The sequence below is a fragment of the Mauremys mutica genome, chromosome 1 (genome assembly GCF_020497125.1).
Source record: "Mauremys mutica isolate MM-2020 ecotype Southern chromosome 1, ASM2049712v1, whole genome shotgun sequence".
In the NCBI taxonomy this organism is placed as follows: Eukaryota; Metazoa; Chordata; order Testudines; family Geoemydidae; genus Mauremys; species Mauremys mutica.
This window is the reverse complement of record NC_059072.1, coordinates 175,172,609-175,749,324: the sequence shown is the minus strand read 5'-3', so window position 1 is coordinate 175,749,324 and position 576,716 is coordinate 175,172,609. Positions and strand designations below refer to the sequence as shown.

At 41.7% G+C, this 576,716-nt stretch overlaps 1 protein-coding gene across 1 annotated transcript; it reads right to left on the bottom strand.

Moving 5' to 3' along the window:
* Positions 1 to 136,289: 136,289 nt before the first annotated feature.
* Positions 136,290 to 465,159, bottom strand: LOC123361802 (ephrin type-A receptor 6-like). The gene is made up of 4 exons (XM_045001950.1): positions 465,033 to 465,159; positions 421,390 to 421,454; positions 222,813 to 223,476; positions 136,290 to 136,374 (listed from the first exon to the last, which is right to left on the bottom strand). The coding sequence occupies exons 1-4, from the start codon at positions 465,133 to 465,135 to the stop codon at positions 136,307 to 136,309; spliced, it is 900 nt and encodes a 299-aa protein (XP_044857885.1). The 5' UTR covers positions 465,136 to 465,159; the 3' UTR covers positions 136,290 to 136,306.
* Positions 465,160 to 576,716: the final 111,557 nt, after the last annotated feature.

Here is a 576,716-nt window from a genome sequence, read left to right as displayed (position 1 = left end):
ACGTGCATTCCATTCTAGATCATACCACACACTCTATGATTGGTTCATTAATTTCTGAGAACCAGTCTCACATGTCACACAGCTGCCATTCATTAGACATCATTTACTTCTCTCGTATCCCTTATGCATTATTCACTTCCCTACTTTTCTCTTATCTACTAGTCATATATTTACAAGGTTGCTGTGAATGCATGCTTAGTTAATTGTTTCATGTCTTTGCTCACAATAGGCCTACAAGTACCACTACTAACTAGACTTGGGAAACAGGGAAAGAGCTATGAGCATACGAACAAATTTAACTATCATACAAAAAAAATTTGGTTCTGCCAAGACTATATGGTGAACTGCACCTTAGACCCCCTTTTAGTCACTCTTGAGTGAACCTCTTAGCTCTGGTATCCTGCATCTCACTCTGAGTGGAACCACGTGGTCCAACCTGTTGGCTGTATCTCTGGGCTGAAGCCCCCTGGCTCCCAACTGTGGTTTTGGCACCTGTGTTTCCCTTTGGGAGTGTCAGGCTCTGGATTCTAGGCAATCGGGCCTAGTGGTTGAGTGGTGGTGGAAGCCAGATGTAGGGTTGGGATGAGGCTGAGGGCAATGCTCAAACCAGGGTCAACATTGGGGTCAAAGTCATGGGCAAGCCAAATTAGAACCATAGAGAACAGGTTGGAGGTCAAAGCCAAGATGGTGTCCATCCAAGTATCTGAGGGTCAGGAGGCAGGTGCAGGGCTGGAGCAGGGCACAGACAAGGCTGAAGCAGGCTGGGAAAAGGCTGGGGTAGGAACAGGTACCAGATCCAGATCAAGGGCAGGCTGGACGGCTAGGGAGTCCATAACATTGTGAGGCAGCAGGAGGGCTCCTAACCAAGTAGTGCTGTTGCGCAGACTAACTTGTAGCTCTGTTGGGTGGGTCAGTGATATACTTGTGCTTGGGGGGCCACCTGACAGAGGCATTGCTCAGGGAGAAGCTGCTACCACATGCTTGAGCGATGAGTCACTGCAGGCTCTGTTGGAGGGTGGAGTCATGGCAGCTGAGTAAGCAGCCCAGGCCTGGCTGTGGGTTTGCCTCACAGGGAGCCTGTGACAGCACACCTTTGCAGTGACATAGAAAGAGTCTTCAGAACAAAGCATTATTTATTCATTTCTCAAAGGTTCAAATCATTTAGGAAAATGGGTTAACATAATGAAAAGACTAGACACACAGCTCCTTACATAAGTTTAACCACTCAATCCATAGCTCAAGAGAGGTCCAGCTTATTGCCTTCGCTGAGGTGCGAGAGCCAAACTGTCCCACTTGCAGCATGCTCCCTCCATCTTGGTCAATCTGGGTGTCAGATATAGATATAGGATTCCCTTTGATCTTAAAATTGGTCTTGGGAAAGGTAAGCCATTCTAGCCTGCATGGAGGCAGATAGGGAGTATTCCCCAATAAACAGCTTTTCTATTGTTTCTCCAAATCTCTTATCAGTGTCATTGTTTCATTTCCTTTGCGCTTCTCCCTTAATAGCATTCTTTGATTTAACTCCTGGCAGTCAGGTAATATCAAACAGATATCATATGCTTTTCAAGTTGTTTATAAAAAAATATTATACAACTCCCTTATTCCCCACAGCAGCCTTCATAAAATCTGTTCACCTTTCCCAGGCTTGCTAGAGATGACCCAGAATATATCATTCTGACATATTAGCTCTAGCAGAAATCTTGTGTGCTTACTGGCTGTTCTTTTAGCTCCAACCACTCACAATGAAGTAAGAAGTATAAATTTGATTTTAAGAAAAACTGTTTTCTTTTAGAGTTCATCTTTAAATTACTGACAGCAATACCTGCACTGTATACCTTCGAACAATAATGTCTCATTTGTAGGAGTTGGTTTTATTAATGGAACAAAACTTGTGGGCATTATATTTAAAAATAACTGCTGCACAGTGAAGTTATTTATATTTTAGAAAAACGTATCAGCTTGTACATTTATTTTTTTAAAAAGAAACTGTCATACACAGCTGGTCAGACAGATTAGAATGATCATTAAAACAAAAAAATAAACTAAACCTTATAGCTACATAAATACACAATGGTAGCAACTATGTAGGATGTATCCCCATTCCCAGGCAAATCACACATTTTTTGGCTATTAATGGAGTGTTATGGTAAAGTTTATTTTTCAATAATTTTTAGAAACTTTTTATTAAGACAAAGTTACAAGAAAACGTTCACACACTACATCATATATTACTTATACAGGATCAGGTTAATATTCATGTAACCTGGATTCTGGCTTGTGGCTGGGGAGCCCCCCTCCTCTGAGCATACTAATAAGAATGACAAAATTCTAAACACCTATTGTCTTTTTGGTATGTCTCTTGTGTATGCACTTGGTGTGAAAGATTTTCCATTGCTGGGACCACCCAGATTTTTGCTATACCACAATTCCAAAGGAAAATGCACATTTTCCCAATAATGTGCAATACTAAGGCTAACTACTAACAATAAAAAAATATTTGTTATTCTGTTTAAAATGTAGAGCCTCTACTGTAACATTAAGTAAGCAGGTCAGGGGATATCTAGGAAGTTGGTCTTTCAACATAAAATTAATCTCTTAATAATTTTCCCCAGTAACCATCTAATTTCTGGACATAACCCCCATTTGCAAGTATATTCCCCTTTCCCCCAGCCCCTCCAAGAGAGTGTCTCCCTAGTATTAAAAATATGATGGATCTTAAGTAGAGTCAAATGCCATATATACCGTAACTTATACACTTTTTTTATGAGCTACACAAATTGAAGATGTATATTCCCTTTCCCATATAGGGACCCACTCATCCAGATGAATTTCTTTGTCCAAATCCCTCCCCCATCTTTTCAGCTGGGTTGTATCTTATCAACATCATTTTCAATCTTTAACATTCATAAAAGTATCTTCTGTTCAGTAGACAAAAGATCTATTCCAGCTAACTAACACTTGGTTCCACTTTTTTCACACTTCCCTTTTGTTTTGTTTTTTAGATAAAGTACCGGTACTGATTTTTAAAAATTCTTTAGTAATTGAGAAAGTGTCAATAATTTACACTTTTTTTTTCCAGTTTCTGAGCAAAAAGAGTATATAGCAATTGTAAGCATTTGTTTTTATTTACACAATAAGATGAACAAAGACTCCATTACATTGAGGCTTTTCAACCTGGGAGTTCACAAAATCATATTTGGCTGCCAAAGCTCTTATACTAGATTTTAGCCTTTGCATTTGATAATTTGTAAAAACAACAGTAGTTTTGAAAAAGTTCAGGATAATTTACCTTGTCATTTTTAAGCCCCTTGACACGAAGGGTACTCTAGCAATGAAATTTGACAGATAAATATATTGTTCAAGTTCAGAATTTCCAAGATCAGAGAAGGCTCATATTCAGTATAAAATTTAACGGCAGCTCAGTAGTTGAATATTAAACATAATTAATCTAAATAGTAAACAGCCAGCAGTTCAGTGGTCTAGGGAGGTATCACCCTGTATGCATAGGAAATTCTCTCTCTTCTTTCCCACCACACACTCACTCTCTTCTTCTTTATATCAACTTCTTTCAATAATCTTTCTTTTACCATAATTTCACCAAAACTCTTGTTTTGTGTCACGTGTTTTTGTCTATAAGCTCTTTGGACAGGGAAAATATGTAAGGGCTTGATCCTAAACACGCTTTCAGATGTGGTTAACGTTACTCAAGTGAGAAGCCAGTATGTCTGCTCATGAATGAACTTACTTAGACTCTTAAAGAGACACAGTGGGTCAGGTAATATCATTTATTGAACCAACTTCTGTTGGTGAAAGAGACAAACTTTTGAGCTACACAGAGCTCATATTGACCAAAGAAGAGCTCTGTGTAGATCGAAGGTTGTCCCAGGATATTACATCATCCACTGTGTCTCTCTAATATCCTGGGACAACAGGTCTACAACAACATTACAAACATGAGATTCTTAAGTACATCCAGGATCAGGGCCTAAATTTGTGACGTGTTACATAAATTTAAGGTAATTATATCTACTATACCTATATCTAAATTACCTTAAATTATATTATACATATATGAAGTCTGAAATTATGTTGCTAACAGATGATGCTAAAATCAGAGAAATCCAAACATTAGTTAAGATAAGTTACTTATAAACATAACCACAACAACACAACTTAAAGTGAAAGGAAATGAACACAAACTCCCTTCACTATAATAAACAAACAAGTGAAGTGTTCATACACTGCAGGCAGCATGTATTTGGAAAATGGAAATTCATTTTAGCAATTAAAATGCAGGTGTTACAAAAATGCTACATTTACTCATTTTGAGGATTAGAGACCAAATATGGCCTTTTTGAGTGTGCTCTGAAGTGTGTAAATGTAATATTCAAGCAAACAATGGCACATTACTCAGACTCAGGATTTGCATCTGTTTAGAATTGAGTGGCTTCTGATCATTATGCCAGAAATCCATATTCTGTATTATGTGACTTCTTGTTTTTTTACTCTTCTGGTCCAGTGGCTCTCTTAATTATGGGATGGAAATTTAACATCAAGCCAAAGTAGGCCTTCTCCTATTCTGATTCTTGCTTGTCTTCATTTTGTCTGTTCTTTGTAATTTTCAAGCATTTTACAAATTCCTGTTTTCTAGTGGTTAACAGAAAGTCTCCCACCAAACTTTCATGTTTACAATTTTCATTTCACAACCTACATTCAGTGTATAATTTCACATTTTCTAACACTGACATTGTCACTGCATAAGTCTGTTTATATATATATTTTAAAAATGACTGAAAACCAATGTCCCAGTCAAAGATGCCATGAAAGCCACACTCTTATGCTCTCTCAGTAACAAAGATGATTAGACCACTTCAATGTATTGTCTTTAGTACCTTTACCCAGATTGACAGGATGGCTGAAGGATAATTTAGTGGAGGAAATATTCTTATCTAGGAGAGACTACATTGACTTTTTTGTATTGATTACATTTTACATCAAGCTGTACTGCTACTGTAGATTATAACAACTACATTCTCAAAAATGTATGCTATTTAACTCAGAAGGTTTCTCAGAGTACTTCCTGAACTTTGACTCACGGAGCTGAACTTGCTACACAAACTCCACATTTACATCTCTGTTATGCTGTAACATTTACATCTCTGTTATGCTGTAACTAAATGAGTGGATCAGGAAAGTCAGCCTCAGGGATTCTGGAATATCAGGGAGGTAAATGAGATGCTACTGTTATGGGTTACAATTGGTTCTTCAGTATTTTGAGCTGTAAAGCAATGACCTAAGTTCATCAAATTGATAAGGAACAGGTACACATTTAAACAGGTGGTATTGATTATTTATGAGATGAAAGGGTTCTACCCTGGTGCTGTAAACTGGCATAGATGGCCTCAAAGACTCTGAGAAAAGAGATGCTTGTACAAAATAGTGGAGTAATTTCTGGCTTAGTAATTGAGGAGATAAAAAGAGCAGGCTCCACAGACAAGCTCAGCTCTGCTTCTCCATTAAGAGGCTGCCAGCATCACTGTTACATTTCTATAACACAGTCACATTTCATATGCAAAGCAATGAATGTGTATGTCAGGTTACATACTGTATTTTCTTAGGCAGAAACTGATGGATATATAAGCAACCAATTGTCTGTATTTTAGCGTAACATTTAAAATCTTTAAAAATTAAATATGAAATTACAGATTCTTATACTGGAGCGTCCAAAGGGACCATTATTAGGATCTCTAGTCTGACTTCCTGCCTAACAGTTGATAAAGGTTTACTCCATAATTCATGCCTACAACTTGGAGTTGAACTATACCATATATTTTACAAAGACATCAACCTTATGATGGCTCCCTTGTTTTGTTCTCTTTCCATTTGTTCCTTGCTTTACTGTTATCTACTCTCTCCCATTGCAACTTGCACCCCACTCCAACTCCAGAACTGTTTCTCCTTCCTTCTGCAGTCTGCATTCTGCCCTTCCTTACAGCCCCCAGCACTGCTCTCCCACTCACTTCCAGACCCGCAATCGTATTCAGTATCCAGTGGATACTAAGGTTAGATAATCAGTATACACTGAAACCACAAAAAAGCATATTTATTGCATCTGTACAGAGGTGGTGCTAGCCCATTGGGGGCCTTAAGCAAGAATATCCTCCCCCAAATAATACTAATAATTAATAGGGTTCCACCTTGAGCTGCTTGGGGCTCTAATCAATTGCTTAGTCTGCTTATGCCTAGTGCTGGCTCAGCATCTGTATTTAAGTACTTTTTAAATGTTCATTTTTAAAATCTCTCCTTTGATTTGAAGACCATTTGCTTTTTCCATTCTACTTCCCTCTTCAATTTCATCCAATCCTGTCCATTCATAAATGTTCTTCCTCAATCCTTCTGTTCTGTTCTTTCCTTCCTCAACCTCTCCCACTTTTATTTAAACACTCTCCATTCCTAGAGTGACAGATCTGACAAACACAGGTTACTGTATCAACTTTACAAACATTACCTGTGGCTCTGTGAGCCAGGGCCTGTATGCTGGCTGGTAGGAAAGGGTTAAGGAGTTCCCTTCAGGAACTAAAGTCAATGGGGGGAAGGGGGTAATTACTGCAGATCAGGGGCGGCTCTAGGTATTTTGCCACCCCAAGCACGGCAGGCAGGCTGCCTTCGGCGGCTTGCCTATGGGAGGTCCCCGGTCCTGCGGATTCGGTGGCAGCCTGCGGGAGGTCCGCCGAAGCCGCGGAACCAGCGGACCCTCCGCAGGCATGCCACCGAAGGCAACCTGCCTGCCACCCTCGCGGGGACCGGCAGAGCGCCCCCCGTGGCTTGCCGCCCCAGGTACGCGCTTGGCGTGCTGGTGCCTGGAGCCGCCCCTGCTGCAGACACTGGGACAGGTAAAAGAGTACCACCAGTGAAGTACTAGATCTTCAGGTGAATAGCATATACTGGTTCAGACCAGGTTCAGAGACTCAGGAGACAAAAGGAAGAGCCTATGGTATAAGGGTCAGCCTGAATTGAATGAGTGGGCCATCATTTTGGTCTAATAAAGTGACAGGAAACTTTAACCAAGAGGGCAAACCCTGCTGAAGAGTCTGAAGTACTGGAACCTGACAGGGTCTCCATGTGGAAGCTGGGAGATACCTGGTAAGCTTAAGCAAGTGTATAGATTGTTTATTGCTTTATGATAAAGCTTCCGTGTAAGACTTTTGTCCTTAGATAGACTTTGCTTTGTGAAAGCTACGTGATCTCTGGTAAACCATTGTCTTAACACTGGGAGAGAAGGAAAACTCCAGGATCTGAGCTAAAGTCAGACATGCTTGAATAAATTGCAATGAATTGTAGGGGGACTGCAACCCTAATCCCTGGTCTGAAGGGAGAGTATTGCGGACTCTGCCTATAGAGAGGTCATGGCCGGAGGCCTGAGATTTAAATGAGCATCCCTTGGACAGAAAAAAGGTTCCCCAATCTCCTTAAATTTCTTCATTCACCCTCTTTTACCACCATCTAGCAGAGGACCAGTACTATATCCCTTACTCAACAACCCCCTTCAGCCCCAGGGTTTCCAGAAGGGGATGGAGCAACTGCAGGGATTCCCCCCCACACACACACACATTCATGGATAGCAGGTGGGAGCAGGGGCAAGAAGAGAAGTAGTGATGTTCTATTTTACACTATTGCATTATACAGGGTTGGCAAAACATTTTGAATGATTCTTTACTGAAAAAGTCCCCAAATAAGCTTGGCAGGTTTGGGGTGAGTCCTTTCAGTCCCAGCCACTGGAGGACCACATGTGCACTAGTGAATTTTGGAGTTCTTTTTAAAAATAGAAACATCGTAATGATCAGGGCATCAATGCTCATATAAGCTATTTTAAAAGGTGAACTACTAAGAAACCCATGTTTCTTCCAATATTTTAGTTTAAAATAAAATATATTCTTGCTTTTTACATTAGAAATGTTAGGTCTTGAATTCCCTGTTTTTGCTTAATAATCCGTTGTAGGACTACAAAGCCAAACAGAGATGTAGAGCCAATTTTTGCTTCCCTTAATCATGTAAAATTCTCTTTGAAGTCAATATGTGAGTAAGGAGAGCTGGATTTGGCTCACACTAATGATATTTTTCCTAGTACTTATATTGAACTAACTCATATGCAGGCTAAAACTGATAAAAAAAATTAAACAAATTAAAAAAACTGAAAGAAAAAAACACCACTTTCATTTCACTAGTAAAGAGAACATCAGAGATTCTTAATTATAAACGAGAATTTGGATGCATATCAAATTTTCAGGTACTCGGCCTCATGATATGGATTGCTACATTTTTAAGGTCAGTGCGTAATACATAGGAACGTTTGGAACACATACTGAGGTATCTTCCTTAATATAGTAACATTTATCTGATCACAAAATATTCTCCCACCCCACCCACACACAAACACTTGATCTTATTTAAGGACCATCCTGCAATACTTACTCAGACAAAAATCTTGCTTATTTTAATTATTTTGACTTAACACACACTGTTATTCAGTAATTCCAAAGGGAGGGCTAGGGATTTCAAAAATATATAAAGACACAAAGTAAAAAATTTCAGAAGTGCCTAAGTGACTTATAGGTTTTGAAATTTGTATCCACAGTCCTCTCCTCAAAAAGCTTACTAAATAAGTTATAAACATGATATTACAAGTGAGGGTAAAACAGAAGAGACATGAAGGGGTGATAAGGACTATACAATAATTGGTTTATATATCGTGGGAATAAAAAAACAAGACAAGTGTTCTGTTATGAGAGAACAAAAAGAGGTCCATGGGAACTCTGTTGGTGAAGGCTGCTGAGGGGATATACTGAATCAGCATACTCCTTGGCTTGTGGTAGTGGTGTTTTTTAAGATACTCGATGGGCCTCTGGCAGAGAAGAAATAGAAACTGCTGCATCAACATCTGATTTTCTGCCTTGATAACCCTGGTGCTGGGTTTTCACCAGTGGAAAAAAAAATTGAGGCTAAGTTTATCCCACTAACTACAGTGGGATTATAACCAGTATCAGAGAGATCAGACTTTGATCCCACCATTTGTAGCACAAAGGAAAACTATGAAATATTACTTGTAATCACAGTAGGGTTTGGATCAGGTTCCAATTATGCTAGGCACTGTACAATCACAGTGAGTATGTGCCCTGAGGAATTTACAGTGTGGTTAATGAAAATGTATATGGCCCCAAAGGCTATTTGGAAACCCATATCACTATTGAAATGTCAAAATAAATTTGATTACACATAGTACATTTGGAATGACATACTATGATACAAACATTTGTTGTTCATGGATTTAAACTGTTACTTCTCTCCATCTGGATTTATAATTCTCAAAAGGAGAAGTGTTTTATAGGTCAAAGAAAACAATAGCTTTGAGCAAAAGTGGAAATGAATAGGGCAGTCTCATTCTAGTTCTGGGCACATATGCCTACATCCCAAATCTATCACACAGTTGGCAGATTGGTTAAGAAAGATACAAAACCAGAACAACAGGGGTATTCTAATTTAATAGTGGCAGTTGTCCTGTGTATGCTTTCCCAGACATCTTTTATTCTGGTTGATACCAACTAGTGCTATAAATCTGTAATTTTCAGAAGTATCTCCAGTAATTCCCCACAAGCCTCCTGCCACACACATACTTGATAAACAGCACACATCATACAGCTCGTGTAATGGATCCTAATCAGTCCCTCTCACATGGCACAATTAAGCAGTACAAACATTACACACAGAAGCACAGGCAATTAAATTCCCAGTCAGTTTTGTTAGTGACATTTGGGAGAGAACAATAGACTCAACCCCTCTGTGAAGGGAGACAGAAAAGAGGCTTCTTAGCACAATGATCAAGGAGCATCAAAACAGAACAAAAACAACAGAAATGTCCATCATTCATACAGTGTGTAAGACCCCTTAAAATAAAACTTTAAATAACCTCAGTCCAGCAATACCTAATCAGTGAGGATTCATAATCAATCTACAGTCAGTTGAGTTTCTTATAGCGCCTACAAAATCATTACAAGTTCAATCCCAATAACACAGCAGCTTCCACATATACCTGTTTCTAATACAAAACTACAGTACACAGCCATCTTAAAAATATATATACAGAATAACGTGCTTTGCGTCAATACCTTAACCTTAATTGGGAGTGTGAAAAATCTACTCTAATCTATTCAACACCAGACAATAGTTCCTCCCAGCTCTCAGAGCCTCCATTTATGCTAGGGGACTGGACAGCAGATAAATGAACTGGTGGGAAACACAAGCATAAGCATCAACGATGCAGCATGTTCACACCTGCTGTGCTGTTTCAGGTGTAGTTTTACCCCACCCCCACCCCTGTACTGTGTGGCACCACTGCAGTTGCATTGTCCTCAAGCCCTCTACTCTACAGTTCTTGGACAACGCTCTGAAGCAGGGATCCCGGAGCATTTTGAAATGCCTTCTGGGTGTACAGGCAGATTGTGAGAAAGATCAAACTAACAATTCCCCTTGAAACTCTTACAAATGGACAGAAACCAGAATCATTTCCAATTCCTTTTCTCAAAATGGAGTCCAAGATGAGCTCTTAGCTCTTGCTCCTCCCTACTCGGCAAGAAAAGGCTTCTGCTGAAGCTTTTGAAAACTATGGGGTATATTGGGTTGCTGTGGTGAGGCAGTGAAGAATGTTCCAGAAGTGCCTACTGGAGACTAGCAGTTAATTGAATTACTTCTGCAACTACCTTGCCATTCCTCCCCCTGGAACAGCTGGATCTGGAAAGTACTTGAGGATGATGCTCACCAGCTGGAGGGCTGCTTTTGGGTTCAGACCGCATAGACAGGTAGAACCAATTTTTCTTGATAATGGATGAGTAGCCATGACAGTTTAACTTCAGAATGAGAAAGGAGACTTTTCTATACCTCTGTTAAGAGCTCACCCTGACATTACACTGCCACAGCACGAGGATGAGATCTTCATTCAGCCTGGAAAAGAGTGGTGATTGCCCTGTGACAGCTGGATACCCTGGACAGTAGTGGCAATGCAGGCCTTCATGGATTCTTATGGCAGGTTCTGGATATTTATATCATGAGGTCAGGTAAAATGTATGATGGCAGAATTTGCAAAATTTCACGTCTTTACAAGAGCAGGTGGAGTAGGAACTCTTCCTGCTAAAAAGCATTGACATAAATAGTATCCTGATCCTGACTATGGTTCTTGGTGACCCTACATACTCATTTTTCCCATGGCTCATGAAATCATCCCCAGATTACACAGATCTGGAGCTATTCCAATTTTCCTGTGCACTCTGCAGGCAGTGGGAAGGTGCTGGAGTGTGCTTTTGACAGATAAAAAGGTGGCAATAATGGTACAGTAGTCACTGAAATGTCATTGTGGGTGAACAGATAATAATATCTGCCTCTTGCATTTTACATAAATGTAAGAGCAAAGGCAAGGTGTTCCATACACAGTGGAGTGAGGAGGCAGCTGGACTTGCTGCAATTTATGCACAGACAGATAGACAAGCTATCACAACTGCTGCTGTTATTCACATCAGCACAACCTGCAGTTGGCATGCTGCTAAATTAGAAATGCTCCATACGCAGACTTCCAGACTGATGGTGGGGAACGGGGATCAGTCATGCATATCAGTGAACTGTTATTTTTTAGTTATTTTTGGCAGTCAATTTTTATAAGTTAGGGTTGGGTTTCTCCTTATATATTAAATACAACCTTAATTAATCCCACTCACTTCATTTTGAGGGGGAGCGATTTTATAGAGTATAGAAACTCTCCATGTATTAAATGTGCTTGTCACAGGGTACACTCACCACTAGGACACCTTCTTGTGGCTAGGTCTGGTGGATCAGCTCTCATCTGATCTAGTGCCCCCTTCCATTGTGCACTGGCCCCAAAGTTCCTCTCCCTCTCCAGGACTCGGGCTGCTCTCTCCATTACTCAGCCATCCAGACAGATCACTATATAATTTTCCTCTTCCAGGGTAACCAAGTCCCACTGGACGATCTACCCATGTGCTGTCTCAGGCAGCCTTCATTAATTCCTGGTCTGTGCCACTTTCCCAGTGGCTGGCAGGGAAACCCAGGCCTGCCCACTACTTTACATTCCAGCCCATAGACTCTATCAAGCAGCCAAGGTCTACACAGTCTCAGCCCTTGCTGCTCTTTCCCAGGGCTTCTTCCTATTCCGCCTCTACAGGCTCTTCCCTGTGACTCTGCTGGAAAAACTTCTTCCATCAGGAACAGGATCCCAGGGCTTTTGCTCCTTTCCTGGGTTTCCTCCTACCTTCCTCTCTGTGCCCAGAGAACAACTGCAAATTCCCTTCCTGCAGCATGCTTCTGCCCAGCTGGGCTTCATCCTCAATTAGTGCTTATTCTCCCCCAGGTGCAGCCTTTAAGGTTAAATGTCTTCTCAAAAAGCTGGTTGCTGGGAAAATAGCATGCAAATTAGTTCCATGGTGAATGCAGCACTACGTTTACAGTTAATATGGCTTCTGGCAACTTGTACATTTAATATGGTTTGTCCCTTGTGCAGTGGCAGGGGTGTGCACAAAAGGGGACAAGCAGGGGCACGCCCCCCAATAATCATCAATGTCAAGGAGCTTCTCTGGCCTCAGGGCCACTGAGGCAGGAAAGAGCAAGCTCCTGCTGGGGTTGGGAAATACCAAGCTCCTCCTGGGGGCCTGGGGCGGGTGGGGGGCAGTAAAGCAAACTCCTGCCAGGGCGTGGGAAAGAGTGAGCTCATGCTGAGGCAGGGACAGTGGAGGGCAGCAAGCTCCTCCCAAGGCTGGGGGAGTGAACACCTAGGCAGGGGAGGCACAGAATATGCCCCTCCAAAAGGGGGCAAATTTAAATTCCTGCACATGCTCCTGTGCTGTGAAGTCTAGAGAACAAATCAGACACAAACTAAACAGTGAGAAGTGCACTGTGACAAAGTAGTGAGAAGACTATTTGCACCACTGGTGCTATCGTGTCATTGGCACTTGGCTAGAGGAGACTGTCAAGCTGGAGGACCATATGGTGGTTTGCTTTTTGTCAAAGGAAGTCTAATTCAAACAGTGATGTGATTTCCTGTATACCACTGGGAGTATTTGTGCATATGGGCACATGGTTTGTCAGAGGCGGCGCTTGAGGCACAAAATGGTGGTTATTGCCCTAAACTTCAGTCAAAAAGACCAGAAAGTGGATGCAAATATTAGAGAATGACCTTGTGTTCCCTTACTATCCAGAAATAGCTCACACTGACTCATTCACAAGCTATTCTCCCACCAATAGGGGACCAGAACCTGCAAGGACCTGAGCTGATTTTGTGATGGATGGCTCTTTTCCCCTTTGGTAATGTGGTTTATGTTTTAGATTTTGTGTGTGGCAAACTTTGTATTTTTGTTCTGCTTCAACACAGCATTACAGCTGACGCCTGTTTCACGTTGCTGCTGCCAAGTCTGGAGACATCAGGCCCTGGAGAGAGAACACAAGGAACTGCAGCCAGCTGACTGACAGGCCTAAAAACACCTGGGAGTGAACTAGCACACAAGGAAAAGCAGCTCAGTACAAAAAGAAATTAGGAGCCCATTTATTTTCCAGGAGACATTTTATCACCTGCCACTCTCCATCCCATTGAAATAGTGTGGTAAACTGAGGTGAGTGAAGGGAACTCAGGTATGTCAGTAATAGCTGTTTGAGTAAGGGACTGAAGGGAACAGTACAGTCCCTACATATACAAAGCACTATTAGATGTTGTGGAGGCGGATGAAAGAACATGGATTTATACTGGACAGCAGTTAATATATGAATATATTTTAATTTCATGTGTCTAGGGTAACTGGCAGAAAGGGCAACGTTCTGGCTGAAAGTAGCCATTTGTACATGCAAAATCTGTATTTATTAAGTATTTCATCAAAGAAAAAGCACCAGTATTTGTATTTTATTGGCTGAGTTGTGGTTCTTAGCCACTGAACTGTAATAAGGATGATTCACAGTCCCATCACCCCATGAAGGGCTGCTCTCTGAGGGATTTTAACTTCCTGAGGCAGTGCCCATCCCGGACGTCCCCTGGAAACAAGAGGGGCATGGCTACTACACTGCCCTTCAAGAGTGCCCACCTGTGCACCCGGCCAACTCTGGGTTGCTAGGAAGGACTGTAATAATATCCCCTGTGCATGGGATGCAAGGCTGGAAACACTTTGTGCCCACTACACCTGGATGCACCTGTGCAGGGGCAGGTCCAATTTTCATCTAAGTATTTTATCACCACAATCTTTTAGTATAAAAATAAGGATGACTTAAGCTTTTATGGGATTTCCATCAGCTTTCAAGCAATCTTATCAGCCACCTTCATTAAAAATACACCTCCCTGGAGAATTCTTTACTAGTCCCTTGGCAAGTCACTTTACACATTTCATTGTATTTTTCATTTAAAGAAATACTAATCTGCTAAATCCAGATCTATTCTTGAAAAGTGAATGGCCTTGTGTATGAATCTGCATGAGTGAAGTACAGTACTCATGATGCTCCCTAGTCTAACCCTTTTATGCAGTTTTTACTTTCATTATTTTCATTAGCTAACATGTCTCTTCTGAAGAAATCTGTCATCTTTTGCAATAAGGCACCTAATGGACTGCCCATTGTCGCTTTTTGAGTACATGTTTTTTATTTATATGTGAAATATATATTTTTTAAAAATATAAAATTACATTCCCCCTTCCTGATCATCCTGTTGTTCAAAATGTGTTCACACACTGTTTGGGTGATACCATAAACGACTCACCTCCATTTTTCCTGGTATAAGTCAAACAGTTCATAAGAGCACTTTACAATACTTAATACCAGGAGACTTTTCAAATATAAAGAAACTTCAGCTAGAGGCAAGTACCTAGAAAAGGGAAAGCAAATCAGAAAAATGCAACCTATTGCATCCACGAAGAATAATTTGAAATAAATATTCAAAAGAAGGGGAACAGAACAGGCAGAACAAGGCAGTAATGCTGAATCAGAGGGTGACAGAGCACAGTAAAATAGGTATGAGTTTGCAATTCAAGATTGCGACAAAAAGGCCAATGTAAATTTGTGTTCAGATACATAGAATTGCAACACGGAGCAAGTAAGCTCTGATGTATGATTCTGGTGCAATCATGTCTAGAAAAATGTATTAATTTCTGGGAACCTCATTGCAGAAAGATGTGAACCATCTGGAGGGAGTTCAGACAAAAGCAACAAAGATGATTTATTGGGCTAGAGAGATTGATTTACAAGAAAAGATTAAAATAGCTGAATATGTGTAGTTTGGCTAAGCAACAATTACTGGAGGGACAAGCAAATATTAGTGAAATATTGAAAAGGTATAAACACCAAGAAGAGAAAATCATTAAGGGTAGGTTGTGGGATGGGAGGTCTGCAACTAGGGTAATGGTCTGAAGTTAAAGGGAAAATTTAGGCTGGATAATAGGAAAAATAAATCCCTGACAGACACCTCTATTCCGTTGTGAAATTTTCCCAGCGGACAGGGAAGCTCCATAGCTTCTGACATTTAAAACTAGATTAGACAATCCACTAATATGATATAAATTATGCAGAGAACAATCCTGCATTGACAGAGGGATGGACTAGGTGACCTAATACAAATACACTTTTCCACCTCTAATCTCTAAAATTCAGCAAACAGCAGATTAAACTGTCCCTCTCTTCAGAGGTTGGTCTCATCAGATAGTGGAATCTCTAATGGTACATGCCTCCAGAAATCCTGTGATATTTATACATAGACTGTAAAATATCAATGCCTGTATTTCCTTAAGTAATCCCTAGAAAGGAGATTTCATTTATCTGAATGCTGAGAAACTGGAACTGTATTATCTGAATCACAGGTGTGTCCTGAGGGGAGAGAACAAATTACCATGATCACTATTTATAGCACATTAGCGCCTAATTGTATGGGATAAGAAACACAAAATGCCTACTGTTCCTAGTTATCTTTTGCTTGCAATTCAATAGCAAAAAGTAAGTTATCTGTATCATACATATCATATACTGAAAAGCTGAGAAAACAGAAAGACTTGAATGCCCAGAATTTTACAGGAGGTATGCAGCAGCACATAACAGAAAAGCTACGTACATTTTCTTTTCCGATAAACAATAATGCCAGCTTTGAAAAAGATATTCAGTGTTGTTATACCCTAGTCAGTTCCATGATATTAGAGAGACAAGGTGGGTGAGGTAATACCTTTTACTGTATCAGCTTCTGTTGGTCAGAGAGATAGGCTTTTGAACTTACACAGAGCTCTGTAATTTTTTCTTTGCAAAAATAAGGATTGGGCAAGGCAAGTGAAATGGCGTATGTGGCAAGCAATTTCCAGTTCTTGGGGTTTATATAAAAAGGATCCAAAGGGACAGCAATTTTAGGTACAGTTTTTAAACAAAAATGTTTCTCTTTCACCATGTCTGACTCTTCTTGAACACATCTGTGTAAGTGGGGGAATGGTCCCGCTATTGTGGGGAACTTTTCTGGCTTATAAATTACTCCGGTGAAATGGGCTAACGAAAGGATCTGAGCATAGCGCTGATGCAGTGTGTGCTCTGGGGCTGCCTCCAGCTCAGCTCCCTTGGCCCTCTGGCTCTGGTTGCTGCAGTTCTCCTCCCAGCACAGGTCTGTTCTCTGGGCTGCTTCTGTGGCTCTGCTCCCAGCATTGACCTGCTCCCTGGGATGCTTCTCTGGTTCTCTCTGGCTGGCGTGGCTCTGCTCCCCAGCTCAGCTCAGGCCCCGGCTCTCTCCTTAGTTTGGCCCACTCTGTTCCAGGCAATTCCAGCTCACATGGAAGACGGGACCCCCCTAGCCTCCTGACTCTCTCATTAGCCTGCCCGCCCTGTCAATCAGGCTGACCTGGAGCACTGACCTCTCCCCATTGCTCATGGGGACAGTCAGTCTCAGGGTCCTGATTTCCCATCGACCCTTCCCCTTTCTTTTGGTACTGGGAGCTAGCCAACCAAAGCACCCCCACTGAGTTCTAGTAAGGGGCCAACAATCCCCTTACATCTGGCTGAATCAATTTAAACATTGGCATGAAATCTGGCCACTATTCATTGCTGTAGTGACTCAGTCAGTCGCTATTGAATACATCAACCCTGTTAGCCATCAACTGGCTAATTCAATGCAGAAACATATCTGCTGACTATTAATAACAAAAATAATTTTAAGTACTGTATACTCCGGTTAGTGATTAAGAGCCATTTCAACCATGGGATAGTGAGCTGGATTCTATTCTGCCTCAGAGACAATTAGCCGAAGTTTTCACTAAAGGCTGAGTATTCCCCTACAAATCTCCATGCCATGGCAGCCCTCAACATGCAGCTCTCTCCACTCTGCTCTGTTCACACAGCTTGAACATAATGATACTGCATGGCATGACCTTCAGCAGATGACAAGTGACTACAGGGCTCTGGCAGTAAGGGTGAAGGAGCTGGGAGTGCAGGTGGTGTTCTCTTTGACCCTTCTAGTCAAGGGTAGGGGCCCAGGCAGAGACAGATGCATCCTGTGTCAGATGCATCTCGGTGTGAAGGCTGTTCAAGGAAGGAGGACTGCTAAGCAGAGATGGGGTCCACCTATCGAGGAAGGGGAAGAGCATATTTGGATACAGACTGGCTAACCTAGTGAGGAGGGCTTTAAACTAGGTTTGAAGGGGGCAGATAAGTCAAGAACACGGAGACATGGGAGAAAGTTCAGAATTTCAGGGGAGCATGGGCTATTATAGCAGGGATAAAGGAGAGACAAGACAGAACTGTTGCAGGGGGTGGGGGGAATCAAATCAGTATCTTATATGTCTGTATATTAATGTGAGAAGTACGGGGAATAAACAGGAAGAACTCAAAATGCTAGTAAATAAACATAACTATGATATAATTGGCATCACAGAGACCTGGTGGGATAATGCGCATGACTGGAATATTGGTATAGAAGAGTACAGCTTGCTCAGGAAGGACAGGCAGGGAAAAAGGGGAGAAGGTGTTGCATTATATATTAAAAATGTATATATTTGGACTGAGTTTGAGATAGAAATAGGAGACAGATTTGTTGAACATCTCTGGGTAAGGCTAAAAGGTGTAAAAAACCAGGATGATATCATGGTAGGGGTCTATTAGAGACCACTTAACCAGGAAGAAGAGATGGGTGAGGCTTTTTTTAAACAACTAACAAAATCATCCAAAGCACAGGACTTGGTGTTGATGGGGGACTTCAACTACTCAGACATCTGTTGGGAAAATAATACAGCAGGGTACAGATTATCCAACAATTTCTTGGAATGTATTGGAGACAATTTTGTCCACCTTATTTCAGAAGGTGGACAAAGCTACTGGGGAAAGGCTGTTCTAGATTTGATTTTGACAAATAGGGGGCAACTGGCTGAGAATTTGAAAGTGGAAAGCGGCTTGGGTGAAAGTGATCATGAAATGATAGAGTTCATGATTCTAAGGAATGGTAGGAGGGAGAACAGCAAAATAAAGACAATGGATTTCAAGACGGCAGATGTTAGCAAACTCAGGGAGTTGGTAGGTAAGATCCCATGGGAAGCAAGTCTAAGGGGAAAAACAATTGAGGACAGTTGGCAGTTTTTCAAAGAGACTTTATTAAGGGCACAAGAGCAAACTATCCCACTGCATAGGGAGGGCTGGCCTAACTATGAGGTGAACTGATGTGGCCACCTCAGGTGCCAAACTGGAGGCGGGGCGGGGGGGGCACTAGGACCCAGAGTGTAGCAAACTGTGTCTGCTGCTGGTGCATATATATTCTCTCTGCTCTAGATGCACAGAGATGGTGGAGTGCTGTGCTGGAGGAAGGAGGGCACAAGAGACATAACAGGCAGGCAGGAGAAAAAGTGAGAGGGAATAACAGAAAGCAGCAGGAGCTGCAGGGAGAGAGAGGAGGAGGAGGAGCCTCTTATGTACCTCTCTAGCACCCCCAGGAGCCTGGACTGATTAACACCAGCTTCTCAGGGAGCTTCCTGTTTCCTACTGCTTCCCTGAACCCACTTGAGGAGAACAGGCAGTCAACTGAAGTAGGCCCTTAAGACGCTGATATCTTCCCTCACTCAGGCCCTGCTACCAGCCTCCTTATTTGTCCCCTTCAACTGAGTGTTGAGAGCCACTATAGCTGGCACAGAACAGCAGTCATGAGTGAAAGAAGAAAACGCCCCTCTGGGGCAGCATTCAGAAAAAGAAAGCAAAGGAAGCTTCTATCTAAGCAGGAAGGAGCTCGCCTGAGATACATAGACACAAATGTTCCCGGTGAGCCTTCCGGCCCCAGTGAGGATGTGAGTGGTGAGGAGATGCCTGATTTTCCAGTTAGTCAGAGTGCAGGTGACCTGGAAGATACTGCAGCATCCATATCTCCATCTCAAATGGATGTAACCATGCACATTCCTGAAGAAAAGTGTAGATCAGAGTGTGGTGGAGGTGCAAGAAACAGCTGCTTCTGAGTTTAGTTCCTTAAGTCTAAATGATCCAGGACTGTGGACCCAGTTGAGCAGTGGCCTGAGGGACTTCCTTGTACTGCATGGGCCACAGCAAGTGAAAAACTTCATGTTCCCCAAAGACAATGAAAATAGAAGTTTCCATCCAACACATTACTGGCGTGAAATCCCCAATGGTGACAAAGTGGAGAGGGCATGGCTTATGTACTCAAAAACCCAGAATGCTGCATAATGTTTTTGTTGGAAACTCTTCCAGTTTAATGTTCCAGCCACATTGGGTTCTACAGGAAAAAAAGACTGGAAAAATCTGGCTAGAAATCTGACATGCCATGAGAAGGCAGTAAATCACCAGAGAGCATTCCACAGGTGGAAAGAGCTTGAGATGAGACTAAGGTTAAAGGCTACCATAGATGATCAGCATCAAGAGAAGATTGCAACAGAGTCTCTTTACTGGCAAAATGTTCTGAAATGGCTCATTGCCATTGTGAGAATGCTTGCTACCCAAAACCTAGCACTGCATGGCACTTCAGATCAGCTGTATGTGCGAAACAATGGAAACTTCCTTAAAATTGTGGAGCTGATGGCTGAGTTTGATGCTGTACTCCAGAAGCATCTAAGAAGAGTCACTACCCAAGAAATGTACACACACTGCTACCTTGGAAAAACAATTCAAAATGAGATCATACAGTTACTGGCAACAAAAGTCAAACAGAAGATTGTGGCAGAGCTGAAGTCAGCAAGATATTACTTTGTTATTCTGGACTGCACACCTGACATCAGCCATATGGAACAAATGACTTTAATGGTGCATTTTGTAACAACAACAGAACCTAGTGAAAATGTCCCTGCAATGGTGACTGTCAGAGAGCATTTTCGAGAATTTATTGGCATTGATGATATTACAGGAGCTGGTATGACAAATGTGCTTCTTAAAAAGCTGGAAGATATGGGAATTGTGATAGCTGACATGAGAGATCAGGGCTACAATAATGGTGCCAACATGAGAGGAAAGAACAGAGGAGTGCAGACATGGATCTGAGAGTTAAACCTTCAAGGTTTTTTTGTCCCATGCAATTCTCATTCACTGAACTTGGTGGTCAGTGAGGCTGCTGAATTTTTTAATGTAATTCAAAGCATCTATGTATTTTTCTCTGCATCAACTCATCGATGGAAAATTTTGAAGCAACATCTGGGAACATCCTCTCTGACACAAACCTCTGAGTGCCACACGACGGGAAAGTTGAGTGGAGGCGATAAAGCCTATCAAGCACCAAATTGGGACGATAGATAATGCCATAGTTGCCATTATGGAGGGTAATGCTATGACAGGAACTGTTCGTGGGAGAACAGTGGCAGAGGGAAATGGAATCATCAGAAACATACATAACTTCAAATTTCTGTGTGGCTTAGTGTTGTGGCATGACATACTGATTGAAATAAATGTTGTAAGCAAGAGACTCCAAGATGTTGACCTTGACATATCTGGAGCAATGGAACAACTGGACAAAGCAAAGTCATACCTACAGTCTTACCGGTCAGATGAGGCATTTCAAAACGTTCTGAAGAGTGTACAGAAGTTGGCAGAGGAACTTCACACTGAAGTTATTTTCCCAACCATTCAAGAATACAAGAAGAAGACAACAATTTGATTACGAGGCACGGGATAACCCCATAAGACACCCCAAACAACAATTCAAAGTTGAATTCTTTAACCAGGTGCTAGATTGTGCAATACAGTCAGTTGAAGAACATTTCATGCAGCTCAAGGAACACAGCAGTATATTTGGGATGTTGTATGATATCCCAAACTCCTCACTATACCTGAAGAAGACCTAAACCAGCAATGCAGGGCACTAGAGACAGTGTTGACATATGATGACATGCACGATATCGATGCGAGTAATTTAGGTGATGAACTGAAAGCCCTTTCATGATACATTTAATCAGGATCAACTCCAAAGGCTGTTCTGGATTTTATTTGCACAAATAAGATGACCACCCTCTTTCCAAATGTCTTTTTTGCTCTGCGCATACTTCTAACACTTCCTGTAACAGTTGCCAGTGAAGAACGCAGCTTCTCCAAGCTGAAGTTAATAAAAACACATCTACGCTCCACAGTGACACAGGAGAGGCTGGTCGGCCTTGCAACCATCTCAATAGAGCATGAGCTAGCCCAGATTGTGGACCTTCAACAGGAAGCAGTTCAAATCTTTGCAACCAAGAAGGCACAGAAAGCACAGAAAGATTAAAATGCCAGGGCTTACTATGCAGACAAGAAAAGTTACATTTGCTGTTCAGTCATTTGAAAGTTAAGTGACACCTTAGAGACAACTCTGACCTTTTCATGTTCTCTGTATGTGTATATATACCTCCGTACTATATGTTCGATTCTGTGCATCCGATGAAGTTGGCTGTAGCCCACAAAAGCTTATACTCAAATAAATTTGTTAGTCTCTAAGGTGCCACAAGAACTCCTGTTCTTTTTGCGGATACAGACTAACATGGCTGCTACTCTGAACCCTGAAAGTTAAGTGTTACTTACATTTTTTAAACAAGGCAGTTTAAGTTGTTAGCTCTTCTTTATTTACTTAGACAACTTAGATGTCTTCAAGTTACCAGGGCCTGCTGAGAATACTCAAGGAGCTGACTGAGGAGATATCTGAGCCATTAGTGATTATCTTTGGAAGGTCATAGAAGCTGGTAAATAGGAGGGAGGGATAGCTCAGTGGTTTAAGTATTGGCCTGCTAAACCCAGGGTTGTGAGTTCAGTCCTTGAGGGGGCTATGTAAGTAACTGGGGTAAAAATCTGTCTGGGGATTGGTCCTGCTTTGAGCAGGGGGTTGGACTAGATGACCTGCTGAGGTCCCTTCCAACCCTGATAGTTTATGATTCTAAGACTGGAAAAGGGCAAATATAGCACTAATCTGTAAAAATGGACATAAGGACAACCCAGGAAATTACAGACCAGTCATCTTAATTTTAGTACCCAGAAATATAATGGAGCAAATAATTAGGCATCAATTTGCAAACACCGAGAAGATAATAAAGTGGTAAGTGACAGCATGGATTTGTCAACAACAAATCATGTCAAACCAACTTAATAGCTTTCTTTGACAGGTTAACAAACTTTATGGATATGGGTGAAGCGGTAGATGTGGTATATCTTGACTTCAGTAAGGCTTTTGATACTGTCTCACACAACCTTATCATAAACAAACTAAGGAAATACAACCTAGATGGAGCTACTATAAGGTTGGTGCATAACTGATTGGAAAACCTTTCCTAGAGTGTAGTTATCAGTGGTTCACACTCAAGCTGGAAGGGCATAGCAAGTGGGGTCCCGCAGGGATCAGTTCTAGCTCCAGTTCTGTTAGCTATCAATGATTTAGATAATGGTATAGAGAGTACACTTTAAAGTTTGCGGACGATACCTAGCTGGGAGGGGTTGCTAGTGCTTTACAGGATAGGATTAAAATTCAAAATGATCTGTACAAACTGGAGAAACAGTCTGAAGTAAATAGGATGAAATTCAAGAAGGACAAATGCAAAGTACTTCATTTAGGAAGGAACAATCAGTTGCATACATACAAAATGGGAAATGATTGCCCAGGATGGAGTACTGCGGAAAGGGATCTTAGGGTCATAGTAGACCACAAGCTAAACATGAGTCAACAGTGTAACGCTGTTGCAAAAAAAAAGCGAACATCATTCTGGAATGTATTAGCAAGAGTGTTGTAAGCAAGACACGAGAAGTAATTCTTTCGTTCTACCCTGCGCCGATTAGGCCTCAACTTGAATATTGTGTCCTGTTCTGGGCACCACATTTCAGGAAGGATGTGGACAAACTGGAGAGAATCCAGAGAAGAGCAACAAAAATGATTCAAGGTCTAGGAAACATGATCTATGAGGGAAGATTGAAAACACTGGGTTTGTTTAGTCTGGAAAAGAGATGACTGATGGGGGAACTGATAGCTGTTTTCAAGTACATAAAAGACTGTTAGATGGAGGAGGGAGAAAAATTGTTCTTCTTAACCTCTGAGGATGGACAAGAAGTGATGGGCTTAAATTGCAGCAAGTGAGGTTTAGGTTGGACATGAGGAAAAACTTTTGAACTATCAGGGTTAAGCACTGGAATAAATTGCCTAGGGACATTGTGGAATCTCCCTCATTGAAGATTTTTAAGAGCAGGTTAGACAAACACCTGCCAGAGATGGTCTAGATAATACTTGATCCTGCCATAAGTTCAGGGAATGGACTAGATGACCTCTCAAGGTCCCTTCCTGTTCTATGATTCCATGATTAATTAAGCCTCACAACACTCCTGTGAGGTACCAATATGTAAGTACTACCCTCCTTTTTCATATGGAGTAACTCAGGTGCTGAGGGTTAAGTGCCTTAGAGAAGATTACAGAGGAACCCACCTCTGCTGTGATGCATACAAACCACTCAACAAAGGTTAGGCAGTTGGTATGCAGTGGTTACAATACATTATGCTTATCTCAGTTATATCTGTGCTTCTCCCATCTATTTGTTGTGTACACCTGTTGTCTCATCTTATAATTAGACTCATAGTAAGTATTTTAGGGCAGGGACCACATTTTTTTTGTGTGAGAACAGTGCCTAGCATGATGGATATGGGGCCTGTAGGTGCTTCTAATATATCAGAAATATCATCTGTGGCAGAATTAGGATTAAAACTCAAATCTGCTGACTCCTTCTGTGTTTACCCCAGAGGTGGTAAGAGTAAGAAAGATAAGAGTGAGACATATTTGTGGGGAGTATGAGGAAATTAGCACTGCTGTTTCTCATGATGTCCAATCTGTGGTTAAAAAAAGGACAATGGTCTCCAGGAATGCCCTTCTGGCACCTGTCACAAACACATCCCATGTTTAGCAAACTTTTGTGAGCATGGGAGATGATCTGATCCTCAAACCCAATGGTTTTCCAGTCTGATGTGAATAATTTGCAGAGTGCTATATTAAAGGCATACAGAATAAATGAGATATATGCATATGTAGGAAGAGTTTAAGGAGGTATCCTTTCAAAGATATATATGCCCTTCCTCCATATATCAGTCTGGAAGGTGTGAGAGCTGAATTGTAGAAGAACTATTGAAACCTAGACTGTCTCTGGCTGAATAAAGTTACTTGTTTTATTCATGTCCTGCTGTACTTCTACTTTGGGATTTGGCTAAGGCCCAGAAACTTCACTCTTATTATTACTTACAATTCCATGCCCGGTTGGTGGTGCCAGAAATCAGACAGAAGTCTCTTGGGTAAGCAAGTAAAAAAGATACATTCATGCATTAGGCCAGCACCTGAGAACAGTATTTAATGAGAAAACACTTGACACAGCAGCAAAAGATTAATACGTCACTTCTGAGATGAGAGTCTTGATAGGTTTTAAGACAAGTGTAGAATTTGGACTTTTCACATTTCCTGTTCTATATAAGTTATTCCATTACTGAAAAAATTAGCCTAGGAAAAGAGCACAGTAGGCAAGTCAAATTCTAGGCCCGCTTAATACTGTTTGTGGAGGTACTTGACATGTGACCTAATGGAAAATGACAAAACCTTGGAAGTCTGGCTGAAGTGTGAATGCAGGTCCTCTAGTAATCCATATGTTTATGAGAGATATTTTCACTAGCCATGAAGCTCCAGACAGAGCACAAGTAACCCAAGGTCAAAGCTATGAATAGTATGCCACTTGCTCAATAAAAATGTAAATATCCTCCATTCTCTGAAACTGTAAAAGTGTTTAGTTGCACTGTGTAACTGGTCATCTGAACAGCATGGAAGAAAGATTGATGGGACTATTATTCATAGAAAGCCAGTTAAGGATATTGATAAATGGAACAACAGTAAGTACATCTCTTGATATTACAGCACTTACTTGATTGTAGGAGATGAGGCCACTGGCATGTTAGGATAATGTAAGTGTGCATAAATACACTAATCTACATAGATCAAATACAATTTACAAAAACTAAAAGCAGGTATTTTATTCCAAGGCATTAGCAATGATTATATAGAGGTGACAAAATACCTGAAATGACTTTGAAACCTTTAAAAAATGCTTGAAGACAATTTAATATTTTGTTAACCTCGTTTATATAACAGTTACCTGTAAATTACCTTGGATTGGGTATATGACATTATAAAAAGTTTAAAAAAAACAAACATGTTTTAAAATCTCTCTCATTAGTCGTGATTCAGTCTAACAAAATGTCCTTTTGAGCTTTGTGGAAATCCACCTTCAGGTGTTGATTCTCAAAAACAATGATATAAACATGACAATCATGTCAAATATAGAAGAGTTAAATAATTTAGCACTTGTTTATATTTCAAGCTCTTCAGGGCAGGGACTACCTTTTGGTTATGCACCTAGAAGAATGGGAATCTGATCCATGATTGGGACCCTGAAATGATACTACAATACAAACTACTACTACTAACAATTTGCTGTCCATGTAATGAACAACAGTGAACTATAAAATAAATCTCACTAATGTATTGTATGAAACAGAACCGTTTTTTTTAATATAGCGTTTTTCATATTGAAAGCATCCCAAATCCTTCACAATATGATAAATCAAACAGTTGTACTGTGATTGAGCAATTAAACAGCCATTATGCAGTTAACACTACCTCTCATACATTTTTGGACAGGATGTTGGCATGACAGGACACTGGTATTGTACTACAGTCTTTCTAAAAAGTCATAGAATCTTTAAGTGGTTGACCACTATCAATGTGAAAAAGGGACTTAACATAATCTTACCATCTAAAGAACAGTGGTGTATCTGACAGTATTGCACTGTAGTGTGGACACTGAGTCTGAAACCCTGTCTTGGCTAGAAACATATACTTTTTATTCAGAACTATACAACATGTATTAAAAGCATATGGAAAGAGAAAGTCTATAGAGTAATCTTGAAACATAATGAAAAATGAGAATTAAAACTTGAGATCCTTAAAATTAATAATACACATTTTGCAATAAAAAGTAGCAAAAAACTTTCCTTCTCTCCAGAAATTAATGTCAACCTATTTTTCATTCTGCTAGCTCTATTATATTAGTTGATAACATTAAAATAATATATTCTGAATGGCTGTTAATATATTAAATTATTCCTTATTTATCATTAACATACCTCATGAACGGTCTTCATTTTTTATCCATAGTTTTGCATTAATTTCTATCCACTTTAGGAAAATTTAAGTTTTGAAATAGACGCGCTGGATATTTCGTACTTACTATGACATTGCACCCCATAATGCTTTATAGAAATATGCTTATGAATGTAAATATGACATAACTGGAATATGTTTTATGCTAGATATGCCATGTAACATATCTTTGCAAAGCTCATGTTCTGCTGCATGTATTCATCTTATTTGTATGCATGTATCATTTTTATATCACAAGTTATGAGTGTTGTCTCTATGCTTGTATTTAAAGTGTTTGCCGTAGAAAGCACCTAAGGCAGATTTGATCAATATAGTTTGAATGGGTTATTCAAGTAAATGGAAGCGCTTGGTGAACAATGGACCTTGACAGATGCCAATCCACATCTGAGCTTTCCTGCGAACGTTCCTGTAGAGAACTAAATCATGCATAGACATGTGACTTGCCCATGTGACTTCAAGACTCCATCTTCTAGCTGGGATTCTACACAGGGGGAAGTGAGGGGTTTCCACCCACAAGAGAGAAACTATATAAAGCCCTGGGAGACCCCTCCATTTTGTCTTCAGCTGGCACAAAAGATAGCCTGTCCATCCCAAAGAGATGCCTGAAAGAAACTGAAACAAAGAACAGTAACTACAGGGGTGCGAGTGATTGCTGGACCCAGACTAGGACAAAGTCCAGTCTTTAAAAGAAGGTTATTGGAAAGTGAGATTTCATCTGTAATCACTTTCTTACTGTATTAGGCTTAGACTTGCGTGTTTTATTTTATTTTGTTTGGTAATTTACTTTGTTCTGTCTGTTATTGCTTGGAACCATTTAAATCCTACTTTTTCTACTTAATAAAATCACTTTTTACTTATTAATTAACACAGAGTAAGTATTAATATCTGGAGGGGCAAACAGCTGTGCATCTCTCTCTATCAGTGTTATGAAGGACGAACAATTTATGAGTTTTACCCTGCATAAGCTTTATACAGAGTAAAACAGATTTATTTGGGGTTTGGACCCCTCTGGTGTTACAGATTTCAGTTACCAGTCTGCCTGAGGCATCAGGTGATCAGGCTGAGGCCACAGGATTGTTTGGGGAGGAGATGGCAAAACACACCAAGGGTTTAAATTTTAAAGCTTTATGAATAAAATAATAAAATAACAGCGGAGAGTGATCGGTGCTCCATGTCACTCAGAGGAAGGAAGAAAGCGTTAGTGCCCCAAGCCCTAACCCACTTTCATACTCACACATTCTCTACCCACGGCTGGCCAAGCCTGGGTATAATGTAAAAAGAAGAGGAGGAAGGGTGGATAGGAGTTCTGTCCTGGGTCCAGGTTGTCAGGGGTCCGCTGTAATCTCTGAATTGCTCTGGTTCTCAGGAGGGTTTTATGTCCAGGGTTCCTTTGGGGGTGTTTCCTTCCACAACCTCTGTTCCTGGTGCACTTTGTACTAGTCCAAACCGGCTTTCTGTGGTCTCCTCAACTTTTCCAAAACACATCGGCTCCAGATGCACCGGCAGGACTTTCTTTTTCCCCGTGTTGGCCTCCGCAGGTCTGTCTGGTTAGCTGAATTCTCCTTTCTCATGGCTGGTCGGGAGGGAGGGGAGAATCCAGGCCCCCCTCTTTCTTGGCAGGCAGCCGAGTGTCGGCTGTGACCTGTGGCCTTGGGCCGGAGTCAGTGCTCTATCTTTTGACTAAGTGAGCTGGAGTGTCGAGTTAACCCGTTCTCTGCTCTTTTCCTCCTTCCCCCTTTTGGCCTCTAGCTCCCTGCAAGGGAATCTTCCATTCCACACTCACTCACACCTTTGACCCTTCCCAAAATGCCCTGTGATGCTTGCAACAGCGTTAGCAATATACAATGCTGATCTGCCTTTCCCAGGGGACCCCTTGAGGGCAGGGGCCATTCGGGTGTGACACTGGGAATGGTTGATGTGCTGAGACTACCTCTGAGCCCATTTTCCCTGGCAGCTTGGGACTTCAGTGCCCTGCCTGGTTGTGCCAGACATGCTAGCTTGCTACAAACACAGACCCAGGTCTGAACCATGTCCCCCAAAAGCTGCAGGCTTAACTGAAAACAGCTTAAGAAGTGTTCCCATCTCCAGCACTCAGATATCCAACTCTCAATGGAGTCCAAACCCCAAATAAATCCCCAAAGAAGTAATTGCAAAGATATGTTACATGGCATATCTAGCATAAAACATATTCCAGTTATGTCATATATACATTCATAAGCATATTTCTATAAAGCATTATGGGATGCAACGTCATACTTACCACACCTGTCATGAGTAGTAATTTTTGATCTAGAACACTTAGAAACAGTGGACCAGGTCCCCACCTGATGTAAATGGAAATAGATCCAATGAAATCCTTGGAGCCTCACCAATTTACAACAGCTAAAGATCTAGACCACTCTGTACAACTCAATACTATCCAGTAAATGTTTTAGATTTTGGTTTTAGAAGGGTGTTTGTTTATCTGAGGAAATGTTATTTTGAAGTGTGTTATCAGAATTAAAAGTACTACAAACATTATTCACATATATGGCTACAGTAAAATGTTACTCAAAATATAGACAAAGTGTTATATGTACTGCAGTTTTGAAGATTTGTTCTTTCGGTTAGATCTACAGTAGTTAGATCTGTTCAGGAAAAATACTGAGCTGAGTTATGAATGTTGCGTTAAGAAACGAGAGACGAAATCTCTTTGGTAAATTGTTTTTAGATAACAGTCTATAGTGCTTTATAAACTCTTCAATCCCTTTCTAATATTGAACAAACCTTGGAAGGCATAGAGGCTGCACTGATTATTAAAAAAGAAAGAGAAAGCAGTTAAAACAGTACTCATGAAGGAACAGTCCTATAGAATATAACTGGACAAAACCAATAAGGTTGTTTGAAAATTAAATAGGGCTCCACACATATTGCTTTAAAGAATTCAGATCATTAGATCTCCTTTCTGTAGGTTTTTTGACATTGCGCACAATTCTACAGCAGAAATATAATTGTCTATTAAATTCCAACAATGGTTTTAAAAAACTAGTAGGAAAGTTAGCATTTTCTATTAAATCCAATGAGACTTTTCCATAAGAGATGAGCGTTTCTACCTTTTTGTATTTGTTGGAAATCTCTCTTCAAACTGAAAAATTTACATATTCTGTTTAAATCTCCTTTATGATTACAGATTTCTCTCTACATATGCATTTTTCTAATACAAATATGTTTTTTTCATAAATTGTATTTCATTGTTAAAATGTAACTATGTATCAGGTGGTAGAAGAATTCAGTAGCAAGAAATGGAGTGTTTACACAGTGTAATGACTGATGGTACAGCCAAATGATTGTCTTTCTTAAAGCTCAAACCTTGTGTGGAATATTAATTATTTTGCTCCTATAAAAAGGAGCATTGCAAATAAGTACCACAGAGGCAAAAGGAATCAGTGCAAGCCAACTAACCCAGTGCGAGAAAGTTCTGAGAGAGGGCTACTGCTCGTCAGCCACATAAAGTGGAGACCTTAGGAAATAAGGGGAGTGGGGACATTTAGAAAGGCAAGAGGTAAACTGTGCAGTTTCACAACTGAAAAGAATCATTATATGCAAACAAAATGGGCTATTCTAAGACCTAAAACCAAGAGAGAGGTGGAATAAAGTTTTGTTATGCAAAAATCTTGTCTCTTCCCAAAGCAAACATATTAATTATTATTATTATTTGTATAAGAGTTGCATCTAGGAGTCCTACTCATGGACCAGGCCCTCAACTCTGCCAGGTACTATACAAAACCAGAACAAAACTCCCTTCCTCTTCTATTTTCCCCCTTCTAAGGAATTAGCATAGTTTTCAAATCTGTTAACTGGTTTCAACATAATTCACCTTTAAAACACAAGTCACAACAAAAAGGGAAAAACCTTCAGCATAATAAAAATGTGACGCTGGGAATGCATGACAGTGATGTAAATGATGGCTAGCGAGCAGTGGAGTTTTAGAAACAAAAATATGAACACATACTAAGGGCCTTTTTTATTGACTTCAAGGGGCTTTAGATTGGCCCCTTAATATCATGCCCCTTTTTACCAGTTACAATAAACTCCACCTCAGCTACAGGAAGGGAAAAAGGGAAGGAGCAGAAGAAATGGATATCAGTAAAAATACAGACACTGACATTTCCTATCACTCCTATATCTGGAGTGGTGAAAAAAAAAGTTTACCTTGATCAGGAGATAAAGAAGAAAAGAAGTAATCTTATATTGGTACTGATGTTACATATATTATATAAAAATTCAATTTAGTTTTCATTAAGTTTTTTTTATAATGATCTCTCTCATAAGGGAAAAAGAGAGGCTGGCACTCATGATCAAATGATCTGAGAGGAAGAAATGGATGCTGGATTTATAAGAAGATGGAAATTCAGAAAACGTAGGTATTTATATATTTTCTAGTTATTGAACACAGCTGATTTGTTCACATGTTTTGAGACAGGGACCCATGTGATGTTCCACCCACATGGCTATTCCCTAAAACAGCTCTGCTATGCACACCTACATCCAGTTATTTTATTAGGAGATTCTTCTGAAAGATTGATCCAATTTACCCATGCATGCTATGAAAAATTTTCTTCAAAGAAATGGAAATTGATAGATCTTGGAGTGTTTTGTTCATTAGTGAGTTTGGCAACTGCAGCTCATGCAGTGGAAAATGGCCTATGTGAGAAACTGCCCATATTATTTTGAAATTGTTTGGCATGACTCACAGTGTCTGTTCAGAAAGGATCGCTGGACTTCTAACAGGACTCAGGTGCACTGCCTCAGCTGTCTGAGGAAGCTCCTGAGACACATACCCATATTATGTCTCACTGTCTGCAATGATATCTGCCTCTGACTTTGGCCAGCACTAAAAATTCACCCAACATGAAACAGATAATTATCTTCCAGATTAACAGACATCTGTTGACTCTGGGCTGTCCCTGCCCTCTTTCCTTGCTTTAATGATTCACCCTTTCCATAAGCAGTGTCTCCTGGGGCAGTGGGTGACAGGAGGTACTACTTCTCATGATGCTTTTCCGATGTGCCTAAGGAAGGTCTGATCATCAGTGATGGCAGAAGTAGCAATAGGAAAAAACCGACAATGCAGAACCAAGGCCTCAAAACTATGTGGCTTCTAAACAGGAAACAGTAGTTTACATGGCAGTGAGTAAAGTTCAAAAGTATGCGCGCACAGTTGTATGTACATTTTTGTATTGCTGTTGTGTGGAGCCATCCAGTTGTTTCTCTTTAAACTTTCATTAACCCTGTTCTGTTAAGGATTCTTTCAAAGCATGGAAGAGATTAGATAGAGATTCAGCCTACAGTTAACAGGCTATTTATCCTCCAAAGGCACACAGAACCTGAGTTTGTGTCCCGATTCAGACCGCTTTCTCGAGTTTGGATTTATTAGTAACTCAAAGTATGACAAAAAAACCTGTCTAAGCTTCTTCCCTGCAATTGGCTGTCCCTAGAGTTTCCCATGAGGTCCTTCTCTTTGCTAGTTCCCTTTCCCCTCCGAACCACTCTCACCTCTCAGATCCCATCTGGAAATTAAATTAACAAACGGTGTCTACCACAATGAATCAGTGGTACTTCAGCAGTTTTTAGACAGATTTAACTCAGCTGCTACCCACACTTGCCCCCTCCCTACCCCCATTAAAGGTCGCTTTCAACTTAACTGGATCCCTTATGCTGTGAAATATTGTGGGTAAGTATTTCACACTTCAAAAAGTCTTCGCTCAATCACACCTTTCTGTGCGAAAAAAACTGCATGGAAGGGCAAAAACAAAATTCAAAACTCCGCAAATGTCAACCCATAGAATTTCTTAACACATGCTCCAATAAGGAGTAGTGGGGAGTAATAGATGAGCAAAGAGGCATTCCCTTGCATTTGAGCAGAATCCTCTAGATATACCAGTGTCTACCCTATGGAATTTAGGATGAGTAGAAGGTATGTGCTGGAAGTTAATGACACTCTCAGCATTCTGAGGGATTTTCTGGAGGATTAACCTGTTTCAAAGGAGAAAATGTTAGTTAGTTTAGAATGCCTCCCCCCACTTCTCCATTTCTGCTTCAGTAGCACAATGTTCACAGAGATGGACTATTTTTGGGAAGTGGAAGGGAAGAAGGGCTGCTGTATAGGTTCTGCTTCCCTGATTTCTCTACTCTTAGCATGAACTTGTTCTTCTCTCTAATACAGAATAAAAGAAAGCATTTGTCCCTGTATATTTATTATACTGTAGTCTAAGCAAATTAATCAGAATGTATTTTTTTGGGGACATTGTTAGTTTTTTTGGTAACAATTTTACTCCTAAAATTTGAATGAAATAACATTTTCTAAAATCTAGGCCATTAATGTTATAAAACTTTAAAAGTTCCAATTCTCTAAAGCAGCATAAAATTTGTACATTACATTATTAAAAATGGTCAAAAGGGTAAAACAATAATTTATTTGTAGCCTAGGTGCCTGATGAGTATTGTGTTATTACAGCACGTATTAGTTCATATTACTTTTATCAAGAATTTGATAGGGTGACGTCAGAAACAAGACAGTGATCCAGAACCTGATTCTCTTCTGATTTAAATCAGGATTCAATCAGTTAAATTAGTGTAAATACACTGGGATAAATTAGGTGAGAGAAGAGAGTCAGACTCCATTCCAAAAAATGCACAAGAGGATCACAAAGTAGATCTTTAGATCCTCTTTAGATCCACTACTTAATTTTCTATTGTATTTCTGGCATATTCTATTTAATTTTCTGTTTACATGTTTTGAGTGTGCATATTCAAATAAGAGACACTAAACAAATAGGAAACGTGTACTATTTTTTTATGTTCAACCCGCAATAAACTAATTAAAAGAATCTCAATCAGCATGGAAAACCTACTAAGATGTACCCATTTTAAATCAAGAAACAAGTTAAACCTTGCTATAGTTTCAGATGCTGCATAAAAATTTGCTTTTTATCCATGTGCAAAATACAGTACTTGGCAATGTATAGGAGATTTGCAGAGTGCAAAACATACAAGAACTCTAAAGAAGGGGTTCTCACGACAAATTTTTTGATGGCCTCAGAGTGCGGCCACCAACTCTTGCTGGTGGGCGCTCTGACAATTTTTCCTAAAATACTTAATTAACTTGAGGAAAAACAAACTAATATGCACATATACATTTCCAAATCACTGTAATTTAGTTATTGCTAGCTAGTAAGTATGTGAAAGGTGATATTTGTATGGTTGTTAATATTTTTCACAGCCTCCCAGGCCAGCTAGCTACTAAGTCTGCAGTGAAAAGTGCTATTAACAAAGATAAAAGTATCACTTTTCACAGCAGACTTATTCAGCCCTGGCAAGCTCAGGGACAAATTAAACAGGGACCAGGGGCGATGAGGGGTGGGGGATGCAGCACAGAGCCGGAAGCCCAGGGGATGGGGCCCCAGAAAGAAGCCTGAAGCCCTGCAGCCAGGGGATAAGGCCAGAGCCGGAAGCCCCGTGGCCAAAGCCTGCCACCCTGCCATCCCAGGGCTGAAGCCCGAGCCCCACCCCAGCCCAGGAAAATAGGGTTGTCCTGGGTGTCTCCAGAGGAGGATAGGGCCCAACCCCTGCTGGCAGTCCCAGCGACCAACATCAAAGTGGCACATCCAGGAGCAACAGGGAGAGGGAGCTGCTTTGCCCCCCAATCACTGCCCAGGAGGCTGTAGCTGCAAGAAAAGCCTCTGGTGGCCGCATGCAGCCACAGTGGCCACATTAAGAGAAACTCTGCCTAAACTGTCATTGTAAGTGAACTATCAAATTCTGAATCCATTACGCATTTTGATAAGCTATCGAGAACATGAAATGCAAATACTAAATACACGTATGCAAGATACAGAATCTAGAAAAAGTGTAAAGGCCTTTATGGTTACATCTACAAGTATATTATTTCCAGGTATTTGTTTTTAAATACTAAGCAAATATGATTATTATTGTTATTACTAACAAATGTTAACCTATTGAAGACTATGTTACATATAGGGCTCTACCAAATCCACAGCCCTGGAAAACGCATCGTAGACTGTGAAATCTGGTCTTCCCTATGAAATCTGGTCTTTTGTGTGCTTTTATCCTGGGCTTATACTATACATATTTCATGGCCAGTGTTTCTCAACTCAAAAAGGAGGTTGTGGGGGGATCACAAGGTTATTGTAGAGGGGTCACAGTATTTCTACCTTTACTTCTGTGGTGCCTTCAGAGCTAGCAGCTGGAGAGTGGCAGATGCTTGCTGGCTGCCCAGCTCTGAAGGCTGCAATCCCCTCCCATGACACCCGTATTTTTGCATTGCTGCTGACAGTGACGCTGCCTGCAAAGGGCTCCCAGCTAGCAGCTGCAGAGCTTCCAGCAGCCGAAGGAGGTTCGTGGAGCTGAGTCTGACCCAGCTCCAGGAGTGGCCCCTGCAGGGGAAGAGGAAGTCCAGAACCAGCAGCTGGAGCCTGGCGTATGGTAGGAGCGCCCAGCCCTGCACCTCTCCAGCTCCGGGCCCAGTGCCCCAGCCCTCAGGGGCTAAAGGGATCTTGGGCTGGCTGTGTGTGTGGGAGGGGTGACCACAGAATCCCCTGTCCCCCCCACAAAAAGTGAGGCCACTCCCAAACTATGAAACCCTCATTTCTGCGCTGCTGTTGGCAGCAGTGCTGCCTTTAGTGCTAAGCGCCCTGCCAGCCGCTGCTCTCTGGCTGCCCAGCTCTGAAAGCAGTACTGCTGCCAGTAACAGCACAGAAGGAAGGATGGCAATATCGCGACGCCCTATAATGGCCTTGCAATCTCCCCTCCCCCATGATGCCATTTGGGTTGGGACCCCCACCCGTTACAACACCATGACATTTCAGATTTAAGTATTTGAAATCATGAAATTTACAATTTTTAAAATCATGACCAAAATCGACTGAATTTTGAACAAGGTGTGTATTAGGTATTAAGAAGTACACTCCTTTCCACAGCACTTTGCAGGCCTCCTAATAGGACAAAAAAGTTAAAATAAAATTCAACGCCTTGCTACATGCCAGAAACAAAAGTAGCGATAACGCCTAATTCAGTCTCTGAAAATGAAAAAGGAGCTTTGAGCACTATATCCCATCTGATCTTTCATATTTTCAACCCCCAAGGGGCTACAGCAGTGGTCCCCAACGCTGTGCCTGCAGGTGCCATGGCGCCCACCGGGGCAGCTATGTGTGCCCGTGTACTGTCCAGCAGACGAGCATCCGCCAAAATGCCGCCGAGAAGCAGCATCACCCAGAGGCGTCGCCGCCGAAATGCCGCGCCTATTGATGTTGCCACTTCTCGGTGGCATTTCGGCGGATGCTCGTCCACCAGCCACGGTCCTCGGTGGCTCGTCGTCTGGCGCCCACCAGACGAAAAAGGTTGAGGACCACTGGGCTATAGTTTTCCGCTACAGAGATCAACTCTTGTAATAAATATATACATGTAACGCTCTAAAAAGGATTATTAAGGATGCAAAGTCAAATACTCAAAATGGAAATGTCCAATTAAGCTTGCCTGTACAATCTTAATTCACCCCCTTGCACGTATGCATTATGATGCAGTCTGTAATTACATAATCACATACTATTTTCCAGCAAGACCAGTTGAATTCTAATCTCCCCTTTCCAGCCGGCTGCCCAAGTCCCAGTCTAACCCCCTCCCAGCCTCTTCTCCTTCCCACACCCAATCCCAGTTTGCCCCTCCTAGCTCCTCATCAAGGCTTCCAGTTCCAGTCTCCCTCCTTGGACTCCTCATCCAAACTCAGTCTTCCCCCTAAAGCCTCCCTGGGTCCTTATCCCAGTTTCTTTGCCCATCAAATACCAGTTTTCCCACTGCATCACAGCTCCTTGTCAGGTTTTTCTCTTTCTCCTCTCTCTCCTGCAGCTATTCTCCCAGCCTCCTTGTCCAACCAGTCCCAGTCTTTGCCTCTGCCTCTCCAGCTCCTCATCAGATCTCAGTGTTCCCTTCACCAAATAGGTACCAGTCCCAGCCTCTCTTCCCACACTGACTCCTTGTCCCCTTGTCCAACCAGTCCCAGTCCCAGTCCCTGTTTTATTCCTTCTGCATTCAAGTCAGATTACTTTCTAGTCCATGCTGCCTGGGTGCCAACAGGGAGTGATCAAAATCACAGAAAAAGACAGGCTTCCAGCTCTCAATTCTGGTGCCCGGGCCAGGGCAGCTGGGAGCAGCCATTACAAGGAAAGTCAGGGCTGGAGCATGGTCAGTTGCTCTGTGTGTGAGCAGTCCAGGGAGCACTACGAGCTGAGAGAGATTTGAGCATACTCTATGAAGATGGAATCTTTGGAGATTTTAGCTTTTCAGTTGTAGCAAGTCTCTACTGAGCACGAGTAAGCTGTGATTTTTAAAGGCTTACAACTTAGCCAAATTTGGGTAGACTTTCACAGGGATGACAAAAGGCAAATCCCTGACACAAAGGCTAGCTCTGGCAAATTTCTAAGTTCCTGTTCCACAGCATGCAGGTGCTAGCGCATTTCAAAGAAAAGGTTTAAAGAAATTTTTAATATGGACAAATCAACATATTATTCGCTAGCCTCTTCTCAGAACCAGGTGAATTGTTTTGGTTGAAAATGTCCAGAAATCTTCATACTGAGGCAGACACCTTGAGTGTAAAATTTCAGCCCTAAAGGTTGAAGTTTGACCAAGTGATAACTGAATCAGGGTCTGGCAAACTTAATATCAGGAAGTTCTACCAGTCTCGCCTATAACAGATCAGGGGGCGGGGGGCATTCCTTGAAAGGGAGCACAGATACCCTACCTCTCATGGCTGGTTAGCTCCATAGGCATGGATGAGGGGAAAGGGAAGGCCAAGATCCCACCCTTTTGGACATGGCTACTGTGGTCCTTGAATTGAAAAAGAGACCATGTTCTGTAAATATATTTGGCCCCTGCAACAGGACCTAAAGTTGAGGAAACACTGGTTTTGTTTTGTTTTGTTTTTTGTAAACCTTCTCTCCTTTATTCCTAGTCCCTGCATGAGTGGCTAATCAGCTCAAAGCTGCATAAACACCTTTGTCTTGCAGAACAGGGCTTAATTCAGTGTCACTTGACAGTCACAGAAAAATCAAAATTAAAATATGCTTAAAGCTTGATAGTATGCTTTTATCTTTAGGTAATACATGTTTTGAACTTTGTACTGCATTTGATTTTATGGTCACTGGTGAGCTCCACTAACACTCTTCAATTAGCTTAAGTGGATATAGTGTTGCTCTACATTTTTCACTCCACTTTGAATAATGTGAATAAAAGTGTAATCTTTCTGCTAAATTATTTACATTGTGAGGTCAGGTGAGTCTTCTCAAGATCAAACAACATCAAATGCTTAATATCACAAAGTAGTACAATATATATTTTGAGAATGTACTTAAACTAGAGGGACAGACCAATCAAATTCACAAAAATCAAAGCTAGGGAATTTGCTGATCCATATATTTGTATGTGTTTTTTTAAACCATTAACTACATAGATGATGATATACTATTTGGCTTGATTCTCAGCTTCAAGCTCTTTGTATGCCTTTCTCCCTTGGAATTTCACAAATCAATAACTTCTTCTAAATCTCACTCTCAAGAACTCACTACATGGGAATGGTCAAAGACAAACAAACAACATATTTCCCATCCCCAGTGTTACCTTCATCAATACCATTCACCGTTTTCAAGCACAAGATAATGAGTGAATCAGAAAGAGCACTCTAACAATTTTCACCTCACATAACCCAGAGCTAGTTTATATTCTCCCCCAAACAAACCAATCAACAAACATAAAACCAAAACATATATACTACCCAAACCACAGCTATTCTTGCCTTGAATAGTTTCATATCTTTGCCTGAGGATATCAAATTTCCATGAAGTCCATACTCCCTGATCACAGCTCTCCCATAGCACCCGCTCTCTCCAATAAGACCTTATGTAAAGAGCTACACAATGGAAAACATTTGCAGTACACAACAACAAACTTTACTGATTTTACCAAACCCATAAAAATGATGCATCTTCCTGAGTGCACATTTTCTATTAACTATATTTTTACAAATATAAAAGCATACAGCTCTCTCGTGACTTTTTTTTTACTTACTTGGCCCCTCTCAAAGATTTATTGAATGGATGATTAATAAAGTATTTTCCCACTCACTGCATTGACTAATGAAAGGCCACCTGAAGAGCAGATCAACTGACACAATTGTTTCTAAATTTAAGGCTGTGTGGAAAGTACTTTACTCCTGGGGGAATTCTGTGCCAAAAAAAATTTAAAAATTCTGCACACAGTATTTTAAAATTCTGCAAAATTCTGCATATTTTATATGTCAAATTAACAATATAATCATGCTCCTGTTGTCAGCCCTGGATGGCTGAGGGTCCTGCTGACAGCCACTCAGAGCTGACAGCAGAAGCCCCAGCCACCTGTGCTATGCATAGGTAGGAGTGCTGGGGGGGAATCAAAAATTCTGTGGGGAAAAAATAAAATTCTGCTTGGAACATTAATTCTGCACAAATTCTGCATTGTGCAGTGGCACAGAATTCCAGCAGGAGTAGTACTTATGGAATAACAGCACGAACAATAGTACTAAATCATATATTAAACAATTCCCTAGTAATTATTGCATTTTACACAGAGAAGTTACATGGGCCACAGGATAGAAGAATTTAAGAGCCACCACAGAAGTTTACATTTCATCATGCAGGTGAGTTATTTTTCATTAAACGTCTGCAGTGTATTGTTTTTGAGACTTTCTGTTCATGAGAACAAAGGAACACATTTGAAGGCCCCAATAACAGTAAATTTAAAAACTACAAAACTATAATTGAATAATGACTTTCAATAACAGCTGCTATAAACCTGAGCTATGTTGCAATGAGAGCTGAAGAGGGAAGGTTCTAATATCCCATTAAGCCAAGGTCATCCAAGAAGCTCTAGAGGAATTGTTTAATGTTTACACACATTTCTCTTACATATAAATATATTTTAAAATAGCATAATTGTTCAACATTTCAGTAGGTTACCATAACTGAAATGTTTGTAATTATGAGAAAGGGAAAAATAACCTGGTGAAAAAGTAATTTACTGTTACTGTCTGCCACAAATGATCACTAAAAGTGGGCTTTGAATGAAAGTCCAGAACTCACAGAACTCATAGCAAGTTACTTCCTATTACAGGTATTATGAAAATCCAAATAGTATGAAGGGGGATAGAAATCATGCATGACGTATGTTATAGCTACAGGGTGAACTGTGCTTTAGTTCTTCTCACACACATGGATCTTACCTAGATATTAAACATTCTGTGGTAGAATTTGTAAGTTCCCCTCAGCCCAGCTAACTCCATCTCTGACAGGGACAGGCAGCCTGTCCTGCTGCAGTCTCTGTGTGTCTCAATCAGTCTGTCAACTTTCACTGATGTACCTTGGGTAGCCTCTGGCCAATCATTCAACCCTCCTTTCTTCCCTAGCATCTCTGAAGTTTAGGATCCTTTTAATCCTCGGCTCAGCTTTGGGAAATGTAAACCACTCTAGCCTAGATGGAGCTAGATAGGAGGTATTTCCCAACTGGTAACTCCACCTCCCCCCCACACACATTGTTTCCTCCAACAGCCTTATCTTTCTCTGTACAGTCTCTTTTCATTTAGCTCCTGGAATTCATGCAGGTTAATATCAAACAGATACCTGGATGGGCACATGATATTTATAACTAACTCCTTCATTCTCCACAACATTTTACATTTACTGTGACAGAGTGGGATATATCTATCGAAATGAAGGTCACTTGTAACTGGAGTCCGTCAAGATTACTCTATGTATTTACACTTATGGGCATTGTGCTTGTGCTACCTGGTGGCACTTTACAATAGAAAGCCTGCCTGCTGGAGTGCATGTGTATCCCTTCTCCTCCACACAGTATTCTCTGAACATCCCCAGATTGAGGCTATATATGGGGCAGTGTGCCCTCTACCATCTTGGTTCCTTCCGCCACCAACCAGAAGACCATGATAGGACTCTGAGAAAGAGGGGAAGGTGGGGGCGGAAGTGTGAATATGCTGAGTCATCTCAGAGAAATCCAGTTACAAATAAGCAACCTTCATTTCTTCTTCCAATAGCTCTGCATATTCCCACTTATGGATAGTTTGACAGGCAGTGCTGAAAAAAACCCAGAGGTGTAAAAGAGTCCGGATTAAATCATGATTGTAACACTGCTCTGCCAAATAGGGCATTTGATCTAGAAAGCAAGATCCAACGCATAATGTTTAGTAAATGTGTCTACTCACTTGCAAGTAGCAACCTTGCAAATTTCCCTAATAGGAACACATTCAAGTGAAGCCAAAGATGCTGCTGCAGCTCTAGCAAAATGAGACTGTACAACAAGTGGCTTAGGAATTCCAGCTAACTGTAACACTGCACAATGCATTGTTTAGCCCATCTGGAAATAGTCTGAGTGGACACACTATGACTTATATGCATAAGAAACAAAAAGTCTACATGACTTCCTAAAACTTAGTTCTATCTATGTTGTAAGCAAGAGCTCGCTTAGCAGCTTAAGTGCCCCCTTGTGCATCTAAAGTATGTAATGTACACTGTCCTTTATTAGCATGAGGCTTGGGAAAGAAAACCAGTATATTAATTGTATGATTGAAATGAAACTCAAACATTATTTTTGGTTAAAAAAAAACCTTGGGATCATGTCTGAAGAACCCTTATCTTTGTGAAAATTAGTAAATGTTGGGTCAGCCATCATAGCATGCGATTTACTTGCCCTTCTGGCTGACATAATAGCAGTAATGACGACCACCTTGACAGGTCATTAAAACAACAAACATCCCCACCACATGGTTCAAAGGGTGACCTCATACACATAGATAATACCAAAATAAGATCCCAAGATTGGACAGAATAACCCCTTTACACATCTTTTTACAAAGTAATGTACAAATAATGATCTAATCTAAACCAAAGCACGGTAAACTGAAATTGCAAGCAGGTGAACTCATAAAGAAGAATTAGAAAATACTTCAGACTTTAAGAACACTAAATATTCCAAAATACAGGTGTGATGGGTGTGCATACCCTGCATTGGATAAGAGAGGGTTAACTCCACATTATGGACAGCGGAACTCCTGCCTCTTGGACCGTGCTGGACATGCTCCCACTGCTGCCTCAGTATAAAAGGGAGCAGCCCAGCTCATTATAGGCTGAACACCAAGGGGAGAAGACGCTTATTGGAGGCTCCAGACCAAGAGCTGCTACAGCCACAGATTGCAAGAACCAGAGAACCCAGGGACTAGACTGGTGAACCGCTATCTCCAGCAGACCATTGAGAGTTGGACTCCCAAGGAGTTACCCCTGCCAGGGAACCTGGAGACCCTGACTCTGTATGGACTGCTACCTCAGGAGAGGTGGTAGGAAGTGGCCCAGGGAGGCGGAGGGAGTGGTATTGACCACCTGAGCAAGGTCAGCATGTTGCTGTAGTATTCCCCACTGACTGGGTGAAGGCCACTCCTGTCACTGACAGGGCCCTGGGCTGGGACCTGGTGAAGAGGGAGGGCCCAGGTACCCCATCCAGCCACCACCCACCCTTAGGTGGAAGCCCACTTCCCTGACTCTGGCACTAGGCCACACAGCCCTGACTCTAAGGGCAGCTGTACAAACCCTGGCCACTAGGCTGCACAACCCTGATGCCAAGGGCAGCCACATAGACTCTGGCCACTAGGCCACAAAGCCCTGACACCAAGGGCAGCCACAGAGACTCTGGCCACTAAGCCACACAGACCTGACTCCAAGGGCAGCCATGACTCCAAGGGCAATTGGAGAGACTTTGGCCACTAGGCCACGCAGCTCTGTACTCAAGTGCCGCCATACTGATTCCGGCTGCCATATTGACTTTCAGCCTAAGGACTATCCAATAGACTGGAACTGTGGTGGTGTCACTACCCCGACTACCTAACGAGGACAGGGTGTGCATACCACGTGACAACAGGGTATAGAAGCTGCAAGTGGAGAATCAGATTTGTCTTTCATCTAAGAAACAAATCTAGTCCATTTTAATTGGTAACACTTTTTCATAGATAATTTTCTAGAACTGAGCAGTACATTCTGTACGAAGGAAGAACATGACTGTTTGAGACTAGTCAAAGCCCAATGACTCATGCTGTCAGATGAAGAGACTGTGGATCCAGATGGAGAATCCTGCCTTGTTGCTGTGACAAAATATCTGGAGACAGAGGAGGACACATATACCATCCATTTGACTGCTGTCTTGGCCATACTGAAGCAATCAATATTATTTTGCTCTGGCCTGCTGAATCTTCTTCACCATATTCTGAATCAATGGAAAGTGAGGAAAATCATACAGCAGGCCCTTTCTTCAGTGTAGAAAGAAGGCATTGCTCCCTGCTCTTGAACAGAAGATGGGATTTTTTTGTTGATTTCTGTCTCATGACGGAAACAAACAGGTCTTCCTTGGGTTGACCCCAATGAGAAAAAGATATCTTGAACTACTCAATCCTTCAGGGACCACTTGTGAATTTGAGAACTGTGTCTGCTGAGATGGTCCATTAGCACACTGCTTTCCCCTCCTAAATGCAGGGCCACTGGATAGATATAGCAAAGAATGCCCCCGTCACATAGCGTGAACACTTTTGCACATAACTGGAATGAATGAGTTCCTGCTTGTTTGTTCATGTAATAAATAGCAGCCATATTGTCCATTGCCACCTGGACCATGTTCCCTTGTATATCAGGTAGGAACGATCTGAGAGCTAAATGGATGGCTCTTAATTCCAATGCACTAATGTGTAAACTCTTTTCTTGGAAAGCCCAATGACCCCTGAATGTAACTTGATCCAAATGAGCACTCCATCCAGTGTTGGCAGTGTCTGACATTATCACTAATGGGGGATGTGGGGGGAGGGATGGATTGAACAGAACACCTCAAAGAACATTTGATCTGTTTGTCCACCCATCTACTGAATCCAAAATGTCCTGTTGCACAGTGGCGAACAAATGAAGATTGTCATGATTGGGTGTATAAATTCACAACATCCAGTGCTGTACTGTCTACATAATAAGATGAGCAAAAGGGGATATGTACGCGGTAGCTGCCATCAACCCCATGAGACCCCAGAAGAGAATCACTTTCTAGCACTGACAGGCCTGAATTTGCAAAAACACTTGTTCTATTTTTAGAAACCTGTCTTCCAGAAGAAAACTTCTTCCTTCTACTGAGTCCATAGAACCTATAAAGGGAATCCTTTGAATTGAGCAGAGATTTGACTTTTTGATATTGAGCAGCAACCCCAGATCTGAGAAGAGATTGTGATGCAACAGAACATCGCATGTAGCAGCTTTCAGCAGCCAATCATCCAAAGGCGGGTTAACCAAAATAACTTGCTTTTTCAGCTGTGGCACTTTGAAAAAACTCTTGGAGCTATTGACAAAACAAATGGGAACAACTTGTATTGTAAATGGTGTCCTGCTAGCATGAACTTCAGGTATTTTTGATGACTGCCAGATAACGAAATGAAAATATGCCTCCTTTAAATCACTAGTGGTGAAACAATCCATAACTGTGAGTGAGGAAATTATGGAGGCCAGAGTTAACATTTGAAATTTGAATTTTTGGATGTAGTTGTTTAAATTCCTTAAGTCTAAAATCTCACTTTTTTTCTGTTTCAGAACATAACTTTACTAGAATCCCTGCCTCCCAAAGATGTTCAGGTACCTCCTCAACAGCTACCATCTGGAGCAGCTTGTGAACTTTCTTAAGTAAAATCACCTTGTGAGAAGGGTTCCTGAAATAAGAAGAGTAGGGGAAGTTGAAAGGGGGCAGGTTTTGAATTGAATGGTATAACCCTTTTTGATAATTTCCAGTATTCATGTGCCTGATATAATTTGGCTCCATTGGTTGATATATTGGATGAGCCTGTCTCTGAATAACATAGGAGACTGCACATCGCTGATTGGTCCACTCTCCATCATCACATCAAATCTATTGTCTGGTGTTTGCTGAAGATGAAGAGGGAGCTGGTTGCTTCATCCTAGGCCTACACCTGAAAGACTTCTGCTGAGACAGAAATGAAGTCTGCTGTTGCTGATGCTGTTGCAGATGCCTCTGGCTACAGGAAAAATAAGGTGACTTATGACAACTGCCATTAATACTGTCTCTGCTATCTAAAGGAAGGAATAGAAGGCCTCTTCCTGGTAGACAGATACAGATCTAGAGAGTGAGCTGTAGATCTAATCCCCATGAATTTTTCCAAGAACTCATCTGTCTTGGGACTGAAAAGATCATCTCCTTCAAAGGGGAGGTCCTGGGCCCCAGACACAAAAGTTAAGGTGGAGAAAGATGACCAGAGCCAACCATGTCTCCTAAAGATGACTGCAGATGCTAAAGCTCTGGCAGAAAAGTCTGAGGCAGTGAATGCTGACCTGAGGGCATACTTTGCCACATTGTGTCCTTCAGTGAGAAGATCATTAATCAATCTTCATTTGTCCTCTGGCAAGTGTTGCACGAATGCAGCCATCTTTTGCCTCAGGTGGAAATAACAGGCCATTACTGCGTGACAACTAACCACCCTAATACCCAGAGAAGAGGATGAAAATACCTTTCTCCCTAGCACATCAGTCTTCCTCCCCTTTCTATATGCTGGGGTAGAGTGAGCCTGGACAGATATAAACTTGTTATAAGCAGTAGCTACCACCAGCAAATTTGGGACAGGATGGGTGTAAAAAATATGAAAAACCTTTTTGGGACACCAGATAAAGTTTGTCTGCCTTCTTCAATACAGACTGACAGGAAGCAGTAGTTGACAAAATAGCCTTAGCAGGCTACAAAAGTCTATTGAAAGTAGGAAGTATTTTACAACCCAGTTTCTCAGGAGGGAAAAACTTTGCTTTCATTTTTGCTTCCAACTGCAAAGGGTGAGACATTTTCCCTTAATGTTGTAAGAGCAGGGAGTTGCATAAAAATCTGTTTTTCTCCTAGAGATGATGGGGCTGCAAAAGTTTGTCAAATTCAAAATGACAACAGTTGTCTATAGTGTTCCTGCAAAATTTTTCCTTTATTCTATGCTTCCTGCTGCTTCCCTGTCATACAGCAGCAACCAGGGGCGGCTCTATGTATTTTGCCGCCCTAAGCACGGCAGTCAGGCGGCTTTCGGAGGCATGCCTGCGGGAGGTCCGCTAATAATGCGGATTCGACAGCATGCCTGTGGGAGGTCTGCTGGTCCCGCTCATTCAGCGTACCCGCCGCTGAAGCTGCGGGACCGGCAGTCCTCCCGCAGGCATGCCATCCCAGGCACACGCTTGGTGCGCTGGTGCCTGGAGCTGCCCCTGGCAGCAACAGCACAAAACAAAAATGAAAGGTAGAGCCATGAACACACACACTTGGACTGTGTTTCCCCCATGGAGCAGCAGGGGTCAAAATGATAGGATACTATGTTGCTACTTGCTCTTAGGCAAAATGTTAATAAATGGAGGAAACAGCCTTATGTTTCCCTTTCGCACTGGAAAAAGACTCTCTGATCTTGGGAAACTGAGATTCAACATCCCAGAGAAAAATTCTTCACTAGCTTATAAACCTATATTATTGTGTGATAACTAAAGGCTCAATTTTGCCCGTGGTTTCAAAAGGTGGCACCAATTGTGTTTTTCAAGTAATCCAAACTAGGCAATTCTGGAAAGAACCCAATTGTGGGATTTCACATTTTGCTCTTTTTACCAGTATACATTTGAATGTGTTTTCCTGGAAAAGCCATGTCGCTGACCCTGTCTCACATCCTAGTAAACAACATTCTTCATTTCACAATAGGAAACCTTTGACAAACACAGCACCTGTTCTGCAGAGTCCCTAAGACAAAGCTGGAATGGAGACTGAATCATCTCTTCCTAAAAAAGAGTTTCTCTGCCATAAGAGAATTGGAATGAATGGCAGTGTGGAAACAGAAAGGCATAATCACTGGTATCCATCCTGAATCTATAATATAATAATAATTGGAGATATACCAATCTCCTAGAAATGGAAGGGACCTTGAAAGGTCATCAAGTCCAGCCCCCTGCCTTCACTAGCAGGACCAATTTTTGCCCCAGATCCCTAAGTGGCCCGCTCAAGGATTGAACTCACAACCCTGGGTTTAGCAGGCCAATGCTATCTGTTGATATGAAGAATTTTCAGCATCTATTCCCACACCACTCCCTGAAGCTTCATAAGCGCTCCTAATAACCAGGGCCAGCTCTAGGTTTTTTGCTGCCCCAAGCAAAAAAATTTTTGGCTGTCCCCTGTCCCAGCCCTGGGCTCCTCCCCACACCACCAGCCACCCCAGTGCTGGGCTCTTCCCCCCCACTAGTGCCCTCCCCCCACCCTACTGCTGCCCCAGCCCTGGGCTCCCCGCTTCTCCCCCACCAGTGCCCCCACACACACCTCCTGCCGCCCCAGCCCTGGGCTCCCCCCACCCCCACCTGCACCCTCCTTCCGCCGCAGCCCTGGGTCACTGGTAACTCGCTCCCAGGGCGGGTCATTCAGCAGGAATTTTGGATGTGCACAAAGCACAGACAGGATTGGTTCCCATATGGTTACAGAGCTGCAGTAAAGTGGAACAATTTTCAGCTTGTGTGATTGGAGGCTATCTGGATGCATGTTATAAGACTGTCCTCCATAAATGAGGAAAAGTTGAGGTGTCTTTATTATTCTTTTGTTCCAATCTTTGTTTCTATGGGGAATTTGCCAATACAATATCCCTGTCTTCCTTTTAAACAAACAAACAAACAAAAAAAGGCAATGTCTGTTGAAAATAGCAATTCCAGTCCTAATAACTACTGGGAAGCATTTCTTGCTCAATTTTATCCTACTTTTCTACAGCAAGTTACAGTGGATCAGTGTATTTGATTTGGGAGAAATGAAGTAACAGCTGCCCAAACCGCGCTTGAGCACTCCTGAATTTTGGGGTGTTCAAATCTGGAAGGCAGGTGCTGGGTGTGTGTTGGGGGGGGGCTGTGGGCTCCGCGGGGGAGCAAGGCAGCATGTATGCAGCACCGTGTCTGGCGCTGCGCAGAGCCAGACATGCTGGTCTGAGTGGCACAGTAAGAGGGCTGGGGGGTTGGAGAAAGGGTGGAGGGTTCTGGGGGGGCAGTCAAGGGACAGGGAGCAGGGCGGGGTTGGATGGGGCGGAGGTTCGGGGGGGCAGTCAGGGGCAGGGAGAAGGGGGGTTAGATGGGTCAGCAGTTCGGGGGGCAGTCAGGGGACAGGCAGCATGGGAGTCCCAGGGGTTTGTCAGGGGACAGGTAGGGGGTGGGGTCCTGGGGGGAATTTGGGGGGGGTCTCAGGAGGGGGCAGTTGGGGACAAGGAGAAGGGAGGCTTAGATAGGGGGGTGGGGTCCTGGGGGGCAGTTAGGGGCAGGGGTCCTGGGTGGGGGTGATCAGAGGACAGGGAGCGGGGGGGGCTGGATGGGTTGGGGTTTCTGTGGGGGGCAGTCGGAGGGAGTGGATGGTGGCAGGGTGGGGCTTCCCTCCCCCTGGAGTGTCCTGTTTTTTGAATGTTAAAATATGGTCTCCCTACCCTTCACAGCACTCACAGCAGGCTGCCGCATGAGGTCCCCCTCCTTCCTTTCCAGTTGGTAGTGGCCAAGGGAATGCTGGGAAATGTAGTTTTTCCCTGCTCCAGGGCTGGCTCTATAGGCAGGAACTACAGCTCCCAGAGCCCCCTGTTGGTTCTCAGCTCTCAGGCTGGATCCCTGCCGCCCCTGTAAATGGGCTGCCCCAAGCACGTGCTTGCTTTGCTGGTGCCTAGAGCCACCCCTGCTAATAACAGATATAAAAGATGAATCTTTGGCAATTTTACCTTAGGTTCAATGCAGTTAATATGATTTTTTAATTTTCTCTGCATGGCTCTGGGGCTAAGAAACTTCACTTCTCACACCTACTTTACAGCACTATTCCAACCTCAATACACCATACATAATTCCATCAGTACCAACTGGAGTTATGAATGCTTATTGATGAGAGAATAGACCCTTTAATATTTAGCCTCAGCAAGAAAAATACATGACATCAGGTCCAGCATGACATGTTAAAAGTTCATAAAATATTTGATTTATGATAAACTGGTATACTTTTTCCTCTTCTGCTTTTTATTTTGTCACCCTTTGATAAACAGAAACTTGTAGCTGTAGTAACCACAAAAACCATTTTCTGGTTTGCAAGAGACAACTGGTATAGAGCAGATGCTTTTGAGATATATAACAACAGCTTTGGAGATTGGATCAGTACTTTGAAAACAATGTGCTATTAAGCTATACACTACATATAAAGGGCAGATCAGACTGCAGAGCTGGGGGGAGTAGCATTATAAATAAATGAATCAGCAGTCTAATTACATGACATTTCTGAATGGAGAGGAACATACAGAAGAATATGTAAGGATACAAATCCCAAGTCATACTTGCAGAGTTATACTATTAGATTCTGGTAGTGAAAATGGATATTGGCTGAGATTTTAAAACTCTACTAGGAGACTTAGTCACACAACTCCCACTGAAATTAATGAGAGTTGTGTGGCTAAATCCCCTACTCATGTTTAAAGATCAGTCACTAAGTGCACAGTATTGAGGGTGATCAAAGAGGCAAGATAACTCTGACCCATTATTATTGTTTTATTAAGCTACCCACTTATAAACTGGTTAACTGTCAAAAGTTTAGAGAAGTGATTTTAGCATCTCAACTTATGTCTTCTTGGAACACCCACTTCTATAGTACAAAAGAGGAGAAGCTGTTCTCCAATTAAGTAGCATTCAGGAACTGGTGTAAGAAGTAACTATAGCATGGCCACTAAGTAATAGCAACCCCAATAAAATATGTTCAATGTCCTTGAGGGAGGAACGGTACCAAAAACTAGTACTGATTTTTTTTCCAGAGGCATTTAAAAACATAAGGAAGCTTGTCAAAACAATCATAAAATAAAAAAAGAAATTACTAAGCTAAAATCCTTAGCCTCAGCATGCAGACTACTTAAGCATAAAACAGTCATGGACACATGCATACTAGAGCTGGTTAAAATGTTATGAACAAAAACATTTTAAACACTCAGTGGAAAAAAATCTACTGTGGTATTTTTGTTTTCTTCATATTCAGACTTCAATCTCTGACATTGTACCTCACCCCTTTCTTTAGGGATCATTATGCCTCTTTTCTCCTTTTTGTGTATGCATTTTGTTGTACCTCTCTGCCCCCTCCTCCTGCCCCCCCCTTTTTTATTCCTTCATCACACCTCTCTTTCTTTTTATATTTGGTCATTTAACCTGCCTGTGTTTTTGTCTGGTCATCTTGTCATTGTAGCTCTTTGCTTCTTCTCTGTTCAGTTAGTGGTTCTGATAATATTGTGTGTGTGTGTTTTGTTATCATCTTCAGGTTTTAGGTGGTTTTGTTTGGGATTTTGTGGGTGGGGGTATGAAAGTGGCACTGGGTTCTCTCCACTTCTAATCTTGGATATTCATCTTAGTTCATGGTAGGATTTATATCAAAATCAAAACATTTCTGAAACAGGAAATGCTTGTTTTAGAAAGTTACTTTTGAAATTGAAAACAAACAGATTTTCCATAAATTCAGGAGAAAGTTTTAAAATAATAATCAGTTCATTTAGAAAATGTACATTACAATAATCAATGTTTTTCCTATTTTTCAACAACCTGTAATGAATATTTTGCTTTTCTGGGTCTTTGTTTAAGGCAACTGGTATGGATAATGGCAGAGTCAAGAGGTCATTCGCCAAAATGGGTATCTTTCAGAAAATGGAAATCCAAATCTGCTGAAGTCTATAGAAAAGAGCATACATTATGGCAAGTAACCTGGAAAATAGAAAGACTAAGAGGAATTTTGGAGACCAAATAGTGGAAAAACAAAAAAGAAATAATCTGAGGAAATTAGAACAGATCTACAAAATATATAATTAACCTGTGGAACTCACTGCCTTCAGATACAACTGAGGCCCAAAGTTCAATTTAAAAAAAGAAACTAGACATGTATGGATAATGGAAATATGTACCAGGCACTTTCATGATGAGATCTGCTCTTAGAGCCTTAACAGCTAACAAAGCCCTACAGATACACAAGCATCATCAAAGTTTCTCTCATAGGTTAAATATTAACAGGTTCTGAAAATTTGAACAATGCTCTGCAAGGCTGAATCAACACTTCAACTGTCTGTTCCTCTGGGGAGAAAACTATGAGAGGCCTTTTCCCCTCTACTCATTATTTCAGTAAATAGTATGTGGAACTAATCTGGGATTGCCGTTTCACAGGGAGGCCTATTTCCACCTGTAGACTGTAGGGTTTAAAAACAACTGCAACAGAATACTTAAAATGGCTGGCTGGGTGGTCAGCTTCCAGCTGTCTAAAAAGCATGTTTCTCTCAGGCCCTGTCTTGATGGGTATAAAAAGTGTGTTTTATCACTGTGTTAGCTTAATGCAATTGTAAGGACCTATGAAGATACATGCTAGCACATCTGAAACCCTGTTAGCTGGTCATATTTTTGCCTAGGGTTTTGAGACCAGAGAGGAAGGCTGGTTTAGTAGTAAGACACTAGTGTGTCATTTAGGAAACCTAGGTTCAATTCTCTGCTCTGCCACAAACCTCCTTTGTGACTCTGGACATGTCACTTAGTCGCTCTGTGCCTCAGTTTCTCTATCTATAAAAATAGGGATAATAGCACTTCTTTACTTCACGGGGTGTTGTGAGGATAAATACATTAAAGATTGTGAGATGCTCAAATATTACAGTACCTAAGATAGCCAGAGATGACTGAAAAACACACTTTTTTTGATTGTCAAGATAGGACTCATGAAGTATCTCTAACAGATTTGGAGCAGGGATTTGAATTTGGGTCTTCCACATTGCAGTTGAGTGCCTTCACCACTGGGCTATGCACTGGGGTGGGAATCTCTCCTGTTTAAGCTGTTCCACTTTGTATAACTACTTAAATATGTATTCGGTGAGACACAGAGAAAATTAATCTATAGCAGAGGTCTTCAATATGTGGGGCACACCTTCATAGACATGGATTAACATTCAGGAGGAGGTGTAGTGGGGGGGGGAAGGAGGGAGTTGAATTTACAAATAGTTTTGGTTGACCCAAAACTGCATTTTTCAGCAGCTAAACAATTTGTCTGAAAAATGTCCTACAGCTGTAGTTAGAGCTTTTCTATTTCTCACCTTGTTAGCAGATGTCAGAATCTTGCAGAAAGTTTCTGAGTAAAGTATTCTGCTCTCTCACTGTATTCTGAGAGTATTCTGCTCTCTCACTGTAGCAGATGTGGATTGTTAACCCTACCAGAATATAACAAAGGTGGACATGATGGGTCTTGGCAGGGAAAATCCAGGAAAGGCAAAGCTTGAGGGGGAAGCTGAGCTTTATGTTCTGTTAGCGTTGTTTCAGCTACCAATAAAGCCAAACCTTAAGGAGGCGATAAATTCGGATTCTATATGGCTTGTAAATGCTGTTCAGATGAGCAAGGAAATTTCATCTCCTCACATCATTAATAAAAAATTACATAATTTGTGCAAAACATCAGGAACACTTAAGCTTTCATCGTTATTATGTTACTATCTTAAAAAACCTGATACAGATATTATCTTTGGTTAGGGTGACCAGATGTCCCGTTTTTAAAGGGACAGTCCCATTTTTTGGGACTTTTTCTTATATAGGCGCCTATTACCCCCCACCCCCTGTCCCATTTTTTCACAGTTGCTATCTGGCCACCCTATCTTTGGTAATATTCCATTTGTCCCCACTAACCCTTTGCATGTTGTTTTTATGGGCATCTGATGCCTCATTTCAACCTTTAAAAAAAAAGTGTTGATGTAATGCTAGGTACTTTCATTTCCACAAGAAATTTTGGCTTTACAGCAATTACAGTCAGTTTTAGCAAGGTTACTTTATATCACTGAAAAACTCTCCTATGATGCTTCACTTTTTCTCACTCCTATCCCAAGAGACACAAAGTGAAAGCTTTGTAGGGAACTGGCAGACGATGGCTGATTATTAGAGGTTGACTGAACAATCAGTAGATCCAGCTGATAAGTGACTATTCAAAATTCACATGTGTACAGTGGTCAGGATCTAAATTTTGAACAGTTCACATGAGGCTGATTTGTGTACAGACTACATTTGATTAGGATGCTATTCGCATTCTTGTTTTAAAATAAATGTTTACTTAATGGCAGGTGTATGAGACCCAGGCCTCACATCAGCACAGAGATGTGCTGGTCTTTGAGCCAGAGCTAAAGCTCACATAATTGCAAACTGCAAATCCATATTCAGAAAAAAGATGCTCTTAACTCTGTAGGATAAAGGGGAAGGGCCTAAGTTGAGAGGAGGTATGTCCAATCACTAGAGCCTCCACTTTATATTATACACTATGATGGTGGTTTAAGGAGTGGAGGCTCTGAACCAGAAAAGTTATTTCAGGCACCAACCTGTAGTAAAAGGGACTGGGAAGATTATTGTTGTGTCCCATAGTCCCCAGTGTTAGCCTGTAAACTACAATGGTGGGGAAAAAAAAACAGTTTGATGTGTATAATAACTGCCAATATAGCTTACTTTACACTATTAACTTCTGTTGTACTCCAGTGAATTGTGTGCAAGTGGTGCTTCATCAGCTGTTATTTGTCAGCCTGTGAAACACATGCAGTAGGAATTAATAACTTGCACTAGCAGGAGTCCTCTCCCACAGACAGCTCACATCCCTGCTCTTCCTCCCTGTTGCTCAGCTGCTTAGCGTATCTGTCCTTTGATACTGAATACAGAGTATGAATTCCCCCAGCTATATTGCACAGCTGTAAAACTGGGGTGAAGACTTAGTTCTAACTCTCAGCAGATGTACCAAACTTAGCCACAAATTTTGATTATGAAATTTTATGTAATTTTAGCGCCCTCCTGGCCAAGATGGAGTCTGCTCTGCAGGCAGCTCTGCCCAAGAGATGGCGCGCACAGGAATGCAGCAAGAGAAATCCCTTCCACCCCAGGGGCACCTGTTCCAAACCCCCCAGAGTGAACACCCACACCCACAGGAAAAGTATAATGGATATAAGAAAGGGAGGTATTTATTTACAGAGGGATGAGAGGAGAAAAACAACAAGGGGAAATATAGGGGGAGCAGTAAAACAGGGCTGCATCCAAGCCAAGGCCCCATGGGCCCAGTGGGAGCACAGTCTGGAAGGGCAGATACCGAGCAATGTGTCTGCACACAGAGTTCAGGAGTCCTGAGCAAAGTTCCAGTCCAGTGGTGAGTCTTGGGTGCTCCTGGTCGTCTCTGGCATCAGTGAACTTTCCCCCAACAAACCCCTCTGGTGCCCTCTTCTGCCGCTCTCTGCAAAGCCACAGAGCGACCACCTCCCCACTTAACTAGCTAGCAGCCTCCCTCCTTGTTCCCAGTGCAGAGTCACAAGCCCCAGTACTCACAGCCCCACGCAGCTCTGGGCAGCTGTGATACTGGGTCCAGCTCCGGCCTGTCCTTCTCGGGTGATTCCTCCCTGGTGCAGTGCTTCTCCTGGCTCCTGTCCTGGGTGTCCCCGATTGGCCACCCTGGCCTTCCCAGGCTTCAGGCAGGTTCTCTCTCCTCCCTTTCCAAAGGCCTGTAGGCTGCCCTCTCTCCCCCTCCCAGCTACAGAGTCACCCCCTGGCATTTCCCTCCTTTTTTCCCTCACTCTCCCCATCCCCCCTAGGAAAAAGATTTAAAGGGGCCATGCTCTCTAAACCCCCAAGGGGTTACATTTAAAGGGCCGGCTCCAGGCACCAAGCACGTGCTTGGGGCGGCACCTTGGGGTAGGGCGGTGCTTGGGGTTTGTTTGGTTTTTTTTGGTTCGGCCGTGTGGCACTGGAGGGTTTTTTTGGTTTGTTTTTATTTCGGCCAGGCGGCGCTTGGGGGGGGGGTGAGGGGGACTTGGGCGGCACTCTTTTTTTTTTTTTTGCTTGGGGTGGCAAAAAAGTTAGAGCCGGCCCTGTACATTTATAATCAATTATTTTGCACAGAAAAAGGGAGACAGAAGTGCTGGTTTGAGGTATTTTATTTATCCTTGTACTTCAGCCAAGAAGAGGAGCCGATAAAAGACTAGTTAGAACACCAGCAATCATATTTTGAAATTTTTATCTCCATAGTTCATAATGGAGGTGAGTAAAATGATAAGAATGAGCTGCTGTAAGTATGAATTTCATTTCTATTTATCCATCTCTTTTCAGTGTCATAGCATCAACTTCAGGCTATGATTATCCAAATCAAAATCTTCCCCTTAAGATACTTAAGCACTTTGTTGCTCATAGTAATTACCGTACGTAAAAAAGATCATTTGTTTTTAGAGTGCATACTGCATGACCAATATAATAAAGGTAAAAAATGGAGAAAAAGAAGTTAATATCATAAATACAAGACTGTCTGATGCTAAATTACTTGATTATTGAAGAAAAATTCAAGGTGTAAAGGGCAACGGTTTGAAGGGCAATGGTTACACAGTAAGCTGAAGAAGACAAGTGCCATTCCAAAATGAGTAAGCAGAAATGGGTTGAGCTGGGGTGGGGCTCGGCACCGGAACTGAGAGCTGGGACCCTGTCTTTCCTGTGCTCTCGACCACCCAGACAGTGTAGAGGAGGAAATCATCTGATTCAGACGCAGAAGGAACAAAAGCTGGATGGGGGAGGAAACACAATAGATTGGGACAAAGAGAACTGGCAGGCTCCCAGCTCCACAGCAAGGACCCCAGAAGCATTGGTGTTTCCCACCTCAGGACAGTCCACATAGCAGGAGCCACAGATCCAAGAAGCCCGAGCTCCCCAGCAGTCCGCCAGTTGAATGGCAGGAAACCAGGCAGGATTCTAACAGAACTCTGCGTGAGTTTCAGCAAAAGTTTGTTGTAACTGAACCATTTCCACAAAACATTTCAGTTTTAACAAAAAAGAATCTTTTTCAACAGTTTTGTCTGAAAATTCCTGACCAGCTTTAATATGATGCAGAGCAGAAGGAGGCTGAACTAAGGTTGCACAAGCACCTTAATTCTGGCCTTTTCCAGCTTTTGAGTGCTTGACTTTGCTCCTTTCATACCATTCTTTTCATATAGTGTTTGTGTATGTGTAATAAGAACAATTATAATTATTAAGCTAAAAGCTTTGGGGTTGACTGGACGAAAAGTGTCTAAAGAATAACAGTGACTGACTTACCGCACTCACAACCCCTAAATACATAAGCATCATCTCTAGTATTAAACATTAGTGAATTAAAGAGAATACCATAATACTGAATGATGGAAAAGCGCTTGTGGCATTCTAATCTAGGAGCACATGCCCAGCTCAGTGGGGAATATGCCTGAAATGGTAATAATGCTGGGACCTGTGCACCCAAGTGGAATAAGCAGGGAATTATCTGAAAGAGAGGAGCATTTCTTTCATTTATATAGCTAATAGTGCAATGACTGTATTAACAGTGGGATAGAAACAGTAGTGGAACTGGAATACTTAAAAACGTAACTGCAGGTTAGATAATCTATGCCATGTGTTTTTCATTTTGATAAACTATAATCTTCAGTTTACTAGATGCCATTATTTGTTAAATGTTAAAAATTTATTTCCACATCTTGGCATCTATTCCAATGGAGAATTAAAATAACTAGTATCTACTGAAAAGGAGAAGGCACTCTTTTGGATAAAAGAAAAAAGTGCAAATAATTCAAGATCAGAAAATAATTAGGCAAAAAAAAAATCTCTGTGTTTTGACTGGGAAATGTGTTAAGATTGTTTCCACTTGCCAATGAAGAAGAATTCAAATACAACAGCCAGTTTCCAAAAAATTAAATTCTAACAAAACTCACTCATCAGTAAGGGGCAAAAATATAAATGAAGGAATTCTGGTTTATTTTACAAACTCACCCACTTTGTCTCTCTAAACTATCTGAAACCTCATTCAATAAACCAGGACTGCCAGAGTAATAAACCTAAATGTCCAGAACATTTCGTGCACATAACATTTTCAGTTGCACGAACCCAGTAACACACTGAAGAATTTATTATTCTCCACAATGTATATTAAGGGGAAAATATACTGTACATTTTACACTAAAAATAAAATATTTACAGTAGAGGAAGCTGTAACGATAAAGTAATACACAAAATACACAATAAAAACATATACATCCATCCAGAAAGTTTGGGTCAGATCTGCGGCCTTGTTCCAGCTGTTTTGCACCACTGCAATAGCACAGCCAGCCAGAAAATCAACAGATCCAACTCCTACCAAGAATTCTTCCATTGTTGTCACAGAGGCTTCCTGCAGCTCCCATTGGTTGGGAACGGCAAACCACAGCCACTGGGCACTGTGGACAGTCTGGGGGGTGGGGGACGTGCCTGCAGACAGTCAATGTCTCGCAGCCTGCCAGCAGATTACCCTGATGGGGCGCGTGCTGGAGGTTGCCAACCTCTGGTATAGACACTCAGTTTTGTTTGCTAAACTTCATTGTGACGCTGTAGTTATTAAAAACCATATTGTATCATTATCTCTAAATTAACAGAGAATAATGCTGTATAGGACTGAGTAGAAATTTTAATTGATTGTATTTTCAATTCCCAATTTTTAGAAATATTTAAGCCAAAAATTTCAAATTTGGATGCCTAAAATTAACAGACTCATAGACTTTAAGGTCAGAAAGGACCATCATGATCATTTAGTCTGACCTGCACATTTCAGGCCACAGAACCTCACCCACCCACTGCTATAGTAGGCTCCTAACTCCTGTTTGAGTTACTGAAGTCCACAAATTATGGTTTAAAGATTTTGAGTTAAAGAGAATCCACCATTTACACTAGTTTAAAACTGCAAGTGACCCTGTCCCCCATGCTGCAGAGGAAGGTGAAAAAAACCCCAGGGTCTCTGACAGTCTGACCCAGGGGAAAATTCCTTCCAGACCCCAAATATGGCAATCAGTTAGACCCTGACCATGTGGACAAGACCCACCAAGCAGATACCTGGGAAAGAATTCCCTGTAGTAACTCAGAGCCCTCCCTATCTAGTGTCCCATCTCCAGCAGTTGGAGATTTTTTGCTACTGGCTGTCACCAATGGGCCACATGCCATGGCAAGCAATCCCATCCCCCCATAAACTTATCAAGCTCCATATTGAAGCCAGTTAGTTTTTTTGCCCCTGCTGCCCCCCTAGGAAGGCTGTTCCAGAACTTCAGTCCTCTGATGGTAAGTAACCTTCATCTAATTTCAAGCCTAAACTTGTTGACAGCTAGTTTATGTCCATTTATTCTTTTATCCACACTGGTGCTTAGCTCCTGGCATTTATCACAGCCTTCTTTTGGTTAGGTTAAACTAGCCAAACTCTTTCAATTGCCTCTCGTAAGGTAGGTTTTCTATTCCCCGTATCATCCTAGTAGCCTTTTCTGCACCTGTTCCAGTTTGAATTCATCTGTCTTAAACATGGGAGGCCAGAATTGCACACACAGTATTCCAGATGAGGTCTCACCAGTGCTTTGTATAATGGTACTAACACTTCCCTGTCTCTGTTGGAAATACCTTGCCTGATGCATCCTAGACTGCATTAGCCGTTTTCAAGATGGCATAACATTTGTGGCTCAGTGTCATCCTGTGATCAACCAGTACACCCAGGTCTTTCTCTTCCTCTGTCATATCCAACTGATAAGTCCTCAGCTTATAGAAAAAATTCTTGTTGTTAGCCCCTAAACATATGACCTTGCACTTTGCACTACTACATTTTATCCCATTTCTATTACTCCAGTGTATAAGGTCATCCAGTTCTTCCTGTATGATATTCCGGTCCTCCTCAGTATTGGCAATACCTCCCAACTTTGTGTCATCTGCAAATCTTATTAGTACGTTCCCACTTTGTGCGCCAAGGTCAGTAATAAAAATGTTATATGATTGAGCCCAAGACTGATCCCTGAGGAACTCCACTAGTCCCTGCAGCCTGACAATTCTCCTTTCAAGTTGGGGATTGGTCCTGCTTTGAGCAGGGGGTTGGACTAGATGACCTCCTGAGGTCCCTTCCAACCCCGATATTCTTTGATTCTATGCAGTCATTGATTCTATGCAGACCCATTGCAGTCTCCCCTTTAACCAGTTCCTTATCCACCTTTCATATTAATGCCCGTCTTCTCCAATTTAACTAATCATTTCCCATGCGGAAACTTATCAAATCCCTTACTGAAATCTGGTAGATGAGATCTACCGCATTTCCTTTGTTAAAAAAATCAGTTATCTTCTCAAATAAGAAGTTCAGGTTGGTCTGGCATGATCTACCTTTTGTAAAACCATGTTGTATTTTATCCCAATTACCATTCACTTCTATGTCTAACTATTTTCTCTTTCAAAATTTGTTCCAAGCCCTTGCATATAATTATAGGTCAAACTAACAGGCCTGTTGTTTCTTGAATCACGTCTTTCCTTTTCTTAAAAAGGTAATAATTGGAGATATACCAATCTCTTAGAACTGGAAGGGACCTTGAAAGGTCATTGAGTCCAGCACCCTGCCTTCACTAGCAGGACCAATTTTTGCCCCAGATCCCTAAGTGGCCTCCTCAAGGATTGAACTCACAACCCTGGGTTTAGCAGGCCAATACTCAAACCCCAGTCTTAGGGTGCGACCACCGAGTTTACATATTGAATAAAGATCCTTGCTATTGGCTTGCAATTTCATGTGCCAGTTCCTTTAATATTCTTGGATGGAGATTATCCAGCCCCACCCTCCCCTCTATTTAATCCCATTAAGCTTTTTGAGTTGGACTTCCACTTCGGATGTGCTCATTTTTACCTCCATATCCTTGTTGCTATTAGCTATCCTGCCACTACCCATAAGCTCTTCATTAGCCTCATTAAAAACTGAGGCAAATATTTGTTTAGGTGTTGGGCCAAGCCTAGATTATCTTTAACCTCCATTCCTTCCTCAGTACTTTGCGATTCCACTTCTTTCCTTGTTTTCTTCTTATTTATATGGCTATAGAACCTTTTACTATTGGTTTTAATTCCCTTTTCAAGATTCAACTCTGCTTGACTTTTGGCAGTTCTCACTTTATCCTGCCTCTTTCTGACCTCCAAGTGATAGCTTTCCTTGATGATCCTTCCCATCTTCCATTCCTTACAGGCTTTTTGCTTTCTCTTAATCATCTGTTTGAGATGCTTGCTTATCCAGCTTGGTTCAGCAACTATTTGGTGAAGAAATCAGTCTATCCATCACATCCAGGGAAATCCAGGCCCTACTATTACTAGTAGCACTTGTCCTCCAATCTATACCTGGGAAGTTAAAGTCTCCCGTAATCACACAATTCCCAGTAGTATGTATTTCATTAAAAACATGAAAGAGGTCTCTATCCATATCCAAATCAGATCCTGGTGGTCTGTAGCAAACTCTATGCACTATATCAGGGGAACGTTTAGTAGCTTTCTTCTTCAATGAGGTTTTGGCCTAAATAGACTCCATCTTATCCACTCGATTTCTTCTAATTTCTTTACAGTCTACCTCATAGTTAATATACAATGCTACTCCACCATCTTTGCTTTTATTTCTGTCTTTTCTCAACAGCACATACCTTTCAATATCTGTACTCCAGTCATGACTACTATTCCACCATGTTTCTGTTATCCATGTAATATCTGGTTTCACTTCCTGCACAAATAGTTCTAGTTCCTCCATTTTGTTACTTAGGCTCCTTGCATTGGTGTACAAACGTTTTAATAGTTCCTGCTTGGCTTCATCCACATCCCTCGCTCAGTAAAGTCATTCTACTGCCAGTATTGTTATCTGGCTGGTATCAGCACTATCCTTCCTCTTAGTATCCCTTCTCCTACCCACTGCTTTTCCTTTCTCCATTGCTTTCTCCATTCTTACTTGATTTTCCTCGCTCTCAATGTTAAATTCAGCCGTGGAAATCACATGAGCATCTCCCAACTGTGTCCCCCAAGTTTCCCTCCCTACTCAGGTGGAGTCCATACCACAACTGTCCTCTGTCCATGAATGCCTCCCAGTGGTCAAACATCCCACATCCCTCCCAATATCGGACTTACCATGGCACCACTGGTGCTATGGCACCGGGCCCATGGTCGAAAGGGGCCCCAGGCTGCTCTTCTCCGCCCCCAGCTCTCTCCTGTGGGGTCAGAGAAGCTTGATGCTGTGGGCTGCTGCGGCTCCGTGGCAGCCGCCTGGCTCCTGCCCCACCTCTTTCCCCAGCATGCTACGTTCCCTCCCCCCTCCCTGCCGCCGATCAGCTGGGTCAGCTGCTTACTGGCAGCAGGAGGAGGAGGAGGAGAAGAGGCGGGGGTGGGGCCTTGGGGAAGGGGCTGGAATCGGGGCATACCCCCTCCAGCCCCCTGCCTGAGCACCCTCATGACCCCAGCCCACACCCCCAGCCCCCTGCCCACCCTGACCGCTGCACCCCCTCACACCTCCCCACCCTCCTGCGCCCCCTCACATACCGAGCCCCCTGCCGTGGCTCCTTCACCCCCGCACACACAGCCCCCTGCACCCCCTCACACACATCCAGACCTCTGTCCTGACCCCTGCACCCCCCACACCTCCCCAGCCATGACTCCTGCATTCCCCTTCATTCCCCCCCCAGCCTCTGCCCTAAAACCTGCACCTCCCCCCCCCGACTCCTACACAACCCCCACATCCCCACCCCCATCCTGAGAACCAAACAGAAGCTGCCCCAGGTAAGCGCTCCACACCCCAACCTCCTGCCCCAATCCTAACCCTAACCCTCACCATTTCTCTAATCTCCTTAACAAAGATACAATACAAGATCCTGTCTCTTACTTACTAAAACCTTAAAACAAGAAATTTATATTTAGCTAGAGTTCCTAATTTGTAATATATATAGGAAACCAAAGTAGACATTATAACTTATTTTAAAACAAAAAGGTGACCATAATCAGTCATAAGGATTGTTCTGGTCTGTCATTCCTTTCTGCTATCCAAAAAGGGTAGCTGACAGGTTGAAATAAAATCATACATTAATTTTTATGGGACGTTATAAAATCCTGCTCCTACACTAGAACCAGGTAGGTACCCGCTCTATGTGGGCGGGGGGGGGGATCCTGTTTACCCCCTCCCTAGCCCTGCTGCGCCTGCAGTTTACCCTGACCCCTCTCTTGCTCCAGACCCCAACCCTAGCTCCAGCCCCACTGTGCTTTTACCTCCAGCCCCTTTTACAATCATTCCCCAGGAGGGCCCACAAATATGTTTGGTGCCGGGCCCACAAAAAGTTAATCCGGCCCTGATCCCTCCTTATAGCACCACTGCCTCAGAGATCTGTTGATCATCATAAACTTTTTATTACGGGCTTAAGCTACGCAAAAGAGGTATATGCTGCCCCCCCCCCCCCCCCGCTCTAACTACTGGGATTTATGGCTAGTGGATAAAAGTGGACCACCACCATTTTGTGAATCTAGCCTGAAAAACTGCCATGTTTTGGAAATATTGAAATTATCATTCTGACATTTCCCCCCTGCCCCCCCAAAAATATTCCTCCCCCATATCCAACTGAAACAATTTGCCAAATCAACCCGAATTTATGAAATATTTTGACCAACCTAAATCTGGATTTTGGGGCAAAGAAAAGTTGGAGCCCAAAAAATTTGCCCTGCTCTATTGATCACCCTGCCTCAAAAAAGGTTATTGTAGAAGTAGAGTGAGTTCAGAGAAAAGTGACAAGAATGATCAAGGGCATAGAAACAGTCTGATATGGAAAGATTGAAAAGATGGAATTGTTTATTTTAGAAAGGAGATGAAAAAGAGGAGACATGATAACATGGTCTAGAGAAGGGAGATCCAAAACTTCAATTCTTCCTGTCTGATAACATAAGAACACACAATGAATGTGGGACATTGAATTACATTAAAAAAGTGGGAAATTCAAAACTAGTAACAGGAAATACTTTTTTCACAACAACATGTGATAAAACTGTGGAGTTCGTTGCCACAGGAAGTCACGGAGGCCAAGAATTTAGCAAAATTCAAAAAGGGGTTGGACATTTATATGGATATCAAGAATAGTCAGTTATAATTAATGACAACATTTTTGGAAGGGATATGAAACCTCATGTGTCACAGTCTAAACCAATCTCCAACTATTAGAGATAAGGATGAGACTAGTGCTGGGGGGACAGATCAACCCACACCTGCCTCCTGCAGGGTTCTTACACCTTCCTCTACACTACAGCATCTCCTACTGGCCACTATTAGAAACAGGATACTGGACTAGGTGGACCTTCTGTCTGACCCATTATGGCAATTCCCATGCTCCTATTTGAATGAGTCAGTTTGAACCCAACCATTAAGAGTCATGCTGCTCTTAAAACTTGTGTTGCAACATGCCATAAAAGTTGGGGTTTTCATACTTTGAGTTTTGTAACCCCAAATAAAAATAAGCAATCTACTAATAAGTTAATAGAAGAAAAAATATAATGGGTTTCGGTCTGCTAATCTCCTAAATAGGGGTTCTCAAACTGGGGGTCGGGACCTCTCAGGGGGTTGCAGGGTTATTATGTGGGGGATCTGTCAGCTTCCCCCCCAAACCCTGCTTTGCATCCAGCATTTATAATGGTGTTAAATATATTAAAAAGTGTTTTTAATTTATAAGGGGGGGTCACACTCAGAGGCTTGCTATGCGAAAGGGGTCACCAGTAAAAAAGTTTGAGAGCCACTGTCCTAAATATTAGTTAAATATAATTTTGCCAAGAAAATGAGCAGAGAAATGAAAATAAACAGCATCTATACATTAAATGAAGATCAGTTTCTTAAAGGATGCTCAGAAATATCATCACTATTTTTGCAGGGCAGCCTCAATCAGCAATCAGATTTTTAAAAAATGTAAATTACAGTGATATAAATCTGAGGATGCTGAATTCTAAAAGAATTTTCTGCCAAGAACAAATTAACCCTTCTCTTTTGAGAAGATACTTTGGCCTTCCTTCTTTCCCAACAGTCAGTGACATCTATTGCAGTGTCGCACCAATCATGTATGGATTGATGAAGACATTAATTAAAACACTCTTCAGGGCATTTATTTTCACAGTAACTGAATTAAGTTGAATTATGTTTTATGGATTTCTAAAAGACCTCTTCTTAGTTTCCTGGAGAGGTGGGGAAAAATCCTCTCATTTTATACTGATATCTCTTTTGCTTAATACAAATTTTTATTTTACTAAGCACAATGCATGTGCACACGCACATACTTATTTATTCTCCTCCTCTCTAAAATAACCAGTTTAATGTATTATTCTATAAATGATTAATAAGAATAACTATTTTCCTAAGGTATTATTAGATGATGTTAAATGGCCAGAGGTTTTTGGGCATGGGACAAGTGGACACATATGTTATGTACTTTGAGTGCAGCTGTGGATATATAGTTATGAGTTAAGGTGAGCTGAGAAGGTATACTGCAATCATGCTCAAAGAGTGACTTAGTAATTTGCTAAAGTCTTAGGGCAGGCCTGCACAACATATGGCCTGCGGGCCGCATGCGGCCCGCGGAGCCTCACTGTGCGGCCCGCGGGGGGATTCTAAATCCCCCGCACACGGCGCTCTGCGGGCAGCCCAGAGCCCTTTGAATCCCTGCCGCAGCAGGGAATCAAAGGACTCTGGGCTGCCTGCAGGGGCAGGGAGCCCAGAGCCCTTTAAATCTCAGCCGCGGCCGGGAATCAGAGGGCTCTGGGCTGCCAGCAGCTGTGAGAAGCCCAGAGCCCTTTAAATCCCAGCCGCGGCCGGCAATCAGAGGGCTCTGGGCTGCCCGCAGAGATTCCCAGCCGTGGCTGGGATTTAAAGGGCTCAGGGCTCCCCGTGGCTGCCGGCAGCCCAGATCCCTTTGAATCCCAGCCCCCCCCCACCCCCCCGCTCCCCCAGCACCTGCCTTCCAGATTTGAACACCTCAAAATTCAGGAGTGCTCAAGCGCGGTTTGGGCAGCTGTTACTTCATTTCTCCCAAATCAAATATACTGATCCACTGTAACTTGCTGTAGAAAAAGTAGGATAAAATTGAGCTAGAAATGCTTATTAGGACTGGAATTGCTATTTTCAACAGCCATTGCCTTTTTGCTTGTTTGAAAGGAAGACAGTGATATTGCATTGGCAAATTCCCCATAGAAAGAAAGAGTGGAACAAAAGAATAATAAAGGCACCTCAACTTTTCCTCATTTATGTAGGATAGTCTTATAATATGCATCCAGATATCCTCCAATCACACAAGCTGAAAATTGTTCCACTTTACTGCAGCTCTGTAACCATATGGGAACCAATCCTGTCTGTGTTTTCTGCACATCCAAAATTCCTGCTGAATGACCTGCCCTGGGAGCGAGTTACCAGTGACCCAGGGCTGCGGCGGCAGGAGGTGTATGTGTGGGGGGCACTGGTGGGAGGGAGCCCAGGGCTGGGGCAGCAGCAGGGTGGAGGGAGGGCACTGGTGGGGAGGAAAGGGGGAAGCCCAGCGCTGGGGCGGCAGGGGGTGTGTGTGGGTGGGGGGAGAGCCCAGGACTGGGGCAGCAGGAGGGTACAGGGGGGAGCCGAGGGCTGGGAAGGGAGGCAGCCAAATTTTTTTTTGCTTGGGGCAGCAAAAAGCCTAGAGCCGGCCCTGCCAGGTTCTCCCAGCCGCCGGAGCCCCGGGCCCTTTAATTTGACCCTGAGGGCTCCCAGCCACCTCTTTAGGTGGGAGCCCCTGGTTGATTTAAAATAAAGTATCACCTCCCCACCCCCAACCTTCCTTTTTGGCCCATAGCTGTTTTGGTGGGGCAGCGCTGGGGAAGTAGGGTTTGTTTCCGCAGGGCTGGGCGGCCCTGGGGCGGGGTGTTTCCGCGGGGCCGGGAGGTTTCGGCCCTCAGCTGTTTTCTTTGGAGTAATGTGGCCCTCGCCGCTTTACGAGTTGTGCAGGCTTGTCTTAGGGGGACACTGAAGTATAGTGTGCTACTCCGATTTCACTGTTTCAAATGAGTTCATTTGTTAAGATTATTCTCCATGCTCATTTGACTATTTTCTCTTTACTAATATATAGCTTTTTAAAAAAAGTTTTCACAGTCTATAGGCAAGTACTGACTTTATGCAAAATACAATAAATTAACAATCTTCATTTTTTCATTATAAATATGAAGATTAATTTAATGTTGCTCCCAAATGTGTACGCATTTCAGCATGCCAGTCTTGATCTTCTACCTTTAAATCAACCCCATGAGCTTTATATGGAGTGTATATATTTTCTCCATGATGACTAAGAGTACCTATCAGATATCCTGCTTACCCCTGTAAAATGCAACTGTCCCTTTTCATCATTTCCAATCACAAAATAGAAATGACCAGCAGTTCAATATAAATATTTCAAGACATATAACATACAGACAAATTTGTGCTATGATGGGAAAGTTATATGAAAAATATCAATTTACCAGTTCCTTTTGGCCTTATTTAAAACAACTGTGCAAAACTACATTGAGTATTGAATATTTCCATTCTAAGATGACAGACTGCCACAAGTCAATGCAGCAGCTGAAATTAGATTTCAGTTTTTCCATCCAGAACTACAAGTACATTTAGAAGATATGTTTGCAACAGCATCTTAAAACAAAGCATGTGTGTGCACGCACACACAGAAACTATACAACTCCCTCCACCCCCACCCCCCGCTATCATAATTTAGGATTTGCTTCTTTGGAATTTTTTGTTTAATTTATTTTTGTAGTTGTAAGAACAGTAATGTCTTGACTTTATTAAACATTCTATAGTTGAAACTGTAAATACAGAGGCAAAAAACCCCAAACCACCAGTAATAAATATATGTGTGTGTGTGAAGCTGTTTCCTCAGACTAATGGAAGATAATTTACCATGTTGTTGTTGGTGTACATTTATCCATTATCCAGATGTAATGGCCCAGGAGGTACATATTTACCAATGAGCGCTGCTACAAATTATTTCCTGTTGTGTCTCATTATGATAGCATTTGCAGGATTTTTTCCCCCGACAGTGAATAGTCATTTTTCTTAGCAGATTGCTGGAATACATGAGACCTTTCTTCCTTTTATATTTTATTTTTGCTGGTGGTTGGATCACTGTAATAGGGTATAAAAACTAGCAAAGCTCAGTGGTTTGTTCAGGAGCTGTTGATTCTTCCTCATTCCCGACAATGCCTAGTGCTGCCACTACTCTCTCAATAAAGTCAAACCACGAAGATGCCAAAAGTCTTTTGGAACACACTAAGCCTTCAGATGAGCTACAGTTTAGTTCAATGCGCAGTTGCCCTGGGGTCTCCCATGCAGTCCAAGCTGGCACAAGCTGCTGTTCTGCTTTTCCCTTCTGTTCTGCGGGGGCAACTAGCTAAGAGACAGCGAACTATGGGAGACTGTGAACCTTCAGACAAGTAGGCATTTAAAATATGCTCATTTTCCAGGGAGAAGGCAACTAAGACAGGGATGTGAATGATGATGCAATCAAAGCCCTTCCCCTTTTTAAGACCTTTTCCATCAACTGGATTGACATGACAGATTGGGAGAGTGAAAAATAACTCCCATTTTTTTAAAAGATGTATCCATGCAAGGGTGAATTTCCTATGTTTTTACATAGCCTAGCAACAGCATTACTACTTAGTCTTACACAGCATGGTAACAGGCTTGCAAAGCCAGTGGAAGCTGGTTGTGTTTCTGTGTAAGATAAATTATGGTGATTGTGACTTCTATGGAAAAGGAAGGGGATAAAATGGAAGTGGCAGACCAGAAAAACAAGGTAGTTGAGTACTAGTTTGAGATTTGTGGGTAACTAGAAAATAATTGCTCTGAAGAAGAAAAAGTCTTGCTCCAGGGATGGGCACCTTTGTTTATGGTTGGCATAGATTCCATTTGTTTGATTCATTAATTCCATTTAGGATTCAAAGCTAATAAAATTATTGGAAAAAATACCCCTAACTTTTATTCTACTAAATTTTCCATTGTTACCTTGTAGTACATTATTTCATGTCATAGGGGCATATATAAGTAGCAAACTAAAATGTCTAGTGCCCAATTTCCAGCTGGTGCAAACTGGCATTGTTTCATTGATTTCAGTAGAACTAGGCTGATTTACACGAGCTGACGATCTGGGCCTAAATGTTGATTTGAATCAACTTTATGATTTAATACAAGTGTGTCTTTTCCATCTCTACCATCATCCTAAAGGAAGATGCTTCATATAATATGTACTGCATATTAAAAAAATTGTACAGTTTATGTTTAGGTTTTGCTTATGCAAAGTTCCTGACAATGATTATATAGAAAGGAAGACTTAAAAAAACAAGCCAATTATTGTACCTTTAAAGGTATTAATCCTGCATTCATTGTGCTGCCAAAACTCTCACTTAACTTCAGTGAAAGGTTGGCTGTGCAAAGGAAGGCAGGATAAGGTTCCAAAGTTAGTATCCCACAAGCTAACCATTGCTGGGCTAGTTCACTGCTGGAGTGACACCTATGGGAAAAACACAGATGTGATACTGGTGTGTCAATAAGTGACACTCTGCCCTGGGCCAGTACTGAACTAATGCTCCATCCTGGGGTCAGGGGCTCTTCTAGAGATTCAATCTTTTAATTACTAACTTGTTTATAACAACAAACAGAGTAGATGACAGTAGAAGTTATTTTCTTAATTAAATATTAGAGAGAAAGTGTGACAAATCTACATGATAAAGGGAATGCAGGAGAACTGAGGCAATAAAGGTTATGGGATGCAGTAACTATACATATTATTACAAACGTTATATCAATAATTTCTTTACCCTGTCAGTTCATCCTTCTCGATTCACCTTTATGTAAATAATTCAGTTGTTAATCCAGTACAGGCAGAATATCCTGGGTGAAACAAGGAATGCTGGTGCATTTCATGGAGAAATATTTTTTAAAGGTCAGTTAAATCTGATTGTTATGTCCTGGTTAACAGAAGCATTGAAACGACGATATCTTGAATTAATTCATTTTCCATTTCAGTTTTGCTCTTCACCTTTAAGAGATGACAATTCTGCACAATTAGTCTCCAATCCTGCAAACACCAGTGCATATGCTAAATTTTACAGCTGGATTCCTGCACTCACAACTCACTGAAGTCAGAGTAGTTCCACATGGGCACATGGTTCATCCTGTATGGATCCCGCTAAAGGTTCAGATCCTTACAAGCACAATAAGTCAAATATCACAGCTTTCTAATACCTGGAACATAGACAGTACAAGAAAAATCAAGGGACTAGTAAAAAGTTGCTTCTTGAGTGATTTTACAGTCTTATATTCAGCAACAATTTTAAAAATTGTCATTTGTACATTTTTACAATTACATTAAATATGTTATAAAATAAAATAAACTGCAATATTCTTTCAGTAAAAATATTAAGTATTTTGGCATATATCTCTGGAAGTGCTTTTAATATATGAATTAGGGCTGTCGATTCATCACAGTTAACTCACGCGATTAACTCAAATTAATCGCGATTAATTGCTGTTTTAATTGCACTGTTAAACAAAATACCAATTGAAATTTATTAAATATTTTGGATGTTTTTCTAAATTTAAATATATATTGTACTCTGTGTTGTAACTGAAATTAAAGTGTATGTTATTTTTTATTACAAATATTTGCACTGTAAAAATGATAAACAAAAATAGTATTTTTCAGTTCACCTCATACAAGTACTGTAGTGCAATCTCTTTATTGTGAAAGTGCAACTTACAAATTTACATTTTTTGTGACATAACTGCACTCAAAAACAAAACAATGTAAAACTTTAGAGCCTACAATTCCACTCAGTCCTACTTCTTGTTCAGCCAATCGCTAAGACAAACAAGTTTGTTTACATTTACAGGAGATAATGCTGCTGGCTTCTTATTTACAATGTCACCAGAAAGTGAGAACAGGAGTTTCCATGGCACTTTTGTAGCCAGCACTGCAAGGTATTTACATGCCAGATATGCTAAACATTTGTATGCCCCTTCATGCTTTGGCCATCATTCCAGAGGACATGCTTCCATGCTGATGACACTCATTAAAAAAATAATGTGTTAATTAAATTTATGACTGAACTCCTTGGGAGAGAATTGTATGTCTCCTGCTCTGTTTTACCCACATTCTGTATATATTTCATGTTATAGCAGTCTTGGATGATGACCCAGCACATGTTGTTCATTTTCAGAACACTTTCACTGCCGATTTCACAAAAAGCAAAGAAGGTACCAATGTGAGATTTCTAAAGATAGCTTCAGCACTTGACCCAAGGTTTAAGAATCTGAAATGCCTTCCAAAATCTCAGAGGGACGAGGCGTAGAACATGCTTTCAGAAGTCTTAAAAGAGCAACACTCCAATGTGGAAACTATAGAACCCAAACCACCAAAAAAGAAAACCAATCATGTGCTGTGGCATCTGATTCAGATAATGAAAATGAACATACATCGGTCTTCACTGCTTTGGATTCTTATCGAGCAGAACCTGTCATCAGCATGGACGCACATCCCCTGGAATGGTGGTTGATGCATGAAGGGACATATGAATCTTTAGCGCATCTGGCACGTATATATCTTGTGATTCCGGCTACAACAGTGCCATGAGAACGCCTGTTCTCGCTTTCAGGTGACATTGTAAACAAGAACCGGGTAGTAGTATCTCCTGCAAATGTAAACAAACTTGTTTGCTAAGAGACTGGCTTAACAAGAAGTAGGACTAAGTGGACTTGCAGGCTCTAAAATTTTACATTGTTTTATTTTTTAATGCAGTTTTTTTTACATAATTATACATTTGTTAGTTCAACTTCCATGATAAAAAGATTGCACTACAGTACTTGCATTAGGTGAATTGAAAAATACTATTTTTTTGTTTTTTTTTTACAGTGCAAATGATTGTAATCAAAATTAAATATATAGTGAGCACTGTACACTTTGTATTCTGTGTGGTAACTGAAATCAATATATTTGAAAATGTAGAAAACATCCAAAATATTTAAATAAATGGTATTCGATTATTGTTTAACAGTGCGATTAATCACGATTAATTTTTTTTAATTGTTCGACAGCCCTAATATGAATTTATATGGCAAAGTATATTTGTGCAGCAGTGTAGAAAACAGACTGTCCTTGTTACTATGATTTAAGTCATTTAGTTTCAAATATTTTTTGTATATTCTGCTTCTTTTGGAAGTAATGTCTCAAATTGTGAGACATTGTTTATGGGCTGTGAAAAGGAACACATTGCCATTTTGACAATTTAATGAAGCAAGGATAAAAAACTACACTGAATCCTTGGAATGTTTTGTTTGTATTTTGAACACTGAAAACATGTAAGACTTTTTGTTGCTTTAAGGTTTCACTTGTGGAAGTTTTTTCTTTTTAAAAAAAATACAGAAAAGGCTTGGAATGGATCATGACTTAGAACACCCATTTGAATAATAACTATGAAAGCAAATAGAGAAAGTATAAAAAACCTCTACACTTTTATGTTAAGAAATGGAAAGATACCAGGTATCTGCATGCAACAGACTGCTTCTTATTTTGGCAGATTGCACAGCATTATAAAAAAGTAATTCCATTACTATTTAAAAAGAAGAGGGTCTTTTTTTTTTGCACTAGAATTGTGTTTGTTTGTTTACTCATCATATAATGGCAATCATGAAATAGGAAGCAAAAACATGAGCACATACAGAAGGAACTAAATGTTGGAAAGAAAGAAAGGCATGGGAAAATGTGTGTTCAGTGTTACATAGTGAGGGAAAAACAGATAACTGAGTATGACAATAAACCGAGATGAAGAACATCTTGAAAACTGATGTAATGAAGCGGCAAAGGGCTGACTGTGCCACAAGAAGAAAAGATAAAAGCTGGACTTCCTACAAAAAGGAGGCAAGTGTAGCAAGGATGCCGGTAACAAAGACAGAGAAGATGAACTGGCAAGATCTATGCAGCCAAGTCTGGCAACACATGAGTGAATAAGAACTGTCTATCAGTCGACTCTATGAAAGTCTAAGGAATACAGAGAAGCAGAAAAGTGCACAGAGAAGAGTAGATGACTCCTGTTTGTGAAGGAGATTAATTCAGAACTGTAATGTGTAAAAGAAACCAATAGAACAAGGATTTGATAGGCACCTATAAAAGGGATCAGAACTATAGTGAGGGATGGTTGTGAGAATAGAATTCAACAAGCGCTAATCAGAGAACTCACATCCTAACCATAAAAAGCATATAGAAGTCTGTCTATAAAATAATATAACATTTAATATAAAGCCTTCATTTATATTCATGTTAATTCCATGACAACGCCTCCCCTTTTTGCTTCCCTCTCTACAGTGGCAAGTGGTGAGAGCAGCTGTATAGCTCCCATTATGGATAAACCATGTCATCCTGATCCCCCCCTCATAGTCTTGCAAACCTCCGGCCAAGGCTTCCACCCAAGGCCTCTTCTTTGTGTGCTGGAGACCATGCCTCCTAACCCCACAACTGCCTTTTCTGTTGGCAGGAGACACCCTTCCCAACCTCTATCTTCCTCTCAAATCAAGGCCTTATAAAAAGTGTTTCTCAAAAATGATTAATAAGTAAGGCAGTTGGCTGGCACAGCAAATACTTTGAGACTATTTATCATTGTAGGGTGTCAAAATGGGGTCACTCAGCGTTGTAGATTACTACATTCTGTTTTACAGTTCTATGTATAACCATCAAATATATAAACCCACACGTTCTATGTATCTATGTATTCACATACACAGTCAGGCTGTATTTTCTCCATACACAAATAATTACAGTAATTCTTAACAGGATGCCTATGAAAGCTGTATCAGAAGGTAATGTCAGTCTCAAAGATTAGGCTCTGCATTGCAGAAGCAAATAATTAAATAAACACATAAATAAATAGGTTCTATAAATTCATTAGGAGCAAGAGAAAGATAAAGGAAAGTGTAAGTCCTAATAGAGGACAACACCAAGAAGACTGAGATGTTTAATACCTACTTTCCTTCAGTTTTCACTGAAAAGGTTAACTGTGCCCAGTTGCTTAACACAGCTAATGTTAAAAACAAGGGGGAAGGAACACAAGCCAGAATAGGGAAAGAACAGGTTAAACACCATTTAGATAGGTTAGATTCTTTCAAGTAGTCAAGGCCTGATGAAAATTGCCCTACAATACTTAAGTAACTAGCTGAAGCATTCTCGTAACCATTAGTAATTATTTTTGAGAACTCATGGAAGGCAGGTGAGGTACCAGAGAAAAGGAAAAGTACAAACGTAGTACCCATCTCTAAAAGAGGGAACACAAAGGGGGCCCAGGGAGTTATAGACCAGTCAGCCTAATTTTGCTATCTGGAAAGATACTGAAAAAATTATTAGACAATCAATCTGTAAGCACCTAATGGAAAGAGAGAGATGAGTAATAGCCAGCATGTATTTGTCGAGAACAAATCATGCCAACCAATGTAATTTCCTTCTTTGACATGTTTACTGGCTTAGTGGATATTGGGGAAACAATAGAAATGATGTATCTTGATTTTTGTAAGGCTTTTGACGTAGTCCCACATGACATGCTCATAAGTAAACTAGGGGAATGTGGACTAGTTTAAATTACTATGGATGCATAACTGGTTGAAAAAATGTGCTCAAAGAGTAGTTTTGAAATGGTTTGCTGTCAGACTGGAAGGACGTATCTAGTGGGGTCCAGAGGAGTCTGTCTTAGTTCCAGTCTCTTCAGCATTTTCATTAACAACATGGATAATGGAGTGGAGAATATGCTTATAAAATTTGCAGATGACACCAAGCTGAAAGGGGTTGCAAAGCACTTTTGAGGGCAGGATTGGAATTTAAAATGACACTGATAAATTGGACAATTGGTCTGAAATCAAGATGATGAAATTCAATAAAGACAAGTGCAAAATGCTACTCTTAGGAAAGAAAAATCAAATACACAACTACAGAATGGGAAATAATTGGCTAGTCAGTAGTACTGCAAATAAGAATCTGGGCGTTATAGTGGATCACAACTTGAATATGAGTCAACTATGTGATGCAGTTGCCAGACAGGCAAATTTCATTCTAGTGTATATTAACAGAAGAGTCATATGCGGGATATGGCAGGGAGGGTAATTATTTTGCTTTACTTGGCACTGGTGAGGCCTCAGGTGGATTAATGTATACAGTTTTGGCAGCCACAATTTAAGAAAGATGTGGACAAGTTCAAGTGAATCCGGGAGAGCAAAAATAAATAAATAAATAAATAAAATAAAAGATAAATTTAGCAAACCTGACCTCTGAGGGCAGATTAAAAAAATTGGGCATGTTTAGTCTTGAGAAAAGAAGACTGAGGGGGAACCTGATAACAATATTCAAATATATTAAAGGCTATTATAAAGAGGATGATGATCAATTGTTCTCCATGCCCTCTGAAGGTAGGAAAAGAAAAGTAATTGGCTTACTCTGCCGCAAGGGAGATAAAGGTTAGACCCCAGTGTAGCGGTGCCTTCTCCCAGCCCCTCCACAAACACAGTCAGAGACCAACTGAAATGCAGCACCCGTGTCCTTTTATTGTTTGTCTCCGTTCCCACCACCTATTATTTACAGCTATTTACACAGAGACCAACACTCTAGGAGACTGCTAACTTCCCAGCCAGCAAGGCTCTAGAGCCCTCACTCCTCCCTTTCTTGTCTCTCCCAGCTTCCTGTCTCTTAGCCAGCTTTATAGGGCAGGCTGGCTACCCAGGCCTGCAGGTGGACCCACTCTGGTAATTAGGGCGTGGCCCCCCAGCCAGCCCAACTACTACCCTTCTTCCCCTGGAACAGGGCTAATAGGGGCCTGATTTGTTTCTCCTAGCCAGCACCCTGTTACACCCAGGAAAAACTTTCTAACTGTAAGGATAGTTAAGCACTGGAACAGATTACCAAGGGAGGTAATTTGTTGAATACACATCATTGGAAGTTTTTAAGAACAGATTAGACAAATATATATCAGGGAATTTCTAGGTGCTGTTGGTCCTGCCTCAGCCTGGGGGAGTTGGACTAGATGACCTCGTGAGGTCTGTTCTAGCCCAACATTTCTTATGATTTACTTAGCATCAATGACAACTAACCTACTTTTGTTTTAAGTCTTACTAAACCATGTAAATATATTTTTGGTAGCTCAGAGCATTAAAATAGCACTGATATTAATTAAGGAAATTGATTGTTTTCTCAAAATGGTTTGCATTCTTTCCCCTGATAATTATTTTAATGTCCTTCAGCTTTCACCTTTTAAATGTTGAGTGTAGTTAGAGGACATGATCTCATCTTTCTTAGACAGCCAAGAGAAAAGTGCAAATACTGCTAGCTGCTACTATAAAGAGAAATTTACACTTTTCAGTTGGATGATGTTGTTTTGAATCCACTTGCAACAGCAAAAGCAAAAGAGCTTAATATTTGTCCACACATGCACACCCAGGCCAGGTTACAGTGCTATGATCTAGAAAATAACTTTCTTTTTAAAACACTTGTTTTCTGACGATGGCATGATAATCTGCTATGATGCATGCTCCTGGAGTAAATTTACTGCTAATTGATAATTTTTAATTTGAGTAAAAATTAATTCAAATAGTGGAATGGGCGTAATGGTAAAATACTGTGGTTAATAATCAAAGCTTTCAAAAATAAATAAAAAATGGTTCTATTTATTCATATTCATACATATTCAGAGCTCGTATTTTACTCTAAGCAGATTTTAATTTACAAGAATTCAAATTATTGTGCTTGACATTTTCCTGATTTTTTTTTAAAGAATAGCTTGTCAGGATAACCTACAAACTTCCATATATCAGCATATTTGCTAACCGTCCTGACTGAATCAGAACAGTCAGTTAAGACAGGAGGTGTCCCAGTTTTGAAAGGACCCCACTACAATTGCTTCTTCACCTGCAGACAATTGTAATCTTTTTGTACTATCAAAAAGCATCTAAAAAGAATTTGTTCTGACATCCAAAATATGGTTTAGCATTCTGAGCATATAACAATTAATATATGTTATGTGTGTGTGTATGTATGTATATATATGCACATGTGCCTTGAAATATGAAAATATGAAATATATATGTGTGTGAATTTATGAATTTATAGAACCTATTTATTTAATTATTATTTGCTTCTGCAATGCAGAGCCTAATCTTTGAGACTGACATTACCTTCTGATACAGCTTTCATAGGCATCCTGTTAAGAATGACTGTAATGAATGGACTGTGTGCATGGAGAAAATACAGCCTGACTGTGTATGTGAATACATGTTACAAATATATTTATTGTCAAGTAAGTCATTCTAATATACAAGATAAGCACATGCACATCCTTCCTTTTCCTTTTGCATAAAATATTCTAAATAAAAATGGAAATTACCAAGGGTAGCAATAAGCAGCTATTTAATGTAACTTGGGTTTTCTCATCCTCAGGAAAACATATTTATAACAACATTCTGTGAAAGGGTTTGTTTACAGCAATCTGCCTGTAAGTATAAAACGTACTATTGCACCTTGTGCAATATACACGGAGTGTAGATATGATGTAAGTATAAATATCATGAAAGTTATTAATAGCCTATTTAGCCTGATGCTTGCTGCATAGCATGAAAGAAGAAAATGGATTTTGGAAAAGCACCCAAAAATTCAGCTTGAAAATTGAACAGACACAGGGACCAAGACTGTTTGTAATGGATGCCTGACATTAGGCTTCTATGTAAGTGGCCTGATTTTCAATAGTGCAGCAAGCAGCTCCTGCTAAATATAATGGGAGCAGGTGAGCGCTCAGCACTGTTGCAAATCAGACCCAATATTTAGGTGCCCAAATATGGATTTAAGAGCCTAACTCTAGGCACCCAATCTTGACCTGCATTTCTTTACTTTACTGCATTTGTTCAAGTTTTGAAAAACTTACATTGGACAAAATCTTGTTTACTTTCCTCTTCCTATTAATTCTATTTGGTGGTATGCTCACCTCTGTGCTAGCCCCTTTATACCACACAATGCCACATAAAAGGGCCAGAGTGGTGCAAAGAGGCTTGTAAAAGCCCCAGACCAGAGGAGGATTCTCTCTCTGCAGACACTGCATAAAACAGCCATATGGCTGCCTTCCAACCATACGACTCCCTTGCAAACCCCAGCATAGGCGGCATAGGGGATATGAGAGGCAGTGTCAGGGTGGAGCTACAGCCAGCAGCACTGCTGAGATTCTGAGAAGTACTGTAGCCCACAGACAGTCCAGGGAAGATAGCATAAATTATACAGGCCCTACGGTTGTCTAAGGGCATGTCTACATGGGGACGCCGAGGAAAGTTAATTAGAATTGACTAAGGGTACGTCTACACTACAAGACTATTTCGAATCAACTTAATTCGAATTTGTGGAATCGACCTTATGAAGTCGAAGTTGTGTATCCACACTAAATACACTAGTTCGACTGTGTGAGTCCACAGTAACGGGGCCAGTGTCGACTTTGGAAGCGGTGCACTGTGGGAAGCTATCCCACAGTTCCCGCACTCCCCGCTGCCCATTGGAATCCTGGGATTTCCCCCCAATGCCTGCTGGGGGGAAAAATGTGTCGAGGGTGGTTTTGGGTAACTGTCATCATTGAACCGTCAATCACGCCCTCCCTCCCTGAAAGCGCCTGCGGGAAATCTGTTCGCGCCCTTCTCTGGTCGGTTACAGCTCGGACGCCACATCACTGCGAGCATGGAGCCCGCTGCGATCATCGCTGCACTTATGGCCGTTGTCAACTCCTCGCACCTTATCGTCCACCTCTTCCACAGTCAGCTGCTGAGAAATCGGGCGAGGAGGCTCCGTCAGCGCGGTGAGGACAGGAAGTCACAGAGTGGCGCAGACCTCTCACAAAGCAGGGTACGCCGCGCAGTGGAGATCATGGTGGCAATGGGTCAAGTTTATGGTGTGGAACGGCGATTCTGGGCCCGGGAAACAAGCACGGACTGGTGGGACCGCATAGTGCTGCAGGTCTGGGATGAATCACAGTGGCTGCGAAACTTCAGGATGCGTAAGGGCACTTTCCTTGAACTCTGTGACTTGCTGTCCCCTGCCCTGAAGCACCAGGACACCCGGATGCGAGCAGCCCTGACTGTGCAGAAGCGAGTGGCCATAGCCCTCTGGAAACTTGCAACGCCAGACAGCTACCGGTCAGTAGCGAACCACTTTGGCGTGGGCAAATCTACCGTGGGGGTTGCTGTGATTCAAGTAGCCCACGCAATCGTTGAGCAACTGTTCTCAAAGGTAGTGACCCTGGGAAACGTCCAGGTCGTCATAGATGGCTTCGGCGCGATGGGATTCCCAAACTGCGGTGGGGCTATAGATGGGACTCACATCCCTATCCTGGGACCGGCCCACCAGGCCAGCGAGTACATTAACCGAAAGGGCTACTTTTCTATGGTGCTGCAAGCACTGGTGGACCATAGGGGACGTTTTACCAACATCTACGTGGGGTGGCCGGGCAAGGTTCATGACGCGCGTGTGTTCAGGAACTCTGGTCTGTTTAAACGCCTCCAGGCAGGTAGTTTCTTCCCGGACCACAAAATAACGGTTGGGGATGTGCAGATGCCTACAGTGATCCTCGGGGACCCAGCCTACCCGCTAATGCCCTGGCTCATGAAGCCCTATACAGGCGCCTTGGACAGTGAGAAGGAACTCTTCAACTACCGGCTGAGCAAGTGCAGAATGGTGGTGGAGTGTGCTTTCGGACATCTCAAGGGGAGATGGCGGAGCTTACTGACTCGCTCGGACCTCAGCGAAAAAAATACCCCCGTTGTTATTGCTGCTTGCTGTGTGCTCCACAATCTCTGTGAGAGCAAGGGCGAGACCTTTATGGCTGGATGGGAGGTTGAGGCCAATCGCCTGCCTGCTGATTACGCTCAGCCAGACACCCGTGCCGATAGAAGATCCCAGCGGGAAGCGCTGTGCATCCGGGAGGCTTTGAAAGATAGGTTCCTCGGAGAGCAGGGTAACCTATGACTCTCCAGTTGAGCCTGTTTCAGTGACTGTTGACTTCGATCTGCGGTTACATACCCTGTTCTCCGGATTTCCCCCCTTCCAACACACGTTTTAAAATAACTTTAATGGAACACTGATTATTAATAAAGTTTTCTTTAATTATGAATTCCTGTTCAAGGGTTGAAACATGGATGCGGACTGTGGTGGGTACGGTGTGCCCTGATGTCCAGACCGCTTCTACACTGGAGGAATGACAGGCTCCTGCTCCTACAGCGGTCTCTGGGGGGAGGACGGTTGCAGGTGGGTGTGCAGGAAGGGGTGGGTTTGCAGGAAGGGGTGAGGGGTGCCGTCTTTGGGACAGAGTTTGGATGCAGGCTCTGGACTGGGGGTTGGGGCGTAGGAAGGGGTGAGGGGTGTGTGGGAAGGGTGAGTATGTGTCCGTGGATGAGGGCTCTTGCTGGGGCTCAGGGCATCGGAGAGGCTCGTGGCTAGGGGGGAAGGGCATGGTAAGGGCAGCCTGCCTTGCCATTTGTGGATGTCAGGCGCTAGGACCCTGGGGCAGCATACACCTCACAGACTGACCCGGGGCAGCATTCACCTCCCAGAATGACCCTAGTGCCTAGTGACTGCAGTCTGTGTGTGTCCTGCTGTTGATCCTGCCCCCAAGTCTGTACCCTGGTAATGGAGGCTGTCCTATGCAATTAAAAAACCCCTCCCCCCTTCACACAAAGTCTTCTGACAAGGAAAACGTGACGGAAACAGTGAATAACAACAAACTACTTTTAATACTCAACTACACAGTGGGGGGATGAAACTTGGATTTGGGACTGGGTGATCCTGGAAGGGAAGCACTTCTCACACTTTAGGGAATGAGAGCTGTTTGGTACATGAGCGCTCTGCTGGGGTGGAGTGACAGTTTTCACGGCCCCTAGCGCCCCTCCTTCTTGTGATTTTGGGTGAGGGGGGGACAGGACTTTGTGGCGGGGGAAGGCGGTTGCAGATACAGTTCAGGGGGGCTCTCTGCTCCTGCCTGCGGTCCTGCAGAACATCTACAAGGCGCCGGAGCGTGTCCGTTTGTTCCCTCATTAGCCCAAGCAGCGTTTGAGTCGCCTGCTGGTCTTCCTGCCGCCACCAGTCCTCCCGTTCGCTGTGTGAGCGCTGGTGCTGACATAGGGTCTCCCTCCACTGTCTCTGCTCGGCTGCCTCGGCTCTGGAGCAAGCCATCAATTCCGAGAACATGTCGTCCCTAGTCTTTTTCTTTCACCGCCTAATCTGCGCCAGCCTCTGTGAGGGGGATGCCGGGGCAGTTCGTGAAAGAGCCGCAGCTGTGTGATGGGAAAAAGGAAGTGATTTCCTTGAAAAGATACATGTTTGCGAACACTGAACACAGTCTAGTCAGTTTCTGTGAACAAGACCATACAGGGCACCTAGTCTCACGAGCTCTCAGGACAAGTTCGAGATTTCGGAATACGCTTTCATTGGCTGCGGTCTTGCACAGGAGATCGGACAAGCGGGGCGGTACAGCTGAATCCGTGTAGCAGCCAGGCCTGGTAAGCACTACACTATAGGCTGCTTAACAGTTAATGGATAGCTGTGCCCTCCCGCTGAAGGCAATCTGTAAAGCATAAAGTCTGACCCTGTTCCAGCCCCTCGCGGCTGTGCCCGGGAAAGATCACTGTATGCTTTTCCTCTGTGGCCTCCCACACGTGGCTGTTAAGCGAAGGTCATTGCTATGCAAAGTAAAAGTCAAGCATTCACAATAGTAACAGTACACTAATTGCCCTAATTAGATGCAGCAGTCGCCGAACGAGAAGCGGCATGTCTGGGGCTGTGCTCCGGAGCGTCCGTTTGCTGCTCTGACTTTTTAGGTAGCCTTGTCTCAGGTCCTTGATTTTCACGCAGCACTGCGTTGTATCCCGGCTGTATCCTCTGAGTGCCATGGCTTTGGAGACCTTCTCGTAGGTCTTTGCATTCCGTTTGTTGGAGCGCAGCTCCGAAAGCACAGACTCATCGCCCCACACAGCGATCAGATCCAGGACTTCCCGGTCTGTCCATGCTGGGGACCTCTTTCTATTCTGGGATTGCATGGACTCCTCTGCTGGAGAGCTCTGCATCGTTGCAGGTGCTGCTGAGCTCGCCCCGATGTCCAACCAGGACATGAGATTCAAAGTGCCCAGACAGGAAAAGGAATTCAAATTTTCCCGGGTCGTTTCCTGTGTGGCTGGTCAGAGAATCCAAGCTTGGACTGCTGTCCAGAGCGTCAACAGAGTGGTGCACTGTGGGATAGCTCCCGGAGCTAGTAAGTTCGATTTGCATCCACACCTAGCCTAATTCGACATAGCCATGTCGAATTTAGTGCTACTCCCCTCGTCGGGGTGGAGTACCGAATTCGAACTAAAGAGCCCTCTAGGTCGAACTAAATGGCTTCCTGGTGTGGACGGGTGCACGGTTAATTCGAATTAACGCTGCTAAATTCGAATTAAAGTCCTAGTGTAGACCAGGCCTAAAAGTGTAAATGTAAAGAGGTGTAGTTAAACAGCATTAAACCTCTGTGTGGACACGCTTATTCAGAATTAAAGTGGCTAAACCAAATTAAGGACACTGATTCTGAATGAGTGTCCCCACACAGGGGTTTAATGCAGTTTAAGTAAATCACTTTAAATTCACACCTTTATTTAATTCAGATTAACTTTCCTGAGTGTTCCTGTGTAGACAAGCCCTAAATTATGCTAGGAGCCTCTCCAGGCCCTGGAATAACCCAGGATTGGAAGGGCACAAAGGTGGATTAAAGATACCTGACCTACACCTCCCCCATGAGCTGCAAGCCTTGTCTACACTACAGAGTTTTGCCGACTCAAGTTATGCCGACACACAGCCGCCACTGTAATTAAACTGCTGTTGCATGTCCACACTATGCTCTTTGTGTCGGTGGAGCACATCCCCAATAGCAGCTCTTGCATCGACACAGAGAGCAGTGCACTGTGGCATAGGGTTGCCAACATTCTAATCCCTGAAAACCGAAGAACCCTTCCCCGCCCCTTCCCCAGAGGCACCGCCCTGTCCCACACCTTCCTTGGAGGCCCCACCCCTGCCCCCACCTCTGTTGCTTGCTCCCCCATCCACTGGGACTCACCTGCTGCCGACAGAGCTGGGCTCGGAGGAGCTGACATGGAGCCTGTCTGCCTGCCCAATCAGGGCACAGCAAGGCACAGCACGGGTCAGTCCCCAGAGCAAGGGACTTGGGTGGGGAAATCAGGGCACAGCAAGGTGTCTGTGGGGGGAAGGAGCAGACAGGTTACACCCCCCCCCAGACAGTGCCAGTACCTACTTTGGGGCCCAGGAGCAGACAGTTCTCTATGTCAGGCTGTGGGGCAGGAAGAGCAGCAGCTGCTTATCAGAGCCATTCCTCCAAGCTCCAACAGCAGCTGCTGCTTTTCCTGCCCTCCCAGTCGCAGAGGCTGGTTACTGAAGGTGACCGGACGCTGCCAGTTTCCCTTTTCAATGGGAAGTTCCAGTCGAAAACCGGACACCTGGTAACCCTGGTGCAACTGGCCGCAGGGTGCTTTAGAAAGGGTTTGCAATGCCTCAAGAGAGCAGGCATAGTGTCACACGATGCAGGTTTCTCAACCCAGCCATCTCTGTCAGAAAGCATAGATCCTGCACTGCTCTTTGTTATTGTGCAGTGCGTTATGAATACAAGGCTTATAAGAGGAGCCCAACGTGGTGCTATTCAGCGGGGGGATGCCTTGAAGGAGCACATTAACACTGAGCTACAGTAATGTGTGTTGCTGTAGTGTGCTGAGCCTGGCATTGTCTGTTTGCATCGTGCTATGATCCCTGTAATAATTGGTATGTATGCCTGATAAGTAACAGATTCTAAATTTTAAAGTAGCACTCAGTAATATGACCAAACTGACATTGCTAAACACTACCACAAGAAGCCCACAAAAGTGTGTGTGTGGGGGGTGGGGGAGGCAGGGAGTATGTGACAGGGTGTGTGCGTGCAGGTGTGAGATAGAGACAGAGGCAAAGTGTGTGTTGGGGGAGTTTGTGAGAGAGCGTGTGGGGGGGAAGTGTGTATGTGTGAGAGACAGACTGTGTGTTGGGGAAGTGTGTGTGATGGGGGAAGAGTGAATGTGTCGGCACACTGTCTCTAAGTTCTGACAGCAGCTGGAAGCAACCAATCTTGAGGCAGAAGCTGGTGCACAGAAAGCTGCTGTTCCAGTTCCCTCACCTCAGCTCGGGGGAGACCGGTACACTGGCAGGAGGAGGGACACCCCGACATCAGCCCCTTCCTCCCTCCCTGGCTCCACACAGCACATCTGGACTTTCTTCCTCTCTCCCCACCCCCAGCAGCAGCCCACCCTGCCTGCCTGCTGCTGCAGTCCTAATGCCAGGGAGAGCAGAATTCTGCGTTAATGTTTAGATTCCATGATTCCCTCTGAGTTCTCCCACAGCCTCCTCTCCCCTCAGACCAAAGAGATCCACCCTCTCCCCTGTAATCCAGGCAGGAGTGCATTTGCTGCCCTCATGCTCAGCTGGGCAGTAGCTATGTGAGCTCTCCAGGATGAGCAGTTTCAAAACTTCCTGGGGCTTTGAAAGGGGAGGGGCAAATGCCTGTGTAGCTGGATTAGGGTTGCCAGGTGTCCGGTTTTCGACTGGAACACCCAGTCAAACAGGGACCCTGGTGGCTCTGGTAAGCACCACTGACCGGGCTGTTAAAAATCCAGCTGGCGGCGCTACTGGTGCAGTGGGGTGGCAGGCTCCCTGCCCAGCTCCGCGCAAAGCTGCTGCCATGCATCTCCGGCTGCTAGATGGAGGGACAGCCACAGGGGCTTCGTGCGTTTCCACCGCCCCGAGCGCCGGCTCTGCTGCGCCCATTGTCTGGGAATGGCGGCCAAAGGGAGCTGAGGAGATGGCACCTGCAGGCGGGTGCAGCGCACAGAACCCCATAGCTGTCCCTCTGCCTAGAAGCTGCAGGGACATGCTGGCCAGTCCTGGGAGCTGCACGAGGTAAGCGCCACCCAGAGCCTGCACCCCAACCCCCTCCCGTGTCCCAACACCCTGCCCCAGCCCTGAGCCCCCTCCCACACCCAAACTCCCTTCCTGAGCCCACACCCCTCACCCTCCTGCACTCCAACCCCCTGCCCTGGCCAGAAGTCCCCTCCTGCACCCCAAAACCATCATCTCCAGGCCCACCCCAGAGCCTGCACCTCCAACTGGAGCCCTCACCCATACTCGGAACCCCTCATTTCTGGCCCCACCCAAAGCCTGCACCCCTACCCACTCCCACACCCCAACCCCCTTCCCCAGTACCGAGCCCCTTCCCACACTCCAAACCCTGCACTCCCAGCTGGAGCCCTCACCGCTCTGCACCCCTACCTGCCACAGACCAATGAAAAAGAGTGAGTGGGTGAGGGAGAGCGAGTGACAGATGTAGAGGGTGGAGTGACTGGGGTCGGGGCCTCGGAGAAGGGGCGGGGAAAGGGCAGAGCCTTGGGGAATGAGCAGGGATGTTCAGATTAGAAAGTTGGTAACCCTAAGCTGGATGCAGGGCAGCGGAGTTCAAAATGGTGAGCAGAGTGGTCATGGTAGGCATTGGTAGGATACCTTCTGGAGGCCAGTTATAGTGACGTAATGAACAGTATCTACACTGACACTTTGTTGATCTAACTTTGCCACAAAAAACTCTATGCCTCTCAACGAGGTGGTGTTATTTTGTTGGCAAAGCAGGACAGTGTTGTCGGCAAGAGGAGCATTGTAGTGTGTAGACCTCCACTGTTTTGTCGACAAAGGCTGGCTTTTGCTGACAAAATTTTGTAGTGTAGACAAGGCCTCAGAGGCACAACACAACCCATCATATCCAATGAGACTACTCAGAAGTGTACGGCAAGCTGGACTTGGCCCTTAGAACCAAGTCTGCACTTATGTATATATTCTTCTCTCTTTCTTTCCCTCTGCCTTTATTTTTTTTTTAATTATTAAGCATATTTGCAAGAAAAACACGATTTTTTTTAAAGTAAGAGTTCACATGACCATGCTTCTTGTTCCTCAGCTGAACTGTTCTGGTTTTGGACATTATTACTACATTCAAAGCAAAACCTTTTGATCCAAAAACTAGAAGATTATGAGTTAAGAAGCAAAATAAGTGTCAGGAGCAGCTATACCAGGCCTGCACAACATACGGCCTGCGGGCCACATGCGGCCCACGGACCCTCACTGTGCAGCCCGCGAGGGGATTCTAAATCCCCCGCACATGGCGTTCTGCGGGCACCCCAGAGCCCTTTGAATCCCGGCCGCGGCTGGGAGTCAGAGAGCTCTGGGCTGCCCGCAGCGGCTGGGAGCCCAGAGCCCTTTAAATCCCAGCCGCGGACAGGAATCAAAAGGCTCTAGGCTGCCCGCAGCCGCAGGGAGCCCTGAGCCCTTTAAATCCCAGCCACGGCTGGGAGTCAGTGGGCTCTGGGCTGCCCGCAGCCGCGGGGAGCCCTGACCATTTAAATCCAAGCTGCGGCCGGGAGTCAGAGGGCTCTGGGCTGCCTGCAGAGATTCCCAGCCGCGGCTGGGATTTAAAGGGCTCAGGGCTTCCCGTGGCTGCAGGCAGCCCAGAGCCGTTTGAATCCCGGCACGCGGCCGCTGTTTGCCCCCTCCCCGGACCCCTGCCCCAACTGCCCCCCAGGACCTCCACCCCCTATCTAAGCACCACTGGTCCTTGTCCCCGATACCCCTCTCCTGGGACTCCTGCCCCTAACTGCCCCCCAGAACCCCACCCCCTATCTAAATGCTGCTGCTCCTTATCCCCCGATTGCCCCCTCCCAAGACCCCTGCCCCAACTTTCCCCCAGGACCCCACCCCCTACCTGTCCCCGCTAAACCCCTGGGACTCCCATGCCTATCCTACTGCTGCCTGTCCCCTGACTGCCCCCCTGAACCTCTGCCCCATCCAACCACCCCTGCTCCCTGTCCCTTGACTTCCCCCTGTAACCTCCTACCCCTTCTCCAACCCCCAGCCCCCTTACCATGCCACTCAGACCAGCGTGTCTGGCTCCATGCAGCTCCAGACACATTGCTGCCATGCTCCCCCGTGGAGCCCACAGCCCCCCCCACAGCACCTGCCTTCCAGATTTGAACACCTCAAAATTCAGGAGTGCTCAAGCTCAGTTTGGGTAGCTGTTACTTCATTTCTCCCAAATCTAATATACTGATCCACTGTAACTTGCTGTAGAAAAAGCAGGATAAAATTGAGCAAGAAATGCTTATTAGCACTGGAATTGCTATTTTCAACAGCCATTGCCTTTTTATTTGTTTAAATTTTGGGAAGACAGTGATATTGCATTGGCAAATTCCTCATAGAAAGAAAAAGTGGAACAAAAGAATAATAAAGGCACCTCAACTTTTCCTCATTATGGAGGACAGTCTTATAATATGCATCCAGATATCCTCCAATCACACAAGCTGAAAATTGTTCCACTTTACTGCACCTCTGTAACCATATGGGAACCAATCCTGTCTGTTTTGTGTGCACATCCAAAATTCCTGCTGAATGACCTGCCCTGGGAGCGAGTTACCAGTGACCCAGGGCTGGGAAGGCAGGAGGTGTGTGAGGGGGGGGGAGGCACTGGTGGGGGGGAGCCCAGGGCTGGGGCAGCAGCAGGGTGGGGGAAGGGCACTGATGGGGAGGAAAGGGGGAAGCCCAGCACTGGGGCGGCAGGGGGTGTGGGTCAGTGGGGGGAGAGCCCAGGATTGGGGCAGCAGGGGGGTACAGGAGCTGGGGCTGGGACGGGGGGCAGCCAATTTTTTTTTGCTTGGGGCAGCAAAAAACCTAGAGCCAGCCCTGCTGGGTTCCCCCAGCTGCCAGAGCCCTGAGCCCTTTGATTTGACCCTGAGGGCTCCCAGCCACCTCTTCAGCTGGGAGCCCCTGGTTGATTTAAAATAAAGTATCACCTCCCCACCCCCAATCTTCCTTTTTGGCCCACAGCTGTTTTGGTGGGGCGGCGCTGGGGAAGGAGGGTTTGTTTCTGCAGGGCTGGACGGCCCTGGGACGGGGTGTTTCTGCGGGGCTGGGAGGTTTCGGCCCTCGGCAGTTTTCTTTGGAGTAATGTGGCCCTCGCCGCTTTACGAGTTGTGGAGGCCTGAGCTATACTAAGAAACGAAAATCTTATTTCTTTGCAGAGATTTTTACTAATAAAAGAGAGAGAACAGTAATACAGAAAATACATGATATAGCAGAACTGTTTCTAAATATAATATTTTCCAGAAGGCCCCCGCAGGTCTTTAAAAGCTCTCTCCACAGCAAGGAAGCCTGTGCAAATCTGCAGGAACCATGGAAATTGGCTTTAAGTTAAGCCTCCTGCTTCAGCAAGACATCCAGCAGGCTCCAAGAAAATGTATTTTCAGTTTCTTTTTTGTTTCATTGCCAAGCTATGGAAAGAGGCAGGACAGGGCAGGAGGTGAAATCTCAATCATAAGCCCTTCTGTCCTGATAGTTCCCAATGTTTGATGCACCGAAAACTTTTTAAAATTTCACATCCACTGTTTGCTGAATTCTGCAGTGAAAAGGAATTTCACTTTCACTCACATGGTGGAATTTACCTCTTTACTGGCGGGATGAGGCACTTTACCTTCCTTTTATGAGATATTCTGACACAGAGCTATCTATGTTAGAACTTCCAACTAGTACCTGTCACTGTCATATCTGAGTGAAATGTACATCTGGATGAAGAGAAGGTTACTCACCTGGCAGTAACTGAGGTTCTTTGAGATGTGTGTCCCTGTGGGTGCTCCACTCCTGGCGCCGTTGATTGGAGATCTTTGGTAGCAGTGCCTGGTCGGGACACACGTGCCCAGCTGTTGTCTCACGGTGTCGTTAGGGTCTGTCTGTGTGTGAGCATCCCGCATCTCACCTCAGTTCTTTCTCTACCGTAGGGTTGTCTGATTCGTACTCCAAAGTAGAGAGGAGGAGGGTGGGTAGTGGAGCACCCACAGGGACACACATCTCGAAGAACCTCAGTTACTGCAAGGTGAGTAACCTTCTCTTCTTCGAGTGCTGTCCCTGTGGGTGCTCCACTCCAAGTGAATGTGAAGCAGTACCCACCGTGGTTGGTGGGACTTTGGAGTTGCGGCAGTGATAACGTTAGACAGTACCATATGGCTGACTATGGTGTCTGCCGTGGTATCCTGTGTGATAGCGTAATGTTTGGTGAACGTGTGGTCTGATGTCCATGTGACCGCCTTGCATACGTCGGTAAAAGGTACGTTTTGCAGGAATGCAATGGATGTTGACATCGCACTAGTAGAGTGTGTTCTAATGCCCTCGGGGGGGTGGAGGGGGTTGAACATTCTGGGTCAGGTAGCAGGACCTGATGCATTCAGAGATCCACTTGGAGAGTCATTGCTTAGAGAAAGCAACACTCTTCAATCGTTCGGTAGTGGACACGAATAGTCTAGGGGATTTATGGAATGCCTTAGTTCTGTCTAGATAAAACACAACTGCACGTCTGATGTCAAGGGTATGTAATGCCGCTTCCTGTGGATTCTTATGAGGTTTGGGGTAAAATGCAGGGAGGTGTATTGGCTGATTGAGATGGAAAGTGGATGCCATCTTGGGAAGGAATTTGTGGTGGGGTCGCATTGTAATCTTGTCTTTAAAGAAAATTGTGTAAGGAGGGTAGGCCAGCAGTACACTTATTTCACCGACCCTCCTCGCTGACGTTATGGCAACCAAGAAAGCTACTTTCATAGATATGTAGCATGGAGGAGGTGGCCAGTTGCTCAAAGGGAAGTTTCATAAGACCCCGGAGAACTAGGTTCAGATTCCAGGTAGCTGCTGGTGGGTGAATCTCAGAGTTTTGAAGGCCAGTGAGGAAGCATTTTATGGTGGGGTGGGCAAAAAGTGAAAACCCATCCAGCGTGTCATGGAAAGTGGTAACCGCTGTGAGGTGTACTCTGATAGAGCTGAGCGATAGTCCGTCTTTTTTCAGTTGTAAAAGGTAGTCCAAGATATCAGGGAGGGGCGTGGTCCGTGGGAGTACCATATGGCCACTTTTGCAGGTAAATCTTACAAGTGGAGTCTCATCTACTGTATAGGAGGACGTGTTGGACCTGCTCTGAACAAGCTAGTTCGTGGGTTTGGAACCAAAAAGGAACCACACCATCAGATGGAGTTTCTGTAGTTGTGGATGGAGAATCTGACCGTTGCCCTGGGAGAGCACATCTGGCCTGCTGGGAAGAGTTCTTGGAAGGCGGATGGACATGAGCAGCAGGTAAGGATACCATGTCTGTCTGGGCCAAGCTGGGGCAATAAGTATGACCCTGGCTTTGTCCTCTCTGATCTTGTGTAGGACTCTGCATATCAGTGGGACTGGCGGAAAAGCGTACATGAGTGTCTTGCTCCACGGAATGAGGAATCAGCAAAGAGTCCTGTGGTACCTTATAGACTAACAGACGTATTGGAGCATGAGCTTTCATGGGTGAATACCCACTTCGTCGGATGTATCTCCTAGGGACACGGTCCAGAGTCCTGCTCTGGAGCAGAATAGACGGCATTTGTGGTTTTGTGTTGTGGCAAACAGGTCTACCGACGGGGTGCCGCAGTTGGAGAAGAGCTATCGTAGTATCATAGGATGCAATTCCCATTTGTATTCTTGAGAGAAGTGTCTGCTGAGCATGTCGGCGGTAGTGTTGTGACACCCAGGCAGGTAGGAAGCAGTGATCTCTATGTGATGTTGTATGCACAAATTCCATAGTTGGATGGCTTTTGTGCATAGGGAGTATGATCACGCTCCCCCCGCCCCCGCCTGTTGATCGAGAACACGCATGCTATACTGTCTGTCAAGACCCAAATAGATTTGTTCCTTATGATGGGGAGAAAGTGAAGGCGGGCGTATCTGACTGCTTTGAGCTCTAGAAGATTTATGTGCAGACGCATCTCTGATACGGACCCGTGGCCCTGTGTCGTGTGATCTCCTAGGTGCGCTCCCCAACTTATCAGGGAAGTGTCCGTCGTGAGCATGAGCACGGGGGAATTTTGATGGAAGGGGACACCCATGCATAAGTTTTCTATTTTTGTCCATCATTGTAGGGAGGCTGATATCGTTGCTGGAGGAGTTAGCGTCATGTGGAAGCTGTGTCTGCTGGGTTAGTAGTTGGAGCTGAGCCACACCTGAAGGCATCTCATGTGTAGCCTGGCATGTTTGACCACAAAGGTGGTGGCTGCCATGTGGCCAAGAAGCTGCAGGCATGTTCGTGCCTCTATTTTGGGGCTAATGGAGAGCATGCATATGAGGTGCGTAATGGCGAGGAATCTAGTGTGTGGGAGTGAGGCCGGTCAGAATTGAGTCCAGGTGAGCTCCGATGAACTCGATTTGCTGTGTGGGTATCAAGATGGATTTTTGGAAGTTTATTTGCAGGCCTAGACAGTGGAAGAGGGAGATGGTAAAACAAGTGGCCTCTAATGTCTCCTTGTATGAACCGCCTTTGATAAGGCAGTCGTCTAGATAGGGGAAAAGTATAATTCTATGTTTGCGTAGGTGGGTCACCACTACTGCTAGAGTCTTGGAGAACATTCTCAGTGCTGTGGAGAGTCCGAATGGTAGCACTCTGTATTGAAAGTGGTCGTGTCTGAGTGTGAATCGCAGGAACCATCTGTGTGCTGGGTGAATGGATATGGGAAAATAGGTATCCTGTAGGTCGAGGGCTGTGATCCAGTCCCCTTGTTCCAGTGTAGGTATTATTGTGCCCAATGTGACCTTCTTGAATTTCTGTACACATATAAATTTGTTCACGCTACGTAGGTCTAGTATAGGTCGCCATCCTCTGCCTTTCTTCTTGGTCAGGAAATAGTGAGAGTAAAGCCCTTTCCCCTGATGTTGTGCTGATACAGGTTCCACTGCACCTAGCTGTAGAAGATGAGTCACTTCTGCTCGAAGTAGGTGTTCTGCTCGAAGTAGGTGAGAGGGGTCCCTGAAGAGGGACAGGTAAGGGTGGGCGGGCATGATATGAAAGGGATGGTTGTACTATTTCCAGGACCCGGCAGTCCTGTGTGACCTGTTGCCAGACATGGTGGAAAAACTGGAGGTGGTGGCCAAATGGGCAAATAGGTGGTGGTGCCAAGGGATGGTCACACAGCCCCCCGACCAATGCTTCAAAATTGTTCTTTCCCGATGTGTGGGATGTAGTTGGTTGCACATGATTTTTTCTGCACCTGAGAGGTCTGTTGCCGTTCCTTTCAATATCATATGGTCTGGACTGGGGCCGGTGATATTGTTGTGCGTGGGGCCTCTGATAAGGTTGATACAGTTGTCTCCTGGGGAGGGACAGGTATATCCCTAATGTGTGCAGAGTGGCCCTAGAGTCTTTCATGCTTTGACGGACTTCATTGTTTTTTTTTGGAAAAAAGTTTATCTTTATCAAAGGGAAGGTCTTCCACTTTGGTCTGCAGATCTTTAGGGACACCAGATGCAGACAGACAGGAAGACCTGTGCATCACCACTGCGGTGGCGGTAGTGCGAGCTGCTATGTCCGCCATGTCCAGGGACGCTTGCAGCGCCATCCTAGACACCAGTTGACCTTCAACAAGGACTGATTTAAAGTCCGCTCTTCTGTCCTCTGGGATATGGGAAGTAAAATCAAATAGCTTGTTGTAGTTGTCATAGTCGTAGCTTTGCGAGGAGGGTGGAGTAATTTGCAATTCTGAATTGCAGAGTGGAGGAGATATAAACCTTGAGGCCAAGGAGATCAAGAGATTTGAGGTCCTTGTCTTGCGGAGTGGGCCGGTATTGTGTCTGTTTTGTTCTGTGCATTGCTGCATCCACCACAAGAGAGTTGAGTTGTGGGTGGGAAAATAATGCATCTACATCCTTAGAAGGTACATAATATTTACGTTCAGAATTTTGACATATTGGTGGGATGGAGGCAGCGGTTTGCCATCGAGTGTCAGCGGGTTCCAGGAGGGCTTTGTTTATGGGTAGTGTGATCTTTGACGGCGCAGAGGGTTGAAGGATTTTGAGGAGTCTGTGTTGTGTCTCCTGCACTTCCTCTAATAGAATGTCCTGGCTGAGTGCCACCCGTTTGAAAAGTTCCTGAAACTGCTTAAAATCCTCCACATTCTGTGGAGGTGGTGACATTAGAGCTTCATCTGCAGCTGATGGGGAGTTAGGAGCAGGTGATTCAAGTTCATAGCCCACATCTTCAAGGGGGGGAGTGGTTCAGGAGCTCTAGATGTAGAGGGAGCTGGAGATAGAGGTGTAGAGCGGACCTGCGGTCTGGTGGAGGGTCCGTGAGGAGGAGTGGCAGCAGGGGCCGACCAAGAGTACCACTGGGGCAAGTGCATAGGGTAGGAAAAGTGGGGCCCCACCCATGGGGGACAAAGTAGGGAAACTGAGGCTGGTTCTTGTGAGGTGCCATGCCTCGAAATGGGTATGGCTCTGGTGGGGGAGGAGAGTCAGGCGGGGAAAACTCTGCCTGCTGGTGCATGTCATTCTCACTGTCAGTGAGGGCAGCCAGGGCGGGTGGTGAGAGCGGCTGTTCAAAGAGTGAGTGCTCAGTGCCTTGGAGAGGAGTGTCAGGCTCTGGGGGCACGGAGATGTCAGCTTCATTTAAAACCTGTTGCTGATCCATGGGCTGCAGTGCTGTGGGTCGTGAAGCTTGAGCCAATGTCCGCAGTGATTTTTGCTTAGCCTCAGAGGGAACCGATGGCTGTTTAGAGGCGCCCTCTGGGGGTTCCGCATCTGCTGCGGGGGTCAGTCAGGCTTGGTGCCGATGTTTTTGTCAGCACCAGGGTAGAATGCGCCACCGGTACTGGGTCCATCTTCGGTGCTGGTGGGACCAGTGCCAACAAGAGCTGCCCGCTGTGGGAGGTCGGCTCCCTGCTTCTGCACCCCATGTCTGAGGTGCTGGGGTGGTCAGTGGCGGTGGTTTTTGGCGCTGTCAGCACCAGGGGGAGAGATTTCGCAGGAGACCTTTCACACTTCTGCAGGTCTCTGTGAGGAGAGGTTGGGGCTTCCTGCCTCTTTGCTTGAGAGGGTGAGGCCATGCTCCTGGTCGGTTCCGACCTAGCAGGGGAGCGTGAGGGAGAGGGTTTACTTGTGTTCATCTCTGCTGGCAGCTGCAGAGATTTCTCCATAAGGAGCATTTTCAGCCGCAGGTCTCTGTCATGGCGAGCCCTGGTTTTCAGGCTGTTGCAGTGTACGCACTTAGCAGGGACGTGTGTCTCGCCAAGACACTTCACGCATAGTGAGTGTCCATCAGACTGCAGCATAGGCTCATGGCAGGAGCCGCATTTCTTGAATCCAGGGGACCCCGGCATCATGGAGCTATGATTGCCTGGGTGGGGGGAGTCTCAACGGGAGATGAACGTGAGATAAAAAACGTTTTTTGTTTTTTTTTAAACTAATGAACTATACTAAAGGGAGGGAAAGAACTGGGATATCTCTAACTACTTCTATTTATTTCTACTTATTTCCTTCAGTGACCCGGGAAGAGATTCAGCACTGCCCCGAGTCCCATCTTCGGCCGAGGATGGTTGAGAAGGAACTGGGGGGGGGCGATGCTGGATGCACTCTAATGACAGACAGACTCTAACGACGCCGGAAGACAACAGCTGGGTGTGTGCGTCCTGACCAGGCACTGCTACCAAAGATCTCCAATCAACGGTGCCGTCACCTGGAGTGGAACACCCACAGGGACAGCACTTGAAGAAGAACTAATCTTATGCCTGGTCTACACTGGGGGAGGGGATCGACCTAAGATACACAACTTCAGCTATGAGGATAGTGTAGCTGAAGTCGACATATCTTACTTCAACTTACCTTGCGTCCTCAAGGTGCGGGGTCGATTGCCACGGCTCCCCGTTGACTTTGCTTCTGCCTCTTGCCAAGCTGGAGTTCAGCAGTTGATGGGAGAACGATCGGGAACGATCTATTGCGTCTACACTATATGCAATAAATTGATCCCTGATAGATCGATCGCTACCCACTGATCCGGCGGGTAGTGTAGATGTACCCTTAGTGAACAATTCTTTTGGTTGAATTTAGTCCATTATTTTCTATTTATCAGTTTTCTATCAACATTTTTTCATTATTCAACATTTTTCAATACATTTTATGAGTGTTTTTCATCCAATTAATTTAAGTTTTCATATGCTTGGTTTGAAATGTGAGCTGTTTTAATTGTGCACAAAGGTCACATAGCATATTTCTATTTCCTGCAGGAATGAATAAGAAAACTGACAATTATAAATATAATTTTTTCCTTCCAGAACTAGAGTCTGCAATAATCAAAAATTCACTGTTCCACCAAATATTTCTGCTAATTAACTTCTTCACTAGAATATTCACAGAAAGCAAAAAAAGGGGCAAATTGAAGAAATTACACAAATATTTACAAATAATCTCTGCACTTTTCATACAGTTCAGTAATGGATAAACATACAGCACCCCCTTGCTGATTGACATGACTTTTTGCTGAGGTTTGCAAAGTAAGAAAACTGTTTTGGAATTACATCTGAGACTGATTTGAAGTAGGTACAATTTGAAGGGCTATGGGTTGCTAATACTATAGACAAATGGTGCTTACCTTACTTATGCATTTAGTCCCACTGTAGCTGATCTGATTAATCAGATGAACAGGATTTAACCCAATGTTTCCGCCCCCCTCTCCTATATGTAAGTATCTGAGCTTGGAATGCCATAGGATTTACTTGCTATGTTGAGTATTGGAGTGGTTTGAGGGACATTACACTTACCTACTACTGAGTTCCCATAACTATACTAGAATATGTATTTTGAACTTGGTTTGAACTCCAGCTGTATTAGATCTTTTAAAAGTATTGTTTATAAAAGTAAACTGCACAGATTATATACAAAATAATGATTTTCTCTAAAAATTGATATCTAAAACTAGTTTATTTAGGTGGCTAAGTAATCTGGCTTTCACGGGTGCTCTGAACCCAATAGCTCCAGCTGACTTCAGTGGGAGTTGATGGGTGTTCAGTAACTTATGAAAACTTATGAACCATTGAATTAATATACTTAAATGTGGTATGAGTGTCTAACTTTAGACACTCATACCCAAGCATAAGTTTTGGCTAGTTTCAGCTAAAATCCAGTTCTGAACTACTGAATTAGTTACTTCATACAACTCATGGATTACAAAGCATTTAAATATGTTTAATAGTAAGCTTGTGAAGGCAGGAAAGGGTTTTCATACTTATATGAAAATATAGAAAGGTTAACAGGAAGAATTATCTAGCTATGGTTTTTTTCCAATCCAGCTCTGTCTTGAGATTTTCAGTTATGACCCCTTCTTCAGTTTCTGTCTCTGCTCCTCAACATTCTCCTGATCCCTATACTATACACACAAACACTTCTTCTGCCCCCTCACTAAAAGAACAGGAGTACTTGTGGCACCTTAGAGACTAACAAATTTATTTCAGCATAAGCTTTCGTGGGCTACAGCTCACTTCTCCAGATGCATAGAATGGAACACACAGACAGAAGAAGTAGTGAGCTGTAGCCCCGAAAGCTTATGCTGAAATAAATTTGTTAGTCTCTAAGGTGCCACAAGTACTCCTGTTCTTTTTGTGGATACAGACTAACACGGCTGCTACTCTGAAACCTGTCCCCTCACTGTTTCTTACTTGGACCTCACATTGTGAATGCAGCACCCTCTTGGTTGAGAGACCCTGGATTCAACTGCACTGGAAACAATGGTAAATGGTAGTTTTTTTTATTTATTTGAATTTTTTTTTCCTGTGCTAGTGTAAAACAGAGACCATCTATTGCTCTGGAAGCCCTAGATAGACTTTTAAAAAGTCACTCATAAAGAAAGCCATCAATTGCCCCATATCAAATGAACCAGTTAACTCCACAGTATAAATACCATGTACCAAAATTTAACTAATCTCCTCACACGATTCCTACATCACTGCTACCTAGCCTGACTTTCTACCCATTACCCATCTTCTAGCAAGCAAAGAAGAAAAGAATAAATGAGAGCATGACATCAAGTTTACAAAGCTGGGCTGTCACAGACCAGGGGGAAACAAACTCCAATAATTCCCTTTCCTAACATCTGCTTGCACATTAAATGCACTAAAATCCCCCAAACCACAGGGACCATACAAATAAACAATGGGAACAGAGAGGATAGACTGGAAAAATGTACTTTAAATATAGCTAAATGAAAAAGAACATTTACTAATTTGCTCTCCCTATATAGAAACATCTCTCTGTTCACTTATCCTACACACATTCAACAATATGGTCAGAAATATTTTTAAAAACAAAGCATTTCTAGGACATATTTGTTGGAAACTTTTGCATATTTTAATTACTTTCTTACTCATGCACCTATTCATTGGCAATAGGTTTTGTTTACCTAGACAGTTTTACACAATGACTGATTTACTTAGGGTTAAAATGAAACCATTAAGGTCTCATTTTGTAATAAGTTTTATATTAGAAGCCTAAGAGGAAAAGCCATTATGATGACTAACAAATAATTTAAATGATAGTGACCTGTACATCCATGAGCTGTTTTTATTTCTTTCCTCCTTGCAATTTATCAGTAGATTAAAATATGCCTTGTGCATTGCCTCCCAGCTGTCACTCTCTGCCTAGCATGAAAATTGAAACTGTGATAGCACACATTACTTATTATGCTAAATGCTAAAAACAAGTTCTCAAACAGAAATACAGCAACATCTCTCTCTCTGGATTAAAAAACAACTAATAATGAATATTGGAATGGTACTGTTTAAAAATAAATATATAGAAATTTTTTTGCTATTCTGCATTGAATTTAAATGAAAATATATTATAATTTGCATATGCATATATCTATTCCTGTCTCTCTCACACACATACATTCACATATGCAACATAAAATCCCACTTCAGTCATTTGCCTACAACTGTCTCTCATGTACACATGACATAACATTTTCACATTTAAGAAATACAACTTGAGAGAGCTGGGTTTCTTGTTTCTGTTTTAGACAAGCTGACCTTTTGAGAAATGACAGATTTGCAGTGATGAGGATATGACGTCTACCACAGACATAACAATGCAATTCATAGCCACCTCATTCTCAGGAGCATTGAAATGGTTCTTCTTACCCTGGGGGTACATCTATCCCCCAGGCTGCAGTGGGAATGAGAGAACCACACAGATGCTTCAGCATCAGTTGCTTGGGCTGATTGAGCCATTTTTGCACAGTTTTAAAATTGACAGCAATTGCCCACTCTTGTTTTAATTATTGATACTAGCTAGTGCATTGTTTTCATGTATTCCCAATCTCACTGTTCACTCTACTAGAGATTGTTGCTGACTCTTGCACCTCTTTCAGCTTTGTGGTGTTTAACTGTGGGAAATACAACTTAGTATACAATCCAGTTATTGGGCATGTAAGAAAGACACTGTATTAAAAGGTAAGGAAAGCTACAAGCTAATACCTTGACACTAGAATGGCACGCTATCAATGCCAAATTGAGGGAGAGTATTTTCAGAGACTGAAAAGATATCCAGATGGGCTAAAGATAAGTCATCTTACTCTAAAATTCTTAGTACACTAGAAAAATAAACAGGGTTGACAATTGTTAGCAACCACAGGTCCCCTGGAACATCCCTCCAATAGGTGCTGAAAATAGTTTGGCTGCTAGCCAAAACAAGGTCAAACTTTTTCAACAGCGATCAGGTTACAGAAAGCATGGTAGATTGCTCATTCCACCAGGGGTCTAGCCCGCTTTTTGCATCAAGTGTTAAAAATGGTTGATCCTGTATATGCCAGTGACTCAGTATTTTTCAACTCCAATTCAGAAAGGTAGCCATGGGGAACAGATTTTTGATAATGGTTGTCAATCACTGTTTTTTTCTGTGGTGCAGACAGAGATGTAAAATAGCTCAAGATATTCTCTAGTAAGATATAGGTGTTTTGTACAGTATAGTCGCCACAGGGTTTTTTTAATCCTAGAAATAAGTGCAGTTCTCAAAGTATACAAATAAAACAATTTTATTAAATAACAAGGTTTCTCATTTCAACTCACAGGCAGTAAAAGTGTCCAGAAATTGGAATTAATAAATAAGAGGGGGAGTTATGTCCTAAATAGGAGACATTAGAAATGTGCAAAATTCTGATCACAAAATGGATTCTCAACAAAATATGCCAATATTTGAGTTTATGAAATTTCTGTTGAATTGCAACAATTTTGCTAAAAATGTTCTGCGTGCATTTTTACAGTGGTACTACTATCTGATATAGTTTTAAATCTGTCAGTATGGTTCACACTCTCCTCTGAACTTTAGACAGATGACCCCTTTAATAATGCATGTCTGCATTTAAGTTCTGCAAAGGATTTCTTCTGTGACTTGTCAAGAAGACTTTAAGGTCAGAAGGGACCATCATAGAACCTCACCCACCCACTCCAGAAATAGACCCCTAACCTCTGGCTGAGTTACTGAAGTCGTCAAATCATGGTTTAAAGACTTAAGTTACAGAAAATTCATCCATGAAATCACCATGGGTGACCCATGCCCCATCATACCATTCAATTTATCAAGCTCAGTCTTGAAGCCAGTTAGGTTTTTTGCCCCCAATGCTCCCTTTGGAAAGCTGTTCCAGAACTTTACTCCTCTGATGGTAAGAAACCTTCATCTAATTTAAAGCCTTAACTTGTTGATGACCAGTTTATGTCCATTTGTTCTTTTATCCACATTGTTGCTTACCTTAAATAGCTCCTCTCTTTTCCTGGTGTTTATCCCTCTGATGTATTTATAGAAAACCATTATTCTCCCCTCAGCCTTCTTTGGGTTAGGCTAAAGAAGCTAAGTTCTTTGAGTCGCCTCTCATAAGGTAGGTTTACCATTCCTCTGATCATCCCGGTAGCCCTTCTCTGCACCTATTCCAGTTTGAATTCATCTTTCTTAAACATGGGAGACCAAAGTTGCACACACAGTATTCCAGATGAGGTCTCACCAGTGCCTTGTATAATGGTACTAACACTTCCCTGTCTCTACTGGATGCATCCTAGGACGGCATTAGCCTTTTTTTCACGATGGCATAACACTGACGGCTCACAATCATCCTGTGATCAACCAATACACCCAGGTCTTTCTCCTCTTCTGTCGCTTCCAACTTTGCACTATTACATTTCATCCCATTTCTATTACTCCAGTTTACAAGGTCATCCAGATCTTCTTTTATGATATTCGGTATCTATACATACCAACTTTGTTATCATCTGCAAATTTCATTAGCGCACTCTTACTTTTTGTGCCAAGGTCAGTAATCAAAATGTTAAATAAGATTGGTCCCAAGACAGATTCCCAAGGAACTCCCCTAGTAACCTCCCTCCAGCCTGACAGTTCACCTTTCAGTATGATCCGTTGTAGTCTCCTCTTTAACCAGTTTCTTATCCACCTTTCAGTCCTCATATTAAACTCCATCTTCTCCATGATTTCCCATGTGGAGCTGTACCAAGTGCCTTACTTAAATCCAGGTAGATTAGATCTACTGCATTTCGTTGTCTAAAAAAATCAGTTATCTTCTCAAAGAAGGAGCTCAAGTTGGTCTGGCATGTTTTTGTAAAACCACGTTATATTTTATCCTAATTACCATTCCCTTCTATGTCTCTTTCAAAATTTGTTCCAAGACTCTTCATACAATTGAGATCAAACAGGCCTGTCATTTCCAGGATCACTTTTTTACCTTTCTTAAAAATAGTAACTATAGTAACAATTTTCCAATCATGGAGTATGACCTCCGAGCTTACAGATTCATTAAAAATCCTTGGGCTTGCAATTTCATGTGCCAGTTCCATAAATGTTCTTCAATGGAGATTATCCATGTCCCCCGCCCCCAATTTAGTACCATTAAGCTTTTTGAGTTTGACTCTCACCTTGGATGTGATAAGTTCTACCTCCATATCCTTGTTGCAATTAGCCACCCTGCCACTACCCCTGAGCTCTTCATTAGCCTCATTGAAAACTGAGACAAAGTATTGGTTTAGGTATTGGGCTAGGTCTAGATAATCTTAAATCTCTACCACATCCTCAGTGTTTAGCGGTCCCACTTCTTTTCCCCTTGTTTTCTTCTTATTTATATGGCTATAGAACCTTTTACTATTGATTTCAATTCCCTTTGCAAGGTCCAACTCTGCTTGGCTTTTGGCAGTTCTCACTTTTTCTCTACACTTTCTGAACTTCAATAGGTTGCTTTCTTGCTGATCTTTCCCAACTTCCATTTCTTATAGGCCTTCTGCTTTCTCTGAATCACCTGTTTGAGATACTTGCTCATCCAGCTTGGTCTGCAACCCTTCCCTATGAATTTTTCCCCATTGCTTGGGATGCAAGCTTCAGATAGTTTCTGCAACTTTGACTTAAAGTAATTACAAGCCTCCTCCTCATTCAGATCATTGAGTTCTTCAGTCCAGTCCACTTCCCTAATGAATTCCCTTAATTTTTTTAAGTTAGCTCTTTTAAAATCAAGGACCCTTGTTGCACATTTTTCTGTTTATTCTTCCATTTAATTTAAACTGAATTAACTCATGATCACTCGAACCAAGGTTGTCCTGTACAACAAGTTCTTCTATGAGGTCCTCACTACTCACGAATACCAAATCTAAAATGGCATCACCTCTTGTTGGTTCAGAAACTATTTGGTGAAGAAATCTGCCTGCTATCACATCCAGGAAAATCTGGGCCCTACTATTACTAGTAGCACTTGTCCTCCAATCTATATCTGGGAAGTTAAAGTCTCCCATAATCACACAATCCCTAGTAGTATATATTTCATTAAAATATGAAAGGGGTCTCTAACCATATCCAAATCGGATCCTTGTCCTCCCTTGACAGGAATTTAGGTGGGAAGGCTATGACAGGTGCAGAGTTGGCTGTGGTAGTGATCCAAGCCATGGAAGAGAGAGAATGAAAATGATGAGATGTGGAAGCTGCGGGATGTACATGACTCTAGAACAGATACCTGAAAAGAGCTTCATTTGTGTGAAATGTCGCTTGATAGAGCTGATGGAAGAGACGATCCGAGGCTTGGAGATGCAGGTGGAAACTATGGCTGAAGGTTTTGAAGGAGCTTTGAGCAGATGATGGAGCAAAGGCAAGAGGAGGCTAAAGGGAAAAAACCCAAACACCAAAACAAATCTGGAACCATCCACTCCACCCTCAAACTCCCCTTACAAACACGCCTATTTACTGCTCCTATGCTGCTGTACCTGGGCCACTGGCTGACAGTTTGGCTGCCTTTCTAGGCCCCTTAATCAGGGTTCTGCTTCTCTCAAAACTCACTCACTGCCTCTAAGGAGCAGGGACTTGCTCCTCCCTTCTCCTCCAACAGGACTCCCACTCCATCTCCCCTGTTTACAGCTCTGTTCGCTGATCCTGTGCCACTGGACCTGATTTTTAAACATAAAGGTGTTGTCTTTCTGAAGTTTTGAAGTCATAGATCTGTAACACAGAAATGTGGCCTCTCTTGCAGTAGGATATATCCCATTATACATCTGTCTGCTTGGCCCTTCTTAGTAAAATAATGCAACTAGTGATGGACCTGCCACTTACATTTGGAATTTTTTCCTCTTTTAAATACCAGGCAATTTTATATCCTACTTAAATTACTCTCATGATAATCTCCAAGTGAAAAATCTTTCTGCTACTCTCCTCCATTGACAGAGAAAATGTTGTTTGATATGCAATGTGTTCCTCACCTTTCTGCATTTCAGATTTAAGCTTGTCTCAGCAATCAGCTCATTTTTTCTCTTGACAAATAAACACCTCACCCCAGCATATACAGAACAAAAGCAATATGATAAAGTTTAGAAAATTACTCCTACCTCCCACAAAAAATTCTATAGAACACTATACAAGGGAAAGTCTCTACAGGGAATAAAACAAACAAACATAGATTTATGGTTTTATATAGCGTTTTTAATGGCCAAGGTGTTTGAAAGTACTTCACACAGCAAGATATAGCAGTTGCAGTGACTATAGGTTCACATATAGGCTTTTTCATTAAAAACAATTTTTAGTGAGAAAGTGAATGTTACTCAAGAAAATGACACTATTTTGTATTAATAGGGAATGGAACACTTCATTTTCATGCTGGACAGTGGGTGCTGTCCCAAAATTAGCCACTGGGAAAGAGGGGGTTCAAGAGAAAAACTTAGATTTGGGAAGGTATAGATCCCCAAATTAAACTAGTCCTCAGATTTTGCCATTTTTCTAAAGATCTCCAGAGGTCTTTAATCTCCATTTAGATGGCCATCCGAAACAGGCTCTTGAGCTGTATTCTGATTTACAAACACAATGCAAATATGGTATGTGGTTCTGTCTCTCTGCTCTGAAAGTCTTTTTCGAAGTAACAGATAGTCTCCTTACTGAAATGTATCAAATCTGCCCTCCAACCAAGCAGCTTGGAATGCAGAATGGTTGCCAATTTTAATAACCTACCTGCTCACAGGAATGGAACAGTTAGTTTAAGAGAAAGGGCAGCACATCATGCCCTCACAACCATCAGAACATAAGCAGGACCTAGACATGTTGCTTTCCAAACACCTACAGAGGAGCCATTAGTAATCCAACAACGTTATACTACTTTAATTAGATCAAACTGATAGATTTGGAGAGTGAAAGGGCTAAATTCTTCTCATTAATCACAAGGTGGAAGGCAAGCTCTCCACGCCAACATGCTAACCTCCTTAGATGTGTGGAACCCAGCCTCCGATTTGGGCATCGGAGAGAAAATTTTACCCAAAACAGTGCATTGAATATACAGTATTTTAAGGTATCTTGAATTGTTGATTGATAAACATTGACAGTTAGAGCAGTTTGGAAAACAGAATTTTTGGCCCACATGAAATTCTGACATTTCAAAAATAGTTTCCATTCTGAAATGGAAGAGGAAGTGGCTATATTGAAAAATTTGGCACAGCAAAAAAAATCTAGAATGTTTTTAATCAGAAAAATATAAACAAAAAAGTCAGGTTTTTATTGAAACATAATAATAGTTGTTTTCTTTCCAAATTGACATTTCATCATAAAATGTCATTTTAATTTTGTTTTGAACTGAAAAGCTGAAAATAACATTTTATCATTTATCAACATTTTCATTTCAACATTTCTTGCCAGAACATTGTAATTTTTAATCAGAATTTGGTTTCAACAATATTATCTTTTTTGTCAGGAAAACTTTCTGCACATAAAAAATTTCCAGTCACTCTATTAACAATGTTTCCCTTTAGAAACTTAACAGAAACTTTCAGAATTCTGAGTGGAATTGCTAAAGTAAATCTTGACAAAGTCTTTACTGTGATGAACTGCAGCATAATCATATTCAGAAATGTGTTGAGTATTGTTCACACTGCAAAAGGGCTTAATTGGACAACACCCATTAATATTAACAGAGAAGCAGAGCTAAATTTATAAAGGCTGAAAAGATTGTTTCTGTGAGACATTACTACAGAACTTTAATAGATTGTCAAAGGATGCTATATTGTTATCACACTTTATACTACTATAGTTAAGCAGTTATTCTACACTGCCAATATTATAAACTCTTTCTCAGAGACTTACATTTGTTGTCTTGTTATTTTTATGTTAGCAGGGATGACCTTCTTGAATTGTCACCATCAGACTACATGGACCAAAGCAAGGAGCCATACCCAAATGTTGGGAGTTTAGATAAAACGGGACCCAGATTGAAAACACCAATTCTGCTCAACTCCAATTTCTAGTTTATATTATTTTGGGTCTCTTTATAACGTAAGCCACATGGTAGTACTGCAAAAAATAGACTAGGTACTTGTTTTACTGTAACTCACCTGTGTATTATTCAATTAGCTGGAACCTTGCAAGCGAACCTCAAATCTGTTGTTGGAGAAAGATTTTTCTGTGGGATATTTGCTTTAAAAAACTATAAAATAAATCTCTTTGGCCATTTTAAAGTTATTAGTGCAAAATGATATCTTGGAGGCATATCTGAATTCTTATTTAAGACTACTGTTTGGAGCCATCCGAGATATGAAATCTTGTTTATAATGAACTTGTCTATAATGTGGAGTAAGGAGTATTTAGGTTTTTTCCCCAACAAATTATAATTCCAAAAAACTATGCATATATAGTAGTTAAGTTTGGATATTGGTCATGCAAAAGCAACAGTCATCAACGAGAACCATATCCATGCCAAGTTGAAAACTTCAGCTGAGTTTGCCATAGCCCTCTTCAAAAGAGTGTGTTTTTATTTTTTAAGACTCGAAAAACAGTGTATTTTTCGCCACTTCACTGTACCATAAAAATTACTGAAGAAGTTTTGCTCTAACCCACCAAACACTGCATCTTCAGGCAGAGACAAAGCAGGGCTAATATCTGCTCATGAGACCCTCCCCCAATAATCAACAAAATAGGGGGTAATAACAGTGATTTACAACTTTAACACTCTCTCTCTCTCTCTCTCACACACACACACACGAGAGAGAGGGGCACACAGAGAAGTATATACACAGTAAACCATTTAATATTCTCACATTGGCATAAATAGGAAGGTAGGTAACATATCTTCTGCTGAGAGGGTGCCAGTCCACAAAAGCCTCACTAGCACATCAGGGGATGCTTCCTGAACAAACACTTGTTATAGAAAAAACACCATTTAAAAAAAAAAGTTTTGCACTATAAGAATGTGTATAAAGGGACACAAAAATCCAAATGTGAAACCACAGACTGGTTATACTGTTACTCCTTCTGCAAAAGTTCTGGCTGATAGTTTATTTTCTGCTACTGAATAGATATCACCTCAGTGACCCTACTTAATCTAATTTAACATGATATTACTAAATGAAGTAAGCGTACAAAGTAAACATTAGCAGAGCAAAAGTCCTGGAAGTCAATAAGAAATATTTCAGATGTTTAAGTGTGAAAGCTTAATGTTCACAAACTACAGTAGTTATAGTGACGTTTTTTCATTCAAGTGCACTTAGAAGCTACTAAACAAAATAAAACCAAGCTACCAGAATTAGAGTAAATTAATCAGATAAAGATATTCATCTACTAATAATTTTGGGAGCGTTTTCATTGGGAAGAAATTTTAATGTTATTTATAGAAAAATGTGCAAATGGAGTGTGATACAAGATGTTACATCAAATATATCTTAGTTATTCACTAGTGGGAGCCAAGAGAATTACAGAAGCCCTGGCCTCTGCCCTCATCAGCATTCCCACGTTGTGCCGCTGAGAGCAGGTGGCATGAGAACAGGCTTAAAATGACTTGCAGGATTCATTAGGCAAGAGGCACAGTAGTTAAGAGTCACAGTAGTGACTTTGTCCATGTTAGAAAAAGAGCACCACAATTACTATTTCTAAATCGCTAAACTTGATGGAAAAATCCAGGTTACCACAATAACGATACCAAACAGTAGAACTTTATACTTTTCATAAATCTGTACAGCCTTACAGTATTTATCCTGAGAAGATATAAAAATAATTCTTTTGAAGTTACTCTACACTGAGGAAGTAAAGACCATTTCCTCAAATGGGGAAAATCATTCAAATTTAACAAGCGTAACAATTAATGAAGCTCTGCATTAGAGTATGTATGATTTCTGTGATGTGTGTGCATGCTGAACTTGATGCAAATTTAATATTCTGTTAAGATTTAAATTTTCCACAGACTACATAGAAACAGTTGTGATGAAACAACTTTATATCTTTTTTTGCTTTTTATACATGAGATTTGATTACATCAACATCTACCTAACACTTCAAGAACTAACAAAAGTTACTTATGAATTAACGGGATCCAAAATAACTTTAGACAAGTCCTGAAACTTCAGAGGGATCATTTTTAACTTATTTGAACTCCTGCAGTGCTGAACAGGGCTATTTGTAAACATTACAGACAATTTAATATGTACCACAAGAGTACGCAGTATGATTTTTGTGATAATACAGATACATATCCGTTTAAATTCATAACAAACACATTTAAATCACACTAACTGGAAAACTAAGCACAACCTTAATTATAGAGCTTTCATTAACAATGAGACTGGCTAAAGACAGATAGTAAATAAAAAAGCAAACATTGATGTTGCAGAATGTAATATATATTGCTCCAAAATGGCAGTCATTTTATACAAAATATGTATGATTAAAATATTTTTTACACTTACAGTAATTCTAAAATATTATGAATTATCCTGATATTTATCTTAAGTTAAAAAATTATGTAGTACACTGATATTATAACTGTAAGACATAATATTGTGTGCAATATGACATTTGAGTGAAAACACACCATACATCATAATATTTATCTGCAAAATGGAAAGCATCAAAAATTACTACAAACATTTCCTGCTTGGGACTCCTAAAGTTAATATTGGATGTGCTTAAATTTTATGGTTGGCAAAACACAATGGGAAGGTGGTGGAGCTATTTTCTGGAAATAGATATCCCAACTGTGATTAACAATGAGGAAGCGTATATTGAATTAATGAATATACATGTTGACTTTCAGCTTCAGTTCACTGAAATAATTACTTCATATTAACATATCAGCAAGCCAGCAATCAACAATCTAACCTCTCCAGTCACTGACTACTTTCACAAAGGTGTATTTTTGGGTTTACTTCCTCCACAGTTAGACAGACTTAATGCAAGATTTCTAATCTTCCTGTCACATGCCTAACTGCACAATATTTCGATATGAAAGGAATGAAATATATTTATATGTATTAAATATTAAATTAAATGTATACATGGTACTAATAGAGATATGCTATGTAGAGGATCTCAAAAGCAATGCTGACATGAAACCTGGCAAACACCAATAATAAATCAGAGTAATCAGTGTGAGCAGAAGACATTACATAACGTTGTGCTGTTTCAGATGGATTTGATTTGTCACATTCCATCCATTTTACAGTGTCTTTTTATTGTGGTCTTTCTTTCTCTCCTTGTCTATTTTGAATTAGCTATTTGGTAAAGATCTGGTGCAGAAAGTGGATATGGGTTCAGGATATGGCAGTTAATGGCTTTCAGCTATAGGCCAACTGTTCAAATGCGACTCATATGGTATTAAGCATGAGTTTTCAGCATCTGATTGATTTTTGGTAGCTCATATAGCTGATCTCAGTGGACAGGTGTTCACTGCACATACATCATTATGGCACATGTTAAGCCTCGCTGTTAGGCTCAAAAGGCCAAGGAGTGAATGGATACAGAACGAACTATCTTCTTCCCCCTAGAAGTGTTCAAATAGATATTGAAAACTTGCTTTACTGTAAGAGACAGTACTGATTGCCCATAACCCGTACTATTCTTCAAAACTGCCATGGAAACTCAGGGCTAGCCAATACTGTATGGCACTCATTCAGGACTTGAACACGTGCAATGGCCTTTCATCCCTGAGGCTGGAGTGCTACTGAGTCTTACTGTGAACTGACTTGACCTATTGTGAAACCATTTTAATATGTTTGGGTGTGAATTGGCAATATATTTTAAAAAATGGAAACTTTTCCATTCCACTTTGAACATAGTATTCATACGTTGTTGTTGTTACTATGTAGATATACTGACTCAGTCTGCCATGTTTTCCATTGCTGCTTCTTTCAGTTCCATTTACTCCATGAAGCTATGGAAGAACAACAATAAATCTCCTGATACTAACATGACATATGCTAAATATTTCCAGTTCATCATGTGCCTTTTGTTGGACCCCAGCACTTATCTTTGCATATCTGTTATCTATTCAGATTGTCAGCCCCTAAGAGTTGCCAATTTTGAGATGGTTGGATGGTTGGATGTATTCCTGGAGGTTTCATCACATGACAGAATCTTTAATTAAAGATTAATCTTTAATTCCTGGAGACTCGAGGATAATCCTGAAGGGTTGGTAACCCTAACAGAGATATAGGGCCTACTCCTTCTGATACCAATGACAAAACTTTCATTGCCTCCAGTGGAAGAAGGGCCAGACCCATTGTCTTTATACTTATTTGTGAAGTGCTGAGCACAATTTGGTGCTATAATAATAAATTATAGTAATTAAGCGTTCTGACTGGTGTATGCTGTGATCTGTACCAAAACCAATATTAATTACACAACACTTTTTGACTTACCATTGAAATAAAACTAACAAATATGAATGATTTACCATTATTATGCTGTATTCCCTGGTTAATTTAATTAGTTCCATTAGCTAATGACAGTTTTTTTTTCTCGTTTGGCAAAGACTTTCTTTGCCAGCCAAGTGTCCAATATATTTATATTCTCTCTCTCATTCTCTCTCTCAGACACACATTGCAGTGACTCATTTTATTTTATCTATAAATTTTTGGCTTCCTGAATTAATTTTGCAGAACATGCCACTGATCTTTTACAAAGTTATAGTTCATGTTCATGCTTAAAATGATTGGGGCACATAGTAAGGTAAACTCATGATAACATACGTATACAATTTTCTATTTTCTTGCATAATGGTATTACAGCTTCTGTTAACTCTAACAATATTTATTACAAAAGGTTGTCTTTAATTTTCATGTTAATGTTTCATGCCATCTTTGCCTCCTGAAGAGGAGAGAAGTGTTTTCCTTAGTGACCAAGACCACGTTGGAATAATTGCTCTGACATTTAAACAGTTATTTCACTTTCACATTGCCGATGCCCTTTAAACAAAACAGCTGATTATGAATTTCAATGTTTTCCATCAGTCAAGCTCTGTGATATATAGCCCTAAGTTGCAAATCTGTAGTCAATTCACTGAAAGAGATCCCACTATGCTTAATGTACCCTAGCAGATTTTTTTCTCTGGCAAAGCAAATTCTTATTGCTTTAAGATTATCTTTAACTAAATCCTCTACTAATGGCTTTCAGGGAGCACAATGTCAGCAAACCTCTCATGAATTTTAGTTGGCAGAGACTGCAAAGGGCTTACAACTCAACTTGACAGCATTTCTCAGTCTTCTATCTATAACATGATCACTTTTGAATGCTGCATCTGATCAATTCCAAAATTTCAGAGAATGTTCTAGGCGTCAGTGGCCCTATTGATTCTGAGGATAATCAGAAAACCGAAAGATGAAAAATGGAGCCCCTGCCAGCTCTTTAGCATAGATAGACAACGTTTCAAGCACCTCTGCAGTTGTCCACATGTGAAACAATTAGTTGAAAACCATCTAGTATAACAATACCTTAAACTCATTTTCCAAGCTCATTGGCCACATGTTGCCCTGTGACAGATCTAGCTCCTAGAGAGAATAATAATGGTGGGGAAGAGGAAATTGGGGTCATGGTGGGAAGAGAGGAATGGGCATGAACACACAGCCTCTGGCATAGGGGGGAGAATTAGTGACCCTGGTATGGAGCAGGAGGCATACATGGACTGGGGGAAGGTAGGACTGGAGGAACAGATGGAGCCCCTGGCATGGAGGGAGAGGGGGTGCACACAGAGCCGGGGGATAATGGGGAACCTTGGTATGGGCAGGGAATAGGGAACAAACAGAACGCTTGATGAGGAGATATTGGGGGAGCATGGTTGGGGGGAAGGGAGCACCCACAACTCCTGGCTTTGGTGAAGAGGGGGCGTATAGAGCCCCTGCCATGGGGGGGAGGTGGAAGGGGAGAATGGCGGTCTGGGGGGAAGTGGGAATAGGGGTGCACACAGAGCCACTGGCTTGGAGGGAAGAATGGAGGACTCTCATCTGGGAGCAGGGAGGAATGGGAGGCACACAGAACCCCTAGCAGGGCAGAGATTGGGGGAAGTGGCATGGGGTCCCTGAAATAGAGGGGGAAGGGAGCGTGGCACGGAGAGAACTTGTGGGGGAAATGGAGGAATGCAAGAAGCCCCTGTGATGTGCAATAAACTCGGCTTAATCAAGCTCTGAAGTGTGTGACCCCCTAATTTAATAAAGGTAACTTTAATTTAAATGCATCTCTGATTTATGTTTCATGACATGTTTTCAGAAGCACAAGTCACAGAAAGTGATAAGATTGTCAAAATTAAGAAACTTGCTTTTTAAAACATTGTTTATCTTTGAGAATTTAGATAATTAACAGAGACCTGGTGTCTCTTTCCTTTTCCTACCAAAAGGGCACTTTAATATATCTATTCCAAATGATTCTACACTTCCCTCCATAGAAATAATCCACATATTTGCATTCACAAAGTTTCCATCTAGCTCTTCTACTTATGGGGGGAAGTGGTCCTCCTCCACCTCAAGAATTCAGATTATAGGAGCTACATCAGACATAAGTATCATCTGCACTGAGTCCCTTTGCCTCCACACTGCTAACCAACCTCCCTCCACGTGGGCCTTCCGGCACCTGAGTAGCACTGCAGAGCATGGCTGACCTTAACTGGTGTGGGGGAAGGGTGGCAGGGGGATGTCAGTGCAAAGAGGGAGAAGAAGCATGTTATTGCGGACTTTGTTTGCTTTAACTTACATAGTTTTGCCCTGAGAGTTAGGAGGAGAAAATTTGGTGAATACCCTCCATCTATTCCATCCATAGCTGCAGAGATTATAGAGACCCAGCAAACTAGTGCTGACTGACAGGGATGAATACAAGACTGTCTATTTTCTGCTCACACAGACTCTGGGCTCTATGCCCCGTAATGGTCACTCTAAATGTTCACAACTAACTTCATAACCTCTGTTCTGAAAAGGGAAGGGCGATAAAACCTCATGGAGGGACTTCAGTAAGTTCGGTGAAAAGTGATGATATAGCTGAGTCAGCCTTTCCTCCATCTGGTGCTCCCCAGCCAGTGCCTATCATGTCACAGAGTCTCACCGAAAATGAGAAGAGCTCGGGACATATTTTCAGTGTGTACTATTTCTGCTTTGTTCCTTTGATACCATAACAATTTCACAATTCTCTTCCCAGATATTTTAAGAAAGTATGTTAAATGTATATTAAAATATACAGAAAACATCAATGACCTTTTATAGGTCCATCATATTAATGCCCAGAGTATAGACTTTTCTATATATTTTTTAATAATGATTCTAAGCAGCTCTGAAGCAATAACACATGACAGGACATGCCCTCATCATGTGATATACACAAGCATCAAGAAAAATGCAAAGTATAATGCTGAAGGCCAAGTGCTTGTAGTATCAATGAAACGTGAACATCACACCATTACTGAATGTCTTAGAGTATGTTACAGACAGGGCCGGCTCCAGACCCCAGCGCGCCAAGTGAGTGCTTGGGGCGGCGTGCTGTGGGAGGGCGGCAGGCGGCTCCGGTGGACCTCCCGCAGGCATGCCTGCGGAGGGTCTGCTGGTCCCGCAGCTCCGGTGGAGCATCCGCTGGCGTGCCTACGGGAGGTCCACCGGAGCTGCAGGACCAGCGGACCCTCCGCAGGTACGTCTGCAGGAGATCCACCGGAGCCGCGGGACCGGCTACCACCAGAGTGCCCCCCACGGCGTGCCGCCGTGCTTGGGGAGGCGCAATTCCTAGAGCCGCCCCTGGTTACAGAGGCATATATATGGTTTTCTTAAATGAAAAATGTTAACTTTTTATTATGAAAATGATTGCAGAAGTACACAATCCAGCTGTACCGAATGTTCACAAAGATCTCTAAGATTATATATGTTCTAATTTATTTTACCTATAAACTTCAAGACTCTATAGGAATCTAGAACTTGCAGTATCTATCATGAAAGCAGGTGCTTTAACCTGATCCGCACCAGCTTGGCAGTTGACTCATTTGAAGTCAGCACAGCTGTCATCTCACTGGAGCCAAGTTTTTAATTCTTAAGGGAAGAATAAATAAATAAATAAATCATCATTATTTTTTAATGTTGGTAATTCAGAAGAGAGCCAAGTGCTTATCAAGCCATTCTGATTTTAGAGTTTGCACACACTGTAGAGGCTAACAAGGGTGATGCACAAGATGCTGTAATGGGGGTTTTCCATGTGTAATACATATTATTTCAATGCAGTCTCTGTTGAGGAGAGGCTACAACTTCCTAAGAGGTACTACTTGTTCCTACAGCTAATATGATTCAGATAAATAAAAGTGAATATAAAATAAACAGGAAAAAATATTCACTCACACTGTTTTCTGCTCTAACAGAAGCAGATTTACATCAGGAAAGAATGTGCAGTCACTTAAATAATTTCTATACAGTAAGACCAGGCCCAGAGTGGACTAATGGTAGTTTTGAACCATTTGGAGACATGTGTCTGGCTTCTTTCTAGATAAGTACAAAGCTACTAATAATTCCGACCACAAGGGTCTTGTTATTATTATGCTTTGAAACATGAGGAAGTGTTTTCAATTAAAAAAACAAGCAAACAAAGCATTTAATGTTTTTTGCTGTTGAAAGAACAGCAGACCACACCTACAGAATAGGAGGGCGGGGGGGTGTGTGTCCTGGAAAAGACTCTAAAAAGAATTTAAAGGTCATAGTGAACAAGCACCTGAACATAAGCTCCCAGTGCAATGCAGTAGCAAAAAAAGGTTAATGAGTTATTTGTATGTGTAAGCAACAGAGTAGTAAGTACCCAGTAGGTTTGGGAGGCAGGTTTCTCTCTTTATATTGCATTGGTGAGACAAATACTGCACACAGTTCTAGAGCTGCCAACCCTTCCAAAGCCTGCACCCTGAATCCCATCCAGCACCCCAATCCTCTGCTCCAGCCCAAAGCCCACACCCAAACTCCCTCCCAGAGCCCAACCCCTCACCAAAACTCCCTACCAGAGCCTACACCCCGCACCCCTTCCTGCATCCCAATCCCTTGCCCCAGTCTGGTGAAAGTGAGTGACGGTGGGGGAGAGCGAGCGACGGAGGGAGGGGGGATGGAGTGAGCATGGAGTGGGGCCTCATAAAAGGGGGGCAGGGGTGTGGCCTCGGGGAAGGGGAGGGGCAGGGGATGGTTTGCATGATTAGACAGTTGGCAACCCTGCACAGTTCTGATGTCCACATTTTAAGAAGGATGTTAATAATTGGAGAGGGTGCAGAAAAGAGCCACAAAAATGATTCAGGGACTGGAAAAAAAAAAGCCTTGCAGTGAGATATTTAAAGATCAATACATTTAGCTCATCAAAAAGAAGATTGAGAAGTGACTTGATTACTTTCTATAACCTTCACAAGGAGGAAACACTGGGTACTAAGTATCAGAGGGGTAAGGAGTCTTTAATCTAGGGAAGGAAGGCGTAACAAGAAGTTGAAGCCACACACATTTAAATTAGAAATTAGTCACAATTTTTTAATAGAGAGGACATCAAGACTGGATCCCCTTCTGGAAGATATATTTTAATCACACACAAGTTATTGGGCTAACTGCTTGAAATCTGATGGCTTTTCAGACTGGATGATCTAATGGTCTCTTCTGGCCTTAAATTGTATGAAATCTATGAAACTTTGGCAGTGGGCTATTGTTACAAGTTTAAAGGAGCTTCCTCAGCCAATCCAAATCAGGAACCATATTAAATAGGAAAACATAACGATTTACTAAGTGCTTGGAACAATCATTAACAAGTAAATTTTCACAACATACATTTCAATAATTTACAAAAAATCTGTTACTGAAATCTAGAAAAGAAATTATAAAACCCAAATTAATAAATATGTAGACATCCCTTAGAAAATGTCTATTAAACTAATAAAACTAATTAAATAAACAACAGAACAATTGAGAAATATGTCAGGCCTCATTTACATTGAATAAATTTTCAACGGTGTAACTACAGAGTAGGTAAATAAACAAACTGCAAGGAGATAAACTCCATTTGCACTGGTGAAGCACATCTAGATTAGGGATTTATATCTGTACAGTTTTCCTTAATGTAGAGAGGGCCTAACATTGACACACAATGTTTGGGAGTTGTAAGGATTATTAAATACACTTCATAACAAGGTGAATTCACCAGACAAACACTCCTCTTAATTAACAGATTTATAAATATTCATATATTCAATTTGGTCTCTAATTAATCCTGGAGATTTAGAAAAGCCTTAACCTTTTACTAAGAATTTAACCTTTTTTTATTTTTTAATCCAGTAGCTCTTTGACCAAACATTAAATCTGGCACTTGGAGAACCCTGTGGTGTTAAAGCATGAAATGCTTATTAGGATTTGAAGAGTTTCTTCCAAGGAAAAGTTGATTTAATTAGTTTTAAGCAAAATGAATACAAAGAACAATAAATAGCACAACATAAGTTAAACAGGAAAGTTGTATGAATAATGGATTTTTTGGTTTTCTGGAAAGTTCAAAATTAAGGGAAAAAACCCCTTTTGGGTTTAACCAAACTTTTTTCCAAAATTTTTGGCAAATCAAAAAGTAAAACAAATGTTATAGTTTAAGTAAACCATTTCATTTTAATTTTAATCATTTAAAACCCTTGTTAATTTTTAAAGAATAAAATTAAAAGAAATTTCAAAAAAAAAAGTCTTCTCAAAGTGAAAATTCTAAACATTTCATTTTTGGAAATATCAAAATGAAACTGATTTTTTTTCAGATTTTTCTTTTTTCTTTTCAACTTAAGCAATTCAGCAAAATTGGCATGAATTTATGACAGCTTTCAGTGTTGCCAAATCTGCATTTTTCACTTTAAAAAAAGTTTCAGTTGAAAAATTATTACTGAGTCTGAAGTAACAGCGGGATAAGCAGCATCGAAGGATTATAATTCCAGGGGGTATGTACAAAAATTTTTATATTCAGCTTCTGTGTGGCAGAAGACCTGCATTCCATGTGCTACAAGGCTATCAGGAGACCCTGGTAGATGTATGGCAACCTCCAGGGGCTGGGGCAGCTTCAGCCCCACTCAGAGTCCCCTGATGGCAACGGGTATGGAAACCTGGACTACATCAACCGTACTACACAGTGCAGGTGACAGTTATGGAATTGTTAGTGATGGGGCTTAGGCCCTAATGACCAGCCACCCTTGCACACCAGTAAGAGACAAAAGGAGAAAAAAGTGGGCAAGCAATAGGTGGAGACAATAGCAGAAGTGTGCAGGACATTCAAAAGAATAAGTTTGAAATTAATGTGAAAACAGACAAGGACTAATTAGTCAAAAGATTTAAGAAGGGAGGACAACATAGAACTGGTGGGATAGAGGAAGATTACTGTAGATTTAGCATGTTGAATAAACCATTAAGATAGGGAAGAAGTGACAATCAGGGAGGCCTGAAAAAAGGGCATTACAGTCAACCAAGTGAAAGAAAATCAGGGCATAAACCAGAGCCTTAGCAATGGAAACCCAAGGAAGGGCAAATTTGAGAAGTGTTATATATCTTGTACTGCCTTTTAATTAAATACTTCTCTAAACTCTAAGATTATAGCACAGAGGTTCTCAGGCAGAATCAGAATTTGTCAGGAGCTTGATTGGGAGAAGAGGAGGACACACAGGATGGTATGACAATCAGAAACAGGTAAATCTCTATATCTTCCATCTTTTCATTAGCAGAACAGCAAAAGAGAACTGGGGATATTAGGCGTCAGCTAACCATATTATATGCAGTCATAGAGATTACACCTCATTTGCATATGTTTAATTCTTATAATATTCTTGTCATTCACTCGCCTCCTCTTGTTTGTCTCTCTCCTTTCTTTTTTTCTTTCTTTTTTTTTTAAAAACCAGCATTCTTTTTCTCTCTTATTTGCACCCATTTTTCTGCCCTCCCTCACACCCATTATATGATGTTATGATGTCTCTTGTCATTTGCTCACTTTCTTCTGTTGTTCTGTTCTCTCTATACCCTGTCCTTCTAGCCTCTAGCCTCTTTCCCTCTGTTTTTTAATATGTTCTGGGTGTTCTACAACAGGGTATATTTCAGGATTAATTTGTTACCCTTAGCCTGAAGGGTTAGTTTTAGGAAACAATACTTTTTACTAATCATACATCAATTAATAAGGAGATATCTCCTCTAAGCATACTTGGTTATCAGATAAAACATAACTGTAAATTGATTAAGTTAAATATTCTCTAACTTTGAACTTCATAATGTTTCAGAAATGAACTCTCAACCATACTACTGTGAACTAAAATGAAAAATCCTTAATGATGTGAAAGTACTATGGAATAAATGACATGCATTTTCTTCTGCATTTTAGAAAACAATAAAACCATTGTTTTTAAAAGTGTTGTTTAAAGACAAAGTCAATGGTATTTCCCCCTACAGAAATAAGTTGTCAAGCTATTCACACTAACATTTTCTGATATCATCTCAGTTCCAGGTGTTTAGAAATATAAGGACTGCATGTATCTGAATGTATGATAATTTAAATTTGTAACATTAGTGTATTCTTTTTAAGCTGGAGATAAAGATATTTGGGTAAAATTTTCAAAAGCAGCTCAGTGACTTAGGAGCTAGCTCCCATTGAAAGTTGACAAAATTAAAACTTTTGTAAGTTAAAAACTTTTAGAAAGAAGTTTTTCTACAGGATACTAATACAGTTTTAAAATATTTAGTATGCCAGATAGCAATGAAAATTGACATATTTTAACAAACATTTTCATCATCAAAACCTATTGATTTTAAATTATGCTTTGTTCTATTTGTGACTGAAAATGTGCTACACATTTCATGATCACAGAAGTATATTAGACAAATTATTGTAATTATCATCTTTGTATGAATATCAGCATTTTATGGCAATAAAAATACACTGGTAAAATAAAACAAGCTACCAAAGCAGTCCACTTATTGGAGGAAGATCCTTTTTTCAGGCCTCAAAACCCCTCTATTTTTGTAACAGCTAAATCCTACATTGGTCTAACCACAGTTGTGAGGGTGAAAGGCAATGGTTAGCAACTATACCTACAGACATCCAATATGGGGAAATTATCCCTGAAAAAGTAAGACCTGCATAATATCAGGACCAGTGTTCCCTCTAATTTTTTAGATCTATTTTTTACATGTGACACATCACCTTCACATAACAAAATTCATGTGGTGGGGGTGGGGCTGAGGGGCTTGGAGTGTGGGAGGGGGCTCAGGGCTGGGGCACAGGGTTGGGGTGCAGGAAGGGGTGAGGGCTCTGGCTGGGGGTGAAGGGTTCTGGGGTGGGGCTGGGGATGAGGGGTTCCGGGTGCAGGAGGGGGCTCAGGCCTGGGGCAGAGATTTAGGTGCAGGGGGTTGAGGGCTCTGGCTAGGGGTGAAGGCTCTGGTTTTGGGCCAGGGATAAAGAGTTCGGTGGGCAGAAGTCAGCTCAGGGGTAGGGCAGAGGGTTGGGGTGCAGGGTGGGTGTGGGCTCTAGTGTGGGGCCAGGAATGATGGGTTTGGGGGTGCAGGCTGCCCCAGGGCTGCGGTGGGGAGAGAGGACTCCCTGCAGCCCTCTCTCACTGCAGCAGCTCAGGGCAGAGGGAGAGGTGCCTCTCCCCGGCTGCGGCAGCTCTGGTGGGCCTGGGTTGGCCCGAGGGAGGGGCTCCTCTCCCATGGCAGCAGCAAGTCTGGGGCAGGTCTGGCTGGGGCTGGTGGAAAGGGGCATCTCTCCTTGCCGCAGCCATGAGCCCCTGTGCGGGGCTTAATAGGCAGCTGCTCAGCTTAGAGGGAACTTAGATCATGACTGCCTTATTATAATACATAATACACAATCTAGATTACTGTTTGTAAATATACATACAATTATACATTAATAAATATAAATAATTATATCTGTAGACAGGTAAAAATCCACATTTCAGAAAATGAGTTTCAGTCAGACAAACAAAATTCCAATTTTATAGGAAGTGTCTGAATTTTGAATAATCAAAATTTCAAAAAAAAAATAGAATTCACCTGTATGCTTTTTTGTGCATTCTGTATTTGAAGATGATAAACTGCAGAAACTTATGTTAAATAAATGTATCATCAATCTTTGACCACTTCACTTGCTACTAACTAATTCATCTCTGCCAATACTTATTCTAACATCCAGCCCCTTGATTTCTCCATTCCAGATTCACAAGCAAAAAAAGCTTGGACCCAGGTTCAGTTTGAGCAGTTCCAAATTTCACTAAGAACATTTGTATAACGCTATATATTGTTTTAATAGAACAAACAGAGTTTAAGCATATGACACAATTTGCAGTGCAACAGGCCTGATTAGCAGCTATAGCTGAGATGTTTTCATTGCTTCAATAGAAGAAATGCACAAAGAAGAAATAGTGAATATATTCTGCGACAAAAGGCTAGATACTGCAATATCATACATCAAGAAAGCTCTATACAATAGCAATGACTGATAACGGTACTATACAATTGTGGCATACAAGCAAAGAGCGAAGAAAAGATAGATGATATCATCATGAGCAATGTAGGCCAAGAAAATATGGTAACATGGAAAGTATATCAATAAGGTGTACTACAGCAACAGAATAAATTATTAGATAGAGAAAGAAACAGTGACAGGATCAATGCTATAATGTGAATCATTACTGCATTCTTGACAAAAGCTGCTGAAACTACTTAGTCAAATATTAAAAAATAAGTTTTACAAGAAACCCCAAAATTTATATATTAGTTATTGTAGATAAAAATTAATTCAGTAATATATTTTGGACATTTTCAGAAATGTGTAAAATATGTTTTTCTGAAGCCTCAAATAAAGCGCTGCAAGATAAAAGGCATATATGAGTTATAAAAGCTAGTTATATTTAAAGTAAAATTAATCAAGATGGTCTCAATTAGCTCAAATTAAAGCATGATTTGACAGATGACAATGTTTCTTTTACATTTTCAAAGAATTAAAAAAAAAACAATCTTGTGTGGATGCCTGTACCTTTAAGATTTCTTCCTCTCTCATTGACCATGTTGAGAGGTGGTATATCTTGACTTCAGTAAGGCTTTTGATACTGTCTCACACAACCTTCTTATAAACAAACTAAGGAAATACAACCTAGATGGAACTACTATAAGGTGGGTGCATAACTGCTTGGAAATCCATTCCCAGGGAATAGTTATCAGTGGTTCACAGTCAAACTGGAAGGAAATATCGAGTAGAGTCCCACAGGGATCACTTCTGGGTCCAGTTCTGCTCAATATCTTCACCAATGATTTAGATAATGACATAGAGAGTACACTTATAAAGTTTACGGACGATACCTAGCTGGGAGGGGTTGCAAGTGCTTTGGAGGATAGGATTAAAATTCAAAATGATCTGGACAAACTGGAGAAATGGTCTGAAGTAAGCAGGATGAAATTCAATAAGGACAAATGCAAAGTACTCCACATAGGAAGAAACAATCGGTTGCACACATCCAAAATGGGAAATAACTGCCTAGGAAGGAGTACTGTACTACAGAAGGGTTCCGGGGGGGTCATAGTGGATCACAAGCTAAATATGTCTCAATAGTGTAACACTGTTGCAAAAAAAGCAAACATCATTCTGGGAGGTATTAGCAGGAGTGTTGTAAGCAAGACACAAGAAGTAATTATTCTGCTGTATTCCGTGCTGATTAGGCCTCAGCTGGAGTATTGTGTCGAGTTCTGGGTGCCACATTTCAGGAAAGATGTGGATCAATTGGAGAAAGTCGAGAGGAGAGCAACAGAAATGATTAAAGATTTAGAAAACATGATCTATGAGGGAAGATAGAAAAAAATGGGTTTGTTTAGTCTGGAGAAGAGAAGACTGAGATGGGACATGATAACAATTTTCAAGTACATAAAAGACTGATAGAAGGAGGAGGGAGAAAAAAATTGTTCTCCTTAACTTCTGAGGATAGGGCAAGAAGTGATGGGCTTAAATTGCCCCAACGGCACTTTAGGTTGGACATTAGGAAAAACTTCCTGTCAGGGTGGTTAAGCACTGGAATAAATTGCCTAGAGAGGTTGTGGAATCTCCATCATTGGAGATTTTTAGGAGCAGATTACACAAACACCTATCAGGGATGGTCTAGATTAGGGCTGTCAAGCGATTAAAAAAATAATAATGATTGTGTGATTAATCACACTGTTAAACAATAATAGAATACCGTTTATTTAAATATTTTGGATGTATTCTAAATTTTCAAATATATTCATTTAAATTACAACACAGATTACAAAGTGTACAGTGCCCACTTTATATTTATTTTTATTACAAATATTTGCACTATAAAATGATAAAATAAATTGTATTTTTCAATTACCCCATTACAAATACTGTAGTGCAACCTCTTTATCATGAAAGTTGAACTTACAAATGTAGAATTATGTACAAAAATAACTGCATTCAAAAACAAAACAATGTAAAACTGTAGAGCTCACAAGTCCTCTCAGTGCTACTTCTTGTTCAGCCAATTGCTGACAAACAAGTGTGTTCCCATTTGCGGAAGATAATGCTTTCCGATTCTTGTCACCTGAAAGTCGGAACAGGCATTCGCATGGCACTGTTTTAGCCGGCCTTGCAAAATATTTACGTGCTAGATGTGCTAAAGATTCATATGTCCCTTCATGCTTCAACCACCATTCCAGAGAATGTGTGTCCATGCTGATGACGGATTCTGCTCAATAATGATCCAAACCAATATGGACCGTCACATGTTCATTTTCATCATCTGAGTCAGATGCCACCAGCAGATGGTTGATTTTCTTTTTTGGTGATTCAGGTTCTGTAGTTTCCGAATCTGAATGTTGCTCTTCAAAAAGGATGTTCCACACCTTTTCCCTCTCCCGGTACAATTCCCTCTCACTGTACAATTTGTATTCTATGTTGTAATAGAAGTCAATATATTTGAAAATATAGAAAAACATCCAAAATATTTAATACATTTAAATTGATATTCTTTTGTTTAACAGTGAGATTAAAGCTGCGATTAATAACGATTAATTTTTTAAATCACTATTAATTTTTTTAGTTAATCGCATGAGTGAACTGCGATTAATCGACAGCCCTAGTCTAGATAATATTTAGTCCTGCCATGAGTGCAGGGGTCTGGGCTAGATGACTTCTTGAGGTCCCTTCTAAGTCCTATGATTCTGTGATTTTCAGAATATTCTTTTTCTGAATATATGCAGACAGAGTTGCAACTGTATCTGCCTAGAATGGGAAACCTTGGAAGGAAAACCTCAAGCTTTCTGCTGAGCAACTCTACCCCCAGGTTTGTCCCTGTTTGACTGAGAAAGCAGCCTAGTGGCAGCCCTGAGAGATTCTCTTGTTTCTTATTTACGTGTTTCTCATTTGTTTGTTTTAAACTCACACACTGACTGTGTATTTAAATGAACTCCTTTTTCTAGAACTGTGCTACCATGCAGTCTCTTCTCCATTAAGCTGAATTTATAGACAAGTGAATGTTACAAAAGGTGCCCAAACATCTTCACTGATCTAGAGACTAAGAACCTGCAGAGTGAATAAATAAGTGGAATCCTAAGGAAAGCATCATTTTTCATCCCACAACTGAACAATTATTTGTCTACACTAAAATAAAATTCGGTGTTAACATGTATTGATTTATTTATTATTTTCTAGTTTAGTATGTGTGGTGTGGATGTTTTCCCTTTTAATTATGAACATGACTCAATTTCACTTGATTATTTTGAGGTACCACCTTGCCCAAAATTAAAAATAGAGACAGAAAGAAAATGAGTGAGGGGTTCTGGACATAGTCTGAAGAACCCAGGGCCATGGTCAAGAGGCAAAGAGCAGGGTGGGCCTCGGGTGTGAGGCCACAGACGGGAACTAAGGGCAATGCGGGAGGAAGCAGGGCCCAGGAGTGAGGGGAAGCCCGGGGAGGCAGCAGGAGCCTGGGGGGATGGGTGGGAAGCCAAGGGAGGCGGCAGAGGACAGGGGGATGTATGGGGTGGCAGCAAGGGCAGGGGTGCCAAAATACAAGTTTGCGCGGGTGCCATTTTCCTTAAGGCCAGCCCTGGCGGATGCCCAGGGGTCCCGTGGATCTCAGATTGAAAACCACTGTATTAGATCATCTCACTCCTATCCCTCGAGAACATATGTCGACTTCAGAAAGCTATTGCACAATCTAGTGTGGTTGGATTAATTCTTAAGAGAGGCCTAGGACTGAAAGAGGAAGGTTGTTTCAGGACATGACTGAGGTGAATCAAGAGAGCTATACAGGAAATCATCCTCTACGGCTAAATAGCAGTCACACAATTTTAAATACAGCTTACTGTGTGATTATGTAGAAGACTAGACTCTTCTGCTATAGTTGCTTTCAAAAGCAATGAGGAAGGGTCAGATCACAAATGTCAAGTTTTTATCTTTTAAAGTGATGGACATGCGCATCTGTATGGCAGCAAAATCTGTAAGTACTGATCAGTAGAAAGACAAATATGTGCAGATTTATGCTACTATTATATGCATGTGGAGATTTTCAGACAGTGTTTTATAATGTCAAATATTTTGAGAAAGTGTCCTGACAAATATATAAATGAATACACTGGGCCAAATTCAGTGGAGTTCCTCCAGCAGTGGATTTGACCTACTGAGTTTTCGCTCTTGCTCTTTCACTTAATGCCAAATATATTTTTCAATTTTAGCAAGCTAAACATAGTGATAAATAATTGCTTCACCACAACTACTTTTGGTCCCCCCCAAAATATCCTGGATCCTCAACCATAATTCAGATTGTCTGAATGTCACAAAACATCTGTCCATATCTTGTCAAGCAAATATTCTAAATCTGATTGCTAAGGAGCAGTCAAGGAAGGAGATTGCAAAGAAGCATAGACTAATATATTCATTTTTGTAACTGAGAAGTTACTCATATTCCTGGATAAAAAATATTCACTCTAAACTATAATGAATGAAAACAGATCAGCAAATATATAGAAAACATTTTGTAGACTTTATCAGTCATGGTACCGCTGAATGAACAGAAAACAGCTAGTCAAGCAGTGATTTCTTACATTTCAAAGGAGTCAGAAACCTAGTCAAGCACAAATAGCAATTCTCTCAAGAGCAAACAAAGGAGCTGTGCTATGTTTTCTGTTGCTGTAGTGTAGTATATTTTCCCCCTTATTCAATTATGTGGATATCATTCTTTGAAAACCTTTTGAAGATTTACAGACACATTTTCAGAAGTGGCAACTGATTTAAATTCCCATTTAGTGCAGTAGTTCTCAACTTTTTCCATATCAGAAATCTGATCCCATCTGAATCCCCATGTCTCATTTAGCAATAGGGGTCAGAATAGGGTGCTTGCAAACCTTATATTAAGAACCGATAATCTAGGACCTGATTTTCAGAGTTTCTGAGCAGCCAAAGAATCCACTGGTATTAACTGGAATTGTGGGTGCTCAGGATTTTGAAAAATTAGTTAGATACCCAATGGTTTCTTCTGTATATTTCTCCTTAGTAGTAATTAAAAACATCTTATCTTCCTCTGCGTATTGCTTGCAACTTGATATAAAGGAAATCAAGAATACCACCCTCATAAATATATTCTACATCACAATAGGTAAAATATAGGAAAATGTTACACAACTGCCTTAACTAAAAAGCTTTTATACACAAACTTGACTGCACACATTGTGCCTTTGATTTTTAAGCAGAACTGATATTTTCCATTGGGAGTATTTCTTACAAATGAATGACCACATTGTATTACCCTTCAGTTTTGATCACTGCAAATATAACACTATATTAAGGTGGAGGAAAGAGAATGTTCTGGGTAAAACATAAGACTAGAAATGGGAAGATCTTGAGTCTACTATCAACTTCATAAAATATTTCTTTGCATAATCTTGGGCACGTTTTAGGCCTCAATCTCTCCATCTATAAGTGCCTGCACCAGCGCACTGGACTTTGCATGTATGTTCATGAGTTTAAAATTGTGTACACACTTTTGAAGAGTTGACTCTAGGCTATGCCTACACCAGGGGTCGGCAACCTTTCAGAAGTGATGTGCCGAGTCTTCATTTATTCACTCTAATTTAAGGTTTTGCGTGCCAGTAATACATGTTAACGTTTTTAGAAGGTCTCTTTCTCTAAGTATATAATATATAACTAAACTATTGTTGTATGTAAAGTAAATAAGGTTTTAAAAATGTTTAAAAAGCTTAATTTAAAATTAAATTAAAATGCAGAGCCCCCTGAACCGATGGCCAGAACCCAGGCAGTGTGAGTGCCACTGAAAATCAGCTCACGTGACATAGGTTGCCTTTCCCTGGTCTACACTATGGGCTAGGGGTGGAATCCCATCTCCACTAGACATAATTGCATTAGTTCACTAAGAATAGTAGTGTAGGTGCAGTAGCATAGGCAGTGGAGAGCGGTGGCATGGGTTAGCTATGCCCAGGATGAACCCACAGGGTTCAGGTGGGAGTGTACTTGTTACAGCTAGTCTGTGCTGCTACTTCCCATTGCCTGTGCTACTGTACCTACACTACCATTTTTAGTGGACTAGCTCAATGAGCACTAACATGAGTATATCTACTTGAGCTGGGAATTACACCCCTATCTCATGGAGTAGATGCAGCCAATGCATCTTGCTATGACGGATGCTCATTGCAAATTACAGCCTGAAACAAATGCAGCTACTAGTACAGTACATTTCAAATAAAATGTGGTAAATCCCCTATTCACTTTTTTTTTGTATGACGGGAATAGAACAGTTTTATAAATATGGCCCTTGATGTCTCTCTATTAGGATAAGAGATATGAGTAGCAATTATGATAATTAAATGTAATTATATTACAATAATTAGCACTCTACCTATCAATTGCTGTGCATTACACAGCAATTAAAACACAGGCCAAATTTCAATAAAATTTTTATTACTCTGTTCTTCATTCAAAACATTAAATGGAACAGAATATTTTCTTTTCATGCATAGCATGTTCTCAACTGAATGATCACCATAGTTCTCTCAGTGGAACAAGCATTACCATAGATAACATAACTGTCAAAACATTATAATTTGGACACATTTTCCTAAAAGACAAGGCCTAAGTAACTAACTTTAATATCTATACTTGTGGAAACATGAACAAAAGATGGTTGTCATCTAACTTTATGGTTTAATTTATCCTTTTTATTAAAGATATTTAAATGCAATGTATCAGAGGGGTAGCCGTGTTAGTCTGGATCTGTAAAAGCAACAAAGAATCCTGTGGCACCTTATAGACTAACAGACGTTTTGCAGCATGAGCTTTCGTGGGTGAATACCCACTTCTTCGGATGCAAGACTTGCATCTGAAGAAGTGGGTATTCACCCACGAAAGCTCATGCTGCAAAACGTCTGTTAGTCTATAAGGTGCCACAGGATTCTTTGTTGCTTTTAAATGCAATGATTATTGATAATTGGGTCAAATATAATTGGCCAACATACATTGACCCTGATGCTGCAAACTCAAGTGTTTAACTTTACTTATACAAGCAGTCCTATGAAATCAATGGAACTGCTTGCATGTATAGAGTGACACAGGTGTAAATGTGTCTGCAGAATTGGACCATTTTCTAGTTTAAAAAATAAAACTTGTAAGCTCTGAATAGATTAATTAAATGATTCATTTAAACATGGTATGGTATAGAACATATTTGAGCATTTCATACTAGATATTCCTCAAGGACATGAACTTTGCTTAAAGATCCTCCAAGATGGTATTAACTAAGGGGCTCAATTCTTCCAATCATACCCTGGATATTATCTTACTCTAAACAGTCCCAATTTCCGTGATTGTTTCCTGAGAGCTGTGTATGGAGGGAGCTCCCTCCAGGTGTGGGTCTCCTGCAGATCATGCAGAAAGTACAGGGGACCCCTCTGGACCCCACCAAGGGCACAGCAGAGGTAGGGTTCCATGTAGGAGAAGTGGGCAGACAGGGGTTCAGGACTATGAATGAACACACGTTGACTAACCCAGGGGTTGGCAACTTTGGCACACAGCTTGCCAGGTAAGCGCCCTGGCGGGCCAGGCTGGTTTGTTTACCTGCTGCATCCACAGGTTTGGCCGATCGTGGATCCCACTGGCCGCAGTTCGCCATCCCAGGCCAATGGGGGTGGCGGGAAGCGGCAGCCAGCACATCCCTCGGCCTGCGCCACTTCCCGCCGCCCCCATTAGCCTGGAGCAACGAACCATGGCCAGTGGGAAACGCGATCGGACGAACCTGCGGACACTGCAGGTAAACAAACTGGCCCACCAGGGTGCTTACCCTGGCGGGCTGTGTGCCAAAGGTTGCCAACCCCTGGTCTAACCGCTACTTAACAGTTGCCCTATGGAAAATACCTTGAAAAAGATATAATGCAGCCTATAATGTCAATCTCAAGTATTGGGGGGCAGGCTCAGCAGTATATTCTGCAGGAGGAGAGAACGCCACTCAACAGACCGTATGTCAATAAGGGACGAATTATGAGTGAAAATTGCTCTCACAGAAAACTCTCCACAGTATGTTTCTTTAGTAAGGAGAAGATCTGGGCCACTGAAATCAATGGGAGTACTTATGGTGTAAAGTACCACTCAACAAGTAGTAAAAAATAGGCCCACTACTGCAAACACATAATCCCATGCATATGCTTAACTCCTGTGCATAGCAAACATGGATTGGAGCAATAGTCTGCAAAATTGCATATATTATAGCACAAAAATCTTAATTCCTTGGAATATTAAAATGTGATTCTACTCTGAAATGTGACTGTAAAAATAACATTTTAGTTTTCCATATTGATTGCCTCTCATTGATTTCCAGGTCAAAAGTGCTCAGTTTACAAAATGATGTTTTCCCAAAAAATATAACTCTGCAAAGTCAAACTGGATTCTCATATTCAGGCTTCCCAATTCTTTCTTCTCTCTGATCTACAGCAGTAATAAAGATTCTGCAGGGCAAACTATGCCCTCACAATCACACCTGTGTAACTTATTAAAGTTTAGTAAATAGTCCATTTAATGATGCAAAAGAAGGAATATAATCCAGCTCATATACTCTTATATGTTTAGACTCTGTGGTCCTAACTGGAGTGAAAAGCAGTAAATTTAAACAAATAAAAAAAACAGCTAGAAAATTTTGTTTTAAGTCTGACTCTTAAAATAACTGTGGGTAACAGAGGTACCAAGGTAAAGTGGGAAGGCATTCCACCACCATGGGGCAAGATATTGAAGTACTATCCCTAGATATTGCACAAAGTACAAATAGCTTAATAAATAAGTAAAGAATCAGACCAGGAGCATAAGGCACAAAGGAACCAGGTAGTAAAGGATTTTAAACACAACTGACCAACATTTAAATGTAATCGATAGATTAACAGGACAGGTAGACAATGGCATTCTCTAAATTAAAGCTATTTGTAGCATCTTTACTTGGTGTTTAATATCAGCATAATATTTTCTATAGGTTTTCATAGTATATCCATTTATCTTTAGTAGATTAAATAGTTGCTGGACAAATATACTAATTAGTATACTATAGTGCCTATAGTTTCAGCAGTTGCCTGTGTAACCCACATGCTTTATATTGCAACATTCCACTTTGTTCCTCCAGGGAAGGCAGAGAAAAGCAGTGGGGAGGAGACATGCATCTTAGTTGGATACTCTGTCTTTGAACACACACAGAAAGTAGGGCAAGGCAACTCAGCTGGAAGAGCCTAGAAACATCCAGAACACAGTTTGGGAGTTACCAGACATGCTCAGTAGGTATTCTAAAGTTGTATAGGAAGTTTTCATTGTGGGCAGCTCACCTGCCAGGTCATACTCTACTCACCCTCTGAGAGCTGAGCCAATCAGAGAGCAAGTGGGTGGGGAGAGGAAAGTTATAAATACCAGCAGTTAAAAACAGTCTTGTGGACTCAGTGGCCGATTGACACAAGACCAAGAATTGGGTCTGCTGCGAGGTCTGGGTTCCAATCTCTGCACCGCTTTGGACACAGGCTACAGATTTCACCAACAACTGAGAGGCCTGTCAGCTATTGACACAAGGGCCGGAATGCCACATCTACAGTGTTTGAAAGGACGGAGATGCTGTTATTCTCCTCAAGCTCTGAATAGTCCAGGTTCTACACACTACATACAAGGGTCACACTATAAAGACTGAGAAATTACCTCTGAGAGAAGATCACAGGGAGTGTGTTCAATGTGTGTGCTAAAGTACAGAAAGTGTTATGTTGAAACCTAATATTTAAATATATGTAACAGAAACAAAAAGGGGAAAGTCTGCATAAGGAACAACAGTAGATTTACTGTCTAATAATTTTTGTTTAAAAGTTATTCATCATATTCCAAATACTATTTACAATGTGTTTTGTATGCATTAAATATTTGTTTTACTAAGAATGCGTAATGTGCTCTCTTTAAAATTGACTGGGAACTGTTAACATCCATGTATCAGGGTTTGACATATAATAGCTCTGAGGTTTAACTCTGTGTAATGTTTTCTAAAAAGTCCTGAAAAGGCAGAACTTTGGCCTGTACTTCAGCACAGAGTTAAGCTGAGGTGCTGGAAGAAGAGGAGTATAACAGATGTATACAGAATATTGCATGAACATACCTGGTATTAAAGAAAACCTATTATTAAGAGACTGTCTAAATACCTATATTATTTTTGTGTCATACAAATAACTCTTCTTAAAGTTGCAGCTCACATGAATATCCACTTGAGGAAGGTCTTTTGAGGCCACAACATTAGTTGCTCACATCCATTTAATAAAGATTAAAACAACATTAAGCATGTAATGGATTCAACCTGATTTACAGCATATATTCCATTTCCACTGGAGTGCTTACAGAGTTGTGGTTTTAAGAGCCAAAGTACTTTAAGGAAATTTGAAGGAATAGTCAGCCTGTATCTACAGTACTCCTATGTATCCACATTCAACTTGTGCCCACTGCTGCCATAGCCCCCATGACACTTGTGGCACCAGTGCATAACCAGGGCCCAGGACCACTCTGGTCTTTCTTATTCCTGACTCCAATCTGCCTCATCCCTCCTCTGGACTGTACCTGATCTGTTCAACACTCAGTGTGTCAGGAGATTCTGCCTGGTGGAGTGGTCCCTGCACTGGTGCTATTCACGGGTTAGGTGTCTGACACCTGCATGATAGACACTTTATATTCAGAACACTGGAGGCTTTGAAAATAGATGGGGAAACTTTACATGCCTACTCTGCAGGAAAGTTCTCCAAAGAAATATAGGCATTTTTAAAAGGAAATATTGAACATGGCTCATTTTAAATCTCATTACAATATCCTTACCATTTAATGAATGCTTCTCGGTCCCACTATGGAAGAACTAGGAGTTAGTTATCCATGCCCTTAAAGATGGCTCCAAATCAATATTGTGGAGCAACTAACCTACTTTGAGGGTAAAGAAGACCAATTACTTTCCACTGGAAGATGCCAGAAGACCATTGGACCTCCTCTCAGAAGAATATTAGAAGTGATTGGTTTCATGAGTATAGGTCCCTTGGGGAATTAGGATCCAGCGGGAAATGTAGGACTGGTTTAAGTTCACTGCTCTCCTTACAAAAATAAAAAACAAACCAAAAAACCCCAAACAATGATGTTGCATTAGAATTACTTGAGCTTTGCTTCAAGTTTTAGATTGAGTGGGATCCTAAAATTGAAGTGAACCTGCACAGCATCATGTGCCAGTTTGGAAGAAAGCTCACCGAGAAGGTCCACAAATCCCATGTAGACCGAATTAGGTTTGTTCAAGATTACACATACAAATCACAAATATTCAGGAATAAATTACACCATGCGTTGGATTCCATTTTTCTCCCTGAACAATAGTTTTAAGAAAAAAAAATTCTCCATGACCTGAATCCTTTACAAAGCTGCCCCATTATAGGCTAAACAATTCTTAGAATTCCTTCAAAAAAACCCATTTGTCGAAAATTTTAAAACCCAAATGTTTAGAAATATTTTAAATTTCAGTTTCTCATAATGAAAAATCATACCTACTGGAATTATGTCATGAGAAAATCCTTCCTCCATTGGGTAAGGTGCAATATACATTTGTCTTTTGGTTTTTTTCCATCATCCTCTGAAACATCTGGCATAGGCTAAGGCTGGAGAGGATATGGACTACAAAGAATGCAATGTGAATGATATCAGACATATTAAAATATGCTATTTAGCTCACTTAATGCCCCAATTATAGCTCTGCCCAAATGGCAGAGGAAGGGTAAACTGTGCATTTAAATAATAGCAAAAAACTATAATATTCTTGTAGACAAAATGCGGTTAAAAATGGCAATAAAAGTGTTTAACTAAATCATCTGTGTTTAGATTCAAGTAACAGACTTTAGATGATGGAATGCTGTGGTGAAGTATATTTGATACTATCATTGTGGAATAATTTCCCCGTATGTTGTGTGGGCTGTCCTCCAAATGCTGGGAAATATAAATGAATATTATTTAGAGCTCTCTAGCCATCATAGCCTTAGTGGTGTCCATGACAGTTACAGAACGCAGTAAATCTGGAAATCACCAGACGCCGCTGCTGCTCAGTGAGCATGTAATTTTCACACATAGCTACATACATTTGCCAAGTCTTGTCTATGGACAACCAGTAATAGCTTCTGGAACAGAAATGAGTAGTTCTATATTTTTATACATTTGTTATGGGATGTGACCATTGTAGAACTGATAAATGAAATTGTTTTTTATTGTTCACTTTATTAATGTAACTTCTGTTCACCATTCACTACACTTGCCTACTTTGTAACTTCTGTTCACTGTTTGCCATCCACTACACTTGTCTATATTGTAACTTCTGTTCACTGGCTGAAGATGCAGACAAGAGCCCTAACAAAGTAAGAAGAGTCCACCCTAAAAAGAAAAGGTACAATAGAAGAAAGATCAAAGCCAGGTCCGAGGCTGAAAGTCAGGCCTGCAATTGACAGGTGATCAATCACCAAACCCAGAGGCAGCATGACATAGCAAAACCTATAGACTCTGGATTCAAACTAAAGCCTACAAAAAGGATGAGTCAGATGGAAGACTTGGAGGAGGGTAACATTCTGCTGCCAGCATGGAAGGACATCAGTGCATGCCCAACAGAGATCCAGCTCGTCCTTGTGCCCGGCTTTCCTGGCCAGTTAGCCGCCACAAGCTACGAACCCAAGCTGCAAAATCAAGCCATGAACTTAAGCTATCTTCAGGACCGGTAACTATGCAGCAGCTGCAGAACATCTGATGGATGTGTGTGTGTGTGTGTGTATAGGTATTAGGTATAATGTGTGTGTATAAGGATTAAGATATTAGTTATTGGTCATAAATCAGATTGTTATCATAATAAATGTGGCATCTTTGTCTTGCCCCCTGAAAAGATCCTGTGTAGTTTTGTCTGTATAACACCATGATGCTTATTTTGACATGGGAAACCCCAATAGCTGCTCCTCCTAAATATAAACTATGCCTATCCATTCCTGGAACAGAAAGCATTGAACTTGTCTGACCAATAAGAGCTAACCAACACAGTAACGTTTCATATACTCACAGCAATTGTCTGAGAAATCCAGAAAGGTTTTTACCCCCTTTCAATTTTAAAAAAGTACTGAATAAATAATTATAATAAATAAAGTCATGGAAATCACAACCTACTTGTGACATTTCATGAACGTGAAGAGAGGATAAATTCATCAAGTAAATTATTCATGATGAATTTTTCACTCAGCTCTAGACATGGTCACTAGTCTAAAATGTCACATGACTTAAAAATGAGCTGATGAATTAAAAATACCAGTCATCTTAACATCATTTCTACATGTGTTTCTGTGGTCATCTAATCAGAGGACTGCAACACAAATTGCAAAACCTACATAACAATTAGTTTCTCAAGCACCACATTTATTTCTTGGGTGAATAAAGCAGGATGTATTTGAAGGGAGGAGTTTGACTGAGGACCTCATTTTCATATATGATATGCTTAGTAGGCAGTCCAAATCCTACACTTGAACACTCAAATGGACATTTGATAATGCACACAGTGCATTTTTGTGCTGTAGTAGTTATTTGAGTAGCCAAATTTCAAAACTGGACAGCCTATTAAAGGCATATATATAGAAAAGTTTGGCTCAGGACTAGAATCACAAAAGGACTAAGGCACCTAAATCCCAGAATCAGGCCGCACTGGGATTCACAGATCCCCGTAAGCACCAAACTCACTCAACACCTACTTTTTTGCCATAAAAGTTCCTTAAGCATCCATATTTCTGCCTCTGTGCATGCACACTGCAGCCCCATGCCAGGTGTCTGGACACTTAACAGGAGTGTGTGTGTGTGAGGGAGAGAACACAGAGGTTGAGAATTGGGTCCTTAAAAATAATGTCCTAGGGTTTAAAAAAAATGTAAAGAAAAAAATGAGAATCCTTTCTCTTATCCAGAACAAGGCAATAATGAAAATAACTACAATTGTAATACAAAATTGTTATCTATGCAATTTAAGTAAAATGGATAGCAAATGACTATAAGTACTTTTTATAAAGAACTTCTGAGTTTCATAAGAGGTGCCATGGTGAAAAGTTCATCCTGAGAGAGATTAAAATTGAGACAACCACAATCCCCTTTAGAAACATTAACAGACCACCATTCTGCTAAGACTGTAAAACTAATTGCAAGATTGAGGGATACCAAATCCGTCTAACATGACAGCGGTATCATCTTTTAATATGTTTGGAAAATAGGACCCAAGGGGAAAGGGGTAAGATAACTGGGTTTGTTCAGCCTAGAGTAGTGGTTTTCAACTTTTTTCTTATTTGTGGACCCCTTTGGAAATCTTAGACATAGTCTACAGTCCCCCAGGTTGAAGTCACTGTTCTATGGTAATGACAATGTTTCGTGGACCCCTTAGGCATAGTCTGCAGACCTGCAGGGGTCCATGGACCATAGGTTGAAAACCATTGGCCTAGAGAAAAGATAAAGAAATAACAAGATAAATATCTACAAATATATATAAGGACATCTATAAAGAGGAGGGAGACCAATTATTCTCATTTGTCGCTGAGAACAAAAGTAGCAGCAATGGGCTGCAGCTGCATTGTAGGAAATATAGCCCAGTTATTGGAAAAACTGTATTACTAGAAAAACCATTAAGCAGTGGAGGGAGGAGTTGCCAAGGAAAGTTGAAGATTAATCTAGAGATCTTTAAAGAAAATAAGAATGTCCATACTGAGTCAGATGAATAGTCCATCTAGCCCAGTATCCTGTCTTCAGATGCTTCAGAGGGAATGAACAGAACAAGTCAATTTCAAGTCACCCATCCCCTGTCGCCCAGTCCCAGCTTCTGGCAGTTGGAGGTTTAGGGACACCTGAGCGTAGGGTTGCCTCCCTAACCATCTTGACTAACACCATTGATGGACTTATCCTCCATGAACATATCTAATTCTTTTTTGAACCAGTTATACTTTGGCTTTCACAACATCCCACAGCAATGAGTTCCACAGGTCGACAGTTTGTTGTGTGAATTACTTCCTTTTGTTTGTTTTAAACCTACTGCTTATCAATTTCATCAGATGGTCCCTGGTTCTCGTGTTATGTGAAGGGGTATAACACTTCCTTATTTATTTTTTCAACTTCATTAATGATTTGATAAATCTCTGTCATAACCCCTATTTTTAGTCATCTCTTTTCTAAACTGAATAGTCCCATTCCTTTAAATCTTTCCTCAAAGAAGTTGTTCCATACCTGTAATCATTCTTGTTGCCCTTATCTGTACCTTTTCCAATTCTAATATATCTTTCTGGAGATGGGGCAACCAGAACTGCACACAGTATTCAAGGTGTGGGCATACCATGGATTTATATAGTGGCATTATGATATTTTCTGTTTTATTATCTATCCCTTTCCTAATGGTTCCTAACATTCTGTTAGCTTTTTTTTAACTGCTGTTCCATATGGAGTGCATGTTTTCAGAGAACTATCCACAATGACTCCAACTATCCACAATGACTCTTTCTTGAGGGTAACAGTTAATTTAAAACCCATAATTTTATATGTATAGTTGGAGTTATTTTTTACAGTGTGCAATACTTTGCACTTACCAACACTGATTGACTAGATTTGAGTCAACTGGTTTGGATAAAAGAAGAAAAAACTCAAATCTAAGCCTGTCTCTCAAATTAAACATGAATTGATCTTTAATTTTGAGGTTTGAAAAATTAAATTAAAAGGATTTCACATGCTTTTAGATTATTTACTTTGCATAAAAACTGTAAAAAAGGGGCATAGAATTTCCAGTCCATAGAAATCCTGTACCTTTTCCAATCCTAATATTCAGTGTTTTTGATCCTTCCTTAGAAAAATAAACAAACTGATTTTTCAGGTACATATTTTGCACTTGGATAACTTGAAAACTGGATTACTTTTAAAAAATTAATTTTAGTGTGGACTGAGTCTTTAAGGAGGACTAATGATTTTTACATGTAGGAAAATATTGGCTGTCAAATACATTTAAGGACATGAATAACTTCTAAAAACGATTATATTTCAGTAAATATGTGATTATACATTAATTAATTGAGAAGCTGGGGCAATGCATGTCCAATATTATGTTCCAATTTAAAATCTATTACTGAGGCACAATGCTAATTATGTAGTACAGCATTAAGGTAATTTGGCCACTGCATTGCAGTAAAACCTATGCTGGAATTCTTATGGGACCTATGGGTGCCTAGAGAGTATTTAGCTGTGTAAAGGATTGGTCTGTGGCAAAATAAAAGGAAAATGGCTGGGAAAAATAGCACAGCACTTCATTTCTTAAAGTTATTGTATCCATATTTGGCTTTAAAATGATGTAGTCCTTCAAAATATGAATTTTGGGGTAATTAGTTCATCTGAAACTCCTCTAAGTTAACAGTATACATGCTTTTAAGTAAGGGTCAGATCCTGGATTCTCTTTGCATGTGCAACTCCCAATGACTTCAGTGGGACTTCTGATGCGAGTAAAGGAAGCAAGATTTGGCATGGATTTTGGAGACTAGTTAATAATTTTATTAAGCAACTAAGATCATCAGATATAATGACAAATCAAAGCAGCAAAATGAACTTTAAACTGGCACAGATAGAGCACACATATGTTGAGTCTTACATCATCCTTCCCTTAGGTGTCCTACTTGGATTAGTTTGTCAATGAACTGGCATTTTTTCACATACCAAGACAGTTTCCTTTTCTTTCCTTTCCTCTCCTCTCTATCTCAATTTTTTTTTTAAATTGATGTTGTCTTAGGTATTTGGAAGTGAAAATAAACCTTTGACTTTTTGTAAGTTAAGCTGCTGACAAGTTAATGTCATGTTCATCTAATGCAAGTCATTCATCATAAGAACCATTGAATATTCTTCTGCACTCACCAAGCAGCTTGCCTAAAGCAAGGTCATATTAAGCCATTATATCACAGAATCACTGTGCATGAACATGTTAGCTATGTGGTGTGTCACTTTATGTTTATAGAAGCATTACTCCAAGTTTGATGTAAATTTTATGACCCAGAAGGTTATATCATTTAGACAGTTTGTCAAATCTCGTCAACCACATCAATCAAACTATAGTTTTTGACAGAAGAAAGCAATATATACATATAGTTGGAAGACTTTCTGACCCCCATCCCTCAAAAGGATGAGCATCCAAGCTGGTTAAGCTATAGAATGAGCTATATATGAAATCCTATATATGATTTTTATTATGTCATTTTTCATGGTTAAGCCATATTTGAAGGGTACCTTCAAGTAGCCATCCTCCAAAATAATGTTACATGACAATTCTGAACCATTACTTCCCTGTCTATACACAACCCTATTGGCAGTGACAGATGAATAATTTCTGTCACCCTATGACAAGATTAAAATGCTGCTTTCCCTGAATGCTTCTTCTAGGGCAGGAAGTTACAACAACAACAAAACTTGCACAAAACCTTTGTAGTCTGTATCTAGGGCTAGGGCACTAGTGCCAAATCTGGCAAATGGCCAAATGTCAGATATCTGCAATACTGAATTGGAGACACTGTTCAACTGAAGAGAAAACCATCCCCTGGGCCATGGTAAAAAAACTGAGTCAAATCTAGAAGAAAATGGAAAAATATTATGAAAGAGATCATCTGTATAATATCCTTTCCCCCTTTCTCTTGATCACTAGATGTTTCCCAGGCCTATGCTCATTTGGTGCATAGGTTTGTGTATCTTTGATAGATGGGAGGGTGACTTAGGCCCAAGTCCTGCAAACTTTTACATACACACTTAACTTTAAGTGTGAGAGTAGTTCTAACAACATTAAGCACATGCATTAGTATTTAGAAGATGTGGCCTTAGCACATAAGATATCAATGAAATATAAAGGGTTACTATTTTAGTGTAAATTTTCTGTTAAACCATGAAACTATCTAAACATTTGTAAGATAAAGAAAGGCTTGAAGGATGACAAGTATACACACAAACAGTATTTACCCAGCCACTCTTTCACAGTGAACTTTTGATATATTTTTCAGGAGTGCACAGCGAACTGCCTTAAAGAGCTGAGTAGTTGATGCTAAATAAAATTAATAGTATGTGGTAGAATTTTAGACATGACATAAAAGAAACAACTGCTGTAAAGAATGGAGATAGAAGATGATCTTTTGAGGGAAAGGAAAAAATATGTTTTGATAATTTTGCCCCTCAGCTGAGTGGACATTATTTTGGGGGCCTTACAACATGTTAGTTTCTGTTACTAGGGATAAATTTATGTCATATCCTCGGTCTGGTGTAATTTGTTTATTTACAAGATGTGCATATTCTTATCTACACTATGTGCCAACTCGTACACCAAGAGACCCCAGCTGTGCAGTCAAATCAGCAGCCTCTAGTTCCTCTGCTGTCACCAGGGCTAGCTACCCTGATAAGTCTTCCACTGAACCTTCCCTTCCTGGTGAGCTATCACCTTCCAGTCAGGACCTGGAAAAGCAGTAGCAGATTCACACTGTCATATGCTTAATACTGCTCAGCAGCTTCATTATAATATATATTAATATTTAGTATATTTGGATTTTACTATTTATGGTAGTTCAATTAACCACTGCCATTTGCCTTTCTGCATGCAAAGTTGAATGGTTTAACAAACATCAACAGATGTAATTAATTCCAAAGTTTTAATATTAGCAATTTTTCCAGTGATCTGTTTTGTATTTCAGTATGTATTATGCAAGATAGTGTGAAATTTAATGCAGCAAGATATTACATCCAGGGGATTAGTACTATGACTTTGCCTCTCTCTTCATTGTCAAAGCTTATTATACACTGATGTTATTTGTGACTAGAAATGATGGGGGGGAGGTAGAGCAGAGAAGGGATTCTATAGGTGCTGATAGCCATGGAAAAAATGTTTGTGCTGGGATGCTTCATTTTGCACAGGGAATTTTAAATATACACGCTATGAAGTTGTGGCTTCTCAGATGTCCTAGCATAACCTACATATAATATGGTTTGAACAGATATCACTAAGCCTTGATCCACTGTCAGCATTTTGCTTTTTTACTGCCAAATTCATGTGCCCTTTTTTTTTCTCATTTCCACCAGCCTATTTGAGGACAATAGAGGGTTTGATTACTGATATGCCAAATGTTATTAGAATGAGGTGCATCATTAAATTAGCTTTGTGTGTTCTTCACCTTTTTTTCTTTTTTAATTTTGTTTAAGATAGTGTGCCTCAGCATACTGAGACTTTTTTATTTTTATAACTACATTATTATAAGTTATTTATCCTACGAAGATAAGAGTCTGACTGGAGTACATGACCGTACTTTTAGTTCTCTGCTCACTTGCTGATACTTAGATAGTGTTTCTAATTATCCTCAGTTTGGGTGTTGGAGGAAGGGTAGGCTAAGATGCAAAAAATGTGCGCGCACATACATCCATGCAAGTATTGGTAAATCCCTACATACACACACACACACACACTCCACTACATATATAACTTGTTGGCTGGATATAGAATTTGATCTTTGGCATTTATAAACATAGCAACTCTTTGGAATTTGTTCATCAAATTATCATATGTGTCTGCACCAGTTTGCTACTGGTGTAAAAATTGTCAGTAGCTATATACTGCTTTGTATTCAACAATTAAAATAATCCATATTGTTATAAAAAATACAAGTCTGTGCTCTGGATCTGATCTACTACCACTGGGACAAATGAATTCTTGGTGTAAATCCATTAACTTTGACAACAAAGGAATTTGGCACATGGTCAACAAAGATATTTACCCTCATTGACAAATGCTGCCTTCACACAATTAAAGTTTTATACAAAACCTGGCATGCCTTCATTTGGCAAAAAATGACTATAAGTGATAATACTGTGGAACGTTATAAACTCAACAGATAGAAAACTCTCTGTACAACAAAACATTCCTCATGGGATTAATTCATGGATTCTAGTAGAAGATGGATCCTTTGTCTTTAATGAAACCATCCCTTCCTGTCTTACAGCTTAGGGGAGCCCTTAAATTACAAAAGCAGCAAAGAATCCTGTGGCACCTTATAGACTAACAGACGTTTTGCAGCATGAGCTTTCGTGGGTGAATACCCACTTCTTCGGATGCAAGTCTTGCATCCGAAGAAGCGGGTATTCACCCACGAAAGCTCATGCTGCAAAACGTCTGTTAGTCTATAAGGTGCCACAGGATTCTTTGCTGCTTTTACAGATCCAGACTAACACGGCTACCCCTCTGATACTTAAATTAGAAGTAAATATTGTAACTGTGGCAATAAATCTGTCAAATTCCAGAGTTTTTGGTGTTGTCTCCTACTTAAAGGAACCCCTCCCTGATGGAAGCATGTGGGATTCTCCTGATGGCACAAGTTTTTGATCACAGAATCAGCTATGTATCCATCAAAGCCAGGGCCGCCCAGAGGGGGGGGCAAGTGGGGAAATTTACCCCGGGCCCCGGGCCAAGCAGGGGCCCCCACGAGAGTTTTTCGGGGCCCCTGGAGCGGGGTCCTTCACTCGCTCCAGGGGCCCCAGAAAACTCTCGCGGGGCCCGGGCCCCCGGAGCTTCTTCGCTCCTGGTCTTCGCTGGCGGGGGATCCTTCCTCTACGGGATAGAAGGACCCCCCCGTGCCGACTTACAGCCGAAGCGGGGCCCCCCGCCGCCGAAGACCCCGGGCCCCTGGAATCCTCTGGGCAGCCCTGATCAAAGCTGCTTTAAATGAGATCATGAGCTCTGATCTGGGCTTAAGAGTAACACTAGCATTATTTTGTTCTCTCTGTGCAAACTCAATCTCATAGTAAAAAAGAACTGTAAATGTTTAAATGGACAGAAATGTTTCATGTGAAAAGTCTGTGGCCCCTGGTTCAAAATGGTACATATATTGTTAGAGAGGCCCAAACTGGAACCTCAGATCCAAAAGTTCTCAATTTTTGGGAAAGTTCAGATTCAGGTCCAAGTTCATGGCCTGAGCTTATCTCTATAATGAGCCTGATCTGGAACCCATGATTGGAGCGCTCCCAAATTATGGGAAAGTTTAGATCCAAATCTGAACTTTGCAGATCAGGCTCTATTTCATTACATGACTTGACTCTATTTATTTTACATTATTTGTAATAAAATGTTTATCCACTTATTCATTTCATTTTTTCATTCATGGTTTCCAAAAGCTGCTTCCCTCCTTTACAAAGGTGGGATATAATACAGTTTAACAAGCAAAACCCCTTCACTAATTACAGGAATTACCATAGATAAGTTTCATTTGCAGTTTTTAACATTTTCATGCTACTACTGTTTTGCTCTCACTTATTTTGGGCCTTATCTTGTTCCCATTGAAGGCAGTTGAAGTTTTGCCATTGATGTCAATAGAAACAAGAAACTGACTTTATTTGTGTGTATATTTCCTTCAATTCCCTTCAAAATATCTTCCCCATCTACTCTTTTTGAGAGCATTTTAGGTATTTTCCTGCAATCATTTTAATCCTTTTTCTCTAAAGTCCTTGAAAGCTTAAATAATGTTATTTCATTCATTTGTGCTTCATAATTGTCCCTCCTCCCTTTTCCTGCTATCCTTTCTTCAACTACTCTTTGCAGCAATTTCCCACATCTCTCATTTCTCAGGACAGTATGTTAAAGAGGCTACAAAGAGAAAGGAAAACTTAAATATGTTTCCAACGTATGTCCACTTCATTTTTCTGTTCTCAAGCAAAGCTATGTGAAGAGTTAAGATAGATTTTGGTGTTTGGAATCTATTTAAACAAGTTCATACAAAACTAGACTTAATCAACTTGTTTTACAACTTCCTTTTGTTACCCCTCCCCCTCTTTTTTGCCTTTCCCACTTAACCTTGTACCCCTCTCTCACGACCTTCCCTCACGAGCAAACATTACAAAGAATGTCGATAAAGCCAATATATTTTCTCGGAAATAAACCATCTGAGTACAGGAAATTATACTGATAACTTTAATTCTGTGCAGGCCGGGATCAGGAACTTTGGCAAAGCATGTTATTTCAGAGGAGCTGACCTCTGTCTGGAGTTGTCTCCACGAAGTGCCATATCTTCAGGCTGACCTTCATTTATTTCCTTGTTAATGAGGTGGTTTAGTTGGGTTTAATTCAACTGTCATTATTCATAAGTACCTCTACTAACCACAGTGCTGAATTGCTGGCAATTTTTTTTCATTTACTAGTCAAAACAGAAACAAATATGGATCAGATTCTGCAGCCTATAGAAGTTCTACATGCAAAACTGCTCTAAGAATTAGGCCAAGAAAAGCATGCTTAAAATGCATGTTTTTGTTGAATAGTAAATTTCTTCACAATTTTCTGCTTGAGCTCCTGTCGTAGATCACAGATTCAAGTTCAAATGATTCTTGAGAGATGGTATACACTCACTGCTTTGTAAAAATATTGGGAGTTTTCTTCTATGGGCTTTCGTGATTTACAACAATGGTAGAACTATCAATAGGATGTAAAGTTTTGAGAACATCTACAACTAAAATTACATGCAAATTAAAGCCTGGTGGATAGCAAATATTTTATATAATTTTCTTTATATATATATATTGCCATCTTCAAAGTATTCTTCATATGCCTACAAACAATCAACTTTGATTCATAAAATAAATGCAGTTGGTATATAAAAATAATACTATAAAATTTAAACTGTTTATTTTACAGATATCATGGTGATCTGTGCTATACACCTCAGAATTTATAACAATCTATTGCCAGCAACTGTCAACCAAACTAACCCATCCCTCTCTTACAAGCCAGATCCACTGACATAATTCCCAGCACACACTGGACAAAGAAAGATATAGATAAACCACATCCTATAAAAGATACTAAATTTGGACTTTAGCTGATAGCAAAATTCCAGAACCAAGGGCACGCTCCAGGGAATGAATAATGTACTCTGGAGGTAGAAAAATCTCATTGGGTCATCTAACTTTATTTTCTTATTAGTGCAAGATTGTTCCCTACTGGACATTTAATTAGTGTTTTGTTCAGTCCAGTATTAAACGTGCTAATTGATTAGGCCTCCACCACTTCTCTTGAGAGAGTATTACACTGGCTAATAGATTTGTCAGGAAAATTTCCATGATATTTAGCTTAAAATTTCCTCTTTCTTAATTTCATCCTATTACTCCTACTTATACCTTCCATCCAATAAATAATTTATCTCCATTCTGATTGTTTACAGCCTTCAAGTATTTGTGAATGTTTATGTCCCAACCATTTACTCTATGTCCTTTTCTCCTCCCTATCCCCAGTTTCCTGCTATATCACCCTCAAGTTAACTGCACCTGTTCACCCTTCACCCTCCAAAATACCTTTGGAAACCCTCTTGTAGAGGAGGCCTAGCCTTTATCACCCTTTCCTTTAAATCAATTTCAAGGGAGAGTGTAAGGGGGCATCAGGCCCATACCTCTTTCTACCATGGTCTGGAGCCTACTGCTATCCAGCCCTCCAAATCCCTACAGCATACTAGGATCTGTCAGGAAAGTACAGCTTGTCAGAAAACATCCCATGGAAAATTCTGCTATGATGTTTGTTTTAATCCCTGAAGCAGCCAAATTCAAAAGACTGCAAACAAAAATATTTTGAAAAATTTGATTTCGAAACAAAATTCTTCAACCACTTTGTTTCAAAATGTAAAGTTGAAATGAAACATTTTAAACAGAAACATGAATTCAAAATGATTTTTTTTGTTTAGGTTTTCCATTAGAAAGTCACTTTTTTTGTGTGGCCAAAATGGGCATTTTTTCCCATGGAAAAATTTGATGGAAACTACATTTTGTCAACCAATCCTAGGAAAAAGCCACTACCCTGCTTTCTCCTCCCAGGATAAGGACCAACATGCATACTAAAGCTGGCCTTTATAGTCAGAGCTACTGGGACTCAGACTGCAGTGGGTGAGGGTTTCCTATGTTCAGGGAAATATAACTAGTGCTTTCCCTCAACAAAGGGAAACTCCTCCTAATGGAAGCTGTACTTCCAAAGGCCCTGCCTATAAAAGGCAGAGCCTATCATTAAGCTCACCATTCCCTCCAGCTCCCTCCAACAACTGTTATGATGCAGTATGCAATCTGTGGCATACTGAAATTTGAAGGTGTGGAAGTGGGCTGTAGCCCACGAAAGCTTATGCTCAAATAAATTTGTTAGTCTCTAAGGTGCCACAAGTACTCCTGTTCTTTTTACAAATAAACGGAATTTAATACTGAAATAAATAGCACAGGGGCTATTAAACTGATTTTATTATTCATTTTCATACTTAAATCAATAAAAATCTACAGTATAATTCATCTGAATCTGTAGCAGAATTCTACCAGAATGTGTCAGAATCCAGGGAGATTGCCACTGACTTTAGGACCAAATCACCTCAGAGTGCTAGGGCCTTGGTGATAGGGCTGCTTGGTAAATAAGTGTTCCCTGGCTGGTTTCACCCGAGCAAAATGCCAAAATATTGGCACCTATATTTAAAAGAATAGCAATTAAAAATGTATTGACAAACTAGAGGATTATTTTTAAAAGGCATATCTAGAATCCAAATTACAACAGTTTAAATAGAAGTCACATTTTATGTTTTAACCACTTTAATCACATTAGCCTAGTATTATTGTTTCATTCTTCAAAGACCAGGAAGCAAAGGAAATTGTTTTAGGTTTAGTTAATGTAATCTGAAGGATATTATCATCTGTTTCACAATTTTTGTTAATAGTTACCTAAAAAGTTGAATTGTCAAGCCTAAAAATGCAATCTAAAACAGCAAATTCCCAGAGGAGAATTTTCCTTTGATGAAACCCTCAATCACAAAAAGGAAAACTCAATAATAATAAGTCTATCTCTAGACTTATCCAACACAGCTAGAATAATGGGCAGAGGCTAGTTGCTTCCTAACCAATCTGTTTGGTCATTTCCCCCTCATGTCTTATCCTCTTCCTCACATCTTCTAAAAACTGTGAGATAAATAACTTTTTTTATTCCTCAGAGCCAAAAACATAATCTGATTGGGCACTTCCATGCCTGTCTAGTTCATGTTTCCTTTACTCTGAACTTTTCCCCTTCTTCCCCTTTGTCATTCCTTCTTTACTTATTTTGACCACTTACTGTCATTTCCATTAATTGTTTTCCTTTCCTCTTCATTGCATTTTTATTTACCAATTAAATTAATTATTGGGAGAACGTGTTTATGGCAGAACTTTACTACTTCATGATGATGACTTTGAGACTTGTGGATTATTGAAAGTTGTGCATTAAAAAAGAAAATGAGCAAACACGATTAAAAGTACATACATTAATCACATACTTTGTTGAAAAGTGCCAGTTTTTTTGTTTTTTTTTTGTTTTTCAATTTACTCTTCATAAAAGTGGCTACAATATCGAACAGGCCACTAAAATTTGTACAGATTTCTAATCTTGCATATTTTATAAAAATAATAAACTTTTACTCAGATAATATTTCATTATAGCATGTGGCTGTTCTATCTTAGCCATACTGGCTGGAGTTGAGACCTATTGTCAGAGGTACAGCATTAAATTTGTGGTTTAGTGAAACAAAAGTGAGAATTAATGAAGAACTACTTTGTATACATCACCAAAGGGTTAAACTATTTCAACAGTTAATTTCGTATCAAAACTTTGGGTGGGCTCTCGTCTCAGCTCAAAGGTTTAAACCAGGAGTGATTCCCACTGAAGTAAGTAGGACTACCTAAGTGCAAACACATGACAGATCAGAATCAGGACCGTCATTTTTAATGCAAGTTTTTATCACAGTTTGGAGCAGTCATTTTCTTATTGTAACTTTTCAGCTATACATTGTAAAAGCCTCTAGGACAATTCCTTCATTGCTATGGCACTTCAACCAACAACCCCATCCTCATATCTTTACTTCATAGTGTCATACTTAAGTATTCCACTGTTCATTTAAGTGCCAGCGAGCAGCCCCCTGTGCTTTACCAGTGGAATCAAATTCCTGGAAGATTACAAATGTTTCTAAAAGCTAATGACCCAGACAAAGGTTTTTCTATAAACAAGACACTTCAGCTAGTGAATTTTAATTAGTGGACTGTCAAGCTAAGATGTCCTAGATTTATTAGTTGATATAAAAAGATTCACAGGAGTCCCGAGAGCTTTTTCTAAGTGCATTATCTATTCTTCTATATGCAGGAGTAATATCTGCCAAAATCTCTATAAAGGTTTGCCTCATCAGCTGTAGCAGAAAAATCTCAGTAACTATCTGCTTCTAGCAAAAAGGAATGGAAAAGCATTTCACAGCAATTTGGAGTTTGTATAAATAGATGAAAATAATATGTTTTTCTTATTTGAAAGCCTAATAAAATAAATAAAATAATAATAATATGGCCTGGGATCAAATTCAGAAAATGTGGTCCTGATTCACCTCTCACTAGCATTGGTGTAAATCAGAAATAACTCCATTGAAATGAGTAGAGATATACTAATTTACCCCAGTGTCAGAGATGAATAAAGCTCTTTAGCTAGCTCTAAATTACTTGAGTGATCTCATAATGGTGTTTGTGATATTATACAGACCTGGAGCCTAAAAGTTTCACTTGTCCTCTAAGGAATGAGTACTGTTTCACTTGTTTTATTCCAAAGACTCAGTGGAAACCATTCTACAGTGAAGGACTGTATTTGTGCCCCACACTCCACGTATAAACCCTAATTTTCAGATATTTCTATGTAGAATTGGAATGGACCAGCAGCTTTAGTGTCCTGTAGTTTCAGCAAACAAAATGGGAAATTTAATTTTGCCCTAGTGGTTTATTTGGAACTTCATATGAATCCCCAAAGTCCAAGAGAACCCAAACAAAATTTAGATTTCCTATCTAATCCATCTAATTTCTTTATTTTGCATGCCCTCCATAGGACACGTCACCCTCCCTTCCTTTCCCTTCATCTGATGTCTGTTGAGAAATTGCCTGTAACTCCCCTCCCTCCACCACCACCTTTTATTTCTTCCAAAAAGCTTTGGGAATGGATGTTTTGGCTCATTCTCATTTCTGGGCTCTTTGGATGGTGCCAGTTGACTTGCTTCCCTATCCAACAGTTGGCAGTGGGTAGGCTGTGATGTATAGCCTTGAAGGGCACTGTACACATACTTAGGGTGACCAGATAGCAAGTGTGAAAAATTGGGACTGAGGGTGGGGGGTAATTGGCACTTACATAAGAAAAAGCCCCAAATATCGAGACTGTCTCTATAAAATCAGGACATCTGGTCACCCTACACATACTTATGTTGAAAACATGGCTGCAAATGACTTCAAGACCACCACCACACATTTTGGTAAGCGAGACAGAGAGCAAAGAGGGAGCAGGAAGTAGAGAATACACAGGCCTCTATCACAGAAGACCATCTTTGCTGTCCATTCTACCTCCCAAATTTATTTCTTTTTATTTAGCTTCCTCAAATCACAATGTGATTAGGAACTTAAATCATCATCAGTAAGTCAACACAAGTGACTTTTTATGTTTATCTTCAAAATTAGTTACCCTAGAAATCCACATTTCAATCCTGTATTTTGGAGGAACAAGGTAAAACCAGCAAATCAGACTGGAAATGGGTATTGCCACAAAATGTACTGACAGCTCTCAAGTTTAAAAATAATTATCAGCATTCTTTTCAGACAATATGCAATAACTTTTACAGTTTTATTATTTTAAAATCTAAGCTTTGCCTCCACACTCAACTGCAGACTTCTTCCCTGACCATTTAATTATATCTCCTCAGCCTACCTCAAATTTATTTTTTATTTTAGAGACTTGCTTATTTCCATTTCTTGCTCCCCTCATTGGCTTTCTGTTTTGAAGGGGCTTTTCTGATGATGCATAGCCAGTACCTGCCTCCAGTGCTCACCTATGCCCCATGATTTTCCGAGTCCCGGAACTTTGGCTCATTTAAGTGCTATGACTATTATCCTGGGGTGCTTCTGACCCCTGACTACTCCTGCTAGCACATTCCAGTTGGAAACTGACAACACACTTCTACGGATGAACTAGTTAAAAATAACTAGTTATAACTTCCCATAATGACCTGTAGCTGCAAGTGGTGTTTTGGCTTAGAACTCTATGGCAGCTTAGAGCCATTTGACTTAGCCATGCAAAGAATTCTGGGTTGTACTTAAGCCAGACAGATAGCAGGCACCTCATTAGGGAAAATTAAACTGGCCCGGATAAGGCAGGTAAACAGAAGAACTTAAGGAAGGCATCATTGAGATTGTGCTTTAAAATGTGGAAGGAGATACATGTGATGAAGATAGCTAAGAAAAGAAAACGCAGAAGAGAGAAGCAAGTAGCAAAGAACAGCTATTGTGGAGAGAGCTCCCTTTCCTCCATTCCATTTTTGTTTAAATTAGTAAAACCTATAACCTAAAAATCTATATATTAAATTCGCAAAAGAACATTATTAAGGTTGCAAGGTCAAACACTCAAATTATTAATTTCCTCCTGGGCTTTTATATAGTGCTTATCACTACAGTATCTGAGGAATTTATTTTCACATCACACCTGGAAGCAGGCGGAAACACTCATCAGTAGCATTATTTCAGTCCCCTTTCTTCAGTGTGGGTTTTTTGTTCCCCAAATTAAAATAGTTTAACTTACAACCAACAGGTAAACCAGGTCCTTTTCCTTTGGTCATGTGTAGGAGCTGGTCTACTCCCTAAATGTTTTGCTGATCTCTAAAGCTCACAGACCCCCATCACTTGGGCTTAGGTCCCTCCTGTTTCCAGGTTTCTTTCCTTTATAGTCTACAGCAGGCAGTCCCCACTACTCAGTCACCAGGCTCCAATTCCCAGCTGGGCCTGGTGATCTTCTCCTCAGACTATCAGTCCCTAAGCACCTGTTCTTTAATAGTCCATTGCCTCGGAATAAGTCTGGCTGGCCCCCAGCTCCTACTGTCCCTAAGGTGGCAGACCTCTCGCTACAGCCTCTGTGAGGTGAGGGGGTGATACTATCCTCATTTTACAGATAGGGAACAGGAGAACAGCAAAATTAGGGTTAAAAGTATCTGTAAATTTTGAGTGCCCAATTTAAGGCACCCATGGACTGATTTTTCAAATACTAAGCATTGTGCAGCATTTTAAACATTTAAAGCACAACTTCAGTTGCATTGACTTCAGTTGCAGATGTGATTGCTCAGCACTTCTGTGATTCACAGCCCCAGGTATCAAGTTGGACAACCAGAAAATGAGGAACACACAATTAATGACCACCTATGAAAAGTTTGCTTTAAGTGACTTGCCCAATATCACATAGGAACTCTCTGGAAGAGGCAGGGATATAAAGAAATATTCAAGTGTAGCATTCAATTGCCTTAACCATCAGACCTGACTTTCTCTTCCTGCAGACCCCTGCCTCATTCACTACACACCTTCCAACTTCTGCCTTGTCTCAGCATAGGGGACCATCATCTGCCCTGAGAGCATCTTTGCTTCATTCCTACTGGGAACAGAGGGAGGTGGTAGCCATTTTGAAAGATGACACCAGAAGCAAGAGCAGCCCATGGCTTCAGTCCCATTAAGAACAATGAAAATGAAGGCCTTTCTGAAACAGGGCAATTCTTTATGAGTTTCTCTGAAGGATTCATAGATTCTAGGACTGGAAGGGACCTCGAGAGGTCATCAAGTCCAGTCCCCTGCCCTCATGGCAGGACCAAATACTGTCTAGAGGACATTCTACTGATGAGATTTTATGCATCAGCATCTGGTAACAGATAAACTTTCCGTTATTAAAAAATAATGGCAAAAGCTTACCGTTAATCTTAAAAAAAAAAAATTCCCAAAAGCTACTAGACCTGCCACATCTGCTCAGGAAGGTGGGGAAAACTGTGTCTATATGTGTAGAAGAGAGTGAAGGATACCAGGGAGGAATGATTGAGGGGAAGAATTGCAGAGGAATGTAGAGTAGTGTGTGCTTTGTGATTCTCCAGAGTAGTATAAAGCAACCAAGGTGTATGGGTGAGTATGGCCATAAAAATTAAAGAGGTTACTTCATATCATCAAATCATTAGAAATATTTCATGGTAATATTATATTTTAGCATCTCCTTTAGTGTTTGTGTATGACATTTTTAGTTACCAAAACACAAGGAAATTCCCAGAAAAAAATACATTAATATTAAAGTCAAGGTTAAGAGCACGTATCAGTAAGTAGAGTAAAAATATATATATTACTAGGATGTTGCAATTATCCTAAAACCAAGTGTTATGAGTTCTTAAATGAAGACTTAAGATTAATCTTAAAATAAATCAAAATATGTTGAAATATGGAAATATACATTTAGAGCATCCAAATTAAGTCTGCCACATAATGAAGCCATAAAATGGGGTGGGGGGAACTAAGGTATCTTTAAAAATCAGTTTGATTTAATCTTTGACCACAAACACTAAACTGTGTAAATCACAATTATGTGGTTCTGGGGGTCACTACAGGGCAGAAGAAAAGGCTGCTGCTGTTCAGCACTGGGTGGCTAAGGATGGGTCCTCTCTGGTCACTAATGGTTCATGCCATACCGAACCCCATCAGCAAAGAAGTCCTATGGGGGCCTGCCAACCCCTCCCCTGGAGAAATGGTCCCTGTTTTTGAACTGTCTGCTGCTCCCAGCAACAGAGCTTTGTGTATTGAGTCCCTGTTATTGCAAGGGTGGGTTTTGCTGGGGTGGCCAAAATTAGGCATTCTCCATAGCGAGCCTTCTGCTGGGATGGTAGGGGGATGGAAGGAGGGCCACATATTCACAGACTTCCTGCTGGGTTAGCAAGAGAGGATCCCCTCCACACACAAACACACACTGTCCTTTTGTCATAGGATTGGGCTAAAGCCTCCCTCCCTCATGCTGCTCAAAGACAAGGAGCAGCGAGTCTGGTAGGAGTTAAATCCTCGCTGTTCTTGGGGTGGGCCCTGCTGTCCTCTACTATCAAAAAACAAAAAAATTAAGTATTTGTTTGGGCCTCTCTCTCAAACTGTAAGCTTTAGCCCTGACACTTCTCTGGGATGCAACGCTCCCCTTCTTAACAACCAAAGTCCAAGCAATACCCAGATTTGGATAGCCAAATAATATCAGCATAATTTAATCAGAAAATATTAACAGAAAACAGAAGATGGGAGAACAAGTTGTTTTCTTTTTAAAAGAAAGAAAACTTTTCTTGACTGCTTAGCAAGCAGCAGCTGTATTTTGTTCAGTTGGCTGCAATATAAATATAACACAACACACTAGAAATCGGTTTGAAACATGGGTTTTAGAAGTGTAGGAAAATGGGATACAATTGGAATTTGTGTCTTTATGTTACAGGCATTTATCATAACTGTGCTGGATCAGTACCAGTTTAAGCTCTGTTGGACAAGGCCTTTTCTGCTAATTACTCAAAAAGAGCTGGCAAAAACTCATATTGTGATGTACTATATTTGTTTTACAATAAATGTAAAAGCTATCAACGGGCAAAGCACACAGCAACTAAATAAGACGAAGGCTAGCATTATCAAAAGAAGAGGTCATGTAATTTAAAAAGCCCTTTAGTAGTTTCAGTTATATTAAAGACCTCAGTGTTACAGTCCAAAGGAATCCAGGAGTTCAGAATTAATCAAGAGGCTTTATACTGTATACATTTACAAATAAATCAATGAAAAGTGTTTAATGTCAACTTTTTAGAAATTAAATATTCAAAAGACTTTCAGAATAAGCTATTCTCCTGCAAATGCAGTATTATTGCTTACAGTACAAAAAAGATATCTCAGTCCTTGTACAAAGTCAGTTATATTTCATTTATAAGTATTTTGATCTCTATCCAAAGGCTGGTCTACACTAGAAAATTAGATTGACCCAGTTACATTACTCAGGGTGTGAAAAATCCACAGCCCTGTGCAACATAGTTAAGCCAATCTAAGTCTTTGTATAGACAGTGCTAGGTTGACAGAAGAATTCTTCTATCAAATTTGCCACTATCGCTTGGGGCAGTGGATAACCTACATCACCGATGGGAGAACGGCTAACACTGAAGCATTATAGCAGCACAGCAGCCACACTGCAGCTATGTCATTGTAGCCTTTCACATTTAGGCAAGACCTGTATGTAGGCAATACAGAGTACACATGAAAATAGGTACTGGTGCTCTGGTATTCAGGTTATGTTTATATACATTTGGGATGTCCACATTATATATGGATGTAAGCAGAATCAGAATGAGCTCTCCCCTGACATCTGGTGGTGAGCTGTGGTCACTTTGGCTGCTGTGGGATCCCCAGTCTCTTTGTTATTGGGGCAGGAGTAATAAAGGGTTTTTATCCTGGTTATGCGAATCAAGGACAGTAGATCTGTACTTGGTATTTTATGACTAAGGGACTCACCCTCAACTAAGCAGCACTCACTAGGCAAGGACATGGGTTCCAAAGCCCAGTGAACTGAGAGAGGCTGGGGACAGGTATTTGTACCTGGTAGTGTGGGTCCCAAACATCACCTTGACCCTTCCTCTCTCCACTGTGTAATAACAGAGCTAATTTAGACTCAATTAGGAGTCTTGTTACATGCCATAGAGATGAAATCATGGATACCTAGGTCTAAGCATTAGGCCTACTTTGGGCTAGTGGTTCTGCTGCAATAAGACTATCTAGGTGCACCAGCAGTGAGACTCCCCTATTAACAGCTGAAATCACTGAGAGCTGAAATTGGCCGGTGGAGAGGCATGGCTAGTGAAACGGCTGGTGGAGAGGACTGAGGCAGTACCCCCAGAGAGGCATGGCAATCAGCCGTCGAGGGCCCGAGCAGTTCTACGCATAGAGTTCTATGCGTTGAGGGCCCGAGCATGTAAGGTTCCTCTATGCCTCCCCCCAGCCCTTCCACCGAAGCTGGGAGGCGAACTCTGCAGATGAACTTCTGAACTCTGGGGCTGCACCGACCAAGGACAGAAACCGTGAGTTGGGTGACTTGTGGGTTGCTGGATTTAAGACCCTGAGGGAAAAAGGACACTGCGTAACTTACTTGGGAGTGGGTCTTTTGCTCATGTTTTGTGTTATGAAGCCTGTTTGTGGTGTTTCCCCAACATAATGCCGCATTGTTTTCCTCCTTTATTAGAAGGCTTTTGCTACACTCAGACTCTGTGCTTGCGAGAGGGGAAGTATTGCCTCTTAGAGGCACCGAGGAGGGACGTATGTAATTGTCCTAGGTCACTAGGTGGGGGCTCGAGCCGGTTTTGCATTGTGTTATTGAAAAGGAACCCCTAGATACTGAACCTGGCCCTTGTTTCTGCCAACTGTGGCAGAAAGCTTCATTACTCATGTAACCCATCCCAAACATGTACAAAGGGAATCTTTAAACACACCATTATATATTAGAGTATGTACGTAAGGAGGCTTTTTTGGGTCACCATACCTCTAAAGGCAGCTATCATCAACAGGAGCCCTTACCTTGTTACTCTCTATTTTGGCTGCAGTGGGTTTCAATGGCTTGAGTTCTTAGCCACTAATGGGTGGTGCTTCCATCCAACTATGTATGGTAGCCAGGAACCCTACCTTTCCTACCTATAAGGTTTTGATTATCCCTGAAGGGTACTCATCCCTATGACTAGCCTGGTACCTCATATGTATACTCTCTGACACTTCCATAATGGATGAACCATCAATCAAGGTACCCTTTATTTATAAAGGGAAATATAGAGGACACATTAAAAGGAAGAAGATGGAGGATTTAGAGTGGGAACAGCAGTAATACCATACAACCCACAAATAACACAACCCTCCGAGTGGATTTCTCTGGATTCACAAGTCCAGTTTATTCCATACTTGTGGATTACCGTTTTGTGGAGGAACCCACGTATCTTGATGAGGCATTGAAGGCCGGAAGGTGCTTGAGTGCAACAAGGTGATGAGAGTATCGATTAGGGTTGCCAATTTTGGTTGGACGTATTCCAGGAGGTTTCATCACATGACATAATCTTTAATTAAAAATTAAATCTTTAATTCCTGGATACTCCAGGGCAATCCTAGTGTCAATTCTCCCAGGGGGCTAACCTCTCTGCATCAGCAAAAGGTGTTATTCACAGTGGAAAAAGTCCCCAAAACATAAAAATAGTGAGGAGGCCCCCTAAGTCCTATTGTGCTCCCCCCAAAGTAGTTTGGCAATCCCCATTCAGGGCAAAATAGAAAATGCCTCAGGCAGAGACAGACATTCAGGAGATCTCTCGTGCTCTCTCAGACAGAGCTGTCCTCCTCTCATCCCCTATCAAATTTTCTTAGTCAGCCTTCTATACCCTAGAGTTTACAATCAGAAGGCTCCACTTTGGTGAGGTGCGCATACCGTAGTCTTCCCCATCTCTCATCTACCCAGCAACAAGTTTGGCTCCCTTTTTCGTCAGACCCATTAACCTGAGTTACATGTACATACTTAGCAAAATACCTATCTTACCCATGTTTGAGCAAGTTTTTAAAATTTATGCTACATTTTGTAGCCTTCATCCTGTAAAACCTGAGTTGCCATTAATCCAACTGCACAGGCCTCAGATAAGAGGCAAATTATAATTAATCCAGTTGAAAATCTTCTAAAAATGTCTACATAGCTTTTCTATTAATGAGAAATAGCATATTAAGGTCCAATATCTCAGTCCTTTGCAGGATTAGAAGCTAGTGCTTACATACTATAGTGGAAACTGAGATGACCTGTCCAATGATATTACGCTCCTATTCCTAGCCCCAAATACCCTGAGTTATCGGATCTTAAATCTGGTTCAGTACTGATTGTTGTCCATCCAGAGTCATTTTTTTGCAGGGAGATACAGGAATTATATTTGAGGATTTCTATACAGTTTGGGCAGAGAAAGAAATTTTATCTGGCAGGATTTTAAAAAAAACTGTAGCCATTTTGAATGTTAGTAGTAGGCATCTCAGAGGAGATGGATTAGCTGACAGAGTGCAGGACAAACTGTCAAAAATGGACAATAAATATAGTTTATCCCATAGTTCGGCAATTTATCACAAGCTTATCACCACTATATATGTAAGAACATATAGATATGAGATTGTTCATGCCCATTTATACACAAATATATGTAAAGATGCATACATTACATATTACCTGGCAAAACCTATGTTAAGGTGGAGTGAGGTTCACAGTATATATTAGCAATTTAAAGATGAAAAACATAACAAGTATGTTGTAATTATTTCCCAAACTATACTTTCATTGGAAATTCATGCAATAATCACACACATTATATTAATGTTTGAAATGTTGTTGTAGCTGTGTTCGCCCTTGGATATTGGAGAAACAAGGTGAGTGAGGTAATATCTTTTATTGGGCCAACTTCTGTAGGTGAAAGAAACATGCTTTCAAACTACACCGATCTGAAGAAGAGCTCTGTGTATCTCAAATCATGTCTCTTTCACCAACAGAAGTTGGTCCAATAAAATATATTAATACACTCTGCTTGTCACATTATATTAAGGCATTTTAATGATTTTGGGCCTAGATTGGAAGAAACTGATTTTTAAATGTTAGATTTTCCCTCCCCTTTTTTACCCCTCCTCATGGGATCACTACAGGGTAGAGTTAAGGTTGTTTGGGTGTCTTAACTCTGTATTTTTTATTTTAAGAAGTTTTAATTTCTTTTAACTGTAACCTCATCTCTAAATTGCCTGGGTGTGTAATGCTTGGATTTTGAATAATTACAACATTTCTGTAAAGCTTTTCACCATTAAGGTACTGATGTGTACTCTCAACCCTAATTCCATTTTTTTGTCTAGGAATTTTCTTAGTTTTTTTTAAATTAAAGATTTCATAGATGAACAAGAAACGCACAAGAATGTAACCATAGAATATTTCCAATTAATTGAAGATACAAAGTGTTAGCCTTAAATAATTTTTTTTTAATTAACTTTTAAGGGCAGACTCACTGATATGCTAAAGCAGTATAAACCAGCCAGAGTACAGTAGTCAGTTAAACTGGGTTTACAGATATTTTGCATTGTCAGAGTAGTGCAAAGCAGCTGAAGCATACTGGTTAATCTGGCCTTAATTTACAATTGATTTATTGGTTCAGAAACTGTGTTTCTGAGACTGGTGCTTTGTAAAGAAGGGCCAGGCAAAGATAGCCTAGTCTCCGACTCCCAGGTGTCTGTGTTTTATGGGTTCCCCTTTTGCTCCTACCTTCGTTTCACCAGGAGTGATGCTTCAATGTGAAATGGAGCATGCGGAGCCCAACAGAAACTGATGTCCAAGCTAAGATGCAGACAAAATCTTTAAAGGGCAATGAAAGCACAATCCACTTTGAAATCTCTCAATACATGTCTAATCTTCCTCATATCATTAATTCATTACATCCAAAATAAATGTATGGAAATTAACTGTAGAAGAAGGGTGGTGATTGGCTGAGTTATCTCTGACATATAGGGTCCACTTAAGAGTTAGTTGAGCCTGTGTGTAGCCAAAACAATCATAATAATTAGATACATTTTTAATAATGATACATTTTTAATAATTTAGTTTATTTCCAATTTTTTTTAAAATATCACCTATGTGATTTCAGTTAATTTTAACTATAAAGAATGTGTTAAGTTTCTGCATTATTCCATTGTTAGGATAATTCAGGACAAAAAGAGTGACAAAGATCCTAAATTTTTTAAATGACCCAGTTTGTAATTAATTTTAACTCAAACTATTTAGAAGATTTACTTGTTGTGATGGTTTTCAGGTACTCAGGACTGAGAGTCACTTTTTGTTACCCCTGCCTCCAATGAGGGGGAGTCTTTCTTGTGGTAGCAAGGCATCAGCTTCCTGGCCCACCAGCCTTTTAGTCCTCGCCTCTGGGCTATGCCAGCCCTAACTTCAGGTTGCAGGTTAACAACTGGTGCACCCCAATCCCTTTGAATCATTTCCCTGTGATATTCAGCCTCTGACATTGCCTATGCACAGAAATTCCAGAGCCTCTGCTCCATGAGGGTGAGATTTAGGCTGAATATTAGGAAAAACTTTTTCACTATGAGGGTGGTGAAGCACTGGAATGGGTTACCTGGGGAGGTGGTGGAATCTCCTTCCTTAGAGGTTTTTAAGGTAACCAGAGAAAGCTTGTAACTTGTCAAGATTCATAATCATTGTGAGATGTATGCATGAGTAATATTTAAGGAATAAAGTATTTATATTGCATGTATGTGTAACACTGACAGACCACGGTTGTTGGGATTGAACCTGGGATTCAGCTTAGTGCATGAGCCTCTACTGCCTGAGCTAAAAGCCAACTGGCTGTTAGCGAAAGCTGTAGAGCAGACTCATTTTATCTTTTTCTCTAAGGGTCTCAGTGACACTAGATGGGACAGAACACCACACCCAGGAGGGACTTAAAGTAAAAAATAGTCACCGGGATGTCTCAGTAATGGCCCACTCAGGCAAGGGGGAGTTGTCACCCCAGCCTGTCTGGCCAGTGATACAATGCAAGGTACAATTGTTTAGCCTTTTGCAGTACTCAGGCTTTAAATGGGAAACAATCCAAGGCAAGGACACAGAGTCAAAACAACTTCAAGGTAAAAAAAAAAAAAGGAAACTTTACAAAACAGAGGTTAGCCCTACCTATGAACAGAAACTAAAGACTGTTTTGAGTATAATAGTGTGAGGAAAAGAGATAGCTCAGTGGTTTGAGCATTGGCCTGTTAAACCCAGTGTTGTGAGTTCAATCCTTAAAGGGGCCACTTAGGGATCTGGGCCAAAAATCAGTCCTTGGTCCTGCTAGTGAAGCCAGGGGGCTGGACGCAATGACCTTTCAAGGTCCCTTCCAGTTCTAGGAGATTGATATATCTCTAATTATTATTTTAAAGGGATCTCTTTGTCACACTTGGAAATATTCAAAAATTCTTACAGTGCTAAAAGAATAAAACTGAGAGTTCTGGCAGTTTAAGACTATAAGACTTAATGCTGGGTCAGTGTTGTGCAATTTTATAAAATAATTATAACTAATGTGAAGAAGGCCAGGAATACTGTTCTCCAAGAGCCCTATTGTCCCATTCAAGGATATTTTACAATGGGAGAGTGAAAGCCCAGGGAAAAGGACATCACTGCTGCAAAAGTGGACTCTGATAGCTGTAGTATCCCTTTAAATAGTTCATGAGGCCTCTAGTGGTGCGCTGTGTGTTCTGTGTTTAGAAACCTGCAACATTGTGTATAAGTTACTAGGATTTGCATGTATCAGAGGGGTAGCCCTGTTAGTCTGGATCTGTAAAAGCAGCAAAGAGTCCTGTGGAACCTTATAGACTAACAGACGTTTTGCAGCATGAGCTTTCGTGGGTGAATACCCACTTCGTCGGATGCAAGTAGATTTGCATGTTATTGTACATAACATGGGTATTTGAACCCCACTATGCCCTTGTCGTGTCTTCATATTATATTTGTTGTGTAAAGAGCAAAACCCGCAACAATAGGTGAAGAAGAGGAACAGGCAACAGCAGCTCCTTGCAGGAAAAAGCTGTCAGTAAGATGAAATTGTATAGTTTAGGGATTTTTTAAAAATTATTTTTATTTTTTATTTTTTGAGGAGAGAGGGGAGAGATCAGACCTTCCCAGCAAAAGAATATATGTATTTTTTCAGCTCTGCATAAAGTAAATCAAACCAATAAACAGAATTGTAAAAGACTGACAAATTGTAAATCTGAGTGCATCTGTCTGGTTAGGAGGAGTTTTATTTGTTGTTTTCCTGTTTTAACCCTAATCACCTCTCATTTAATCTAATGGAATGCAGAAAGCAATGACTGAGAGTGTAACACTAGCGAAAGAAAAAACATTTGCAAGATGTTCAACAGCAGTTAATTCAATTACTCTATTGTTCTCCATGGTAAACAATTACATCACTCTTCTAGCATTAAGTGAAAACAAACTATGATATTGTCACTGCAGGACTTGACATACCCAATTTGAATTAAATTATTTTCATTCAGGTGACAGCTCAAGAGAGAAAACTGTGCACTTGGATCACCACAGACAAGTTAAAATCAATTAGAATTGATCAGACAGAGATTATTTTCAAAAGTACCAAAAGAAAAACCTGCAGATCTTACAGGGTTCTGGCACTTTAAATATTTTCTCCAGCTACACTGGCCTTAAAAAGAAGCAAAATTAGGGACAAGCTCTGAAGTATTAATTCACTCTTCCATGTCAATGTATCGGTTTACATATTTCAAATCATGTAGTACTCAAGATGCTACATATCATGCCTGATATTGTTAAAAATATTGCTCAAATTAAGTTTCAAATTTTGTATGGATTTTCTCCTCAGTTTGAAATATTACCAGCATTCTATTGGTGCTCTGCAGACGGTTGTACACATCGAAGTCTGAGTGTTTTGGAGAAAGAACCCCGAAGAGACCCTCCCATTTGGGCCACGTTAGAGTCTGTGAAGAGCCACATTACCACAAGGGAGCTTTGGGAAACACATTTTCCAGAGTTCAGAGAGAATATATATGCAACTCTGTTCCTTGAAATGATGAAGCCTACCACTCCTTATCTCCCCAACATGCCTAGTCATGTTACAGCCTCTTTGGGTGTATGCTTGTATCATTTCTGTATCTAAAGTTAGGAATATTGACTATATATCTGTACTACAAAAGTGTTGGCACCTGGGGAACGCCCATCAGACAAAATGCAAACAGTCTGGCTGGTTAGCTGTGAACAAGTAAATGGACCATTAGGAAGAAGAACAGGTCTTTGAAGATGCTAATCTCCCACCTTCCTGGGATGCTACAAATGGCCTTTGACTCATGGCTGCTTTGACATTGCAGGGTCATGTGATCATGTCACTTGGTACTGGACTCCATGATACAGTACCAGTATTTTTCCACTGGATTGGGGGTGGGGGGGGGGGAAGAACCACGCTGGAAAACAAAGGGTTCCTGCCATATGTAAAACCTATTTAAGGCAGGGGAGTGACAATCAGGGTTTGTTCTTCACTGAATCCCCAATCCCCAGGATGACTGCTGAAAACATCTAAGAAACAATGACAAAGGGGGAGAAAAGACTAAACTCAGGTGAGAGAGTGTCTGGCCTGTGAAAGAAATACCTAGAGTTTTAAGCTGCAAGAAAGAGCAGCTTGCCTTCAAGAACCTCTTCAATTTTCCTTAAACAACATTGAGGGTGAGAAATTGCTATTATAACCAGTTTCTTTAGTATATTAAGCTTAGTTTGCGTGTTTGTTTCATTTGCTAGATAATCTGCTTTGATCTGTTTGCCATTTTGTATAATTATTTAAAATCTGTCTTTTGTAGCTAATAAACTTGTTTTTTGTTTTCTCTAAAACCAGTTTGTGGAATTCATAACTGGGGGCAAAAAGTTGTGCATGTCTTCCTCCACACTGAGGGAGGGAGCGAATTTCATGAGCTTATGCTGCACAGTTCTCTGTGCAGCACTAGATGATACAATTTTGGGTTTACACTCTAGAGGGGGTGTGCACTTGAGTGCTGGGCAATTCCCTAGCTGAGTCTTCCTATGCAGAGCTGATTTCCGTGTCTTTCTGTGTCTGGGTGTGTCTGTGTTTTTCTGTAGCTGGGTGTGTCCCTACCTGGAGGAGGCTTGAGGGCCTGGCTCAGCAGGACAGTGTAAGGGAGCCCAGGCTGGTGGAACAGGCAAGCTCAGTGGTACCCCAGTACATCAGGAGGCGTCCCGGAAAGGGGTGGGGGTAACCCATCACAATAACAATTAACCTTTTGTTTTGAATAATAAATTTCCCCAGATATAGGCTTCAGACTCTCTTAGATATGTTTCTAATTTGTGATGCATTTCTAGCCACATTTTCCAGGAATGTCTTCTTGTTTTTGTCATTGTTTAAATCTGTGTGTTTTTAAGAGAGAATCTCCTGGATTGCTAGCTTCTGAGATAAAATTTCCTTTCCTGACCCAAGGCATTAATTTTTCATGTTTCCTCTGTACTGCAGTGATCTGCACTGAAATGGAAACCACTTGACACATTCTCAGACTGGGTAACAATATGCCATTTCCTAGGGGCCCAACCTCATTCCTGCTGAAGTCAAAGGGAGTCCTTCCACTGGCAACAGTGGGAGATAGATTGTCCTCCTAACATAGCGTACAGTTGAGTTTTTAATCGAGGATTTGTGTAAGCTCTCAGTTTATCTTATGGCTTTCTCTAAGAAAGGTATCCTTTTATGGACTGGCCACTTTGAAGGGCATTGGCCGAGCTATGTAAGGAATCTGGCATAGTTCCTGCTCATGTTGTGCCTATACAGAAGATACATTTTTACAAGCATCAACATTTACCAAAAATTAAAAATGTAAAAGGTGACAAATATGTAAAAGAAAAATCCCAGTTAGTTATGAAGACTGTAGGTGTCCATATTCTATGGTTATGGTGCTGTACATAACCACAGGATTGATAAATAAGAACTGTCTGTCTGACTGCCATAGGGATTAATACTGCTGCCCATCAACATAATATCTGAGCACCTTCCACTTCAAATGAGTAGCAATAGAGAAGCACCTAGTGCCTTCACGGACAACTAAATAAAAGTCTGCTGGATCCATGCATAGAAAGCACACCTAAAATTAATGCTTGATGGAAATTATTCAGTTGTCTAAAAGCTGAGCATCAAATTGGGCCAGCACAGGTATTCAAGGGAGAAAAGGGCACAAACAGCCTTTCCTTCCTAGCCTTGCATAAGGGTCAGGCACAATTCAGTTTTTGTGCCCCCTCGGCATGAAAACTGCTCCAAGCTAGTGTGCTTAGTGGTACTAACAGAAAAGAGACATGGATGGTGGAGAATAAGCATGGGGCCCTGTGTCCCTCCGTTTTGTACTGGCTATCAAACTAAGCCAATATATGAAGCGGGATGTGCATGTTGCAGCCTCCCTAAGGATGGCAGAACTGCCACTCCACTTTAAATTCTTTAGAATACCCAGTAGAGCTCTGGCTGAGTCAGCCAAAATTTCGGCTCTGGTTTCTACTGCAGCACAGCTCCTTTTCGCTTCCCCATCCTCACAAAGTGAGCCATGAGTAAAAGCCACAATCTGGCTCAAAATATACAGCTCATGTGGCAGTATCTGGCAATGTTTTATACCTTTTGTGGCAGTTCGCTTTTCCTGTATCTTATTCCTTTCCCTCTTTCGTCATCATTGATCTGTTTCCTTTCACTGGCCTCCAAGGTTGCCAATTTTGGTTTGACATATTCCTGGTGGTGTCATCACATGACAAAATCTTTAATTAAATAATTAGCCTTTAATTTCTGGAGACTCCTGGATAATCCTGGAGGGTTGGCAACCCTTATGGCCTCCTTCATTTCACCAGCATGTCCGTGAGGCCAATCAGGCACCCAAGTTCAGTGGATTCAATTTAAAACAGATTTGGTTCAACTATAGGGGAGAAAATGCAAGATCACTATTCTAGCTGTCAGGTAACCATTGCAAGCCTTTGCTTAAGTAAAGGAAATATTATTTCTGTTAAGGACATGATTCCTTACAATCTTTTCCTCTTACAAGTCTACAATCTCCCAATTGTGGAAGCAATCTTGAGGAAATACTTTGGAAAACCTTTGAACTCCTCCTATTCTCAACCAGCCTTAAAATGGGCAAGGAATATATGAAATTTGACTTGTACCTTTTTTAGATTTCCCCAATTCTGTAAATTGTCAAAGTAGGCTTTCATTTTGGCACTGTTCACCCAGCATCAAACCCAGGAATGCAGCACCAAACCTTTGTATGTTTACAGGTGAGTAGGGTAAGGAACCAGAGGATCTGTGCAGCAGCGGATATTCTAGTTCTGCTATCCAGGGCAAATCCTCTGGAGCTAAATGCTGCAGTGGTGGGGTACACCTGCAGCATGCCCTTGACCCTAAAATCCAAGCTTTAGATACAGACAGGAGAGTACCTGGCTCATAACTGAACCTATTGGGTACCCCAGAAAAGTGAGAATTGGATTTACCCCTCAGTCTTTATGCATACCCATAATGTTCATGGACCAAATGGACTGATGGACAAACACAATTTATTTTTATACTAACTGTGAATAGGTGCAAGCATTATTTCACCTGCAAGAGGAATATTCTTGAGTAACTTTACTGTGCTAAACTTCAGCTAAGATTAGGGAATATTTATTGTAATTAATAGGTTTTTTTCACCCATTAAGATATGCTACTTCTATAGTAAGGAATTACAAAATAAACTTTTTTAATGTAAATACAAAACTAAATCATAGACTAATTATTAGTTTCTTTCCCCACTCCTAGCTTTGTCATTTCATAATCAGAGTATGGGCTAGTTCTTCAGTGCCAGTCTAGAATATCTATATAATAAGATTCCAGGATTGTCATTGGTCTGTGTGTAACTCTGAAGCCTAGGATATCTGTGGAGTCAGTGTGAAGCAATGGAAAAAGCTACAAGCTTCAACTTTTTCTTTAGAATATTGCTGGGATCAATCATCACTGGGATTCACAGTCAGTTACCATCCAGTTTTTAAGTTCTCAGCCATTTTTGTCAGACTTTACAACTTCCACCCATATGACAGCATGACCTGTCACCTAGTTTTGTTTTAACCAGACAAAGTCTAGCTTCACCACTGATGGATGATGAGTGACTTAACTTACATTGCAGTCTTCACCCACTACTGTATATGCCACCAGTTTTTCAGTCATCTAGTTTAACATTGAAAGGTGTACCAAAGGACTTGTAAGTCTGACACAGCATTGAGAGAGAAATGAGTTGTTAAATTATAAATAAAAAGTGAATAAAAGGTGCATACTTTTAAATAATGGAGCTTTTTAATGGAGGTCATGACTATATATCTTATATAAATCAGATTCATATTTTTCCACCATGTGCATGCTCTTAAATATGTACCCAACCAGCACACAGACAATGCCCAATGTCTGCACACAATTTCAGTTGTAGGTACACACAAAAATCATGGATTTATAGTTGTACGAATTCAAATACTTCGGACTTTGTGTCTGCTTACTTACCGTCCCACATAATATTGATAATTTTTTTTCTAGTGATGGACCTATTTACATGTAATAACTGTACTGGCATTTTACAATGCAATTAGAATCTGATCACCTTAAAATGTGTCACTGTGATGAAATAATTGAATTGTCTTCCTTTAATTTTATAAATAATTTGGCACACAAACATTTTAATACTACACATGTTTAAAAGTTTTTGAACTTTTTGTAGTTCCATTTCTTTTGCTTTACTGCAGTGTGATAATGCATTTATCTTGCCTTGTTTTAGCTATTTTGCATATAGTCCTGTTGGAAACAATCTCCTATGAATTTAGTCAAGCCAAGAAAAATGGAACCAGTAAAATCTTCAGTGTAACACCGTGAAATAAAATATTCAAAGATGGTTCAACCCAAGAAGAATAGGAGCACTATGGAAACTGTACACTCAGTTCTTAATAGGACAGAGCTCTCGAGTTTTCTCTCTATTATCCACTCCTTTGGCTATTGGGAGGATTTGTTGATGAATTTTGTAGAAAGCTCAGTCCAGCCCTTCTTGCACTTATAATATTCATAGATACAGGGACTTTGAGGTTAGGTAAATCAAAGCTAAAGGGGCAGTTTATATTTAACCCTAGCATTGGTGCATAAAGGGGGGCTTTCCAATGATATCTCAAATGCCTTATCGTGCATAAAATATATCATAGTTATGTTCTAATCATATTATAACAATATTTCTGTGAAGAATATGGGGCATCGTGTCAGTTATATTATAAGAATTTGATGGGAAATGGTTTCAGTGTTGTAGCCATGATGGTCCCAGGATATTAGAGACACAAAATGGGTGATGTAATATTTTTTATTGGACCAATTTCGGTTGGTGAAAGAGACAAATTTTTGAGCTTATAAAGAGCTTTTCTTCAGGTTGTGGGTATACTGGTCCTGAAAAAGAGTTCTGTGTAAGCTCAAAAGCTTCTCTCTTTCACCAGCAAAGATTGGTCCACCAGAAAATAGTATTCTTTAGCCCTTAGGTCTTTATTACAAGGAGATGTTCATGGGCATCAAACCAAACCAAACCAAATCTGATTTGCACAAGAACAGACACTGGCAATATTTACCATTAAGGAACTACCTAAAAAATATCTTTGGAAAGGAAAATTTTAAGGCAAACATTGGTGGAATTTTAATCAAAATAGTCATGTAAACACCGCACCATAAGCAGGCATCTGAAATACCCTCATTTTCTGTTAGACCATGTGACAAGAGCTTCCATTATTTAAAATTATATCAGGGAGATTTGAACTTTTATGTACAGAAAGTGACCAGTTACACTGAAGTAAGAGTTACAAAAGATGCTGCTTCTAGTTTGATGGAGTTTAAAATATTCCATAAACTTTGTTGGACCCCTGACAAAACAAACAGACTGGGCTTAAGAGACAACAACAAATGTTGGAGGTATTTGGAACACATTGGGGATTACAGGCATATGTTCTGAGAGTGCTAAACAATACAACCATTTGGGCAAAAGTTTCACAAATGCATACAAATATAATTATACAAAAATTAAACCATACTTACAACATGATGAGTCTTACTAGATCTGTCTAAAATACATGGAATCTCATGAGAAATGAAACTTGATCTTTTAGTCTGATTACTATGATAATTATTATCAGGTACAGGAAGAACAAGAATGGCCCATCTGTGAAATAATTTATTGCTGTATCATATGAAAGTCACTTTGGAAAAGAGGATATACTGGATACTATGGGGAAAAAGGTGGGGAGCATTTTTTAAATTTGCAGACAAAACAAATACTTCCAAACAAGAGGGAAAAATAAATGTTGTTGTAAGTGTAAATTCAGGAATAAAATAGGAACACAATAGTAAAAGAGGAAGATGGAATAGTAATAGACAACAGAGAGGAGGCATGCAAGCTCATCCTATTGAGTAGCCATTTTCAGACATATTAAAATGTACTCATTGACTTACTGTATTTTGGGGGTTATACATTTTCTTATTAACGGTTGCTAACTGTAACATAACGTAAATGAAAATTTCTTTTTACTGTTTTACTTTATAAAAGAACTGTGCAGAAAAAAACCTCTTATTTTAGAAGAAGCTGGTTGAGAACACATTGGTAACTAGGCCTGGCAATCCTTTGATCACTTTTCTTTCCCAGTGTCCAAAATGACCTTGGCCAGCTTGCTTGACATAGTTTTTGAGAAGGATTTTTTTTGCACTTCCTTTTACTGCAGATCAAATACCCAAGGCCATTACCTGATCCCTGCTTTTTCCCTACACTGATCTGAGAACTTAGTTGTCTTTTACAGAGCCCCTTCCTATCTATCCACGTAGTTAAAACTCTCATCCGGTCTCTCATCATTTCATGTCTTGATAATGGCAATAGCCTTTTCCCTGGCCTTGACAAATGCAATCTTGCTCTGTTCATTTCCATTCAGAATGCCACTGCAATCATTTTCCTAGCCTAACATTTTGACCTCCTTCCTCTCTTCGCATCCCACTTCTCTTCGCATCCCGCTTCTCTATTGCTTCAAATACGAGCTTGTCTTCACTTTCTTGGCCTATCCCCGCCTTACCTAACATCTCCCATTCCTCCTTTAAAACTCCCCTTTTCCATGATGTCTACAAAGAACTTGACAATGATTAGGTTGCCGATGTGCTAAAACCTTTAATTATCTTGATGACCAATAGTGTCTCGTCTGTCTGTATCCATCTGTTGTCTCTTGGTTTACACTGGACTATAAGCTCTTTTGGGGGAAGGAACCATCTCTTAGTTCTGTGCTTGTACCGCACCCAGCACAATGGGGTCCTAGTCCTAGCTTCTAGGTGCTGCAGTAATGCAAATAATAAATAAATCAGTTACCAGAATGCCAGTCACAGCATATGGACATGGGTCTTATTTCCCTTCTAATCAATCAGCTGATGAACTGTATTTCTTTATCCAGTTTTCCTTACAGTTTCTTGGTCTTGACAGATCCTTAAAATATCCACATCAGTCTATATGTTGAGACACTGAAACACAGTGTATATCAGGTGTATCCCTTTTGTTCTGATGACTTCCCAATGCCACTGAAGCTATGATTTCTCTAGTAACAATCAGTTTGTATTATTTGTCTTTCTTCTCAAACAAACCTCCTGTTAAATTACAAATTCTCAATCCTTTTTTTTCTTCAGCTGCTGGCTAAATCAATACTGTAGATGTACTCTCAGTAGAATGCCTTCCCTCTTTTGACACTACAGTCAGCGAAACAAATTCAAACAGCTCAAGTCTCCCTCTTGTTAAGCCAGATTGCATAACACTGTTGACCATCTGAAACCCCAAATTCCTGGAGCTATTGTATGCTCTTCCTGAATTAACCTCAGGTGAACAACTTATGTTGAGATAAACTCAGCCATGACTGGTAGAGCATATTGGAACTATTTCATTGTTTGACTACTATAAGAGACAGTCCTTTTTGTACTTATCCTCTTTCTCTTCCACTCTCTTTGGAGGGCTAAGCATACTTTGCCTGGTTTTCTTTCTTTTTTTTTTTTTTTTAAGTTTAAAGCGGTTGTGATACTAGGTTCTTAATTAAGACTCCAGTCTTGCAAAGGACTCAATGGGATTTCATGAAGGTAGACGGGTCGGCCTATGCAAAGCTCTTTGCAAGATCAGGCCTTAAAGCACAATACTAGAAACACTACATTTAAAGATAATTTGTAAAAGATTGAAAAAAAAAGTGTTATTGCTTCTTTATGATGTATAAAAGTAACTTGATTTTTCAAAAGTGTTTCTTTTTATGTTTACTGCTCGCTTTCTACTTTAAAAGTATCAGATATATGAAGTCTGATCTCTGGTTTTATTGGAGAACCTCTTGGAGATCTTAGGAATGCTTTTCATTTAAGAATGTCTAATTTTATAAGACTAGACTTAATTAACAAATGTAGCAAAGAAGCATCTGTTCTAAAACTGTTCAAAGCAGTTCTAAAATGGACTGTCAATCACAATATTAATTTGTCATAATGTTACTGTATCTAGTCAGATGGCATTTTCAATGAGTTTTCAAACATTCTTTTAATATGCTAGAACTTGTTTTGCAAAATGTTCAAATGAGTATTTATAGTAAAGATTGACAACTAAAGGACCTACAGTAGTTGCTATTATTTAAGACTGTACTTCTCCAGCAGCAGAGACATATGAATGATGTTGGCATCCGGAAAATCTCTCTTTTTGCATAATGTTTCTTCGCTTTGCTGCCACCTACAGTTAACACAGGATAAGAGTAACTTTGTTCTGTTCTACTTTGCTATTCTAGTTCTGGCCACCATATTCAACCATTCATCCTTTACTACCAAAGGATTTCTGAAGATATTTATTTTAAAGATGTGTGAGTGAAGAACAGAGGTGGAAGGTTTCTAAACTACTTTGGACTTTTCCAACCATTCAAATGTTTCGCAAAACAAGTTCTAGCATACCGAAGACTGTTTATTTCATAGTTTTTGACTGACTAGATTAGGTTACTTTAAATCATGTTGAATTAAAAAGTATACTGTTTTCTGTGTTAGCAAGATCTATCAAAGCCTTGCCTCTTCTTCAAAGCCTTGTGGTAAAAGGAAGCCTGTTCCTTCCGTGGAAACAAATGTTTTGACTCGTGTGCTTTTACTATCAGGAACTGTCATTGTTTTGTGATAACATATGTTAAGCTGCCATTACTATCTTTAAATAAATATTTGATTAAGAAAAATGCAAACTAAATTGCAATAAAGATTTAAATATTAATCAAGAGATATTTTTGCTGAAATATCAGCAAATTAAATTTTAAAAAGGTTTGGAAGCAAATAGAGTAGTAGTACACCAATGCCACAAGTGGAGTGCAAATACTGTTTTAAATGCCTATATGTATAAACTGTTGTAAACTCATAGAACTTCAGTATATTTTTTTCACAAAATAGTTTGTTACAACTTGGGATGCACATACACGCTGTTTTCTACTTTAAATCCACTTGAAATCTATGGATTAGAAAGCTGCATTGATCTTAAATTTACTTTAAACTTGGGAGATACATTAAAAAAAGAACATTGAGAAGGGAAAAAACAACCTGTCTTTTTCATACTTAGGGCAGTCACTGCTTGTTAGTCCAGTTTTGGGGAAAAATTTTCTATCATTGACACATAGCACTGTCTCCCCTTTTAGCTAATTTTAATTAAATCGTCCCAGAAAATAAATATTTAGATTTGAGGAAAAAATGTTATTTTGAACTAATTTTGCAAACCTCAGAAACAGTTTGTGAAGTTCCCCCAATCTCTAAATCACATTAAATTTGCACACCTCTAATTGTATCCTCTGCTTTCATACATTACTGACTTCTTGAGGAGGAAAAATAATGGACTGAACTGTAACTTTCTATGTTCTTTCTATGTTCAGTTTCTATGTTCAGTTCCAAAGCTAAACCAAAGGTGATTCTTCCTCAGAGGTAGACCTGTGGAATATTTGAGGAAATTTTGTTCAGTGATAGTTGAGTTTGGCAAGGATGAAAAAAAATACTTCTCACTGGAAAAAAATCAAGTTATGCTTTTTAGAAACTGCTACAACGATAGTTGAAACTTAGAATATATACAGTCCTTAATCAGGAGTACTGGCTTCCTCAGCAGTGGAAGAAATTTTTAAAAAATCACTTCTGAGACTGATCACTGGACATCTCCCCCGCACCCTTAAAAAAAAAGTGCCTAATTAAGCTCGAGCTTCTTTGTGGAATGCCCTTTGCCCAGCCAGACAGGTACAGGGTCTATGCTGGGATAATCTGCTGACAAACACATAGTGAAAATATTGAATCAAAAAAGACACTTTATCTTTAGACACAAGGAGAACTCATATGTGCTCGCAATCACAACAGAGAGTGGCGGGAAGACAGGAAACTATGGTTTTAGGTTCTTTCTACAAGCTTTTCGTTAAAAAATGAACATAAGAACGGACATACTGGGTCAGACCTAAGGTCCATCTAGCCCAGTATCGTGTCTTCTAACAGTGGCCAATGCCAGGTGCTTCAGAGAGAGTGAACAGAACAGGTAATTGTCAAGTCCGTTCCGTCCTGTCCCCTGTTGCCCATCCCTGCCCATCCTGACTAATAGTCATTGATGGACCTTTCCTCCATGAACTTATCTAGTTCTTTTTGAACCCTGTCGTAGTCTTGGTCTTCACAACACCCTCTGGCAAAGAGTTCCACAGGTTGACTGTGCACTGTGTGAAGAAATACTTCCTTTTGTTTGTTTTAAACCTACTGCCTATTAATTTCATTTGATGACCCCTAGTTCTTGTGTTATGAGAAGGAGTAAATAACACTTCCTTATTTATTTTCTCCACACTAGAAACAAATTAAATTGTTTCTACATTATAGAGTACATTTACATTGCAAATTAAGGTGTGATTGTATTGCAGGCTGGCATACGCACGCTAGCTTTAATTTACCTCATAGAGGAAACAATCAGGGGCATCTCTAGGCACCAGCAAAACAAGCAGGTGTTTGGGGCGGCAAAATATCAGGGGTGGCATAATGCTGGGGCCCCAGCTCAAACCTGAGGCAGCATCCTGAGCTGGATCCTGACTGCTCCAGGGGCGGTAACCAGCCTGTTGTTCTAGTGGCGGGGCAGGGAGCCAGCTAAGTGGGGAGCGTGTCCCCGCTGCTCTCCCGCAAGCAGCGTTCACCCCCTCCACAGGCAGGAGCCGGTAGCACAGAGGATGGGCAGAACGTGGTGCCCGGGCGGGCCGCTCCTCCTCTGCTTGTCCCTGCCTCCTCCTCCTCCTCCTCCCCTTTGCGCTGCCTCCTGCCAAGGGAGGGGAGAGGGGAGCAGAGTGGCAGCCCAGGCTGAGCCGAACTTGTGCCGGGGCCAAGGTGAAAACTGAGTATAAGCGTGGTCGGATCCAGCAGCAGCCCCAACACCTGGCCACGGGAGCGGCGGCGATGGGAGACAAGTCCACCCCGGGCAGATCTGCAGCAAGGTAAGAGTCGGGCCAGGCAGGAGGGTCCCTGGAACCCCTGGGGAGCTTCTGCCTGCTGGAGCGCCAGAGGCTGCTGCATACCTCCCCAGCCTCGCACAGTGCGCTGGTGCTTGGAGTCTCCTTCTGCCTGTCCCCCGCAGGGGGTGAGCAACCTGGCAGAGAGGGGCAGCATCTGTCCAGTAAGCCCAGCACATCTTCTTGGCTCCTCCAGCTCCAGAGCTCTCTCCATTGCATGCCCCTTGGGGCTCCCAGCTGGGCAGCCTCAGCATGCTGGTACCTGGAGTCTCCTTCTGCCTTCCCCCTACAGGGGGTGAGTGACCTGGCAGAGAGGGGCAGCATCTGTCCAATAAGCCCAGCACATCTTCTTGGCTTCTCCAGCCCCAGGGCTCTCTCCATTGCATGCCCCTTGGGTTTCCAGCTGGGCAGCCTCAGCACTGGGAAAACGCCAGTAGGGCTGGGTCCAGTGTGTGTCCGAGCCATGGGGATCTCTCTGGCCCCAATGACTAGCGCCTTACCTATGGCAAGTACAGTAGTGCAATAGGAGCATGACGTGAAAAATATTGTGTCAGGTTGTGACACGGTCACTCAAATCATGATTACATGTGTGTACCGTGCTGCCCTATTGGCGCCATTCGTGCTAATTTCCGTTTCGCATCGGCGCCGTGGTTATAGGGCTAAACTGCTGAGATAAAAATGAAAACTACTTTCCAGTGCTGCCTACCAGCAACAGAGAGAGAAACGGCAAAAAGAAATAGAAAAAACTATCTTGTACTTCAAAAAAGTCAACAATCAAGGAGAAAGCTCTAAGCAATGCATTGAAGGTGATTATTCATCAACTGATGAAGACTAATCAAACCAAAGATTATCTTTATCAACTGACAAAGATGAACAACGATCTGACCAAAGATTATCTTCGCTAACTGATAAAGACGAACAATCACAATCCATCCAAAGATTTACTTCTTCAGCTGAAGAGTCCAGAAATGAAGAACTGTTATCCAAATCTAAAACAATTATTGGAAGGTGGAGAGACTGACATAGGATCGGATCCAAGTACATGGCCGACAATAATTACTGATGCAATGTGAATGATTATTGAGAAAAAAGGTCCTTCAAAACTAGATCCTACATTTGAATATCCATTTAATGAGTTGAATCGTTGATTTATGCCATCCACTATGAAGAAAAAAATGAAAAATGGGGAACAAATTAATAGACCATGGTTAGTGTAGTCACAGATCAAAGATGTAGTTTTTTGTTTTTGCTGCAAACTGTTCTGTAACTCTGACATTCTTCTGGCAACTGCAGGTTTTAATGACTGGCGAAATTTGCATCAGCATTTGAAAGAACATGAAACATCAAAAAATCATTTACGCTCGTTGATAAATTGGATTGAGCTGTCAAACAGATTATATTCCGGTATAACAATCGATGCGGTACAGCAACATCAACTAAATTCAGAAATACTGCGTTGGCAAGCTGTGTTGGAACATTTACTGGCAATCATTAATTTCCTAGCCGAACAGTGCCTCACATTCCGTGGATCCTCGGATATTTTATATGAGAATAACAATGGAATTTTCTTAAAATTGGTTGAGTTATTCGCAAAATTTGATAATGTTATGGCTGAGCATGTACGAAGAGTGAAAGATGGAGAGATTCACACCCATTATTTGGGTAAAAATACACAAAATGAGATAATACAATTAATTTCTAATGGAGTGTGTAATGAAATTTTATCGAATTTGAAACATGCCAAATATTACTCAATTATAGTTGATTGTACTCAAGATCTGAGCAAAACTGAGCAAATGTCAACAGTTTTACGATTTGTGAAAACTGATGAAAATTCAGAAGTGAAAATTTGTGAACACTTTCTAGAATTTATACTAGTGAACGAAACTACTGGAAACGCCCTCACAGGTGTAATTCTACAGAAATTGGAACGCTATGGAATACCTTAGAAAATATGTGCGGCCAAGGGTACGATAATGGCTCAAACATGCGAGGATGACATGCAGGTGTACAGCAAAGAATACTGAATTGAAACAATCAAGCTTTTTTCATTCCTTGCCATGCGCATTCGCTCAATCTGGTGGTCAGTGATGCCGCCAAATCATCTAAAGATGCCGGTTCATATTTTACCACAGTGCAAGCAATTTACAACTTTTTTAGTGCTTCCACACACTGTTGGGAAGTCTTGAAGAAGCATCTTGAACTAAAATTCACACTTAAACCTCTAAGTCAAACTAGATGGGAAAGCAGGATAGACACAATTAGACCATTCCGATATTCATCAGGAGATTTACGATGCACTATTTGAAATAAACCAGGACTTGTCATATTATCCTTCATTTTGACATGAAGCTGAAACATTCGCTCATAAAATGATGCAATTTCAATTTTCATGTTGCACAGTTATTTGGCACAATATTCTAAATCAAATTAATTTGACCAGCAAAGTTATGCACAACATAACCATAGACATATCCGAGGCAAAGACGATTTTGAATAAAATGCTGGCATATTTTAAAAAATACCATTCAGATGAAGGACTTGAAGAAACTGTCAAAGAAGCAACAACAGTAGCAGAGGATCTTGATTTTCAACTGACATTTGCACCTCAACAATTCATTCATCCTTGGAAAAAAACAAGAGACAGTTTTGTTATGAGGCTCCTGATGATTCTATTCTCGATCCAAACGAAAGGTTTAAAGTTGAATGTTTCTACTGTGTTTTGGATGTAGCTATAAGTTCCATTGAAGAAAGATTTTGTCAGTTGCATGGTCATTGTGAAACTTTTGAATTTTTATATGATATTGGAAATATTCAAAATCAGTTTTCCAAAGAAGACCTCATGAAGCACTGTCACATTTAGCGCTCAGTACTGATAACGCTGATGACACTGATGCAGGAGAATTGTATAATGAATTAATAGCTTTATCAGAGCTAATAAGACCTAAAACTTCTCCTCTAAAAGTGTTAGAATTTATAGCAAGAAATGATTTTTTCACTCCTGTCGCAATCCGATTCACAAACACTGCTATAGCATTACACATTCTTTTAACATGACCAGTATCAGTGGTTTCCGGTGAGCACAGTTTCTCAAAACTGAAATTACTAAAAAATTATTTGAGGTCCACCATGTCTCAAAATTGCTTGTCAGGACTCGCATTAATTTCATTTGAAAGTACCATTGCAAAAAATTTAGATTTCACTGACTTATTAAAAGACTACATAAGTATAAAACCCAGAAAAATTCAGTTTATATAAATTCTCTTAATTTATAAGAAACTGGAAGACACTAACATTTTTCATTACAGTGTATAGTTGAACCCAAATTGTTTGTAATTTTCATTTTGTTAAAATTAAATGTTAAAATTACACTAGTAATTAACTACAAATTACCAATTATCTGTTTTCATTTTTTAAAATTTTAAACAGTCAAAACAAAACAAAATTACAAAGTGCAAACATGTAAAAGACAAAAAAAAGTGGGGGGGGACAATTTTTTTTTGCTTGGGGCAGCAAAAAACCTAGGGCCGGCCCTGGTAACAATAGTAGTGAAGAAGTGGTGGCACAGAATTCATTGCATGCTTGCTAGCCCAGTAGAAGCCCACTGGTGACCCCAGGTATGCACATGTGTTGTTAGCCTTTCCTGAATGTCTACATTGCTATTATCCGTCATAGCTAGAATTAAGTTAATGCAGATATGCCTACCCATGCTACAATCACACCTTAATTTGCAGTGCAGAGGTATGGTTACTGTTCTTGAGACACAGTCACTCATGATGTACAGTGATATACTACTTACCTGGCTAACCCTGTCTTACAGAAAATGGGCATTAGAGTACAATGCACTAAAACAACATTATTAAATCAGAGGCACTTTAGCTATCCCTCCCCCCACACTTGTATTTTTAAAAAGCTAAAAATTAAATGCATAGACAATGCTAGATATTAAATAAAGTTTTTGTTTGGTTTTGGCTTTATTTTAAATCAGGGGATGCAAAACTTAAGGATTTTATAACAATGTTAATTTAGGCACTGCAAATCCTCCTCTGCAAAGGAAGAGAAAATAAGTCATATGTGCAAAGTGGACCCAATTCAAAGTTATTTCAGGAACTACACCTGACATTTTATCATCATTGTATAACCTAATTGTTGTACAGCTTTGATTTCTGAATCTAAACTATGGGTTACTCCAAAGTGTTTATGTAAAAAATGGCACTTTATCATACAACTGATTTGATCTTGACAAAGATGAGACACTCCCCTCCTTACCAACATGGTAGTGAGCAACCAAAGCTGGTCTGCCCCCAGAGACTCCTGAACTCCCTAGGTTTTCAATTTACCCTAGGATAGCAAGCCATGCAAATACAAGGGATTGGTGTCACTGAGCTAGTACAACAATACAATCACCTGTTGCCTACTGTCATCAGTGCTTTGACCCCAAACAGTCCACCCCTTCACATTGACCAAGAAGATCACTAGGGTTCACAGATCATTTGCAGCAGACGAAGAGCATAGGCAGAAAATAAGAATTCTAGTGGTGTAAAAAGTATTCTGAATACCTCCAGCAGTAGCTCAAAGAACACGTACAGCATTATGTCATGAGCCTTCTACTCCTCTTCTGCCTTCTATTCTGCAATCAGTATGGCAGAATCCCAACCAGCAGAGCTATGTCACATAGTGAACCAGCTATCAACCTAGACTGCATAGCCCAGACATCAAATCTAAACACTGACTGCTGTGAAGAACTGTCAGAATACTTCACTGATAAGATCAACTTAGTATACATGAAGCTAATTGGGAAAGAAAATTCAGCCCGATCAGATGCATCATCTGCCCCACTATCCCTGTCAAATTTGACTGAAGCTCAAGAAGGTCTGAAAAATACTACAACCATAACCTGTTAAATGAATCCATACCCCTTTTGGCTAGTTAAAACCAATGAAGAGCAACTATGCCCACTAGTAATGGAAATAGTATATGTCTCCTCCAGAGAAGCACACCTACTAAACTCCTTGAAAAATGCACCAGTTTGCCCATTCCTTAAGAAACCAACATTTGACCCTGACAATCTGACCCACTACTGTCCCGTTTCCACCTCCTGTTCCTGGGCACAATAATTGAGAAAGTAGTAATCACCAAGCTCCAAAAGCATATAACATCAGCCTGGATGCATCACAAGCAGGGTTCAGTCTGGAGTACAGCTCTAAGTGACATTAAAAAAATGATCTAATGGCTATGGATATTGGTAAGACCTCCATTATCACACTGCTCTACCTCTGTTCAGGGGTATCCAGAGTCTGACCATCTTTAGGAAACATTGCCAGGCCTTCCTCTTTGAGAAAGCCTTTCTGCCGTAAGTGATGCTCACAGTTAGAACATCCTTTTTATTCCTGAGCCCCATCTGATGCCAAGTCCCCTTACAACAAACAAACCAAACCAAACAAGCAAGCTACCCCAAGCAGAGTTTCAACCTTGAAAAGGGAGAAGTAATAGGGACCACATGAAATCCACCAGCAACTTGGCTGTTGCTATTGATTTTATGTGGAAAGCACTCAGATAGTAGGGTGATCGGAGCAGTATAAAAACATTAATATATATATCTGTTCACTGCCTATGTGCATTCTGCTGTCTTTAATTAAACAAATATGTTATATTCCTGTTAGCATTGCAGAGCCAAAATATTTAGGGGGGAGGTTGCCAGATTCTATTCTTCTTGTGTGATAAAGAAAATTAAGTTCCAGTGAGTTACACTTGTGTAAATTGACAGCAGGCCGTGGAGTGGCACAATGGTTCGTGAACACAATTTATCTTGCAGAACCTTTAATAAAGGGAGAAGGAAAGAACCCAGTTTAATTCTCAGATCTTGCACTGGTGGGTAGAAAAAAATGTATATTGTTACAAGTAAACTGAGCACAAGAGGTCATGGTGATATTTTGTTGAAAAATCTTCCTTCAGACTAATCTCTGTGGAAGGGACAGCTTGTACTAGGCTTTTTTGGACTTCTGAGTAGATACCTGAGAAGTTATTATTTAATATTTATTTTGCAATAGTGCCCAAAGGCCCCCAAACAGGATTGAGACCTACTGTGCTAGGAGGTGTAACACACAATTGAAAATGTATGATCCATGCTCCAAAGAGTTTGCAATCTAAAACACATGGCAGATGAAGGATTATATATGTGTATATATATACACTTTAAATTTAAATTATAAATAAAATGTAGCTGTCATGAATAGTTAGTAAAGGGTTAAAGCATAGTACCTGGTGGGCATCTGACCTGAGGACCAATCAGGGAAGAGAATTTGAAACTCCTAGGAGGGAACTTTTCCCTCTGTTTGGGGGGGTCTGTGTCTTTAGCCGTCTGGAGTTACAAGGGTCCAGATGTTTTAATCAAGTCTACAAGTTTCCACCTTTCTGAACTAATTTCTTCTAGTCAAGATAGTGAGTATTAGAAAGATACGTTGTGTCCTCACCTAATAATCCTATGCTTGCAATTCTGTGTGTTTGTTATTGATTATTCTTATTCTGCTGTTTTGTGTACTGGGAAAGGGAGAGGATTCTCTCCAAAACTTAGCAAGGTTATACCCTATGAGTGTCCAGCTTGGGCTCATAGAGATTCTGTATTTTCTTGTTTTCCTTTTAATAAATTCTTTCTATAAAGACTTGATTAAATCCCTTCTACTGTGGATAGGGGGAGGGGCGAAGACACTCTCTCGGTGGTGAGACAGGCTTATCTCCGGGCAGAGAAGGGAGGGGGGAGATAGTTCCTCCTGGGTTTGATTCAAACAGTTGAATCAGGTATCTCTTTCCAGTGGCTAGGAGAGAGAGAGGGGGGGAGGTTTCCCTCCGATGAGTGGATCTGTATTTCCCCAGGGAACGTCTCTGGAAAGGGGAGTGGGAGGGGGAATATAGGGGTGTCTCGGCCCACGTAATCGACCGAGTGGTGGCAGCCTGAAGGAGACCTACCCTAGGATTTTGGGGTGGGGGGGAAGACATGCGGGTCCTCACTTTGAAACCGCCCAGTTTCAAGTGAGGGTAGACTCCTGACATGGTGGCAGCGGAGTTTCGATCCCATTGTTAGAAGGAATTTTTTTCAGCTGGGCTACGCTGAAGGGAGCATTCTCTTTTTCTTACTTGTCGCTTGGACAGGCAGCTTGAGAAAAAGGTGGTTTTGAAGCAGTTTCAGGGTTAGAAGATTTTCAGTTTCTTCCAGGGCTTTCTGTTACAAAGCCCCCTGTGGAGCGGTGTTTTCGTCCATTGTGAGACGAGATATCACTCAGGATTCCTAAGGTGGGGGGAAGTGCTCGACAAAGTACATTCCCATCCAACAGGAAAAACAGGATCGGGGGGCCCGAAGAGACAAACCCTCCAGCCAGGTTTCTGTTTTTTTTTTTTTTTTCTCTCCCTGTGTCTTTTGAAAGGATCAGAAGACAGGAGAACACCAATCCCTAAGGAATAGACCAGATTTTTCTCAGGGGTATTGTTAGCAGCAGCCTTTCAGCTGGGCTGCTGAGTACAGCAACTCAGAGCAGAGGGAGACAGAGGAATTTTTTTTTTACTCTTTCCCTCTTTCTCAGTACAAAACAGTCACATTACACAAACCACAGTTTGCTATACAGAGGATTGCTTTATCTTTCTGTACTCAAGTTATCATAGCCAGGGTTAGGGACTGTCAAACACCACAAACAGTTCACGGACTGCAGAGGGGTGTGGCCAGCGCCAGGACACAGACACAATGAGTGCCAAGGCCGCATCTAAACTGCAAACAAGACACAAAGAACTGCAATTACAAGACATGGAATTACAATTAAAACTCAAGGAGATTGAAATGAAAGAAAAAGCCAAAGAGGCTGATCACAAGAGAGAAATGGAGATAATACAAGCCAAAGAGGCTGAGCACAAGAGAGAAATGGAGAAAATACAAGCCAAAGAGGCTGAGCACAAAAGACAACTGGAGTTGAAAGACAAAGAACTGGAAATCCAGAGACAGGCTCTGGAATTAGAAAAAACTAAACAGCAAACTCCACCCAATCCAACCCCTCTTCAACCTAATGATCAACCTTCTCGGAGAAAATTTCCCGCCTACAGGGCAGGTGAAGATGTTGAGGCCTTCTTAGAAAACTTTGAAAGGGCCTGTCTGGGATACCGTCTTCCTGAAGCAGAATACATGGTAGAGCTGAGGCCACAGCTCTGCGGACAATTAGCCCTGGTGGCAGCTGAAATGCCTAAGGGCCAAATGAACGACTTTCAACTATTTCTAACCAAGGCCAAACTCAGAATGGGCATCACCCCTGATCACGCCCGTCAGCGTTTCAGAAACCAGAAATGGACACCAGGGGAGTCATTTCCAAAACACGCCTCCTACATTGAAAAGCATTTTTCTTCCTGGTTAGCAGGAGCCAATGTTCAAACCATGGACGAGCTAACCCTCCTGATGATGATGGAGCAGTTCTTGGATGGTGTTCCGGAGAACATTAGACGCTACATCCAAGATGGTAAACCAAAAACTCTCACTGAGTCAGGAGAGATTGGAGCCAGATGGATGGCATCAGTAGACAACACGAAAGCTACTGCCAAGGGGAGCGAATCCAACAGGGTACACACCGACACTAAACCCTACCGTCGCGGACCAATCAAACCCACACCTACAACCCACGGACAGTCACACTCTACCTCTTCTTCTACCTCACCAGTCTCCAGTAGACCAACACAAACCGGTGACCCATCAACTGGGCGATGTTTTCAATGCAATGAATTGGGGCATATCAAAGCCAAATGCCCAAAGAACCTAAACCGAGTGCAACTCCTTGCACCTTCACACCAAGGAAAGCCGGACATAGATGTATCTCAAATACCCTTAGAACATAGGGAAACTTTGAGAGTGGACGAAAAGGAGATCATCGCATGGAGAGACACTGCAGCACATGTGTCAGCTATCCACCGAACCTTCGTGGACCCCAAATTCATCAACCAGAAAACCAAAGTGACAATTCGACCCTTCATGTCAAAACCTGTAACATTACCTACTGTACGTTTACCTGTCCAGTACAAGGGCTGGTCAGGGAAGTGGACTTTTGCTGTCTATGACAACCATCCGATTCCCATGCTACTGGGGAACGACTTGGCCCGACACATTGAACGGCAAAAAACAGAGGGAGTGGTTACACGCAGCCAAGCCAGACGAGCTGCCGGACCCATCCCTGTTCCTGAGCCATCCACCGAGACCCCGTCTGTATTACCAGAGACCCAGACAGAGGTGGTGGAACCGGATCCCAGGCCAACACCTACAGCAGCCATAGTACATCCAGTCCCAGAACCGGAACTGGAAGAGCAACCAGCGCCAGCACCGGCGCCAGCGCTTGCAACTCCACCGCCAGAGGGCGCCAACGGGCCTGAACTGGCAGAAGCAGCAAACAACCCTACCCAAGAGGCTCAGCCGGAGCCTGAAATGACACTTTGTGCACCAGCGGGGAGCGGTCCACAGTCAACGGAAACAACCTCATCACCTACATCGCTTCCAGAGGAACTGGTGTCTCCCGCCTCAAGGGAACAGTTCCAGAAAGAGCAGGAAGCTGATGACAGCCTCAAGAAAGCATGGGCGGCGGCACGCAGCAACCCACCGCCTCTCAGCTCTACTACCCGATCCCGGTTCGTTGTGGAGAAAGGACTGTTATACAAGGAATTTCTTTCTGGTGGACACCAGGAGGGCTGGCATCCTCAAAAACGGTTGCTCGTTCCGACCAAGTACCGGGAAAAGCTCTTAAGCTTAGCCCATGATCACCCTAGTGGCCATTCTGGGGTGAAATGAAGCAAAGACAGGTTGGGAAGGTCCTTTGACTGGGAGGGGATGGGCAAGGCGGTAACCACTTACGTCCGGTCTTGTAAGGTATGCCAAACGGTAGGAAAACCCCAAGACCAGATCAAGGCCCCTCTCCAACCACTTCCCATAATGGAGGTCCCATTTCAGCGAGTAGCTGTGGATATTATGGGTCCTTTCCCAAAGAAGACCCCCAGAGGAAAGCAGTACATACTGACTTTTGTGGACTTTGCTACCAGATGGCCGGAAGCAGTAGCTCTAGGCAACACCAGGGCTAACACTGTGTGCCAGGCCTTAACTGACATTTTTACCAGGGTGGGTTGGCCCTCTGAAATTCTTACAGATTCGGGAACAAACTTCCTATCAGGGACCATGAAAGACCTGTGGGAAACTCATGGGGTGCATCACTTGGTTGCCACCCCGTACCATCACCAAACTAATGGCCTAGTGGAAAGGTTCAATGGAACTTTGGGGGCCATGATCCGCAAATTCGTCAATGAACACTCCAATAATTGGGATCTAGTGTTACAACAGTTGCTGTTTGCCTACAGGGCTGTTCCACATCCCAGTTTAGGATTCTCACCATTCGAGCTGGTGTATGGCCATGAGGTTAAGGGGCCATTACAGCTGGTAAAGCAGCAATGGGAGGGGTTTACACCTCCTCCAGGGACTAACATTCTGGACTTTGTAAGCAACCTTCAAAACACCCTCCGAGACTCTTGGGCCCTTGCTCGAGAGAGCTTAAAGGATGCTCAAGCGGAGCAAAAGGTCTGGTATGATCGACATGCCAAGGAGCGGTCCTTCAAGGTAGGAGACCAGGTCATGGTCTTGAAGGCGCAACAGGCCCATAAGATGGAGGCGTCCTGGGAAGGACCATACATGGTCCAGGAGCGCCTGGGAACTGTTAACTACCTCATAACATTCCCTGATTCCTCTTTAAAGCCTAAAGTGTTTCATGTTAACTCTCTAAAGCCCTTTTATCCCAGAGAATTACAGGTCTGTCACTTTACAGTTCAGGAAGGAGATGACACCGAGTGGCCTGAAGGTGTCTACTACGAAGGTAAAAGAAATGGTGGTGTGGAAGAGGTGACCCTCTCCACAACCCTACAACGTCTACAGCGGCAACAGATCAAGGGACTGTGCACTGACTTCGACCCCTTGTTCTCAGCCATCCCAGGACGGACTGAGCGAACCTACCACTCCATTGACACAGGTAATGCTCACCCGATTAGAACACCACCCTACCGGGTGTCACCTCATGCCAAAGTTGCTATTAAACAGGAGATTGACAACATGTTGGAGATGGGTATCATCCGCCCTTCTACCAGTGCATGGGCATCTCCAGTGGTTCTGGTTCCCAAACCAGATGGGGAAATACGCTTTTGTGTGGACTACCGTAAGCTCAATGCTGTAACTCGTCCAGACAACTATCCAATGCCACGCACTGATGAGCTATTGGAAAAGTTGGGACGTGCCCAGTTCATCTCTACCATTGATTTAACCAAGGGATACTGGCAGGTACCACTAGATGAACCCGCCAGGGAAAAATCTGCCTTCATCACCCATGCAGGGGTGTATGAGTTTACTGTGCTTCCATTCGGACTGCGGAATGCACCTGCCACCTTCCAAAGGCTGGTGGATGGTCTACTAGCAGGATTGGAAGACTGTGCAGTTGCATACCTCGATGATGTGGCCATTTTTTCTGATTCATGGCCCGAACACCTAGAACATTTGAAAATGGTTTTAGAGCGCATCAGGCAGGCAGGACTAACTGTTAAGGCCAAAAAGTGTCAAATAGGCCACAACAGAGTGACTTACCTAGGACACCAGGTGGGTCAAGGAACCATCAACCCCCTACAGGCCAAGGTGGAGGCTATCCAACAGTGGCCTGTCCCAAGGTCAAAGAAACAGGTCCAATCCTTCTTAGGTTTGGCCGGATATTACAGGCGATTTGTACCACACTACAGCCAAATCGCTGCCCCACTAACTGATCTGACCAGGAAAACCCAGCCAAATGCAGTTAAGTGGACTGATGAGTGTCAGAAAGCCTTTACCCAGCTTAAGGCGATGCTCATGTCGGACCCTGTATTAAGGGCCCCAGACTTTGACAAACCCTTCCTAGTTACCACCGATGCATCTGAACGTGGGGTAGGAGCGGTACTAATGCAGGAAGGACCGGATCACAGCTTCCATCCTGTCGTGTTTCTCAGCAAGAAACTGTCTGAGAGGGAAAGCCACTGGTCCATCAGTGAAAAAGAATGTTACGCCATTGTGTATGCCTTGGAAAAGCTACGCCCATACGTTTGGGGCCGGCACTTCCAGCTACAAACTGACCATGCTGCGCTAAAGTGGCTTCACACCAACAAGGGAAACAACAAGAAACTTCTCCGCTGGAGCTTAGCTCTCCAAGACTTTGACTTTGACATTCAACACATTTCAGGAGCTTCCAACAAAGTTGCTGATGCACTCTCTCGTGAAAGTTTCCCAGAATCAAGTGGCTAAAAAACTGTTCTTAATATGTTTTCATGCTTAGTAGTCGATGTAATAGTGCATGTGTTTTATTACTCTGGTTGTTTTACAGTTCTAGGAGGAAATCGCCGCCAGTGGATCCCACTGTGACGATTTGGGGGGCGTGTCATGAATAGTTAGTAAAGGGTTAAAGCATAGTACCTGGTGGGCATCTGACCTGAGGACCAATCAGGGAAGAGAATTTGAAACTCCTAGGAGGGAACTTTTCCCTCTGTTTGGGGGGGTCTGTGTCTTTAGCCGTCTGGAGTTACAAGGGTCCAGATGTTTTAATCAAGTCTACAAGTTTCCACCTTTCTGAACTAATTTCTTCTAGTCAAGATAGTGAGTATTAGAAAGATACGTTGTGTCCTCACCTAATAATCCTATGCTTGCAATTCTGTGTGTTTGTTATTGATTATTCTTATTCTGCTGTTTTGTGTACTGGGAAAGGGAGAGGATTCTCTCCAAAACTTAGCAAGGTTATACCCTATGAGTGTCCAGCTTGGGCTCATAGAGATTCTGTATTTTCTTGTTTTCCTTTTAATAAATTCTTTCTATAAAGACTTGATTAAATCCCTTCTACTGTGGATAGGGGGAGGGGCGAAGACACTCTCTCGGTGGTGAGACAGGCTTATCTCCGGGCAGAGAAGGGAGGGGGGAGATAGTTCCTCCTGGGTTTGATTCAAACAGTTGAATCAGGTATCTCTTTCCAGTGGCTAGGAGAGAGAGAGGGGGGGAGGTTTCCCTCCGATGAGTGGATCTGTATTTCCCCAGGGAACGTCTCTGGAAAGGGGAGTGGGAGGGGGAATATAGGGGTGTCTCGGCCCACGTAATCGACCGAGTGGTGGCAGCCTGAAGGAGACCTACCCTAGGATTTTGGGGTGGGGGGGAAGACATGCGGGTCCTCACTTTGAAACCGCCCAGTTTCAAGTGAGGGTAGACTCCTGACAGTAGCCATCTTCAATTAACTGATTTCCAGTAGGCACTGCAACAGAGGCTGTATCTTTCCTGAGATAAAGCAGATAATTTGTTTAAAAGGAAAATCAGATTATTTAATTTATGCACACAGGAGGAGGCCTGTACGACACCTCACAATATAGTAAAACTTCTTTGTTTGAGGCTTTGTGACAAACCAAACACTGACTAAGTTTCATGCAATCCACTGAATTTTCTGAAAGAAAACTTGCATAAGTGCAAAAAACAAAACAAACCCTAATCTCTTTGCAAGACTGTTGAAATTCACCAGAGAAGATGATGAGTTGTGGATTAGGGCCCTAGGTGCCTGAAACGTTAGTTAAAATGTATCTTCTTAATATTAAGAACTGGGTGATCACTTGCCATTTCAGTGGCAGTTAGTCTCCATCCCCTTTTAGGCATTTCATCAGTAAAGTTTTTTATTACTAATAATTAAGCTCCCTCCCTTCCTCTTCTGTATCTCATCCTTTTTGTCACAGATAATATAATTTCTTACTTTGCCTTCGCTCCTTTTTAGCAGAGAATCCCGATTCAGTACTGAAAGGAGAAGAAAGCTTGCTGATCTTGTGGCTGGTATCACACAACAAAGTCTGTAGCCAACAGCTGACCTAATTATTACAGAACTGTAGAAACAATGGAGGCCTAGGGAGGAAGAGGAAAAGAGGGTAGAGCTAGGCATGGATTGTTTCTCTGGGATCTGCAAGTGGCTCTCTCTCCCTGATGCAGCTGAATGGAGAAGTGATGCCTCCATGGCACCATCCTTCAGGTGGGAAGTGATAGAGCAGAAGACTGGGTGCGTTCCACAGTACTGTCTCATATTAACCCTGAATGTACTCCAGAGAACATCTGAGTAGAAGTTAATACTTGAAGCAGCATTAAATGACTTGGGGTCCAATCTGTAGCTGCTACTCAGCAGTCAAGGGAATGTAGCCAACAACAGCAGGTCTGCTGTTGGAACTGTGCTGCTAGAGGATATGGTAAGGCCTTGGATCCCAGGATCCATGGAAAAAGTTTCCTGAAGTTTGGAGAGCCATTAGAAAGAATGCTTGTCCCAAAACACTATGAGAACCCTCTGACCCTCCACTGTTGGTTTCTCTACAGGAGGATGCGGTCTGGCTTTAATTTTAAATTTAATTATATATTTAAATTTAATTGTGTGTGTGAGAGAGAATAAATATAAATAAATAATTCATAGTGAATTCATTATTCTGTTAATTTAACCTCTTTCTGTTCATGAATCATCTGCATGTACTTCATAATTTTCTCTATTTTACTTAAAGTTATTCACAGACTGTCTCCTATGAAAAATCCTAAGCCCGTAGATCATGGACATTTCATTCGTGTAAACTGAATATCTGGAACTTGAGTGGACACATAGGCCACGTGGTATTGTTTCTGATCCATGAATGGATGAATTTAACTATGAAGGTCAGGATTCCTATACAAATATTCACACTTACAAAATAAAAGTTCATTTTCTGTTAATAGTCTAATAGTTAATTAAAATTCACAGTTTCATAAATCAGGGTGCTTTGATTTAAATCAAAGTGATTTAAATAACTGATTTTAAACATTATTGAAATCAGCCAACAGGAAACCTTGATTTAAATAATCAATTTTAATCATGTTTTTGCATTTATTATTTTTCTGAATAAAGATTAATTCTTACTGGTTGGTACCTATTAAAACACGTTGCTTGGCATCTAAATATAGCCTTTATGCTAAATTTGGGTTCTCTCTTTGCTAACTAGGAGGGTATGTCTCTGAATATTTATTTAAGAAATTACATCGAGAATCTGAATAAACGTAAATTATGCAATTTTTTACACTTTTTACATTAGAAAATGTTGAATGAGGCATTTCTTATTTACCAGATGACTGATACAAATCACAACTAAAAATTAATCTCTATTTGGATAGAAATTCAAATAAATTAAAATGTACAGAAAGAGCATTCTTTAAAAAAAATAATTACCTTAAATATGCTGGACACACAAGAAAAATATTAATCAAAAATATTTTGCCTTGAAGTCTTGATTTAGCAAACAAAAAAGTATTATCGGTTAAAGAACTGAATGGATTTTTTCTGGTCACCAGGTTCTTCCAGGGATTAGAACTGTTAGGTCTCATCCTCTCACTTGTGTTTTATTCAAATAGTAGAAGAGGAAAACAAGTTTTTCTCCTTTTCAACTCCCAATTGGTTTCTTAACTTTGAATGGACTAATCACTGAACTGCTTAAATAAACTAAAATGAAGAAAATATTCCCTCTGCACCTGCAGAAGAGGCTACTGCTGTAAAAAGTGCAGGAGTAGCATTTCAACAAACTCTGGTTCCAGGTGATTAGCCAGTGATTTCCACCAGTTCAGTGGTCTGACTTTCTTGAAAACATGGCAACAAACATATACTTCTTAATATTTTTGTACTTAATGTAAATGATTTTATTAGATTATAAATAAGCTTAGCCCTTAACATTGGTAGTCAATTTCAAATTTTTATTTTAAGTGGGTCTATTTAAAAAAAAACCCACACATCCGGTGTTTAATTTAATTAAAAATATAATTTAAATTAAAAAACCCCTATTTTTATCCACCCTGTAGATGCTTTCTGACAGTAAGCACCGTCACTAGGATGGAGTCAAAAGGAGTGAGAAATGGAAAACCAAAGCTAATCCAATTTTCATTTGAGCAAACATGTATAGAAAATGTTATTTTAAGTATTTGTCCACTTTAAAAAATAGGGTTTGATAATACTGAACTTGTGAGAAAGTAAACAGGTTAGAGATAAACTCTGTTAATGAAGTAAAATTAGAGTTGGGAAATTCTGAAGTGACTTTTTTTTTTTTAAATATTGTATAATGTGGAGCTAGGGTATGAAGTGGAAAGGTATCTTTTTTCCAGATGCCATTTTTCTACTCAGTGTCAGAATGTATTTTATGCTAATTTTTAGCAAAATAGCATACTTTAAAGAGACATAGCTACAGAAATGTATCTAACTTCTCTTTACAATTCAAAGGAAAATGGTATATATAGACTTAAAGGACAGAAATTTCTTTCCTGCTACAATGTTCTTTCTTTAGTTCTCACTGGGGAGGAAATGACAGATGGAACTATAAAGTATGTTTACTCATATGAGGCTTTTGAAATGCAAATGATTGTTTTGAAAGAATTAGAAATACACTGACCAGTTGACATTCTCTTAGAAGAGAATCATTACAACCTAAGGGAGAAGAGAAATAAACATTCCTCAACAAACATATGGTGAATACTGACTATGACAAGTCCTGTCACAATACTTCCCTATGGAAGGTGAGGTATTTTGAAACACAACATCTTGCCTATATTTAAATGCAAAGAATATAGGTTATGGAAGAGTGAAATTTCCAAGACTCTCTAACTAAGCACCAAAATAACTTCTCTCATGCTATTATTTTAAAATTATTTCAGCATAGCGGCAGTTATGTTTTATAACTCAGTTACAGAAGTACATGGCAGGAGTTCTTAATCTAGATTTTTAAAAACCATATAATTAGGACAACAAAGAACAGAAAATGGCCAGTTTCTCACCTGGTGTAATTTGGTGCTTCTCCATTGATTTCAATGAAGTGATACCAATTTACAGCAGCTGAAAATCTCACCTAAGCTGTTTTAAAATCAGACCATTAAAAAAATTACTTATCGAATTTACGAAAATGTTTATTAATACAAGAAATCAAAATTATTATGGAAACACTAGTTGCAACTCCATATTTAAGGCTGAACTGAATTTTCAGATTAAAGCATGGATTCAGTCTCTCTCTCTCTCTCTGAAAAATACAGCATATCCTCCTCATAATTACACCACTTACTCTGAGTACAAAATGAACATTCTGAGAATTTATAAGTAAATTAGAATAGAAGGTAAACATTATTTAAAATGGATCTTAAATTTACCACTATGTGTCACACTTCTTTTGTTTAAGAAAGGATGTTACGGCAGGGCCCACTCACCTCCTGCAAGCGCCCTCTATCGAATGTGTGTGCACGCCTGCTCTTTTTTAACTTCATGTTGCTCACAGAGCCTCCCAGCAGCTACTGCCCTCGTCAGGTGGCTCTTTGGTGACCCAGCCCTCTGGCTGAGTCAGAGACAGCTTGTACAAATTGCTTCTAGGGTACAAGTCCAACAGGGCCTATCACAGTACCCTCGGTTAGTCTCTTCCTGCAGCCCTCCCTGGGCTTAGTCCTTAATCAGTCCAGTAGGGCCTTTCATAAGCTGGTGGAGTGGGGACAATCAATGGGACACAATCATTCTGGGGTACAAAATATATCAGAAGGACAGAACAGGTCATGGCACTATATGTGAAAGAACATGTAGAATCAAATGAAGTACAAATCTTAAATGAATCCGCATGCTCCACAGAATCTCTGGATAGTAATTCCATGCTCTAATAAGACTATAACAGTAGGGGTCTATTATCAACTACCTGACCAGGACAGTGATAGTGACAATAAAATGCTAAGGGAGATTAGAGAGGCTAAGACCATTAATGGCTATTAGCCAGAATGGGTAAGGAATGGTGTTCCTAGCCTCTGTTTGTCAGAGGGTGGAGATGGATGGCAGGAGAGAGATCACTTGATCATTACCTGTTAGGTTCAACTCCCTCTGGGGCACCTGGCATTGGCCCCTGTCAGTAGACAGGATACTGGGCTGGATGAACCTTTGGTCTGACCCAGTATGGCCATTCTTATGTTCTTGCTCTGGTTCTAGCCCCTCCTGGGGTTGCTTCCCAAATTGCTTCTCAGCCCCTCCCCTCACACTGCCCCTGTTCTGGTATGGAGCAGTGCCCCCAGGGCGTCTTCCCTGGAGACTCTTCACCAGTTGCCCCAGCTCTGTCACTCTTCTGGGCCTTCAGCCCCTTCCCTGGCCTGCTCTTTTGCTCAGGGCTTAAAACACTTCTCCAATGGCTGGGTGGGAGGGACCCAGGCCCACCCACTACCCTGGGTCCGAACCCATGGACTCTATAAATAGAACCACCTGCTGCTTCCCTTTAACTATTTACTCTGTTGTTGCTGCTATTGTTCCCTGGGCCAATTCCTTGTGGCCTCAGTACTTTCACTCTTATCCCAGGGCTGAAGTATTTCTTGAGTCCCTGCAGCCACCCATGAGCACCTTCCCTGCTCCCCTAGTCTCTGCCAGCAACTGCTCTGTCCAGCCCTGCAGCCAGCCAGAAGCACCATCCTTGCTCCTCTAGCTAACAACTGAATCTACTCTGTCCAGTAGCTCCCTTTTGTATGAGCCCACTGGACTTTGACTGGATGCTCACTGCAACTTCTTCTCTGATTGGCTGTTTCCCTACAGCCACTCTAAGCAACCTAGAGGACTCACCTCTCCTGCTCTTTCCTGGGATGGGGTGTGGTAGAATCACGAAGCCTCCATCTGGGGGCCGCTGAGCCTAGTACACACCATCACAGATGTTAACTGAATAATGCAGATTCTTCAAACATGTATTTAATTCACTGAAATCCTGACCATAAGCTACATTTGAATTCTCCTTTAAAAGGATTCATGGCCTTTTTAAAAAAAATCAATCATACCTGAAAGTTTCTCCTTTAGCAGAAGCTGAGGAATAATATTAAAAGAATTCCACAAGTAACCACTTTCAAAATGGTTGCCATCTACAATTGTTCTCAATGGAACTGAGGCCACAGGCTACTCTGAGTTGCATTGCCATTTTGAGAAGAGAATCTATCTCCCATTGTTTTCAATGGGACTGAGTCCACAAGCTATCCTTAGCAAAGATCACTGCTGCATCCATTTAACTATTCCTTAATGTGTTCACCTCTACATCTTTGCTCTAAAGTCTCCTCTGGACATGGAGAAGGAGAAGTTATATAAGGCTGGGTTCAGATAAGGAAAGAAATGGGGTGGAAACCTTGATAATTTGGTTGAGGCACATTGCTCAGTTTACATTTCTAAGTATTTTACTTTTTAAAAAAATATACATTCCTATCTGTCTACTTTTCAATGATTGTGCATGTCATTATTTGTTGATTCTTGCCCAAAGCAACAATAAGTGGCAGGAGATGTATGGTAATCTTGTTGATCTGCATTTTCAAGGTGAAAACAGAAAGGGTCCTCTCGGCTAGATGAATTGGGTACCTGCTGTGCACTGTAGGAAGCCTAAATAATGTTCTAGATGCAACAGGGATTTATTGGGCACCAATTTCTGAAGTAAAGTTAAAAAAAAAGATACATTTGTGCTTCCATAGTCCTGTAAGCTATACTGGCATGTTATTTTGTCTGTTAATTCTGGGGTACAGTGTGTGTGCAGCACAGCTTAACTGTCACCTGACAAAATTGATCTAATTTCTTCCCATTTTTACTTGGAAGAGATTATGCAAGCAGTATGGCAGTTTCCTGCTAAGAAGAAAGTACCATAATAAGCAGCACAACTGTACTAGTAAGCTCTTATCTGCCCCACATGGATTTCTGGGGGGGAAAAAACAATCTTAAAGAGTAATGTATATAGTGCTATGCAAGCAACTGAAATGTGGGGGGGCTGGAGTTCTTGGAAGAGAGGTTTGAATACAGCACTGGGTATATCAGGTACTTGGTAACATCTTTAGTAAGCAGCTGGTGGCAAAATAGCTTGTGGCCAGGTACTCCTAAGGGAGGTGTCCCCCACCCTTCAGCAGTTGAGGAGCCCCAGGAGTGCAGATTGAGGTCTGTGGGGTTGACTCACCATGAGTGGGAGGCCCAGGAGGAGTTCTCTGTACATCATTATACAGAGATATTTTGCATGGACAAACAAAAATTAAGATAGAGGTGATGGATTGGCTATCTCTGTGTTGTGGGTCTGGATTCCTCAAGCTTATTTGTAGGCACACTCTGAGCAAGCCTAGTATAATTCAGAGCAATATTGCATCCTAGCTACAATATCAGAGAATAATTTCTCCTTCTCTTTTACTATTATGCTATTCTCCCCAGCACTGCAGTGTGGCCTACTTATTATCAGCTTCTTATCTGTGCAACACAGAATCTAGCTTCAACTCAATCATTAAGAAAGGGCAATCTCAATGCTGCCTTTAAAAAAGTAAACTATTTAGTTAGATTAAGTTCATTAGACTGAAGGATAATTTTTGCGAGGGTGTATTATTTTACCTATGGATTATTTGTGAGGAGCACCCATTTTTGCATGTACCATAGAAGAGATTATTTCTTTTAATTGATTTTGATGATCAATATGCAATACATTTTGAAGGTAACGAAATATGCTTATGTAGAAATGTGTGTATTCCCGAAGTCATTCGCTAACCTAATTACTTTATATTCTGATTGTATGTAGTGCTCTAGTGAAAAATATGAAAATGGAATTTTGTTTTAAAGTTTCTTTTATCCATGCTGTACATTTCTTAAATGGAAGCAATTATCATATGTAAAGATTCTCCTTTTTTTGTAGTTTGAGATGTGGACTTTTTTTAATTTTGACACTTTACAAGGTAAGTAGTTATTTATGTTAGTGTGATTCATTTACATGGAAATGTCAGATTGCTCATATAAAATTGTTACCTTAAACTGATCTATGAATCAAAATTGTAGCAAAATTTTATTTAATCAGCCATTTAAACTTAAATAAATTTGTATGTCTGAAGAGCTACTATTTATGTATAAAATCAAATGCTCCTCAGACTAATGGAAAATTATCAGGGTCATATTGCCTGCTGCTTGTTGTAAATGTCATGGTCCTCCTAGTCCAAATCCATAGATCTAGAGTTGATGACTAGAGGCTTTTTTTACTAAATTTGCACATGTATATTAGCAATTACTTAGGTCTTGTCCACATGAATAATTAAATCGCAGCAAGCTGGGGCAAGAATCTAGCCTGCTGTGGTCTAACTGTCCATATACATCTATTGACATGTGTTAACAATTCGTTAGAATGCTTTGATCTACTCCTCTTTGAAATGGGGCTAGTTCAAAGTGCGCTAATTAATTAATAAGCATCAGCAGGGTGCACACAGGTATTTGGACTACAGCAGGCTAGTGTGGTGTAGATTCAAACCCCAGCTTTGCCCCAGTGTAATTGTTCCTGTAGACTAGCCCTCCGTCAACCATCTATTTCCCTTAGATTTCCATGAGCACAATGGAAATTACCCACAATTTTCCTTTGAAAGCTGCAAATAATTTTCTAACAATTTCACTCACTCACACTGCTTATACTTATTTTTATACTGCATCATACAAGTACATGAAACTGTACTGATCATTAAAGAAATGACAGGTTCTTGCCCTGAGGACCTGACAATCCAATGACCCAATACTATAAACACTTTGGTAAATGAGAAACTTTACTCAAGTAAGTAGTAATCATTGCCTTAATAGGACTACTCGAGCTAGTGCCTAAAAGTAGTATTGTATCTTTGGTATCTCCAGCCACCCCAAATACAATCCTGCCTGACCCCCCTTGGTACATACTCTTAGTGGGAAGCTCAAGCTGCTGCCTGTGCCACTCTGGACCCACTGCTATTTTGAGGTGCTACCTCAGGTAGAGCTAGAACAGGTATGGTTATGAGAGCTGGGAATCACACTTCCAAGCTCAAATACAGATGGATACCTGCATATTTTGGGTACCTGCACATTTGTATGTTCTTTTTGCAATTTTGAAATACTCCATTGCCCTACATTTTGAAAATGTACTTGATATGAATGTAGCATATATATGGCATTTGATTTTCTTAGTTTTATCAACTCTTAATTAAATATACACAAAGTACCATCAACATAATAACGACTGTTAAAATGTAGTTCTAGTGAAAAATATTTTTTAAAAAATTCTTAATAATGTTTAGAGTCAATTTGACAATAAAACTACAACAAAATCCATACTCAGACTAAATAAATGCTACAACTTCACTTTTAAGTTTCAGTCATGTTTTAGTTAAAGAATCAATCTATTTGTTTCATTTCAACCTGAAACTCTTCACCCACACTGATAACGTAAACAAAGATCAACTTTTATATTGCCTTTTTAACACTAAAGATGTCATTTCTTGTAGAAGCCATTAAAAGGACAATATTTGCCAATTACTACCACCTACAGTAGGGCAAAGGTCTCAAATATTTTCACAGTATGGACTGTGTGTTTTAACAGATTGTTTCTTGAACTACTTTCCCTTCCATTCAGGATCATATAACCAACCAGCTCTCTGCAGAACACCAAGGTTTTAGTGGCCAGATACTCAACACAATTAATATTAACAACAAGGGGGAAACACTACAAGCCAAAAATAGGGAATGAACAGGTTAAAGACTAGTGCACTCAATGCTTTTTTTGCCTCTGTCTTCACAGACAAGGTCAGCTCCCAGACAGCTGCACTCTGCAGCACGGTATGGGGAGGAGGTGACCAGCTCTCTGTGGAGAAAGAAGTAGTTCGGGGCTATTTAGGAAAGCTGGACGAGCACAAGTCCATGGGGCCGGATGCGCTGCATCCGAGGGTGCTAAAGGAGTTGGCCGATGAGATTGCAGAACCATTGGCCATTATCTTTGAAAAATCATGGCGATCGGGGGAGGTCCCGGATGACTGGAAAAAAGCTAATGTAGTGCCCATCTTTAAAAAAGGGAAGAAGGAAGATCCAGGGAACTACAGGCCAGTCAGTCTCACCTCAGTCCCTGGAAAAATCATGGAACAGGTCCTCAAGGAATCAATCCTGAACCACTTAAAGGAGGGGAAAGTGATCAGGAACAGTCAGCATGGATTCACCAAGGGCAAGTCATGCCTGACTAACCTAATTGCCTTCTATGACGAGATAACTGGCTCTGTGGATGAGGGGAAAGCAGTGGATGTACTATTTCTGGACTTTAGCAAAGCTTTTGATACAGTCTCCCACAGTATTCTTGCCAGCAAGTTAAAGAAGTATGGGCTGGATGAATGGACGGTAAGGTGGATAGAAAACTGGCTAGATGGTCGGGCTCAACGGGTAGTGATCAATGGTTCCATGTCTAGTTGGCAGCCGGTATCAAGTGGAGTGCCCCAAGGGTTGGTGCTGGGGCCGGTTTTATTCAATATCTTCATTAACGATCTGGAGGATGGTGTGGACTGCACCCTTAGCAAGTTTGCAGATGACACTAAACTGGGAGGAGTGGTTGATACGCTGGAGGGTAGGGCTAGGATACAGAGGGACCTAGACAAATTAGAGGATTGGGCCAAAAGAAATATGATGAGGTTCAACAAGGACAAGTGCAGAGTCCTGCACTTAGGACGGAAGAATCCCATGCACTGCTACAGACTAGGGACCGAATGGCTGGGCAGCAGTTCTGCAGAAAAGGACCTAGGGGTTACGGTGGACGAAAAGCTGAATATGAGTCAACAGTGTGCCCTTGTTGCCAAGAAGGCTAATGGCATTTTGGGTTGTATAAGTAGGGGCATTTCCAGCAGATCAAGGGATGTGATCATTCCCCTCTACTCAGTACTGGTGAGGCCTCATTTGGAGTACTGTGTCCAGTTTTGGGCCCCACACTACAAGAAGGATGTGGATAAATTGGAGAGAGTCCAGCGGAGGGCAACAAAAATGATTAGGGGGCTGGAGCACATGACTTATGAGGAGAGGCTGAGGGAACTGGGATTGTTTAGTCTGCAGAAGAGAAGAATGAGGGGGGATTTGAGAGCCACTTTCAACTACCTGAAAGGGGGTTCCAAAGAGGATGGATCTAGACTGTTCTCAGTGGTAGAAGATGACAGAACAAGGAGTAATGGTCTCAAGTTGCAGAGGGGGAGGTTTAGGCTGGATATTAGGAAAAACTTTTTCACTAGTAGGGTGGTGAAGAACTGGAATGGGTTACCTAGGGAGGTAGTGGAATCTCCTTCCTTAGAGGTTTTTAAGGTCAGGTTTGACAAAGCCCTGGCTGGGATGATTTAGTTGGGTTTGGTCCTGCTTTGAGCAGGGGGTTGGACTAGATGACCTCCTGAGGTCCCTTCCAACCCTGAGATTCTATGATTCTATGATTCTAAGACTATTCAGATAAGTTAGATCTATTCAAGTTAGTAGGGACCTGATGAAATTCATCCTAGAATACTTACGGAACTAGCTGAAACAGTCTCAGAACCATTAGCGATTATCTTTGAGAACTCATGGAGGACAGGTGAGGTCCTAGAGGACTGAAGAAGAGCAACCATAATGCCTATCTGTAAACAGGGGAACAAAGAGGACCTGGGGAATTATAGACCAGTAAGCCTACCTGGAAAAATACAGGAACAAATTATTAAACAATCAATTTATAGTATCAGAGGGGTAGCCGTGTTAGTCTGGTTCTGTAGAAGCAGCAAAGAATCCTGTGGCACCTTATAGACTAACAGACGTTTTGCAGCATGAGCTTTCGTGGGTGAATACCCACTTCTTCGGATGCAAGCACCTAGAGCAGGGGTCCCCAACCTTTTCAGGACCAGGGACCGGTCATGCCTGCGGAGGGAGCGCTCGTCCCGCGGCTCAGCTGGACCGCCCGCAGGCGTGCCTGCGGGAGGTCCACCGGCTCCGGTTGAGCTGCCGCAGGCATGACTGCGGACGGTTCGCTGGTCGCGCGGCTCAGCTGGACCGCCCGCAGGCATGCCTGCGTTAGCTAAACCGGAGCCGGTGGACCTCCCGCAGGCATGCCTGCGGGTGGTCCAGCTGAGCCGCGCGACCAGCGAACCGTCTGCAGTCATGCCTGCGGGAGGTCCACCGGAGCCCCGGGAGCAGCGGACCTCCCGCAGGCATGACTGCGGAGGGAGCGCTCGTCCCGCGGCTCGGGTAGACCTCCCGCAGGCACGCCTGTGGGAGGTCCACTGGGTCAGTTCGCGGCCCGGTTTGTAAGAGGCCGCGGTCCGGTACCGGGCCGCGGACCGGGGGTTGGGGACCCCTGACCTAGAGGATAACAGGGTTATACGGAATAGCCAGCATGGATTTTTCATGAATAAATCATGCCAAATTAATCTAATTTCCATCTTTGACAAGGTTACTGGCCTAGTGGATAGCAGGGAAGTAGTAGACATGACCTATCTAGACTGTAGTAAGACTTTTGACACAGTCCCACATGATATTCTCAGAAGCAAACTAGAGAAATGCGGCCTAGATTAAATTACTATAGGACGGGTGCACAACTCAGAGTAGTTACCAATGGTTTGCTGTAAAACTGGGATGGTGTATGGAGTGGGATCCTGCAGGGGTCAGTCCTGGATCTGGTATTATTAAATATTTTCCTTAATGACTTGGATAATGGAGTGGGGTGTGCTTATAAAATTTGTGGGTGACACCAAGCCGGGAGGAATTCCGAGCACTTTGACTGACTTAGATTTGAAAATGCCTTTGACAAACTGGAGAATTGGTCTGAATTCAACAAGATTAAATTCAATAAAGATAAATGATGTACTTTGCACTTCAGCATGAAAAATCAAATGCACAATTACAAAAAGAAGAATAACTGGCTAGATCGGGGTGGGCAAACTTTTTGCCCTGAGGGCCAAATTTGGGTGGTGAAATTCCTTGCAGGGCCATGAATGTAGGGCTGGGGCAGGGGGTTGGGGTGTAGGAGGGAGTGCAGGGTGTGGGAGGGGGTACAGTATGCAGGAAGGGGCTCAGGGCAAGGGGCTGGAGCAGAGGAGGGGCACGGAGTGTACGAGGGGGCTCAAGGAAGGGGGTTGGGTGCAGGAGAGAGTGCACAGTGCGGGAGGGGGCTCGGGGCAGTGGTGCAGGGAGAGGTGTGGAGTGTGGGAGAGGGCTCAGACAGGGGGTTGGGGTGCAGGAGGGGTGCAGGGTGCGGCAGGGGGTTGGGTTGCAGGCAGGGGGCTCAGAGCAGGGAGTTGGGGGGAGGGCTGCAGGAGGGGTTCAGACTCCAGCCTGGCACCACTTACTTAGAGCGGCTCTGGGGTGGCAGTGGCACGCACCAGGGCCAGGGCATGCTCCCTGCCTACCTGCCCTGGCCCCAGCCCTGCGCCGCTCCGGGAAGTGGCTGGCACCATGTCCCTGCAGCCCCTGGGAAGGTACCCACAGGTAGGGCAGCGCACAGAGCCCTCTGCCCTCCCCCCCTCCGCCAGGGGCCGCAGGGATGTGGTGCCGGCCGCTTCTGGGAACAGCACAGCGTCCGCAGCGCCACGGGGGTGGCAATCCCGCGGTCCGGATCCAAAGCCCTGAGGGGCCGGATTCGGCCCAGGGGATGTAGTTTGCCCACCCCTGGGCTAGATATTAGTACTGCTGAAAAGGGTTTGGGGAATACAGAGCATCATAGATTGAATCTGCATCAACAAATTGATGCAGTTCCAAAAGGCTAATGCCATTCTGGGGTATATTAACAGGAGTGTGGTATGTAAGACATGAGGGGTAATTGTCCTGCTTCATTTGACATGGGTGGGCCTCAGCTGGAGAATTGTATCTAATTCTGAGAACCACACTTTAGGAACAATGTTGACAAATTGGACAGAGTCCACAGGAGAACAACAAAAATGATAAAAGGTTTAGAAAACCTGACCGATGAGCAAAAGTTAAAAAAACTGGGCACGTTTAGTCTTGGGAAAAGAAGACAGAAGGTGGGACCTGATAACAGTCTTCAAATATAGTAAGGGCTGTTACGAAGAGGATGTTGCTCAATTGTTCTCCATGACCACTAAAGGTAGGACAAGAAGTAATGGGCTTATCTGTAGCAAGGGAGACTTAAATTAGATATTATGAAAAAGTAAGATAGTAGTTAAATTCTGGAATAGGCTTCCAAGGGAAGTTGTGGAATCTCCATCATTGTAAGTTTTCAAGAAGATTGAACAAACAGCTGTCAGGGATGGTCTAGCTCAGGGGTCGGCAACCGGTGGCTCGCGGCTCGCCAGGGTAAGCACCCTGGCAGGCCGGCCCGGTTTGTTTATCTGCCGCGTCGGCAAGTTCGGCCGATCGCGGCTCCCACTGGCCGCGGTTCGCGGTCCCAGGCCAATGCGGGAGGCAGGAAGCGGCGCAAGCCGAGGGATGTTCTGGCCGCGGCTTCCTGCCTCCCGCATTGGCCTGGGACCGCGAACCGCGGCCAGTGGGAGCCGCGATCGGCCGAACTTGCCGACGCGGCAGATAAACAAACCGGGCCGGCCCGCCAGGGTGCTTACCCTGGCGAGCCGCGAGCCACCGGTTGCCGACCCCTAGTCTAGCTTTATTTGGCCCTGCCTCAGTGCAGGACATTGGATTACATGACTTCTCAAAGTCCCTTCAGGTCATACATTTCTATGTTTCTCAGTAATCCATAGACCACTAGCCAATTAGAAAATCTGCACAGTAGGTCTTGGTTAACACTGCAGGCAGTCTCCCAAGAATATCCATTCCAAATTTTCAACAAATGTGCTTTTCTTATGTTATACCTCTTTTGTGTTCATTTTCCTATTATAGTATATTAGTTTACTTCAGCAGTCTTCACTACAACACTTAATTTAAGTACACATTGCAGAATAGTCTTAGCGTAGGTTTATACTCACCGTCTGGGTCGACGCGGTGAGTTTGACTTCTTGGAGTTCGAACTATCGCGTCTAATCAAGACGCGATAGTTTGAACTCCCCGCGCGCTCCGGTCGACTCCGGAACTCCACCACCGCGAACGGCGGTGGCGGAGTTGACCTTGGAGCCACGGAGTTCGACCCCGCCGCGTCTGGACGGGTAAGTCAGTCGAACTAGGGTACTTCGAGTTCAGCTACGCGAATCTGAACTTGCGTACCATAGTTCGACCCCACCCCCCAGTGTAGACCAGGCCTTAGAAATTGAACCATGAACTCATGAGTATTCATACTAGAAACCTGAATCAAAAGAGTTTCACTCATCCAATCAGTGTACAAAGAATTGTATGTGTCTTGTCCCCAGTCAACACAGTTCAAATTTAGAGCAGAAAAAAAACTGCTTGTGATAAACCACAGACTAAAGTTGGTTGGTTAAACTTTGACAGAACCATTTTCTGTCCAAAAATGCAGTTCAGTTGAAATCAAAATGGTACCAGTTTTGCCACAATTTCATTTAGGAGAAAAACTGAAAATAAAATTTCCAGCAATTTAAAATATCTTGTTTGACATTTCCAGAACAAAATGTTTTGACTATATATTATAATATAAAAAGTCAAACTCAAAATGAAACATTTTCATTGATTCCAGATTTTTTTTTAGAATTTTCTTTTAGAGAATTTCAAAATTTTGAGGGTTTGTTCTGATTTGAAATAAAGTCAATTTTAAAAATCTAGACATCCTTCATTAAATGCAATTTTTGTCCTCTGCACAGCTCTACCACAGATCAATAATTAGACACATTTGAAATAATCAATGCATTTGAAATAATTACAATTCATTGGATAATTCACAAAAAGAAAAACAAGCAAATGTAATTGAATGAATTATTCCTCACTATGGGTAGGGGAGTTCCTACCCTGGCTCTGAAGAGTGTGTGCACAAACTGTGTATTGAACAACCTTGTTTCTTTTTGGGGTTTGTCTTGACTATCATCCTAAAAACAACAAACCAAACATCAATTTAACTTCTTTCCCCAATAAGGCTGGCTGATCTGAGAGTGTCCCAAACTTTCTAAACCAGTAAGACTGTCCATCTCTTTCTATGCTTTTATATTTGAATTCAGGACACATATGATCTAATCTATGAGTGAAAAAGGAAATCATACCTGAGCATCTTTATGTAGGTTCAATATCTTCCTGATATCCCGACACAGGTTTCTAGAATACACCTCTACCTCAATATAATGCGACCCGATATAACACTAATTCGGATATAACGTGGTAAAGCAGTGCTTCGGGGGGCGGGGCTGCACACTCCGGTGGATCAAAGCAAGTTTCACCTACAACACGGTAAGGTTTTTTGGCTCCTGAGGACAGCATTATATCAAGGTAGAGGTGTATATACATTACTTTCTAAGGTTTACTACTCATTTATTATAGATATCTATTATTCCTAATATAGGAGGAAAGTACGGTATCTCAAATAGCACTGTGTAGAAATTGCTGAGAGAAGCTGACTCAGTCCTTCTGTATTCTAGCTATCAGTCTCTGTGTTGTTACATAAAATGATATAAATACTTTAAAACTGAAACAGAACAGAAGAATGTGTAGATTACTTTTAGTTTTGCCTTCCGAGGTACAACCTTTTAAAAAATACTGCATATACTCAAATCATTTTAAGACTAAAAGAGAAAGAAACAAATCTTACTTAATCTTAACTATAAAAATGTCCATGGAAAGTAATAGTTTATACTAAAATGAAGTCTAATTTTTGATCCACATGGGAGGATATAATGCTATTTAATTTACTTTTCCATGGGGACTTTATTAGGGCTGCTACTGAACCATGCGTCATTTTAATTAGAATTAACACTTTCATCTTGTTTATGAATATATATAAGATGAACTTTGAAATTTTTAACATCTGGGATACAGTCAAGCTGTCACAGCAAAATTAAGACGTTTCACACACATAACTACTAATATATAATAACCAGATACCAAATAACTAAACATTCATTGTTAGCATTTGGAGTAAAAATCCCTCCACGCATATATTTCCATGTCCTTTGGGAATTTATGCATGCTTTGATCATTATCCCTTTGAAGTAACACTCCTTTAAAGAGAGACATTTCAAGTACAGTCCTTGACTCTGTTAGATGTTTTACTGGTAGGTAGGAGACTTATTTTACATAATTTATTTTGCCATTAGCAGACATATTCCTACAACAGTGAAAGCATACTGCAATGGATAAGTTCTCAAAGATCACCTTCCTTTGCTAAGAATATTTACTTTTCAGGTTACATAGATTCATGGAAATTAGAGTATGAAAGACTATCATCATTAGGTCATCATCCTCCTGTCAATGCAGGATTGCGTCCTACAGTATAATCTCCAGTGATTTGACAGGTCCAGTTTAAAAGACTGAAAATTGGACTTCCACCACATTTTCTAAAACACTATTGTACTAGGAAATCTCACGATTAGGAGATTATATGCAGGGTTGTTTTTCATGGAAAATATTGTGCCACTGCAAAAGTGAACAGCACAGCAACTTTGTCACACTCAGGCATAGCATAGGCCTGGCTAGAAGAATGGCTCTTCCCTCTCATATGAGCAGTTATTTGCTTGTCAGACAATAAAGTTTGCCATTGTAACTAGCCCCTGAATTAGCATGCAAGTAGGTTCTTCATTTTCTTACATTTGTTTGCACATCCACAAAGGATGCCATTAGTGGCATCATACTTGCCACCAAATTAAGGTCTTTATCCAGCAAAGTGCTTAAGCTTTTTAACGTTCCCTTAAGTGCTTTGCTGGATTGGTGCCTCAAACATCACAGAAATTTGTGATTATTTATGCATGATTTCTGAGGCTGTTGTTTTCTAATACCAGATGCCTTGGAATATTAAATTAGTCCATCTGACATATTATCAATCTTAATTCTGCATCAGTACTACACAATACAAAATAGGCCCTTTTGATACTATTCAATTTCAATCTGAATCTTACCAAGAACAGGATATATTAGCCGGCTACAGTAAATATCATCTCTCCAAGGGGACTTAATGTGAGTTATAAAAGTCAAAGAAATTTCACCTTTTTACCATTCACACATTTCCTTTAGTATTTAGTATTTATGAACTTTTATGTCAGAAAAGTCTTTGCATACTTACTTAAACCCATCTTGTGATTCCCAAGCCACATCATGCAAGAGGAAATCCTTTATAGATTGCTTTTGACATTATATTTCTCAGCATAAGTATGTTAATAATTGACTGAATAAAATGATAGCTAACTTTAAGGGAAATAGCTCCATTATAGGTATTATTTTATAGTTTTGGTGTGACTATGTTAATCACTAATAAGCTGCTTCACATGAAGTACAGGTGACTAGATTTTTGGCACTTGATTGTATAGATTTTTATAAGGATACTATCATTTCTGTCACACTAGTGATACTGTAAAATGTCTTCTTTTTAAACTGTATATCTGGGAACTTACACTTCAATAGTAGATGCGTTCCTTGTAAAAACAGAAGGAATTGTATTTATCAGTAGAAATTCCTAGATTTAGGGCATTGTCTAGGCAGCACTCTCACTTCCCTGCTCCCTCTGTGTTTCAGTTTCATTATGTTATTTAAGTCATCCTGTCCTTCTAGGTAGTCTCTGTTGTTGGTACAAAAGATCCATGGCACAGAAGTTTGCAGATTCCTGCTGAGCACTTCACTGAGTACATTATCATAGCCTTTCCTCCTTCTCCCCACACCCCCTGAATGTAATTAACTTAGTCCCAAGGAATTAAGGTAAATAAGGAAATCAACTGACATATATAGGAAGACAATTTAAAAAATAATGGGACTACCTGTTTCATTCATTCATTCATTCACTCACACACACACATGCACACACAGCATTTTACCAAAGTTAGGAAAGATAAATACTTGGTGACATGTAGTGTTAAACGTGGAGCATCTGAACTCCCCCAATATTTCTGTGGGAGTATGAGACAGGGTAGACTGTCCCTTTAAGGGCCGGGGCCTAGAGCTGGCCAGCCCTATCTATTAACCATGTCTGTCATGCTTGGGATGGGGCCTGGAGTTAATTAATAGAACCAGATGGTTATGGATATATTGCAGGGAAGGGAGATTTCTCAGGAAGTTGTAGAGATTGCAATGGGTGAGTGAAGGTCCTGTAGCAAAGACCTTGAAAGCAGGGGAGTTGTTCCAGCTAGGAAGGGCTGGGAGTAGCCTGCTATGGGAGGGAGAACCTTTAGACACCAGGGGAGTTTGGGGCTGTGCCCAGTTTAAGGCTAATGGGAAGACGTTATTAATTTGGAACTTTAAGTTAATAAACCAGACCTTAAGGAGGGCTGTTGTCATTGAACCATGAAATACTATATGAATAAATAAAGTTTATTTAAAAAGCCCTTCAAGGTGGGGCGGGGCTGGAACTAAGGCAGGCAATGGACAGAGGGAACACTCAGGAGGTGACTGGCCTGGTGACAGAGTGCCAAGGACAAATAATTGTAATTTAACCCAGACTGCTAGTAACTGTTGCTGATATCAAATTGTGCAGCTTGCTTACTGAGCCTGAAGCGAGAAAAAAAAATCTGAAGAGAATCCCTTTAGCAATTTTTGTCTAGTGTTTATCAAAGATAGCTGGACTGATCAATACACAACACTATAAAAGTTGTACAAAACCTGAACCTAGAAATATCTGAATACCAGCATGTCTATGCTTCTCAAAACTCCATAGTTAGAAGTAACTGTGTGAGTGCAGGTTACAGTGATAATCTTCGCTTGAAAATTAATTAGTAAAACAGCTTTGCTGTACCTAGTTTTACTTGATTATTTCATTGCAGAGATACATTTCATACTGCATAATGTACTTATTTATATACATTTTAGCACAAGGATAAAATAATGGAGACAATTCTCTTTTCTCTTGGGTGTCTGAGTGATTTCATTTACAAGTAACATATTCTTCCACATAATTTTATTCAGAAGCCTTTATAAGATCAGGGCATCAAAACTTCATATATGAAATGTAGCAGAAACAAGTTAATTATGTCTACTGTAAGGCTTTTTGGTCACTGTAAGAGATGCATGCAAATTCAGTATGCCATCATGCAGGGCCGGCCCACAACATTTTGGCACCTGAGGTGGGGAGCTCAAATGACGCCCCTATGTCCCCTCGCTTGAAAGGTGTCAATTCTTCCTTCTTCCTGTTCTCTTCTGCTACCTACCCCAATAAAGGAGAACTAATAACTTAAAATGCCTTGTTCAAAAATTTTAAGTAACATTTAACTTTCAAACGCCTGAACAGCAAATGCAACTTTTCTTGTCTGCACAGTAAACACTGGTATTTTTATCTGTTTGAATAATCAAAGTGGTGCTTTCCGTGCCTTCTTGGTTGCAAAGATTTGAACGGCTTCCTGCTGAAGGTCCTGCTCATGCTCTATTGAGATGGTTGCAAGACTGACCAGCCTCTCCTGTGTCATTGTGGAGTGTAGATGTGTTTTTATTAACTTCAGCTTGGAGAAGCTGCGTTCTCCACTGGCAACCGTTACAGGAAGTGTTAGAAGTATGCGCAGAGCAACAAAAGCATTTGGAAAGAGGGTGGTCATCTTATTTGTGCACATATATTCCAGAACAGCCTTTGGAGTTGATCCTGCTGAAATGCATCTTGAAAGGGCTTTCAGTTCATCAGCTAAATCACTCGCATCAATATCGCACATGTCATCCTGTGTCAACACTGTCTCTAATGCCCTGCATTGCTGGTGTAGGTCTTCTTCAGGTATAGTGAGGAGTTTTGGAATATCATACAACATCCCAAATATACTGCTGTGTTCCTTGAGCTGCATGAAACATTATTCAACTGACTGTATTGCACCTGGTTAAAGAATTCAACTTTGAGTTGTTGTTTGGGGTCTCTTATGGGATTATCCCGTGCCTCGTAATCAAAATGTCTTCTTCTTCGGTGACTCTTGTATTCTTGAATTGGTGGGAAAATAGCTTCAGTGTGAAGTTTCTCTGCCAACTTTTGTGCAATCAGAATATTTTGAAATCCCTCATCTGACCGGTAAGACTGTAGGTAGGACTTTGCTTTGTCTAGTTGTTCCATTGCTCCAGATATGTCAAGGTCAACACCTTGGAATCTCTTGTTTACAACATTTATTTCAAACAGTATGTCATGCCACAAGACTAAACCACACAGAAATTTGAAGCTATGTATGTTTCTGGTGATTCCATTTCCCTCTGCCACTGTTCTCCCATGAACAATTCCTGTCATAGCATTATCCTCTATAACAGCAACTATGGCATCATCTATCTTCCCAATTTGGTGTTTGATAGGCTTTATTGCCTCCACTCAACTTTCCCATCGTGTGGCACTCAGTGGTTTGTGTCAGAGAGGATGTTCCCAGATGTTGCTTCAAAATTTGCCATCGATGAGTTGATGCAGAGAAAAATACATAGATGTTTGAATTACATTAAAAAATTCAGCAGCCTCACTAGAAGCTGATGCTGCATCCTGACCACCAAGTTCAATGAATGAGAATTGCATGGGACAAAACAAGCTCGAGGGTTTAACTCTCGTATCCATGTCTGCACTCATCTGTTCTTTCCTCTCGCGTTGGCACCATTATCGTAGCCCTGACCTCTCATGTCAGCTATCACAATTCCCATATCTTCCAGCTTTTTAAGAAGCACATTTGTCATACCAGCTCCTGTAGTATAATCAATGTCAATAACTTCTAGAAAATGTTCTCTCACAGTCACCATTGCAGGGACATTTTCACTAGGTTCTGTTGTTACAAAATGAACCATTAAAGTCTCTGTGCATCTAGAGCAGAGAGAAAACATATGCACCAGCAGCAGACACAATTTTCTACACTCTGGGTCCTAGTGGCACCCCCCCAAAGTCTGGCACCTGAGGCAGCTGCCTCAGTTCGCCTCATGGTAATGCGAGGTCTGCCATTATGAGACCATTCAGACAACTTTTACTTATTTAGCACCAATGCACTTTCACCTATGTGCCAAGTTTTAAAAAATTCAATAAACATTCTTCATTTTTTGAAAAAAAATCACTAAATCCTGAAGTGGCTTCCCTTTCCACATGCTTTATCAAGGCAATTGCAGTGCAATTTACACAGCTGACCAGGTCTGCAGGTGGGTGGGCTGCCAGGTATGATGTTTTAATATGGAGGAAGCTAGGAAAATGTGAAAGGGCTCAGATTTCGCGGGCAGTTAACATAGGTAGTTGTGGAAAACAGGTGTCCATAAGTAATTATTTCAGTGCTGTCATTTTACTTCAGTAAGGAGCAAATCATTTCAGTAACAGACTTTTAAATAGATTTCTTCAACTTTAAGATACTGAATATGAAAAGATGTCAATTTGTTATAAAACTAGAAAAGTTGAACAGATAAAAGAGAAATATTTTGCAGCTTCCCAGTATGCATTTATATATACACAAAAACCACTGAAGTGATCTAAAGTTTTTTTTTGTTTTTTAAAGGCACTGCTCTATCTGAACACAACAACATCATGCATCTGCAGATCAGCCCAAAGCTACACACTGTTATACAAAACATGTGGTTCAATTGATCTTTTCAATATTTTAAATAACATTTCTTTAATATTTAACAAATGCCCAAAGATGAAGAAATTGAACTGAAACTGCTGTGTCCTCTGTTTGTAGTTTTCTTTTCTATGCTCTAACTGACCCATGCAAATTTCTTTTGTCAAAGCAAGCAAAATACTTTCTGTAACAAAGAAAGAGTCAAAATTAGTTTGTAACATGGTAAGGAGATGAGCTATACCTTGTATTCCACTGGGGAATATAAACTATATGTGCATATAAAATAGATACAGCATGGATAATTATGGACATATTGCCATTAGGAAAATGAAAAATAAAAACAATGTAAACATAAAAGCCTCACTACCGATGCATGCTATACCACAAGAGCTAATAATATGATTAATACTTTACTGTGTATGTGCTTTTATTTAGAGAAAATAATCTATACAGTACTTGAATTTAAAAAGGTCAAATACAATTTTGTGCAGCTTGCCAAGAGTTATCTGTAGTTAACCATATTCAAAAGCTTTGTCAAAGTCAATAATAATTGCTTTTCTACATAGACTATTATCCACAGAACACATAGTTCCTATGCTATTTCTCCATTATGTTGCTAGAATGTATTAAAATGTAGTCTTTTGGAAGAGGTGCCAATCAAAAGATGGAATTAATTGGAAGCACTGAATTGCAGTGACATTTCCTCAATATTTAGGTTCAGAGTTAAATTTCTCTGTGCTTCATAGATACCATGCTACTCTACATGACAGACAGTTTATTAGTAATGTGTATTTTACATTGAAAACAGAGCTTTTCTTGAAAATGTGTGCTGAAAAACAGTGAAACGTGAAGCTTGTGATGTCAGCCAAATAAATAAATTACATTAAAAAAGATGTTTAATTTCTTTGGAACAGCAAAAGAATGTGTCTACTTTGCAAGTGATTCACACTAATATTTAGCAATTCACAGTAATTTCTAGTAACTATTAAATAATTGTATGGAATCTTTTTTAAAATGATTTAATTTCTGGAAATTAAACACAGTCACAATTACTAAATGAAAACAATACTAAACCCAGGTTGTCCCAAGGTAAGATCCCTGTGCAGAGGCAGCCCTCCATGCCTGAGTATCTTCTCTGACTCGCAAAGAATGGAGGAATGGTCATTCACTTCTGTGGCACTTTTTCCTTCTCCTTCCTACGACATCATGGCAGGGTCATGAGCTATATAGTGGGAGGGACTGGGCGGGCTGCAGTATTTTCCACTCATCTAGGCCCCATAGAGATTACCCTGAAAAAATACACCGGTCTAGAGCTATATTATGCCACACTCACAGGGCCAGCGCTTCCATTAGGTGACCCTAGGCGGTCGCCTAGGGCGCCAGGATTCGGGGAGCGGCATTTTGTGCACTCCCCACGGGGCGCATGGGAGCTTCTGGTTCCGCTCCCGTCGTGCCACCGAAGAAGGACCTTCTGCCGACGTGCCGCGGAAAACAGCGGCAGGCAATTGAGCAGCTCAATGACTGTCGCTGTCGCCTGTGGCATTTTGGCGGAGGGTCCTTCGGCAGCGTGATGGGAGCGGAACCGGAAACTCCCACGCGCCCCATGGGGAGTGCACAAAATGCCGCCCCCCGAATTCTGCCTAGGGCACCAGAAACCCTGGCACCGCTCCTGCATACTCATACTTACTAAGATGTCTTGATTGAGCGGAGAGAGACTGGTATTGCAGAAACTACTCTGTTTCTGCTAAGTGAATGTTAACAACTCAGGGTTACATAGGTGCTTAAGAGAAGGACCCTAAAAGTTGCTGTTCCAGGAAGAAGAGGGTAAAGAAGCTCCGGGTTCTGAGAATGGAATGGAGGAGGGAAGAGAAGCCTGGGCTCTGAATTCATGGCTGAAGGACATAAATCCCAAATTAGTAATGAAAAACAAAAAACCACAAAGTTCTTATGTTTTATAGACTTGTGCTTTACTCAGAGTTGAAAGTAAGCTGGTACGATCCGGCGCGGCTTCCCAAGGCCTGTGATTTAAAGGCCCCGGGGCTCCCTGCAGCAGCCAGAGCACTGGGCCCTTTAAATCGCCACCTGAGCCCCACTGCCAGAGCCCAGCGGTAGCGGCAGCAGGGCTCTGGCTGTGATTTAAAGGGCCCAGGGCTCCCAGCCACCGCTACCACAGCGGAGACCCGGGCCCTTTAAATCTCCGCCAGAGCCCTGGGGTAGCGGCGGCAGCCAGGAGCTCCTAGGGCTCCATTGATGATTTAAAGGGCCCGGGGCTCCACTGCGGTAGCGGCGGCTGGGAGCCCCTGGCCCTCTAAATCACTGCTGGAGCCCCGGCCCACCACCATTATGCCGGGGGCTCCGGCAACAACTTAAAGGGCTCAGGGCTCTGGCTGCTGCGGGGAGCCCTGGGCCCTTTAAATCGCTGCCCGAACCCTGCCACCAGAGCCCTGGGGTAGTAGCGGCAGGGCTCCGGCAGTGATTTAAAGGGCCCGGGGCTCCAGCTGCAGCGGGGCGCCTCAGGCGTTTTAAATCGCCAGCCGAGCCCCACTGCCGGAGTCTCTGGGGTAGTGGCGGCAGCCGGGAGCCCCCGGGGCTCCGTCGATGATTTAAAGGGCCTGGGGCTCCGCTGTGGTAGCCTCTGCAGCTGGTAGCTCTGAGGGTGATTTAAAGGGCCCAGGATTCCCAGCCGCTACCACAGCTGGAGCCCCAGGGCCTTTAAATCGGGGACGGTTCTCTCATCGATCAGTAACTGGTTAAAAGACAGGAAGCAAATGGTCAGTTTTCAGAACTGAGACAGGCACATAGCAGAGCCCCCCAAGGATCTGTACTGGAACTGTGCTGTTGAACATATTCATAAATGATCTGGGAAAAGGGGTAAACAGTGAGGTGGCACAGTTTATGGCTGATACAAAATTAATCAAGATCGTTAAGTCCAAAACTGACTGTGAAAAGTTACAAAGGGATCTCACTAAACTCGGTTACTGGGCAACAAAATGGCAGATGAAATTCAATACCCAACCTCAAAAAAGATATATCAAAAATGGAAAAAATACAGAGAAGGGCAACAAAAGTTATTAGCGGTCTGGAACAACTTCCATATGAGGAGAGATTAAAAAGACGGGACTGTACAGTTTAGAACAGAGACGAGAAAGGGGGGATATGATAGAGGTCTATAAAATCATGAATGATGTAGACTAGAGAAAGTAAACTTAACATAAGAACCAGGGATCATCCAATTAAATTAATAGGCAGTAGGTTTAAAGCCAACAAAAGGAAAAACTTCTTCAGACAACGCACAGTCAACCTGTGGAATTCATTGCCAAGAGATGTTATGAAGGGCAAAGGTATAACTGTTCAAAAAAGAATTAAGTACGTTCATGGAGAACAGGTCCATCAATGGCTATTAGCAAAGATGGTCAGGAATGCAACACTATTCTCTTGGTGTCCCTAAGCCTCTGACTGCCAGATTCTGGGACTGGATGACAGGAGATGGATCATGCAATAATTTTCCCATTCTTTTCATTCCCTCTGAAGCATCTACTAATGGCCACTGTCAGAAGACAGGACACTGGGCTAGATGGACCATTGGTCTGACCCAGTGTGGCCATTCTTATGGCCTCTGAACAGAAGGCCTCTGCCTCCTGTGGATCTTCACAGATCCATGAGGAGTTGGGGAGGAAGTGCAGTTTATTCCAGTATAGAAGGTTGGTGGTAGGAGAGGAGGGTGCAGGAATTATTTTAATAAAAGCTTCATGAGAATTTCACAACATTTCAAAGTTTTCCTCTCCCAAAGGCTCCCTTCTGTGGCTTTTTTTCTGGGAGGAAAAGGGTGAGATGATTGTAAGTAATTCAGGTACTGGACTGCCCACTTCCAAAGAAAAAACTTATGGAAAGGAGGCAAATTACAGGATGTTCCATGTATTGTAATTTCAACACATAATTGGGCGGGGGGGAGTTAGTCTTATTTCTCCTTCCTCAACCTCAATCAAATACATTACATATAGTTTTTCCAATTTTGCCATTGATCCTCTCTCTAATAACTTTTACTTTTTCCCTATCTAATCTAAAATTGATCTTTTTATTTCTATTTCTTTGCAATACTTTTCTTGGTCAACCTCTCATTGATGATAAAATTAGAGGAAGCCCATTATAGTGGTCACAGCAAGGGAGTCTGGGAGCTATCATTGTAGGTTCTTTTCCCAGATCTGTCATCTATACACTGCTCTGTGCCTCAGTTTACCCTTCTATAATAATAATTGCTGATTGACCAGAAAAGTTGTGGGGCTTGGTTAAAGTTTGTAAAGAACAATGAGATTTTCACACAGTCGCAACATACAATTTGGCAAGATAACAGTGAATGAATTTCCTGATAAATAAGAGGCTAGCAGAGGCTCCTTACTGGAGGGAAACAGCTCACTGAAGAGGGGAAGGGTCTGTGGTAGTGGGGAGGACAGTGCCAAGGGCAGCTGTTCCCAAAAGCAGCCAGGTGACTGGGCTGGTTGTTGCAGAGTTGCCTCTGCACGACTTAAGCTGTTTCAATTTAAGACTAACTGGTTCAGGGTGTAGATAAGCACATGTATGCAAACGTCGTCAATGTTACATTGATTTTTCTTCAGCAGCAGAAACTGACAGGCCACAACATCTCAAAATTGGACCCATCCCTCAGCCAGGGGCAACTGTATAATAAAAATAAGTACAAACTCTTACTACAGCTCATAGAATTGTACATCATATTCCAGATTAGGCCTCACCAAACTAATATGTTATTGACCATGTACACAAACTTTTACTTCTCTGTTTTGTGGTACGGAAAGGAATAAGGAGCCTAGAGAGGCACATGGGGAGACAATAGAGAAAAGGGTTGAGTTAGTGCTCTGGGTCTCACTGCATCTGAGCATGTGTTCTGATCCTTAGGCATCACTTAGGGCATTACTAAAATCCTTTCTTCTCTACACACACGACTCCCTGTGCTCTTCGTCCTGGCTTCCCCACCACATGACACTGATCTTCCATGCAATACCTCTACACAGCAGAGACTTGCACTTAGGTTTCATCTAGAATTTGTCTTCCATTAGCACCTGTAAAGCTGTATGGGCACTTACCCTATCTCCCTATATTGTGTTGTTATTTAGTGCTTCTATTCCTTAAAGGAGAAATCCAGACTCCAGAACACAGCTGAAGAGCCAGTTGAGCGACAGGCAGTGTGCTGGGAATTCTCTAGGGTATGGGGGAGTGAAATTTCCCCAGGTTGTAGAATGGCAGCAGAGATGCTCCCAGCAACTAATTAGCCTCATAACTGCAATAACGCTACCAGTTGTGTTCTCCCACACCATGATGGAAGAGGAATAACTAGTGGATCCATGGTTTCAGAGTGGTAGCCGTGTTAGTCTGTATCAGCAAAAAGAATGAGGAGTACTTGTAGTCACCTATCCATAGGTCCTTCTGCCAAAATGCAAAGTTATATGCCACCTTCTGTGGTTGCACAAAACAGCACTTGCTGAACTGCATAATTATCCCCTGGCTTCTCTCGGGAATGCACCCCCTACTTAGGCTCCCAGCATCTTGACTTCCCATCCTATGCAATGGTGCTGTTCTGGTTCTACTGGAAGATGGATCCTACTTGGCCACTGTGGGGGAAGGGAGTAAGATTTCCCCTTAAATATATAACTTTGAATTTTGCTAAATTAAGTTTCTATTTGATTATTTGCCAAGTCTTTCTATATTCTTCCTCTAGATATTTTCCTATACTGTACATGAGACAGTGAGATTAACTTGCTTACATAAGAGAGTTAAATAAATACTGGTAAAAACTCTAAGGAAACATTATGCTTCTGCATCCAAAAACAAGCTTTCTGTTCTGTTGTCAGCATATTTTTTCTTTTCTTATGTTAGCAGACATATAACTAAAGCATGATTACCTCATGGATTTTTTTGTTTTTGTTTTAATACCTTAGCACTGAGCAAGTTGGAAGTTGCCATATCATAACTCACACATTTTGTGAGATAACTCCCAGAAGCAAAGAGATGAGCTTTTTTGTTGTTGTTTTTAATTAATTTCTTCAGAGTTAAAATAATTTTTAAATCAATTACAAGAAGTAATGCTGATGGCAGGATATTTAGGTGAAAATCCTATAACTGTGATGTTAGTTCAAACTAGAGCTAATTGAACAACAGAAAAAGATACCCGTTTTACTTATTACTGGCAAATTTCAGTGGTGCTCATGCACTACTCTCTGTGTCAAATACTGTTTAATCAACTCTAATTCAAAATATTTCAGCTTCAATCTACTAGTTAATATCATTGGAATGCCTTAACTGAGTTAACCTGATAATCTATCAGTGCTCATCCTACATGTGAACAAATTCCTCCAGAAAGCCAAACAGCATTATTTACTTTATTTTTCTGAGAATATTCTTCAAGGACATGCACTGTATAGATAAAATAAATTGCTGCATGCATTTTGATTGGCTGAGACCATGAAATGGCACACATGCTGAGGTAGATATAACTACTAATATTTTGTACCACCTAATTTAAATGCACTCCATAAATAATGAATACATTCAGCTGATTTTCACTGAACCATTAAGGAACCAGCCTTTAGCTAATAATAAGCCAATTAGTGGTATGTTAGTCTTATCGAAGACTTATCTAGGATAGTCAATCAAAATTATTCTGTGTGACTTCAATAGGGAATAATGATACAGATTATGGATCATCTCATCCAGTATTCTGTTTCTGACCATGGTGTATATAAAATGCTTCAGACAAGGGGGAACAAGTACCCATTATACACTGCAGTACCAAAAGTACTGGGAATTCCTTCCTAACACAAACCAGCAACTAACAGCCTTTTTGTTGCTATCCTAACCAAGTAAAATGGATGTTCTCTTCCTATTTAAATGTCTACTCTTCACTCTTATTAAATAAAACTACCTGGCCAAATAATATTCTGCAAGAGTGAGTTCCATAAATTACTTGTACACTGTGTAAAAAAAAAAGGTTACTTACCTTTCTGTAACTGTTGTTCTTCGAGATGTGTTGCTCATATCTATTCCAGTTAGGTGTGTGCAGGCGCCGCGTGCATGGAAGTAGGAAACTTTTTCCCTAGCACCTACCCATCAGGCCAGCTGGGGAGCCCCCTGGAGTGGCGCCGATATGGTGCTTTATATAAGACCCTGCCGGCCCGACCCCCCTTTAGTTCCTTCTTGCCGGCTACTCCGACAGAGGGGAAGGGGGGGCATGGAATGGATATGAGCAACACATCTTGAAGAACAACAGTTACAGAAAGGTAAGTAACCGTTTTTTTTTCCTTCGAGTGATTGCTCATATCAATTCCAGTTAGGTGACTCCCAAGCCTTACCTCAGAGGTGGGGTCAGAGTCAAGGAACCACAGATTGAAGAATCGCTCTGCCAAAGGCCGCATCATCCCGAGAGTGCTGAACGATGGCATAATGGGACGTGAAGGTATGAACCGAGGCCCACGTGGCAGCCCTACAGATTTCCTGGAGAGGAATGTGTGCCAGAAAGGCAGCTGACGATGCCTGAGCTCTCGTGGAGTGAGACATGACAGCAGGCGGAGGGGAGTTTGCTAAGCTGTAGCAGGCACGAATACACCCCGTGATCCATGAAGATATCCGCTGAGAGGAAACCGGAGCGCCTTTCATCCGCTCCGCAATGGCGACAAATAACTGGGTTGTTTTACAGAAGGGCTTTGTTCAGTCTATATAGAAGGCGAGTGCCCTTCTAACGTCCAGAGAATGGAGACACTGTTCCCTAAGATCAGCATGCAGTTTTGGGTAGAAAACCGTCAGGAAGATATCCTGGCTCACATGGAAGCGGAACACCACTTTTGGCAGAAAGGGTGGGTGGGGTCTTAGTTGAACTTTATCTTTATGAAAAACAGTATAAGGCGGTTCACACATGAGAGCCCGTAGTTCAGACACCTGATGTGCGGGAGTGATGGCCACTAGGAAGGCGATCTTCCAAGAGAGAGAGAGAGAAGTGAGCAAGAGGCCAGCGGCTCGAAAGGAGGGCCCATAAGGCAGGAGAGGGCCAAGTTAAGGTCCCATGCTGGCACAGGTGGCTTCGTTGAAGGATGGACTTTCTCCAGACCTTTGAGGAAACGCCGCACGACTGGGTGTGTGAACACCGAGCGCCCGGCCGTGCCTGGGTGAAACCCAGAGATGGCCGCAAGGTGAACCTTAAGGGATCCAAAGGCTAGGTGCTGATCCTTTAAGAACATCAGGTAGTCCAAGATGCACGAGACCGAAGCCTAGAGCGGTGTCACCTGCCGCTGAGCGCACCAGCAGGAAAACCTCTTCCACTTAGCCTTGTAGGTGAGCCTAGTGGATGGCTTGCAACTTTCGAGGAGCATCCACCATACTGAGTCTGAACAGGCGCATTCAGCCTGGTTCAGCCACGGATCCTCCAGGCTGTGAGGTGGAGTGACGGAAGGTCCGGGTGCAGGAGGCGACCGTGGTTCTGAGAGATGAGGTCAGCACTGGTGTTCACGTAGTGGAGCCTGGATTGACAGGTCCAGCAGGATCGGGTACCAACACTGGCACGGCCAGGCAGGGGCTACCAGTATGACATCTGCCTTGTCCCAGCGGACCTTGAGGAGCACCTTGTGGACCAGCGGGAATGGTGGGAAGGCATAAAGCAACTGGCCTGACCACATGATTTGGAAGGCATCTGCTATCGAGCCTGGGCTGTGACCCCAGAAGGAACAGAAGGTTGGGCACTTCCTTTTGGTCCGCGAAGCGAACAAATCAACTCGGGGAAACCCCGAGATGCGGAAGATGGAGTGAATGATATCCAGCTGTATTGACCACTCATGTATGAGAAAACGCCTGCTCAAGCTGTCCACCAGTACGTTCCGGATACCTGGTAGGTATGAGGCTTGAAGGGTGATGGAGTGGGCTAAGCAGAAGTCCCACAGAAGGAGGGCTTCTTGGCAGAGTGGTGATGAACAGGCTCCGCCTTGCTTGTTCAGGTAGAACATGGCCATGGTGTTGGCCGTTAGGACTGCTACGCAATGGGCCTGCAAGTGGGGAAGGAAGGCTTGGCACACAAGGTGAATTGCCCTGAGCTCTTTGATATTGATGTGCAACGACAGCTCACTTTCGTGCCATAAGCCCTGCGTTGTCAGGCTCCCAACGTGGGCCCCCCATCCCAGGGCAGACACGTCTGTAACCAGAGTTAAGGTGGGTTGAGGGGGATGGAACGGGACCCCGACACCCACCATCCGAGGATTCAGCCACCAGTGCAGGGAGTTGAGTATGCGCTTTGGGACCCTGAGGACCATTTCTAGGCTGTCACGGCCCGGTCGATAGGCTGATGCCAACCACGTCTACAGGGGCCTGAGCCTTAGCCTGGCATGTTGCACCATGTAGGTACAGGATGCCATGTGACCCAGCAACCTGAGGCACTGCCTTGCTGTGGTGGTGGGAAACTTGCAGAGGCTGGTAATTATGCTTGCTATAGTCAGGCGCTGTGCCTCCAGAAGGAAAGCCCTCGCTTGGTTTGCATCCAGGACTGCACCTATAAACTCTATTGTTTGAGTAGGGGAGAGGACAGATTTGCTGACGTTCAGCATGATGCCCAAGCGAGTGAATGTGTCCATGGCCAGTTGTACTTGAGACTGGACATGGTGGTGGGACCAGCCCCATATAAACCAGTCGTTGAGGTACAGAAAAACGTGCATGTGCTGTCGGTGAAGGAAAGCTGCCATGACCGCCATGCATTTGGTGAAGATGCAAGAGGCTGTGCACAAGCCGAATGGGAGGGCTGTGAACTGATAGTGCCTCTTGCTCACCATGAAATGGAGGATGCCTGTGAGACAGAGTAATTGAAATGTGAAAGTAGAGTCTTTCATATCGAGGGCGGCATACCAGTCTCCCAGATCCAGTGAGGGAATGATAGCGGCTAAGGAGACCATACGGAATTTCAGGTTGACGATGAACTTGTTGAGCTCCCTGAGGTCCAGAATGGGTCTTAGGCCTCCCTTTGCCTTGGGGATAAGGAAATAGTGGGAGTAGAAACCCTTGCCCCTGAGCTCCTGAGGGACTTTCTCCACTGCCCCTAGGGCAAGGAGGGAATGTACCTCCTGGATGAGGAGCTGCTCATGAGAAGGGTCCCTGAAGAGAGACAGGGAAGGAGGGTGGGATGGAACAGAAATAGACAGAATATCCCGTCTGCACCATGTGGAGGACCCAGCGGTCCAATGTAATATGGGACCAGGCATGGTAGAAACGGGATACATGGTTCAGAAAGGGATAACGGGGTGAAAACTGGTAGTCCATCCTCGGGCGCACCTTCAAAATGGGTGCTTAAGGCCCGGAGGCAGCTTGGACCTCCCTTGACCCTGTCCGGATGGGGGACGAGAATATCTGCTTCTCCAACAAGAAAAGTCCTGCCTGGGTCTAGTTGGGAAGGGGCGTTGCTGAGTGGTCTAGGATTTGAACGGCTTTCTTTGATTAGCTGGGGTATACATACCCAAAGATTTAATAGTGTTTCTTGTGTCCTTTAAGGTATGTAGGTGGGAATGGGTTTGCTCCGCAAACAGGCCCTGACCATCAAAGGGGAGATCTTGGATGGTGTGCTAAACCTCAGGCAGGAATCCCGAAGACTGGAGCCAGGTGTTCCGCCGCACGGCGATGCCTGATGCCAGAATGCACGCAGCCACATCCGCAGCATCGAGGGAATCCTGAAGGGAGGTCCGAGCAACCAATTTACCCTCATGAGCAACGGCCCCCAGTTCTGTATGAGCCTCTGCTGGGAGAAGATCCTAGAATTTGAGGACTGCAGACCAAGAGTTAAAATTGCATCTACTGAGGATCGCTAACTGGTTAGCGATCCATAGTGAGAAACCCCCAGTAGAATAAACCTTTCTCCTGAAAAGGTCCAGCCTTTTAGTGTCCTTTGATTTGGGAGCAGGCCCTTGTTGGCCTGGTCTTTCTCTGGCGTTCACCGCATCCACCACAAGTGAGCATGGAGTAGGGTGGGTAAACAGATATTCGTAGCCCCTGGTGAGGACAAAGTATTTTGTTTCCACCCATTTGGCTGTGGGAGCGATGGAGGCCGGCGTTTGCCAGAGAGACTTGGCATTACATTGAATGGTCTTATTCATGGGAAGGGCCAACCTGGAAGGCCCTTCCAGGCCGAAAATGTCCACCATAGGATCCTCGTCCTCCACAACCTCCTCAACTTGGAGGTTCATATTTAGGGCCACGCACCTAAGCAGTTCTTGTAGGACCCTAAAGTCCATCAGAGGTGGGCCAGATGTGGAGATGCCAGCCACAGCCTCATCAGGGGAGGATGAAGACTACTCCACCGGAAGAGCCGGGGCGGAGATAGTGTCTTGGTCAGCTGAGGGCAGCTCTTCTTGGGCACTTGGGGTAGCCCCTACCACTGGTGCTGACACAGCAGGGTAGTCTGGGTCCAGAGGGGGGCGGCTGAGGGTCACCACGGAAGGTTGGGTGTCCGAGCGTGAGAATGGTCGGGCAACCGGGGAGGCGCCCTGAGCCTGATGATATGCCCAGAGGGTCCAAAATTGCCACTGGGGCTGGCAGTTGGGCACTGAGGGGTCTTGACCGAGGCTTCCCAGGCCCAACCGGGGAATGTCCGAAACCCCTGAAGCTCTCCCTGGCCTGCCGGAGGGGGATTGACATTGCGACGGCCAAGGAGGGGTGGTGCGTGAGTGGAGCAAAGGTGGCACTGAGACCTTTGGCATCCGAGGGTCATGCCAAGATTGGCATCGAGAGGCTGATCGCGATCATGACCGGTGCCGCAAGGGAGAGCAGTGCCGTGGTGGAGAGCAGTGCTGCGATAAGGAACAGTTCCATGTGGAAGAGCGGTGCCGCTAAGAGGAGGGGTGCAGAGCTGGAGAGCGGTGCCGCGATGGAGAGCGGTGCCACGAAGCGGATCGGCGTCGGGCCGTGGGCCGGTGCCATGACGACAGTCGATGCGGGGATTGGTGTTCTGTATGGCGTCAGTCCAAACGGTGCTGCGAGGTCGCTGAGCGTGACCTGGATCTCGAGCGGGACTATGTTCCAGCAGTCGACAGAAACCTCGAGCGGGAACGGCTCCGAGGGTCAGGACTGCGGGACCAGCACTGCGAGTCTAACCGGTGCCGTGAGTCAAACCGGTACCTGGGGCGGTGCCGGGACTCAGAATGATGCTGGGACTCTGAGCAGCATGGAGATGCTGGTCTGGGGGCTGACAGCCCGAACATCGCCGGTTTGCCCTTGGATGGTACCAGAACTTGGGCTGGGGGTACTGGAGCTGTCATCTCAATGAGCCTTTTGGCGGCCTCGAAGGTATCCAAGGTGGAAGGCAATGTAATCTTTTCCCGCTTGCACGGTCCCTTGTGCTGGGCTGGCTTGTTGCTCGGTTGGGTCCGGAACAACTTCTTCGGCCCTAACGAGGGGCCCCAGAGATTGTTGATCTCAAGGTGGGCATGGGATCTTCTGTGGTGCCGTAATCGGTACCGCTGGGGGACCACTGCACACCAAGGTGCTTGGGCCCGCGTCTTGAGACGGCCTCAATGCAGACTCCATGAGGAGTTGCTTGAGTCAAATTTCCCTCTCTTTTCTTGTCCGGGGCGTGATTGCCTTACAGATTTTACACTTGTCAGCCTGATGGCCCTCCCCCAGACACCTAAGACTGGAGTCATGGGGATTGCCTGTAGGCATGGGCTTGTTGCAAGACGTGCAAGGCTTGAAGCCCTGGGACAGCATACCCCAGAGCCCCGCAGGGCAGTTGTTGAGTGCGAAACTGCCCTCAACTACTAAACTACACTTAGCACTATAGAGGAAACACTAAACACTAACTATTAACAATTAACTAACAACGGTAACAATTAAGATTAGGGATTAGTGGAGCACTTGAGAAACCAAGAGACCACTGTTCCAACAACCGTCACGGGTGGTAAGAAGGAACTGAAGGGGAGGTCAGGCGGCAGGGTCTTATATAGAATACCATGTTGGCACCACTCCAGGGGGCTCAACAGCCGGCCCGACGGGTAGCTGCTAGGGAAAAAGTTTCAGACTTCCGTGCATGCGGCACGTGTACACACCTAACTGGAATTGGTATGAACAATCACTGAAAGAAGAACAAATTCATTTTGCCCATTCTTTATTTGTTACGTAAGATGTTTGAAGGCCAGCTTCTTGTTTCATTTTGAGCAAAAGTGAATAGGAATATCAAATTGGCCTTTTCTGCAATATTTGTTATTTTCCAGATGTCTATCATATTCCCTGTTCTCTTCCCTTTTATAGTCAATGAAGGTGAACATACCTTTCACCTCCAACAATGCAAATTCACATCTTCTCAAGGATCACAAGTAAAAATTAACCATTTATTCCTAGTAGTGGTTTACATACTAGAATCCACAATATGGCACATGTTAATTTCAGCATGATTTGCATTCTCTGCTCAACAGAAAAAGGATGGCATGGAAATTGGAACTCATAAGAAACGTGCACTGACAAAGCTGTGTAGAGAATCCTGCATAACACCTGCCCACAGTATGGTGTGACTGGCTCTGATTTCTGCTATTAGCTTCTTCAATTCATCGGTACTATAGTTATTCAAAATGTTTAATGAAACATAACACACTAGAACATATGTACAGAAGAGACGATAACTATTTTTTACTGAGTTCTTGAAAATACAGTTTGAAATTAAACTCAGTTTCATAAATCAAAGAGGGACAGATGATGTATACAGTTAATTCAGAGAAGACTGCATTTTTAAAGTGCCTGTCACTAAAATCTTTTTTAAAAATAGAGAGCGTGGGAGCAATTCTGTACCAATTGCAGTCAATGGACTTTTTGTCATTGACTTCAGTAAGAGTAGAATAAGTCCCTAAATCAGTAAAAATGGCAACCCATTCTAGCACTATTTCTCCTAAATATTCTAGCATTAGCACCCACATTTTCAGAAGTGAATTTAATAAATATGGATATAACCAGGCTGTCAAATCCCTTGCTCAGACACATTCACTCTAAAATGGTGCTACTGAAAAAAAATGTTGGATGGCAAATACCGACACTGAATCAGAAGAAATAATTTGTTTATTTGGTAAGTACACTTAGTGCCATAGCAGAGAGATCTGGAGAATTGAAAAGAAGAACCTAATGTGTACAGGCAGCAGTGAAAAAGGAGGCAGGTGAACTGTGGCATTGGCAATTAAGTAACCAACTGAAAGGACAAGCGTATGCTGCATGTGTTTGTTCCCTGCTGCTTTATGGTTTGGAAATGGTGGGTCTAACGGAGATGGCAGAAAAGAAGATACAGGTAGTAGAAAATAATATACTGAGGAGAATGGTAGGAAAGGTAGACAGTGTGCATGGAAGAAATTAGGAGGAAGATGAACTTGGGACTCTTGGTGATAGATAGGTTGGAAAGCAGAAGTGAGCTGGAGATGCAATAAAAATGGAAAAAGAATGACCAGCAAAGAAAGGATGGGGGAAAGAGGACAGCAACAAAGGATGTGGAAGACCAAGGATACAAAGGAAAGATTCTATCAAGAGAAGTTTGCAGAGAAAAGGTCTGGAACTCCAAAACCTATGAACCTGTGCCATGGACTGGAAGGAGTGGTGAAAAATCGTGGACTCCAACCCTGTGTAAACGGGAAAAAAAGAGTCAAGAAGAAGTGAAGTATGAATATTGACATGGGTACAAAGAGATGACTAAATCAGTGTAAGTCTCCAGATATAATTACATAACATTAATTTTAATATACTAGGTATTTCTGGTTAAGCTGCTGCTAATAACTTTCCCAACAGCACCATGAAATTGACATGATTTTTGACAGTTTCCCTGCAGCCCACTGAATTTTTAAGAGCAGCAGTAAAATTCACCACAGATTTATTCATCCACTTCGTAGCTGCTTAGTGAAACTATGAGCAGCAGAAAGCAGTGTTTCCACAGATTCAGAAAGACAGTGCTGCATCAGTGGATATTTTATAGTCATCTTCATATCTTTAAGAGTAAGAATTTTTTTTAGTTCAGTGGAAACTGATCCATCCTCACCATGAAAGGCTTATTATTCATCACTGGCAGGTGAGTGGGTGGATTACTCACCCCTTGGTGACCTGTAATTCAAACAGGAAAAATATATATGGGGAACGCAAAATGTATTAATATAGTTTTCATAGTTAGCCTTTTCCCTCTAGTAACCCTTCAGCACATGCACAATATATCGGAACAAATGTCAGCATGGGATAAACGTTAAGGAGTATGACAATTAATTTGGGGTAGAGAATGACACTAAATAGCTCTGATCTGAGGGAGGTAACCAATTAACTAGCTTTTTCTCTTGCTTCACACACAGACACAGAGTGTCATGAGAGAGTATATCCACTGAGGGGTACTGATATAAGGGCATCAAATAGTGTGAATGTTCAGATATCTCAGATACAGTTGCATGAAACTTCAATGAGAGAATTCTAGAGAAGTTTCTTGGGGACACAAATGGAATTCTGTTTGGAATAAGCAATGATCATGGTGATCTTAAACACACACAAAAAACAACTGGTTTGGTGTGTGTGTTTTTTTATTTTATTTTAGACTCTTCTTTCCTTTTTTTAATAAATAAATTAGAAATTTCAAATGCTGCATTAATTTTTGTACCAACCAGATAATTTTCAAATCATTTTAAGATTTAATTTGTGCATAGATTTGATGGTTTAGAAGGCTGCTGATGGGCAGCAAGACTTTAACTTTTCAGTTACTGGTTCAGACCTCACCCTGGCTAGGAGTGCTCCCAGATAGTCAGATAGTTATGATTTGATGGTTGTTTGGGGGGACTATATTAAATGAGTTGGTTATCCCAGTTCAGTTTATTTTGACCAAGTGTCCACATTCCAAAACAAAACACAATAAAAACACCCTGCAATCAGACTTAGCAGAGATGTATGTCTGTATTGGCAGTCTAATGAAGTGAGGAATCTTAAATACCCTAGCAGTGATTCCTCTACATCACCATTTACTAGTTGGTGAAAACAAAAAACACAAATGTACAGTAAGGAATTGAAAATTAGGAAAACCAGCGCCAACCTTAAAATACATGGCGTAAGACTGAAGATGTACAGATGGATGGAAATGTCAGCCACCTTTGAAAATAATTTATATCTCCACAGCAAGCCAAAAAGAGAAAAAACCCTAAAGCAGTTATCTTAGAACACAATCTGTTTAAACATTAACCCGTCACTCACTGGGCAATTAAATAAAAAAATAAATACTCTATTAAATAAGCTTTTAGGCACTCCTATAGTTCATTATGCTTCCATCTAGGATATGTTTAACAGTACTCTTGATCCTCTTACTGAATTAAAAAACGGAGTCGATGTACAGTCACTCTCTCTTGGTTTAGGATGCAGGTAGCATTGCTCACACATAGTCCTATATTATGAATCACATGATGCAATGGAATTCACAAAGTGTTAATAGCTTTTGTTGCGGAAAATTCTTACCCTATGAGTCAGTCAGAGATAAAATGAAATCCTATGTGAAAAAAATCATAAATATCTTAACTGTATAAAAATTTCTATTGATGTTGTCAGACACATAGAAAAACATAAACTCTTGAGCAATAGTCAACATGGTTTCTGTAAAGGGAAATCGTGTCTTACTAATCTATTAGAATTCTTTGAAGGGGTCAACAAACATGTGGACAAGGGGGATCCGGTGGACATAGTGTACTTGGATTTCCAGAAAGCCTTTGACAAGGTCCCTCACCAAAGGCTCTTACGTAAATTAAGCTGTCATGGGATAAAAGGGAAGGTCCTTTCATGGATTGAGAAATGGTTAAAGGACAGAGAACAAAGGGTAGGAATTAATGGTAAATTCTCAGAATGGAGAGGGGTAACTAGTGGTGTTCCCCAAGGGTCAGTCCTCGGACCAATCCTATTCAATTTATTCATAAATGATCTGGAGAAAGGGGTAAACAGTGAGGTGGCCAAGTTTGCAGATGATACTAAACTTCTCAAGATAGTTAAGACCAAAGTAGATTGTGAAGAACTTCAAAAAGATCTCACAAAACTAAGTGATTGGGCAACAAAATGGCAAATGAAATTTAATGTGGATAAATGTAAAGTAATGCACATTGGCAAAAATAACCCCAACTATACATACAACATGATGGGGGCTAATTTAGCTACAACGAGTCAGGAAAAAGATCTTGGCGTCATCGTGGATAGTTCTCTGAAGATGTCCACGCAGTGTGCAGAGGTGGTCAAAAAAGCAAACAGGATGTTAGGAATCATTAAAAAGGGGATAGAGAATAAGACTGAGAATATATTATTGCCCTTATATAAATCCATGGTACGCCCACATCTCGAATACTGTGTACAGATGTGGTCTCCTCACCTCAAAAAAGATATTCTAGCACTAGAAAAGGTTCAGAAAAGGGCAACTTCTTGAAGATGGCTTCAAAGGGAAAATATTTTCATTTCTTGGCTACACCAGACATGCATGGATTAAAGCATAGAAGAAGAGGAAGTATGAACAAAATAAAGTTTTCGGCAGCTGTCAAGTGTTTATGGAATATAGCACTATTTGTGTCAGACTGTTCAGAAAGAGAATGTACAGTATCATTGGAACTTGGTGATGATTGGACTTTGTGCTCAGTTGAAAAGTCCACCTGTCACCTCAACCTCCTGATTATTTGGTACATGGCAAATAGACATTCAGATAAAACTCTGATAAAGTCCCATTCTTGGGTAAGATTAGGAATTTTTGTGAGGTTGGGGCACATCCCTCCTAAAATTTGAACATTTGGTCATAGAGTTCTAGTTCTTTTCAGCCATGTGCATGTGTTGACAGACTGCTCTCAGTACCTGTCAAAGATGTCTGTTCTTTGGTACAGCAATGCATCTTATAGCACTCAAAATATGAAGGTTTATCAGCAGGTTTCTTCATGCCCTTCCATGCCCTAACAAAATGCAATACTATATCTGTCCTACATATTATATCTATTCTAAATAATACTAGCACACAAAATGATCTCCATGTAAAAGTTTTAAATCACAAAACTACTGAGTAGCATTGAGGTAGACATAGTTTCCAAGGAGACAACAAGAAGCAGCCAGCAAACATTAGAGAAGATTTCTTACTGCAGTACTTGTTTTGATGCAGGAGATAACCATCCTGTATTTTTCAAAGCAAGAAATGGTAACTGATATTTGTTTCTTAAAAATTCAGACTTACTGAAACACCAATACTTGCTATGCAGTATAATTCAATACTATAATGAAACAGAATTTGAGTAGCCTTATTTCTAAACTTTCACATTCACACTGACTTCTGTGCACACTGCAGTAAATCTTCTTTTCTTTCTGACTGAAATCAACATCCACATATTTCGTACCTAATTACTTTACTGATATCCATGCAGCACTTAAAACTGTTCATTCTGAATGAATGATTATAAAGCTGTCACTTAGAAACTAAAAGTTTTCTTACAAACCAACAATACAATGACTTAAAAAGTACATTTTGCTTATAGAGGCATTCCTTATAAATATGTGGTGCAATATTTTCAACATACAAATGCTTCATTTGTTATGCAGATAATTGCATACGGTAACTTTTATAAAGTGCTATTTTCTTACCATGGCAGGAACCATCCACTTCCTCATATCCTACACTGCAGATGCATCGCCCAAGAGGCACAAGCCAATCCCCATCTGCTCCACAATACAGTTTTGGAGTATCCCGCTCCTCAGCGCTCTTCACACAGGAACCGCGTACTTCCACCAAAGAGGAAGAATCAACCCTTGGAATAGTATCAGGAAACATAGCCAAGTTACGAACCGTGAAAGGGCACTTTTTGTAGTAAACGCGGACAGAGACCAGAGCAATGCAGGCTCCAATGTCCTGGAAAGCAAGATAGAATCCTTTCCTGTTTATTGGCCCAACCTCACGAACTTCTGTGTTGAGTTTAAGGATGCGGTCACCCAAGTCCATCTGGGTAAAACTCTCATCAGCTGCAACAGTATCAATTTTAGTGTATTGGTTTGGCTTGAATTTAACTCCATGGGACTCATCTGACTCCATGTAGTGAAGGTTAAAAGTTTCTTTGCAAGTTCCCAATACCCATGGAATGCTGTTGCAGTCCCGCAGGGTAAACTTCATTTCCACATAAATTTTCTGGGCTGCATCACGGGAGATCCAATTTGTACGAAGCCAGTTGTTTTGGTTTGGTTCCATTACATTACATACCTGGTAGGTGTGAATGGGACGATTGTGTTCATCCATTTCAGTTATGGCATCCCACTGAAAAGAAAATAAGTTGGTTGAAAAACCAAGAATCATAACCTATTTTATATATATATTATATATATAAAAACCTTAATAGAGTTAGAACATTTCCTTTACTTAAAAATTAGAGCTTAGATATTAATTAGAAGAAGGTTTACTATGGAAAAGATATTTTGCATCTTAGAAGTTCCATGTTAAAAAGAACAGAAATTGAGAAAAACTGTATCAGTAAAACAAAATTTCTAATGATCTTGGCTTCAATGGGGGATGAAGTTACTTGGCATGTCTCAACATCAGACCATATATGTTCTGTATTACTTTTATTGTCTCTTCATCAACCAGTCCCTGATCGCCCTCTGGTAATTTTTGTTGCCCCTCCTTCAACAACATGAAACTTCTAAATTTGTGTACAGCATTCCAGGTGTGGTATAACAGTACATATTGCTAAAAGATTATCACTTTGTATACATCTGATTCTTAAATGGAACAGATACTGTATAATAACTTAGCAAGGGTAAAAATAGCTTTTGAATAATGTGGCTATTAGCAAATTCATGAATGGGCTTCTTGCCAAACTGTAGCATTTATAGAGTTTAATAGGAAATCATGCCTTTGCCATGTAGTCAAACTAGTATCTCAAAGAGCACACAGAATTAGAGATAAGCCCATCTTGTGAAGGTTAGATCTGAATCTGAATTTCAATGTTCTCTGAATTTGGAAAGTCAGGGAGGGATCTGTTTTTCCAATTCTGGACTCTCTGTACGATGAATAATGTTTTTGTATGACCTTTCCAATTGAAAAATCCAATGTGAATGTCTCCAGTAGGATTCATGCTACAAAAGTGTTTATTCTAATGCCACACGTGAAAGACTTGTAACATGCTTACTTTATTATGAAATCTACTAATTTAAAGGGACCAGCACTGGTTGTCAAATATATACTCAGTAAAGTTGAGCCAATCATCATTTTACCACTAAAGACTCACTAGCAACAATAGAAACTCAGGATGTGTATTTCTGTTCCTTAAGAAGAACTATACTCATAGTATGGATCTAGGCAGTATATAGATCTAAGGCACTAAGTTCTGAGTGGCCTTTCAGATATGCCATTCTCATACGCCATTCTAGATGTAAACTGAGATAGCAGTGAGCTGAACAGCTGTTCCTAAATATCACTGAAAATGCCAGCCTTCTTTCTTTTAGTGCTATAAACCATCAACATTTACATTAAACGTTTATAGCTTATGTTTGCAATGGTATTATTTTGAACATATATTGAATAAAAGTTGTTTGTATGTGAATTAGTTAATAAGACACTCTTTGAAAACATCAAAATGAAATGGGTAAAACAATTAGAAGTAGAAAAGTCCATGCAGTATTTTGTCTCTTGACACTGAATTTCATTTTACCATGTTAGTTACATAACAAATGTTATGTAACAATGTGTTACATAATTATAGTCAATATGCAGTTTCAGGTGCAATAAGGGAATAATTACCTTTAATTCATTAAAACAACATTATTCAAACATGAATTCACATATTGTTAGCGCATGATACTAAAAATATATTGCCCACTCCACAACAGACAAGACCAACATATTCTAAATTAGGTATCTAAGTTAAACACCTAAATAAATGTTTTGGTTTTTAGAGATGCAGAACATCTATCATCCCTATTTGTTTCAATGGTCTGAGGAATGTGTACTTTGCTTAGGGGACTCTAGACCGAGAAAATCTAGATTGTCTGTGCTGAATATAATCTATGAGTCCTATAGCACATTCACCATTTATGAGCAAAGGAACTGTTCTAACCTGATTTTGAGGCATCTGTCCTCAGTAATGAGGACAAGAGATCACCTCTGTACCTCCTTTCATTGTGGATATGAGATGAAGAAATTAGTTAAAGTATTAAGCTTGGTTTTATAGAAGTCTAACCATTTGATGTCATCTTAAAGGACAATGTGAATACTCAAATGTAGAGTAAAATAATATTGCTTTATTCCATCTTTTAAGAGTGTATTGCTAGTCCCATGGTGGGAAAGGCCATGTGGATCCTCAGGGGACTGCATCTCACCTCCATCCTCCCTGGACGTCTCTAAGGCCTGGTCTACACTACGCATTTAAACCGAATTTAGCAGCGTTAAACCGATTTAACCCTGCACCCGTCCACACTCTGAGGCCCTTTATATCGCTATAAAAGGCTCTTTAAACCGGTTTCTGTACTCCTCTCCGACGAGAGGAGTAGCACTGAAATTGTTTCTCGCCTTTTTTCAATGTCACCCTATGTCTACTGCATGCTGCTGGTAGACGGGGTGCTGCAGCGCTAAACAGCAGCATCCTCTCCCCTCCCTGGTGGGGGACGGTACGGTACAAAAGGACTGGTATCCGTCCTCGTCATCATCCTGTGAGTGCTCCTGGCTGGCCTCGGTGAGGTCGGCCAGGGGAGCCTGGGTAAAAATAGGAATGACTCCTGGTCATTCCCAGCAGATGGTGCAGAACGGCTGGTAACCGTCCTCATCATAGCAACTGGGGGCTGAGCTCCATCAGCCCCCCCCCCTTTCATGTCTAAAGAAAAGATTCTGTACTGCCTGGACTATCATAGCAGCAGAAGGCTGGTCTCCTCTCCCGCCCCCCCCCACCCTTTAATGTCCTGCCTGGACTATCATAGCAGCTGGAGGCTTCCTCCCCCTCATTTTATCTCACTAAAAAGTCAGGGTTTCTTATTCCTGCATTCTTTATTACTTCTTCACACAAATGGGGGGACACTGCCACGGTAGCCCAGGAGGATTGGGGGAGGAGGGAAGCAATGGGTGGGGTTGTTGCAGGGGCACCCCCTAGAATGGCATGCAGCTCATCATTTCTGCGGGATCTCTGGGGCTCTGACACAGAGCAGCTGTGCTCTCTGGTTCTCTAGTACACTTGCCCCATATTCTAGGCTGGACTGACTCTATTTTTAGACAAAACATAGGAAGGGAATGTTCTGGAGAGTCCTTCCCATTTTTGCCTATGCGCCCCCGGCCGACCTCAGCAAGGCCAGCCAGGAGCACCCATGATAGCAGCAGACGGTACAGAACAACTGATAACCATCATCTCGTCGCCAATTTACAATGGCAGACGGTGCAATATGACTGGTAACCGTCTCTGCTATCTTGCAAAGGCAAATGAATGCTGCTGTGTAGCAGTGCAGTACCGCGTTTGTCAGCAGCATCCAGTACACATACGGTGACAGTGACAAAAGGCAAAATGGCCTCCATGATTGCCATGTTATGGCGTCTGCCAGGGCAATCCAGGGAAAAAGGGCGCGAAATGATTGTCTGCCGTTGCTTTCACGGAGGAAGGACTGAGTGACGACATTTACCCAGAATCACCCACGACACTGTTTTTGCTCCATCATGCATTGTGATCTCAACCCAGAATTCCAATGGGCGGGGTAGACTGCGGGAACTATGGGATAGCTATGGGATAGCTACCCATAATGTAACGCTCTGGAAATTGACGCTAGCCTCGGTACATGGACGCACACCGCCGAATTAATGTGCTTAGTGTGGCCGCGTGCACTCGACTTTATACAATCTGTTTTACAAAACCGGTTTATGTAAAATCGGAATAATCCCGTAGTGTAGACATACCCTAAGAAAAGCATCAATCCCCCTTGGAGGTAACAGATCAGTCACAGTGGCAACAGCATCATCATTTCACAGCCTCATCAGCCTGGTAACTTTTACCAGCCAACAGTTAACATTCAACAGCCTACTGTCATCAACAGAAAGAGTTTAGTGTCTAGGAAGAATTTTTTTCCACAGAGATAAGGGATTTGGGAAGGGGAGGAGATTATTGTCAGCAGAGAAGTCTAGAGAGGGAGAGGGGAACACATCAAAGTAGTCACACAATATGAAAAGAATGTTGAGGGCTCAGAGCATAAGGGAGAGCTAAGCAGGAGCTGTTCAGGCTAGAATTAAAATAAAATACTGTTGAGAAAGGTTTAAAAAAAGCTAGAGTTAAAGAATAAAACAATTAAACATGGGAAGAATTAAAAAACAATAAAACAATTAAAAACAAAAAAACACGGGGAAGAATTAAAAACAATTATATACTAGAAATCCTCTGGACCCCCTGTCTATATTGTAAACTCTTTGAAGCAAGGACATGTAATCTTGTTTGTCTCTAAAGTACCGAGCACAGTTTGGGAACTGTATAGATAACTAAATACATAATCTCCTGTAACTTAAACCAAAATAAGAAAAAGTGCAAAAGGCTCTCTAGTGGCATGTGTACACCAAGGCACATGCGTGAGGAAGATGCTACAAGAAATAGCTCCAGAGGTCTCTTACAAACGTTGGGTCAAAAAACACAGAAGGATCAGCCAGAACGTAATTTTTTAACAATCAATCAGTCCTGTTGCAGTGAATTAGCTTAAAATCAAAGAGCTCCAGCTGCAACTCTTTCCTTCAAAATATCTTGTAAAAATATCATTCTTCTCATATGCTATTTTCCTCAGAACTATTTAAATATTTACTTTGAATCAATACCCTCCTGGAGCTAAAAAAATAGAGTCTAATAGTGCTAGTTAAGAACATAAATCTGTTTTTTCTGCAGTTAAGGAAAAGGTTCTCCATATAAATAACAACTAGTTTCAAAATACAAAACAAGAAGATCCATATATAGAGACAGTTTTTCTAGTCCACTCAGGGCAGATACAAAACTTTATTAGAAATCCAAATGTATTAGACAAGTAATAGCTAGATGATGAATATAATATACCTTTGAAATGAACATCTAATTTGCTCCTGCCATTGTATTTGGAAATAGAGTGAATTAGAAAATATCTATATTTATATATTTGTGTGTTTCTTATCTCTACTCTTGGATGCCAACTCAAAAATGGAAATAGATCCCCAAAACATCTACCCAAATTACTCCAAAATTTGACAGGCATTTGAATTTGTGATAATCTGTGTCCAGAACATGTTGCTCCTAAGATAAATGCTTGTTTACTGTCTGTTTTTATTCTCTCCAAAATTAATATAATATATTGATTTTAACAGGTCATAATGGTCCTGCAATATTGAACAATTGCTAAAATAATTCCTTAAAGCAAAAAACAATCACAGCCAGACCTCTGGAAAGTGCCTGGTTTATACATATGGTGGATGCTCAACGCTTCTGAAAACTAGTCCCTTTGAAGTTGAGTCAAGTTGATTTTATGCTTCCACTTATTTTAAAAATATTAGTTTTATGCTATTGCTGCTATCAAATTCCATCAACACAATTGAAATAATGGAGAGAAGAATTTGGAGTTTGGAAGAGAATACATTTACAAATTGTCTACTCAAAAGAGAAAATATTAGATTGGGCTACAAAACAGCAATGACATTTTATTGAGTTAAAATCTCAGATGTTTTCATATCTTTACAAGCTACTTTACAACCTTCCCTTTTCATTTTAGGACTTCACTAATGTTTAATCACTATATGGAGAACACTGTAAAGGGCTAATGACTTAATTTATTACCTCCTGGTAGCACTGTTATAATACTGGAAATTGTTTTCACAGTCTGTTCGCGTGCGAGCATGCGCGCACGCGCGTGTGTGTGTGTGTGTGTGTGTGTGTGTTTTAAAAAGTGAACACTACTTTCAGGTTAAAAAATAACCATAAAAGAACCATTAATTGCAATTCAATAGGTGGTATTGATTAAGGTTTTATTTACACCACCATTAAGATTATATTTCATATACCCAATTATTTTTCAAATACTTGTTACGTTCCATTTGAGGAGATTATTATAAAGAAAGATAGATACTGGGCCATTTTCAGTCCACTGTAAGCAGGTATATCTCCTCTGAAGTCATTGGAGCAGCACCTGTTTAAACCTTATACAAACCTGGACCACTGTGCATGGTGCAAGTAAAAGGGGGCTTTTCCTGAATCAGCATGGACCTATATAGTCCCTGCTCTCTTCTGGTCATGTTGCGCAGGGGGTGGGGAGATATGATGATCAGTTACCCCACACTGACCTGATCTGCAGCTGCAGCAGAAAGTCACTTCCTGGCTCTCTGTCTCCTAAAGGGGCACAGACCTTTTCCAACAAGTCAGAAAATGGCCCCCACCATTTAATGTGCAGTGGGGTCATTAGTTTGACAAGTAATGAATTATCAAGAAGGAAAAGAGTAAATAATGAGGAATTCACAATAATAAAATATGATAGTAGGGAAAGCAAATCTTTACTCTGGTCACTGTGTTTGTTTCATTACTTCCTAAGAAAACACATCTGTAAAGAGAGAGAAAGACCAAATTTATTTTAAAAATGTGTAAAAGCTTATAGCCCTGTCTAGGTAACATGCAATGATTTTTCATCCAAATTAACTGACAAAACATTCTTTCAATCAAAACTGATGCCAAATCTATTCTAACCTTGCTTTTTTTTTAAAAGAGCATTTCATGATTAAGGACACAATTCTTAGTGAAACACCACATTAAAATGTAGGCCAGCATTTTTAAACCAAGCACCTAATGTTAGGCATCTAACATAAAGTGCTCTGATTTTCAGAGGTGCAATCCTTGCTTCCACTGATGTCAATGGATCCAGGATCAGATTCTTAAAAGAAAAGGGATTAATTATGTTGGTATTATAAAAAAAGCCATGATGCAAGGAGGCTTTTCATTATATGATGAAAGTTGTGACACTGTGGGGACGTCCAGAGTGTGGAGGAATGGTTAATTACATTTCACTTAATCATTACATCCAATGGGAGATAGTAGATATTTTTCATAGTATTTTAATTTTTTTTAAATTCATTACTGTCAATAATCTAATTTATTACTTTATTTGTGTACCAGCACTTGCAGATCTCAGCTAAGAGTCATCAGCTGAAGTTTACAAGTGAATTCTCACTTTCAACAAAAAGCTACTGTCAACTTTTTTGATCCCATTTGCATGGAAACAGAGGTTAAATTGGTGAAAATAGAGTAAGGGGTTTTAAAAAGTTTTGAAAATTCCCTTTTCTGTTTCCATTGAGCTGATCTCCATGGAAATGGGATCGGAAAGGTCAAAGCTAGACAGCAACATAGAAGAACTCTCACTTAACATATTTAGGTTGCAGGCATCTGCAAAATGTGCTGATTTCAAAATCCACTTACTGGAGCAGCATTCAGAGCAAAGACAGTTAAAAATTAAAGAACTGTGAAGTTTGGAAAAACTTTCTAATTAATACTTTTAAAAAGGGTCATTTTGAAAGCATGGTGGGCCTTTAAAACATAAATCTTTGAAAATGGCAAGCTCATGGAGTATTAATCATAAGTATAGGCTTTTTAAAAAGAGAGTTTACATTTTAATGTATTAAATGTATATATTTTTTGTACTTGCGTAGTGTTCAACTCTCTTTCCTTTGGCTCTGTACTTGCAGCTGTGATACAAGTAGAAGTTTCTGCCTCTAAGAACAGCAGTAGGAAAGAGCTGCAATAATATGTTTTGTTGCTGTAGGGAGCATGGAGAAGGGAACTTGACATTTTAGATCCCATTTCTGTAACAGTGCACCATTTTAAAGCTATTATATTATAATCTGAAAGCGTAACACTTCTGTTATGCAATTTGGGTGAGGAGGTAAATGACATGTCTATCTAATAGAACAGGTGGCAGAGATGAAGATCCCCTTGTAAAAGGCCATAGTGATCTGACAGATCACATCTCTGTGCAAGAGAATGTGGTATGTGAAATATTTGCCTCCAGGCAAGTAGAGAAAGTAGAGAAATATTTGCCTCCAGATGAGACTTCAAAAGGTGCCCATTGAATCAGGTGATACCAGCTTCAGTTCCAAATTACAAATTTGCTGACTTGGGAGTATGAAACCACAATGTAAATACAGTACAACACTGTTCTAGCTTTGCAGAACAACCATTATGTACATTTTTATGAGCTAAGCAAGGGCCTGAGTCATAGCCCTGAGCATGGAAAACAATGTACAACTGTACATCCGATGAAGTGGGCTGTAGCTTATGCTCAAATAAATTTGTTAGTAATCCTGTTCTTTTTGCGGATACAGACTAACACGGCTGCTACTCTGAAAAATGTACAACTGTGTATATGCTCAAGGCACCCAATAGGCCAAATGTCATGAAATATGTTTGGATTTCAAGACCCTTGCAGAAGACTCAATGTGTCAGACTCTGGCCTCCAGCCAGACTCTACTCCTTCCTCGAAAAAGAGATTCCATTTGCCCGGCACATGAAAAGGAAATATCATCAATGTATCTAGAGAAAAAAAAAACACTTCATGGGGCAATGCCTACACTCTACGACAGATTTCAAATACAAGTCAGAAAAAGGAAAAGCCATTTGCTATGGACAAAGCAGATGTACAGCCAAGATGTCCAATTCGTCAGTCAATTATTGTAGGAAAAGATGACCTACAATCTGCATAATTGGAATTGTCCCTATAACCTGTCAGAACTGCAGAATCCTAGAACTGTCAAGGTTTACCAGCAACATTATCTCTTTATCTTTTATTACTACTGTTTATATTAGCTGAGGGCCAATATTGGCCATTTTAGCGAGTTCTTCCTCTGTCTTCTTAAGTGGTGTCACTAATACTGGCAATCCCAAGCATTCAAAAATCATGATTCAAGTCCCCAAACATCCTGAGATTGGCTTAAAAACATGAGGTTTAAAATAATAAATAATTAGATAATTTTTTTTATTTGCCTCTTATGTTTCGAGCCTTTAGAGTTCACCTTTTAAAGCTTCTCTCTACAACCATTTACACTTTTTTAAAAGATGAACACAGATTTTTACATAATTACATGACTTCCTGAAACTCTCCATAAAATTGCAAGGGTTGACAATACTGGGGTTATTCACCATTTAAGGTATGATTAAGACCATGAGTTTGCCATTTTTAAAACTGCTAGTCAGATAGGTGGAAAGATGGTCCTGAGATTAAGGCACAGGACTAGAAACTACCAACCTTGGTCTTAGTCCCAGCTCTGCCACAGACGACCTGTGTGTCCTTACAAATACAAAAAGATTAATGGGAGGGCGGGGGGAGAGAAAACACACACTACTCCATCATATTTGCTTCCTCAAATGTCCTATTTAATTACTTATTTATTGAGAGCCTGAAGGTATTGCTATCTTGTGAGGAGACACATTCTCACAAGGCACGTTCATCTGGTCTTGTCAAAAAAACTCATAGGAGGGGAAAACGCCTTCCTTCCCTCTCATCTCCAACAGCACAAATGGAGGGAAGCACCATACCCTTAATTATTTTAAGGTATAATGCTACCAATATCTGCAAATACTCTATTTCATAAAAGGTGGCAAAATACAGTATCTACTTAATGATCCACTGTACCCTGCATTCTGTACTTCACCCTTTCATAGATACCTTAATAAGGCAAAGATATCATCATGAATATTGAAGGTGTCATGTTGCTTTTTAGTGCTTCATTATTTTCAGGTTTCTCCTAACCAATTTTTGTTAAAGTCAATGTTATGTTGTAGAGATGAAATATCATTTTAATACACACAGGTATGCTTAGGTTGGCAGAGTAATGCTCGGAATATTTTCTAAATAAAAGCATGTGTAAAGTGTTTCCAACCTATTCTTTATGTTGCAAACATGCATTTTATCACTCAGGCTCATATTTAGCATTGATAGTTTGCTCATCTATGCAGAAGAGGGCATAGTTCCTGTCTCAAGGGGTTTACAATCAACAGCTTAGATTCTGCCATAGGGTCCACAACTGTGGACCCTTACTCCCTACAGGGAGTCCCACTGAAGTCAATGGGACTTAGCAAGAAAGAAAGGGAGTCTGTTTGTGGATCCCATTTGCAAGATCTGTGCCTAAATTAGACAGTATATAGAACACACTCATGGGCTGAAATAATGTCCTAGACTGGAAATCGTGTTGATCTTCTGTTTGTTTGCTTAGGATTGTTCTTTCTGTCATGAATTTGTTCCTGTCATGAATTTGATGTAAAATCTCAACACAGAAGTGAATTTTAAGGAGGAATTTGACTGTATACTTTTAAATGTGTCCACCTCTGCTGAATAACTGCTTCTCCAAATAGGCTAAATACTTTCCTTGAGAATATGTTAATACAACCTTTGCCTCCCAAAGGGATCTTGTGTATGACATAAACTTTCCATAATTTAGGATTTTTAAAATATATATACCAGTTCTGTGGTTTGAATTGAATTTTTCCAAGCAATGTTTTGAATGTACAATCTGGAGGTACATACAGCATTGTGCGCAACAGTCCTTGCCATATTTACAGATTAGGATTCTTTTGAGCAAAAACCCTTTTCTCAGTTCTCTACATGATTCATTTACTGAGGCTCTGTATCAATGTAATAACATCAATTCTTGACAGGCTCCCAGGGCTATCTAAGTGGGCTGCAGCACTGCCCACTATCTCCACAGAACTGTGTGCTGCAGTTCTGTCCACAACATGCACCCTATTTTGGGGTTTGTGATGGCATCCTTGGAAGGGAATCCTGTGCTGTCTTCCATGGTTTCTGTGCTGGTAGAATGCTCCCCGAGCTGAATACGGATTCTGATTGTCTTTTACCCAATGTAAAGGGGCCTGAGCTGGGGTGAGGATTTAGACTTCTATCTTCTAGTGTAGAATACAATTTTTATGTCCTGCCTAAATGAAATCCAATATTATCTTGCCTGTTCTATAAACCAAATGGAACTGGAGTCATTTTCATTTGCCCTTCCCTGTAGGTTGTTTGTAATATAAGCAAAAACCTATATGTTCTTCATCAATTATTGGACTCAAGCTACCTTGGCACTTATAAAAAATATTCTCATTTTGACCCCAAAGTAAACCACATTATTTGGGACACATTTGACTGTCCACTGTGTAAAGAAAGCTGGATGACACATGCTAAATAACACCAAAACTATTTTCAATTTACATACCACTCGAAAACTGATCTAAACTCTGCTTCTCTGTTCAGGGTAGCTGGAACAGATTTGTGCAGCTCTTTAATGAGCAACAGAATGTCATCTATATAGATGAGATTCATTTTGTGTTCAGTCTGAATATACTTCATGTCATTCATAAATATGATTAATGTAACATATGTTTACAATATTAAGGGAAACAGAACTGGGAACAAAAGTCAATCCTGTCTAGTCCTTCTTTAAATCAAATGCAGCAGATCTCAGGATTTCAAGTCTCTAGTTTGTTTACTGAAATTAACATCAGATCTCAATTTATTTACTTTAAAAAAAATATACATTATGGGTATTCCCACTCTACTCTATCAAATGCTTACCCTTCATCTAACAAAATAATATGCCAATTAATTTATTCAGCTGCAGTTGCCTGTTCTTCCAAGGCATAGATTCTTAAACTTCCAGAATTACCATCTTGTTGACACCTCCTCTTTTATTTGCAATCAAGTTGGCTCCCACTAACAATTGAATAGCCCTCTGTGACAATTAAAGCAATGGTTTTCATAGTAAAGAAAAGTAGAATATTTAATGCATATTTACCTTGTGTTAATGTGAGAAAAGAGGAGGAAAGTTGGCAGCATGTGATCATAGAGCTCTCTGCAAACTACCACCAAGTGCTCTACAGACCACTAGCAGACAAAAGTCGATAGTTTGGGAAATTCTGTGGTGTGACATGTCTGTCTGGCACAGATCTTGGCTCATGTGAGTATTAAACTGGTGACTATTTTGTTACAGCATTTTTATTTTCTTTATTAACAACTTGTAATCCATTGTTTAAGAAGAAAAACTGATCTACAGCTATCACAAAATTTAGGGTCTGTAGTAGGCTTTAATATGAACAAGACTAGGGTTAAACAGCAGCCTTCATTTAGCACTCAAAGAAGCTTAGGGGCTAGAAGTTCACTTTTAAATGTTTAGAATGTGCTCAGAAATCATCACTCCATGATACATTCCACTCTCATGCTGCACCATTTTTATATTTTCCTTGTGTGTTTAAAGATACATTTGCTTAGTCAAAGAGATTAATCTGAGAAAGTGTTCAAAGAGTTGATCTTTATTATTGGAAGTTCATAAGGTTAGAGGTTCCTGTAAAGTGCAGAACACTGATCATTTATTAACTGGTATGCCTCCCACCATTACTATGCAACCTCTATACTTTCACCATTCTTAGTTGCTAGACTAGCAATTGACCTTATCTCAGGGATGGGCAAACTTTTTGGCCCGAGGGCCACATCTGGGTGGGGAAATTGTAAGCAGGGCCATGAATGTGGGGTCAGGGCAAGGGGTTGGGGTGCGGGAGGGAGTGCAGGGTGTCGGAGGGGGTGCAGGGTGCAGGAAGGGGTTCAGGGCAAGGGGTTGGGGCACAGGAGGGCAACGGGTATATGAGGGGGCTCAGGGCAGGAGGCTGGGGTGCAGGAGGAATGCAGGGTACAGCAGGGGGCTCAGGGCAGGGGGTTGGGGTGCAGGAGGGGTTTGGGCTCCAGCCCGGTGCCACTTACCTTGGCTCTCCCCCCCTCCCCCGAGGCTGCAGGGACACGCTGCCAGCCGCTTCCAGGAGCGGCGCGGGTACAGGGCAGACAGGGAGCCTGCCTTAGCTCTGCAGCACCATGGGGCTGGCAATCCCGCGGGCCGGATCCAAAGCCCTGATAGTCTGGATCAGGCCCACGGGACATAGTTTGCCTACTCCTGCCTTATCTCCTGAAGTATAATGGGTTATTTTTCATCCTAAATAAGTCATACTCTACCTTGTTAGCATACATAAGGTTGAGGTCATATTTTTGTTTACTTGTAAGAGTTTCCTCAGAAGGTTTTTTCCCTTTTCATATTTCCTCATGCTTGACAGTAATATTGTTTAACAAGATAATCCTTCCGTTTGTAATTGTTGAAGCCAAAATTTTCCAAGCGATGCTGCCTAAAGTTTGACATTTAAATCTACATTTAGAGTCCTAAATAGATAGCTTGATTCTGAGAGGTTCAGAACAGCCACGAGCTAATTGCAATTGTGATTTTAGAGACCAGTTCTGAACATTTTGGCCAGGCTTTTTTATTTTTATTTATTGTAAGAAATAGAGCTGTGCAAGTAATAGATATATCAGTTCACTGGCAATTGTGAATTTTTGTTTAAAAAGTGTTTAAGGTTGAACAATACATTTTGTTCAACCTGAAACAAGACACTTAATTTTGATAGGTTTTTAAACATTTTGGTGTCACCAAATCTGTATTTTTCACCGAAAAGTTTTGGCCAAAAAATTTCATCGATCTCTAAAAAGAAAGGCTATACTTTATTATAAAATATCTTTTAACTGTCCTATCCTTAAGCTTTAATGTATTTCTCCATTCAGAAGAAATTAATTTTATTATTTAAAAGTTGAATGCAAGAGACAGAGGGGGACATGGTCCCTAATTATGTAAGCTATCTCAAAATACGTCTCTTGTATGAAGCCTTATACAAGCAAAATGAAATAAATTTACATTCATAGACTTTAAGGCAACAAGGGACCGTCATAATCTTTTGAGTATGCATTTTCCTGAGTCACAGATTAGGAGGAATAAATTCTCCTTTTGTTTACCCAGAATACTTTATATATACTTTTCACATATTTTGATGAGAGAGTGTACCAGGAATGTCTTGGATTTTTGGTATAAACTATGTGCCCAGATCCACAATCACATATAAATTAAAACCTCATATTATTATACGTTGCCTGGTTAAGGTGTCAGGAGAAGTTTTAATTTAAAACTGGATTAATTTTATTTAAATCATATACATTAAAAGGCAGACAATCCTTTAACTTTGTATACCACAGGCTATTATACAGATCCTTCTATCTTCATTCATGTTCTTTCCTTCTGTGGACTGAGATACATTTTTATTAAAAAATACCAAGGCTTCTTTTTGTTTATAATCAATATTATGCTCTGTGAGACCAGTTCCTGAAGGTTCTTAGTAGCCTATTTAGGTAGGTGTTTCCTAAAGAAATGCAGGCCATCTATCTTCTGTTTCTCCCAAATATAAATGTAATATTTCCATTGTAGGTAACTCTGAAGACCATTTTACTATTCCATGTTATTATTTTCAAAATATTTGCCATAATGTTTAGCATAGGAACCCTTTGTTATCAATAAGTAGCTTAAACATTTTGACAACTGTACTTATTGTTTCTGAGACAATATTGTCTGTCCTTTCCCAACTGCAGTTTCAAGACTCTCCATATCCTAAGATGATGACATTTTCACAAGGGCAAATCTCATCCCCTGAGTGCAAATGATATTATGAGGGAGTACTACCCATACTGATCAACACTTTCAAATTAATTTCAAGGAGATTTGTGGTGGTACTTAATTTGCTAATAAAGCCTATCTGAATAGACACACAATATAAGTTCCCCTATATGTCTTGCCAAATAATAATGTAGAAACATGTATTTACCATAATTATCTGACTGAAGTGAGTGGTGTTGAGACATAGCATGCAGGGTTGCAGTGCCACTCAGGTTTGGCCCTGCTAAAAGGTGGTTGGGCTATGGCCTCCTGGCTCCGCAGCCTACGTGGATGCATATGTGTTGCTGACAAATGAGATTCTGGGCAATGTCACTGAATTTTTGAAGTTGGGATAAATGGGATATTTTCCCATTATCTTTATGTGGGAGATAATATTATTAAATCAGGAGTTGGGAGTTTTTTTTATTGTAAACAGGAATCTCCCTGACATACGAGGAGACTTAGTCAATACAGTACTGCTCCTTCTCAGGTGTTGTGAGATACAGTCTGCAATTGCCTCCTGGTTCTCTGAGGATAAAGATAACCTTAAAAGAAGTCATGCAGTCCAAACAGCACAGATGAGCTGTCAGAAAGGCAATAGATCTCCTCCCGTTTGTCAATCAGAATGGGGGAAGTGCCTGTGATGAACTGGATCAGACTGTTTCTACTAATTTACAATTATAAATAAAAATAAAGGTACCAGATTTAAATTAACATTTTATTGAGTAGTATTGTTTGTAATTAACTTTGAAATTAGCCTTTCATATTGCATAGTATTTTCTGTGATTTTTTTCCCTCATCTTCTCAGGATTTCTGGCCTGCTTTCCCAGACCCAGAAGGTTTGCATATAGTCTGGGTAGACACTGTAACTTGTGTATACTTACCCAAAAACTGAGATACACCAATCACAAATCACAAACCACTATGTCATCACATTACTTTGTGCCTAGGGTGGAGAGCCCTACCCATAGGAATACTAATCCTTACTCTCTGCTAAGGTTATACAACTGTGATAAAGGAAATGTGCCCTTGCTTACAGTAATGTACAGCATTTTAAAGTCATTTTCCCACCCAATATATACCACAATGATTTCCTGGTCAAAGACTATGATATCACGGTTAGGTAATGGTGTGGAAATGTTGACTTTTTAATGGTAATTGTGCTTCTTAGGACAATGCTCGTTAATATTTTCTACCTCCTAATATTATACGTGGCATGCTGGTATGGTACTGTTATCACATTTGCTGAAAGAATGTGCATGTGCGTGTGCATATGCATGTGTGAGTGAAAGAGAGGAGAGATCAAAAGGGAAGACATTTTAATACAGGGATTTGGGGAAGATGCATATCTATAATTCTTTGTTCACTAGAGTTTGCAGAGTGCTTTCTTTACAGAGAAATAGTTAAATGAGTAAGCATACTTGTATTTGAATCTATGTTTTGTAATGGGATCTGACACAATAATTAGTGTGCAGTAGGCCAGGGATAGTTTAATATATTTCCCCTTTTTTTCAATCCAACTTTATAAAAATTTCATTAATCTTTAACACCCCCAACAAAAGGCAATGAAATATGTATAACTAGGGAAGTAACAGCACTTAATAACTGTCTACTTTATCACTTATGGAAACAGACCATATTTAAAATTTAGTATTAGATATTGGTTTCTAAAAATAATTGCACTAGTTTTCATAGAAGCCAATTATCCAGCTGATCAGCACACTGAGATAAAAGGCCAACCTGAGAACTCCTACTTCCTGAATTACTAGTGGTGAGGGGTGTAGCAGATACAATTTTCTCATTCTGGTGTATGAATATGATATGGGAAGAGAAAAGAAATTAAATGCTCTTGAAGTACCCGTTACCCCACATTCTGATTACCCATTGTACTACTGATAGCCATAAATCCACAGCTAGAAAGCTTGTTCTGAGAGCAAGAACTACAAAAAGGGAAAGAAAATCAAGAGGCAACATAGGAGAAAAGGGTAGATCAAATTAATGAATTGGAAACAAACACGTTAACCTCTGTGGAAGCCTACACATTAAAAAGAAATGTTCTAGATATGGTTAGTTTCTTTTCACCCAGGGGAATAGCTAAGCAAGCATGAAACTGTCTGTATGTGAAAAACTCCATGAAATTCCCGTTTCAGAGCTTCCTTTTAATTCTTCCAAGAGGGAGAAAGGGGTTTTTCCTTCACTAAATTCATCCCCCATAACTCTCAGATCCTGTGGGAATCCAACAGATGCCATCTAAGTGGAGGCCCTGTGGCTCCACACTACTTCTTGCCCACATGTCACAGTTCCCTAGCTCCCAGTCAGCCTTTTTCTAGTGGAGCTGAGTTGACAGGGCTTACCCTGCTAGTGTGACCAGATGTCCCGATTTTATAGGGACTGTCCTGATGTTCGGGGCTTTTTCATATATAGGTGCCTATTACCCTCCCAGCCCCATCCCTATTTTTCACACTTGCCATCTGGTCACCCTATACCCTGCTATCTATTGATCTTGGACTCCTTCTTTAAAGGGAGTTTCAGGACACTGAGCGGGTTTCTCTCAGATGTTATTACAGCCTTAGCACATTGATACTGGGCACCTGCAGTTTAAAAGCAATGCTGTCATTTCTGAGGACTTTAGACAAGTAAATGCACGTTGGATTGATTGCAGGAAGAATCATTAACTCTTGCCATGTGGGAGAATAAACTGACAAGTAAAATATGGGTCACTAATAGCAAAATATTAAAATTATGATCTATTGTACATAAAACAACCATACTTGGGTCAGGTCTGGATTTTTTGGAGGAGCTGAAAAGTTTGTGGGGCTAGAAAAATGAGCAAAGAAAGACTCAATAGGGAGTGGCATACGTCCAGCAGATTGGAAAGTCTGTCTCAAGTTATTGCTTGCTCTTAGTTGCTCTATGTTGCTTGTGTTTTAATGTCTCCTTTGCATTGGCACTGGCAAGGTCTTTTAGTCTTTATATATTTCAAATGTAAAGTTATGCTACAAGTTACTTCCGTGTGCAGAAACTTCTCACTTGTATGTTTTTAATTCCTGAACAGGTCTGTAACAAGTGCAGAAATGCTTAGAGCCAAATAGGGCACCAGGGCAGAGCCACAAGTGAATTTTTATGCCAACGTTAAAAAGAAAAAGAATTACAGGAAATAAACTAAGATTAAGTCAGAATACAGAATTTGTGACCCCTCCCCGCTATTACTTGCTAAACTAATATTTTTCCTTAAAGTAATTGGTTGGTAAACTGCCGTGATGCTGAAATGCTGTACCAGTACAGCAGCAATTATGCTTTAATGTGTCATGGATCAAAAGTACTGGCATGTAATTCTTACTATAATCTAAGAGCCATAAGTCTCTCCTTTTGGTTTTTCAAAATGAATTCTGAGCTTACTTTCAACTCTATAATTCTAATTACTCCATGCAGATTTGGTTATGATTTTTTTAAAAAAGACAAAGGACTGGAATTCTCACACACTAATTTTAGACACAAAGAAAGCCTATAAAAATCACCTGTTGAACACTGAAAAAAGAAGAATATTAAGCATAACAATCCACATATATATCCTGTCAATTATTTAACTTTTTCGTCATTAGTCTATATTTATGATTTTTAATCTGTATTTCTCTACTGCAAAATAAAAAGTGTATTACACAACTGCATTCTGCTTGGTTTTTATATAATGTGATCTGGGTATTTTCATATTAATAGCACTTTATACAAGACCTGTTAATGAAGGAAAGATTAATGGCCATGTGAATGCACAGACAAAAAAGGGGGAAAGCCAAAAAAGGAAAAGAAATTAGCATTCTGTGTTTTTGGAAGTAATGATAGACAACAAATTGCCCTTTTTTAATAGCAATTTCAGACCTAGGAAAAAGTCAATGGACAAAGGAAACAGTTAATTAAACTCTAGTGTGCATTGCAACAATTTATACTGTTACTCTGAAGCTTGAGAAATTCCAGAAAGAGTTGGTTAGTTGGGCAATCAAACACTTTTTCAAAAGCATGTTTCACAGAGATCTTAAAATAAGCAGAGGACTTGACACTAAACTAGTGCTTAAATTGTGCTGGGGCTTGCCAGTCTAGGGTTAGCAGTTTCTAACTCCAGAAGCTCTGGGCTCCCGGGCATCAGATGCTGCTCTACAACTTCCAAGCTCTGAAGGCAGCACTGCTGGGAGCAGCAGCTCAAAAGTAAAGGTGACAATACCATGCAGAGGCAGTCCTAGCCCATTGAGGGCCCTAAGCAGGAATATTTGTGCACCTCTCACACACAACACAAACTGAAAAAAAACAAATAGGGGGCCCGTTGAGCTGCTTGGGGCCCTAAGCAACTGCTTAGTCAGCTTATGCCTAGCACCGGCTCTGATACCATGCTACCCTTACTTCTGTGCTGCTGCTGGTGGGGTACTGCCTTCAGACCTAGGTCCCTGGCCAGCAGCCGCCGTGCTCTGTCTGTCAAGCTTGAGCCCTGCTTAATTACAAAATTAAGCAATGCACTAAACTAGACAACTTCAGCATGCTAGCAGCTATTTATAATGCTCACTTCCAATGTTTCATTGTAAATGCTCAAGTGTGGAAGTTTTGCTCTAATTCTCTAATCTTTATCTTGCCAATTCATCTTTTGTTTCATCTAAACTGAACTGGTATTTGACTGTTTGAGCTCATTATGGTTACATGATGGTGCTCTCAATGGAAATGAGACTTTGAGCTCAAGGAAGTCAAAGAAAGGTTAAAGCATAAACCTCTGTATTGGTCAATGCTATGGAGATGACTGATTTTTCTACAGAAAGTGAGTTCCCATGGCAGGCCAACTGACCTAAGGATAGAGTGTTCCATCACCAATATCCAGTGTTCAAATACCCAAGAATAAGTCACAAGAATCTAGGGAAAAATCTGTTCCCAGAATGTGTAATGCGCAAACTGGGGCATGATCTAAAACTCAACTAGGAGCGATTCATACTGGTCTGTAAAAGTAATTTCTCCCCAATTCACTATATGGAGGAATAGCCTACCCACATAGAAGCTGATGGTGCTAGCGAATATAATAAATCTAAAATGAAAATCATTTACAGAGCAGTAATCCCTCTGGATGTAGCTACTAAAAATAAAGAACAAAAGATGGATTAAAAATAGACCTAAAATTCTTTCCCCAAAATTTCTATATTTCTAATAAATGTAAGAAATGACAAGTCCATGTGTCTTAAATGCAATAGAAAAAAATATATGTATAGGCCACATCATTACACTGGCTGCACACAGAAAGGTTCTTGCAGCCACCCAGAGTCCCCTTAGTGTCAGTGCGTTCTGTGCAGTACATGGTCAAAGGATGTGACACATTACTGATAATAATTTTCATTGGCTGGTATGTTAGACCAGAGGTCGGCAACCTCTGGCATGCGGCTCGCCAGGGTAAGCACCATGGCAGGCTGGGCCAGTTTGTTTACCTGCCACGTCCACATGTTAAGCAGATTGCGGCTCCCAATGGCCATGGTTCACTGCTCCAGGCCAATGGGGGCTGCGGGAAGCAGCACGGGCTGAGGGATGTGCTGGCCGCCGCTTCCCGCAGCCCCCATTGGCCTGGATCAGTGAAACATGGCCATTGGGAGCCGCAATCTGCTTAACATGTGGACGTGGCAGGTAAACAAACTGGCCCAGCCTGCCATGGTGCTTACCCTGGCGAGCCGCATGCCAGAGGTTGCCAACCTCTGGTCTAACCTATTCCAAATTTTTCTGAGACCCAAATTCTTCTAAATAAAATGAATGAAATACTCTGTGCTAAAGTCCCGTCCTCTCTAATATTCTCATATTTAGGGAGTTTAGAGAGAAGTCTTTAAAAAACAAATACAGTATTGATGGTTAATATCTATATGTAAGGTTACCTATACATAAGGTTAATTCCTATATAAAAAGGAAACCTAGGTATTAACAAAATGACTTCCATCTTACATTTGATTCTTAAGCTTCTTCCTCTTTGCACAGCTGAAAAAATCTTGAACATACTGTGAATAGTCTGTCTTTTTGTGCCTGTCAGCCAACTCACTAGCCATTACCTGAATGATGAGAGTTGGCTTCTGAACTGACTCAGAAGAAAATTACTCCTCCAAATTAGACATTTTGAGACCAAAGATTATATCTTTAAAACTGTCTCTGTGAAGTTGAATTAATGTTTTGTCTACTTCTGAAAAGCACAGAGTGTGAGAGTGTGGTGAGTAGGGAGGGAAGAGAAACTGTGTGGTTCTGCACTTTGCTGCATGGAGAAGGAAAACCCCAGAATAAGGCTGTCAGATGAGGAATGGAGGAGAAAGCTACACATTTATTCATCTCTGAACATATCTATGTATATTTATTAAAGTTGGCATGACGGTTCACATTTTTACCAGTTTGTGTTTGTATTTATGTTGGATTATAAACAATATTTTTACAGTACCCAAGCATGCACTAGGCACTTAACTGAAACAAAAAGAGACACGGTGGTGCAACAAGTAAGGATAGCATTCAGAAGGGCAAGGGATATATTAAGTAACTGTGCTCATTTTAGACACATCCATCTTTGTAGTTAATTAAAAGTTGGTAAGTACTGCTGCAGTCACATTTCTAAATATCAAGAAGAAAGTGTGCCTTAATGAGTTATGTGAAAGATGAGAGGGTATTAATTGGGCAGACCTACACTGAGAGGTGGTATAGATATCATGGGAGAATAGGACCATCTGTACTGTACCATTCCTGGTTTCTAGGAACAGCAACTACATTGTAATTGATATACAGACAAGTACATTAATGTCATATTGCTTTATGGTTGAGATTTTTCATTCACCCAAATCAGGAATTTGGAAGTAGGCCTTCTTTCCACATACATAGCATGTTATATTAAATGGCCTTAATTTTAATGCTTTATACACATATCATTTGGCAGTTACAGCTGACATGGGAATCATAACTTGCAATTTCATTACTTTTATGCTCGCACACACAATATCAACAACAATACAGTTGCATTAATAGTTTTTTTTAATTGCATTCAATTTCCTTGACGAAAAGGTTATGTTGCATGCATTTGCACATACAATCACAGATGGTGCAAACACATTTAAATGTGAAATTTCAAATTGCACTCATTCTAACACTGGGCTTCTTTAAACAATGTGGTAATGTAATTACATTCAGGATCATATCACTGACAACACTGAAATGCTAATTTTATCAATGACGCTTCTAAGAACTTGCTTTTGGTGGTGAAAGCTAGAGAAGGTGATGTCCCCTTTTAAGGGAAAGAATTTTTAATTGAAACAAGTAAAGGGGATGCAATTTGTTACATTTTAAAGCTGCACTTTTAAAAACCTTCTGAAATACTAGTGTTTATTATGAACATATAAAATACTTTCTCCCTTAGAATTATTAGTTTATAGCAGGGGTAGGCAACCTATGGCACACTTGCCAAAGGCAGCACACGAGCTGATTTTCAGTGGCACTCACACTGCTCGAGTCCTGGCCATCGGTCAGGGGGGGTTCTGCATTTTAATTTAAATTTTAAATGAAGCTTCTTAAACATTTTAAAAACCGTATTTACTTTACATACAACAATAATTTAGTTATATATTATAGACTTATAGAAAGAGACCTTCTAAAAACGTTAAAATATATTACTGGCACGCGAAACCTTAAATTAGAGTGAATAAATGAAGACTCGGCACATCAGTTCTGAAAGGTTGCCGACCCCTGGTTTATAGTGATATTTCAACTAGAGGGAGTAGGGAAAGAGAGACACCTGCCTTCAGGAACACCTGCCTTCAGGAACACCTGCTTCCATGTGCCAATGCAGTGGTTCTACCTCTGGATCCACTGTGTATGTGTAGTACTAGACCCTAAACACTATCACTTCAGTGTGTTCAGCTAGCGAGTTAGCACTTCAGTATGTTCAGCTATCAAGTTAGCCGGTGTTTTTTAATTAACATTCAGTGAACTGCAAATCATTAGCATGGTGTGAGAAAGAAAAATAACCTTTAGTCTATTTGGCATAGGTAATAAAATTTTGTTTTTTAACTCACTGAGCTCCATCTGTGAAGGTGAAGATGAAGGTTAACGCTGTGGAAAGAGCTTGGCTCTAGATTCTGGACCTCTGTCTGCTCATCATTCTATCCTTACATCCTCAGACAGGAACATGAGTTTTCATTCTGAGATTACATGCGTATTTTTTCTTACAATCCTCCCTCCTTTTTTATTTTTTACATAAGGTGCTTGAACCTCTCCACAACGGAAGTCTGCCTATAAAAATGCAAATTTAAGGCAGGCACTGGTATAAATGGAGCATGCTTAACTTCAGAATAACAGATATGAGCAAGCTTTCAAGCCTTTAGTCATTTAAATTCCGACAATGTAACACAACTACAGTTGGTATTCTGAATTACATGACTAAAGAGAGGAAGCAGTACTTAGCTGAACTCAAACAAAAAGTAAAAACATATTTTGCAGTATAAAACATTTTTAGGTTTGTTAAAATTTTCGTTTTACTCAAATTATAGCCTACTTTATCAAATTATGAAATGGACCACAATATTTTATCTGACATCAGCAAAAATATCTAATTATTAAGAAACACGGTTTGCCACTTGCATTTTTAGGGATGTTATTTCCTCTCAATGCATATAGGGAACTCCTATTAATGTAGTGAAGAATATATCTCACAAAACAGTTTACAGAAGCTCTATTTAAATGCTTTTAATGTTCATTTTGGTAATCTTTTTTAGAGTTCTCTCTGCAGACTTGTCCTTGCCCGTATAATATAAAAATAATAAATATTTGTATTGCACTTTTCATATATAAACCGCTTACAAACTTCAACTAATTAATCCTCACAGCACCCCAGCAAGGTAGAAACTGAAAGTAGGGCCTCCATTTTACAACTGTAGCATTACAAAAAGCATTTGAAGTTCAATGAACTGTTTACATTATTCACTTAAAAGTTTTGAAAATAAAGGAAGTTTTCCAAATGTTCAGAATCAGAACTCTAATTTATGGACCGCACTATAGGGCATCAAGCTATTTGATAAAAATTCTGATTCTGATGTGACTAAGCTAAGTAAGTTGTACAAATCCAATATAAAACAATTCACTCCAGGCACAAAATCTATGTCCTAGGTAAATCCCATTTAGGACCTATTTTGAGAACATAAATAGGATTTAAATAATGCCCAATCTTCTGCACAGGGATGAATTTCTCCCTTCTCTGATTAACCAGGGTTTTGCACTACTTCCCTCAAGTTTTCTTAATGCTTACAAACTGTTTTATATTAACACACACAAATTATTCCATTCACCACAGGAATGTAGACATACAATAAACAAAGCTAACTCTTCCATCAAGCACCACATGATCTTTCATGACTAAGTTGCTTAGGAAAACAGGTGCTCATCACCAAAATGGCAACTCCAATAGAGCATGCCCATCTAAAATTATGAACGGGGCATTAGTTCTGTACTTACTTGGAAGGGAAAATGCCTCTTATTGAGTTGCTAAAATGACAGCTTTCATTGACCTGTTTTTTTCCTTAGAATTTTCCCATCTTAATGCTTAAGATTGCTGTGAGAAGGAGCAAACAATGACTTACAGTTTTGATTATAGTTAATTAAGTCTCCCACAAGATGTATACAACAGGGCAGATTCTCTGTAGAAACCTCTTGCAAACTCCAAAAAAGGGATTCTTTGGCATAGAGGAACCATTTACAGGCATACAGTCAGCTCCTAATGTAGCTTGCTAGCATAGGGAGTGTGTCAGGAGGAGCAAAGGGACAGTGAGAGTCTGGAACACATGTTCTGGTAATCCCCAGCTGGTTTAATGTTCTTAAGAGATCAAGGCCAGCTGGCATAAGTTATAGCAGCCTCTAGACTGCTAATTTTTGCAATGGCTGAGACTGAGAATCAGGAGTTGCAAATGGCTCCCTGACAGCCTTCCAGGTGTGATCCACCCCTAGAGTTTTTCAAACGGAAACCAAAGACTCAAGAAATTTCTACATGATTGAATACGCTGGAAATGGGAATGCTGCATCCAGAATACAACTGACTGCAAATCTGTCTGAATACCACAGATAAAACACATTCAGAAGCAACATTAGTGTTAAGCACCCGCACTAACTGTGGTTTCTGGAGACCATGATTAATTACACACTTAGTCTTGAACCTGTGTTCTGGGACCTGGGCAGTTGCTTAGAGGTAGAAAGCTAATTTCTATGAGCGATTATCTCTCTTCCCACTGGTTAACTCTAAATCTACCATCTAGAGTTGTTTTAACAATTTGTTTTGACCTTTTCCATAGAAAGATCTTTCCTCTGCACAGCTGGTGTTCTTGGCATTCCATTTTTAGTGTGGGCTTGGAAATCTAGGGGTATTTTCTATTGGTTAGGGCCCCTATAGTGTTTTCATTTTTTGTAGTTTTGTATCTACAATTATATATCTGATACACAAACATATACATACATACATATACATATATACACACACACACACGCGCGTGCGCAAAAGAGAGGAAGCATTTGAACTCCAGAAGTGAAAAAATATGTATTGGTTTAATTAATCAAATTTTTTTCCCATTAAGGACCTGATCCAAAGGCTGTTGAAGTCAATGAGAGTCTAAGAGGAACCTTATGCTTTTGTGAATAAAGTACTGGGTTGAGATTTAGAAGGTTACACTGCTGCCTATGTACAAACTTCCTGTATAACCTTAGTCAACTCGCTTAACCTTTCTGTGCTCTACTTCCTTATCAGTAAAAACAAGATGCTTCACCACCACCAGTCCACACAGATAAATGAATTAGTGTTTGGAAGGTGCTTAAATATTACAGTGATGACAGCCTAGACCAGGGGTCAGCAACCTTTCAGAAGTGGTGTGCCAAGTCTTCATTTATTAGCTCTAATTTAAGGGTTCATGTACCAGTAATACATTTTAATGTTTTTAGACGGTCTCTTTCTATAAGTCTATAATATATAACTAAACTATTGTTGTATGTAAAGTAAATAAGGTTTTTAAAATGTTTAAGAAGCTTCATTTAAAATTAAATTAAAATGCAGAGTCCCCTGGACCGGTGCCAGGACCAGGGCAGTGTGAGTGCCACTGAAAATCAGCTCGCATGCCGCCTTTGGCACGTGTGCCATAGGTTGCCTACCCCTGGCCTAGAAAAATCTATAAATAAATTAGGCTGGGATTTTAAAGGAGTTTAAGGGAGACAGAGATACAAGGTGGGTGAGGTAATATCTTTTATTAGACCAACTTATGTTAGGGAGATGGACCAGCTTTCAAGCTTACACAGAGCTCTTCTTTGGGTTTGGGAAATGTACACAGTGTTACAGGTAAGTATAAGATGGAACAGATTGTTTAGCATAAGTAATTAACACATATCAAGGGACCTTTTAAGGTGAAGTGGCCCGTTAAATCCCCACCAGTCACAGGGAGGAATGGAAGTGGGGAGGGAGGAGGAAAAGAAGGGGGTGGAAAGCAGTTGTGGGGGTTGTTAGTGGGTTGTAGATTATTGTAACAATGTCTACAGTCTATTCAGGCCATGATTTTTAGTGTCTAGCAAAGTTATGATTTTAAGCTCCCAGGCTCAGCTGTTGAAAGTGTTGTGCTGGTTTCCTTACAGGATGAAGGCTGATAGGTTAGATATAGAGTGATCGCTTTGTTAGGCAATGTTGAAAATGACACCCTTTATCGTTCTCTTCCTTTAAATGTAGGTATTCTAAAAATAAGTAAACAATAATTGTTAATCTATACTGTGGGAATGTGAGTCAGGCACGAATTGTTTTGCAGCCAGTACTTAAGAATTTGTGTGCACTTCATAAATATTCCTTCTTCTGCAGTTATCTGGCCTTCAGCCTCTGCTCTTACCCAGATTCCCTGTTGCATACACATTAAATGAGTACCAACCACCCCACAGAGAGCAACACCAAACCCAACATCACTGAAGGTTATAAAGAGTTGTTTATAAAAGTCAATCCGGTCACCCCATGGTGGGTGTTGAGACGTCACAAGGAAAATTACTCAGTCATTGGTGTTCCCCTCTTCCCCCAAAGAACCCATTTGTATGTTTAAAAAAGTTTAGTAAAGAATTACTGGAATGTATTTCTGATTCTGATTTATGTGACATCCCTACTGCAAAGATATGACTGATCTTTCATGCACCAGTGCCATAGCTTTTCTCTTAATTGAAGACCATTCTTCACTTTTCAGTCTGAGGCAGGAAACAATTGCTTTATGGAGCAAGTTACCATTTCATAATCTAACAATACAATGAATTGGGAAAAAATTTTATGGATTGAGATTTGATTTTTAACAGAGTTTCGTGTTTCATCAGTATTCAGAAACTGACATTAATGATTTTTTAAAATTCACCAAGATATGCAACACACAGATGCTAAAATATTAATATTAAGATACTGTACATTTAATGTTCTTATTATAATTTGATCATATTATCAAACTTTTCTGTTACATTAGTTCTTAGTGTAATGTTACTTTGCAATTAGGCAGATTTATAATTGAATACATTTTGTCAGCTGTAATACCAGTTATGGTGGTTTTTTAGCCAAGTTAGAGGAGTACCACTCTTATGTATCCCAGACCAATCTTGATAGGAAATTTAGGGATTAGACAATAGCTAACACTGAAAAAGACGGTTACTCACCTGTAGTAACTGTTGTTCTTCGAGATGTGTTGCTCCAATCCATTCCAGTTAGGTGTGCGCGCCGCGCGTGCACAGCATCTCGGAACTTTTTTCCCTAGCAACCCCGGCGGGCCGGCTGGGCGCCCCCTAGAGTGGCGCCGCTATGGCGCTAAATATATACCCCAGCCGGCCCGTCCGCTCCTCAGTTCCTTCTTGCCGGCTACTCCGACAGTGGGGAAGGAGGGCGGGTCTGGAATGGATAGGAGCAACACATCTCGAAGAACAACAGTTACTACAGGTGAGTAACCGTCTTTTCTTCTTCGAGTGATTGCTCCAATGCATTCCAGTTAGGTGATTCCCAAGCCTTACCTAGGCGGTGGGGTCGGAGTGAGACGTGGCGGAGTGTAATACCGCAGAGCCGAAGGCTGCGTCGTCTCGAGACTGCTGCACCAACGCGTAGTGGGAGGCGAAGGTGTGCACCGAAGACCAGGTGGCCGCTCGACAGATGTCCTGGATTGGGACGTTGGCCAGGAAGGCCAGAGATGAGGCGTGTGCCCTCGTCGAGTGTGCAGTGACACGGCCTGGTGGTACACGAGCCAGCTCGTAGCAGGTCCGGATACACGCAGTGACCCAGGAGGAAATCCGCTGGGAGGATATCGCATCTCCCTTCATGCGGTCAGCCACCGCGACGAACAGCTGGGGCGAACGCCGGAAGGACTTAGTCCGCTCAATGTAGAAGGCGAGCGCCCTACGGACGTCGAGCGTATGTAGCTGCTGTTCCCGAGGCGAGGCATGCGGCTTCGGGAAGAACACCGGGAGGAAGATCTCCTGATTGAGATGGAATGCTGACACCACCTTCGGGAGAAAGGCCGGATGAGGGCGCAGCTGTACCTTGTCCCCATGGAAGATCGTGTATGGCGGAGCAACCGTTAGAGCGCGAAGCTCAGAAACTCGCCTCGCTGAAGTAATGGCAACAAGGAAGGCCGTCTTCCACGAGAGGTAGAGAAGGGAGCACGTGGCCAGAGGCTCGAACGGAGGACCCATTAGTTTGGCCAACACGAGGTTCAAGTCCCAGGTCGGGGCAGGGCGCCGCACTGGCGGGTACAAGCGGTCCAGGCCCTTGAGGAAACGGGAAACCATCTGGTTCGAGAAGATGGACCTACCTTCCACGGAGGGACGAAAGGCGGATACCGCTGCTAGATGAACCCTCAAGGAGGAGACCGCCAGACCTTGCTCTTTAAGGTGCCAGAGGTAGTCCAGGATGGTAGGGACCGGTACCAGGAATGGATTAAGACCTCGGTGATCACACCAGAGTGCAAACCTCTTCCACTTCGCCAGGTAAGTGGAGCGAGTGGAAGGTTTTCTGCTCTCGAGCAGGACCTGTTGAACCGCTGCAGAACAGCCCCTCTCCGCGTGGGTCAGCCACTCAGGTACCAAGCTGTAAGATGGAGGGATTGCAGGTTCGGATGGTGGAGTCTGCCGAAGTCCTGGGTGATGAGGTCCGGCCACAACGGCAGGGGGATGGGCTCCCGAACGGAGAGCTCGAGCAGCAGGGTGTACCAGTGCTGCCTCGGCCAGGCTGGCGCCACTAGAATGATGTGGGCTCTGTCCCTCCGAAGCTTCAGGAGCACTCGGTGCACGAGCGGGAACGGAGGGAAGGCGTAGAGGAGGCGATCCGTCCAGTGATAAAGGAAGGCGTCCGTCAGGGAGCCTGGCGAGCGACCTTGGAATGAGCAAAACCGGTGGCACTTCCTGTTCTCTTTGGAGGCGAAGAGGTCTACTTGGGGAAACCCCCACCTCCGGAAGATAGTGTGGACGACATCTGGACGGAGAGACCACTCGTGGGAGAGGAACGACCTGCTGAGACGGTCGGCCAGCGTGTTCTGCACTCCCGGAAGAAAGGATGCTTCCAGGTGAATTGAGTGGGTCACGCAGAAGTCCCACAGGAGCATCGCTTCCTTGCAGAGGGGGGAGGAGCGGGCTCCGCCTTGCTTGTTCACGTAGAACATCGCGGTGGTGTTGTCCGTGAATACTGTCACACAACGACCTTGGAGGCGGGCGCAGAAGGTGCGACAGGCCAGGCGGATGGCGCGTAGCTCGCGAACGTTGATGTGCAGTGTGAGCTCCTGGACCGACCACAGGCCCTGCGTGTGGAGATTGCCCAGGTGGGCCCCCCAACCGAGCGCTGAGGCGTCCGTGGTCAAAGTAGCGGACGGCCAAGGAGGGTGAAATGGGACTCCCGCACACACGACGTCCGGGTCGAGCCACCAGCGGAGGGACTCGAGGGTCGTCCTGGTGACCGTGACCACCATGTTGATGGGGTCTCGATGAGGGCGGTACACCGACGCGAGCCAAGACTGGAACGGGCGGAGGTGGAGCCGCGCGTATGCTGTGACATACGTGCACGAAGCCATGTGGCCCAGGAGGCGGAGGCAGGAGCGGACCGTCGTGGTTGGGAAGGCGACGAGGTCCCGGATGATGGAGACCATCGTCTGGTGCCGAGCGCGAGGGAGGCAGGCTCTGGCCGTCGTGGAGTCGAGGACCGCTCCGATGAACTCCACCCGCTGTGTCGGAATCAAAGTGGACTTCTCTGTGTTGATGAGAAGACCAAGCCGCTGAAAGAGAGACAGGATCTCTGCCATGTTGCCCATCACAAGTTGCCGGGACTGGCCTCGAACCAGCCAGTCGTCGAGATACGGATAAACGTGCATCTGACGACGTCGGAGGGCTGCGGCGACCACCGCCATGCATTTGGTAAACACCCTCGGGGCGGTGGACAGTCCGAACGGTAACACTGTGAACTGGTAGTGGGTGTCGTTGAGCACAAACTGAAGGTAACGACGATGTGGAGGATAGATCGCGACATGGAAGTAGGCGTCCTTCATGTCGAGGGCGGCAAACCAGTCTCCCGGATCCAGAGAGGGAATGATGGTCCCCAGAGTGACCATGCGAAACTTGGGCTTGAGCAGGTACTTGTTTAGCTCGCGAAGGTCCAGAATAGGACGTAGCCCGCCTTTCGCCTTGGGGATGAGAAAATAACGGGAGTAGAATCCCCTGCCCCGTCTGTCCTGAGGCACTGCTTCTATGGCACCCACGCTCAACAGAGTCTGGACCTCCCGTAAGAGGACTTGCTCGTGAGAGGGGTCCCTGAAGAGGGACAGGGAGGGTGGGTGGGAAGGCGGGGGCGAAGCAAATTGCAGGCGGTATCCCGACTGGACTGTTTGGAGCACCCAGTTGTCTGATGTTAAGCGGGACCACACCGAAAAGAAATGGGAAAGGCGGTTGCAAAACAGAGGGGAAGGATCCGGTAGGGAGAGTGATGGGCCGTCCTCGAGCATCCCATCAAAAGGCCTGTTTGGCCCCCTGAGGGGCCTTCGAAGCGGCCTGGCCCTGGTTGCGGCGGTTGCCGGATGGACGACGGCGATTTTGGGCCGGACGTCGGCTGTTGTAAGGGCGATATCGGGACTGGAAGGCCGGTCTGGAGGGCTGCGGACGGAATGGCCTACGCTGCGTCGCTGGCGTATGCATGCCCAATGTGCGTATCGCGATACGACTGTCCTTTAAAGACTGGATCCTAGAATCCGTCTTCTCAGAGAACAGCCCTTTAGTGTCAAAGGGAAGGTCCTGCAACGTATATTGGACCTCCGGCGGCAGGGTGGAAGACTGCAGCCAGGCAATATGCCGCATCGTGACTCCTGAGGCCAAGGTCCTCGCCCCCGAGTCCGCCGCGTCGAGGGCGGCTGAGATGGAGGATCTAGATGACCTCCTTCCCTCCTCCAGCATGGCCGTGAACTCCTGTCGGGAGGCTGACGGCAGGAGCTCGGTAAACTTCGCCAGGGAAGTCAGGATGTCGAAGACGTACCTGGCGAGGAGTACCATCTGGTTGGCAATCCTCATTTGCAGGCCTCCTGCAGAATAGACCTTCCAGCCTAGCAGGTCCATACGTTTCGCGTCCTTCGATTTGGGCGCCGGAGCCGGTTGACCGTGCCGCTCCCTGTCATTAACCGACTGGACTACCAAGGAGTCCGGGGTCGGATGCATATACAGGTATTCATACCCCGTGGGAGGGACAGAGTACTTTTGCTCAACCCCACGGGCTGTAGGGGGCACGGACGCTGGCGTCTGCCAGATAGTGGTGGCGTTCTTCTGCACCGTCCGTACAAACGGAAGTGCAACTCGCACCGGCGTGTCAGCCTCGACCACGTTCGTGATAGGGTCCTCGTCCTCGCGTACCTCCTCTATGGGCAAGGCCATTGCCGTCGCCACACGACGAAGGAGGTCCTGGTGAGCTCTCACGTCAATGGGTGGAGGTTCCTTAGTTGCTGCACCGGCCACCGCCTCATCAGGCGAGGACGAGGAGGACAACCCTTGGACGACCGTCTCCGAAGAGGGGCCTGCCACCTGTCCGTCGGAGGGTGCGGGCTGCACATGGCCTTGGGATTCGGACGCTACAGCATCCGCCGCTGGTGGCGAAGGGGCCGGTCTGGATACCGTCGCCTCTGGGACTCTGCGCTCTGACGCGGGGGGCCTTGGTGGAAAAGGCACCCCCTGGGCCTCATACTGGGCCCATGGAACCCAAAAGCCCCATGGTTGTGCCCCTTGAGGATGGTGCCATGGGGTGGGCGGCAAGAGTCCGTATCCGTCCGCGCCAGAAGCGACCGACTCGGGTCGAGAAGGCCATGGCGGTGCCGAAGCGCTCGCAGAGTGTGGTGCCGAATGGGGCCGACCTTCCCCGGGAGGCAAAGAAGTGCGAGGTTGCTCCGGCCGGTACCGGGACGGTGACCGGGAGTGACGTCCGCCGCGGTGCCGGGAGCTCGACCGGTGCCGGGAGCTCGACCGGTGCCGGGAGCTCGACCTTGTTTGAGAACGACGGTGCCACGAACGTCCGCACGAGTCGCGGTGCCGGGACGGCGATCTGTGATGGCGCCGACGCGATGGCGATCTGGATCTCGTGCGGCGTCGGGAGTACGACTGGTACCGCGATGACGAGCGGTACCGGGACTGCGACCGGCGTTGTGATGGCGACCGGTACCGCGAAGTCGAGCGGTGCCAAGATCGCGAGCGTCTGGATGGAGATCTGCCGCGGGACCGGGACCGGGACCGGGAGCGTCGTCCCTGCGGCCTGTCCAGGGACGGTGGCCGGGTCATTCTCGCCGGCTTCCCCGCCGACACGACAGCCCGCACTGGCGGTGCCGGGGGCCGGAGGCCTGGTGCCTCTATGAGCTTGATGAGCTCTCGCGCGGAGGCGAATGTCTCCGGCGTCGACGGCAGCCGGGGCTCGACCTCGGACGGTACCGGGGAGCGTGGCGGCGCCGGACTCGACGGCCCTTGCGGCGCCGGAGTCAAGGGTCCTGTGCGCGGCTTGTGTACGGGCACCGCAGGAGCTGCCAGGCGCGCAGCTGCTTGCGCCGAGGCCTCAGCGCTAGCCTGTGCTATTGCCTTCGCCAGTCTCTGCTTTCCTGTAGGCGAAAGCGAGCGGTGCCGCGACTTCTTAGCTGCTTTCTGCGTCGGCGGCGCCGCGGAGGTGGAGCGGCTCGGTGCCGCCAGTGCGCTTTGCACCGAGTCAGTTCGCGGTGCCAGCGCGGACGGTGCCGGTGGTCGAAGCGAGGCTTCCATTAGGATCTGCTTCAGGCGGATGTCCCGCTCCTTTCGGGTCCGCGGTTTAAAAGTTAAGCAGATCGAACACTTGTCCGTTCTATGCCCTTCGCCCAAGCAACGGAGACAGGCGTCGTGCGGGTCTCCGATGGGCATCGGCTTCTGGCACGCCGCGCAGGGCTTAAAGCCCGGTGCCTTGGGCATGAGCCCGCACCGGGTCAGGTAAAAGGGGAAAACCCCCCCTTTCACCTTATCTACACTAACTATCTAAAACTGTAACTACTAAACTAACTATATACAAGAGAGATGTAAATGCTAGGGATTGTGGAGAACGAAGAGCCCTCCACAGTTCCAACTGGCCGTCACGGGCGGTAAGAAGGAACTGAGGAGCGGACGGGCCGGCTGGGGTATATATTTAGCGCCATAGCGGCGCCACTCTAGGGGGCGCCCAGCCGGCCCGCCGGGGTTGCTAGGGAAAAAAGTTCCGAGATGCTGTGCACGCGCGGCGCGCACACCTAACTGGAATGCATTGGAGCAATCACTCGAAGAAGAATATACATTTCTCTAAACATGTATTTAAAGCAAATTCTACTTTGGAGAACACAATACAGAGTACAATAATGTTCCCCACCTACAGAATAGCACACATAAGAAGGAAGAAGAAGGGCTCAGAAAGAGACATAACATTTAACTCAAAGTTTCAGAGGAATGCTCTCTATGGGAAGGGATTTGAATCTGCATAAAAGAAACAGAGGGTCACAGCCTTGGAAACTGTATGGATTCTCTTGTTCCTTCAAGAACACAGGATCCAACCTTTCATGTCACACAAAATACTGAAAAGCTGGTTTTGCTCTAAAATTGACAGAGAAAAAATATTTATATTGGCTTATGAATTTTAATGTATGCATTTTATGATATTTTAATTATTGTGCAAATACTTAGAGCAACTGGACAGTTACTTCTGGCAATAACTCAAAATCAATAAAAACAGTACAGTAGCCACTATTTTTGTGCTCTGTTGCTGCATTTTACAGAGGAGAAAACAGAGAGAAGCTGACATTTGTGAAATTAGGATAAAATTCTAAGCAGGAGTGATCCCTGGAATAGACAAGGCTCTCCTAGCTAGACCTGATTTTACTAACATTTTAGTTAAACCAGCTGAGAAGTCTAATCAAAACAGGGGTTAAAAACAGGACTAGCTGTGGAAACCTTGTCTGTACTATGGTTCCCACTGGCTCTAACATCAGTTAAGCAGTGCTTTGTAAAGTGAAACCCTACCAGTATTTTGTACATTTCCCCATTGTAGACCAGGCCTAAATGTCTTTTCTTTGAGGCACCATGGTCTAAGGGGTAAATTATAGACCTAGCAGTCAAAAAGATGTGGGTTCATTTAATCTTGGTTCTGACACTGATTTGCAGTGATTTGAACAAATCATGTGGGCCAAGTTTTTCTGAAGTGGCGTCTGATTCTGGGTGCGTCAATTTTTATGTGATTAGCATGATGCTTTTTGGGCTTGATTTTCAGAAATGTTGAGTACCTACACTCTTGTCTTAAGTCCTGGATATGCGTTACTTCTAAAAACTAGGGTCTAGATACCAAGTTGGGCATCCAAGAACTGGGACAAACCCATCATCAGAGAACACATTTGAAAATGTTGGCCTTAACCTATGAGAATCAGTGTTTCTCCCTCTGTAAAATGGGGATAATGGCACTCACTGTACCTTACAGCAGAAGTTCTCAAACTTCATTGCATCGTGACCCCCCACTAACACCACAAATTGCTACATTTATAGGGGGGACCAAACACCGAGCCCTGCCACCAGACGCCCGGTCGCCCTGGGTGGGGGACATGTACCCTTAGCCCTGGATGGTGGGGCTTGGGCTTCAGACTTGCTAGGGCCCAGCCTTGGTGACCCCATTAAAATAGAGTTGTGACCCACCTTGAAGTCCCAAACCCACAGTTTGAGAACCCCTGCCTTACACGGTGATTGGTATGCAGCATTTGTCAAGTGCTACATAAACAGCGAAGTTTATTAAACCATTTAGTAGCAGAGGTGACACGAGAACTCAGGAGTTTCTGGCTCCCAGTCTATGCTCAATCCACTAGACCATGCTGACTATAGGATACAGTCTCTCAGTACTTTATCAACTCAACAAGCACATTTTGCCAATTACACTTTTTCAACAAATATTTATTCCAGTTCTAATTTTACAATACCCACAAAGAAAGCCATGCCAGCTTGGGCTTGTTCCCTTCTCACTGGCTTCAGAGCTTCCTCCCTTATAGCTACTTCCTAAATCCTTTTATGAAGAGGGTACAAAAGACAGAGGAAAGTTAACGTTACATAGACCAGAATAAACTCCTGCTCAGAAATCCGCCGGGTGGCCAAAGGAACATATGTATAGTCACTGCTCCTCTGTTGTCTTCTCTACCTTAATCTGCCACCCCATAATTCATCCCATGTTTAGATCCCTAGCCACGTGGAATCTAGAAGTCTAGGTGGAAGCAACAGAGAAACTCTTGTGCAGAGAAGTCAATTAAATATGCATTATCCCATTTTGGTTCCTTACCTACCACAATTTTGCAGACTCCTCTCTTTTGCCTCTTTTCCACAACCAAGATCAGAGTTTGGGGTCCTTCATTTCTAAACAACTCCACCTCCACTGTGGCACCCGGAAAGATTTACTAGTCAGAAACTGAAACATATCAAAGAAGGTTTCCATTGATTGCCACTGTTGCTGGGTTTCTACAACGTCAGCTACTGACCATGATCAATATACCTGTAACTGAATAATCCTCACATCTAATTTTTCCTCAGGTAAGGAATAATTGCTCTTGTCTTATGTGTAACATGAACTGGTTTGAATGCTGTACGATGTACTGGGAATTTTTTATTAACTGTTACCTGTGTTAAAGAAATGCTTAACAATCTACTCATGAAAGCCTGCACCCTGACCCCCTCCCACACGTCAAACCCCTGCCCCAGCAGAATCCACCTCCTGCCCTCTGAACCCCAGTCCCAGCCCGGAGCAGCATCCTGCACCCCAAATCCCTCATCCCCAGCCCCACACCTGAGCCTGCCCTCCCCCCGCCAAAGCCCTCACACCACACCCCAACCCCTGCCCCAGCCTTGATCCCCCTCCCACACCCTAATCTCATGAGCAGCCCAGTGAAAATGAGCGCATGAGTGAGTTTGGGGAGAGCGAGCAACAGAGGAAGGGTAGATGGAGTGAGTGAGACCTCGGAAGGGGTGTGGTGGGGCGGGGCCTCAGAGGAGGGGTGGGGCAGGGTCTGGGGCAAGGGTGTTCAGTTTTGTGTGAGTAGAAAGTTGGCAACCCTACTCTGGAGTCTGAACTCAACCCAGGCATTTTCCCTGCCTTGAGGTGCACTCTCTGAATGCAGGACCTTTGTCTGGCAGCGCCTCCTGAGAACTGTGATCACGCGGCCCAGCTACCTAGTTCCTGGAACCAGTGCTTACCCCTCAGACTCCTCCCCTGGCTTAAACACACCCTTCTCCCACAACTCCATTGAAAGGTGAGAGACTTCTCGGTTATTCTTTAACTCTCTCAGGGGGCATATGGGAGTTGTAGCATGTGAACACATACAGACATTTTGCACAGAGTTCTACAATGCTCTTGCTTTTACTTAATCAGATCAGAAATGCAAAGATCTATACAAAAGTAATACACCCTACATCCATTTCCACGCACTCTAATTCATTCTTCCTTTGGGGTGCCATCTGCATTCTGATAGGTAGGCAGCCAGGTAGGGTCTCACCCCTGTGGGACCCCATGAGATATGTTCTCCTAGCTTGACAGCAAACAACTGATAACTATTCTTTGAATATGGTATTTCAACCAGCCAGTTATGCACCTACCTTATAGTAATTTCATTTGGACAACATTTTCCTAGTTTGCTTATGAGAATGTCAGGCGGAACTTTTTCAAAAGGGTTACTAAAAATCAAGATACATCATGTCTACTTCTCCCCTTCTGTACATCACACCAGTAACCCTGTCAAATCCTGCATAGCTAACATCGCCCAATTATCCTCTAGATTGGCCTGGAAGTGCCACTTCTGCAGTCAGTGCCAAAGCTGTGCTGGAATTTCCACAAAGCTGACTGGCACGGGTACACTCCAGAAACAGAACATCAGATCCTACGGCTCGAACCGATACCTAGAAACTTCGGCCATTTTACAAACATCTTAAAATCAACTGTTAAGAAGTACATCCCACACGGTCACTGCAAGGCTTTCACCCCCTTCTGGACAAAAGAATCCAAGATCCTCCTAAGCGAATGTGAAAGGAACAGCGACCCAGATAAAGCCACTGCGCTGTTGAGTCCTTGAATTTGGCATGCCTGGAAAGAGGCTGTTAAAAGCCTTGATTTCACCCATTTGAGCCATAAGGCATGGGCTCTTTTGCGGCAACTTGGAGGATCCCAACCAGTATCGCGATGCCCAGCAAAGGTGACTGCAAGTGCTGTCACCTCTCATCTTCTTTCTAATAGCAAGAGGCTAGACAAGAATACATGTCAGGATGGCCAGCAGGAACTCTGCAGAAACCTCCAACTATGTCTGGAGGAATCACTGCTCTCCTCTCCATATTCTGTTGAGGAGATCAATGTTGATTTGTCTGAAGCCAAAAGCAGGAAAACTGCAGGGATTGATAGCATTCCTCCAGACTGCCTGGGGAGACAGGGACAGGAATGGCTGGTGGTGCTTTTTACTGCCATGCATAGAACCGGAGAAGTGCCAACAAGCTGGCGACAAGCAACAGTGGCTGCCCTACTGAAGCCTGGGAAACCCCCAGAGTATGCAGTCAGCTAGCACCCCATCTCTCTCCTCTCAATCATCAGCAGGCTCATGGAACATGTGTTCCTTCACCGTCTGTCTGATATTATCAAAGATATCCTCTCAGTGGAGCATGCAGGATTTCACCAGAAGAGGAACAGCTGTGACCAAGTAGCTTCACTTTCCAGCCGCATTGAGGCAGGATTCCAATGCAAGTTGAAGACAGAGATCACCCTTGTTGATCACTGTCTGGAGACAGGGCCTCCTCCTCAAGATCTCCTGCGCCATTCACTGCTGGTGAATGATCTGCCTCTTGGCGACAATGACTGGGGACCGCTGCTTTAAGATACACCTTAATGGCCATATCCGTAAACCAAGACCTCTTAACTCAGGCATCACTCAGAGTTCGGTCCTGGCCCCAATACTTTTTAATCTATACACTGCGACCAAGTCAAGGAAATTCATCTATGTGAATGACATTGCCCTAGCTGTTCAGCATACTAGCTGCATCCCAACCTGAGATCTTAGCACAATGGCTGATTATTTCCAATTCTGGAAACTTAGGCCTACCACCCCAAAAAAACCATGGTAACCGCTTTCCATCTGAACAATAAAACGGCTAATACCAAACTTGATGTACAGTTCTGCGTTGAGAGTGTCAGCCATGAGGCTAATCTTGGCGTTACACTGGACTGGAGTTTGACCTTTCGACAACACCTTGAGAACACCTGCAATAAGGTCAGGTCTTGTGTCACACTTATCAGAAAATTGGCCAGAACATCATGGGGTTCCAGTCCATGCACCTTATGAATTGCAACAATTGCCTCAGTATATTGTATGCCAGAGTGGTCTCACAGCAGTCACACTAAACTCCTTGACACTCAATTCAAAAATGCTATGCGCATAGTGTCAGGGACACTCAAATCAACTCCAATCAACTGGCTCCCAGTCCTAACACATATCCAGCCTCCATAGATTAGAAGAGCTGCTCAAACATTTCACTTTATTAACCATGTCAATTCAAATGTGAAGATCCCGCTGCACGAAGCTAGAGAAGCTGCCAAAGACAAGATTAAAATACCGCAACCCTTTATGGCACCACATCAAGACCCTTACATCCAACTTCAATGCTGAAGCTCAATGGAGAGTCACATGGAGCACTTCAACCGCTCAAAGCAAACAGCTCATCACTGATCCTGTCGAGGAACAACCAGGTTTTGATTTATGTCGGAAAGACTGGTGCAGATTGAGTCACATCAGGACAGCTCATGGGAGATATGGACAAACCCTCTTTAAATGGAAAACGAGGCCAACACCTGTATGTGACTATGGTCACCAGGCATAAACAATGGAGTACATCATATCTGAGTGTCCCCATTTTTCTTTTACCAGAGCCTTAAGGATATTCACCAGCTCGCTGCTGCACAATATGCTGGCTATTCCACTTAGATATAAATGTGTAGTCATTGCTACCTACCCAAGCCATACAAAAGAAGAAGATGACGACCCTGTCAAAGAAGAAAATTAGGCTGGTTTGGCATAATTTGTTCTTGACAAAGCCACGTAGGATACTACTTATCACCCTGCTCTCCTCTAGGCGCTTACAAATTGATTTTTTTAATGATTTGTTCCAATATTTTTCCTGATATTGAAGTTAGACCGACTGCTGCATAATTCCCTTGGTATCTCTATTCCCCTTTTTAAAGATAGATGCTGTGTTTGCCCTTCTCCAGTCTTCTGGGACCTTACTTGTCTTCCATGAATTCTCAGACATAATCACTAATGGTTCAGAGATTGCTTCAACTAGTTCCTTAAGTACCCTAGGGTGAATTTCATCAGGCCCTGACAACTTGAATACATCTAACTTATCCAGATATTATCTAACATGTTCTTTCCCTGGTCTGTCTTGTATTCCATCACCTTTGCTGTTAATATTAGTCGTTGAGCATCTAGTCACAATTACCTTTTTTAGAGAAGACTGAAGCAAAACAGAACTCTATGTTTGCTTTAATATAATAAACAAACCAAAAAACTTTCAAGCCAGTTATTAATATTTAACATGCCTGGTGCTATGCACGACCAAAAGGGACAGCCCCTGCTCTGAGGGCCATTCAGTCTAGAAGATAGACACAGAAGAGGACAAATACTCTCTCTCTCGCTGTGTGTGTGTGTGTGTGTGTGTGTGTGTGTGTGTGTGTGTGAGATTGATTCAACAGGAAATGAAACTCAAGGTGTTTGCCAGGGCAGAGTGGTACAGGTCCTTGAAGATGAGTAGTTTAAACTTGACATAATGGGAAAGGGGAAGCCACTTGAATAATATGTCCTGATTGTCAATGAATATGATCATTTTGGCTGCTGTATTCTGGTCAATTTAAAGAGAGCAGTGTGTGTGTGTATCTGGCAGACCAGTGATGGGGAGGTTGGGGCAAAAGAGGGCAAGCACTTTAGAGGACTTGAAGATGTTATTCAATCACCTTTGCTGTTGTCTTGCACTTTTAGTATTAGCAGTGAAACGTGTTTAAGTATGTGAATCAAGCCTGTATAGCAAAGCATGATTTCATTTAAAAACTTGTAATACTTCTTAAAATAATGATTCTTATTCTTTTGATCTGTTGTGTGTGTGTCAAAAAAGAAGCTGTCTTGCCTGTTCCATACTTCTAATCAACACGTGTGCTCACTCATTCTAGAATACTTTTATTGGCCTTGCTACCTGATAAACTAAGAATGCAGACAGTTCATCCCTGTTCCTGCTAATGTCTTATTCAGTAAAAATACAAAAAGGTTACAAGCCCTAATGAAATTTACCAATTTTAAAAAAAATATTTTTCAAACCACACTGTTGTTTCTCATAGAAATGACTTACGCTTTAAAAAATAAAATTGTTGACTTTTACCACTAGGAATACTTCACATTGGAGCTCCTTCCTTCCCCCCGCCTCCCAACAAAACCAAACCAAACCAAAAACAAAATCTGTTTTAAGTACAATATCATCACGTGGCCTTTGTAAGCAGATTTCTTCCTTTGGTCTAGTGTGTTGTGCTTGTTGCTAATTTTAACAGTGATATAATTTTGGGGTGTCAACTCATGTATTTATTTCTAGTTAATTCAAGTTGCATTTTCCATTGGCAAAATTAAAATGTCACTTTCACCGTTTATCACAAGATTTATATTACAATGCAAAGTATGAAGCACAACATTGAAAAACTGACAAAAAACTGGCACCAATCACTTACTCCTTACTCCTTTTCCATATTCCACACGAGGACCCAGAAGCAAAATGAGACAAAACTAGTATTTGATAATGGCTGTTCAGATTTCCCATATGCTATTTAACATATCTGCACTGCCCAGAGATGATCTCCAAGTGGCATTTGTGGAGTGGTCATAGAGTTTCTGGTCCTTCACAGTTACCAAAGACGACCAGGTTGTGTTGTAGCAGGGAGCTTAATAAATGTAGGAATGTCCTGGTTAGGGAGTTCCCAGTTGCTGTTTGAGGCTCTTTGTGTTTACATCCTCACACTATGTGGTGTCGGAAATGACAGAATCCCTGTCTCTAAGGAAGGATTAAAGGGGAAAAAAACAAACCAAACCAAACAAAAAAAATAAACAAACAAAAACAAAATACCATTGCCAGAACCATTACTCTCTACAAAGTTACCTGACAGACCTTGGCAGGGGATAGCCATAGATTTGTTTTTCTGGAAAGGACACATATACGTTATTGTAATTGATTACTTCTCCAGATATTGACTTAGCTATATTTACACAGACTTCACTGGCACAGGTAATTGAAAAAATAAAATCAATATCTGCAACACATGGAGTTCTTGTACTCCTCAAATTTGCACAGAACTTTGATTTTGAACATTGTACCAGTAATCCACATTAGCCCCAGAGCAATGGGGAGATGGAGAGAGCAGAGCAGACTTTAGAAAGACTTCTGAAAAACAATAAAATCAGTGGACTCATATAAGGCACTTCTGGCACAATGATCAAAACCACTTGCATCTGGGCTATCTCCAGCAGAAATTCTGATGGGAAGATGACTAAACACATCTTTACATATGGCACCGATACAGTTTAAGCCTAAGAGGACCAACCTGAAGAAATTTCAAAAATGGATTGCTGAAATAAAAATTTGGCAATAACAAACCTTCAGTGTTTGGCACAGAACAAAAGTACTACCTGGCTGAAAAGCTCCCAGAGGTTTGGAACTGTTCAGAACTTGGTAGAAACTCCCAGATCCTACCTAGAGGAAATGCCACAAGGACTTATCCAGGGGAACTGGGGTCATCTTCAATATTTCCCAACACAGTGAGGAGAGTAAGTGAGACCTGAAGGTAAATACTCTGCCAGGAAGTGAGCCCCCATTCATAGGGTCAACTTTTTCAGGCAGTCTTTTCACAAAAAAGGGAAAAGAAAAATCCACAAACTCAGCAGAAGTGAGAACACAGTCTGGAAGACAGATCAGACCCACACAAAGGCTATCTGTAGAATGCTGCTCAGGACCATTCAAATACAATTGACAAGGGGACATGGTGGTGTAAATAGTTTTAGGGAATCTGAAGTTTAATTTGAAATGTTGTGTGTATATACATTGGTTTATAATTTAAGTTTTAATCTTTAATTATAAAGAAAGAGATGTGGAGTGGTTATAGAGTTCCTGGTCTTCCACAGTTACAAGAGAGGACCAGCATGTGTTGCTGTAGGGAGCTTACCAAATGTATGAACTTCCTGGATAGGGATTTCCCTAGCCATTGCTTAAAGCATGGCTCTTTTTGTTTATGTTTTCAAACTACACCATTGGTGATTACTAGTTATTGTTTCTGAGGCAGTATACTTTGATTAAATGAATGGGAATCATACAGTTGGTAAACCACAAACTGGAGTTTAGGATTAGCAAATAAAATTCTACAACTGCAAATGTAAACAAACTATTTGAATTTCTCATTTCCTTGAGTGGACAAAGTTAAATCCCAGAATAATTCTACAAAAAACATCACAAATAGAATTTTTCCTTTAATTTATGTAATAAATCCAGAATGACTACCCATTTATCCTTCCTAGAGAATCACTTGTTTTACCAAGCCTACAAGAAACTAGCCAAATCATCTGCTTATCTGCATGAGAGGGAAGGAATAAAGTGGGGAGAAAAGGCCATAAGAATACTTGAATTGAAGCTGGAATATAAATAAGATATAGCCCTATAAATAAGAAGAAAACAAAGAAAGGAGAAGTGGGACCGCTAAACACTGAGGATGGAGTGGATGTTAAGGATAATTTAGACATGGCCCAATATCTAAACAAATACTTTGCCTCAGTCTTTAATGAGGAGCTTAGGTACGATGATAGGATGGCAAATGGGAATGAGGATATGGAGGTAGATATTACCACATCCGAGGTAGAAGCCAAACTCAAACAGCTTAATGGGACTAAATTGGGGTGCCCAGATAATCTTCATCCAAGAATATTAAAGGAACTGGCACATGAAATTGCAAGCCCATTAGCAAGAATTTTTAAGAAATCTGTAAACTCAGGGGTTGTACCGTATGATTGGAGAATTGCTAACATAGTTCCTATTTTTAAGAAAGGAAAAAAAAAAGTGATCCAGATAAGTACAGGCCTGTTAGTTTGACATCTGTAGTATGCAAGGTCTTTGAAAAAAATTTGAAGGAGAAAGTAGTTAAGGACATTGAGGTCAATGGTAATTGGGACAAAATACAGCATGGTTTTACAAAAGGTAGATCATGCCAAACCAACCTGATCTCCTTCTTTGAGAAGGTAACAAATTTTTTAGACAAAGGAAATGCAGTGGATCTAATTTACCTCGATTTCAATAAGGCATTTGATATGGTTCCATGTGGGGAATTATTAGCTAAACTGGAAAAGATGGGGATCAACATGAAAACTGAAAGGTAGATAAGGAACTGGTTAAAGGGGAGACTACAACGGGTCGTACTGAAAGGTGAACCTTTCAGTAGGTTACTAGTGGAGTTCCTCAGCGATCAGTTTTGGGACCATTCTTATTTAATCTTTTTATTACTGACCTTGTAACAGAAAGTGGGAATGTGCTAATAAAGTTTATGGAGGTATTGCCGATACAGAGAGGGACGGGGATATCCTACAGGAAGATCTGGATGACCTTGTAAATTGGAGTAATAGTAACAGGATGTAATTTAATAGTGAAAAGTGCAAGGTCATGCATTTAGGGATTAATAACATGATTTTTTTGTTATAAATTGGGGATGCACCACTTGGAAGTAACAGAGGAGGAGAAGGACCTCAGAGTATTGGTTGATCACAGGATGACTATGAGCCGCCAATGTGATATAGCTATGAAAAAAGCTAATGCGGTCTTGGGATGCATCAGGCGAGGTATTTCCAGTAGAGATAAGGAGGTGTTAGTACTGTTATACAAGGCACTGGAGAGACCTCATCTGGAATATTATGTGCAGTTCTGGTCTTCCATGTTTAAGAAGGATGAATTCAAACTGGAACAGGTTCAGAGAAGGGCTACTAGGATGATCTGAGGAATAGAAAACCTGTCATATGAAAGGATACTCAAAGAGCTGGGCTTGTTTAACCTAACCAAAAGAAGGCTAAGGGGAGATATGATTGCTCTCTATAAATGTATGAGAGGGATAAATACCAGGGAGGGAGAGGAATTATTTAAGCTCAGTACCAATGTGGACACAAGAACAAATGGATATAAACTGGCCATCAGGAAGTTTAGACTTGAAATTAGAAGAAGGTTTCTAACCATCAGAGGAGTGAAGATCTGGAATAGCCTTCCAAGGGGAGCAGTGGAGGCAAAAGACATATCTGGCTTCAAGACTAAGCTTGATAAGTTTATGGAGGGGATGGTATGATGGGATAGCCTAATTTTGGCAATTAATTGATCTTTGACTATTAGCGGTAAATATGCCCAATGGCCTGTGATGGGACACTAGATACGGTTGGATCTGAGTTACTAGAGAGAATTCTTTCCTGGGTGTCTGGCTGGTGAGTCTTGCCCACATGCTCAGGGTTTAGCTGATTGCCATATTTGGGGTCAGGAAGGAATTTTCCTCCAGGGCAGATTGGCAGAGGCCCACATAATCACCATAGGGGCTCTATTTATGAGTTACTAATAGGGTTGCCAACTTTCTAATCACATAAAACCGAACACTCTTTCCCCGCCCCCTGTCCCACCGCCCATGCCTTTTCCAAGGTCCCAGCCCCTGCTCAATCCACCTCTCACCAATCCCTTGCTCTCCTCCACCCTCACTCACTTTCACTGGGCTGGACCAGAGGGTTGGTATGCGGGAGGGGGTGAGGCTCCGGCCTGGGAGTGCAGCCTCTGGGTTTGGGCTGGGGCTGAGGGGTTCAGAATATGGGAGGGGATGCAGACTCTGGGAGGGAGTTTGGGTGCAGAAGGGGGCTCAGGGCTGGGGCTAGGGGTGTGGGAGGGGTGCAGGTTCCAGGAAGAAGTTAAGATGTGGGAGGGGGCTCCAGACTGGGTCAGGGAGTTTGGGTTCGGGATGGGGTTCGGGCTCCAGCTGGGCAGCACTTCCCTTAGGCACTTCCTGGAAGCAGCAGTGCATATCCTCCCTCAGGATTCTAGGTGGAGCGGCAAGGGGGCTCTGCGGTTCCTGTCCAATGAGAGCTGTGGAGCCGTCTATTGGTGCAGGGGCAACCCGCAGAGCCCCCATAGCCGTCCCTGTGCCTAGTAGCTGGACATGCCAGGTGCTCCTGGGAGCCATGCAGAGCCAGGGGACGCAATGAGCCTGCCTTAGTCCCGCTGTGCTGCCAACTGGACTTTTAACGGCCCAGTCACCAGTGTTGACTGGAGCAACCAGGGTCCATTTTTGACTAGGTATTCCGGTCGAAAACTGGTCGCTTGGCAACCTAGTTACTAATCCATTTACAAAACTCCAGCTGTGTATTAAAACTCATATTTTGTTTTTCCGTTTCTTGTGAAGAGTCTGCCTGAAACAGTTGACACTCTTTACTGCACCATAAAAAGTATTGACAAGGGGATAACATGTATTTCACAGACTTTTCAGTAAAGCAAATTCTCATTTTATGGACAGGAACCAGTTTTTTCACCTTCTGCAGAAAGGCTGAAAAAGGCACTTCATTCTTTTGATGGTTATTGTGATTACATCAACTTAACTTCAGGATTTAATGTGTGACTGCACTTGGATTTTAGTGGTGACTGTTTAAAAATACGATTGCTAAAATTTTGTGGTGAATACACAACTCTTCCTCTTTTAGTGTCAGCACTTGCGTATACGCTGGCACTTGCATTCTGTGTATATCAACCAATTCTAGGCTAAATTAAATTCTAGGCTAAATTAAAGCAAAGCAAAGTAGAAAATGAGTAATATTTTTGTCTCTCTCTTCTCACTGGGAGCAGACAATTGTTGATTCTCAGTGCACAGAGTAGTTATAACATCCTGTTACGTACATCCCTTACTTTTATTGCACACACTCTGTAACTGTCTGGCTACAATCTATGATGGGGAATGTCATTGCTTATCTTCTCTAATGGGCATTCAATAGATTTAAATATAAACAAGACAATAAACCTATATGAAAACGTAATTACTTTTAAAACCATTTACCATGTTATATATGTTGTACATCTGCTTTACTCTTGAAAAAGTGGATTATGACAAACTTTGTAAATGCAATGCTATTAAAAAGATGAAGTTTAATTAAAAGTGCAGTATAGAGAACTGCTGTATGGTATTTTCACCACCTGATATGTACATCTAACTCCCATTAATAATAAAGGGACTTAAAAGCAACATGGGAAGAATAAAACACCATAGGCTGAGACTGTATTTTGCAGAATGATTTTTGTGGTGAACGTGTTTTTTTCAGTTAAATATAAAATGACGGAAGCTGTGGTAATTTTCCCTCCAAAAGAATTAAAATTGAAAATAATTCTTAAGGTCTCTAAATTTAACAGCAAAAAACTAATCTCAATACTTTCTATGGGAATTGTGATTTTTCAGTTTTCACAGGAAATACATTGCTGAACTCTGATTAACCAATATTCTTTAACCAAATATACCATCGCCTATTCCTCGTTAAAATCCTTCAGATCTGTGTTATCCATTCAAAAACAAAAGGTCTTAGTGAGACCTGCTTCTTTGCATTGCATTTCATATTATACATACAGTAGGGGGTTCTATGTAATAAAATGGTTTTGGACTTCAAATCTACATGTGTAAAAGTAATTAACACAATGTCTTAAAACACTATTTCCATTTTAAGTTTTTTATAGTAAAAACATTTAAAAATAAAGTTAATTTAAATCACATAAGATACTTAGGAGAGCTAGTTCTTGTAATTTAAAAATGTTCTCTGAAGAAAAACTCGTCCTAACAGAACATTTAAATTCTACTTTTATTATAAGACAATCTAATATTTTCTGAGCACCACATAATTTAAACAATCTTGAAGTGAACATTCATTGAGATAATGATTAATATACTTTGCTTCAAGTGAAAGATGCCAAGAAACAGAGAAGCATGTGTTAGCTCATTTTAGAGGAATAAAATTATAACAAAGCCTAACAATCCAGGGAGATGGCATTATGCTTTCCAATTCTTCCTTTAATAAACCGAATTGACTGACACTCATACAGTATCCAAACAATGAACAAAAGAGAGAATTCTTGTAATAGAAATAGAAAACATCTGGAAGACAACAATAAGGTAGATATTTAGGGTAATAGAGCTTGCTGATTTGCATCAGCATAGGATCTGGTCTTTAGAAACAAAACTTTATGAGCCTAATTTAAATAAGTTTGTATTAGTGTAATATTTCAATCATCTCATATGATTAAATATCAATTTTTATTTCTCCATCTAGCAATTATTGAATGTCTCAACCTCTTCTCAACCTGGTTCCACTACCAAAATTGTGACTGCTAAGTATCAAAAAGCCACTTGTAAGCACATAACTAGAGGAGGAGGGCCAGAAACATGACTGTAGGCAAATCTTTTCCAATTCCTTATCAAGCACCAGGATGGTCCCCGGTGGAGGTTAGAGCAACACAAAAACTGCTGTGATATGGGCTGGTTGCTAACTGCCACAAGGGCTTCTGGGAGCCACTGTTTCACAGGATTTACAGATACTCCACCTAAGCCTCATTTTCCCTGTCTACTTCATCATCCCCACATACACACACACGTAACCCAAAAAGATATGGACCTTCAAGTACCATTTTAAATAACTGTGGATATTTCACTTCTAATTTTAAATTATTAAAAAGTCACGCTGTATCATAATATTTTGTTATCAGATCAACAAGCAAAGATTATGCTAACATGTGGTAAACCCTAAAATCTCATACAAATCTGTCCTCTTAATAGTATAGGATCATGGATATTCTGGATATTGATTATTTGCAAAGAAGTGGACAAGCAAAATTGAGTATACTGGGTGGTAAGAGACTGTACAGTATCTCTGAAATTTTTGCATCAGTGAATTTCCCAGTTATGCTCAAAATCCTAACTGATTTTGGGTAGTTCAGTATATCTTCTGTGCCTGTCTTTATGTCATACTGTAAAGTGTAAGGCAAATTCCAATTTATTTTGCTATGGGTCCTTTATCACCTAAGTTAAATAAACTCTAAATGGCTCATCCATAAATGGCAGTTAAAATTCTCAATATTCAAATGATAGTTTTAATATAATAATAAATGTGTTAGTAAGGTGTCAGAGGAGGTTTTGGAACAGATTCATAAACTAAACAGTAAAAAGTCACCAGGACCAGATGGTATTCACCCAAGAGTTCTGAAGGAACTCAAATGTGAAATTGCAGAACCACTAACTGTAGTTTGTAACCTAACATTTAAATCAGCTTCTGTAACAAATGACTGGAGGATAGCCAATGTGACACCAATTTTTAAAAAGGACTCCAGAGGTGATCCTGGCATTTACAGGCTAGTAAGCCTGACTTCAGTACCAGGCAAACCAGTGGAAACTATAATAAAGAAAAAAATTGTCAGACACATAGATGAACATAATTTGTTGGGGAAAAGTCAACATGGTTTTTGTAAAGGGAAACCATGCCTCACCAATCTACTAGAATTCTTTGAGAGGGACAACAAGCATGTGAACAAGGGGGATCCAGTGGATATAGTGTACTATAGTATAAGCTTTATACAGGGTAAAGTGGATTTATTTGAGGTTTGGACCCCATTGGGAGTTGGGCATCTAAATGTTAAAGACAGGCACACTTCTCAAGTTGCTTTCAGTTAAGTCTGCAGCATTGAAGCACATGGTTCAGACTGGGTCTGTGCTGGAGCAGACTGACGTGTCTGGCTCAACAAGACAGGGTGCTATAGTCCCAAGCTGGCAGGGAAAGCAGGGGCAGAAGTAGTCTTGGCACGTCAGTTGGCACCCCAAGCGAGGTTCTGTGATCCAACCTGTCACACATGGTATATCCACATCTTGAATACTGCTTGCAGATGTGGTCGCCCCATCTCAAAAAAGACATATTGGAATTGGAACAGGTTCAGAAAAGGGCAACAAAAACGAGTAGGGGTATGGAACGGCTGCCATATGCGGAGACATTCACAGGAATGGAACTTTTCAGCTTGGAAAAGAGATGACTAAGGGGGGATGTGACAGAGGTCTATAAAATCATGACTGGTGTGGAGAAAGTAAATAAAGAAGTGTTATTTACTCCTTCTCATAACACAAGAATTAGGGGTCACCAAATGAAATTAATAAGCAGAAGGTTTAAAACAAACAAAGGGAAGTTTTTTTTATCACACAACGCACAGTCAACCTGTGGAACTCCTAGTTAAATAGCACACAGCATTTATCAAAATTTCAAGTGTTGCTCTAACTTGCTGCAAAGGAGTTCCAGTTTGAATTCTACTGTGTATTATATTATAAAATTTAAATAGTGATATAAACTGAGAGCCATATATTATGGTATAGGCTCAAAGTGCAGAATTAAGTTTCAGCTGAACTCTGCATTTCCTGACTTTTATATGCTTTATTTATTAAACCTAAATAATGCATTAATATTTGCTCTCCTCTCCCTTTTCTGCCTAATGTCACATATTAAAATCAGAAAGAAATAAGAGATCCAGGGTCATGCACAAGTGGAGGCAAGCAGGGGTGCACCCCCCATCCAATATTCATCTACAAAAATATGTATTGCTGCTCCAGCCCTGGTGGTTGACCTCAGATTGCTGCCCCAGCCCTCAATTGCTGCTCTAATGTGCCCCTCCAAAAACTCTCAGATTTAAATTCTCGTATACACCCTTGATAAGATGGGCAAACTCAAATGTATTTCAATATTGTTTGATTTGACCTGGAATGACCTTAATCAACAGAGTGACTATTTCTTTTAATATATTAGAAGAGCTGCCAGTATAAAACTTGTTTAAGGAATTAATGAAAATTAACATGGTAATAAACACCACAATAAGAAAGGCTGCTAACACAGTAAGGCATTTAATACTGTATTAGTACAGAAACACCATTCCAGTCTATCCTGGCTCATTTTCAATATTGCCTATATATACCACTATATACACATTTAAATGTATGATGTAGTTAAGATGTGATCATGCATAATGAGCAACAGGATTTTTCACCTATTTCTTTATAGTTTAGTCATATAAGGTACATGGGACAAATCCTGCAATTCTGCCCTCAGTTTATTCAAATGTACAAAAAGCACCTAACCTAACAGTTTTTCCCTCTTGTTGTTAATATTAATTGTGTTAAGCATACATTATTTTTATATAAAAGAAAATATACAAACTAAGGCTCCAGTCCTGTGAACGGTTATACATGTGAACAACTGCACAGACATGTGTGATCTAATTGGCTAGTACTACCAAAATTAGTAAAGTTACTGATGTACATTTTTGCAGGGCCAGACCCTTAGGGGAAAGTCCCCCATACATTAGATGTTGATTCATAAGTCAATCCTGAGCAAAATGAAATACCACCAAAATAAGATACAAACTGCTGCCTCTGGTCATCCCTATTCCTAAACCTTACAGCTCCACAAAAGTCTAAGAAAATAGATGCACCTTCTACAGCAGTCCCAAAATGTTCAGATTTTTTTCCCTTGCTTTTCTAACCTGTGAAATTTTTCACTATTAACTTGTTTCCTGATTCAGGAAGAAAAGAAAATTTTGAATTAATGGAACTTCTCACAAGTCAGAAATTCTATTTTCCTAACAGTTGCATGCCAATAATAAAACCTTATTGACAAGTTCAAAGTCGAGGTAATTCTTAGGAACTGAGTGGTTATAGTCTCAGAGGCTACAGAGTGAATAAGGTCTCAGAAGCCACCCCAACACCTAGTCTTTCTGGACACAGAACCAATCCTTCTGACTCCCCAGTACTTGAACACACCCTTCTCCCAGAACTCCACCCAACAGGTGTAAAGCTTCTGGTTTACAATTTAACTGTCTCAGGGCCATTTGGTAGTTGTGATGCAGTCCACATACAAACATCTCCCAGTAACATCTTTATGCTCTTATATTTAATTATGAAAAGCCAGGAAAATACAGATTAAACAAAACAATAAAACATCCTAAATGCAAACTCCCTCACTGGCTCACTGTTTCCTTGGGAGACCTGTGTTTCACCGGTCAGGCAGGGTCCTCTACCTCATTGCCTAACCTGCTCCTGCAGCAGCATGCCTCATCTTAATCTGGTGCAAAATGGCTTTCTCCCAATGTGAGTCACTTTACAGACTCCTACAGCGGTCAACTTGCTTCTTTGCTCTGACTTTCTGTGTTTTTCCACTGCTCTCAAAGCCACCTCCCTTCAGACAAGAGGAGGAAGTGTCTTCTCCCAGCTATAACAAAGCCTTTGTTGCAAGGGGTTTTTCTTTTAGCAAATGACTGTTGAGTGCTGATTACTCCCCATTGTCTTTTACTTGGCAGAGAGGTGACACAGCCCTGTTAACTAATGGTGGATCCACATCCATGTACTCTTTCCATGACACAATCATTTCATGATACAATTTCAGAAAATTATTCACAATTCAGAAGTGATACAGAAAGAACCCCCAGATTGTCACAGTTCCACATGTACATCATAATTTGAAAACTAATAAAAAAGTTACCTCATTCATCTTTCCCAAAAGGTGGACATTTTAATGATGATCTGTTATAGAATATATACCTTTAGAGAACAAACGGCTACAGTAAGTAATTCTCACTTCTTTGAAAAATCTCATCATACAAGACTCTCACTGTCGACAACTACAAAATTCCAGTGCTGTTGATGGGGGTGTGGGTGGGGAAGGTAACATGTAATCACACTAGAGATGCTGCAAAAGGCAGGAAGAATTAAAGTAAGGTAATATGCCTTGAACATTAATAACAAAACTTCCAGAATTTGTATGACCAGGAAATTACAACGAATTGGTGAATGTGCCAACCTTGAAAGAAGGTTCTGTAACAATGATGGATCAAATCTTTACTCCTGTTCTGAGGAAGAGCCTAAGGAATATTGCTTAGTGGAAGTGTATAGAGAATTCTATAGGAATTGCCTTGCTAACAGCACACTTGCATCATACAGAATGGGATTTGACATGACCTTCAAAGTCTAGGCCTGGCAAGATGCAGCAATGATAAATTTAATCAGTCAGCCATTTGGACATGGTTCTCTTGTAGACAGTGGAACCTACTGAATTTGTGTCAAAAGGAAAAACAGTGTTGACTTTTCCAAGGGCTTTACTTCACTCCAGAAAAAGTCTTCTGACATATAGGTCTGAAAAATGGCATTACTTAGAAAGTCATAAAACCTGGGACAAAATGTGCAAAGGACAACTAATTAAAGGTGAAACTCTGAGATCACTTTAGGAGAGAATTTAGGAAGCACCTGTAGCTCCATCTTGCCTTTGGAAAGGTGGATCAGACACTATAGCCTGAAGCTCAATAATCCTGCCAATTTAGGTCATAGTTATAAGGACATAGACCTTCCTTATAAGAAATGGCAGCTAACAGGTATCGAATTGCTCAGAAGAGGTTTTCATCAGCACAGGCAGGATACTGGTAATATGCCTCAGTTAGACTGTAAGCGCTTAGGGACATGGACTGTGTCTTACTCTGTGTTTGCACAGTGCCAAGCAGAACAGGGACCCAATCTCAGTTGTGGCTCAAGGCACTACCATAATAGAAATAATAATAGAGCAACAGTAATGAGGGCTTTAAAAAAGATGTCAGTTACTTCCTTGTTTTACAAAACTGAAGTTGTTTGTTGGACGCCTACAACTGCAGAGCTGAAAGTGCAATGTCCATCATTATAGAAGGCTGTCACAGGGAAGCTGGTCCCTGTAAATAGGCTGGACCAGAGCAGATGCGCCCAATCCAGCTAAATAATGCCGACTGGGCTACACCTGGGCTTATAAAGGGCTGCTAGTGGGCACCTGGGGCAGGAAAGACTGAGACAAGCTGAGCCTTGGAAAGGGAAAGCCACACTGGAGTGGAGCTAGCTCCTATGATGGATCCCTGGAACAAGGGGCCAGGGACTTAGGGCAGTAGGTTGCTCCAGGAAGGGAGCAGAGCTGACTGAGACTAGGAAGTTGCCAAGAGAAGGAGTACCAGAGACCAGGGAGAGGTGGCCCTGAAGTCTGAGGCCAAGGATGGAGTTAAAAGATTGTTTTCTGTTTGTTTGCTAACCTTTGTTAAAGAAATAAACTTCCCCACCAAGGACACATGCTTTGGAGATGGGGGAGAAGCCTGGCTCAATGACATGGGCAAAAAGACTAAGAAGAAATATGTAGCATTCATCTTTGATGGAAGCATTTGTGCACAGACAAAGTGTTGGAAGCCCTGAAAGGCGAGCAGCTTATAAAATCTGCAGTAACAATTTATCTATAAAACTAAAAAACAGCACTAAATTAAAGAAAAGTATTAAAAGAACAATGCCACGGCACATCTGTAGTAACATAACAGAGTTAAAGAGGAAAAAACACTGCGGGGGGAAAAGTAGCATATCATTTACCATTACTCCATACCAGACATTAATATTCAATGGCAGAAAGTAACAAGCAAATTAAAAAAAAAATCTGTTGACTACATTGAATACTGAAATCTGAATGGCAAGCTGTATTTCTGCTACAATATCTGCATGAAGTGGCAAATGACATTTCCAATTCACTTTCCAACAGGACAGGAGACAGTGATAAAGATCCCTTTGAAAATGCCTTTAGCAAGCTGTCTGACCATGTTCCTCTGAAAAAGAATGTGGTATATAAAACATTTGTCTTCAGGCAAGTGAGACAAGAACGAGATGAAACACTGACTGATTTTTATGGCAACTAACACTCGTGAGTTTTCTGACTTGGATTGTGAGATCACTTAGTAAACAGTTCAATGTTGTTCATCAACCAAACTTTGCAGAACAACTCTCAGCAAGCCAAAGCTCATGCTGGACAACCTTATGGACCTTTTGTGAGCTATGGAAAAGGCCAAATCATGGTGCTTGAGCATGGAAAACAAAGTATAATCTGTTCATATTCTAGAGTCACAAAAATTTATAGTTCCAGCAGGCCATGTCTCAAGCAGTAAGCATGCATTTTGAAAAACTTGCAGAAGATGCAAAGGATCACACCCCCACCCAAGAGGACACTGTGCTTGCACAGCATTTTGAAAGAGGAATATCATAAATGCAATAAGAAAAAAAAACATGTGGCAATGCCTATCCCAACTGAGAGAATTCAAATACAAGTCATAGAAAGGGAAAGCCCTCTGGAGACATATGGCCAAGAGGTGAGAACATCAGGTTGATCAAACAATATCTTTGCCAGGCGTTCTGAAAAAGCTGAATGAAGAGATATTGCAAATAAATCTCTGTAGATCCTCCTCCTGAACAGTAAGTAATTTTTAGGGGATGTCATATACATTCATGGGACCAGTACTGATATAAGTGCTGCTAATGGTCAGGATGCCTAGTTGGAACTCTTGACCCTGGATCCCTCAGTACAAAGTCTTCAAGGACTTTTGGGTCCACCTTGTGTCAGCTTGACATGACAGACTGAAGAAGACCAGAAGAGCTTTTAAATGCTCTATGAAAGAATACATAGTTCACAGAGATTTCTGTAAGAAAAACTTACCTGTGAGCCAGTCAGAATCTACTCTGTGGCACAGGCTAGAGCATTCATGCCTGCACATCACGTAAAAGACATTCTTGAAGCTGACAGGTTGCTTCTCCTCTGTCCCTGAGAAATAAAAGGGGCTACAGGAAAAAGAAAAAAAGGCACAAACATGCAATTCAGCAGCAAAAGTGTCAAAGAAAGTCCAAGCCCTTTAATGCATAGAAGCTGCTACAAAGCTTGAAGCCTCAATTTTTTGACAGTTGAGACAGTGGTAATGGAGCTCATTCAGGAAACTTTAAAAAAAACAGAAACCCAACTGGCAGTTTAAACACTCAACAGCACTGTGGAAAACATTGGTTGGAAGCAAAATGAGGTCTCAAAGATAAAATGGGTTGTAGTGCAGTTGAGAAACCATTTGCAGCTACCAAGATGAGCTTCTTCCCTGATAAAATAGAACTGGTAGCTAAACACTATAGATTCCAATGCAGGGTTTGGCTTGAGATGGTCCACGTTGGAACCAACAGCTTAGTTCTTTGAGCGTGCGGTTTGCAGAAGCAGTGACTGGCCCAATAGCAGATATTTACTGGTATCTGCAGCTTTATTATTTTACTTATGTCCAAAAGGGTGTGAGCCACCTCCAAGTACAGATAAAAGCTCCCAAATACAAAGAGCTTAAAACTAATTTTGAACAATAGGCTATGAGGGCAATAACAAGACAGTAGAGTAGGGTAGTAGCAAGGTTAGTATCCAGCCTGATGCATCAATTTTTATTTTATGTTTATAACAACACAAATGGGTGAGGAATGAATAAGTAGAAAATTAAACTGACAAATTTCTTGAAGGCATTACAGAATATTTGAGTCTTACATTTCTATCCCTTTCCACGCTATTTGTCTATTTAAAAAAAAACACAAGAAAGGAAGAAAAAGCAAAACCAACAAAAACTAGTGTGCCAACTGGAGAATCTGTCAATGTACAACATATGAGCTATGGTTGATTTTATGAAGTTGCTGCATCACTGAATACCTCAGTGTATGTGGAATCAGCCATCTGCTGCAGGGTCTGGTGCTTAGTCTCTCCCAGGCCAAGGACAATGGAGATTAATTACACTAAATAGTTTCCCATTCAGGTGGGAGCACCTAAGAACAATTGGATGGCTGCAACCTAAGGGAAGCCTGACATACTCATGCTGAAGGGAGTCAGAGAAGAGAGTCTATGACAAAGAAGAAAAGATTGAGCTGGAGAAGAGAAATCTATGGAAGACCAGGGATTCCCAGAAAGAGACTGACCACAGGGCCGTCCTTAGGATTTCTGGTGCCCTAGGCGAGATTATTAAACTGGTGCCCCTGTGCCTGATCTGCTCTTAGCAACACAAATATAAGCTTACACTATTGGAAAACTTGCCACATTCACGTTATTAAAACCAGTTTAACTTAATTAAGCACACTGTAATGCTGATGCACTAGCACTAAAGAAGTAGCACTATAGAAAAAATTCTGATTTGACAGAATGATGCATATAATATAATTTTTTTAATTTTTCAAAATTTTATTGGAAATTTCTGTGAAGAGGTATTGAAACAAAGATTTGTTTTTAATTAAAAGCAATCTTTCTGGCTTTTTTGGCTGCAAAATCAGTTTAATAAGCTGGGTTTCCAAACAGTGGGAAAATATAACCCTAGTTTTACTGCTAGGTAAAGCACAAAGTGACCAAAATGAAGTCAGCACAGAATCATCTCATCTAGATTAAGGTAGCACAGAAATGTTACAGAAGTCCTATTGTACCTTATTTTTGTTTGGAAAGACATTAGCAATAGCAGCACATTCACATGATAAAATACATGATAAATCACTGCCTCTAAAGTTCCATCAAAAACTGACATTTTCACAGCTCTAGCATGATCTGCTGTACAGATTCTTCACAAGGAAGTGTCCCTGGCCTTTTTAACTCATATTAACTATGTATTTACTTTATGAAAGTTGGAGAAAACATTGTGAAAACGTAAAACATTGGCTGCCCAACTTCTGGGCTGGTAAAAGCTATACTGACTCACAGGAAAAAAAAAAAGCAGGAGAATCTTAGTACAACATATGGTCAGTCTATACTAGGGGTCGGCAACCTTTCAGAAGTGGTGTGCCAAGTTCACTGTAATTTAACGTTTCTCGTGCCAGTAATACATTTTAACGTTTGTAGAAGGTATCTCTCTATGTCTATATTATATAAATTAACTATTGTTATTATCTGAGGTCCTGGCCACTGGTCCTGCTCAGGCCACTGCCAGCTGAGTAAATGAAACCCCAGACCGGCAGCAGGCTGAGCGGGACTGGTGGCTGGAACCCTAGACAAGGATCCCAGGCCCTGCTCAGCCCGCTGCTGGTCTGGGGTTCTGACCACCAACTCCTGCCAGCCAGGATCCTGGCTGCCAACCCCCCTCAGCCCACTACCAGCCTGGGATTCTGCTCACCCAGGCTGGCAGGAGGCAGAGTGGGGCCGGCAGCTGGGCTCCTGACTGGCAGCCGGAACCCCGGAGTAGCAGTAGGCTGAGTGCTGCCGGCACCCCAGACTGGCAGCAGACTGAGCCACTCAACCCCCACCAGCCCTGCTCAGCCCGCTGCCAGCTGAGTGAATGGAACCCCAGGCTGACAGCAGGTTGAGTGGTTCAGCTGGCCTGCTCAGCCCGCTGCCAGCCTGGGGTTCCTTGGGGGTCCCCAGGCCAGCAGCAGGTGCTGAGTGGGGCCGACGGCCAGTATCCCAGCTGGCAATAGGGCAGCAGCCGGAACCCCAGAGCAGTGATGGGCTGAGCCGCTCAGCCTGCCGCTGCGTACCATCAAAAATCAGCTCACCTGCCACCTTTGGCGTGTGTGCCATAGGTTGCCGACCCCTGCTTTATACACTAGTAAGGAGATGAGCATATTACAGTTGTTGGAGGGCTCTTATCAGGAGTAACAGGCTATAGGAAAGTCAGTCAACATTTTTTGTTTCTCTGATGAAAACTGGCCCACTCCCTGCCTCAAAACAAACCTGTCACTAAAATTGTCAACATCTTAATTTTCTGTTTTTGGCTAAGATATTGATTTTTAAAAAAAAAAATATTGAAATTGGATTCAGGATTGTTAGCAAGAATTTTTGGCAAACAAAGTTGTTAAATGACAATCTAAATGGCAACACAGCACTGCTTTCATGCTTGGCTCACCCCCCAGCCTGCTGGTCCAACAGCTGCAGTAAACCCCAAAATCCACCTCTTGGGGTGCAGAGTGGCAACAGCAGCAGCAAACCCTCAGGTCCAATCACAGGCCAATGGGCACCACCACCAGCCCAATGGACCATGGTGAAGTTAGCACAGCATCTGATCTCAGGGACAGGTCACCCATGGAGCCACAGCAGCTCATCCTGCCCTGTATAGCTCCCCCGGATGAGGTGGATCGCTGGCAGCTGCCAGCCTGGGGGAGAGGCGCTCCCCAGATAGGGTGCCCAGATCCAGATGTCCTGATTTTATAGGGCCAGTCCCAATATTTGGGGCTTTGTCTTATATAGGCACCAATTACCCCCACCTAGAGTGACCAGACAGCAAGTGTGAAAAATCAGGACGGGGTGGGGGTAAAAGGAGCCTATATAAGAAAAAGACCCCCAAATTGGGACTGGCCCTATAAAATAGGGATATCTGCTCACCCTACCCCAACCCCCTGTCCTGATTTTTCACACATCTGGCTAACCCCAGCCCAGCCCTGTGTGACATTCCAGTCCTGGCCGAGGAAGTGAGTTACTTTCACTTTCATTCCTCAGCAGGCAGCCAGCCTCCTCCCCACACCTGCCCCCCAGCACCTCACCCAACCCAGCCCTGACGAAGGGGAGGGAGGAGAGAGAGAGGGATGCTCCTGGGGAGGAGGGAGAAAGGAGGGGGTGCTCCATGGGGCAGGGCGGGAGAAGAATGGATGTTATGGGGGACAACAAAGGATACTGGTTCCAGAGCCGCAGAGCCTGCCTCACCTCACCTCAGCGGGGGGGGGGGGGAGTCACACTCACAGGTGAGCTCCTTCCCCAACCCCTACCCCCTCCCCTTCCCAGAGACCCCAGCAGCCCATCCCCTCCCTCAGCCTGTGCTGCATTCGGCTCTCTCTAGGACCCAGCAGCCTGCTCTTACGTGCTCCACTGCTTCCCGTCTGTCCGGGCTCCCGGCAGTGCGGTGCCCCCAGACCTAGTGGTGCCCTAGGCGGCTGCCTGTTCTGCCTATGCCTAAGGACGGCCCTGACTGACCAAATCTCATGGGATGCTCAACTCAAGAGTGGTAAAGACAGAGAGAGAGAGAGAGAGAGGTGTTTTATTGATTTCCTTAAATCTGTGTCTCTTGTGACGTGTATAAGTAAGGCACGCTTGGTTTTAGAAATCCCTAAACAGGTTTAGTACATGGAACATAGGAGTTTGTGGGGGCAACTGTTCAAAAAATAGATATAGGTTCTGAATAGTTCACTAAAAGTGTCCAAATGAATATAATTTTCATATTTCAGTGAAATCAGTATTTCCAGCGAGAGAATAAAAAGTTAAAGACTAAAAGAGAGAGTGTAGTGGGGTGGTTACCCCGTTCCTGCCCTGAAGGGCTTAAAACAGCCCTGAGAGAGGGCTGTGGCAGGGAAAGCAGCTACTAGGCTGATTGGGGAAGCAGCTGCAGCTGGGCCATGCCCCAGTCAGGCCTCAGCTGGCCCTATATAAGAGGCTGGGAGCCAGGAGCTCGACAGTCTCCTCTAGCTGTGGAGGGAGACGGGCCTGGCTGCTGGGGAGCTAGAGAAGGTACCTGGAGTGGAGCAGGGCTGGAGGAAGGCCAAGGGAGCTGGGGAGCTCTGGCCTGGAAACCCCCCAGGCTGTGGCCTAGTGTAAGGCTGAATAGGTACTGGGGTTGCAGGGGACAGCACAAGGGTAGGCAGAGGCAGCAGGTCCAAACCCCCGTTGCCTGTGATGAGTGGCAATTAGACTGCAGTCTGCCCCAGTGACTGCAGGGGCTAGATGGTGGATGGCAGTAGCCATGTACTGAGGCGAGGTGGGGATAGAGGGAGGGGAGACCCAGATCTGTGTGGGGTACTGCAGGGGGGCAGCACACCAGGTAAAGGGGCACCGTGGTCCGGGAGGGACACAGAGGACAGCAGCTAGCGGGACACTAGCCAGCAGAGGGTGCTCTGACGACTGGTGAGCTAATTCCTGAGACAACCAGCTGGAGGCGACGCAGTGGTGAGGCACCACACCGTTTACAGAGAGGTATTTCAGATCATCCTAGGAATGCTGAAAATTCATCAGGCTCTCTCTGTTACACCATCTCATAATATGACAACATGGGGTCATTTGATTAAATTAAGGGCAAGCATATAAAGGAAATATTAATTCCACAATTTCACCAATAAAATAAATTATTCCTTCACAGAGGGCTTATACAAGTCCTGTGGAATTCATTGCTTAGCTGGTAAAATATTAGAAACAAAAGCTGTACATGGAGTTTTAAAACCTGGATAATTTGATAACTAATAAAATTTGTACTTATCTACAGTAAACCAGGATAAGGCTTTTCATATATCAGGGCACAAGCTGATTTCCTTGTCTGAAAGGAATTTATTTGGTACCATGAACAATACTAATCGCTATCTTTACAGCCAGTGCCACTGTGTTTAGTCCTCCGCTCATGCAATCAAATTGTAAAATTAATACATGTCTATACTGTGAAAGACAAGATTATTCTGCTGCTTTTTGGTTCTATGTGGCCAATAGCCACAGCAACAATTGCGGCCATACATACTTGTTCTTTAAATTTCAGAACTGGCATAGGAAGCATACAGAATGAGTCACTACATTATGGGAGAACATTTCTTTTCAAACATCAGTTCAGGAAGTGTTGTGATACATCCAGTTCTCTAAGGATATGTCTACACTGCAATTAAAAACTTGTGGGTGGGCCATGACTGCTGATTCAGACAGGGTTTGGAGTAAGGGTCTGTTTAATTGTGGTATAGATGTTCGGATGGGGGCTAGAGCCCAGGCTCTACGTCTCTGAGAGATTGGAGGGTCCCAGAGCTCAGGCTTCAGCCCAAATGTCTACATCACAATTAAATCGCTCCTTTGTCTGAGCCCCGTGAGCCCAAGTCAGTTGGCATGGGCCATGTCTTCACTGCTAAGAACAAAGGTGTGTTTTCATCTCGGGGTAACTAACATGTGAGCTATCCCAAGATAAAGAAACAGTGGAGATAAGGCGCTTTAGTTTTCTTGTGAGGTAAACTAGGTGAGGCGAGTACTATACTTCCCCTCCTATGACTGACCTTGCCTAGTTTACCTCACAATAAAACTAAAGAGCCTGGTCTTCACTGTGTTTTTACTGAGGGATAACTCATGTGAGTTACCCAGATGTAAAAATGCACCTCTCCTTAGCAGTGAAGACAAGGTAGTTGTCACAAGGATGCCACAGCAATGGTATAGAATAAATTAAATACATCAGTAGCCCTGCTCTGGATGTAGATAGCCAGGTAGTGAATTGCCCTGCTTGCCTAAATGGAAAATAGATTCACTGTGTCTCCAAAAATACCTATTTACAAATTTCTGGTTTTTCATAATTTGGTTTCAAATGAGAGAACACACTGAACTAACTGTAGCTGAGGCCTGGCCTGCCTGACATGAGTAACTAACACATGCAAGGAGGCCTCATTTCTTGGAGGATAGAATTAGGGAGGTAAAGAGATAGGTCAGTAGGCTAAATAGACAGAATATCTGAGCCAGCTATAATAAGAGGGAACATTTTACTAACAATGGACAAATTAGGAATGCAAAGAGGAGGTCAAGCATGGATGATACACGGAAAGAACACGTCTTGGTTCCAGCAAAGTGACCACACCAATCCAAAAATGTGTGATGTAATGTACAGTAAATGCATTGAGACATGTAAATGTATACAAAGGGAGAGAGTTTCTCTGTAACTTTGGATGTGTGGTTCACTTTATACTCACCCCCTATGCTCAACTCTGATCAGATCTGAAGGGCCATAATGCATTTAATGTGGATGTAAGATCTTAACTGCAGTTTCTGCTAAGAACTTTTCACATAGGCATGGAATCCACAGCTTGGCCTGCGCCATGGGGGCTGGCTAACAGAGAACAATACATAGCTAAGAGAAAGCTTGGGTAAACAGATAACCTTGTGCGTTTCAGGTCAGTGAGCGGAGTCAGCATAACTCTGAATGTAATTGGGCATCCTTATCGTGAGTTATAGACACATGAAGTGCTGAGAAAGGCCTCACAGTTACTCCCTAATGTAGGGAGGAGATAGTGGTACAATACCCCTCAGATCCCAAACAGAGTCTGGGGAGAGGTCTAATATGATTGACATGAGTTATGACACCCTCCCTTCACAGATGTATGCCAATCCTAGCCCACAGAAATGCAAGGGTAAACTTATAAACTCTTGTATACTAATTTACTGCTTTTTGGCTTTAAATCTCCAGGAATGTACCTGTTGGTCAACTGGGAGAACTGCTACCTCATTCCCCTGGTCCCCAAAATTAGGATTTAACCTATGCACTTTAATAGACATAGTTTGAGGGTAATTATCTGTGTGTCAGCAATATGTTAATTTGAGCCTTGGCGGAGCCATTATGTAATCTTTTAGATCATTGGCTTATTGTGCTTATCTTGTCTTGCTGCTAGAACCTATCCAGGGGCTTGGGAAAACCCATCCCCGTTGCTTTTTTCTGCTCAATGAGCACCCTGTATAATCTATTGTAATTAATTGTTCTGCAGCGTCTCTGAACTTAATAAGCAAGGTGACACTCCGCCAGCACTGTGCACAATAAACTCCTGTGCTTGACTCTACACAGTGTGGATTTATGTTCCTTTAAGCTCAGCATAGCTTTGTTGCATACCAAGTAAAGGATACCTAAGTGACAAAATCAGGAATCAAACCGAGTTTTTTGGATCCCAGAGAACTGGATGAAGTGTTCTCCCAAAACTGGACAAGGTGTTCTGAATAAGCCAAGTGGAAAAGGTCTCATCAGGAATCCCAACAGTAACAGAATTTTTCTGTAAGTGGGTGTTGCCTGAGCAGGTGGGCAGAAGCAGTATCATTGCTTCTGTATGAAGCGCTGGTTTGTTGTTTGTTCACCTCTCAAATTTCAAGTTCTGTCTTCACTGAGCTTCTGTGCTAGTGATTCAATTAACAACTCAAACAGAATATATGTGAGCAGAGAAAACAGAAGACAGCCTTGCTACATCCCCTATTCCAGACTGAATCCACTACATGTTGATGCTTAACTTTTGCTTTACACTACCACTGAACCTGCCCAAACAACAAATTTGATGTCATTTTTACAACGAAACAATTCCTTTTCCACCTATATACCTCTTTCTCAGAGTCTAAACATAACAAAGGTTGCCAGTCTCCTCAATTAACTGCACATCAAGAACTTTCCTGATATTGATGACAATTTGCTGTTCTTTAGAAACCCAGTTTGGTCTCTGTTTTTTTAAGATGGACAGATCATCCTTTACCTGTCTGGATAAAATCTTTGGCAGAATTTTGGCAATTATTTTAAACCCCCTTAAATCCAAGGACAATCCAAAGAAAATGGAATAGAACAAAGCACTTAACGAACATTGAAGAATCCATCATACTGACAGACCCCTCTCCTCCACGAGAAAGGAATATCACCAGCATAACATAATGAATACAAGTTTACTTTCAAATCTCTACATCAGTTAGAACCAGTGGAATAAGAGACAGAACTCATATTTAATTAAATGAGTATTCAGTTCATTCATTCGTTTCTCTGCTGTATTTGAATAACTGGATGTTGTGTGTTGCAGCTTGCTTTGAAAAGGGGCCTTGCCAAAATATGTACAGGTCACTTGTTTTAAGCACTTCTTAAATGTGAATCCACTTGCGCTAACCTTTGTTTCCCTTGAAGCAGTTAAAAGTTCCTGCTTTTCTCAGTCAGTTATACATTGTCCTTTGGAAGGTGTGCTCAATTGGTTTGATCAATTTTTAAGTGCCATTTATTTCTCTTAAAAGCAACCCATGACCGATTATATTACCCATGACAGATCATAAGGATGGCATGATTAAAAAAAAAAAAAAGATAGTTAAGTTAATTGGAACTATGTTCTAAAGCAACTGCAGCTCCTGGGTGACAAATACAGAGGGCCTATAGGAGTCCCTGACTCTGAGCCAATGGAGCACCCATCTTAGCTGCTTCTTTCATGAACTAATCTCCTTGCATAAATGTCTGGCCTTTTTGTTTTACATTTTTAACCCTGCTACTCCCAGGAACACCTCAGAAGAACCACCCCCAATCCTGTCGGTAGCTGATAAATCATGGTTGTGGAGAACAGTTAAATCCAACTGCAGTTTAAATAACTATCAACTTCACCATTCTCTGTAGCAGTTTCAATAGACACAGATTCTATCTGGAATACACACATGTAAATTGTCAACCCATTGTGCATGGGGGTACACAGAGAAAATTATTATAGTGCTTGGACAAATTTAGTAAAGTTGGTACAGGGAATTATAAATTGCACTTCCTTGCAAGAGCAAAACCCCTTTCATCTCAGGAGAAATTCAAGTCTTTTGAGCTCCAGGGATTTTTTTTTTTCATTAGTGGTGGAAGGGCGTAAGTCTTGTTGTGGCCTCCATGAGTGAGGAATCTTCCAGAGAGCTCCTGAATCAGTACAAATAATTCTTTGTGTGATGGCATGGAACTAAAAGAGATCCACACTCCTTGGACACATTCTTATGCTTCCTTAGTTAATTCTTTAGCCACTCAGAAGCACAAAAATTATTCAATTTACATTTTTAAAAGAGCAAAAAAAATAAATTATCAAGTGGGAAAAACTCTATAGAAAGACCAAAAAAAAAAAAGCAAAGTCAATGAAAATCTGAAGTAAAATCAGGTGATGTGTAGTTGTATAGCTATAGGATAACTGCAGTAACACACCGTTATTGAACATAGTTGAAGATATTTCGTTTTTAATCTCTGGTGATGAAGCTCCTAACAGTTACTGGTTCCTTGGCTACTGACTGTTACCAACTCTCATGATTTTTAACATGAGAGGCAGGAATTTGGCAGAGCTGAAGCCACTCTCACGATGACATTAGAAACTTCACACTTCTAGCAATTTGAGCCTTGCAATGGGGGGAACCCCCCTCTGATTGGCCACCTGCTGCAATACTAGGCTGCCTCTTGGGGAAGTGCAACCAATCAGGCCTTTCCCTCCTCCCTCAAGCAACCCGAAACAATTCTCACAGGAGGAGAGAGCAAGAAGAGCCTAGCAGCTCTGAGTGGGTCTACTCCCTCCTTTCCCTCCCCTCATGTGAGCAATGGGGAGAGGACAGTAGCTCTACTCCCCTCCGTCCCCCTCCACCCAAAGCCCAGCTTTGGAAGGGTGTGAAGAGTTTCTGGAGATGCCTCCCCGACCTGAAATGGGGAGAAGGTGATCCCACTGCACTCCTCCAGGCCTAGCAGAGGGGGATGGAGATCCCCAGGAGGATCAGAAATGAGCTACGGAATCAGAACTGAAGGGGCTGGAAGAGCAAAACCGATGGGGGGCCAGAACCAATGTGGGGACTTGGGGACAAGATTGGTGAGCAGATTAGGATGTGAGAACCTCTTCAGTGGGGCCAAAATCACCTTAGCCGATAAATTTGGGAGAGTGGGCATCACCAATTGTTTCACACACACACACACAGAATGGGCAGGCGGAGTTCAAACATCAAAAGAGAGAACAAAACACACAATATAATCTTTAAAAAAAAATCCCATGATTTTTTAATCTCATGAGGCTGACAATACTGCCAATGTACATGGCAATCTGAACGCAGGCCTCAAGACAGGATTTCACTTTTATGGAATAATTTACTTACCTATCTCAAAGAAACACAGTGAGAATTACCATAGTTAATGTTAAAGTTCTTTGAAGATTAAAAATGCTATAAAAAGGTACTAAGTGCTAATATTCTTGTCCAGTATTTATAAGCTTTAAATCTTCATGATTTATATTGCTGGAGTACTATAATAACCCTGTCTCTCAGCCCAGGGCCATCCACAAGACCAGGTCAAACACCACTGGAGATCTGAACAATTGTTGTGACAGAAGGATTTAATGCATTGAGCACATGTGTAATGTAATGTAATTAATTAAAATATTTTATTAACAACTGCCTGCTCCCACAAATTATAGTTGTGTGTGATGAGCAAATTTTAAATGAATCTAAAATAATAAGTAGGTGTGAACGGACTACATGAAATTCAGAGATACAGCTCTTCATTGCAGACAACCATAGAGCCAGCCAGAAATGGTGCTCAGGAGCCAGTTACATTTTCAGAGCTATGATGCTCAAACAATCTGCAGGAAGTCCTGGGTATTTTCTGCTAAGCTCTTTCTTTCATATTAAATAAATGCCTCCCTCATTTAATAGTGACAATACAATATAGACCATTGATACTGATAACGACTCAAGATAAATTCCAAGGTTACTGAAGCAAAGCTATTGATTTAGGTGGAAAGATTTTACAATTTAAAAATTCTTACTTAAAAAAATTATATTCCTGATATCTACAGGGGGGGAAAAAACACGAGAAGTTTGAATCACATGAAACATGTTAGGGTGTCTGATGACTCAAAAGGGAAGATTACTGTGGATGAATTGAAGCAAATAAATATTAAACCACTTTTTAAAAAAGAAGAATCAAGAAAACCATAGGTGTTCCCGTTTAAAATCCATCACATACAGACAGACAGTCATCTAATAGTGGAAGTTTCTATCCTTCAGACTCCTCAAAGCGGTCAGAGTTAAAACAGGTAATGGGCTTGTACAGAACAGTTTATCTTGACTTTTAGAAAGCTCTTTATAAAGTTCTGCCTGACAGGTTATTACTTAAGCTAAAAGTATCAAAAAACTAAGTCAGAACACAAAAATTGAAAAGAACTAGTTAGAGAAGACAAAATAGAATAGCCAAAGGAAGATCTATATCCAACAAAGGGAAAATATTGAGAGTCCTACTGTACATGTTAGTACTTGAGCAAGAACAGTATTTTCAGAGATAAGAAAAAGTGAACCAGAGACGTCCAAGGATTAAAAGGAAAAGAAATGTGGACAGGTTAAAAAAAAAAATCTTCACCTACATAGCTTAAAAGAAAGTTCCAAGGGAATGGAATGGAAGCATACAAAACTAAAAATATGTAGACTACATCAGTCTGGCTTACATTTTTTAATCTTAAAACATAAAATCAGACAAAATGGCTCAAAGGGAGATTAAAGACAAATTCAGGACTTCAAAAGGACATTTTTTCAGTGAAAAACGCTTGAATGGCCTACATATGTGATAAAGATTCAATTTTTAAAAGTCACTATGTGATAAGCTACAATAAGAAAAAATATTAAAAGGAAAACTGCACCATTTGACCTATTCCAGCAATATGAAAGTTCACATGGTAAGAAGTACATGACCCCATGAATCAACTATGTAATAATGTAATGCATTTCTCCCCTCTCCTAGGAAGTGGGTGCTGGATTAGTGTGTGTGTGGAGTGGGGATGGGTCCGAGAAAGGATAATGGATGAATATTTTGCTGTTATGATCCTTACTGTTTGCTCTAGAGGAATACAAGAACTTCTGTAATTAAGGCTTTAACTGGGTAAATGAATTTAAAGAAATGTCAGCAAACCAAGATATGCCAGATGCGTCAGCATTCTTTTAAACAGAGTTTTAAATTATAACTGGCATTTTTTGGCTTCTGGGAGGGGTTAACCATCTTGCTTAAAAATCATGTCATATCAAGTACTGGCAGTATAAATACCCTACTAAGTACTGTAAATGTAAAAGAGTTTACAGGGTGCTTTAAAAATGTTTAACATCATAAGAAGTGCTTGCTTAATATTAAACATTCTTTTATGACTCAGTTTTTCTAATATCAGAGTTCTTTATGAATTTTTAATCACAGTTTCCTATTTCTTCTCATAAATATACTTACAAAAATAGGGAACAAACCAGACTAATAAAGGAAATGCAGCAGGAAATGCCCACAAGACTCACCAACCAGGAAAGAATACTCTGTAGTAACTCAGATCCCACCCTCTAACATCCCATCACAGACCATTGAGCATATTTACCTGCTAATAATCAAAGATGAATTAATTGCCAAAATTAGGCTATCCCATCATACCATCCCCTCCATAAACTTATCAAGCTTAGTCTTGAAGCCAGATATGTCTTTTGCCCCCACTACTCCCCTTGGAAGGATGTTCCAGAACTTCACTTCTCTAATGGTTAGAAACCTTCTCACAAACAATGGAGCTACTATAAGGTGGGTACATAACTGGTTGGAAAACCATTCCCAGAAAGTAGTTATCAGTGAGTAACACTCAGTCAAGGCATAGTGCAGGGGTCAGCAACCTTTCAGAAGTGGTGTGCCGAGTCTTCATTTATTCACTCTAATTTAAGGTTTCACATGCCAGTAATACATTTTAACATTTTTAGAAGTTCTCTTTCTACAAGTCTATAATATATAACTAAATTATTGTTGTATGTAAAGTAAATAAGGTTTTTAAAATGTTTAAGAAGCTTCATTTAAAAATTAAATTAAAATGCAGAGCCCCCTGGACCATTGGCCAGGACCCGAGCAGTGTGAGTGCCACTGAAAATCAGCTTGCGTGCCGCCTTCGGCACCCGTGCCATAGGTTGCCTACCCCTGGCATAGTGAGTGGGGTCCCGCAGGGGTCAGTTCTGGGTCTGGTTCTGTTCAATATCTTCATCAATTATTTAGATAATGGCATACACTTATAAAGTTTGAGGACATTACCAAGCTGGGAGGGGTTGCAAGTACTTTGGAGGATAGGATTAAAATTCAAAATGATCTGGAGAAACTGGAGAAATGATCTGAAGTAAATAGGATGAAATTCGAGAAGAACAAATGCGAAGTACTCCATTTAGGAAGGAACAATCAGTTGCACACTTACATAATGGGAAATGACTGTGTAGGAAGGAGTACTGTGAAAAGGGATCTGGGAATCATAGGGGTTTCACAAGCTAAATATGAGTCAAGTGTAACACTGTTGCCAAAAAAGCAAAATCATTCTGGGATGTATTAGCAGGACTGTTCTAAGCAAGACAATAGAAATAATTCTTTCAATCCACTTTGCGCTGATTAGGCCTCAACTGGAGTAGAGTGTCCAGTTCTAGGTGTCATAGTTCAGGAAAAACGTGCACATATTGGAGAAAGTCCAGAGAAGAGCAGCAAACATTATTACAGGTCTAGAAAGCATGACCTATAAGGGAAGACTGAAAAAAATGGGTTTGTGTACTATCTGAGTGGGGACATGATAACAGTTTTCAAGTACATAAAGAGTTGTTACAAGGAGGAGGGAGAAAAATTGTTCTTATTAACTTCTGAGGATAGGACAAGAAGCAATGGGCTTAAATTGCAGCAAGGGTGGGTTAGGTTGGACATTAGGAAAAACTTCCTGTCAGGGTGGTTAAGCACTGGAATAAATTGCCTAGAGAGGTTGTGGAATCTCCATCATTGGAGATTTTTAAGAGCAGGTTAGGGATGGTCTAGATCAGGGGTCGGCAACCGGTGGCTCGCGGCTCGCCAGGGTAAGCACCCTGGCGGGCCGGCCCGGTTTGTTTATCTGCCGCGTCGGCAAGTCGGCAAGGAAGCGGCGCGAGCCGAGGGATGTTCTGGCCGCGGCTTCCTGCCTCCCGCATTGGCCTGGGACCGCAAACCACGGCCAGTGGGAGCCGCGATCGGCCGAACTTGCCGACGCGGCAGATAAACAAACTGGGCCGGCCCGCCAGGGTGCTTACCCTGGCGAGCCGCGAGCCACCAGTTGCCGACCCCTGGTCTAGATAATAATTAGTCCTGCCTTGAGGTCGCTTTGAGTCCTACAATTCTGTGAGTCTTCTCTTCCTTAGGCTGTTGGTCTACTCTCCCCTGCATCAGGACTTCGAAACCCAGCCAATTTTTCCCCAAGATCTCTGGCCATGGCAAATTCTTGACTACCCCTTTGCGAAGCTGAGCTCTCCAGCCTTGGACCCCCGCTCCAGTGCAACCACTGCCATGGTGTAACATATCTCGCTATGTACACACAAGACATGTACATGGATATGCTGGTCCATCTTCTTTAGAGTTGCTCTCATCTTCCCAGACATGGGTGTACTCACAAACGGGGTCCACAAGCCTTTCCACTACTGCTCCTCCTAGTCTGACTGGTACCACATATGGCTGAGACCTTGTGTCATTCAGAGTGAACCCCAGGCCATAGAGTCACTGTAACAGCAGCCCAGGTAATCACATTCTATTATTGGGCATTCTTACCTAATCTGCCCAGGCTTCCCACATCTAAAGAGTAGCATAAGTCTTCCCCAGCTACCACCATTAGTATTCCTCAGAAGTGCTTCCACTAGACTGTCAGATTGCCCAGAGCCCATATGGCTTCTATGCAACCCACTGTACTGGGCTATTCGGGATCTTTTTCCATTGAGAGCTTCCCTGCAACTCCCCCTGTTGGGCCACTCTCACTCTGCCATGACATTCAAGCCACTTGTCTCCTTTGGCTCCAGAGATGGCTTCTGCCTTTTCTACTGCCTCCCCAGTGAGGCAAGCTGAAATCACTGGGTCCCTCTGGGCAGGACCTTTAAGAACTGTTCCAGGATGATCTGGTCCATGATTTTCTCTACTGAACAGGTCTCGGGGAGTGACCACCAAGCCATGAGATCCCATGATCTTTGAGCTACACCCCTCCCCCATGGGAATGGTTCAACCTGAAACCAGTGCCTGTATACCTCTGGAGTCAGTCCCAACCTTCAATCATAGGAGCTCACCTACTTGTCAGTTACCACTACCCGTCACTAGACTGCCTGTGCCTCACCCATCAGGGATGGTGCAATGTGGGCCACCCAAATAGATTCCTCCCAACCTGCTGCACTTGCCACTCTCTTTAAATTAGGGAGGAAGGCCTCCAGATTGTTCTCTGGCTCCAGCTTTACCAGGCCAGGGACCAACTAGCCTGAGTTTCCCCCCTCCATCCGCAACCACATTCCCCTGAGTCCCTTGGCCAACCGCTTTGGCATCCACACTTGTTGCGGGAAGCCATCCTCTGGCTACCGCTGCTGAGTTGTCCTGTAAGGAACTCCTTCATGGTTGTGGTTGCCACTGCCATCCCACAGATAAAGGATCCAGGAATGCAAGTGGGAGGGATCTGGATTCTCTTTCTATAACTCTCACATTCTGTTTGGGAACTTCAGCAAGTCATTTAATCACTTTGCTTCATTTTTCCCAACTGTAAAATGGGGACAATCACAAAGTCAAAGGAGTGCTGTGATTCTTAATTCATTCTTACTGGTACAGCCCCAGTCAGAAGGCTCTGTAGAAGTGCAATGTATTATTTATAATAATAAGAGGATTATGTCACACTGATAGCCTTAGAGGAGATTGTTTCTCTTACTGTAATGGATGATGAGATATGAAAACTTTCCCTAAGGCTAATCTAAGAAGTGCCCACATGATTCATTTACTGAGCAAGAGATATCATGTCTTTGTAGACATTAATAATGTACCCATGAATAAATCCATTACCTAGCCATAAGATCTAACTGATTTCTTCTTGTACTTATTTATCAACAGGTAATCAAAGTACAGATATATGAAAATCCTTTTTTTTTTAATACATAGAGAGGAAGATTTGTTCAGTTTTCCTACAATGCTAAGACTGCGCATTAACCTGCTTTGAGTATGCTCCCAAGGCCAGAGTTATGGTAATTAGACAACAGGGCTAGAACCAATACATATTTGTAACAGGAGTCAGACCCCTAAACAAAGAGCCTCCAAGCAATAAAAAAAAAGAAAAGAAATTTACACTAATTTACATAATGGTTGTTTTATTGTATTATTTTATTTTATATGTCATTATCTCAAGTACAATATTTGCAAAGAGATTACCATTTGTCTTACCTTCTTTGAAGAAGGTGTTTGGGAAGAATTATTTTTTTATTACACAAACTAGTCACTCTAACTTGTAAAAAGACTACAAGAAGGCTGAGTCTTTTCAAGGTAATGCCACTAACTAGTGGAGACTGCCATAAAATGAATTAATACAGTCTTCTCTTGTTGTATGAAGCTCACTACTGTCAACAACTTGGGGATAGACATTTCAGAATCCCTAGAGACCTATTATAATCTGCATGGGGGATACGCTTCCATACTGATGTGTCTTTATATTGCATAACAGAAAAAGAAAGATTAGCAATCCCAGGAGGTTCATGCTTAAACAGATTCTCTGGACTGCATATGCCTGTGACTCTGAGAACAAGCAGAGTGGGTTTAGCTACAGAGGAAAAGATTCAAGATGTTTACCTATTTTTATTATATTGTTTTGCTGAGAGGTAATGGCGACTGCTTGGATGACAAACCTTTTTGAGCTGGGTGTGAAAGCACCCTTTGATTATCATAACTATCAGGATATGTTAATCAAAAGCCTCCCTGTAGTGGTGATGGGGTTGCTGACACCACGGTCACCATCTACCCAACTTTTCCAGTCCTCTCCACGATAAAAGACAGTGGTAAGATTCAACACAGCTACCCTTGGGGTCAGGGCTGTGTGGCCTACCTGCCAGAGTCAATAGCTCTGCCTTTGGGGTCAGGTCTGTGTGGCCTCAGAGACAGAGTCAAAGAAGTGGACCACCACCCACAGGTGGGTGGCAACAGGGGTGGTAGGAGGACTCAGCCCCTTCCTCTCCCCTGGCTCCTGGCCCAGGGCCCTGTCAGCAGTGAATGTGGTCACCACCCAGCCAGTGGGGAATCCTACCGGTGGGAGGTACACTCACTGTACCCCCCTGGGCCACTTCCTACCGTGAGTCCCGAAGCCAGGATCCGTTCGTCACTGGGATCTCCGAGTTCCTTGGTACAGGTAGCTGGTTGGGACTCTGACTCTTCTCAACTGGCTGGGGGCAACCGGTCTCTGGTCTGGGCCTCAGGCTCTCTGGTTCTTGCAATCAGGGGCTGAAGCGGCTCCCTGGCTGGAGCCCCCACTGAGACTCTTCCCCAGTGGTCAGCCCAGAATAAGCTGGGCTTTTCTCCTTTATACTAGTCAGCATTTGCAGCAGGCCCAGTCTGGTCTAAGGGGCGGGACTTCTGCCTCCCTTAGTGTGGGATTAACTCTTTCCTGCCTAGTGTGGGGCCCCGTCACACCACCACCAAGATAAAATGGGTCTGTGAACACCCCCAAGAGGTTTTGGACTGAGTGGGCAGAGAGAGAGTGTGTGTGTATACGTACATGGATATGGATATGTATATGGAGAGAGAAAGAGAGTACACAGCTGGCAAGAGCAGATGAAAGCATGGTGTATGACCCTGGAAGAAACCTGGGGAGAGGTGTTTTTTTGGTCAGAGGTAAAGGCTGTTCTTCGTGTTGTGAGCAAAAGAGGCTGTTTCCTGTGCTGTTTGAGACACACAGGACTTTGTACATTTGCTATAAACAAACAAACTTGCATCAAAGAAATACCTGATTACCACAAATTTCTATTCCCAACAGGAACATCCCTAGGGGCTCCAAACAGTGACTAGCCACTTGGGGGCAACAATATATATCAGGAGCTGTATAGATTTACTCTGTTATTTTACTCACCTTAATGCCTGCTTTTACAATTTGAAGACAATATGTGAAAATAACTCCATATAATTTCACTCAGTCATCTGGAGAACAAGATTATGAATACTTGATGGCTCCAGTCCTCAAACAGGCACTTGTGGATTTTATTTGTTTCAAAAACGTTTTTAAAGCTCTTAATTTCTCTCTCTCCCTAACAATGTAGGTCTTCATCAAAATGCAACAGTTCTATACATTTATATAAAAAGCTACATTCTTTTGTCACTAGCCCTAATGCCACCTCTTTCAACAGCATTTCACAGGCTTTTGAAACATTACTTTGATTTAGATTTTCTAATAATATTTTAACTGTGGTGCCTCAGCCCCCTGTAATTCACTATTGAAAGCAACAATGGAACACTGGAGACTTCAAAGTAAGCTGCAAAAAGATTTACAGCTACCCAAACTTTTTTATTTAAAAAATGAGAAAAATATTCTAAAGGTATTTTAAATATGTGTCTACTATCTTTTCTATAATTTTCTTCTTCTTTTCCTTCTTAATCTATTATTCAGTACATTGAGAAACAAGATTTTAAAAATCTATTGTAAGACTAAGATATTGTATTGTACTATAACACACAAAAAGACACTGTAAGGCATATCTTAAGTGGCCATTAAGGTACGACATACCTCCAGCAGCTGAAGACACTTAGTGAAAGAGCTGAGGCTTGACTTCATAGTTCTGTAAAATATTTTTGCTGCATTTTCTTGTTAAAATTAAAAATTAAAATAAAAGTTTCAATTCTTCATTTGCTGGAAAGCGAGACATATTCCTTTGGTACACACTTGTGGATTCTAATAAATATGCATCCTGTGCAAGAGTATACTATAGGCTGTTTGCTATATATGAGCCATAATCTTTCCACATACAAACCTTTGCACAATAACAGGTTACAAATGAAAAATTGCTGTATAAAATGTTAAGTGTCTTTCTACATACTGTAAACTTAAATATATCAGAGAGAGAAGGTGGGTGAAGTAATAACTTTTATTGGACCAACTTCTGCTGTTGGAAGAGACAAGCTTTCGAGCTATACAGAGCTCTTCTTCAGGTCTAGTTCCTCTCCCCCTAGACCTGAAGAAGAGCTCTGCATTGCTCAAAAGCTTGTCTCTTCCAATAGCAGACGGTGATCCAATAAAAGTTATTACCTCATCCCTCTCCTCTCATATATCCTGGGACTAACACAGCTACAACAACACTGAAAAATTATGTTAAGCATCACCCAGTTTATTGTATATATAGCTGAATTAAATAGTTTTGTAAATTTTAGAAAGCAGTGGCTCTCAACCTTTCCAGACTACTGTACCCCTTTCAGGAGTCTGATTTGTCTTGCATATCCCCAAGTTACACCTTACTTAAAACTACTTGCTTACAAAATCAGACATAAAAATACAAAAAAGTGTCACAGAACACTATTACTGAAAAATGGCTTGCTTTCTCATTTTTACCATACAATTATAAAATAGATCAATTGGAATATAAATATTGTACTTACTTTCCAATGTATATAGTATCTAAAGCAGTATAAAACAAATCATTGCCTGTGTGTAATTTTAATTTGTACTGACTTTGCTAGTGCTTTTTCTGTAGCCTGTTGTAAAACAAGGCAAATATCCAGATGAGTTGATGTACCCCCAGGAAGACCGATGTGTACCCTGAGGGATACATATACCCCTGGTTGAGAATCATTATAATAAAGGATCTAGATGAACTTGTGAATTACATAAGTGGATACACTAACTATTGCATTAGACATTGGCACCAAAGCCCCCACTTCTACTCCATGGCTCACACCTATTATCTTGGTTCTCAAATCATGCAACAGGAAAAAAAGGAAGGAAAGGGGGGGGGGGAAATCTCAAGCAGCCCTTGAGCTAAAGACTGATTTGGACACAAAGAATTCAAATATATGCCAACACTCTGATGGCTTATTTCTCATTGTCTATGGGGCAGCAAAGTCTTTCTCCATAGAGCTCTTCTGGTTGCTAAATCACTATGCAATTCCAGAATGCTTCAGCTCAACCCTAGAATCTGGTACAGCTCCTCATGAGGAATTATCCATTTTTGACTCAGTCTCCTCCATCTGAGATGATTCCATGCCAGATCTATAAACATCATCCTCTTTTTAAGAACACTGTCTATTCATACAAGAACATAAGAATGTAAGAAGGGCCACACTGGGTCAGACCAATGGTCCATCTAAGCACAATATTTTGTCTTCTGACGGTGGCCAATGCCAGGTGCTTCAAAGGGAATGAACAGAACAGGGCAATCATCAAGGGATCATTTCATTGTTGTCCTGCCCCAGCATCTGGCAGTCAGTCTTAGGGACACCCAGAGCACAGGGTTGCATCCTTCACCATCTTGGCTAATAGCCATTGATGGACCTATCCTCCATGAACTTACCTAGTTCTTTTTTGACTCCAGTTATAGTTTTGGCCTTCGCAACATCCCCTGGCAACACATTCCACAGGTTGATTGTGTGTTGAGGGGGACCCCTGGTTCTTTTATTAGGTGAAGGGATAGATAACACTTCCTTATTCACTTTCTACACACCATTCATGATTTTATAGACCTTTCTTACACCAATACCAGCATCATTCAGGAACAACTGCCTGTGACTATGATCCACATCTTTCCTGGGCAGCGAGAGATTAGAACACACTTAGGACGTCTTCTAACAGAGTGCATCAACGGCACCTTTGAAGAGGGAATTCTCTTCCCCTCCAACCCCAATATGGAATAATCTGTCCAATACCAAAGAAATATTTGCTTGTTACCAGCAACTTTTCAAATTACTTCTCAGTTTCCAGCCTCCCATTTCTAAGCAAGCTAAAAAATATTTTCAGCATCACCTATCTGTTGCCACCATCCAGCATCCCCACCAGTCAGGCTTCAAGGTGGGGATGCTGGATGGTGGCAACAGATAGGTGATGCTCTGATGATCTATTTATTTATATGGCCCCCCACGAGCATAATATCTTAGGCCTGGTCTACACTAGGACTTTAAATCGAATTTAGCAGCGTTAATTCGAATTAACCGCTCAACCGTCCACACCAGGAAGCCGTTTAATTCGACCTAGAGGGCTCTTTAGTTCGAATTCGGTACTCCACCCCGACGAGGGGAGTAGCGCTAAATTTGACATGGCTATCTCGAATTAGGTTAGGTGTGGATGCAAATCGAACTTACTAGCTCCGGGAGCTATCCCACAGTGCCCCACTCTGTTGACGCTCTGGACAGCAGTCCAAGCTTGGATTCTCTGACCAGCCACACAGGAAACGACCCGGGAAAATTTGAATTCCTTTTCCTGTCTGGGCACTTTGAATCTGATGTCCTGGTTGGAGATCGGGGCGAGCTCAGCAGCACCTGCAACGATGCAGAGCTCTCCAGCAGAGGAGTCCATGCAATCACAGAATAGAAAGAGGTCCCCAGCATGGACAGACCGTGAAGTCCTGGATCTGATCGCTGTGTGGGGCGATGAGTCTGTGCTTTCGGAGCTGCGCTCCAACAAACGGAATGCAAAGACCTACGAGAAGGTCTCCAAAGCCATGGCACTCAGAGGATACAGCCGGGATACAACGCAGTGCTGCGTGAAAATCAAGGACCTGAGACAAGGCTACCAAAAAGTCAGAGCGGCAAACGGACGCTCCGGAGCCCAGCCCCAGACATGCCGCTTCTACGAGGCACTGCATGCCATTCTAGGTGGGTCTGCCACCACTGCCCCACCAGTGACCGTGGACTCTGAGGATGGGATAGAGTCGAGGGGCAGTTCCTCGGCGATGTTCGCCGATGGGGAAGATGAGGAAGGGTTTGTGGAGGACGACGCAGGCAACAGCGCTTACAATACCGCTTTCCCCGACAGCCAGGATCTCTTCATCACCCTCACAGAGATCCCCTACCAACCCTCCCCGGCCGTTAACCCGGACTCAGAATCAGGGGAAGGATCAGTCGGTAAGTGCTATAAACATGGAAACCTTTATTTTTTTAAAAACAGGAATAAAAAATATAAAAAAACTATATAAAAACTTTTCCATATAAAACTATATAAAAAGAAGGTCCACACATATAGGGATGGAACAGAAATCCTCCTGGGACACTTCCACGAAGCTCTCGTACAGGAGCTCGAAAAGCCTCCGCAGGAGGTTCCTGGGGAGAGGTGCCTTATTTGGTGCTCCGTGGAAGCACACTCTTCCGCGCCAGGCCATCCTAATGTACAGCGGAATCATTGCCTCCACCAGCATGGCAGCATACGGTCCTGGTCTGTGCAGGGATTCTAGCAGCATCCTCTCTCTCTCTCTCCGAGTGACCCGCCTCAGGGTAATCTCGTTCGGCGACTGCTGCATCTAATTAGGGCAATTAGTGTACTGTTACTATTGTGAATGTACTGTTACTATTGTGAATGTTACTATTAGTGTACTGTTACTTTTACTTTGCATAGCAATGACCTTCGTTTAACAGCCACGTGTTGGAGGCCGCAGAGGAAAAGCATACAGTGATCTTTCCCGTGCACAGCCGCGAGGGGCTGGAACAGGGTCAGACTTTATGCTTTACAGCTTGCCTTCAGCGGGAGGGCACAGCTATCCATTAACTGTTAAGCAGCCTATAGTGTAGTGCTTACCAGGCCTGGCTGCTACACGGATTCAGCTGTACCGCCCCGCTTGTCCGATCTCCTGTGCAAGACCGCAGCCAATGAAAGCGTATTCTGAAATCTCGAACTTGTCCTGAGAGCTCGTGAGACTAGGTGCCCTGTATGGGCTTGTTCACAGAAACTGACTAGACTGTGTTCAGTGTTCGCAAACATGTATCTTTTCAAGGAAATCACTTCCTTTTTCCCATCACACAGCTGCGGCTCTTTCACGAACTACCCCGGCATCCCCCTCACAGAGGCTGGCGCAGTTTAGGCGGCGAAAGAAAAAGACTAGGGACGACATGTTCTCGGAACTGATGGCTTGCTCCAGAGCCGAGGCGGCCGAGCAGAGACAGTGGAGGTAGACCCTCTGTCAGCACCAGCGCTCACACAGCGAACGGGAGGACAGGTGGCGGCAGGAAGACCAGCAGGCGACTCAAACGCTGCTTGGGCTAATGAGGGAGCAAACGGACACGCTCCGGCGCCTTGTAGATGTTCTGCAGGACCGCAGGCAGGAGCAGAGAGCCCCCCTGAACTGTATCTGCAACCGCCTTCCCCCGCCACAAAGTCCTGTCCCCCCCTCACCCAAAATCACAAGAAGGAGGGGCGCTAGGGGCCGTGAAAACTGTCACTCCACCCCAGCAGAGCGCTCATGTACCAAACAGCTCTCATTCCCTAAAGTATGAGAAGTGCTTCCCTTCCTGGATCACCCAGTCCCAAATCCAAGTTTCATCCCCCACTGTGTAGTTGAGTATTAAAAGTAGTTTGTTGTTATTCACTGTTTCCGTCACGTTTTCCTTGTCAGAAGACTTTGTGTGAAGGGGGGGAGGGGTTTTTTAATTGCATAGGACAGCCTCCATTACCAGGGTACAGACTTGGGGGGCAGGATCAACAGCAGGACACACACAGACTGCAGTCACTAGGCACTAGGGTCATTCTGGGAGGTGAATGCTGCCCCGGGTCAGTCTGTGAGGTGTATGCTGCCCCAGGGTCCTAGCGCCTGACATCCACAAATGGCAAGGCAGGCTGCCCTTACCATGCCTTTCCACCCTAGCCACGAGCCTCTCCGATGCCCTGAGCCCCAGCAAGAGCCCTCATCCACGGACACATACTCACCCTTCCCACACACCCCTCACCCCTTCCTACGCCCCAACCACCAGCCCAGAGCCTGCATCCAAACTCCGTCCCAAAGACGGCACCCCTCACCCCTTCCTGCAAACCCACCCCTTCCTGCACACCCACCTGCAACCGTCCTCCCCCCAGAGACCGCTGTAGGAGCAGGAGCCTGTCATTCCTCTAGTGTAGAAGCGGTCTGTACATCAGTGCACACCGTACCCACCACAGTCTGCGTCCATGTTTCAACCCTAGAACAGGAATTCATAATTAAAGAAAACTTTGTTAATAATCAGTGTTCCATTAAATTTATTTTAAAACGTGTGTTGGAAGGGGGGAAACCTGGAGAACGGGGTATGTAACCGCAGATCGAAGTCAACAGTCACTGAAACAGGCTCAGGTTCAGCTTCTCTGTAAATCAAGTGGACAGTCATAGGTTACCCTGCTCTCCGAAGAACCTAGCTTTCAAAGCCTCCCGGATGCACAGCGCTTCCCGCTGGGATCTTCTATCGGCACGGGTGTCTGGCTGAGCGTAATCAGCAGCCAGGCGATTGGCCTCAACCTCCCATCCCGCCATAAAGGTCTCCCCCTTGCTCTCACAGAGATTGTGGAGCACACAGCAAGCAGCAATAACAACGGGGATATTTTTTTCGCTGAGGTCCGAGCGAGTGAGTAAGCTCCGCCATCTCCCCTTGAGACGTCCGAAAGCACACTCCACCACCATTCTGCACTTGCTCAGCCGGTAGTTGAAGAGCTCCTTCTCACTGTCCAAGGCGCCTGTATAGGGCTTCATGAGCCAGGGCATTAGCGGGTAGGCTGGGTCCCCGAGGATCACTGTAGGCATCTGCACATCCCCAACCGTTATTTTGTGGTCCGGGAAGAAACTACCTGCCTGGAGGCGTTTAAACAGACCAGAGTTCCTGAACACACGCGCGTCATGAACCTTGCCCGGCCACCCGATGTAGATATTGGTAAAACGTCCCCTATGGTCCACCAGTGCTTGCAGCACCATAGAAAAGTAGCCCTTTCGGTTAATGTACTCGCTGGCCTGGTGGGCCGGTCCCAGGATAGGGATGTGAGTGCCATCTATAGCCCCACCGCAGTTTGGGAATCCCATCGCGCTGAAGCCATCTATGACACCTGGACGTTTCCCAGGGTCACTACCTTTGAGAACAGTTGCTCAACGATTGCGTGGGCTACTTGAATCACAGCAAGCCCTACGGTAGATTTGCCCATGCCAAAGTGGTTCGCTACTGACCGGTAGCTGTCTGGCGTTGCAAGTTTCCAGAGGGCTATGGCCACTCGCTTCTGCACACTCAGGGCTGCTCGCATCCGGGTGTCCTGGCGCTTCAGGGCAGGGGCCAGCAAGTCACAGAGTTCAAGGAAAGTGCCCTTACGCATCCTGAAGTTCCGCAGTCACTGTGATTCATCCCAGACCTGCAGCACTATGCGGTCCAACCAGTCCGTGCTTGTTTCCCGTGCCCAGAATCGCCGTTCCACACCATGAACTTGACCCATTGCCACCATGATCTCCACTGCGCGGCGTACCCTGCTTTGTGAGAGGTCTGCGCCACTCTGTGACTTCCTGTCCTCACCGCGCTGACGGAGCCTCCTCGCCCGATTTCTCAGCAGCTGACTGTGGAAGAGGTGGACGATAAGGTGCGAGGAGTTGACAACGGCCATAAGTGCAGCGATGATCGCAGCGGGCTCCATGCTCGCAGTGCTGTGGCGTCTGAGCTGTAAACAACCAGAGAAGGGCGCGAACAGATTTCCCGCCGGCGCTTTCAAGGAGAGAGGGCGGGAGTGACGGTTCAATGATGACAGTTACCCAAAACCACCCTCGACACATTTTTCCCCCAGCAGGCATTGGGGGCTCTACCCAGCATTCCAATGGGCAGCGGGGAGTGCGGGAACTGTGGGATAGCTTCCCACAGTGCACCGCTTCCAAAGTCGACGCTGGCCCCGTTACTGTGGACTCAGACAGTCGAATTAGTGTATTTAGTGTGGATACACAACTTCGACTTCATAAGGTCGATTCCACAAATTCGAATTAAGTAGATTCGAAATAGTCTTGTAGTGTAGACGTACCCTAAGTGACTCCATACTAGTCACAATCAGTAAAATTCCTCTCACAGATAATGCTGATTGATATTCTATAGATAGATAGATAGATAGATAGATAGATAGATAGATACACACACACATACACACCTTTATGTACTGGTACTACACTTTGCAAATTAAAAAAATAGTTTTTTCCCCAAGTATATTGGAATCAATATTCATAATTCCATCTCAGTGTTTCCCAGTTCATTAATTCCACTAGCCAAACAGTATTTTACATAATATAATTTAAAGAGAGAAAGCTCTTGGGTTGCTTTAAATCTTTTCCCTGTACCTCTCCAAATTAAAATATCAGAAAAAAAACTTTTAAAATACATTTTATATAAGTTTGATTTTAGATAGAGTTTATTTCCATCCTTAAATAATAATGTATAGCTAACTCTTACATAACACTTTTCATTAGTAGATCCCAAAGGAGGCAGGTATCCCCATTTTACAGATGGAGAAACGGAGGCACAGAGGGGTGAAGTGACTTGCTTAAGGTCACCCTGCAGAGCCAGGAATAGGTCTCCTGAGTCCTAGTCCTGTGCTCTATTCATTAAGCCATGCTACCTCATCTTGCCACGTATCATAGGCGCCAACTTTTCAAAATGCCAGGGGTGGGGGCTTGACCTGATTGGCGTCGTCCACCAGTAGGAAGTACTTGGGGGAGGGGGAGGTTCTGAGAGGGGGCTGCCGGTGGGTCCTCAGCACCGACCATTTTTTCCCCATGGTGCTCCAACCCCGGAGTACCCAGAGTCAGCACCTATGACACATATAGTGAATACTGATAGTTGGCATACTTCTTGACTCCATACTAGTCACAATCAGTACAATTCCTCTCACAGATAATGCTGATTGATTTTCAGGTACATTAGCTTTTCTTTTAAAAAAAAAATTATGTCCTGGGTAGTAAAGAGTTTGCATGCAGTGTTGTAGCCATGTTAGTCCCCGGATATTAGAGAGAGAAGATTGGTGAGGTAATATCTTTTACTGGACCAACTCCTGTTGGTGAGAGAAACAAACATTCAAGCTTACGCAGAGCTTTTCTTCAGGTCTGTGTAAGCTCGAAATCTTGTCTGTCTCACCAACGGAAGTTGGTTTAATAATAGCTATTTCCTCACTCACCTTGTCTCCCTAGTAAGAAGTCTGAAATATATATTATACACTCCAAATGGCTTCCTCTGTGCAGCTCTTTACGTCAGCTCAATACTATACTGCTATTTCTGCTTTTAATATCAGCCTGATTTCTATATTCAGTGTTATTTAAATATAGTATTTTAAGTGTCTCTTGGGATAAATGATGATTTCAACCTTTTAATTTATCTATTAAGGTGATCATGTAGTAAAAATCAATTGAAAATGTGATTGTTTAATGGCATAAATTCTACTTCATTCCCTGTGCCCTAACACAGTCATTATGACATCCTCCAGCCCTCATTTGAAACCCAGATGTACTTCCATTCCACACAAACTTCTTGTTCTCACTTTCATTAAATTATTTACATTAAGACTGAAGTTACAGACTATTTTCTACTTAAAGCTTATCCCTTATCCCATATCACTTTAAGTTTAACTTTAATTCTATTGCCCTCGTTTTGAGTCTTGGCAAGTGGCGAAGTATTTGGCGACCGTCAACTGAGATTCTCTTACGCAAACTTAATTTTGAAGCTGAAGCAAATACTGAAGTGGTGGGAACAGAGCTGAGTTTACACACTGAGCTAAGACAGGCTGAGTTTACAGCAGCAGGGGATTCTGAACAGGCAGTTATAGTATTTGCTTCTGTGTTTGCATTTTGTATAACTGCCCTCAAACCACACATGATAAGGAGGTTGAGTCAAGAACTATCATGTTCAAACATCTACTTTCTCTAGAAAAGCTTTCTGCTTAACAGTGTCACGGTTGAGTAGATTAAGGTGCAAATCCTAAGAAAAGCAGTAGTGATATTGCAGCTGTTGCAGAAGGTGAAAATGGTGCTAAGATATTGATGACATAACACAGTAGTCTGAATGAATATTCATATACCACCATCCATAGTGGCTGGTCTCACTAATTTGTATTTGTTTTGCTAATGTTCAATACAGTCCATTGTATGTGTATCTAGTTGTTGGGTAATAATAAAATAAAGGTTATTCCTAAATTTACACTGTTAACAGATGAGTTACAAATGATAAAGCCAGAAACACATGCCCACAGACACAATATATTCCAGATGAGAGGATAGCCTATGCAACTTCCAAAATATGAATGGCCCCAAATCTAACCTGCACATTTTATGCAATCTATACAAAATATAGCTCAAGCACACTTGAGTTTTCCCTGAGAGCCAACAATGGGTTACATTCTGTTGGGATGGTGCCAAATTGGTGTGGCCATACTGAATGAATGATGAGAACATGGCTTGACATGACTGAACTATGAAAGAGGATGCTGGGAGCAAAATCCTTCTCTTAGCATCAGGCAGATGTGAAACTGACTGGCTCCATGCTGCGTGTATGATCAATACAGATCTTTGAGTCAGCAAATATGTCCACTTGAAAGCAAACAATATGTGTAGAACATCCTGAGTGGAACATGGGCTGACCAGGACATCTTGACCTTCTTGAAGGACATCACTCAGACATCTGAAGTGAACGATTGATAAGGAAGCGAATGTGGGGTAATGTTCAGTTGGCACCACTCTGCAGTCTCCTCCTAAAGTATTAATTAGGTAAAAATTTTGTAGCCACATGCCCACTGAGTATGCTTTTAAGACATATGACTCCTTTGAGGAAAAAAAGGGTATAAAAATCAAGCAAATTAAATTACTGTTGGGGGAACTTGACGCTTGAAGATGCTGCTAAAAAGAGTAGCCAAAACTCTGCTCCATGGGCTTGAGTAGGACTGTGAGAATGACCAAGATTTAGCCCACAGCACACAATATTGAAAAGTAAATATTGTGCATAGTAAGTAGCTTGTTTTCAACATACTATTCTTTTCAGGGGTCATACAAATTATTCTCAACAAAGCCTTTTTAGGTAATCTCTTTTTGTTATCTGAAAATTAAATAAGGGAATAAAAACAAGAGATTAAGAAACTATAAGATAACATGCACTCCTAAAAGTCTGCCTCACCCCCAAAATATAAATTGGCCAAAAAATAATTATTGAACTACACTATTCCTCCATTTATCACCATTTACTAGAAATCTCAGAAGTTGAAAACTATATTTCTGTATATGGGCCAAACAATTTTCACATTTTCTTTCTGTCAGAAACATTTAAGTGAAACACTTGTTTTAAAAAAGGCCCACTGAAAAACAATTGCATCTTATTCATGTTCGTATATTAAATGTGTGAACTCACAAGTGCATCTAAAATCAGATAAAGAAGGAAAATCTTTATCTAAGTTAATTCAAATCTAATACAGTGCCTTTCACTTGCAATATATATATCTTTGTCAGTATATACATATGGCTGCTGTTCACTGCAGCTGAGGAGAAACTGATAGCAGATATTGTAATTTAAAGCTCTGGTGACTTGCACGTTTCACTCCTGATATCCATCATATTCCTGAAAGTCTTCATCAGAATGCTACAACTTTGAGAGGCAACTAGCATGCTCTTTACAACCTGTGTTAAATTGCCCTGTGGTCACTCTTGGCACATATTTGCAGCTCTTTATTCTGCTTCCCTTGGCATCTCAAAGCTTTGATGAAACAAAATGGTTGTTGATAGGTGTCTGAAAGCGTACATCAAGCTATCCACTTGAAAGTATGTTTCAATTTAGAGTGGGGGAAAATAAATCATGTTCAAGACCCTGCTAAATAAAGAACTTCACATCTCATTGATTAAGAGGATCAAATCAATTGCACTGAAGGAGGGCTCTGCTGTAGTATACCAATACTGTACCTTACCTAAATATTCTAAGATCTTGTGATAAATCAATAAGTTTCTTATAAAATTAGTTATTCCCCTATTCTTTTTCCTAGAGGAAAAGAATGCTGCTCGTGCAAATCCTGCCTCCATATAGTACAATTTTAAATGCCAAATTTAAAGATAAAATATGACTGTGTGATGCACAGGGCCAATCAGGGAGAGGCACAGTCTAATGGTGTGAGAACAGGACAGGACAGAGAGCCAAGAGCTCCCAGAGTCAAATTCTGGCTCTGTCACCAACTTCCTCTGTAGCCTGAGGCAAATCACTTAACTTCTGACTCAGTTTCTTGTCCATGAGATAATGTACTTCACAGCGGTTGAAGATAAATTCATTGTCTTCAAAGACCATTTAAGATGAAGAACTACAAGTGTTAATTATTATTTACATTACAGACATGCCTATATCCCAAATAAACTGACGTTATTTTATATAGACACTGTGCAAATACAGAGAAGTAATTCCCCGCACCAATAAGTTTACTAGTTAAGTAGTAGTATTACAATATATAAAACCTTTGTTATCAAATGTTTTATGCCACATGGGTAAAGTTCATAACACTATGCACCATTTAAAACCTCAACATGAGGATTGGAGATAGTTGGATTTAAACAACATAAAGGGCTTGCACTGGCCCTCAGCACTAGAATAAATTTCACTTTCTGTGAACTGTATTCTCCATGAGAGATTCAGTTTATAAAAAAAACAGGAGTACTTGTGGCACCTTAAAGACTAACAAATTTATTTTAGCTTGAGCTTTCGTGAGCTAAAGCTCACTTCTTCGGATGCATAGAATGGAACACACAGACAGGAGATATTTATACATACAGAGAACATGAAAAGGTGGAAGTATGCATACCAACAGGCAGAGTCTAATCAATTGAGATGAGCTATTGTTAGCAGGAGGAAAAAAAACTTTTTGAAGTGATAATTAAGATGGCCCATAGAAGGTGTGAGGAGAACTTAACATAGGGAAATAGATTCAATTGGTGTAATGACCCAACCATTCCCAGTCTTTGTTTAGACCACAGTTAATAGTATCTAGTTTGCATATTAATTCAAGTTCAGCAGTCTCTCTTTGGAGTCTGTCTACGCAAAAGAATAAATGGACACAAATCTGACATCAGGAATCATAACATTCAAAAACCAGTGGGAGAACACTTCAACCTTTCTAACCACTCAGTGACAGACTTGAAGGTGGCAATTTTGCAACAAAAAAACTTCAAAAACAGACTCCAAAGAGAGACTGCTGAACTTGAATTAATATGCAAACTAGATACTATTAACTGTGGTCTAAACAAAGACTGGGAATGGTTGGGTCATTACACCAATTGAATCTATTTCCCTATGTTAAGTTCTCCTCACACCTTCTATGGGCCATCTTAATTATCACTTCAAAAAGTTTTTTTTTCCTCCTGCTAACGATAGCTCATCTCAATTGATTAGACTCTGCCTGTTGGTATGCATACTTCCACCTTTTCATGTTCTCTGTATGTATAAATATCTCCTGTCTGTGTGTTCCATTCTATGCATCCGAAGAAGTGAGCTTTAGCTCACGAAAGCTCATGCTAAAATAAATTTGTTAGTCTTTAAGCTGCCACAAGTACTCCTGTTTTTTTTGCGGATACAGACTAACACGGCTGCTACTCTGAAACCTGTCAGTTTATAAAGTTATTTAGGGTGAAAATTTCAAAAGCACTTAAGTGACTTAGAATGACAAGTTTCACTGGAAGTCAATGGGACTTTTACTGCTAGTACTAAATACAGTGTGCTTGCTATGCTTTATGAATAATCTTCAGCATCAACATTCCTTTTCTTTTAGTGCTCAAATATTGTACCTCTCCCAGATTTGCTTTTAAGAGAACTCACTAATGAAAATGAGGGGTTTTTTTGTTTGTGGACTTAAGATCATAAGTAACTGAAAACATTGTGATCTCACCCTTCTGCCAGGTGGTGTTGGCAGCAACAATGACACAAAACAACTAGCTCAAGCTCCCACCCAGAAATCTGGGAAAAATAAACTCCACTGGACAATACTTCCCCACTCACAAGTACTGAGTTTGTGCATAACGAAAGAAAACTTTTAATAAAAGGAGAGGGAACACAGCATTTATGACTTTAAGAGTCCCTATATACCAACTGGCAAAGGACACCCCAACTATACTGTTGTCAGAATATTTAGCCATACAGCACGTTGTAAGGTATCATATAAACACTGGTGACATACTGGTCATGAATGTGGATTTACATGTCTGCATGTATCCAGCTAATAGGCAGATAAGAAAACCAGCATGGCTTAATTACAAGCAAAGGACAATAGAAGTACACTTGCATCTAATGTAAACAAACAGATCAAAGCCAATTAAGAAAGTAAATTGACCTGAGGATGACAAAGGGACTTGGTGGCTACACCTCAAAGAACAAGCTGCAGAAGAGAGGAACTTTGTCAGGATTTGTTTTTCAAACACATTTCAAAGGTTTTCTGGACTCTAAAAGGGAAGAAGGGGGACTCCTTTGTTATCCTTCACTTTAGGTGACAAAGGAAACAGTACCCTCTGATCTCATGAACAGTGGGTCCTCCAGCCTGAGGGTGTGGGAGAGAATGCTGATAGTTTGACTAAGTGAGAAAGCTGCTTAGGCAGCTAAAGTGGCTTGCTAAAGTTAAGTTTTAGTTGCTAGAAATCATGTTATTTTTGTTTTGTTTGTAACTATGCTTGTCTTTTTCTCTTGCTTAGTATCACTTAAATCTAGGTTGCTTGTTAATAAACTTATGCTTAACTTGAATATCAACCATCTCAGTGCAGTTATATTGAAGTCAGATGTTCATCCTCAGGTGAGCCAACAGACTGGTGTGTATTCCGTCTCTTTGGAGAAGGGACTTGGTTAACTTCTGTGAGTGGCCAGTGAGAGGGACTGGACACTGCAGAGAGAGACCTCTGGGAAACTCAGGAACTGGGGTTCACAATGTCATCCGCAGGGCAAGGTTTCGACTGGCAGAGTCTTGAGGAGTTTGCTGGTGTGGCAGACAGATTGGTGTGACAGGAAGCTATCAGAATTGCAGAGAAGAGCTCTCTTGCTAAGGGAGAGATAACACAGTGGCTTATGGTTCTGGGATACCTGATGGAATCATCACAGCATTAATTTGTGAAAACACTGACAATTATTCATAAATAAGTAAACCCCCACATTTCCCCACCACAGTGAAAGGTTCTGGCAGTGGAGAAAGGCTCTAGCATCCATCACCTGCTGGAATTTTTCCCCACTGCCTTTCCCTGCAAGAAGCTTTCCTGGCCTTTCCTGTAGCTACACCCGAAAATGACAAGTGTGGCTGCAGTCTTCTTTCACTGAAGTGTGTAGCTACGTGGGAAGTGTCTATACTCAATATGCTGCCATAACTGTAGGCAAGAAGGTAATAAAAGGTAATAATTGGAGATATACCAATCTCCTAGAACTGGAAGGGACCTCGAAAGGTCATCGAGTCCAGCCCCCTGCCTTCACTAGCAGGACCAATTTTTGCCCCAGATCCCTAAGTGGCCCCCTCAAGGATTGAACTCACAAAGAAATAGGAGTTGTTGGGCCATTGGGTCAGAATATGTTGCACTGATTACAAAAATATTCCATTCAGGCTCCAGAGAAAAAGTTAGGTTTCCTAGACAGCATGGCATTTCATATGTAAAATCAAGTTGACGCTGGTAATAAAACTAAACAGTCAGACACATAGCTGGCTTAGAGACGGCTGTTAATTTTGGAGTGAAAAATAAAGGAGAAATGTCAACAAATCCCCTCAGATGTAAAAAATGGAATTTTTCCCTCTTAGGAAGAATGTTCCCTCTCATGTACTGATTGTTTGTGGTGCTGCTCTTTGATACTATTTACACCGTTTCTGTTACCACAGAGTTAGATGACAGAATACGATTTTTAGGAAAGGTAAAACTCTGATGGAAAGCATAGTAGTGGCACGTTTTCATGGCTACTGCAACATGGCATGTATTATTTTATATCATATAACATCAGCTCATGATAGCCAGTCATGTTGTGGTTGGATATCATCCTGGCTTCTGGCTATCTCCTATAACACATCACTGCTATACACTACATCTGAGTGTTAGGTGGTAATAATATTAATTGGTCAGTAGGTGGGAGTGTTTATTTCTTTGCCAACAATAACCACTTTTCTTGTGCTTTCACAATGAAGTAGGTCAGCAGTAAGTGTTTGCTTTACAACAGTCTGTGGGCACTCCAAGCAGACCAAGAACAATAGTTTTTTATCATGTATATAGTGCTATAAGTGTGCAAGTACTTTACACATTTATGAAGCCAAGTTTCCTGGACTAAGTAGCTTACTGTCAAAGAACCCATTCTGGTAAGATGCTAAGGTTCCTTAACTCCCATTAACTGCAACTGGAGTTAAGGGTGCTCGACATCTTGAAGGATTGATACATAAATTAGACAGGAATAAAACACATGAATAAAGCATGGCTGAGGGGATAATAAAGGAGTGGCATAGAAGGGAGAAATGTTCTTTCAAGAGCTTCCCCCCTCCTTTTCCAGCATTCCTAACATGCTGTTATCTTGTTTCATACATTCTGTGAAGAAACAATTATTTTATCATGATCAGATATAAGAATGGCTGATAATGGGGAGTATCTGACTGGAGATTAATGACGGAAATCTAGATGGAAAAAAAGAATTTGAAGCCAAATATAAAGGGAAATTGATGCTCATTTTCTTAAAAAGATCTTTATTTTGGATCTTCTTGCTTCATCATATTGTAGCTATAATGACAACTGATTTGTTTGTCCCTTGCATTATCTCCACTTTTGGCCTTATTTAAGCAAGATCTGTTATTTTCAAGTTGTCACTGGCTGAATTCCTTTCACATTTACGGTATCTTTCCATCTTGTATACTGCAGGGAGAGGTGGATCATGCTACTTTATTGGCTTTGACTGGACTGCCAGTGGGCACTACTGATACCTGTGATGAGGCTATACAGAAAAAAACTTTCCTTTTGGAAGAGCCCGGTAGCACATAATAGGAATGAAACCAATAGGGCTCTATAGAAATTGTTCTAAAAAACATACACAATTTAATAGAGAATAACCATATCTATATACGTTTGCGGTACTGAATTCAAGAGAATTTTCTCTCTGCCATACAATATTATAGGTAAATATAAATATTCCATAGAAAGTCTCATTTCTCTACTGAGTTCTTTAAATGGGTGTCAGCACACTCCCCAACAAGTGAGTACCCTTCTCCTACATACAGGGACTGATCGTGAGCTGTGAAAATTGTCAAAGTTCCATTGAAATAATGGACAGATAAAACAATCAAAATAAAGGTGCATCTGATATCAGCCCAGAGACGTACAGGAAAACTAACTAGCATTCAAAGTTACGAACATCACAAAACTGCTTTGTGATAGCTACTGATCTACTGTTCTCAGGAGTGTCCAAGCATTGGTACAATGCTTCAGGAACTTTAAATCAAGTGGGCCACTTTGCTTTCCAGTGTTACTTGTCATTTGGTGGTTTCACGGCTGGCTCAGCTATCCTTTTCCACATTTCTCTTCCAAAACATAAACTGGGCTACCATTGTGACCGAGTTCTTGGACAACATTTTAATACTCCCATTAATGAATGCAAAAGTATCAATTTTGAATTTGAAAGCTTATCAAATATTTTTCTTTCTCGTGAAGAACAACAATTGCACTTGTGGATTCTGTAATTAATATTACGATATCTTGGTACATCAAGAGAAAGCAGTTCATCATTTCTTTGTTGCCATTTTGAGGAGAGAGGGGCATTATCAAATGGTCGGTCTCTACTTATTCTACTTTTCATTTCTGTTTTGCAGCTCACCAGGGATGGAAATTCATTAATCTTATTAGTCCTGGCATTAGTTTCTATCTATCTGACAGTTTGGATCTAACATATTTTTGTCGCAATCCGATACGAAGTTATGGCTTTGAATGGCCAATTGTCGGTCCACGGCAATCTTGTCCTGTTAAAAGGACAGGACTGCCTCCATCTTGGACTAGGTTCTTGTATATAGGAGAGGGCAGAGACTCAATCCTGCCCAGCAACACTGGCTGTGTATGTTCTCCTGTTGTTTTTTCTCTCCTGCTGGGCCATCTAAAGGTCAGGCTAGTTCTGTGTGTGAAGGCCTGATTCTGCCCGGCAACCTGGTTTTTTGGGGCCGGTCGTCTGGAGGTCAGGTTAATCCTGCCCAGCGACTCACTTTCCCGCTCTTTTTGGACCCAGTCATCTAAGGGTCAAGCTTGTTTACTTGTCAACTCCAGTGTGCCGTGTGCAAATCCTGCTAAGGTGGGATGGCAACAGCTTGAAGCCTGGAGGGAGGAGGGACCAGGGAACCAATCAGATACTGACACAAGTGAGTGAGACCCTTCGAATAAAAGTAGGTTTCCCCCAAAAATTTGTGTGGAGCATCCGCGTGTTAGCTGAAGGACCTGATCACCCTTTCGGCCAGGGTCTCCTCTCGGTAAAGTGCACTCGTGTCGTATCGTTTGGATTCGTTGTCGTTTGAACCCGATCCCTGTCAGCTCGTCATGCTTCTGGTGTCTGTTCTGCTGGTCAGCTGCGCCTGGAGTGCAGTATTTGCTTTTTGATATCTGACAGTTAGCTCATCTAGCCTCTTATTTTTCCCCTCCCTAACTCTGTACCAAGTATCTATTCAGGATATCAGGATTGTATTAATGAGCTCAGAATTGCACAATTGCTTAGCTAGCTTGTATAGTTGTTCTAGTTGTTAGTGAATTGTTAATTGCAAACTGTTTTATGTGTGTGAATCACTGCTCTGTCTTTGTCCGGAGTGAATGAATCTGGGAGCTGTCTCCACTTGGAGATTAGCTGACCAAGGGGTTCCTGTCCCCGCGGTCTGTGTGAGTGGAATCTGCCCAGCTGCAGCCGCACCACACTCTGGGTTACCCTTAGTGTGAAAGCAAGGGTGGCTGAGGCAGTGGCCCGTGGGTCTCTGTTCTGTGTTGCACCGGGCACCGCCCTGACGAACCCGATTCCTATCTTGTAAGATTGGTGTGTCTGCCTATTTGGTGTGGTGTGGTGAGCAGTATAAAGTGTATTATTACTGTGTTTTGGGGTGTGTTTGTACTTTTGATACCATCCCAGCCAAAGTTGCCTACTCCCCCGGCCCAAGTTGTAATTATCCCCCAATAAACGCAGCCACTTGGCTTTTCACTGTTATTCTGGTCCTGCCTGTTTTTCCTCACTCAATACCAAGCTTAACGGACCGCAATCTATTTCGGACAATTTTGTTCAGTAACTCTCAGTGGATGCTTTATTCAGTCCCATTGAAACCTCAATGTGGCATTGAACAAACATTATAGGAAATTAATTTTCTGCACATAGTTACATTTCCTCTAGGTAGCATCATTCAGCACATAGCTTCCTCCTAAATAATCTAATCTGCTGGTTTACCATAAGAAATCAGTCTATTTGCGGCACTACGTTGGCTGCACAGCCCCATCTGTGTATCAATAAACTCTTCCAGTTAGGTACTAACAAGTCTAATAAAGACATACAACGTTAAGAGAAGAAAGATATTACCACAACATGTCTGCCTTTTATTTTTGGTTTATGTAAATCACAACTTACTGCTTCTTTCCTCATCCATTTAAATCCCCTCATACAAAAAGAAATCAGAAGTCTCAATTCTATCCTCAGTGTATACACTAATATCTTCAATGGTGGAATTACCTATTCTGAGCATTTTGCAGTAGCATGAGCAAGAAACATATCAGAATATGAGGTTGTCCAAAAAGCCCGTAAGATCATATGATCATAGATACTACATTTATTTGTATAATCCCCAAAATACAGCATGGTTTAATCAGAAATGGGCGGTTTTAACTCTCCATAGTTAATATATGTACATTAAATGTCTGAAATTAGCATTTTGTTTGCAGTGCTTTAGTAGTCATGTTGCTCCCAGGATAGAAGAGAGACAAGGTGGGTGAGGTAATAACTTTTATTGGACCAACTTCAGTTGGTGAAAGAGATGCTTTCAAGCTTACACAGAGCTCTTCTTTAGGTCTGTGGGAACCTTTCTGGGGGAACAAAGAGCTCTGTGTAAGCTTGAAAGCATCTCTCTTTCGCCAACAGTAGTTGATCCAATAAAAGATATTACCTCACCTACCTTGTCTCTGAAATTAGCATATTAGGGATACATTTTTCAAGTTTATATATAAACAATATATCAAGTTACCAAACATGTGTAGTCAATAGGGAGTTTTTAAGCTATATACAATTTTACTCATCTTTTAGCTGAGATCCACATGCACTATCCAGCTCTCATGGACATTACAGTATGTGGATATTTGATATTCCCTCAAGTTCTCTATGTCCATAAAACATCCATAAATATTCATACACATACAGTTTTTTTTAAATAGTCTGAGTCATATGGTGCATAGTCTTAATAATTACAGAGTAATTTGGTACAAGTTAATAATAAAAAGCAAACTGTATTAGTTATTTCAGTTGTTTCAGAACGCCACAAGACAAAATGCAACACAACAAAAGGCAAGTTTCATATTAAAAATGTGCAAGTGTTGAAAATATCAGGAAAGTGAGAAACATGTCACAGTGGCTTTTCAGTTGTGTCACACTAGTCAAAAACCTAACGTGATATGCTTTTGATAGTATTTAGAGGCATGCTAGAGGCCACAAAATACTTTAAAGATTTTTAATGAAACGTGATGTAGTATACGCATAACAAGCTGATGATATTGCTGATTTATGCATATTTTCTGCTTGCAGCAGTCAAGAAGAATGTATGAAAATAATCCAGATTATTTAATATCCCAAGCATGCATATGTTGGCTAAGCAACTTGGATATTGCAATTTTATCTAAATACTGTTTATTCATTCAGTTGGACGGCCAAAAGGAGGCACACATTAGATGCAAAGTTTTGTAGATAAACATACATGAGCATACTGTGGGTCAAATGAATAACAAAGGTATTACATTATTGAATATCAAGGTTCTGGTAAAATGGGGGACAGATGTGTAACCTGAAATGGTTCCTGCACACATTAATGGGAGATTACGCATCCTTTGACCAAGGTGTTTACTTGTTCCTTGAGTCCCAAATACCATGAGAGGCCAAGAGCACCTCTTTTTACTCATGCTTGACTGGAGCAGGTTTTTTTCAGAAATGTTGTTTCAGGTTACGGTAATATTTTACAATAGAAGCTAGGACTCTGTAATACAACTTGGAGTAGCAGGGGATGAACTGCATGGCAAAATCTGCAGCCACAGAATCCACATTGACTAGATACAAAAGTGTGTAATGCCTATTCAAAAGTAAGAATTTCCTCAAATGCACTGCAGACCACTCACCTGGAGTCCCTGGTTTTAGTCCCATCACTTTGTCAGATAATACTATAACAGATTTATTTACAGAGGTAAACAATAGATATCAAGTACTACACTATTTTTTAGAGCAAAGAACTGGAATACCTAGGTAGTAATCACATTTCTCTCAATTTGTCCCATTTCTAAGGGCTTTTCTACATAGGAAATTCAGAGAGAATTTAGTGTGAAATAGGTAAGTTGTGAATTTAAAGCACAGTAGCTGTTCAGCATTAACTCCTCATTCAGACACACTTATTCTGCCACTCTTAGTTGGCGTAAGAGCATCCATGCAGGAGCTAGGAAGGAACAACTATTCTGTACTAGCTATTCTGGGCTTGTCCACAGTTCCCTCCCTTCCTCCCCTTCTCTCCCCGCCGACACAGACAAACTGAGAAATTTGATTTCAGGTAATTTCTATGGAGGTAATTGGGGAGCTAAGTTTCAGAGTAGCAGCCATGTTAGTCTGTATCCGTAAAAAAAGAACAGGAGTACTTGTGGCACCTTAGGGTACGTCTACACTACGGGACTATTCCGAATTTGCATAAACCGGTTTTGTAAAACAGATTTTATAAAATCGAGTGCGCGCGGCCACACTAAACACATTAAATCGGTAGTGTGCGTCCATGGTCCGAGGCTAGCGTCGATTTCTGGAGCGTTGCACTGTGGGTAGCTATCCCGTAGCTATCCCATAGTTCCTGCAGCCTCCCCCGCCCCTTGGCATTTCCGGGTTGAGATCCCAGTGCCTGATGGGGCAAAAATCATTGTCGCGTGTGGTTCTGGGTACAGCCTCACCCCTCCCTTCCTGAGCAGCAGACAACCGTTTCGCGCCTTTTTTTGCTTGGTGAACTGTGCAGACGCCATAACACAGCAAGCATGGACCCTGCTCAGCTCCATACCGCAATCGTGGATGTTTTAAACACCTCGCGCACTCTCCTGCAGTATATGCTGAACCAGGACCTTCAATCCGAGGCGAGGAGGAGGCGGATACGGCAGCGCGGCAATGACAGTGATGAGGACATGGACACAGAATTCTCTCAAACCGCGGGCCCCTGCGCTTTGGAGATCCTGATGGTAATGGGGCAGATTCTATCCATTGAACGCCGATTTTGGGCCCGGGAAACAAGCACTGACTGGTGGGACCGCATTGTGTTGCAGGTGTGGGATGATTCCCAGTGGCTGCGAAACTTTCGCATGCGTAAGGGCACTTTCATGGAACTTTGTGACTTGCTTGCCCCTGCCCTGAAACGCCATAATACCAAGATGAGAGCAGCCCTCACAGTAGAGAAGCGAGTGGCGATAGCCCTGTGGAAGCTTGCAACGCCAGACAGCTACCGGTCAGTCGGGAATCAATTTGGAGTTGGAAAATCTACTGTGGGGGCTGCTGTGATGCAAGTAGCCAAAGCAATCACTAAGCTGCTGCTACAAAAGATTGTGACTCTGGGAAATGTGCAGGCCATAGTGGATGGCTTTGCTGCACTGGGATTCCCTAACTGTGGGGGGGCGATAGATGGAACCCATATCCCTATCTTGGCACCGCAGCGCCAGGGCACCCAGTACGTAAACCGCAAGGGGTACTTTTCAATGGTGCTGCAAGCACTGGTAGATCACAAGGGACGTTTCACAAACATCCACGTGGGATGGCCAGGGAGGGTTCATGACGCTCGCGTCTTCAGAAGCACTACTCTGTTTAAACGGCTGCAGCAAGGGGATTACTTCCCAGACCAGAAAATAACAGTTGGGGATGTTGAAATGCCTGTCGTTATCCTGGGGGACCCAGCCTACCCCTTGATGCCATGGCTCATGAAGCCATACACAGGCAGCCTGGACAGTGGTCAGGATCTGTTCAATTACAGGCTGAGCAAGTGCAGAATGGTGGTGGAATGTGCATTTGGCCGTTTAAAGGCGCGCTGGTGGACATTACTGACTCGCTCAGACCTCAGCCAAACCAATGTCCCCTATGTTATTACTGCTTGCTGTATTCTCCACAACCTCTGTGAGAGTAAGGGGGAGACCTTTATGGCGGGGTGGGAGGCTGAGGCAAATCACCTGGCCGCTGATTACGCGCAGCCAGACACCAGGGAGATTAGAAGAGCACACCAGGAAGCGGTGCGCATCAGAGAAGCTTTGAAAACGAGCTTCATCAATGGCCAGGGTACAGTGTGACTGCTGTGTTTGTTGATGAACACCCACCCCGCCTTGACTGACTCATTCCCTGTTAGCAACTCCCCCTCCCCCTTCGAGTACAGCTTACTTATGCAAATAAAGTCACTCATTTAAAAAGCATGAATTCTTTATTGATTCATTATAAAAAGAGGGAGAGAAGTAAGGGTGTGGTTTGGGAGGAGGATAGGAGGGATGGAGAAGGCCATTAAAAAAAATTCACAGTAACGACATCCTTCTGGTTGGGCTGTCCACGGGGGTGGAGTGGGCGGGTGCACGGAGCCTCCCCCCACGCGTTCTTACACGTCTGGGTGAGGAGGATATGGAACATGGTGAGGGTTGAGGGTGGTTATACAGGGGCTGCAGCGGCACTCTGTGATCCTGCTGCCGTTCCTGAAGCTCCACAAGACGCCGGAGCATGTCAGTTTGATCACGCAGCAGCCCCAGAGTTGCATCCCGCCACCGCTGATCTTCCTGCCGCCACCTCTCATCTCGGTTGTCCCTCCTGTCCTCACGTTCACTGGCCTCTTTCCTGTAATTTGAAACCACGTCCTTCCACTCATTCAGATGAGCTCTTTCATTGCGTGTAACTTCCATAATATCCGAGAACATCTCATCTCGCGTCTTCTTTTTCCTCCGCCTTATCTGTGCTAGCCTTTGGGATGGAGGAGGGACGCTTGAAATATTTGCAGCTGCATGAGGGAGATAAATATTTAGAAAGATACATTTTACAGAACAATGGTTATACTATTTCACAGTGAACAGCAGTATTCACCACCTAGCACATGTGATTTCCCTACAAGGTCGCATTTTTTCATCTTAATAGTGAGTGCCTGCAGCTCTGGAGTTACAGATCTCACAGACGCAGGTCCAGGCATCATAATTCACCTTGCATGCGGCCATGGTAAGCCACTGTCTTTCGGCTTCTGTAGTGATTTAACCCTTCCCCCCCAACAACGCATGGCTAATACCACGCTAGCTCCCTGCTAATCAACAACCTCCCCCCCCCCCCACCCACTGCGTGTCTGGTGCCTTGGGGAAGATCGCCGGTGACCAAACACAGAAAAGATCATCGGCATTTCACTCCTCCCCTCCCCCCGCTTCGCTACGTGCAGGAAAGTTTTTTTTTAAGCTGATGCAGTCCACGAACCCAGTAGAAAAATGGCCACCCCCCCCTTACTTAAATTCCTGATTTTTAACCAGGTTATCCTGAACGATATCACTTTGCTGAGGATAACAGAACAAGATAAAGAACGGATGCTTCTTGAATGCCAGCAGTCACCGGGACCATACGCTGCTATGCTTTGCCACGCAATGATACCTGATTACTTGCTACATGCATGGCGTGGTAAAGTGTCCTACCATGGTGGGCGGAACAAGGCTGCCTTACCCAGAAACCTTCTGCAAAGGCTTCTGGAGTACCTACAGGAGCGCTTCATCGAGATGTCCCTGGAGGATTTCCTCTCAATCCCTGGACATGTTAACAAACTTTTCTAAGTAACTATACTGTCTGCGAATGCATCCCAAGACCTCAGGGCAAATCAATCATTAAAAAAGGCTTGCTTAAAAAACAATGTTTGCTATTTGCAAAGGTACACTCACCAGAGCTCCCTTCCATGGCGTCATTGTCTGGGATAGTGGCTTGTGAGGGCTGGGAGGACGGTAATTCCGTCAGGGTGATAAAAAGCTCCTGGCTGCTGGGGCTCACGGAGTGCTGTGTGCTCTCTGCTAGGTCTTCCTCCTCTTCTTCATCTTCCTCTTCCCCGTCTGCATAATCCTCAGCCATGGCAGAGATTACAACCCCCACCTCGGAATCCACGATCAGGGGTGGGGTACTTGTGGCGCAGCCCCCTAAAATTGCATGCAGCTCAGCATAGAAGCGGCATGTTTTTCAACCTGCCCCTGACCTTCCGTTTGCTTCTTTGGTTTTCTGGTAGCCTTGTCTGAGCTCCTTAACTTTCACTCTGCACTGCACTGAGTCCCTGCTGTGGCCTTTATCCGTCATAGCCTTAGAAATTCTTTCAAATACTTTTTCATTTCGTCTTTTGGAACGCAGTTCTGTTAGTACTGAATCCTCTCCCCAGATAGCGATCAGATCCAGTACCTCCCATGTAGTCCATGCTGGGGCTCTTTTACGATTCTCAGGAGACTGCATTGTTAACGCTGATGAGCTGTGCGTGGTCACCTGTGCTGATGAGATGAGATCTCCACGCTGGGGAAGCAGGAAATGAATTTCAAAAGTTCGCGGGGCTTTTCCTGTCTACCTGGCCAGTGCATCCGAGTTCAGAATGATGTCCAGAGCGGTCACTGGTGCACTGTGGGATAGCTCCCGGAGGCCAATGCCGTCGATCAGCGTCCACACTAACCCTAATCCGATATGTTAATACCGATACTAGCGTTACTCCTCTCGTTAGGGAGGAGTACAGAAACCGGTTTAAAGAGCCATTAAAATCGATATAAGGTGCCTCCTAGTGTGGACGGTTGTGGCGTTAAACCGGTTTTACGCTCCTAAAACCGATTTAAACGCCTAGTGTAGACCAGGCCTTAGAGACTAACAAATTTATTTGAGCATAAGCTTTCGTGGGCTACAGCCCACTTCATCGGATGCATAAAATGGAACATATAACATATAAGAAGAGTTATATAGACCTGAAGGTAGCAATTTTGCAACAGAAAGACTTCAAAAACAGACTCCAAGGAGAAACTGCTGAGCTTGAATTGATTTGCAAATTAGATACCATTAACTCTGGCTTGAATAGAGACTGGGAAGGGCTGAGTCATTACACTACGTTAATCTTTTTCCATATAACTATCCTTACACCTCTTGTCAACTATCTGTAATTGACCATCTTGATTATCACTACAAAAGTTTTCTCCTGCTGATAACAGGTCATCTTAATTAATTAGCCTCTTAGAGCTGGTAAGGCATCTTCTCTGTATGTATATATATATACTCCTCTTATATGTTCCATTCTATGCATCCGATGAAGTGGGCTGTAGCCCACAAACGCTTATGCTCAAATAAATTTGTTAATTTCTAAGGTGCCACAAGTACTCCTATTCTTTTTTGGGAGCTAAGCTAACTTCTGCTCATTGTATCTAAAGTTGTTTGCTTTAAAGTGCAAAATTAAAGAAGAAAGTTGTCTGTTTGGAAGGTGAAACAGAGATCAAGAGAGGAAAGTGGGAAGGATTTAATTATAAATAGACACAAGTCTATTAATTAACAAATATTCAGTAGGTCAATACATTTTCCAGTTGTTTTTTTTGAAATCCCGTAACAAATATTCCACATAAATAATTCCATCATAAACAAATCTTTCTGATAAATGCACGCTTTACTGTAAAAATTTAAGACAGGTAAATCATTTTTTCCCTTTAAAGAATGTTTTCAACATAGTCAGAGAAATAACAAATTAGAAATTGTCACAGAGATTAACTTGCAGACTCCACTATTTTAAACACGGCTGGTCATGATTTTGTATTAACCTACTATCATAAACAGAGAGTAATCTATTGCAAACTTTATATGCTGGAAAGCTAATATGCTGCATGTTATTTCATCTTACTAAAATATTTTATTACCAAATTTAATTCAACAGAATAGATGAGTCAGTTTTAAATGATACTTAGATGATATTAAGTTGGCATGATTGGGGACTGAATTGTGAATTCTCTATTTATAAAGCAGGTGAAGCTGAGGAAGCAGCAGTATTTCCCACATTGCATTGTTGAGATGCCTCAAAAATTACCTGGAAAGACCACTTCTAAGGTAAGATGAGAGAATATGAATCCCTATGCATTTCTTAGACTTTGTTGAGACCGCCTGTGAAAGTATTATTATCAAATGTTGTTGTAGAAATTTTGGTGCTGAAAACTCTCTGCTAGACCCTGATCTGCAGTGGCTAAATTATTTAACATCCTACCCAGTCATCTGTTAGTAATGAGTTTTGATCCATACATACTGTCCTCACCCTTTTTTATTTTGTTTCAGCCAATGAGGGCATGTCAGAGACAAATATAATGGGATTTAAGCTGAATGCACAGGCTATGAACAACATAATTGCCTGCAGTTATAAGTTACCACACAGATCCTTCTAAGCAAACACATTTATTATTAAGGTAAAAGCATTACAGAGAAAATATTAAAACAATAAAAAACTATATGCATGCTAAAAAGCTTACCACAGGTCAGCCCAAATCCAGCCTTGAGCTCTGATAGGTGTCAATCCTTCAAAACATACAATTAGTTTTTTTCCCCAATGGTTATAAATTCATAATCTCAAATTCAGAACCAGAACAACCTTGAATAGTTCAGTCTTTCCTTTATACAGTTTGCACCTTTGATCTCAGCCCTATGTAACATGGGATCAGTAGACAATGATCCATTCCTAAGGGTGTAGCTTCAAAAGGCTGGATTTTTGTATAATTAGAAGAGAGGAATTTGCATTCACTTCCCTCTAGATATTCTCCCAGCAAAACCACTTAACACTTTTTGTTCCAAAGGTCCATTCTTGTTTGTTTCAATGCTGTCCTTTGAACACCCAGATCTCACTTCTCTTCTCGTGAGAGGTTAGATACAATCCTGGCCTGCAATAATACATAAACCATTCATTTAGTACAATGGACCCCTAAGATACTTAATGTAATTCAATAAGATCTCCCATGGATATGGTAGGAAATTGCCTTGTCTGTCACAGACCCTTTGTTCCGAACCATGTCAGCCTTGTCCTCATGTTTGTTCTCTTCTATAAACAATTTCACACTCTCTTTCACATTGTCCCTTAAGCATGGAACACTGTCTCTCAACTAGCTTGTAAAGCCACTATTATAATCTTTTTTCAAACCACTTCTGAAGATTCACTTTTACCATGCTGCCTATAAGAAATTAGGTGACTAATAATGGCTAGGTAGAGGGGAGCTGGGGTTAGTTGATATTTGTTAAATAAAAAATTATTTTGTTGTTTCTTGGCTGCTTCTCTCTCTTATGGACAGTAATTGCATTTGACTGCTAGCATGGTGTGAAAGTAGAATGAATTATATTGTAAAAATAAGAATGGATTAAAGAAATGTTGTATGTACCTTTAAGCAGAAATAAGAAATGTTGAAATACAGGTGCCAGGAAAAGAAACATTAGGCATAAACAATGGTGCTAATGGCAAAACATTAACAGAAGATGGGTAAGGAAATAAGATATGCATGCCTAGCCCAGGTAAACTTATCTGATTCTGCTTCCTTTGTTATCTTGTTAAGTTCTCACCCTTTTATCTGTATAAATAAGATAGTTTGTGTCTTGCATGGTGCTCACATTATCTGGGTGTCATTAGCAGAGCGCTGTGCTAATAAAACAGAGTGGTCTGACAAACTGTGAGTCCTGAGTCTAACTTTGACAATTTGGAGGTTCCACCGAGATGGCAACCGTCTTCACTGGGGCTGTGTGATTCCTGACTGTTTTTGTAGGACGACCGTGGCAGCCGGCACCTGGGCATTTGGCCCGAGCGGTCCTCCACTATAACGAAAAGGCGCACGACCACAGTGAAGTCTACGCCATTGAACCTGTTGGTTCCCACTCTGTTCTGGTAGGGATCCCGGGATCTGACATCAGGAATCTGGTCAGGTAATTATTTCTGTGTTTTGTCCGGACTGAGGACTGTCCTGTCTCTGTGTCTATCCGTCCTCCTGTGGAGTGTTTGAGTCCGGGTGCCATCTCCGTCCGGGGATCGGCCGACCAAGGGGTTCCTGTCCCCGCGGTCTGAGTGAGTGGAATCTGCACAATCGCAGCCGCACCGCACTTTGGGTAAAAGCCCTGGTGTGAAAGCAAGGGCGATTGAGGCAGTAGCCTGTGGGCTCCTAACCCGAATTTCCTTCTTGTGCGATTGGTGTGTGAAGTCCTCCTGTATGGGTAACCAGAGGTCTAAGTCAGGACAGTTCCCTAAACGAACGCTGGCTCATTTTATATATTTAGGATGGGTCCAGACTCCTGTAAGAAGGGTCCGGACTCCTGTAAATTTCTGGAAAAATGGTCTAGGCTAACTCAGGGGGATCCCAAAACTCAGTGGCCACTGTTAAAATCTTGGAACAAGACCGAGTGGACGTCTTAAAGGACAAACTCGGCCAACCTAAAACTAAATTGGCTAAAGAAGAGGTTAATTGCTTCATTCAGTGGTGGGAAGAGGGAAATCGTAGCTGGACAAAATAAAAAACTCGCCTCTCTCAAATATTCAAATAATAAGTTGAAAGCTTTATTAAAAGCCTCCTCTCCCACCACCAGACCGAGCGCTCCCCTTTACCCCGTTCTCAAAAACCCACCCCGGATCGATCCAACCCCCTTAATACTCCCATCTCATTGTAAAAAGGACAAAAAGCCCCTTGTTCTGTTCCCCTTTGTTGTCTGCCTCAAAAAAAAAAATGATTCTTTAGTGTTCCACTACCAATTCAGCAAAGAAGGTGGGTTCCTCAACTAGCCCCCACCCTTCCTGGTCCCTTTCCTTAAACATTTATTTCAAAATTGTGAAGTGACCACAATATCACTCACAAACGGTTCATTGAAAAAAAGCAGGATCGGGCCCAGAAAAGCAGGCAAGCAACAGATAAAGAAACTGAAAAACAGGTTGGAAGCCCTAAGGGCATAGTGTAAGGAGTAAGAAAAGCAGTAAGTGCAGGCATGAACCCCTGGAACAATACTTAAAATGGTGAAATCTGAGGTGATTAAGGTGTTATTTTGGGAGATAAACGAGTGATTTAAGGAAAGAGAGTGAAAATTTAACTCTACAAAGGCTGGAGAGAATTAAGCAGTTAAACTTTGTGAAAATGTTAAAAAGGACCATGTTAAAGAAAGAATTCTTGGTTTCTTTGCAGCCATTCTGAAGGGAAAATGGGCCCTTTTCCAAAAGAATGCCTGTAAATAATCCAAATATATATAGAGCTATGTAAAAACAAAGCAGTGTAAAGGAATAGAAAATGTGTATGTATCTATTTGTCTGTGAAAATATGTAAAGTTCTAAGAAGCTAAACCAGCACATCTGGTTTGTAAAACTCCTGTTTTGTAGGTGTAAGATAAATTGGTTTTGTTTTTGTTTTTAATGCCACTAAAAATTCATTTGACTCTTAATTCAAAGTTGCAAAACTGACAGACCTTTTTGCAAGACACAGGTAATTAGTGTTGTTTGGCTTTGGGATTTAGCATTTAACCCTTAAGGGGTAACTTGATTCTTTATAAAATTTAAAATGTTTTTTTAAATAAAAACCAAGTCATGGCTGCAATAGGGCAGTCAAAATCAGGAGAATAGGGAGAGATTCTGGAGTCTTTTTGTTTGGTTGGTTGGGTTTTTTTTGTAACAATAGCAGATAAGAGCCGTAGTGAAAGAATAAAAAAAAATAAAAAAATTTAACAGTGCCCCTCTGAAGCAACTGCAGAGGTGAGGTGCATAAAACAAAAAGAAGCAATGTTAAAAACATTGAGCCTTATAATGGCTCTGTGTAATCAGACTGTCACTTTTGATAAGGGTACATGAAAACTCTGTAAGAAAAAAGAAAGTTACATCGTATGTAAAAATTGATATGGCTAATGTTTAAAAAAAAAAAAGTTGTAGTATAGAAGGAATGTGCTTTTTCCCTAGGACATGTGCAATGTATATTGTAAAAAGGGGTAAAAGAAATACAAATGAAATATGCTACTGAATTAAAATCCTATTAGGGCTCCAAAAAGAGCCGCAATAGACTGTTTTCTTTTTCAGATCTCTGTGTGTTTTGTAAGCAGGAGTTGAAAGTGGAAAGAAATCAAAACTCTGGTGAAAGTTGATTGTGTCCCCAAGACAGAGTCTCTGAGCTCTGCTGATGGCTTTGAATCCAAAAGCCAAGCCTGTGTTGATGCAAATTACCTAACTGATAAAGGAAGGTGAAAACTGCCAGCACAAAAGAAATTACCTAAAAAAAAACAAAAAAAAAACATGGTATAACAAGATATCTTTAATAGATTTGACGCTAATGTTATTGTTAATATTAAACATTGAAATAAATGTAATGTTAGTAAGTACCCCTTTAACAACGTATAGTACGTATGATTTTTGGAAAAATCCTTTAAGGTACTATGGTAATGATGCTTCTCAGCTATTACCTGTGAATAAACTTAAAGCTTAACACAGCAGGAAAAACATTACAAACTTGGTCTGCTATATAAGAAGAAAAACTTGAGGTACACCACCTCATGAATTTAATAACTAAACAGTAGAATAATTTCCCCATAACCCTTAAAAAGTAGAAGCCATTAAAACCTGACCTGCCTATAAAAAAAAACAAAAAAAAACAGGAAAATATGGGGGCAATTCCTCTGTTTTGCCTGCAATCAGCAAGGGTATTTGTAAAAGAAAGGAATCTTTTAAGCGACAATCAATGCCACCCTGAAAGGGGTAGAAAAATGTTTTTTGTCTTTCAGAAAATCAGAAAAAGATAATTGTTTAATACCTATCAATATAACTGGATGCAGTATGTCTCCAGTACGGTAAGACAAAATTTGTTAAGTGAAGAAATTGTTGTTAAAATTGCACACCAACAGGCTCTGGAAGCAAAGATATGGAAAGTTAACCCACTCCACAGATTGCACCTGGGATCCTTCTGGCTACCTCAGACCTCAAGCCAGTGGGCTGGGGAGGAAGGGAAACTATTGGACACTAGAGGCTTATCCATGCCTGTTGCTCCAAAGCCCTGTAGTGAAGACATCTCACTAGGATCCTGTATGTGGGATAAAATTAATAATTAGGCCAAAGTATTGTATAACGGGCAATGTGTGTGTTAATTATTGGAAAGAAGTGTTTTAAAAGGATAAAAGTGTTAGCAACCCACCAGTAGACAAATGTACATGTAATGTAAGTACTGTGTTTACCAATAATCACATTTACTATTTGCCACAACCAAAAAGTCTCAGCCTACTGTAAGCACTGATTTAGCTGAGTTCTCTATCAGTCTTAGCGCATTGAATGGCAAACAGTTACCAATTATCTGTTTAAAAAGGTAAAAAGGTAACATAGTTCCTAAAAACAAACAAACAAAACAATGTGGGAAACAGAACCATTCATATTATCTGGATGGTCTCCCACAACTACTGGCATACTAATGTTACTACCCCTAATTGTTTTTGGTTTTAAATTGTATGTGTTTAATTGAAATGTTTAAAATATGCTGGTGGATAAAACAAATGTATGCAAAGCTAGAGCCACAGGCCCAAATCACCTCCCAGTATTTTACTACATAAGAAGTGACACTGGCGATTAATAATCTTAGTGTCAACAGGGGGATATGTAGGCGCTGGACTTTATAATGTATAATTTGATTTCATCCTACCAGCCACCCTTTTTGAATAGCAGAAAGAAATGACCCTCTGGGACTATAAGATTCTGTTTTCCCATATGCATTACAAATTGGGCCCTCTCTAACTCTTTGTTTTAAGATTTAGGTAGTAAGAGACAGGATTCTCTATTGTGTCTATGTTAAGTAAATTAGAGAAACATTGAAGGCCTGGGTCTCAATGTAAATTGTCTTGGTTATTAATTGTAAAACTTAGCAAGGTTTAATTTGCAATGCCTTTTTGCTCAATATAAAATACTACTGTTTGTATTCTCAATCTGTTTGTGTGAATGAGGAATGAATGCATCAGGAAAAGATAAGGTGTGAAGGCCATTGTTATAGCCAGAGTCAAGGAAAGAAGCAAAAAGACTTAAAGAGTATCAAAGAATCATCAGGCACTGCTTACTACCCAGACGGCTGTTAAACTGTCTGGCATCCGCAGCATGAATACATGCTTTGCCGTGTAAGAATGCACCACCCCCAGTGAACCAATCATCACCTCAGGACCACGCAGAGTCAATTTTGACTCCAGAAGATGACGTAGAGGAACAGCCTGCAATACCTTACAATCTACGTTCTCGTAAGGGTTGCCAGAAGCAGACAACTACCTAAAGCAAGGCCCAAGAAAAAGCAGTAGTGAGCCTAGCGCCTGCTGCCTGGTGGACATAAAACTGTTACTACAGTTCCCTCAGTTGAGGTTGTCAGAACCAGAAGGGCCCTGCCTCCAACATGTGGTGCCTGCTCCTCGGCTGTTGGTGTCTGAAGGTCTGGGGAGTCCACAATGACAATTCTTTTATCCAGCAGCAAGTGTGGATAGCTCAGACCCTTAATATTTCTAAATGCTGGGTCTGCAGCCACATCCCAGCCCATTCTCAAACTGATGTTCCTGTCCTGGCTATCCCACTCAATTCCCCAGACCTCACTGGAGGACCTTGTCCGTTTAACACAATATGGAACAGTAATGACACCTGGGAAGAGACTATTGGCAGTTCCTTTAACCCACTTGGGGGAGTAATACACCAGGCAAAAAAAAAAAAAAAAAAAAAAAAAAGGCTCCTGAGGTTAAAAGAAGTAGTTAAAATAATGGCAAATAAAACTGGAGAAAGTTTAAGAGCCCTGGCCAAAGAAACAGGGGCAATCCGACAGGTGGGAGTTAAAATAATGGCAAATAAAACTGGAGAAAGTTTAAGAGCCCTGGCCAAAGAAACAGGGGCAATCCGACAGGTGGCCTCCAAAACCGTCAGGCATTGTACATAGTGCTGGCGGCCAAAGGAGGGACCTGTGTTCTCATTGGAAAACAATGTTGTGTGTTTATACCTGACGATACCAATGAGGTAATAGATCACGCTAGCCACTTAGAACAAATCGCATATCTTCCCCATGAAGAGCCGAGTTCTTTATGGAAGTGGCTAAGTAACCTGTTCAATTTCTCTGGCATAGGAAACTGGTTGTTTCAGGGAGCCCTGACTATCCTGTTTGGAATCCTAATAATTTTTGTATGTTTTCAGTTAGTCTCCTGTTGTACCCAAAATTGCGTAAGGCATGCCACTCAGGTGACTGCCCCAGAACAGAGTGCTAATATGATAATTTTGAATATTGCTGATGAACAAAGAGATAAAGAATGGTTAATATGTGGAACCCAGTAAAATTTTGGTCATGGCGTGAGCTTGACCAAAAGGAGGGATTGTGAAAGTAGAATGAATTATATTGTAAAAATAAGAATGGATTAAAGAAATGTTGTATGTACCTTTAAGCAGAAATAAGAAATGTTGAAATACAGGTGCCAGGAAAAGAAACATTAGGCATAAACAATGGTGCTAATGGCAAAACATTAACAGAAGATGGGTAAGGAAATAAGATATGCATGCCTAGCCCAGGTAAACTTATCTGATTCTGCTTCCTTTGTTATCTTGTTAAGTTCTCACCCTTTTATCTGTATAAATAAGATAGTTTGTGTCTTGCATGGTGCTCACATTATCTGGGTGTCATTAGCAGAGCGCTGTGCTAATAAAACAGAGTGGTCTGACAAACTGTGAGTCCTGAGTCTAACTTTGACAATGGAAAGCACTTAATGTAACATGGGTGCTACGATAATGCAAATACTATTCATAAGAACATAAGAGTGGCCATATCCAGTATCCTGTCTTCTGACAGCGGCCAGTGCCAGATGCTTCAGAGGAAATGAACAGAAGAGGGCAATTATGTCAAGTCCCAAGTTCTGGCAGTCAGAGGTTGAAGGACATCAAGAGCATGGAGTTGCATCCCTGCCCATGTTTGGTAATAACCATTGATGGACCTGTCGTCCATGAACTTATCTAATTCTTTTTGGAACTCAGTTATACTTTTGCCTTAACAACATCCCCGGCAGTGAATTCCACAGGTTGACTGTGTATTATGTGAAGTACTTTCTGTTTCTTTTAAATCTGCTGCCTATTAATTTAGTCGGATGACCTTTGGTTCCTGTGTTATGGGAAGGGGTAAATAACACTTCCGTATTCATTTTCTCAACATAAATTTTGATTTTATAGACCTCCATCAAGTCCCCCCTTAGTTATCTCTTTTGTAAGCTGGACAGTCCAAATCTTTTTAACTCTCGCCTCATATGGAAGCTGTTCCCTAACCCTAATAATTTTTGTTATCTTTTTCTGTACCTACTCCAATTCCAATATATCTTTTTTGAGATGGGATGAACAGAACTGTACACAATATTCAAGATGTGGGCATACCATGGATTTATGTAGTGGCATTATGATATTTTCTATCTTATTATCTATCTCTTTCCTTACGGTTCCTAGGATTATGTTAACTTGTTGGACTGCCACCGAAAATCAGGTAGATGTTTTCAGAGAATTATCCATGGACTCCAACATCTCTTTCTTGAGTGGTAACAGCTAATTTAGACCCCATCATTTAGTATGTATAGTTAGGATTATGATGTTTTCCTACTTCTAACAACAGTAACAGGGTAATTTATTCATTGCTACAGGACATTTGAGAGACTGACCATAGTTGGCCTTGTGGGAGCTCTAATTCTGTCTGACAGAGTAGTCTATCAGCTGATCAAGCTCCTGTTCAGATTTCCAGCTCTGGTAGACCTATGACCATATCATCCTGGGACCATGCAGGTGATCTTGGTTTTACTCAATTTCTAGTTCTAAATTATTTCCTTTGGCCAATTCAATGACCACAGCTAGACCTGGCTGCAAAGCCTATTTGCAAGTGATCCCTGACTTAACAAGGGTGTGGCCTTTATACAGGTTCTTTATAGAATTATTTTTACTCTCCTTTAGGCATTCTAATTCCTTGTATTTTCTCATATCATATTAAAAACCATTGTATTACTTTTTTGTTTATAAGTGAACATATCCAGCACATTCAATTATAGATTTTCCTGACATGCGTGAGCTACTTACATCAAAGTTTTTAATAAGGTTTTACTGTATTTGATCTGCTGCAAGTATTATGTGGCAGTGGTGAAACATCTAGAAAAAATTCTACCAAAGGTGAAAGGAGAGCTAATGTGAACATGAACCATCAGTTTGTAGCTTTTAAGTGAAAACAGAGTACACATGAAGAAAACTCTAAGGAATTTAAAATATAAGGTATTCATACTAAAGAAGCTAAATTGTATCTGTTTCTCTTTTGTTTTGCTACGCATCATAGAAACAAAACAATTCCTTGAAGGTGGGATATATTAGACTCATGTTTTAATACAGTACAGTACAAAAACCTCAAAATATCACCATTTTTTTCAGGAAGGCAGGGACAGAAATCCTGGCTCCACTGAGTTCAATGGGAGTTGGTTATTTTTGGAATTCTGTGGAATTCTCCCTGGAGTGCATGGAGTTCTGGAACAGGCAAAGGTTTTAGATTCTGTGACCGCATGTGCAGTGATGGTTTAATTCATATTAATAATGATAGTTGCTTGATTTCTAAATCCTATATCTTCAGGAGTATATAATTTTTGTGAAGTGGAACATATAGTATGGCTCTCTGCATATGTTGATTGTTTATAGAACATGTTTTTTCCCAAAGAACTATCAGTCAGTGGAAGTCATTACATGAAAATCTTATTCATTCTCAAATCAATGACAAAGTATTGATTATTTCATTACTTCAGCTTGCCTATAATTAAAAATGAATGTACTTATTGTTTGAACTTTTTATGGTTTATTTTATTGCACCTACTATAAATGTTGAAATGGGAGTTGTTTATCCTGGGGATGAACAGGGTTTTGGGATGCACTATATTAGGCAATAGAAAGACACTGTACATAAATAAACCAATGCCATGTCAACCAGCCTTCTGTTATGCAGAATATCAGTGTGCTTCCTACTTCTTCCCATTCCATTGCATAAAAAAATTACAGTATCCAAAAGATATTTTACTAAATTGCTTCAAATGGAGATGTTAGTCCTGCTGCAAAGTTTGGATCTGAACCTTGATTTGATCTTTCCTATAATTTGGTGTGTTTGGATCTAGGGTGTGGATTCGGGTTAATATTTAGTAAACATAAATAGAAAGGTAATACCTTCCCTTTTAAATTTATCTCAGCCTTCACTGAGAGGAAGGGGCAGAGTTAGTGAAAGTCACGGTTAAAAAATGCTGATAGGCCCCTTATTCACTATATAGAACAAGGATTGGAGTGCAGCAATCCTTAGCTGCACAAAAACAAGCTAGCTAGATAACAGTTCAGTCCCTGATTGAATCTTCTTCTGCCTGCTTCATTCTCCACCTCTTTCTTCGCTGCCACAGTTCCTCCTGCCTCCATATTTTTGCTGTTATTTTGTGTGGTACAGTAGTTCAGTAATGTGGACAAAATGTCCACTGAGCACCAGGATAAGACCATCAAATATATTTCACTTATGATCTAAGAAAGATTTAACCAAACTATTCAGAGATGAAAGAGTTCAAAGCTAATCTTCAATGAGGGTAAATATAGAGGAAATGGATCTCTCATGAGAAAGACTTTTGACAACCCTGGAGGCTCTGATGAGGACAAAAGGAATTCACTGGAGGAAGACAGTTTGCATTTACTTACAGCACATTATTTTATCAAAGTGAATTTCCAATTATGTTTTGTAAAACACCTATTGCACACATTTTAAACGCACGGAAATGTGCTATACTCATAAAAAAATCATTCGCAATAATAGAAAATGTACCAATACTCAGTCAGGTTTTTTCTCCCCAATTTAAACGTTCATTTATTATTTTCTCATTACTTCAAAAAACATTCTAGAGGAACGGCTTACTGAATCATCTCTAGGTAATATACGAGATCATATACTGGAGCAAGTGTTCATTCAGTGCATTGAACATTTGAGTAACAATGGAAAAATGCTATCTTGCCTGGGGCAAAACACTTCAATACAGATTGAAAGGAGCACAAATGGTACTTCCCTGTGAGATCTTTTGATTCCTTACATTTGATTTTTAACCTAAAGATATTTCAGAATGTAAAGAAGAAAGACTGTAGAAAAAAATAGATTCAATATGTTCTAAAGATTTGGTTTAGAGATTCATCCAAATAATTCCTTTCTCCAAATAAACCACAGATTGTTCAAAACACAAAAGTAGAATTTATTTCTTAGCAATTACTTAACCCTGGCCCTGTTGACTAAAACTGGTATGTTTCTTTCAAACTCCATTTTTGAATTGTTCAACTGTGGGGAAAATATCTTTTTTCAATTTTCAGACATATGTTTGGTGGTATAAAAACTATAGATAGTTCAAAATTCACTATGTATGTGAGGTTGTTCATCATATCTGACGATGACATCACAGCATATTGTGTGCTCTTTGTGGCTGTATAGCCCAATCTGCGAGGAGCAAGGTCACAAAGAGGTTTCACCCCGTGTAGGCTCCCACTGAAGGCTTGGCATGATGCTTGGCCCTTTTTATCAATCAGTTTTTTCTTAACTGTCTTTCTCAATGTGTTTATTGCTTCTTGTTCTCCATTCAGGTCTGTCCTTGCCTGTGTCTTGGAAGTTATCAATATTTATGCCACATGAGCTGAGATTCTGCTTAAGGGTGTCTTTGAAGCGTTTACATTGTGCACCCTTCCTGCACTTTCCAAGTTTCAACTCACTATAGAGGGCTTTTTTGGGACGTCTGTTGTCACCCATTCTGCTAATATCTAAACCGAACTTTGATAATCATTGCCTTGTTGCTTCCCCTGCCCTTGTTCAAGGATGCTAATGTTTGACACTGTCCGGCCATTGGACCTTCAAAATAGAGCAACACGTGAATTTTCAGGTTGCCTGATGCATCTGCAGAAAACTGTCTATGTTTCACAGCCATATAAAAGGGATGCTATCACTACTGCATTGTATATAATCAGTTTTGTTGGCAGTTTGATGTTATGTTGGTTGAGTATCCTCTGATGAAGTCATCTGAAAGCTGCCTTTTGTATTCTGTTTGACATTTCCTGATTCTCAGAATTATCACTTGAGATGGAACAGCCAACTTATGTAAAATTATTGGTTTTCTTTAGTTTTGTCCATCAGCGGAGATGTTTAGCTCAGTGGTAGGGGTTGATGGTGATAGAAGGAAGCGGTCTTCACTATTTTCCAGTAAGTTAAAACTGTTGATGTGCCTCTAAGCACCTGACAAAGATAAGATGTAGGTCACTTTCATGACTAAGTAGACAACCATCCACCAAAAGGGCTTCAAATGAGTCTCTCAAGGACTTTTGTCTTTGCAGTAAGCCTTCAGAGACTGAAGAGTTTTTCATCAGTTTTGTACCTTATATAGATGCCCTTTTCAAAAGTTGTCAGTTCTATAATTCAGAATGGCTGTGAAGAAGAGACCAAAGAGGACCACTGTCAGTATGCATCCTTGGTTCACCCCTTTCGATATGGGGAATGGTTTAGAGAAGCCAACATGTCAGAGTGCCTGACCAGTCATGACTTCATGAAATTGAAGTATGATATTAATAAGCTGGGTGGGGCAGCCAAACTTCTGTAGAATTCTGCCAAGGTTATTTCTGCTCACAGTATAAAAATGATTTTTAAGATCAATGAAGACAGCACACAGTTCCATGTTTTGTTCAATGCATTTTTCCTGAATCTTGCTCACCATGTCTGTGGTGTGCCAGCCTTATCTAAAGCCACAATGTGGTTTCTGGTCAAAACTTTTCTGATACTGTTTTGACAAGGCAACTGAGCAAAATATGAGCAAGGATTTTACCAGCTATAGATAGCAAGGAGATACCCTGGGTAGTTGTCACAGTCTGATTTGTCCCCTTTATTTTCGTGTAGTGTAACTATGATTGCATCTTTGAAATCCTGAGGATTTCTCAGATATCGTTAATTTGTTATAGATAGTTCACAGTTTGGGGGCCTGCAAGTTTAAAGATTTCAGCTGGTATGCTGTTTTGGTGACCTCTCTAATTTCATTTGATAGCTTTTTGCATTTCTTCAATGATAGGGAACTGGACGATTTCTTCGTGTGTGGGGTGCTGGGTTAGTTCCTCTGGGTTGACAGTGAAAAGATGGTTGAATAGCTCAGTAAAATGCTGCACACATCTTTCAGAGATGCCTCACTTGTCCTTGATTATGGTAGCTCCAGAACTCTTCACTGCAACTGGTCTGATTTTGATGGGCCATAAATGACCTTCCCGGAGTCATAAAACAACTGTGTGTGTTAGTATTGCCATACACTTTATTTATTCTCTCTTTCCCCAGCAGTTCTCACAGAATAGTGGTTTTCAAACTTTTTAGGCTGCATACTCCTTTCCAAATAATGTAATCTACCACGTAACCCATCTGAGATAGGAATATTATGACCCTATTATTAGATTGTCAAGTTTCACTAAATAAAATGGGTTGTCTGCCATTCAAGATTTTTCTTGCGTACCCCCTGATGAGAGCTTCTGTACCCACCAGGGTATGCATACCCCAATTTGAAAACCACTGCTGTAGAACATGAAGCCATCTTTGAGCTTTGGCTTCCAGGTCACTTGAGTGTGTCCTTATTTGATATTGGTTCTCTGTCATTTTGCCAAGACACAAATGCATCATTCTTTTCTTTGACTATCTTTTTTATTTCATCATCATCATTTTCATCAAACCAGTCCTGGTTCCATCTTTGGTTTTTTTTCCCTAGAATTTCTTCTGAGGCTTAACCGATAGCTGATTTGAATAGATTCCATTTTTCAAGTGAATATGATATAATGTAATGCTATTTATTTTCTCATCTAATTTTTCCCTTTGTTTTTCTTGAGGAAATGGGTGTCTCAACTTTGTTATGTTCAATTTTGGTTTAATCCATTCAGCATTGTTTTGTTGAGGGGCAACAACATGGAAATTGAAAATGGCAACATCATCGTGTGGTCAGACCATCAGTTTGCTTCTCGCATTGCTCTGGTGATCTTGAGGTCTCTGATATCTCCTTGCCATGGAACAATATAATCAATCAGGTGACAGTACTCTGATCTCAGATGCAGATTTGAAGCTTTACATTTGTCGCTTTGCCTGAAGATTTAATAATGAGCTTGTTTTTGTGATCAGCACTCTTGTGAGTAGGAGGAGACCAACTGCACTGCTCTTCATTACACCCTCCAAGCCTCACTGCCTTTTCCAGCTCTGACATTAATGTCTCCCAGAAATATGGGTTTTCTTCATTGGATATGGATTTCATTATGTAACACAAATCATAACAGAACTGTTCTTTAATTTCTTCTGTACTGTTCATGGTTGCAGCATAAGTACTGATAAGAGTTGCTATGTGTAAATTTCTAGTGGGAAGTTGTAGGCTCATTAGGCATTCATTTAAGTCTTTCAGTGACTTCAGAAGGCTGTTTTTAACAGTAAAAATCAATTCCATAAATGCTGTCTCTCTCTGCTGGCTTCCCTTTCCAAAAGAATATGTAGCCACCTCCTGGTTCCTTTATGGAGCCTTCATCTGCATGTCTAGTTTCACTGAGGGCAACTATGTTGATGCTTTGTCTAGCAAATTATTTTGCAGTTAATGCTGTAGGTCTTTCATGTCTTGATGTGTTATCTCTGTCCATTAGAGTCTGTAGTTCCTGACTGCCACAATGTGAGCTTTTGTTTTTCTTACAGAATGACCACTGAGTGGATGAACTACCAGTCATGGTGAACTGGCTAAACTGAAAGTGGTACATATGATTGGAGAAATTTCGTGAGTAATAATGATATTATAAATGAATGAAAATAATACAGTGAATGTGTAGTATGAGATCACTAATCAATTTAAGTACGTATGGAATGTGGTTTTTTAGATGTGTGAGCATTATTTTATATATGATAGCCATTTACTAAAATATATGCACATATTTTACTAACTACCCATCATAATAAATGGGAGTATGTTTGAAAATGTGTTTCCATATAGAGGTTTATTTCCCTGTCTTTCAACATTGTTTATAGAAAAATGGAAGCAAATTAAATAAGTTCGTGTAATGTTATGGTTGAGATTTTACATGCACACAAGCCAGGAAATTCAAAATTGTAGTTCCTATAGCAACCATAAAACACCACACTGAATTTATATTATAAAGGAGGAAAAGCTATCACTAAATACAAAAGAATATCCTATATGTCTAAAAGAGAACCACACCATGGTGGATACAGCTTTGCATTCATTTAACTTTTTTACATTTCATATTGTCTGTAAAATTCTTTTATGTATTTAACTTTTAATATTGTACCTCTCTGTGCAATGTTGTGCCATACCAGCTGTCCTGCTTCTCTTTTCAAACTATGCATTGCATTGACCTGAAAGGTTTCTTCTGAAAATTATGATTCTGATTCCCTTGTCAAGTGGCATTATATAAGCTAGTATGTTCTACAGAAAATAGTGCACATAGAGCCCTCACCATCCCACTTTATTGATTCTTTTGACATAAATGTTCTTATGAAACTTTTACTGTACCAACAAGCCTGTCAAATCCATATTGTAATAGCTATTGAGTTTTACTAAAAATCACATTGTACTAAAACTTCATACTGTACTTTCCTGACTATTAAGTTCTATTGTAGTTTATTGTTATTTTCAAATACCGATACATCTCTTGACTAGGTCTGTATCAAATCAACTGCACCTATTATCATTATCTATTATCATACATTACTTCTGTGAACTGATTTGACCTTTCATGTTCCTTGCATCGATTATCTTACTTTTCCCCATTTTTAACTCCTGATACATTTAAAGCATATTACACTAGGTAAACATTTTGCATAGTATGATCATTTAATTTTCAGTCTGGGCAGCAATTGGAGATGTAAGGCAAACTAGGGCTCCAAGTGATACATTTTTCACAGGACTGATTAGCAAATACGTACTATAAAATGAGTTGTCTTTTGAAATGTTCAGTATTAGAACAATGTTCAGAGCCACCTTTTTCATGGTTACAATTATTTAAAATATACAACTTTATAATATTTTTTCAGTTTTTAAGCAATGTATTACTACCTTTATTTACAAAAAATACTCTCTAACCTTATAATTGTTAACACTGGTAAACACCATTACTGTGCTATAACGCTCATGTATTTCACAAAATGGATGTTATTTACCAGTCACCAGTGCATATCATTTGTCATACTAGTTTAAATCACTGGTCCAAAATGCCAAGACACAAAAAACTAACCAATACTTGGTGGCACAGTGGAATGTGATCCCCTCGCTGAAAGTATCTGTTGTGCAATGATATATTTGGTGCAGAACAAATTCTTATTGGATCCTACCGAAATTAACAAACATCCAAGAGCATGAGATTCGATTACTTTGACATCCCACAAAACCTATGTTAAACTATGCTTCTAATCAGCTCGTGGAAACGGAGATTTCCAGAGGCTTATAACTTTTCACAGGACAGCAAAAAGCACATCCCTGACACTATGGCAAGCTTGTAAGTCCCTGCTCCAAAGCATAGAGGCACTAGAATTTTTCAGTTAAGAAGTTGCAAGAATTGTATAACATGAGGGCAGGGGTGGGGAGTGGGAGGAACCAAACTATGTTTCTCTTAACTTTGTTCTCAGAAGCAGATGAACTGTTTTTCTTGGAACAAATAAAATTCAGCCTGACTCAGACACTTGACATGGGACATTTTTAGCCTGAATAGTTTTAGTTTGACAAGCTTATAAACAACTAAATACAGCGGTTTATAATGGAAAGACTAGTGCTGCCTATAATTATCTAAATAAATATTTGAAAAATAAAAAATAAACATTGCTTTCTTCTATTTACGTTCCATTAACCGCAACCAACACTCTGAATAGTGCCCTTTAATGGGCATGCATTGTATACAAGGTCTATTGAGGAGTTGGGGTTTGGGTAGGGCCAAGTAGTGATGCTGTGGCAATGTACAGAGTCATGGATCAGTTAAGTTTAGTTATATTTATGTTCTTCCTGTGTATTTGAATTGATTTGGAAGAACTGATGGGTGAGGCTATTTTAATGTATGGTTAACATTGTTTCATTATTAGGTTGCTGATCTATTAGAGAACATACTCGTTTAAAGTTGTGCAACATTCTGTTATAAGGTTGTTTGGCTCGCCCTGCACCACTCACCCACCCGGCGCTCCTGCCAGGGAGTGGGGTCAGGGTAAGGGGACTTGCCACACTCTGCCAGCCTGGCGTTCCAGCTGGGGAGCAGGGTCGGGGTTGTTGGGCTTATCCGGCATTCCAGCCAGGAAACGGGCAAGCCCCCACGCCCTGGCCTCATTATGCTCTGCCTCAACCAAGCTTCGCAATCATCATTGGTGAGTACAGTATTAAATAGTTTGTTTACAATTATTTAAAACTTATACTGTATACGTCTTGTCTGGCAAAAAAAAAATTCCCTGGAACCTAACCCCCCCCCATTTACATTAATTCTTATGTGAAATTGGATTAGTTTAACATCATTTTGCTTAAAGTAGTATTTTTCAGGGACGTAACTAAAACGTTAAGCGAGGAGTTACTGTATTTTAAAAAAATTTCAAGGGAGGCCAGATTTTTAGATGGACACTCGTTATAGTTTATATAAATTGAAATAAATAAATAAAATTGTGGGCTGTATGGTACAATAGGTAGGTTTTGTTTGGTTGGTTGGTTTTTTAAAAAACATTCCACTTCCAAACAGCCAGTTCAATATCAATGAACACAAATGTGTCTATTTTTCCATTAGGGAACTCTGATTATACCAATTCCTGAATTTAAGTTGCAACTCACTTTCCCTTATAAGTCTGATTTTGATAATTGACCAAAAAATGTCATTCCCCTGCTTGAACTCTCACTTGTATAGCTGTACCCTGAGAAAGAGATTACCTTTACTTATTAATGTTGAAGTGAACTGGTCAGAGTATTTGAGATGCAGATGTATTCCATTTTTTAAATGTTTTTTGAACAGCCAACTATAAGAAATGGCTTAGTCTAGAAACTTCTATTTTGTTTTATTTCAGAATCAGTAATAAGGTATAGTGCAGTGGTTTTCCCACTCCACTGATGTGTCTACAGAAAGTTATCATACTATGCTAGCTGCTACTCCTTGTCTGCAGCAGCTTGGATATTTGTTGAACCAAGAAGAAACAGAAACGGGGACAGTCTAGCAGCCTCTACTAGAGAAGACTATATATAAGAGGAAGAAAAGGAATGAGGAAAAAGCAGCCACTTGCAGGGACTGAAGCCACAAGCAATGAGTGGAAGCTGTCAAGAGCTGCCTATGGGACTGGAGCCATCTGGGACAGAAGAATGTCTCTTCTGCTAGGCTGCTTGTTAAGGACGACTGTGTGTGTGGAGGGAAACAGAAGGACAAGGCTATCAGGTGGTATATTATAGGTAGGACAGCATGGAGGATTCAGACTTGAAAGGAAGGAGAGAAAGGAGAGGCCAGGAGGAGAAAAAATGAAGGGCAGGAGATAGAGAAGGTGTTTTTGTTGTTGTACTTCTTAAAATAAAAAAACCCAAATGTCAAAACAAACAAAATACTACTTAAGTAAAGTGCACATAAAAACACCAATAGTTTTTTTAATATTTGTTTTCCATGCAAGTAACTGCTATGGAGATGCAAGGCAGATTTGCAAATGGTAAGGAATTCCAACATGATAGAAAACCTGTGAGCCCCCACTCTACTGCCCAGGAATATTTCTGGTAAGGTTGCCTGCTTATTTTAGGAGTTATATACTATGGAGTCTTGACCATTTGAATAATCTGCCATGTCCCAGTGGGCTTTACAAAGTTTGCCAAAGGTCTTGCACATTTCAGAAGCTCTGCTGGCAAACCAATAGCATCTAGGATTCCAAGATAATCCTAAAAAACCTGCACTAGATTCAAGGAGGTCACAAACTCTGATAGAACAAGTGGAGTTTCCAAAGACTAACAAAGGAAACACTCAGATTAAAAAAAAAGATTACCAATTCCACTGGCAAAAGTTGGCAGAATTGGTAAACACCCTCTTCTGAACCACTATAATTCATAAAGCTTCCAAACTCCAGAGTATTTGATTTTAATATCTTGTTATTCTGTGTTTCAGTTAACAGAACAGTTGTCACCTGTATACCACATTTATAATCATTGTAAAATATAGTCTATCAGAAAGTACTACCAACTTAATTTCCCCCTATATATCAAAGTCCTTACATTCTTCTAAAAAAAATCTTACATACAAAATACAAAAAACTTTCAAGTTACAATGTTAGCTGTATGCTAAAGGAATATTAAATATTCAGTAGAATTAGAATATTGTAGTTAATGAAGTAATGTTTGAAATGAGGATATTCATAAATTCCATAAAAAGACATAACGGATAGTGAATCATCGCTTCTATCTAGCCACAGTAATCTCCTGAATGCTAACCACCAATCTACTATATTTCATCTAGATTTTCTATATGAACCCCAACTATCATACTGTGAACGCAGGAAATATAGAAATAACCAGTGTTACTGAGATTACCTCAGTATTGGAGGTGCAATTCTAGTTCATATATGCATGATGAAAAGTTTCATCTACTGTATTGGAATTACAGGATTACAACAGGGCTAACCCAAATACAGATTCTCCAGCACATCAACCAGCCACTAGCGGGAAGATAAATATCTCTCCTTATCTCTAAATTTGCAGTCCATAAACTACCTTGTTTCATATCCACAAAACCTACTTCAGGTATGCTCCAAAATATACACTAATTGGCATATACAACATTTTTATAATGAATAGATAGGTATACTGCAGGCAGGCACACGGATCAATTAAGTGTTTTTTTTAAATGAGAACTTAACTATTTAATTTCTTGACTTTTAAAAAAGTATCTACAATTTTTACATTAAGCTGATAGGTATTTACCCACTTTAACTTTGTTTAAGGTTTTATGCTTGAAAAAATACACAGTGTAGAGGGCCAAGAGAAACTCAGTTCTTCACTGCTCATATTACATTGGCTTAAGACCCATTTGCTGATGACAGGGAGATGCCTAGATAACATCTACAAACACAATGCTATGGCCAATTGATTCAGCTATACAATATACAAGGTAATTAAGAAAATCAACCTTAACCTACATTGCACGAGATGGGCATGGGAGATAGACTTCATTATAGGGGTCCATTGCTGAATTTGAGTAATAGATGAATCAAGTTAGCTTAAAAAAAATTCAGCCTTCTAAACATTAATATGGACACAGCAGAATGAAATAAGACAGCAGGAATTTAATATCCTTTAAATGTAGTCCACTACTTTAATAAATTGTTTGAAATGCACATCAATCACTGTTAAGGTCATGGGATAACAGCCCTTTGGGAAAGTGTGTCAGCCCACAGTCATCAAGGACCCCTGTCATTCCCAAAGCCCCAAACTGGTGGGTGGGGCAGGGATTCTTCTTCAAGGTGTTAAAGCACCAATAAAAAGCTCTCTCAGTTATGGATAATTTAACCCCATTGGGATAAGTGTGGGAAATACAGACAGCCTGAAGGACACGGAAAAGGGTATCACAAGAGCACCAAGAACAAACCCTCAGTCAATGTGTTCTGACTGGAAACTAGATATTGAGGGCCTGCTAAAAGATAGGGAACTTTTTCATCAGGTGGTGAAAGCCTAAAGGAAGAGGCAAAGCATTAGAACTGCCAAATAATAAAATTACTCTAACAAAGAAATGATGGACTCTCATCATGTTTAATGTCAATGCTTCTGCCATCAGGACTATGATACACATTGAAGATGTCTACATCAGATCACAGTTTTACTTGGTCTTCATCTGTGTTAAAAAATATTTTCATGAGTTCTTATGACAATTCACAAATTTATCCAATGGCTAAATTTGGTTATTTCCAGCCATGAACACAAGTTTAACAGGGAAAATGGCAAAATGAATGAGGAACAGATTGATTGCCAGAGGGAGCTAAATGATGCAGCCAGGAGAGATAAAAATGTGACAGACCTACTGACAGATATGGAAGGAAGAGAAAAAAGTAGCCAAATGAGCCAAGAAATGCAGCAAAAAGAGTTGGGAGACAACAGAATACCAGCAAGTTACAGATAGAGTACTTGAGATATCTCAGTAAATGACAGAGATACTGCAAACCAGAACATATGAGTGACCATGAAAATTATCTACATATGTTTATACTTTGTAATATTACTAATTACAATAATGCAGTATGTCATCAGTTAAGTTGAATTCATATTCTAAACTTGAGCATGATATTTTAAGTATTAAGACAGATAAGAAGTAGGACAATTGACAATGAAATAGCCAGGGTTATCTAAAAATAATTCCTTAAAACAAATTTCTCACTGGAAAATTCACTTAATCCTGTCATCCTATAGGGCATTAGGGAAAAAGCTCAAAATGAAGAATCAGTAGGTAAAAACGTGTCAGTCCCTAGCTTACTTATGGGTATTTCTGAATTTTGTATAATAAAACATCTGAATTATCTGTGCATAATTTTTCTTTCTTGCGAAGCTGAAGTCTGCTAAACTATTTGGATCCTTTTTAAAAAGGCAAACTCCTAGATACAGCAACTGCATTGCCACATAGCTCAAAGTATATTTCTACTGCATTTGGTATGCAAGAGCATAAACAGATTTTTTGATACACAAGTTGATGCCCTTCATACATCAGAGATAAGAATCAAGTCCTAAAAGTAGAAAATCCACTTATATGTGTGATTTGGCCATGGAGCCCTTTCAAGTAAAGCTTATTTCCTTTCAAAGAGGCATGTCACTCTGTCAGCTCTCTTGAGAGGAAACTACACCTTAGTATTTAATTTGATTAGTGTTCCTTTAATAGCATCAAAACCTACTAATGGCTGAAATACTGTTTCTAAAATTCTTTTACTGTTCCTAACTTATGTTAACCTTCTCAGCGGTGTGACAACTGACACTTGCCCCACTTGTCATGCATTATTGGCAATTTCTATTTCTGACAGCGTATCTTTAGGATGTATAGTTCGCATCCTAAGGCAATTGAAAGTGCCTTTTCCACAGATGAATTGTATGCACTTCAGGGTACTGAAAGAGGTTATTTTTGTTTTGATTTTGTTTGTAGCCATCCTATGGACTCAACTCCTGCTTTGCAGAACTGCATGTATTTTTAGTAGACTGTATTTTAAGAACACATGTATTTTAAGAACACATGTTTTGTGCATGCATGCTATTTTCTATACACCACATGCTGTATTTTTGTATTTCTGGAAGGTATCCAAATGTATTTACCAAAGAAGGTAAAGTGATAAATGTGCCTCATTCATGCAATTGCTATGCAGTGAGTAAAGAGGAAGACATGATTGGAAAGGATAGCTGCAACTCTTTTTTCTGAAGTTACTATGGAATGTTCATTTGCTAGAGAGGGTGGTAAATAATTGCCTTGATATAATTATCCATTTTCAGGAATGCTTTAAGTAGGGTTAAATAACCTATCTTGTTATTGCTGGGCTTTTTTAAATTGCAAGACACATACTTGCAAGACAGATTCTTTCCATCATTCTGCCTTGGATGAGACAGAGGGAGAACCGTTCAGATGGGTTTGGGCCTGGTCCTGGTCCTGAAAAGTCAGCAGTGTTCCATACATCTGGGGGAAATGATGTATGCTACTCCCATCAGTAGTCTTTGTACAACAGCAGGTACATTGGAAGGGCAAATGGTGTGACCACTCCCCCAAGATGCAAAGTCTTTTGGGGCTGAGGAGTTCAAAGATTGCTAAATTGCTCTTTCACCTAGATTACGAGTGTGTGTAAAGGAGGCTCCCTTCCCTTTGTGGATTCATACAAGATGAGGTAGAATTTAGCCACAAGTCAATACTAACTGTTCTTTAATAAGAAAGAGGAGGGAGAATCAAAGAAAGATAGGAAGTTTACATTTGCTTTCATTTCAAAGGCTTTGTAAAAATACTTTTAACTTTAAGGGGATTTAAAAAAATCCTTGGATTAACAAAATTCCTGCTTCAAATATCATGTCAGTTAGCATTAGCAATGGCATTACTTTAGGCAAACTAAGATTTAGAATAGAAAATATTATTCTTCTAATGTCATACTCCCTGGGGTAAAGAGTGTAATTACAAACAGTGACACAAAGATGCGAACATTACTGTGTTTGGTTTCATGTGCCTTCATCCATTTTATTATTTGACAAAGCCACAAAATATTTATGAGTCCCTGAATTTTATTTCCAAGAGTCTTATGTAAGATGATGTCATTGACTTTGACCTTATTTTTAAGGGCACAATTAAACATTTTTTTAGCTGTCCTGCCTGAAGCAACTGCAAGGCTTATATTGTCATGCTCAGCAGCAGAAATGGAATGCCCAAAGAAATCTGACACATTCAGGAGCAACTGCTCCAAAATAATAAATCAATATATAACTTTGGTGAGAAAATGAAGTTTGAAGCACTGGGAGCATAGGAAAACAAAAATCAAAATCTTAGGAACAGTAACTAGGATTTAAGCAAAATAACTGAAAGAAGGGATAAAAGCATCAATGATTGAAAAGAAGAAAATCTTAATTATCTTTAGGAAGACGTTAGAGTCAAAGAATGATTATCATCTTTCAAACCACAACTACCCTCTCTTGTTTGTAGTGCAATCCTAAAAATAATAGTTAGACTAAAATATTACTTTGGCATTAGCTAGTTTGTAACACAATGCACTTATTCTTTGTCATCATTCCATCTCTCTCTTACATACTTTAAAGCTACAATGCTAAAATAGGTAATTTGAGAAATGCCTTTACATCAGGGTGGACAAACTTTTTGGCCCAAGGGCCACATCAGGGTTGCAAAACTGTATGGAGGGCGGTGTAGGGAAAGCTGTTCCTCCCCAAACAGCTGGCCCCCAGCCCCTATCTGACCTCCTCCCACTTCCCACCCCGACTGCCCCCCCTCAGAATACCCAACCCATCCAAACCCCCCTGCTCCTTGTCCCCTGACCGCCCCATCCCGAGACCCCCCAACCATAACCGCTCCCCCAGAACCCCATCCCATACCCAACCCCCCTGCTCCCTATTCCCTGACTCCCACGCCTCCTATCCCCCCTGCCCTGACATCCCCTCCGGGGACTCCCACACTTATCCAACCCCTCACCCCATTCCCCATCCCCTGACTCCTATCCATACCCCCATCCCCTGACAGGCCCCTTGGGACTCTCACGCTTATCCAACCCCCCATCCCGTTCCTCATCCCCAGACCGCCCCCTCCAGAACCTCTGCCCCATCCAACCACTCCCTGTCCCCTGACTGTCCCCTGGGATCCCCTGCCCCTTATCCAACCCCCCAGCCTTGGCCCCCTTACCATGCCTCTCAGAGCAGCATGCCTGGCAGCCGCGCCGCCCCGCCAGAACTACTCACGCTGCCGCTCTGCTCGGCAGGAGCCCGCTGCCTGCATGGCGGCACACCTACGGGGGAGGGGGAACAGCAGGGGAGGGGCCGGGGGTAGCCTTCCCAGCCAGGAGCTCGGGGCCGGGCAGGACGGTCCCGCAGTCCGGATGTGGCCCGCGGGCCGTAGGTTTGCCCACCTCTGCCTTACATGCATAATCACTAGGGCTGTCAATCAATCAATCAATCAATCACAGTTAACTCACGTGATTAACTCAAAAAAATTAATTGCAATTAAAAAAATTAATCACCATTCATTGCAGTTTTAATCACACTGTTAAACAATAATAAAATACCAATTGAAATTGATTAAATATTTTTGGATGTCTTTCTACATTTTCAAATATGTTGCTTTCAATTACAAAAGAATACAAAGTGTACACTGCTCACTTTATATTATTTTATTACAAATATTTACACTGTAAAATGATAAAACAAAAGAAACAGTATTTTTCAGTTCATCTGATAAGAATTGTAGTGCAAGCTCTTTGTCGGGAAAGTGCAACTTACGAATATAGTTTTTTTTGTTACATAACTGCACTCAAAAACAAAACAATGAAACATTTTAGCACCTGCAAGTCCACTCAGTCCAACTTCTTGTTTAGCCAATTGCTAAGACAGACAAATTTGGTTACATTTACAGGAGATAATACTGCCTGCTTCTTATTTACAATGTTACCTGAAAGTGAGAACAGGCATTTACATGGCCTGTTGTAGCCAGCATAGCAAGATATTTACGTGCCAGATGTGCTAAAGATTCATATGTCCCTTCATGCTTCAATCACCATTCCAGAGGACATGTGTCCATGCTGATGACGCTCATTAAAAAAAAAAGTGTTAATTAAATTTGGGACTGAACTCCTTGGGGGAGAATTGTAATTCTTCTGCTCTGTGTTTTACCTACATTCTGCCATACAGTTCATGTTATAGCAATCTCACATGATGACCCAACACGTTGTTCGATTTAAGAACACTTTCACTGCTGATTTGACAAAATACAAAGAAGGTACCAATGTGAAATTTCTAAAGATAGCTACAGCATTTGACCCGAAGTTTAAGAATCTGAAGTGCCTTCCAAAATCCAAGAGGGACAAGGTGTGGAGCATACTTTCCAAAGTCTGAAAAAGCAACACTCTGATGCAGAAACAACAGAACCTGAACCATCAAAAAAAAGAAAAATCAACCTTCTGCAGGTGGCATCTGACTCAGAAGATGAAAATGAACATGCGTCGGTCCACACCGTTTTGGAGCATTATCAAGCAGAACCTGTAATCAGCATGGACACATGTCCTCTGGAATGGTGGTAGAAGCATGAAGGGACATATGAATCTTTAGCACATCTGGCACGTAAATACCTTGCTATGCTGGCTACAACAGTGCCATGTGAATGCCTGTTCTCATTTTCAGGTGACGTTGTAAACAAGAAGCAGGCAGCATTATCTACCACAAATGTAAACAAACTTGTTTGAGTGATTGGCTGAACAAGAAGTAGGACTGAGTGGAATTCTAGACGCTAAAGTTTTATATTGTTTTATTTTTGAGTGCAGTTATTTTTTATACATAACTCTACTAACTTTCATGATAAAGAGATTGCACTATAGTACTTGTATTAGGTAGATTGAAATACTATTTCTTTGTTTATTACAGTGCAAATACTTGTAATCAGAAATATGAAGTGAGCACTGCACCCTTTGTATTATGTGTTGTAATTGAAATAAATATATTTGCAAATTTAGAACACAAAAATATTTAAATAAATGGTATTCTATTATTGTTTCACAGCACAATTTATCATGATTAATATTTTAACCATGCAATTAATTGCAATTAATTTTTTAATAGTTTGTCAGCCCTAATAATCACCTCTTTTGGAAAGGTTCCATATTTTAATCAAACATGTTACTACATCCCTTTTAATCCTTGTAAATGAGAATGCTTGTAACAATCATCCTAATGGCTGAATAATACAACTGTTGAAACAATTTAGTCAAAACACATACCTTCACACACAAAAATCACTGTCTTCTTTAGGCAGCATATATAGTTAAACCATTTACTTGTATTAATTATACTTTGCCACTGGCCCTGAGAGGCACGAGTTAAAAGTTGTGAAGTATCAGAGGGGTAGCTGTGTTAGTCTGGATCTGTAAAAGCAGCAAAGAATCCTGTGGCACCTTATAGACTAATAGACGTTTTGGAGCATGACCTTTTGTGGGTGAATACCCACTTCATCGGATGCAAGTTGAGAAGTTACTCAGGCTTCTTCCCAGTGCTGAAATAACAGTTTAGTACTAAGAAGTACTGTAATCTGAAACGTGCTCTTATCTGGACTGACATTAAACTTTACTTCTATCCAGGGCCGGCTCCAGCATTTTTGCTGCCCTAAGAAGCAAGAAAAAAATTTAAAAAAGAAAAAGGAAAACCCGATTGAGTAGCCGCTGAAGTGCTGCTGAAGAGGAAGAGATGGAGTGAAGGACCCACCGCCGAATTTCCGCCAAAGACTACACTGGAGAGCTGGAGCAGCCGCTGAGGTGCCAGCGAAGACCCAGATGTGCCGCTCCAATAACGGACGGAGTGCCGCCCCTTTCTATTGGCCGCCCCAGGCACCTGCTTCCTTCGCTGGTGCCTGGAGCCGGCCCTGCTTCTATCCATCCTCAGAGGCTGCTGAGGAGTTTAGCTATCTGTTGACATCTTTTTGGCAAAAACATGTGATAATTCCAACTTGTGCAAAAACTTTTCCCCTCAAAACTGGATCAAATGGCCAAAGTAACATAAGTGAAATATGTTGAGTGCACGATTGTCACATTTTCTTACACAGTCACTGCATTCACAGTATGTAATGTATTACTCTTTAAAGAGCTTTGGGACATCTTGGAAATAAAAAGGGCTATTAAAAGGAACACTATTTTCTACATTACAAGTAAAAAGACTACTTATTTTAGTGTAAAATTCTCATCCAAAAAACTGTTTCTATTTCTTCAAATGTAGTCTGACAGAGCTGAAGATATAATATTGATATATTATAATTATTGCTGCCATCCTATTTTTGTCACTTAGATTAAAAAAAACAACACACCATCACCAGTTAGTGAATAATATTCTTACTTCATTTGTTTTAACTGATGTTCCATATATTTTTCTAAACATTCCTACTTGCAGGGCATAAAAAAGTATGCACAGAAATTTAAAAAAAGATACATACTTTACCCAATATTACTTCAAAAGACTTGCATATGATAGGAATATAGAAGGCCCTCTCAATATCCAATACAGAATCAAGCTTTATCCTTAGTACTGAACACAAATTATCTTAGCTCTAACTCTAGAATTGTTACCACTGATTTTATATTCACACACACACACACACACACACACACAATATTACATTATTGTATACTTAAAGCTGCACAGTCAAAACATCCAAGAGATTCAAGAAATTCAAAATTTCAGAGGCCAGCTCCTAGACTCAGCTCCAAATTTTTTGCATTGCAAAACATCCAGGATCCAACTTCCTGATATTTCTCACCAGAGAGTGAAAGCTTGGGATGGCTGAGAGCCATTACAGTGGCTCCTATAGCATGCCCCTGGTTCCTGGTGTAGGAACCATAGAAAGGGCAGCCCTACTCCCTGGCATTCCTCAATTACTGAAATGGCCACCTGGAACTATGGGCAGCCTAGTGTAAGCCAGAGTAGCTCTAAAGACCAGAATGACTCTCAGGCACCCCCAAAAGTACAAAAATATAAAAAGGTTGCTTAAAGCCAATGTTGCCCAAACCACACTCTGATATTATGTGATGCACAAATCCATTAGATTTGGGTATTAGGACCAAAGTTCCTATAGCAATATTAGCTCAACTATATTGCTCATATACAATATTTTGTTTTCCTGCTTTTATTGACAGGCATACCTTAATGTATGACCACATTTCATGTAAAAATTATGCCATAAATATTCAGGATATGCAATATCTGCCATGTAGTGTTACATACTGTAAAAAAACCCTCTCTTCTGTATTTCCTATTGTTTTAAACTTCTGAAGTCTCATGTTATACTATCAGTTTTTTAAATTTAATCCTTGTTTCAATTAATTTTTAAAGATAAGGGCAAAAATATCCATGCATAAAAAAGTTAGTATATATAATGTCCCAATTAGTCTTGAAAACTTGAGGTTTGATAGCATGTGAAATACATTTCAGCAAAAGTTTTCTGAAAATTTGCTAAAGTATGGAAAAAGGGATCTCCAGGTTGTGGTACTGATTTTTTGACTGGAGGCAAGGGAGAAACAATCCATGGATAAGCTCCCCAACAGTTTATAGGATCCCCTCCTCCCCCGATAACATATTGTGATGGGGCAAGGCCAGATGGCTACAGTAAAGTAGTAAGGAACAGGTATGTTAGCCCCAGGCTAACGAAATCCCTAGCACCATGGTAACCAAATGGCAGTTGCTCCAGGTTAATCAAGACACCTGGGGCCAATTAAGATCTTTCATAGAATCATAGAATCATAGAATTCAAGATCAGAAGGGACCATTATGATCATCTAGTCTGACCTCCTGCAAGATGCAGGCCACATAAGCCGATCCACCCACTCCTTTAGCAAGCGACCCCTGCCCCATGCTTCGGAGGAAGGCGAAAAACCTCCAGGGCCACTGCCAATCTACCCTGGAGGAAAATTCCTTCCCAACCCCAAATATGGTGGTCAGCTGAACCCTGAGCATGCGGGCAAGACTCTCCAGCCATACCCTCTGGAAAAAGGTTAAGAATATCATATCATTGACCCATTGTACTATTTACCAGTGTGGCACTTAATTGACCTATTGACTAAGCCCGTTATCCTATCATACCCATCTCCTCCATAAACTTATCTAGCTTAATCTTAAAGTCACGGAGGTCCTTCGCCCCCACTGTTTCCCTCGGTAGGCTGTTCCAGTATTGCACTCCCCTGATGGTTAGAAACCTTCGTCTAATTTCAAGCCTAAATTTCCTGACTGACAATTTATATCCGTTTGTCCTCGTGTCCACATTAGCACTGAGCTGAAATAATTCCTCTCCTTCCCTGGTATTTATCCCTCTGATATATTTAAAGAGTGCAATCATATCTCCTCTTATCCTTCTTTTGGTTAAGGAAAACAAACCGAGCTCCTCAAGTCTCCTTTCATACGACAGGCCTTCCATTCCTCGGATCATTCTAGTGGCCCTTCTTTGTTCCCGTTCCAGTTTGAATTCATCCTTCTTAAACATGGGAGACCAAAACTGCACACAATACTCCAAATGAGGTCTCACCAACGCCTTATATAACAGGACTAGCACCTCCTTATCCCTACTAGAAATACCTCGCCTAATGCATCCCAAGACCGCATTAGCTTTTTTAACGGCCACATCACATTGCCTACTCATAGTCATCCTACGATCAACCAGGACTCCTAGGTCCTTCTCCTCCTCCGTTACTTCCAACTGGTGCGTCCCTAGCTTATAACTAAAATTCTTATTAGTCATCCCTAAATGCATAACCTTACACTTCTCACTATTGAATTTCATCCTGTTACTAATACTCCAGTTTACAAGGTCATCCAAATCTCCCTGGAGGATATCCCGATCCTTTTCCGAGTTGGCAATACCTCCCAACTTGGTGTCATCCGCAAACTTTATCAGCCCACTCCTACTCTTGGTTCCCAGGACAGCAATAAATAGATTGAATAAAATCGGACCCAAAACCGAACCTTGAGGAACTCCACTGGTAACCCCCCTCCAACCCGACAGTTCCCCCTTCAATACTACCCTCTGCAGTCTCCCCTTTAACCAGCTCCTTATCCACCTCTGGATTTTCATTTCGATCCCCATCTTTTCCAATTTAACCAGTAATTCCTCATGCGGTACCGTATCAAACGCCTTACTGAAATCCAGATATATTAGATCCACCGCATTTCCCTTGTCTAAAAAATCTGTTACTTTCTCAAAGAAGGAGATCAGGTTGGTTTGGCACGATCTACCTTTCGTAAATCCATGTTGTAATCTATCCCAGTTGCCATCGGCCTCATGCTCCGTAACCACTCTCTTTTTTAAAAATTTTTCCATGATTTTGCATACTACAGATGTTAAACTAACTGGCCTGTAGTTACCCGGGTCACTTTTTTTCCCTTCTTGAATATAGGAACTACATTAGCTAATCTCCAGTCAAACGGTACAATCCCCGAATTTAGAGATTTATTAAAAATCATCGCTAACGGGCTAGCAATATCACTCGCCAATTCCCTTAATATTCTAGGATGAAGATTATCCGGGCCCCCCGATTTACTTCCGTTAAGATGTTCAAGTTTGGCTTCTACCTCAGATACAGTAATGTCTACCCCCATATCTTCATTCCCATCGGTCCCTCTATCACTATTCCTTAGCCCTTCATTAGCCTCATTAAAGACCGAGGCAAAATATTCGTTCAGATATTGTGCCATTCCAAGATTATCCCTAATCTCCACTCCGTTTAAAGTTTTAAGCGGTCCCTAGAAGGCAGTGGAGATAGCTACATTGATTGGGCCACCTGAAGCCAATCAAGGGCTGGCTGGAACTAGTTAAAAGCCTCCCAGTTAGTCAGTGAGATTCAGGTGTGAGGAGCTGGGAGCAAGAGGCACAAGGAGCTGAAAGTGAACTGCTGGAGGATTGAGGAATACAAGCATTATCAGACACCAGGAGGAAGGTCCTGTGGTGAGGATAAAGAAGGTGTTTGGAGGAGGCCATGGGGAAGTAGCCCAGGGAGTTGTAGCTGTCATGCAGCTGTTACAGGACGCACTATAGACTGCTGTGATCCACAGGGCCCTGGGCTGGAACCTGGAGTAGAGGGCGGGCCCGGGTTCCCCCCAAACCTCCCAACTCCTGATCAGACACAAGAGGAGTTGACCCAGACTGTGGGTTCCACCAGAGGGGAAGATCACTGAGGTGAGCAAATCTGCCAATAAGCGCAGGCCCCACCAAGGTAGAGGAGGAACTTTGTCACAATATTCAGAGTAGACAATTGCACAACTGAGACCTTATTTTCAACATTGTGCACATCTTTGTGCACATGTATTTACACATCTCATGTGTTCATATAATTGACCACCATTGCATACAAAATTGCAGTGACTGCATGCATAGTTTAAATGGCCAATTAATGATTAAAATAGTTGTTCACGCATGCAGACTAGTGAAAGACCCTGTGCCAGTGTTTTATGAGGCAGCTAAATTAGATGTACAAATACAAATGCGCACACATTTTTTGTGCCTATAGTCCCAAAAATGTGGACTGTAACTGTCTGCATGAAAGTATCCATCTTCCACGTGCAGTCAAGCCACCTGCTTGCCTGCAAATGCATGTTTGTGCTAGCAAACTGTTGCCGTTAAGGGTCCATTAAAAAATCTGGACCTGAATGTCCAAATATGTGCAACAATCAGGCAAAATAGGCACAGTTATGGAATGGCACACTCCACATCCCTCCTCCCTATGCTGTAACTTAGACTCTTGCATCTTTCTCTGAAGCATCTGGTACAGTAACTCCTCACTTAACAATGTAGTTATGTTCCTGAAAAATGCGACTTTAAGCAAAACGATGTTAAGTGAATCGAATTTCCCCATAAGAATTAATGTAAATGGAGGAGGGAGTTAAGTTCCAGGGAAATTTTTTTCACCAGACAAAAAACTAATATAATATATATACACACACACACACAGTATATGTTTTAAACAAACAATTTAATACTGTTCACAGCTACGATGATTGTGAAGCTTGGTTTAGGTGGTGAAGTTAGAGGGTGGAAGAGGTTGGGATATTTCCCAGGGAATGCCTTGCTGCTAAATCAGTGATTCTAAAACTCTTGTACTGGTGATCCCTTTCACATAGCAAGCCTCTGAGTGTGACTCCCCCCCCCATATAAATTAAAAATACTTTTATAATGGTGTTAAATATATAAAAATGCTGGAGGTAAAGCAGAGTTTGGGGTGAAGGCTGACAGCTTGCAATCCTCTATGTAATAACCTTGTGACCCCCTGAGGGGTCCCAACCCCTAGTTTGAGAACCCTTGTGCTAAATGATGAACTAGCACTTGGCTGAGCCCTCAAGGGTTAGCACTCTACAAGGCAGCAGGAATGGAGGGGAGGGGAGATAGCATAGCAGAGAGACACACCTTGTATGTGGGAGAGAGAGAGATGCACACTTCCCGTTTAAGTAAGGTGACCCACTCTTAAGTGCATTGTCTTTTTAAGTGGATCAGGAAGTTGAGATGGCAGCTGCTGCACCACGCTCTCTCTGTCTCTCTCCGTAAGTGACCCCACTGCTCTATATGGAGAAGGGGTAAGCAGGGTATAGGAGCAGGGGGGAGAGGGACACCCTGACATTAGCCCCCCCGCGTTCCCTCCCCCGTGCACAGTAAGCAGGAGTCTCAGGGAGCAGCTCCAAGGCAGAGGGCAGGAGCAGCACATGCTACTGCGGGGAGGGATAGCTGCAATTGATAGCCTGCTGGGTGGCTGCTGCACAGGGAACTTAGGGGAGTGGGGAGCTGACAGGGGGGCTGCCGGTCCACCCTGGTTCCAAGCCCCCACCAGCTAGCTGCAACAAGCTGCTCTTCCTGCAAGCAGTGGACAAAGCAGACGGCTGCCAAACAACGTTAGAAGGGAGCATTGCACAACTTTAAACGAGCATATTCCCTAATTGATCAGCTACGAAACAACGGTTAAGCGGGTGACTTTAAGTGAGGAGTTACTGTACTGTCGACTGACAGACTGGATATGGCACAAAATAGATCACCATAATAGACCACAAAATAGATCTGATATGGCAATCCCTAAATGTATATTAGTCCATAGGACTGGTAACATTTTGGTTCCAACTACAAAAGATAAGCACTGGGATTTGGTCACTTCTCACTAGCATCACTTCCTAATAGACAAAGTTCAATATGGGCCATCTTTGTTTGTTCTCATCATATGGTAGAAAGTTTGAAAACAATCAAATAAAGTTACCTCAATGAGAACAGAATAAAAGAAAATGAATCAAGAGCTAAAAAAGGCAAGACCCCTCAGTACATCCATGTGGGCAGCTAAGGCAACTGCCCTTAGTTATTGTGCCATAAAATGAAAGCTAATCCATTTAACTATCCCACATGAAAATTGGATCTGAAGCTAATCCTTTTATAGTAGCTATACCACATGAAATGAGGGTATTTAAGCAAATCCCCTTAATCATCATGGCAAGAATCAGGGAGCTAAAGTCAATCCATTTAGATATCCCACATGAAACAGGGAGCCTGGCAATCTCCTTAGTTATGGTGGTGTTAAAAAGCAACTCTGTCAACCTTCTAAGCTCTTCTGACATTAAACGACTAGCACTACATTTCTGAACATACCAAAACCCAAACTGGGTACACAGTAGTGCCACAGGTGAAAAACAAAATTACTTGATATTTTTTCCAGAATAAATTACATGTTATATACCCTCCATTTCATGATTCAGTGTTTTTGGCAGCATAGACTACAATAAGAATACGAATTTTGTTTCACACACAAGATCACTTTTAATAAATTATGGATAACTCTCATAATTAGAAAAAACTGATAGGTATGGTTACCAGGTGTAGTGAGAAGTAATTAAACAAGGCTATATTATTATATAGTCCTATTATACATGATTTTAGACATTTTGTCCACCAGCCTCAATTTAGTTACAGTTTTGGCTTTTCAGTGAACATTGTATCCAGTTTTGGTACAACTATTAATATAATACCACTTATTTGGGGCGTTTGTTCAAATAGATCTGATTGTTAAGATTACCCTTATATTACCGAAGGAATCCATAGAATTATTTCTAAGAGGTAGTGGAGAAACTATAATATAAGGAATAGCAACCAAATTCTCTGTGGGAATATATATTTGGCATTACATGCTTAAAAGTATGTTAAAAGAACAAACTACATTTATTATGATGGCAAAGTCAAGCTCTAGGAAATGCCAGAATTAAGGTACCTATATTCTGCAGGTGGAGTTAGTAGTGATACCCATATTAAAGTTGTCTAACACTTCCCATTATTTGCACCTGATTTTGGTTATTTATAACTTTGCCTAACTTTCACCATTTGGTCTGAAATTTTCCTTGCTTGCCATCTGCTTCAGGCTGAATATGTATCTATTTTTTTTGGCAATTTCAGCCATTTTGGAGAAAGAGGCTAGGGGAGAACAGGTAGTTTTGACCATTTAAAAATATCCATTATTTTCTTGAAAAGCCTGAGGAACTTCAGAATTTGGAGCAGGAGCTTAAAATTTGACAGGAGGAAGTTTTAATATAACAGAGGTACCTTTTGCTGTTCCTCATGAAAATCTACCCAGATTTGGCTTAGTTCTAATGCCTCTGAAAACCACCATTTGCAAATATTCAATGGAGCTTGTTAGAGGATTGCTGCTAAAAGTCTCTGAATCCATCTGCACTGAGCATGCTCCAGTCCCATCAACTACCCTACATGCCATCCTCACTGAGCATTCTCCCAGGCACAAAGTCATAGAACTAGAGCTCTAGAGGAGAGAGGATGATACTTCTGCAGCTGATGCCCACCTGTCTTTTGTCTAAGGGAAGTTGAGCCAGGCAACAGTAAACAGCCATAAGCTTTAGCCCTAGCTCTTTCAGTGACTGGTGTTAATAATTCCATGCACTTTACTGTCCTTATTATGGAGCAAGGCCTCAGAATCTTACATCAGGAATCAGAAAAATATTCTGCCCCATTTAACAGATAGGGTAACAAAGTTTCCTTTGTTCTTGGCCCTTTGGTCTCCTCACTTTACACCTTATCCTTCAGCTCACATGGTTTCTGCTTTCATGTGTAAGATAATGACTTGCAAATTTTTCCTCTCTGCCATTAAAATGACTACAGTGAATGCACTGATTCCCTCTCCCCCAACGCTGGCTTGGATAACACTTCCAGTTAGGCTTTCAACATATCCACTCAACTGAAACTGTTCTCACTGGCCTCTTCCTGGCTAGATCTCAGGCCTGTTCTTTAGCCTCATCCTCCTCTTGATACTGTTGATATCATCATGTTATTTTTTCTCACATACAGGTGACATTGAAGCTATGTGAGTTTGTAAGATCACTTAGAGAGAGGGTGTAAAGTGAGAATGTCAGTGAGTCATGTGGATCTTCTAAAGAGTGAGAGATGGGAGGAAGAAGATCTACACCATCCTCCCCCATTACTCACACCTGCAGCCACAATATTATTTGATTCCTCCCTCTCCCTGGCACCATACATCCAGTTTGTTTCCAAATCCTGCCACTTCTTTCTCTTGAAAATTTCCAAGCTCTGTCCTCCTCTCTCCATTGCCGCAGCCAAATCTTTTATTCTGGCCCTCATTATATCCCACCTTGAGTACTGGAAAATGCTCCTGTTTCGGCCGCACAGACACAGACTGTCCCTCACCAGTCCATAGAAAATGTTGCTACTAAACTCATATCCCCCTGCATATTAGTTTATTCTTGTAATTCCCGTTTTTAAATCTCTCCACTGGCTCCCCCTCTGCTCTTGTATCAAATTTAAGCTTCTTGTCACCACCTTCAAAGTTTTACTTAACCCTGCCTCCTACTTATCCTCCCTTCATTTGGATCCCCTACCTCCTCTGCTCCATCAATATTCCCCTACCTCACCCTGCCTGTTTGTCAGATTTGGATACATTTGTCTCTATGCCTTCTTCCATGTTTCCCCATATGCAAGGCACAAAGCTCCCTGAGCTCATCAACAATGCCCCTACTCTATTCACATTTAAGTCAGTCTTGAAGACCCACTTCTACTGTGCGGTGTATAACAAATCCAATTCAGTTGTATACAAATTGATTAATGTTAACGCCCTTCCTGTGACCTCCAGACACTTGTTTATCCTTAGGTCATGAGTACCTAGGAGCAGGGACTGTCCTTCAGTGTTTGCAAAGTGGCTTGCAAATAGTGGAACCTACAACAAATTAATAAAATAATGGGAGACAGATTCTATCCTTTTATGAAAAAGCACAGTACAAGGGGAGTTGATGTTAAACCATCTTTCTGCCTTCTACTAAATTTGGGTTTAATCTGGTTGATAGTGGGTTCTTCCAACTTAAGACAGAGCAGTTCTGAGGTAGGGTGCTCTGACCAGGGCCAGGCCACAACATTTTGGCACCTGAAGTGAGGAGCTCAAATGATGCCCCCATACCCCCTCGCTTGGGCCAAAACTTTGAAAGGTCTCAATTCTGCCTTCTTCCTGTTCTACTCCTCTCATGGTACTGCTCTCTTACCTACCCCAGTAAAGGAGAACTAGCAACTTAAAATGCCTTGTCCAAAAATTTTAAGTAACAATTAACTCTCAAACGCCTGAACAGCAAATGTAATTTTTCTTGTCTGCATAGCAAACACTGCCATTTTTATCTGTTTGAATAATCAAAGTGGTGCTTTCCATGCCTCCTTGGTTGCAAAGATTTGAACTGCTTCCTGAAAGTCCACAGTCTGGGCCACCTCATGCTCTAGTTAGATGGTTGCAAGGCCGACCAGCCTCTCCTGTGTCATTGTGGAGTGCAGATGTGTTTTTATTAACTTCAGCTTGAGAAGGCTTCAGCATTCTCCACTAGCAACCTTTACAGGAAGTGTTAGAAGTATGCACAAAGGAACAAAAGCATTTGGAAAGAGAGTGGTCATCTTATTTGTGCACATATATTCCAGAACAGCCTTTGGAGTTGATCCTGCTAAAATGCATCTTGAAAGGGCTTTCAGTTCATCACCTAAATCACTCGCATCAATATTGCACATGTCATCATGTGTCAACACTGTCTCTAGTTCCCTGCATTGTTGGTGTAGGTCGTCTTCAGGTATAGTGAGGAGTTTTGGAATATCATACAACGTCCCAAATATACTGCTGTGTTCCTTGAGCTGCATGCAATGTTCAACTGACTCTATTGCACAATCTAGCACCAGGTTAAAGAATTCAACTTTAAATTGTTGTTTGGGATCTCTTATGGGATTATCCCATGCCATCAAAATGTCTTCTTCGTCGGTGACTCTTGCATTCAAGAATGCGTGGGAAAACAGCTTCCGTGTGAAGTTCCTTTGCCAACTTCTGTGCACTCCTCAGAACATTCTGAAATCCCTCATCTGACCGGTAAGACTGTAGGTATGACTTTGCTTTGTCCAGTTGTTCCATTGCTCCAGATATAGCAAGGTCAACATCTTGGAGTCTCTTGCTTACAACAACATTTATTTCCAACAGTATGTCATGCCACAACACTAAGCCACACAGAAATTTGAAGTTATGTATGTTTCTGGTGATTCCATTTCCCTCTGCCACTGTTCTCCCACAAACAGTTTCTGTCATAGCATTATCCTCCATAATGGCAACTATGGCAACATCTATCTTCCCAGTTCGGTGTTTGACAGGTTTTTATCGCCTCCACTTGACTTTCCCATTGAGTGGCACTCAGTGGTTTCAGTGTCAGAGAGGATGTTCCCAGATGTTACTTAAAATTTTTCCATTGAGTTGATGCAGAGAAAAAAATACATAAATGCTTTGAACTACATTAAAAAATTCAGTAGCATCACTAGAAGCTGATGCTGCATCACTGACCACCAAGTTTAATGACTGAGAACAGCACGGGACAAAAAAAAAAGCGTGAGGGTTTAACTCTCAGATCTGTGTCTGCACTCCTGTTCTTTCCTCTCATGTTGGCACCATTATCATAGCCCTGACCTTTCATGTCAGCTATCGAAATTCCTGTATCATCCAGCTTTTTAAGAAGCACATTCGTCATACCAGCTCCTGTAGCATGATTAATGTCAATAAATTCTAGAAAATGCTCTCTCACAGTCATCATTGCAGGGACATTTTCACTAGGTTCTGTTGTTACAAAACACACCATTAAAGTAATTTGTTCTGTCTGGCTGATGTCAAGTGTGCAGTCCAGAACAACAGAGTAATATCTTGCTGACTTCAGATCTGCCACAATCTTCTGTTTGACTTTTGTTGCCAGTAACTGTATGATTTCATTTTGAATGGTTTTTCCAAGGTAATGGTGTGTGTATATTTCTTGGGTGGTGACGCTTCTTAGATGCTCCTGGAAATACAGCATCAAACTCAGCCATCAGCTCCACAATTTTAAGGAAGTTTCCATTGTTCGGCACATACAGCTGATCTGAAGTGCCACGCAGTGCTAGGTTTTGGGTAGCAAGCATTCTCACAATGGCGATGAGCCATTTCAGAACATTTTGCCAGTAAAGAGACTCTGTTGCAATCTTCTCTTGATGCTGATCATCTATGGTAGCCTTTAACCTTAGCCTCATCTCAAGCTCTTTCCACCTGTGGAATACTCTCTGGTGATTTGCTGCCTTCTCAAGGTATGCCGGATTTCTAATCAGATTTTTCAAGTCCTTTGTTCCTGTAGAACCCAATATAGCTGGAACATTAAACTGGAAGAGTTTGCAACAAAAACAGTATGCAGCACTCTGGATTTTTGAGTACATAAGTCATGGCCGCTCCACTTTGTCACCATTGGGGATTTCATGCCAGTAATGTGTTGGGTGGAAACTTCTATTTTCATTGTCTTTGGGGAACATGAAGTTTTTCACTTGCTGTGGTCCATGCAGTACAAGGAAGCCCCTCAGGCTACTGCTCAAGTGGGTCCACAGTCCTGGATCATCTAGACTTAAGGAACTAAACTCAGCAGCAGCTGTTTCTTGCACCTCCACCACACTCTTCTCTGATCTACACTTTCCTTCAGGAATGTTACATGCATTGTTACATCCATTTGAGATGGAGATATGGATGCTGCAGTATCTGCCAGGTCACCTGCACTCTGACTAACTGGAAGATCAGGCATCTCCTCACCACTCACATCCTCACTGGGGTCGGAAAGCTCACAATGAACATTTGTGTCTATGTATCTCAGGAGAGCTCCTTGCTGCTTAGACAGAAAAGCTTCCTTTTCTTGCTTTCTTTTTCTGAATGCTGCCCCAGAGGGGCATTTTCTTCTTTCACTCAGTATTCTGTGAGAGCTATACTGGCTCTCAACAATCAGTTGAAGGGGACAAATAAGCAGGCTGTTACCAGGGCCTGAGTGAGGGAAGATATCAGCGTCTTAAGGGCCTACTTCAGTTGACTGCCTGTTCTCCTCAAGTGGGTTCAGGGAAGCAACAGGAAACAGGAAGCTCCTTGAGAAGCTGGTGTTAATCAGCCTAGGCTCCTGGGGGTGCTAGAGAGGTACACAAGAGCCTCCTCCTCCTCCTTTCTGTTATTCCCTCTCACCTTTTCTCCTGCCTGCCTGTTATGTCTCTTGTGCCCTCCTTCCTCCAGCACTCCACCATCTCTCTGCATCTAGAGCAGAGATAATACATATGCACCAGCAGCAGACATCATTTTCTACACTCGGTCCCAGTGGCACCCTCACAGTCTGGCACCTGAGGCAGCTGCTTCATTTCACCTCATGGTAAGGCCAGCGCTAGCTCTGGTAATACTCTTCAGACCTTCTGGCTCATGGGCTATTGTTCGTGTGTGTGGGGAAACAGTCATTTACTGCCCCTGGACTGGGAGCATTCCCTTGGGGCAACTCTGCCCTCTTTATAACCATGGTATGTTACTCTAATTCTGCTTTTGTTTATATGAATTATGACATTTCATTATATGATCACTTAGTAGTCATTCTACAGGACTACAGCCTCATTCACAGCATAGGATGGACAGTGGAAAAAGGCAGAGGATTGCAAGAAGAGAAATGGTGTTCTTATGTTTAAGGACTGGGAGCCTGAAGAGGTGGGTTCTTTTCCTGCCACGCACTTTTGTGATATTATTCAAGACCATCATAATGCATATGCCCAGGGGGAATTAAGGTTGCACAGGTTAACTTAATTCAGGTATTTTGTAAATTTTTAGTGCTTGAGCTGGCGGTCTCAATTCTTTTAATATAGACAATACATTATATAAAATTTGTCTTAATTTTTTCAAAATTACATGTCACATAAGTATTGCATCAATTCGGATACACAAGGTGCAGAGTTAAGACTGAAGGGTGCAGCTTTAATTATGGGCATTTACAAAGGTCAATGTTTACCTGTGTATCTAATATTCTTTTTTTTTAAATGGAATTTACACGCATACATGCAGAACTATACATATGCGCACACAAAATTTTGTTGCCTTTAATGTTGAAGATTAAAAAAGGTTTCACTAGTTAATTGTTAAGGGCCTGATCCTGCTAAGGGAACCATGCAACTATAAATATACACCTGAAGGGGCCATGATTCAGAGTAATGGCTTTGGTAATGAAATATGATTTTTGTCTTTATGGGTAAGTGTACTCTAAAATAAACTTGTGAAAGTCAAGGTTGAAGAGATGCTTGAGTTTTTGAACTTCCCTGCAGTGCATCTTTACATGCTCCGTATTTTAATCTCTTTTGCCCACTGCCATTTGCTGTATTACATTATCAACATCCATCCGTGGCCATTCGTTTTCATCAACACACAAATTCCCCCTTCACTTGGTTAAGTGCTTTTGTTGTTACAATCCCTTAGTATGCCAGGGTTAATGATACAATGGATATTGACATTTCACTTTATGCATTTGCTGTAGTTCACTAGATTTCATGAAGTATTGCATTAATATGAAAATTTTAAAATGAGTCTCAATCATATCATAACAGAACACTTTTTAAACATTTAAAAAGAGTAAAAGTACTAATTTATTTCTGCTTTTAGAAATAATCTGGTTATCATCATAACATGGTCATGCAGCCCTAAACTTATGCACCAAATGAAATCAAAAGACTTCTACTCTTGTTCTAAACTACAGTGGATAGCCCTATCTCTTGAAATACAAGTTGTCTCTACACTTGTGTGGTCAAAGTACCGGTACATTATCCTCCATGATTTCCTGTAGTTCAGCAGGAATAAACACATGCACTTGAAAATTTCACAGAGGATGGAGCAGATGGGCATTGAGTGGACTCAGCCTAGTGACTGGAAGCCATCAACCACTTGAGGCTCCTGCACAGGAGAGCAAAAGGCTTGGACAGTCACTCCAGAAGAGCTCATCGTTAAGGTTAAGATTGTGTCATGGTTATTTTTAGTAAAAGTCACAGACAGGTTGTGGGCAATAAACAAAAATTAATGGGAGCTGTGACCTGTGCATGACTTTCACTAAAAATAATAGGAGAGAGAGGGAAGGAATGACAGCTGGAGGTCCATGGGAGAGGGGGGGAGAAATGACATCCCCAGCCCCACTGCTACAGCGCAGCACAGCTCTGGCCCTAGCTGAAGCCATGGGGATACACAGCCCTGGCTCCAGCCCCGCTACTGACAGCTGAAGCCGAAGTCACACAGGTCCAGTAAATTCACAGAATCCATTACTAAATTGTGTTCTTACTTGTTGTACATGCCCCTTCTACAACAAGCTGGACCAGGTACTGTCAAGGGCTCCCAGTACGGAGACTAACTCATTGCCTCCTGACACTCTAGGGCATCCCGTCAGTCAGTAGGCACAGTGGAAGATAGCCTGGAAGACCCGGAGGAAGAGAAGCACATGGCTCTGCACTATTAACATGATCTGCTGGTTGAGGAAGCCCCTCCCCCCATCCTGATGAAGATGGGAGGATACTGAGCTGCAGCAGGAACCAGAACTCAAGACTGATAAGTTAGAGTGGTTCCCCACCTCTTGCTCACATGCTACATCCCTGATTTTTAAACCCAGCCCCTATTCTACTTCAGCCCTTAAATGGTCCCTGAGCAAGGCACAGCTACAAGTTAAGGATTTTATTTACTTCTGATGAGCCACTATTATGCATTTGGCAGAAGCTACGTCTGAAAAACAGATTAACAAAAATCACTTTGCCCGTATCTGTTCAGGCAGAGACAGTCCCCAGGGCCACATAAACCAGAGGAAGCGAGGGGCGGGTTTAGAAATGTCTTGGTAGAGGAAAGGGGGCTGGAACAATTTGTACAGTGTGGGTGCTGAGAGCCACTGAACCAAACTGTAAACCTGGTATAGGAAGAAAACCACTTCAAGCCAGGGGTGTGTGGCAGCACTCCCAGTTCCAGTGGGTAGGGAATGGGATAGTTGTAGAAAACATACAGCTGTTTGTGTGAAGGTAGGAACAGCTGCATTTTGTCCTTTAGAAGATTATATAGTGTTAATGCTTCTACCACCCCAATCTTACAAATGGGAGCCATGTGAAATGTGGGAGGGAGGTTCAGGTGGAGGAGTGGTTAGATCTGGGAAGGGGAAAAGAAAATTTTGGTTGTCTGAAGAAAATTAGTCACAGCAGTCCTTTCGAATAATACTCCAGCTGAGCCCTAGTGTCCAGTTCTGGGCACCAAATTTCAGGAACAAAGTGGACAAAATGGAGAAAGTCCAGAGATGAGCAACTAACACGATTAAAGGTCTAGACAACATGACCTATGAGGGAAGATTGAAAAGAGAAAGTTACTCACCTTGCAGTAACTGAGGTTCCTCGAGATGTGTGTCCCTGTGGGTGCGCCACTCTAGGTGACGGTGCGTCCCGGCGCTGTCGATCGGAGATTTTCGGTAGCAGTGCCTGGTTGGGGCGCATGCACCCAGATGGTATCTCCCGTGCAGTTGGAATCTTCCAGGGTGCGTGAGCCCCACACCCTCCTCACTTCCTTCTCTACCGTGGAGAGTATATCAGTACTCCAAAGTAGAGGGGAGGAGGTCGGGGAGTGGAGCACCCACAGGGACACACATCTCGAAGAACCTCAGTTACTGCAAGGTGAGTAACTTTCTCTTCTTCTTCTTCGAGTGCTGTCCCTGTGGGTGCTCCACTCTAGGTGAATGTATAGCAGTACCCACTACGGTTGGTGGGACTTTGGAGATACGGCAGGAAGTGCTGAAGATAGTACTGTATGACCTACTATTGTGTCTGCCGTGGTGTCTTGCGTTAAAGCATAGTGTTTTGCAAACGTGTGTTCAGATGACCATGTAGCTGCTTTGCAGATATCGGGAATGGGAACGTTGTGTAGGAATGCAACGGATGCTGACATGGCTCTAGTGGAATGAGTTCTTATGCCTTCGGGCGGTTGAAGATTCTTCGCACGGTAACAGGATCTGATGCAGTCAGAGATCCACTTAGATAGACGTTGTTTAGATATAGCCGTGCCTTTTGATCTTTCGGCAATTGAAACGAAGAGTCGTGGAGACTTGCGAAATGGTCTAGTCCTGTCTAAATAAAAGGCAATTGCTCGCCTGACGTTGAGAGTATGCAGGGTTGCGTCCTGTGGCGTTTTGTGAGGTTTGGGGTAGAAAGTAGGTAAATATATAGGATGGTTGAGGTGGAAGGACGATACCACCTTAGGAAGAAATTTAGGATGTGGTCTCAAAGTGACTTTATCTTTGGAGAAGATTGTGTATGGAGGGTGGGCCATCAAGGCACTTATTTCTCCAACTCTCCTTGCTGATGTTATGGCAACTAGGAAAGCCACCTTCATGGACATACGGAGATCAGAGGAGGTAGCCAAGGGCTCAAATGGAGGTTTCATGAGAGCATGAAGAATGAGGTTAAGATTCCATGTAGCCACTGTTGAGTGAATTTCAGGGTAGAGATTTTGCAGGCCAGAGAGAAAGCGTTTAATGGTGGTGTGTGTAAAGAGTGAGTACCCATCCAATAGTTCGTGGAAGGTGGTAAGCGCTGCCAGGTGCACTTTGATGGAGCTAAGCGAAAGTCCATCCTGTTTCAGTTCGAGGAGGTAATCTAGAATGTTAGGAAGGGTCACATTGTTGGGTGCTAAATGTTTATGTGAGCACCAAAGAGCGAAGCGTTTCCACTTCTGAAGGTAGGTTTTACGGGTGGAGTCTCTCCTACTGTGCAAGAGGACATGCAGGACTTGCTCGGAACAGGCTAGTTCATGGGTTTGGAACCATGAAGGAACCAGGCCGTGAGGTGGAGCTTCTGGAGTTGGGGATGAAGGACCCGCCCGTTGTCCTGGTAAAGGAGGTCTGGCCTGTTGGGGAGAGCCCATGGGTGACGGGAGGACATGTGGAGAAGGTAAGGGTCCCACGTCTGTCTTGGCCAGGCCGGGGCAATAAGGATGACCTGGGCCTTGTCGTCCGCAATCTTCCGAATAACCCTGTGTAGTAGAGGGATAGGCGGGAAGGCGTACAGGAGGTAACTGTTCCATGAGATGAGGAATGCAGTCCCGAGTCCCGCCCTGGAGCAAAACAGGGGGTATTTTCGATTTCGGGTTGTGGCGAAGAGATCTATTGACGGGGTGCCCCAGTGGGAGAAAAGGTGTTGGAGTACTGCGGGGTGCAGTTCCCACTCGTGTTCTGTGGAGAAGTTCCTGCTGAGTGCATCGGCAGTAGTGTTGTGGCAGCCTGGTAGATAGGAGGCGATGATCTGTATTCGATGTTGTATGCACCAATTCCATAGTCGAATGGTTTCCATGCAGAGGGAATGTGATCTGGCACCCCCTTGTCCGTTTATGTAATACATATATGCTATGTTGTCTGTTAGAACTCGCAGGTATTTGTCCTTTATAAGGGGAAAAAAATGAAGGCATGCTCTCCTCACTGCTCTGAGCTCTAGGAGATTTATATGTAGATGCGTCTCTGATGGAGACCATCGGCCTTGTGCCTTGTGTTCCCCTAGATGCGCTCCCCAACCTATCAGGGAAGCATCCGTGGTGAGCATGAGCGTTGGGGACCATTGCTGGAAGGGAACCCCTGCGCAGAGGTTTTCTGGACTTGTCCACCATTGTAGGGAAGTTATAACCTTGGGAGGAGGAGTTAGCAGCATCCCTAAGTGATGTCTGCTCGGTTTGAAACTGAAGTTGAGCCAGCCCTGGAGGCATCTCATATGGAGCCTGGCGTGTTGAACCACGAAGGTGGTAGCTGCCATGTGACCAAGGAGCTGTAGGCAGATTCTTGCTTGCGTCCTGGGACGAGTAGAGAGCGTGCGTATGAGTTGTGTGATAGCGAGGAATCTGTTGTATGGGAGCGAGGCCCTGCTCTGGGTTGAGTCGAGATGAGCTCCAATGAACTCTATCTATTGCGTGGGTACTAGGGTGGATTTTTGGGTGTTTATTTGGAGACCTAGGCTGCGAAAGAGGGAGATGGCGAGATGCGTGGCTTGAAGTGTGTCGCCATAGGAGTTGCCCTTGATGAGGCAATCGTCCACATAGGGGAAAAGTGTGATTCCGTGTTTGCAGAGGTGAGCCACAACAACAGCTAGGGTCTTGGAAAAAACTCTTGGAGCCGTGGAGAGTCTGAAAGGAAGAACTCTGTATTGGAAGTGATCCTGACCGATTGTGAATTGTAGGAAGCGTCTGTGAGCTGGATGAATTGATATGTGGAAGTAAGCGTCTTGTAGGTTGAGGGCTGTGAACCAGTCCCCTTGATCCAATGCGGGTATTATTGTGTCCAGGGTGACCATCTTGAATCTTTGTGTCCTCACAAATTTGTTCAGTCGGCGTAGATCTAATATAGGCCTCCATCCTCCGGTCTTTTTCTGCGTTAGAAATGGGAGTAGAAACCTGTCCCCTGGTGTTGCGGAGGTACAGGTTCCACTGTGCCTAGTTGCAGAAGGTGAGCCACTTCTGAGCGAAGTAATTGCTCATGAGAGGGGTCCCTGAAAAGGGACGGGGAAGGGGAAAGGGTAGGGGGGTAGGATATAAAAGGGATGGAGTAGCCGGTCTGAACTCTCTCGAGGACCCAGCGGTCCTGTGTGATCCGCTGCCAGGCACGTTGGAAATACTGGAGGCGGTGGCCAAATGGGCAAGTAAGTGGTGGAATCAAAGGGTGGTCGTGCAGACCCTCGACCAAAGCTTCAAAACTGTTGTTTATTGCCCTGTGGACGGAAGGTGGTGGCTTGATTTTGATTTTGTCTGCGCTTGGGTGGTCTAGTACAATTCCTAGTTGTGTCGTATGGTCTGGATTGAGGGCGATAGTACTGATGTGTGCGTGGTCTTTGGTAGGGTTGGTATCGCTGTCTCCTGGGGAGAGATGGTTGAATGCCCAGGGTGCGCAGTGTTGCTCTGGAATCCTTCATGGTATGGAGGAGTTCATCAGTTTTTTGGGAGAAGAGTTTGTCCTTGTCAAAAGGGAGATCCTCCACCTTAGTCTGGAGTTCTTTAGGAATCCCGGACGCAGAGAGCCATGAGGTTCTGCGCATAACCACAGCAGTTGCGGTAGTACGGGCTGCTGTGTCCACCGTGTCTAGAGACGCCTGAAGGGCCGTTCTGGAGATCAGTTGCCCCTCAGACAGGATTGATTTGAAGTCTGCTCTTCTGTCCTCTGGCATGTAGGAGGCAAATTCGAAAAGCTTATTGTAGTTGTCGAAATCATAACTAGCGAGGAGGGCAGAATAGTTAGCAATCCTGAACTGTAGTGTAGAGGATGTGTAAACCTTGCGTCCGAGGACATCAAGGCGTTTAAGGTCTTTGTCTTGAGGGGTGGGTTGATATTGTGACTGTTTGGTCCTCTGTGCAACTGCATCGATGACAAGGGAGTTCGGTGGTGGATGAGAAAATAAGAAGTCTGCGTCCTTTGCAGGGACATAGTATTTACGTTCAGCCTTCTTGCAAGTTGGTACCAAAGAAGCTGGGGTTTGCCAGAGAGTGTCAGCTGGCTCCATGAGTGCTTCATTTATAGGGAGCGCAATTTTCGAGGGCGCAGACGGTTGAAGGATCTTAAGGAGTTTGTGTTGCTTCTCCTGAACCTCTTCCAAGGGAATATCCTGGCTGAGTGCAACCCTCTGAAAGAGTTCTTGGAACTGTTTGCAGTCGTCCACGGTTTGTGGAGGTGAAGGGAGGATGGCCTCATCTGAGGCTGGTGGAGAGTTAGGGTTAGGCGAGTCAGGATATGGTGCATAGCTCCCTGGCTCAGGAGGGGGTTCAGGCACCCTGGAAGTTGATGGAGCAGGAGACTGAGGTACCGAAGGAAGATGATTGGTAGGAGGATTCTGCCAGGGGTACCATTGCGGCCAAGGCATGGGTAGGAGAACCCAGGTATCACCCACGGGGGGGCAACGTAGGGAAATTGAGGCTGCTGAACTTGAGGCGTGACCTGAGGTGGTAAGGGTGCCTGTGGAGGAGAAGCAGGAGGGGAGAAATCCGCTTGCTGTTGTGGTTCAAGGTCCTTGTCGATCAAAGCCAGTCCAGGTGGAGAAAGTGGCAAGTCAAGGAAGGAGTCATCTGCATCCAGAAGCGGAGAGTGAGGCTCAGGTGGCACTAAAAGGTCACTTTGAGTGAGCAGCTGTTGTTCCTGCTGTTTAGGCTGAACTAAGTCTGCTCCCTGCTCCAGCTCTTTGCTAGGAGAGAGTGACAGAGAGTTTCCTGTAGAGTTGTGCTTTGCGGTGCCCTGCAGGGGGTCCGCTGCTGGTGCACGGGTCACAGAGTGGCTGGGTGCCGACGCTCTTCGCGGTGCCGAGGCTGATCTTGCTGTCGGCACCGCTGCTATTTTTGTTGCTGAGGCAGAGCGCGCTGGTGGGATCGCGGCTGCTTTCAGTGCTGAAATTGACCAGACTGAAAGCAGCGCGGCTGTTCCTGGTGCCGATGCTGACTGCGCTGACGGCACCGCGGCTGTTGCTGGTGCCGAGGTACGTGGTGCCGGTGCTGTAGCGTTCGTCGGTGCCGAGGAGGAACGAGGAGTCCACGTCGCGGCCGTTTACGGCGCTGAGGGGACCGAACGCGCGGGAAGTCTGGTCCCTGCCTGTCAGCTCTGTCAGAGCAGCAGCTGAGGCATGTGAAGAGGCTGAAGCAGCCTTACTTCGGGCTGTCAGCAGAGGGGGTAGGGATCTCGCAGGAGACCCCTTACCCTTGTTAGACTCTCGCTTGTGAGACTTTTGCGCTTCGTGCCTCCGCTCCAGGGAGGGTGAAGCGACGCTCCCGACTGGTTCTGATCCGGCTGGGGAGCGTGTGGGAGCGGGATCCACTTTTCCCGTCTCCGACAGTGGCTGCAGGGATTTCTCCATCATAATGATCTTGAGGCGCAGATCCCTGTCACGACGAGCTCTTGATTTGAGGCTCGCACAGTGTTGGCACTTCGTGGGGATGTGGGTGTCCCCGAGGCACTTTACACACTGGGAGTGACCTGACAGGAGATGCATTTCTTGAATCCTGAAGCTCCTGGCATTGTGAGTTCGAGATAGGCGAGGAAAGTGTCTCAATGGGAGACAAGCCTGAGGGTTTGTTTTTTTTTAAAACTAAGTAACTAACTATGTAACTATACTAAAGGAAGGGAAACAACTGGGAATTAATTAATAACTATTTCTATGTTTCCTATAGAGATCAGGGAAGAGAAGGCAGCACTGCCCCAAGTCCCGTCTTCAGCCGAGGACGGTTGAGAAGGAACTGAGGAGGGTGTGGGACACACGCACCCTGGAAGATTCCAACTGCACGGGAGATACCATCTGGGTGTGTGCGCCCCAACCAGGCACTGCTACCAAAAATCTCCGATCGACAGTGCCGGGACGCACCGTCACCTAGAGTGGAGCACCCACAGGGACAGCACTCGAAGAAGAACAATTGTTTACGCTGGAGAAGAGAAGACTGAGAGGGAACATAATGAGTTTTCAAGTACATAAAAAGGTTGTTACAAGGAGAAAAATTGTTCTAAACTTCTGAATATAGGACAAGAAGCAATGGACTTAAATTGCAGCAAAAGCTGTTTAGATTGGACATTAGGAAAAACTTCCTAATTGTCAGGTTGGTTAAGGACTGGAATAAATTGCTTAGGGAGGTTGTGGAATCTCCCTCACTGGAGATTTTAAAGAGCAGGTTAGACAAACACTTGTCAGGTATTGTCTAGATAATACTTAGACCTGCCACCTCTTGTCCATTCTGGTATCTTGAAAAACGCTATGTTCTCCAAATGTTGGTCAGCCTTTAAAGTAGAAAGGCTGGTAACAAACTGGTAACATAGCCCTTGGAAGGAACTACCATCCCCCAACTGCCTTGACACACTATGCCCAGTTTCTATTTTTAAAACAATTAGTAGTCTCTGTTCTTTCCTCATAGGCTGCCAAAAAGTTGGCTGAGAACCAAGGATAGTCTAAGAGTCGCATCCCTGGACTAGAGAAGAGATTAAAAATTGTGGCCTTCCACTGCAAAATTATATGGGGTAGAGGAGAATTAATAGCTTCTTCCAAAAAGAAAAAAAATATCATGCTACCCTTGGCTTTGAACTGACAGGACCTCTGGCTTCTGAGAGGGAATCCATTTCCCTATGAGGAGAGGAGCAGCACCCCAGAGACAGCAGAGAAGGTTCCATTAGCATGTACAAGAGGAGCCAGAAGCCATTTAAGTTCCTCAGAATGATCACACTTTTAAGCAGGAAGAGACACTGATGAACTAGTTCATGAAACAGAGGTATGCCATATTGGTATTCCCTAATGGAGAGGGTGATAGAACTGGTGGCTGAACAAATTTGGGGTCACCACTGAGCCTGTCTGTGAACTGCCACCACCTCCTCCAACTTCTGCTGAGGCAGAGAATCCCCCCAAATGACCAGGAGGAGCCTGCAGGACTCATGGGACCAAACCCTTCAAAACCTCTCATGGGAGGACCCTCTGAGCGTCAAGGAGGAATGATGAGCCTGTGGCAGTCCCTGAAGCCCACCAAGTGCCCCACGACCCATAGCCCATGCAGGAAACATCCCCCTTAGTCCCCCAAAAGAGGTTTTCCCTGTCATTCCCCTCTAGTCCAGGGAAATCAAGGAGATAGGTGCAGAAACATTAACATTTTGCTGTTGCTCACAGATTCAGACTTGTTAGGCTTTGTTGATTTAGGTTTCTTTTAAAATATTGTACTTCCATATACCAGGTAGTACTTTTAATAAAGGTTATGGTTTCCCTGACTTGCGTGTGGCGATCCTCCTTCCTAAGTACGGCAAACATAAAATGTCTTTAGGTTTCAGAGTGGGCCCAATGATTCACAGCATATTAATATAAGCATGTAATTGTCTGGTGCTATTATACTGCAAACACTTCTCTGTCTGTCCCACACCCACAACCCTAGTTCAGAAATATTCAAAAAGGCCCAAGGATACAGGGGAGGGATGGGTTAATGTTCTGTGCTTTCAGAAAGCACTTCTAGTACTAAATGAAGCAGAACTCCCAACACAGAAAATGGGTAGATAAGTATCTTTATGGCTTGGTTCATATGCAGAAAACCAAAACACAATTCAAGTTACAATACAGGCATCTGCCACTACCCAGTGATTAAACGGCCATTCCTCCTTCCTCCCCCCCATAAAATATTGACCACTGTCAACCTTGGAGTTTGTGTTCCACAACAGCCACAAAGGGCAGTAAACACTGGTGACAAAGCAGCAAAGAGTCCTGTGGCACCTTATAGACTAACAGACTGTTAGGCTTTGTTGATTTACGTTTCTTTTAAAATATTGTACTTCCATGTACCAGGTAGTACTTTTAATAAAGGTTATGGTTTCCCTGACTTGCATGTGGAGATCCTCCTTCCTAAGTACGGCAAAAATAAGATGTCTCTGCTGGACTCTTTGCCGCTTTTACAGATCCAGACTAACACGGCTACCCCTCTGATACTTGATTGCTGACAAAGAATGAGTATGCCCCTCCTTGCCCCCGCAAATGTTGATAAGGTTGTTAGTAGGAGCACTCAGTCCCTCTTAACAGAGGTTTGTAAGCAAGACTGAACAGTGAAGCATTGCACAATGACTGCGTGCAAAGCACAAACCCAACCCTAAGGTAATAACCCAGTGGAGATGTCCTGCTATAATTGTCTGTAATGAGTGAATAGGCATAGGAATGTACGGCTAATGACCTATAGCTACAGGGGAGTAAAACTCACAAAACTATATAGCCCCACTAGCATGTGCCAATATTCCATCTTGTGCTTTTCCAGCCACTGTACATCATGTAAAGGTATCCCTTGGCACAGGCAGATGTTATCCCCTGCCTCCTTGTTGTTCCAAGATGTGTGCACATATAACATCCTGGATTTCACTTGACCACTGAGAACCAGGATCAGTGTGCAGATGGATGGGATCTGGCTGTATGTAAAGAGTTTGCAAACCAGAATATCTTAGCTAACTTGGGATGGAAGCACTCCTCTTTATGTTCACAAACATTATGGAGTGCACAGTAGGTGATAATTATAAGAACAGCATTTGCTACATTGGCATCCAAACACATGTGTAGGCAGCACCAACAATCTTTCAGACTACCAAACATGCACTCTATGACTATTCTGTAGTTACTGAGATTGTAACTTTTCCCAGGTTCATGAGTCAATTTAGGAGTGGGGGGTCCTCCAAAATAACAGTTGGCACAGACACACCAGAGAACCGCATCGTTTATAAGGAATAACATCCTTTCTTCCTCCTTCGAGTACAATCCTGATCTCCTCAGCATCCTGGTGTCATGAAGTTTTCTAGTATTTCCCATGTTGGTATTCATTAATCTGCTTCTACGGTCCACTACAGCCTATGGAATGAGTGAATAGTAACATTTTTGGTTCACACACTCCCTTGCCCTTTTTGGTGGGCAAAGTATTACGATGGGGTTCCACTGATGAACCCTGCAGAGTTTGGAAACCCCATCCTCTGATATCAAGCTATGATTTCTGGAATATTTCCTATGGAAACCACCCTTGTGTAGGTCAGTATTAATTGCCTGGCAAAACTTCACAACCATGACAGTGGACTTTCCAACCCCAAAGTGGTTTGCAATGGATTTATAGGTGTCTGGTGTTGAGAGCTTCCACAGGGCAATAGCCACCTGTTTCAGCACCAGTATGGCTTCCCTGAATCAAGTGATCTGGCACTGGAGGTTTGGTAAGTGCCTCACACAGGTTCATGAAGAAGAGCTCTGTGTAAACTCAAAAGTTGTCTCTCTCACCAACAGATGTTGGTCCAATAAAAGATATTGTCTCGCCCACTTTGTCTCTGTTTCCTCATTTGGAAGTTCAGAAGCCACTGCTAGTCTTCCCAGGCTTCCCAAATGGTATGAATGCTCCACACTGTGCTGGTTCTTCCTGCACCAGAAGAAATGGTCTGCTCATAGGCATACCATGGCAATTCTGGTATTCACCGGACCGGTACCAGGTGAGCTGAATGAGTTGGATCTTTGATCCTCAAGATTACACATCTTTGAGGAGTCAAAGTTCTGCTCAAATTCCATCCACCATCTCACTGATCACTGACTCCACTGCATAAACATTTATCCTGTGATAAGAAGCAGGAGCGGAACCACACCATCATCTCATTACTCCTCATCTTCCACCCTGGGATACTCCCCCTGAAATGGTAGCACTAATGTCGCATAATAGCGGCAGTGTGGACACATGTACATGGTGTTATACCTATGTCCAGCACAACATATGTGGACACCTGGGGTAAGTACAGTCAAGCATGTACGTAGTCCTGTAACTGAGTATGCATACTAGTATACACATTGCATGCCTTAGGTGTAATAAAATGCAAAAATGAACATTTTATGTAGTGTCAAAATATCAGTAAAGTTTCCTTCCACCCATATGCACAAATGCACGTGTATGCACAAACATATACACACACACACACACACACACACACAATCAAAAGCCACCTTAGTTTAATCCATTTCTTTAGAAAAAGCCTGCAAAAATAGTTTGTTTGCTCTTTGGGGCATGTTGCCAGGCATATCTAATTCTTGCATCGGACTGATTCAACTTGGTGCAAGACTCAATGAGGTGGCAAAGTTGGTCTTATACCACAATCACATTTCTGTATTTGCTAGAGCTGCTAATGACAAGTATAGTGCCTGTCATAACATAGAACATCCTAAAGGTTTAACTACTTTATAGTCACTTGCAATGGGGATTACTCAAACGTGTTTGGTAAGACTGGAACCTTGGAAAGTGTCTCAAGTTTGTAGATCACTGTGATGTTGTAACTTTTTTTTTTTTAATCTTGCACATGTATGTAAATCCTTTGAGGCATATGCAAATCCTACTTCCTGAACAAGAGTTAATAAGTTGTTACCAAGGCAGAGCCAAAAGAACTGAGAAAGCATCAAAAATCTTAAAAAAAACAACAACAACAACAAACTTTTATGAATGAAGGAGATCAGAGTAAGATCAGGATATTGCAAAACTTTAAGAGAGTTAATTGAATCCTATGTTGATTGAAGACAAATAATCCACTTCTTAGGAAAGACATTATTCTTGCCACACTAGAACTATGACGAGGAATTGCTGTTTCCCTTTTGATTTTAGCTACAGTTTGTCAATTATTGGAAGTAGAAAGTAAGTAAAAAGCAGCAACTAGATAGGCCAGGAGATTGAATATCTCTTGCTGCTGATAGTTTATTTTTCTGTAGCAAATAATGGATCTGTGGTCCCTGAACAATTCAAAGAGATTGCTTTTCAGAATACCCAGATACTTAACTCCTTAAATATTTCTGTAACCATTTCCAAGGTTGGCCTATGCAACTACTTCACTTGATAGCTTCCATGGAGTTGAGTAAATTGCAGTCAACAGTACTTTTTAGCCTCTAAAAATACATTGGTTCACATTTAGAAATGTTCAGTATCTGCTTGCATATCCAGGACACTGGTTTTCCTTATGCTCTCTATGGCCTGGTCTACACTAGGACTTTAATTCGAATTTAGCAGCGTTAATTCGAACTAACCGCTCAACCGTCCACACCAGGAAGCCATTTAATTCGACCTAGAGGGCTCGTTAGTTCGAATTTGGTACTCCACCCCGACAGGTGGAGTAACGCTAAATTCGACATGGCTAGCTCGAATTAGGCTAGGTGTGGATGCAAATCGAACTTAGTAGCTCCGGGAGCTATCCCACAGTGCACCACTCTGTTGATGCTCTGGACAGCAGTCCGAGCTTGGATTCTCTGACCAGCCACACAGGAAATGACCCAGGAAAATTTGAATTCATTTTCCTGTCTGGGAACTTTGAATCTGACGTCCTGGCTGGACATCGGGGCGAGCTCCGCAGCACCTGCAACGATGCAGAGCTCTCCAGCAGAGGAGTTCATGTTATCTGTGAATAGAAAGAGGGACCCAGCATAGACTGACTGGGAACTCTTCGATCTGATCAGTGTGTGGGGCGAGGAGTCTGTGCTTTCGGAGCTGCGCTCCAAAACAGGGAATGCGAAGACCTACGAGAAGGTCTCCAAAGCCATGAGAGACAGAGGATACAGGCGGGATGCAACGCAGCGCCGCGTGAAAATCAAGGACCCCAGACAAGGCTACCAAAAAATCAAAGCGGCAAACGGACGCTACGGAGCCTGCCACCACTGCCCCACCAGTGACCGTGGACTCTGACGATGGGACAGTGTCGACGGCCAGTTCCTCGGTGATGTTCGCGGACGGGGAAGATGAGGAAGGGTTTGTGGAGGACGAGGCAGGCGAGAGCGCTTACAATGATGGTTTCCCCGACAGCCAGGATCTATTCATCACCGTCACGGAGATCCCCCAACAACCCTCCCAGGCCATTAACCCGGACCCTGAATCAGGGGAAGGAGCAGTCGGTAAGTGCTGTAACCATGTTAACTTTTATTCTTAATATAACAGGAATCTGAAGTGTGTGAGAAGGAGGTCTCTCTATATATGGTGATAGAACAGAAATCCTCCTGGGAGATCTCCACGAAGCTCTCCTTCCGTTAATCGATAAGCATCAGCAGGAGGTTCCTGAGGAGAGCTGCCTTATTGGGTGCTCCGTGATAGCACCGTTTTCCGCGCGAGGCTTTCATGCGGTATTCAGGGAGCATTGCCTCCCATTGCACGGCTGCATCGGGCCCTGGTTCATGCTAGCTTTCACGCAGCATGCGCTCTCTATCTCCTTCAGGGACCCTCCTCAGGGTGATCTCGCTCGGAGACTCCTGCATCTAATTAGGTTAATTACTGTAATTTTACGCCTGGTCCAAAGTATTTTTAAAAAATCTAAGGACAGACGGCATAGCACAGACTCAGCACGCAGCTGCGTGACGACCGTAACGGAAAGCCAAAGAATATAATGGACGCTCATGGAGGGAGGGGGGAATGAGGACGCAAGGTATCCCACAGTTCCTGCTGTCTCCGAAAAGTATTTGCATTCTTGGATGAGCTCCAAATGCTTCTAGGGTCAAACACAGTGTCTGCGGTGGGTCAGGGCATAGTTCGGCAATTTGCGCACACACCCCACCCACCACCAGAAGTGAAAACAATCCTCTGTTGACTCTTTTACATGTCACCCTATCTTTACTGAATGCTGCAGATAGACGCAATGGTGCAGCACTCAACACCAACATCCTTGCTCCCCCCACGCTATGGATGGCTGATGGTACAATAAGATGGAAATCCATCCTCATCATCAGCTTATTGGCACATGGGGCAGTGCAAAAGGGCTGGTAACCATGCCGACTAGTATCAGTAAGGTCGATCAAGGGCGACTGTCCCTAATTTTTGATGGCTGATGGTACAATATGGCTGGTAACCGTCCTCATCATTGCAACAGGGGGCTGAGCTCCATCAGCCCCCACCCTTCATTGTAAATAAAAGATTCAATTGCCCCTGGACTAGCAGAGGGATGATGGGCTCCTTCATCCACACTCCTTAATGTCCTGCCTGGACTATCATTGCAGCTGGAGGCTTCCTTCCACTCATTTCTCACAAACAAGTCACTGTGTCTTATTCCTGCATTCTTTATTACTTCATCACACAAGTGGGGGGACAATGGTATGGTAGCCCAGGAAGGCTGGGGTAAGAATGGAATGAACAGGTGGTGTTGTTGCAGGAGCACCCCCTGTGAATAGCATACAGCTCATAATTTATGCAGGATCGGACACAGAGCAGCTGTGCTCTCTGGTTCTATGATACAGTGGTTCTCTAGTACACTTGCCCATAATCTAGGCAGGACTGATTCTATTTTTAGGTACCAAAAAGGAGGGATTGACTCAGGGAGTCATTCCCAATTTTTGCTTTTGCGCCCCTGGCTGCTCGGCCAGGGGCACTTATGACAGCCCCAAATGGGGCAGTGCAAAAGGACAGGTAACCATGCCCATGTTATTACCATCTTATTACCAATTTATGGTATTGTTGATGGTACAATATGGCTGGTAACCATCTCTGCTGTCATGCAAAAGCAAAAGCATGCTGCTGTGTAGCGCTGCTTGCCCGCCTCTGTCAGCGGCATCTAGTACACATACGGTGACATACACAAAAGGCAAAACAGTGTCCATGGTTGCTACGCTATGGCGTATGCCAGGGCAATTCTGGGAAAACGGTCTTGAAATGATTGTCTGCCGTTGCTTTCCCGGAGGAAGGAATGACTGGCGACATTTACCCAGAATCCACCGCGAAAATGATTTCTGCCCCAGCAGGCACAGGGGTCTCAACCCAGAATTCCCAGAAACAGCCTAGACTCAGTTAATTGTTCGCAAAAATGTATCTTTGCAAGGAATTCACTCCCTGTTTCCCATCTCACAGCTTCCACTGTCTGCCACAGCATCCCCCTCGCAGAGGCTGGCGAAGATTAGGCAGTGAAAGAAAAAGACAAGGGACAAGATGTTCGAGGAAGGTATGGGCTGCTACCTAGCAGAGGCGGACCAGCAGAGCCAGTGGAGGGAGACCGTCTCTCTGGGCCAGCGCTCACACAGCGAACGGGAGGAGAGGTGGCGTGAGGAAGACAAGCAGGCGACTGAAACAATGCTTGGACTAGTGAGGGAGCACACGGACATGCTCAGGCACCTTGTGGATGTTGTGCAGGACCGCAGGAGGACAGAGCCCCCCTGCAGTGTATCTGCAACCGCCCTCCCCCGCCACAAAGTCCCATACCCCCCTCCCCGAAAATAATCAGGAGGAGGGGCGGCCGGGGACGTGAATACTGTCACTGCACCACAGCACAGTGCTCAAGTACCCAAAAGCTCTCATACCCTATATTTGCCGAAGTCCTTCACTTCCAGACTCACAGTAGTCCCAATCCCAGTCCCATCCCCTAACTGTCTACGTAATTAATAAAAATGCTTTGCTGTTAATTACTGTTTCCGTTATGTTTTTTCAAAGAAGACTGTGTTCGAATGGGGGGCGTGGGGAAGGGGGTGGTTAATTGCATAGGACAGTCACCTTTCCCAGGGTACAGACACGGGGGCAGGATCAGCAGCGGGTCACACACATGGTGCAGTCAGTAGGCAACCTGGTCGGTTTTTGGAGGTGGTTTCCAGGATCTGTGTGGGCGGGGGAGATGTGACTTTGCAGCGGGGGAGGGCGGTTACAGATCTTATACAGCGGTCCTTGTCCTGGACCGCTGAGTCACGCAGCTGAGGAATCTGTATCCGTCGTCCTCCACCACAAGGTCACATATCCGCCCGCACACAGAATTCCATAAAGAGGGATGGCAGGCTCCATTGAAAGAAGCATTCCAGCACTGCGGACTGCTCTAGGAGCAGGAGCCTGTCATTCCTTGAGTTTAGAGGCGGTCTTTACATCACCGCACACCCTACCCAGCACAGCCTGCGTCCCAGTTTCAACCCTTTCACGAACAGTCATGAATAAAGAAACCTTTGTTAAGGAATAATGGGACATGTATTTTATTTTTACACGTGTGCTGGAAGTGGGGGTAACGGGGTGAACGGGGTATGTAACCGAAGAGGAGAGTCAACAGTAACTGGGTAAAGAAACAGGGGCAGGTTCAGCTTCTCTGTAAAGAAACTGAACAGTCACAGGTCACGCTGCTCGCTGGTATTTGAAGAGTTCCTTGTCGCTGTCCCAGGCGCCTGTATAGGGTTTCATGAGCAAGTGCATTAGCGGGCAGGCTGGGTCCCCGAGGATGACTATAGGCATCTGCACATCCACAACAGTTATTTCGTGGTCCGGGAAGAAACTACCTTCCTGCAGGCGTCTGAGCAGCCCACAGTTCCTGAAAACACACGCATCATGAACCTTGCCCGGCCACCCGACGTTGATGTTTGTAAAACGTCCCCTATGGTCCCCCAGTGCTTGCAGCACCATTGAAAAGTAGCCCAATTTCTCAGCAGCTGACTGTGGAAGACGTGGACGATAAAGTGCGAGGAGGAGAAAACGGTGATGATCGCAGCGGGCTCCGTGCTTGCAGTGCTGTGGTGTCCGCGCTGTCACTGACCAGAAAAGTGCACGAACAGATTGCCCGCAGGCGCTTTCCCGGAGGGAGGGAGGGAGGTTGTGATTGACGGTTCAATGACGACACTTACCCAAAACCACCCTCGACACATTTTTTCCCCCAGCAGGCATTGGGGGCTCTACCCAGCATTCCAATGGGCAGCGGGGAGTGCGGGAACTGTGGGATAGCTTCCCACAGTGCACCGCTTCCAAAGTCGACGCTGGCCCCGTGAATGTGGACTCAGAAATTCGAATTAGTGTATTTAGTATGGATACACAAATTCGACTTCATAAGGTCGAATCCACAAATTCGAACTAAGTTGATTCGAAATAGTCTTGTAGTGTAGACAAGGCCTATGTAAAATACAATCATGGAAAAGGGAAATTATGTAGCCAAACAGGCTTACCATCCTTTCAGATTGTTTTGTTTTTGTCAACCTTTTAATATTTTGTAGAAATGGCATAACTATTTTCCCTGAAATGTAAAACTGTGGTGGTTTTTTTTTCCAAATGTGTTTTTTTAAACCACCTCCACCCCCCAATTTAGAACCCTGCCTGCTGACCAGAACGTTTAGGCAGGAAGAAATGAGTATGCCCTATATAAGATCATTTCACTATTTACACTTAATTTTTTCTTTCTGCCTCTTGGTGATGAACAGTAACTGTAATGTGTGTTACATTTAGATAAACTTTTGAACCCAAGATATTAAAGTGTCTCCAAATAAGGAAAAAAAACACCTCCCACAGGCACAGAGTGCATATATTTACAGGGGTTATATAGGACTTTTAATAGTTAATTTTTTTTCTTTTTAAAAAGTTCCCAAAGAATTTAATTACTATCTGGAGAATATTTAGAAACTAAATTTTACACAAAAGACAAATATAAGGCCTAATATACTATTGTCCAGCTATGCCAGATGAAGGGCAGTAAACACTAGTGGTTTAATTAGGCTGCAACTTTATTGCTAAATGTCTGGGAGTACCTGATGGATAAAGTAGAACAGGGCAAATAATTCCATAGTCATTTACGTATACTCAGGGGGCTGCTGGAAGCCCCATGGTTTATCCATCCTAGTTCCCAGTCAACCCACTAATAGGACCTCATTTACCTTCACCTTGAATGAGGTTTAAAGAAGGGAGATTGACTGCCTGCCATACCAGTCATAGAGATCCAGACCCTCACTCCCATTTCCACTCCTTTAAATCCTTTCCCAATCCATTTTATCTGGTCTCTGCATTAATTCCCTATGGAGTACCTGTACTGGACATTTGCCACAAGCAGGAACTAGCAATTAATTTAGCTGCCTCTCTCCTGCCACCAAATACCTGGCTGGATTCCCAGACATCTACTACTGCCTTCTTTAGTATTGGCCAAAAATGTATCCGCTCTCAATTCTGGCAGATGGACTCCATCCTACCAGAATAACTCTGATATCCCGTGTGCTATGCCTGGATGAGAAATTATCAACTCCACCTACGCCACCTATGAATTTTCCCACCTCCCCGTTCACATACCTCCCAGCGTTGTCGACCTGAGGGAGCTTCACAGCTCCCCACCACACAGTGTGTTGCAACATGTCTGACCAAATAATTTTTAATCCTGGGAAAAGTTCTCAGATTTGTCCAAAATCCCTTTTTAGCTCTGAACATTAAGTTCACCCCATTATATGTTCCCAAGTCATTTCCCCCACCTCTGAGGTGAATCACACTCATATCTGGTGCTGCTCATGGGCCACAACTGTATACAGAAGGGGCATCAGCTTGTCCCATAACATGCCCCTCCTCCAATGCCAGCTCTGGACTGCTTCATCACCAACGTCCAGCTGTGAACCTCCAAACAACCTGGGAGCCCACCTATGCACCCAGTGAACAATACTGTTCTCACAGCTCTAAATCTTCAAGAATCCAAAATGCAAGCACAAGGGAAAATTAACACTGATTCCCACTTGGGATCTCACACACATTCTGTATGTTTCCGAATGCCATTGCCCAATTGCCTCAACCCCCATACCCAGCTGCTGCCCCAGTCCTGAATTAGTGAGAACCAAATTCATGCTCTGAAAGCCCCAATCTCATCAGTTCTCATCTTAAAACTGTAAAGAACTGGAATGTTGTGAGGGGACTCCTGTCACTGTGAATAAAGAGGGGCCCATCCCTCCCTGGTGTTCTTGCACTGTCTGTTCTCATAGCCTCTACAGAGCAGATCCTGGGCTCACCACCCTCCTGTAAAAGTGGATTCAGCTGAGCCTGCTTGATCCATCTTTGACCTCCTCAAGGTTAATATAATCTATCACCCCTCCCAATGTACACCCCTCAATTCCGTAGCCCTTCCAGAAGAATCCCTAAGGACCCAGGTACTAGCTTGCTGACCCTAAAAGCTCCAAAAAACACTACCAGGAATGCTGCCCTGAACAAGGCCACCTCTTGTCCACAACTAAACATGGGCTCTAGGATCTGCACCACATCCCTAAAAGTTAATACTCATTAAGTTCCACTAGCTTAAAAGGGGAATCTAACTAAAGCACTTGGATGGTCTATGTTAGAAAAATTACGTTATTCATTAGTAGAGGGAAATGATATTGGGAATGAGGAACAATTAGAGCTGAGGAATAAGGGTGTAACAGGCCGGTGTGGCTCCCCTCCTCCCCAGGGAGGGTTGAGCCCTGCCGGACACCAGAGGGGGTGGGGCTACAGAGCAGTGAGCCCGCCCCTCAGAGAATCAGGCGGCAACCCAGAAGCATAAAAGCTGGGCTTCAGAGCTCAGTGGGAGCCCAGCCACCGTCGGGAGCAGACCTGCCAGAGAGGGCTCGGGACTGGGAAGCTGCTGGAGCCCAGGGCAGTTGCCCTGACTGGCCGGAGCTTCCCCACACCTGCTACTGGGAGAAGCCACCGGAGCTTCCCCACGCCAGCTACGAGGAGGAGCTGCCGGAGACTCCCCCTCTCCCTTGCTGTTACCCCGAGGAACCCCCAGAGCAAGCCTGGCCGAACTTCCTGGAGGAACTGCCAGATCTACCCCCCAGCCCCGGCTGCAAAGAACCCATGCTATTGGACTTCCTGGGAGCTGATGCCACAGACCAGGTAGGCCCAGAGGGGGAAATTGGAAGTGGCCCGGGGGCAGCTGACCCCAGTCAGGCTGCAGATCTACAGGTACCTATGTCAGTGTGTTGCGGTCAGGATCCCCACTGACCGCCAGTGGTGGTAACCGCTACTAGGGCCCAAGGCTGGAATGCAGTGGAGTGGGAGGGCCTGCGTTCCCCCTGCCACCCTCTCAGGGTGGCTGACTCCCCCTCTCCCTGACCTGAGGAGGCCATTACGCCTTTGTATATTGTTGCTCAGCCTTGCAGCAGAAGGCCTGAGCCCTAACTGCCTTTGCATATTGTTGCTCAGCCTTGCAGCAGAAGGCCTGAGCCCTAACTGCCTTTGCATATTGTTGCTCAGCCTTGAAGAAACAGGGCAGGACCCGAGTAAGAACAACAGGCCGGTGTGGCTCCCGTCCTCCCCAGGGAGGGCTGAGCCCCGGCCACACAACTTTACAAAGGGGAAGAGAGGGAAGACAGAAAAAAGGTGATAGAAGGAAACAGTCCAGTGCAGTTAGAAAATATGCTACTAAGAAAGCAAGATCTAAGTTTTACCAAGAATTATTTGATAAGGATAGAAGATTAGCTTGAATTATAATGGGGGAGCCAGATAAAGCTAAGTGTGATATCCCCATTGTAGTGAGGCGGCCTGGCTCCTGGCCGCACCCGAGAGAGAAGAGCCAGAGCAGCCGCCACAGTGGGCGGAGCCACCGCCACCTGTCCCCGCCCCCCGGAAGTCAAGGGGCGGGACAGGAAGTATAAAGGCCAGGCCCCAGCGCTCAGTTGCTGCCCGGCGGCCGGAGAGGACAGACGCCCCTGACCGAGCTCCTGCTGGACCGAGCCTGCCGCCCTACGGAGGACTGGCCGAGCCTGCCCCGAGCCCAGTACCCTGAGGAGGACTGGCCGAGCCTGCCCCGAGCCCGGTACCCTGAGGAGGACTGGCCGCGCCTGCCCCGAGCCCGGTACCCTGAGGAGGACTGGCCGAGCCTGCCCCGAGCCCGGTACCCCGAGGAGCTGCTCGAGCGTCCCCCTGACCGGAGTCCTGAGGAGCAGCCTGAGCTAGCCGGCTCTCAGCACGGCGAGGAGCCCATGGTGTGGGACCCAGCGCCGGACACCAGTACTGAGCAGGTACCCATGGAGGGGGAAATGGAAAGTAGCCCAGGGGTAGCTGACCCCAGTCTGGCTACAGCAGACTTTGAGCCGATGTCGGTGTGTTGCGGTCAGGACCCCACCGACACAGCAGCAGACTAACTGCCGCTGTTAGGGCCCCGGGCTGGGACACAATGGAGTGGGTGGGCCTGTGTCCCCCCTGCCAGCCCGCTCATGGGTGGCAGTCTCCCCCTCACACCAGAGCTCAGACACAGAAGTCTGGACTCACCTATTGTTGCTGCTCAGCTCCTGCTTCAAGGACCTGAGCCCTTGAACTATTGTTGCTGCTCAGCTCCTGCTTCAAGGACCTGAGCCCTTGAACTATTGTTGCTGCTCAGCTCCTGCTTCAAGGACCTGAGCCCTTGAACTACTGCTTGTTGCCCTGCCCTGACCCAGGGCTTGGGCTTTACTGACTTTGTTTGCTCAGCCCCTGCCCGAGGGTCTGAGCCTCTGAACTATTGTTTGTTGCCCCGCCCTGACCTAGGGCTGGGCTTCACTGAACTGTTTGTTCTGCTCAGCTCCTGCCTAAGGACCTGAGCCCCTGAACTATTGTGTTGCTCAGCCCCTGCCTGAGGGTCTGAGCCTAGAACTGCTGTTTGCTGCCCCGCCCTGACTGAGGGCTTGGGCTTAAATTACTGACTCTGCGTGCTCAGCCCCTGCCTGAGGGTCTGAGCCTAGAACTGCTGTTTGCTGCCCCGCCCTGACTGAGGGATTGGGCTTCATTGACTGTTTATTTCTGCTCAGCCCTGCCTGAGGGTCTGAGCCCTTGGACCTTCGGAGACTAAACAGCTGATTTAGGCCGTGTAGTGACGCGGCCTGGCTCCCGGCCGCACCCGAGAGGGCCGAGCCCCCACACCGGACTCTTACACGTGGTGCCTTCTCTGAGGAGTCTCGCCCAAGATGTGGGGGCGAGCTCTTGACGCCGGTGAAAAGGGGGCCGCGGGAGAGAGGCCTCCCGCCAGAGAGATGGATCTATCCCAGCTCCTGGCCCTCATGACGGAGAGCCAGGAGCGACAACAGGCGGCCCAGTTGCGACAGCAACAGGAGCAGCAGGCCGCCCACCAACAACAGCAGCAGCAGCTCGTCGAGCAGCTAGGTTCTCAACAATGACAGCTCATTCAAGACCTGGTTACCCAGCACCAGGACTTTCAGCGACAATGTGTCCAGCAGCTCGCAGCGGCACTGACTCGACCGGGGGAACCCCAGCCAGGAGGTGCGGCAGGGGCCCCGCAGCCCAGTCCCCCAATTCGGCTGACGAAGATGGGGCCCGGCGACGACCCCGAAGCCTTTCTCGTCACATTCGAGCGGGTGGCCGTCGTCCCGGGCTGGGCCCAGGACCAATGGGCCACCATCCTGGCCCCATACTTAACGGGGACTGCTCAGACGGTCTATCGAGGCTTGTCGGTGAAGGCAGCCCAGGACTACAGCCAGGTGAAAGCCGCTATTCTGGACGCCCTGGATGTGAGTCCGGAGACCTACCAACAGCGGTTTAGAAGCCTGGCATATCCTCCAGGGGCCCGGCCTCGGATAGTGGCCCAGGAGCTTCGAGAGACCTGCAAAAAGTGGCTACAGCCCGAACGCCGGACATCAGAGAAGCTGATGGAGCAGGTAGTACTGGAGCAGTTCGCCCATGTAATCCCGCCGCGAGGAAGATCCTGGGTCCTCCGCCATAGGCCGGCGACAGTGGCCGCGGCCGTTACGTTAATGGAGGACTTCCTCGCGGCTGAAGCCCCGCTGGGTTCGGCTGGCCGGACAGCCCCGCCCCGGACGGAGCGGCCCAACCCAGAAAAGAAGGGGGCGCCCATCCTCACCGACGTACGAATTTCCTCCCGTGGAGCAGAGGCCCGGACCCGTACCACCGCGTCCTCCGGCAGACCCGCTCGGACCCCAGTTCCCGCGGCAAGAGGGGACTACCGGAACCCGCCTGGAGGTAACCCTGGGGGCCGGTCACAGACGGGACAAGCAGACCTGGGGCCCTGTTTCTCCTGTGGAGAGTATGGCCATTTACAGCAGGAATGCCCAGGACTGGAGTGTACCTTTGGCCAGGTTTACTCAGGGGAAGGCCGTGCCCGGCGTTCACAAGCAGCCAAGATCACTGTGCCCGTGGTCGTTGAGGGGCGCCCGACGGTGGCCCTCCTCGATTCAGGCTGCGGCCAGACACTGGTCTGCCAAACCATGGGCCCGCAGGCTGACAACCGCCTGGGGAAGATTCAGCTGCAGTGTATCCATGGGGATATACGGCCCTACCCAAGTACCAGGGCCCAACTGACTATTGATGGGGTCACCCGGCTGATGACAGTGGGACTCGCTCCACGGCTGGCGTACCCGGTGATCCTGCGTCGGGACTGGCCCCAGTTCCCCGCCGTACTACGCCGCCACGCCGAGGGCAGCCCGCAGGTCACGCCTGCCTTGGAAGGGGAGGCCCCAGAGACTGAGGAAGACGAGGTGGAAGCCCCCGACCACACCAACCCGACGGGAGGACGTGAAGATCCTCCCCCAGGAGTGGGGGAGGATCCCTCGGTGCCCACGGACTTTTGCCGGGATCAACGGGCCGACCCCACGCTCAAACGGACATACGACCAGCTGGCCTCCATGGATGGGACTGTCCTCGACCCCCATCGAGCGGCGCAGTGGCCGCACTTTGAGCTGCGGCAGGAGTGCCTGTATCGCGTCGAGAGAGACCCCCGCACGGGGGATACCCGGACACAACTCCTCGTGCCTCGGTGTCACTGCCGGGCGGTCATGAAACTGGCCCACGACATCCCAGCGGCTGGGCACCTCGGCCACGAGAAGACCCTGGCTCGGATCCTGGGGCACTTCTTCTGGCCAGGGGTACACCAGGAGGTAAAGAATTATTGCAACTCTTGCTCGGAATGCCAGTTGGCTGCCCCAGCACGAACCCCCAAGGCACCGCTGGTCCCGATGCCTCTAATTGAGACCCCCTTTGAACGCGTGGCCATGGACCTGGTGGGGCCTCTCCCTGAAAGCAGTGCGGGGTTTCAATATATTTTAGTGATAATGGACTATGCTACCAGGTTCCCCGAAGCAATCCCTCTCCGGAACAACACAGCCCGCACCATCGCAGCTGAACTGGTGAAGGTTTTCGCCCGCGTCGGCCTGCCCCGGGAGATCCTCACGGATCAGGGAACCAACTTTACGTCACGGCTGCTCCAGCAGGTCTGCGAACTCCTGGGGATAAAGCAACTCTGAACGTCCGTCTACCATCCCCAGACAGATGGGCTGGTTGAAAGATTCAATCGGACATTGAAAGAGATGTTGCGTAAGTTCCCCCAGGAGGACCTTTGCCGATGGGACCAGCTCCTTCCACCCCTGCTCCTGGCGGTATGAGAAGTTCCCCAGTCGTCAACTAAGTTCTCCCCCTTTGAATTATTGTATGGACGGCGACCCCGGGGCCTGCTGGACCTCATGAGGGAAACCTGGGAGCAAGCCCCATCCCCGGCCCAGGGTCTCTTAAAGTACGTACTCCAACTTCAGGAGCGCCTTAAGCAGGCGGGGGATCTGGCGTGGGAAAACTTGAAAGCCGCCCAGGACACGCAGGCCCAGACTTATAACCGGGACGCCCAGACTCGGGACTTTCAACCCAGAGACCGGGTATTACTCCTCCTTCCCTCCAGTGAATCAAAGATTCTGGCCCGGTGGCAAGGGCCATATGAGGTGGTCCGGAAGGTGGGCCCGGTTACTTATGAAATTAATCAGCCGGACCGGAAAAAGAAGATCCAGCGGTACCACGTCAACCTCCTCAAACCCTGGCGGGAGCGCGAAGGGCTTTTGATTAACCCCTACCCGCCAGAACCGGAGCTAGGACCCCAGGTTGCCCATACCGAGGACCCCGGGGAACCCCGGCTTGGGGAGACCTTAACAGAGGAACAACTCAAACAGACCCGGTGCCTCCTGCGCGCCTTCTCCCACACTTTTACGGGCCAACCGGGATACACCATATAATCCAGACGGATCCAGATGGAGCCTGGGGTGGTGATCCGGGGCGCGACCAGGCCCTTGCCGTATCACAGGAGGCGGGTTGTTGAGGAGGAGGTACGAGCGATGCTGGATCTGGGAGTGATTGAACCATCACAAAGTGAGTGGCGCAGCCCTGTAGTGCTGGTACCGAAGCCCGACGGCTCACAACGGTTCTGTATCGACTTCAGGCGCGTTAACGCTATCTCCAAGTTCGATGCCTATCCCATGCCTCGGATAGATGAGCTGTTGGCCCGCTTAGGGGAGGCCCGTTATATCACCACCCTTGATCTAAGCAAAGGGTACTGGCAGATCCCCCTGGAACCAGCCTCCAGCGAGAAGACTGCATTCGCCACCCCCACGGGCCTATACCAATTTACCCGGATGCCCTTCAGCCTCCATGGGGCCCCGGCCACCTTTCAGCACCTAATGGACCGCCTCCTCCAGCCACATCAGGACTACGCGGCGCCTATTTGGATGACGTGGTCATTTACAGTCCTCGGTGGGAGAACCACCTAGAAAGGGTCGCAGCCGTCCTGAGGTCCCTGCGGAAGGCCGGGTTAACAGCCAACCCTAAGAAGTGTCGCATCGGCTGGCAAGAGACCACGTACCTGGGGTATACTATCGGGTATGGACAGGTAAAACCTCTTGTCGGCAAGGTCCAGGCCATCACAACCTGCCCCCCGCCAGCCACGAAGCGCCAGGTGCGCCAGTTCCTGGGACTGGCAGGGTATTACAGACGGTTTATTCCCCAATTCGCGGCGATTGCCGCCCCCTTAACGGGGCTCCTGACAAAGGACAGCCCGCGGCAGGTGAAATGGACCTGCGAGTGCGACGAGGCCTTTCAGACACTCAAGACGAGCCTCTGCAGCGAGCCGGTCTTGTAGAGTCCTGATTTCCACCGGACATTTGTTTTACAGACAGACGCCTCGGAAGAGGGACTCGGGGCCGTCCTTTCCCGAGAAATAGAGGGGGAAGAGCATCCGGTTCTTTACATCAGCCGGAAGCTGTTCCCCCGAGAGAAACTATGCGGTGGTCGAAAAAGAAGCCCTCGCTGTGAAGTGGGCCTGTGAAGCCCTGAGGTATTACATCCTGGGAGCCCCCTTCACCTTGGTCACTGACCACTCCGCCCTCCAGTGGTTGGCCTGCATGAAGAACCATAATATGCGGCTGCAGCGGTGGTACTTGGCCCTGCAGCCCTATGCCTTCACTGTGCGTCATAGGGCCGGGAAGGACCACGCTAACGCAGACTTCCTCTCCCGGCTGGGGGGTATGGAAGGGGCTGGCCCCGCTGCACGGGAGCTAGCCTTGGGGGGGGAGCGTGTAGTGAGGCGGCCTGGCTCCCGGCCGCACCCGAGAGAGAAGAGCCAGAGCAGCCGCCACAGTGGGCGGAGCCACTGCTGCCTGTCCCCGCCCCCCGGAAGTCAAGGGGCGGGACAGGAAGTATAAAGGCCCGGCCCCAGCGCTCAGTTGCTGCCCGGTGGCTGGAGAGGACAGACGCCCCTGACCGAGCTCCTGCTGGACCAAGCCTGCCCCGAGCCCGGTACCCTGAGGAGGACTGGCCGCGCCTGCCCCGAGCCCGGTACCCTGAGGAGGACTGGCCGAGCCTGCCCCGAGCCCGGTACCCCGAGGAGCTGCTCGAGCGTCCCCCCGACCGGAGTCCTGAGGAGCAGCCTGAGCTAGCCGGCTCTCAGCAAGGCGAGGAGCCCATGGTGTGGGACCCAGCGCCGGACACCAGTACTGAGCAGGTACCCATGGAGGGGGAAATGGAAAGTAGCCCGGGGGTAGCTGTCCCCAGTCTGGCTACAGCAGACTTTGAGCCGATGTCGGTGTGTTGCGGTCAGGACCCCACCGACACAGCAGCAGACTAACTGCCGCTGTTAGGGCCCCGGGCTGGGACACAGTGGAGTGGGTGGGCCTGTGTCCCCCCGCCACCCCGCTCATGGGTGGCAGTCTCCCCCTCACACCAGAGCTCAGACACAGAAGTCTGGACTCACCTATTGTTGCTGCTCAGCTCCTGCTTCAAGGACCTGAGCCCTTGAACTACTGCTTGTTGCCCCTCCCTGACCCAGGGCTTGGGCTTTACTGACTTTGTTTGCTCAGCCCCTGCCCGAGGGTCTGAGCCTCTGAACTATTGCTTGTTGCCCCGCCCTGACCTAGGGCTGGGCTTCACTGACTGTTTGTTCTGCTCAGCTCCTGCCTAAGGACCTGAGCCTAGAACTGCTGTTTGCTGCCCCGCCCTGACTGAGGGTTTGGGCTTAAATTACTGACTCTGTGTGCTCAGCCCCTGCCTGAGGGTCTGAGCCTAGAACTGCTGTTTGCTGCCCCGCCCTGACTGAGGGATTGGGCTTCATTGACTGTTTATTTCTGCTCAGCCCTGCCTGAGTGTCTGAGCCCTTGGACCTTCGGAGACTGAACTGCTGATTTAGGCCGTGTAGTGACGCGGCCTGGCTCCCGGCCGCACCCGAGAGGGCCGAGCCCCCCACACCGGACTCTTACACCCATGAATGAAATAGAGATGTATTATATAGATATATTGGGGAGAACTGGACATGGAAATATAGTAAGGTGGCCTTCATCCATAGAGAATGGGGATAATAATGTATTAATGAGTCCAATCTTGGTGGATGAAATTAGAGAAGTGTTAAGGGAAATTCGAAAAGATAGTGCCCCTGGCCCAGATAGAATAAAAGTGAGTGATTGATGGGATATTTTTAATTTAGACTCCTTGAGTCTCACGAAAATTTTTAATATATAGTTTTTAAATGGACAAGTCCCTGATGATTTTAAGGAAAATAGAACAATTTTAGTTACAAAAACGCAAGATGAGGAGGAATTGAAGAAGTTAACCTCCTGGAGACCATTAACGATTGGGTCGGTATGGATAAGAGTATATACTAAGATTCTAGCAAAAAGATTAATGGCTGCAGTTAAAATATGCAGTAGGTTTATATCTGCCCCTGGTTGTGAGGAGAATATCACTATTTTAGATAATTTGATAAAAGGAGCCAAATGTAATGGGGATGAATTAGCAATAGTATTTGCAGATTTGGCTAAAGCATTTGATTCTGTGGGGCATGGACATACAATACCTGGCCATAGATTTGGAATAGATGAGCATTTTATTGGAATTATAAGGGACCTGTATGATAATTGTACCACAGGGGTGTGGGTGGGTGATAAATGTACTGAGTCTATTTTAATTAGGAATGGGGTCAAACAGGGTGACCCCTTGTCTCCTATTCGATTTAATATCGCTATAGATCCCCTTTTAACTAGATTAGAATTAGAAGGAAGTGGATTTTATGTTCAGGGTAATAGTGTCATGTCACTGGCATTTGCCGATGACATGGCAATTTTAAGTAGCTCATATCAAGGGATGATTAAAAATTTGGGTATTTTAGAGGGCTTTTGTAATATTAGTTATTAATTCATATTAATGTGAAGAAAAAAAGATTTTCACATTTTATCCAAGTATAAAACCTGTGTAGTGAATCCAAAAGATACCTGGACTATAGAGACTGAGGAAATTGAGTACGTCCAACCAGGGGATTTTGAAAAATATTTAGGTGCAAGAATAGATCCCTAGATAGGTATAGGAGGATTATCGCTAAAGGAGAAATTGAAGGATTGGGGTGATGGTTTGATTAAGGCCCCTTTGAAACTGGCTCAGAAATTATTGATTTTACAAACATTCACTTTTCCAAGGCTATTTTATAATCTGCTTTTAATAGAACCCCCTTTTTATCTTTTAAATGACTTGGATATTTTAGTTAGAAAAATAGTTTAACAAATTTTACATTTACCTCAATGAATCACTGATGGATTATTTTATTCAAGAGGGAGGGACAGAGGTCTTGCACTCAAAGTTTAGCATATAAATTCCAAATATGTTAATTCGAAAATGGAGGAGGCATATTGTCTCCAAAGATAATTGGATAGATCTATCTTATCTTATGCCGGAGAAAATCTAATTGATAAGATATTGATGTTTAGTGCAGCAACACCCCATCCTAGAAAATGGAGAGAAGAATAATTTTTGAGATGGTGTGAGATGAGATGTCAGGGAGTAGGAATAAAGTATTTTAAAAATTACATAATTAGTCTTTTGATATTTGAAAATTCTAGTAAGATTAAGTCTTCTTCATATATTGCAGCACTTCAACTCAAAGCAAATATTTACTCTACTAGGGAGACATTAGCGAGAGGAAGAGGGGGAGTAAATGCTTTTTGTAGTTGGTGTGGTAAGGTGCGAGAGACGATACCCCACATTTCTGGCCAATGTTATAAAACCAAGAATGCGAGAATTAAAAGACATAATAGAGTAGTATCTGCAGTTATAGATAAGATAGTTAAATTAGGGTGGAAGGCATTAGTAGAACCCCATTTAAGAAACAGTAGGGCAGAGTTGAGAAAACCGGATATTATATTTACGAAGGGTGATATGGCTGTGGTGGTGGATGTAACAGTGCGTTGGGAGGACAATTCTGGGAGTTTGGAGCTAGCCCACAGAGAGAAGGTGACTTATTACTTCGAGTTAGAGGCAGAGATCAAAAACTTAATGGGAGGTAAAAATAGCCACTTTTTTGGCCTTGTACTTGGAGCACATGGCAAGTGGAGCGAAGGAAATAATGATTTGCTGAAAATCTTGGGAACTGATAGAGGTAAAAAAATTTAAAGGAGAGTATTTGTAGACTTGTTTTATATTCCACAGTTGACCTGATGGCTATGTTCAGTGACTGGTAAAGATCCGGGAGTTCCCATTCCATGCCTCTTACTAAAACTAAATTTTAGCTATTTTCTTTCCATATTTTAAATTTTGGATTATTGGTTTTAATACCTTTATATCCATTGCTATTTACTATCTGTCCCTTTATAGAATGGTTTTAAATACATCTTATAAATTCTTAATAAATGGATTATAGTCTATTTTAAATTAGTTTATTTTTAATTACTGGATTTGGATGTGGACTGGCCGCTTATAGTAACCAGGAAAGGGCAGGTAGTCACGCCTGTACATAAACTATATCTTCTATATTTTCTTTAAGGATTAAGAGCTTGGTTATATGTATTTCCTCTCAACCCAAACAATATTTTTTTTAAATGCAGAGCTTTTAATGGTCTTGAAAACCTCTACAGAGGTAAGGAGGCAAAGACAATTCAGCTGTAGAAAAACTAATATTCTTAGACAAGAAAGAGAAATAGCCTCATTAAGAGCCATATGCAGTGCTATTAAATTGATATAGTTGAATCAACTGTGTTGATACAACATGGTTTTACCTCCCTTGGAGTGGTTTATGTTAAACATTTGAACAGCCATGGAGGATGAAATGGAGATGACAGTCTCCCAGCTTGATGTCCCAGTTAGAGGTCATCCTGCCGGAAAATCAGCAAGAAAAATTGTTCTGCTTAGCAGATGTGATATAGCATCAACAGGTCTAGTTGTGTATGTGAATCTCTCTCTTTTAGAAAGATATTTATATAAAGATATTTATATAGAATACTACCCAAATGCAACATGGATTAAAGAGATACTATTGTCGAATTGTCACCAATTCTGAAAGGGGTTTAGTTTGCCAGCCAATACAAATAGTTCTCAATGGTTGCTGAACTTTTGGCAAGAGTCCCTGAACAAAAGCAGCTCCCACCGCTTCCCTGGCATTATCAGCTGGATCAGTAATTCCCGAATGCTGTTCAAAGACCTTAGTCAGTCTATCAAGATAATCAGCAGGGGATTCTCCCTTATTTTGTTTACAATTTGCAATCTTGGTCCAATCTGTTTTCTTAGGACAAACTTCTGAAATAGAGGTCAAGAGATGATTCCTAGCCTCTGTCAAAGCATCCCCAATACCAGGGTCGGTATCAGGCCAAGCTGCCTGTCTGTTAAGGCGTTGCTGTACTTCGGCGGGCAGTACAGCTCGTAAAAGTTGATTAATATCTGCCCAAGATGGATTATAGCACTGAATCACTGTCTGGAGCTCTTCTCTAAACTTTACTGGCTCCTCCCTGATTTTAGGAAATTCTTTCACCAAGTTTCTAAGATCTCCAGGTGTCCAAGGGGCATGTACCTTAATTAACCCCCCTATCGCTCCAGCTCCAGGCAAGTCCCTTAAAGGAGCCTGGAGTGCCTGTGTCGTGCTTCTAAGAAAGTAGCCGGCATGGTTATCAGCAGAAGCAGGGTTAACCGGACTACTGGTGTCAGTCAGTAGGGAAGAAGATAATTCTTCCGAAGAAGGAGAATGAACAACTTGTGCAGTTGATAATTGCGGCGACGAAACAATTACTGCCTGCACAGCCCGAGAAGGGGGGGCCGAGGGGGAAACCTGCTGCGGCTGTGGAATGCTGCTAAAAAAATCCACTATATCTTCTGTAGTCTCCTCCTCACTTTCAGGTTTAACTAATTGAGGATAAAGAGAAGCAGAGGGCTGCACTGAAGCAGGAAGACATTTGGATGTCTGACATTTAAGTTTTAAATCTTGTACTTCAGTTTTTAATTTCTCCTGGGAGTCCTTCAGACTCCGCACCCGAGACTCATGGAGTCTCTTTGTTGCTTCCTCCCACCAAGACAGAAACTGCTCGCACTGCGCAGCAGAGGTGTGTGATTTAAGGGCTTCCCGGAGGCATGTAAGTTTATCTAACTCAAAGGTACCTTCTAATGGGCATTGTTTAAATGAATTTTCACGCGTGTACAGATTCCAATCATTTAAATACCTGCAGGTTTTAGGACCATAATGTACGTACATGTAATATGCTGGGGTACCCTTAGGGGGTAAAGTGGAAAGTTTAGACTGTTCCCCCCCCATGTTCCAGTCACACCAACTGAAGGGGTCCCTGTCCGCGCTAGCGGACCAGAATCTAAGAATCCCTCCCTACAGGGCACTCACGTACAGGAGAGACTCACAAGAAAGACTACGACCCTCGTACATCTCCTTTCAGCAAAGAGCGTCGGCTAAAGACTCCATTTCCGGGAGATAAACCCGCATACTCTAATTGCTTCCAGGGAGACGATCAGATTGTCAGTAGCCCACACAGAAGGGAAAGGGAGGGAAAATGGGTTCACACACTCCTAGACCCAGGCAGCTTCCTCGCCGGACTATGCCAAGCTGAGTCAGCCCACCGTGGGTCGGATCTCCTAAAGATCCACTAGTTACTGGGCTTGCGTTAGACTACTCCTGATCATTAGCAATCGCTTCACAGGGCAATCTGGGCGTCTTCCAGCAACGAACACTCACACAGGTATACACACACACACACACACCAAGGCCTCTTTTCCTCTATTTAACCCTTTAACCTTTTTAAAATTTTTTTTTCTTTTTTATTTTATTTTTTATTTTTTTTAACCAAGATGCATCATTACCTGGTCCGGACCAATACCATGAGGCGGTATGACAACCCCTCTTGAGGCGGTAAAAACCCCTCAGCACCGGTGCATTCTAATGCATTACCTTATGCATTACCTGTTGGCCAACTCAGCAGTTCCCAGTACTGCTATAACTAACCTTCTTGGGGCCTCTCCCCAATACCACTCTGCATTTGATCCTGCTGCACAGTCAAAAAGTTCAGATGGCGTGAGCCCAACAGAAACAGACGTCCCCCACAGACAGTCCTCCTCCGATACCCCAATAGAGATTTCAAAAGGTCTCTTACCTCTATTATGGCGCCATGGGGTTCGAAGGGGAACGATCCGTAGCAGCCGTCTGTGTGTCCGTGGGCGTTGCCATCCCGGACGAGCCCCCAAATTGTCGAAGAAAACTCAGTTCTCGCTTATGTTTAGGTGCAGCAAAAACAAATACTTTATTATAATACTCTAGTGAACACAAGAGGGAGAGAGTGTCAGGAACTGGCACAAGGTCGTAACGACTTTTCACACAATTCACTCTGCACCAGATACAGGGTAACAGCTTAACCTCTGCTAATTAGCTAACATACATTAAGATCCCTTCAAACCTTTATTAATTAATTCTTGGCCTCCACACTATAAAGAGGGTATGTCATATATTTGTACAACAGTATTTTGCCATACTGCATAACAGCTTTATAAATAGTGACAAAAGATAGTGCATCAAAACTATCTATAAACTACTTTATTACTACTGCTGATGATTGGCTTCTAATTGTGCACACAGTTAGTCTATGCTGAACTATCCTATTAAGTTTGTAATCTTATATTTCCTCCTCGCTACACACCTCTCTACAAGCTGCTTATTGATTTCTAGTCTATGTCATGTCTTTGGTGCAAGAGCAACCACTGTTTGTACAGTACAGAGCACAATTAGTCCTCAATCTGTCTGGGGCCTCTAAGTGCGAATATAAAATGTATCCATAATATGATTCATTATTATTCATTTTAAAGGGTCCAGCAATGTGGTATGCAGGTGTTATTTATATAAAAGGTTAATGTACAAAGGATGCCCCTGATAGAAACAGTTCTTAAAGGACAGGATTAAAGTAGTATTTAATTACCCTCCCTCATCTTATAACAGACAAAGTTCTTCCAAGGAATTTAATGTCTCTTGGCTATGCCCCATTGTCAAACCCTGGCAGAGTATCATTCATTATCAGAAAATGCCTTGCAATTCACCTTTTTCTTTTTTGGGGGGCTGGAGGGTGGGGGGCAGGGAATTAGTGGTGTTTTACCCTCAAATAGGACTCTAAAAAAATTGTGTATCAAGCTCCATGCTTATTATATCTGATTCTCAGATCAAAATAGCTATTTTTATTAGTGGTTTTTTTTCCCTTCCCCTGCATATTCCTCATGGGATCTGAAAGCCAGACTTCCCCTTTTTTGCATTAACACTACCAACAAAAATTCTTCAGGACAAATCCTACCCTCAGTTACATCTGCTAAACCCCATGGTCTTCAAATTATTCCCTGTGACACTGGAACCTCAAATTTGAGGCCTGTGCATGGGTATAACTAACTTCATTGTGGTTGTGCTGATATAACAGAAAGCAGAATTTGGCCTAGATGTCTTTCTAGGAACTGGGGTTTGTTCCAATGTTCTTAGCTAGGATTTTCCTTCTCCCTACATTTACAGCTGTTTGCATGGTTAGCATTCACCATCCCAGAGATGACCCATTTTTTTGGAGTAATAACCAAACATCCATATAATAGACTGCTTTCAGGTAATGACAGCTTGATATTTTGGCTTGTTGCTTTGCCAGTGCATTTAGTTTACATATACTTTTAAAGACCTGGGGACTGCCTTTGAACTATGTGATGTACTTTTAACAGCAGTCCTCAACACCCGAGTCTCTTTCATGACTGATTACACTTCAAAACTCTAATGTATTATTGTAACTTTTATTTGACCAGGATTATGATTATTTTCCCCTCAATCCACCTTCTTGGAGGAAAGTTATCTTCAGTCCAGCCAGTCTTCAAATCTCCAACCTCCAGCTAGTTCAGAGTGGTCTCTAGCAAAACTATCATACATCCTGATGGATAATTCCCAGATGTGTTACTTAATAAAGTTGCAACCTAATTAAATCACATTTCTGGGGCACTGTCTTCTGAAAGTGTATTTGTCCTGTACACCACAGGAAAACAGCAATTTGACTTATTTCACCATCTACTTATTAAAAATAGCAATATACTATATCATTAAGTACACATTAAATGAATTAAGAGCTCACTACTTGAAAGATCTCAAAAAGTAGTTGTCAATGGTGAATCATCATTGAATGAGGGTATTTCTAATGGAGTTCTGCAGGGATCAGTACTAGACCTAATGCTAGTTAACATTTTTATCATTCTGAAAGTAAAAATTATTGCTGATAAAATTTGTGGATGATGAAAAGTTGGTAGAGTAGTAAATAATGAAGAAGAAAACAAGAGTCATACAAAGCAATGTGGATAATTTGGTAAACTAGACCCATTTAAAACAAAATGCATTTTAAAATAGTCAAATGCAAAGTTATACATCTACAAACAAGGAATACAGGCCATATCTACAGAATGGCTCTCCTGGAATGCAGAAATTATGAAGAGGATCTTGGGCCACAGAGAACAAGCAAATGAACATGAGCTCTCAGTGCAATCCTGTGATAAAAAAGGCTAATGTGATCTGTGAATGTATAAACAGGGGAGTAACAAGTAGGAGTAGGGAGGTGATTTTATATCTTCATACAGCGTTACTGAGAAGGATACTGCATACAGTTCTGATGTCTCCATTTTGAAAAAGATGTTAAAAACTGGAGGTAGTATAGAAAAGAGCCAGAAAAATTTCAGAGCTAGAGAAAAAGCCCACTCTTTAGCTTATCAGAAAGCTTGAGAGGGGAGTGGATTACAGTGCAAAAGTACATTCACGGGGAGAAAATACCCAGTATGAAGGGCTCTTTAGACTAGTGGAGAAAGGCTTAAGAACTGCCAGTGGTGGGAAACTGAAGCCAGATAAATTCACATTAGAAATAAAGTACAATTTTTAAAAGCAAGGGTGACTAATATAGGGACAAACGACCAATGGAAGTGATATATTTTCTATCTTCAAATAAGACTGGATGCCTTTGTGGTAGGTATACTTTAGTCAAGTACAAGTTAACTGAGCTCAATACAGGGGTAAAATGGATGAAATTGAATGGCCCCCAACATACAGGAGATCAGATCAATAGTCTTTTCTGGCCTTACAAATCTGAAGTTCCTTCCCCCTTTCTGGATAATTTTTATCTGTAAATTCAATTTCATATTGTTCTACTTTAGTGCATTTACATCATAGGCACACTAAAAATCACTGTGGCTACAGTACTCTCTATCATACCATATTACTACTTGTAATGTAGTAATGCAGTGACCCAGCTCTATGCCTCTGTTTAGTACTGTTTTTTAATCTGTTTTTTCCATTTTCTAGCTTGCGTTCCTTCCCCCTTGTTGTTATTGTTATTAATTGTGGTAAGCATTCACTCAGTTAACTTTTTTAGTAAAGACCGAAAATAGATATTAAGCACTGTAGCATTCTTGATGTCATCTAGGACTAGCTCTACTTCCTTTTTAAATAGCGGATCTATGCTTTCCGTGCGCTCTCTTCTGCTCCTAAGGTATTCATAGAGCTTCTTCCTGTTGGGATTTTATGTCCCTTGCTAGGTGTAATTAATTTTGTGCCTTAGCTTTTCTGATTTTGTCCCTACACACTTGAGCCATTCTTTTGGACTTCTTCAGAATTTGTTCATGTTTCCACTTTTCCTAAGACTGGCTCTCTCCAGCTGTATGCATCTTTGCTTTTGTACTGTTGTGTGTGCTTGATGCATAATATTGTATCCAATTCTTTTGCAATATTACTTCACAGTAAAGTTTATACTGTCCTCCTTTTTTCTTTGGAAAACGCCTGGCTTTGCTTACTTGCACTCTTGAGTGATTTTATTCTGATGGGAGGGTTTTTATTCATTATTTGCATCAGGGAATGGACTGTGGACTATTGTCTTCATATTACTTTAAAAGCAAATGAAGGCAACTAACATGGAGTGATCTGTTTCAGAACTAGAGAATTTATTTAAATAAAGCCAAAGAGTCTAGTGTTGGAATACTCCTTACCTGGCCAAAAGTTTTAAAACATAACATTGATAGCGCTGATCATGATTAAAAATAGAACAAAGATTTTATTTTTTTTATTTTTATATATATAAAATCTTTGTTCTATTTTATATATCTATATATAAAAATAGATGTAGAAGAGCACAGTCTGCAGGTGAGCAGTGATATGCCAGAAAATGTAACAATATTTTCTAATTGGTTTAGAAGGAGCCAATATGCCAGTGTTCACTGAAACATAATGGAAATCAACTGTTATAAAGAAAAGGGTAAAATAAATTACATCTGGAGTGCATGTGTAATGGGTGGGAGGAGAACAAAGGAAAAAAAACAAACCATACAATAGTACTGCAAGTTCACTGTCAGTGATATGACAAATTTGGAACCAATGAAGCTGCCTGAAACTTTCTGAAGAGTTTTAATCAGACAACCAGAAAAAAAAAGTCAAAAAAGCTTCAAGCTCCCCAAAGAAAAGTGAGACATTTAAAAATCAAAACCAAACCAAGAGTAATTACATCTGTGGTTAAATTTGTAGGAAGATTACTAATTGACAAGGAAGCATTTATAATAGCTGAAATCACTGGGATTAAATGTTCTCAGTCAGATAAACTAGGGTGTGCTCACTTTAAAATGTTCATTACAGATGTGGTAGAGTGTAATTAGATACTTTGGACACAGGTGTCCAATAAGCTGATGAGCTGGGCAGGCATGTGCAAATTTTTATCCAAGGGCCCTTTCTGCTAAAAAGGAATCTCTGCATTCATTACAAATATCATCTCTATGTCTTTTCCTTGGGAGGATTCCCTGGAAAAATGTAAGCCAATATAAACTGATGCTAATGGAACCCTATGGCTGAAAGAAGCCAGCAGATGGGCTTCACTGCCTGAGCAAGAAGTGGTGCTTTGGGGTTGCTAGAGATCTAGTTTCACTGCACAGGTACTTTAAAGTTTCAAAAATGATATTGTTTTATATAAAAACAAACAATGAAACAAAACAAAATTGTCATTTGCAAAACAAAACACACACACAAACCTATCCACAAACCCACAGAGGTCATGCAGCGTTTCAAAGTGTCTAAATGGATAAATAAGTAAAAACATAACCTATGAGTACAAGGGATCAATATATACACACTAAACTGCAAAACTACGCAATAATTTCGTGTGTGATCAGACATCCTCATTTTTTTCCAAATGTTTCTATTAGACAGTCATTTTTTCCACTAATGCAGCAGTAGAGTGCTAACTAAGCCAGTCTATGTACAAGGGAGGAACTGCAGATTTCCATTTTTTCCAACATACTGCAATCTCTTGCACAATGTTAACTGGTAATACTGACTCATTCTGCACCCTTAGAACATACAAGCTTGGAGAAGGAAAGATAGAGGCACTCAGTTTGAGAGAGTACTGAACATGGCATTCCAGAACACATGCATTTTTGACAGGTATAGAGGATGGGCGAAAGGTTGACATGTGACTGGTAACACACAGCGAGTGTTGGAGATGTAATCTACCCTTAAATGTTCTGGAGTCCAGTAGTCTCTGCTTATCTTATTCTGGAAAAATCACAAGGATAAGGAACTTGAAGTATCTTTCACATTAAGGCAGATATCCTCCCAAGTTTCTGTTGAAATAGTAAAGGCTAAATTCTCTCTCCTTTTTTTTCCCCCTTTGCAACTGAGATTGAGATATTATTACAAAGCAGTAAGACACCTTAATTCCTACAAAGTGATTTGTTCCCATATTTCTTAACATGTTCTTCTAGAAGTGAGAGAGAGGAAAAAAAAAACAATTCTTCCCTATCCTTTCATGAATCCTTGAGCATTGGCACAGAAGAAGGAACTGTGAAACAGGGGTACCTGATATTTGTTATGCATGTAATTGAATGAAGACCAGTCTATCATCTCATTATTTGGCTATACAAATTGTCTAAAGTGTGGAGTTTGCCTTAATCCTGATACACAGGTTATCCCATATGGTATGAGAAGAGAATTAGTAAAATCAGATTGCATTAATTGTCTCAGCAGATTGCAGGATGTTGCATGTAGATTGGAAGACTGGATTTTTCCTCCAGGGTGGGGGTAGCCTCTTAAGGTATATACAAGGAGAGAGGAAATCAAACAAGCTAAGCTTTTTTCCTATCTCAAAGCAGGCTGGTGTGTAAACACAGCCACTGGAGGGGAACCACTTTACATTTGAAATGTTAGCTAGGTACAAATCTAGCAACCCCATATCTCCAATTTCTCAGGATTTTTTTTCACGGATCTCGTGTGACAAGCAAGGCTATTTTTTAATCCCATATAAACTGCATGATAAGCCAATTAGTTGAGCAAAGAGTGAAGGAGGCTAATGATATAAGTCAATCTCGGGCAGATATTCATTTTGGTTACATCTATTCTCTCCAGCAAGAAAAGCGGGAGGAGACGCCACCTCTCTACGTCCTTGGAAACCTCTTAATATGTTTCTGTAAATACGGACTACAAGATTTGTCCTAATGTTCCAAAAATTAACAGTTAAATAAGTTATTTCCTTGCATACTGAAAATGGAAAATGCTGAAACTGAAAGGATCTGATCTTTTGGATATATTCATTGCTTGCGGATTTATTCAAGTTAATGACAAAACTAGGGATCTCTCAAAACAACTACATTCAATAATGATGGGATTGATGAGGTGAAGTCTTCAAAAGTTTCATCAGCATGTACACTGATTTTGTATGCTTTCTTGTTTATAGTCACCTTCAGTGGCTGAGTGCTGACATATGTCCATTGCCAGTGCTTCAGGAGAGATTTGGGAGCAGTGAGAAGGGGCAGACCTACTGGTGTCCCTCTTTCTAGTTGAAATGTGGGAGAAATAATTCCATTAGTTGATAGTGAAGTGAAGGGAGAGTTACAATATTCCTGAATTGGGTCAGTGTATTGATCCAAATCTGAATATTTTTAGGACAGCTATTAGACAAGATCATTCAACCCTATCAAAGGCCTTCTCTGCATCTAGAGATAAAGCTATGGAGGGAACATCCGAGCATGCTGGATTTAGTGATTTTTCTTGTATCAGCAGCACCCAATCTTCCTTTAGAGAAACCAATCTAATCTACATGTATAATTGAAATCAATTAATTTTAAAAGTATACCTCAAGTAATCATTCTACTAGCCCTCTCTGAAATCCTGACTGTGGCCCCATGCATAGCAGTATAAGGGTAGATAGGGTGGGGCAAGAATTGGTGTCTCAGGGTCAATCTGAAATTCTAGATCTGGCTCTACTCATTCACATTGTTCTGCGGATGACATTGAACTAACTGGTGTTCACTTAAGCAACTACCAGGAATGTCAGGAACAGTTGTGACAAGAGAAACTTCCCCCTTGTGCTGCTCCCCCTGCTCCCTACCAGCATGGCTAAAAGTGCACAGGTAAGGGAATTCCTTATTACCTCTCCATATGCATTGGACTATTCCAGCAGTGCACAGGACATATAATCTAGGATAATCTAGAAAGTAAGGATATTCTTGTGCTAAAAACACTGGATTGTGACTTAGAGCTGGAGTTGAACCCTGATCTCCCAAGAGACTTCCTCTGTGACTTTGCACATGTCACCTAATATCCTGTACCTAAGTTTTCCTGGCCTCTAAAATAAGGATAGTACTTGGCCTCTCCCACCCTTTGTCTTGTCTATTAAAGTAAGCTCTTTAAGGCAGGGACTGCTCTTACTAATGTTTATGTACACCACTTAGCACACTTGGGCCTTGAGTTCTGGTGGGGGCATATTGGCACTAAATTTAATATCATTAACAAAAAAACCTTCTACTGCACAGTACAAGCCCAGCAATACATCCCCTCTCCCCAACAGAGCCTGCGTGCCCTGCTCAGAGATTAAAGACTTGGTACTCTGAGGGAGTCTTAACCCCCCACCCCCACCCATTTGCTCCCCCACCCCAACCTTACTACCACAGGAGAAACCTGTTCCTCCTTATTTAGGAGAGACTCACCTCCCACATTGCCAGCAGTTTGGACAGATCTACTCACTTCTCAATAATACAACTACCCACCCACCACCAGAAGAATCTGCTCTTGTTATTGTGAGGAATAGCTACCACATGACACCTAAAATAACCTCCATATGGTGCTGGGGAGTTGAAAGTATGGTGGGTTGCAAGGGGTTGGAGTAAAGGATAGATAGATCCTTGGTAAGGAAGAACACAGAATTGATTCTTTATGGAGAGGAAGTATTGCGAAGGATTTGTTTGCAGGAAGGGGGGGGGGAAAGTGTTGGAATAACTGATTTATTTCGAAAGGAAGAGTATTTTATGCTGAAGTGCCACATGTATCCCTGACTGAGGTAGAAAACTTAGGTAGCCTATCACAAATACCACTTTAATGTAATGGAAACATCCTTTTTCAATCAGATGTGACCAAAATATCACTAAATAAAACTCAAAGAAAGTCCTCTACAATTAGGTTTACACTGATAAGCATTCTCCAATCACTGAATCTTAAAATCATATTTCTACCTGAACATAGTTTTAACCTTTTATTATTCCAAGCAACATCTATGATCAGTGTAATTATTAAACAAGCAGTTCTGTCAAATGCACAAACTAAGAGGAAAAAATAGTCAGTTTTACTCCCTGCTCCCCAGTCAGTGAATCATTTTCCCCTTTTAGTATCACTTAAAAAAATATTTTCTCTGAAGAAAATGTTTAGTAAATCCACACAACTTGATGAGGGGAGGGAGGGGATCTCGGGACAGGTGTATGTGACTGAATGTACCCCTGTATTCACATCCAAACACACTATTGTAATAATCTTGTACAAAATATGCCTTGCAAGGCATCGTTTGAAAAACAAACAACTCACTGGTCAACAATATCATAGTGAAATGTATGTAGAAACATTTGTAAAGTTATGAACATAAATTGAAGTTATGACTAAGTTGTGCTTGCCAGAAAAGTTGGGGGAGGGAAGGGGGAATCTATTTCTCAAAGAGAAAAAAAGACAAACTGACACCTCTAGCCAGGTTTCAAAGATGACTGCAATCATTGGTCAAGCAGCATTCACTGGCATTTTAACCACCATCCATGAGACTCCATGCCTCCATCCTCAACTGGAAGGAACTTCATCAAGAGGTACCCCCACAAAAATGCATTTCTGAGAATGAGAGGACTATACAAAGGGAGGTGCAAAAAACATCCAGGTACTCTCTCTTTTTCACCTTTTGGACTTAATGAGAGATTTTGATTTGAAAATTTCATTCAGCAATGTTGCTGGGAACCTGTGGTAAGGATTTTACCTTGAGCCAAGCCAAGTCTTAGCTACTGGAAGCATTTTATCTTTATTTCTCTTGTAACCATTTCTGACTTTAATACCTTGTACTTAATCTCTCTGTAGTTAAATAAACTTGTTTTATTTGTTAAGCAAAACTAAACCAGTGTTGTGTTTAATCTGAATTGTTGGGTAAACTCCAGTTTAAAATAGCAAATTGCTGTATATTGACTCCTTACAGGGAAAAACAGACCTCTAATGTCTGAACTGCCCAGGAGAGGGCTGGGTGGGTACATCACGATTTTCTCCAAAAACATTGTGTTGACTGGGGAGTATGTTGGGGTCATCCTGCAGGTAATAGCCAAGGCTGGAGGAAGCCAGAGTGCTGCTGGCAGGCTGCAGCTATTCATAGGCACTCGGTGTGGTCTGCATACTCTTTGGTTGTTTGTGAGGAGCCCAAGTTAGGAGCTACATCAGCAAAGCATTGTGAGCCACCCAAGGCTGCAGAGCAGGTGGAGGCACATCCCCTCACTGGTCTGGATTGTACCACAGAATGTGACAGCATAGGGGGGAAAAAACACTGATTTTCATTTCAGTTTATTAGATGTCATTTTAGTGAGTTACCCAAGTTTCTATAATCCTAAAAGGAGTATTAATGTACTAACAAGAGATGGATCTCATTTCTAGAAAGCTCCAGGCGACTTACAAAAATACCCTGCATACTGGATTTGTGCCTTTTGTTGCCAGTGTGATCATTTCACTTTTACATGATTATAGCTTAGTATATAAAAAGAGTTAAATCATAGTGTCAAAAATAAAAATGGAAGTACTGAGAAAACATAAAACATGCCCTTACCATAGCAAAAAGCTGACCTAACTAGGCTAGCTTCTCTCCCATCAATTAACTTTGAGTAGTTTCTTAAAGAGCTAAACAGCAAGACGTAAAATGGATGTTAAATTCAGACTGATGGAAAGTCACATACAGCTAAACTGATATACTTGATTCAAAATCGATGCAATAAAAAAGGGTTTGCCACATGTACACAGAAAAGACTCTATTCAAAAAGTGTCAATTCATGAGGCCAGACAAGTCCTTATATTTCTTCTAGGGCTGTTTCCACACTGGGATAAGGAAACAGAAGTTTTTATTTGCAATTTTGTTGCCTCTCTTTTGTGTGTGAATGAGTGTGTGAAAGTGGTGAGTTTTCTTCTCCATCTAATTAGCACAGAGTTCTGCCTTGAAAAGAGAAGGTTACTCACCCTATGCAGTAACTGACTTTCTTTGAGATGAGTGTCCCTGTGGGTGCTCCACTCCAGGTGTTGGTGCATCCCTGCGCCTTCGCTCGGAGATTTTTACAGCAATACTCGTACCGGTTGCGCACGTGCAGAGCCTGCCCCCCTGCTCTGAGTGTACCTTAATAGTATGCATGCGCAACTGGTCTCCTCAGTTCCTTCTCTACAATGGAGGCTACACCAACTCCAAAGTAGAGGGGAGGAGGGTGGGTAATGGAGCATCCACAGGGACACGCATCTCGAAGAACATCTGTTACTGAACAGGGTGAGTAACCTCTTCTTCTTTAAGAGGTGTCCTTGTGAATGCTCCACTCCAGCTGACTTGAAAGCACTGTACCTCAAGGAGGTAGGGACTTTGGATTTGGTAAGACTGCAGTAGATAATACAGCTCTGCCTAACTGTATTAGAGAGAGGGCCTTGAGTAAGGGCATAATGCTTAATAAATGTGTGTTCAGAAGACCAAATGGCCACTTTGCAGATGTCAACCAGAGGAACTTTGCGTAGAAAAGCCACGGAGGTAGCCACAGATCTAGTGGAGTGAGTTTTGATGCCAGCAGGAAGCATAACTTTATCTGTTAGCACAGTCGGATAGACTCAGAAATCCAGTTTGAAAGTCTCTGGGTAGAAATAGGTGTCCCTCTGGAGCACTCCGCAATGGAGACAAAGAGTCTGGAAGAGTTCCTAAAGGGCTTGGTTCTATCCAGATAGAAGGACAAAGCCCTGCATACATCTAATCTATACATTGTGGAGTCAAAAGAGTTTGCATGGTTTAGGAAAGAAGGTTGGTAGGTGTATCGGCTCATTGATGTGGAATGATGAATGCACTTTTGGAAGAAACTTGGGATGTAGTTGGAGAGTAAGCTTGTCCTTGAAAAATAGTGTATACGGTGGGTCTGCCATGAGAGCTGCTATTTCTCCTGCCTGTCTGGTGGAGGTGATTGCTACTAAGAATGTAGTTTTCATAGGGTACGTCTACACTACAAGACTATTTCGAATCTACTTAATTCGAATTTGTAGAATCGACCTTATGAAGTCGAAGTTGTGTATCCACACTAAATACACTAATTCGACTGTCTGAGTCCACAGTAACGGAGCCAGCGTCGACTTTGGAAGCGGTGCACTGTGGGAAGCTATCCCACAGTTCCCGCACTCCCCGCTGCCCATTGGAATGCTGGGTAGAGCCCCCAATGCCTGCTGGGGGAAAAAATGTGTCGAGGGTGGTTTTGGGTAACTGTCATAATTGAACCGTCACTCCCGCCCTCTCTCCTTGAAAGCGCCGGCGGGAAATCTGTTCGCGCCCTTCTCTGGTCGGTTACAGCTCGGACGCCACAGCACTGTGAGCATGGAGCCCGCTGCGATCATCGCTGCACTTATGGCCGTTGTCAACTCCTCGCACCTTATCGTCCACCTCTTCCACAGTCAGCTGCTGAGAAATCGGGCGAGGAGGCTCCATCAGCACGGTGAGGACAGGAAGTCACAGAGTGGCGCAGACCTCTCACAAAGCAGGGTACGCCGCGCAGTGGAGATCATGGTGGCAATGGGTCAAGTTCATGGTGTGGAACGGCGATTCTGGGCCCGGGAAACAAGCACGGACTGGTGGGACCGCATAGTGCTGCAGGTCTGGGATGAATCACAGTGGCTGCGAAACTTCAGGATGCGTAAGGGCACTTTCCTTGAACTCTGTGACTTGCTGGCCCCTGCCCTGAAGCGCCAGGACACCCGGATGCGAGCAGCCCTGAGTGTGCAGAAGAGAGTGGCCATAGCCCTCTGGAAACTTGCAACGCCAGACAGCTACCGGTCAGTAGCGAACCACTTTGGCGTGGGCAAATCTACCGTAGGGCTTGCTGTGATTCAAGTAGCCCACGCAATCGTTGAGCAACTGCTCTCAAAGGTAGTGACTCTAGGAAACGTCCAGGTCGTCAGAGATGGCTTCGCCACGAAGGGATTCCCAAACTGCGGTGGGGCTATAGATGGGACTCACATCCCTATCCTGGGACCAGCCCACCAGGCCAGCGAGTACATTAACCGAAAGGGCTACTTTTCTATGGTGCTGCAAGCACTGGTGGACCATAGGGGACGTTTTACCAACATCTACGTCGGGTGGCCGGGCAAGGTTCATGACGCGCGTCTGTTCAGGAACTCTGGTCTGTTTAAACGCCTCCAGGCAGGTAGTTTCTTCCCGGACCACAAAATAATGGTTGGGGATGTGCAGATGCCTACAGTGATCCTCGGGGACCCAGCCTACCCGCTAATGCCCTGGCTCATGAAGCCCTATACAGGCGCCTTGGACAGTGAGAAGGAACTATTCAACTACTGGCTGAGCAAGTGCAGAATGGTGGTGGAGTGTGCTTTCGGACGTCTCAAGGGGAGATGGCGGAGCTTACTGACTCGCTCGGACCTCAGCGAAAAAAAATCCCCGTTATTGCTGCTTGCTGTGTGCTCCACAATCTCTGAGAGCAAGGGGGAGACCTTTATGGCGGGATGGGAGGTTGAGGCAAATCGCCTGGCTGCTGATTACGCTCAGCCAGACAGCCATGCCGATAGAAGATCCCAGCGGGAAGCGCTGTGCATCCAGGAGGCTTTGAAAGCTAGGTTCCTCGGAGAGCAGGGTAACCTATGACTGTCCACTTGATTTACAGAGAAGCTGAACCTGAGCCTGTTTCAGTGACTGTTGACTTCGATCTGCGGTTACATACCCCGTTCTCCAGGTTTCCCCCCTTCCAACACACGTTTTAAAATAAATTTAATGGAACACTGATTATTAACAAAGTTTTCTTTAATTATGAATTCCTGTTCTAGGGTTGAAACATGGACGCAGACTGTGGTGGGTACGGTGTGCACTGATGTACAGACCGCTTCTACACTAGAGGAATGACAGGCTCCTGCTCCTACAGCGGTCTCTGGGGGGAGGACGGTTGCAGGTGGGTGTGCAGGAAGGGGTGGGTTTGCAGGAAGGGGTGAGGGGTGCCGTCTTTGGGACGGAGTTTGGATGCAGGCTCTGGGCTGGGGCGTAGGAAGGGGTGAGGGGTGTGTGGGAAGGGTGAGTATGTGTCCGTGGATGAGGGCTCTTGCTGGGGCTCAGGGCATCTGAGAGGCTCGTGGCTAGGGTGGAAGGGCATGGTAAGGGCAGCCTGCCTTGCCATTTGTGGATGGCAGGCGCTAGGACCCTGGGGCAGCATACACCTCACAGACTGACCCTGGTGCCTAGTGACTGCAGTCTGTGTGTGTCCTGCTGTTGATCCTGCCCCCAAGTCTGTACCCTGGTAATGGAGGCTGTCCTATGCAATTAAAAAACCCCTCCCCCCCCTTCACACAAAGTCTTCTGACAAGAAAAACGTGACGGGAACAGTGAATAACAAACTACTTTTAATACTCAACTACACAGTGGGGGGATGAATCTTGGATTTTGGACTGGGTGATCCAGGAAGGGAAGCACTTCTCAAAATTTATGGCATGAGAGCTGTGTGGTACATGAGCGCTCTGCTGAGTGTTTTCACGGCCCCTAGCGCCCCTCCTTCTTGTGATTTTGGGTGAGGGGAGGACAGGACTTTGTGGCGGGGGATGGCGGTTGCAGATACAGTGCAGGGGGGGCTCTCTCCTCCTGCCTGCGGTCCTGCAGAACATCTACAAGGTGCCGGAGCATGTCCGTTTGCTCCCTCATTAGCCCAAGCAGCGTTTGAGTCGCCTGCTGGTCTTCCTGCCGCCACCTGTCCTCCCGTTCGCTGTGTGAGCGCTGGTGCTGACATAGGGTCTCCCTCCACTGTCTCTGCTCGGCCGCCTCGGCTCTGGAGCAGGCCATCAGTTCCGAGAACATGTCGTCCTGAGTCTTTTTGTTTCGCCGCCTAATCTGCGCCAGCCTCTGTGAGGGGGAAGCCGGGGCAGTTCGTGAAAGAGCCGCAGCTGTGTGATGGGAAAAAGGAAGTGATTTCCTTGAAAAGATACATGTTTGCGAACACTGAACACAGTCTACTCAGTTTCTGTGAACAAGACCATACAGGGCACCTAGTCTCACGAGCTCTCAGGACAAGTTCAAGATTTCGGAATACGCTTTCATTGGCTGCGGTCTTGCACAGGAGATCGGACAAGCGGGGTGGTACAGCTGAATCCGTGTAGCAGCCAGGCCTGGTAAGCCCTACACTATAGGCTGCTTAACAGTTAATGGATAGCTGTGCCCTCCCGCTGAAGGCAATCTGGAAAGCATAAAGTCTGACCCTGTTCCAGCCCCTCGCGGCTGTGCCCGGGAAAGATCACTGTATGCTTTTCCTCTGCGGCCTCCACAACGTGGCTGTTAAACGAAGGTCATTGCTATGCAAAGGAAAAGTCAAGCATTCACAATAGTAACAGTACACTAATTGCCCTAATTAGATGCAGCAGTCGCCGAACGAGATTACCCTGAGGCGGGTCACTCGGAGAGAGAGAGAGAGGATGCTGCTAGAATCCCTGCACAGACCAGGACCGTATGCTGCCATGCTGGTGGAGGCAATGATTCCGCTGTACATTAGGATGGCCTGGCGCGGAAGAGTGTGCTTCCAAGGAGCACCAAATAAGGCACCTCTCCCCAGGAACCTCCTGTGAAGGCTTTTCGAGCTCTTGTACGAGAGCTTCGTGGAAGTGTCCCAAGAGGATTTCTGTTCCATCCCTATATGTGTGGACCTTCTTTTTATATAGTTTTATATGGAAAAGTTTTTATATACTTTTTATATAGTTTTTATTCCTGTTTTTTAAAAAAATAAATATTTCCATGTTTATAGCACTTACCGACTGATCCTTCCCCTGATTCTGAGTCCGGGTTAACGGCCGGGGAGGGTTGGTAGGGGATCTCTGTGAGGGTGAAGAAGAGATCCTGGCTGTCGGGGAAACCATCATTGTAAGCGCTCTCGCCTGCGTCGTCCTCCACAAACCCTTCCTCATCTTCCCCATCGGCGAACATCGCCGAGGAACTGCCCGTCGACACTATCCCATCCTCAGAGTCCACGGTCACTGGTGGGGCAGTGGTGGCAGACCCACCTAGAATGGCATGCAGTGCCTCGTAGGAGCGGCATGTCTGGGGCTGTGCTCCGGAGCGTCCGTTTGCCACTTTGATTTTTTGGTAGCCTTGTCTGGGGTCCTTGATTTTCACGCGGCGCTGCGTTGCATCCCGCCTGTATCCTCTGTCTCTCATGGCTTTGGAGACCTTCTCGTAGGTCTTCGCATTCCCTGTTTTGGAGCGCAGCTCCGAAAGCACAGACTCCTCGCCCCACACACTGATCAGATCGAAGAGTTCCCAGTCAGTCTATGCTGGGTCCCTCTTTCTATTCAGAGATAACATGAACTCCTCTGCTGGAGAGCTCTGCATCGTTGCAGGTGCTGCGGAGCTCGCCCCGATGTCCAGCCAGGACGTCAGATTCAAAGTGCCGAGACAGGAAAATGAATTCAAATTTTCCCGGGTCATTTCCTGTGTGGCTGGTCAGAGAATCCAAGCTCGGACTGCTGTCCAGAGCGTCAACAGAGTGGTGCACTGTGGGATAGCTCCCGGAGCTACTAAGTTTGATTTGCATCCACACCTAGCCTAATTCGAGCTAGCCATGTCGAATTTAGCGCTACTCCCCTCGTTGAGGTGGAGTACCGAATTCGAACTAAAGAGCCCTCTAGGTCGAATTAAACGGCTTCCTGGTGTGGACGGTTGAGCGGTTAATTCGAATTAACGCTGCTAAATTCGATTTAAAGTCCTAGTGTAGACCAGGCCATAGAGAGGTGTAAGAGGGAGCAAGTGGCTAGGGGCTCGAATGGTTGTTGAGTTAAGCAGGATAATACTAAGTGAAGGTCCCATGGAGGGATAGGAGGTTTAATGTCCAGGTACAGGGCTTGTAGTCCTTTAAGAAAATGCTGGGTGATTAGATGAGCAAAAGCAGAGGTATCTTCGATCTTGTCATGAAAAGCTGTAGTAGCAGCTAAGTGGACTTTGATGGAGCTGAAAGAAAGGTCCAATTGGTTGACGTTTAATAGGTAGTCAAGTATGAACGGAAGATGTGCAGAAGTAGGAGGATGTTGTTTAAATTCACACAATGGTGCTCAACAACACTTCCACTTTTGGAGATAAATGATTCAATAGATTGTGTTCTGCTATGTAGAAGCACTCTTTGAACCTGCTCAGAGCGTGCTAGTTCATTTTGGGACAACCATGTAGGAACCAAGGTTTGAGATGAAGCATGGATAGGTTGGGGTGAAGAAATCAGCTGTGTTGCTGTGATAAAAGGTTTAGAGTGAGGGGCAACGAAATTGGTGGGCGAAGTAACATTCTGGTGAGGAACGGAAACCATGGTTTTCTGGGCCACAACGGGGCAATCTGAATTACCATGGCACAATCTGTTCATATCTTTGTCAGAACTCTGTGGAGGACAGGTATGGGGGAAAATGCATATAGTAAGTCCCGGTCCCATGAGATCATGAATGCGTCTCCCAGGGAATGTTTGCCCAGTCCCTCTCTGGAGCAAAATTCGGGACATTGTGTTTTTCCACAGTTGCGAAAAGGTCTATGGTTGGGTATCCACAAATGTGGAATGTGTTGCAGATGATTGTGTTGTTTATCTCCCATTCATGATCCCAGGGAAAGCATCTGCTTAATTCATCCGCTGTGGTATTCATAGCTCCAGGAAATAGGTGTCTGATATCTGGATGTTGTTTGCAAGGCAACAATTCCAGAGCTTCATAGCTTCTGTGCAAAGTGAGCGAGAGCGAGCTCCTCCCTGCCTGTTTACATAGAACATGCAAGAGATGTTGTCTGTCATTATCCATACACGTTGGTTGCGGATCAATGGGAGGAAGCGACGGCAGGCATTGCGTATGGCTTGAAGTTCTAGGATGTTTATGTGTAGGGAGGTTTCGGTTGAAGACCATAGCCCCTGGGCTGGGTGGTGGGACATGTGTGCACCCCACTCTGTGAGGGATGCATTGTTAGTCATTATGAGGGATGGAGCATCCTGTAGAATGGGGACTCCAGAGCAAAGGTTGGAGGGAACTGTTCACCATAGGAGAGTCTGACTCTGAAGAGTATGGATAGAGGCTTGTTTAGAGCGTGTACATTCAGTCTGTAAACCATGGCCAACCAAGCTTGGAAGCACTTCATGTATAGTTATGCATTTTTGGCCAGGTACATGCACGAGGCTGTGTGACCTAATTGTTGTAGACAGTCTCAAGCAGTGACCCAAGGACTGTTGTGAAGTTTCGTGGCTAGTAGTTTTATGGTGTTGAAGTGGTCAGGAGGGAGAGATGCTAATACTGTCCAGGAATAAGGGTGTGCTCCTATGAACTCCAGGTGCTGGGTAGGAGATAACATGGAATTGTTTTTGTTTATTTGTAGGCCAAGGGAGAGGAAGCAAGCGATGGTGAGCTGCGTGAATCAAAGTGCTCCACTGAGTATTAAAAGCAGCAAAGAGTCCTTTGGCACCTTATAGACTAACAGATGTATTGGAGCATGAGCTTTCGTGGGTGAATATCCACTTCGTTGGATGCATGCAAGGTGCCACAGGACTCTTTGCTGCTTTTATAGATCCAGACTAACACGGCTACCCCTCTGATACTTGACACCATTGAGCATTGCGGCTCTGAGGAGACAATCATTGAGGTAAGGAAATATTATGACCCCTTGTCTCCTGAGATAGGCAGTGACTATGGCTAGGAGCTTGGAAAAAAAAAACCACTCGGAGTGGTGGGGAGTGGTGGATAGGCTGAAAAGTAGCACCCTGAATTGAAAATGTGTCGAGCCAAGGGTAAAACGAAGGAAACATCTGTGGGCTGGATTTATAGTCACATGAAAATAGGCATCATGTAGGTTGAGGGCTGAAAACCAATCGCCCTGCTCCAATGCTGGGACTGGTGAGGGTAACCATTTTGAACTTTTGCTTTTTGATAAATTTGTTGAGCTTCCTGAGGTCGAGGATTGGTTGCCATCCCCCAGTTTTCTTTTCTGTGAAGAAATAATGGGACTAAAACGATTTTCCTCTGTGTTGTTTGGACACGAGTTCTCCTTTTCCTAATAGAAGGTGGTGTTGTAGTTCTTGGAGGAGCAGTTGCTCATGAGGGGGGTCCCTGAAGAAGGATGTGGAGGGTGGGTGGGTGGGAGGCAAGGATATGAAAGGGATGGAATAGCCAATTGTGATGGCCTCTATAACCCACTTGTTGGTGGTAATGTTTTGCCATTGATGGGAGAATGGCCGTAGGTGGTGTCCAAAAATAGGGACATGAGGTGTAAGTGCTGAAGTGGGAATGTTGTTTTCTATACCCTTGACCAAGGTTTCAAATCTGCTTATTAGTCAAAGGGGGTTGAGACGCTGCCAAAGAATTGGGGTGACGCTGGTATCTGGGACTCTGGCGTTGCTGTTTTTCATGTGACCTATGGAATTGCTGGGTGTGTGCGGGCTAGAGTGGGCACTGGTAAGGTTGATATCTATATTGTTGCCTTCTGGTCATGGGGGTTTGAATTCCCAGGGACTGGAGAGTTGCCCTTGAGTTCTTCATGGAGTGAAGTATGTTGTTCATCATGGAGGCAAAGAGTTTGTCGCCATCGAAGGGAAGATCTACAGTAGTACTCTGGACCTCTCGATGAAAGGAAGAGGAGGAGAGCCATGACCCTCGGTGCATGAAAACTGCTGTAACAGTAGATCTTGCTGCAGTTTGGGCTGTGAGATGATTTGTCCCTCAGAAACTAGAGCCGCAAATTGTTGTTTCTTCTCTTCCGAAATGTCATCAATAAAGTCCATGAATTTGTTGTAATTTTTGGTCATATTTTGCCAGAACGGCAGTATAATAGCAATGCAAAATTGTAATGTAGAAGATGCGTATACTTTATGCCCGAGCAGATCTAATCGCTTACTGTCCTTGTCGGATGGGGTGGAGCGGGGAATCTGGGGCTTGGTCTTTTGGTTGACTGTGTCTATTACCAGTGAGTTTGGCACTGGGTAAGTGAAAAGGAATTCAGAGCCCTTGGAAGCGATGAAATACTTGTGGTCCGCTTGCTTACAAGTTGGTAGGCTTGCAGCGGGAGTCTGCCAGATGGCCTTAGCAGGTTCCAAAAGGGCTGCATTGATCGGTAATGCAATCCTAGAGGAAGAAGAGGGTTGCAGGATGTCTGTTAACTCATGCTGCTGTTCAGGAACCTCCTGCAAGCTAATTCTTAAGTCACTTGCAACTCTTTGGAAAAGATCTTGAAATTTTGAGAAGTCATCAGAAGATGACAGGGAGGAGGCAGTAGGGCTTCATCAGGTGTAACAAGTGGGTCTACTGGGTTGGAGGCAAGTCATGACTGATCCTGCAGTTGTGATGGTGCTGCTAGGACCCTTACATCAGTGGCAGGTGTCACGCCTGGCTGTGATGGTATCCTTAAGACCACACTTGTTATAAGATGCCCACTGTGGTGGAAAGGACATGGTGGTGCCATCCAGGGGTTCACACACCACAAGGCAGGATCCTGAGAGTAGGACGAGGTAATTTTTCTATGACCTCTATTGACTGGGGTCTGAGGATGGGAGATTTCATATGGTGAAAACTCTCCACGCAGACCAGCTTCCTCATCACTGGAGGAATGCTGTGCTGACTCTGAGCATTGGAGAGAATTAAGGGTGACTGCAGGATAGGTGACACCAGCAGGTCCCTTGACTGTAAGTTGCAGTGCTGGACCTCCTCTGTGAGGTGAATGCTGTGCAAGAGGAATCTGCTGTGAAGAAAGGTTCCTCTGCACCGGTGTCCTGTGTTTCATTGCCAGTCAGCTCAGCGGTAAACGGTGCCGGGAGAGCAAGAATAGCCTGCAGGGGGTCAGGCATGTCAGCATGTGAAGCGGTGCTGAACGGTGCCATGAGTGAGGCAGGCAACTGGAAGCCTGAAGCCTCGCCACTGGAGCTGTGTGCTACTGCTGCAGCCGCAGGTGGATTTCACGCAGCGCTAGAGGAGCCCAGCGCGTCAAAAGAGCTCAGCCAGGGAAGTGCCATTAGGGAGGCTGTAGACCTGCCTGGAGAAGTTTTGTCCCATGAAGAACTCTTTGCGGGTGAGAGAGGGTGCCTTTTTTTGCAGTCTTCTTGTCTTTCTTTGAGACGGGGGGGCTGTGGCCTGTAGCTGAGTCGGCACCTGGGTCTGAAGCTGACCCTAGAGATTTCTGAAGGAGGAGCAGTTTTAATCTCAGCTCCCAGTCCTTACATGCCCTGGATTTAAGTTTGCTGCACTGGGCACATTTTGAGGGGATGTTGGACTCTCCCAAACATTTTATACATTTTGAATGGCCATCGGAGAGAGGGATGACATCTTTGCAATTAGAGCAGTGCTTAAAGCCTGGGGAGCCAGGCATGTCGGAAGCAGCTGCCTCTGACAGGAACAAAATTTTTTTTTTGTAGTTTTAGAGTAAAGGCAGGAAAATATTATCTAATTACTACTGGTAAACTAACTAATAGGGAAGGTATATGAACGAATATATGAAGAGAAAAGTCTCTAACAAGTCTGAGTTCCATCTCAGGCCAGGGATGGTAGAGAAGGAACTGAGGAGACCAGTTGCACACTATTAAGGTACACTCAGAGCGTGCGTGCACGACCGGTACGAGTACTGCTGTAAAACTCTCCGAGCGAAGGTCCAGAGACGCACCAACACCACCTGGAGTGGAGCACCCACAGGGACACCTCTCAAAGAAGAGCCCAAAGATTTATGGGGATCTGCTACTGAATCTGTCTGCATATTATTTTCTGTCTATCCATTGCTCTTTAACAAAGCCAAGAGAAATATATTTTTACCAGTTGAAGGAACACCATGAGTGAACTCGTGAGTATTAAAAAACAAACAAACAACTTTTGGCAGAAGGGATGGATCTTTCTCCTCATTTAACCTATCAAAATTAAGGGCTTTTAGCAGCACATAACATAAAGTTTGGATATCATTGCTATAAGATATAGTATCCAAGAGGTTTTCAAGATTTAAAATACAAACGAGACATTCATATGTATAACATTGATGGTCACAAACCATCCTGCTTCAGGATAAGCCAACCAGCAAAAGGTTTTTGGAAGAAATTTCCTTTATGAGCCATTTATTCTGTAATTGTCCTTCATGGGGATTCCTGCACCTTCCAACCACCAATGTCAAGGACAGAATATCACACCAGATGGACCAACATGGCAACGTTGGTGTTCCATTCTAATCTCCTAATCTGGAAGTGGATAAGCCTGGGGGAAGTGGGCAGAGATCAGGAAATTTAGAGACATTCATAATGGAGAATCATCACCTCAGGTTGGAGAGGTTTGGGATATGTGGAGGTAAAGAGGGGACATAGTCTCACAACTCTGGGGAGCCTTGGAATGAGGGAGGCAGAAGTACCTGGATGGATGGGTTGCCCCTACATGCTGATCCTCCAAGAGGCATGCTGCCAGTGACTAAATCCACCCATGCAGCCATTGAAAGAGCTTCAATGTGAGTTAATGCTGCTCCGCCTTCACCTTCCCTGGTCCCAAAGCCCTATCACATTCTGACTTGGAGCTTTGAAAAAAGATCCTCTATGGGGTCTCACAAGGGAAGGAGTAATGCTGGGGAGCTCACCAAGGACAGGAACATTTACATTCTCAGGGAAAATAAAAATAATATCTAGATTGCACAGATAGGCCTCAGAGTACAGGGTAACTATATTAGGCTAGATCCATAACTCTGGATAGGAATATCCTGGACATGCAACATCTGATCATTTTGTAAAGGATTTAGGAGAACCGCTATTTTATTGAACTTAAATTTTAAAATCAATAAATACAAGGAAGCAATTTCTGGCTTAAGACAAAGAGACACACATGATGCTGAAGGCAGAATTTGACCTTCAGTTCAAAAAATGTGGCTATAAATAATCTATATAATGATGGAAATTCAGAATTGCAGACAAATACAATTGACAGATTACATGAAGGAGAGTGTATAGGGCATGTTCTGCAAAATTTCTGAGTGCTTATAAGTGAGAAGGAGCTAGGAGTGATGGAAATTGTAATCCTTTTACCTGTATACCAGGTGTAGTATTCAAAAGTTATTTAAAACATAAGTAAAGCAATACACTTTAGTTTTTAGCTTTAAAGATTAATATCACAATCACTTTAAAAATAATTTGGTACTTCTGTGTACAGTTTTTTCCTATATTAACTTCTGAACTTAAAAACTCTATTAAAGTATATATGAATTTAAGTAATTCTAAGCATGGCAGCAGTCATAAAAGAATTAGCAGCCACCAATTTTAAGCAGCAATTTTGCATATATTTAAATTACTCTTAATTGATTCAGTATACTGTTTATTAATTAAAAGTGAAACTAAAAAATGACAGATGTGCTGTTAAGAGTATTGGACAGGTGGAAAGAGCAATACACCATTTGAAGTTCAGCCTCCAATATTTCTCAAGTGGTTACACTAAAAAAGGCACACCCTTCTTCCCTCTCCCAGTCTGGCCACATCATCTCCAAGTATGCCAGCCATCTGCAAAGCTCTGAGGCCTTGTGCCCTACAAAGCACCCTGTGTCTCTTGTCATGTCTATCTATATTAACAATACCGTGCAATTGTGTAAAACATTTTTAATTAAAAGTTCAGTATCCTAGATAATGTCATATAGGAAAAAGCCACTTCACATAAATATAGAAATTTTCTAAACTTTGATAGCTTTGTTTTCACTCTTTTACAATATTTTAATAGGCTTTCAGAATTAAACATTTGGAATCATGCCATCAGACAGTAGAATCAAAAATGCCACTTTCATCATATAAATTGTTTCAAACTACTGTAATAAATGGATAAATTATTTTTTCTAGGAAATTTAAAGAAAGCTTGGTCCTGATTTAAAAAACAGAAAAGATATTCATAACTGAATTACAAACCTCCAAATACAGACTTATGAGAAATCCTGACAGACCATTACCTATAGCAGCTGATGGTGCTGTCATATGTGCACATTTACTTGGGGCTCTTAGTGTTAACTACGATTCAGATTCTTTCGTTCACTATCCTAAAATCTTGTCCATTAGTACATCCTGCAGGAAAGTATCCATTTAGAAGAACTAGTCCATTCTATTGTTGAAATGCCAGAGCGCTGAACAAAAAGGACAAAAGCAAAACGAGGACTTGTCTTACCCCATTTAAAGGATAGGTTTTCCATCCTAGTTCTCCAATTGCAGCTGTAGTATCAAGCAACACCACTAGAAATAAAAATATGTATATATATTAGATATTTGTTCTAGACATAGAAATAGAGTACGATCATTTAAATACCAGGCCTACATTAAATTGGCTAATTCTACCTCACAACACTGGTTTAATCCCACTGAAGTCAATGTGGTTGCTTGGCTGTAACTACTAGTAGAATTTTAGCTTTGTCTTTACCTTTCATAGTTAAATCTCTGAAGATATAACTAATTATATGAAAATTCAATCTTTTCCTACAGTGTAATTTAAAAGTGTATTACTCCATTGTGGTTTCCAGTGGTTATAACCAGATATGCCTGGATGAGGAAACCCAGTTCCAGACTCTACCCCCACCTGGATATTTGGGAAAGTTTTCATTCAAATGTGTTTCTGGATTCAAGTTTTGTGAACTTTAAAAATGAAGAAAAACAGAGTTTAAGTCATTTCCACATTTTAAAGTGGAATGTAATTGGGGTAAAGTGCTAAGAAATAATACCACCATTTAGCTCTAACATAGCACTTTTCATTGGTACATCTCAAAAGCACTTTATAAAGTTCATTATCTCCATTTTACATGTCATCATTTGTAACTGAATCTGTAGAACAACCACCACCACCACCACCAACTAGAAAGTCTGACTATAATTAGTTTTGCTAGTCTATTTGGATTAAGCGCCAAACGATACAACCATTTCTAAAATGTTGTATACTGTGAATAGTTAGCAATTTTCATGTATAATTTTTATTATATGACAAGGAGTTTGGATATCATTAACTGACAAAGGTAATAAAAACCATTCTTTTCTAAAAGATTTTTGGGTTTATATGTCTTCAAATAAAAAAGCATAGCAAACTGGGTTTCTTTCCTGTCTTAATTATGCAAAAACCATACCACACACAATTCAGAACTTGTAAAACTGTCAGTAAATTCAGTACCTTGTGATGTGCCAGATTGTACCTGTACTAATCGAACAGTTATGTTTGACCTTATGGTCCCATATCAGAATCATAAGCTAAGACCGAGATATAAAGTTCATTGTTGACTAGCATGGTTAATTCTATTTCCCCAGTCATGCTTTTTTTTTTTTTTTTTTTAAACACACAAGTATCAACCAGGTTTCTCAGAAGAATATTTTTTTTAAGTTGCATCCTACAGTGTGTTCGTTTCTCTCTCTCTCTCACACACACACACACACACACACACACACAGAGCTAGGTTGGCTGTTCACTCTTTCACAAGTACCATTTTACTTTTCAACAGCAAGATCAAAGTTGAGGTACTTATAAGATATAGTCCTGGTAATATTGGGTTTGTATTACTTTCATCACACAAGAAGGTAAGAGTTACACTTGTTGCTACACCCATGGTTCAGAGCAGATGAAGTTCACACCTCTGAACAGCTAACCAGGAAATGAACTATGCACCACTCATATCTTATTTGCTTGTGGTAACAAACCCATGGTTCTCATGATTTTCCGGCTGTTCTAAAGAGACAGTCCCTACCTCAAGCAGCTCACAGACTAAGCAGATACCAAGAGTCAGCAAGAGGGAGTAACCTTTACTTCAGTTGGACAATACCCTTGAGTTTGAACTGCTTTCTTGAGTAATGCTTTCTGGGATAAAACAAAGCTATACATGTAATAAGTATATTCATCATTGAAATGATAATAAAAATTAGATTTACATCTTTGTAAAACAGATACATTTGTTTTTACAATAACCACCATCACACAATCGAGTTCTGATTAACAACAACAACAAAAAACCCCAAACCACACAACTTTCTGTCATGGGCACAAAATAAATAAGGTGTGAGCTCCCACAGCAGAACCTGAAGTACTAATTAAATAGTAATCCCTCAGAGGCTCTAGAAAGGTCCCAAACCATCACTCACTGAATTCAATAAGAATTAGACGAGGCTCAAAACTACTAGTGAGAGTTACATACACACAAAATCGCCGTTAACTTTAAATATCATTAGTGAAAAAGATCAACAACTAATTAACCAAAAAACAAAGTCAGGAAAAAAAAACAAATTGTCAAACAGAAAAGGAAAAAATATAAACATGTAGTAGTTGACAGTACTAGACTATCACTAGAATAGTAAAATAAAGGAAAAAACAAAAACTAGGATATAAATAAATACAACACTGAACAAAAGGTTTTTTTGAAAAAATTACCAATTACAAATTTAAAAAGCTGTAGAGGTATTGGTAAGTCAAACTTAATGTTTTAGTAATTTTCCCTATATGACGATGTCAGAGAATTTAACCCTTAGCAGTCCATTAGCTTATCCCCAATATCACTAAACATGTGGATGGTCCATTTTGCTATCTGCTTCCCAAGTGGAAACTTTTGTGGCACTGTCTGCCAGGAAGGCCCTCTGAAGGGCTAGGATCCATGCAAAGAAGGAATGGGAAGAGAAGGCACATTTTCCTATTTGTCTAATTTTTTTTCTAACTCAATTTTGCTCAGTTTTCCTTAACTTTGACAAATTAAACCTTTTCTTTTGTTTGCCTGTATCAAATGCAGTCAGATCATGATCACTGGTCCATAGGCAGCCACCAACTTCCAGTCCACCAATGAATTCATTTTCAATCAGTCATGAGGTCCAAAATAGATTTTCATTGTACTGGGGGCAATACTTTACTTACTACCAGCTGCATTAGATCTCCAGCATGGGTCTTGGCAATGGAAGTCCCCCATAATATATTTTTTCTTTCCACACATTCCAGGCAGGTACTTAAGGAGTAACTCATCCCGTTCTCTGGTTTGGTTGTTTGTTACAAACACCGATCAGTACCCACTTCCTGGACTGTGTTAGCACATTGATCCATATGCATTCAAAATCCTGTGGTTCTAAATTACTGATAATGGTGTATTTAATGTAGAGTGTCTCTTAATGTAGAGGTCCAGTTCCCACTCATAATTTTTTACCAACTCTAAACAGGTTATATAACCAATGATTTTAATTCCGATCATGCAGGTCATCCCACCAGGTTTCAGTAATGCCAATTACATCTTTAATGAGAATTTTCAATCCTTCTTGCTTGTTACTCAGACTCCTAGTACTGGTATAGAGGCAACTGAAAAATTTCTTATATTTTCTTTCCACACAAGTAGACTCTGTTCATGACACCAATTTTGAGTTTGTACTTCATTTACCTCATAGCACATACCTATTTTGAGGTTTAATACCCTCATGGCTACTCTGGTTAACCTTCAAATTAGAATATTTGCCCTTAGCCTGAGATACATGTGCCATCTATCCTACTGGAATGTATCTTGGTTTTTCCCAAACCAAAACCTTCAGTTTCATGCTAGTCACACAGCCAATGGTTCACCTCCAGTATTTACTGCCTTTTATTTTCTCTTACTTGGGGGACCTGAAGAATCACTAAGGGCTAGTCTACACTTACCTGCCAGGTCGACGCGGTGAGTTCGACTTCTCGGAGTTTGAACTATCGCGTCTAATCTAGACGCAATAGTTCGAACTCCCCACGTACTCTGGTACTCCACCACTGCAAACGGTGGTGGCGGAGTCGACCTTGGAGCCGCGGACTTCGATCCCACGGCGTCTAGACGGGTAAGTAGTTCGAACTAGGGTACTTTGAATTCAGCTACGCTATTCACATAGCTGAACTTGTGTACCCTAGTTCGACCCCCGCCCTTAGTGTAGACCTGCCCTAAGAAATCATTTGGACTTTCCTCTTCTTCAGCTCCCTTTCAAGATTACTGAAGTCTTCTATAATATGTGTAGTTCCAGGTCACTTGTTCCAATAGGTATCAGCAGTGGAATCTATTCATAATTCCATCCAATCTTCCAGTTACATGTTGTATTTTTGCTCCATGAGAACATAACGCAATCCTGTTGTCCTTGTGTCCCTTACTGAATTGTCTGTCCACTTATCTTAAAACACATTTACCAAATGACAAGTATTTACTTTCTTAGGGTGGCTGAAGAATCTCTCCATGGCTGCATGCTTCGTATCACAAAGACACCCACCGAATATGTTCCCTGTAGCCAGGGGTGGCTCTAGGGATTTTGCCGCCCCAAGCAAGGCAGGCAGGCTGCCTCCGGCGGTTTGCCTGCGGGAGGTCCGCCAAAGCCGTGGGACCAACGGACCCTCCGCAGGCATGCCGCTGGAGGCAGCCTGCCTGCCTGCCGCCCTCGCGGCGACCGGCAGAGCACCCCCCGTGGCTTGCCGCCCCAAGCACACGCTTGGTGTGCTGGGGCCTGGAACCACCCCTGCCTGTAGCTTTCTGTCCTCTTCACCCAGATAAGTTCCTTAGTAGTAGACTTGCTAAGTATCAGGTAACAATTCCACACTTCTGGCTGGGTTGAGTGCCTGGTTCTCTTTCCCCTTTTGGAAATAAGTCACTATTCTGCTTCTTCAATTTCTGTGCTTTGCAGTTCCCTTATCACTGTCTCCCACTGCCCCTTCCTCCCCACCCCCCCAAATGTGGTATCTGTGGCAATGATTTCAGTGACTGGTTGTTCAAAAAGTCTGGTTTTTTGGATGTTATGGGGTGTTGAAACTTGCATTTCTAGATCATGTATCTTTCTAGTCGCACCTGCTCATGGTTGCTTTGATCATATAGGGGGTTGCATCTTCTCTTCACTCATCCCTCTGGCCAAATCACTTTAAAAATTTTCTTCCCTGCCAGGGTACCCATGCAATTGCTGGATCAGGGCCCATTTGAAGTACTACAAGAATTTAAGACTTTCACCTTTTTAAATACCCTGCAAAATTGAAGCTCCAAGTGTTGACGGTCAAGAATTTGGATGGGTTTATGGTTTTCAGTAAGGGACAGTCCTGGCATAAATAAAAGTCTATGATGTTCTATTTGCTACTTTGTAGATTTTTATAATGTATTTAAAAAGTGTATTTGGTAAATAAAAATAGCATACACAAAGGATTTTTTTTTTAAAGAAAAGTCAGAAACAGTCAGCTTTAAAGATGAAGCATAGACACCTCAATGGCTTTTTGTTTTGTTTAGTAAAGAGAAGTCTGCTGCTGTCTCAACTCTGAGAAGCATACTGGACAGAATTCATCCTTGATAGCCTCAGTGATCAAAGTAGAATTGCACCTGAGCTTGATTTAGACCAAATATATTTAACCTTTAAATATAAAGATGAGTGTTCAAACAGTTTCCTTCTCCCCCAAGAGAGCTGGTGTTCCAAAACAGCCCATCCATCTCCTAGGAAGCTACTCTGCACAGTGGGCTAGTATAGACGTTTACATGGGTGTTAGGCTCATTGTGTTTATGTAACTGTGATATTAATATTCCTGCCCAGTCTGATGCATCCGTCTATAATTTTAAAATCTTCTTTCCCAGCTTCAGGAGCCTGTCCATATGGCCATGCTACTGGTGGCTGCATTTATGAAGAGGCTCAAGCGGGAGCAGCTGTACCTATGTGACACTCACTATACCAGCATAACTTTTACCCAGCACACGTCTTTTTCCAAAATCAGAGTTTAAGCCGTTTAACACTCAAATTCATGCAAATATTCCAAATATAAGGAAACAACTGATAATTCATTTGATTATCGACATACAATACCAGTCAGTTTAAAGAAATTAGGAGCTTGCCCAACCATGCAGTTTTTGTATTTGATTTCATATGATGCCAACACACACCTTGGGTGTCATCTCTGTACATTCATATGGGCTAAAGAAATGTAAGTATGCTTTGAAAGTGTACTTGCTATGCAGAAATCTTTGATAACAAACTTGCACTGAACTCTTTTTGGGTTAATATTTACAATAAGTCTACCAAGAGTTAGTTTTTTAATCTATAATTTTTACTACTGTGAAAGCTTTTGCTAGAGGAAACCAGTACACATTATGTTTTCAAGAATCACAAATTACTGCCTGCTTTTCCAAAAGACTAATTCATAAGCATAACAAAAGAGTAAAAGAGGATTGCAAAAAATCATATTAACACAGAGACAATCAGCCTGTTAACTTGTGGATTGCATCTGCATTTTCAAGCTTTCCCTGGGGGTACAAAGGAGGAAAAATAAAGTGGGAGGATAAAGTCTTGCTGGGCCTGGCACATGACACAAAGCTCCTGGGGCATTAGGCCTCACATGGGATGTAGTAAGATTGCTGCATACCAGAAGATGGGGGAAGTTGGTCTGGGAATATCTGGGAATAACACAAAAGGGACTAATTCCTATTCATGTAAGAAGCACACAGATTGGATACCAACAGGATTTGAAGATAAAAACCTCAGCCAGACAGCACAGGACTATCATTTGAGCTAAAGGAGTAATTCCCTTAGCCGGTAGAAGTAAACGGTTATCCTTTAGTAGGCTATTCAGGAAATTAAGTTTAGATGAGAAAATATGTTCCCTGAAACAATATTTTGTCTTAGTAATAAAAACCCTGAGTGAATAGCTATAATTTTCCTTTGTGGCCTTCATAGTGCTGTGTGGATTTCTGTTAAGCTAATATAGATCACAAGCCCAGAAACTAATACCACAAAACAGTCTATGTCTTATGACTTGTATTTTTCAAAACTTCTGGTCTCCAGTGTGGGATTTAATGAGGTCAATAGCTAAATCTGATATAGACATGGAGTTCAAAATCACTGTAATGAAGCCAGGTTCCCTGCAGAAAAAAATTGGTTCTCACCAACTCTAGTTGACTTGCTAATCACTGGTATGTTCGTTTCAACAATGGGCTACTGGACAGATTTTTGTAAAATGAACACAAGTACCTGAATTGTCAGGATAGTTCATAAATTTGAGTGCACTTCTATTAGGAAAATTAGAAACAACTGAATTATGGACAAAGTTTTTCCAATAAATTTGTAAGGCTAAAAATATTCACTGTCTTTGAACTCAATCCAATCTAGTTTGGGTTTGAGAAGGAATTTTCCCCTGGTCAGATAGGCAGAGAGTTTTTATGCCTTCTTTTGCAACATGGGTCACTTGCCAGTTTAAACTAGATTACTTGTGGATTCTTTGTAACTTGAAGTCTTTAAATCAAAATTTGAGGATTCAATATCTCAGCTAGAGATTATGGGTCCATTACAGGAGTTAGTGGGTGAAGTTCTGTGGCCTGTAATATGCAGGAGGACAGAGTAGATTATCATGATGGTGTCTTCTGGCCGAAAAGTGTAGGAGATTGGGACATGTTGCTGTGTCACCAATAGTCAGATTTAACATTCTTCTAGTTGATTTTAACTTTGAAATAAAAATATTATAATGCAAATATGAATGGAGAGTACACAAACATTAAAGCCATTTGAATAAAAATTAACATGCCATGACTAATTTTTAAAATCATTTTAGTGCTGACAAATATAATTGAGAAACCAAACAATATTAAAAACTTTAATATAAACAGGTAAAATGTGTTTAATGTTTTTCAGAGTGTGTATTCCTGTGCTCTGCCTTTAATTAAAAGCCAAGCAAAAGAATCTGAATTAGTTACATTTATTGACTGACACTTCCAGAGTGGTTGCCTCATCTCCACTTGGTTTCTAGAGGATCTTCCCTACTCAGGAGAGTGCTTCAGATAACTTCCCACCAAATTCCTTATAGGGCTTACAGAAGGAGGTTTGCTCTCTCCTCATTGCACATGTGACCTCAAAGAGGGCTCTCCAGGGGGTTCCAGGAGGGTGTGAATTGGTGCCACACAGGTGGCTGTTGCCATCACCGTATGCATGACTGTCAGAGGTCTGTCACCATATGCATGACTGTCAGAGGTCTGTCAGAGTGTCCCCATTCAAGAATGAGCAAATGGTCATGAGCACTTCATGCACATTGAGCTGAGTTGCAATGAAGAGGTCTCCATGCTATTAGTAGGTAACCTGTACTCTCAATGTTACCCACATGTGCCTGACGAAGTGGGTATTCATCCACGAAAGCTTATGCTCCAATACATCTGTTAGTCTATAAGGTGCCACAGGACTCTGTTGCTCTTTACAGATCCAAACTAACACGGCTACCCCTCTGATACTCTCAGTGTTACAGTAACTGAGCAGTAGCTGTAGGCAGCTCTTCAGGTCTCTTTACACTTATCCCTCTGAACTGTTTGCACCATCGTAGCTCATTTCAATATTTATCCTCTGACACTGGTCTCTTTGGTACCCACACAGATTACTTAAAATCTATTTGCTACAATAAAAGCACATTTCAACTGACCTCTGAGCCTCCATTTATTGCCAGTGTATATGAAGGCGAATTAATACTATTTAGTTACTTTTTTGGAGCATAAGAAACATCTGTCCCCATTTGCATAACTCACATAACTGCCACATGGGAATGCAGGGACGTCTCTTACTACTCACAGCCCCAGGGTCACACAATAACCTTGACAGGGAAGGAAGTTGGCAAAGATATGACTCTGAACTCTGTTAAGTGCTGGCCTGGAGATCTGGATTACTATCCGTATGCTCCAACCCATGAAGAGTTCACAGCAACAGGCCTGCTCTTTGCACTACAAGAAGCTTTAAGTGGCCAGAATGCCTACCAGTATCCTTTTGGGACACACAAGGCAGAACTGGCATCATGTCACAGTGGCGCTCATGCAGAGTGCAATGGGGGACTGACCTTTTCAATTTTATGTAGTCAAAGATTTAATGAATAAACACTAATTTTTCAGTCTATAAACCAGTTTAGGTAGCAAAATTAATCTAGTACCATGATAAGTAAATAAAAAAATTGTTATGCCTGAAAATTGTAGGCCTTTGATGTTAAATGTACAATGTAAAGCAGGGACAATTATAAGCAGGGAATCTGAGGTACAGATGTGAAGTGACTTGCCCAAGGTTGCACAGCCCATTGTGGCAGAGCTGTGATTAGAACCCAGGTTTCCTGATGCTCATTTTAGTGCTTTATCACATTGCCTCCAGCAGTTTAAAATAGAGCCTTCAAAATGTTTGGATGAACTGGTGCACAAGAGACAAAGACAGTGTACCCACAGTGACACTGTGCAGAATTGGAGCTACCACTCAGAAGTCACCCAGGAGATGTATGAATGAACCAGGAAATACTAATACACCTCTTGGAAAGTGAAAGGGTATTAATTTCAACCGTACTCAGAGTCAGGGCCCTGTTGTGCTACGTTGTGTGTCATCTTATACAAGGACAGGTTGTCTTAGCACTTCAGGGAGGAACCAAGCAACATATGAAGGATGGGAGAAGAGGAATACAATCAAAACATGTATTTTTCCTGCTTGCTTGAGGGGTTAAAGCTGGCTGGCAAGCATTCATACTGCTGTCAGCAGCATGTACAAGTCAGTAGGCAACAAACATCTACGGGGAGAAGCAAGTGCGGTTTTCAAAGTTACCAGTGTAGTGAGGAAAATAAAGTCATTTTACCTCACATGGCTTCTCTCTGATTTAAAGCAGATATCTGCTTTAAAGAGAGAAGTCTTTGATAAGACTAAGAATGTTTTGTCTCATTTCCATATTTTAAAAACAAATTATGTAAAGGCAAGAGAATAAATAAGTTACAGGGAATGAAGATGAAGGAAAAAATATAAGGCAAATGTGATATGTAACAGACTTCAGACCATTTGAGGCAAACGTTAAGAAAATCAGCTATGTAAAATGCTTAGTTTAATATCATTTTTAATGCAGAGCATTAGGAGCCCACCAAAAACAAATACAATTGAAATAGCTATGAGAGTTGCTCACTCATGACAGCTAGATCCAGAAAAAGCTAGTCTTATTCTCATAACAATTAAATATTTCCTAACTCGTTTTAGGAAATATCCACCTAGCTAGTCAATTTAATGTTTCTCAGCTTTGTAATCCTCATTCACTGAGCCAGTCTGTCACTTTCTGCTAACTCTTCATTTATAATTTACTATGTCAAGCACCAAGCCTTCACAGCATGTACATTTTATAGGTGCCGGGTCAGGCTGTCAAACTGAAGTACATGCTAATAATTGGTAGCTTTGAAAGTCTCATTCTCTTCATGTACCATGTAATATCAGCATGAGGGCTAAAATTGTTTATATAAACAATCAGGTTTGCAATGCTTCCAACATTAACAAATAAATGACAGTTATGTTATTTGTGGAAGATACTATTTTGATGCTCTTACCAAAAACCCAAATTGCCTTGCAGAATTGGACAGCATGAAGTACACAATACTAACACATGCAGAGTTTGAGCTTTAGCTTTGAATGATATAATGTAAAGACATATACAGGGAGTTAACTTTGAAAGACTAAGAGTCCATTGTTAACTGAAGAATATTAGAGACCTGAGAATTTCATAGTTCATATAGTCTGCCCACTATTATATCTAGTCTGTTCAGTAAATACCAGATTACTTATGTATAATTATTTTTTCCTATTATTGTAACTAAATATTCCAATAGTAGAAAAAGCTCTTTCTACTGATGTGAAATCTGATACAAAGCATTTAATAGGCCCAATTTCCCCATACTACTTTAGTATACTTATTTATTTGGGGGAAAAACGTGAGGGTGCTGATACAAAGAGGCATTTTCAATCTCTCATATCTTACTCCATTGCTCCTTAATGTCCAGTAGAAAAAAAACAAACAGAAGAATTAGTTATACACGTGAGTACTTGTTTTAGTAAGGATCATTTTTTTACACTACTTACTTACAAGATTTGTAGAAGAGTATTTCTAAGATAACTGAAAATATACTTTTGTAGCAAGGAGTCTCTTGTAACACATGGGCTGGAAAGGCATTTCTCAGACTTCCATTTACCTGTAATTAATAGGTCTGGGACATGGTGATTATGTAGGGAAAATGCAGCAAAAATATTGCATGACTACTTTTGGAAATGCAATAGTAGTGGTTTGACTGACTGACAGTTCAAAACAGGGCTTCAAAAGGACCACTTCAGACTTAAGTACCTCTTACATAACCCAGTGATGCAAGGGAATTGTCACTGAGCATTGCTGGAGCGGTGCTGAGGAACTTTAAAAGGTAATGCCAAAAATAGACTGTATAATACTGCATCAACACTATTAGCTGAGGACTTTGAAACATCTAGATTTTTATCACTGTGTTAGCAATTAGAATTAAGAATTTTGTATTACTCTGTTTGCAGGGACAATTTTTTTTTTTTGCTGTTCCACCTAGCAAGTTATCTGAGAAATAGCCCTTCAATTGTACCAATTAAGTACTTTCTTAGATGAGAGAACAAATATTATAGCAATTATATTATAGACTCCAATCAAAGAATGAGGTGCAATGGAAATGCTTAAGATATCAGAAGGAATTTAGAGATGGGTAAATATTGCATTTCAACAAGAAAAAGAGTTGTGAAAGGAGTAGCCAATTTCTCTATGACATAATAGAGTATAAATAATTACCGCTACCTCAGCTTTGACTTCCAAAGTATACCCTTTATATTTCAACATTTTGGAAGTCAAAAGGAAAAAAAAGTACTTTTAATATGACAAATAAGAAACATCTTAAACTTCTCCCTCAAGAAAATTATTGCTTCTATAAACTATAAATACATCATCTTAAGTTTTCCTTATTTTGAATGACTTCACTCATTTTATTCCCGAAGTTATTTATCACCATAGAAATAGGTTTCCAGTATTATTGAAAGTTATAGCAGAAATAAAGTATGAGTTACTTACACTAAAGATATAAATCTAACCACCTTTTAAGTTTCCCAAATGAATAGATTTTATTGTCTCACATAGGGTCTGTGTCACACATTGTTTCCCACATTTGGTCCTGGGCAGGTTGAGAGGTATGAAACCACATGTAGGAACATCCCTTGTAAAAAAAGGGAACTATATAATCAATTTGAATAAAATGCATGTGTGAAGCTTAAGGACATAAAAATGGCCATACTGGTCAGACCATGTTCCTGACAGTGGCCAATGCCAGGTGCCCCAAAGGAAATGAACAGGTAATCATCAAGTGATCCATTCTCTGTTGCTCATTCCCAGCTTCTGCAAACAGAGGCTAGGAACACCATCCCTGCCCATCCTGGCTAATAGCCATTGATGGACCTATCCTCCATGAATTTATCTAGTTCTTTTTTGAACCCTGTTATAGTCTTCACCTTCACAACATCCTCTGGCAAACAGTTCCACAGGTTGACTGTGTTGTATGAAGAAATACTTCCCTTTGTTTGTTTTAAACCTTCAGCCTATTAATTTCATTTGGTGACCCCTAGTTCTTGTGGTATGTGAAGGAGTAAACAACACTTATTTACTTTCTCCACATCAGTCATGATTTTATAGACCTCTATCATATCCACTCTTAGTCATCTCTTTTCCAAGCTGAAAAGTCCCAGTCTTATTAATCTCTCCTCTTACAGAAGCAGTTCTATACCCCTTATTTTTATTGCCCTTTTCTGAACCTTTTCCAATTCCAATATACCTTTTTTGAGATGGGGCGACCACATCTGCATGCAATATTCAAGATGTGGGCGTACCATGGATTTATATAGTAGCAATATGATATTTTCTGTCTTGTATCTATCCCTTTCTTAATGATTCCCAATTTTCTGTTTGCTTTTGAGTGCTGCTGAACATTGAGTGGATGTTTTCAGAGAACTATCCAATCCACAATGACTCCAAGATCTCTTTCTTGAGTGGTAACGGCTAATTTACACCCCATCATTTTATAGGTATAGTTGGGATTGTGTTTTCCAATGTGCATTACTTTGCATTTATCAACACTGAATTTCATCTGCCATTTTGTTGCCCAGTCACCCAGTTTTGTGAGATCCTTTTGTAGCTCTTTGCAGCCTGCCAGGGACTTAACTATCTTGACAATGTGGTGAAGGAAAACATGGAGTAAGTTGTTTAAGTGCCAAGATAAAAGTTGGTGAATAAGGAGCTGTGATAAGCATAATAGCTATGGAAGTAAGTTTTTTCCATTCTAGATGAAGCCTTAGTATTAAAAGGAAGTTCTTCCTTAGTGTGTCCATAATGTCTCCTACTCCTACATCTCTAGAGCTGATGAGCAAAACAGACAGAATGAGATGTCGTGGTTTCCTATCATAGAGCCCATCTTCCCACTACCACATCCAGGACCATAGACAGACAGTATAGGGCATCACACCTTCTCTACACTTCTTTTTCCTCCCTGTCCCTGCAGTGTCTGTGTGAGCATACAACACTGATCAGGTGCTCTGCCCTTCTACAGCAGCTCCCTCCTCACATACAAGTTGGGCTTCTGATTTCCAGTTTTAACTGCTAAACAGACAAAACACCCAAATAAAAAAAAAGGGTTTGTCCAACAAACACTGGAAATGGTTACTTGTATCAAAGGGCTTTACTATACAGAATAATAATACAGACTATAGGGATATGATTTCTAAAGTGCAATAACTTGTTGCACATTAGTTGGCCCATGTAGTTGGCACACCCTGTTGGTGTGCACTCAAGCTTCCCCAGTACTAACGTTGTTTGAAACAGTACTACATTAAAGTGCACTAAGGAACCTTAGAGAGATTACTCAGTACCACAGTGTGATATACATTATTCATTACAGTATATACACAAGAGAAAGTGTGAAAATGATTTTTGACACCTACATAAAACTCAAAGTGCTAAAAATAAACCCTGGTAAATGAGATGAATAAACTCTGAAAAACAGAAGCCCTACAGATAAGAGATTCAGGAATAGATTCAGGAATAGAATGAGCTGCTCTGGCTTCTCTTGTGACACTCACTACCTGGCTATCAAAGCCGTAAGAGCAGAATAGATATCACACTGACTCTGCCTTTTCCTAGGGGAGTGCCCTCACAAGCACACAGTGACAGTGCAGTTAGAGGAGGAACAGGACTACTGGGAACTAGAGCTGGGCAAAAAAAAAAATTGCCCAAAATTCACCCCCCGCCCCAAAAATACAGATTCAGATTAATTAAAAACATTGTGAATTTGTATAGATTTTGCTAAGTTGATTCAGTTGATATAAGCCTAAAAGATAACATTCAAAGCACATTGTGTTTTGACATTTTCAAAACACGTTTGGTCTTCAATTCAAAGTTATTTTAGTAAAAATTTTAGTGCATTTTAAAAATAAAAGAACCTTTCAAATTTTGTTTAATCATTTAAGTGTTTACTTTTGGGTTGAACAAAATGTTTCATTTGACCCAAGATGAATTTTCCTAACTTTTTGTTTCACTGGAAATTTTGAAGAATTTTTCCAAAATAATCCCACACTACCCCAGCAAATCAAAGTGGGGGCAGGGAAAGGATCAGTTGGACACACAGCTCTACAATGAGCCTTGAATGAAGCCTGGAGATAAATGAGGGTCTAGGACAGGCAGGGAAATCAACTGGCTGGGAGAGAGAGACGGTGGATCAGCTGAGAGGTGTGTCAGGGAGAGATGAAGCCCTCGCCTACATTACGAGTTTAGGTCGAATTTAGCAGCGTTAGATTGATTTAACCCTGCACCCATCCACACGACGAAGCCATTTTTGTTGACTTAAAGGGCTCTTAAAATTGATTACTGTACTCCCCCCCCCGACGAAATCGACCCTGCTGGGTCGAATTTGGGGTAGTGTGGATGCAATTCGATGGTATTGGTCTCTGAGAGCTATCCCAGAGTGCTCCATTGTGACCACTCTGGATAGCGCTCTCGACTCAGATGCACTGGCCAGGTAGACAGGAAAAGCCCCGGGAACTTTTGAATTTCATTTCCTGTTTGGCCAGCATAGCGAGCTGATCAGCACAGGTGACCATGGAGTCCCAGAATCGCAAAAGAGCTCCTACATGGACCGAACAGGAGGTACTGCATCTGATCGCTGTATGGGGAGATGAATCCGTGCTATCCAAACTCCATACCAAAAGACAAAATGCCGGAATATTTGAAAAAAAATCTCCAAAGGCATGAAGGACAGAGGTTATAACAGGGACCCGCAGCAGTGCCGCGTGAAGCCTACCAAAGAACCAGAGAGGCAAACGGACATTCCAGGTCAGAGCCCCAGTCATGCCACTTCTATGATGAGCTGCATGACATTCTAGGGGTGCCCCTACAACTACCCGTGTGCTTCCCTCCTCTCCCACCACTCCTGGGCTACCTTAGCAGTTATCCCCCCATTTGTGTGATGAATTAATAAAGAATGCATGAATTTGAAACAACGACTTTATTGCCTCTGCAATTGGGATCAAAGCAGGGAGGGGAGGGCAGTTGGCTTACAGGGAAGTAGAGTGAACCAAGGGGGCAAGTTTTCATCAAGGAGAAACAGAATCGTCACACTGTAACCTGACCAGTCATGAAACTGATTTTCAAAACTTCTCTGATGCACAGCACACCCTGCTGTGCTCTTCTAACTGCCCTGGTGTCTGGCTGTGCATAATCAGCGGCCAGGCAATTTGCCTCAACCTCCCACCTTGCCATAAACATCTCCCCCTTACTCTCACAGATACTGTGGAGCACACAGCAAGCAGTAATAATGATGGGAATATTGGTTTTGCTTAGGTCTAACTGAGTCAGTAAACTGCAGCAGCGAGCTTTTAAACATCCAAAGGCACATTCTACCACCATTATGCACTTGCTCAGCCTACAGTTGAACTGCTCCTTACTACTGTCCAGGCTTCATGAGCCATGGGAGCAAGGGGTAGGTGTGACTGCGCAGTGCTGCTGACTGGGAGAGCAGTCTGAGGCAGAAGCCTCCAGCTCGCATGAAATTCCAGGCAGGACTGAATCTCCATTAGACAAAACTTAAAGAAGTCATTCCCATTTTTGTCCAGGCCCTGACCGACCACACCGAGACCAGTCAGGAGCACCCATGTCTGTTCAGGCGCCCCCGACTAACCTAACTGAGGTCAGCCAGGAGCACCCATGGGACGATGACAACGGCTAGCAGTCGCATTGTACTGTCTGCAAGGTAAGGGGATGCTGCTGTGTAACACTGCAGTACTGCGTCTGCCAGCAGCACCCAGGAGACATATGGTTACAATGAGCTGTGCAGGCTCCATGCTTGCCGTGGTATGTTGTCTGCATGGGTAACCCAGGAAAAAAGGCAAGAAATGATTTTTTGACATTGCTTTCATGTTGCTTTCCTGACGACATGTACCCAGAACCACTCGCAACAATGTTTTTGCCCCATCAGGCATTCGGAGCTCAACACAGAATTCCAATCGGCGGTGGAGACTGCGGGAACTGTGGGATAGCTACCACAGTACAACACTCCGAAAGTCGACGTAGCCTTGGTACTGTGGACGCACACTGCTGACTTAATGCGCTTAGTGGGGACACACACACAACTGACTGTATCAAATAGATTTCTAAAAAAATCGACTTCTATTAAATCAACCTAATTTCATAGTGTAGACATACCCGAAGATCAGTTGTCAGGGGAAGGCAGAGGGTCACCTGGCTGGAGTGCAGTGCTCGGGGGAGGCAGAGATTTCTAGAGGGATGAGGTGAATTGGCTATGGCAGTGAGGAAGAGGTAATGCCTAAGAATAAAAGTAGCCTTCGGGAAGAATCAGTTAATAACGGTGGCTGTGGAAACAGCCAGTTGATTGAGTTGTCTAAAGGATCCGTTGGTTGGCGGTGCCTATAGAGCAGAAGATGGATTAAGTGGGTGGGCTGTAGCAAGCACAGAGAATGTATTTTGGGAGGGCATAATGTGAATTGATAGGCCTAAGAGGATGAGTAGATGCCACCCCCCAAAAAAATTGATCGAGGAGGCCGAGTGGAAGAGGGTTGGACTGAGGAGAGATTTGTCTAGAAATCATTGGGTGGAAGGGCAGGAATGAAAAAAATAATTACCATGAAGGACAGAAAATTGATTCATGGTACTGGGGTTGGGAAAAAGGTAAACAGGGGACTCCTGGGGGTCTCAGAAGATGGACAGATGGCAGTGATCATGGATTGAATAGGTGTGTGGACAGAGGATGAACTGGGGATGCTCAGCAGAAGTCAGAGGACGGACGGGGGGTCTAATGAAAGCATGGGGGTAAGGAGTAGAAGGAGAAGCAGAGATTTTAATTGGGAAGCTGGGGAAAGATGTGGGATTCAGAGACAGGAAACTGATTGGTGAGCTATGATGGGGGGGGAAGGATGGATGATGGACAGAACAGATCAAGGAGCTTGGGCATAAGTGAGAGCATGGATCAGTGGCACATTGGTTGATGCTGGAATTCAGAATTAAAAGTGAATTATCAGAAGAGATTAACAGAAGCCATAAAACTAAGCTTTCCTTTACCCTCCCCACCTTGCAAGTAAAAGCATTAATTTAAACCAACTTAAAGTTGCTAAAGAACTGTTTTACTGAAAGTAATCCCTTTTATTAGCACTGTAAAGCCTTCAATGTTAAGAAAAAAATCACGGATGGTTGGAAAATGTTTTGCATACAAAAAGAGTGCTGGTTACTTGTATCTCATGTATGTCTCCTCTCAATGGTTCAAACCTTCGCTGTTATTTAAGCACTTGAGATGACAAGCTTCTTTGAGGTGTATAGTTGCAAATGTTTTACATTTAAATGCATATTGAAAATGTTAGTATCTAAAGTAACCATTGATTATTATTTTATTTCCATTAATTTAATTATAAAAGAACCAGAGTCAGTCTACACTTAGTGGAATGTAGAGTGCAGGCACTGCATACCCAGCTAGCAGGGATATAAACAGCAGCACGAGGAGGAGGCATGGCTTAGGAAAATAGAGCAGAGTGCCCTATATGTCTGAACCCTATAACCTGCATGGCTTTCTACATGCCCAAACAGTGCCACCTGAGTCTACAGAGCTATTGTTATCAGTGCAGCATCCCACTGCAGGGAAAGGCTGTGACAGCAAGGAGCTGCCAAAGACATTTCCTACTGCCTCCCCACTACCAAAGCCTTTTGCTGCCATTTGTAGCTCCATGGTAGTGTGTGGATGCAGCCGTAGCCTTTCATTGTGGCCTGTAGCTACAGGAAAAGGCCATAGTTAATAATTGTGACTATTTTGCTTGGTTTTAATCATGGTGCCCCCTTACACTTGACACAGAAACCTACTTCAAAGATAGTGGGAGTCACATCCCTGAATTGGCATTGAGAAACAACCAAGATCTGACATTTCTCTTTTCCTCTAGAGACTAGACTATAAATTTGTAGTGATTTGGGAGATAAAATTATTTGTCACTCAACACCTGAAATACTCCTTTCTAGCCCACTTTCAGATGATAACCAACCACTGTGGACTGTATGCTTTTCAGACAACTGGGCACATTGCATTTTCAGTTATAATTGAGTAAATCTGGAACACCACCATTATTCTCAGAGTTAACACGTAGGCAACCCAAGATTTACATTGGTAAGCATAACAACAGTTTATGGTCAAAGGTTTTTCTGTTTTCATATATTACCTATTAAAAGGGAAGGAGGTGTGTCAGTGAATAAGCTGGAAGGAATAAGGGTAAAACCAGCATATTTGTAGAACGGAAAACGTTAAGTCATTCCTAGTTAAATGCAGAGGTAAAGGGAAAGAATATGCTAAAAACACCATATAATAAAAAACCCTATCTCTCTTTCCTTTATAGCTAATCAAATATATTCCTGATTGATAAAATGGTAAACATACTAGATTCTTGTTGAACCTTAAAGCAAGTATTATTATGATAATAAAAGCTAGGAGAAATTCAAGTTAACAGAATAACTACTGTGGCAGAGCTCCAACCTTGTCCCCATGGGTCCCCCGCTTCTAGGCAGTATATGCTAGCCTCAGTGGCTCACTGCAACCCTCCACATAGCCCTTCTCTCTCTAGGACCAGGGTTATAGTCTACTGAGCCCTTTTCATCATAAGCCATCAAGGAGGTTGGTGAGAGAACTCCCACAGTCTCTATTGTCCCTAGGGGTTTGTTTCAGAACAGTTTAGCCTCCTGTCCTTACAGAGGCTTGACTTCCCCTCCTGTAGTAGTGGGTTGGGGGGAACCCAGGCCCACCCTCTACTCCTGGTTCCAGCCCAGGGACCCTAATGGTAGCAGCTGTTGGCAGCCTGGGCCACTTCCCCACAGCTCTCCTGCTTCTCCCTTCTTGATCCTTACCTTAGGGCTCCCTTACCAATGACTTAAGGGTATCTTCATTAACCAGCCCTTCAGCCACACTTCCTCTCCTCTGGCTTCCCAGCTCTGCTCTGCCTGACTGGAGTGAGCCCTTTTATAGTATCAGAGGAGCCATAATTAGAGTCAGGTGGTCACATTACCTTAATGGCCTCACCTGACTCTTTGCAGGTTAATTGGAGTCAGGTGTTCTCATTAGCCTGGAGCAGCCCCTGCTCTGGTCAGTCAGGGAACTGAAAACTGTTAATCCAGTGGCCAGTATATCTGCCTTCTGCTACTCTGCTGTACCCACTGGCCTGGGTCTATCACACTAGTCAGATATGAGACCCCTAAATTCTTATAACAGCAACTGCCTCAGTATGAGCACTTCCTAAAAGAGAACATGAATCAAAGCAGGTCATTGGTTTAATTTTCCTGACTGTTCAAAACCCTTCTCAGAATAGTTAATGAATATTAATATCAGATTCTGGAGATGTTTCTCTGACCCATCATCTGTAAAAAACAACAAATTGTTAAACACTGTCAGTTAACTGTTTTTTCCTACTAACAGTGATAGATATTTTCATCAGCATTTCATTTTGCTTTCTTGATGCCTGTAATTCATGCATTTCTAGTACACTCACAAATCAAAATAAATGATTTAGATCTTATAATTTATAACAGATGAAAGGGGAATAAAATGTTATTCATGTAAATTACAAATTTATAGCAGTGTAGATTACCTCTTTTATATTGTTCAATTGCTTAATTTATTTGATTTAAGAGCAATAAAATAGACAGTATTGAGCAATTTTTCTAATGACCAAGAGATATCAAATCATGGGGAAAACGGACAATGAATTATACTACATTAAGATAAAACATCAGCTGCTGTCTCACTTTGTTGGGTATCATTTCTCATCTTTTTTTCTGTACAGAATTACATGGAGTGAAAAAATATTTAGGAGAATTATTAATTTGCATTAAATGTTTCTGTATAGTTACAGGACATTATACTAGTACTTGTGTGGCAAGGGTATGTTAGAGAGAGTGACAGTTCTACTGTGTCATGTCTTTTTTTTTTTTAAAAGTTAAAGGGTCAGATTGTGCACCAAAAACCTACATGAGAGAGGTCTTACCCCTCACCGCACACACCTTCAATAGTACGGAGGTACCATCTGATGTCTCTATGGTATTATTCCTCCCCCTCTCTGCAGAGGGCTCTGTCCACAGATCCAAACAGGGAAGACGTATCCTCCTTCTAGTTCCCAGAGAAGCTGCATCCAAGAGTTATTACAGCTCCAGTTTAAAAAACAAAAAAACCCCACTATCACATAAGCCCTCCCCCCCCTTAGCCCCCAAGGCAGCTACAATCTGGGTGGAGTGCTTGAGAGAGACTAAAATCATGAGACTAGTTAAAACTTATAAACATTTTAAATAAATCCTGATGCCGTGTTGCCAATTTACACAATTTAACTGTGAATTGTGTGATTTTATATCCTTGCTAAAGCATCTTTCAGCCCTGCCCAGGAGAAAAAACTTCTGATTGGTTGCCTTCTAAACTTCACTGCCTCCTGGGGAAGGGCAGCCAAATCAACATTGCTCTAGGAAAAAGAGTACTTTCCCTTCCTCTCAGAATTTTTGAGTAGCAGGAGAGGGAGTAGCAGATCCTATTTTCACAGAGGAGAAGAGTGAGCAGAAAGAGCCTCTCTGTTCCTTCTGTGGTTCTGTACCTTCTTCTCCTCTTGTGCAAACGGGTCAGTCTGTTGTCTTCACCCCTTCTCCTTTCTGATGCGCCAATGCCAGGCCTCGTAAGGGGTGGTGGTGGTAGGTGAAGAACTTCTGGAGTTGCAGGAGAGGTATGCTGAGGGCCAAGGGACAAATGTGGATTTGGGAGAGGTGCATAGTTTGTTGCTAGACTGGGGGATGGGTAGATGTGGGATTAAGAAAGACAAAGTAGTTAGAATTTTGAAGTCTGAGGAGAAGCTGGAAGCTCTGTGTCAATAGGCACATTATATAGAAAGCTGTGTAATTTGATCTCAGTGGGGTCTTCCAGTGACAACTCCTGCAGCAGGGGCCAAAATCACCTTGCTTTGTGATTCAGGAGACTGGACAATACTATAATTGTCACACACTGGGGTGAGAAGGGGGAATCTAAAAATAATAAACCACCTAATTTTCTGGGGTCTGACTCATGATTTTTTGAGGTTGGCAATATTGCTTCTGGGGTTTTAGCCTTTAGGGTTCATATTTTCAAGCTTTTCTCCTTAACCATGAGAGAGAGAAACTTTTTTTTGCAATGAAAGCTGAGATTTTCATGTAATTGCCTGACTCCAGAAGTTGGGGTTTTAAGAAAAGAAAAGAAAAGCACGATAAAAGCTTGAGTTGGCATATATTTGGAAGGGACTCTTCCACATACAAGGCATACCCTTCCCACCTAGTATAATATCCCCTCCATAGTTAAAGGTAGGATGGGAAAATCTAGGTCAAATATGTTAAATTTAGCATCAAAATGGATTGCCATCTAAGAAGGGACACGCATTGTATCCTTCACTCATCCACTCCCATAACCCGACTTAAAGAACTAAGAATGAAGATGTACAACTCTTAAAGGTTAAGTTTTGCATATTTTGCAACCTCAACAGCTTTTCAAAGTTTTTATAATATCAAGATTCACAATTTCTTTTGCTTGTTATGTATAAGTGTCATTTGGCATATTTAGTATAGCATAACATTAGCCATGGGCTCTTATCTCCAGATGAAGCCAACATATGGGGTGAGGGGAGGAAATTATTTCAACTTTGTGATTCAGTAAATCAGGTCACACAACTGAGCAACTTCAGTTAACCTGGAAACTTTTCTTCAAACATGCTGCTGCTTAGAAGCATTTAGCATAGAGTATGTAAGGAGGTTGGAAGAAAGCAGTGATTCTTTAAGGGACCTTCTCTCTGTAGCTCAAAGTAGTAATCTTCAGATGCAGTTACAACAGTAGTTGCCAAAAGTGGAAGCGAGCCTATCTGTGGTCTGTGACTAGAACTGGTGAAGACTATTGGGTAAAACAAACATTTAGGCAAATTAGAAGCCAAACGTTTATTTGCATTCTGCAGAGTTCCTGAGGAACTTGACTTTTAGCATGTTTGTTTGCCAAGTGGTGGAGTCAGCTACTTCCTTGGTTATGGTTAGGATAAATGTGGTTGTTTAAAACAAGTAGATATCCCAGCCCATTCCTATCCTCTGTGCAAGAACGTGCACCACTGGATACAGCATGTGATTAAAAACACAGGGGAGGAAATTTTTCTAATAACACTTAGTTAATATCAGAGTAAATGGGAAATGACAAAGATGAAAGAAGCTACAAGATATTTGAAGATAAAAATGTTCTAAGGATATAGTTCCAACTTTTTCTGTTAAACAACTGTCAATACTTAAAAACCAAAATGTTACAATACAAATAATACCTTCCCATCTCCACTGACGTTCAGCCATTTCCTTGATATTGATAAACCATCCCTTTCAGTGTTAACTTCTGCTCCTGAATCTGAAGGATGTCAAGAGACTAACTTATTGTCCCTTCAGAGTATACCACCCCAGAGAAGCATAGCATGAACCCCCACTCCCTGCCTCACAAACACACAGATTAAATGTTTCTGAATTACTGCCCAGATCTGTAACATAACCCTCCAAAGGGCACAGCACACATTATGCACTAATGTCCTGCAAAACTGAATTTTGTGACCCAGAGCAGTTTTGCATAATAAAAGTGGAATAACTAGTTGAAACTGTTTTCCCCTATAAATGGGGCTCTGCCTCCAAAGCACACTTTGTGGCCTGGCTCTGCAACACCCTGCCTCAGTTTCCCTCACTTGCAGGGCTTCTCAAAGACTCCACCTAGACAATATTATCTTAAAACATTCTGGAGGAGGTCCAATTTATTTAGGCCACACATTAGTACTCCACAGTTCAAGTAGTTCTCTCTCTAATCAGAAGGCAGCCCTCCTTCCCAGACCTAGTTTCAGTTCAATGTCTCTCTCTCTCTCTCTCCAAATGAGGACCCCCACCACCGCAGTCCTCTTTCCTGGAGCTGGATTGTAACCCAAACAGTGTCACCCTCTGGGAACCTGGAGTCCTCAGCCCTTGCTTCTGGAGTTGGGTGATACACTCCCTTTACTCCCTACAGAAGCCAGTCTTGCCCCTTGCAGCTCTTACCTGCAGCTGCTTCCTTATGCCAGCTGCAGCTTCCCAGGCTCTGTCCTACTAAGCAACAGTGTTGAAGACTTCACCCAAGCTCTTCACATTCCCTATCTGGGATCCCTAAGCCTGACCTGAATTAGTCAGGTGACCTCATTCATTACTCATCTTCTCTGTCACAGTCTGCCTAATGGCCAGCACCTGTGCATTGCTTTCTCTCTGAGGGCTATGAACAGTGTACTGCCAGCCATTTAGGGTGACCAGATGTCCCTATTTTATAGGGACAGTCCCAATATTTGGGGCTTTGTCTTATATAGGTGCCTATTGCCCCCACCCTGTCCTGATTTTTCACACTTGCTGTCTGGTCACCCTACAGCCATTACAAATGACCACACAGCTCTTTCTAAGCCAGCACATTTATTTTTAAAATAAAAGCATCACAGAGAAGCCATATAAAAACAAGAAAAGTTCCTATATGCTCAAAACTTATGAGAGATCATCCCTCAGTCTTACAGGGCCCAACTAGACCAAAATCTTCCCAAACTTTTTGCAAGGGCTCAGGCTTCCCATAGACAGAAGGTCCTGTCTGTTTGCTGGATCAGCAAGAAAGCCCTGAATGAGTTTAAACCCAGCCTTTCTATGACAAAGGCCCTTTCTTTATTTGTTGATCTTTGGAAAATCCACTTTGAATCAGTATATGCAGACCTCCCCAGGTACCTCTCTGGTGGTGTTTACAACTTGGATGATTCACATTAACCACGCCCCACTGTTCTTAGTTCCTGGAGGAGCTGTGACAACCCTTCCCCACCTTGGAGTTGCACACAATCCCTGGCCCACAGCATTATATAACACTTTCATAAACTTAATACAATATGCTGCCCCAAAGACACTGCATGCGATTGCCGTATTTGTCATATCCCTCACTCAGGGAAATGAGCTAAGTTTTTCACAGATACAGCTGAACTCCATCTCTACTTCATGAGCCCAGCCACCATATGACACCCCCACGTGCTCTAATTAAAAACAATTAAACTTTTTTAAACAATTTGTTTATATGCATTTTTGTCAGGCTCAGAACCTTGCAAAGCTGTACAAATCCACACAGCTATACCATGATGAAACATACAGGTGTTCGCACATATGGTGGGGTTGTTTGCTATTTTTTTAAATAAAAATAAAAGATTGCAAATCAGAATGCTCATTTAAGAGAAACTCTAAGAGGAAGTCAATAGGCTTAACCCTTTCCTCTTCTTTCTATCAATTTACTTATCTACTGCCATTATGTCTTACTGCCTATAAAAGAAAAGTCTCTTTCTTTATATTTTGTCAGCTTTATTCATGAAACTTTGTATAACTTTACAGCAATAAAAATTTAAAAAAAAGTCTTTTTGTTTCTTAAAGTACACAGAAATTTACTTTTACATTTGCTTTCAAAATAGCACCTTGATGAAGTCCAGCACCATAGTGGGATGCTTATAAGTGTGTTCTTCTTGCATCTTGAGTTGCTGAACATATGAATTGGATTGTGCTTATTCCTCTGCTTTGTTCTTCATTTTAATAGTCTCTTTACTGTAGAGTGCTAGTTTGATAACTCATCATAAATCCTTGCATATTAAAATCTGATTCTTGTTTTTCCAGAAAGAGTGTTTTCTTCTTTTACTTGCATTTAAAATTAGAACACAAAAATCTTTATAACATATGGTGCATTTAGACCAAAATTTTCAAACTTGAGTGCCTAAAATTAGTTAAACACATCTAAGTTCCTAAGTGAATAGCCTTATTTAATGAGGTGCTGAGTAATTGTCAAATCAGAGTTGTCAGTGCTCAGCAGCTCTGAGAATCAGGCCACTCATTTACATATCCAAATAAGGACTGTCATGACTAATTTGGCATCCAGGTTTGCAAATGATCATACAGTATTAGTTCTATACTTCTGCTATCTATGACTAACTTTAAACACAGGGCCATGTTCTTAACTTCCTTCCATGAATTTGCCTGAATTTCTATACCTGGGAGTTTTGTATTTTGCAGGTGTCTTGCCTTACATTAATGAAAATCTATCTCTGCCAACTCTGACATGTGTGGTTCCTGGTGAACATGTCTAATTGCACAAGGACTAGTAGGGAGAAAGTCCACAGAATCAAGCCCCAATATAAACATATGTCCTACTAAGAAAATACCAGCCAAGGTCAAAGAAATCTTACACAATTCTCCCTAGCTCACCAGATTCTGGTAATAAAAAAGACCCCGATCAGAAAAGCATTTTCACTCTTTCTATAGGATATATACAGAGAGGGGCTTCTCTGACCATCTGGGTCCCAGTGGGCAAATCAACCTGATAGCAAATAGGTATTGGGTGAAGAGCATGCCATGGTGGAGCTATATGCTCACAATAACTTGCCATTCACAAGAGATGAGCAGATGGATTCTGTACTAGCTGAATCTTTCCAAGCCCTTTTCAAAGGTAGCCCAAGTAGAGTACATTGCAGTAACCTAACCTAGATATTACAGTTGCATGAATCAATGTGGTGAGATACACATGGAAAAGCACCAGTCAGCTTCCATGCTAATTATGGTGGGAAAAGGCAGTACAGTAGAAACCACAGATGTTACTTGAGAGTCCATATGCACAAATGGATTCAAAATGACCCCATGACAGAAAACCTTATTAGCAAATGTCATGGAGGAATTCCACTAAAAGGTACACTCAGGCCTACTCAAGGTTTCAAACATCATGTTAGTCCTCCCCTCGCCCCCCAAAGACTGGCTTAAAAGTAATAAGTTTTTTAAAAATATTTTATTGGGGTTCTTTTTATTTACCTTCTGGCATTGGAATGTTTAGGGTTTATGTTTTCAAGTTTTTCCCTGCAACCATGAAGGCTAGAAAAGTACTTGTTTTAATGAAAACTGAGATTCTTGGGTAATAACCTAAGAAAAGCACAAAATATTGTGTGACTCGATAAAATTGTGAGAGTTGGAAACAGGAACACCCACAGTTCCTGGCCATTTCCGTTGTATTCTTCCCTTTATTATCAGCTATGCTTCCTCATTATCTGGATTAAGCATAAATTGCTTTATTTTACTTATTTACTCATCTCCTTCAGAGACCATCAGGTGTAATGAAAAGTCAAATTGTATGTCATATTGGAGACACCATCTAAAACACGGGTCTCAAACATGCGGCCCGCCACGTTATTTTCTGTGGCCCATGAGCTCCTCGCAGCCCCCCCCCCCGCCCTCCTCCAGCGTTAACACCTAGAGCGGCTCTTGTTGTGTATTTGGTTGTCATGGTTTTGTTGCTATGGCAACTGAGTTAGATTATTATGGGTTAGCTCAACCGGTTTCAACCGGCTGAGGGTACTCTCTGTATATATGTAAATAAAATGGAGGTTTTGGTTAGCTGCCTGCTCTCTGGCCTCAAGTGATTGCTTCCTACACCGGCTGCCCCAAGGATATAACACTGGCGACGAGGGTGAGACTCCGGTGCTGCTCCAGTAACAGAAGGAAGTAGAAGTTAAGGTAAAGAACAAACAAACAAAAAAGCTGCTTGTTTGCACTGACTGTGAAAGTGAAACTAAAAATCATGGCTACTCTGACCAGGCCCCTGGAGCCTTTTGATGAGAATACAGAGCAGTGGCATGTGTATACTGAGCGTTTTGAGCTTTTTGGTATTGCAAATGACATTACAGAAGCGAAGAAGGTGCCAATATTCTTAACTGTTGTAGGGGCTAAAACCTACTCTCTGCTACGCAGCTTACTACACCCTGTTAAGCCTGAGACTAAATCTTACAGTGACATTGTGGAAATCCTGGGGTCTCATTTCTCCCCAAAACCACTGGTAATTGCTGAAAGATATAGGTTCCACAAAAGAGACCAAAAGGAAGATGAAACAGTTGTACAATTTGTAGCCATTTTAAAAAAGCTAGCAGAACACTGTGAATTTAAAGAAATGTTACATGATGCCCTGCGTGACAGGTTAGTGTGTTGCCTGTACAGTGAAGCTATACGGAAGCGCCTACTGACAGAGGCTCAGCTTACCTTACAGAAGGCTGTTGATATTGCTGTCTCCATGGAACTGGCTACAAGGGAGGCACAATACATCGGTGCACCCCCTAGGGTGCAAAAAGTGTCACAAGAACCGACCCACAAAACTGTGCAGAGTCAAGAATGTTACCGCTGTGGTAAGCCGGGTCACCAGGCATCAGAATGCTGGTGTAAGGACCTGGTGTGTCGACACTGTGGCAAAAAGGGACACATTGAGTGTGCCTGTAAACAAAAGAAAAAGAGGCCTGTGGTCTGGCCGACAAAAAGAGGAACCCTGCATACCCTAGAGCAGACCCAGGATGATCATGGTGACACCTCATCGCAAGAGGAAGTGCCACTGCATGTTTTGTCTTTGGCAATGGGCTCACATGAATACTGGGTAACCCTGTTATTGGATGGCAAACGTATACGCATGGAACTGGACACCGGTGCAGCCGTCTCACTGATCTCCGAGACTGTGTATAAAGAAAAGCTACAGCATCTTCCGCTTAAGGCAACAAAAACTGTTCTGAAGACGTATACGGGAGAAGCTGTGCCTATGCTGGGCACTACTGATGTTAAGGTGGAGCTCAATGGACAGGTGGCTAAATTGCCACTGTTTGTGGTGAGAGGTAACTACCCAGCCTTAATGGGTAGGTCTTGGCTTGGGAAGATTCAACTGAACTGGGCAGAAGTGCACCGGATGACTAAAGAAGAAACCAGTCTAACCCCTATACTAAGGAAACATGCTGCTGTTTTTGGAGATGATTTGGGAAGTATGAAGGGAATCACTGTGACATTGAACATTAAACCTGGCAGTCCACCAAAATATCTGAAAGCCCGAACTGTGCCATATGCCATCAGGCCAAAAGTTGAAGCAGACCTGGAGCGCCTGGTCTCCAATGGAGTCCTAATACCAGTTACCCATAGCTCATGGGCCACTCCTATCGTTCCAATCGTGAAGAAAGATGGCTCTCTCCGGATTTGCGGTGATTTTAAAGTCACTGTCAACCCAGTGTTGTGTGCAGAGCAATACCCGCTTCCCCGCATCGATGACCTCTTCGCAGGCCTGGCTGGGGGACAAAAGTTCAGTAAGATTGATCTGAGTCAAGCATATTTACAGATGCACGTCGATGAAAAGTCCCAAGAGCTGTTGACTATTGTGACTCATAAGGGGCTTTATCGATACTGTCGTCTACCCTTCGGAATAACATCTGCTCCCGCCTTGTTCCAGAGGGCTATGGACCAGATCTTGTGTGGCTTGTCAGGAGTTCAGTGCTATCTGGATGATATCCTGGTCACTGGAAGAAATGAAGAGGATCACTTAAAGAATTTAGAGGCTACCCTACAAAGACTGGAAGAGTATGGCCTACGAGTTCGCAAAGACAAGTGTGAATTCTTCAAGCCCTCTGTTGAATATTTGGGACACATCATTGATTCTTCAGGTCTTCATAAGGCCCCTGCAAAAGTTAAAGCTATTGTGGAGGCCCCCACCTCGAAATGTAAGCCAGCTGCGCTCGTTTCTAGGACTCCTGAACTATTATGGAAAGTTCATCTCACAGTTAGCCACACTGCTAAAACCACTTCATGAGCTCCTTGGGCAGAACAAGGCCTGGAAGTGGACTGAAGCCTGTGATGTTGCGTTTAACAAAGCTAAGGATGCATTGCTAAATTCTGAAGTTCTAACGCACTTTGATCCATCCTTACCACTGCAATTGGCATGCGATGCCTCCCCTTATGGAGTGGGAGCAGTCGTGTCACATATTATGCCTTCAGGAGAAGAGAGACCTATTGCTTTTGCTTCACGCACTCTAAGCAAAGCAGAAACTAACTACGCCCAAATCGAACGTGAGGCATTAGGAATTGTTTTTGGAATTCGGAAGTTTCATCAGTACCTGTTTGGGCGAAAATTTACTCTTCTCACAGACCATCGACCTCTGACATCAATTTTTGGACCTTACACAGGCATTCCCCCATTAGCTGCTAGTCGTATGCAACGTTGGCCATTGTTACTTTCAGCACACACATATGAAATCAAATATCGGAAATCCACTCTACACGGCAATGCAGATGGCCTCTCAAGGTTGCCTTTGCCGGTCAAACACCAAGATAGTGCCCACAAGGAAATCTTCTACTTTGAACAGGTAGAGAATACACCCATCTCTGCTACTCAGATAAAGAGGGCAACTCGCGTTGACCCAGTATTGTCCCACGTTATGGACCTGGTGATGCATGGAACATCTCGACAAACCTCTCCGGTCTCATCTGACCTTGTTTCCTACATGTCCAAGTGGACGGAGTTATCGGTCCAATCTGGTTGTTTGTTGTGGGGGAGACGTGTCATTATTCCGCCACCACTGAGATCACAGATGTTAGAACAGCTACATTCCGGTCACTGTGGAATAGTGCGCATGAAGGAAATTGCACGAAGCTATTTTTGGTGGCCTGGACTGGACAGCGCTATTGAAGAGAAGGCAAAAGCTTGTATGTCATGTCAGGGTGTGAGGAATGCACCCCAGTGGGCACCCCTACACCCATGGGACTGGCCTGAAAACCCGTGGCAACGTATTCACGTTGACTTTGCTGGCCCCCTTGAAGGAAGCATGTTCTTGGTGACAATAGATGCCCATTCTAAATGGCCAGAAGTCTCTATAATGCAGTCCACTTCTGCAGAGAGTACTATCCAAAAACTACGAGGACTCTTTAGTCGTTTTGGTCTGCCAGAACAACTTGTGAGCGACAACGGACCGCAGTTCGTTTCTCAGGAGTTTCAAAATTTTATGAAAGCAAATGGGATACACCACATCACATCAGCACCATATCATCCATCCACCAACGGATTAGCTGAAAGATTTGTGCAGACAATGAAAAACGCTTTGAAATCAGCAAGGGGACAACACTCCATTCAAAAGCGTCTGGATACCTTTTTACTTTCCTACAGAAACACACCTCATGCTATGACCCACGCATCTCCGGCCTTTCTAATGATGGGACGACAGTTGCGCACTTGCTTTGATCCTGAAACCTTCTGAACCCGACAAATTGTGCAACATCAGCAGCAATATCAAGTCATCAGACGGGCACCCAGAGCAAAAGACCGAACCTTTAGCCCGGGACAGCCAGTTTTGGCTCGGAATTATACTTCCAGAGCTAAATGGGTTCCGGCCACAGTCATCACTCAAACAGGACCTGTTTCCTACACAGTCCGGACTGCAGAGAATCTTACCTGGCGGCGACATGTAGATCAGCTGTTGCCAGGTCATGCCAGTCCTCAGGACCAATCTGCAGTTGAGGGGTCTGACTTCACCTCTTCTGGTGAGGGATTGAATCACGAGTCACCTGTTTCTGACTGTTCTCCTCCATTACTGCCGGCGGCTGAGATACCCCTTTGCCCAGCACGAGCTGATACCTCCTCACCTGTTCGTGCTGCGGACCCTGAGCCCCTAGTGCTTTCGGGTGCAATAACACCAGTAGTTCGCCGTAATCCACCTAGAGACAGAAGGCCTCCTCATCGGCTGGATCTTTAGCTAGGGCGAACCCACGGTTATGGGGCAAAATAATCCCCAGGGTTTAGCCGGGAATGGAGGCAGTCTACCCTCCTTCTCTAGTCTAGTGTGTGTTTTATTTAGGGGATGTTCTTATTAGGGGGGGAGGAATATGTTGTGTATTTGGTTGTCATGGTTTTGTTGCTATGGCAACTGAGTTAGATTATTATGGGTTAGCTCAACCGGTTTCAACCGGCTGAGGGTACTCTCTGTATATATGTAAATAAAATGGAGGTTTTGGTTAGCTGCCTGCTCTCTGGCCTCAAGTGATTGCTTCCTACACCGGCTGCCCCAAGGATATAACAGCTCTGGCCCAGCGTGCACTGGGGGCAGGGCAGGCTCCCTCCTGCCTGCCTGCCCTGCCCTGCCCCCGCGCTGCTCCGGGAAGCGGACAGAACCTGGGGGAGGAGAGGCACGGGGGTGTGTGTTGATGTTGCTTCAGGCACCGTCCCCAGCAGCTCCCATTGGCTGCGGTTCCCCATTCCCAGCCAATGGGAGCTGCTGGGGGCGATGCCTGAAGCAACAGCAACACCCCCCCTGCTCCCCTGCTCCACCACATTCTAGCCACTTCCCGGAGCGGCACGGGGACAGGGCAGGCAGGCAGGCAGGGAGCCTGCCCAGCCCCTGGTGCACGCCAGGCCACAGCCTGCCCCCCCCCGAACCTCTCCTGCAGTCGAACCCCCTGCCCTAAGCCCCTTGCCGCACCCTACACCTGACCCCCTGCCCTGAACCCCCTCCCACACCCCTCCTGCACCCCAACCCACTGCCCTGAGCCCCGCCACACCCCTCCTGCACTCCGATCCCCTGCCCTGACCCCCTGCCGCACCCCTCACCCCTCCTGTACCCCAACCACTGCCCTGAGCCCCCTGCCGCACTCCTCCTGCACCCCGATCCCCTGCCCTGACTCCCTGCCACACCCCTCACCCCTCCTGCACCCCACACCCCAACCCACTGCCCAGAGCCCCCTGCCGCACCCCGATTCCCTGCCCTGACCCCCTGCCACACCCCTCACCCCTCCTGCACCCCACACCCCAACTCCCTGCCCTGAGCCCCCTGCTGCACCTCTCCTGCACCCTGACCCCCTGCCCTGAGCCCCCACCACACCCCATATCCCTCCTGCACCCCCTGGGGGCAGGGAGGGGGCGGAGTTGGGGTGGGGATTTCGGGGAAGGGGTTGGAATAGGGGCAGGCAAGGGTGACTCGGGGCAGAGGTGGGGCCTCATGGAAGGGGTGGAGTGGGGGTGGAGCTGAGTGCAGTGCGGGGTAGGTGTCAGTAATGCGGCACTCAGGCCAATGTACTAGTCCTCATGTGGCTCTCATGGTCATTTGAATTTGAGACCCCTGATCTAAAACATCTTTATCCTCTGTACATGCACATTAAACAGGAAGGGTGACAAGGAGGATGCCGATGCAACCTATATGTAAAGGCCCTCAGTGAGAACGACTACAGTCTGGTTGAGGAAGCTGCAGTTTGATTGCCTGGTTGGGACATTTTGATGATCTCATGATTGTGCACCAATTCAAAATGGTACACAGTTGGGACTACTTCACTCAAGCAAAAACTATTCCCCTCAACCCATTATACATAAATAGGGAAGAGCAAAATAAACCCACTGCTGTTTAACTAATTCAAAAACATATCCATAGAGATTTTAGGGTCAAAGGCAGTTACACTTGTAACTTTCTCTCTCTGTTTTTAACAACCGGTCCCTCTCTGCCTTTTCCCACAGATATTCTCTCCCCTAGACCACTGCTTTAGAAACTGAAGTGCCATGAAAACCCTGACTATTCAGTACAAATGCTGTTGGGGCTTGGGAGAGGTGGAATTAAAACATTTACAGATAAACTAAGGATGTTCAATAGCATTTTTTGTTCCTGGGGACAAACAGGAGGGGGACCTTGCAAACACTAAAAGTGAATTTAATAAAACAAGAAGATATTTTCATAGTGAAAGTATGGAAGAAGCTTGAGAACAGGAACAATCAAAAATATTCTTAATATTCTAAACTACCATTTGTCACTTGTAAATGAGAAAATGTCACCTGTGAGGATGGAGATTAAAGGAGGAAGTGCCAAGATGCAATTCGTGGCTTCTTCAGCCATTTTTAACTAGCTCCTGGAAAAGCTAACCTAGGAGATTTTGACAAAGTCTTTCACAAGAGGCTAGAAAGCAGACTAAGCAGTAATGGAGTGAGAGGATCAAAAACTGTCTTGGATCAAAAACTGGTTAAGAGACAAGAAGATTAGGAATATAGTATCACTGTTCATTATGACACCGCTTAACAGTAAGGTGCCATAATGTTCCATACTAGGACCAGTGTTTGATATGTTTATTAAAACCACAAGCAGTGGTTTAATGCTGTTTCACTATAGAGCTGATTCTCCTCTAGTTTAAATCAGTGTAATTCAGGAGTAACTTCACTCAGTTCAATAGAACAACAGTACAAATAAAATTGGTGTGAGAGGAAAAATGAGGCCATAAGGGTCTTTGGATTCACCTAAATATTCTAGCAATATAAAATTTAATATAACAAAAATATTAGATTTCACATATGACAATGTATATTATAAAACATTCAACCCTTTAGGCTAATCTCTGAACAATTAGATGAGCTTTTTGCTAATTTTATTATCATTTCTTCATTAACCTTTACAATATATGCACAATGATCTATATGAACTAAGAATAGAGGTACTGTTGCAAATTAGGAGGAAGATTGTCTTGTCAGTAAATTTTAACATTCTAGATCTGCAGTGCTAAATGTCAACATCTAATCAAGCCTAATCTATTATTGATTTTCTTTTTTGTTTTCAAAATATCCATCTGTGGCACCAATTTCAATCATCATATATTTCTTGAGGCACATCTCCCAAGTATAAAATACATGATCTATCAGACTGTAGTTATTAAAAATAATTCCCCAATTTACTCTAATATGATGGAAAACCAGTAATGCTAAAGCTGCAGGACATTATTTAAAAAGAAAACTACTTATTACAAAATTAGAAAGGAAAATGATAAATAGTGAAGTGTACAGATTAAATATTACAGGAACTTGTGATGTACAATGGCAACAAAATGGATGCTATATTATTTAAGGACTAGAACTGAGGAAGGAAAAGGGAAGTGAATTACATGCATCATTATCATAGTTAATACAAGGAAATCTTGGTATTTACTGGTGAAAAAAGGACTCCTGAATTCTAATCTCAACTCTACCACTGAATCACTATGTGATCTTAGTCAAATCACAATCACTCTATGCCTTGGTTTATTCATCTGTGAAATTGATATCTTTTTCCTATATTAATGTTTGTATAGAGAGTATGTTCAGATGAAAGACACTCTATACATGCTAAATTAGTATATGTACATACAGTCTAGTTACTAAAGTTTCTTATATAATTTATAGTTTATAATTTTATTATTGGTAGGGCTGACAGCGCAGCCTATAGTTAAAGGTGCCCAACACTTTCCATTACAACACTCTGTTTACAGTCGCTTATAACTTTGACCCAGAGGAAGGCTAGTCACGTCTCTAGAGTCTGTGGTAGCTGCCAGCTTGCATACTTCTCTGAAGTCAGGACTCCTGCTGTAACTTACTGAGAAGCTTCCAAAATAAGCCTCTCCTTCTCTTAAACCTTCAAAGGCCCCGCCTCTTCTGGTTGAGGCCCCGCCCCGCTCAGGACTCTGGAATACTGGTAAATTTTTTAAGTTATTTTCACCCCTGAATAGAGGCTTGTTGGGTTGAAGCCTAGGTATGGTAAATCTGGGCATAAAGCAAAGAAGTTGCCTGGTCAACAACTTAAGACAAATAGATGACAATTAAGCCTTCACCAAAACTCAATTTTTGTTATTGGCCTTAACAAAATTAATATTTTTTAAAATAAAACCTACACAAATCAGCGTACACAGACAAGGAAGTGCACAATTTTGTCTTGTTAGAAATGATTTTGAAAACTATGCAGTGTAATTTAAGCGATTCTTTTAGCTAATAATTGGGGGAAGGATGTTAATTGAGAAGGAGCGATTTAATAATTATATAGCTTTTTGTGAAGAATTGTAAATATTCCTTGGCAAACACATAAAAAAATGAATGAAATGCTCTGGATAATTTTATCTACTATTTTCTGTCACTTTATCAAAAGTTGGTTTCCAGAGAAAGTGTATAAAGACGTTATATGTCAGCTGAATTTTCTTGCATAAGGGCCTGATCCTACACCTATGTGTAGGTGAGGAACTTTACTCACACAGATTGTACTGGACTACTCACTATCAAGTGATCATGGTAATGCTAATGTAAACAGGCCCTTTTCCTAAACTGCTTTACAAAAATCAGTCCACACATGATCTAGAGTCAAAGCTCACTATTTCTGGGATTTGGCTTTAACAACAAAGGAATCAATATGGTAACATTCAGGTCCAAACTTCTCCTTTGGTTACGCTGCCCCAGAACTGCCTTCTTTGGGATTGTTGTTTCCACACCCTAGGTCTTCTCCCTCAGAGACCTATTCCCACCTTATTTATATCCAGTGGCCTAAATGATTTCACAGAACTTATTCAACCCTTTCCCAACAAGATCAACATCTGCTAAGAGCCAAAATCTTCCCTCTTGTCACTTTCTTCCCACCAGAAAAAAGAATTTTATTAGAATAAAGGACAGAGTATTAGCTCTCAAGCTACCAATGCCTGTTTCATTCCAGCGTTTTAACTAGATCCTTTCCCATCCCCTAATACTGCCTGACTTCCTGCTACAACTTTTAAGGAACAAGCACACACACTTGCTTATACTCCTGTGAGTGAAGTTGCTCACAGACATAAGTCATAAGCATTGAGAGGCCAGAGCTATCCAGTCTTCACTAAGTTTTCCTTAGTTTTGGAGCCATTGGGATTACAAAAGCAAACAAAGAGCAGGAATAAAACTGGGAAAAGAATCATACAATAATGTCACTTGCAGATGACAGCCTAATACTAAATTTAACAACCAATGTATCGTTATACAAAAATATGCATTGAATTTGACCAACTATCTAGAAATAGAGTGGGATAATATTAATTGGATGTTAAAAAATAAAATTGCAAAACTGAAGCTAACAGAGAGGTAAAATATTAAGCTGACTATTAAGCTACACAGAGAATTAAAATAAATGAAGGAGAATTGGAGGAAATTATAGCAAAAAGAATTGCAGAGATTGGAACTTTTTAAATGTACTATATGTTCTACAAGTATCATAACAATAACGACAACTTTACAGTTTGATTATATATTGCAAACACTGCTGCTGTTCAAGGCATTCAAACACTGCCAGCCTCCATCCTGGCCTTCACTTCCAAGCTTTACTTCCCCAGTCCTACCCTGCAATTCACCAGACCCGGTTTTTGTCCCCTCTGCATTTGAATCAGATGGTTTCCCCCTCCACACTGCCTGGGTGCTGGCAGGGATTCACTGAGAAAACAGGAGAGACAGGCTCCCTGCTCTCAGTTCTGGTACCCAGCCTGGAATAGCCATTTTTATAGGGAAAGTCTGACTTTTTCCTGTAGTCCTCAGCAGGAGGGAACATGCTCTACTGGACTGTGGAGATAATGTATACGCAGTCCGATCATGTGTATAAGCTGCGAGGGGGTTTAGCATGTTCAGTTGCTCTGTGGGGCTGGCACATGCATAGTCTGGTCAGCACCAGGAGGTATGAGATGAAGGAACATGCTCAGTGTCTGTGGGGATGGCACATGCACAATTAAATCAACACTAGGAGCCACCAGAGGCTTGAGCATGCTCAATTAGGGTGGAATCTTTTGGGGTTTAGCTGCTAAGCACTGGCAAGTCTACAATGAACATGTGTGAACTGCAATTTTTCAAAGGTCTCTAATTTGACAACATATGGAAAGATTTTCAGAGGGACAGCAATACGCAAAGCCCACACCTGCCAAATTTCATGATATGTTCCAAAGCACAGGGATGCAATAACTTTCCAAAGAAAAGGTTGTTTTTAATGTTTCAAAAATATTGGCAATGTATTTTTTCATAACCTCATTTTTGGGGACAGATGAATCAATTTGACTGAAATTTTCCAAATAAATTCACCCTGAGACATTCATCCACATGGTAAATATTAGCTCAAACAATTACAGTTTGGCAAAGTTTTATAAGAAATTGAAAACTGGGTCTGAAACTGGGAAGTGTTGGGCAACCTTAATAAGCAATACTATGAGCTGTGCCTCTATTATAGTTAATATTCTATATTATGTTTCCATATTATTGAAACTAAATGTTTCTATGGCTTCAAATAAAAAATATTCAGAATGTGTGTTGTGGGAAATTTTAGCTTTTTTGTTCTGATTCAGACCCAAATAAATTTTGAAGTGTCAGAATTTCTCACAGAAAGGAAATTCCATTTTTTGACCAGTTCTAATTCGTACACCAAAGAAATTTGTGAATTTTGCAGTTATTGTGCAAATCAGCTGAACTTTAAGATACATATGGATAATATTTAGTACCAGGTGATGCTCAGAGGTTGAAGGGGCTTAAAATGCAGTAGAGCCAGTTGAACAGTGGAAAAATATTTACAGAAAACTACCAAGTGGTAGAAAAATTATGAATTACTTAGCTAATGCTATTTGACTGCTTATAGAGCTGACTAAATAGTGAACAAAATTAGTCATTAATAACTGTTCCATGAAAACCATGCCAAGAGTTATAATGAATATTTTCAAATTATTCAACCAGCTCTATATTCTGCAGACTTTGTTGGAATTTAGTCCAAATGCATAGACTTGAGACAACAAATGCTAGAGATGCTTAGACATCATACATCAGACATGTACTGAACAATGACACATCAGCAAAACATTCCAGAGTTGCTAGAACTACAAACAAAAAAAGACTTCAGGTCAGATTGTACTCTCAGATATATAAACAGGCCTCAGGCAGAAGACACTTGTGAAATGAGCACTTGAGTTGAAGCAGAATTTACCAGTGAACTGTACTCAGCAATATATACACCTTAGAAGTAATACTCTAAATTAAATGGAATCTCACAGGAATAAATGAACAGAATCTCTAATGCCTACTAATAATGAACAGTGTTATTCTTAGACATGGGAAAGACAAGAATGGTGCATCCACAAATGAATTCATTGAAACATTGGAACAAAATCATAATTGGAATGAAGAACATCAATGGAAAAAAGAAGAAGGTTGGATTACCTTGCTACCAGGCACTAAAAGTTCCATAGTATGCTTAGGTTTGTTTCACAAGACCTATTTTCCATAAAACCATGTTGACTGACATTACATCCCTATCCTTTAATTTTTATTAATTATGTCCAGTATTAACGTTTCCATTATTTTCTCTAGGACTGATGTCAGGCTGACAGGTCTATAGTAACCCTGCTTGCCCTTTTTGAATATTGACAGAACATTAATACTCTTTCTGTCTTCTGGAATTTCCCTGGTATTGCAAGATTTATTAAAAATTGACATAAGCAGGCCAGAGATTTTCTCAGACAACTCTTTTAGGATTCTTGGATGCAAGTTATCAAGGCTTCTTGATTTAAAAAAATGTCTGTTCCTAGGAGACATGTTTAACATCCTCCTTGCTTATTAGTAAACTATAAAGTACTTTATCATCCTTGGGTGATACAATTACATCATCCTGCTCTTTCATTCCACTCCATTGATTAAATTCATCTTTATCCATCATAATGAAGTCTGAAAGAGAGTTACTTCATGATGTTACTTCTGAAGGTGTTTGGAAATTAAAGTACACTGGGTTCACTTTCACTACTGCCAAATAGAGATGAACTGAAAGTGCTAACAGCATTTAGAACCAATATTTTATGAAGTGTTCTCTTCAAATCTGTTTATCTCAGATATTCTAGACTACTAGATATATAAAGTTGCACGCGTATCTGATACTGAGAAGTTTCCAGTGCTGTCATTAGCACTCAAGATTATTATATGGCTCTAAGAAACTCTGGAACAGTTTAAGTTCTATAAAAATTATTGATAGCTTGAGGCAGAAATAATCTTGTTCTCATTATTCATTTTATGGTCTTTTAAAGGGAAGCTGTACACTTCTCCAAGATTGGTAGAGTTGCTTTTTTTCATTTTCCCTCATATTTTCCATAGTGACTTTAATGTTAACAAAAGGTATAGAGGGACAATCCAGAATGACAACCCCCCCTGCCTACAAGATAAGTACAATGTTGACAATAGGCAGCACAATTTTCCTCATACTGTCTCAAGTCCTGATGTGGAGGTAAACCTTGTAGTAGCAAGCAAGTAGTTCAATTTCTATACCCATTGACTCCATATGCTCATTATTCCTGTTTGTGATTTCAGCATGTGCAATTATGACAGTGTTGTATATGAGGTATGTATTTATCCATTAGGAAATTGATTTTTTTAAAAAATCCCCCAACTTCCTTCAGCTGATAATGACTACTAATCTGTCTCAGATTTCAAGTACTGACCTATAGCTGAAAGGCTCCATTATCTGTACTTTGAGCCAAGCTTTTCAATTTTACTGGGGGTGATGGGGAAGGGAAATCAATCTCATCATTAAAATTTGACATCATTTTGATACTGATCACTTGTGCTATGTGGACAAAGGATACAGTTTCTTTTTAAAAATAGCATGAAACAGACCAAGCTTGTACATTTCACAAGCTAGCAAAATGCATTGATACATAATATCCAAAAAGGTATATGACTTGCTCTTAAAGTTCACTGACATGCATGGAACATGCTATAAAATTCTGCAATCCCTGTCATTTTCTTCTTCTTTCTAAACTTTTGGTGACAGAAAATGGTAAATAACTTAATAGAGGGTGCAGCCCAGGAATTGTTGGCTCTGTCTTCTTCTAACATAAGATATTTTAAAAATATCTGGGATTGTTGAATAATTTGTTGAATGATCTGTTGTGACCCACATCTTCTAGACAAGTATATTTCTGATAAAGTGACTTGTAGTTTGGATGCTACTTTCTGTATCTTCAAGAATACAGCAGAAGTCTGCTCTGCGTTTGACAGCCAAACAACTAAGCAGTAATACAGGATAAAATCTAGTCTCATTTATGCAGCTAGCTAGTGGTTGGATATTGGTAGCTGATCAATGTGAGTCTGGACAAACATCCCACCCGAGATCCACCCAGTGAGGTCTATGTTGCAAGAATGCCTGTTTAAGGTTGATTTCTGATTCACTGCTTCTGCACAGAAATGTGTGGACAATTATCTCATCTGTCCACAGATCTTTTTAACAGCAGAAACTAGCTCTTAGGATAGTTGCAATTTATTTTTGAACTCACCACTCCATTAAGATAAATGAGTAAGTTCACTCCTCTGTCAATACTATTGTTTCAGTCTGCTTTGCTACAGATAGAACAAGACACCATGCATTGATTTACTGAGTGAAGGGTAAGAACCAAAGAGTCTAGGAACTATATTAAAAAATTAAAGGTTTCAGTCTGTGTTTTTTTTTAAAGGAAAAGAACCCTTCCATAGATTCAGAATAGGTATTTACTTAGTCCTTTATAAACTGGAGTATACTATTGACATGATACTGAAATACATCATTTCAGAGGATTAACTGCAAACACTGCATTAAAGGGTCTTTTCGTTGCCATGGTGGGATAGAGTAATTTATTTATTTTTTCTATTTTTCTCCTGGAAGAATATTCCTTTGTGATTCTTCTAGACTTTTGATATTAATGTTGACTTCACCATTTGCAAATATGAATTGAAAGATAAAAGGTCAAGGACATCAAATCTTAAAGCCAAACTCAAAACTCAATGGAAGTTAATCAGCCTTTTTTATTATGATTTACCCAACTCCATTTTCAAAATTAATATTCTGAAATGTTGCCATATGAAAACTTGAGTACAGCAATGTCTTATTATTTTTCTTTAGTGCACTACAGAAGATCTTGAAAATTTCTTATAGGTGCTTAACATTTGGGTTTCCAAATTTAAGTAACTGGTATTTTAATACTAATCCTTTGAGTGTGTTCATACAATGAATGACTTCCCCAGTGTAGCCAGATTTTCCATTCAATTCCACCTTGAGTTAATGCAATATTTCTTAGTTTTCACTCTGTTTTGAGAAAGTCTCCATTAAAACTAAATGTCATTGGATAACATTTTATTAAGCAGATGCTCTTATGTGTGCATTTTGGATTTGGGGCCTATTTTAGTCATTTTCAATTCATTATTAATATCAGATTGAGTAGGATTTTTTAACGGTGTGATTTTTATAATATAATCATGATGCTCAAAAATGACCTCTAGAGTACCGGAAGTTTTCACAAGAGAAGTGTAAAAGGAGAAATTATGAAACTGTTAGGAAATCCCAAAGTACTGTACTCAGCAAATAACTGGATATCCCAACATTGTTCATGACACTTATTAGCAAGATATATTCTTTCTTTGAATAAATCTATTGAAAGGCATTTAAAAAAACTTTCAAAAATATTTTTTTTAAAGAAACTAATTGTGGAGGAACTCTCTTTTGGGATAATTTGTTTTACTTAACTTTTTCTTCATAATTTTTGACCCTGTAAGGTAAACTATGCTTAAACATTATTGCCAACTTAATTACCCCTATACACATCAATTAGTAGATATTAATCTAATTTAAATTATTTCCTACAAAAATCTTTATCTTTAGTCCAAATAATCAGGCTTTAAATTTTTCAAAATGACTACAAACTTTGCTTTATTAACTACATATATATTTGTATGCCTGGATAGGCCTTGTAATATAGCAGACTTTAGTAAGCACTAGCAAGAAGGTGAGCTAAAAGACTAACAATATTGTGGTGCTATGGAAGATTTGTGTTTTCTATGGAAAAAAGGATATGTACTCAATGGTTTTGGTAAGGTTATAAATGTAAAAATCACAATACTTGAACTTTTAAAAAGTTTATTATAGAAGAGTCATTATCAACTTAATCTCTAATAATTTTTAAAAACGTGTATTAAGTATAGTTTCAGATACTATACCTGCCCCTGATTCCTCATGCAAATTTTTGCGTTATGATCACATTTTCCTGTGTCTAAAAATGTTATTTTTTCTTCTATTCTTGTGATAAAACTCCATTAAAATTTATTGTACTGAGGAAACATGAAATTGATTATGTTAGTGTTATCAAATGCATGATTTAAAAAAAATCCTTTCCTCTAATCTTTTCCTACTGTGGCAATCTCAGGTATTCCTTATAATGATAATGGTTAAAAATATTTCAGATAAACATTTTAGGATGTGTCCCTTTAAAACTGTCCTTCAACTACATCACATGAAGTTGAGTCATGCCAAAATATCCAAAACAGTTAAAGATTAAATATATCACACATGTCCTCCAGTATTTTGGCAGGAAAATAAAGTACATTAAGGACGCAGTTAAGGAAATTCTCTATTCTACTCAGATGTTGGATGGCATGCAATATAGTATGTTTCACCTTCAGCTATGTTTGTTTCCTTTTAATTTCTTTGACAAAATCTTAATGTGCCTTGAATACATAGTATATTTTCTATGGATCTTTTTAAATAGAGTGATTACTGTGTAGAGTCATTTTTTGGTACAGAGACTACATTTTAGCATGGACTACACTGTAGCCAAGGGGGTAAAATATATTGTGTCAAGTAATACATAAGTGGCATGTACCTGTGATAATATATTAAATAAGCATTTTGGGCAACCATGAATTGCCACGTGTGCAAAATAAGGTTTAAAATGTCATCTTGAGATCTTTCTATGATTTCTTAATAGAGGGAGCAGTCATCTCATTTTAGATGCTGTGAGCTTCCAAAAGTATTTTTGAATGTGCTTCTTGAGTTAAATAAGAGGAAAGCACATCTTATAATTCAAATTTTAAATAAAAATATGCTACCATTCTGTGCCAACTTTCAGCCTAGATCAAGTTCTACTGTATGTACAGTTATGTACTTATGAAAACAGACATTGATAAAGAAAGCCCGATACGATCTTAATTACGTCAAGACTAAGATTCTTTTCTACACTACATATTCTGATATTGCTATCATAGGGCAAAAAAGTCCCCTTAATACCACACCAATTTCATTCAGGATGGCACACTTTTCTAGTCATTGTATTTTAGGGTTCAGTCTTATCCCTTTTGAAACCCAAGGGAGTTTTTTTGTGGACTTCAGAGGGTATGATTGGTCCCTTACTGCAAAATAAAACAGTTCTAATATTCAACCTCCCCCCACCTCAAACACACACTACATGCTTCCTTTCCAGAAACACTAAGTTTTAAAGAGAGGCATCTACTTGCCTTTGAGGGAGTTACCTGCCAAATCATGCATAGAGAACAAACGAAGAAGACAGGTATTTCTGTTTCCTAGTATCTGTACCAGAAACAGTCAACCCACCCAAGAGAAATCCCTACAAAGACGACACAGGTTGTATTTTACCGAAATGGGCAGAATATTTAATCTATTTGCTGCCTGTATCCATAGATCTCACTTGAGCCAAAATAACAGTATGTAGGTAACATGTGAACTTAAAGAACGGAGGTCTTCACAAGTTTCATTGAGGTTTTTAATCAGTGCCACGTTTCCTGCTCACTGAGAGCATTTCCTCCGAGAGCCCTGGACCAGCCACTGTCGGTGGGGCTGCGGAATCCCCCTGAACTTGTTCCTCTTCTTGGTGCTCGAGAGTTCGAACATCGCCCTTCAGTCCCCGAAGTGGGGCAACCAATTCGCCCTCTTAGAAGAGGGAAAGCGAAGTACCCCCAGCCGTGCAGGATAAGCATATTGCTCCCGTCATTGCCATGGCTACTGCCAGCACCCGACTGCCAGAGCCAGGTGCCTAGAGGTAAGAAAAGTTGATCTGAGCAAAGCCCACCCCGCCGCGCCTCCCTTTACCTTGGTTGCTGGAGACTTGGCTGCAGCCCGCCGGACACGCCGTCAGCAAAGGGAAGAACAGGCCAAATTTCCAGAGCAAACCTCTCGCTTCACAACCCCCCATGGCTGGTGCCGGCGCCCCCTGGTCCTGGTCCTGGTCCTGGTCCTGGTCCCGGGAAGGCGGGGCGGGCTTCAGGTCCCCTTCCTCCTCCAGGCCAGTGGGAAACGCTGCTGCCCCCAACGCCGGAGGGCAGGGTCCAGTCGGCCAGGTGCCTCGGATAGGGCTGCCGCCAGGTGCTGCAGAGGCTGGAGTAATTGCATCCGCTGGCGGGGTCCCGGGGCGGCCGAGGGAGGAGTAGCCACAGCGGCCAGAGGGCTGGAGCTGCCGTCCCGGCGGGGGGGGCCCTGGAGCGCAGCCGCTGGCGGGAGCCGGGCCCGCTCCGGGAACTTTGCCTGGGGCGTGGGAGCTCGCTGCCCTCCCGCCCGGGCTGCCGCCGCCAGCCCCGTCAGCCCCGCAGCAGCTTCGGCACCAGCCCCCACAGCGGCGGCAGCCTCCTGCTCCGGAGCATCCCCATCCCGCCCGGGCCCCCCACGAGAGCCGACGCCGAGGCGGTGCAGCCGCCCCCCTCCCGCAGCCCGGAGGGAGCTGCAGCCCTCGGGCCCCCCGCCCCGGCAGAGGCTGGAGGACGCTGAAGAAAGCTGGACAGCTCCCCGGGCCGCCTCACACCTCGGCAAAACTTGCAGCGCGCAGGAGCCCCGGCGCCTGCCCCCCGGGCGGTCTCCCTCTGTGCCGGGGCGCGAGCAGCAATCCGGCGGCGGCGCTCGGTGCGGGGGTGGCGGCTCTCTCCCGGGCTGCCTTGCCTTCAGGTCGGCTGCAGCCTTGGGTGCTGCCGCCGCTCCTCTCTGCCGCCTCTGGAGCGATCACCCCTCATTAGCGCCCGCGGGATGGCTCCGAGCTGGCGTCCGACGTGCAGAGCCGGGGGGTCTCCCTGGGCAGGCGGACATGGCAAGCAGCGGGCATTGCTCGCTGCAGAACACCCTTCCCCCCAACCAAAAGAAATGGATCGCAGTAATGCGGCTGGTCCTAAATGTGAGCACAATGTGGCAGGTGGAGGGGGGAGGTGAAGAGCAAGGAAGAGCTCGGACTCTCGCCGGCCCCTCCTCAGCTGCTCTCCTGAGAAGAGGTGATACTGAGTGCGTGCGTGTGCGTGCATGTGTGTGCAGCAAGCGGCGAAGAGCTTTCCTAGCCTGGAAGCTGCTAGCAGCCCGCAGGTCATATGCAGCCTGTTCAGCACTAGAGGGGGTTAGTTGACAAGACAAAAATCCCTCCACTATGCTTGGATGCGGGAGGGGGAGAGGAGGGTTGTGGCTAAACATTAAAATATCTTAAGAGGAGAGATGCACTTACACTAAACTTAACTCATTTTTAAAGGCGTACTAGTCAACCTTTCAGCATATTGTGCAATTTGGTTGTTCTCTTTAACTGCCTCGCTCTTTTCTTAAAGAATTTGTCTTCCTTAGAGCAATTTGTTCCCATTTTCGTCAGAATAATAAGGGCCAAAGAACTAATGGGAAGAAAGAGTGTATGTGTATATATATATATATATATATATATATATATATATATATATATATATATATATATATATATATCTGGGAGAGGAGGAATAACTTTACATAAGGGTACTTTTATTAATGAATATGGAACAAAAGAAAAGGAATCTATTGTCAGCTGGACAACAGTTTACCAACTATGATGTTATCAAACATTGTAGGAAAACTATGCTTACTATTTACTAGTTATAATGCCTTTTAAAGAAAAAAAAGTCGCTCAGTTCACACAATACATCCCAGCTAGAAATATTTTTGGCATGTAGGTCTGAAGAAAAACGAATTGTAGATCCTTTCTAATTCAGTTAGCTCCTCGTGTGTGTATCCTCCCCACAGCAACAAAAAAGGATGCTACTTTCTGTCCTTTGTAGAAATATGAAGCATAAGTAATTTTGGGGAATGGATATGTATTGATCAGATCAACATGGTCAACCCCAGAGGTTAATACAATATATCCCTATGCATGACAACAGGGATTACCTTAACTGTTGTTTGAGGTGGATTAAATATTTTAACTATTGCACTTAAAATATCCATTCTATATACTCATCCCTGTTATTTGTTTTGCCATTGATCCATGGTTGGCCCTGTTTAAGGGGAATATTGGAGTTCCTGAATTTGTAGAGCTACAGAAAAAAATACAGGGGTCCATATTTTCAAATCTGGGAGCCTAACATTAGGTGCCCAAACCCATATTTATACACGAAATAAAATTACTCTAATTTTCAAAGGTGCTGAGCAACTACCAATCCCATTTAAGTCAACGGGAAGGTCAGGTAGAGGTGCACAGCACTGCAGAAAATCCAGCAGTTTTTACTTAGATACCTAAATTTGATTAAGAATATAAAGCATTTCATGGAAACAAGACTATTTTGTAATATAGGAATTTAAAATACTGATAAGAATTAAATTTAGAATCGGTTCTCTTACTAAGGTTTTCTTTAAAATAGATATTTAAAGTAATTTTTCTTTTACTAAAATACATTTCCAAGTCTTTTAGGCAACACTTTTGCGATACATATTGACCTTAAACTAAGTTAACCCTTCACATGTCATTAGCTTTGGTAACAACCAATTATGAAGTTACATTCCTGTGCAAGGGAAAGTTAACTGGAGATTACAAAAACATTTTCTCAACAATTGGATAAATATTATGTCTTGCTCTAGTTTCATTTTGGAGGCATGAGGAGAAAGTTAGATTCTGTTTTTAGAAATTCTTCTGCCATATGGAAGCCACAGTTAAAGTACCTTTATAATTACACCATTACTTTTTTTTAAATGAAACTGTAATGAAACAAAGAAATAGTTGTATTGAATAAAATTTTAGTTCTATTCTTTCAGGAGAATTCAGATCTCTCAGATATTTCAAATGCATATTTGCTTTTGTTCTTGTTTCAACAAGATGCCTTACAACCAAATTATCACAGGAAGCACTTAATTCCCCCCAAAATAAAAAGGTGCCTCCAGATTAAGGTGTGTCATTTAATCTCGTTCCTATCCATGAGAGTTGTCTGTTAGTGGCCAATTAAAACACATTTTAAAAAATATTGTAATACAGTGGCCAATTAAAATATATTTTAAAATTATAAAGCAGCAATACAAATATCATGATTAAGGTGGGCTTCCATCCTTCACATTTATGGTTACTATATGCAGATTTTGGCTGTGTAAATTAGATTTTTCTCAAACAGCATTACCTGCATATGTATATATATGAAAATAAAATACACACTTTTGTATGCCTTCCTCAGAGGTGGTTGTATGACTTAAAAGGAAGTTGCTTACTGTACATCAACTATCCTTACTTGTGAAGAATAAATCCAAATTAAATTAAAAACACTACAAAATTCTGGTTTACAACCTTTTTATTTTTAAATGTCATGTCAGGCTGTAGTTAATGATAATATCACTGCAAAATCTTTGTATGTTTTCTTAAACATGTAAAGTGCAGTCTGACCTCCAGTTAACCTTGAATTCCACAAGCTACAGGGAACAGTTATGTAAGAGAACAGCTACAAGAGGTAACACTTTATCTTAAGTGTCCATTAACTAATGTCTAGCTAGATGCTGAATTTCTTCAAAACTACTATAAAGGCAAACCTAACGTTCATATAAATGCTAGATGAAATTTCCTATTGCCATGAATTTCAAGTGCAGTCTTAATCAGATGCTTTGTTTTATTTAAACACAAACACACTAAGCATAAAAAAATAAGGAAATACAAACAAACACTCTAGACATATAAAGGGTCCGTATAATTTGCCAAGTCAGAAATCTCTGACCAGTAGCTCAGCAACTATCTTAAATAGTATGCATCATTATCACTATCTTTAGTCCAATTTGTTTGGAACAGGTGGAACATTAAACTTTTAGAAACAGCAATAAAGCAAGGGGGGGAGGGATAGAACTTTGGAGCCGCCTCAAAACTGAAACAAAGATTCCTAATGAGCATATTCTTATAGAATCAAGGAAGTTGTACCCCTTTAAGCCAGTGCTGAATCTGACCCATCCCTTCAAAAGAAAAAATGCTGTTTGATTTTTTTCTGTATTTTTTGAATGTGATATACTCTGCAAAACTGATTTTTTCCCCTGATTGATGCACTGCAAAAACAAACATTTAACTAAGATAGAATCAAATTAAATTTCATAGAAAATATAATAAAAGGTAAACAAACTTAGCCTTTTCTTTAGTAAAAATATCTATAGAATGTATCTTACGTTTTGTTCATGACAATAAACTGTAGTGTGAATTAACAACAGATATAGTTACAATATTTTACTGTTTTCTCCATATATTTTTACATACAGAACTTGTTAAAAATAAAATAAAATCTTGACTAAAAAGTTGGTGGCTTGAGGATAGATCTACTGTAATCATTAAATGCAATTGTCTTTGGGGAGTTGATGGGATTTAGCATTTTTTAAAATACTGTCATATTTTAGCCAAAAGTTTGAATAATTATCCATGATTAAAACAGATTAATGTAGTAAAATAATTAATCTGGAGTATATAAACTCAACAAAATAATTGAAATATGGCTTAAAATCTAATATATTGTTTCTGTAAAATTGTCTGTGCTATTAGTATTCTTAATTAGTTAAGTATACCGTTGATTTGTTAGTTCCATCAACAACAATTTCACAGAATAGGTCACATGTTCAAGATTCTAAAATGACACTTTTCCATACAAATGAATTTTACGTGAGTTCTGTTGTTGTATAGAATTGTTGCTGCAATGAGCAGTGCTGTTAGTTTAACACAGCCCTTACCTTTTAGCAAATTTAATAGTAAGCTGTTACTAATACAGGACAAATAATTTTCCCTCATTACTGTCATACTCTGACTCTTTGACAGTGTAAAATATTGCTGCTGTATGTGTAAAAATGTAATCAGCAAGGCAAGTGTTTCTTTTGTTCAGTACTTGCAGTTTTAATAGTTTTCTAAGTTCACAAAGGTTAAGTGTATTTTGAGAAGGGATTGGAAGGAAGTCAGTGGAAGCTTGCTGCCTTGGGATAAGAAGGGTATTTCAGGCACAGTGGGAAATATGGAATGAGTCAAAGATGTGGTTAGAAGAAGGAAATATGGGAGTGTTTAGACAAAAGGGTGAAAATCCTAGCACTCTGAAGTCAGTGGGGCCATATGTTGGTGGAATGAGGGCAGAGAATTGTAAAAGGAGATCAGAGATGTATTTTGGAGCATAGTTGGGAAGAGCCTTTAGAAGTGAAATGTAAGTGTGAGCCACTGTATGTGCTGATGAAATTTCACAGAGGGAGGTTAGGCCTATATATAAAAGGACCTGGTCCAACTCTCATTCAAGTCAATGAGAAGACTCCAACTGATGTTGTTTCAAATGGAATTGGGCCCCAAAATAGCAAAGTAAGCTGCTTTATGTGCAAAAAACTCAAAGTTGTGTGTTGCGGGGAGGGAGGGTCAAGACAGGGGAAGACAATGAAATAAACTGTCCAGATATCAGAGAGTGAGTCAAATTGCACTCAACTTACTCAAATAGCCCCGGTGATTTTAGTGAGACAATCAGAGTAAGCCAAGGTGTCTCTCAGGGAAGAATCTGGACTCTTGTTAATTTCCAGTGAACTGGTATACTAGCATGTAGGCTTGTGTTTAAATTTTACTGAGTATATTGCTTTGTACCTTCTTTTATAAGAATGTTTCAATCTAATATTTACAATGTAAATAATTATTAAATGTACTGAAATACTTACTTCCAGTATTTTTAGATTTATTAAGTTTATTTATGGAAATATACCAACAATTGGATTTATAATATAACAACAATACAACATTTTCAAACTTAGATCCCTTACTTTAGGGACCCAAGTCTGATAATGTTGATTAAAATCTTCATTGCATAATAATTCCAAATGGTATATTTACACAAATAAATTCAGCATTGTTTGATGTTTGCATCTCCCCTATAGAAAAAGGTAAAAGCTTTGGGGAAAACCCAATCCCCCCACTACAACAACTGTACTTACAAGAAAAGTATAAAATATTGAAAACAAAAATCCAGATGAGACAAATTATCAGTGTAACCTTGTAAACAGCGACAATTCTTGTGTTTTGCTCTCAGAATGTTGTTAGCTTGGGACAAATGGAAACCGTCTGTTTCTAAATATTCTACTTGAGTTTTATAATACCTTAGGAAAAAATGGGGAAACTTCCTGTGCTTTGTTAATATATATTGCTTCTGAAATCAAACCCTGTGGCTACTTAGTTTGTCTGTTTAAAGATTTGAATCTTCCTGATTGGTTTTTCTTTCAGTAGTGCTGCCTTGTAGAAGAAAATGAGAAAACACTGAGGTTGGCACAGTACAAATAACAAGAAATGCAAACAACCAGACTTATTATAAAGACATATCTTTTTGCCCTTATCCAACTAAAGTTTAATGCTAAAATTGCTTCAGGCACAGGATCAGACATGTTTATCATTACCACAGATGAACATTCTGTTTGAACAATAACACTACCTCTATTCATGCCTATATTATCTTACTAGCTGGTGTGATGTGATGTTTATGATTCTAAAACACCATGTTGAGCTGGTCCACGGTAAGAAAAGTAATTGTTCACAATTGTGGCAGGGTGGCTGATACAATCTCTTTTGCTACTACTTTAAATAAAAGGCCACATTCTGCCATTTTGTAGTTATATGCAAGAATCCTTGTGATAGGGTGTACCAGGCCTTTGTGGACCAATGCTGGAGACCCTGCTGCTTTGCTACACCCCACCCCAGGAAGTGGCAATGTGGGAAGAAAAGAGTAGCAAAGGTGGGTCTGCCAATCAGGGAGGCTCCAGGCACCAGCGCACCAAGCGCGTGCCTGGGGCGGCAAGCCGCGGGGGGTGGCCTGATGGTTGCCGTGAGGGTGGCAGTCAGGCAGCCTTTGGCAGCATGCCTACGGGAGGTCCGCCGGTCCCATGGTTTTGGCGGCAATTTGGCAGCGGGTACGCTGAAGGTGCAGGACCAGCAGACCTCCCGCAGGCATGCCGCCAAATCTGCATTACTAGTGGACCTCCTGCAAGCATGCTGCCGAAAGCCGCCTGACTGCCGTTCTTGGGGCAGCAAAATACATAGAGCTGCCCCTACTGCCAATCCTATCTATAGAGGCTACACTGGAGCAGCCATCTTGAAAGCTAGATAGACCTTATCCTCCATGGGGTACAAGGGCTAGTGACAGCCAATCAGAGCCAAGCAAGCTCAGATAAAAGGAACTGCAGGGCCTTAGCAGGTTAGGTCCAGGCTGGGACCAGAAGAGTGAAGAAAGGTGTGCCTCTCTGTCTTGGAGATATTGACTCTGACAGAGGGCTGGAGATAAAAGGAGCCAGGCTGGAGGAGTCCTAGGGAAATAGTGGTGATGTATTGGAGTAAGCAGTATGTGGTTGCTGTGTACAGGGTTCCTGGGTTAGAATTTGGAGTCATGGGTGGGCCCAGATTCCCCCACTGGCCATAGGTAAAGTGGTGTAAACTCCAAAAAATGACAGGCTTTATTTTGGAGCCTGAACAAAGGACTGAATTTAAAAGGCCTGGAGTTGGGACTGAAAACCCTAGCAAGGGCAAATAGATGGCTTAGTTATTGGACTCTAACACCCGGAATGGGTTCATTTGGACCTTGTGACTTGGCCAGAAGGCCCAGCCACTGAAGACCTGCCAAGGGTTGGTCAACCGCCTACTGCGGGCACCAGGGGTGAGAAAAGGACTGTGGTACTGCACCCAGCTACTTGGAGTGCTCAGGAGATCCCCCTTTACAGTCCTTCCCTGCTGCATAAACAAAAATCAGTCTCAATCACTCACTCAGTCCTATACCTCACACAAAATACTTAGCTAAATTAAGGTTGAAAAGGTGTTAACATGTAATCAAAACTTTGTAGGTCTCCGTGTTAGAACATAAAACCCCATTAAGTATGTGAAAATGTACAGTTATGGTATCCAATCAATTCCCCAATACAATGTAATAAGTGACCGTTCACTAATCACCCAATTCATACTACTCATTCAATCTTAACTTTGCCCCTTAAATCTATAAAAGCATTAACACAGGAGTACTGACAAAACATATAGTGGATTGAACTTATTATGCAAAATAGCAGCAATACACTAGAATTATTCACTATATCACAGTTATCTTCTAGAGTACTTGCAAAAGGAATATTTTACAAATATAGAACAATGAACAAATGTATTAACTCAAACCCCCCAAACATTCTAATTCTGTATCTATACTAACAAACTTGCCCTGCACCAGATGTCACTATGTAATAGAACTCAAATATTACATATAATTTACTGGAAATGTGAATGTGTTGATGCATCCGACGAAGTGGGTATTCACCCACGAAAGCTCATGCTCCAATACGTCTGTTAGTCTATAAGGTGCCACAGCTCTTTGCTGCTTTTACAGATCCAGACTAACACGGCTACCCCGCTGATACTGGAAATGTGAAGGATTGTTATTTGTCCCATTGCAGTCAATGGAAGCTTTGTCACAAACTTAAAAAAGACAAAGGATCAGGCCCTGAGGTTGACAGCTTTTTAAATATTCTTATACTTCTGAAAAATGCATGTGCATAACTATGAAACTAACACCACAGTTCAACTGAAACACCAAACAAAAGCTAAGGTTGAGTGGTTGATAGAAATTGCTAGGGATAATAGTCAATAGTTATCTATTTTATGGAAGTAGTGAATAGGTTAGATATCCTAACTGTACATTTTGAAGACTAACATTTAGGAGTTATTCTGTTTATTTTGTTTATATGATAGGTCAGATTAAAAAATATTTGGCTGGGTGTAAGCCAAGACTTTAAGGGTATGAATATTTACAGTTATTATTTAACTAATTTTTACTATATACTTTCTACTTTTTGAATTATTACTTTATGTACTAACAGAATTAATTATCAGATTGTATCATTCTGATTGGCACAGATATTTTTTCTTACCCACATGGAAAGCAGGGACAGCTGCATTCCTAAAGGCATCTTTCTTTCACACATGGATCTCATGGAGGATTCTCCATGGGTACGCATATCTGACTGGGGGTCAGATGGCCCAAATAGAGGAGTCGTTACTAGGGCCACATTAGTCTGGGTTGAAAGCCTTGATATCTTGACAGATCTACAGTGTTTGGGCACTAGACCATTTATTTTTTTCATGGACCACAGTGGCCCATTCCTCTACGATAAACACATTTTCCTGCTGCTAGCTAGCATAGTTAGTACTAAGGGTCAGGGTTCAAACCTTACGAATGATACATGATATGAGTGTATGTTATAATTGTATATAATAGGCTTTTTTTAACTTGTTTAAAAAACCTAGCAAATTAAAAAAAAAATTAAAAAAATTAAAGAATGTTAGGTTGCAAAGTCAAGGACTGAAAAGTTAAAGTTTCAGGATTTAGGTTGCCCATATAACATATTCTGTTGTTTTGGGTATATGTAGTATTACATTTTCACTTACTATTTTTTCACTTGATGCCTACTTCATTGAGTGCATCGGATAAAGTATTTGTACACCCCTCTGTAACAGTATTTGATTATTCCCTCCATCTCAGTAATAAGGTCAGTATGATTACTTCATATGAGCAACACCATGCAACTGCCAATCACAGTCTTGATCAGGTCGTACGGCCTTACTACAATTTTGCCATAGAAAAGACAATGAAGAAATGATGTGGTGTTATAGCTGCATTGGTCCCAGGATATATTGGAGAGACAAAGCGGGTGAGGTCATATCTTTTATTGGACCAGCTCTTGTTGGAGAGAGACAGGCTTTTGAGCTTACACACAGCTGATCTTCAGGTCCTGAAAAGCTCTATGTAAGCTCGAAAGCTTGTCTTTCTCACCAAGAGAAACTGGTCCAATAAAATATATTAGCTCACCCACCTTGTAGCATGAGGAAATGAATTCTGTAGTCAGTGCAGGCTCTGGATGGCATGTAGTAAACAAGGCAAGGGCAGCCAACTGAATGAAGATAAAATATTGAACATACCTCATTCCCTGAGCACTATCCATGCCATGCACTGAATGAGGCAGTGGTCCTGTGAAAAAATAATATATGATTATGTAATTAAAGACTATTATGAAGCATGTGTACCAGGGATCATATTAATGTTTCACAGGGTCAAATGTGGTAGTTTAAAAAAAGTTTTGAGTGCTTGATTTATATAATTTATAATCTTGTTTTTTAGATATTTTATTTGTACACACACATAATATGCAACAAGATTTAGAAATGTGCTGTAATTTCCACATAAATATATGCACATACATATAGAATAGGAATTTATTCATTTACATATATATGACATTTAATATATTTGCATATATATGAAACTTGCTATTTCCAAATGTTTACATACATGTATGGGTGTTGATATATTTTTTAACTTAGTGCATGGATCCACACTCACTATTGAATTAATCATGTTTTTAAATGTACATTGTAATTGCTCTTGCATACACACACACCCCTTTCTAAAAGATTAAAAAGGATATATAAAAGTAACTCCTATAAAATTTGTCTGTATGAGGCATTCAGAATTTTATATGTACTTGATAATAGGTATCAACATTTCTTTAAGTTTCCAAGAGATCTACACAAAACAGTGAAAGTCACTACTCATAGGGTATGTCTACACTACCAGATTAGTTCGATTTAACTTAATTCGAATTTGTGGAATCGACCTTACAAAGTCGAATTTGTGTGTCCACACTAAGGACACTAATTCGACTTTGTGAGTCCACATTAACGGGGCAAGCGTCGACATTGGAAGCGGTGCACTGTGGGAAGCTATCCCACAGTTCCCGCAGTCCCCGCTGCCCATTTGAATTCTGGGATTTCCCCACAATGCATGCTGGGGGGAAAAATGTGTCGAGGGTGGTCTTGGGTAACTGTCATCATTCAACGTGCTTTCGGACGTCTCAAGGGGAGATGGAGGAGCTTACTGACTCACTCGGATCTCAGCGAAACCAATATCCCCATCATTATTGCAGCTTGCTGTGTGCTCCACAATCTCTGTGAGAGCAAGGGGGAGACCTTTATGGTGGGATGGGAGGTTGAGGCAAATCGGCTGGCTGCTGATTACGCTCAGCCAGACAGCCGTGCAATTAGAAGAGCCCAGCGGGAAGCGCTGTGCATCCGGGAGGCTTTGAAAGCTAGGTTCCTCAGGGAGCAGGGTAACCTGTGACTGTTCAGTTTCTTTACAGAGAAGCTGAACCTGCCCCTGCTTCAGTTACTGTTGACTTTCTTCTGCGGTTACATACCCCGTTCACCACGTTTCCCCCCTTCCAACACACGTTTAAAAATAAAGTTAATGGAACATTGTTAATTAACAACGTTTTCTTTATTAATGAATTTGCGTTAAAGGGTTGAAACAGGGACGCAGACTGTGATGGGTAGGGTGTGCAGTGATGTTAACACCGCTTCTACACTCGAGGAATGATAGGCTCCTGCTCCTAGAGCGGTCTGCAGTGCCGGACTGGTTGTTTCAACGGAGCCTGCTATCCCTCCTTTTCGGGACTCTGTGTGCGGGGGCTACGTGACCTTGTGGCGGGGGAGGACGGTTACAGATTCCCCTGCTGCGTGGCTCTGTGGTCCGGGACAAGGACCGCTGCATAAGTTCTGTAACCGCCCTCCCATGCCACAAAGTCACGTACCCCCCACCCACACAGAACATGGAAAATACCTCCCATACCGACCAGGGTGCCTACTGACTGCACTGTGTGTGTGACCTGCTGTTGATCCTGCCCCCGTGTCTGTACCCTGGTAAAGGTGACTGTCCTATGCAATTAACAACCCCCTTCCCCCCCGCTTCACAGACAGTCTTCTGTAGAAAAACTTGACAGAAATAGTAATTAACAGCAAACTGCTTTTAATAATCAACTACACAGTTAGGGGATGAAACTGGGATTGGGGCTTCAGTGAGCCAGGAAGGGAAGGACTTCTCAACATTTAGGGAATGAGAGCCTTCTTGTATTTGTGCACTCTGCAGGGGTGCAGTGACAGTTTTCAAGGCCCCTGTCGCCCCTCCTTCTTTTACTTTGGGTGAGGGGGGTTTGGGACTTTGTGGCGGGGGAGGGCGGTTGCAGATACAGTGCAGGGGTGCTCTGTCCTCCTGCCTGCAGTCCTGCAGAACATCCACAAGGCGCTGGAGCGTGTCAAATTTTCCCTGGGCATTTCCTGTGTGGCTGGTCAAAACATCCAAGCTCGGACTGCTGTCCAGAGCGTCAACAGAGTGGTGCACTGTGGGATAGCTCCCGGAGCTACTAAGGTCGATTTCTGTCCACACACAGCCTAATTATTTAGCGCTACTCCCCTCGTCGGGGAGGAGTACAGAATTCGAACTAAAGAGCCCTCTAGGTCAAACTAATTAGCTTTCTGGTGTGGACGGGTGCACAGTTAAGTCGAATTAACACTGCTAAATTCGACATAAACTCCTAGTGTAGACCAGGCCATAGAAACAAAAGATAAGACCATCCTAAAGTTTGCAGATAAATACCTTTAAATAGAGCCTGAGAAAAAGATTAAGATTTTCTTTGTTCTATAGCTTTAAGTTCTACCTCTTAAAATTATATATACAAATACCTTATCAAGAAATATACTCAAAATTTGCAAATAATCTATTTTATGGTAGGCTGTGGCATGCCAGATTTCAGGTTTGTTTGATTCAGGTTTGTTTGTTTTATCAAGTTACAGGAACGGGACTGAAAATTGTCTTGATAATAGGAGTCTTGCTTCAACCTTAACTATGGAGGAGAAGTCATACATCTTTTCATAGTATGCTCCTGCTAACGTCTCATTAGGAAATCATGACATGTTGGACCAGACCTGTGAGCCATATAACCTAAGAAACCTATGAAATTACTTTTTTTTTTCATTCTGGTACTGGGGGGCAAGATTTACCCTAGAACCTGTCACTACACAGAAAAAAACTCCCATTGCCAGTTTCCCTAATGAAAAGAAGAAAAGATGACTTTCTGAAGTCATAGTTTTAAAATGGAAGGCAATCCAACCTGGAAGATCTACATCAGTTCCAAAGAAGAAATAGGAACAGATTCAGACTTCCTACAGCCAAAAGTCCATACCAAAAAGAATAGGGTTTCCCATTGCAAGAAGGAAGTTAGTGAGGGTGCTCATCTAGGGACATTCCCAGTATCTTGAACTCCTTTGTTGCAGTTTCTGCCCCATATTAGGGAATTTGATCCATTTTCTTTCACTGTGCTTTCCCTTGGAACTTCTGCCTGATAATTACCAATAGGTCTGGCAGTTTCAGCTGGTGGCCCCCCTCTCTCTCTAATCTCTGCTCTGTTTGCAGGGTTTATCTAACAATGTGGAGGAGGACTTTAACAACCTGCTTGCTAGATGCATGGTTGGCTTCATTCACCAGGGTTTAGTTCCCTATAAAACAGTTATAGAGCTATTAGGAACCCCCTAAACCTGCATTGACTGGAGACACACAGCTCCCACACAAGTTTAGGGAAGCTGAAGATGTATAAGGAATGTTTTTCTCTTTTTATATGCTTCAGTGAACAAGTCTCAGTGAATATTTTTCTCTGTGCTTATTGTCTCCCAGTGCAACATGTGCTGGGAATCAGATTGTGCCCAGTGGAGTGTTTGGTTCCTTAAATTACCTCATTTGGAACAACTTCATTCCCAATGTTCTTCCTGCTAAATGCTTTCAAAGTCATTTTATTTCTAATTATTCATCATATAGTATAATGAGTATAATTTATAATACCCTCCAAATAAATTCCAAATAGTTAAACTCATCTGAATACACCCATCTTCAACCTAATGGAATAGAGTAACTCTGGTAAATGTACCAGATGGAACTAAACATGGTAATCGTGCTTTTAATCGATTGCTGATGTAATGGAAAAAATGGAATAACAAAAAAAAATAGTGGACATATAGGAGAATTTAACTAACAGTAGATTGACAGAATTCCAGTGTATTAAAAAAATATAGCATCAAATATAATGTAAAGTGCAATATTATGTCTTAGTACTTGTTCTTCATTGACTCAAAAAACCTGAAACAGAATATCACATAAATAAATGCTGGAGATGACATGTAGTAAACACTATTTAATACATATAGAAATAGAAATTCCAGGTGGAAATTTTCAACTGATCTCAGTTGCCAAGTGTTTTGGGAACAGAACAAATCTAATTGAAGTACTGCTTTTGGGACCACTGGTCCTTACATTAGAAACTAAGGGCATGTCTACACTAGCATGTTTATGCGCAACAAGTTATACCACTTTTATTAAAGTACTGGAATTAAACCGCTTTTTCACGTCCACACTGTGCTCCTTGTGTCAGTGGAGTGCATCCACATTAGCAGTTCTTGCAAAGGCAAAGACAGTAGTACATTGTGGTTGCTATCCCACTGTGCAATTGTCCTGAGGGTGCTTTGGGAAGGGTTTGCAATGCCTCCTGGGGCAGGCACAGCGTCACATAATGCAAGTTTCCCAATCCCATTTTTCCAAGGGCATTCTACTACAATTCCAGCTGCTTTTCAACTGAAGGGGAAGGGGGGTGAGTGTGTGACAGGGAGTGTGTGTGTGTGTATGGAGGGAGAGAGGAGAGACAGTGTGTTTTTGGGGGACAGAGAGTGTGTCAGCATGCTGTCTTTTCAGACAGCGGTAGGAAGCAACCAGTCCTGAGGCACAGGGAGGGGGAAACTCCGACATCAGCCCCAGCCTCCCTCCCTGGGTTCTCTGCACAGCAATCTCTCTCTCTCACACACACACGCCTGCCTCTGTGTTCAACAGCATGAGCATTCCACATTAATGTTTTGCTTTGTGTCCCGGAGCAGATCAGCACAGCACACAAGGGCCGTCAGAAATGGAGCTTTGAAAGGGGAGGGGCGCATGTCTCCAGGGCAGCCGAGTTCAAAACAATGAGCAGAACGGCCACTTGAGGGATTATGGGACACTTCCGGAGGCCAATCGATTGCTTTCTGCACTATAATGTGTTTACACTGCCAATAAAGCACTGGACCCTCTGCGCTGTAAGGCTTATGACTCTCCTCGAAATGGGTTTTTTGCAATGCTGCAACTGAGGAGTTTTTGTGCACTAAGTGGCTTGGCAGTGTGTACAACTTGGGAGTTACACCACAGAAAGCTGCTTTACTGCACAGAAACTTGCCAGTGTAGACAAGGCCTAAGAAAGCACTTTAAGGATTCTGGTAGGGATTACTGGAATTTCCACTATGGCCTTTTGATGAAATAGTTGATACTTTTGAAAAAAATATTCAGAATGTATTAATGGATTAGTAGTGTTTAAATTATATACATTTGAGGATAATGGAGGAGAAGACCTTGTATTGATGACCCCAGATATCCTCCCTGACTAAAGGTTTAGAAAATACCTGCCATTTTTTTTTTTACAATCTGATCCAATCCCTGTCAGAGACAAGGAAGACCATCCAAACCCCATTATTGATTAAAAGTGTTTGTGTGTGCATATCATCTATCTATCCATCTATCTATCTAATATTGTATCAATCTGCCTTTATACCTGCCAACAGAACATTTATTAATATACTGTTTGTTTCTTTTATCAGAAAGAGTGCTATCAGGGAGTGGATATTTGGTTAAAAACATATATGTAATGGTTACTTTTCATCTGTTTTCTACTCCAATGATAAACACTCGGGAGCTTGAAACTGAAATTGCCTCCACTATCCATTACAAGCACACACTGATTTGTGTATTTTTGGAGCTGCTCATGAGTTCAGGGTGGCTGGCATTCATATTTATTTTCAGAAAAATAGCTGATGGGGCAATCATGATCATACTATCAATTCTAGCTACTGCATTAATAGACTTGTTCATGACTTCCAACACATCTATGTCAATCACATTGAAAAGATTCACTCTGTTGTAGAGAGTTTCACTGTGGACAAAACATAGGGAGGCAATGCTTTGGATTCATGTCTAGTTATTGGAGAAATCTCAGCGCAATGCTTGATGTTACACTGAGCTACAGTGCAGTGGCTTTGCACAATCAGTAAGGTTGGAGGAGGTAAAGACAGTGTGTCGACCCATTTTATTATATCTTTAACTTTGCAAGTTTAAACATGACCCTCAGAGTTTAATCTTTAACATGATATTTAGAGATTTAGGTCATGAAACTCCTAACAATCAGGAACAAGCCTATAAATGAGTTATGGTTAAACTTTAAAAGTTTTGGAAGTTCAGTTTAGAGTAGCTTTGGAAAATGTGAATGCTTGTTCAAATTCCCAGTTTATTCAGATAATTGTCAGTTTCTTTTGTCCCAGCCTGTTTAATTTTAATTTACACAAGGTATTTAGTAGTCAAGTGAAGACAGAGCAGGGAAGAGGAATGAGAAATAAAGGGGAGGGTCATGATAAAGAGAAAAACATAAGGGAAAGAATTTAATAAAATTTAAATTGTATGAGATATGTCAATTTAGAACAAATTCCTGTTTGGCATGTGGTTAGATCCTGGAAGCACTCAGTCAGTTATGGGTACTCAGACAGATATAGAGTAACTATTAATGGAATGATGTCAGATTGGAGGGAGGTCTCAAGTGAGGTTCCACAAGGATCTATTCTGCGTCCATGTTGTTTAACATCTCTGTTAATGGATGTAGGAATAGAGAGCATACTGAACACATTTTTAGATGACACAAAAGCTGGGAGGGAGGGTTGCCAACACTTTGGGGGATTGAGCTAAAATTCAGAGGGATCTTGATAAATTAGAGAACTGAGCTACGGACCACAAAATGAAACTCAACAAAGAAAAATGTAACATGCTACACTTAGGCCTTGTCTACACTACAAGACTATTTCGAATCAACTTAGTTCAAATTTGTGGATTCGACCTTATAAAGTCGAATTTGTGTATCCATACTAAATACACTAATTCGAATTTCTGAGTCCACATTCACGGGGCCAGCGTCGACTTTGGAAGCGGTGCACTGTGGGAAGCTATCCCACAGTTTCCGCAGTCCCCGCTGCCCATTGGAATGCTGGGTAGAGCCCCCAATGCCTGCTGGGGGGAGAAATGTGTCGAGGGTGGTTTTGGGTAAGTGTTGTCATTGAACCGTCAATCACAACCTCCCTTCCTCCCTCCTTGAAAGCGCCTGCGGGCAATCTGTTCGTGCACTTTTCTGGTCAGTGACAGCGCGGACGCCACAGCACTGCAAGCACGGAGCCCGCTGCGATCATCGCCGTTTTCTCCTCCTCGCACTTTATCGTCCACCTCTTCCACAGTCAGCTGCTGAGAAATTGGGCTACTTTTCAATGGTGCTGCAAGCACTGGGGAACCATAGGGGACGTTTTACAAACATCAACGTCGGGTGGCCGGGCAAGGTTCATGATGCGTGTGTTTTCAGGAACTGTGGGCTGCTCAGACGCCTGCAGGAAGGTAGTTTCTTCCCGGACCACGAAATAACTGTTGTGGATGTGCAGATGCCTATAGTCATCCTCGGGGACCCAGCCTGCCCGCTAATGCACTTGCTCATGAAGCCCTATACAGGCGCCTGGGACAGCGACAAGGAACTCTTCAAATACCAGCGAGCAGCGAGCAGCGTGACCTGTGACTGTTCAGTTTCTTTACAGAGAAGCTGAACCTGCCCCTGTTTCTTTACCCAGTTACTGTTGACTCTCCTCTTCGGTTACATACCCCGTTCACCCCGTTACCCCCACTTCCAGCACACGTGTAAAAATAAAATACATGTCCCATTATTACTTAACAAAGGTTTCTTTATTCATGACTTTTCGTGAAAGGGTTGAAACTGGGACGCAGGCTGTGCTGGGTAGGGTGTGCGGTGATGTAAAGACCGCCTCTAAACTCAAGGAATGACAGGCTCCTGCTCCTAGAGCGGTCCGCAGTGCTGGAATGCTTCTTTCAACGGAGCCTGCCATCCCTCTTTATGGAATTCTGTGTGCGGGCGGATATGTGACCTTGTGGTGGAGGAGGACGGATACAGATTCCTCAGCTGTGTGACTCAGCGGTCCAGGACAAGGACCGCTGTATAAGATCTGTAACCGCCCTCCCCCGCTGCAAAGTCACATTTCCCCCACCCACACAGATCCTGGAAACCACCTCCAAAAACCGACCAGGGTGCCTACTGACTGCACCGTGTCTGTGACCCGCTGCTGATCCTGCCCCCGTGTCTGTACCCTGGGAAAGGTGACTGTCCTATGCAATTAACCACCCCCTTCCCCATGCCCCCCATTCAAACACAGTCTTCTTTGAAAAAACATAACGGAAACAGTAATTAACAGCAAAGCATTTTTATTAATTACGTAGACAGTTAGGGGATGGGACTGGGATTGGGACTACTGTGAGTCTGGAAGTGAAGGACTTCGGCAACTGTAGGGTATGAGAGCTTTTGGGTACTTGAGTACTGTGCTGTGGTGCAGTGACAGTATTCACGTCCCCGGCTGCCCCTCCTCCTGATTATTTTCGGTGAGGGGGGTATGGGACTTTGTGGCGGGGGAGTGCGGTTGCAGATACACTGCAGGGTGTCTCTGTCCTCCTGCGGTCCTGCAGAACATCCACAAGGCGCCTGAGCGTGTCCGTTTGCTCCCTCACTAGTCCAAGCATTGTTTCAGTCGCCTGCTTGTCTTCCTCACGCCACCTCTCCTCCCGTTCGCTGTGTGAGCGCTGGCACAGAGAGACGGTCTCCCTCCACTGGCTCTGCTGGTCCGCCTCTGCTAGGTAGCAGCCCATACGTTCCTCGAACATCTTGTCCCTTGTCTTTTTCTTTCGCCGCCTAATCTTTGCCAGCCTCTGCGAGGGGGATGCTGTGGCAGGTCTGGAGACAGTGGAAGCTGTGAGATGGGAAACAGGGAGTGAATTCCTTGCAAAGATACATTTTTGCGAACAATTAACTGAGTCTAGGCTGTCTCTGTGAATTCTGGGTTGAGACGCCTGTGCCTGCTGGGGCAGAAATCATTTTCGCGGTGGATTCTGGGTAAATGTCGCCAGTCATTCCTTCCTCCGGAAAAGCAACGGCAGACAATCATTTCAAGCCTGTTTTCCCAGAATTGCCCTGGCATACGCCATAGCGTGGCAACCATGGACACTGTTTTGCCTTTTGTGTATGTCACCGTATGTGTACTAGATGCCGCTGACAGAGGCGGGCCAGCAGCGCTACACAGCAGCATGCTTTTGCTTTTGCATGACAGCAGAGATGGTTACCAGCCATATTGTACCATCTACCATACCATAAATTGGTAATAAGATGGTAATAAGATGGGCATGGTTACCTGTCCTTTTGCACTGCCCCATTTGGTGCTGTCACAAGTGCCCCTGGCCAAGCAGCCAGGGGCGCAAAAGCAAAAATTGGGAATGACTCCCTGAGTCAATCCCTCCTTTTTGGTATCTAAAAATAGAATCAGTCCTGCCTAGATTATGGGCAAGTGTACTAGAGAACCACTGTATCATAGAACCAGAGAGCACAGCTGCTCTGTGTCCGATCCTGCATAAATTATGAGCTGTATGCTATTCACAGGGGGTGCTCCTGCAACAACCCCACCTGTTCATTCCGTTCTTACCCCAGCCTTCCTGGGCTACCATACCATTGTCCCCCCACTTGTGTGATGAAGTAATAAAGAATGCAGGAATAAGACACAGTGACTTGTTTGTGAGAAATGAGTGGAAGGAAGCCTCCAGCTGCAATGATAGTCCAGGCAGGACATTAAGGAGTGTGGATGAAGGAGCCCATCATCCCTCTGCTAGTCCAGGGGCAATTGAATCTTTTATTTACAATGAAGGGTGGGGGCTGATGGAGCTCAGCCCCCTGTTGCAATGATGAGGACGGTTACCAGCCATATTGCACCATCTGCCATCAAAAATTAGGGACAGGCGCCCTTGATCGACCTTACTGATGCTAGTCGGCATGGTTACCAGCCCTTTTGCACTGCCCCATGTGCCAATAGGCTGATGATGAGGACGGATTTCCATCTTTTTGTACCATCAGCCATCCATAGCGTGGGGGGAGCAAGGATGTTGGTGTTGAGTGCTGCACCATCGCGTCTATCTGCAGCATTCAGTAAAGATAGGGTGACATGTAAAAGAGTCAACAGAGGATTGTTTTCACTTCTGGTGGTGGGTGGGGTGTGTGCGCAAATTGCCGAACTATGCCCTGACCCACCGCAGACACTGTGTTTGACCCTAGAAGCATTTGGAGCTCATCCAAGAATGCAAATACTTTTCGGAGACAGCAGGAACTGTGGGATACCTTGCGTCCTCATTCCCCCCTCCCTCCATGAGCGTCCATTATATTCTTTGGCTTTCCGTTACGCTCGTCACGCAGCTGCGTGCTGAGTCTGTGCTATGCCGTCTGTCCGTAGATTTTTTAAAAATACTTTGGACCAGGCGTAAAATTACAGTAATTACCCTAATTAGATGCAGGAGTCTCCGAGCGAGATCACCCTGAGGAGGATCACTGAAGGAGATAGAGAGCGCATGCTGCGTGAAAGCTAGCACGAACCAGGGCCCGATGCAGCCGTGCTCGGGGAGGCAGTGCTCCCTGAGTACCTCATGAAAGCCTTGCGCGGAAAACTGTGCTACCACGGAGCACCCAATAAGGCAGCTCTCCCCAGGAACCTCCTGCTGATGCTTTTCGATTAACGTAAGGAGAGCTTCGTGGAGATCTCCAAGGATGATTTCTGTTCTATCCCCATATCTAGAGAGACCTCCTTTTCACACAGTTAAGATTCCTGTTATATTAAGAATAAAAGTTAACATGGTTAAAGCACTTACCGACTGCTCCTTCCCCTGATTCAGTGTCCGGGTTAATGGCCGGGGAGGGTTGTTGATAGATCTCCGTGAATAGATCCTGGCTGTCGGGGAAACCAGCGTTGTAAGCGCTCTCGCCTGCCTCGTCCTCCACAAACCCTTCCTCATCTTCCCCGTCCGCGAACAACACCGAGGAACTGGCCGTCAACACTGTCCCATCGTCAGAGTCCACGGTCACTGGTGGGGCAGTGGTGGCAGGCTCCGTAGCGTCCGTTTGCCGCTTTGATTTTTTGGTAGCCTTGTCTGGGGTCCTTGATTTTCACGCGGCGCTGCGTTGCATCCCGCCTGTATCCTCTGTCTCTCATGGCTTTGGAGACCTTCTCGTAGGTCTTCGCATTCCCTGTTTTGGAGCGCAGCTCCGAAAGCACAGACTCCTCGCCCCACACACCGATCAGATCGAAGAGTTCCCAGTCAGTCTATGCTGGGTCCCTCTTTCTATTCACAGATAACATGAACTCCTCTGCTGGAGAGCTCTGCATCGCTGCCGGTGCTGCTGAGCTCGCCCCGATGTCCAGCCAGGACGTCAGATTCAAAGTTCCCAGACAGGAAAATGAATTCAAATTTTCCCGGGTCATTTCCTGTGTGGCTGGTCAGAGAATCCAAGCTCGGACTGCTGTCCAGAGCGTCAACAGAGTGGTGCACTGTGGGATAGCTCCCGGAGCTACTAAGTTCGATTTGCATCCACACCTAGCCTAATTCGAGCTAGCCATGTCGAATTTAGCGTTACTCCACCTGTCGGGGTTGAGTACCAAATTCGAACTAAAGAGCCCTCTAGTTCGAATTAAATGGCTTCCTGGTGTGGACGGTTGAGCGGTTAGTTCGAATTAACGCTGCTAAATTCGAATTAAAGTCCTAGTGTAGACCAGGCCTTAGGGAAGATAAAACAAATGCTCAAATACAGAATGGGGGATAACTGGCTTGGCAGCAGCACTGCTGAGAAGGATCTGGGAGTTGTGGTAGATCACAATCTCAACACAGGTCAGCAATGCAATGCTGTTACAAAAAAAAGCAAATGCAATTTTAGGCTGCATTAACGATGTATAACATGCAAGTCACTGGAGGTGATAATACTGCTCTATTCAGTGCTGGTTAATCCTCAGCTGGAGAACCGTGTCCAATTTTGGTTACCAATCTATAGAAAGGATGTACAGAAACTGGAAAAAAAAATTCAGAAATGAGCAACAAAGATGATCAAAGGGATTGGATGCAAGGCTGAAGGAACTGGGTCTGTTTAGTTTGGAAAATTGGAGATTAAGGGGGAACATGATAGTGGTTTTCAAATACTTAAAAGGCTGCCATATAAAGATGGAGAAAAGTTGTTTTCTAGTGCCACAGAGGGCAGGACAAGGGGTAATGGGTTCAAACTACAGAATAGCAGTTTTAGATTATATCTCAGGAAAAAAAATCCTAATTGTAGGAACAGTAGAACAATGGAACAGACTGCCTAGGGAGGTTGAGGAAGCTCTTTCACTGGAGGTTTCAAGCAGAGGCTGGATAGCCATATGTCTTGGATGGTTTAGACAACAAATTCTGCATCTTGGCAGGGGTTAGACTAGATGATGTTTGCGGTCCCTTCTAACTCTATGATTTTCAGGACAGGAGACATTTGACATGGGTTTAATCAGGCAACAACTTTATTACTAGATGTCTGGGACTACCTGGCAGATAAAAGTGTACAGTGCAGGTAACCCCATGTTTATTCCGTAATTACCCGGGGGGCTTTTACCAGTTCATCCTCTTTTTCCCTCCAGGTCCCTCCAGCAAATCCATTGCCAGGACCATACCAATCATAGGAGACCCCAAGCACCCCCCCCCACCCCCCGCATTCATTCCTTTAATGAACATCGCTTTTTAAGTCCTTTTCCAAACCATTTATCCGGTCACTGTATACCTTTCCTATGGAGTACTGGCACTGGACATCCACCACAAGGGGGTGCCAGAAATTAGCTTGGCTGCTTCCATCCTCCCCCCCCCCCCCGCCATAAAGCACTGGTCCCTTAATTCGGCCAGCCAGCCAAACACTCCCACTCCCGCTTAAAGGTGCAGGGCGGTCATTCTATATAATGTATTAATTTCAGTCTTTTGAAGTGAGCATAGACAATGCCTTTGTGTGACACCCTAAAATCTAGGAGCAAAGCTACTAAACTCAGATATTCTAGCATTAGGACATAAGGGGGAGCATTTTCTTTTAAAACCAAATGACCAAACTGCAGACCTCTAGTCTTTTACATTTCCAAAACTGTACAAGTACCATGGCTTAAATTCAGTCAGAGCTGTTTGGAGCAGAGCTCTGGTAAATATTTTTAACCCCCTGGGGCAGAAGCCTCAAGTCTCAGCGCTTCCCACAGGGCTGAAGCCCCAAGCCCCAGCATGCCCCCTGAAGCTGAAGCCTTGAGCTCCAGTGCACCCTGAAGGGTTGAAGCCCCAAGCCCTGGTGCCTCCTGCAGGGGGCTCTGAGAAATACTCTTTGAGAGTTTAAGCCCTGACAAATACAGTAGAATCAAAGTGTAAAACTAACTTGTGTTTCAGCTGCTCCAGTGCTTAGGACACTGGTGAGTAACTTGCATTCTACTTGCAGCTAGTGCACTCATGCCAGGGGGAAAAACACAACACAGGTGAGCAGAGACAGGAGAGAGAAAGTATGGAGGGAGGAAGACAGAAAATCAATAAAAGGTATGCAGGGAAAACAATAAGAAGCACTTGTTTTAAGCTTTCCCTGAATTGATTATGTTTTGTATGATGGCCCACACTAGATCCGGGGGGTAGGAGAGGAGAAAAGAGAGAGAGTGAGTGAGTGAGTGTGTGTTTGTGTGTTTAGGAAAATCATTCATTGTACCTCATTCATCGTACCTCATTCATCTTGAACACTACTGCTTGCTCCAGCAATAATTAGTCATTTAATAAAACAAGAGGGTGGTTCTACGATTCACCCACATATAGATTCTTTTTCTTCTTGATTCTTATGAATGCTAGTGTAGCATATCACATACAGCAAAATCACAAAATGCTCAAGCAAAATGACCAAATGTAAATTGTCAATAGTTTGTAGTGAATATAGGCAAATAAAAGATACTATTGTACATTGAACAAGATGCTGTGATGGCTCTGTAAATGCTGGGGAACATTAATATGCCTATTGGTGTTATTGAAAATCATGACAAATCAATATTTTTGGTTGCTTTAGCTCACTCTGATTTGGTTCTTATATCATTATTATTTATATTATTCTAGTGTTTAAAGACCCAAAACAAGATTGAGACCCCATTGTGCTAGGTGCTGTACAAACAATGAGACTGTGCCTTTCCCAAAGAATTTACAATCTAATATAATAGAACTTTGGTGAAGATGAAGCATTCAAGAAGAATTTGAATTAAACATGAGTGGACTGCTAGGAGAAAAATATGAAGGAAAGAGGCTTTCTTAAATTTAATCATGTGACAAAGTCAGCACTGAGAAAATATAAAATGAAAGCATCTACAATGTAGTTATCATGTTTCACTGAAATATTGAACTTGGACTTTTAATCTCAGCAATTAAGGTTTGGCCTTCTACGATAGTTATTTGAATTGAAAGAGTGTTTATAACTCGTGTCTGACTGCTATGTCTTATCCCAGCTTTAAGTCTTGTGTAATAATTTTGTCCATAGTTTGGACATATTTGTCCACAGATATAATCACTATGTTGTGGCAAAAACACGCCATTTTCTCAAAATATATTTGCAGGTAAACTTACTTCTATTTGAGGGGTAGCCGTGTTAGTCTGGATCTGTAAAAGCAGCAAAGAGTCCTGTGGCACCTTATAGACTAACAGACGTATTGGAGCATGAGCTTTCATGGGTGAATACATGCATCCGATGAAGTGGGTATTCACCCACGAAAGCTCATGCTCCAATACATCTGTTAGTCTATAAGGTGCCACAGGACTCTTTGCTGCTTTTACTTCTATTTATAAAGCAATTGGATAAAATTTTCAGAAGTGCCTGCATGCCTTATGAGCTGATGTCTCATGGAAATTCATTAAGTGAAGCTTCTGAAGGTTTGACTACACTTTTTGCTGAATGTGTAATTGTCAGTGGAGGAGACATATCCATGTTAGCTCTCATTGAGCTAGCATGCTAAAAATAGAGCATAACCACAGTGGCAGGAGGGGCTAGCCACCCTGAGTATGACTCTAGCATCTCAGATAGGTACATACTTTGGGGCAACTACCCCTCCCAGCGTGGCAACTACACTCTATTTTTAGCATGCCAGCTTGATGAAAGCTAATGTGAGAATATCTTCCTGTGCAGGGAATCACAACTGCAGCTCTGATGTAGATATACCCTGATTGCCTAGGTCTCTTTTGAAGATTACAGGTTACAGGTGCTTTTGAAAGTTTTATCCATCATCATATTGAAAGCAAATATTATGCAGAACTTAACATTTTTTAAGTGGCAAGTTTTTTTTCAATTGACTAATGATTTGGAATGCCTGGTTTTGGGCACTGAAAAATTAAAGGGCTCTGTTTTTCTGAAACACTGAGCACCCACTTTCTCACAGTCAGGCCTCTTTCAGATACCTTGAGCTGGACACCCAAAACCTAATGCACACCAAATCACTAGCTGCTTGAAAATCTTTGCCCAAAGCATTTAGAATTCCATCAGGTTTAATGTTAAGTGACAAAGAAAAAGGTGATGCCTTAGTGCAGAGGTGGGCAAGCTATGGCCCGCAGGCCGGATCAGGCCCCTTAGGGCTTTGGATCCGGCCTGCAGGATTACCACCCCTGCCTTAGTGTCTTGATTATCTTCTCACTACTTTGTACTGGCTTCCAGCTTCTTTGCCATTTACTTTCCAAATGCAAATACTTTTCAGTGTTTTATAGTAAGAGTCATGTGGGCTCTTTAAGTTATGATTTTTTTTTAAAAAGACACTTCAGTGTTGTCTCCTCAGGCTGAATGCCCAGTGATTCCAGTAATGACAATTTCTTTATTAAAATAGATTTCTACTATAAATATGTTTGGAACATACATGATCACAAAAACTCATTGAGGTGTTGCAGGGAATAGCAAATGAATTAAAAAGTGTTTGTTGTTCTATAAAAAAATAGATATTTGATATTCTTTTGACAAATGAATTCTAAATATATTGAACTAATGAGTGAGAAAATGAAATCAAGCTTTTATGGCTATCTATTGCATATAGGATGCCACTAGAGGGACTTGTACAGCCAGAAGTATCTTGCATGAGATTCTGAAAGAACCGTGGAGAAATTAATAAATAATGAAAACATTTATGAGTCCTATCTACATTTTTGTTTTAAAATCTGATTTAAAGAAAAAAAAGGACTGTTTGCTATCTGTTTATCCATGCTCAGTGTCTTCCCAATAACAACTAACTTTCTTGTGCATCCTTTTGATCCTAAAAATATTGCACCAAGCACCTGCTGACAATTCTGTGTATATTATTGCACAGTTAACTCTGGAATTTGATATGTTTTTCAAATTTTTCTTTAAATATCTTTTTAAAACAATTGTATTCCACTGGGCTTTATTCCACTTTACAGACAAAATATCAGGATAAAAATATCCACTTGGATCTGTGGAAGGAGGAGGAGGACAATGAGCAGCAAAAAATGTGTAGTTTGCACACAGTATAGATGAAAAATATTCCATGGGGGAATGGGTTGAAGAATTTTCAAATGAACTATGAGAAAACGTCATTTTGAGAGTGATGTTTATCTGACAGACATTTAGCTACATGGCACTGAGTTAACAGTTAATATGTAATTCTCTTTAATTACAATATGATCAGAATGTGAATGGTAGCAAGTTTTACTATTCATCTTTATTTAATTAGTTGAAATATATAATGTCAATACAAATAGAAAACTATTTTACATCATGAGTAGAACTGCGTGAATTTTTTCAGATGAATAGTTTATTTACGGAAAAAGGCAGCTTTGGGTTACTTATAAATATTAGCAATTTCAGCTCAAAATTTAATAAACAATTTCAATAAAAAAGGACTTTTTGTAAAAGTCAGTGCATTTGATTTGATATTTTGAAATTTTACTTATTGACTTTATTTCAAAACAATGTTTTTTTAAAAGCTAGATGTATTTAAAAACAATCCTCCCTTCCCCTGAAAAACTAAATAAAATGAAAAATCTGAAAAAAGTTTTCATTAGAATCTAAACAATTTTTTTCCTGTGGTGCTTTTTTTTTTTTTTTTTTTTTGGCTTAGCTAGCAAACAAACAAGCAAACAATTATTCACTTAGCTCTAATCATGAGTCACTAAGAAAAAAGCAAGCTATTAAGTCCGCTGCTGAAATATTTAAAATGACAGTTACAAAGGCTTAATGGTTTGGGAACACACGTGATTTATAGTAACATAAAGGAAATGAATGAATATACTGCAGTATACCTATACTTCTATTTAACACATTTCAAATTTTTAAAGGGACATGATCAAGTCAAATTTGACCTGTAATTCAGATTTTATAAAAATAAGCTTTTACAAAAGCTAAGATCACTAATAATATTTGTGATTTTTAAACATAACCAGTATTTACAATCCAAATATTGCAGCCCTGTGCTACCTGAAAATAAAATTGGCTAGATACTGAAACTGACAAGACAATTCATTGTCCAGGGCAGGAGAAATGCAAGAGATAGCATAATTCTCTAAATTATTTTAATATAAGGTGTATTTTCATTATTAAGAAGGATTTTTTTTTAAATGGGGAAATTCTGTGCTGACATAGAAACCCTGACTTCAAAGTTGCATGTGGTGCAACACAGCAGAATCTGGTTTCTAAGTTTTAACCTGACAGTGTCCCTACAAATATTACAGAATATTTTTCTTTGAGATAAGTGACAATTATAAAAACTTTTGAACTCAGACTTGAGCAGTCTGTTATGGGCTAAAACTTGATGTTTAAATACTATCACCAGGAAAAGAATTGAAGTTAGAGTTAATGTTATATAGCAAGAACAATTCAGTTTTATGGTATTTTTATCATGTCTTTTTAAAATGTTTAATTGATATTTTAACTTTGCAACCTAAATAGTAGTGTGCTGATAAATTAACAAGATTTGGTGTGGGGAAATAAAAAAGTATATTGGGACAATGAAGAGAAAAGACTCTTTGAATAACCAAAAGAGGGGAAAGGCTAAGCTTTTCAACAAGACCTTTTAAATTATGCTAAAATATAATTGGTTAACATACAAATATTCTTAAATTAATATTCCTGGGCAACAGAATTTACCAATAAACCCTCAAACCTCTAAATTTCCTTCTGACAAGTTCAGTACTTTCTTTTAGTTCTTCATACAACAATGTTTTAGCAGAATTGTTTTAAAGTGACTTTTAAATAACGGGGTTGAGCAGAAAGTGAGAAATGCAGCAATATCTATGGCTAAATAGATAAAATAATTCTTGCTATGACCCTGTGTTGCTGTCTGTTTTAAGTAATACATGAGCTCCCCTCACCTCCCAATGTTCCCAGTTTGATTACTTCTCCACATTTTTTATATAACTGTTATTCAATAATGATGTAAAAGAAATAATTGAAGAAGCAAGGCATGAAGACACAAATGGAATTTGGAGAGTGATGAATCTTTTAAGGAATAAATCCAACATGAGGACAAACTAGTACATCATTCATTTCCCACTTAGTTTTCAAATAGTCCAAAAAAAGTCTAATGTTGTAGTATTTATTATTATTCATTATTTTATAAATTACAGTGAAAATGGTATTTTCTTTGATTATAAGTACATAAAGTTTTAAAGGTTTCAGTTTAAGTTTGTACATTCTTTACTCTATGCTTTAAGGACCTGATCCTGCAAACATATAGGGTAACATTTTCCTAAGTGACCAAAGAATTTAGTCCTATTTTCAAAAGTGACAAGGGTTTTGGCACGTAAGAACTTGTCTTATTGAAAGTGAATGGGACGTAAGTGCGTATTTTATTTTTTTTAAAAAGGGGCTTAGACGCTTTAGAAAATTGTATCCATAATAATAAGACAAGATTTAGTGGGAAAATATGGAATAGTCACATTAAATTAAATGGCACTACTCATGTGAGTAAATTAATCATATGCATATGTGTTTGGTGGATCTGGAACATTAGTTAATTAGTCAACTGCTCATTACTAAAGCAGAATTTTCAGTTACAACTGAATCCCATTTGTGTACAAATAAATCAAATAGGCAGTCAAGAATTTTTCTGGTGGGAAAAAGCTATATTCAATAAAATTTTAGATGTAATTTTCAGAGGGGTATGTTGAGGGGAAAGTTATTTTTTTTCTGCTGAACTGATATTGCCTAAAATGACTGAAACTAAGTTCATTTCTGTATGCTTTTGCCTTCTTTTTTACAGGTCTCTTTGTATACATTGAGAAAGTGAAAATAGAAGGCTACATAACAGGAACAAGACAGGAGCAAAGAGCAGGGGTGGCTCCAGGCACCAGAGCAGCAAGTGCATGCCTGGGGCGGCAAGCAGCGGGGGGCGGCCTCCTGGTCGCTGTGAGGGTGGCTGTCAGGCAGCCTTTGGCAGCACTTTGGCGGTGGGTGCGCCGAAGGCGTGGGACCGGCAGATCACCCGCAGATATGCCGCCAAATCTGCTTGACCAGCAGACCGCCTGACTGCTGTGCTTGGGGCAGCAAAAACATAGAGTCGCCCCTAGCTCAACTAGGTATTAGGCACTGTACCTAACTAGTATGTTTTAGAAAATAAAATTGACAGTTAAAGTAATATCAGCATTATCTTTCACATACATTAATACCCAAGATGGCTATACCACATCAAAGTTGCAAGAATATGCAGTAGCAGCAGCAGCAGCTTCCTGTCAGAGAGGGCATTGAAAACTCTCTCCGCCTTTGGAGGGGAGTGGGAGAAAACTGAGGTCCCCAGTAGTAGTCATTTGGTCTTTTTAAACCAAAATAACTCTTTATTATAATTACAGATGACCCAATTTATAAGTTAATGTGATGAAATCTTAGTGAAGCTAGGGCTGCATAATATTATTTATCATTGTATTAGTGAGATTGCAGAACACACAGATACATAACATTTTAAATGGCTACTGCTCCCATCAGCACTGACCTTAAATTTTACCCTTGCCATCACTTGAAATGGAATGGCTATAGAAAGAGCACGCTTTTAAAGGGTATGGGAAAAAAATACCGTTTGTGTGAGCCTAATGACTGCACTGCACCTAAAGTGGGGGGCGGGAGTTGAGGGGGATGTTGTCCAGGCTTCCAGGAGGAAGGCAGTAGTGCTTTATGGCAGCGGGAGGCAGGGGAAACAAGGTCAGAAACTGCTGCAAAAAGGAGCGGGCTGGTCAGCCTTGCAGCGCTGACTCACTCCCTTGGAATGTAAGGGCAGAAGGCTTGAAAGGTGCAAGCCCTGGTGTAGAAAACCCCTTTCTCCATGCAACAGGCAAGACAGGAGGTGGAAACCCCCCAGGTCATTACAGAATAAACAGGGGATTACCTGCACTGTACACTTTTATCTGCCGGGTAGCCCCAGACGTGTAAGAATGAAGTTGCTGCCTAATTAAATCCATATCAAGTGTCTCCTGTCCTTTCGGTATAGCTGGACAACATGTTCTGGAATAGCTCTTAAAACTAAGTTGGTCCAGGATCATAAGGTCAAGTAAAAAAAATTGCATTTGTTAATAGTTTTGTGGTACAGTTATCTGTTGATTTATGGACATATATCTTGGCTTAGCTGATATTTCATAATATGAAAGAACAAATACTGATCTTAACTAATATATTCCTTGTTTTCTGTTTCTCTTTGATTAGCCTCCTAATTCAAGTAAGAAAGTCTTGTCACTGAATTAAGTGTGAAATATGCATATTTTGGGGTGGGTGGGGTAGTTTTAAATTAAAGCTGACATTTCTGAGCCTAGTGTGAAGGTGTCCATCTTGCTGAAAAAAATATGCCATTTGTAATTGACTTTCATTTGAAATGATCTCTCATTTGACAGTAGCTATAAGAGAGCCTTACAGAAAAGACTAATTAAAGTGGGCTGGAACTGGGTTTTCACTTTCACTCCATGAGTACCCTCATGCTGACAGTTTCATAAGTGACATTGCTATTCAGAAAGGTGGGAAACTCTTGCTCTGGTCTTAAATATGCCCATTTTAGGCCTGTAGTGTTGAACAAGAGTCTGTCATTATCTACTCACAAGCTTTTGTGGTTTTTTTCCCCAGTGAATAGTTTATTTGCTGAAAACTGCAATTTGGGTTGACTTCAAACTATTTGTGAATTTATGTCAAACTTGCTGAATAGTTTTGATTGAACCAAAAACAAAGAAAAACTCAGTGTTTTGGAAATGTCAAAACAAAATGTTTCTTTTTAATTTTTTTTTCAATTTCAGGCATTTTGACAAAAACAAAGGACCTTTAGACTAGTGGTTAAGACATTGCTTGGGATGAGGGTGACCTGGGTTCAATTTTTTCCTGTTGAGGGTTTCCCAGCTCCCAGATGAATGCCCTATCCACAGGACTATGGGATATTCTGTTATAGATCTCTATATCTATATGTCTCAATCTCTCCTGCTGAATCTGTTCTATTTTTATAAATAATTAAATATCCATTAAAGCAGTGACTTGAACTTAGCTCTCTCACATCTATGGGGAGTACCCTAACCAGAAGACCATAAAATCATTCTCATACTTTTCCTGCCCTAGTGATTATTCATTGCAATTATGAATGAGCTGAATTCTAAAGAAAGCTCTAGGTGGCTTTACCCCCAAGTTACTGGTTATATGGTGGGAACTCTGTAACAGTGCACTAGAACCAGTTAAATGCCTGATATGAGATAGCAGAGGGAAGGCCCATAGCTTCTCTTCCCCAGTGTTAAATTAATAAAGTTGCAGCCTGTCACTTGATTCATCCCATGCATCTATCATTCATTTACCTGTGTGTCCTGATCAAGCCACAAGGGGTAGCTTACATCACACTCTGTTAATCTCTTTGTTACGTGCTTTGGCAAATGTACAGTGATTTGCAACTTAATAGGATCTCTAGTTGGACTTATTATCTTCTTTCATACATCATCCACACTTGTTCTACTCTGTGTTGGTTTACCTAGACCCTTCATTCCCAATACCAAGTCCCTTATTCTGGGAAAGAAATTGTTGTTGCATCTCTAGCCTGAGTTCTACCCCATCACTGTAGTTTCCTTCTGATCTTGACCCAGACATTTCTATGGAATTCCCCACATTCAAACCACAAGGCAAAAATGGAACAATTCCTATATGGACTATGGGACATCTAGAAAGTAATTTTTTTCAGGTTAGATTGTAAACACTTTGGGGAGGGTCGGTCTTTTTGTTCTGTGTTTGTACAGTACCTTGCACAATGGAGTCCTGATCCATGAGTAGGGCTCCTGGGAGCTATGGTAATAGAAATAAATAATGATAGTGTGAAACTGCAATACTTGTGATTTTGTTTGTTTGTTTTTCATCTTTACATTTCAAAGAATTGTGCCTGAGGGCAGAAACAGCAGCTATTTCTCTTTTCAGAGGTGCTGCAGCCTGTTACAGAAGAAACATACATTAGGTTCTTATGTGATTTATTTATTTTTCTTTGGGTTTCCTTAATCAAAAGTAAATAATTTAACATTAAATACATATTTTTGCCCTTTGTGCATGAAAACATATGTATTGTATATGATACCTTTCAAATGTAAATGTACAATTATATTTATTTGGAAGCAACTTTATTTTAAATTTAAAACTTTAAAACCACATGACACAATGTATATAGTCTTGTGAGCTTTTCAGATTGTTGAGCTGAGTACAGATTGTATAGAAAAACTAGGGCTCCCCCTAGCCTTGACAACCACAGCACTCAACATTTACACACTGAAAGGTTTCCTTCAAAAAATATTTAGCATTTACCTAACTTATAGAGACAAACTTCTGAGGGCAAATTAAACAAATTAATAACCCCAGTATGGAATTATGCAGAAAACACAACAATGCTTAAAAGTAAGGCATGGATACAGAGGCATGTCCTCAGTGTCTGATTGCTTTTAAAATTCACTTAAAGAAGGTTGTAGTTTCAATCTATGTTAATGAAAATGGATCCTACGTGTCTGAAATAGCACTCTCCTAAGATATGAACTATCATTAAGTACATCATGCTACACTATCGCTTATAAAACAAAAACAAAAAGTACTTGATTACATGTACAAACAGAGCTTAATAGTGGATTTTGCTTTGTTAAGTACACAATGATTAAGAATTCAAGATATGCTGCAATATTTTATGTTTTCCATTAAGAGCTTGCCTATTGCACCATTTTCAGACTGTAAATTATTTAAATCAGTTGAACATTGTGCCTTGAATAATTTATTTACTATTAAATTGTAAATTACAATATCCTGTCAAATTTCATGCAATCTAGTATAAGTAATCAAATATATTGAAGTTTGATATTATTGGTTATATGAGCTCCACCAAAAAACTGGTAAGAAAATACAAAATAAACTTTAATTAGGTATTCCAGAAACAGAAAGGGAAAGACATTAGACTAGCAAAAACTAAACAAAAACAAAACAAAAAACAAAACAAAACAAAATAAAAAAAACCCACCCCAGCCACAGAAAATTCTGTAATTTTTTTTTAAAGTTTATTAAAAGTTGTCATATTCAGACATTTGTAATTTTTGTCACTCCAAACTTTGTATGTTTTATGTAAGTAGTGAGGATATTTAACAGATTTTGATTATGCTTTATAGCAATTTCTTTTTAATAGCTCACTTTGTTTAGATACTGATGACTGACTGCAATTGTTAAATCTCTTCTGAAAATAAATATAATTTGCATTGGCTAATAAAAAAAAGCCATTTTCTAAAATGAGGTAATTTGACTAATCTTTTCAATAAAAACCGAAACAAAACATATACATGTTGAAAAATAGTATATTTTAATATGTTCATACTTTTGCAACTTTTATCCTATGACTTAATAGCAGACAAAAAATTTGAGTGACATTTCAGGTTAAACAGGAGTAAATGTTCCTTCATTCAGTGTATTGTAGTGAAGTGTATGGGACTAATTTGTGGGAGTAAGGCAATCTAGATTTGGTTCAAGGAACAGCATAACTACTCAACACTGGGGAAATAAAACAAAGGACTGTTACAGCAATGGAAAGGTTAAACCAAACATGGATTATTACTGTCAGAAGCATACTGTTAAATAACTGTAACACGTTTAGAATTAGAGCTAGTCTAACTGTAGAAAAATTGTGAATAAGTTATTCTCTAACAAATCCATAACCTATTTAACACATAATTTAAACATGTTTGAAGCCGGTCAAATAGTGGGCCTATTTATTTGTGACTACGTACACTATTTACAGACAAAATTATGCAGAAACTATTAAAGAAAATTATTTTACTAGTTTGTTTGGATTATAAATTTCTGTGCAATCTGCTTTTTCAATATTCACAAACGTATGTTGATTTCAATCATTAATTCTTCCATTTGACATATGACTCCATGTGACCTGTTCGCCTCTTACTTAAAATGGTGTACCTCAGGGATAACTGTGGAACATCAATGATGTCACAGTGGGGTAAAATAGGTGTGACACAAGCATCAGGCATCACATATTTTTCTGGTGTACATGGAGTGAATACCAACAAGATGCATCAGTTCTCTACATATGGGACTCATTCTTGAAAGAGCCTTCCTTTTATGCTGTTTTTTATTTATTAAGCCATCGTTTTTAAAATGTAAAATGAATGTTTTGCAGTAGACAGAGTAGGATTTTCCTTCGTATAATCTACTTTGCAACAATATCCATGCCATTATTTGTAAATTTGTGTTGAGTTCATCAAATTGTTTCAACTGGTAATGTCAAAAAGAAAGAGTTTGTTTAGAGTTTCAGGCATTTTGAGAAAATGGGGTTGCATCCCTGACCTCCTTGGCTAATAGCCATTGATGGACCTATCCTCATCTAATTCTTTTTTTAATACAGTTGTAGTTTTCACTTTCACAGCATCACCTAGCAATGAATTCCACAGGTTGACTGAGCATTGTGTGAAGAAGTACTTCCTTTTGTTTGCTTTAAACTTGCTGACTATTAATTCATTGGGTGACCCCTGGTTCTTGTGTTATGTGAAGGGGTAAATAATTCTTTATTCACTTTCTCCATATCATTTGTGATTTTACAGACCTCTATCATATCCCCCTTTAGATGTCTCTGTTCCAAGTGGAACAGTCCCAGTCTTATTAATCTCTCCTCATATGGAAGCTGTTCCATACCCTTGATTATTTTTGTTGCCCTTCTCTGTAACTTTTTCATTTCTAATATATCATTTTTGCAATTGTTGTGACCAGAACTGCAAGCTATATTCAAGGTGTGGGCATACCATGGATTTATATAGTGGCATTGTAATATTTATTATCTTCTTATCTATCTCTTCCCTAACATTTTGTTAGCATTTTTTAGATGATGCTGCATATTAAGTGGGTGTTTTCAGAGCACTATCCACAATGACTCCAAGATCTCTTTCTTGAGTGGTATCAGCTAATTTAGATCTGATCATTTTGTATGTATAGCTGAGATTCTGTTTTCCAATATGCATTACTTTGCATTTAGCAACATTGAATTTCATCTGCTATTTTAACATAAGAACATAAGAATGGCCATACTGGATCAGACCAAGGGTCCATCCAGCCCAGTATCCTGTCTACCAACAGTGACCAATGCCAGGTGTCCCAGGGGGAGTGAACCTAACAGGTAATGATCAAGTGATCTCTCCTGCCATCCATCTCCACCCTCTGACAAACAGAGGCTAGGGACACCATTCCCTACCCATCCTGGCTAATAGCCATTAATTGACTTAACCTCCATGAATTTATTTAGTTCTCTTTTAAACCCTGTTATAGTCCTAGCCTTAACCACCTCCTCAGGAAAGGAGTTCCACAGGTTGACTGTGCGCTGTGTGAAGAACAACTTCCTTTTATTTGTTTTAAACCTGCTGCCCATTAATTTCATTTGGTGGCCCCTAGTACTTATATCATGGCAACAAGTAAATAACTTTTCCTTATTCACTTTCTCCACACCACTCATGATTTTATATACCTCTATTATATCCCCCCTTAGTCTCCTCTTTTCCAAGCTGAAAAGTCCTAGCCTCTTTATTCTCTCCTCATTTTAGTTGCCCTTTTCTGAACTTTTTCTAATGTCAGTATATCTTTTTTGAGATGATGAGACCACATCTGTATGTAGTATTCAAGATGTGGGCATACCATGGATTTATATAAAGCAATAAGATATTCTCCATCTTATTCTCTATCCCTTTTTTAATGATTCCTAACATCCTGTTTGCTTTTTTGACTGCCGCTGCACAGTGCGTGAATGTTTTCAGAGAACTATCCATGATGACTCCAAGATCTCTTTCCTGATTAGTTGTAGCTAAATTAGCCCCCATCATATTTTATGTATAGTTGGGGTTATTTTTTCCAATGTGCATTACCTTACATTTATCCACATTACATTTCATTTGCCATCACTTACTTTTGTGAGATCTTTTTAAAGTTCTTCACAGTCTGCTTTGGTCTTAACTATCTTGAACAGTTTAGTATCATCTGCAAACTTTGCCACCTCACTGTTTACCCCTTTCTCCAGATCATTCATGAATAAGTTGAATAGGATTGGTCCCAGGACTGACCCTTGGGGAACACCACTAGTTACCCCTCTCCATTTCTGAAAATTTACCATTTATTCCTACCCTTTGTTCCCTGTCTTTTAACCAGTTTTCAGTCCATGAAAGGAAGGATCTTCCCTCTTAACCCATGACAACTTAATTTACATAAGAGCCTTTGGTGAGGGATATTGTCAAACTCTTTCTGGAAATCTAAGTACACTATGTCCACCAAATCCCCCTTGTTCACGTTTGTTGACCCCTTCAAAGACCTCTAATAGATTAGTAAGACATGATTTCTCTTTACAGAAACCATGTTGACTTTTGCCCAACAATTTATGTTCTTCTATGTGTCTGACAATTTTATTCTTTACTATTGTTTCAACTAATTTGCCTGGTACTGACATTAGACTTACCGGTCTGTAATTGCCGGGATCACCTCTAGAGCCCTTTTTAAATATTGGTGTTACATTAGCTATCTTCCAGTCATTGGGTACAGAAGCCGATTTAAAGGACAGGTTACAAACCATAGTTAATAGTTCCGCAATTTCACATTTGAGTTCTTTCAGAACTCTTGGGTGAATGCCATCTGGTCCCGGTGACTTGTTACTGTTAAGTTTATCAATTAATTCCAAAACCTCCCTCTAATGACACTTCAATCTGTGACAAATTCCTCAGATTTGTCACCTACAAAGGATGGCTCAGGTTTGGGAATCTCCTTAATATCCTCAGCCGTGAAGACTGAAGCAAAGAATTTAGTTTCTCCGCAATGACTTTATCATCTTTAAGCGCTCCTTTTGTATCTCGATTGTCCAGGGGCCCCACTGGTTGTTTAGCAGGCTTCCTGCTTCTGATGTATTTTGTTGCCCAATCACCCAGTTTTGTGAGATCCCTTTGTAACTCTTCGCAGTCTGCTTTGGACTTAACTCTCTTGAGTAATTTTATATCATCTGCAAACTTTGCCACCTCACTGTTTACCCTTTTTCCATATCATGTATGAATATGTTGAACAATACTGGTCCTAGTTAAGACCTGGGGGGTCCTACTGTTTACCTCTCTCTATTGTGAAAACTGACCCTGTATTCTTGCCTTTTGTTTCCTGTCTTTTAACGAGTTACTGATCTATGAGAGGACCGTCCTTCTTACCTCATGACTGCTTAGTTTGTTTAAGAATCTTTGGTGAGGGACCTTGTCAAAGACTTTCTGAAAGTCCAAGTACACTATATCCCCTGGATGACCCTTGTCCAAATGTTTGTTTGCTCTTCAAATTCTTTTTTTGGCCTGCCTAATTATACTTTTACACTTGACCTCTTTTATATTACTACCCAGTCTAAAAAGTAGTATTCCACAACATTCCATATAGTTCATTATCAACTGTTGAACCTGAATGGCAGATATACTTGCTCAAACCTGTCTCTCTGCACTAGCATACAAAAGGGTCACTAGCAGGACAGGAGTGCAAGAGAGTTGCATGCATTGCTCAGCACTTGCCACCTTCCAACATGATAATTCCAGTTGCAGATGTCTAAGAGATGCTGCCCATGAATTTCTTTAATTGATTAAACTTATCTACAAACAGAGCCAGCCAGTCAAAGAAGCAGATGTTTCTGTTGCTGCAACTAACAACATTTTCATTTGCAGGAGGTAAAAACAGGCTGGCATCTGATTGCATAGTAACCATAGGCCAGTATATCCTAATTTAATATCCTTTTTCTTACTGGACCGCATACAAAGTATTTTTGTTGCACTACATGTTGAGATTGGCAGCAGAATGACTACACAGAGTGGTGATGATTCTGGTCCTGGTCTCCCTGTAGGCAACTGACTTCATTAGTTTCCTAGACTGCATTGGAAGGCAAAGCATAGCCAAATCCCACCTCTATCAGCAGCACCTGCACTCTGCTGGTCAATTAAGAAAGCATTACAAAAAGCAGTCATTGTGGCTGAGTCTGTCTGCAGATGAACCATATTCGGAGCTTGTAAAATAAATCAAGGGATTGGGCTTCAGAATTATGAACCAATTTGATGTCCATCAATCATACAGGCTAGGTGGATGGGGTCCAAATCTGGCAAACCATGTCAGGGGAAGTACTTGCATTACTGATAGCAGACCTGAAGAAATAGCAGCACAACCAATAACATACTGCTGCTGCTCTTTGGTAGCTTTGCCCTTCTTATCACCACGGGTATCAGGAATGATGCCATAGGGATGGAAAGCTGTCCAATGGTATGAATTTACACTGGGTAGAGTTTGAATTTGGATGAATTAGGTGTGAATTTAACTCTACAAAAAAGGCCATCTACTACCAATTAAGTCATTAAGGATTAATTAAGCAGACACTTAAGTGGTCCATAGGACTCATGCTGGCTTTCTGCATGTAGGTGAATTTCACCCTTACAGTTTTCTATGCTTACCCACAACACAAACAGGAATGTTCACAGAAGGCTGTGTGAAATGCAGTAAGGAAGATTTACTCAGCTCTAGTCTATTCAGTTCTAGTTGTTCACTTGACTGTCCTCTCCAGTGAGCAATTGATTCCAGAATTTACTCCAAGTCTATTCCTTCATCAATAAAGCAAATGAGCTGTTGTAGAGAACAATTTCCTTCCATGCCTTTATCTAGTTTCCTAATCAGAGCAGGAGAAAATTTACTTTTTCATCTATGAGAAAATCTATATTTTTCCAATCATCCCCTTTAAAGCTAGAATTTAAGACGTTGCTCTGCTTATGGGAACATCTGTACACCAGGTAGTGTACAGAAAAAGTATTGTTCATTTATAAATATTTGTATTCTGCAGTGACTATAGAATTTGGTTTCAAACTTCACAACCCTTCACCTTGTTGTTTAGTATACATGAGTAACCAAAAGAATAGGTATAAGTATAATTACATTGATTTGCTCATAGCATTATGTTCTACTGTTTTAGAGTCCCTGGGGAACAAGATTGTAACTTACTTGTATTTTGAACCAAGTAAGCAAGACTTAAGCAGAATTTAACTAGAATCTTTGTTTAAACATTCATATTACACACAGAAAAGTATATTAAAAGAACACTATTAAGGTTGCAAAGTGAAGCAATCAAGTAAAGAAATGTAAGAGTTAAGCTTGCCAGTGCAATCTTAATACAGTCTTGTGAATATATGCTATGGTACAGTCTAAATACATGAGCACATCATATTTGTTTCCCAAGGCACACCTGCCTCATTTAGTGCACAGAATGTATGCTGCTCACTTAATGAGCAGCTATTCAATATTTTGTTTTCCTCTCTTTGTTCAATGTGCAGTCATAGGCCTTATTTATTGCTCATTATTCAATCTTTGCTCTGAAGATGGAATTATTAATTTCCTCAAAACTTTTTTATGGCTGTGATGGGACCTAACCACCCATCACCTGAAAGGCTAGTGAATGCACACAGTTACTCGTGCTTTGCACCTGGGGAGGTGAGTAGCTAATTAGCTCCTGTCAGAGAGGGTGGAACTAAGCCATACTAAATAGATTGAAGTCCCTCAGTTGAGGGAAAGGTGGCGTAGGAGCCAGATCTCTCTGGCTGAGAGAAACCCACGGTGAGCATACACAGAGTCCAGGAGGGCTTCTGTAATGGAAATTCTGAGGTATGGTTTGTAAGTAGAGAAAATTTCAGTACGTCATAAAGCAGAACTCTTCAGTTTTGTTTGGACTTGATACCCCAGAAGGGGTCTGAACTTAGATGACATGGCTGGAGGGTGGAGAAACAGAACACCTGGTGCCAGAGGCAAGTGAACAGCAGGAGGTGCTGAAGCTGAAGGTTTTAGCAACATCCTGCACAGATGCAATGAGGCACTGTAAGGGTGAGAGTGTGCTTCCACAATGGCACTCATCACTGTAGCACCCGAGTGCTTCACAAACATGAACTCCTGTTAACAACACCCCTGTGAGATGACTGGTTATTAGCCCCATTTTATGGACGGGGGAACTGAGACACAGAGACTAAGGTTAAAAGTATATACTATTTTTTGGTGCCCAGTGTGAGTCACCTAGGGCCATATTTTTCACAGTACTTAGCATCATGTAGCACTTTGTATATTTAAAGCAGTTTTCCCATTGACTTCAGTTGCTGTTTTGGGTGCTCAACACTTCTGCAAATCAGACCGAAGGGTCTCCAATAAGGCACCCATAAAATGAGGAAAATTCAATTAGTGATCACCTGTGAAAAACAGAGTTTAAGTGACTTGCCCAGTGTCACACAGGAACTCTGTGGCAGAGACAAGAATAGACTCCAATTCTCCAGGGCACCATTCGGCTGCTTTAGTCATTAGAATGTCCTCTCTGGTTGTGCAGTAGTCTGCCTCATTCACTTCACACCTTCCAACTTCTGCAACAAAGGTCTTACGCACAATAGTCTCCTTTACTACGCAGCCCTAATTCATCCCCAGTGCAGGTCCACCCTGTACATTGAATGATGCATGGCACCTGTGGAAAAATAGTGTGGGATCGCATAATTAGAATGTATGATAATGCATATGCAGAAGGGGGTAGAATTAAGGTTGTACAGGCTCTCTGTTCTCAGTGCCAGTGCATAGCCTGGAACAGCTATTGTGTGGAATGTGTGGCTTTGACGCTGTAGCCCTGGGTTGGGAGGGGCATGCTCAGTTGCTCTCTGGGGATGGTGCACATACAGTAGAATCAATATTAGGAGCTGTGAGAGACTTGACCATGCTCAGTGAAGGTGGAATTTTGAGGGAATTTTAGCTGCCAAGTTCTAACAACTCTCTACTGGGCATGTGCAAACTGCTATTTTAAAAGGCTTATCGGATTACCAAATTTGGACAGATTTTCACAGGGATAGAAAAACACATAACCCTGACACAAAGACCATCCTCCCATCAAATTTCAAATCCCTGCTCCAAAGCAAGGGGACACTAAAGCTTCCCACAGAAAAGTTTGATTTGATTTTTTTCTAACATTGGAAAAACAATGTATTTTCCCCCTACACTTGTTCTCAGAAGTGGCTAAACTGTTTTGGCTAAATTTTCCAGACCAATTCATCCTGAAGCAGACAGCCAGCATTGAAAACTTTAGCCCAAATGGGTAAAGTTTGGAAAAGTTACAAGTAAATGAAAATACTGTCTTAATGGGAAGTGTCAGTCAACCTTCCCACCAATAATATTTTAACTCCTGAATTTTTATTATGTCTATTGATACTTTGTGGTTTTCTTGAAGCCCCAGATTCCACAGAGAAGTGTTTAAGCATGCATTTTTAAATAGTACTGGTTACAAAGAAAAAAACTTGAAAACTGAACTCTAAAGGCTCCAACACAAAAACAAGTAAGAAAGAAAACAAAGTTTGAGATTTTTTTCTACAAAATCTCATGACTTAAGCCACTCTCATGAATTGCTGGAGCCAGACTCAAGATTGAATGCATGGGGTCAGCAGTACCGTGTATTGGCTTTCCTCCATCATGGTCTCCCAAAGCTGATTGGTTCCTATTTTAAGATCCCTGTAGTGTTTTCAAGCATATGTTGTGTTCATTCACTCCATGAACAGGATATTTCCTATATATATTTCCTATAGAAGGCTAGATTTTGACCAGTTGAAATGCAGTTGTACATGGGAATAAGCTTGCATGGTTATGTTATGGTCATTATAGCTGGGATTCAGGGAGAGGAAGATTCCATGCCTGCTATCAGCAAGTGAAGAGAGACCAGAGCCATGGTTCCATCCTTCCTAAGTGCCAGCTAGCAAACCTGGCCAGATGTGGTGGAGAATAAGCTTAACTCAGTTCACCACTTTTTGGAGTTACCATCTTAGGCCTTGTCTACACTACAGGGATAAGTTGACCTAAGCGACACAACTCCAGCTACGTGAATAATGTAGCTGGAGTCAACGTTGCTTAGGTTGACTTACCACAGTGTCTACACCACGCTGGGTCGATGGGAGACACTCTCCCGTTGACTTACCTTATGCTTCTCGTTCTCGTGGAGTCCCGGAGTCGATGGAAGAGCGATCTGCGGTCGATTGAGTGGGTCTTTACTAGACCCACAAAATTGACCCCCAGTGCATCGATCGCCGCCCCGGTAAGTGTAGACATGCCCTTAGTGTCTTCCCACTTCACCAGGACAAGAGGGGAGTGGAAACTTCCCAGTTCTCTTAGGACAGCACAGCTGCATGCCATTCCATACTCAGGGGCTGAGAATAAGCTTAAGAATTTCACTTATGTTCCAAATAGGCTGAGTTATAAATTAGAAGAAAATACTATTGCACTCTATTATGACAAAAAGAATTTTAAAAAACAACCCTTGTTATAGCAAGCACAGGCTCACAATTAAATGAACAATTCAGAATTTTAGTACATAATTCCTAGGTTGTTCAACAGATCGATTCAATACATTTATAAATAACCATATTTAAAGAAAATGCTGTTATTAACAAAAAAATGTTACTACTTATGTGATATATCATATCATGGACATGCCATGCAAGTTTACATAGGATTTAAAAAATAAATAAATCTCATTTTCAATTTCTGGATTTTCAACCCAGATCAGTAAATTGTGAGATGCTTTTCCAAGATGCACTGTAGCTATATCATTGGTACATCTGCATGATTACTCTTAAAAGTCTCAGTGGTGGCTGCTCTCCTAATGAGCCAGGATAAAAATCATTAAAAAGTAATTGTGTGCAGGTTTTACAGATAAACCTCCACTCTAGGACAAGGCAATCCTGACAGATTGCAATATTTCTAAGGCAATATACTCCTCCCTTCCTGTTTAATGAGCCATAGATTTTTAATCTGGGAAATTTTGGTGCTAGGCAAAAAGAATGCACAGGAGGTATTGTCAGCACATGCCTCCTTGCTCTATGTATTGCAAAGTTGTAATCAATACAGGAACAGATAAGGTCTAAACCCAATCTCTAGACTCCTCCAAAATACTGAATTTCCATCTACATAATCTTGTTTTCTTAACACTTGTCACTGTACTAGTCAGAATGAATGTTTCTGAACAGAACTTATTGCTGCTGAGGCTCCTCATATTAGTGAAATTTCTTTTTATTCAAACAATGGTATTGTTTTTTTGGTTTTTTTTAAGTTTGGGTTTCGTAAAGGCGGTGACTTGCACTAAAGCTAATTCATAATCACCACCTAGTAAAACATTTACAGAGGAACAGTATAAGAGGATAAAAATATGTCCAATTATTAAAAATACAACAAAACATTACATAAGAAATGCAGCTATAACATGATAAATAAAAATAAAGATACCTACCCAGGCATAGCAAAAAAGAGAGAATTAACAAAGGGGTAAAGGGTCAAGATAATTTTTTTTTGCTGGAATTAAAATAATATTACAAAATATCATGCACATTAAACTACAATGCAATGCTTACTGCTATAATACTATATAAAACTACCTGTCCCCCACCCAAAAAAACCTTCCTTGTGAAACAGTTAAGATTGCTACACATGATCTACCAAAACCTCAAAGATAAAGGAATGAAAAGTTAAGCCATTTAAAGATACATATCCTTTGTTTTTCAACCCACGGGCCAATACCATACCACTACCACAGTACACCACAGATCTCACACCATCATCTTAATGCTGCCACTGTAGCTATGCCATCCTTCTAGCACCCACTTAATCAAGCTACTTTCTCCAAGGCAGTACATCAGACTACCCTGGAACTTTCCTTCCTGCACATTTCACTCATTACCCGTTCCCAACACCATATGTAGATGTGCAATGTATAGTTTGGTGTCTTGGAAGGGGGATTAATTTAAAAAAAATCTTTACATATTAGATATCAGACTTGCATACAAACCCACTAAATCCCTGTTCCTGTCTTCACAATAGGGTCTTCAAGCCTTGAAATGGCAATCAGAAGCAGTCTTGGACCAGTGAACTTTCCAGGAGAGATACTCACACCTGCTGCAGCCCATGTATGCTGGGTGAAGCTGTGGAGTGCCTTAAAGGGACTTTAAAAGCTTCCCTTCCCACAGAAATTGAGCAAGACATCCTCAGGCTGCCTTCTGATGTACCCCTTGGCAAACTGCAGTGAGACTCTAACCAGTATTCCCTCTCTCTCTAAAATAGACACTTTGAGAGGTTTTGATTAACTTTGTTTTGCATAATCACTCAATTCCACTTCATTGTCTTTTGCTTTATTGTGATTCCTTTCCTTTTGTGTGTTTCAAGTGATAACCTTTCTAACCTTTGGCATGAATTTCCTAGTGTGTTTGCTGTGGTACTGAGCAGGTTGAGTCCTCTGTATGTCAAACTCTGAACCTTGTTCAAAACTGTGTAATGGTGGACAGCTACAGGGTCATGTTAACACTGTTGACTCCTTGGGCCCATGTATTCCATCTAACTAAATACAACTGCAGGCATATCTCATTGGGAGATTTGAAGCCAGGTGACAATTTTCACCTGGAGACAGAACTCATGTTGTGGACAGGTTGCAGAGTGGAAGCCGTGTTAGTCTGTGTTATCAAAAACAACAAGGAGTCCTTGTGGCACCTTACAGACTAAAAAATTTATTTGGGCATGAACTTTTGTGGGCTAGAACCCACTTCATCAGATTCATGGAGTGGAAAATACAGGAGCAGGTATAAATATATGAAAGGTTGGGAGTTGCCTTACCAAATGTGAGGTCAGTCTAACGAGACAATTCAATTAACAGCAGGATACCAAGGGAGGAAAAATAACTTTTAAAGTGATAATGAGAGTGGCCCATTTCAGACAGTTGACAAGAAGATGCGAGTAACAGTAGGGGGAAATTAGTTTGGGGGAAATTAGGTTTAGGTTTTGTAATGACCCAACCTCTCCCAGTCTTTATTCAGGCCTAATTTGATAGTGTCCAGTTTGCAAATGAATTCCAGTTCTGCAGTTTCAAGTTGGAGTCTGTTTTTGAAGTTTTTTGGTTGAAGAATTGCCACTTTTAGGTCTGTTTTTGAGAGAGGTTGAAGTGTTCTCCTACTGGTTTTTGAATGTTATGATTCCTGATGTCAGATTTGTGTCCATTTATTATTTTGCATAGAGACTCTCCATTTGGCCAATGTACATGGCATTGGGCATTGCTGGCACATGATGGCATATATGACATTGGTAGATGTGCAGGTGAACGAGCCCCTGATGGTGTGGTTGATGTGGTTAGGTCCTATGGTGTCCCTTGAATAGATATGTGAACAGAGGTGGTACGAGGTTTTGTTGCAGGGTTTGGTTCTTGGGTTGGTGTTTTTGTTGTGTGGTATGTAGTTGCTGGTGAGTATTTGCTTCAGGTTGGGGGGCTGTCTGTAAGTGAGGACTGGCCTGTCCCCCAAGGTCTGTGAGAGTGAGGGATTGTCTTTATTAGAGATCCTGTAGGTGCTTGTAGGCCACATCCATAGTGGCTAGAATGGCTACAATCCTTTGGTGATCTTCCAGAAAACACCATCCTAGCCACTATGGATGTAGAAGCTCTCTACACAAATATTACACACAAAGATGGACCACAAGCCATCAGGAATAGCGTCCCCAATACCATCACGGCAAACCTGGTGGCTGAACTTTGTGACTTTGTACTCATCCACAACTATTTCAGATATGGAGACAATGTATACCTTCAAGTCAGTGGTACTGCTATGGGTACCCCCACGGCTCCACATTATGCCAACATTTTTATGGCTGACTTAGAGCAATGCTTCCTCAGCTCTTGTCCCCTTACACGCCTACTCTACTTGCGCTACACTGATGACATCTTCATCATCTGGACCCATGGGAAGGAGGCCCTTGAGGAATTCCACCAAGATTACAATGATTTCCACCTCACCATCAACCTCAGCCTGGACCAGTCCACACAAGAGGTCCACTTCCTAGACTCTTAGTGCTAAGTGATGGTCACATAAATACCACCCTATACCAGAAACCTACTGACTGCTATACTTACCTACATGCCTCCAGCTTTCATTCAGACCACATCACACGATCCATTGTCTACAGCCAAGCTTTTGTGGGCTAGATAAAAATTCTAGCCCACAAAAGAAGATACAACTGCATTTGCTCCATTCCCTCAGACAGAGGCAAACACCTACAGGATCTCTATCAAGTATTCTTGAAACTACAATACCCACCTGGCAGGGCCACCCGGGGGGGGGCAAGTGGGGCAATTTGCCCCAGGCCCCGGGCTCAGCACGGGCCCCCACGAGAACGTCTGAGGCTCCCTCGCTGGCCCAACCCGCCTCCGCTCCTCCCGGAGCCTCAGTGCGTCCAGCAGCGTCCCAGACAACTTCAGTGTGGCTCCGGCAGGGCCCCTGAGCTCTGCCCCGCTCAGAGCCGCATGGTAAGGGGGCGGGGCTGTGAGCTCTACGCCGAGTGGAGGAAGCTCAGGCCCCGCTGGAGCTCACAGCCCCGCCCCTTACCATGTGACTCTGAGTGGGGCGGAGCTCAGGCCCCGCCGGAGACACGCTGCTTCTGTCCAGGGAAGGTCCTGGATGCGCTGAGGCTCCGGGTGAGGGGGGAAGCTGGGGGTAAGGGGCCGGGGCTGTTGGCTAAGGGGCAGGGAGTCCCAGGGAGGGGGCAGAGGTTGGGGGGGATGGTCAGGGGACAGGGAATGGGGTGGTTGGATTGTGGGCATTCCGGGGGTCTGTCAGGACTCAGCAGGGGTGTGGATAGGGGTCGGGGCAGTCAGGGGACAGGGAGCAGGGGGGTGGTCCCGGGGTGATGGTGGTGGTGGTGTCTCTGGGGGACGGTGAGGGGACAAGGAGCAGGATGGGTTGGGGATTCTGAGGGGGGGCGGGCAGTCGGGGGGCAGGAAGTGGGTGGAGGTCGGATAGGGGGCAGAGCCAGGCTGTTTGGGAGGCACAGCCTTCCCTACCCTAAAGCTCATTCAGCAGTTTGAGGCTTGCAGAAGAGCCAAGCTGTTAGCTTTTCCATTAGGGCTACCATCCCTTTCACTTCTCAAATGCCGAATTATAGTCTATATTTAATTTCAGTGCCATAGGGAGATTCATGTCAGGGGAGAGTAGCTTCATTTAAAATTAGCCACTGGGGGAGAGATCACATGAGAAGAGCAATATCCTTCCCAACCCTACCAAGGGAGACCCCCCTCCCCTGCATTCCCTGAGGCTTCCAAGGGGTTAATTCAGTGGTTCTCAAACTTTTGTACTGGTGACTCCTTTCACATAGCAAACCTCTGAGTGTGACCCACCCCCACTTATAAATTGAAAACACTTTTTTATATATTTAACACTATTATAAATGCTGGAGGCAAAGCAGGGTTTGAGGTGGAGACTGACAGCTCATGACCTCCAGTTTGAGAACCCCTGAGTTAATTTAATTTTAGCACCCTGTGTCCATTTACATGCATGTGCTATTTTGAGCATTGCAGTTTTCACAACATAGGCTCATCCCAGATTTTGGAACAAGCTCAGATGCTCAGTTTGTGGAGTATGTACATAAGCTATACTAAAGACAAACCCACAGTAACCATCTCCAGTTTGTGAGGGACCCCATGGAGCCAGTCTCTAGGAAACAGATAAATGCATGGAGGTTAAGTCCATTAATGGCTATTAGCCAGGATGGGTAAGGAATAGTGTCCCTAGCCTCTGTTTGTCAGAGGGTGGAGATGGATGGCAGGAAGGAGATCACTTGATCATTGCCTGTTAGGTTCACTCCCTCTGGGGCACTTGGCATTGGCCATTGTCGGTAGACAGGATATTGGGCTGGATGGACCTTTGGTTTGACCCAGTACGGCCGTTCTTATGTTCTAAGCTAAATGAACCCAAAGTTATGGAGACAGATATGAGTCAAGGAAGCCAGCAGAGTATCAGAAACCTAGAAAAATCTCTGCCTGGATGGGCTCAGGCATTTGATCACACGCTGAGGTGGTTCAAAAGTTTTGGATTGTTTTTTAAGCAGAATTTTTTATTGTTTCTTTAAACAATCTAACACAGCAAACAGCAAATATTTGGCCACACACTTCTGAAACCCCAAACCATATTCAGGTTTTGGCAGACTAATTTCAGCTTTTCAATTTAAAAAAACTACAACAAATTTTGAAGGAAAGCAGACATTCTCCATGATTTCTTTCTGCTTTTTAAAAACCCCTAGTTTTCGATCCAAAAAAAGTTTTGATGGAAAATATTTGTCCAACCCTTTTAATGAGCTTTAGTGCCTTTTAGCACTAGCTGATGCTGAGAACCAGTGATACCTTGTAAAGAAGTTTTCTCAAAACTGGGTTTGTGCCGAGATGCGGAAGGTTTATTTTTCCCAGGACCACCCATGGGGGGGGGAGCAAGTGGGGCAATTTGCCCCAGGCCCCATAGGGGCCCCCACAAGACTATAGTATTGTATAGTATTGCAATTTTTTTTATGGAAGGGGCCCCCAAAATTGCTTTGCCCCAGGCCCCCTGAATCCTCTGGGTGGCCCTGCCACCTGGTGAAGTGAAGAAACTGATTGACAGAGCCAGAAGAGTACCCAGAAGTCACCTACTACAAGACAGCCCCCACAAAGAAAGTAACAGAACGCCACTAGCCATCACCTACAGCCCTCAACTAAAACCTCTCCAGCGCATCATCAAGGATCTACAACCTATCCTGAATGACGATCCCTCACTCTCACAGGCCAGTCCTCCACAAGGACTATTTGTTGCTCATATTGTTGAGATGCATATGGAGAATATGAAGCAATTGGCATGCAGGTTACATGAGGATGTGTGGAACTTTCTAAGGAGCAGGAGAGGATAAGCTAGAGTTGGCAGGAAGCTATTTTTCTTTTCCAGGTTATCCATAAAGCCAATGGGTGATTACAGCTTACCGAGTTCAATTTAAGAGAATTTCTGATAAAGACAATGGGCAGAATTTTTTCCTCACACCACCTTTACACCGGTGTAAAATCATTTACCTTAATGGACTGCTGATTTAAACATGTGTGGGAGAAGACTGTAGTTCAGATGACCAATTTTTACTCTAATTTACACCTGTGTAATTCTGGAAAAATTGTGCCATCCATGGAGTTACTCTAGGATTTAAAGTAATAGAAGCATTTGCAAATGTTTTCTATGCTGACCAACCCATTATTTTTCCATTTTGTGTTGCCACCTCTCCCTGTGATTTTGTCCACTAGCCTAGAATGCAAAGAATTGCTGTGGTACAGGAAAATACTTCTATAATTTAACCCAGGGATCGGCAACATTTGGCACATGGCCCATCAGGGAAAACCGCTGGCAGGCCAGGACAGTTTGTTTACCTGCAATGTCCACAAGTTCGGTCGATTGCAGCTCCCACTGGCCGCGGTTCGCCATTCCAGGCCAATGGGAGCTGCAGAAAATGGTGGCCAGCACATCCCTCGGCCCGCGCTGCTTCCCACACACCCCCATTGGCCTGGAACGGCGAACCGCGGCCCGTGGTAGCTGCAATCAGCGGAATCTGCGGACGCTGTAGGTAAACAAACCATCCCAGCCCACCAGCGGATTTCCCTGACAGGCAAAGGTTGCTGATCCTTGATTTAATCCCTCCCGGTAAAGAGCTTCAGTTGCTGGCTGCTTCTGTAAGCCTCTAACTCAGCTTGAATACTGGAGTTTTAAATAGCCTTCTGGGTTTTTTTTTTTTTTGGTGCTTTAAAGAGAATTAAAGGAGAATTTGTTAAAAGTCAAGAAGGTAAAAAGAAAAATAGACCATGATTTATAAATAAAATCACTGTCTTATTAGTGGTGCTAAGGCTCATTATAAAGATGGTTGAGATTCGAAGGACGACCTTTCTTCCCCCTCAACTTCTGAGGCCAAAGTCAGAGCATTCTGTTACAATTAAGCAGACGTACTTTGTCTAGTATGTGAGGACAAGAAATTCAAAGAGCACTTGCTATTCAGTCAAACATAACAGTGTCAGTGAATTTGGTTCTTATGGATGAATACATCATGTTATCTGATCTAAAAAATTCTCTCATGTCACAGTACAGACATAATATAAATATATTATATAAAAGCAGCATTTTTCTAAATTACCTTTGTAATGTAGAAAGCAATATCTTGGCTCTTGTTAGCTAGACACCCTGTTTATAATCATAAGAGAAGAAAGATTGTTTAAAGTAGTAGGCTGAGAGCAGGTTTAACTTTTATCCTTTTCTGCTGTGGAACTCCTGTGTGACCTCTGGCAAGTCTTTACATCGCCTCAGTTTCCCTTTGTATAAAATAAGGATAACTTTTCCTTACATCTTTACACTGTGAGAATTAAGGCGCCAATCCTGCAATAAACGCCACAGTTTGTCTCCTGTCCAGCAGTGGTCCCTACCTCTTCAGTGCTCATAAAACACTGAGCTCTTCAGGTGGATTGTGCTATATTAGTGCAAAATGACATATATAGTCGGTGAAAGTATTTGGTCCCTATTTGCACATTTAGTATGCTACTGAGGATCAGAATATTAAAAAAGGATATACAGATTACATAATTAAACATCTACCAACCTTAAAACTAATCTCATTTGAACATCCACTTTTCTATTACTATTGATCTTAAAAGTTTCAGCTGAGGGGATATATTCTAATTATTCATCTATATTCTGTGTTCATTCCTCCAGCTACATAATTTCTAAGATCACCCATGTGTCACTGACCTATAGGAAAATACTGTCAATTTGTAATAACTTATACTCCTGTGCACTTATTTTTTTCTGATCTGCTCCCTTGAGGATTCAGCCTTTATGTAGTTAATTGGTGACATTTACAACAGTCCCCAATCTTCACTAATGTTGGCCATTATAAATTGCACACTGAAAGTTATTGATTACTGAGTTCCTCCATGCAGCTGGGCATGCTTGGTGAGGCTTAGAGATCAGAAGTTTTCTGGAGCCCCAATTGTTTACTCTCCTGCTCCAGCCCTACCTCCAAACAACCAAGCTAGTCCTGCAGACCGTGCTTTGAGGGGTAGAAGAATATACAGACACCATGGGTCCAATGACACTACATAATTCTTCCGTCATAAATCAGTTCCCCTTTATTTGACTTTTACACAGCTGAGGAACATGTGAAAATTAGCCTGCATTAACTTTACTGCTGATTTCACCTATGGATCCACTAAGGGTTTGACTGGGAGCACTCTGATCAATGTGACTCCTCCCACCTTCCATGAGGTGGCGTCATGGAACAGAGAGGTGAGAGCATCCCACTTAACTGCATTGGTATATGACTAAATCATAGAGTCTCTTGCTTGCTGCAACATCATGCTAGAATTAAATTACTCAGCCCCAAACTTGTGAACCCATATTACACTGTCAACAACTGAAACTATTCTTCATTATTTAATTTTAGGCTTTTGATTTACAAGAATGCCCAGAGATGGAAGTGAATTTTAGAAAGTTAAACAAGGAAAGCAAAACTTCTGTAATGCTGACACAATTTCATTCAAATACAACTAAAATAAAATTAAAAAATGAAACTCAAAGATAGTTAAATTGTGCATTAAGTTTTGGATCCTTCTACCTAACATGAACAGACCTTTTCTAAAAAACTGAGTTAATTTCATTTGTACGACATTCCTTTCAAGGCATTCCATGGCAGTCTTCTCATGCTGCACTTGCTACCTCTGGCATGAGGGAAAGTTTAAATATGAGAAACCTCGTGGGTGTCTCTTCCTGTCTGGTTGGCTGCATGTGAACACAAAATGTTCAGCAGTCAGTGGGGACTTTTCTCCATTTAATTATATGGTACAATAAAAACAATTCACAAGAGATATCAACCATTCACTGCATATTTACACTTTTAAACTCATTAAATTACATAAAACTTTGTTTTTTTTTGCTAAGTGGTGAATTTTTCATTTTGCAGTAACTGACTAAAATGTACTGTGTAATCAGACATTTTCATCTAATTAAATTACCTACAATGTCAAACTTACTGAATATTAAATATTCAGTCTTAATAAGATGGTGCTCGAGATACAAATGTCCAAATAAAATATATGTCAGGGAAAATGCTCCTAGATTTTGACAAGTAGCTAAACAAATTGTTAGATTTCACTCCAGAGAATGCATTTAACAAAACATGATTAAACTTTTACTACCCAATTGATTAAAGGAGATTTATTTATGCAGAACTATTTTAAGAACACTTATAACCTTCAAAATTTTGGACAATTAGCTTTATTGACAATTTATCTTTTGTTTTAACGACCTTTGGTTATTCATTCTGTAAAGTACCATTAGTGTGTTTGCCACTCTCTGAAAAGTCTCACTAAAGAACACCTACAAAATTTTCTTCTATGTGAACACAAAATCAGATAAGTTAAAGAGAGAGTTTTCCCCCAAACATTTACACAATTATGAAAGAGAAGTTTCTAAACATTACAACTGTGTGTTTTGCTTGCAACCTTTATGTTTTTCTCTTAGTTTTTAAACTCAGAGTATCATTAGAAAAAGGACTCATCCATGTTACGCTCGCCTCACTATCTGTAGTCCCTTAACAACTCTCTCTTCCCTTTCCTAAACTCACACATAATGCACTGATATTAGCATAAGATTCTTAATAGGGTTTGTAGCCAAGTTCACAAGCCTACATGCCCTACAAACAAAATAATTTCAAACTCCATTCAGATGTAAATGTTTAACTTTTAAACTATTGCAGCATTTATAAAATATAGATATTCATCTGCTCTTTCTACTTCAGAGAATTTATTGTATTGTCATGTTACAGTTTAATTCTCCTTAAATTTTTCAGCAAGTTATTTGCAGTCATTATGAGAATGAATTATTAATTCATTTTATGAGAATGCATTATTAACTCAGCAATAACCAACAATAAATAAGAAAACAGTGGCAAGCGTGTGGGGGAGCTATGACATCTTACCAGTTAGAAGAAAGACCAAACAAGCAGCAACAGTAGCTACCAATTCCAAATGTTTTCTTTAGGGCTTTAATTCTTCATATGCTTTATGGCAAAGCAGACTCATTTACTGGGTCTATAACTGCCACCTACTAAATTCTTGTTCATTCATGCCACTCCACTCTCTTACCCTGCTCTATAGTCATAAAAAATGTAGTAGAGCATTTTTTTAATATTATCGCACTTTCTCAATACTCTCACTAAACTCCTTACAGTATATTCTGTCACCTTACATTGTCTAAACTCTTCATAAAGAGCCGTTCTTTCCTGGAACACTCCTTGCACTCCCATCTCAGGTGATCAACTGTTTCTTTAACCTTACACATGTTATGTATCTCATCTTTGTGTCAATTCAATAAATATAAATTTTTATTCAAGCTGACATGATCAGTTAGCAATCAAAATGAGTATATTAATGATCCTTTCACAACTTCGGATTAGTGCATTATCCTCTATTTTGTGGAATAATTCATAGAATCATCGTCTTTTTTTTCTTTCTTGATCCACAATTATTGCTATTCCTTTGAAAAATCCTTTTAAAATGAAACTTTTAAATTCCTGCTTACTCAAAGGAATCTTTATATCAGTTTCTCTATTTTTAATGCATTTTTGCTTCCTTATTTGCCATTTCATTGCCAGGTATCCCAACGTATTCTGGGATCTATGCTAGTACTTTGTTCACACTTGAGCATAACTGTTGTCAGAAACAATATTTCACTTATTAGATCACTCTTGCTTTCTGAGTGACCCCTGTTAGTTACCAATAGATCTGATAATGTATTCAAAAAACTAGCTTCTGGGGAAGGCTGTACATCCCTTATCCAATTTAATGCTAACATTATTCACACCAATTCAGCTGTCATAATAGCTACAAAATTAGATATTATTTTAGATTTCTTAATTCCAATCTCAAGGATGCAAAAAGCTACTCTTCCTATTTTTTTCATTTATAGATCTGTCAATATATATTCATCAGTGGTGACTCCATTTGCCATATATATGATCACACCCTTTACTTGTCAGGTAGGATGACTCTTTCTTTCCCTTTATTTTATTATATAATTCTAAATCCACATCCAGAGAGATGATTTCCAGGTATAATTTATTGCCCCATAACTATAGAATTTAATCTCTTCTAGTCCTTCTTTTTCACTTAACTATTTTACCCACATTTTAACCCTAAGAGCATGAGGGAGTTTATTGCGTAACATTCCTCATATATTTGTCCAGTATTCTTATCTGAGCTATTTTCCTTGACTTTAGCCCAAAAAGTCAGATCTAACACTTCATTCTTAAATTGATAGGCATTTCTCTAGTAACTTACCTGCATGATACATGGTGAAAAGGTTTTAGTTGTTTGACTCTGGCAAATTTAAAGTGCTGGGGCACTCTTCCCAAAATGAATTATGGGGGAAAAAAATCCTATCATAGGGCAACCTTGCTCTCAAGAGTGATAATACTGAGAAGGATGTCAATAGGTGTGGGGTAAATAGCTGTAGGGTAGCCACCTTCTTTCACTGGGAGCCCAGTTTTCATTTGCTATTGTTATGATTACAGTGTCATTTTTTTTTAAAAGTTGACTGCTTTTGGTAAACTGGTAGAATTATGGGCAGCAGCAAAACAGTTGACTATTAGTTGAGACTGTTGATAAAATTATTAAAAAAAAATTATAAGTGCTTTAGGTAAGATTCAACTCTCGTTTCAGAAGTTTTAAAAATATTTAATATCTTTTACACCTGTATACAATCTTCTCATTTTTTGTGAAGGAAACAAACAATGTGAGTTTCTACATGATAAAAGTGATTCTCCACTTCCGTAATTGTTTCAATGCAAAACTAGCCTTCTATTGTTAGACTGCATGAGAATTGATTACTTTTCTTATATCTACTAAAGGCGAATGGCATTAATATTCTACTACCTACAGAACTGTTAACTTGCAATTCAATGATCAGAGTCCTTTAGAACAAACTCTATTAATTGATTAATACACTTTCAGGTGGTAAGAAAGTCAAATGATTGTCACTGTCCTGTAATTAGACTGAACTTTAAAAACTAACAGCCTTATTACTCACTAAGCTTAGCTTCATGACTGAGGGGAAGCTAAGATTGTATATGATTATATTAATTCATGTAATCAGATTTAGAAAATCTACTTGAATTTAATCTGTCATTAAACCCGAATTATCTATTCTGTTACTGTGAACTACAGGTTTGGGTCACTGTATTTCTGGGTCCACAATAACTACTGATATTTATCACAAAGGGGATAAAACTTTGACTATCTAAACAGAAACCTGAAGTTTCAAACATTGTGAAAGTAATTGTGCTCAAGATTGATTTACAAGGCAGAGAATATAAAGGTATTGTTTTGTCAAGTTAAGAAGAAATTCAACACCAGTCACCCCCGTAATTCTGATTCTCATTATGTAGCTCAGGGGTAGGCAACCTATGGCACGGGTGCCGAAGGCGGCACGCGAGCTGATTTTCAATGGTACTCACACTGCCTGGGTCCTGGCTACTGGTCCGGGGGGCTCTGCAGTTTAATTTAATTTTAAATGAAGCTTCTTAAACATTTTTTAAACCTTATTTACTTTACATACAACAATAGTTTAGTTATATATTATAGACTTATAGAAAGAGACCTTCTAAAAACGTTACAATGTATTACTGGCACGCAAAGCCTTAAATCAGAGTGAATAAAGGAAGACTCGGCACACCGCTTCTGAAAGGTTGCTGACCCCTGATGTAGCTCATGCAGCTGTTGAACATACTTTATATATCTCCCCCAGGAGTTTGACTGTGACGTTCATTCCTCCCTATTTGCCAAAACACTGCTGAGCAGATATGGATGAAAATGGGGTGAAGTAGTTGTGAACATTTAAGTATATTCTGATTCACATTTTGATTTGGCCACGTTCAAGTTGTTTCTGGCAAATGTTCACATGACTAAAGTCTTCATCATGTGGTATGAACATTTGTTGAAGGCAAAGTCTTGGCATGTAGCAAATATCTGTTAAATCAAGAAAGTAGCTTGTTATGTGATTAAATCAAATTTGTTTTGTGTGGAAGCAGAAGTACCTTATAAAGGTCAGGCCAGGCAACTGAGGAACATACAGGGACTTGCATGACTAATGACACAGTTTGAATAGTGAATTCTGAATGCCAAGAGATCAAACAAATACTTACTATGAACAACATTTGAGCAATTCAAAGGCTGAAACTGGTTTGCATAAATTACATGGCAAAGGATAAAACCCCCACATTGATATATTATGTTCTGTTTGTGGACGACTTGCAAATGGAAAAGGCTGACCTCCTCATATTACTCACATGACTAATTTGCTCTGCTCTTCTGACGACCTTCATGACCTTCACTGACTGTTGAACTCCTTTACCTTGTCTGACACATGATACTACTTCCTTTTTTGTTCCCTGAAATTAACTCCGATCCCACTTGTTTTCATTTAGGGGACTCCTGTGAGCTCCTGGAATGGCTACTAAATTAGTAGCTTGGTATGTCACATACTGAGCTCCCTGAAATCTCTGACCAGTGTGGTGCTCGAGGAGGTACCTTGAAGCAGACTTGGAACACAGCCACAATTTTGTGGGTAATATTACTACTGTCTTAATTTATTTAGCCTGGTCTAGAAATAAAACGATTCTTAATTTGAGACTGTTCTTGTAAAGTGCTGAGCATTTTCTACTCCATTGGCTTGACTGAACTGGAGGGTGTTCTGCACTTTGCAGGACTGGGCATCTTAAGAAGCACAAGGGATCAGTTGAAAAGATGAATCTAGGAAAGCCATGAAAAGATTTGACAAAGTCCATAATAATTTGGAGTTTGAGCCACAGACCTAAGAAGGCGTCTTTCTAAACCATCCGTCAAAGTTTGAGAATGTGATCTTGTGAATGGCAGATGCAAGAATTGTGTAACCTGCGAATCAGAAAGTCAGCCTCACTCTACAGGAGTTCTACTCAAATGACAATAATACAAATTATTCATAGTAGAGCTAACCTGAAATCACTAAAAAACAAAATCTAACGTCTGTTTGTGCAACCCCAGTTAATTAACTGGTGTTTCAGATGGGAGAGCTTATCAGCTTTTTTCACTGAGGTCATCTTTGTGCATCTTTGTCCATATTTATATCAAAGCTTTGCTTTAATATCTTTAATTTACTAAAAGTTAATTTTCTGCTTAAATAACAAGGTGGTTTGAATGTAAAATCTTTGATACCGGCTTAGACTGATTTTTGTTTGTTTGTTTGGCTGTTTTTTACAGTGGGTATCTGTTAGCATTTAAATTTAAGTCTTATAGTATAGCCCCAGACTTTCTGTAATAAACTTCATGGACCCAGATGTGGGATGATGTGTCCACCTGACCGCAGTCCACCACTTGTTTCCTTATTTATTTGTGTTACAGAAGTACTCCAGAGGCATCAAACAAAACTAGAAGCTCCATTATGCTGGATTTACTTATGCATAGTATGGCCTTGTCTAAGCATCAGCTGTAACTGTATATGGATACAGTTAAAGCAATGCAATCTCCTCTTAGTATGGATGCAATTATACCAGTATAGCTTATTAACCATTCATATTTGGGAAGCATATCCTGCACTTGAATGGTAAACAAGCTACACTGGTATAAACCCATTTATACTGGTAGAACTGCATCCACATTAAGGTTGCTGCTAGTATATCAGTGAAAAATTGCAGCCATAATTGCATAGTATACATGGTATAAACTACATGTAGAGTAGGCCTAAAACTATCCCTACCCATAAGAGTTTACAGCCTAAATAGCCCAGAGGTGGGAGGGTAAACAAAGGTGAAGTGATGTACCAGAGGACTAACAGCAGGTCAATGCTAGAACTGTGACTAGAACCAAAACCTCCTGACTCCCAGGCAATGTTGCCAACTCTTATGACTTTATAACAAGTCATATGATATTTAGGCCAGGTCTACACTATAAACGTACACTGGTATAACTACATTGCTCAGAAGTGTTAAAAATCCACCGCTCGAGTGACACAGTTATACCGACCTAACCGCTGGTGAAGATAGTGCTATGACAATGGGAGGGGATCTCCCATCAGCCTCTTGGGGAGGTGGATTAACTATACTGGCAGGAGAAGCTCTCCCATCAGCATAGTGACATCTTCACTGAAGTGCTACAGCAGCGCAGCTGGACCAGTGCAGCTGTGTTGGTGCACCGAAGATGCTGCAGCATTTTATGGGTAGACCTGCCATTAGCATTTCTTGTAAAGCTCCAACTTTTGAATCTATGTGACTATGTGAGAATCTTAGCTTTCATTTAAAAATACTTTTGAAGCCCTCATGGATGTGGAGAAAAGCTTGAAAATGTGAACCCTAAAGACAAACCAGAAAGCAAACAAAAAACACTTAATATTAAAATCTCATGATTGATAAGTTTTGTTTTTTTTTAATTTTTGGGAGAGCTGACTTGACTATGGTAATAGTGTCAGTTTTCTATCAACTAGAACAGTATTTCCTGGAGTGAGATATCACCTCTGGAGTGAGGTGGGGATCAGGAAGGTCAAACTAGAATATTGGGGTGTGAAAGATCTGAGTTAGGCCTTTACCGCATGGTAAGGTTGCAAGGGGTTGCAGCTAGTTTTGTTTTCTTGAAGTAAGTGCTCAGTTTTTAAGTTTGAAAAATGCTGTGTTACATCAACCTTCTGCTTGTTCCAGCCATCCTATTTTCATTTTTTTTGTTTCTAGTTGAGACCACAGATGTATGGAGTACCCTCTAGTGTGTGGTGGAGGGAAAATGGAAATTGTGTTGTGGAGGTAAATGATCACCCCAATTTCTATATGGAATGGGAAGCTGCAGCTTGACACAAAGAGGTCCCTTTTTGTCTATAGATCCAGGTCCGCATGTGTAGATTAGGTCATTTAATGTAATGATTCAAACATTTTTTAAACTGGAGACTTAGTCAATTTTTCTCTTGCATTCTAGTATTAAAACTCAAAGACAAACTGATTTGTATCCGCTTCATACACAGACTGACTTCAACTGAGGTACTTGCAAAGCATGGTGTACTCTACAGGAGTAAGGGGGAGGAAGGAATGTGGCTCCAAAACATTAACATGTTCTTTATAATTTACTATATTTCCTAAGGTCGAAATGTAATTAAACACATGCCTTTGTGGGGGACTCACTAAAATATTACAATTTTCCCATTTGGATGCATTAGAAAGCATTCAAAAAGTGCTGAAATCTTCATGTCAATATTCCTATACCAGAAATAGGATCATGATAGAATGACATCAGATTAAGCTGAAATCACTGCTCCAGTCTAGGTGTGTGCATAATTAAATAAGAAACATAATCCAATAAAACACAGACTGTACTAAGGGTCAAAATGAGATGATAATGAGAACTTCTTCAGCCAGCTACATTTATGTAAATCAGGGAAAAGCTGTAGTAGATTGGAAAGAGGAAAGAGGAACACTTTTTGTTCAGTTGCTGTGGAAGCTCTTAGTGTGATCACTTCTATTGAATGTTTAAATATATTACAACTCCATTCACAAAATGGTAACAATCCATGAAAGTGTATGTGACCCATAAACCCCTTAATGCCAACTGGCAAAGGAGGTTAAAAAATATCCTGCTGGTGGTTCACCAAAGAATATCATTTGAGGTCTTAAATGAAAGCCACGATCATGCTGGTCATTGCTATTATTGTGAAATGACAGATACGATGAGGAGCTGTGTATGTATACTGAAAATTGTTTTTATCAAGGCAGAGTTGACAAATGGGTTTTCTGTCAGACAAAACATGTTTAGTCACCTGTCTGGCATGTAAATTAAGCATTGTAAATTAACACAACGGAAAGTCATTTTTGTACAAAGTCAGTGGGGGTGGGGGTGGGAAATCAATAGGGAAGCAGCACACTGGAGAATAAACCACAAGGGATTAGACGGACACAGGAAAAATGATGAACTATAGGGATATAAGTAGAAGGCAAAAAAACACCCCCTTTAATCTGTGCCTAGGAAGTAGCTGGGCAGTGCAATTACATTAATGAAAATGGAATCACAACTAGCCTTGGTGATAAAGCTGCAAAGGACATTTGGGTGAGATAAACTTCTTTAGACATAAGGATATCTTATTAATCTCTAGAAAGAATATTATTGTTTTGTGTGTAACCTTCTTGTTTCTGTTATCGTTACTTACGATCTCTTGAATGTCTGATACATTTATTATTGTTTTCACTATAAATATAACTTAGCGATGTGATATTAAGGTAGGTGCTGATCCTGAGTCAAATCATTCATGCTGGTGTGTATAATGTTTCCTTGGGCAGAGCAGACCTGCTATTTCTGTGAGTGTTCAATAGGGAAGGGACTTGGACACTAGAAGAATGCTTGAAGGTGACTCAGGGCCTGAGGTACACATATTGTTAATTTGCAAGGCAAAGGAGGGAAGATTGTTTGGGTGGCTAACAAGCTGGTGGTGTCAGGGAGATGACACCCAGTTAAGCACAAACAAGTCTTCATCTCAGTGGAGGCAAGGGGCTAACAAGATGGCTTACATTCATAGAATAAGAGAAATGTAAGATAGATCATCTAGTCCAGTCCCCTGCACTGAGGCAGGACTAAGTATTATCTAGATCATACCTGAGAGGTGTTTTTTGAACCTGTTCTTAAAAACCTGCAATGACGGAGATTCCACAACCTCCCTAGGTAATTTGTTCCAGTGCTAAAGTACCCTTAGAGTAAGGAAGTTTTTCCTAATGTCTAACCTAAATCTCCTTTGCTGCAATTTTAAGATCATTACTTCCTGTCCTGTCTTCAGTGGATAAAGAGAACAATTTATCACCCTCCTCTTTATAACATCCTTTTACATACCTGAAGACAGTTATCATGTCCTCTGTCAGTCTTCTCTTCTCCAGACTAAACAAGCCCAATTTATTTTATCAAATTTTCCTCAGGTCATGTTTGCTAGACCTTTAATAATTTTGGTTGCTTTCCTGTAGGCTTTTTCCAATTTGTTCACATTCTCTGAAGTGTGATGCCCAGAACTGGACTTCAGCCGAGTCCTTATGAGTGCTGAGTAGAGTGGAAGAATTACTTCTTGTGTTTTGCTTACAAAACTCCTGCTAATACATCCCAGAATCATGTTCACTTTTTTGCAATAATATTACATGCTGACTCTCATTTAATTTGTAATCCACTATAACCCACAGATCCTTTTCTGCAGTACTCTGTCCTGGGCAGTCATTTCCCGTTTTGTATGTGTACAATTGATTATTCCTTCCTAAGTGGAGTACTTTGCACTTGTTCTTTGAGTTTCATCCTGTTTGAGACCATTTCTCCAATTTGTTAAGATCACTTTGAATTCTAATCCTGTCCTCCAAAGTGCTTGAAGCCCCTACCAGCTCGGTATCATCTGAAAACTTTTAAATATGACATTATCCAAATTATTTTTGAAGATCTTGACTATAACTGGACCCAGGACCAACGCCTCTGGGGACCTCATTTGAGACGCCTTTCCATTTTGACTGTAAACCATTGATCATTATTCTGTGAGTGCGGTTTATCTGGGCTGCATTTCTGTAGTTTGCTTATGAGAGGGTCATGTGAGACAATATCAAAAGCCTTACTAAAGTCGAGATATATCATGAGAGGGTTCCCTGAGAAATGCCACAGTTTCCAAACAAGATAATGCAGAATTCTTAAAGACTGAGGCCTTGAATTACAGTCTCTCTGGGTATATATGGGAGGTTTAACTCATTGCATTTCAAATTCCACTGATAGAACTGCTGCTGTTGGACCAATATACAACACTCCATAAAAGCAACATGCTTTCAGGAAGCAGATTTTTTTATTAAAGAAAACCAGAGTTCAAAGGACTAAAAGCTCACATGATCATGAAGGAGAAAGGGGGAAAGCAACATGGAAAATGGTAAGCTTCAAATCCAACAAGAGCAACAGGGCTGTATTTCAGGATGTTAAGCATGCCATGGAATTCATTAACCTGTCCCAGAGCACTGTAATTTTGTGGTTGCAGTCAATGGTCCTGAAGCGGACTGCACTGAAATTACAGGGCTCTGTAGCCTCTTCTTGAGCCTAAAGTGATAGCTTCCTCTCTTTTTAGTTGAACTGGTATCAGAGCTATACACTTGTCTGTGCAATGATATTGAAAGTATGAGACCGGAGATATCCTCTAGTAATTATTTTGGGGAAGTTCTATAGGACTGTGGTGTACAGAAGGTGAGGCTAGATGGACACAATGATCCCTTCTGGACCTGGAATCTATGAATATTGCTCACTATTCCCTTTTAAGTGTTCTTTAGGTGAATCTAATGATCATGAAAGCTATCAGATGGCTATCCAGTAAACAAGAGTCTTCTATTATACCATGTTGGTAAAGAGCACTATAAACTTCCTGATGTTAGACCATATCAGATAGTTCTGATTTTAAATGGGGTGAGAGGGCCCACTTCCCTGAAAACACGCTTCATAGATGAGAAATTAAATCTGTGACCATTCAGTTCTTAGCCTCTATTGAGACCCAAAAATGGTGCCAAGTATCATGGTGATTTTCTAATGGTGACAGTAGTTTAGCAGGAAATATACCAATTTCACATAGGCCACTGAACTGCCATAAGGTTGTAGCTAGTTTAGGTCACTATCAACAAGGCAGGAGTGGACACTTGACCCTGATGTGCAATTCTTAATCCCATTTCCTGTTCTCTCAACCTGTCAAAACCATAAACCTTCGCATACTAATACGTTATACATTAGCACTCAAAATACAAAGTACAGATGGTAGAATTATTCATTGTGTAAAATTTTGAAAAAAATCTGCCCTTTTTGCTCATGAATTGTCAGTAAAAATATTTTAATTTGTGGATTTATAACATTTAATATTCAAACAGGCAACTATAAGTGAATACATGGTTTGCAACCTGTTCACTGAGCATTAATTTGGGTATCTACTTGTGCTGTAGTGTATTGCTAGTGTTTCCTGACTAGATGACTTAGCTTTTATCAATGGGAAACATGTATAGAGTAATCATTGGATTTAGAAATACTTGGGTTCCCTCTGCTTTTGGGCAAGTAAAGATTTTAAGACATCCATTGGCTGTTTAGCAAGCTTATCTCATCTACCTAAAATAAATGTGTTTGCTTAGTGAAGTTATAAAAGTAGTGATGTCCTCTGAGTGAAGGCTGCAATTACCTACCTTTTATTTTCTCAGTACCAGGGCTTTGACCAACGGGGTCTGGGGAGATCCTATTCTCCCTCTTATATAACTCTGAGACACCCTGGCTATGGTCCCTATACTGGGAGTCAGAAGTGGGTGTGTGTGGAGAAGGAGCCTCTATAGCAGACTTTACCCTTCAGAATTTTCCTATGCAAGGGGATCCCGAGGAGGTTAAATCTGCTGAGTTTTGAACTGTTTTACACCAGTAGACTGCTGCAAAGCTGAGACATGGAAAGATCTAGTTTTTATCTTTTACAGTATATAGCATTTCTGTCTTACTGGTCTGTTTCACAAAAGGAAACTTATTGTATTTAACATTGTACTTGGAAGCAAAGGAGGTCTTTACATTTAAAAATTCCCTTTAAAAATTAGTGTTTTGGAAACATATTTTGTATTGTTAAAGTTGCTACATTTCTATATGACTCCCATGATTAAAAGATCACTTACACATCAACTCCCAGACACAGATGTTGGAATGCATTTACAGAGACTTAAACACTGTGTTGAAGAAAGCAGGGCTAAACTGTGGTTTAAGTCTCCACACTATGGATATGACATGATTTAAGGTGCAATTTTTCAATCTTGACATTTAATCCATGGGTTTAAATTACTCCAGGGACCAATCAGTGCTCCATTTCTTAATCTAGGAGCTAAATATGATGCTAGATTGCCTTCATGTAGTAGTGCATCATACTGGAATTTTTGAGAGCAGACAAAGAAAATTAGCCTGGCAATTTTTCATCTTTCCAGCAATGTAAAGAGAAATGGCTGCCTAATATTTCACTCTTGAATTTAAAAAATTTCTTAGAACTAAGAGGCAAATAATGTTTGTGGAATAAATCAAATATGGGAGGCACTGTTCTCTGAAATTATCAAAAGATAAACTAAGTAGTGGTGTCCCCAAGGGGTCTGTACAGGGCCCAGTCCTATTCAACATATTCATACATGATCTGGGAAAAGGGGTAAAGAATGAGGTGGCAAAATTTCCAGATGACACAAAACTACACAAGATAATTAAGTCCCAGGTGACCGAGACAAACGCAGGTTCGAGCAAGTATTTAATTGAGAGAGGAAAATCAAAACATGACAGATTGAAATTTCAAACCACGTGGCCATTTATTAACAAGGGATAAGTTACAACTTGGGCCGGGGGGGGGGGGGGGAGGGAAGTAATTTATCAACTAGAAATACTATCAAGATAAACCACACACAATTTGAAAACAGTCTATTTGCATCTAACAACAAGAACTAAACGATCTATGATCAACCGCTCACTAAAATCCAAAATAGACACGCAAACTGAGTAAACTGTGCACGCATTAACCGAATGTTGTGAACTACACCAACTAACCACAACAGTAATCAATACAACAATTTGATTCTCATATACTGTATACACAACTTTGCACCAAATAAGGGAGGAAAAAAAGAGAAAAAAAAAAAAGAGGGAGGCTAAGCGAACAAAGTGTTTACAGAAATTAAAATGCACATACCACACTCCAGGCACAGCTGACCAGCAGTACAGACACAGAGTGCTTGACGAATTGAGGGCAAGTAATCCTAACACAACACAACACGAGCCGGCAAAATCTGGAGGAGACCCTGGCTGAAAGGGTGATCAGGCCTTCCAGCAAACACGCGGGCACTCCCGCCGTTTTTGGTGCGAGATACAGTTTTATTCGAGGACTCTTACTCGTGTCCCCGTCTAATTGGTCCCTAGCTCCTTCGCCCTCCAGGTTCCGAGCTGGAGCCCTCAACGTCAACAGGAGCTGCACCCGGCACACTACTCTTTTGCACACAACACGCTGGTATTGTAGCACACGGCACCAACTTGACCCACAATTGACCAGATAGAAGGTTCGGGAATAGGCCCACGGCACTATAATGTTGCACACCGCACTACGGTGTTGCACGGGGTACCAATGTGACCTTTTGACCGACAATTGGCCATACAGACACCATGTTTGAGCATGAGTTTAGGGTTGCGACACCAGGCAGACTGTGAAGAGCTGCAAAAGGCTCTCTCAAAACTGGGTGACTGAATTTCATCTGCAATTTTGTTGCCCAATGTTGATAAATGCAAATTAATGCACATTGGAAAACATAATCCCAACTATATATATAAAATGATGGTGTTTGAATTAGCTGTTACCATTCAAGAAAGAGATCGTGGAGTCATTGTGGATAGTTCTCTGAAAACAGCCACTCAATGTGCAGCAGCAGCCAAAAAAGTGATCGTAATGTTGCGAATCAATAAGAAAGGGATAGATAGTAAGACAGAAAATGTCATATTGCCTCCATATAAATTCACGGTATGCCCACATGTTGAATACTGCGGACAGATGTGGTCGCCCCATCTCCAGAAGGATATATTGGATTTGGAAAAGGGTCTGAAAAGGGCAACAAAAATGATTAGGGGTATGGAATGGCTGCCGTTCGAGGAGAGATTAATAAGACTGGGACTTTTCAGCTTGAAAAGAGATGACTAAGGGGGGATATGATAGAGGTCTATAAAATCCTGACTGGTGTGGAGAAAGTAAATAAGGAAGTGTTATTTACTCCTTCTTATAACACATGAACTAAGGGCCACCAAATGAAATTAATAGGCAGCAGTTTAAAACAAACATAAGGAAGTATTTCTTTTTCCACACAAGGCACAGTCAACCTGTGGAACTCCTTGCCAGAGGATGTTGTGAAGGCCAAGACTATAACAGCGTTAAAAAAAACAACAACTCGATACATTCATGGTCCATCAATGGTTGTTAGCCAGGATTGGCAGAGATGGTGTCCCTAGCCTCTTTTTGCCAGAAGCTGCGAATGGATAGGGGATGGATCACTTGATGATTACCTGGTCTGTTCATTCCCTCTGGGGCACCTGGCATTGGCCACTGTCAGGCTACTGGGCTAGATAGACCTTTGGTCTGACCCAGTATGGTCATTCTTATGTTAAGTATAACTTTATGTATAACCGTATAGCTCCATTAGCCATATTGTTGAGAAAAAATACAGCTCAGAGGACTCAAACATTCAGTAATTAGGGTTAGGAATGTTTGGGTACATATTTCAAAACCTCACCAGGGAGCTTGCTCTGTACAATATACTACCATTATACAGGCTCTCATTAAAATCTAGATGTTTGATTTTAAGATGGACACATTCTGCCTCAAAAACTATGATAAAATTGAATTGGCACCCCAAGGCCATCCTTTCTATTGCTATAGTCCTCTGCCTTTCTGACTACATGTTTTCAACTTCTTCAACAGCTGAGGGAGGGATCCTTTGCACACTTCACCTCTTAAATGGTATTCAATCACTCAGCACTGTCCATCCTGGGTGCTGAATGTGGAAAGTGTGTGGCTGTAAAATAAAAGATCATATCAAATAAATACACACACAGGGGCATAAATAAGGTTTCATTGTAATGTATCATCCCTTGAATGTACATCCTGTTTTTGATGTTTACCATATTTCTGATGTCTGTTTGCAATACATTTAAAACACAACTCAGCATGGAATAGCTTGCTTTTTTTATATGCTTATATCCAAACAATATCCAGGAACTAGTTTGAATTAACTAAAACAGTTTTCTGTTGGTCCTTAGTTTACTATGTCACAAAAAGGGCCCTGAGTCATCCTTGGCTGTGACAGCTTCAGATATAGATGTATTTGTTTATTCTGGACTACAGAAAGTGGTTGAAAACTTGCACTAATATACTTGCCATGTGGTGAAATTAGAAAACACCTGCTAGTGTATTTTTGTAGATACTACATACAAGTAATAAAAAGATAAAATTTGTCTTCTCTTAGAATGAAGAATAAAAAAAAATACGGAGTAGGTTTTTTTCCTTGTGGATAACCTGTTGGTGTCTGAGAGCAGTGCTTTGTAAAATATATATTGCAAAAGAATGAAGACCAGGAAGTTGAGGAATATCACTACTAATGGTACTAAATAGATACATATTTTGAGTAGTTTCCAACTTCATTTTTTACTTGTGAATGAAACTATTAGGGATTTTTGCCACTGGCATAGTTCAAACAGATGACTGCACATTTTATGCCAAAAAAAGGCTAATATAATTCTGAGGTGCATTAACAGAAGTGTCACATCTAAGACACAGGAGGCAATTATTCTGCTCAGCTCAGCACGGGTGAGGCCTCACCTGGAGTACTGTGTCCAGTTCATGGCACCACACATTAGGAAAGATGTGGACAAATTGGAGAGAATCCAGAGGAGACTAACAAAAATTACAAAAGGTTTAGAAAACCTGACCTATCAGGAAAGGTTAAAAATATTGGGTGTGTTCAGTTGTGAGAAAAGAAGAGCGAGAGGGAACCTGATAACAATATGTTAAGGGATGTTATAAAGAGGATGGTGGTCAATTGTTGTCTATGTCCTCTAAAGGGAGGACAAGTCATAATGGGCTGAATCTGCAGCAAAGGACATTTAGGTTAAACATTAGGAAAACTTCCTAACTGCAAGAACAGTTAAGCACTGGAACAAACCTCCTAGGGAGGTTGTTGAATCTCCATCATTGGAGGTTTTTAAGACCAGATTAGACAAACATCAGGGAGGGAGGGACTAGATATACTTGATCCTGCCTCAGTGTGAGGGAATGGACTAGCTGACCCCTTCAAGTTCCGTCTAGCCCTTTCTTTCTATGACTTTATAAAGGCTTCTTCTTTTGATGCGTTATCTCAAATTTCTAATATCTAATCCTGCCAGGAAACTGGGTACTGGGATAACCTAACAGTTAGATATCAGAGGGGTAGCCGTGTTAGTCTGGATCTGTAAAAGCAACAAAGAATCCTGTGGCACCTTATAGACTAACAGACGTTTTGCAGCATGAGCTTTCGTGGGTGAATACCCACTTCTTCGGATGCAAGACACTTCTTGCATCCGAAGAAGTGGGTATTCACCCACGAAAGCTCATGCTGCAAAACGTCTGTTAGTCTATAAGGTGCCACAGGATTCTTTGTTGCTCTAACAGTTAGATTTATCCCCCCAGGTGGTTTTATAAATGTCATCTACCCTCACATTTGTTCCTTTGCCAAGCCTAGACTTGTGATAACTGTGCCAGTGTTCATAACTATTAAACTGTGACCAACAGTAATAGCCCTGTGAACTACCTTATAAACTATGTGATTCCAGCTAATTTGACCAGAAGACGACAACATGCCTCACCTTTTACAGAATATGAGACAAAGTCCAAAAATGCCATCGCAGGTAATTTACCATCTAACTTTACAGGTAATATGAACAAAAGAAGGGGGGAAGAAAAAGGTTACAACAATACTGTGATAGGGTGTCTATCCTGTTAACTCTTTCACCACCTATGGTGAAAGGGTTAATGTAGACCTGAGAGGCCAATTCATAGATCTGATTGCACCTGGAGTGTAGGACAAACCTAATAAAAGATGAAGCCCAGCTGGGTGTTGCTAAAAAGAGAGGAAGTCTGGCATAGAAAGAGGTGGTGCTGGGTAGCTGTGGGTTGGGAGAGGGTTGTATCTACTGAGATGAGGCTTAGTCAGCTGCTGTCTAGCTGAAGCTTCAGCTGATGGGCTAGGCCAAGTGAGATGGAAGAGATAATACATGAAACTGAAACAGGGCTAGACAATAAGGATAGGGAAAGTATTGAGGAAGACTGGAGGCAAACAAGGTAAAAGAAATGGGTAGCTTCTCTGGAACCAGAAGAATGCTAGCAGATAAAAAGGCAGGACAGGGAAATGGGGAAAATTACATAACTGTAATATCCCTAGGTAAGAACATAGAGTATGGCAGGGCAGATCAAAAAAATGCTGGAAATGTAATAAGAGTTAAGAAGCTACCTGATGGAGACTTGTTAATGGAGTATGAAAACAGGGAACAAGTAGGGAAGCTCCTTAAGACAAAAGTGCTAGGTGAAAATAAACTGTCAGCTACCCACAAATCAACAAGGGATGTAGAACATAGTGTCCCTGTTGAAATGTCAGAAAAGAAAATAAAGCAAAACTAATTAAGAAATATAAATAAAGCTAAGAATAAAGGTGATAACCCTTAAGAGGCTAATTGCAGCGTAGTTGTATCTATCTTAGCCACAAGATATTACCCACATAAGGTGGGTGAGGTAATATTTTTTATTGGACCAACAGATGTTGGTGAGAGAGACAAGCTTTCAAGCTACACAGAGCTCTTGAAGAAGGTGAAGAGCAGCTCTGTTTAAGCTTGAAAGTGTCTCTCTCTCACCAACAGAAATTGGGCCAGTAAAAGATATTGCCTCACCCACCTTGTCTCTCTAAGATGCTAATTAGCAGAAGAGGAGGTAATAGCAAGTTCTCTACAGCTGTACTGAACACATTTAAGGAAAGGGTGCCATCAGATAGAGTAACTTAAGGTAACAGATATTCTGGACTAAGCCCTATATTCTTCCTCTGGTGAGATGCTACATGTGCCAAAGATTTGGCCACATAACAAATAATTGCAAAGAGAAAATATGGTGTAGTAAGTGTGGTGGTGAAAATTCATAGGATAATGGTGAGGATGGGACAGAATAAAAGTGTTGCAACTGTGGCAGAAAACACAGCTCAGCAAATGGAGGATGTACAGAGGCAAAGCAAGCTAGAGCAATACAAAAAAACAAAATGACTAGTGTGCAGAAGATTCTAGGAGAGACCTAAGAGGAAAAAAGAAAATGTTGTTTGGGAAAGGGAATAGCCGGCAACAAATTAATAGGAAGGAAGTAACAAGTGACACTGGGGTAAAAGGAGCTGACATACTACTTATAGAAACAGATTCATTGAGTTTATGATTGAAGGAATAAATTGTATGTCTCAAACAGGAAAGAAAACAGAAAATGAGAATTATTAAAGCTGCTCAAAAGTAGCTATGGGATAGTAACCTATCAGGGGAATGACTTCATACTTACCTAAGTGAAGTAAATATTGAAGGTTAAAAGAATGGTGGTTGTTGTTTTCAGCTGGAGTGCTCATAGCCTAATAGCACACATGCAGGAATTAAAGAAAAATATTATTGATATGAAAACAAAGCCTGACATAATATGCATATAAGAGACTTGGCTAATAGAAAAACTATACTATAAAATCCCAGGCTATAGAATATATAGACATGATAGAGAAATAGGAAAGGGTGGGAGTGTCTGCACCTTTGTTTAAGGAGAACCTGAAGTATGTTGAAGTAGAGGTTAAAAAGCAAAATGTCAAGTATAATGCTATTGAGATACCTATACAAAATAATTCTGCATCTATAAGCCTTTATAATATTCATAACACATGCAGGAAACTAGAGGCTATGGATCAGAAAGAATTAATTGCAGATGTCAGTTTGTTACCTATGGTGATCTAAATGGTCAAAACAGATTGTGGGGAAGTGAGGAAAATGTGTAAAGCAATTCTTTGAAGAAATAATTTAGTAATATTAAATGATGGCACACCTACCAGGTTCAATACAGCTGACAGAAGCTTCTCATGCCTGGATCTGGGAATAGCTTCTAGCACCACAGCAAGTAAATGCAGCTGGGAAATTTATAGAGAGGAGGGAATGGGTAATGACCACTTCCTGACATTAATTACATATCAAGGAAAAGGAAATACCAAAGATGATGATAATATCCCCACTTGGAATCTTAATATAGCAAATTGGAAACTCTTTAGAAACTAAAGTGAGGAATATGTGAATGAGCAATGTATAAATGAGGAATTCTGTAGAAATGTTACTAAGGGAATCACAAAGGCAACCAGCCTAGTTATTCATAGTCTGCCAGCACTACTTAAAGATAGGAAAAATGTACCATGGTGGAATAAGGAATGTGAATTAGTAATTAAGGAAATGAATAAGACATAAAAACAGCAGAAAATTCCTTAAATAGCAAGGACTTAATGAAATGTAAAATAAAGTAAGGCAGTTGCATACAGGGCTATAAAGGGCAACAAGAGAAAGCTGGAGAACTTGCTGCAGGAAAGTAAATAAAGATACCAATACAGCAGAAATATATAAACAACTCAGGAAAATGAAAGGAATAAAGAATAAGAGCCACATAATACCAAACCTTGCAGTTTCAGGGCATGGAATAATAAGCTGCAAAAAGAGGCAGAAATTCTGGCCACCCTGTTTTAAAAAGTTGGCAGTGATGACGATCCCAGGGAGAGTAAAAAATATTCACTAAGGGTAATATTCACTAAGAGGTGGGAGAAGGATGTGGATATTATTTTAAATGAAACTTTAGTATGAGAAAGTGTAAGAAATGAAAGTATAAGGAACGAAAGCGCTGCACTCGACAAGAATGAAATAAGCTTTGAAATGCTTAAACATCTAAGTGAAGGAAGCTAGAGGATGATACTAAAATTATATAACAACATATGGAGAGAAGGTGAAATACCTAAAGACTCCAAACATGTGATTATTGTTCCAGGGAAGGAACTGGCTAAATTGTGCTCAAGACCTGTGGCATACAGACCAATTACCCTCCCAGCATGTTTAGGTAAAACCATGGAAAGAACGGTAACAGAGAGATTAGTAGCACGCCTAGAAAGAAATAGATTCATAGATGGGGTGCAAAGTGGGTTCAGAATAGGTGGGAGTGCAATGCACCCCACTGTAAGGATAGAGACAGAAACACAAAAAAGCATGACAACCAAAGAATTAATGAGAATAACTTTCCTGGACATAGAAAAAACCTACAATGTGTTATGGATAAACAGAATGCTTCATAAAGTGGCCTCCAGGGTATTATGGGAAGAATGTACAGATTAATAAGGGACTTCTTAAGTAAAAGAACTATACAAGTCCAAATAGGGTAAGCTTTTTCCACCAAATGTTCAATCACATATGGAATTCTACAGGGGAGAGTAATTAGCCCAACCCTCTAACATTATGATAAATGATTTTCCTAAGGAGATGAGAAATAGAGTTCACATTATTTGCTGACAACTGTGCCCTATGGACCAAAACCAGAACCCGTGAAAGCACCACCACCAAAAGAATCAGTGATGCACTTTAGAGAGGTGCAGAATTGGGGAAACAGGTGGGGCTTCAAATTCTCCATTAACAAAACTAAGTTAATTTTCTTCTCAACAAGGAAAATCCAAAATGATTTAAAGTTGTATCTATGTGACCAACACATAAATATAGAGACAATTACAAACTCTTAGGTGTGATATTTGATCACAAGCTCACTTGTAGGGACAGTACTGAAAATATTAAAGAAGTGCAAAGGTAGAATTAACTTACTTAAAAGTATCTCTGGAACATCCTGTGGAATAGATAAGGAAACCATGATAATGCTATACAGATTGCAAATTAAACCAATAATTGAGTGTGGATGCCAGACCTCTGGGTGATCAAAGCACACAAATCTGAGAAAACTACACTATATCCACTATGGCTTTGTGTATCACATGTGGTTCCTTCATTACTGCACCTCTGTGTGTATTACAGATAGCAGCCAGTGAAATGCCTATCACTCTTAGAATGAAGCTCTTAGACTTAAGCTTTTGAGCCAAAGTACTAGGTAATAGCAAAGTTGACAACATGAGCTAATATATAATGATTGTTGGGAATTAAGTGGTGGCTGGGTAGGAAAAAAAATCAAAATTCTTCACATAAATAGGGTACAGAAGGGGGCTAAAGAGTTTTAATGAAAAGAAAGGATTGAAAGAGACCCAAATATAAAGCTATGGGAAAATATTGTCACTGGAAACCCCCCACCCCCATAATAGACATGGAATTATATAATGAAATAAATAAAAGAATGCTAAATCTACAAAATATAGTAAATCAATATAATTGTGATAAGTGGGGACATTATGGCCACATATGTATACAGATGGCTCTAAAAAGAAGGAACAGGAAGAGTGAGAACAGCTTTCTGTGTGCCCTCACTGGGACTCAAGAAAGCCATAAGGCTACCTAACTTTGTATCCATCATTATATCTAAACTAACAGGGATTATACTAGCACTAAATTGGGCTTTAGATGTGTGGCCAGCTGCCCTGGCCATCCTGTCTGATTCCTTATCAGGGCTGCAAGCAATTTACAGTGGTAAATCTGACAGCAGAAATGATATTTTTAATGAAATATTACTGCTAACAACCGACCTGGTGCAACTGCATATAACTATAGTAATAGCATGGACCCCAACATCTGTAGGGAGAGTAGGCAACAAATTGGCAGACAAACAGGCAAAAAGTGCTATTAATCATGAACAAGTTGACTGAGGAATCCCATTAAGCAACCTGGAATTTAAACACCTAATAAAAAATGAGCTAAGGAAGGAATAGCAAGAACTGCGGACAAATGAAACAAAGGGGGGAAAAATTCCAAGAAGTATGCCCAACAGTTGAGAGTGTTGATATAATCCAAGGCCCTCAGAGGAAGTGGCTTTATATAGAATTCTAACAGGCTGTTGTGGATTAAATAATTTATTTCTAATTAACAACCATAAAGATGAATTATGTGTAATGTGTAATGTTCAGGAAATGATAGATCCAGTCCTTTGCAACTGTAAAGTGTGTATCAGTGAAAGGAGGTGCTTATATAGAAAACTCAGAAGTCTTAAAGTAACAACATTTTCATTGTCCTCTCTTAAACTTGCATTTTATTTCTAATTTGAATTTGTCTAGCATCTGCTTCTAGCCATTTGCTCTTATTATGCCATTGTCTGCTAGAATGAAGAGGACTTTAGTGTTCGTTATGGGCCTGTGGTAAGATAACCAACCTTTTGAACCATTCTCATTCTCAGAAAACAAACGGCATTATCAATGGCATGCCTTTGAGCTAGAATATAAATTTTAAAACCCTGACAATTATATTGAATTTTTTAAAATGCTGTTTTATTCAGCAGTTAATTTTCCTCTGTCATTAAGGAAGCAACAATTTGGCTACTTAGTACCTCAGAATAAGTGTTGCATGTTATGTCAAGGGAAGGATTAGCATGTTGCAAAGGATAAAGAACTTAGGTCTAAAGCAAATCCAAGGCAAAATGCCAAACCTATTTAAAATTAAAGAAGCTGTGAATCAACAGTATGAACAATACACTGACATGTAAATAATTAGCTGAATTTATTTTGTTGAGAGCAAGCAGAGTACAGATGTATGAAGTCTTTAGCCTTAATGCTCTTTAAAAAGCTGCTACTTCAAAGGTACTGAGGAACAAAAAGATGTTTAGCATCACCTTTTTGGCTTTCAGCTTCTTCCTGTGAGGTAAAAAATGTTACATTGAACATAATCCATTAGCTTGTCAGTATGATTTCTGGGTACAATTTCAAGCTGAACTGTGAAGTTTTAAAGATCAGCTGGGCTGGCTCACTTTGTGTGACCATAATGTGGTGTATTGAATGCATTGAATGTGTTAGTACTAAAGATGATAGTTCAGTGTTTTACAAATCATTTAACATAAAGTACCACTATCACAAGCTTCAAACTACAAATAATTTTGAAGTACATAACTGACTGCATGTTCTCATTTTAAAGTCTTTGGCACATTAAACTCTGCATTGACTCTCACACACTTCAGTGTTAATAAACAGTTTAAAAAGTCCAAGTTTTAGTCTGTAGGTGAATCTTCAGATGAGAGGAATGAAACTGTTAAATGAGTTATTTAACCTGAATTTTAAGGTCATGTTCTATCTGTGTTTTGTCATTTCTGAACGTATGTAAAATTTTCATTTAACTATGAATATTAACACAGAAATATTTAAACACAGTCTCTTGTATTTAAACACTATCTTTTATTCCTAGATACTCTCTAAATCAAAAGATTTGCAGGAATGAGAAGCTATCTTTTTCCCTTGTTTTTTGTTTTCTCATTGCAATAGGAACAAATGCCATTTAGTGAAAAGCAAAAATAGTATCTGCACTGGGATCCCCAAGCACAATTTGTGCAGACTTGTATTGAAGTTAATGGGGAATATGCATAGGGGTTTGCACTAATGCATCCCAATGTAGGATTTGAGTCAGAAGTCACAACAAAATTGAGTTGCATTTTAAGGTCATAATGAATGCAGAAAAGCTTTAAACTGCAGCTTTGTATACTTGCGTGAGTGAGATTCTTACTGAGCTAAGGAAGTTGATGAGTGGCTGGCTGTCTGGGAGGGAGGGGAAAACTGCAGTTCGTGGCAATTCAGGAGGAATGGCATTTTGGCTCTTAAGTTATTTTATATACTTATATGGTCCCCACTACTGTAGTATCTGAGCACGTCACAATCTTTTATGTAGTTATTCTCACAACACCCTGTGAGGTAGGGAACTTTTATTCTTTGTGTCTCCATTCCCCATTGGATAAATGGGAAAAGTGACTTGCCCAAGGTCACACAGAAAGCCTGGCCAAGCAAATACTTGGACTCAGGTCTCAAGTCCTAGGCCAGCACCCTAACGATTTGACCATCCTTGCTCGGAAGTTTAATATTCGGAGCTAAATTAATCAGCGACATAAATAGCAGTATAAAGAACATTTTGGATGTAAATTGTCCAGAAAATGGGTATAAACAGTCGAGTGGCGTCACTTGCACTGATCTGGAATTCAATGGTTTTGCAAAACAAGTATCTTATACTACCATTATATAACTGTGGAACTTGGCCTGGGACCTACCCTGGGAGTAGTAACCAGGTTCCTCTTCTATTTTGTTTTGGCATTTGTGCCTGTTTCAGCCTTTACAATTTCCATACCTGGCGAAGATGGAATGCAACTAACAGTTAAACTTCTAAATTCATCCCACTGAAATAGCAATCCTAATGTGCTAAGAAATCAAAACGATATTTTTATGGCGTGAATAATTCTATGGACTCTGGTTTATTCTTGCAGATAAATCAGTAATGGGGGCTGTAAGTGCACAGACAGACAACTTGAAAACAGTAATTAAAGAGGAATTATTTTTTATATAACTATTTTAGAGAATACAAAGTAATGGTGTCAAAATTCTGACTAAGTACACTCAGAAGAATAGGCTAATCTAATACTAAATAGGCTATCTAATTACTCTGTTACTGTCTACCCTTCATCACAAAGGGCCAGATTCTGCCTCCCATATTCATGTTGAGGTAGCATCTTACTCTGAGAAGCCCCACTGATTAAATTATATGACTCAGAATAAGGTCCGTATCAGCATTAGTAAGGGTAGCCGAATCTGACTGTAGTCTAGAACCAGGTAGTATTGTGTGGCAATAATCCAGTGGTATTTGGGTCACAATGTAGATTAATGTAGCTTCCAAATATGGACATAGGAAACAATACTATGAAATTATCATCTTTAACTTCACTGATGCAAAATATGTGCAAGAATTTACAGTAGAAAATTCTGCAGTCTTGTGAACATCTTTTTTTGTTGTTTTTAAATGAAACCCAAACAGTAGGCGCTGACACATTTTTTTGTGTGCTTCGTATTGAAACCTCAAATCCCTCATCTTACTTAGAGAACTTAGTGAAGGTTTGCAGCAAAACAACGTAATTGGCTTGATTGTTCCCTTGCATATACCTGTTTTAAATCAGTGTAAATCCAATGACTAAATGGAGATGCCATTGATTTACGCTTGCGTGTAGTAGAGGAGAATTGGGACCAGTCACCTTGAAGAGATAAGAAAACTTTTCCTTTTCTCTGATGATGCAAAAAACTTTGTGAAAGATCTTATAAAAGATGACTCTTTCCCCATTGCCTGTAGGCTTCTGAAGTTGTCTTTATTCCAGATGTTCAATATCTGTAGAGAATTTGATGGCTGTAATTTTGTGGCTTAAAAAATGAGTCAATTTGCCAACTCAAAGTTGAACATGGACCTCGGGGTCCAAGATGAAAAGTTAGACTGAACTTGCTAGGATGAGAGCTTATTTTTCTTTAAAAATTAGTATTTTTGTATTTTTTATGAAACTCTCTTCCAAAGAGGCATTTGTTTTACTTACTGTTACTTGCAAAACTAACATCAATGCCTGCAAGATTCTAAAAAGTGTGAAGATTCAGACTATCTGTTCCTTTCTACTTGTCTTTACTGTTTCTCACCATCACAGTCCATCTTGTGAACATACAATACAATGATGCCATCAACAATATTCCAGAAGCCATCAGTCTGAATCTAGCATAGAGTAAAATCAACAAAAACATCCCCTAAATTTCACGTAGAACATTACTTTGGATTTCCTTGGGGAGGCAGGGTCAAAAGTAAACATTCTGTTCTGGATTTTCTAGTCTGGCTGGGCTGCATTGGTACAGGTCTAGGAAGCATGGTGTAAATTTGATTTGGTGCCTTTGCCATTCCCATTCCCGAGACAGGCCTTGATGCCTAGCCTAACACAGAACTTCATTCTGAGTCCTTAAATTAAAGCCTGAGCTGTCTATTTCCTCAGAGGCAGTGCTAGTTCTCAGGTTGCCAGAGAACAGCACTAATCCAGCCATACCCTTTGTTAACTGCTGCTTGGTAATAGTGACCATAATATAATTAAACTTAATATCCTTGTGGCAGGAAAAACACCACAGTGGCCCAACACTGTAGCATTTAATTTCAGAAAGGGGAACTACACAGAAATGAGGAGGTTAGTTAAACAGAAATTAAAGGGTACAGTGCCAAAAGTGAAATCTCTGCAAGCTGCATGGAAACTTTTTAAAGACACCATAATAGAGGCCCAACTTAAATGTATACCCCAAATTAAAAAAAAACATAGTAAGAGAACCAAAAAAGAGCCACCATGGCTAAACAACAAAGTAAAAGAAGCAGTGAGAGGGGAAAAAGGCATCCTTTAAAAAGTGGAAGTTAAATCCTAGTGAGGAAAATAGAAAGGAGCATAAACACTGGCAAATGAAGTGTAAAAATACAATTAGGAAGGCCAAAAAAGAATTTGAGGAACAGTTAGCCAAAGACTCAAAAAGTACAAGTAACTCCTCACTTAAAAACATTCTGATTAACATTATTTCATTATTAGGTTGCTGATCTATTAGAGAACATACTCGTTTAAAGTCGTGCAACGTTCCGTTATAAGGTTGTTTGGCTCACCCTGCTCCACCCACCCACCCACCCGGCGCTCCTGGTGGGGAGCGGGGTAGGGGCGCAGGGACTTGACTCATTCCACCCGCCTGGCACCCCTTCCAGGGGGCGGGGTCAGGATGTGGGGGCTTGCCCTGCTCTGCCCGCCTGGCGTTCCAGCTGAGGAGCAGGGTCAGGGCAGGGCTTATCCCACTCCGCCTGCCCGGCATTCCAGCCAGGGAGCGGGCAAGCTCCCGGCCCTGCTCCCTGGCTGAAGCACCAGACGGCTGGAGTGGGGCAAGTCCTGGCACCCTGACCTCACTATGCCCTGCCTCAACCAAGCTTAACAATCATCATTGGTGAGTACAGTATTAAATAGTTTGTTTACAATTATTTAAAACTTATACTGTATATGTATATAATGTCTTTTTGTCTGTCGAAAAAAATTTCCCTGGAATCTAGCCCCCCCATTTACATTTATTCTTATGGGGAAATTGGATTAGTTTAACCTTGTTTCCCTTTGTTTAACATTGTTTCAGGAATGTAGCTACAATGTTAAGCGAGGAGTTACTGTAATAGCTATTTTTTAAAGTACATCAGAAGTAGGAAGCCAGTTAAACAACCTGGATGATTGAGGTGCTTAAGGAGCATTCAACGACGATAAGGCCATTGCGGAGAAACTAAATGAATTCTTTGCATCACTTTTCATGGCTGAAGATTTGAGGGAGATTCCCAAACTTGACCCATTCTTTTTAGGTGACAGATCTGACGAACTGTCCCAGATTGAGGTATCATTAGACGAGGGTTTGGAACAAAGTGATAAATATGCATACTGGGATACCTGCATTTAGAGATTAGAAAGTGATACACGTCTTTACACAAATTTTAGCCCAGATGAGGATTAGATGACAGACTAGGATTCCATTTCTCCCTAATGATTTCATTGCTTTGTGCTGTTCTGGAAATGCAAAGCAGCTGGAAAACTGGCTTAACTAGCCTCTGTTTGGTTTCCACTTGCATAACTAGCATGGAGCCAGGATAGTAGATCTATACCAGGCCCTTCTCCTTGACTCTGTTTTAGGAGGTGAACATAAGAACAGCCCTACTGGGTCAGACCAAAGGTCCATCTAGCCCGGTATCTTGTCTTCCGACAGTGGCCAATGCCAGGTGCCCCAGAGGGAATGAACAGAACAGGTAAAAATCAAGTGATCCATCCCCTGTCACCCATTCCCAGCTTCTGGCAAACAGAGGCTAGGGACAAACTTCCTGCCCATCCTGGCTAATACTCATTGATAGACCTTTTCTCCATGAATTTATCTAGTTCTTTTTTTGAACCCTGTTATAGTCTTGGCCTTCACAACATCCTCTGGCAAGGAGCTCCACAGGGTGACTGTGTGTTGTGTGAAGAAATACTTCCTTTTATTTGTTTTAAACTTGCTGCCTATTTACATTTGGGGACCCCTAGCTCTTGTGTTATGAGACGTAGTAAACAACAGTTCCTCATCTATTTTCTCTACACCTGTCATGATAGACCTCAATCATATCTCTCCTTAGCCGTCTCTTTTCCAAGCTGAAAAGTCCCAGTCTTATTAATCTCTAGGGGTACGGAAAGGCTTCCATACAAGGAATCATTTTTGTTGCCCTTTTCTGAATCTTTTCCAATTCCAATATCTTTTTTTTGAGATGGGGCGACCACATCTGCACACACTATTCAAGATGTGGGCATACCATAGATTTATATAGAGGCAACATGATATTTTCTGTCCTATTATCTATCCCTTTCTTAATTATTCCCAGCATTCTGTTCACTTTTTTGACTGCCACTGCACAGTGAATGGATGTTTTCAGAGAACTATCCACAATGACTCCAAGATCTCTTTCTTGAGTGGTAACAGCTAACTTAGACCACTTCTACAGGGATGAATGGTGGGGTGAGGGAAATAGGTGCTATGTGCCATTATTTTCCTCTCTAGCAGCTCCATACAACAGAGTAGAATTTCATCTGCAACATCCATTAAGCAAGGAACAGTTTTTATTGACAAACTTCTTTTCCTTATAGAGGGAATTGTTGGGTAAAATCAGGTGACAGTCAATTCCTGTCCACGGACCTGGTCACCTGTGATCCACTCCTACTCTACTTGCGCTACATTGATGACATCTTAATCATCTAGACCCCTGGGAAGGAGGCCCTTGAGGAATTCCACCAGGATTTCAACAATTTCTACCCCACCATCAACCTCAGCCTGGACCATCCACACAAGAGGTCCACTTCCTAGACTCTTCGGTGCTATGTGATGATCACATAAACACCATCCTATACTGGAAACCTACTGACTGCTATACTTACCTACATGCCTCCAGTATTCATCCAGACCACATCACATGATCCATTGTCTACAGCCAAGCTCTAAGATAAAACTGCATTTGCTCCGATCCCTCAGACAGAGACAAACACCTACAGGATCTCTATCAACTGTTCTTAAAACTACAGAACTCACCTGGTGAAGTGAAGAAACAGATTGACAGAGCTAGAAGGGTACCCAGAAGTCACCTAATAAAAGACAGGCCCAACAAAGAAAGTAACAGAACGCCACTAGCTGTCACCTACAGCTCCCAACTAAAACCTCTCCAGCGCATCGTCAAGGATCTACAACCTATCCTAAAGGATGATCCCTCACTCTCACAGACCTTGGGAGACAGGCCAATCCTCACTTACAGACAGCCCCCCCAACCTGAAGCAAATACTCACCAGCAACTACACACCACACAACAAAAACACCAACCCAGGAACCAAACCCTGCAACAAACCCCGGTGCCAACTTTGTGCACATATCTATTCAAGGAACATCATCACAGGACCCAACCACATCAGCCACACCATCAGGAGCTCATTCACCTGCACATCTACCAATGTGATATATGCCATCATGTGCCAGCAATGCCCCTCTGCTATGTACATTGGCCAAACCGGACAGTCTCTACGCAAAAGAATAAATGGACACAAATCTGACATCAGGAATTATAACATTCAAAAACCAGTAGGAGAACACTTCAGTCTCCCTGGTCACTCAATAACAGACCTAAAAGTGGCAATTCGTCAACAAAAAAACTTCAAAAACAGACTCCAACATGAAACCACAGAACTGGAATTAATTTGCAAACTGGACATCATCAAATTTGGCCTGAATAAAGACTGGGAGTGGTTGGGTCATTACAAAACCTAAACCTAATTTCCCCCAAAATAATTTCCCCCTACTGTTACTCGCACCTTCTTGTCAGCTGTATGAAATGGGCCACTCTTATTACCACTTTAAAAGTTATCTTTCCTTCCTTGGTATCCTGCTGTTAATTGAATTGTCTCATTAGACTGACCTCACACTTGGTAAGGCAACTCCCATCCTTTCATGTATTTATACCTGCTCCTGTATTTTCCACTTCAAGCATCTAATGAAGTGGGTTCACGAAAGCTTATGCCCAAATAACTGTGTTAGTCTCTAAGGTGCCACAAGGACTCCTCGTTGTTTTTGCTGACACAGACTAACATGGCAACCACTCTCATTCCTGCTTTATACACTGCTGATAGAGATGGACCTTGGGAAATACCACAAACATAAGGGCTATCTCAGGCTGAAATTCAGCTGGGATAATGGTCCTATGCCAACCCTGCTCCCATCTCAGTGCTTAATTTATTCTAGGGCTGAACGCCCACACCTCTAAGCTTGGTGCATCAGTTATGAAAATAAAAAAAAATTGCTTGAGTCTCGATATCTCTTTCATTACAAATTGAGCTCTGTCTCATCTCCCGGGATGGGGTGATGTTGTGGCAGGTTGCACTGTGCTTTCAGTATTTTCTACTTCCCTTGTTCATTAGGAAGCAGAACATAAAGTAGAGCAGCTGAGGTGGGTGTTAAAGCTGCCTTTGCACACCCATCTATGCTTCTGGAGTCAGCATAGGCATGGACTGAGAAGTGGGACTTTATTTTAGCTGTTTACCAAGTTACTAGATCGTTGAGTAGGGTAGATAACTGATGGACACCTGGAAGGCTGAAGGTCATTGTGGTTTTTTTTATGGAACCAAAAAATAACATACGCTCTCCTACAACACTCATTTTAATCACAGTAATTGGAAGCCATTAGAATCAGTTATAACTAGCATGGTGGGATTACTTGTTCTAGTTTACCTGAATGTTCTATTTTATAAGGATAGTGGGCAAGAATCTGTGTTCTGTTAGCAGAGCAACACCATTAATTTCAGTGAAATTATTCTGGATTTACACACACAATAGAGATCAGAACTTGACCTTGGTATCGTAACTGTGTGATGCCCTGAAAATAGGATGCTTAAATGGAAATCTTAATAGATCTCTAAATATTAATGCATGAGCAGATGCCACTATGAAGCAATTAAACTTAGATTTTAAAGCAGATCTTTATTTTTCTTTATAGCTTGCTTTATGGGCTTGGAAAAGCAGTGGTTTCTTTCTGCAGAAACACTTAGTCCTGTGTGCTTATAGTCAAAAAGCACTTCAGTTTACAAAGTTTTAAACATCAAATACAGAAGCATTTCACCAAACCTACCTGTTCATTGTGAAGCCTGAATGAATGGTGAAAAATAATCTCATCTAGACTGCAAATCCACTGGTACCTAAAATGCATGGGAACTATAAGTCATCTGAATTATTGTCTGACTGTATTAAATGATATTCAGGTTATCATTAGCTGATCTTGGATGTTGTATTAACCCTTAAAGTGGATGAATACACTACAATTAGTTATTGATTTAGTTTAACTTCTATACAGCATTTTCACCTTTCATCATAATGGGTGTGCTATTCTTTTTTCCAAAACAATATACAAGCTGGTTTAATTCCTAAAATTACTGATGTCTTGACCTACACAACATATTCTATAGGACTGAATGTCTTGTCCTAGAGTCCTTCAGTGAAAACCTGGATAAAAGAAGTAACTATTTAAAGGCTGATAAAATGGAGTCCCTAAAATTAGATAACAAGGCACACTGGAGAAATTAAGTTCTCTCTTAACTTGTAACCATTAGTAATAGTTTATTTATTCAAGGTATTTCTTCTATAGGCAAACTATCTAATCCTGGGAATACTGATCTTTGAAGAAGTCTAGAGTGCAGTACTTTCAAATGTAAGTGAAACACATATTAGATACATAGTGAATAACTGTTATACTGAACCACATTCTTGAGGTCTTACTGAAGTCTTCAGACAATCACCTTTACAGTAATAAAACAAGTTATGCTAGGGAGCCAAAAAAGGTATTGTTTCAAGACTCCAAAATAAAGACCCATATCTTGGCACAGTGGGAATAAGATGAGAACTGGACTTAGTTCAGTATCTTAACACTATTGTAATATACACTTTCTAATGACTAAATCTCTTTTTCAAAGTACCTAATACTACCTAGAATTTTTCCTGTAGTGAAGATTGGACTCCTTTGAATTAATTGTTGTTTCAGCTACAGTAGATCTTTAGAAAAATCTTGATTTAAAAATTGCCAGTGATGAAGAATGCTCAGCAATCCTTGGTAAATCATCCCAGAGGTCGACTGCCCTCACTGTAAAAATTTTTGCACATTATTTCTAATCTGAATTTGTCTAGTTTCAACTTCCAAGCATTGTTATACCTTTGTCCGCTAGAATGAAGAACACATTATAAATTTTTTGTTCCCCATGTAAATACCTACAGACTGATCAAGTCACCGCTTAACCGTCTCTTTGTTAAGGTAAAAAGATTGAGTTCCTTGAGTCTTCCACTGTAAAAGCATGTTTTGCTGTCCTTTAATCATTCTCATGGCTCTTGTCTGAACCCTTTCAATAATCCAAGAAGGCTGTTAATAAACCAGAACTGGACACAGTATTCCAACAGTGGTTGCAACAGTGCCAGTAAAGAGATAATATAATCTCCCTATTCCTACTCTCTATTCCCCTGTTAATACATCTAAGGATCACATTAGCTCTTTTGACCACAGCATCTCACTGGGAATTCATGCTCAGCTGATTATTAACCATGACCACCAGCTCCTTTTCAGAGTTGCTGCTTCCCAGTGTAGCGTCCCTCATCCTAGAAGTATGACCTTCATTCTTTGTTCCTAGATGCATACATTTACATTTTTCCATATTGAAAGGTACATTGTTTGTTTGTGTCCTGCTTACAAAGTGATCTGGATAGCTCTTTTGACTGAAAATATAATCTTGTTTTGAGTGGAGTGGCTTCTCCACTTGCTTGCTTGTGTCTGTGTAAGTTACTTTTACAACTGTTACACCATTTTAACAGCATATTTCTATCTTTTTTTGCCTTCTCCTGTAAGAAAAGCAATAGAACATTTCTAATCAAAGTAGTAACAGTGCATAAAACATGTTGTTACTGACATAAAAGCTGTGGTCCTACTTGTATTATATCAATCTATTCTTGTCTCCAGGTACATTTTTACATTTTCCAGTCATTTTACACTTCATTGCTGTAATTATGTCACCTTGTCCTAGTGAGATTAAACATCCCCCCATGAGTATAATCTCATTTTGCTGAAAGAGAAATGTGCATTCCATCTTTTCATTAATTATGTTGGAGCAGCTGGCGACTACTTATTTTTTATGTATTACTAGCCTATTGCATGAACTCTGCCTTTGTCATTTCTTCCTCTAATGTGAAAGGTCTAAGTGATTCATAAGCTAAATGGTGCTGGTAGCTTATCATAACAAAATCTAATTGCATGATGCTATTATTTTAAATGATGTTTTCACAACAAATTAGCATTAACTTCCTCTATTGCCCTTATTATATATATTTCTAGATACAGAAAATTCAAATTGCATGCCTCTTTCCTAGCAGACTGACACTGAAAATAAGCAGGCAAATTTTTTCTGATGCTTGACATGTTATAATAGAAATAATTCTCAGCCATCAGTAGTTCTAATAAATAGATATCTAGATGAAGTGCTGAGGAATGGCCTTGATAGAGTGTTAGGCCAACAAGATTACGTGTATTTTAATACCATCAATATGCTGCCTATGGGTTTGGTATCACAATACTGAGCATGCAGGACTAACTTTTTGTAATATAACAACTGCCTTGATTTAATATAAATGGAATTTTAAAGATCAGGATAAGACTTTGAGATTATCATCCAGAACTCATGGAGGTAGGGTGAGGTCCCAGAGGACTAGAAAAGAGCAAACATAGTACTCATGTTTAAAAAGTGTGCAGGGGGGAAAGAGGACTTAGGGACTTATAGACTAACTAGTCTAACTTTGATACCTGGAAAGATACTGTGACATTCCCTACACTTGTCGCAGAGTGCAGGGTACATGCTGCAGTGAAAAGCAGGATGTGTCCACACTCACTATTTACACCTGGCAGTGAATATCAGTGGGGAGCAGAACTGATCTCTTGATTTTCAGTAAGGCTTTTGACAGAGTCCCTGGTGACATTTTCATAAGCAAACTAGGGAACGATGGTTTAGTTTAAATTACTATAAGGTGGGTGTACAGCTCATTGAAAAACCATACTCAAAGAGCAGTTATCAATAGTTCACTGCCATACTTGGAGGACATATCAAGTAGGGTCCTGCAGGGGTCTGTCCTGGGTCTGGTAGTAGTCAATATTTTCTCTAATGACTGGAATAATGATGTGGAGAGTGTTCTTATAAAATTTGCAGATGCCACTAATCTGGAGGGAGAGGGATTGCAAGCCCTTTGAAGATAGAATTATAAATTAAAAGAACCTTGATAAATTGGAGAATTGGTCTGAAATCAATAAGATGAAATTCATTAAGGATAAGAGCAAAAGTACTACACTTTGTGAGGAAAAATCAAATGCACAGCTACAACATGTAGTATAACTGGACTTTCAATATGAGATTGACCAAGATTCAAATCCACAACATTCAGGATTGTGGTTGAGTGCCTTAACTACTGAGCCACTGCACCTTGTTTGAGAAGAAAATGAGTGTGCCTCCAATCAAGGCTGTTCAAAAATTAATAAGACAACTACTGTTTGTTTGGTATTTTTCCTTTTTTGCTTTTGAATGTTGACTCTTTCAAGCATGCTTTGATCTGTGTTTTTCCACACTTCATATTGTTAATAGGACTTCTGAACTTCTTCCAAAAAGCAGAGTGGCCAAACTGACTTGGGTAAAAGAGCTGGCCTCATTTTTGCCAGAACTTTAACGCAAACACCCATTTCTAGGGTGCATATGTTACTTCTTGAACTTCATCCATCTTCTATAAACTTATCATCATGAAGCTTCATATAGTGTAATGACTGGCTACATTCTACAGGGATCTTATTTGAGAAAGAAAATACAATTTGGTGAAAAATAAAACATATAGTCCAGCCAAAGTCTTCTGGATTTCTTTATTAGCTTGTCCCCACTCAAATCATATATGTGGCTTTGCATCACTTGGGTCCTACTGCCAATGGACATGGTTTGTGTGTGTAAAAACACCATCAACACTGGTGAAAGTTGAAAAAAGATTAAGCCTTATGTTTGATTTTCAATGCACTATTGTAAAACAATTATCCTATCACTTACATTTTCTATGGCATGGTAACATGACCGTGGAATATAGTAATAATTAGTTAGACCTTTTCTGATAAGCTGTAATTGCTGTATCACACAGCTTCTGCATTAGAATATAGAAAATAAAACAAATCTATTACATATTTTTCAGAAAACCACTTTACTGTAATGAAACACTCTAGTTCTAACAAATGGTCAATCAAACTTACTATGTTGAATTCTGGATAAAAGCATTGACAAGATAATGGGTCTAATATCTTAAATTTTCACTTATGTTGTTGTGGACACCTTTCCAACATTTATTTAAACTGTGATGAATAGATTATTTTAGAATTATAGAAGACTGGTAATGTTTTAACATCTCTTACAAATATTTATGGTATGTTAAAACTATACTTTCTTATAGAAAGATGGAATATTTTCCTTTTATGTGATGAATATTCCATACAAATGAGCGGGTAACATTTTTGTAATGATAAATTTCTCATCAGAAACCTTCCACAAAACTTATCATGACAGGCTTCTCTAACTTTCAGAATATGGCAACAAGGTTTTTCAAATTGGTATTTTTTTTAAAAATCTTTGGAAATCTTCATGTGCCCTTTCTAGAAGGAAGGAAGGATGTGGTAGAATTGCTACAATTTTTCCTTTCTGCTTCCTTTCATAGGAAGACATCTTTCACTGGCAACAATTCATTTTATTTGAATGACTCATTCATGACACTCCCCAGTATAATACCAGTGATGTTAAATATACCCTAAATGTTCTACAGCAACTTCATTAAAAATCCCAATTTTTTCTGCTTAGCATCTTCATTATACATGTTAATGTGTCCTATGTAGACAGTTTTTTCAACATCAGGTAAAACAATTTCAGTATTCTAAGTAATACTTTCATCTATTATTTTGGATTTATATACAAAACAAACACACAAAAATCACCACCCTGTAGCATAATAGAACTCATAAAATAAAGTAAATTAATGTAGCTGACCAATAATCAAAGCAGCAAGAAATATTCCCCCTGAAAAACCTTACCTGAAACTTCAGGACCATGCCTAGAATGTAGTTTCTTTGGGCCAAATGTTGATGTCTTCACTCCACTTCTACTGAGGTGATCAACCAACGATTCCCACTGCTCTGTATATGGAGCCTTAACCTCTCATTCATATGAGGTGGGGGAGGGAAGGTAGGGACTGGGCAGAGAAGAAAGACTGATGAAGCTACATCCAAACCTGGAAAAGAGTACAATGAACAGTGTGGGAGAGGAGAAACAAATCCATAAGTCAAAAAACCAAAACAAAACAAAACCTACAAGAAGCTTTTCCTGTGCAGGGGTGCACCAACCACAATAAAAAGTGTCCTTCAAGGGGACTCTGCACCCCACCTCACTTTTTTAGCAGGGACTGGAGAAGGTATAAGTCTGTCAGGTGCCTGCCAGATGTCTCCATGCACTGTACAGATCCACTGGGTCAAAACTGCATATAATCGGGAGCTGGAAGCTCATGGTAGCATGTAGTGAATCATAGAATATCAGGGTTGGAAGGGACCTCAGGAGGTCATCTAGTCCAACCCCTTGCTCAAAGCAGGACCAATCCCAGCCAGGGCTTTGTCAAGCCTGACCTTAAAAACCTCCAAGGAAGGAGATTCCACCACCTCCCTAGGTAACCCATTCAGGTGCTTCACCACTCTCCTAGTGAAAAAGGTTTTCCTAATATCCAACCTAAACCTCCCCAATTGCAACCTGAGACCATTACTCCTTGTTCTGTCATCTGGTACCACTGAGAACAGTCTAGATCCAGGGCCGGCTCCAGGCACCAGCCCAGCAAGCAGGTGCTTGGGGCAGCCATATAGGGAAGGGGTGGCACATCCCTCGGTCCCTCTCAGAGGAAAGGACCTGCTGCAGAATTGCCGCCGAAGAAGAAAGCGGCGCGGTGGAACTGCCGCCGATCGCGGCTTTTTTTTTCCCCTCCGCTTGGGGCGGCAAAAACCCTGGAGCCAGCCTGGCTAGATCCATCCTCTTTGGAACCCTCTTTCAGGTAGTTGAAAGCAGCTATCAAATACCCCCTCATTCTTCTCTTCTGCAGACTAAACAATCCCAGTTCCCTCAGCCTCTTCTCATAAGTCATGTGCTCCAGCCCCTAATAATTTTTGTTGCCCTCCGCAGGACTCTCCAATTTTTCCAGATCATTCTTGTAGTGTGGGGCCCAAAACTGGACACAGTACTCCAGATAAGGCCTCACCAATGTTGAAAAGAGGAGAATTATTATGTCCCTTGATTTGCTGGCAATGCCCCTACTTATAAAGCCCAAAAATTCTGTTAGCCTTCTTGGCAACAAGGGCCCATTTGACTCATATCCAGCTTTTCGTCCACTGTAACGCCTAGGTCCGTTTCTGCAGAACTGCTGCCTAGCCATTCGGTCCCTAGTCTGTAGCAGTGCATGGGATTCTTCCGTCCCAAGTGCAGGACTCTGCACTTGTCCTTGTAAAACCTCATCAGCTTTCTTTTGGCCCAATCCTCTAATTTGTCTAGGTCTCTCTGTATCCTATCCCTACCCTCCAGCATATCTACCCAGTTTAATGTCATCTGCAAACTTGCTGATGGTGTAGTCCACACCATCCTCCAGATCATTAATGAAGATATTGAACAAAACCAGCCCCAGGACCGACCCTTGGGGCACTTCGCTTGATACTGGTTGCCAACTAGACATGGAGCCATTCATCACTACCCATTGATCCCGATGATCTAGCTTTCTAGCCACCTTATAGTCCATTCATCCAGCACATACTTCTTTAACTTGCTGGCAAGAATACTGTGGTAGACCATATCAAAATCTTTGCTAAAGTCAAGGAATAACACATCCACTGCTTTCCCCTCATCCACAGACTCAGTTATCTTGTCATAGAAGGCAATTAGGTTAGTCAGGCATGACTTGCCCTTGGTGAATCCATGCTGACGGTTCCTGATCACTTTCCTCTCCTCTAAGTACTTCAGAATTGATTCCTTGAGGACCTGCTCCATGATTTTTCCAGGGACTGAGGTGAGGCTGACTGGCCTGTGGTTCCCTGGATCCTCTGTCTTTCCTTTTTTAAAGATGGACACTACATTAGCCTTTTTCCAGTCATCTGGGACCTCCCCCGATCGTCATGAATTTTCAGAGGTAATGGCCAATGGCTCTGCAATCACATCTGCCAACTCCTTTAGCACCCTCGGATGCAGTGCACCTGGCCCCATGGACTTGTCCAGCTTTTCTAAATAGTCCTGAACCACTTCTTTCTTCACAGAGGTCACCTCCTCCCCATGCTGTTCTGCCCAGTGCAGTAGTCTGGGAGCTGACCTTGTTCGTGAAGACAGAGGCAAAAAGAGCATTGAGTACATTCACTTTTTCCACATCCTCTGTCACTATGTTGTCTCCCTCATTCAGCAAGGGGCCCACACTTTCCTTGACTTTCTTCTTGTTGCTGTTGGAGAAAAACTTAGGTTTTTTTTTTTTGGGTGCAGCAAAATCAAATACTTTATTATTTCTTCAGTAATTACAATAGAGGGAGGGAGTGCCCTAGGACACAGGGTCGCCCCAGTCCTGGACAGGTCTCTCAACAGGTAAACAATTACAGCAAGCATTTATACCTTTGTTACAGACAATAACAAGCAATAATACAGACAATAATAAGCAACAACTGCATTTTGTTTATACATAAGCCATCCTGCTATTTTATTTTTTTCACTTCTAGGAGACGCCAGTCTACATATTTGGTTATTAGTTGCAAGGTCGTAATAACTTCTTACACAGTTTTTTTCCTCTCGCCTTACACCATTTTTACTTTTACAAGTCTTACGTCATTAGGGTTATATTGTGGCCTAACTTTTGCTAACTACTAGCCTGACTCTTGCTAACTGACTGACATGCATTAAGATCCCCTTTAAATCCTTGTTAATTTTTTCCCTACTTCCACACTCCCCAATTTTGTACTTTTAGTACAACAAATCCCCATGCTTATACTTACTTACTTTTTTTTTTTATACTTTTAAAAATTTTTAACCTGTTTTTTAATCTCTCTGTCTGTTGCTTGCCCGCTTCGGCCCGATTTTGCTTTTTTTGCTGAACTGTTTTTTTTATGGGCACCGGCTTGTTTTAATACCAGTTTAGCTAGGAGGGTGGGCTTTTTAACTAGCACCCACCCTTCCTGGTCTTTTTTTTTAAACATTTTTACTTACAAAGCTACCCGAGTTTTTTTTTATGAGGCTTGCCACCTGGGCAAAAACGCATGGCCTATTGGCGTTTAACTATTTAATTTTTTTTTTGTAGCAAACACACTGCTGTTATGGCATATGCTGAGCACAAATGGTTAAATTTTAACAAGTCCTTGAAGGACCGGTATTTGCTTAGCCAGGGCTTCCTTTTTTAATTGGAAGTCCTGTCTTAAGGCCTGCAACTTGCCCTGGGCGCAGGTTTGAGTTGCTGCCTGGTTTATGATTTATGTTTTTAATTGCGTAATTTTAGTTATTAAGTACACATTTTTTTAATTACTTTATTGCCCAGTCCTGCTACGACTGGGGGTAGATCCACCTGCCACCCTTCCCGGTCAACCAGGGTGGAGAGAGGAATGCTAAACCCCTCTCCAGTTCTTAGACTTACTGCAGCTGAGAGTGGGCACACCTTTAATTATGCAATCCTTAACATATAACACCAACTGTACTAAACAAAGCAAACATAAAATAACAAGGGTAAAACAAATAGATGGTTTAAATTTTGCAGGGCTTTTCCATTTTTAATTGCTTACCAAACTGTGACAAATTTTTGTTATTAATTTATCCCTCATGTCAGGTGATTAGGCTGACACTGCCGGACATTGGGGGAAGATAAAGAAAACACACCATATAACCAAATTTTAAAGCTTTATTAAAAATAATAAAACAACAATGGAGAGTGTTGGGAACGCTCCCACATCACTCAGGAAAAACATGAATGCCCTAAGCCACTTTAATACTTACACATGTTTAGACTGGCCACGTCTGTGTATAACATTCAAAGAAGAGGAATAGGTGGATGGGAGATTATTTTGTATACAGCTTGTCCAGAATTTTTAACATGCTTTTGCTCTTGGGAGGGCTGTTTTTTTACACCCTGGAATTTTTTGCGGTGTTTTTTTCAGAGATTCCAGTCCAAGTCCGCTGCCTGTGGCTTCTCCAGTGTTACTAAGCCACACCGGCTTCGGGGTCGCAAAGGCACACTGTTGGATCTCACTGGACAGTTAAGCTTTGCAAATGTAATTTTAGTTTTGTAACTTGTATTGCTTTTGGTTTGCCTTTGTCTATATTTTTTTTACAGCTAGCTGGGGCCAAAAGCAGGTTTTTTTTGTACTTAGCATAGTCTGCATTGATTTTTGACCTTGAATGCAGAGCAACTTTCTCTTTATTTCTGGGCCAAGCTGAATTTCAAATTAACCCATTTTTAGACAAATTGCTCACACTGTGTCAGAGGCTTTTTTTTTTGGTGATTAAAAGCTCCTTTGAGATGTATGATTTTAGGTAGATTGAAGGTACTTTTTAATGGGCATTGTTTAGATGGATTTTTACGCGTGTAAAGATTCCAATTTTCTAAATACCTGCAGGTTTTAGGACCATAATGTACGTACATGTAATATGCTGGGGTACCCTTAGGGGTGAGGTGGAATGTTTAGACTGTTCTTTATTTTTTACTTACACACACAGGGAGGGTGCCCTGTCCGCGCTAGCGGCTCATAAATTAAGGATTTTTTTTTACAGGGTACTTACACAGGAGAGACTAACGAGGATGACCACGACTTTTCTATACCTCCCTTCAGCAAAGAGCATCGGCTAGTCTCTAGGAGACGGCGCCGCTTACTCTGATTGCGTCCAGTGAGATGATCAGACTGTCAGTAGCCCACATGGAAAGGAAAGGGGAGGGAAGATGGGTTCACATGCTTCTAGACCCAGGTAGTTTTTTTGCCGGACGATGCCAGGCCGAGTCAGCCCACCGTGGGTCGGATCTCCTAAAGATCCACTAGTTATCGGGCTTGCGTTAGAGTAGTCCTGGTCACGAGCTTTTGCTTTACAGGGTACTCTGGGCGTCTTCCGGTAACAGTTACTTACACTGGTGTACACACACACACACACCAAGGCCTTTATTTCCTATTACCACGATGCATCTTTACCTTACATTCGGACCTAATACCATGAGGCGGTATGACAACCCCTCTTGAGGCGGTAAAAAAACCCCTTAGCACCGGTGCATACCTAATGCATTTACCTATGCATTACCTAATGCATTTACCTATGCATTAACTTTGTTGGCCAACCCAGCAGTTCCCCAGTACTGCTATAAACTAACCTTGTTGGGGCATTTCCCCAATACCACTTGCATCTGATCTTGCTGCACAGTCAATAAGTTCAGATGGCGTGAGCCCAACAGAGACAGACGTCCTCACGGACAGTCCTTCTTTGATACCCCAATAGAGATTTCAAAAGGTCTTATACCTCTCATGTGGCGCCATGGGGTCCGAAGGGGAACGATCCGTAGTAGCCTTCTGTGGGTCCGTGGGCGTTGTCATCCCGGACGAGCCCCCAAATTGTCGGAGAAAAACTCAGTTCTTGCTTTTTCTTTGGGTGCAGCAAAATCAAATACTTTATTATTTCTTCAGTAATTACAATAAAAAAAGGGAGTGCCCTAGGACACAGGGTCGCCCCAGTCCTGGACAGGTCTCTCAACAGGTAAACAATTACAGCAAGCATTTATACCTTTATTACAAACAATAACAAGCAATAATACAAACAATAATAAGCAACAACTGCATTTTGTTTAGACATATGCTATCCTGCTATTTTATTTTTTTCACTTCTAAAAAACGCCAGTCTACATATTTGGTTATTAGTTGCAAGGTCGTAATAACTTCTTACACAGTTTTCTTCCTCTCGCCTTACACCATTTTTGCTTTTACAAGTCTTACGTCATTAGGGTTATATTGTGGCCTAACTTTTGCTAACTACTAGCCTAACTCTTGCTAACTAACATGCATTAAAATCCCCTTTAAATCCTTGTTAATTTTTTCCCTACTTCCACATTGCTAACATACCTGAAGAAACCCTTCTTGTTACTCTTAACATCTCTTGCTAGCTGCAACTCCAAGTGTGATTTGACCTTCCTGATTTCACTCCTGCATGCCTGAGCAATATTTTTATACTCCTCCCCTGGTCATTTGTCCAAGATTCCATTTCTTGTAAGCTTCTTTTTTGTGTTAAGCCAAGCTGGTCATCTGCCATATTTACTATTCTTTCTACACATCGGGATGGTTTGTTCCTGCAACCTCAATAAGGATTCTTTAAAAGAAACAGCATCCACTGCACCCCATGCCATTTATTAGCTTTGCAGCTCAGCTACTCTGAAGTCTAGTAAGAACTGATATTTCAATCTTTTCAGCTGCATGACACCTTTTAAGGACCAAAATTCCTCTGTGAATTGTGTTCCTTTCCCTAGCATTAGGCTTTGTGTGAAATGTGGGCAAAAATAACTCTACCTGCACAATTACATCCTTTTCTTAAAATCTCAGCTGCTTCTTGTCCATCTTTTGACTCTCTTTAAACATAAGAATGGACATACTGGGTCAGACCAAAGATCCATCTAGCTCAGTATCCTGTCTTCCAATAGTGACCAATGCCAGGAGCTTCAGAGGGAATGAACAGGTAATCGTCAGGTCATCCACCTCTGGTCACCCATTCCCAGTTCTTTTTAAAACCCTGTTATAGTCTTGGCCTTCACAACATCCTCTGGCAAAGAGTTCCACAGGTTGACTGTGCATCGTGTGAACAAATACTTCCTTTTGTTTGTTTTAAACCTGCTGCCTTTTAATTTCATTTGGTGACCCCTAGTTCTTGTGTTATGAGAAGAAGTAAATAACACTTATTTACTTTTTCTAGTCCAATCATGATTTTATAGACTTCTATCATATCCCCCCTTAGTTTTCTCTTTTCTAAGCTGAAAAGTCCCAGTCTTATTAATATCTCCTCATATAGGAGCTGTTCCATACCCCTAATAATTTTTGTTGCCCTTTCCTGTATCTTTTCCAATACCTCCTCTTCATATCTGCCTTTCTCTCTCTTACCAGCATCTTGCCCATTTCTTCCTTCATTTCAACCATGAGCATTTTCTCCTGTCATCCTAGTTTCTCAGTGTCTCTTCTGCCCATCTCTCTACTTGCTCCTTCAACCTTCCTGATGCCTGACCTTCCTTATATCCCTTCTTTCTGCCTTATCCTTAACTCTCTGCACCTTCTTCAACTCTTCCCTCAAATGTGTTAGCATATCCTCGGGAGATGGTGGGAAAACTCGCTGACTGGGTGAAGTAGAATAAAACTTCCAACCGTTCAGTTGAAGACTCTTTCTTCAGGGCTGGCTTTATTTTCAAACAAGAGTGCTAAAACAAAAGTAAATATTCTCAAGAGCTGGGTAGCCAAGGCTTCCCCAAGTTCTGGCAGCTGGGAGAGGTTAGGAAATGGCCATGTTGCCAATTCTTGTCAATTTATCACAAATCTCATGAGATGAGTGTGTGTATGGGTGGTAGTTTAGTTTGTTTGATTTAGTTTTAAACCACAGTTCCTGAGTTCAAGTGATTTAAAAAAAATAAAGCCAAGATTAAGTGAAGAAAGTAAATTTTTATCCATGCTTGTTATGGTGAAAACATGAAAACCAAATGTTCCAATAGCAGAAGTCAAAAGACCCAAATGTTGTTGTGTTTTTCTTCAAAATCTCATGGTTTGGTAGTACTACAGAGGACACACTCTTCCCCTTTAGTATCTCTTCCTAGGTTTTGTGACAAGACCAATACTAGAGCTTCAGTAACCCTGGGACTCTACTGTCTGCTGTCCCAGCCTATGAGGAAGGAAGCCCTATATCTGGCTTCCTGTTGGTTGCATGCTTGCTCCTAGTCATGTGCTCCTACAGATATTCCAGTTTTAAAGGATTCAAGGTCTATAAACAGGCACACTGGAGTGTTCACATGAACCCCAATGCCTAGTGCTGTGCTACACTCCTTCATCCTTGACACATCATCTCTTACTTCCACTTGCCTATCCAACTCCTGCCCAATCTAAAACTCAAATCGTAGGTTAACAACCAAATAAAACAAACATAAGCACAAACCATTAAAAAAGTTATTTTTCCTCTAAATCAAAGCAAAACTGCTTGGCAGTACCATCCACTGATACTGAGAGTTGCATGTTAGAACTGAGCTTCTTGACATTGTCCAGTAAATGTTACACCATTCTGAGGAGAAGCAGAAAATGCCTGTCATACTGTATTATTTCTGTATTTTCCACTTTATCCCACCATGTATGTGTACAGAGCGCTAGAATGATATGTGTATAACGCAGATGCAATACCTGGACACACAATTTATTTGTTCCCTTGTGCTCTCTGGAAATAATATACTGAATGAAGAACATAATAATATACTGAATGAAGATGCTTCAATGTGTCTAAGCTGCTGGCTGACATAATATGAAGCTGAGGTAAGAGATGTTTCACTGCTCAAAGAGAAGCAGCACCAGAACTCTTTCATTATGCTCCCATGGAAGAAAAGACAAGAAATGGAGAGAGGGGAGTGGGGGAGAGGGGAAGAGAGAGAGAGAGGCAAACTAAAAAACCTGCCATAATAAAGAAAGATGAGAAAACCAACAACTTATATATTTGTCAAAAATGCACAAAGAACTGAAACAGAGGTCTCAGCTAATCGATAGCAAGAGGCTATTAAATAGTATGGTAGCAAATAACACATACATATGCCAACTAATTGAACTACCATCGGCACAGGATTCAAGTAAGTAATTAAAGTATAGTTCTCCTTGCACTAAATATTAAAGCCAAATGACTCTATTCAAAACCTTAGGCATTTTATAACAAGGGGAGGGGGAACCTTCAGGAAAACACATAATAGTTTGGAAAGCTTGAAGTTGGGAATACATACCTGCCTAGTGAGTGAACAGTCTCTCCAGATAAGAAGTTAACTTAACGTAGTCAATTTTCAATGTACAAGAGAGAGAAATTAGGGTAGGAAGAAATTATAAAATATTTACATCTGCTAAGATATGGCCCATTTTGTCCAGTAGTATTAAAGTTGAGATGTAGCACAATAAATTTTTTACTTCTCTAAAACCTATGGAAACAGCCACCATTTCTCTGATTCCAGCAGAATATTAAGAAAACGTTAACATTACTTAGAACCATTTATGATTTTTTTTTCCTAGATGTACTCCATTGTAAAGGATGCAGACAATTGACTGTAAAGTTTCCTTTAACCTTTTTACTGGGTGGTTAGGTATTAAAGGTAGGACCAGGTATTCTATATTCTTAAAATGGAGAATACTGCTTGATATCTTCCCTAAAGGTAATAGAAAGATGCATGAAAACTTTTTAATGATCACTGTATGGCTAATAAGGAGAAATTCACTCTTAGGTAAAAGTTAATAAATAAGGGAAAGAAAATGGCTTTAAAAAGGCATTATCTGGGTTACTCCAATCTGTGTTTCCATGGAAATAGAAATAAAAAAAATCTTTTGGCAGCTGGTAGACAGGCAGCAGCTGACAACTCTCACTACCAGATTTTAGCAATTGACTTTTAGAGGCTGGTTCCAAGAGCCAACTTGCAAAAACAAGCACAAAGGCTTTAGGACGAGGTTGGCTGCTATCATATGTACTACTTCAAACTGGAGGAGGGGGTTTGTGATGAGGAAAAAAACCTAGTTTTATTTAGAGAAATGTTTACACTTCTCCATTGGCTACTGTCACTTGGGCTTTTGCTTTCAGTCTAGAAATGTACCCAATGTGTGCAGATATAATTGCATACCTTGCCATGTGTTGTGTATGTGTTCATGTATATACTTAATGAGAGGCATTGGTATATATCTACTGTGTCTTACTTTGTATGTAAACACTCAACAGCTTACAGCAAAATATAAGACTACACCAAGTAAATTTGGGAGAGAAATAAACTCACACGATGGTTAAGATGGTTTTATTAAGCAAAACTTAATTTCATATAATCATAGAAGATTAGGGGTGGAAGAGACCTCAGGCGGTCATCTAGTCCAACCTCCTGCTCAAAGCAGGACCAACACCAACTAAATCATCCCAGCCAGGGCTTTGTCAAGCTAGCCTTAAAAACCTCTAAGGATAGAGATTCCACTACCTCCCTAGGTAACCCATTCAGGTGCTTCACCACTCTCCTAGTAAAATAGTTTTTCTTAATATCCAACCTTGATCTCCCCCACTGCAACATGCAATCATAGGTTCTTGTTCTGTCATCTGCCACCACTGAGAACAGCCTAGCTCCATCCTCTTTGGAACCCCTCTTCAGGTAGTTGAAGGCTGGGGGATTCTCTTCTGCAGACTAAATAAGCCCAGTTCCTTCAGCCTTTCCTCGTAAGTCATGTGCCATAGGCCCCTAATAATTTTTGTTGCCCTCTGCTGGACTCTCTCCAATTTGTCCATATCATTTCTGTAGTGGGGGGCCCCAAACTGGATGCAATACTCCAGATGTGGCCTCACCAGTGCCGAATAAAGGGGAATAATCACTTCCCTCAATCTGCTGGCAATGGTCCTTCTAATGCAACCCAATATGCCGTTAACCTTTTTGGCAACAAGGGCACACTGTTGACACATATCCAGCTTCTCATCCACTGTAATCCCCAGGTCCTTTTCTGCAGAACTGCCGCTCAGCCAGTCAGTCCCCAGCCTGTAGCAGTACATGGGATTCTTCCTTCCTAAGTGCAGGACTCTACACTTGTCCTTGTTGAACCTCATCAGACTTCTTTTGGCCCAATCCTCCAATTTGTCTACATCACCCTGGATCCTATCCCTACCCTCCAGCATATCTACCTCTCCCCCCAGCTTGGTGTCATCCGTGAACTTGCTGAGGGTGCAATCCATCCCATTTTCCAGATCATTAATGAAGATGTTGAATTTGTTTCACACAATGGCTACTTAAAGTCAATATAAGGTAGAATAGTGTGGGGGTACTCAGGTTTGAAAGGGACATAAACCATATAAATTGAGGGGTAGAATTCAGGATGCTGTCTGGGGACTCATCAGGTTAGGAAGAGAATCATAAAAGGATTGGAGAAAGTGCTGGGATACTCTGAGGAGCACTGCAGAAAGGGAGTGTAGTGAGGCGGCCTGGCTCCCAGCCGCCCCAGAGAGGGACCAGCCCTTATGGACGCCAAAGTGGGCGGAGTCACTGGAGCCTGCGCCCGCCCCCCAGAGGTCAAGGCGCAAGGCAGGAAGTATAAAAGCCCAACCCCAGGGCTCAGAAGCGGGCTGGCTGCCAGAGAAGCCAGACACTGATGCCCCAGCTCCCGCTGGGGAGACTCCTGCCGCCTGTGACCGACCCGAGGACTGGCCATACCTGTGGATGCTGGATGCCGATCAGACGCCGGAAGAGCCAGTAAGCCGACCAGTACAAAGGTACCCAGAGGAGCTGCCCAGTTTACCCCTCGCTCAGTATCCCGAGGAGCCCATGGTGCTAGACGCTGTGGAAGACGCCGCTGAGCCGCAGGTACTGGTAGAAGGGGAGGTCAGAAGTAGCCTGGGGGCAGCTGACCCTAGTCTGGCTGCAGCACGCCCAGAGCCAATGTCAGTGTGTTGCGGCCAGGATCCCCACTGACACAGCAGCAGGCTGCCTGCCGCTGTTAGGACCCCGGGCTGGGACACAGAGGAGTGGGTGGGCCTGCATCCCCCCTGCCACCCCACTCACGGGTGGCAGTCTCCCCCTCACCCCGATGCTCAGGACCTAGGGCCTGGGCTTAATATTGAACTGTTTGCTCAGCCCCTGCCTGAGGGTCTGAGGCCTGACTGTTGTTTGCTGCCCTGCCCTGAGCTAGGGCCTGGGCTTACAATATGGAACTATTTGCTCAGCCCCTGCCTGAGGGCCTGAGCTCCTGACTGTTTCCTGCCTCACCAGGCTAATTCGCCAGCTCACCGGACTCGTGTAGTGAGGCGGCCTGGCTCCCAGTCGCCCCAGGGAGGGGCGACCCCAACAGTGGACGTCTACAGGGAGGCAAAAGTAAAGCATTGTCAAAGACTAGCTTTCCACAGTGCTTGTGAGTTTCCCAGTATTGGCCATAAACAGCCATAGATAGTCATCTTGTGTGTGCTAAAACTGCAAGCCTTTCTTAAAACTGCAGTTGTTGCCAACGATGATGCTGGCCTCTTTCCTGATGCCACTGCCAATGAAGCCAACGTGGGACTTGCAAGCTGCTGTGAATCTGTAGATCAGTTCATATGCTAAAACACTCTCTCTTTCTTGCCAGCACTCAGAGTCTGGATTTTGGGATTATTCTGCAGATTAATATAGAGCACAAAGTCACTCATCCATTATCTGCTGAATTTGACCTGTGTGACACCTTGCTCCGGTCACCCAGAACTGTGAGTCACTGTTTTATAACTCTGCCTCAGCAAAAGTGAGCTTCTCTAAGATATGAGTCAGCTCCCTGACACGCCAGCTTGTCTGCCTTGTTAGCAAACTCCTTAGAAGTCTGCCAGTCCAAACCTTGTCTTGCAGGTAACAATCAATGAACCCTGAGTTCCCCAGAGACACTTTTCTGCAGTGTTCAGTCCATGTCACGGGACTGTCATTGAAGTTATCAAATTTGCTGCCTCTAAAGAGACAGAACTCATACCAGCCTGTTAGTTTGTCTGAGGATTTTAACATTCAGATTAGTACACAGCCATGAGATAGTTTTGTAATAAAACAAGAATAAGTTTACTAACAAGGAAAAGAGATGTAAGTGATAATAAGTAAGAACAGAAGACACTGATATGGTTACAAGTAAAAAAATCCATGCTTTAAAGTAACTAAAATTTACTATCTTTTTATGTAGGTTTCTCACCTATATTCAATTCTCAGAGACTCCAAGCCCCTCAGTTGAAGGATCCAACTTTCTCAGATTACAAGAGCTCTGTCCCCTTATTGCCGTCCAATGATAGATGACAAAATGGCCTTTTGTCACTGCTTGCATCTTCACAGAGTTCACAGAACCTGTTTCAAGAGGTAGAAAGCCTTCCTGGGGGTGCAGTCTTCATCCCCCATTGAGATTGTTAAGTGGTCATCATCCCCCACTTGCTTGCTTGATGACTTTGTTTACCTGACTTGCAAATATGCTTTTTACTGTCTTTGGCCTCACCTGGGAGACAATTCCTTAATCTAGGATGTATGCAGTGTAGTTATAGCTGTGTCAGTCCCAGGATAATAGAGATACAAGGTGGGTAAGGCAGTATCTTTTATTGGACCAACTTCTGTTGGTGAAAGAGACAAGCTTTCTGTGTGTTTGTCTCTTTCACCAACAGAAGTTGGTCCAATAAAAGGTATTACTCACCCACCTTCTTTGTCCAGGATGGCAGGCAGTGCCTAAATCCAGCCTAACACATTTTGGGAATATATTCCAGAACACGCCTATAATTCTTTACATATCATTTGTACATACGTACATCATGCAATAATATTAATGACCAGCATATTACCAGTTTGCATATGACTCCTTACACATTATCTTTTATGTAGAGATTATTACAACAGTGAGTTGGGGGCAATGAGCGTGTCAGGCTTGATGAGAGTTATGGCATGATGTGCCCTCTGTCAGATGGCATTTGAGGGATTCCCTATGTCACAGCCTACTCTTGTTTGGGCTCGCACCCAGAACAGAAAGATTCTAAGTTTGTATAGGCAACTGTTGGTTAAATTCACCTTTTGCAATCAGTTGCTCGTGACCAAGCAACAGACAGAGAATGCAGAGAATGATTTTGAATAATAAAACATAGATCTAAGAAAATAGCAAACTGCCCATGGAGAATTCCCCAAGAAAAAGAATGGTGACATTCAATTAGCTAAATGATTCAATATGAGTTACTCTCCTGTCTTTACTTCCTCTCTGCTATTCTCCTGCTTGAATGGGCAATCATCACTAGGGCTTTGCTAACACATAATTCCACACTCTGGTCCTTCAAGGCTATAGCCAGCTGTGTCAGTCTGCTTCCCTCCTTGAGTTAATAGAGATAAAGCCAGTAGATTAACCTTCCATGCATATACTTTTGTCAATACACCCACACAATCTGCAATGTTTCTCAGGGAAGAAATGTACATATTAAAAGTCTCCTTTCACTTCTTGCCTCAGAGGAAAGCCACTTAGCTTAAAATTAAAGTTTCAACAACTCACATGCTACCTGATTGCCCTGGGTTGCTCCATTAGCAGTATGAGAATTTCATAGTTGGCTATCATGCAACTTCTGTTGCAAAAAGGCTTAGGAATTGTTGTACTGGATAGAATGGTTTATTTTAACAAACAATGTTCAGGATTAAGAGGTTTCTGTGAGATTTTTTTTTATTTATTACTATTTATTGATAAGTATAGTACCTTGTGCAAGCCTCAAAGCACTGTATATGATTAAATAAATAATAGATAGTGCTTAGCTAATGCTTGAACTGGAAAAAAGTGACATTGCACCCACAAAGTGGTGGCATGCTCACAGATCCAGATTAATGCAATCTTAGGTTCACTCTCATATGGGAACCACCCCCTCACAACCTTGCTTTGGTGATGTTGGCTGTGGTAGGGTCTACCCACAGCACAGCAGTCTTTTGAGTTCCTAGGGAGCCCACCACCACTCGTGTATGGGCAGACTTGGTCTTTCACCTCTCCAAACCTGCCTTCAAGCAGCTTGCAGTCTGTCCTGGAGGAAGGAAGACTCAGCTCCAGACGCTCCATCAGAGCTTTCACTCTGTGTGTTGGGGGAGATCACAGCTAACCCCACCCTAACAGAGCCATGTTGCAGTGGCTGCAGCAAGGACCCCTTCTCCATACAGGCATCTGTGAGGTGATTTTGGCAGGGCCTCATGTTCACAGTGGCAGGTTGCAGAGTTAACACTCTATTGAGATGAATGGGTCACTTCATACGTCTGATTGCTATTTTTTCAGGCTGTCTTCAGATTCAGGCAGGCATTACTGCTTAGTTTACTCAGAACACATTGTCAAGCTTTTCTTCACATGCATGAGGGCTAGATACATACATTTATTTTTAAATGAAAGATAAGATTCTGATATAATCACATGCTCAGAAGCTGGGGCCCTACCACATACCTTTAATAGTGTGCTTGGGTTCACATTTTGTCTAGCACCTTCAGTACTGATGGCCAACAAAATAATTGCTTTTGTCCCTGCAATCATTAGCAATACTTTGTTAAATAAGTATGAATAATTAGGTGAGAGTATAATTGCTTTTTCTGGAAATGACCCTAGTATAATTGCTGTTTCTGGAATTCTGAAAAGTATCATCAAAAAATTCAACATACTGACAGGATGAAACACAATTATAAATGCTGTTGAGACCTGTAAGGATGCTGTTGGGAGATAATGTATCTCCAGATGAAATGTCTAGTAATGGGTATTGATTGTAATACCCTTGTTAAAGTGTAACTGATAGCTATGCTATGATTTTATCCTAGTGCTGTGAGAGGAAGTAGAGATAGTGAAATGAATGGAAATGAAATACATTATTTTAATTGGTATAGATGATAGTCTGATATTCCTAATTACAGTTTGGTATATCAGGGTGAAAAGAAAACGAGAAAGGGGAAACCAATTTGAATAGTTAGCCCACCGAAGTCACATAATTCATTTGTTGTTTAACTAGACTAATTCAAGTACATGTTTTGCCTGCATCTAATGAGTTTTATGGAATTAAGGCTTCTAAGTCATAGTGATGCCCTCCCATTGTACGTGGAATATTTTCTCATGTAATCTGAGCCTTTAACTTTTTTCATTGAACCATAATTACATTACTTGTTTAAATGCACCTTAGTCTTATTTTGTCTTCATATCCAGTGAGAGTATGAGGTAAGCCCTGGTTATAGGATAACCAAACTCAAAGCTTTTAGGTGAAAGCTTATGAAAACCCTCACCTGTGTGAGTGTGAAAGTAGTGTTCTAGGCATGAGGTCAGGGGTTGAATGCCAAAATTTAAACCAGCCAGGTCATAGCATGGTGGTTAGGGTGATGGTCAGAAAAAGAGTGGGGGAGGGAAACACAGTCTCTTTGCTCAGAGGCAGGGAGGGTGCTGCTTACATTTTATTTGATGGGAATGTATTCTCCCAGGAAACCAAGTTTCCATTTTTATATGTTGACATATTTTTAGTAAATAATATTTAAAAAATCACACAAAAACCTTGCTCTCCTATACGAGACAAAATTGATTTTAAAAAGCTTCAGAAATTTCAACTTTTTCCATACATTTTTTTTCAAGCCAAAATCTGGCTTTTTAGTGACTCAGAATTATTTTCAGTGTTGATAAATAGCTGAATAAAATTAAAGGTGGCCTAGCTTCTGTGTCCAAAACCAGTGCAGTTGTACACCTCATGCAACTTCATTAAAGCCAGTGAGGTTCTACAGAGTGTAAGTCGGAGAAGACTTTAGCCCCAAGATAACTACTGATATAGGCCCAGATACACAAGGGTACCTAGCTACCTATACCCCAGACTTAGGTGCCTAAGTCTCAGTTTCAGGCTCCCCTGCTATCTACAAACATCCCACTTTGCCGCCTCCTAACTCTGTAGGCACCTAAACACAGTACCTAAATTTCCACTGTAAAATTCCCTAGGTGTCCAAGTTTCTGCCTCTGGGCATGTGCACTGCTGCCTCACCCTAGATTCCCAGATGCCTATCTCCTGCCTAGGCCCCAGTGTGATGCATGAACGAGGGGAAGACAGAAGAGGGCCTATCTCACATGCAGGGCCTGATCAAGTAGTTCTTAAAGGACCCCCTACCAGCTCTAGTACCATTCAAAATCTGACCACCAAAGGGAGCAGAACATAACTTATAGGCCAGTTAAGAGTATTTGTCTTGACTGTGGGATACTCGGGTTCAATTCGTCCCTTTGCCTGGCAAGAAAGGATTCACTGTGCTATGGGATATTCAGAAGTGGGGGGCTCTGTTTGTCTTTTTCTCCAACTGAGGTTATTCCACTGTTTATGAATAAATTAAGTCACCAAAGCAGGGAGCATGGACTCTGGATCTCCCATGTGGGTATCCTAAACAAAAATAATTTTTGCACTCTTTCTGGCTCAGTTAATACATACATGTGTAATGAAACACTAAAACTGCACAGAGTTTTTCCTCCTTCCTTCTCCAACTCAAGCAAACCTTGAGAGTGCTAGCATAACAAGGTTGCATAGGGTACATACCAGAGATGACTTTGAACACTAATTCTTTGGTCAGCTTAAATTTATTCAGCTACTTATCAAATGCAACTACTTATCAATGTATCAGCTACTTAGATATGCAAAGATTTTTGTCTGACAATAAAGGGCCAAATTTTGGCTCAGTAGAGTAGTTTCTGGTAAGAGTTGAAGGTTTTACAGGTTTCTAAGGAATTAGTTAAAATAGAAAATGTTATTAAATGTACTGCAAAATCTGAGATATAATGGCAGAATTGCAGGACCGGGAAAGGGTTTTTGTTTTGTTTTTTAAACAGAACTTTAATCTGGGCTCCTAGCGTGTATAACAATGAAAGATTGATAGCATCATCATAAGGGGAAATAACAGGGGCGTCTTATCAGTGTGAGCAATTTACATCCTTTACATGGACTTTTAAAATCTAGCATTAACCTTGCTATTGTATGCTTCTCCTGGACACATCCAGGCTCTGTAGTTTAGATTATTTTCATTTATTTTTAATAACATTGCAGAGCTTCTCATAAACTTCCTATTACAACTCATTCATTCACTGATATCTCTAAATATCATGGTTTTACTTAGTAACCACCACTGGACAAGTTCTCTCCTCCTTCTCCCACTGCCTCACTGGGCTCACTCATTTTCAGTCTCATCTTAAACCTTCTCATTACTTGTTTTAGTGCATTGATAGTCCCTTTTGGAAAAAAATATTGCATTCAGGCCACTAGTTTTGGCCTCATTTGACTTGTGTGGACTATTGCTAGCAAATTGCCTAGCAGTTTTTGGTATTAAAGTTGCAGCATGAATGACTAAAACTGAAACATAATAAACAGCAGAAAAATCCAGATAATTTTTTGGCCACACATGTGCCCTTTCATAAACTAGAAATGGGGAGGAACTCTTGGTCTAGTGATTATAGCAAGGGTGATGGAGTCAAAACTCCTGGCATAAAACTAAAGCAATGGAGAGAAGAATCAGGCATAAGTCTTCAACCTTCTGGACCACATTTATACATTTTTCCTTATTGCTTTGCAACCTTTTAACACGCAAGTTCAAATTCTCTTCCTGTATTGTTGTTCATGTCCTTCCTCCCACTGTGTGCCCCCTTGATCACACCCAGGTTCTCATCATTAGTACTGAAATGTATATTATCTATGTTGCAAGCTGTATGCCATCAGTGAAATCTCACTTTTAAAGAGGTGATTTCTTCGGTACATTTATTTTTATGTTGTTAGTTTATGAAATGACAACACAACTTCATTTTTATTTCTTTCTTTTCTCTTGTTCTGTGACAGTTTTATATTGCTTAGGTATGCAAGTCCACAGAAGAGCTGATTGTTCTCACATTTTTTTTTGTAAGTGACAAAAATATAGAGAAGATTAAAAATATTTTTCATCCCACTATTGCCTGAATAGGCAGCAGCACAGCATATGCCCTTATACTACAGTGCTTATTATTGCAATACTATGCCAATAATTGAAGGGAAAAAGTATTTCTGTGCCATGATATAAAGAAAATAAAACCCACATACTATCACAGTCCCATAATGGAAGCACATTTATGGAAGAATCTTTTTTTCCACTTGTACTCATGAGTAGTGGGATAATTCCCTAGGAGCCTTACACCAACTCACTAACAGCCAAACATACCAGAAAGTTTATTATTTACAGTCTATTCCTGCTCCCATTAAAGTTGGTGACAAAACTCCCACTGACTTCTGTCTATCTTTGTATTTATGGTCATCATCACTGTAGTTTCTGAGCACCTCAGGAACATCAATGAAGTTATTCTCAGAACACAACTCTTATGAAGGGGCTATGCTGGGAATCAACCCCACACTTTTGAAGCCTTAGCCCAATGGTTTAGTCACAAGACTATCTTTCAATAGGACCACCAGCGAGCTCTTCTATAGATAACAATACCAACTAGGTTTTCTAAAACATGAAAGCCTGTCTCACCATATATGTACAGTACTTCCATTTATCTTTGACTAAAGCATTCTCTATACAGGCTAATACTAATTTAATAAAGCAGTCCGTACCATTTGCATGCATCAGTCTAATTTATATTTTTTACTACTAGCATTTGTTCTATGTGTTATGAGTGTTTTATGGGCAGAGCAGCATGTGCCTATCCACAGCCAGAATGTGACTCATGCCCCCAATTCAAATGGGGTTGCCGTGGGTATAAGTAGTAATAGATTTTGTCCCATCTTTTTTTTCCAATTAGACTTTTTTGTTTTAAGGACAATTTTTGAGCATAATGGTGTCATGTTATAAATAAGAAATGTTAAAGCATTTTGGCAAAACACCAAGATTGCAATACTTGCTTTTTTTGAAAAAAAAAATCATAATTATAATTGTAAAGGCAAAATCCTGATGTAACTGCCAGAGGGATGTTGAGGGATGTGGTACAAGAGCTATTCTGTCAGGACAGGTTGGAATTGGTCAAGGTAGACTGCCATGAAGCTATGCAGGTACATTTTGCTTCTTTGAAAAGGAACTGCCCATGTTGCTGGTCACAATATTCACAACCAGTTTTACAGGGTTCTGCAGACATGCCCCTTCATGCAATGATGCTGTTTTGAGTACTGTATAGAGATCATGCGCTGTTTGTGTCTGCCTCTGTCCGCCTTCCCTACTAGCAGAGCTACAGTGCACATGGCAGGGCTAGCTACAAGCATGCTCTCCTACTCTCTTCCTTCTCCCATTTCCGAATTAAAAATATAATTCTTTGGAGACTTTACATGCTATAAGCCATGTTAAAAATATTGTGAGCATGAAGTAGAAGGTAAAAGGCTTTCAGCTCATACAGTATGCACGGGGAAAGTCAGGACATCCACAATAAGTTCCTCAGCTAGTATCATGTGAGATTCTGAATCAGAAAAATGAATGTAGGACTCCTGCCTTGAACTTGCATGCTGAAAGTTCTGTCTGTATTGTAATTGGGTAAATAGCACTTCGCTGGAAGTCAGTAAAGAGGGGTAAGTGACATTCACACCTCTTAATTGGTGACAGTAGCAAGAAAAGCAAAAGATTGGATGACTGAGATACTAATACTGCATATAAAATGGAAATTATTGTCTCATTGAAAATCCAGTACTTCAGGCTTGGCTAGGACCCTTAATACTTCATGCCAAATGTTTAAAGTAGCTTGTGTTAAAATGAGCATCTAAGCTTCTTCTAAAAAGTATTTTATTGGATATATGGTCACTTCCTGTAACCCTTACATTCTATTATGTACCCTCCATACTGAATGATCCTGTTTTGTTCCTTACTCCCTTCTTGTTTAGGTTTAACCAACCATTTTAGCTAAGCTACATATAGCAGATTTCTTCTTCCTTTTTTTCCTAGAAGAAGTACAATACCACTGATTTTTCCCTTAAATCTGATTAAGGTCCTCCTACAATCCCCAAATGCCTACATAGGTGGACAAAAATTTCTGCCGGAAAAATCAGCATTGAAATAATTAGGCTTAGAAATTGTTTAGGAGAAGAATGCAGCAAGACATACTTCCTTAACAGCGACCGGTACTGTTTGTTTCTCTTTGTGCTCAGTAAAAGAGTATGTCTGTGTATCTTAGGTCCTCATGTGCCCATATTACCACAGTATGTGAGTGTATCACAATTATGAATGTATTTATCTTCACGCCACCTCTGTGAGGTAGGGCAATACACCTCTACCTCAATATAATGCTGTCCTCGGGAGCCAAAAAATCTTTCCGCATTATAGGTGAAACCACGTTATGTTGAACTTGTTTTGATCCACCAGAGTGCACAGCCCCACCTCCCCCAGAGCACTGCTTTACCACATTATATCCGAATTCATGTTATACCAGGTTGCGTTATATCGGGATAGAGGTGTACTACTATCCCCATTGTATTGTGGGGAAGGGAAGCAGATGGAAAAAAAGAAAGGGCTTTTAGTATAAAAGGACAAGGTTGAACTGACTTGTGGTCTTCCTTTTGATTCAGCAAATGGATGGGACCATTAGTCCCAGAGGAACCCCCAACCCTGTATGGAGGGGTTGGAAGATCATTGGTCTAACAGGGCCCCATAAGTCTGATGGGTGATGTCTGGTGCTTTTATTAGTAAGTCTGCAGGAACTTTTATTGTTTTTATATGTTTTCTCTGTGATGCTTTTACTCTGCTGAGAAAGAGGTGTATGGTAACTTGCAACTACTGGCTATACACTGTTCATTGCCCTTGGAGAGAAAGCAAAGCACAGGCTCTGGCTGTTAGGCAGACTGGCTTGCTAGAGATATCCCAGCATAAGACAGGGAGTTGTGCAGCCTTAGAACCCCTGGTCAGTGGGGAGTGGGACACTTATCTCTGTCCAAAGACAGGTGATGGCTGGAGACCTGAGACTGACTGGGCATTCCTGGAGTGGATCATGGAGGGGAGGAAAAAGGTGTAGTTACCCTGAAACTGACATGTCTGATACCTGCTCACACAAAGATACTGACTTGGGTCTGGATTCAGTAAAGCATCCTTATTCAGGACAGTGAATGAGTACTTGCGGAAGTTTCTCTGAAGTCTTGGACTAAAATCCTGTCCTGAATACAGATGGGCTTGAGCTCATAATTCTGTTATGTTCTGAATCAGGGTCATTATCTAGACATTTTAAAAAATTCTTTGCTTTTTTTTAAACAATATTTTTTGCAACCTATGAAATTAGTATGACTTCCCTTTTGAACATATTATGGGCCTGATTCACTACTCCATTTTTAAGCCATTGTATCTCCATTGATTTCAGTGAAGTTACTGTGGTCTACAACTGGAGTAACACAGTGGTGAATCAGGTCTTACGAAACTAAATTACTTTTAATTTAAACTAATCTGAAAAGCGATCATGATGTCCTCAGGTTACCCCTCTGAGCTGTACAGGTGCTTCTGCACAAAGCAGATTTTGATTTAGAATTAGCTAAACCTATTTGTGAATGTATATTAGTTTTTACCAGCTTTAGTCTTTGATTCAATATGTATTATTGTAAATGTAAATATTCAAATCTGACAAAATAAATAAGGAAATTCTTTCCAAACACTTCTTTTTATTACTGTTTGGGGCTTCACCAACTGCTTGTGTGTCTGTGGGAAACCCACATGTGCATATATTGAGGAAATATTTGAAAGGATCACTTTAAAATAGACCTTTAGTTTGCTGTAAAATGTGAGAATAACAAATTTGGGACCTAATAAGTTCAGGTGCTTTCCCAACAATCCAAACCTCCTACCTGTAGGATTTGGGACCTCATCTATGTGTGGGTGCAGCTAGACAGATGATTGGAACAAGGCAAAAGACTAGGGTCCAAATTTTGAAATCGGGGTGGCTAAAGTTAGGCTTCTATATCCATATTTAGGTATTTAAAGGCCCCGATTCTGCAAAAAGAACAGCACAAATGAACCCCCATTCCACATAGAACCCATTGACTTCAGTGGGGCTCCATCTGGTTCTCTTTGCAGGATTCAGGATCTAACATTTTCTATGGTAGTGAGCATCCATAAATCCCACTGTAGACAATTGGAGCTGCAGGTTCTCAGCACCTTTGAAAATCAAGTTACTTTTTATTTCCAAGCCTATATAAGGTTTTAGAAGCTTGACTGCAGGTCAGGGGTACTGGAACAGTTTGTATGGGGGGGGGGGTGCTGAGAGCCATTGAACCAAACTGTAAACCTGGTATATGATGGAAACCACTTCAAGCCAGGGGGTGCTGCTGCACCCCCAGCACTCCTAGTTACAGCACCTATGCTGCAGGCACCAGGTTTGGAAAATGTCAGTCTAAAAATGAAGTCATATTCCCTAATATATATGGAATACTGGTTTTGTGTATTTATATCTAGTTTATTACCTTTTACTTTTAGAATGTTCTAGCCATTTAAAGCAAAAAGTTAAATTGTGCATTGTGTTAAAAAATGCTTTTGTTGGTTATTTCTCCATTCTGTGATATGTGGTGGAGTTCTACAGCTATCAGTTAAGCCCTCTTTACAGCAAGTGTAACCCACACACCTTCTGGGTGTGGTGTTGTGTCCCATCTAGTGGCACCAAGATACTTAAAGAGAGCGATAAAATGAGTCTGCATAACAGCCAGTTGGCTTTTAGCTCATGCGGTAGAGCAGAGGAGGCCAACCTGAGCCTGAGAAGGAGCCAGAATTTACCAATGTACTTTTCCAAAGAGCCACAGTAATATGCCAGCAGCCCCTCATCAGCTCCCATCTCCACTCCCAGCGCCTCCCACCCACCGGCAGCCCCACCGATCAGCGCCTCCCTCTCCCTCCTTGCACCTCCTGATCAGCTGTTTCGTGGCATGCAGGAGGTTCTGAAGGGGCGGGGGGAGGAGCGAGGGTACGGCAAGTTCAGGAGAG

What these genes read in the sequence shown, in the direction of transcription:
- LOC123361802 (XM_045001950.1), bottom strand. Translation starts at nt 465,135, where the DNA reads ATGGGGGGTTGTGAAGCGAGAGGTTTGCTCTGGAAATTTGGCCTGTTC. An exon ending in AAACCTATCCTTTAAATGGG is followed by an intron (nt 223,477 to 421,389) that starts GTAAGACAAGTC and finishes TTTTCTTTTCAG; the next exon opens with TGGGATGCCATAACTGAAAT. An exon ending in AGTGGATGGTTCCTGCCATG is followed by an intron (nt 136,375 to 222,812) that starts GTAAGAAAATAG and finishes CTGCTTTTCCAG; the next exon opens with GTCCTGACTGGAAGGTGATA.